General features: G+C 45.0%; 3 protein-coding genes across 10 annotated transcripts; 1 reads left to right on the forward strand and 2 right to left on the reverse strand.

The window, feature by feature from the left end:
• Positions 1 to 9,016: 9,016 nt before the first annotated feature.
• On the reverse strand, positions 9,017 to 128,241 carry SARDH (sarcosine dehydrogenase). Of its 5 annotated transcripts, none has more exons than XM_029611035.1 (21): positions 128,106 to 128,241; positions 123,078 to 123,399; positions 122,019 to 122,197; positions 121,297 to 121,476; positions 115,396 to 115,519; positions 114,375 to 114,475; positions 113,539 to 113,643; positions 112,472 to 112,601; positions 89,850 to 89,936; positions 89,088 to 89,178; positions 71,153 to 71,294; positions 58,264 to 58,347; positions 49,038 to 49,151; positions 47,202 to 47,340; positions 44,597 to 44,710; positions 43,765 to 43,912; positions 27,435 to 27,528; positions 22,609 to 22,771; positions 20,847 to 21,015; positions 19,900 to 20,035; positions 9,017 to 9,293 (listed from the first exon to the last, which is right to left on the reverse strand). In XM_029611035.1, exons 2-21 carry the CDS (start codon positions 123,388 to 123,390, stop codon positions 9,168 to 9,170), a joined length of 2,739 nt encoding a protein of 912 aa, XP_029466895.1. In that variant the 5' UTR covers positions 123,391 to 123,399; positions 128,106 to 128,241; the 3' UTR covers positions 9,017 to 9,167. The 5 variants fall into 5 exon arrangements, 2 of the variants coding, with proteins under 2 accessions (XP_029466895.1, XP_029466894.1); XM_029611034.1 differs by having other exon boundaries at positions 128,075 to 128,222; XR_003858071.1 differs by lacking the exon at positions 9,017 to 9,293 and adding an exon at positions 20,296 to 20,390 and having other exon boundaries at positions 19,898 to 20,035; positions 128,075 to 128,222.
• Positions 128,242 to 138,916: 10,675 nt separating this feature from the next.
• VAV2 (vav guanine nucleotide exchange factor 2) lies at positions 138,917 to 471,223 on the reverse strand. Of its 3 annotated transcripts, XM_029614922.1 has the most exons (28): positions 470,798 to 471,223; positions 410,505 to 410,621; positions 251,912 to 251,970; positions 224,174 to 224,242; positions 206,852 to 206,957; positions 203,231 to 203,329; positions 199,600 to 199,668; positions 197,787 to 197,887; positions 177,996 to 178,095; positions 176,789 to 176,884; positions 174,187 to 174,255; positions 164,630 to 164,716; positions 164,144 to 164,229; positions 163,888 to 164,020; positions 162,431 to 162,540; positions 161,971 to 162,072; positions 156,235 to 156,323; positions 155,234 to 155,250; positions 154,868 to 154,889; positions 153,793 to 153,920; positions 149,237 to 149,311; positions 146,653 to 146,705; positions 146,202 to 146,318; positions 144,917 to 145,004; positions 144,569 to 144,692; positions 143,921 to 144,007; positions 142,923 to 143,077; positions 138,917 to 142,238 (listed from the first exon to the last, which is right to left on the reverse strand). In XM_029614922.1, the coding sequence occupies exons 1-28, from the start codon at positions 470,999 to 471,001 to the stop codon at positions 142,191 to 142,193; spliced, it is 2,610 nt and encodes an 869-aa protein (XP_029470782.1). In that variant the 5' UTR covers positions 471,002 to 471,223; the 3' UTR covers positions 138,917 to 142,190. The 3 variants fall into 3 exon arrangements, with proteins under 3 accessions (XP_029470782.1, XP_029470780.1, XP_029470781.1); XM_029614920.1 differs by lacking the exon at positions 143,921 to 144,007 and having other exon boundaries at positions 470,798 to 471,209; XM_029614921.1 differs by lacking the exons at positions 143,921 to 144,007; positions 161,971 to 162,072 and having other exon boundaries at positions 470,798 to 471,213.
• Positions 471,224 to 513,305: 42,082 nt separating this feature from the next.
• Positions 513,306 to 517,835, forward strand: BRD3OS (BRD3 opposite strand). 2 transcript variants are annotated; one of them, XM_029614924.1, is made up of 2 exons: positions 513,306 to 513,587; positions 514,414 to 517,835. In XM_029614924.1, the coding sequence occupies exon 2, from the start codon at positions 515,004 to 515,006 to the stop codon at positions 515,256 to 515,258; it is 255 nt and encodes an 84-aa protein (XP_029470784.1). In that variant the 5' UTR covers positions 513,306 to 513,587; positions 514,414 to 515,003; the 3' UTR covers positions 515,259 to 517,835. The 2 variants fall into 2 exon arrangements, with proteins under 2 accessions (XP_029470784.1, XP_029470783.1); XM_029614923.1 differs by having other exon boundaries at positions 513,306 to 513,541.
• The last annotated feature ends 32,274 nt before the right edge of the window (positions 517,836 to 550,109 follow it).

A 550,109-nucleotide genomic window follows, 5' to 3' on the forward strand; every position in this document is an offset into this window, starting at 1 on the left:
CATCTTCAGCAGGGATGACAGATGGATCTTGAGATTCGGAAGAATCTTTCAGAGAATTATTGATGATATCAGCAGCAATGGGTAGAGCTGCTGTGGATGTCACTGAGGAATTCAGTGGAAGTGGTGATTTTGAAGAATATCCAAAATCCACTTCTAAAGATGACTCTCCAGTAGAATGTGCTGGATAAGGGATGGTATCATCAGCAGGGGGGAACCGACTGGCTGGTTGTCAGAGATATCTTCTTCGGATCAATTATGTGCTGTGGTTCATCAGGCACATCTTCCATGACAGCGTGTCTGCTCTGGTGTTCCGATCTCCCGGTCGGTACTTAAGCACAAAATCAAAACGGTTGAAGAATAAAGATCACCTGGCCTGTCTGTAATTCAAACGTTGTGCATGGCGGAGATATTCAAGGTTTTTGTGATCCATGAAGATGATTATTTGATGTTGAGCGCCCTCGAGCCATGGCGGCCACTCTTCAAATGCAAGCTTTATAGCTCGGAGCTCCTTGTCACCGATTCTGTAGTTCTTCTCGGCTGGAGAAAATCTTCGTGAGAAGAAAGAACAGGGTCGTAGGATCTTGGAGTCTCCCACTCAGCTCAGCACAGCCCCTACCCCTACACCTGAAGCATCAACTTCAACAATAAAGGGACTGTTGGGGTCTGGATGCCGCAAGCACGGTTCAGTGGAGAAGGCAGCCTTCAATTTCTTGAATGCGGAAATGGCCTCCGTTGACCATTTTGAAGCATTTACACCCTTACGGGTCATCGCAGTCAAGGGTACAGTCAAAGAAGAATAGTTCTTAATGAAACTGCGATAATAATTGGTAAACTCCAGGAATCTCCTCAAGGCCTTCAGGCTGGTGGGTTGAGACCACTTCTGGATACTTTCAAGTTTGTGAGGGTCCATTCGAAAACCTTCCTTAGACACAATGTAGCCTAGAAAAGGCACTGAGTCCTTGTGAAATTCACACTTCGAGAGTTTGGCGTATAGCCGATGTTCGCGGAGACGGTAAAGCACTTGCTTGACATTTGCAATGTGGGTCTGCAAATCCTTGGAAAAGATTAGTATATCATCCAGGTAGACCGCCACGTTCTTGTATAGCGGGTCCCGCAAGATGTCATTCATCATATTTTGGAATGTAGCAGGTGCATTGCACAACCCGAACAGCATTACAAGATACTCAAAATGGCCGTCTCGCATGTTGAAGGCCGTTTTCCATTCATCGCTACTTCGAATGCGGATGAGGTTGTAGGCCCCTTTCAAGTCAAGCTTAGAAAATATCTTGGCCCCTTGCAGCCTATCAAACTGCTCCGAGATTAACAGTAAGGGGTAACAGTCTTTGATCGTGATATCATTTAGACCTTGATAGACGATATACGGATGTAGGGTACCGTCCTTCTTCCCCACAAAGAAAAAGCCTGCGCCGGCTGGCGACTTTGATAGTCGAATAAACCTGTTCTGGAGATTTTCTGCAATGTATTCAGACATTGCTTTATTTTCCAGAGCTGATAGAGGGTACACCCGTCCTTTCGGTGGCTCCAAATTGGGCTTCAGTCTTATGGCACAGTCATAGGACCTATGTGGAGGAAGAATATCAGCTGCTTCTTTGGAGAATACATCCCCGAAGGATGCATATTCAGGCAGCAGTCCTGGCATTGCTGGAGTCGTAGGCATGCAAATGATAGATGAGGCCTCCTTGAGGCATTTCCCCTGACATTCTGGGCCCCATCGTGAAAGATCCAGGGATGCCCAGTCAAATTGGGGTTGGTGCACTTGCAGCTAAGGTAATCCCAGAACAATAGGGTACATGGCCTTTTCTAATACAAAGAAGGATATTATTTCCGTATGGAATGCTCCGGTGTGGAGCGTAACTGATACAGTCTCACAAGTCACGTTGCCCAGCAAGGGCTCCCCATGAATAGAAGACAACAGTAGTGGATCTTTTAGTTTGATGAGAGGGATCCTCAAGTATTCCACTAAACGTCTAGTAATGAAGTTACCTCCTGACCCTGAGTCCACCAGGGCAGGAGTCCGAACCGTGACTGGTCCATAGGTCAGAGAGACTGGGAGACAGCGCGGAGGAGAGGATGTGGTCAGGCCCAAGAGCAATCCTCCCGCCGGGCTTAAGTCCATCCATTTCCTGGATAAAAGGGGGCAAGTAGAAACATCATGGTCGGGTTGACCACAGTACATGCACAGACTGTGTTTCTTCCGAAATCTTCTCTCCTTTGAAGTCAAGTGACCATGACCAAGTTGCATCAGTTCATCTATATCAACAGCAGGAATTGTGGGATCCATCCAAGGTGCAGGGGTACTGGCCTGTTTCAACCCAGTTAACACCTTAGGCCGGGGTTCCTTCACCTTGTCTCGAAGCCAACAATCAATCCGAGTAGCCAAGGCTATCATTTCTTCCAGCAAGTCAGGTGTCTGGCGAGCAGCCAGCTCATCTTTCAAATGGGTATCCAGGCCTCTGCAGAAAAGGGTCTTGAGACATCTGGGGTCCCAGCGAAGTTCTGCTGCAAGAGTCTTGAATTCTATGGTGAATTCAGCCAATGATCTGTTGCCTTGCTTCAAGTCCACTAAAGCAAACCCTGCAACAGACATGCGAGCAGGGTCATCAAAAACTGATTTAAACAAGTCCATAAATCCTTCTATGTCCTGCAATATAGGGTCCTTGCGTTCCCACAGGGTAGATACTCACGACAAGGCTTTCCCATCCAAGTACGACAGGATGTAGGTAGTCTTAGAGAGGTCAGTGGGAAATAATAAAGGCTGTAAAGTGAAATGCATGCTGCACTGGTTCAAAAACCCTGCGTCTTCTGGAGTTCTCCCGAGAAGCGAATAGGAGCAGCCAATGGAACAGCAGTCTTTATAGTTACCTCCTGTAACTGACTTTCTTGTGTAGAAGCTGTGCCTTGTATCTTCTGTGTGTGAAGCTGATGGAATGCTGCAGTAAGTTTCTCCAAGGTTTCTTGCTGTTCTGAGATGCGTTGAGCCAGGCCTGGTATAGCCTGCAAAGCGGAGAGGTGTGCCGGGTCCATAAGGTTACTGACATCTCATACCTTGAGCTAGATTCCCAGGAGTACTGCTTCTCCAATTAAGCCGCATCCACTGGAGTTAGCAATCTGTTATGAGCGAGCTCCTCTGGAGGGAGGAGCTAGCAAGCTGGTTGTGAATGACACCTCAAGAGGGAGGAGTTAGCAATCTGTTATGGATCTGATGCCAGATGGACGGAGACATCAAATAGGAGTTAGCATTCTTGTTATGTGCGAGCTCCTCTGGAGGGAGGAGCTAGCACTCTGTTATGGTTGAACTCCTATGAAGGGGAGAAGTTAGCAATCTTGTAGGAAAGCTCTATGTTAGAGCTAGAAGTAGCAATCTGTTGTGTACTAGCTCCAGAAGGAGGTGGAGTTAGCAAGCTGTTATGAATCTGTTGCTGAAGACCCCTGGTAGGAAAGGAGTAGCCATCTGTTACCAGCGGAATGCTTGGAGAGGACACTCAGCTGTAGAAGAATGTAGATAGGTGAATCCTTGGGCCGATGGCAAATGACTGCACCCCCAGGAGGATATCCCGAGAGGGACCACCGGCTAGGTTTGAGTATGGAGACAGACAGAATTCTTTTATTAGACAGGTAGTAGAACCACCAGAGGTGGCAGTAGTGAGCTGCTACACCCGGCAGGGTTGAAGTCCCTCAGGTACTGGAACCACTATCCCAGGGTAGCTGAGCTGTAGAGAAACTATAGATAGTGAGTAGACAGGAATACTGTGTTCATAGCCAGAACTAAATGACATATCTCACATAAGGTCTTTAGAAGGCTCAATAGCTGGAAAGGGTTAGGCCCTCGAGGAGCGAGTACCTGGTTTCAGGGAAAGCTCTGAGACAGCGATAGTAACTCACAAATGTTTGTAGCTGCGATAGCTTCCAGGCAGTAGAGAATCTTCAGAGTGTTCAGGAACATGGGCCCTCGAGGAGCGAGTGCCAGTTCCTATAGGCAATCTGAAATAGAGAAAAGAGAGCGAGGCCCCCGAGGAGCGGGTACCCCTGGTAAGTCCGAGGAGGCACAGTAGCATAGGTAGTGAAACCCTTTGCTAACTCGATCCGTTAGCAATTTCTGAGACCTTTTATATTGGAAGCGGATGACGTCAGTTCAGGGGAAAGCCCCCCGAGGTTCGCGCCCTTGCTGGTACATCATTTGGAGCGCGCGCGCGCCCTACGTCATCAAGAACATGGTGGATCCATAACGTCGTGCCGCTCCGGGGACGCTGGAGGAAGACGGCAAGAAGACGCCGTGGCAGCAAGCCATCCATCAGGCCCGGAGAGAGTCGCCACAGTGGTAAGGAGGGTAGAGTAAGGGCGTCGAGCAGCGACAGACGCAACAGGTTAGTCTTCACCTTTACCAACCTTTTTCCTGTAGATTAAGCCCTTGGGTTTGGGGGCTGGCAGGACTTGGGGGAGGTCCAAAACAGCTAAGGAAGTCCATTGGCAGACCTAGGATCAGGGCAGGCAGTGTACGAGCTAGGTTATGTTCCAAGCAGCAGTCGGGGCAGGTGGCATTCAGGATACCAGGCAGCATTCAGGAAAAGCAGAAATTCAAGCTGAGGTTGGGGCAGGCAGCGATCAGGCATGGTCAAGAACCAAGCAAGGGTCAAGCATGAGAGATCAGTCTGAAGGGGCAAGGAAAAGGCAAGGGATGGAAAGAGAAAAGGTGGAAAACAGCATCTGGAACAGGCAAGGTGGAGAGAGGAATTAGGCCAAGGAGCAGAGGCAAGGGTAAGAGTAAGGAAAGAAGGCTCAGCTGAGTCCAGGGCAACACTAGGCAGGAATAGAGACAAGGCAAGGACAGGCTGAAGAAGGGCAAGAACAGGAACTGGAGCGGGGATGAGGACAGGAGCAGGAACAAAGGCAGGAATAAGGAGCAATATGTACTGCAGACTGGGCAAGAGGATCTGTTGCTGAGGCAAAGGCATCTGGGAGAAAGAGGTTTAAATAAATATCCCAGCCTGCTGCCATCATCGGTTGGCACCGCGGCCAGGTTCCCACTGCAGGGCCAATATCAGCTGGGAAGTGACATGAACAATGGTTTCGAGGATAGCATCTCTGCTATTAAGGAGAGTCGCAGCATCGCAGGGTGAGCTAGCTGGCCCCTTGTAACAGGATATGTTTATGTTTTGCATGAGTGATCAATGTGAGGGATTGTACTAGCATATAATTTCTGTGTATGGGTCTATAGCAGTGTGGCTTGCTTTGTCCTTTTCAATAGGAGATGTAGTCATGTTCTAGGGCCCAGTGTAATATTTGCAGTACTGTTTTTTCCTGGGTAGGGTTGTTGCTGTTTGAGTCTTGGGAGTTAGTGCTGTTTAGGTAGGGCAGATTTGTACAGTGAATTGTGAGCCATTGCAAGTTGAGTTTGAACATATGCATCACTACAAAAAGTAGTGAATTTTGTATGCAAAAATAAGGTGATGGATAATGTTCCCAAAACAGTTATTGCTCTCTGCATCCTCTTGTCTCATCCCCTATCTGTGGCGAGAGGTGAACAAAGCTTTTCCAAACTAAAGCTGATCAAAACATACATTAATTCTCCAATGATGCAAGAAAGACTTTGGCTATCCACCTTATCAATAGAACATGAAGCTGACGTTAAAATATGAAATGAAACAGTAGACCTTCTCTCTCCACACCCTCCAGTCCACAGATTTGGTGGGGTGTTCAGTTACGGGCCATAGAAAAATTGGTCACCCTAGCACCTTTTCAATGTTAGGAGTGCAGTGTTGTTTAATCTATGCCTTTTCTTTTGTCATAGGTGCAGTCTACACTCCTTTGGTAAATCAGTTTAGCTATAAGCATATTCAGTATCTGCTTGTTCACTTATGGCACAAAACAGACGCGCTAGACCTGAAAACTACACGGGCCTTAGGAACCAAACCTGGGGAAAGTCTTTTCTTTGCAGTCTGCCAGCTGAATTACAGACACAGAGTGAAACTGCTAGATTGTTCATCACTAATCTCCAACCCTCTATCTGGTGCCAACCGACTGGTAAAACATTTCAGACCTGCTGGTAAGAATCCAGTAGCTGCACTGTGCAGAGGGAACTCATTGGCATAAAAAAAGTTATCAATCCTTTCATAATGTGTTTTATGTAGTAACAACAGGTATTATGGAGGGTGCAAGTGCAAGAGTCTATCAATAATATCACATAAGAAATATTGCCTCCTGGCATATGTTTGAAATAGGTCAAGAACTAAATAAAATATTAAGTAGTATCCAAAATTCACAAATTAACATAGTTAATACAATTTCACATCCAAATCAATATTTGCATTCCTATAGTAGTTTATCATGTGATACAAAATTTTGTTAAAATGTTACAAAGCTTCTCTCATACTCTAGCACCATGTGGGACGTACTGTACTGTTCTACATAACCTTGCAGTCCCATCATGGATTTTTTGTTTTGAGTCTCCATCTCCTCTGCTTCATATTAAAGATACAGGCATGCAACAAGAAATCTCATCTTTCTATTCATCCCTTCGGTTCCTTTGGGAAATGGAGAGCTCTTGCTACCATCTTGGTCCTGGAGAAAAAAACTGGAAGCTTTCTAAGTTGCAATACCATTTTAAAAAGGAACCACAATAAAGATGAGGCTATGCATGAGTGAAGACCACAAATGTCCCTTTCCCAGATGTGACTTCAAGGCTGAAGGAAGAAAACATTTACAGCTACAGAATATTGCGGAGCAGGTATTCCCACATTAGAAGTCATCAGGTGGGGTTGAGTAGAGTCTGGACTAACATCTGCTACAGTCAATTAACAGAAACCTGGTCCCTGGAGGTGTTAGAATTGTAATGAACAGTGCCTCATTAGGACTAAGAGCAGGAAGACAGCGAGTCACAAGCTCAATGCCTTGGTTCTGTTTTTATTTAATGTTTGGGTACTTGCCAGGATCTTATGGCCTGGATTGGCCACTGTTGGAAACAGGATGCTGGGCTTGATGGACCCTTGGTCTGACCCAGTATGCCAATTCTTATGTTCTTAATCTAATAGATGGATACATTTCAGTTCTCATACTGGTTCTCCAATTTCAAGTCTTAAGAAAGAGGTCAAGGATTAAATGAGTGTTTTATCCCACCTTGTCTCATAGTGGCAGACCTGTCAGCACTAGATGCAGAGAGGTGTGAACAATTTGAAGTCAAAACCAAAACAGATGAATTTCAGCCTGTTCAGAATTTGACACATTTTTTAAATCTTCCCCAGATCCACTGTGGAAATCTGTCAGATTTGTGCCAGCAGACTTGGGAAAATATGATAAAAATTCAAAGCTGTCCTAAATTTGTTTCAGATTTTCAAGAAATTCAGAAGTGAATCCACTACTGTGACAAGGCTGCATAGCAGGCCCAGATTTAGATACAGACAACCTAGGCAACTGCCCCCAGCGCCAAATTTTGATAAGTGCTGGAGTATCACTTCTGCCGCTATCCAGGCCGTTCCCTGCCTTGTCACTTGTCCAGCAGCTGTAGCCCTGAGCCTGCAGTGGTATCAGCAACTCCAAAAAGAAAATCAAGCATAGGCCTGCAAGCCGTTAAGCATTCAAGGGCTCTGTGATAGCCCTGCCCCTGGCACATTGTTTCCATGGTAACAAGAAGCCCATGCAGGTGGAGGGATGGAACTGCTGAAGGGCCTGTGAGTGCATGACAGTTGCAATGAATTTTTTTTCAGAGTTGTTGTTACTGCTATAGGGGCAGAATCGCCGGCACTTTACACAACAACTTGGGGGGGGGGGGGGAGATTCCCAGAGGGGAAAGCAGGGGCAATCAGGAGCAGGTCCCTCCCAAGGTCTTCCGCTGGGGAGGAGGAAAGAGGGATGGGAGGTCCCACATCTTCTTATTCCTGGGTGAACACCTCCCACCCACATTGCCTATAGGTACCTGTGATTTAAATCCAGCCTTGCTGCATAGCATTTATCTCGTGAAAGGGTTATAAGTCCTTTTGAAAGTTTATTGCCAAACAGCCAGCCCAGTCTTGTGAAATGAGGCATTCAGCCCAGTACCTGATTGATGTCCGTGTCTGTGCACGGTTGATACATCCCTGCAAAACCACCTTTCCTGAGACTGCAGCAGCATTTAATCAATATAAAGCAAGGTGCAGCAGTGAGCAACATCTCTATAGATATGTTTCAAAACTATGGTAAAGAATTAGCATTGATGAAGGAAAGGCAGGCAGAGTGGGCCTGGGCTGTGCAGTAACTGACATTGGATCAAAGGGTAAAAGGTGAGGTAGTGAGATTAAGTACTCACTGCAGACCTTTCTCTTCTTTCTGAGGATGGTGTGATAAAAAGATGGGGTTTTGATAGTCAGGCTAGCAAGTTGGTAGAACTAAGCCAAAAGCCAAAAAACCTCAGTTTTTCTGCAATAATCTCTCAGGTGTTATCCAATAAGGTCTCTAGGGTGAGGAGGATCATTCATCAGTGAATGCTTCATTCTTCTTCATATTTTGAACTCCTGCACTCAATGTTCTCCCACACGAGCTCACAGGAAGCAGCATAACATCACTTCTCTAAACAAATCATAACAGCTTCTTCCAAGGCACAAGAGACACACTGAAGCTTCCATGAACCTGTGTTTGAAGGAGTTTGCACTTACAAAATTAAGAGGGAGGGAGAAGTATTGTAACAGACTTGAAAGAACGGTTTTATTTCTGTTAAAAGGAAGGGTGTCATTATTTTAAACTTCTATAAACACAACAATGCTTTTACAGTTGGACCAAATTGTGGGTTATCAAGAAAATTCTATTTTCTTTAAATTTCTGGTTGAAAGCTCAAAGTCAGCTGTAGATTGCAGGTTGGTTGTCTAACCTGTGCAAGATGGTAGCTGGGTCTCCCTCAGTGGAGTTGCACTCTGGAAGTCTCTCAAGACCCTCTAGGTGTCCTTTAAACCATACTGTGAGAACCTGTGTCCCAAAGCAGGGCATTCTCATTCCTTGAAATCCTGCCTATGGGACTCTCCCTGAGATATTGGGGACAGTCTCCAACTACAACAAGAGCAAATAAAGATTGAAAGCTGTAAACCTTTTTTTTTTTTTTTTTACACAAGTGAAGAATCTGGTCTTTTCTGTCCTCTGGCATTTTCGTGGAAACAGACCCCAGTCCTGCCCTCCTGTTTTCTTCAGTAGATTCCTTTCACTCTTTTGTTATCAGTGTCAAATGGTGACTTCACATGGGCCACAGCAGGATAAGAGATGCCCATTCTTTCCAGAGCAAACTCTCCACTTCGGACAAAGTCTAAGGATACCTACGAGGAAATTAAAAGGCATCACTGCTATGCATACAAATCCTTGCCTGTGCATTACGTGCAGTATTTACTAAGGGCTTCCAAGTACTTTGTTATGGAGTGACTGATGGGTTCAATCTTTATGAGGCTTCTCATGTACTGCCCCTGACACAGAATAGCAATACAACTTTGTCTACCAAATGGGAAAGAAAATGAACTTAAGATTCTTAGTGCCCAAGAGGTGTTAAGCTGAAGATCCTCAAAGCCATATGCTACGGACTCTTACCCTGATAGCACCTAGCACCATAGCCTATTGGAGAGAATGTGGAGTTGTAAACCTGGGAAATTGAGCATCACTTCCACCTTGAGTCAGGTACTTTAGCTCCCAATGCTCCTACTTGTTGTATAGACTACTCAGTGTCATTCATTCTTCATCTACCACAGTGGTATGCATGCTCAGCAAGAGAGAACATTAAGAGTTTCAGAACGCACAGTACTGTTCACATTTTTTCTGCATATAGGAAAAAACTGAGAGCCAAAGCACCGGAGTCATACTACAGGGGACAGCTCAGTGCCAGGCATAAGCACTAAAGGACAAGCCTCGGGCTTCCACGACCCTGATTTTGCAGGCTCTGCTGAGCTCCCAACGTTCCTACAGCTGAGACCACCCCTTTCAGAGCTCAAATCAGTTCTTCCACAATAGGCCTGCAAAGATGAATCATCCTCTCAAGAGAGTTCAACAAAGAGGGGAGCTGCTTCTACCTTCTGACGATTTAAATTTTTCCTTCTGTACTGGAGCCTGCAGAACATTTTGTTTCATTTTACATCAGGAGCTCCCCATTGGGTTTATTTATGTGATGCTAAAGTCCAAGTGAGCAACCTTGAAATAAAAGGTCAGGGTTTTGTAGCATTTATCACACTCCTAAAAAAGTTCCACATATCCAGGTCAAAGGAATGATCACTCACTAAAATGCAGTAAAGGGAAGAGGTTTCTGAGGGAGGAGAGTGGTTTTAGAGGGAGGAGAGTTAGCATTTTTTGTACAAAAAGAAAAGCATTTCTCTTTTAACAAGTAATGTTAAAAAAATATGTTATAAAAATATAAATAAAATACATAAATATTATTAAGTAGGAAGACTTTCTGCAGAGAAATGTTAACCATTTTTCAATGTCACCTGCATGAAAGTTCCCCATTCAGGCCTAGATTTACGCATAGGCCAACTAGGCCTGTGCCTAGGGCAGCAAAATTAGGGGGTTAGAAAGTTTTCTGCATGCACATCACCCCCGCTCCCCCTCCCCCTCTGGCTACTCTGCAATCCTGTTTCAGACCTCCAAAGGCACCCTTCTCACCTCCACTTCTACCGCTTCCCCCTTCTCGGAACTTGGCTCCAGTAGAGATCCTTACAGCACAGTGAGCATAGAGAATAAACCTGTGTGCTCATTGAGCTGTGAGGATTTTCATGCACAACACAGAGATTTGTATGGAAGGGAGAAGAGTGGGCAGCATGGCAGCAGCACTGAATCAGTGTCTAGGGGGTGGCGGTAGACCAAATACATCCCTGTTTCCATTTTGTGTGCAGCTCGGTAGGTACTATGAGATAACTTTGTCCTCTCACCAGATCTCTCACCTGGGCTTTGCACCTTGGCTTACTCCATCTATAAATTATCACGTTTACGATTTTCTCCATTTCTTTAACATCCAAAATCTCTACTTTTTGCTGTACAGCTCATATTAATCTATCTTGTCTAGATTTTAATGTAATTATGCATGTTGGTCTCAATGCTACTTGTAACTTTGGATTGTAAGACCTATAAATATTTAAATAAATACTGATCTTAACGACAGCATGCAGTTGATAGTGTGAGGGTCCAGGTAAGCATGTGGATCATTGCATGGAACTCCAGATAAGACCCAAAGATGAGAGATACGTTTTAGAATCATGCCAAAATAGGACCTCTAGATATTTCAGAAGAGTTTTTCCCTCTCTAAGATATTTCTGAGTTCTGCCTGAGAACATGGATGATTTTTCTTTAATCAGAGCACTTCTGAGCAGTTCTTAAATGCTGCACAGACCAGAAGCTCCAGCAGAGTGCGAGGGTCAAACATACTGCAGACGCCAACAAAATTCAGAACATAACAGCTGAGAAAGCCAGAGTCTTGGAAAGTGCAGCATGGCACCTATACTTTCAATTTTAAACTTCATAATGCATGGATCAGGATTATTGTTCCTTCCCAAAATTCTGCCCTACCATCTACATTCAACCTGTATAAAACCAGAGAATGTATCACAACTACTCCTTTTTAAGGAGCAAGGCCAAAGAAAGAAAATTAAAGACAGCAGCCTGGCACGTCTCCGAAAGGAAGAATATATGCCTGACATTCAAGCAAGGAATGGACCTGCTTGCACTGGTTTCATTATAACCCATCATCATAAGAAAACATTGTTAGTCACGCCTGGTCAGGAAATGGCATTTTTGCATTATAATTTCTATTATTAACTGAAATGCATTTTGTGGCTGATTTATAAAAAGATATATGTATTGGTGGACAAAGGACTAGTGTTGCTAGAATAAGGCACTTTTTAATTTTTTTTTTCACTATTTCACTGTGGGGTAGATATTCAAAAGTATTTAGATGGATAACTCAAGTTATCCGTCTAAATGGCAAATGTGGCATATTCAGCCACTTATACTTCTAAATTATAGCTAGATAAGTAGTTATTTACAGGTCGATACAGTAAAACCTGTGGGAGAGCCAGCGCTCCGAAGCGAGCGCCCGCTCTCCCGCGCGTGCACAGGCCACTCTCCTGTGTGCGCGATTTAGTATGCAAATGAGGGCCCACGGTAAAAAGAGGCGGCTGTCAGCAGGTTTGACAGCCAACGCTCAATTTTGCCGGCATTGGTTCTCAAACCCACTGACAGCTACGGGTTCAGAAAACGGACGCCACCATAATTTTTTTTTTTTAATTTTTAATTTGTTTTTAATTTTAGGGCCTCCGACTTAATATCGCTATGATATTAAGTCGGAAGGTGTACAGAAAAGCAGTTTTTTTCTGCTTTTCTGTACATTTCCCCGGCACCGGCAGAAATTAACACCAACCTTTGGGCAGGCGTTCATTTTTGAAAGTAAAATGTGTGGCTTGGCTGCACATTTTGCTTTCTGGATCGTGCGGGAATAACTAATAGGGCCATCAACATGCATTTGCATGTTGCGGGCGCTATTAGTTATGGGGAGGTTGGCCACGAATTTTCGACATGCTATTACCCCTTACTGTATAAGGGGTAAAGCTAGCGCGTCGAAAACGCTCCAGTGGAGCGCACTGTATTATATATGCCCGATAGTCAGATAAAAAAGGGGAATTTCAGGGGCTTTCTAGGGAGGGACTAAGATATCCGGCTAACCAAGTCGAATATCGGGTATATCCAGCTAGGTTAGCTGGATAACTTTAGATCTACTTCTGAGCAGGTCTAAAGTTATAAGAAAATTATTTCTCACCTGCTAATTTTCGTTCCTGTAGTACCATGGATCAGTCCAGACGGTGGGTTATGTCCCCCTTCCAGCAGATGGAGTCAGACAAAGCTTTGGAGGGTCCTGGCATATAAACCAGTGGACCCTCTGCTGATCCTCAGTATAGAGAATATCAAAGCCCAAAAATAGAGGAAGATGGATCAAGATTACTAATCGAACATTGAACTGTAACTGGGGCAACTGAAACCCCCAACATGAACTTGCAAGAAGAACCGTAGAATCGCCTCCAAGGAACAGAGGCAAACATTCAATAACAGAACCTGAACAGCCGAGGGTCAGATCGAGCAGAGAGAAGAAAAAGACACCCCAAAAAACCAGGGAGGGCATCTGGACTGATCCATGGTACTACAGGAACGAAAATTAGCAGGTGAGAAATAATTTTCTTTTCCCTGTACGTACCAGGATCAGTCCAGACGGTGGGATGTACCAAAGCTTCCCTAAATAGGGTGGGCCCCTGAAAGCCCTGCTCGAATGACCCTGTCGCCAAAATACCCAGAGGTTGACGACTGCAAGTGCAGACGATAATGTCATGCAAAAGTGTGCAGAGACTTCCAAGTCACCGCCCAGCAAATCTTTTGAGAGGAGACAGACTGGGATTCCGCCCAGGATGTTGCCTGAGACCAAAGTGAATGAGCCTTGACACCCAACGGTGGTGCCCGACCCACTCCAACGTACGCCGCCACTATGGCTTCCTTGAGCCACCTAGCAATCGTTGTCTTCGTGGCCTTAGAACCGCCTGAATGTTGTCTATGTCCACAATGTGGGAGGCCTATAGGCGGGTGAGATACCTTTCTGCCCACGACATCAGGCGGGCCATTTCCAGCGATACGTGCCGACTCCTCGTGCCACCCTGGCGTTGATATCAGCTACTGTGGTCGCATTGTCCGAGAGAATCCGCACCGCCCGGTTCCTCACGAGAGGCAGGAAATGTATGAGCGCCAGTCGTACTGCTCTCGTTTCCAGACGATTGATCAGCCAAGCTGCTTGGGCCTTTGTCCACTGCCCCTGCGCTGAACTCCTTTGGCACACTGCCCCCCAACCGGCCAGGCTGGCATCAGTGGTAACCACCACCCAATCCGGGATCTCGAGGGGCGTGCCCTGTGCAAGAAGGAGTGGGTTCAGCCATGAACCCAAGCTGACTTTGGCAAGCTGCGGGAGAGGGAGGACGTGCTGATAGTCCTGCGAGACCGGTTTCCAGCAAGAGAGTAGTGCCCCTTGTAAGGGAGGCAGATGCGCAAAAGCCCACGGTACGAGGTCGATAGTGGAAGCCATGGATCCCAGGATCTGTAGGTAATCCCAAGATGTGGACGAAGGAAGAAAGGTGAAGTGCTGGATCTGCTCTCGGAGAGATTGCGCCTTGTCCGGTCACAGGAAAACCTTGCCGTGAACTGTGTCGAAGCATGCGCCCAGGAAGTCCAGATACTGTGAGGGACTGAGACTGCTCTTGGCGAAGTTCACAACCCAGCTGAGCAACTGAAGGAGTTGGACGACCCGGGTGACCGCTGCCTGACCCTGGGAGAAAGTCTTGGCCCGAATGAGTCAGTCATCCAGGTATGGATGAACTAGGATCCCCTCCTGATGGAGAGCAGCTGCCACCACCACCACCACCACCACCGCAGAGCAGTTGCCAAGCCGAAGGGGAGAGCTTGGAACTGAAAGTGCTGGTTCAGAATCTTGAAACAAAGAAACCATTGATGGGCCTTCAGAATGGGTATGTGGAGATAGGCCTCTGTCAAGTCGAGAGAGGCGAGGAACTCTCCCTGATGTACCGCCGCAATCACTGAGTGTAGGGTCTCCATTCGGCAATGAAGGACCTTGAGGGACTTGTTGACCTCCTTGAGATCCAAGATTGGTCGAAAAGATCCGTCCTTTTTGGGTACCACGAAGGAGATTGAATAATGACCCGAGCCCACCTCTCCGGAGGGGACGGGAGAGATAACCCCGAGATCCAGGAGCCTGTCCAAAGTCTGTTGCACTATAAGCTGTTTGTGACTCGGTCCGCAGGGCGAGAAGAGGAACCTGTCTCTTGGGGGCCGAGCAAACTCCAATGCGTAACTGCTCTTTAGGATGTCCAGCACCCACTGGTCCGACGTGATGTGAACCCACTCCTTGTAGAAGAGAGATATTCACCTCCCGATCCAGGGAGTCGAGGAGTGGGTGGGTCTGGCATCATTGAGGGGGCTTGGAGGAGGCCCCCTGGGTCATTCCCTCTCGAGGAGTTCTGCGGCCGCGAAAGGAACGAGGACATGACTGAGATCTGGAGAAGGCGTCCGGGGGCGCCGACTGTCTCGGACTGCGATAATGGCGTTGTGTGCGGGCCCGACCTCTAGAGAGATTAAATGATCTGGGGGCCCGCGGACGGTTCTCGGGCAGGCGATGGACCACATTTTCCCCCAAAGACTTGATAATCTGGTCAAGATCCTCACTGGAAATAAATTTGCCCTTAAAAGGAAGAGATCCCAAGCTGGATTTGGAAGGGGAGTCTGCCGACCAGTTGCGTAGCCAGAGGAGGCGCCTCGCCGAGACTACGGAAACCATGGATCTTGCCAGAACGCGGAGCAGATCATACAGAGCATCTGCTCCGTAGGCTATGACAGCCTCTAGGCGGTCCGCCTGGCTTGTTTCTTCCGGCGGCAGGTCCTGAGAAGTAAGGAGTTGCTGGACCCAACGGAGTCCTGCTCTCTGCACTAGCGAACTACAAATGGCAGCGTGGACTCCCAAGGCCGAGACCTCAACCACCTTCTTGAGGAAGACTTCCAGCTTCCTGTCTTGTAAGTCCCGCAGGGCCGTGCCACCCATAACTGGGATTGTTGTCCTCTTGGTAACCGCCGACACCGTGGAGTCCACCTTTGGGACCTTGAGGAGGTCCAGGAAATCCTCAGGGAGAAGATATAGCTTCTCCATTGCCCTTCCGACCTTGAGCGAGGCCTCACGAGTATCCCATTCCCTGGCTAATAGCTGGAGGAAGGTGGGATGTGTGGGAAAGGCCCGGGACAATGGACGCAGGCCAGCTAGGACTGGGTCCCCCTTCTTGCTGGATGAGGAAACGACCGGAGTGGAGGGACCTGGAGGATCAAGGGGGGGCTCGATGTCCAGCTCGTGCAGAATATGTGGGATGAGAGCGTCTAACTCTTCTTTCTGAAAGATACGGAGGACCCGTGGGTCATCCCCTTCCATCTGTGCTGCCAGCAGGGGATCATCCTGATGCGGTGGTGGTGAAATCCCCCCCTGGTCCGGGAAAGAGCCCGCCCCTCCTGCCGGGGGGAGGGCGAAATGCACCCTGGAGGTCTCATGGGGAGTCCCTGGTGCCGCCCCCCTCCCGCTGCATTCTGAGCCTCCGAGGGAGGATCCGCTATCCGGGGGGCTTTGGGTGGCGGTGGTCCCATCGGGGGAACCAAGGAATGTTCCAGTCGTTGTAAATAAGCATTATGCATGAGCACAATAAAATCCGCAGAAAAGGCTGGGGGGCCCGGGGGGTGTAGAAAAGTCTCCCGAGGGTCCCTGGGGGACTAGCAGTGGAACCGGAGTCAGGATCGGTGGGGGAATATCGATGCAATCCTCCCCATCTTCAGCTAATGGCTGCAACACGCGCTCCTCCGTTTCCAAGATGGCCACTGTTCCCGCTAGAAGTGGAGACGGGGCCAGCCCCTGTTGCCTGTGGCGCGCTGAATTGCGTGAAGAAAGTCGATCCGGCAGCATAAAGGTGCCCTCCCCACCAGGGAGGCACCTAGTACACAGACCCCCGCGGGACAACCGCGACCCTGGTTCGCCGCACGCCGAGCACACCTCGGCATGCTCTGTGAGGAAGGGGGGGAGTGAGACGCTACGGGGCCGATAAAGAACGCGCCGCGGGGAGCGGGAAGACGCCCCCGCTACACCTCTGCCCCTGTTAATCAGCAGCAGAGGAATGGGACCTCTCTGCTGCAGCGGCCCCGGGGAATGCGTGTCTCGGGGCCGCGGGGCAGAACGCAGCGAGGGAGGGGAGAGGCTGGAACCTCCAGCATCCACCTCCCTGCTGACGGTAACAGAAAGAAACCTGTGAAATAAAGTAAGGAGATGACAAGGAAAATCCAAATAACAAACTTACCCCATGGAGGGAGGAATGGGGGAGGGAGGAGGAGATAGGACAGCACTGCCTGCAAGTCACACAAACCTCCAACTTAAAACCTTTTTTTTTTTTTCAAACTTGATCCAACCTCAGATAAAGACAAAATAAAGGGAATAGTAAAGAGGAGGAATTATCCTCTAAACAGGGGAAGCCCAAGGTTCCCCTACTCTTATCTGCTGGAGTCAGAAAGATACTGAGGATCAGCAGAGGGTCCACTGGTTTACATGCCAGGACCCTCCGAAGCTTTGTCTGACTCCATCTGCTGGATGGGGACATAACCCACCGTCTGGACTGATCCTGGTACCTACAGGGAACTGGTCTTGTGTGGCCAGATAACATGCTACTTGACCGGATATCTTTAAAAGATATCTGGCTAAGTAGCACTGTTATCACCCAAAAAGATAAGGCATCAGCAAGGCCATCCCCTCCCTCCCCTCTCAAAGCGTAATATGAAGTGCCCCTGTTAGGCCGTGTTCTCCTAGCCATCCCACCAAACCTTTTTAAAGATTTAAGAAGTGGCCGGCATTGTACGCCAGCGCTGGTCCCAGTTCTCACTTAGAAACATAATTGGGCTGCCTCCTCCCCCATCAGCGGCAGCGCTGGAGGTGCCGGGAGCATAGCAGAGGGTCTCTCACTCCCAGCTCAGATAAAAAAAAGTTATCAGGGGGATAGGGAGGGTCAGAGGGCTGGGCACAACTATTTTTCCTTGTCGGTGGGTAAGAAGGGGGGGGGCAGGCAGTCCAATTAACTTTCTAAGGGAGAATCAGGAGCGGGGGGGGGGGGGGGGGGGCTGGCATACAATGCCCTTCCTAAGTGGTTAAAAAGATTTGCGGGAGGGGCTAGGAGAGCACGGCTTAACAGGGCCTTACTATTACGCTTTGAGGGGAGGGAGGGGAGTGCTCCGCTGATGCTTTATCTTCTTGGGTGATGACAGCACTAATTAACCAGATGTCTTTTAAAGATATCCAGCTAAGTAGAATATTATCCGGCCTCACAAGGCCAGATAACTAAAAAACCTACCTGGCTATATTCAAACATAGCCGGTTTGGTTTTTTAGCTATCCAGCTATAGTTATCCAGATAACTTTAGGCTGGTATATTCAGCGGGACGATTATCCTGCTGAATATATGGGACAAGTTATCTGGCTAGCTTCAGTCAGATAACTTGTCAATTAACCAGCCTACTGAATATGGACCTCTGTATGTTTGAAGGAAGGACCCTGCTCTGTGCTGACATCGCAGGGCTTACAGCTGATGACTTCTCTGGTCCAGCACCAGGCTGTCATGAAACTGAGCAAGAAGGTATAAGTACAACCAGGTACCTTCATGGAGTCTCTTCGGGTGCTCAAGAACAATGTATCTTGGAACTTTCTGAATACTTTAAACCAAATTCCAGATTGCAGGATCAGATGGGAATTACAAACAAATCCATTTAATTCCCTCGCATGCACTTCTAAATTCTCCTTCCAGCTACATGCATGCCAAAGTTTGACATTCTGCTCTCTTAACTTTCAGGTCAATACAGTAAAGTGCAGCCGCGATTACCCTGCTCCTAACCCGCTTTCTACCCACTTTTCGGCCGCGTTAGCCCTTCCTGCGATACACAATCCCCTTTAACCTACTCTTACCGCGTCCTTAAGTCACCGGGTAACCCCTTCCGCCCGTGGCATGTATATTACATGTAAACGATCGAATTAGCTATTCCCTCCCATACAGTAACGTGTGCCCCAGCTATCGCTTTTTTACCCTGCCGTTTTGCCGCGCGTTTAACCTGCTAACTTACCGCCTACCCTTACCCCTGCGTTAGAGGCAGGGGTAAGGGTAGGCGGCAAACTTTCCCCCAGCCCCTGCTCACCTGCCCTGGCTGCGTCCATGGGTGCTGGTCTCTGGGGCAGCCCCAGTCCTCTCCCCTCCTCCGGAAGCAACGAAAGCGGAAAAAAGCGGAAAAAAAAAAAAAGGGAAAAAGCGGAAAAAAAAGTTGCAAGAGAGAGAGGGGAGAGAGGACGGACAATCCTACGCTCGGGATTGTCAGTCCTCTCTCCCCTCCTCCCGAAGCAAGGCGTGAAAAGCAGCCTTGCTTTTTGGGAGGAGGGGAGAGAGGACTGGCAGTGAAAAGCAACGAAGCGACTTACTTTTTTTGCAGCCCCCCTCCGGAGACGGACATCGGCGACGAGGGACCGCGGCTCCCCTCCCCTGCCTCCAGCTGCCCGCGAAGATAGACGCATCGCACGGGCGAAAGCGGCCCCTGTGCGTGCAATTGGGCCACTCAAGACGTGACGTCATGACGTTTGGCGTGAGAAATTAGAATGAAAGCAAAAAACTCCGCCAGACCACATAGCTAGCCTGCTAGATACTGAGTCTAAGGTTTCCTTTCCCCAATCCCTTAACATTTATACTTTCAGAACTAGATCTCACCAGCCCTTGGATAACATTAAAAGAAAGAAGTCATCCTTGAGCTGTGGAGCTGTGCTCCAGCCAAAGCCCCTTGGTGTGGCAGGGCTGAGATGTCTCTGGCACAGTCATCGGAGCCAAAGGCTCTTCCTGCCTACATAATGTTGACCCCAAGCAGCTCCCTACCCAAAGCTTAGGGAGAGAGAGAGGGTGAGCTGCACATGGCTAGACACTGGGGTAAATTTACACTCTCTCATCTCACTAGCAGTAAGGATAGTCCTGAGCAGGGTGGCTGATGAGTGAGACAGGATGTGACAGAGGATGACAATCCATGTATCCACACTGGTAAATCAGATTTCACAGCATGCGTCACCAACACATTCTGTCACCCCTAGGCGTGCTGTGCCGGAAAACTGTCATTTGTTGTTTACATCTTTCAAAATAGAAAAAAAAAAAAAAAGAGAAAGAAAAACCTGAGGGGACTTTTCAAAGATACATTTTTATCCTTCTATTTTTTTTTTTTAACTCAAAATAAATTTTGAAAGATGGTTCGGAGCTCATGGGGAGCAGTAGTGAGCAGATAATGCATTGCCAATACTCACAGGGCTTCCGCCGGGGCTCCTCAAGTACCCGTATGCAATGGTTTTACCAATGGAGAATCCATAGTCTGCCCGACGAATGTGACCGACTGGCTGACCATTCCGCCAGATAGCCTCTAGTCCAAACATCGGCACCTTTCTGCAGGGCAAAGAGTAGAAGCAGGAGCTTAAGAGCAGTTCACCTTCCCTGCACACCACTCCCTCCCTCCCTCCCTCCCTGCCTGCATAGCACAACACACTATTTTCTGCCAAATCAGACTCTTTATATCTTCTTGTCCAGGGATCCCCATTTCTATTTTGGAAAGGATGAGATGCAACCAATCTGCCTGCATTCATTCCCCCTGCTCTCAGAACCTGCCCTCAAAATTTCCCACAGGAGAAAGCATGTAAAGTCATCACCTCAAAAACTACGTTCAGGAGTTCCACAGGGCTCAGCACTCTTGGCGGTTTTATTCAATATTTATATTGCTCCAATTTGGCAAGTTTCAGATAGGCTGGAAGTAGATTATGAAATATATGCAGATGACATTCTCTTTATTTCCCAATCACTTCTACTTTTCAGGAGACTTTATTAAGAATTGCTTTGTGTTTGACCACTATTAATGACTGGCTGTTCTTGAATAGTGGAAAAATGACTGTTATCACACACAGGAGAAAAATAAGTGGAATGTCACTTTTCCATTGATTTATTGTTTTTGTTATAACATTGAAATTTCCAGGAAACATAAAATAAAAATCAAAAACTAACGTCCTTATGCAGATGGCAACTATTTGGAGGCAGGTATTCAATGGTACATATCCAAATAAGCAGCGAGTTATCCAGCTACATGGCAGTCACTGAATATCAGACTACGTTCAGTGGCAATCATGTAGCCACATAAGTCACTTATATGGCTAAATAATTAGCTGGATATTCGATTATGTTATTCGAATAAGTTAGACCTGCTTACTCCTCAATGGTGAATCCAACTAGACGTTTATGGACTCCCTCTGCCTTCTGCTTCTCCAGAGCTTCCCGCCCCAGGAAGGGGGTGCTAGTCTTAAGTTTACAAGTGAAGGCCAGTCCTGCTTCTAGGGGCGTATCATCAGGGCGAAGGTCTGCATGCCAGTGCCTGTACCCTACAGAGAAAAAAATAAAGAATCAACACACCTCAACTCCAACAACTGTATTCCATTAAATGTCCGTCCCCCACAGCCTGTAAGCAGAAACCTGACACATGTGATCATAAAATCAAATCAGTTCAAAGTTTGTGTGATGAGTGACAAATGGGACAAAATGCTCCAAGTCTCAAAGATCTGCTCCTGAATAAATACCCAAGTGTAAAACAGCAGGAAGTGGAGTGCAGATTCCCTCTGTGCAAAATAAGCTTGTGTGCTGTAGAACGATGCTGCTTATGGTTTAAAACATCATCAGGCATAGGCTGGGGAAGACAGATATGCCAAGATTTCCTTCCTGAACCTTTAACCAAACCAGAGCATGAGGACATCTCTTACACCATAAAAGACCTCACTTCTACTGCTGATGTGCTGGAGATTGGTTACAGTTGTTCATGGCATTGTGTACTGGATACATCCCCCTCTGCCCTCTACATAAATGAACCATTCAGGAATCCGTGCTGGTGGGGCTCCAGCTTTATGTAATATTACAGGTTATGAAAAGCATCCTGCGTCTATTTACAAAACAGGAAGATAAAAAAAAAGAGGCTACCCAAGCCCAGAGCAGTGGCAAACAGGGAGTTGATGTCCTCAAGAATGAAGAACATGAGGGAAACTGCTTCATAAATCCATAGAAAGGCGAACAGCCCAAAGGAAGGGAAATTACCATGTCAAAAACTTCTTTAAAAGCAGGAGAATTTTAGCTTTAAAAAAATGTAAAAACCACAACACCTGACACTTTTAATATGTCACATGAAAAAAAAAAAAATCACACAAAGAAAATTGCTTGGAGACATAGGATTTTCTCTCATCTGGGAAATGTCAACACCACATCATTTTAATAGGGATGATAAGCTCCCAGAACTAAAATGAGAAAACTCAGTCTGGTTTTTGCTGCATCTCCTGCTTCAGGGGTTAATACTCTCTCCAGAGTAGCTGATCTGGTAGAAATGTTCATGCACACTGAACATGTTCCCCATTATGAATGGTTGGGGCCCCAAATCCTTAGCTTTCATTGAAAATTCTTCTGGCAGTACAGGCTTTCATACACCACTTCCTCTGAAATGTGCCAGAAAAATCAAGCTGGAGGTGCAAGGACTTGACAGGGAGAGTCTAGAACAGAGGAACAATCAGGACTGGTCCATATCACCGTAGGGCAGCTGACCAGAGGGATCCATGTTCACTAGATAGTAGATAGTATCATCCCATTCTATAGTTTGTATTTATTTTTAAAATTCAAATAGCTCTGGGATTTGTACAGCAATCCAAATTGCTCAAGAAGGAAAGCATGATTATAAATCCCAGGATGATTTGGGATAGAAAGTTAGAAAACCATCTCTGCCCTAAAATGTCCCAGTAACCAGGTGGCCACAGTACACTAGAAACCATACACTAGTAGGACAAAAAATAAAGACAATACAGGGACTGACTTAATTTGGATACTATAGAATTACAGGATAGGAAGAGATTCTACTGTACCCTGCTCCTCAACCTTCACCAGCACAAATATCCTTTAAAATATAAAGCCCGCCAGAAGCAGATTCAACAGATCCTTACCTTTCTCAATGCTGAGAGAATCAATAGCTCGGTAACCAGCATTGGTGATGCCATGCTTTGTGCCCGCTTTCATCACTGCCTGGTACACAGGCACACAGGCCTCCCTGGGTATGTGCAGCTCCCAACCCATTTCGCCTACAAATGAGAGCCTAATGGCACGAACCTGTTAACAACAAGGCAGGACCCGCATGAGCTTGATGCCTTGTCAGACCTCTCTATAGCAAACCGTAATGCAAGAGAAGGAATTATCTAGTGCTTAAAATCAAAAGGCCACACCAGTGTTTTACATACCCCCATCACAGCAATAACAATCAATAGGAGTACAAGTGACTGGTGAAATATGATTTAGTATACCAGTACTCTAAATGTCAGTCCTTGCATCTTCAGTCCTATTTCCCTCTCTCATGTATTTTAATTAATGCTTCAATCTCCTCCTCCTTCTCTCCATATTTCCAGATCAGTATTATCTGGAAACAGGTGGAGAGGTCCTACCTCTTTATGATTTTATAGTGGGTGAAAACAAAATATTACTGTTACTAAAAAGAAAAATTGAGAGAAAGGGAGGAGAATAAATCTTCTAACTGCAGGGAGAGTGCAACCAGAGCCTATTCTCCGCCAGGTTATTGACCTGGAAACTCTTAAAAACAGCAGCAAATTACTTCCTCTTCCCATTGCAGACAGAGTAGAAGGCGGAGGCTACTGCTGGCCCTGGCCCGATGTCTTATTCTTTTAGAAATTCACCAATGAGCATGACTTTTTCCCCACTTTTTCCACCTTCACAGTTCATCAGCATGCTCAGCAGTCTCTCCTAGGCAGTTGAGTTGAATCATTTGGAACTATGAATATGTTGGCTTTTAAGCTGGCTACCAAAATGAGTTTTTGCCTCTGGTGTAGCCTATAGCTAATAATGCTTCACAATTGGCATGACACTCACACAGTCCTCAGCAATATCTGTTGGGTTCCAGCATGAGGCTGGGCGGGGAAAGGACTCATGCGTACAGCAAGAAAGAATAAAGAATTCAGGAATAAAGATAAACGGGGGGGGGGGGGGGGGGGGGAAGAGAGAAAAATCCTGTAACTGTGAACTTGTCTGCATAGTATCTTGATGATATAAAATGAAATTAAGTACAGCTTTTTGGCACCCTGTCACTCTGGACATCATGAAGGTAGTGTTCAAACTCTCCAAACTGGGGTAAAGACTGAATGTGCTTTTGTTTGGAAATTTGCTGTGGGTACAAAGCATGTGGGGGTCACTTGCATCTGCTCTTTCAGCATTTAGATTTTGGCTGGAAAAGCACAGATGAAGATCTGAAAATGCTGCCTGCGCATGTACTTTTCCTCCTCCAATTTTAATGCACATCTGGGTACTACACCCAAGTCATAGAAAATGACAGTAAATAAATACCAATTAGCCCATCCAGGGGACCCAAGTTGTCTTCCTCTCTGATTTTTTTTTCTTAACGCTTTGGGTCAATGAGCAAATAAATTCCCAGGCTTAAATCAACACCAGTCCCTGCCCTCTGCTCTCTTCCCCTGATCCCAGTCCCCTGCCATGTTTTTTAGTTGACCTTCTCAACTCTGTTTTTAGCACTGCTCTCTGTGCCTGTCCCAGCCATGTTAAAATTCTGTGGCACTGCTGGTCTCCACCTCCTCCTCCTCTGGCAGACTATTCTAGGCCTTGTTCCTCTTTCGTTCTTACAAACTCCCATCCTTAATCTAACACCTATGTCCCCAGATGCAGCCCTACCTTGCCGATGATACTAGGGAAATTCATTACCAAGGGACTCCAGCCTTTTCTGCTATCAGCAGTTAGGCAGGTCCAGCACACATTAACATTCTCTGTAAAGGCTGCTTTTGTTATGGAAAGAGGGTAGCAGATTTGATTTCAGATTTCTAGGCAATCCATGTTATTAGCTTGGAAGGGAAAGAAACAGAAAGGAGAGTACAAAAGAGCTGTCATGTGGTTAAATAAATCAGCCCTCACACACAGAGAGCTGGTACCAGAGAACAAGTGAAGCCAGGGCCTCCAGTGCTAACGGAGTCTATACCACTACATCACTGCCAGGGTGGCTTGTTTAAACACCACCACCAGAGCAGCCCTGATACTGCAGGTAAGTGTCATGCTAAAGGGTCCACTGCACCGATAACACTGAAAAAGGGTTTGATTTACCAAAGCAGCGCACACTGCACCGATAAAACTGAATTTGTTTTGGATGGTCCAGTATCAGATAGCATTGCCTGAAAGGACCAGAGCTGGCACATCCGAATGTCATAGACCTTGCTATTCATTCTCACAAATGCTCTTTTTTTTTAATCAAAATTTCCCTCAGTTTAATTATAGCACCTTGGACTTTTGTTCTTACTGGCAGAACTAAATGCCCCGTCCCACCCCCTCAGAACTCCAATTCAGAGGCTGAAATAAAAAGAGCTAAAATAAATCCAAAAAAGTAAAGCAGCTAACACCATTCAGAGCACTGATCTTCAGTACAAACCTCCCTGCATGAATGCCCATGGAGGGTGGAAAGTACAAACCCACGTAAAACTCCACATTAAAGACCCCTAACTGGGACCCAATCGCTACCATTTAATCTCTGCCAGACTCAAATATAGGAGGGAACCAGGCTCAGGCATAACAGAAAAAGCAGAATGGATTCTTGGAGCTGAGGCTGGTGAACATTAGCTTTATAAAAAAATAATTCATCAAATTCACATGCACATCCCACTCCCCGCTCATGAGGCAAGGCAAGATCTAGGCTAGGGGACTGGAAACATTGACATTTCATGGCTCTGTCATAATATGTTAGAACTGAGACTAAATATTCTACTATCCTGCTCATTGAAGGAGTTATTTCCTGCTGCCCCTTTTTACATATCTTAAGTTAACTAGACCCAAATATGGTATGAATATGATGTAAAAAAATTTGCAAGTAATTAAAAGTATATGAAAAAATGTTCCACTTGAGGAACGTTGGTACCTAAAAAGTTAAAATGAAGCTGTCCTTATAGCGCACAAACATAAGCTGCACCCTGAAATAACTCCTTTCCCTCCCAACTGCAAACCCACCTAAATTAGTTACAACAGGCTTTTTTTTTTTTTTCAAGTTTAAGTAGATTAACAGTGGCCCAGGAGATGTTCTTTCTTCGAACAGACCGATATTGAGGTAAACACATATTCTGGAAGACTCCTCTTAGTTCTCTTCTCTAGGGAGGCATTGGGGGTGTTTGGGGAAGGAGTTAAGTTATCTGGCTAACTTAGCCAATTTTAAACTGTGGCTGGATTACTTGCCACTTATCCAGATATCTTCAAAAAATATCTGGATAAGTAGCACTCTTTTTAATTAAAAAAAAAAAATGTAAAAAGGTCTGTGGCACAAACCCCTCCTTCTCCCACAAAATTTCAAATGGCTCCATCAGCCCGTGTATCCCCCACCTCCCAACTTTCCCCTCATTTAGGTCCGGTGCGGTTTCAGGTAAGTTATTTAGGTTTTGGTGGGCCAGCACCCGGAGCCGCGAGAGAAAAGCGTCTCGCTGGGCTCACTGCATCACGTGACCTCCAAGGGGTAGATTTTTAAAATGATGCGCGGGCATAGATTTGTTCTCGCAACCTTGCCCGAACAAATCTATGCGCGATTTTATAACATGCGCACGCTGCCGCGTGCGCATGTTATAAAATCCAGGGTCGGCGCGCGCAGGGGGGGTGCACAATTGTACAACCTGCGCGCGCCGAGCAGCCTGCCTCCGTTCCCTCCGAGGCCGCTCCGAAATCAGAGCGGCCTCGGAGGGAACTTTCTTTCCGGCCCCCCCCCCCACCTTCCCCTCCCTTCCCCTACCTAACCCATCCCCCAGCCCTAACTAAATCCCCCCCCTACCTTTGTTAAGAAAGTTACGCCTGCCTGAGGCGCGCCATTCCCCGGCCCGGAAGCTGGTTCGGAGGCCTCGGCCATGCCCCCGGAACGTCCCCCGAATGCCGCGCCACCCCCGACACGCCCCCCCCCCCCCCCATGCAAAGCCCTGGGACTTACGCGCGTCCCAGGGCTTTACGCATGCCAGCGGCCTATGCAACTTAGGCGCGCCGGGGCTTTTAAAATCTGCCCCTAAATGTGTAATTAAGGTCCTGGGACTTTCAGTGTAGGGCCCCCCCCTTTTCCCCAGTTCTTTTAAATAATAAAAAAATTGGGCCTCCCAGCACTGCCCCCCCTCCCGGATTTCCCCTGAACCCCTTGATATCAGGGTAGCTTATGCTTTCAGCATAGCTTCTGACAGAGCAGTGTTGGAAGCGCCGGGGAACTGTGTACCTCGCTCCTGGCAAAGGATGATACAAAACAGATTCCGCAACTACTTTTACTTAAAGAGAATCCCGGCTGATTTTGTAACGGCCATTTATGCGCAGAAAACCAGTTTTAATGTGCAAATATGGCTTTGAAAATTAGCCCTAAAATGAGGGCATCAGTCTTCATGAAAGAGTGTGATACAAACCCCAATACTCTGCTGTGTTTTTGCGTGACAAACCCTCCCAAACCACTCCCTTTCTCCAGAAGAAAGTGCATCAAAAGAGATGTGCCAGGAAGATTAGAAGACAATGCCAAAAAAAATAAATAATAATTTTAAATTACCAGGATCTGCAAACAAAATGACAGACTGATGACTGAAAAAGAGATTTCTCCTATTCTGAGCAGGAGGTAAAAGAGACCTGCACCTTAGGGTGGCACAAATCCAGTTCCCAGGCCATGCCAGCCTTTTACTATCACAATCAATAAGACGTGGCTTCACCAAACTACCTCAGAATAAAAGCAGAAAGCAACACCTACTTATGGCTGGCATCTTACCGTGTGTCCTGCTGCTTTCACCAGCTTATGTGTAGAGAATGGGAAGGCCTCGTTACTCAGATCCGCGTCCAACAGCTCCTGTAGCAAGGCACGGCTGAGGAGACAAGCAAATAGCAGCTGTCACTATAGCCTTGGCAGCAGCACAAGCCACCCAAGCACTGCTTGGGAAACTCTGAGAAAACCCTGGCTTCAACACCAGCTCCACACTGCCCCTATTACTCAAAGAAAACCATCTCCTGAGGGCTTGGTGGTGGGTGGAGCAAGGTGTAAGAGTGCTAGTGAGAGGGCTTGGTGGTGGGTGGAGCAAGGTGTAAGAGTGCTAGTGAGAGGGCTTGGTGGTGGGTGGAGCAAGGTGTAAGAGTGCTAGTGAGAGGGCTTGGTGGTGGGTGGAGCAAGGTGTAAGAGTGCTAGTGAGAGGGCTTGGTGGTGGGTGGAGCAAGGTGTAAGAGTGCTAGTGAGAGGGCTTGGTGGTGGGTGGAGCAAGGTGTAAGAGTGCTAGTGAGAGAGCTTGGTGGTGGGTGGAGCAAGGTGTAAGAGTGCTAGTGAGAGGGCTTGGTGGTGGGTGGAGCAAGGTGTAAGAGTGCTAGTGAGAGGGCTTGGTGGTGGGTGGAGCAAGGTGTAAGAGTGCTAGTGAGAGGGCTTGGTGGTGGGTGGAGCAAGGTGTAAGAGTGCTAGTGAGAGGGCTTGGTGGTGGGTGGAGCAAGGTGTAAGAGACTGCTAGTGAGCAGTCATCAAGATTTTAATGGCAAGAGGTAGTTCACAGGGGTGTCCTCGGCATCACCATGGATGATATGACACTTATCAGATGAAAAGTCCAACTTTTCCTCCCTGCTGGGTACATATTGCATTATTTGCCGCGACAGGGTGGGAAAAGAAATATATACACCAACAGGAGAATTGTCAAAGCCAAAGGTGGATGATGCAGTATGGAAAGGAGCAAATAAAAAGTAATGGATCATGGCTGGAAACCCAGGATCCTGCCTACAGTTCAGTTTCAATGTCTTTTGTAATTTAGAAAGTGAAAGAGTGTATTACGGAGGCTGCATTATCTTGAGGATCAGATTCCTTGAGTTCTAATCACCACAAAATATGTGGCAGACCTGGGCTCAATTCCTGGCTCAGGTCTTCTGCTGCAGAGGCATTCACAGCCTCTAGGTGCTGGAGGGACAACCTGTGACCAGATTTGGGGCTCACGAGTCCATGGCCTCTAGCCGAGGACTGTCACTGCAATGACCAGACTGGGCAAGTTGGGGAAGGATATAAGATAGGGAGACAATCCTCATGTAATTGTGGCTGAGGGACTATGCCACTGTAGCCCAAGCAAAGGCTGGTTCTGATTGAGCTGGAAGCCCAAAGTACAAAAGAAAATTGCTAGATCAAAAAAACACAAAGTAAAAGAAAGGTTGCTTGCATCCCGATCTAATGAGGAGAGAGACATGCCACTGGTCTAGTTATATATATATATATGCGGCCCCCTACCACCACCACCTTGGTTTGGACTATGAATTACCCCTATGCTTAGGGTGGGGAATGCCACATTAGAAATTATATTTACTAATATGATTTATCTTTGGGTTTATTAGGGGATGAGACAGGGTCTCCAGTCACCCCGATACCACAATTCTGTGCTCTTTCCAAACAACTAATTACTTGTGGCATCACAGACCAGATAAAATCATCACCCTAGAATAAAACAGGAATTAACCCTTTTACTGGTATTATGTAAGTAGACAGAAAATCCAAATGAAACATTAAATGGGAAAAGTACAGTAGAAGTATAATATAAACTTGCAGGTTTTTAATTTTATATCAAGTAATGCAAAAATAACACTGGGTATGGCCTGTTAGCCCGGGCAACCAACATGCTCATATGGATAGTAACACAAATAGGGAACACTAACATAGAAAGGGGGGGGAGGGGGGGGGGGAGGCAGTGAAGTACACAACTTTCAAAATTTGTCTTTACCCCTGAGTACTCAAAAAAAAAAGGGGGGGGGGTACAGATCCACCCCAATGTCACCAGTTTGTAAAGGATGCACACTGATCCAAACACAATATTGTTTGGAAAAAAACAAACAATCAAGAAAATGAAGAAGTCCCTCTTGATGGTGGAGCTGGCTAGATGACACACCACACAGATGAGCACTGCAGTGTGTGCAAGGTCTCTCTCTCTCCTGGGGAGCTTTCCCAAATGGTTTATTTGGTACTAAACAGAAAGTTGGCTTAGTTTCAGTCTCTTACAGAAAGACCATGGTCCACCAGTTTTACTTTCTAGCAAGGGTTTATGCATGACTTTGGCTGAAAAGCTGAAGCAGGTTTGATGAGATACTGAACTTGGGGATAGAAGGCAAGGAAACAAACAAACATTCTCCCTCCTCTGCTAAGATACTCTCTGTGCAAAGTTTAAACTACTTAACTCAGTCTCATAGGAGGGTGAATCATCCATGTGCTCCAGGGCCTGGATATCTCTGGAAAGGAAGTCTCTCAGCTCCTAGCTCCTCTGTCCCTTGTTGGGATTTTACATGTAGCTTGGCTATGAAGCAAGAACAGTTGTCTGTCTCTCTATTTCTTCAGAGTGTAGACTTCTGTCTCTCCCTCTCGATAATTAGCTCTTCAGGAGAAGAAATGATTGCAGGGCTGCCAGAAACACTCCTCTCTTCCTGGCTTCTGGCTCCAACTCCTGGCTGTCTCCACCCCTCTCACACAGACAGAGCCAGCCAATTTGTGCCTTTTCTTCCTTAAATGGTCTCCTAGTAATCCTTTGGCTTACTCCTCTGCTGGCTATGTAATGCTGTTCTCTGGGCATGTTAACAGTACAGTCCTTTTCCCAACTTGTTAACACTGTGAGTGCTGGAAGCTGATTCTTGCAGAACATTTGTCATTCACAGAAGAGCACACAGTGGTTTTCATGTATTTTTATATTCCTTCACCTTGGCTGTGGTGGCTTGCAGTCTTTGCAGGGTTGAAAAACCCTTTTTGGCAGGTCCAAACACATCACACAGATCCAGAGCTCGGGCCACATTGTAAGACTCCAACACATGATAAGCTTGTGGGGGCAGGAACCTGGTTTATAGTAGCTTGCTACATATATGCGGGACAGGCTGTCATGCTCTGCACTTTCTAACCCAGGGCTAGGCATGCCCACACTGGGGCAATGTTACATGTTGAGGTAAGCAGAGATCAGGGCCTATAGCACACAGCATGCACTAAAATGGACTGCTTTGAGTGGGAGATTTTATTAGTATCTGAGAGGGTGATTTTACCCACGTAAGAACATCTGACAATTGCCCTGGGAGTATCTGAATGAAAAATTGTATTTATTTATAAAATTTCTCTACCACTTGTCAACATTTCCAAGTGGTGTACAATAAAACATTCATAATAAATTAAAGATAAATATCACATAAAATCCTAACATAAAATCAAAACATTTGAAAACAAAATGTAAACTATCAAAAACATAAAACCAAAATCAAGCTACCCTCTGCATATAGATGAAGAACAAAATACTATCTGCTTACAGACACCAGGAACTGCACTCCTCTCCTCACAAACATGGGTGTACAGGATACAATATTTATTTAAGAATATGGGACAACATAATAAACGTTGAGAGTGTATTAATACATCCTGGGTGCAACTGGAGCCTGGTCTGCCCTGTCCTACCATATGCCAACCTAGTCATTACTTTCTGACTTCATGTTAAAAGTCAAGAGAAGCGGCAAGACCAGATCAAGAGGTAGAGGATCTTGCTGCTATATCAGTAGGCACAAGAAGAACTGGTACAGTAATTGCATTTCCCTTTCATGCATGGCAAATACCTCTTGCCATGTGAACAGTGGATGCTCTTGCCAGTGCATGGCATGTCAGCTATTGCTGGAGATATATGAGACAATTCATGAAACCAAAAATCCAGGTTTCTCTGCCATTGCCCTTTCTGAGGCCTGCAATGTCTCTATAGTGCTGGATTGTCCATCTTTTGCGGTTCTGCATGATAGAGATCATTTTGATGCTTAAAGACTGAAGGAAGGATCTCAGTTTTTCTTCTGGAGCCAGTATGCTACTTGATGATGCCTGGGAGGCTGGTAGGGTGGGGATTAATAGAGAAATTACTTATCTGATAATTTTGTTTTCCTTAGTATAGACAAATGGACTCAGGACCAGTGGGTTTATGCTCCCCTGCCAGCAGATGGAGACAGAGCAAGCTGACGTCACAGTAAATATAACCCTGCAATGACCCCAGCCTGTCAGTATCCTCTTTATCACTCCATGGTGAAACTGCACCTTGAATACTGTGTACAATTCTGGTTGCTACAACTCAAAAAAGATATAATTGTGATGGAGAAGGTACAGAGAAGGGCGACCAAATGATAAAGGGGATGGAACAGCTCCCCTATGAGGAAAGGCTAAAGAGGTTAGGGCTGTTCAGCTTGGAGAAGAGATGGCTGAGGGGGGATATGATAGAAGTCTTTAAAATAATGAGAGGTCTAGAACGGGAAAATGTGAATCAGTTATTTACTCTTTCGGATAATAGAAGGACTAGGGGGCACTCCATGAAGTTAGCGGGCCAAACCATAAGACAGAATCGCATCTGATCCTCATGAAGAACTGGTCCCTGCTGAAGCAGATCCATGTGCGGTGGAAGACTAAAGGGGGGCTCCACCAGGAGTTGTTGCAAATCTGCATACCATGGACGACTGGGCCAGTCTGGCGCCACTAGGAGTACTAGCATTTGATCTTGCGAATTAACCTGCCCAGCAAGGGCCAAGGAGGAAATGCAATTAGCAATTTGTCTTCCAGCCAGACCTGTAAGAGAATGTCTATTTCCAGGGACCACAGATCTCTCCTGTGATTGTAGAAGCGAGGATCCTTTGCATTTCAAGAGGTCGCCAGCAGGTCTAGGAACGGAAGGCCCCAGCGATCCAAAATCAGTTGAAATGCTTTGACTGAGAAGACCCACTCTCCTGGGTCTAGACTCTCCCTGCTGAGAAAATCTGCTTTTACGTTGTCTTTTCCTGCAATTTGAGAGGCCGAGATCATGTGTAGATGACCTTCCGTCCATTTTATCAGCTGGTCTATTTCCTGCAACACTTGCTGGCTCTTGGTTCCTCCCTGGCAATTAATATAGGCCACCATCGTTGCGTCATCTGACATCATGCAAACCGCTTGATTCCACAGCCTGTGGCTGAATTGCAAGCATGCCAGTTGTACCGCCCGGGCCTCCAGGCGATTGATGTTCCAGTGGGACTCTTCAGTATTCCAGTGCCCCTGGGCCGTTAACTCCTGACATACAGTGAGCCTCCCAACCGTGGAGACTCACATTTGTAATGAGTACCAACCAGGCAGGAGAGTACAAAGGAACTCACTTTCTCAGATGATCCTCCTGCAAACACCAATGGAGGTGGGAGCAGATTTCCATCAGCAAGTGGAGCCTAAAGCACAACTTCCAGGGTAGCTGACATTAAGCCGAGTACCTGTAGGTAGGACCACACCGATGGGTGTATGGTGTTCATCAACTGACATACTTGAGATATCAGTCTCTGGATCCGAATTTCTGGTAGGAAAATTATGTCCTGTCCCGGTTCGAACCGGACCACCAGATACTTCAATGACTAGGATGGTTGAAGATTGCTCTTCATGAGGTTTACCACCCAATCAAGCTCTTGCAATAAGGCAATCACCTTGTGTGTCACCAGGCAGATCTCTCCCTAAGACTTGGCTCATATCAGCCAGTCATCCAAATTTGGGGTGTACCAAGATTCCTTCTTTTCGCAAGACCACCACAACCACCACCATAATCTTGGAATATGTTATGGGACAGGTGGTTAGTCCAAAAGGCAGCACCTGAAACTGATAATGGTGACCCAACATCGCAGAGTAGAAAGTGTTGGTGTTCCAATTGGATGGGAATACGAAGAGAAGCCTCTGACAGATCCAAGGAGACCAGAAATTCCCCCAATTGCACTGCCAATATTACAGAGTGTAAGGTTTCCATTTGAAAATGAGTCACCTTCAAGTGGCGGTTGACCCTCTTGAGATCCAAGATGGGATGAAAGGTGCTCTCCTTCTTGGGCATAACAAAATAAATGGAATATCGCCCCATACTTTTTTGAGATGTGAGCACCGGAACCACAGCCCTCAGTCTCTGAAGCCTTTGAAGCGAGAACTCCACTGACTGCTTCTTCTGCCAGGAGTGGCAAGGGGACACCATGAACATGGACCGAGGAATACTGCGAAATTCCAGTGCATACCCTTCGCATATCATCTCCAGGACCCACTAGTCTGACATGATCTCAACACACCTCAAAACAGAAAGACGTCATCCTATTTCCTGTTCCGGAAGGTGGGTCAGCAAACCTTCATTGGGAAGGTTCATCACCTGAACCCGCTCCTCTCTTTAGCTACCAGGGACAAAAGGACTGAGACCTACAAAAAGGCTGAGTCAGCTGAAAGGTCATCCCTCTTTAGGGACAAAAGCGCCTGGAACCCCAGAAATGAACCCTCATACCAAAAGGGTGCTGTTACTGTTTCTTATCTCCAGCAACCAAGGCACCGGAGACTCGCCCCACTTACTGGCTAGTTTCTCCAACTCGCTTCCAAAGAAGAGCCAGCCTTTAAAGGGCATCTTGGTAAGACTGACTTTTGAAGCTGTGGCAGCTGACCAATTTCACAACCAGAGTTGACACCTGGCCACTATCACTGAGGCCACTCCTCTGACCAAGGTCCAGACCAAATCACAGTCTACATCTGCTAAAAAGGTGGCAGAGGGCTCCATAACCGCTCTGGAATTCCCTCCAGACTCATCAACCTCCTGAGAGAGAAGCAGACAAAATCTCGCCACTAGGGCGCGACAGGAAGCGATCTGTAAATTCATTGCCACTGCCTCAAAGGCTTGCTTAAGAATAGCCTCAATGCAGCTGACATTATCTACGGGAATTGCTGGCGAGAAAACCCGGAACATTTCCTTTTCACTTGGTTTCCTGGCTACCCTGAAACCGAAGGGAGGTGCCGAGGGAGGCGCCTATAAGACCGGCGTCTCAGCGGTGCACCGCAGCCACCGGCGCACTGCCAAGCCGCTCAGATTAGCTTGGCTTTGAATGGGTTTGAGTGGATACTGACGACGTCTTAAACAGCTGCCACGAGATTCTTGGAGGAAGAAAATAAAAGGGACTTGTGCCAAAAACGCAAAGAGTCAACGGTAATAATTTCTTTTCTCTTTTCCTTTGAAAAATTACTTATAAAGTTATATTAGTCCTTCCTCTTTGTAATGCCGCATACAAAGAGGAAGGCAAAGTTGTGAGAATTATCTTCTACGCCAAATGTAACAGATAATCAGCCAACTATTGCTGTCTGCTTTGCAAAAACCCCTACAATAATACCAGGAAGCGAGGTCGCAGAGGGATCGGTCCTGGAGCAGGGGATGGTTCCTCAGACCATTGAGACATCTTTAACCCCTGGAGCATCATCAACACCTGAACCACCAACCGGAAAAAGAGAGGAGATATCTCTCTTAGAAGAACCCAAACTGAGAATAGACTTTTCATCATTTTCTGACCAGAGAGGAGTTCTTTCCTCAGAGAGCCCTGTACAGGGCTCCAGGGAACAAAATGATAAATTCTCTTCTCATTTTGAAGCATCCAGAAAAGCTCCAATGGAGGGAGGACCTGGAGTTTATCAAGTGAAATCTTTAATAGACATGCCCCTAATTACACCTAAGACTTTTTCTCTTGAAGAAATTGGGACTAGGTTGGTTACAATGCAGAAATCTATTAATAATCTAGCTACTATGGTTCAGGATGCCTTAAACAAGAATGTGGTATTACAGTCTAAAGTAGAAAAATTAGATGGTTCAGTGAAATTGGTTGAGAATAAAATAAATGAATTAGAGAAAGTTCAGGTTAATTTAACTAAATCTGACAAGATTCATTTGGACAGGTTAGAGGTATCAGAAAATCAAACTAGGAGGAGTAATTTAAGATTATTACATTTTCCTAAAACAACCTTGGTATCTCCCTTAGATTTGTTTAAGAGTTACTTGGTAAATATTTTGAAGTATACAAATGATATAATACCTGCAATCTCTAGGATATATTATATTCCTCAATATTTAGGACCAGAAAATTCACAAAGTCAAGGTCAGGATAATCAAATGGATGATCTGAATTTATCTGATTTTCTGGAAAAATCCTTTGAAACAAATATTACATCACGAGCCACTCTTATAGTGCAATTTCCGTTTATATCAGAAAGGGATACTGTATTAAGAACATACTTTAGATTTCAAAATGTGAAGTTCTATGGTCAAAATATAAGGATATTTCCTGACATAGCTCGTGAAACACAAGCAAGGAGAAAGAAATTCATATTGATGAGAGGAGAAGTCTTACAGAGGGGAGCTAAATTCATATTAATATATCCGTGTCTGTGTATTATTATTAATCAGGAAGCAAGATATGTTTTTAATCAACCAGATCAGTTAAGATTATATCTTGATAACCAATCCTAAAATCTCCATTGAAGATGGTAATGAGTAGTAGAAGGGGAGTGTTGACACATTTGTATTTGATTTTTGATGAGATAATCTGCTCCTTTATTTATTTTCTCCATCAATTATCTCTTTTCTTATGACTTTAAAGATTAAGATAACATAGTATGTTTATCTCTTGATTGTATTTGAATTCTTATTTGTTGAACATCTGTGGAAATGTAATCTTAAGATATTGAAAATTCAATAAAAATAAAATAAAAAAAATAAATAAAAAGAATAGCCTCAATCCTTCTATCATGTTCATTCTTCAAGGCCACTCCTCCCTCTACGGGGATAGTTGCCTGCTTAGAGACGGCACATACCAGAGCATCCACTTTGGGAAAACGCAAACGTTCTCTTACAGCTGGATCCAGGGGGTACAGGTCTTCCAATGTCTGACTCCCTTTAAAAATTTGTCTCTGGGGCATCCCATTCCAGATCAATCAAGTCCTGGATGGCATCCATCACCAGGAAAAAAACAAGAGGCTTTATGTAAGAAACCAAAATTGGATTCTTCCTCTGCTCTGACATAGCATCCGAATCAGGAACACCCAGCTGTTTCAAGGTCTGGGAAATTAGGGCCGGCAGTTCATCTCTAGGAAGCGGGAATGAACATCGGCACGGCACACCGAGATCAGAGACCTGAGGAAACCCTGAAACTCCTCTGTCTCTGATTCAGGTAAAACTTTCTCCTCTTGTTTTTTTGTTTTTTAAATCTTACCTGAGCTCAGCGCTTACCGGTTGAGAACAGAGACGGTCTCCGGCTGCGGGCAGAGAGGGCATCTGCCGTCACCGCCACACTCAGCCTCCTGCATCTGCTGCCTTTCAGCTGAACTAGCAGCTAAGTCCATGCCAGTAGACCCAGCTACCAGACCAAGACACACCTCTGAGGGACCACAGAAATCGCCTCAGGAATTCTCAACTGATACCTTTAGGTATCACCGCAGGAGAGCGAGGCTTTCTTTTCCTGAATTTAGAATTTCAAATTTCTCCTTTCAAAAAGCTCAAAGCAATCCCAGCTTTGCCAGCACTCTGCAGCAGGCACTTTATTAATATATTGAATCTCCCCTTCAGAAGCCAGCAGCACACACATCTTCTCAGAACCTGCAGCTCTAGGCTGCACAGACTTCTTTTAAGCTTCACGATTCATAGCAGCCTTGCCTTTCAGACCCCTAAAAATAGCAACCTTGCTCATGCCCAAGCTCTTTAAGCCCAAAAATTCTGATGTGAAGACATGGAAGTAAAGGTGAGTAAGACAAACTTCATTAGGACAAAACTAGTTGCTTAGCCCCAGCCCATCTGCAAGACTCTAAACCATTTGGTAGCAGAGACAACCCTGGACTCTGTACAGGGGGTGGTCCTTTTAATTGGGCCAACATAAAAATTCTGTAGCGATGACGATGTTATGTGGCTCGCATTTGGAGGGAGACTTCTACCAGCCCCACCTGATGCATTTTGTTACCTACAATGACAATTACAAACAGAAGAGGTAGAATGGCAAACCCCCAGAATCCAATGGGACATACATTCAAAAACCAGGCTTTTGTGTGGTCGGAATATTTCTTGGGCTGGTGATGATTCTAATTGAACATTTTTATTCTTTGTATTCGATTGTATTCTTTATATTTTTATAGTTCTGTTTTTAATAATGTTGATTTTGCACATTGCCTTGTGCAGTTTGGCTGATAAAGTGATTGATAGGGATGTGAATCGTTTTTTGACGATTTAAAATATCATCCGATATATTTTAAATCGTCAAAAATCGTTAGAGCCGCGATACAATAACAATTCCCCCGATTTATCGTCAAAAAATCGTAAATCGGGGTAAGGGGGAGGGGAAGGGGGAGGGCGGGAAAACCGGCACACTAAAACAACCCTAAAACCCACCCCGACCCTTTAAAATAAATCCCCCACCCTCCCGAACCCCCCCAAAATGCCTTAAATTACCTGGGGTCCAGAGGAAGGGTCCCGGTGTGATCTTTTATTCTCGGACCTCGGACCTCCGTGCGTTGTAGAAACAAAATGGCGCCGGTGCTACCTTTGACCTGTCATATGACAGGCCGGCGCCATTTTGTTTTTTTGTCCCCTGACGTCAGGAGCGTAGGAGATCGCTCCCGGACCCCCGCTGGACCCCCAGGGACTTTTGGTCAGCTTGGGGGGGCCTCCTGACCCCCACAAGACTTGCCAAAAGTCCAGCGGGGGTCCGGAACGACCTCCTGCAGTCGATTCGTGTTGCCGTACGGCCGGCGCCATTTTGCGCAAAATGTCGCCCATTTTGCGCAAAATGGCTGGCGCAAAATGGCGCCGGTCGTACGGCAACACGAATCGACTGCAGGAGGTCGTTCCGGACCCCTGCTGGACTTTTGGCAAGTCTTGTGGGGGTCAGGCCCCCCCAAGCTGGCCAAAAGTCTCTGGGGGTCCAGCGGGGGACTGGGAGCGATCTCCTACCTGTGAATCGTTTTTCCGTACGGAAAAACGATTCGACTGCAGGAGGTCGTTCCGGACCCCCGCTGGACTTTTGGCAAGCCTTGTGGGGGTCAGGAGGCCCCCCCAAGCTGGTCAAAAGTCCCTGGGGGTCCAGCGGGGGTCCAGGAGCGATCTCCTATGCTCCTGACGTCGGGGGACAAAAAAACAAAATGGCGCCGGCCTGTCATATGACAGGTCAAAGGTAGCGCCGGCGCCATTTTGTTTCTACAACGCACGGAGGTCCGAGGTCCGAGAGTAAAAGATCACACCTGGACCCTTCCTCTGGACCCCAGGTAATTTAAGGCATTTTGGGGGGGTTCGGGAGGGTGGGGGATTTATTTTAAAGGGTCGGGGTGGGTTTTAGGGTTGTTTTAGTGTGCCGGTTTTCCCGCCCTCCCCCCCCACTGGACCCCAGGTAATTTAAGGCATTTTGGGGGGGTTCGGGAGGGTGGGGGATTTATTTTAAAGGGTCGGGTGGGTTTTAGGGATTTTTAGTGTGCCGGTTTTCGATTTACACGATATTTAAAAAACCCAAACTGCGACGATCCGATTCCCTCCCCCTCCCAGCCGAAATCGATCGTTAAGATGATCGATCACACGATTCACATCTCTAGTGATTGATAAATTTTAAATTAAGTAAAGGTCTCCCTCCAAAAACAAGGCCTCTTCACATCTCTGAGCCACATACGCAAGTGCCTTTTTTCAGACATCAAGTTTTAATAAAGGTGACATCTGAAGGTATCATTTGATGCACTTTTGTATCATTTTCATGGAGGTACAGGAAAAGTGTCACAAACTGCGATGAATCCAAGACACCACGCAGGCAATAAACCTCTGGGAAATAGGAAGAAATGGCAGCTCTTTGGTGCTACAGCAAATGAAGGTTGACCTCTGATATAAAGAGGAATTAAGACAGTGCACCTCAGTTTGTTTTCTCTTTTCACACATAGTTATTCTGTAAATAAAAACACATAGTTTGGTGGCACCAGAGATTTACAGATTTATTGATGCACAAAGGTGGAGGAATGGCATAGTGGTTAGAGCCGTATAAGGTACATACACTGGGTAGTGTTCGTTATATTACAATACATGTTAAAGATTTATACATGCTGACCTGTTGTGCACTCTCGATGCGAATGTTTTTAAATGAGTGAGTGAGAGTGTGTGTGATGTTTTATCTTTGGACACATTGTGAAGTTAATATTTTGTGAATATAAATAAAAACATTAAACTTTCCTCTTTTTGGATTATGTGATATAGTGGTTAGAGCAGCAGGCTGAGAGCCAGGGAAATCAGGGTTCAAATCCAACTTTTCCCATTGATACCCCATGTGACCTTGGGCAAATCACTTCACCCTCCATTGCCGCAGGTACCGTACCTAAATTGAGCTTGTGTTTGGAAAAGTGAGTAATTAAATCCCAGATCCAAATCCAAAACCCTGTCCAGGGCAATAGTCCACATTCTCAGATGCAGATGGCCATGAAAGTTTCTATCTCAATAAATCTGTTTGCTTCAACAGATTAACCTGGTTTACCCCTCTGGAAGTTTTACTCTATAAATGCTGTTACAGAAAGCACCGCCCCCCGCCTCCTCCATGAACTCAGAGACAGGGAGCTGGTAGTAAGAGGGAGAAAGTCTGGGGATTGCCTAGGAAGATCTCTAGTCACTGTCCTTGAGTAGTTGCTGAAGGACTGCATTAGACTTTTCAGCTTCTTCTACCTGCAATAGTGCCACCTTCATTTTAAACTTAGGAAGCCACCCTGCCATCCTTCTGTTTACCCTTTCAAATTGGAATTGGCCCATAACTAGGAAATTCATCTTGAAAACAACACAAAATCCTCCCTCCCACCCCTCGATAATTAAGCAGCACATCAGATGGTGAATGTGTGCGGCAGGGCCCAGTCCTACTCTAGAAAAAAGAAGTTAAAAAGGAATAGGGAAGACTTTTCATAGAAAAAGAGAAAGGGATGAGGAAGTGGTTTTTATTTATTTATTTAACAACTTTTAATATACCGACGTTCGTGAGGCACATCACGCCGGTTTACAAGTAACTCAGTTAAAGGAGGAAATTACAATGAAACAGGGGGCCGGGGGATGGGAGCAGGCCAGAAAGGGGGGGGGGGGGGGGTAAGGGAGACAGGAAGGAGAGAGGGAAAGATAGGTAGCATGAGTGAGAGTATAAAAAACAACCGTTAACATAAGAAAATAAAAGGAACTTATTTACAGAAAAAGGAATATTTACATTAGTGACAATTAGCATAGGATTGATTATATCGGACTAAATTGAACAATTTTGAAAAATTATAGGAAGATAAAAGGGGAAGGGCGGGCAAGGAGAGGCGAAAGGGAAAGCCTTGGGAGGGGGGGAAAAGCCTAAGGAGGGGGGAAAAGAAGGCTTAAGGAGGGGGAAAAAAGGGAAAAAAGGGAAAGCCTTAGGAAGGGGGGGGGGGGGGGAAAGGGCGGGTAGGGGTGGGGGGGATGGAGGCTGGGAGTCTGAGTGGGGGGGGGGGGATTATGTGGGAATGTATAGGTTTGGTTGGTTTCGGGGTAGATTAAGTGGAAATGTTTAGGTTTGGTTGGTTTCCGGGTAGGCCTTTCTGAAAAGCCACGTTTTTATGCCTTTTTTGAAGGTGGCCAGGCAGGGTTCAAGGCGGAGAAAGGTAGGGAGAGTATTCCAGAGTGAAGGGCCCGCTATGGTAAAGGCCCTTTCTCTCGTGGAGGTGAGATGGGCGATTTTGAGGGAGGGGGTATGTAGGGTACCTGCGTGGGAGGATCTGGTAGGACGGTTGGTTATGCGGAAGTGGGGTGAGTCCTTGAGCCAGGGGTTGGGTTTGTAGAGGAGGTTGTGTAGTATGGTGAGGGTTTTATACTGTATACGGAAAGAAATGGGTAACCAGTGAAGGTCCTTCAGTATGGGGGTGATGTGGTCTCTTTTTCGTGTGTTCGTTAGGATTCTTGCCATGGCGTTCTGCAGGATTTGTAGGGGTTTGATGGTCGACTCTGGAAGGCCAAGGAGGAGGGAATTGCAGTAATCCACTTTGGAAAGGATAGTGGTCTGCAAGACTAGACGGAAATCTTGTGTGTGGAGTAGTGGTTTTAGCTTTTTCATGATGTGAAGCTTGTAAAAGCCTCCCTTAAGAAGGGATTTAATGTGGGCTTTGAAATCGAGGCGCTGGTCAAGTTCGATGCCAAGGTCTCTGACAGTTGGAGATGAGACGTGGGGGGAGGATGTAATATTGGGGAGGGTAAGTTCAGGTTGATTAGATATTATGAGTATCTCAGTTTTAGAAGCATTGAGGGCAAGGTGGAGGTTGGAGAGGAGAGAATTGATGGATGTGAGATAGGAGTCCCATAGTTGAAGGGTTTCATTTAGAGTATTTTGGATAGGAATGAGGATTTGAACGTCGTCGGCATATAAGAAAAAGTTCAATCCTAGGTCAGAGAGCAGGTGGCAGAGGGGCAGTATATAAATATTGAACAGAGTAGAAGAGAGTGAGGACCCCTGAGGAACTCCTTGTGTGAGGGGGATGTGAGAAGACTCAGCTTTGTCAATTTTTACTATGTATTCTCTATTGGCGAGGTATGAGGAGAACCAAGATAAGGCAGTGCCTGCGATGCCTATTTCTGCTAGTAGGGAAAGTAGGATTTGGTGATTGACTGTATCGAAGGCAGCTGAGATATCAAGGATTGCGAGGAGAAAGGATGTCCCTTGGCCCATACCTATGAGTATGGTGTTGGTGATTGCTAGCAGGAGATTTTCTGTGTTACGCTCCTTGCGGAACCCAAATTGGGATGGATGTAAAATGTGGTGGTCCTCGAGGAAGTCTGAAATTTGGGAATTGACTACCTTCTCAAGTACTTTGGCAATCAGGGGGAGGTTGGATATAGGACGATAGTTTGCTGGGTCAGAGGGGTTGAGGGATGGTTTTTTGAGGAGGGGTTTGACGACCGCAATTTTGAGTGGGTCTGGGACCATGCCCGATGCTAACGAGCAGTTTATTATGTCAGCTAAGGATTTAGCAATAGAGGTGGGAATAGAGAGGAGGGTTTTTGTGGGGATAGTGTCTGCTATATGGGATGCTGGTTTTATCTTTTTTAGGATAGACACTATATCTGATGTGGATGTAAGGTCTAGTGATTTCAGCATTGGGCCATTGTGGATAGGGAGCAAAGGGGTATGGATAGGCGTAGGGAGGAAGCGCTTGATGATGTTTGCAATTTTATTGTGGAAATACTTTGCGAGCTCTTCACATTTTTCCATGGGGTTGCTTTCATGGGGTGTGGGAAGGGAGGGCTTTGTGAGATCAGCAACATAGGAAAAGAGGGCACTTGAATTAAATTGATAGTCATGGATTCTAGCTGAATAGAAGTCACGTTTGGCTTTGAGGGTGGCTTGACGGTAGTTGTGTAGGGTCTGTTTGTATTTTGTAGTGTGTGTGTGTGTGGGTAGCCGACGCCAGATTCGCTCCTTGGATCTAAGGGTCTGCTTGAGTATTTTTAGATCATTGTTGTACCATGGTTTTTTATCTTTCTGGGGGGGGATTTCTTTGTGGATCAAAGGGCATAATTCCTCGGCTATGGTGGAGGTGATATTATTCCAAGAGTGGAGGGCTGCATCCGGACTTGAAAGGTCTAGGGTCTTGGTGGCTGTTTCGATCGCTTGGGATATGGCCTCAGGGGGGCAGGGTCTTCGAAAGGTGATCGTTTTTTTTTGTGTGTGTGGGGTACAGGGGCGGGTGTTGAGTGTGCAGGTGGTATTAATGATATAGTGGTCGGACCAAGGGACAGGGGTGGCAATGGGGGAGTTGGGAATTGAGATGTGGGAATTGACAAAGATAAGGTCAAGGGTGTGACCTGCTTTGTGCGTCGGGGTAGTAATAGTCTGTTTGAATCCTAGTGCTGAGAGGGAGATCAGGAGGGCATCACAGGCAGAGGATTTGGGGTTAGCATCCATGTGGAGGTTGAAGTCTCCGAGGATAATTGCAGGGATATCAGGCTTGATATTGTCTACAAGGAGCTCAATAAGAGGAGAGGGGTCATGCTCCAGAAGGCCAGGGGGGGCATAAATGAGGCAGACTTGAAGGGTGTTGGATTTGAGTAACCCAATTTCCAGTTTGGGGGGTGGGGAGGTGGGTTGGAGTTTAAGGTTAAGGTGTTTTTTAGTGGCCAGGAGTAGCCCTCCACCTCGTTTCTTGGGTCTGGGGATAGAAATAATGTCGTAGGTTTGGTGGGGTAACTGGTTAAGGTTTGTGATTATTATAATAAAGCTTAGACTAGACATCTAGGGAAGAGGCGTTCCCCCCTTCCCCCCGTTTATTTTCCCATATCATGGCTCACCTCGCAGGCCCTTGGATACTGATCATGCCCAAGTCATCAGAACAGTCAATCAATGAGCACCGGAAACGCTGGTTCTGCAGCACATTGCTGATGTGACACCAGTTGTGTTGGGCAACTGCTCCCCCAATAGCCAAATAATAGCCATCCCCTGGAAGAAGAAACAAGAGGCATACAATGACAGCAGGGATCCAGTGACTAAGGTAAAAAAAAAAAAAAAAAAGTTTATAGGGACCACAGTGAACACAAAGTTGCCCGACAAAAAAGGGTGCTGTGTCTCACAAAGCTGCCCACCCTTCCTCCTGCTTCTCTCTGAGATAAAGGGGAAGACAGCTCCCCCGCCCCCATTCCCTATCCTGCTTTAACGTAATTGCTGCCTGATTTCTGGATACACTGCTTCAGCAAGCACACCTGACCAGATCAACAACAATTAAAAAAGATTAAACACTAGTTTGTGGTATTTATCTGTTTTATCACATGTATACAGCTTCACTTCAGCACAATTCTGTTCATCCCATTATGTGCCCTGTGATCAGCTCTCTATTGTCCCTGTTCTTCCTCACCGGGGGCCGGCCAAAAGCTGCAAGAGGTCACATGTGCCTGTAAACCACTTTCACCAGAAAGCATCCCCAACCCCCCCGGATAACCCTGACAGGCCGGAAGCCCCAGCATCCCCAGGCAGAGCAAAAAGCAGGAACCACGTCACACCAGGTGCTTCAGGACGGAGAGAAAAAAAAACCCACACACAGCAACTAAACCAGTAGCCTAGCAACTGAAGAGAAGAAGTGATGGCTTGGGTTACACTCAGGTGAAAATAATCCTGATTTTATTTTACCTTCAAACTTTGGAGCCAGTACAGATGTCTGGATTCCAGGGTCAATGCAACTGACAGTAAGGTCGCTCTCTGTGCCGCCACGCTGGTTTAACATGCACGTGTAAACAGTAGAGCCTACGGAAATGAAGGAAAGCAGCACCTCCCAATCTTATCATCCAAACTGTTCCTTGGTGAACAGGTTAAATCACATTGATTTTTTTTTTTTTTTTTTTAACAATCTCACTGTATTTTTCATTTTTATCTAGCATATTCCTTCTACTATTTTTTGGGTTGTAGCTCAACTGGAAGTAGGGCTGGGACTGAGCTCCAGGAGGTTTCATTCACAACTACCTGATGATTTTTTTCCCCAATCTTATATGCCCTCCTTCAACTTCACTTCAGTCCAGTCACTGAAGTGATGATCACTGGCCAGGGGCCACACACTAGGGCTCCCTCCAGAAAACTGCAATCATGGGCCCTAAATCCAACCACTAGGTGTCACCATTGCAAAATGACTGGGATGCCTCCACAGCATCCACATCTGACCGAGGGAGCAGAAGACCTGAGCTAAGACTCAAACCCAGCAAATTCTGCATGGTAGTGTGCAGCACTGCCTTTAATGCCACCAAGCTAACTCCACCTAGTGTTTTAATAATTAAAGGGGTGCCAGCAGCTCTGCTTTTTTTTTTTTTTAATTGTAATTTTGGCCTGGCAGTTTCCTCCCGTTCCTTTGGGTTTCCAGCTCAATTGGAACCGGCCTCTGTTGCGCTGTGGACCCAATGAGCCTTCAATCACTACTACCCAGGGATTTTATTTCCCATTTATATTCCATTAGCTCAACAAAAACAAGTGTTTACCAACCAATGTGCTTTCACACATGATCACGTATATGTACCATGAAAAAAACTCATCACTGCCTGATGCTTATATCCAGGCTAGCCCTTGGGCTCTGCTCTCAGCACCTCACACCAACAGGAGGCACAGTGGTGACTTTTAAAAGTGTAGGAGCTCCTTTCTGAAAACGTGTGTAATCATGCATGCCTCTTCTTCCAAGCTACAGAATGAGCGCTAGAGTGTGGTAATTAATGAGCAGCAAGCAGGGCACAGATAGCTGGGACCTGCTTTGTTCAGCACACATGTTGCACACAGTGCTATCTCATTTTTGATTCCTTCTAGCCTCTCATCCCGAGGCTGAGTGAAACGGGAAGAGTGTGCACTGAGCACTGGATGTAACTCACTTTCAGGTCAATACAGTAAAGTGCGGCCGCGGTTACCCCGCTCCTAACCCGCTTTCTACTCACTTTCCGGCCGTGTTAGCCCTTCCTGCGATACACAATCCCCTTTAACCGATTCTTACCGCCTCTTTAAATCACCGGGTAACCCCTTCCGCCCGCGGCATGTATATTAGATGTAAACGATCGAATTAGCTATTCCCTCCCATACAGTAACGTGCACCCCGACTATCGCTTTTTTACCCTGCCGTTTTGAGTGTTGGAAGCAGTAGTAGTGAAGGAGCTCTGGGGGCCTCAGGCAGCAGCCAAGGTAACTATTAGAGCTGTCTATGTGCATTACACTGGCTTCTCCCTTCTCTTGCATTTGTATGGTCCATTGTGAAGGGTTCATGTGCATCTTCACCCCCTTTCTCCCTTTGTTTAAAATTTGGATAGAGACTGGTGGGGCTTTCCATGCGTTTCTCGCTCTTCTATTGGCCTTATAACTCCTCCCCATGTCTGCACTACCTGTTCTGCGGAGGATGAGTGTGCCACACAACATTTTTGTTAATGTAGCTGTACCTTGGGGCATGAAAAGGTTGGGAAACACTGTGACAGTGAATCAAAATAGTATAAAATATATTTTAAAAAAAATCACAATTAACATACAAAACAAACACCACAAACAGTAAAAATCTTATTAGCTCTCACCACTTCGTCTCCTACATTAAATAAAATTAATCTCTTATTCTCTAAAACTCTATAAAATAAGCTCCATATCCCTATGTTATATCCCCTCCCAACTACTTTCATCCAGTAATTGCAATGAGTGTCCTCAGCCAGTGGCCATGCACCAGGGCTCCTTCTGGAACTATGAAATCATGGGCCCTAAATTCAGCTTCAGTGACTGGGACTCCCTTCTCACAGGGGCTGTGAACATGCCTCTGCTGCATGCCTAACCCTGGCTGACCAGGGAGAGCCAAATCTTGGCCCAGAAGATAAAAAGTTAGCTCATCTGCATGGCAGAACATTATCTGGACAAAAAAAAAGTAAAGATGTTGACATCTGTGAATCTAACACTGCAATTCTGGAGTAGATTTTGCCCAATGTCTCAAAGGGGCTCCAAATAGAATACAGCTGTGAACAGATGCCATAAAACGTAAGAATGAAGAATATAGTAATTATAGATCAACTTGAAATTACTATCCCATTCAAAGGGGTTACAAGATTAGGTATAAGGGATGGGCACTGAATGAGCCAGCACTCACTGGGGCAAAATCATTAGAAAAGATGTTTAAGTAATAAACATACAATATAAGTCTTTAATTAGCAATCAGCTCCCCTGATTCTGCAGCTGGGAGAAGTTACTGGAACCTCTGGATGTTAGCAGATCTGGGCTGGTCCAATGCACTCACCAATAGGTTTGTTGACATCAGCGCTAAACAGCCAATTAGCTGCTTTCCTGGCATCTGGCCCGACCAGGTAGAATTTGCCAAAGTAGGACATGTTGAAGACAGCGACTGCATTTCGGCATGTTAAGCATTCTCTCCGGATCTAAAGAAAGAAAGAAAAAAAACAACCCCAGAAAGGAGGAGGGCCCCCAGCTTCAAGTTTGACACAAGAATCACAAAGGGGAGCACTGACAAAAAAATAAAGCAAGAAAAATCCCAGCATCTGACTCATCTGGAACTTTCATATAGGTTTACAAATGAACATTTCCCACATAAGCACTTTTCATATTGCAGAGAGCTAATCATCTCTGCCTTCTGCTCATCAGAGTAACAATGTGCCTTTCAGGTGCCGATGCCTTGCTGTCAGTTCAGCTGTCATGGCTTTCTTCCCGCCAGTCGTCCTCACCCACCTTCCCGCTCCACCTCCCAGGATTTATACACTGACTGATCAGGGGATCTCTTCGTTTTCTTTGGGAAACTGAGAGCAGCTCTAGTGAAACGCAAATGACAATAATCACAAAGCATTTGCCTTTATATATCTCGCTCTATATCTCTCTCTCTATATATATATAGATATATATTTTAATTTATAAAGGCATGTTTTGTCATCGCACAGTACATGCATTAGTGAAGACTGACAGAGGAACAGATGTATCAAAGATTTCCTCCAAAACAAAATGTTTTTCTAGATTTTAGCAATAAAAATATCCCAAAATTTTCAACGGGGAAAATGCCAGGCCAAAACTGGAGGAAAAATTTGCAGCAGTGCAAAAAGCTTAGATACATTAAAGCGGAACAAGCATAGATGAGAACATTTTAGAGAAACACCTGCAGGTTAAAAGCATTCAGAGAGGGCAGCCATTTGACCAAATCCATACCATGGGGCACTGATCTAAGTGTAAAGCAGCTGAGGAACACAAGGGAAAGAGTAGAAATGGGCCACTTTCATTGGTCACAAGACAGCACAATCTTTTCTGTGTTTTTGCATGCTAGCGCAATATAATGAACGCACCCCCCAGCAGTAAAATGCTAACAGGAAAGACTATAAGTAGCTAGGAGAAAGAGGCAATTCCAGCAAATTACATCCATGCGTGGAACAAGGCTCGCCCCTCCAGCACCAAAGAGATAGTGAGGAACCACAGATAAAGGTCCCCAGAGGTTAGCAACACTTCCTTACTCAGGACCTGGTGCAGAGCAGAAAGAAAGTTTTACATTGTCAGCCCTGCTACACTTTTTTTTCCAGTTCAGTATCTTGCTGCAATTTCTAACAGATCAGAAACAAAATGAAAAAAAAAAAAGTAAATAAAAAGTAGGAAGCTGAGAAAACATAAGCATGTCAAAAAAAATAGAGAATACCAGCTGGCCAGCCAGCCATGAGAAACCACCCACTTCTTTCCCCCACACAGCCCAATATAACTAATGCAACTTCTACAACAGCTGATGACAGACCAGAACAGGGACTGACTGCAACCTCCTTCCAGCCTTTAGGGCAGAGGTCCCGTCCCCCCCAAATCCGGTCCTCAAGGGCTGCCTGCAAACCAGTCGGGTTTTCAGAATTTCCAAATGGAGGCAAAGCATGGAGATCTCTCATGCAAAATGCAACTGTGCAAAGCCTGAAAACCAGACCGCTCTGCCACCCTTGTGGGCTGGGTTTGAGGAACTCGGATCTAGGGTGTACAGAACAGAAAACTTTCTCCAATTCAAAAACTGTAACATGAGCCGCCAAACACAAGTCAGCAAGGTAAAAGGTCCAGCGCATGAAGTCCATCCACCGTGGGCAGGATTCTGTCCTGGGCTTACCACATCGTGGTGTGGAGGGAAATCAAAGGTGTACTCTTTCCCCAACAGCTGGTTATACGTATAATCTTCATGAGCTTCATAACCGTAAGCACCATAGTAATCGTAGCTCAAAACCTGAAAATCAAGAAGAAATGGATTGAAATAAGTAACAACACCATGTGACATGGCTGGGGGAGAGGAGGAAGGCTTTCAGTACTGGAGCAGCAATTCGGCAGGGCACGACTGAGGTGCACTGGCAGGACCTGTTTGCAGGTCTCAGTACTGGAGCGGCAGTTCGGCAGGGCACGACCGAGCTGCACTGGCAGGACCTGTTTGCGGGTCTCAGTACTGGAGCGGCAGTTCGGCAGGGCACGACCGAGGTGCACTGCCAGGACCTGGACCTGTTTGCGGGTCTCAGTACTGGAGCGGCAGTTCGGCAGGGCACGACCGAGGTGCACTGGCAGGACCTGTTTGCAGGTCTCAGTACTGGAGCGGCAGTTCGGCAGGGCACGACCGAGCTGCACTGGCAAGACCTGTTTGCGGGTCTCAGTACTGGAGCGGCAGTTCGGCAGGGCACGACCGAGGTGCACTGCCAGGACCTGGACCTGTTTGCGGGTCTCAGTACTGGAGCGGCAGTTCGGCAGGGCACGACCGAGGTGCACTGGCAGGACCTGTTTGCGGGTCTCAGTACTGGAGCAGCAGGAGGTGCTGCACGTCAGAACCGAGATGCGGCTGTCTGTGGGGGCCCAGGACTAATTATGAGGGGTGCTGCAGGTAGGATTAGGCACACTGCCACAGCCTGCCAGTCACAGACCTCATTAAACTTGCATTTCAAAGCAAGAGGAAGACGGGAGAGAGGAGGCGGCCTCGTCTGCTTAAGGAAACCAAGTGACAGAGTTGATGTGCTACTTTTCACAGAGATAAAAATACAATGTCACAGAATATTTCAGGAGACATCTGCAGGGAAATTCTCTCGCTCTGGACTCACTGCAGGCTTCGGAAAGCAGCTTATTCCCTCCAAATCTCTGGCCTGCTCTCCTATTCAGCAGCCATATTTAGCACTGGGATTTAGGGCAGGGGGTCCCAGGATTTCATTTCTATGGATAAAAAGTCACGATGTGTTTCCTTTGTCTTTAGAGAATTCTTTGTATGTGAAAACAATGGAATAAAATGGATGTATCTGAGTGCAACTGGAAGCCACATCCACAAGCTATAAAACATAGGAAAAAAATGAATGCAAAAAAAGTAACAAAAGATGTATTTTAAATGCAGATGATACATTAGTACTTTTGTATAAATGACCATCTCAGGGTGCAAAAACAGAGGAAAATAATTTGGAAAAGTACACATTTTTCATAGTTTGTTGCATTATGTTTCTGTTCATATCCCAGATCAGTACAGACAAGTGGGTTTTGCATTCCTACCAGCAGATGGAGGCAGAAAATAAAAACTTTTCAGGCACTGCTACATAACTGAGAGTGCCACCTGCAGTCCCTCAGTATTTCTCTGTCTCCAGCAGAAGGTAGAGGTACAATCCTGCAGTATGGAGCTTTGAACTTAAAAAAAAAAAAAGAATTTGAATTAGAAGAAAAGATTTTCTAAGAGAGTGGCTCCTCGAGGTGTTAGGTTCCTTCGTGGGCCATCCCTTGTGTAGAGCAGAGCGAGCAGGGTTTTGGTTATCCCTGATCTGGCTTTCCCTCGCTCCGTGTCCACCTCACCCTCAGCATCCAGAAGCCTTTCCTTGTGTTTTGGTGGCTGTTGCTTTAAAGAAAAAAAATAGTAGCAAAGCAGCAGGGCTGATTGTGCACTGGGAGGCAGAGGCGCAGATGAGTGGGGATGCAAGCGATTCAACCACTGTGCTGGGTGCCGGGGCAACATCAGAGCTGATTAGTGAGCTGGCTGGGGATTTCTTAGCGGCAGAAGCCTATCTTTCCCGCTGACTGCAATATCACGGTGCCTCCAGCTGAGCACAGGAAACTGTGTCAGAGCTGCGGCCTGAGGCAATTGCGCCTCATTGCAGACTTGTTTTGCCCCCATTGTGCCTCCAGAGGGGTAGGGGGTTCCACAGGTGTCACTGGTGGCAGTTGCTCTACCCGGTTGTGTGGCCCTATACAGAAGAATCGGGGGGCGGGGGGGGGGGGGGGGAGAGAATGATGAAGAGATGCTGGATCAAGAGTTCAGTGGTACCAAGGACTTCTTCACAGATTTTGTCCTGCTCCTTCATAAAGCCTATTTAGCTAAAAAGGAAACAGGATCTAAGCGCTCTGCCCCTCAAAGGCCCAATGCTCGACTAAAAGGCCTAAAGCAGCTAGGCCGTCAGGGCCAGGGGGAATTCTTTGGCTTCTGTTCATCCCTCGCATGACAAGGATGACACCTTGGATGAAGCAGAAGGTCTGCAGGGAGGTCCGGGAGTTGATCTGGACAAGGATCCTGAAGACACATTAGCGGATACCAAACATGATCCTGAGGAGATCCCTTTCGAAGAGGGGGTACGATCTTAGGGTGGTGAGATTGTTCCGTAAGGAGGAACTGTGGCCACTAATTCCCCAGGTGTTGGAAGAGTTGGGGATCAAGGTCACACAGGAAGATTCAGACAATGAGGGAATGACTCCTGTCCTGGATGGACTACGGGGGCTGCCTAAGGTTTTTCCTTTACCAAAGAAAGAGAAGTTGGTCGACCTGGAGTGGGAATCTCCTGAGGTGGGCCTTAAGCTAGCCGGAGCTATGACTAAATTGTATCCCTTGTTGGACCAGACCTTGGAGCTTTGGAGGCTTCCTAAGGCAGATGTGGCGGTGTCAGCAGTGACCAAGACGACGACCATCCCAGTGGCGGGATTGGCCATGCTAAAAGATGTCCAAGATCGGAAGTTGGAGATTCTGTTGAAGAGGCTGTTTGAGGTCTCAGTGTTAAGCCTTTGTGCAGCAGTCTGCGGGAGCCTGATGCAGAGAGCCTGCTTGTGCTGGGTGCAGAAGGCACAGGAGAGGTCAGGGACTGAACAATTCCACACAGGCCTCCTGCTTGGAAATGGGAGTGGCCTATGGGGCGGATGCCCTATACAGCATGTCTGGACTTCCACCAGCCCTGAGACTCCTCCTGTGATTGCAAAATTGGTCGGCGGATGTATGGTCTAAAGTGCAGCTGTGTAACCTCCCTTTTAAAGGAAAGCTGTTGCTCTGAGAAGATCTGGAGCAGCTGATGAAGCAGCTTGAGCAGTCAAAAGGGAATAAGTTGCCTAAAGATAAGAAGACCAGCAAGAAGACTTTTCTGCTGCACGCTTGTTTTCGAGATCAAGGAAGTTTCGCTCCAACAGGAGTTCTATGCCTACAACATAAAAGCAAGGCTTGGAAAGGCAGCAGTCCTTTCAGGGGGTGCATAGACCTTCCCATGCAGCCAGGGGGCCAGAGCAGGTAAGGCTAGCCAATGAAGGCAGGCTGGTCCACTCCTCCTTGGAAATAATTGGAGGAAGACTATCTGTATTTTATGAGGATTGGACCAGGTTCATATCAGATCAATGAGTTCTGGAGGTGATAAGAAATGGCTATGCCTTAGAATTTTCACGCCTGATCAGAGAAGCCTATGTGGACTCACGTTGAGCTTCCCATGCCAAACAAGAGGTGGTGCATGACACATTACAGTGGCTACAGCACCTGAACACAATTGTTATGGTTCCCCCTCAAGAGCAGGGGACTAGGGAGGTACTCAGTATATTTCATGGTTCCCAAGAAAGAGGGGTCTTTTCGGCCCATCCTCGATCTACAGAAGGTCAATGCAGCACTGTGGGTGTTGCGCTTTCGTATGGAAACCCTGCGGACGGTGATAGTAGCGGTTCATTAGGGAGAGTTTCTAGCATCATTGGAGCTTCTGTGCTTGTTTGGCTGGTGAAACTAGCAAAATGTCACCTGGAATCGTCTCAGTTGTTGGAGTATCTGGGGGCTCAATTCGATACCTGCATTGGAAAAGTGTTTCTTACTGTGGAGAGGGTGCTCAAGTTGCAGGCTCAGATGCTTCAACTTCTGCGGTTTTCAATTCCCAGAGTATGGGACTATACGCTGGAGCTGGTTCCATGGGTGTTTGCTCACATGCGACCTCTCCAGAGGGCATTTTTATTCCATTGCAATCCACTCTTGGAAGAATTTCAGCTTTCTTTACACTTCGGGGGATGCCAGGTTCAGTCTGTCGTGGTGGCTGTCTCATCCCAATCTGGAGAAAGGGATGGACCAGGAGGTTCCGGACTGGGTCATAGTGACCACAGATGCCAGCCTCAGAGGTTGGGGGGGGCAGTAAGTCAAGGACAGATGGCCCAAGGTCAGGGGTTGCCAGTGGAAGCGTCTTGGAAAATCAACCGGTTGGAAACAAGGGCGGTTCACAAGGCGTTTCTCACCTTTCTTCCACTCATTCTGGGACAAACTTTGCAAATGTTCTCAGACAACACAACGACGGTGGTGTACATCAATCATCAAGGTAGATTGAAGAGTTGCCTTGTGGCTCAGAAGTTGTTTATCTGGGCGGAGAAGCACCCAGCAGGAATAGCGGCATCTCACGTGGTTGGATTGGACAATGTGCAGGTGGACTATCTCAGTAGACAGCAGCTGGCTCCAGGGCAGTGGGAGTTGTTTGCAGAGGCCTTTGCTCTTATCCAGGCCAGATGGGGCAGGCCACAGCTGGACCTCATGGCGGTTTGAGGGAATGCCAAGGCAGATTATTTTTCAGTTGCTGGAGGGAGGTCAGCTATGAGGGAAATCGATGCCCTGGTTCAGCCGTGGCCGACGAAGTTTCTGTTCTATGTGTTTCCTATGGCCTCTGATAGACTGGGTATTGCATCGCATCAAACATCATCCAGTCAGAGTGATCCTCATGGCACCAAAATGGTCACACCGGCCGTAGTTTGCAGATTAGATTCATCTCGCTATAGACGATCTTATTTACTTAGCTCATCTGCATGGGCTGTTATGACAGGATCCCATCTTTTCAGAGCAGGGTGGATAGCTTTTGTCTAGTGGCTTTGCATTTGAAAGGTGTCTGTTTCACTTGAAAGGGTACTCGGAGCTGGTGATTATGACTTTGCTTCAGGCTAGGAAGCCTTGCACTTCTTTGACTTATATCCGGGTTTGGAGAGTTTTGAAGAAAGGCTACAGCCATTGCAGGTAGATGTTCCTCAGGTCTTAGCCTTTTTGCAAAGCGGCTTAGAGAAGGGGCTGGCCTATAACTCCCTCCGAGTACAAATGGCAGCCTTAGGTTGTCTTCGAGGAAGCTGCAGGTGAGGCTGTTGGTGTCTCATCCGGATGTTGTGCATTTTCAGAAGGAGGCAAAGCATATGTGCCCACCGAGCTGGAGGACATGTCCAGAGTGGAAACTTATTCTCGTCCTTCGAGTTCTTTGTGGACCTCCCTTTGAACCGATGAGGGCATCTTTGAAGGATCTCACTCTGGTGAGCCATTTATTCGGCTAGGCGGATTTCAGAACTTCAAGTGTTATCATATAGAGACCCCTTCCTATGCATTTTGGAGGATGGGGTATTGTTACGTACTGCCCTTCCTTCTTGCTGAAGGTCATTTCCTCATTTTCTCAATTAGAAAGTGGAGATGTCGACTTTCCCGTATTTGACGTGTGATACTCTGCTTGTGAAATATTCTCTTGCAATATCTTAAGGTAATGAATGCTTTTCGGAGATCAGATCATCTCTCTGTTTTATTTAGTGGAGCAAAGAAGGAAATAAAGCTTCCAAGAGCACGATTGTGCAATGTTGAAGGAAGCAATATTTTCAGCCTACATCTGTAAGGGTTGATTGGTCCAAGAGGGGTTGCGGGCACAATCTATTGGGACACAGGCAACCTCCTGGGTGGAATGTCAGCTGGTATCTCCTCAGATTTGTCGAGCGGTGACATGGTCTTCACATCACACTTCTACCAAACATTACCGTCTAGATCAGAGCTTTCCAAACTTTTCATGTTGGTGACACACTTTTTAGACAAACATAATTTCGTGACACAGTAATTCAATCTACCAGCAAACCAGAAGTTAAAGGTTAAACAAACAAAATGTATTTCAACAATTTATGTATGTTTCCTTAAATATATACATAAATAAAATGTTTCACAACACAACCTATCTCATAATAAATATTTGCAGGCTTCCACTTCCTCCATGCTGATCTCGTACATTGTGAGATCGGCATAGAGAAAGTGCTACTCTTGCACATTCCCAAAGATTACATGTGCCAATCACTAAAAAGTAATTTTTTTTTTTACCTTTGCTGTCTGATCTTAGTTTTCTAATCGGTTGGTCACAGGCTTTTTTTTCCACCTTTCCTTTCTTGTTTTTTTTGCCAATTCCTTTTACAGGGTCTTTTTTTTCTATTTCTTTTCTCTCCATCTGTCTTCCCTCAAACACACAATCAGGTTCTCATTCTCACACGCTATCTCACACATTCTCACACACACAGGCTCTCACTCACATGCAATCTCATACATCCACAGCTCTCACTCTCACATGCCTCTCTCTCATACATACATACATACATACTGTCTCTCTCTCGTGCACATGCTGTCTCACTCTCACACACACAGGCTCTCTCACTCCTACATGCTCTCTTGCTCAAGCACAGGCTCTCACTGGCACATGCTGTCCCTCTGCACGGGTTGCCGAAGGAAGGGCTCTTCAGAGGCCCTGATCTTCCCTGGCCGTGACATGGGATCTGCAGCGGCCCTGCTATCAAGTTTCCTCCTCTTCTCGGGCTGCCGCGATGTGGGATCCCTAGCGGCCCTGCTATCGGGTTTCCTCCTCTTCTCGGGCCGTCGCGACGTGGGATCCGCAACGGCCCATTAATGCTGCTCTTCTTCTGTACGCAGCAGATGCTCCTCCTCCTTCCTGCCCACGCGGCTCCGGCAACGTTTTTCTTCCAGGGCTGCACAGGCAGGAAGGAGGAGGAGTGAACGTGACCCTTTTCTTCGGGCCGTGGTGATGTAAGCTCCACCACTGCCCGCCGATCTTCCTGCTATAGTTCCCTGCTTCCGCCGGCCCTGTGGACCGGGCGACACACCTCCACACTACAGGCGACACACTAATGTGTCCCGACACACACTTTGGAAAGCTCTGGTCTAGATGTTCGTGCGCCAGAATAGGCTGCATTTGGGGAATGTGTATTGCGCGCAGGTCTTTCAGGTTCCTTCTCAGTGTAGAGGGGCTTGGGTATATCCCACTTGTCTGGACTAATCTGGGGTATGAACAGGAAAGGAAAATTGGTTCTTAACTGCTAATTTTTGTTCCTGGAAATCCATAGATCAGTCCAGAAGCCAATCCCCTCGATTTTTCGAAAGACCTTCCTCGCTTCTGGATGTTGCTCATGCAGTTTTTAGTCAAATGCAGATTTACAAAGATTGACTTTCAAAGATTTGTGCATAGGTTATAAAATTAGAGTTACAAATTGTAATGACCTTTGTTATAAGAGAGGGGGCCCTAGTTTTAGGGGGCTCCAACTTTGAGTCTCTGCTCGCCCAGAATTATTCAAGTTTTTTTTGGATTGGACATCTTCGTTTGGGTACAGGTCAATACTGAAGGACTGTAGGTGGTACTCTCGATTATGTAGCAGTGCCTGAAAAGTTTTTATTCTCTACCTCCATCTGCTGGCAGGGATGCAAAACCCACTTGTCTGGACTGATCTGTGGTATTCCAGGAACAAAAATTAGCAGGTAAGAACCAACTTTCCTTTATTCTTAATATGTAACAAAATGATATGACATGAAGGAATAATATGATACTCTTCATGGGGTAATGTCTCCAAATGTTAATTTTGTGCACACCTTGATAGGCATGAACCACATTCTTATGTCAAGGTATGCCTTCCATGAAGTTCATAGGATGTAATATGCTGGAAGTTATGCTGATGACATCCAGCTGTGTGTTTTGAACCCAGTCTATTTGAGACCATAGCTCATCTTCAAGTGTGTGACCTAGCGATTAAAGACTTACTCCTAAGCAGTGAACTTATTCTGCTGGGTGAGTCAAGAATACCATTTATTAAAAGTTAATGTAGTAGTTGATTTGGATATTTGGTGGGATACTAGATTATCAATGACAGCTCAGATAAGATGTTAAAGTCAGCTTTTTTTAAACTTACAGTGAATAGTTGCATCACCGAATGTTTATTCTAGATCAGAAAGATCTTCACACGATAGTCTAATCTAGGATCTTGACTATTGTACAGACTTATGTGTTGAGCTCCCCAAGTTAAAACTGCAGGTCCTGCAGCTATTGCAGAATGCAGTGGCATGCCTTGTTACATGTTGCTCTTTGCATGTCCATATTTCGCCACATCTCTGTGCACTTCACTAGCTTTTCATGAAGCAGAGAATAAGATCCCTATGCTGGTTTTTAAGGTTTTAAATGGTGATGCCGATTTGATACACAAATATATGCCATCATGCCCACTGCATTCTTGCTCCCCACTCCCAGTCTTTTATTGGTTATACTCTTTCAAATTGGCTTGGCTTCAGGAGACCTATACATGAACCTTTTCCATCATTGGTCCAGCTTTCTGGAACTACTTCCCTTAATCGGTTTTTGACTTTTAAAATTTTCATAAACAGGTCAAAACATTTTATTTTGTTCATGCCTTCAGCTAAGGGTTTTATTTTGTTCTTTTTAGCTTATGAATATATGGTAGTCTAGTCTAATATTATTGCTATATGTTTATTGACTTGAAATCTGCCTAGAATTGATTATGATAGAATATAAAATATTTTAAATAAAAACAAATTTTTTAAAATTAGGCTTGTGGTGCCCAATCAAATTGGGATAATTTCTGTATTTTTCTGTCATGTTTCCTTGGTGTCTGATTGCAACATTTGGTACTTGAGGGTCTATCTCTCTCCCCATTAGTATTGTCTGGCATCCCATTATTCTCCAAAAAAAAAAATAATAATAATAATAATCTTGACTTAAAACTTTGTAAGTCAGAAAAAAAGAAGTAAAAAAGCTACAGATAGAAAAGCATGACAAGTAAACAGTATACAATTGGGATCCTTAATTATGCTCAGGATATATGCCTTGAAATCATTTTGGTAGGTTTCTTATTGCTATTTTTTTCAGTTAGAAAAGGGAATATTGCTCCTGGAAGAGCAATAAATATGCTCCTCCCTCACTATACTGAACACTTGTGTAAACCATAGGATTGAAGCTTTGTGGATCTACTTTCAGCCTAACACGAGCTATGGTTTTTGAGAGTATTTCTCCCACTCTGATGCTTACTGGAGCTGGTCCCTGGGGATTGAACCATCCGGGCCGTTCCCAGCCGTGTCTCTCCTGGAACACACAGCCCTGCTGGAGGAGCACCTAGTGAAGGGAATACAAGCACATTTGGATCAATTCATATTAAATTACTGCATGAGAATGTAAATGAAGCCTTAACACTATTCATCTATCCCAAGATTTAGAATGACAGGTGGGTGGGTGGTAGGGGGTTGTCTCCTCCACTCTCTCAGAAACAGCACTAGCCAGAGCCAGATTCTCTACTAAACACAAGCTGGCCATTCAAAGATCTGCATGGCTGCATCCCCTCTATATTGAATGCAGAACTGGATTCAAGGCAAGGCCAGAAAGGGCAACATCCAGATTGAATGTGTGCGGGTCCCAGAGCATCAACTATTATGAGCATTTCATCATCACTGGGGTCATAGAGGCACTGCACACTCCTCCTTACCCATTCCCATTCCATTCTCCTCACTCCCTATTTATGTAATACATCCCTCTTTACCCCTCCACACCCTTTCCTTACCTGTCCCTATCCCCCCAGTCCCTGTGTAACACATTCATCTTTACTCCTCCCTACTGTCTGTCCTCACCTGAACCTGTCCCTCCTCAGTTCCTACGTAAAATATCCCTCTTTATTCCTCCGCACACCTGTCCTTATTCTTTCACATTCCCTATCAGACCGATGCAATATTGGTGTGTGAAAAACAAGCGCTCATGATTGAGCGCCCACTTTCCTAACGTGCACTCACCCACCTCTCCCGGGCGCGTGATCGAATAGGGTAACACGCTGCCGTGTAAAAAAGGAGGCGCTAGGGAAAATTGTGTGTCCCTAGCGTTTCCTCGGCATCAGGCGCCCAGGAGTCTTGGCTGTCAGTGCAGGTCAGAAAAGGATGCTCCAGCATAATATACACGACCTGGACGAAGTATATTGTGCATGTATATTGGGTGTCCAGAAGTTTTTTCTCAAGACTATTTTTTGCACGATGCTGCTTTCTGTGGTTCCTCCTACTTTATATTGCAATAATACTAATAGGAGGAACCACAGAAAACAGGATTTTTGTTTTTTTTGGCTGAGCCCTTTTTACTGCTGCATGCCTTAATGCCATCTCCCAGATTGGCGTTAAATTTTCCGTGTTACAAAGAGCGCATTGACCATGTGGGAATTTTTTAAAATCTGCAGTAATAGCTAATAGTCTCATCTATATGGAATTTACATGTGATGAGCGCTATTAGCTATGTGCTGGTTTGGACATGCGTTTTGGATGTGCTGATCCCGGTATTGCATTGGACATAAGTCTAGCACATCTAAATCGCAGTCCAACCGTGCATTTAGCGGCGTGCTGACCTGATCACCCAATATTGCATTGGCCCATATGTGTGTAACATATCCCTCTTTACTACTCCCTACTGTCCCTGTCCCTCCCCACTCCCTATCTGTGTAAAGGAAAATTGATTCTTACCTACTAATTTTTGTTCCTGTAATACCACAGATCAAACCAGTCCAGTGGGTTATGCATCCCTTCCAGCAGATGGGGTCAGAGAACAAAACTTTGAGGCACCTCTACTTAACCCAGAATGCCACCTGCAGATCCTCAGTATTGACCTGTATCCAAGCCACAGACATAGTACGCTTTCACACAGACATAGGGAACTAAGGTTGAATACCCCTGAACTATAAACCTTGTTTGTCAAGAACCAAACAGGACAAGGAAGTGAATCCTGCCCACTCAAGTCCCCTCTAAGAGAAAACTCTTTACTAATCAGCAAAACTTTGGCAGGAAAATCATTCTTTCGGAATCAAATGGGAGAGCCTCTGGATTGATCTGTGGTATTACAGGAATGAAAATTAGAGATAAGAACTAATTTTCCTTTCCTGAACATACCCAGATCAGTCCAGACCAATGGGATGTACTCAAGCACCCCTAAACCGGGCGGGTCCTTAAAAGACCTATGCACAGGACACTCTCCCCAAAGGACGACTCATCTTGCACCCTGACATCCAAACGATAATGCCTGGTAAAGGTATGAATTGAGGTCCACATCACAGCCCTACAAATCTCCTGTGGTGACAGTAGCTGACACTCAAGCCAGGATGCAGCCTGCACCCTAGTGCAGTGTGCCCTCAACCTGACAGGGATCCGTCACCCCTTACAAATTAAGCCAAACAAATAGCCTCCTTAAGCTAATGAGATATGGTAGCCATAGAGGCCTTGTCCCCTTTCTTCAAACCACTGAAGAGAACAAACAGTTGATCTGAGCGACGAAACGCATTAGTATCTTCCAAATATCAAAGCAGAGTCTGCCGCACATCCAGAAAATGTAATTCTATATCCTGAGGAGAATCTTTCAACCACTCTGGAAAACCCAGGAGGTCTATGGCCTGATTAACATGAAAGACAGACACCACCTTAGGAACATAGGAAGGTATTGTTCTCAATGAGATTCCATCCCTGGAAATCCGCAAAAACGGTTCCTTACACGACAGAGCCTGAAGTTCAGATGTTCTTCAAGCTGAACAAACAGCTACCAAAAAGACCGCTTTCAGAGTCAAATCTTTCAGGGTTGCTCTTCTCAGAAACTGAAAGGGGGGTCCGCAGAAGTCATGAAGTATCAGGTTGAGACTCCAATCCAGACAAATCTTTCGCACTGGAGGATGTAACAGTTTAACCCCTTTGAGGAATCTTACTACATCTGGATGAGCAGACAGAGTCCTACCCTGAAACCTGCCTCTAGGCACTCCCAAGGCAGCCACCTGCACACAAAGCAAAGTTGTATGCCAAACCCTTGGACAACCCCTGCTGTAGAAATCCAGCACATGTAACACCTCCACAGTCAGAGGATCTAGATGATGCTGAAGACACCAAACTTCAAACAGTTTCCAGACCCTAACATACACCATAGAGGTTGCCAGTCTTCTGGACTGAAGAAGAGTGGAGATGACCTGTTCACAGTAACCCTTCAAGCGTAGTCTTTGCCTCTCAAAAGCCAAGCCATGAGACAAAAACGATCCTCCCGATCCAAAACATATAGGACCCTGATGCAACAAGTCTGGAAGATGAATCAGTCTGAGAGGTTCCACCACAAGCCACATCAGATCTGCGAACCACAGTCTCTGCGGCCACTCTGGAGTACCAGAACAATGGTCCCGGGATGCGACTCTATGCACCTGAGGACCCGATCTATGAGAGGCCAAGGAGAAAAGATGTACAGGAGGATTCCCATCGGCCAAGGGCATACCAGAGCATCAAGGCCCACCGAACCGAATTCCTTTTGCAAACTGAAGAATCTCTGTGTCTTTGAGTTGATTTGCATCGCCATAAGATCCAACTGGGGAGTGCCCCACCTCACACAGATGTGGTTCCATGCCCCTGGGGATAACTCCCATTCCTCAGGATCTAATTGTTACCTGCTGAGGAAGTCCACCTGCACATTGTCTATTCCCGCTACTTGCGATGTGGCCAGGCCTTCGAGATGACGCTCCACCCAGGCAAATAATCTCCAGGCCTCCAAAACCACTACATGACTTTGTGCTGCCCTGCCGACTGATATATGCCACAGCTGTTGCATTGTCCGAGATCACCCGAACCATGAGACCCCGAATCAGAGCCAGAAAAACCTCCAGGGCTCAACAGACTGCCCTTGTCTTGAGACGATTGATGGACCAGAACTTCTCCTCCAGCCGCCATAGACCTTGCACCGACTGGCCCAAGCACACCGCTCCCCAGCTGGAGAGGCTTGCATCCGTGGAAACCACCACCCAAATCTGGAGGCTCCAGATCCACCCCCTTCTCTAAACTGGGACGAGACAGCCACCACGAGAGACTGGACCTGGACTCCCGAAGCAGAAGCAAGGGAAAATGAAACGCCTCCTAGCAGGGATTTCACCTGGACAACAGTGCATCTGAAGTGGTCTCATGTGTGCAAATGCCCATGGTACCAAGTCCAACGTGGATGCGGACCCCAGTACCTTAAATAATCCCACACCTTGGGCACCTCCAGACGAAGACGACACTTCACCTGAGACTGCAACTTCGTCACCCGGTCCATTGCCAGGAAGACTGCCTCGCTGAGTGTCTAAATGGGCCCCTAAATAAACCAACGACTGAGTCGGTTCCAAGTGACTCTTCTGCACATTGATAACCCAGCCGAGAGACTGCAAGGTAAACATCACCCTTCGGAGAGACTTCTCACATTCCTCCATGGACTTCGCTTGAACCAACCAATTGTCCAGTTATAGGTGGACAAAAACTCCCTCCTTGCACAGAGTGGCCACCACCTCCACCATCACCTTGGTGAACGTGTGGGGCGCCATCGAAAAGCCGAGCAGAAGGGCTCTGAACTGAAAGTGTTGATTCAACACCTTGAAGTGAAGAAACTTCTAATGTTCCTGCCAAATGGGGATGTGCAGGTATGTTCCCGTCAAGTCTAGAGAGGCTAGAAACTCTCCTTTGTGAACTGCTGCCATCATGGTACGCAGCGTCTCCATGTGAAAGCACGAGACTCGAAGGAATCAGTTCACCTTCTGCAAATCAAGAATGGGATGAAAGGAGCCCTCTTTATTTGGCACAACAAAGTAAACGGAATACCCTCCCTGTCCTTGCTCCTCCAGAGGGACGGGAACAATGGCCTTTAAGGCGAGCAACCTCTGCAGCATCCCCAACACTGCCTCCCACCTGACGCATGAGACTACATGGGACTTTACAAAGGCCTCCTGAAAGCGGGCACAAAAAATCTAGAGCATAGCCCTCTCAGATAACCTCCAGTACCCAATGGTCCAAGGTAATCTTTTCCCACTCCTCATAAAAGCTGGACAATCTTCCTCCTATAGCTTCTATGGAGAAGAGGGGACCACTGGCTTCATTGGGGTGATTTTCCACTCCCAGTGCCCTGCCCGATCTGAGAATTCCATGAAGGCACTGTTGACACTTGCTGCCCTGTTTCGAGGCAGATCCGGATGAGGACTTGCCAGAACGAAACTTATGGGAATCCTGAAAATGAGACCGAGAAGGAAACACCTTCTTACTGGGCTTCCTGTCCTCTGGCAATCTGTTCCCCTGGGACTCCCCCAAGACCTTTATCAACTGATCCAAGTCCTCTCCAATTAGCAGCTTCCCCTTAAAGGGAAGCTTACAGAGCTGGACCTTGGACTACAAATCGGCCGACCAGTTACTTAACCACAGAAGCCTATGAGCCGCTACCGAGGAGACCATGCAGCGAGCTGACGTATGTACCAAATCATACAGAGCATCTGCCACATATGCCATGCCTGCCTATCGGCAAACCTGGGTCCACTCACTGAGTTGCTGGCGCCGGAAAAGGTGTCGATCCCCACCGGGGAGCTCCCAGGGACACGAGTCCTGTCCTGTCGGCCCCACCAGCGCATGGAGCTACCAACTAAAAAGGAAGAAGCATCGCAGTTCCCTCCTGGCACTAGCAGCACAAACGGCTGTGATCCCCAGAGCCCTGGCCTAACGGCAATCCAACCACCGTTCAGTCCTCCACCTCTAAACCCTGGCCAACAGCTCCCACTGATGAGGCCCGCCCTGACCGAAGTTCCTGCTAAGCCCTGCTCTTCTGCTTTCTTGGGGTATTTTTTTAAAGACAAGGCAGCTGAAAAGAAACCTTTATTAGGCAGGTACTTCCCTATCCCTTCCAGGTCCTGGAGAGCTGAGGGAGCCAGGACCCCTGGCTATTGGACTATCCGGTGCACCTCGGGTAAACCCAGTCAGGGGTATCCAACCCCGGTCGCCTGGCTCCACCTGAGGGATGTCCCACGAAGATGCCTAACATCTCAAGGAGCATCCATGGTTCTGGAGCCTAAGACTTACCACCTAACTACTGCAAAAGATTTTTTTTTTTTAACTAACAGCCTGCAGGTGTGCATCTCTACCATCTGCTGGAGTCAGAGAAATACTGAGGGTCTGCAGGTGGCACTCTCAGTTAAGTAGCCATGCCTCAAAGTCTTGTTCTCTGACTCCAGCTGCTGGAAAGGATGCATAACCCATTGGTCTGGACTGATCTGGGTATGTTCAGAAACACAGTGTTATTCATTGTAAGGCCTGTGAGCCAGTGGCAGCTCCCATTGATCCTAAGTGTGGCACCCTGACTCTCTTCCCCAATACACATTCTGCCCCACCTTCTCTGGAGGCTTGCTGCTGGTGCCACTTCTGAAATCGTTTTGTTTTCTTCCGGCAGAGGTTCAAGCAGGGCCGGTGCAAGGGTATTAGGTGCCTTCTGCCTTGCGCCCGCCCCCCAGTCTCCTACCTCATTTGCAGCTGCCGAATCTCTTCTCCTCTTTGCCGCAAGCGGGATAGGCTCTGCTCACGGCACCACACGGCTGCTCTTCAGCGCCCCCTAATGTTCGGCACCATAGGCAACCGCCTAGTTCGCTTAATAAGTCGCGCCAGCCCTGGGTTCAAGCATTACCCAACTCAAACTCACTGAGAGCCAGCCAGAAGGTGCTGGAACGGAACAGCCCTTCCAGAAGTGGCAGCAGCAGCAACCCTCCAGAGAAAATGAGGGAGGATTAAAACTGGAGTGGGGTTGAGACTCATTTGGATGGGATTAGTGGAGATAAATTGGGGAACTGTGTATGTGTGGGGAGGACAGGAAGGATGGAGACTTTGTTTTAGTTACACCTGTGCTCTGGGTGTGCTTGAGCAGCGGAGCTGTCCATATTAAAGGGGAACACCCCTGTGCCTATCCCCTAGGTGAAGTGTGTCAAGGGAGAGGAACACTCTCCCCCTCTCACTTAGGACACTAGTCACTTTGGCCAGCTATAGTTTAGGCTCTCACATTGAAGATTATTTGCCATAATGGCTCCCGTTGAAAAATAGCGAAGCCAAATGGTGTAACACTTCCCTCTTTTCCCCTCCCCACTGCCTCTCCTCGCCTGACTCCGTCCCTCCCCACTCCATATCTTTGTAATACATCCCCCTCCCCCTTCCATACCTTATTCCTATTTTTAAGTGCAACACAGGCAAGAGGCTTCAGGGACACGTGACTGCTGTTGCCAGGCAACCGGCCGAAAATACAAGCATAGCTCCCCGAAGGCGGGAAGGGAAGCAAATAAAGAGAGGGGTGAGGGAGGCTCGGATCGTTCTGTGCTACCCAAAGCAAGTGAGAAAATCGTCCAAAATAAACCAATGCCAACCAGGGAGCAAAAGAAAAAAAAAATACTAAAAACAAAACAAAGCGTGTGAATTGCTTAGATCTGTCTGGAAACCGGCTCAGGGCTGACTCTGAAAAGCCATCTGATGATGGTCACTACCTGCCCAGTTGCAAGCCCCTGAGCCCGGCGGCGTATCCACTCATCTCTCCTTGCACAGTCTTGCTCCTTAACAATCATACCCTCCCCTTTTATAGTGCTCTTCAGGATACCCTGCTCTGGTTGTGCTGCATACTGCACTCTCCGCAAGCTGCTGCTTGAACATTTAAAAATAATGCTGCTAGTCATGCTAGGAAAGAAAGAGGGAACATCTCTCTTTCACTACGATGTGCACAGGGAAAGTTTCGGAGACTGAAAATCTTTTTTTAAATCCCCACACTTCACCTCATCGTGAGGGTGAGACATCACCTTTCTAAGTCCATCACCTCCATCAGTGCCAACACTCTCTTAAACACCATTATTTACTACTGAACGGCACAATAATGTTTCTCATTATTGCTACTTGGACACAGAGCTGGACACTTCTAGAACTGGAGAGTTCAAAGAATGGGCACAGGGATACATGGAAAGAGGTCTGCAAAGAAAGCCATATGATACCAGATTTAAAGACCTGATATTTATACCCTGGAGAAGAGGGAAGACATGTTACAGACTTTCAAATACCTGAAAGCAATTGATGGAAAGGAAGTTGTAAAACTAGGGGTCACAATATGAAACTCCAAGGGGGGGAAGACTCAGGAGCAACATTAGGAAAGGGTGGTGGATGCATGGAGTGCCCTCTGGAAGAGGTAATAATTGAATTCAAAAGGGTGTGAGACAAACAGGAGGATCCCTACTGGCTAGAGAATGGAAATGAAGAAATGGGATAACCTCTGTTACATCTAAAGTTTACATTTCTGCTTGGGGGTAACTACCTGGAGCAGCAGTTACTTCCCTAAAAAAAAAACAACTTGCTGGGCAGACTGTATGGACCATGTTGTTCTTTTTCTGCTGTTATTTACTATCAGGCCGATACAGTAAGGAGCGGTAGGAAGAGCTGCGTTAGTGCCGGGCACACCCGCGGTTGCCGCACGCACAGTCCGGCTCACCTACCGCTCGATACTGTATTTAAATAGCTTACAAATGCAAGCTGCGTCCAAGAAGCGTTAGGCCCGTGCAACCCATTTTACTGTATAAGAGCGCCAAACAGTATCCTGGGTGCGCTGGCCTAACGCTTCACGGACACGCTGGTATCTGTCATTTCAAATGACATTTGAAATGACAGATCCCACCTCTGAGATCCCTCAGAGGTGTACCTTGGTCTGGTAGCCGGTAGCCAGTTCCCGGTGTGGACTTTGCTGTTGAGGCAGCTGAAAGTCAGTGGGTGCAGGAAGCAGAGCGTGGCAGTGATGGCCAAAGCCCTCTCCCCCCGCAGCAGGAAAACTGAGCACTGAGCAGAGGTGAGTAAAAAAAAAAAAAAAAAGAGAGAGAGAAAAGGATTCCTCCTGACATTGGAAAAGTTTCAGTAAGACTTCCTCCAGTCTCCCTGCTTGGCGCACCATACCGACGTCATTCCCAATCCCATTGGGGTTAAAGGAAGTGACCTCCGAGCGAGTTGAGCGGCCCTCAGTGGGCTAGGCCCCGCTTTAGTCTCACACCGCTTTTTAGGCCATGGTGGCTCTATCTTGCTCGTCTTCCATTGCCCACCATAGAGCATCGGTACGTACGGTGCATGCCAGATCTGAGCACGTGCTGTGCACATAAAGCCGCACACAGATTTTTAGGCACCGAGTTTAGATAAAGCCGGGCACATGGGTTGTGTGTGCGCCTTGCTGCAGCCCGCGTAGGCGCCTGAAATCTGTGCGCACAAACATTTTTTTTTTAAGCGTGAGCTAACTGAACACGCAGCTAGCGTCCCTAATGGCTCCGGCAGGAAAGAAACATAAGCGCCATTCTCTCTGCGCTGCTTGTCATATTAGGGCTACACAGTCTGACCTCGATTCTTACTTATGTCAGCACTGTGAGGAGGCCAGGGAGAGTTGGCCTCCCAAGACTTTACTAAGCCTGGATCCTCCCTCTCTGAGGATGGGTCAGCTGCAACCTTAACCAGAAGTACCCCAGATCTGAGTAATCCTGGGGCTGGGTCTTTCATGGGAGAGGGAAATTCAGTGGCGCCTACCCCAGTACCTCCTGGGCTAGGCATGGACCTGGCGGTCTTCTCTTGGGTGGATTTTTTTCAAGGCCTTCAAGCTTTCGTACAGGCGCAGTCTGCTTCACTTGCCCCTGTCCAAACGGAACCCCAACCTGTAGGGCCTCCCTCTCCCAGCCCTATTGGCAAGCCTCGAGACATGCCTCGTCTCACCAAAGGTATCCCTGGCAGGGACCCAGAAGGAGAAAGAAGGGGATCCAGATTCCTTGGAAGATGGAGAAATCCCACCGGATTTGGAGCCCTATCAGACTGTGTTACGTTTTTCCACAGAGATGAATTGTTGGCCCTGGTTTCCCAGACCCTGAAGATACTTGGAGTTTCTGGGGTGGACTCTATGACAGAAACAAAGAATAATCACATTCTGGTGTCTCTACGGAAAGCTTCTTGCTATTTTCCGGTGCTGGAAGCCATCCAGGAGTTATTGACCTGGAATGGGATGCCCCTGAAGTGAGTTTTAAAGGTGGACGAGCATTAGAATCTTTATCTCTTGCTGCTGAATCGGCCTCTCACATCACAAGAAAAGACATCAGAGCAGATTGTCTAAGTAGGGAGAGTCTGGATCCAGGAAAATGGGCGTTGTTGGCCAAAGCCTTTCAGCTGGTGATAGATTGCTGGTCCATCAACCTGCAAGAGATCAGTAGTCCCTGGGGACCGACACCCTTGTTCAGACCTGGCCAGAAGAGGACATACTCTACACCTTCCTTTTATGGCTTCTGTGGTGTAGGGTCATTCGCAGGATCAAGCACCACAGGGGATTAGTCTTACTAGTAGCTCTGGATTGGCCCAGGCGTCCATGGTATGCAGACATGCAGAGACTTCTGGTGGAAACCCTCTGTGCCTTCCACCACACAGGGACCTGCTTTAGCAAGGACCGGTCCTTCAAGAGATCCAATTCAATTCTGTCTTACAGTTTGGCCCTTGAGAGGGTTCGCCTGATGAAGCATGGATATTCAGCGGCAGTAATTACCACCTTGCTCTGTGTGCGGAAGTTCTCTACGTCCTTAGTAGGAACTGGTGTGAGGAACACGGTGTTGCCCCTCAGACGGTCAAAATCCCACTGGTTCTGGAATTTTTACAAGATGGCTTGAATAAAGGGTTGACCCTTAACTCCTTGAAGGTCCAGATAGCGTCTTCTCTCCTGTTTCAGGGGTGAGGTGAACAGAAACCACCTGTCGGCGCATCTGTACATGGCCCATTTCCTGAAAGGGATAAAGCACCTCCGCCCACCCCTACGGTGGCTGGTTTCCTTTTGGAATCTTAATCTGGTATCAGAAATTTTGGCAGGGATCTCCTTTTGGCCTCTGTGCAGTCTTTCCTTGCGTTTGTTAACCTTGAAAAAGGTGTTCCTGGTGGTGATATGCTTGGTTTGTCGCATCTCTGAACTACAGGCATTGTCATGTCGGGAACCATTCCTCCAGATTACCCCAGGAGCATTACAATTTTGTACCATTCCATCCTTCTTGCCCAAGGTAGTCTCTGAATTTTATTTGAATCAGTCCATCTCATTGCCATCCCTAGATAGGCACAAGGACAAGGAAGAATTCCGCCTCCTCCGCCATTTAAACATCAGTAGGCTTTTGGTGCGGTATCTGGAAGCTTCAGAACCAGTCCGCAAGACGGCCCACTTGTTTACTCTTCATGGTGGAAGGAGACAGGGCAAACCAGCTCGCGGGCTTTCATAGCTCACTGGATCAAGGAGGTGCTCACGGGAGCCTATGAGGAGGCGGGAAAGCCAGTACTCTTTCAAGTTAAAGCTCATTCCACTAGCACTCAGGCAGTCTCCTAGGCGGAAACTATATTGCTGTCTCCCGTCAACATCTGCCGAGCATCGACATGGTCCTCCTTACACACCTTCTCCAGGTTCTATCTCCTGGACGTTCAGGCCCGAGAGGATGCAGTTTTTGCAAGGGCGGTGATGACTGGACCATGGGCAGCCTCCCACCCTGATCAGGAGTAGCTTTTGTACATCCCATTGGTCCTGAGTCCATCTGGCTACAGACTAGGAAATGGAGAAATTACTTACCTGATAATTTCGTTTTCCTTAATGTAGACAGATGGACTCAGCATCCCACCCACGGATGCCCAAGAATGGTGCCAAGGAATTGCCCGGGAAATGAATAATGATTACAAGAGGTTATGGGTAAGCCGTCGCCCAATCCCTAGATCAGGGCATCTATAAACTTACTGGGATTCAGCGTTTATGTTTGGTTGAGTACAGTTATTGTTATCCGTTTTTAATCAAGTTGTAATCAAGTTTTTTCAATAGTATGTCCTCAATGGCTTTTGAAGAGAATACTGAAGGGCTAAGGTCACTGCAGGAGTGTATCTAGGGAGACGTCAGCTTTGAAACCTGACTCCATCTCCATCTGCTAGCAGGGGAGCATAACCCATTGGTACTGAGTCCATCTGTCTACACTAGGGAAAACAAAATTATCAGGTAAGTAATTTCTCCAATCTTCTCTGAAGCAGGTCTAAGGCTCCATGTAGCTGGCATTGATAAGTGCAGGCTCCCATGGGATATCCAGATAGAAATTCTTAAAGGGAGCTTAATGGGAGAAGGCATGCTTCAGTAGCTTCATACAAAAAGTCAAGATTGGACAAATTCACATATTGCTCTTCCCCTCCATACCCATTTTAAAAAGAGACTTCTGTGGCTAAAACAGTGTTTTACACATCAAAATGGCCTTTTACAAAATTGACCACCTGATGTGTGGGTAAACTTACATGCATTCATCATGTTCATGCATAAGTTTACCCTGAGTGAGCAGAGCTATTCCCAGGGTGGGTTTGCACTTATGTGCATGCTTTTGCATTTTGAAAAGTACACATGCAAAGTTTCTCAAAACACTGGTGAGCATAATTTAGCAGAGTAACTGTGTGTAGGTAGTTTCGGTGGGATACATTTTGAAAAGAGAAAGTACATGTATGTCCACACGTTTCCTTTAAAAAGTGGTGTAACTTATGCCCATATTTGCTGCCATTTAGTTTAGTTGCCCCCCTCCCCCCTCCCTCTCTAGGGTTATCAACCTGCTCTATATTTTTAAGGATAGGCCAATTTATTCTTGGGTTTTACCCCACCCAGGCATTTCTTAGGGAAATCAGAACTATGGGAGCCATTTTGAAAAAGGATTGATTTGTGTAAACTAGTGTTTATCCGCAGGAAAAAAAACAAAACAAAACTCTTTGAAAATTGTTTTCTCTCCCTGCCATGCAGGCAAAGGTCCGGCTGTTGCCAATAGTGCATGTACTTCTACCTGCAGGAAGAAGAGGTGGCGCTGAGGGCAGGCCCAGTAAAGTATGTGATGGGATTTCATTCTGAAATCCCTTGTGTTCTATATCCAGCATACTCTATACCTAAGGGCCTGTAAGCACCATGGGGAGGATGTCAATTGTCCTCTGTATCCCCATAATGGGATAAAAGCAGGATAATTTGCCTGTCCTGAAAAACAAAAAAAGGAGCTAGAGAGTGACCTTACCTCTGTCCTCTGGTCACACATGTACACTTTCCTCAGTCATCCTTTGTTTCATACCTCATAGAGTGGGTCCTTTCTCATGTTACGCCCTGCTAGGGGCTCGTCGTAGGAAAACACGACCGAATAATTTTTAGCGTATGATTCATGGCTGCGTTCTCGGATCCAGCGGTTGTTGTTTGTGAGGGAGTGGTGGAATCTCCTTAAAGGCAAAAACAAAACAAAACAAAAAAAAAAAGAAAGGAAAACCTGCTTATCACGTGGCCTTCTTGATACCGCAGAAGGAAATGAGGTATAGACATAGTGAAGGCTAGTTGACCATTGGATCCTCAGCAGACAGACAATACAAGAAAGCAAAAAGCAATGATCCGGTAACAAGGACTGAATCACTGGAGCTGCTCTTACAGATAAGCTAAGTGAACCATGTAAGCCATGGCTACCAAAACTGCATTTGCCTTTTGCTCGCTCAGTGATATCATTACCAGCTGCCCTCAGGTGAAACTGGACTTGCATTAGAAATGAAAGATATCAGTTGACGTGTAATACCAATAAATCTGCTTGGCTTTGTGCCCTTGCATTTCTAAGGCTCTTTATAAGTTGCACACTGGCCAGCAGTTTCAGCTATGAATGTAATATATGACAAAATTAAACCTTGGCTAGTAATGCCAGCCCCATGGAGCAATGGAGACATTCCATTTATTTAAAGAAAAGAGGAAACAAATCATTGTAAGATAATTGCCTTCCTAATTCCAAAAGCTCCAAATCACTGTAAGATGATTGCCTTCCTAATTCCAAAAGTTAATTTAATTTATGCAGCAATACATTATAAGGAACTGAGAATACCACCATACAAGTCATTGGTAAGATCTCACCTACAATAATGTCCATTTCTGGAAGCCATACTTCCAAAATGATATAGACAGGCTGGAGGCAGTTCAGAGAACTACCACAATGATGCAGAGTCTGCACCAAAAATCATGAGGTGAGACTTAAGGACCTACATTTTATTTATTTTATTTATTTATTTGAAGTTTTTATATACCGACATTTGTTTAGTAACATCACATCGGTTCACAATCAAAACAATTTCGCAGCAGTGCTAAATAAACAGGCGATTAGCGGCTGTGCTTTACAAATAATGAGATAACATTAGGGAAAGAGGAAAAGAAAAGAAGGAGGAATTTTTAAGTTTTTAGCACAGTAAAGATAACTAAGGGAACAAATTAGGAAGTTAATTCAATTAAATTACATAAATAAATAAGTATATCTTGCTAGAACAATGGGAGATAAAGTTGGATATAACTGGGGGACAAATCCTATGCCCCCCAGTTATACCGCCTAGAGAAAAGGCGAGAAGGGTTGATCAAATATCTCAAATGCATAAATAATGCACAAAAAGTAACGAAATGCCAGCATGGACTCAGGGCCGATGCTCGGATTTTTGCTGCCCTGTGCAAACAATTACTGTGCTGCCCCCTCCCCCCCTGTTCATTCAGTCTCTGTCCCGGGCCCACTCAAAAAATACCCAGCTCCCTTCATTGATACAAACTTTAAAAACTGACCTCCCCTGCCCCCCATCCCCATACCAATGGCTGGTGCAAGGGTATTAGGTGCCCCAGGTGAACCTTATAGCCTTGCACAATGTAGTCCCCCCGCCCCAGTCTACACACACAGGTATTTATAATTTACATGAACAATATCAAAGTACAGTATTCTGAGGGAAAAATATCACTTACATTATATTATATTATATTTACACGCACTGCTGTGATGCCAATCAGAAATCCCTGCAAAAAAAACCAAAAAACACACCTGGAACCCATATGGTATTAGGCTTATTGTGATGTGTGTTGGGTGTGGGCTTGATCCTCTGAAAACCCAAATACACCAATACACTTCCTATTAGGAGAATGCCTCACCTCAGTCACACATGCAGAACACAGACAGACCCTCACGAAATATAGAATAGAGCAACCATAAAAGTAGAAATACAAAGGCGCAGTGCAACAATGAAAAAACAGAACCATCACTATTCTGCAAACATCAAACAAAATCAAGAAATCAAATAAATACAGAATAATAATAAAAACATACTAATAATATTCTTTCAAAAAAAGCTGATGACTAAAAGATCAAATTATTAAAAATTCATATACAAGTACACACACACACAAACAAACCTGCAGGTGTCTCCAGCTCTTCTTTGGTTGGGATTTACCAGCAGCCCCAGGCCCTCATCTTCATTTCAGTTGCTGGCAGGTTGGAATCCACCTCATCCATTTTCTCTCTCTCACACAGACACACCCACCCATCACAGGCAGCCTCCCATTCACTCACACACACACACCCATCACAGGCAGCCTCCCATTCACTCACACACACATACATTCATTCCTTCTCCACTGCTGCTGCTGCCTGCCTGTACCTTTTACTTTCTGGAGAGCAGCCTTTCTGTAGTTCATCTTCCTGTGCTGGCACCATGGAAATTCAATACACACAGTACACAAATAGCAACTCCAGAATAAAAAAAAATCCAGTTACTCTGAAGACCTCAGTCTTCTTCTCACCACTTCAATACAATTACAGTGAGGCTGAGTTTCCCCTTCTATTTTTTTTAAATTTACAGATTAAATACTGAGCAGAAAGGGAGAAGACAGTTTAACCACTAAAAGAAAATCCATTTTATGCTAATACTTGAATCACCAATTACTGACTGAAGATCAATAATAAGAGCCCTTCAACCTTCAGAAGAGGCAGACTGAGGATGCTGGGTTACAAAAATCCCCACTCATATCCCATGAACCTTTCTGCTTAAAATGCTCGGAGCTACTGTAAAAAAGGTGCCCCATTCCCTGGGCCAGCTCTGTCGGGCCGATACAGTACAGTGCACTCCGACGGAGCGCACTGTTAACCTGCCATTGGACGCGCGTTTTCCCTTACCCCTTATTCAGTAAGGGGTGGAAAATGCGCGTCCAATCCGCCAAACCTAATAGCGCCCTCAACATGCAAATGCATGTTGATGGCCCTATTAGGTATTCCCGTGCGATTCAGTAAGTAAAATGTGCAGCCAAGCCGCACATTTTACTTTCTTCGGGCACTGGGAAAGTGCACAGAAAAGCAGTAAAAACTGCTTTTCTGTGCACCCTCCGACTTAATATCATGGCGATATTAAGTCGGAGGTCCCAAAGGGTAAAAAAAGTAAAAAAAAATAAAAATAAAAATTTTGAAGTCGGCCGGCGGCTGTCGGGTCGAAAACTGGACGCTCAATTTTGCCAGCAACCGGTTTCCGAGCCCATGGCTGTCAGTGGGCTTCAGAACCAACGCCGGCAAATTTGAGAGTCGGCTGTCAAACCCTCTGACAGCCGCCGCTCCGGGCTAAAAGGAGGCACTAAGGATGCACTAGCGCCTCCTTTTGCCTGTTTCTACCACCGGACCTAATTTAAATACTGAATCGCGCGCACAGGCAAGTGGCCTGTGCGCGCGCTGGGAGAGCGGGCATTCGCCCGCTCTCCCGCGGACTTTACTGAATCGGCCTGTGTGTTAGGCAATAAGAAGGTAGATGGATTCAACAGAGCTGTGCCAAGGCCGATGCAAACCTTTGATCAGTCACCCTGATCTCCCAACTCCATTTTACCTATTGGCGGCAGCTCCAGCAGAGTGCTCTCTCCTACCGGTGGCAGTGGCTACGGCACAGTGCATTCTTCACTGGCAGTATTTGCTCTAGCACAGCACCCCTCTGGGCCCCTTGCTGGCAGGAGTTTGCCGTCCCCAACATTTTAGTGCTCTGAGTGATCACCTAGTTGGCCTAATAAAGCACTGGCCCTGAGCTCTGCTCTTCTTTTGTCCTAACCAACCAATTTACAATTAATTATATTGTATGAAATTGTGTCCCTGGATTCACCCCAAAACAGTGAGACAATGAAACTTTGCATATTTTGTGCTAGCCGCCTTTTAACATAAAATACAGTTAAATGAATTAGTCGATTTGGCATACAAGCCAATTAGCAGAGGATTATAAACCACAGTCAGAAGCCTGAGGTTCTTTTACACTTTGCATTGTCACGGTGAAAGAGCCTCTACTTACCGTAACAATTCAAAGTGTATTCTATGACCTCCTACGGAGGCGGCAACCCAGGGCCAGTCCAGCAATTTCCCATATGATCCAGACATCATGCACAATTCAAGGCAAGAGTCACTGCTTTTCTTAATGCACCGCTGGACTGAAAATGTTTTTTCTATGCTCCTCCATAATTGAAATACAAAAGACTCTTGGGAAGCATCAGGAAATGAAAGTGTTGTTTATTGCTTTAGACTTGCGTGGGATTCTTGGCAAATGACTACAGTTTCTGTGGGCCGGACGTGTCCATGCCACCCAACCAGTGCTCTGCCTAGACCAAGAGAATCTCAGCAGAAGGCTCTGGGGGCAACTCTTCTTTCCAGGGTGCACATCTCCTGCTAGTGTCTCACAATGTTGAAAAGCTGGGGAGAACTGGTGAGACAGAGATGAAAATGTCTATTTCTAAGTGAAATGCCCTAAAAGCAGAGCTTCTCAAACCTGTCCTGGGGACCCCACAACCAGTCGGGTTTTCAGAATATCCACAATGAATATGCATGAGATAGATTTGCATACATGAAGTCTCCAAGATATGCAAACTTATGCATATTCATTGTGGATATCCCAAAAACCTGACTGGCTGTGGAGTCCCCAGGACAGGTTTGGGAAGCCCTGCCGTAAAGTCAAGAAACAATGGGAAAACAGAAGACTGGCCACATAAAATGGAGTTTTCACAAAAAAAAAGGACAGATAGATAGATGGAAGCTGTTGGCAATGGATAGTATTTTGACCTGATGTGAATGAAGAAGCTAGTCCATTTTACCACATAGCATAACTATATTCAAAGTCTGATCTTAGAGCAGGCAATCATGGCACAGCAAATCAGTATTCTGAAGTAGTAAGAGTGACTACAGATTCATCTTCAAACTTCAGGTCTGTTTAATGCTATGCTAATGCAAGGGCTTGCCTGATTAGGCATGAAGCTTTCAACTCATAAGTTTACTCTGAAGAAGGCTCCTTCCCCTTCTTAGCAGTAAATATTTTGCACCAGTAGTCAGGTGGAATGAGCCAGCATCACTACTCTGCTGTTGTTGCAGCACAAAATGGCGACTTGCAGAAGGAGCAGAGAGCCTGCTGTAAAGTTAACTGATGAGAAATGAGGTGAATCTAAGCTGGAAAGAGACTTGCCTGAGTAGACAATACGCTACCCAAAATTTGGAGCATGAGGGGTTCCCCTCTAACACCTTCAGAAGGCACTTAGAGGGGAGTCCCTCATGTTCACATCTTCCAACACCCTCAGAAGGCACTTGGAAGATGTCACTGGCATCTACCCATAATTTGACCCATCTAACTGCACCTCCAAATCCTTCTACAACAGACTGTGCCCTCAAACACTGTCTCAGTTATTTGAAGCCTCAATCAACTTAACACGAAGGCAAATGTTTGATGGAAGCAATAACCAACGCCAATAAAATATAAACTGCCAAGCATTTTAAACAGATAAATATTTCAGTGGGTAAAAAGAAAAAACTTTGGGTGACAGAAAAAGAACAGAATCAGGAAAAGAAAAAATACAAACAGGCCAATGCAGGTAACTGAGAGTTAAAACATTGTGCGCTTGATTTCAGCGCACAATTTTTTTTTTTTTTATAATTGACTATTGTTATCAAAAGCAGATCTACACATTAAGCATACAAAAGTAACGATGATTTTGTAAACATGATCCCCCCACCCCCCCAAAGCTGTTCATACTTATACACAAGTGCTGCAATCCTTTAATATACAATATAGCACAGAAAGGCATTGAAATGGTAAGCAAACAATTCAAGGAGAAAACAATCAAAAAGTACGTTCCCTCCAACTCATATAAGGACTCCATATAGAATGGAATTTCCGCAAATTATTCCGTTTAAGTTTGCTCAACGTACACACTGTACCAAGCCTGGACAAGATCTTTGGTAAGGGCGGAGCATGTCTCTGCCTCCAATGACTTGCAATTTCAATCCTTGCTGCAATGCAAACCTGTTGTACTAAAAGTTGAGAGGCGGTTTCCAAACCAAGGATGGTTCAATAATACAGTCGTTGCCAACAGTGTGATATTGTCATGCAATACTTTTGAAAGGAGAGACATCATCCGCCCCCAAAATAATTGAATAACCGGGCAGGTCCACCAAACATGGAAAAAGGATCCCACCGAGTCACAACCTTGCCAACACAAGTTGCTGACATTTGGGTAGAACCTATGCATCTTATTGGGTAGATAATACCAGCGATAGTTTATAACTATTTTCCACAATTAAGGAGGAAATAGATGCTTTGCGGATGTTTAAAAAGATAACATCCCATTCCTCCCCTGAAAATGAATGTCACAAATCTTCCTCCCAAGTTTGAAGATGCACCAGTTTACCATCAGGCTGTGCATTCAGCAACCTATACATTTTCTAAATGAGACCCTTCACCAAGTCCCCCTTAGTGCAATAACCCTCATAAAGAGACTTCCCAGACAATAACTGAAATCTAATTTGGGTACCATGTAAAAAATGAGAGAGTTGTTGATAAGAGAAAAACTCTGAAAGAGGGAGATTATATCTCACACACAGCTTATCAAAAGAGCTCATATGCCCCCCCATTCCACATGTTCCACCAAATAAATGCCCGCTGTCTCCAAGATTTAAAGGCCTGTAAGGATAAACAAGGGGAAAAGAAACATTATGAAACAAGTGTGAAGAAAGAAAATATTCCCGAGAACCCACTAAGCAGCGGCTCCATCTCTTCCAAAGATTTAACGTGTTACAGGTAGTTGATGCCATATCAAGGCCGCCACACCAAGTATGGCGGGGCTGCCATAGTGTAGCCAACAAGGGCATAGGGGCCATCCAGTATTGCTCAATCAAAGCCCACTGCTTAGGATGATTAATGTGATGCCAATCTACTACCGATCGAAGCCAGGCGGCCACATAGTACCACAAAATATTCAATTCACTGAGGCCGCCCTCATATTTAGATATACACAAGATACTCCAATGAACACTGGGGGGCCTTCTTTTCCAAATGAAACTAAATATTTTCTGCTGCCAGGATTTTAATAAACTATCGGACATGTGAATTGGCAGAGTTTGGAAAATAAAGTAGGCGTGGTAGGACATGCATTTTTATTAAAGATATCCTACCTAGCCATGAGAGATAACCATTCCCATTTTTCCAGATCTCGCCAAATATGTTCAAGCAGAGAGGAATAATTCAAATAAAAGAGAGTATTAAGATGTTTACCCAGATAAATTCCAAGATATTTAACCTTGCTCGAAGCCCATTTAAATAGACGAAGACGATGCAGGAAGGTTTCGGTGTCAGAATTACAGGAAATATTGAAGATCTTGGACTTCTCTCAATTAACCTTAAAGCCAGATACTCTGCCAAAATCTCCCACCACCCTTTCTATCGCAGTTAAAGAGATGTGGGGGTCACTAACTGTAAACATAATGTCAACAGCAAAGAGGGAACGTTTGAGTGTGTGCAAGCCCATTTGAAACCCAGAGATAAGCGGATCATTATGAATTTTAATAGCTAGAGGTTCGAGAAAGATAGCAAACAACAATGGTGACAAAGAACACCCCTGTCGTGTACCTCTCCCAACTGAAAAGTAGTCGGAGTATCCCCCGTTTACTTTAACACATGCTCTAGGTTGATCATAGAGCTTATAAATCCAAGATTAAAAAAAAAAGACTCTGAATATTATTTGTTCAACTGTATAAAACAGAAAAGACCAATTCACTAGATCGAAGGCTTTTTCTGCTTCTATAAAGAGGAAGATAGAGGACATTAGGGATGTGAATCAGGCTTCGGACGATTGAAAATATCGTTGATATTTTCAAAATCGTCAGAAATCGGGGGCTCCCCCGCAACGATAGGAAAACCCCACGATATTGATAGTGGGGGTTCTCTTATCATTTTGGGGGAGGACGGGAAAAACAGCACACAAAAATAACCCCTAAACCCACCCTGACCCTTTAAAACTAATCCCTTTGCTTCCCCACCCTCCCGACCCCCCCAAAAACATTTTACAGGTATCTGGTGGTCCAGTGGGGGTCCCGGGAGCGATCTCCCGCTCCCGGGCCGTCGGCTGCCACTAATCAAAATGGTGCCGATGGCCCTTTGCCCTTACCATGTGACAGGGTATCCGTGCCATTGGCCGGCCCCTGTCACATGGTAGGAGCACTGGATGGCCCATGCCATTTTTAAAGATGGCGCCAGCCATCCAGTGCGCCCTCCATGTGACAGGGGCCGGCCAATGGCACGGATACCCTGTCACATGGTAAGGGCAAAGGCCATCGGCGCCATTTTATTAGTGGCAGCCGACGGCCCGAGAGCGGGAGATCGCTCCCGGGACCTCCACTGGACCACCAGGTACCTGTAAAATGTTTTTTGGGGGGTCGGGAGGGTGGAGGAAACAAAGGGATTAGTTTTAAAGGGTCGGGGTTGGTTTTTTGTTTATCGACTCGGGCGCAGCCGATAAACAAAACCGCGATCAGGCCCGATGAAAAAAAACCCACATGTGAATCGGAACCGGAATCCGAACAGATTCCGGTTCCGATTCACATCTCTAAAGGACATACTCTCTTTGTGGGCCCACCACATAATATTCACCAACTTGCAAACATTATCTCCCGCCATCCGCCCAGGGATAAACCCCACCTGGTCCCAATGGACTAGCTAGCAATATAGGTGATAAGTCAAGCTGTCAGGATTTTACCCAGTATCTTAAGGTCAACATTTATTAGAGAAATGGACCTATAAGATCCACAGGCCATAGGATCACTCCCAGGCTTGGCAATAATAGTAATGCCGGCAAAATTAGAATCCGGCAATAGAGAACCCCCCTCCCCCCCCCCCCCCCCCCCGATCGCAAATAATTAAATACTTTTTGCAGGTGGGTACCAAGAATAGGGCAAACTGTTTATAGAATCTAGACATCAGTGTTTCAAGTCCAGGCACCTTGCCCGCTTTGAGACTCTTAATAGCTAGCAATATCTCAAGGCCAGAAATTTCTTTATCCAGATCTTCCATCATTTCCTTCATGAACTTAGGAAGAAGAAGGTATTGAAAGAATGCCGCAATCAAAACCGAAGCGATAGAGGAGTCAGAACTATATAAACCCCCAAAAAACTTGAGGAATCTATTGCAGATATCAGTAGTATTAAACAATATTTCCCCATTATCATCTTTAATATTAACACATGATTTTGAAAAAAGGCCTTTTAAAATTTATTGGCCAGCAATTTCCCAGCTTTGTTGCTCCCTTCAAAATAATCTTGCTTAATCAGATTGAGAGTATGAGTAAGTTTAGACACTTCAAAATGCTTCAAGTCTTCTCGAGCCTTGGTTAGCTTTAACAGAGTGCGAGATCAGCCACCAGATGCATGTTGAAGGGATAATAAGTGAATAGTGCGTCTCAAAGCCTCACATTCTTTTTCTCTCTGCTTTTTAACAAAGGATGCTCTAGAAATCAAGAAGCTCTGCACGTAGGCCTTAAAACAATCACATATGACAATGGGAGAGGAATCTCCATTATCATTACGGGCCAAGAAGTCACTAATATCATTAGCTAAAGACGAGTTAAAATCCTGATACAACAACAAGGATTCATTTAAGCATCATAATGTATGTTCCTGCTCAGAGTTAATAAAGATAATGTCCAACCAGATGAGGGCATGGTCAGACCATACTATAGCCTCTATACCTGTGGCAAAAGCATTGTTAAAAATAGACTTGTCCACCAATAAATAATCAATTCTCAAGTAAGAATCATGAGAGTTGGAATAAAAGATATAGGAGCAAGAGGAAGGGAAATGCAACCTCCAAACTTCTATCAAATGCCAATCCTCTATAAGAGTCTTTATTTGCCCCTTATGAAATTGCGCAAAGGAGGATACCCCCTGCGAGGTGTCCATCGCAGATGACTTAGTTACATCGAAATCTTCTCCAATAATCAAATTACCCGGACTACACATAAGCAGCACTTGATGGAGCCTCTGAAAAAACATCCCTTGCTCTTTGTTGGGAGCATAAATATTCACAATGGTATACAAAACACTATTCATAGAAATCTGTAGCACTAAATATCTACCCAATGGGTCCTTTATACAGTGTTTAGATTTGAAAGTAATACTTTGAGAGAACATGATGCAGACACCTGTATATTTAGCACCCTTACAACAGGGAGTGAAATACGAATGCTGGAACCTAGGGGAGTGAAGTAGATATTCAAATCTACTCTTTAAATGTGTTTCTTGAACAAATACAATATCAGCACGATTGCGTTCCAACTCCCTGAACAAGAGGTGCCTCTTATGCGGTGAGTTAAGCCCCTTAGGTTTGATAGAAAGAATTTGGAAGGTAGCATAAGTACAGATTAACACACAAGATAAAAATCAAGCCACCCCAATAAATAAATAAATAAATGAGTTTAACACCCCAGCTAGCCCACCCTGTGAGATTAAAGGGAAGCACATGAAAGAGAGATAAAGAGGGACACAGCACAAGACCCTATTATACAAAGAAAATCCCTTCCCTACCCAAAGAATTTCCCCACCCCTATAACTAGTTAGGTCTGCTAAATCCTTCTCGCAGACCATCTCCACTTCCATCGCAGGAGTAAAATCAGTCATCCCCGGAGAAGGGCCCTCTCCTCACCTGGAGAAAGACACAAAAGAAAAACAAAAACACCTGCATCGCGCAGCTTGATAAAGAAAAGCATAACATATGAGGCCTAGAATCAACACTAAGTAAACATCACTAGAGTGACGAGCGTGACTATGCTAAATTCGAAAAAAAGATTTGAACAGTCATGGATAGCTTTGCATAAAGTGAAGAGAGTCAAGTGAGTTCCTTCGATGCAGCTGAACCACTGGATTGCCTCCTCAATCTACTATTGCGCTTGCCCATACGTTGCCACGCTGGGAATGGGGTGCTCATGTTGGAAGCTTTAATTGCCTGTGGCGTATGAGCAGAAACTATGAAGCCAAAAGGTCGGAAGATAGATATTGCATCCGTAACAGAGCGCAACCCTGGAGGTCACACCATCTATAGAGAAAAAGGCCAAAAGGGTGGAGCCATCGATTCTTCTTTGCTGCTCAAAGAGACTATAAAGTAACTTCACGCTATTCCTGCTGATTTTGAAGAGTAGCATGTGAGAGAGCGGTGTATATAGTAGGGATGTGAATTGTTTTTTGACGATTTAAAATATCGTCCGATATATTTTAAATCGTCAAAAATCGTTAGAGGCGATATTTAATAGGAATTCCCCCGATTTATCGTCAAAAATCGTAAATCGGGGGAAGGGGGAGGGGAAGGGGGAGGGCGGGAAAACCGGCACACTAAAACAACCCTAAAACCCACCCCGACCCTATAAAATAAATCCCCCACCCTCCCAAACTCCCCCCAAAATGCCTTAAATTACCTGGGGTCCAGTGGGGGGGGGGGGTCCCGGTGTGATCTTTTACTCTCGGGCCTCCGGTGCGTTGTAGAAATGGCGCCGGCGCCATTTTGTTTTTTGTCCCTCGACGTCAGGAGCGTAGGAGATCGCTCCCGGACCCCCGCTGGACCTCCAGGGACTTTTGGCCAGCTTGGGGGGGCTTCCTGACCCCCACAAGACTTGCCAAAAGTCCAGTGGGGGTCCAGGAGTGACCTCCTGCACTCGAATCGTTTTGCCGTACAAAATGGCGCCGGCCCGAGAGTAAAAGATCACACCGGGACCCCCCCTCTGGACCCCAGGTAATTTAAGGCATTTTGGGGGGGTTCAGGAGGGTGGGGGATTTATTTTAAAGGGTCGGGGTGGGTTTTAGGGATGTTTTAGTGTGCCGGTTTTCCCGCCCTCCCCCGATTTACGATTTACACGATATTTAAAAAAACAAAACCGCGACGATCCGATTCCCTCCCCCCCCCAGCCGAAATCGATCGTTAAGACGATCGATCACACGATTCACATCTGTAGTATATAGTTATCTCTTGACCCTCCCAGGACCAAGTTTAGTGGGGTTTTTTAGCGGCGGAGGCAATTTCTTTTACTGTAAAGTCATGAAAGCAGACAATAACATCGCGGGGGCGGTTATTATTAGGAGCTCCAAGCGCCCGATGGGCTCGATTTAATTTTACAGCAGGAGGGTCACTCTCATCCTTGGCATGAGGAGGCGAAAGTTAAAATCTGCAATAATGCTCAATAAGCGCCAGACAGTCAGCATTCTCAGGAGACTCGCGGAAACCACAGGACCTAAGATTGTTCCTACGGGCCCTATTCTCTAAATCATTTAGCTTTTCTTTCAGCAAAAGAGTATCGTCTTGCGGGTTAGAGCAAACCTCCTGAAGCTTCTTAGTCGTCTCCGCCTGGTAATCCAGATGAGTGTGAAGCTCATCAACTCGCTGTCTTAATGTGGCAATCTCGTCCTTGATCTCCGACATCATGCTGAGTAGTTCTTTTTTATGATCTTTTAAATCCTTTCGCAGATCACAAAACCATTCTCTGAATTCATCCCAGGTAGGTAGTTCTGCCGAGAGTGCTAACAGTGCGCTCCGATGGAGCGCACTGTTAGCACAGGTTTAGACGCGCGTTTTTGACGCGCTAGCTTTACCCCTTATACAGTAAGGGGTAATAGAGCGTCGAAAAAGCACGTCCAAGCCCCCCAAAACTAATAGCACTCGCAACATGCAAATACATGTTGATGGCCCTATTAGTTATTCCCGCGCGATACAGAAAGAAAAATTTGCAGCCAAGCTGCACATGTTACTTTCAGAAATTAACGCCTGCCCAAACACTGGCGTTAATTTCTGCCGGTGCCGGGGAAGTGCACAGAAAAGCAGTAAAAACTGCTTTTCTGTACACCCTCCAACTTAATATCATAGCGATATTAAGTCGGAGGCCCCAAAAGTAAAAAAAAAAAAGTAAAAATTAAAAAAAAAATAATTAGAAATCGGCCCGCAGCCCGCGGGTCGGTAGACGGACACTCAATTATGCCGGCGTCCGTTTTCTGAACCCGTGGCTGTCAGCGGGTTTGAGAACCGACGCCGGCAAAATTGAGCGTCGGCTGTCAAACCTGCTGACAGCCGCCGCTCCTGTCAAAAAGGAGATGCTAGGGACGCGCTAGTGTCCCTAGCGCCTCCTTTTACCACGGGCCCTAATTTGCATAGGCCACCTTCCTGAATCGCGCGCCCAGGAGAGTGACCTGTGCGGGGGCTCGCCAGCTCTCCCGCGCGTTTTTCTGTATCGGCCTGACAGTCTCTCTCGGGGAGTATTGCTTAATCCCCTCATTTGTATGGGATTCCCATGCGAGGGCGCCAAGCAGGAGTCCCATTTAGGCATTTTCTGTGCGCAAAATTCCTTGCTCCGTCGGCAGTAAGTTTTGTGCACAGAAGATGCACGTTCCAAGTGCAGGCAGAAAGATTTGTTCAACCGAACGCACCTTTCTGCATCAGCCTGAGAATGTAATTTTGGAAAAGAATGCTAGGGGTACAATAAGACCGAGAGAGGATGGAGACAAAATGACATGGCAGATCACGTCACCGCATGGGCACAAACATCTTCACACCTTCTCTGCGAAAAGGAACATCATTTGGAAACATTGTTTCAATTGAAATCTTCAGCTCCATTATTAGCTTAGAGAATAATTAGGAACAGGCTAATTGAACAAGAACATCAGATTTAATTACTGTGCTGCAGCCTTGTGCTGTCCGAGGGGACACGGATGATCGCATTAAGCAGGAGAGTGAATAAAACGCGAGCATGGAGACGCATTAAGGCAATTACTGCAGAATCGATTTTGGCTCCTTGCAGTGAAGCAGCCATGAAAACAAGGCAGCAGTAACTGTGGAACGGCGAGATAATAAAACCACCCTCCCAAGAAGTATTATATGCTAGCGGCTGTGTGATCAATCATGTAGCCTGTAAACCTACCACAGGACGTCCCACAGTGGGCGGCCAGTGGCGTCTCGGCATTAGGCTACCTCCCTGCCCCCCCCCCCCCCCAACCATTATCTGCACTCAATTGGCTTTTTTTTTTTTGCTCTCAAGCTCTGCCCCTCCCTCCGATTATCTCTGCACTAGACTGGCCTCGGTGGCACTGCAGCCATCAAGCTGACAGCGCAAGACTGTACTTTGCCTTTTCCGAAGCTGACAGCACTAGGTACCCAATTTCGGAGTCAGAAGGAAGGTAGAGAGGGAGAAATGGCACTGAGAGACATGGAGCAAAGGAATGATAGGTGGGGGAAAGTACTATGAGAGGAGATACAGACCAAGGAGAGAGAGTGAAGGCAACCCAAAAGACAAAAAAAAATCAAGCAAGAAGGATTAAGGAAGGAAGCAAGCAAGCAAGCATCAATCATGGGATTGTGATCTGCTATTAAGATTTTTGCGAAAAATATTTAAAAAAAAACTATTCTAGGGATAAGACAGCTGAAGCCTAGTTGGTGGGAAACAGAGGATTTGACATTTGACAGCAATGGAGTAGACAGGCTAAGACTGCTCTTCTGTGCTGCTCTCCAACATCTCAGGGGTAGAGAAAACATCTGAGGGGTAGACAAGGTGGCCTCCTGCTGCAGGGCAATGACATAAATGGACCGATTCTGCAGTCTGGTTCGGTTCTGCATAGCGGGTGCTTCGTGCACTGAAATGATCTCTCACCTGTTTCTGCTTCCTTTCAGCTGTCAGTGGGTAGGGATGGGGCAGTTTCCTGGGGGGTTTTTTCTTTCTTTTTTTTAAGTTAAAGTAGGAGTGTTCCCTGCTTGTGGCAAAATTTAAATTGCTAATTTTTCTGGTCCAGGATTTAGCAGCTCAACCAGACTCTTCCCAACAGTTCACAAGGGATAGCAGGTAAAGTTTGTCTGTTTGTGGATGATACTAAGATCTACAACAGAGTGGACACGCCTGAAGGAGTAGAGAGAATGAAACGTGATTTAAGAGAGCTTGAAGACAGGTCTAGGATTTGGCAGCTGAGATGCAATGCCAAGAAGTGCAGAGCCATGCATCTGGGGGTGCAGTAATCCAGAAGAACTGTATGTGATGGGGGGGGGGGGGGGGGAAGACTGATGTGCAGGGACCAAGAGAGGGATCTTGGGGTGATAGTGTCTGGGGATCTGAAGTCGGCGAAGCAATGTGACAACGCGATAGCTAAAGCCAGAAGAATGCTGGGCTGCATAGAGAAAGGAAGAAAAAGGAGGTGATAATGCCCTTGAACATGTCCTTGGTAAGGCCTCACCTGGAATAATGTGTTCAGTACTGTAGCCCATATCTCAAAAAAGATAGACATAGGATGGAGACGGTCCAGAGAAAGGGGTCTGTATCGGAAGACTTATGAGGAGCAGCTGAAGGATCTGAATATGTACACACTGGAAGAGAGGAGGTGCAGGGGAGATATGATACAGACCTTCAGATACCTGAAAGGTTTTAATAATGCACGAAATTCAAACCTTTTCTGTTGGAAAGGAAACAGTAGAACTAGGAGTTGCAAAATGGAACTCCAGAAGGGAAGACAGAATAAACATCAGGAAATATTTATTCACAGAAAGAGTAGTGGATGCCTGGAATTCCCCTTCCAGAAGAGGTGGTGAACACAAAAACAGTCAAAGAATTCAAAGGGGCATGGGATAAACACTGTGGATCCCTAAAGGCTAGAGGACGGAAATGAAGAAAAGGTTGCATGGGGTAACCATAGGGATTACTACCCTTAACCCTTGATACTTTCGATGCAACTGCAATATCACGCTCCACTTTATTTATGTATTTATTTATTTAGCACTTTTATATACCGATATTCAAGTAACAAAGTTACCAATCATTTCGGTTTACATTCCAACAATAACCATCACATGAGAATGCCTTACATTGAACCAGGATAATCAAACTTGGGTACAAAGAACTGGGTTTAACATATTGTATAGGAGGAAGAGACTTGACCGGTGAGCCTAATGCTAGCCGGGTGTACTGTAAGGAGATTAAGAATAGGGCACTGGGATTTGGTGCTACGAAGGCAGATTTGCTAGAACGTAGGTACAAGTAGCGGCATGGGGATTAGGTGTTAAGACGGCGGATTTGCTAGAGCGTAGGACACAAATAGCGACTTGCTCGGGCATTGTTCGAGCCTGAGGTCTGGAGGGAGCGAGTTCCATTGCTTTGGGCCCGTGGTGGAGACAGCTCTTTTTCTTAATGAAGTTTTGATAGGGGGGGCCTGTATGCTATTCTCGCCGGTCTGGAGGTGGAGCGAGGCTGAAATGGGATCATGAGATCCAATGGGGTGATGCTGTGAATGGCTTTGTGGATGATCGATAAGACTTTGTACAAGATTCTGAATTTGATTGGGAGCCAGTGCAGGTTCTGAAGGATGGGTGTTATATGGTCTCTTTTGTTGGTCTTGGTTAGAATCCTTGCTGCGGGGTTTTGTAACATCTGTAAAGGTTTGATAGTATTAGCAGGGAGGCCGAGTAAAAAGTGAGTTGCAATAATCAATTTTAGAGAAAATGATTGCTTGTAAAACTGTTCGGAAATCTTGGAAGTGGAGGAGGGGTCTCAACCGTTTTAAGACTTGGAGTTTAAAAAAGCAGTCCTTTACTTTGACAGCAGGGGGAGGGGGTGGGAGGGGAATTGGATTCAGATGACAACCAACAAGGGTCCTGACTTTTACGACACGGGGTACTGATAATGCAGACATAAGGGGAAAAGCACAGGACTGCTTCTGCGGCCAAGTCCAAAAGAAAAGCACGTCAAGCAGCAGTGTTTGAATTCTCAAGAAGGCTTCTCACTCGGTAAAAATGTTGCTATGTTAATATATAAGGCTTGGGGGGTAACCTGCACAGTGCGGCAGTTACTGCAGTGGGAGACTTGCTGGGCAGAATGGATGGACCATTTGGTCTTTTTCTGCCGTCAGTACCATATTACTATATATATCTCTTATAAACACATCCCCCTATTCCATTGTACAGCCCTTATTTCTACAGAGGTGCCAGCCCTGACTGCGCCTCAGGCTCTGGTACTGGTAATGATAGGCGAGGTGTTCAGAACCAGCACTTTCTAGCCAAGTAAGAAGCCTGATACCAGTCTACATGTTTCTATTTATAATTCCAGCAGAAGATGCCGGAGCACATGCACAGCTGCCCCACCCACGGGTCACATCCTTTCATTTTCCAGCCGATTGCACAAGAGAAACAAAAAATAAAGGGGAGGAGGAAGAAGAACAAAGTCACAGATCAGCTTTACAAACATAGTAGTGCAGCAAAGGGAAAAGCTGGTGCTGTCACCCTGGTCAGAAATCATTTCCAATGCAGTCACTCAGCTGCTCTGTGTGCTGGTGCGTTCAGCTGCTATAGATCCTTTGTGGAAGAAGGAGTGTGGCAGCCAGGCACTGCGCCCTCGTTATCTGGCCTTCCAGTGACAGCATTTAAACAGGAAATATTCATGTGCCAGAAAGTTCTGTACCATAAGCATACTGAACTAAAAAGGCCTTGTCTAGAGCCTAAACTAAAAGTAGACTTTATAATAAGGCAGAGGTTTTATAATGCTAATTCCTTATACTTTTCTACTCTATATTGTGACAGCAAATATATCATTTTGCTTTAAAATTTGTAAAGGAAGGACAGAAGAAAGCAAAGAATTATTTCACCGGGGTTCTTGCTGATGTCTGCATTTCTCCACTCCCAGACATGGCAAACCGGACATTGGTCAGTAATTAACACAATCTCTCTAATTAAGGAACAGTGCAAACTGGTCAGGCAAGAGAGAGTGAGGACAGACGTCCAGAACCATCCAAGGGCAGGAACCAGACCCATCAGCCAAGACGTAGCCCCTCTGTGACCCACCTGTGCAGGCTGGTCAGCTTCAGACTCAGTTCTCAGATTATGCTCTAGGGGTGCCCGCAGGCGAGAGGCAGGTCAGGGCACAAGACATGAAGTTGTCATACTTGCCTGATGTCATAAGCATACATATCTTTTTCTGGACGACCATGAATTATCCAGTGAGCCAATTCTTTTCCACAGCCGCCACCAAGCATCATTCCTAGACCCCAGAAAGAGAGGAAAACAAAGAATGAGAAGAATAGAGAAGATGGGGGGGTCACTCAGTCAATGATGCTTGGCCTATAATGCACACTCTTGCTCAGGTCTTCTAGCACCTGATTTCAAAGTATCCATGCTCCCCCCCCCAAAAACAAATACCCCCAACCTTTTATTTGCTTTATTTTATGATTTGTGGATTTGGTTCCCTCAAAAAGCAAGTCAGATAAACCCGACATATATTAATACACATTAAAAAAATCCCCAGAAAGCACGTCCTGAACATGGGCGAATTCAGAAACGCCGCACACATACTGCTATGGAGCTCATTTAACCTTGTCCTGGGGGATCCTTTAGATAACTTACAAACTCTTCATCAAATTAGCATTTTGTTGTGGAGGAGTTGGGATGGTGGGGGTGAGAAACCAAATTGAATTTTCCATCTATAAAGGTTTCTGGGATCCTCTGCTTATGGCACATTCCCTCAGATGGCTGATCACCCATTGGCAGGCCCTTCCTCACACGGACATATTGGGAACTTTGGCCTCCAGCATTCAGCATGAAGAGAACGATGCATACAGATACAAATGCACTTTGAATTATTGCACGAGATCATCAGCAGAGAACCATAAAAAGACAGAACACCTCCCCTCTACCCCCTGCCCCAGGCCTTACCTGCGCTGTTAAAACCGCAGCCAAGAAAATATCCTCGCACCTCAGGGGCCTCACCCAAAAGTGGCTTGTGATCTGCGGTGAAAGACTCTAGAAAGTGAGAGAAGAAGACAGCATGAGGAAACCGTTGATTATTAGTGGTATGGATCATGATATCCCTTCACTGGCTTCACAAAAGTGGTAGCAGTAAACTATAGGCTGGTTAGCCTTACCTTGATGGTGGGAAAATTAAAGCTCTAGGAACAGTGGAAGCTGGGATTCAAAGCCAAGAAGTGCAGGGTTATGCATTCGGGGTGCAGAATCCAAAGGAGCTGTATGTGATTGGGGGTGGGGAGCAAAAAACTGATGTGCATGAACCGTGAAAGAGACAGCTAAGACCAAAGGGATATTGCGCTGCACAGAGAGAAGCATAACAAAAAAAAAAAAAAAGAGGTGGTATCTGGAGTACTGTGTTCAGTTCTAGAGAGCACTTCTCAAAAAGGAAAGCGAGAGAATGGAAGTGGTCCAAAGAAAGGCAACCAAAATGGTGTGGGGTCTCTACCAAAAGACTTATGAGATGACATGAAGGACTTAAATATGAATTTCCCTGTACGTACCCGGATCAGTCCAGACAGTGGGTTGTGTCTCCCTTCCAGCAGATGGAGTCAGAGGAAAGCTTGAAGGGTGCTCTCTTATAGCTTGGAGTGCCCTCTGCATCCCTCCAGTATTTCTCTGACTCCAGCAGATGAAGGTTGCAGAACAGGCGGTTCCCCATTTCAGCTACAGCAGGATAGAAGTTTAGATTTCTCTCTCATATTCCTTCTTAAATTCTTTCACTGTCTGGATGGATCAAGTTTAAAAAAAAAAAAAAAAAAAAAAAGGGTTTCTGGCTTCTCAGTCACTTCCAAACTTGCAGGCAGGAACCTGGCATTTTTCAGAGTAGATTTGGTAAGTTTTTGTACTTTTTCCTTCTCAGGCTTCTCTGACTTCCAGGGGTGAATGTTGGTGGTCCAACCTCTCCCCCCTCACGACGGCACGCTGCCCTGAGACGCCGCCTACCTCGGGGAAGCGCTAGCAGAGAGGTGACATTCCTCTGCTTTTTGTAAAAAGCTAAGTCATTGTTTTCTGAGCGGAGGTTCTCTTACCCGCTCCTGCCAGGCTCCGGGGGTGTTTCTCATTTATTACCAGGCTTTCCCTTCCCCCATGGCGTGCTCAGCGCGATGTGCTGCCTGCAGAGAGCCTGGGACGTGGTTCTCCCGCGAAGGCATTTGTTCGAGGTGCCTCCCCGGTGGGGAGGGTCCCTCGAGAACAGCTGGACATTCGGCTTTGCGCTCCCAGATGCGACTGCTCACTGGGGTCCAGCCATGATCCCATCTAGCGCGGGAACGGCGGCCATTTTGTTTTCAGAGCTGGACGCTCAGCCAAAGGAGGATTCAGATGGCAGTTTTTCTCCTTCCCCACCAGTTTTAACTCTGGTTAACCCCCCGGGCCAGGGGGCAACACCAGGGGACCTTCCTGCCATTCCTCACTCGGGACCTCCACCCCCCAGCCTTTTTTCAGCGGATTTTGTGCTTCTTTTGCACAATGCTTATTTGGCCAGTTTGGAACAGCACCAGGATGCATCTTCAGGCCCCCCTCCTCCTAAGGTGATTAGATTGACAGATCCTCTGCAGTCCACGGCAGTTCCTCAGAGGTTCATTGCATCTCCTCAGGGATCCTCCCGAGTCAGGGTGGTCCCCCATCTGGATCCTTCTCCCCAGGGTGCTCTGGGGCCGGACCAGGACCAGGATGATCTGACTTCTCACATGCACATGGAAGGAGATGACCCTAGGGTCTTACGCCTGTTTCAGAGGGATGAACATGATCCTCTCATCCCCCATGTCCTAGCAGAGTTGGATATTGAGGCTCCACAGGATCCATCTGGCACCAGTATGGGGGCCACGAAAGGGGACCCCGTCCTTGCCGGAATGTGTCCACCAGCGAAAATGTTTCCATTTCATCCTATGCTCCTTCAATTGCTATCCAGAGAATGGGATTTGCCAGAGTCTAGTCTGAGAGTAGGAAGGGCTATGGACAAGCTCTATCCTCTCCCGGAGGAATTCCTAGAACTCCTCAAAGTCCCCAAGGTAGACGCGTCAGTAACAGCAGTCACAAAAAGGGACTACCATCCTAGCCGCGGGTGGAGCTGCCCTCCGAGACCTCTAGGTTCAGAAGCTTGAAGTCTACCTCAAAAGGATTTTTGTGGTATCAGACTTGGGGGTAAGAGCCACAGTGTGCAGCTCTTTAATGTAGCGCACAGGTCTCAGATGGGTCCAACAGCTGCTCAGTGCTCAAGACCTGCCACAAGAGGAAGCGCAACAGGCGGAACGCCTAGAGGCGGTAATAGCTTATGGAGTGGATGCGCTATATGACATACTCCGCGTCCTGGCCAGATCAATGGTATCAGCAGTCTCTGCCAGGCGTCTCCTCTGGCTCCATAATTGGTCGGCTGATTCTTCGTCTAAGACTCAGCTGGGATCTCTCCCCTTCAAGGCAAATTACTGTTTGGTGAGGATCTTGAATAACTCATCAAATCCCTGGGAGAGAACAAGGTACATAAGCTGCCGGAGGATCGTCCTTGTACCTTCAGGACGTTCAATTCTACTAGAAGCCGATTCCAGGGTCAGCGGCTTTTTTGACAGTCAAGACCGGCCTCTCAAAGACCTCCTTCCTCACGGTCGCAGTCCTGGTCTCATTCCTTTCGCGGTTGAAGACCAGCTTGAGACAGCCTCCCTCAGAGGGCCTCTTCCAAGTCTTCCCAATGAAGAATTGCCGGCCCACTCTTTGAACCCCAGGATAGGGGGACGTCTCTCCCTCTTCTATGAGGAGTGGTTCAAAATTACCTCAGACCAATGGGTTCTGGATATTCTACAGCATGGCTTCGCTTTAGAATTTGCTCGACCCCTAAGGGACAGGTTTCTCTTCTCTCCCTGCGGCCCAGTGAAGAAACAACATGTAGTAGGTCAAACGCTTGACCAGCTCATGGACGTAGGTGCCATCCTCCTGGTGCCCTCAAAGGAGCAAGGGTTAGGCCATTATTCCGTCTACTTCATCGTCCCCAAAAAGGAAGACTCCTTCCGTCCAATCCTGGATCTCAAGATGGTCAACAGGGCCCTCAGGATCCCACATTTCAGGATGGAGACGTTACACTCCGTAATAGTGGTGGTACACTGCGGAGAATTCCTAGCCTCCCTGGACTTGACGGAGGCTTATCTCCACATCCCCATCCTCAAGGAACATCAACGCTTCCTTCGCTTCAAAATCCTCGGTCAACATTTTCAATTTTAGGCCCTACCCTTTGGCCTAATGACCACTCCCCGCACCTTCACCAAGGTCATGGTGATGGTTTTAGCAGCCCTACGGAGGGAGAGGATTCTAGTCCACCCCTACCTGGATGACTGGCTCATTCGTGTGAAGTCCCTGGACCTTTGACAACCCATCCACTCTCTTGGATGGGTTGTCAATTTTGCCAAGAGCAGCCTTATTCCCTCTCAGACACTCGACTTCTTAGGAGCAAGGTTCAATACCAATTTGCGCAAAGTATTCCTGCATCAGGACCGTGCTCGGCCGCTTATCTCTCAGGTACAGCTCATCTCTCAGATACAGCGCTTCCATTGCCTCTCACTCCCCACAGCATGGGACTATCTCCAGGTCCTGGGCTCGATGGCTTCAACTATAGATTTGGTTCCTTGGGCCTTTGCACATATGCGTCCTTTGCAGAGGGCGTTAATCTCCCGCTGGAAGCCAGTGTCTCAGGAGTTCCAAGCACTTCTTCTGCTGCCAGAAGTTGCCAAGGACAGCCTGAGCTGGTGGCTCAGTCTGGATCACTTGCTGCAGGGAGTGGTCTTGGAGATCCCACAGTGTGTGATCATCACCAAGGATGCAAGCCTCTCTGGATGGGGAGCTGTGTGTCAAACGCAGTCGGCACAGGGACGATGGACGTCAGTGCAAGCGACTTGGCTGATCAATCATCTTGAAACCAGAGCGGTTCATCTTGCTTTGAAGCATTTCTTCCCCCTAGTTCATTGCCAAGCCATAAGGATACTCTCCGTCAATGCCACTATGGTAGCGTACATCAACCGTCAAGGAGGAACAAAGAGCCGCCGTGTCTCTCAGGAGACGGACAAGTTAATGGCATGGACGGCACTTCACCTCTCCCACCTGGCGGCATCCCACATAGCAGGAGTGTACAATGTCCAAGCGGATTTCTTAAGCCGTCAACACATAGATCCCGGAGAGTGGGAACCCTCCGAGAAAGCAGTGGCTCTCCATCCCCATCTGGATCTGATGGCCACTCAAAAGAACGCGAAGGCTCCGTGCTTCTTCAGTCACAGAAGGGAGCACGGTGCGGAAGGAGTGGATGCCCTAGTCCTCCCATGGCGGTGAAACCTCCTACTTTATGTGTTCCCGCCATGGCCCCTGGTGGGAAAGGTGCTTCGAAGAATAGAGATTCACCAAGGTCCTGTAATTCTATTGGCGCTGGAATGGCCATGAAGACCGTGGTTTGCAGACCTAGTCAAACTCGTGGTGGACGGACCTCTCCACCTGGGACATCTTCCCAACCTTCTGCATCAGAGTCCTGTATTTTTCTACTGGGAAGATCGCTTCTGTCTTGCGGCCTGGCTTTTGAGAGGCGCAGGTTGAGGAGACGGGGCTACCCGGAGGATGTTATTTCGACCCTTCTGAAGGCTAGGAAGACTTCCACTTCCACCTCCTAGGTGCGGGTGTGGAAAGTCTTTGAGGCCTGCTGTGAATCCACAGGTGTATCTCCACATCGCGCTTCAGTAATCCAGATACTATCCTTCTTACTGCGAGGCCTGGAGAAGGGGTTGGCATACAATTCCCTGAGGGTTCAGGTGGCAGCCCTTGGTTCCCTCGTCCGTCACCTGGATGGAGCTCCTCTTTCGTCACATCCTGATATAGTCCAGTTTCTAAAGGAGTTCAGATTCTAGGTGGTCCTCCTTTTGAGCCTCTGAGAAAAGCTACCCTCAAAAGACATCACTCTGAAGACAGTTTTCCTGGTGTCCATCTGTTCTGCCCACCAGATCTCGGAGCTTCAGGCTTTGTCGTGCAGGGAGCCTTCCCTCCGTTTCACAAATTCGGAAGAATCCTTGAGCACAGTTCCAACTTTCCTGCTAAAGGTGGTCTCAGCCTTTCATTTGAATCAATCAGTGGAACTACCATCCTTCCCTGACGAGGATCCCAGAGAACTTAGACGGCTCGATGTTAAGCGCGTCCTAATTCGATATCTGGAGGTTACAAATGAATTCTGCCTATAGGACCATCTCTTTGTCCTGTGGAGTGGACCCAAAAAGGGGGAACAAGGCTTCTAAAACCTCAATTGCTCGCTAGTTAAAGGAAGCAATCTCTTCAGCGTACATTGGTGCTGGTCGGCCACCTCCAGAGGGCATCAAGGCTCTTTCGCTCCGTGCTCAAGCAGCTTCCTGGGCAAAATGCCAGGCAGTCTCGCCACAGGACATATGCAGAGCAGCTACCTGGAAATCGTTGCACACCATTGCACGTCACTATCACTTAAATCTCCAATCACCGGGTTTTGGCTCCTTTGGCGCTCAGGTCATTCGAGCAGGGCTATCCGGGGCCCACCCTAGGTAGGGAAGCTTTGGCACATCCCACTGTCTGGACTGATCTGGGTACGTACAGGGAAAAGAAAATTATTCCTTACCTGCTAATTTTCGTTCCTGTAGTACCGCGGATCAGTCCAGATGCCCACCCTAAGAGTAGATATGGGTTTTGGGATCATCTACACAGTACTTTTGAATATCAGCTCAAATGATTAACAGTATGAGGACTATTCGTGTATTGCCAATGGGTCCTTTTGCAAGTTTGTTCTCACTACAATTTCTAATCAAAACATTCTTGTACATAGTTACAGTTTGAGGTTGGTTTACTTGATCCAATCCATGGTCTCTTCTTGCTTTGATATACTCAATACTGAAGGGACGCAGAGGGCGCTCCAGGCTATAAGAGAGCACCCTTCAAACTTTTCTATGACTCCATCTGCTGGAAGGGAGACACAACCCACTGTCTGGACTGATCCGCGGTACTACAGGAACGAAAATTAGCAGGTAAGGAATAATTTTCTTATTCTGGAGGAGACGAGAGACAGGGGAAATATGACATAGACTTAAATACCTGAAAAGTATTAATAATGCACAAGAATCAAAACTTTTCCAATGGAAAGAAGGCTGTAAAACTAGGGGTCATGAAAGGAGTAGAATCAGGAAATATGTCAGGAAATATTTCTTCTCAGAAAGTGTGAGGGATGCATTGAATGCCCTCCCAAAATAGATAGTGAATGCAAGAACAGTAATGGAATTAAAAAGGGCATGGGATAAACACAGAAGATCCCTAATGACTAGCCTTAACAAAGAGGAGAGGGGTATTACTAGTTAGTAACTCCCCTGTCCTCGGTCTGCTAGTAATACCCCTCTCCTCAGTCTTTGGACCGACTCTTTTCAACATTTTCTTATGTGTAATGACCCTTTGGGGATCATTACAAATTGGCCCCAGTTTAAGTTCCATTTGAGCTAGGATAGGAAAGGTAGTAGAGGGAGGGGTACATCATTTTGAACAGCCAGCCCCCTGGGGTTATAAAAGCAGCTTGAATCATTGCAAGGAGTGGCAAATCTTTAGTAGGCTGCTGAGGTGTAGGAGTGTATTTTTGAGTTAAAGGGGCTGATGCAATACAGGGCGCTCAGCTGAGCACACTGTATAACCTGCAGTTGGACGCGAGTTGTATAGGCGCTAATTAATCCCCTTATGCAATAAGGGGATTAGCGCCTCTACAACGCAGGTGATTGAGGCGATTAGGCATTCACTCCAGATGCAAAAAAAAAAAACGTGCCTCTAGGACGCACCTTTAGCGATCAGAAATTAACGCCTGTCTGGAGCAGGCGTTAATTGCTGAGTGCTCCTTAAACCAGTACAGAAAAGCAGAAAAAACTGCTTTTCTGTACTGCCCCCTACTTAATATCGTTGCAATATTAAGTAGGAGGAAAAAGTAAATAAATTTAACCAAAAAAAAAAAAAAGTTAAAAAAAAAATGCCAGCAGTTGGGTGCAGGAAACAGACGCTCAATTGAGAAGCGTCCATTTCCTGAACCCCCTGGCCGTGCGGTGTTTAGGAAAACCGACGCCGATAAACTCGATGTCGGTTTTCCTAACCGGCGGATGGCTGATGCACTCGGGCTCTCCTTAGCAAGGAGGCGCTAGGGGCGCACAAGCGACCCTAACGCCTCCTTGCTAACGTGACCCCTAATTTAAATATTGCAGCTCTGCCAGTGGGAGGGCTGTCCATGAATGGATACTCCCCTAATTATTTCCCTAACTGCACTAGACTGTTGCAAGACCTATTAGCAACCTAAAAAATGTCTGGGTTACACATGCATCTCCTAGAGGAAAGGTGGAATGGGGAGATGTGATAGAGACTTTCATGGACGGTGGAAGCACTAGGTAGGCCGCCTCAAGCACCATGGTCCCAGGGGTGGCAGCAAGACTAAGCCAGCATGGTGGCAGTAACAAGGTCGACTGGCTGGAGGCGTCACAGGCAGTAAATCAGAAAGTGACAGGCTTAGACATCTCTCTCTGTGCCTTCCCTCCTCCCCACTGTGCTGACGTCATCCTTAGGAGCTTTGAGGTCCTTGAGTGCACAGATGCAACGCAGAAACTCGTGCTGCCTGCTGTATGTGCAGTCGGGGACAAAAGGAGAAAGTCACCGCGGGAAGAAGGTCCAACGGACCAGGCTGAGTTCAAGGAGAACGGAGGACAGGCAGGCCTCTTGGAGGCAGTGCACACACAGCAGCTCCCTCTTTCTACAGCTCGGGACCATCCTCAGATGCTGCACCGTGAATGCTGGCAGAGACTTTCTAGGTGCTGTCTGCAACAAATAGGACTGAAAGCCAGGCTGCAGGTAAGCCAGCTGGGCACTTTTCCTGCCCGAAACAACAAAAAAAAAGAAATCGTTGGCTCTGCCATGGGAAAGAGTGAGCTGAGCTGCTAGGTCCCGTGGTGGCCCTTGCCTGTCGCGCTGCAGTGTGTGGAGCAGTACAGTCCAGGCCTTCCTGTTCCAGCTCTTCCAATCCCACTTGCTTTTTTTCTGGGACAAGATGGGCTGGGCCAGAGCGCAGAGGTGGGGAGGGAAAGAGAGCAAGCAACTCTAAGGGCAGAGCAGGGGCTCAGATAACAGGGCCTGAGGAGATGGCATGGAAGGAGAAAGAAATGGCTGGAGAGGTGAGAATGGGGTCTCAAGGAATGAAGTGGGAGCGTAGAAATTGGGGATTGAGGGGGAGAGCAGGGACTCAAATTGGGTGGATGGGTGGGGATCTGGGGGATTGAGAGAGAAAACAGGAGGGCGAGAGAGAGAGTGGCTCCAGGTGGGGAGGGAAGAATGGGGACTGATGGGAGAGAATCCTGGGGATAGGAGAGCATGGGCTGGGATTGGGGGTTGGGGACAGAGTGGGTATTGGGGAATGAAGTGGGAGAGCAGGAACATGAGGATTGGAGGACAGAGGAGAGCAAGGACTGGGTGAAGGAACAGGGTGAGAAGGATACCTGGAGAGGAGAGGTTGGAGACTCAAGATTTGAGTTGAGGTGGGGGCACAGGAGGTCTGGGTTTCTCAGTGGCGGCGGGGGAGAGAGACCATGTGTGGGGAGGGGAGAGCAGGGATTCGGAGATTGGGTGGATGGGAGAAGACTGATGAGAAAAGTGATAAAAAGAGAACAGCAACAATAAAATGACCAGACAACAAGGTAGAGAAAAGCATTTATTTTCATTTTTGTGACTGGAATATGACAAGGTTGGAAACGTGCACCTTTTATGTTTGTATTTTGCACAGAAGGGAAATGTTACCCCCCCCCCCATTTTCTTATCTCTCCTCCCCCTCATCTCTGTTATTTCCCACAACCTCCCAGGACTGACCTCTCTGCTCTCTCTCTCTCCCTCCTTTCTTCCTCCCTCAAGCCGACTTTCTTCTTCCTCTTTCAGGTTTGAACCCTCTGCTGCCTCTCGCCTCCCCCAGGCCTGCCCCCACCAGACGGTCATGAACCGCATCTTCGTCTGCGTGGGCCGCTCCCGACACAGCCTCCTCTTACTTCTGGCCTGCCTGGGCTGAAGTAATGCGCCAACTCTCCCTTCCAGTCTCTGCAGGCCAATGATTGCCCGCGCGCCTTCTTCACTATCGCCAACCCACGGTTACAAATTCTGCACAGAACTTTAGAATTCTGTCCAAATTCTAAGACTGCACAGCTGAACAGAATTCCCTCAGGAGTAAAATGGGTTTCTGTTTCTCCGGTGTTGCACTTCTTCTGGTTTCCATTTTGGTTTCTGCATGCACCTCTCTCATTTCTCTGGTCACTTATTTTGCATTTGGAGAGGGTCTGGTCTCTGTGTTTTGTGATTGTGACCAAGGTGAGGAATTCTGCTAGGGTGTAGTTTCTGTTTAGGGATCTATAGTAGCAGCATTTACTACCCTTAGCAGAAGGCATGGGGGTAACCTTCATGCAGGGGCAGTTATTACTATAAGTAACTTGCTGGGCATTTGGTCTTTTTCTGCCCATATTTACTGTGCTGCAGGAGGTGTATTGGTTTATTAGGGTCTGATGTAATATTTTCAGTATTGCCTTTTCATAGTTAGGGTTGTTACTGTTTGAATGCTGGAAGTAAGTGCTGTTTTGTTATGGGAGGTTTACTATATTGTAGTTGTAATTCATTTACTCATGGCATTCTGAGGGCCAAGCCCACACGCAACACGTGTTTCAATAAGCCTGATACCATTTGGGCTCCAAGTGTCTTTTTGCAGAGCTTTTTGGTTAGCCCCACAGCAATATATACATGTTATATTTTTTTTACTTCAGAAGATCGTACTTTGAATGTCCTTTTCATGTAAAATCTGTTATTATAAATACCCAATTTTTAATTGCGTGCAGGTAGGGGAGGAGTGCACAAGGCTGAAAGTTCACCTAGAGCGCCTTATACTCTTTCACCGGCTCTGGAGACATTTAAATACCTCCACAGTCTCCATGCAGAGGAGGAGGCCTCTTTCAGTAAGGAGGCGGCTCTGGAACGTCATGGGATGAGGATGAAAGGAGACAGATTCAGGAGTAATCTAAGGAAATATTTCTTTCCAGAGAGAGTGATGGATGCCTGAAACATCCTCCCAGTGGAGGTGGTGGAGACAAGGCTAGTATTATTTATTTATTTATTTAACAGCTTTTAATATACCGGTGTTCGTGCGGGCACATCACGCCGGTTTACAATAAACTTGAGAAAGGAGGAAAATTACAAAAAACAGGGCGAGGGGGAGGGAGCAGGCGAGAAAAAGGGGGCGGGAGTGAGGGGTATAGATAGAGGAGGAAGGGATAGCAGCTGAGAAAGTAGAGGAGCATAACCATAATTATAGTGGAGGAGATTACAGGGGGAGGTATTTACCGCAGAAGGACTGCAGAGGTGTGATAATTTAGAAAGGGTTATACATTATAACTTACTTACATTATACATTCTATAAATTGTAACTTATTTACAGCAGTGTGTGAATACAATTAACTTACGTCAAGGCAATTTCAGGTGGCATGATAATGAGAGATCCAATGGGGTGTGCAGGATTTGTGGTGGGAGGGAGGAGTTGGCTTCAGAGGAGGGGATTGTCTATGGGGGGTTGGTTTCAGGGTAGGCCTGTCTGAAGAGCCAGGTCTTGATGCCTTTTTTGAAATTGGTTAGGGAGGGTTCAAGACGGAAGTGTGTGGGGAGGGAGTTGCAGAGGGCCGGGCCTGCGATGGTGAAGGCTCTTTCCCTGGTGGTGGAGAGATGTGCTGTCTTCAAGGGGGGGTGTGTGTAGGTGTGTGTAGTATCTGAATTCATGGGACAAGCACAGGGAGACCTCGGAGGGAGTGGCAGGGATTCTACAGCTGAGTGGCTGGCATGGATAGGCAGACTAGACAGGCAGGAGGTTTTTTTTCCTGCCCTCATATTTCTGTGTTTTTAAATACAAAGTATCCCTAGGATAGTAATGAAGCACTGAGCTAACATGCCTGGAGAAGCAGTTACAAACTTACATGTCAATGCAATAATCTGTACCTTAAGAAACTGTGCGCTGGATTTCAGCACATAATTTTAATGCACAAATTGATTTTTTTTTTTAACTCTAATGCATCTGGAGTTTAAAAAACTGCATAGACTGGAAAATATGAGATAACATAGGCCAAATGCATTTTTGTTTTATGGGGGGTGGGGGGCAGCGGAGCATGAGGTGGCAGCAGCCTGACAAATCAATATAATTAAATCTGGCTATCAAGCTTAAGTTGTTTTCTTAAAAGCCAGACCAGTGTGGAAGATGTGGACCAGAATTAAGAAATCCATTATCCCTGGGGACTGGCTCTCCTGTTGTGTAAATACTTGCACTTTGATTGTCTAAAAATGAAGGGCTGCACTGCCTCAAGTGACAGCGGCTGCAGGAGGCTCGCCCTCCTCCTCCCTTTCCCTTTCTGCTGCTTTGCTTGGGACCAACAAGGAGAGCGGCTGGAGCCCCATGAGCTGGTAAGTGTGGGGCCAAGGTCGCTGGGCATTCACACTCCCTCACTCGCTCCTGGAACCGGCCCAGCCCCTTCTGCCATTCATGCTGGAAACTCTACTCTGCCTGTGACCAGGAATAGTTTCCAGCATTATGAAAACCCTGGGTTAGGCCCCTGTACCTCTGTGCAGCGGGGACTAAACGGTTAATGTCCTCATTAGCATGGAATTTCCATGCGACAGTGCTAAGTTCACTACGCATTTTGTGAGCGTAAAACTCCTTCCTGCGCCGGCAGCAAGATTTGCGCTCATAAAATGTGCATTCAAGTGCAGGTTAAAAAACTGTGCATTCGGTAACCTGCACAGGGCGACCCTGAAAAACCTTGCTGGGCAGACTGAATGGGACACTTGTGTCGTTTTCTGCTTTCATTTACTACGTTACAATGTTAATGGCCCCAGAAGGCGTGTAAATCCAGGGAACCTTCCTGTAGCACCAGTGCCCATCGTCTATAATGAGGAGAGAAGAATGGAGCAGGGGAAAGAGAGTGAAAGAGGCAAGACAGAAAGGCACACAACAGAAATATTTAGATTTCATGGCCAACATTTCTGTTCCTGTGTCAAGAGATTCCTAAACTGACTCCAGTTTTCAGGTGATGCCAAGAGGGCGGGGGCCCAATGCAGCATGTCACCTTCATCCATATTCATGGTCCTGACAACTATTTGTGAAAGCCTTCATTACCAAAAATGTGATCTAAAATAAAACATTGAATAAATGATTTCTTGGAAATCACCAATCTAATTTCACCTTTCCGCACGAACTGCTCAATCATCTGGAATTATTATAATAAACATCTCTCTCTTACAATTCCACCTGGAGTCAGAGAAAGCATGGGTGATGTATTGGGTATCCACGGTACAGTGACTTCATTGTTCGGCTTTGGATTAATAGCTCTGCGTTTTCCACATTAACTACTTTCTACTGCTAAAGGTTTCTGAGTGTCAGATAAATGCCGTTTTATTACTGTAATAGATTGGGATGGATATTCTCGCCGGGCCTTGGATGCGAACGATTCCACTTTTAGATATAAAAACTGCCAATCAAGCCCATCCCAGGCCTAGCCACAGATGGAGTAATAGTTTTGCTGAGCCCCGGCTGGAAGAAACGTGGACTGCTGCGGCTGGGGGGACAGTTCTGTGATCTTTGGGGGCTTTCTGTAGCTGCAAAGCAATTTCTAGCCCTCTTAGGTCCTTCTCTGACTGGAAGCATGGAGGGAAGTGTACAGAAGTGGGGAGGAATCGCCAGATCGTAGCTTCCGGGGGAGGGGGGGGCTTTTGAGACACCAACGTGCACTCCCTTCCTGAACTGACACATCATCACAGCAAGAGGCCATGTGCCACCCAAAGAGTCAAAGCCCAAGAGTCCTAAATAGCAGAAAAGTGACACAACAGTACAGTAAACAAGACCGGCTGCCCTCGTCAACTTATCCATCCCAGGGGACTATTAACTAGATTCTGTGCAGAAGCAGAAGATCACTGGACATCAGCTGAAAAATTTCAAACTCAGGACACCTTGAGAGAAATAGAAATAGTAACGGAACCAGCTGCGAACCCAGAAGAGCTTCCGGTTCCCCTCAGCCATGCAATCTACATCCCCTCCTTCCACTCCTGCCACAGAATCCACAGTCCGCTCTGGCGGGGGGACCTGGGCTTCCATACCAGGAGCCTCCTAGCGCACTGGGGATTTGCTCCGTGATTCTCGAGGCCCCTCCACGTGCCCGCTGGTATCAGGACTTAATGAGAACGTAGGACCAGTCCCCATCATAACACTGAAGGAGGGCTGGGGGCAAAGGAAGAGGTCGGACCCCCCCCCCCCCCCCATCTCCCCCAACCCCTGGTATCTATGAACTGTGCCCCTATGAGAAAATGCCTGCAGTTATAACTCAACAGAACTGGTATGTGAGCTCTTACACTGCTTCTCACTGTCACAGAAAGGGCCTGGGATATGAGGGGGAACTGCAGCTGGGCTTACACCTAGACTTTAAGCCTTCTCTCTCAGACACTTTATGTTTCATCTGGCCCTCTTGTCGAGATGTTCCCTAGTATCCAATACAGTGACAAAACAAGAGATATCCCAGGGGAGGGGAGGGCCCATCCCTTCGTCTGTCAAACGGTCCTGGTCGGTGGCTCCCATGTCTGCACCTTCCAGTACTCAGGGGACAGTTGTACCGTCCCTGGCATCCAAAGCCTGCTGTTCTGCACTTGTGGGACTGGCGAGGAGTTCTGCCGAAACGAAAAGGACTGCCTGCGCACTCCCCTAATACCTTCCCGCTCTCAGCTTTGTGTACCGACCTGGTCATGTCACCGATGTCATTTCAGGAAAGAACACATGCTGAGCTTCCAACTGCATTTTTCCTCAACAGAAACCAAATGGATGAAAACGGGGGTTTCTGCTGAAGCAGAACCTTGCTGCTGGGATTCACAGGGCAGCTACACACATTTCCTGAACCTCACCCGAAAGGGAGGGAAATGTTCAAGTTAAATCCAGGGAACATGCAAACCCAGCTCTTATGGATGTGACGCAGGTACAAAAGTTAGACGGTTGTGACTGTGTAAGTCTGTTTCCCGTGCATCTGCTGAAACCCATTTTCCACAAGTATGGAAAGAGGCCTAAGTTTTGGACTCAGGGTGACTGTTTAGGGGAGGGAGGAAAACCCCTCAGCCTCTACCCTTCTCCCTTTCACAACCCTCCAACTCTCAAAACCTCACCTGCCACTCACAGAGAGAGTGGACAGGGTGGGGAAGGAAGGGAAGGATAGATGGAGTCGTCTAACCCATGCACAGAATCACCTGTGCAGTTACACAGATTCAAAAGCATTTTCCTCAAAAGAAGCACGGATATCACCTGCCTCACTTACAGAGGAACCAAGCCAATAAGAAACCATTCCCAAGACAGATCCTGGGCTGTTATTTATGTTAACATGTTTGCTTCTCCAGTAACAAAATAATAATTAAAAATCAAACCAAAAGGACAAAACTGCCAGACTTGGCGGGCTTTCAGCATAAAAAGGAGAAAAAAAAAATAACAAAAGCTAACAGCAAAAATGCGGCTGCTGCGCTTGCTGGATATGATTTTTCTTATGCAGTTCACTAGAGTTTTGATGCCACTTACAGGACAGTATTAGAATTGCCATAATGTTCCTATGCCTCTGACGAACAGGCCGATTCTGTAAAGTGCGCTCGGCCGAGCATACTGTTTAATATGTGATTGGCTGCTTGTTTGAGGTGCGTCTATTATTCCTTATGCTGTAAGGGGTTTAGCGCATCGAAAACGCACAGCCAAACCCCCTGAAAACTAAAGGCGCTCATCACATGCAAATGCGTGTTGATGAGGCTATTAGTCACTTGGGATACCAAAAATAAAATGTGCAGCCAATCTGCACATTTTATGCTCAGAAATTAACACCAAGGGCAGGCGTTAATTCATGAGCAGCCCAAAAAAAGTGTACAGAAAAGCAGAAGATACTGCTTTTCTTTATACCCTCCGACTTAATATCCTAGCGATATTAAGTCGGAGGAACCAAAAATGCAATAAATAAATAAATAAATATTATTTTAAAAAATGTGCTGTCCGGTTAGGAGAACGGACGCTCAATTTTAATGGCATCTGTTTCCTTAACCGATGGCTGTCAGCGGGTTTGGAAAACCAACGCTCGTAAAACTGAGTAACGGTTTCTTGAACCCGCTGACAGAGCCACCTCTCTCTCCTGGGCCAAGGAGGCGCTAAGGGCGCGTAATTGTCCCTAGTGCCTCCTTTTAGCACAACCCCTCATTTAAATACAGGATCACATGCCCAGGAGAGGTGGCTGGGCGTGCTTTGGGAGAGCGGGCGCTCAACATGGAGCACGCGTTCTCCTGCAATTCTTACTGAATCAGCCTGAATGTAATCTGCCACATTATTATCTCTGCAACGTTGAACATTCTGGTTACAGAGATAAAAACAATTATTGAAAAAAGCATTCTTTAAGTTTTCAAAACAAAATTTCTTTTTTGCCCATTTCATGCAACCTCAGCATTTCAAAGATACTTCCACCAACAGCAAGTCACCCAGAACTGTGCTGGAGTGAAGCAAAATCTCCAGTTCCCATCACACGCCACTCCTCCTATTTCAGAGCCTAAGCTTCCACCATGAGAGCAAGTTTAACCTACCCATCTCTGACCCAACACAAGTCGACCACTGGATATCCAGAATTCACACAGGTACTGAATGCACCTCACAATAGCATAGCAGTGACCAAAAACAAAGGCACAGTCCGTCAGTACAACTACTATTCTATAAATACTCGGCGTTGTGCTATGCCAAACTGTACCCCACTTTTAAAATACCATTATCTTTGGTTTCACATGGTACCTTAGATCCAAACACGGTCACAATGCACCTATCAATTGTTTTAGTGCTACATAAACAAAAATGCTGTCACCTCTGAGATGGAAGGCCTTGCAGCATATTTTCCAAGGTTTCACAGAGCAGAGGGCAAGAAAGGAAAATGCTATTCTTATTTTTACACATTTCTGGGTACGAAATCTGTGGCACAGAAAAACAACCTGGCAACAGCCACACAGATTCAAAGGCATTCGCTTGCCAGACTTATTCTGACTTATAGTTCAATGCCCTAGTCAATTGACCACTTTCTCCCACTACTCGATTCTCAAAGAGTTAAAGCTAATTTTCTTAGCACATTAAGAATTCAACCAGCTGATACAAGTAAAGAAAGAAGCAAAGAGTGCTGGGTAGCATCACAGGCTGAGGTAGAGATTCTACTAATGAAACAGAAGAACAAGTTGCCAGCGGCTGCAGAGTCTCTCTCTGCCAGGAAGGCTCAAGAGCTAGCAGAAGATGCACAGATGGAGGGGTGTGTGTGGGGGAGGATCTCTGGCCAGTTCTTGGGGTCAACTACCAACACACACATACACACACACATATATATGGTACAATTAGATCTTACCTGCTAATTGGCTTTCCTCGAGTCCTGTCAGACCAGTAACCTGTGGGATTCTCTATCCTACCAGCAGATGAGAGCAGAGCGCAAAAGCTTTCTCCTCTGATGTCACCTCCATAAAGGCTGGCCCACCATTTACTTATATTACCCTCTTTATTTATTTACTTATTTCTATTTTTTTCTTTTATTGGATGGATCTAGACGGGTCTGTCAGGACTCGAGGAAGATCTAGCAGACCAGTAACCTCTGGGATGTACCTGAGCTGTACTCGCCCCGGGTAGGATCCCAAGTGCTGCTTCTAGGACCTCTGTCATAAAACTTGTCTCCTCTCTTGGTATAATCTATAATGCTGTGTAAAAATGTGGGTGGGTGCCCACGTGGCCACCCTGCAGATATCCCCAGGTGTACCCGCTCTGAATTCTAGCCCAGGAACGTTGCCTGTGCTCTCGTAAAACGCGCCCTCAGCCCATCCAGTTCCGGTTTGTTTTCCATTATGTAAGCTATCGCCATTGTTTTCCTGATCCATCTGGAAATTGATGCCTTGGATGCTGCCTGTCCTTTTCTGGGCCCTGCAAACAGGATAAATAGCCTGTCTGATTTCCTGAAGTTACTGGTCACTTCCAGGTATTGCAACAGGCACCTGCAAACATCTAGGAACCTCAGATCTCTGCATTTTCCTATGCACGCCACCTTCCTAAATCCGGAAAGAGAGATGGGCTGACTGAGGTGAAAATCTGATACCACTTTGGGTAGGAAGCTGGGTACCAATCTGATTGTCACTTTTTCTTTTGAGAAGGATAGGTACGGATTCCTGCAGCTCTAAGATCCTTCTGGCCGAACACAGAGCTATCAACATCACCATCTTCAGTGTTAGATCTCTCAGGGAAACTTCCCCAATGGGTTCAAATGGTGCTTTGGCTACATTTATATTTATTAATATTTGTTAATCACTTAACAGTACAAAGGTCTAGCGCCTTCAGTACCAACTTCAGATCCCATGGCAGTACTACGACCTTTCGGGGTGGTCTCACCTGCTTTGATCCCCTGAAGAAGCGCATCACGTATGTGTTAGTGGCTCCCAAATCCCTTTGCATGGCCTTCTGAAGCATTCGATCACCACTACTTGTACTCTCAGTGTGTTGACCGCTAGCCCTTTTTCTAGCCCTTCCTGTAAAATATGCAAGATCGAGGTGATCTCTGTTTCATCGGCACCAACTTTCTACCTTTACAACAGGCTTTGAAAACTCGCCAAATACGACTACATGTGAAGGAGGTGGTCCTCTTCCTAGCCTTTAACAGAGTAGCTTCTTTTGTTAAATCTTCTCCGAATTTTCCATCGCCATTGGCCCTTGCTTCAGGAGAGCCAATACCCTCATGAATGAGATTGGGCCCGCCTTCTTCAGTCCTTTCTGATCTGCATATTAGGGACACCTTGGCCAATCTGGTGCTATTAGTACCACCCATCCTGGGTGTTGTAGCATGGGATCTTCTTGGTGTTTGGGTACTTGCCAGGTTCTTGTGGCCTGGTTTGGCCTCTGTTGGAAACAGGATGCTGGGCTTGATGGACCCTTGATCTGACCCAGCATGGCAATTTCTTATGTTCCTCACCACCTTGCCTATCTTCGGCCAGGGAGGAAAAATGTATGCCACCTGATCTGCCAGCCAGGGCTGGGACAGTGCATCCACTCCCCTGGCCCCTGTTCTTTCTTTCAGCTGAAGAACCAGCTGGCCTTGGTCTTCCTCTTTGTTGCCATGAAATCCCACTGTGGAGTGCCCCACACCCTCCTTATTAGCGCAAACGCCTCTTCTGACAGTTCCCATTCTCCCGGGTCTAGCTTCCGTCGGCTGAGGAAATCCTCCTGCACGTTATCCACGCCTGCTATGTGCACTGCAGAGAGATCCAAGAAATGTACCTCTGCCAGCTTCATAACGAGGTCTGCCTCTTTTGTCAGGCTGTGCTTCTTGTGCCCCCTTGCTTGTTCACATAGGCCACTACCATGGCGTGGCCCGAGCGGACCTGTACCGTTTTGTTATTTAACTGAGGATGAAAGTGGCCTAGGACTACCCTGATTGCTCTTAACTCCGATACGTTTGTGGAGCTGAGTCGCCTGGCGTGAGCACATATCCTGAGCTGCTTGGGTGCTCCCCACCCCAGACGACTGGTGTCTGTGGTCACTATTGTCCACTGTGGGGGTTCCAGAGGGCCATTAACTGAAGTTTTCTCGTCGTACTGCTGACTTTGTGGTGACCGGTTGTGTAAAAGGTGTGCCTGAAGAGGGTGCATATGAGCTCTCGCCCATGGCACTACCCCGATCACTGCTTCCACGGAAACTGTAAGTACCTCCATACGTACGGGAGTGGGATTTGCAACAGGGTTCATACTTGTTCCTGCAGCTTCCTAATCCTTCTGTCTGTTAGATACACTCTCCCTAATCTGGTGTCAAAAAGCAACCCCAAGTACACCAGCGTCTGAGCTGGACGGAAACAGACTCTTTGCTAGGGATGTGAATCGTTTTTTGACGATTTAAAATATCGTCCGATATATTTTAAATCGTCAAAAAATCATTAGGGCCACGATACAATACCAATTTCCCCCGATTTATCGTTAAAAAATCGTAAATCGGGGGGAAGGGGGAGGGCAGGAAAACCGGCACACTAAACCCCCTAAAACCCATCCCCGACCCTTTTAAATTAAATCCCCCACCCTCCGAACCCCCCCCCCCAATGCTTTAAATTACCTGGGGATCCGGCGGTGGTCCAGAACGGCGGCGGTCCGGAACGGCCCCCTCAATAGAATCGTGTTGTCTTCAGCCGGCGCCATTTTTCAAAATGGCCACCGCAAAATGGCGGCGGCCATAGACAAAAACGATTCGACGCAGGAGGTCGTTCCGGACCCCCGCTGGACTTTTGGCAAGTCTTGTGGGGGTCAGGAGGCCCCCCCCAAGCTGGCCAAAATTTTCCTGGGAGTCCAGCGGGGTTCCGGGAGCGATTTCTTGCCGCGAATCGTTTTCGTACGGAAAATGGCGCCGGCAGGAGATCGACTGCAGGAGGTCGTTCAGCGGCGGTCCGGAACCCCCGCTGAACGACCTCCTGCAGACGATCTCCTGCGGCGCCATTTTCCGTACGAAAAACGATTCGCGGCAAGAAATCGCTCCCGGAACCCCGCTGGACTCCCAGGAAAATTTTGGCCAGCTTGGGGGGGCCTCCTGACCCCCACAAGACTTGCCAAAAGTCCAGCGGGGGTCCGGAACGACCTCCTACGTCGAATCGTTTTTGTCTATGGCCGCCGCCATTTTGCGGCGGCCATTTTGAAAAATGGCGCGGCTGAAGACAACACGATTTCTATTGAGGGGGCCATTCCGGACCGCCGCCGTTCTGGACCACCGCCGGATCCCAGGTAATTTAAAGCATTGGGGGGGGTTCGGGAGGGTGGGGGATTTAATTTAAAGGATCGGGGAGGGTTTTAGGGGGGTTTAGTGTGCCGGCTCACGATTTTAACGATTTTTCACGATAGTTTACACACCCAAACGGCAACAATACGATTCCCTCCCCCTCCCAGCCGAAATCGATCGTTAAGACGATCGAGGACACGATTCACATCTCTACTCTTTGCCTTGTTCACAATTCAGCCTAATTTCTCCAGGACCTGAATCGTTTTCTCTGTGGCCTGTCGTCTTTCCTTTAGGGATTTGGCTCTTATTAGCCAGTCGTGAAGGTAAGGGTGCAGTTTCACCCCTACCTTCCTTAGGAAGGCCACCACCACCACCATCACCTTGTAAAAGTCCTTGGCAGTGCAGCCAGTCCAGAGGGGAGCGCCTTCAACTGGTAATGCTGGCCGGCTATTTCGAATCGTAAGAAGCACTAGAAATCCTTCCTGATGGGATTGCGAAAGTCTGCTTCTGACAAATCTAAGGCTGCCAGGAATTCCCCTCTTCTTACCACTGCCTTGACTGTTGCTAGTGACTCCATGAGGAAATGGTGAACTACCAAGGCCTTATTTACCTGCTTTAGGTTGAGCACAGGTCGAAAGCGCCCTTCCTTTTTGGGTATTCCCCCGTGCCTTCCTGACCAGGAGGTACCAGGAGAATGGCCTTGAGTTGGACTAAGCTGTCCAACATCTGCCTGACGGCCTCCCTCCTGCTTGCTTTGCAAAGGGAGGAAATGAAGGAGTCTTTTAAGGGGAACTTTAACTCTGGGTGATACCCTCTGCTTATTATGTCCAGGGCCCACTGGTCCTCTGTTATTTTGGCCCACTCCTGATAAAAGATCTTTAATCTCCCCCCTACCTAGGGAATCATGGAGTGGGCCTGCTCCCTACCATTGCACGCTAAGGGGGGCTCGGGTGTTCCCTTCCTTTGGAAATAGTCTGTTGCCCCAAAAGGGCTGAGTTCTGCCTGGGATCCTAACTGGGCGGGAGATCTGGGCTCCACCGCCCCTCTGTCTGTACTCCCTGGGCCACTGTCTCCAATTACTCAATCCCCCCCATGAAGCCTTTGGGCTTCTCTTCCAGTAACCTCTGGGACCTCGTTCCTCCCCAGTCTTTAACCCTCTTTTCTAGGTTCTCTCCAAACAGTAGTCTCCCTTTAAAGGGTAGCTTCCCTAGCCTGGTCTTGGATGTCAAGTTGGCAGCTCAGTTTTTCAGCCATAATAGCCATCTTGCCATGACCGCTGCTAATTTAGCTAAGACTCTTATGAGGTCATACATCATATATGCCACAAAGGCTGCTGCCGAATTCACTAGGGCCACGTCCGCCCTATCCTCCGAGGGACCTTCTTCCTCGGGACCCTGGATCTCTTGCTGAGACCAGATTAAAAGGGCCCTGGCTACATAACCTCCACAAATAGCTGCCTAGAGGGCCAGGGATGATAGCTCAAAACCTCTCTTCAGTAACGTCTCCACTTTCCTGTCCTGAGGGTCTTTCAGGGCTGCTCTACCTTCTACTGGTATAGTGGTTTTCTTTACTATTGCTGAGATCGCCACATCTACTCAACAACTGGTTGCCCTGGGGAGGGAAGATCAGACCTATGGAGGCTGTCGTCTCGTGGGGTTCCCTACCCCAGCCCTGGCTCCTAAGGAAAGCGACCTTAAGAAAGGCTGCTGCCCTAGGGCCATTCCTCATACTGTTGTATCAACGACGTCTGTGCTCCGTCCCCTCTACTGGAGGCAGAGACTACTGACTTCCCCTCTACTAGGCCATCGTTTATGGTAGTGACGTTTGAGGAGCATTATTTTGCACTCTGCCCCATCTGCTGGTGGGGGGGCAAGGGGGGGGGAGAATCTGGCAGGATGATGAGGAAATATATATTCAAAATGACCCTCATTGATGCTCTAGTGCCTGCAGAGAGGCCATTTACCTCAAACTAACTCTGGATAAAATTTGGCTCTACCATCTCCAGCCTGTCTCGCCACTGACCATCTTCTCCATCTTACTACTGCCCTGCCTACCACCAGCTTTAGCTGGTTTCATCACACCACCATTACTGCTTTATATCTGAACTAGCATGGATTTTCTAAAGGATATTCTTGTAACTGGACCCTGTAATCACCTACTGTAAGAGACTCTGATTTTAGGAACCACATCCATTTAAAAACAGCAGTTCTAGCTTATGCAGGTTACAATAGTGGGAGCCTGGCTTTTAATGTTACCATAGGCAGGAAGGGAATTCCTGCACCTCCAGGGATGGGGGTGGGGGGTGGCCACATCCTTCTAGGAAAGTTCCTGCACTTCTATGCATAATGCTGCTGCCCTGTAGTGACATCAGATGCCCATTTCCCATAACTGAAATTAAATTTATAAACACCATGCTAAGAACTACAAAAAAAAAAGGGGGAAACCATATTTAAAAAAAAAAAATAAGATAAGTTTCCAAAATCCCAGCCTCCTATGGTAAATGATCACAGAGGTCATTTACAGTACTAATAACAAAACCCAGTGCATTTATTCCATATTTTGCAACACATGCCATTTCCTCCTTCCTGCACTCCTGGTCAGTCTCCACAGATTGCCTCCTGTGACCCAGCAGCGTTACAAACCTGCCTAGAACACTGAAGCTGAAATAAAAGAATGTGGCAGAGCCGTCTCCTACCTGGGCCACACACGGTCGATTTAATGCCCGTTTTCTCCAGCACTGGGACACGGTTCACGGCCCCTTTGATATGCTGTATGAAGACATCCCAGTTCAACTCAAACAGTCCAAAGGAAAAATCATCAGAAACCTGGGAAGGGAGAAAGGGGGCAAGCAGCGATCAGGCATTAGTGTCACAAAGACGGGGAATCAAACACATCAGTGGTAACTCACCAGACGCCTTTATACCAGGTCATGAGTAAGGGTCAGGTGTAATCAAGGGTTGGTTTTTTTTTTTTCCCATTTTGTGTTGATGAGAAAAATAAAAGCTTTGTACATCATGACCCAAGTCTCGCATTAGGAAAGAGATAGTCTGCTCAGGCTAGCAGGGGTAGGAGCTGCTGCAGAGGTACCCAGGAGAGAGGGTATTCAAGCCATCACTTAAGGCCAACCCTGATCAGCTGGCTTAAGGGGAAACGTTTGCCAGGTTCCAGAGGGATCCACTGTATAAACTCCACAACTGGGGACCGATGGGCAGATGCACAAAAACACAGGGGGAAATCCATGGGTATCTGCCAATGAAGATTCCTAATACCTCTCTTGGGGCAGGTTTCAGTCCAGCTGGAAAGGGCAGGAGGAAACTGCCCTTAAAGGATGATAAATCCTTAGAACTGCCAGTGGGCTCCGTTTCATACTTCACTCATTAATCGGAATATTTGGGTTTGGATGTGAGCAGGTGTTCCAGTAAATTTTACATTTTTATAAATTAATAATGCACAGATGCATAGATAAACAAAAAATATTATACATCAGGACTTTGAGGTGGGATCTGGAAACCTGACCCATCTGTCTGGGTTATGGTAAAAACTTTTAAGAATAATGAGCATTTATTTCCTTTACCCACACTAGGAATCGCTGGTCGCACACACAAAAACTGCTGTCTTTTTAAGTCAGTTCTTAATCCTAGAGACCTGGATGCAGCTGATTACCCAGAGAATTTCTTTCCCAATTAATACTTTGTCAGAAAAAAAAAATGAGAGCTTAAAATCAATTTGGCTCATACGCAAAGGCAGCCTGCCGTCCCTCACCTCCTCCCAGAAGATGGGGTTGCACTCATATCCACCCACAGACAGGGCATCGCCCTGGAGACGCAGGTACACCGAAGCGTCATGGTCTCGAACATTCGGCATGTTCTAGAAATAAGCAGGAAGGAAATCATCTCGTTACTGGTCAGTAGGAGGCAGGGACACTCAGCACGAGCGTTGCGTACATCCAGTGTTTCATTTCTTTCACCTCACCTCTTCAGTAACAGTCTCAATACAGGAAAAGAAGTGAATAAAATATCAGCTTTTTCCGCTTCTATCTGCCCTGTTTGACCTTTTTTGACTTGTTTACTGTACTACTTGTTTTCTTGGTCTATTCTTCCCAGCATCTTTAACTTGCAGGGTGTCCTGTGGCTGCTCCTGTCTCTGCCCCTTGCCTGCAGCATACCTGCAACTTCTCTTCAAATTGTCTCCAATTTGAAGCCCTATTCTGGGACAATTCTTGCTCACTATACTGCGTCAGTGTTCTCCATGCAGGCAATGAGACAGCCACAAACGTACTGACAAAAGCCAAGAAAACATCTCTGGATCCAGTGGCATAGCAAAGGCTCTCTGACGCCCAAGGGCCAGTACATTTGTGTTACGTCCCCTGAGCCACACCCCTTTACCACCACCATCCTCCTTTAGAAATGCCTAAAGCCACAGAAATAGCAGATATTTCAAATAACACACTCTTCTCACCTTCTGCCTGTATGTGGCTGAAAAAAAATACAAAAACAGCCCCCCCCCCGGGCACCCCCTATAGCCCAGCGCCTTTGACCCCCCCTCCCCCCCGGATCAATTACTGAGAAAACAGATTCCATCTGAATCCGACTGCTAACCTGAATCCCTTCTATTCTGTCAGTGACCACGTAGGCATGGTGCATGGCAATCAGAGGCACATTTACGCCCGCCATCTGCCCTAGGGTCCTTGCCCAGGCTCCTGTAAAGCAGGAAAGAGAGAGAGAGAGAGAGAGACACAAAACCAAGAGATCTAATAATATCATAGAACATGACTTTTATTTATTTATTTAGATTTGTATTCAGCTTTTCGCACTTTTTTCAGCGCTTCAAAGTGGATTACATTCAGGTGCTGTAGCACCGGCTGTCCCTGGGCACACTCGAAAAACAAGTCAGCGGAGTTTGGCAACCCTGGCAGCTTCCCAAGGGACCCTGGTCTGGCGCAATTGGTGTAGAGGATGGTTTGCCCGCCCTCACAGGATGCCCTGTACTGGAATCACTCTTTCTAGAGCACTGTGTGTGCGTGACAGTGCTGTGAGACACCTGCAAGGGATCTGGCCACTCCTCTCCTCCACCTCAGGCTTGGTGGGTCATACAAGAACTCGAAATCTTTGTGCCCAGCACAGCTCTTCCGCGCTTGTCACAGCAGCACATGATGAGAGTGTCTGCACAATCTTCAAAAAAAAAATAATTAAAAAAAATATGCCAGTCCTTTGATAAGGGAATTAACGTTGTCCTAGCTGGGACTAGAACTGCCGCTTCCATCTCAGAATTCAATAAACACCTCAAATGAGATGCCAAAGAACCCTCCTCTCAAGGCTGGATTTAGGCACTGGCGACATTGGCACCCTAAGGCATTTGCCTAATTCTGAAGGCACCCAAAACTGGGACTCCCCCAGCTAGTCTCTGATTTTCAGGGGGGGGGGGTGAACCCCACCCCCTCCCCCCTATGAGTGCTGTAATCTTAAATCCAGCCTGTGCCAGAAACACTCTACAGTGATAGGGTTTTTCTGTGTACTCAGAATACTGTACAAACAATACAGCATATTACTAGCCGCTGGTAAAGAGGGAAGCGTTGAACGGGAACCCTCTTGTAGATGGGGCTCTCGACTCTCTTCCCACCTGCACAGTTTACCACAACAGGCGTCTGGACAGTGCCACATCCCGTTTCCACAGCCACAACCCGTTTCACTCCCAGGTCGTCTGTCCTCACTTGTATACCAGTCACCGGACAGTTCTCGATTATCTGCCAGGGAAGGGGGAAATAGAAGCATGGCATTAAGCAACACCACCTGAACTAGCAGGCACAGGCCAAGTCACGATTTAAAAAACTCAGAATGACTTCTAAACTCTAAAATATCGCACACAAGTACGCCGGCAAACATGTGCCCACGTTACACCAATTTTCAAAGCGGACTTGCTTTGGCTCACATAGATTTTTCCAAGAGAATCTGCATGGGATACTTTTTAAAATGTAAAACGTATGCGCGCGAGTCTCAGCCTCTGGAAACCCCTCCTTCCCCCCCCCCCCCCCACCCCCATGTGTATGAAAGTATGGCATATAGCATGTACGCGCAGAATTGTATGCACGTATCAGTCCCATGATTTTCCAAAGGGTCATTTCTGCGGGTAAAACTTTATTTTGCCCACAAAAGTCCTTTTGAAAAGTTGCCCTGCCTATTCATGCAATTCTTTTGTTCCTTTGGGCAGTTTTCACATTGTTCTGTTCATCCATAATTTTCATCTTTAGGTTTGTTGATCTCCAACTATGCTGACCTGCAATCTAATAGCATTTTTAGACCATCCTCAAAAATCCCCTGAAGAAGCTGTTTTTGAGTGAAACAGACTATGGAGGAAATTTGGGCCAAGGATATCAGCTCCCCCTAGAATATGGTAAGTTATTTCTTGGAGTCATAAAAAAAAAAATTGTGATATTGTACTTTTGTAACTGTACTTAAAAATGATTTATAATTTAGAGTTATAAGTAATTTGATTTTTGGATCACCACTTTTCTTGTATATGGCAAATCCTGTGGACTTCCCTTGATTTCTCAGACACTCCTGATCATTACTGACCAGCTGGTGATGTCAGATGGTCCAAGTCAAAGTGGTGCTGCCGTACCTTGCAATGCCACTGGTCACTGCAATGTTATCATCAGGCCCAGCGCTACTGGGTGTGCAAATCGTGCAACTGCATGGGCTGCACACCCGGGAGGGCGGCAGCTGCGGTGGAAGGGGGCCCAGGAAAGGCAGCAGCGAGAGGCCTTTGTAGCCCCCGGTGGACCCCATCCCACTGGCGGCGGAAGAATGCAGAGGCCCGTGTGGTCACCGGCACAGCAGCAAAAGAAAACAGGAGCTTGTTCTGCAATTCCTCCTCGTGTGCTGGCCGGCCCAAAGGAACTCAGCCCTCGCGCTGCTAGCACTTCCTGTACAGTCATCTCGCGATGCAGGAGATAAGCATACAGGAAGTGCTAGCAGCGTGGGTGTTGAGTAGTGCGGGCCAACCTGCACACGAGGAGGAGCTGCAGGAAGGATACAGCTCTGCGACAAATTCTGCGCTCTTCCAAGGAACGAGGTGGCAGCAGCAAGAGAGACCTGTGGGCCCTGCCTGCATAAAGGTTGTGTGTGTACGTGTGTGAATGAAGCCTGCCTGGGTGGGGGGGAATGGGTGTGTGTGTGTGTGTGTGTGAATGAAGCCTGCCTGGGGGAGGGATGGGTGTGTGCGTGTGTGAATGAAGCCTGCCTGGGTGGGGGAGGGATGGGTGTGTACTTGTGTGAATGAAACCTGCCTGGGGGAGGGATGGGTGTGTGCGTGTGTGAATGAAGCCTGCCTGGGGGGAGGGATGGGTGTGTGCGTGTGTGAATGAAGCCTGCCTGGGTGGGGGAGGGATGGGTGTGTACTTGTGTGAATGAAACCTGCCTGGGGGAGGGATGGGTGTGTGCGTGTGTGAATGAAGCCTGCCTGGGGGGGGGGGATGGGGTGTGTGCGTGTGTGAATGAAGCCTGCCTGGGGGAGGGATGGGTGTGTGCGTGTGTGAATGAAGCCTGCCTGGGGGAGGGATGGGTGTGTGCGTGTGTGAATGAAGCCTGCCTGGGTGGGGAGGGATGGGTGTGTGCGTGTGTGACTAAAGCCTGCCTGGGTGGGGGGGGAATGGGTGTGTGCGTGTGTGAATGAAGCCTGCCTGGGGGGGGGGGGAATGGGTGTGTGCGTGTGTGAATGAAGCCTGCCTGGGGGGGGATGGGTGTGTGCGTGTGTGAATGAAGCCTGCCTGGGGAGGGATGGGTGTGTACGTGTGTGAATGAAGCCTGCCTGGGGGAGGGATGGGTGTGTGCGTGTGTGAATGAAGCCTGCCTGGGGGAGGGATGGGTGTGTGCGTGTGTGAATGAAGCCTGCCTGGGGAGGGATGGGTGTGTACGTGTGTGAATGAAGCCTGCCTGGGGGAGGGATGGGTGTGTGCGTGTGTGAATGAAGCCTGCCTGGGGAGGGATGGGTGTGTGCGTGTGTGAATAAAGCCTGCCTGGGTGGGGGGGAATGGGTGTGTGCATGTGTGAATGAAGCCTGCCTGGGGAGGGATGGGTGTGTACTTGTGTGAATGAAGCCTGCCTGGGGGGGGGATGGGTGTGTGCGTGTGTGAATGAAGCCTACCTGGGGGAGGGATGGGTGTGTGCGTGTGTGAATGAAGCCTGCCTGGGGGAGGGATGGGTGTGTGCGTGTGTGAATGAAGCCTGCCTGGGTGGGGAGGGATGGGTGTGTGCGTGTGTGACTAAAGCCTGCCTGGGTGGGGGGGAATGGGTGTGTGCGTGTGTGAATGAAGCCTGCCTGGGGGGGGGAATGGGTGTGTGCGTGTGTGAATGAAGCCTGCCTGGGGGGGGATGGGTGTGTGCGTGTGTGAATGAAGCCTGCCTGGGGAGGGATGGGTGTGTACGTGTGTGAATGAAGCCTGCCTGGGGGAGGGATGGGTGTGTGCGTGTGTGAATGAAGCCTGCCTGGGGAGGGATGGGTGTGTACGTGTGTGAATGAAGCCTGCCTGGGGGAGGGATGGGTGTGTGCGTGTGTGAATGAAGCCTGCCTGGGGAGGGATGGGTGTGTGCGTGTGTGAATAAAGCCTGCCTGGGTGGGGGGGAATGGGTGTGTGCATGTGTGAATGAAGCCTGCCTGGGGGAGGGATGGGTGTGTGCGTGTGTGAATGAAGCCTGCCTGGGGAGGGATGGGTGTTTGCGTGTGTGAATAAAGCCTGCCTGGGTGGGGGGGAATGGGTGTGTACATGTGTGAATGAAGCCTGCCTGGGGAGGGATGGGTGTGTGCGTGTGTGAATAAAGCCTGCCTGGGTGGGGGGGAATGGGTGTGTGCGTGTGTGAATGAAGCCTGCCTGGGTGGGGGGGAATGGGTGTGTGCGTGTGTGAATGAAGCCTGCCTGGGGAGGGATGGGTGTGTATGTGTGTGAATGAAGCCTGCCTGGGGAGGGATGGGTGTGTGAATGAAGCCTGCCTGGGTGGGGGAGGGATGGGTGTGTGCGTGTGTGAATGAAGCCTGCCTGGGGGGGGATGGGTGTGTGCGTGTGTGAATGAAGCCTGCCTGGGGGAGGGATGGGTGTGTACTTGTGTGAATGAAGCCTGCCTGGGGGAGGGATGGGTGTGTACTTGTGTGAATGAAGCCTGCCTGGGGGGAGGGATGGGTGTGTACTTGTGTGAATGAAGCCTGCCTGGGGGGACGGATGGGTATGTACTTGTGTGTGAATGAAGCCTGCCTGGGGGGGGATGAGTGTGTACTTGTGTGAATGAAGTCTGTCTGGGGGGGGAGGGATGAGTGTGTACTTGTGTGAATGAAGCCTGTCCTGGGGGGGGGGGGGTCTGTGTGTGTGTGTGAAAATGGGAATCTGCCCTGGGATGAATGGTGGTGAATGAGAGCTTGCCTGGTATGGATAAAAGGGTGGGTGTGTAGATCAGTTAGTTGACTGTGAATGGGAGCCTGCCTGAGATGTGAGGGTGGCTGGGTGTGAATGGGAGCCTGTTTTGAATGGGTGGATGTGAATGTGTGCCTGGGAAGGATGGGTGTGTGTGAATGGGAACCTGCCTTGGGCGGGGGGGGGGGGGGGGGGAACATTTTTTGCACACCCACTAATCCACAACAAGCTCAAGGTGACTGGAAATCAAAAGTTTTCAGGTATGGGAAGCGGAGTATTTTTCCCTTTTTGTTTTAACTATTAGGTGTTTGATGTGTCTGCTATTTTGAAATATTTTATTGCCGTTTGTAAACTTTTAAACCTTTATGAGTTCTTAATTATTGGATGATATTCTATTTGTCATCTTTTTGGCAATATTATTTTTATTAGTATGGTTTATTGTGATTGATTTATATTTCTTGATTTTATTGTTTGATTTATGAGGATTGGTGATATTTGTTTTGCCATTGCTTCATAATATACAGAGTCTAGCTTGTTGCAGTTTACATAAGAACATAAGAAATTGCCATGCTGGGTCAGACCAAGGGTCCATCAAACCCAGCATCCTGTTTCCAACAGAAGCCAAACCAGACCACAAGAACCTGGCAATTACCGAAACACTAAGAAGATCCCATGCTACTGATGCAATTAATAGCAGTGGCTATTACCTAAGTAAACTTGATTAATAGCCATTAATGGACTTCGCCTCCAAGAACTTATCCAAACCTTTTTTGAACCCAGCTACACTAACTGCACTAACCACATCCTCTGGCAACAAATTCCAGAGCTTTAATGTGCGTTGAGTGAAAAAGAACTTTCTCCGATTAGTCTTAAATGTGCTACTTGCTAACTTCATGGAATGCCCCCTAATCCTTCTATTATTCGAAAATGTAAATAACTGAGTCATATCTACTCGTTCAAGACCTCTCATGATCTTAAAGACCTCTATCATATCCCCTCTCAGCTTCTCCAAGCTGAACAGCCCTAACCTCTTCAGCCTTTCCTCATAGGGGAGCTGTTCCATCCCCCGTATCATTTTGGTTGCCCTTCTCTGTACCATCTCCATCACAATTGTACAGTTTACAGTTGCTCTCTACACATTTCTATTTGTATTTATGGTCTCTTTATTCTGTATTTGGTGAGGGTCTGTCTGTGTTCTGCATGTGTAAGCGAGGTGAGGTATTCTGCTAGCATGTAGTTTCTATACAGGAATTTAGAGCAGACTGGTTTGTTCTGCTTTCCTAATAGGAGGTGTTTTAGGGCCTGGTGTAATATTTGCCTTTTCATAGATAGGATTGTTCCTGTTTGAGTGCTTGCAGTTAATACTGTTTTGGATTGGGATTTTTACTATATTGTTGACTGTCCAAGAGCCAAACCCACATCTAAGATGCATTACAATAGTACTATATGTGATCCAAGTGTTTTTTTTTATTTTGCAGGGTTTTCTGGTTGGCACCACAGCACTGCATGATTTTCTGTACAACAAAATGGTGCCGGCTACAGGGGCCAGCCGGCATCGATTTTATGTTCTGGTAGGCGGGGAAGGAGCACCTGGAGGTCACCCCTGCACAATTTAGAAATTTTGGACCTGTGGACGGGGTAAAATACGTTCGGGGGAGTGTGTTAATTTTCATAGTTTCAACAGCTGGATAGAGCAGGGCTTTTCTTCAGTAGCGGAAGGGGGATTGGGACAGAGCGTGAGACTGACAGTTTCACTGTGCGTTGAAATGACAGGAGTTAAGTGGTACCTTATAGACTAACCAATTTATTAAAGCACAAGCTTCTGAGGACTGAGTCCACTTCGTCAGATGTGTTAGTTACTGAAGAAAACTACAATAATTTTGTGTTAAAATTGCTGCCCTGTGCGAAAACAATTTTTAACACAGGGCAGCAAAAATGCTAGCAATGGCCTCGATTATTATCTGACCAAGCAGAAAGATACTAGAGTATTGATCAGTGAGGGAAATATATTTACTGTTAGAACAAACATTGCTCATACGTCAGACATATGCATCTAAGACCACTCCACTGTAGTGGAGTCCAGCACTGAGAGAGTTAGCAAACACACATTTCCTGATTACCATGGCTCCTCTTGAGGTGGCGGCCCTGGTGAGGGCGGTACAGGTGCCTGCAGGATCCATGGTGCCATCTTTAGGGACATAGAGAGTGCCATAGAGGTCATCCACATTCATTAGGGGATACAGGTCCTTGGTTTCTGCCGGCGACAGGACATAGGACTCCACACCATACACCTTCCCCAGCTAGAAGGAAAACAGAGAGGTTCAGAGGCGCGAGAAGAGGTTAGTGATCTGCACGGAAGAGCATCAGATTTAGGAGGTCAAAAAATTCCACTGTGGCTATTGTGCAGTGTAACTGGCTCAGAGGCAGTGCTGAACATGGCCTTCTGGGCAATCTGAAGTCAATTCTCAGTTTTGACTTCTGCTCACAGAATGACTGGGAGGTAACAGTTTATCACAGGTTTCTTCTCACACCTGGATATCAAGTAATTTACTTAGGGCTATGACATTTCAATATTTTTCTGTACTTTTTATCAGCTTCTGTAAAGCTTTAAAACTTTTTCCCCCTGGATACCAAAGGTGTCAGAGATCGCCCAAAATGCCGCACTCTGTGAGCGTACAAGGGCTAAAAATCCTGACGTGAATATCTTCAAACAAAGGTGAACACCGGCAACCCTTCCCTTAATGTCCAGCCATGGCCAGACAGGTACCATCTACTGGGTGAGATCATACAAAGCATTTACAGAAAGTAGGCCACAAGAAGAGAGGTCAGTAGGGGCACTCACAGACATCAGTCTCTTGTACTCATCCAGCCGCTGTTTGTTAGAGGCAATGAAGAGGCCTCCATTCTGAATCCAGCCCGTGTGCAGACCCGTCTCTTCCTGTAGGTCCCTGCTTATCACATTGCGAGTGTGTGCCAGCAGCTCCACCTCAACATCACTAGGCCGCAGCTGCCATAGGAGACCTGAAAGAGACCACGGGAGCCCTGTGACACACTAATCTACCACCAGAGACATGCCAAGGGAACAGGGAGACATACAGGGAAGAAAAACAGCTGTCGGAGAAGACTGGGCTGAGCAGGGTCCTTCACCCCCGTCAACCAGGAGATGGGCGCTGGCAACAGTCTACAGCGAGCATCCAGTGAAGACAGGAACGCAAGGATGTATCGTAACCTCCGGGGAAAAAAGACAAGACTGGCAACTGACTTGAAGGTGCACTCATGTTTGGAAGGCTACTTTAGACACGTCACCACAGCAAAGGATGAGGTGAAGCTCCCTGGTTCCTCTGCAACGCATCTGAATTGCTTCTAAAAAGCATAGCATGTAATGCCCTTATTCGGCCAGCATTCCCCTGCATAGTGACAACTCCTTCATTGCCCTACAACACACCTGTATAACTAGCTACAGGTGACCCTCACTGCTAGCAGTACATCCCTGTACTGTAATACTTAATCTAATCCAGACTCATGTGCAGTAATGATAGCCGACGAGGTGGTGGGAGTTTTCAGGGTTTTTTTTTTTTGACTCAGCCAATCCCTCCTGCTCCTTTCCAGCAAAGCCAGATCCAGGCTCTACTAGGGCTACGGTGTGCCATATGCAATCTCCACAGTACTAAGAACACAGCTAATTGCTTCATTACTATCCTCGGTGCACATCAGTCTGTACCCATCAAATCTAGGTAAGAAGATCTCAATTCATATCCGTCCCAAGGGCAGAGTCCTAGAGACAGGGCAGAGCTCAGCTCCGGTTCTCAGCCTTGCCGGGTACTTTGGCTTTAAAGTTTATTTGAGCCATTATTCTCTTCTATCTCATAGGCAGTCACAGATTCTTCCAGCTGTCTCTCACCTGCTGTGTGCCATGTTGTCCCCGATGTTAAACGGTCTCTTTCCAGTAAGAGGACGTTACTCATTCCCATCTTAGCTAAATGGTAGGCGGTTTGACAGCCCAGGCTACCCCCGCCAATGACAACTGCATCTGCAGCTTTGGGGAGGGCTTTGCTTGGCCCTTCGTCCCGGGAGGTTTCTTCCTTCAGGGTTCTGGTGTAAGGGACGCTCTTCTCTGTTGTTGGAGCTGCAGTGTTGCTGAAGCAGCGGAGGCCTCGGCCAGGCAGAGGGTATCTGCAGGAGGCAGTGGCTCGCACAGCCCGGCTCACAGACATCGTACCGACCTGCCATGCCAACAGGAAGACAAATTCAATCAATCAATCAATCTCCATGGTACCTGGCAGGTACAAATTCACACCAGCATGGCTAGCTCTCCTGTTATGAGAACCCAGGGCCGGCGGAAGCACTAGGCCTGGGCTTAGGGTGCCAACCATTAGGGGGCGTGAGCCATGTGGGGCCGCGAGCGGTGGCAAAGAGGAGTGGAGATTCAGCGGGCCGCGAGCAGCAGCCATCCTGCTCGCGGCCCAGAAAACCACACACTCGGTAGCAGTCGGGACCGCAAGGCAGGAGGTGCCTAGGGCGCCTAATCCCCTTGCACCGGCCCTGTGAGAACCTCCTCCTGGACTACCAATCTTTTCATAGCTCATCGCTGGCTCCTAACTTACAAACCAATGCAGAAGGGCACGTTCAGCCCTACACACAGCTCGACCCACATTTGAACGCTCATTTTGTGAATGTAAACCTTACTGCTGGTGCAGCAGGGAGCTGCACACTCACAAAATGTGCGTTCTAAAATGTTAATACTGCTTAGTGCCCTCGCTTGGAAATCCCGTGCAAATGAGGGCATTAAGCAGCATCCCCGATGCAGAGAGGTGCACTGGCCTAACTCGGGTTTTCTTAATGCTGGAAGCTTAACTCTTGGGTTAGGTGCATTTGCATAGCATTTGATTCATTTGCATAGTATTAGCTTACTGCATTGAGAGTTAAACTACAATTTAAACTGAGCATTAAAACTGTGCGCTGAAAACCAGTGCAGTTTCTTGATGCTCAGATTCTTTCATCAGTCTGTTAAAGGTCCTCAAAGCCCACTGGAATTGAAGACTCTGACCTGGATACTACCACTCAGAGACAGATCCAACCTGCCCCAGTAAGAGAGGATATTTACCCACTTCAGCAGCTTCTCCTCCTAAGTCTAGAAGGCCTAGAAAAAGTTAGGGCGGAAAGTGCTGAAGTTGCACCAAAATACATTTATTATCTGCCAGTCAGCTGCAATTGTTCTCAGAGCCAATAATGTGCATTGAGGGCAGAGACACCACAGAAAGAAGAGATTCAGGCAGCAGAGTTTTCACTAAAAGCCTAGCGTTTGGGATGTTCATATATTATACAAGCTGTGCTTGTATAATATATGAGGAGGAGGAGGGAAGGGCACGGAGTTAGGAGGATAGGTGAAAAAGACAAGCCCCTGTCTAAAAGTCTAAAGTTCTCTCATTTCAGGATTCTGGTGATCTCTCTCTGCTTATCATTTTGTGCCACAAAGATATATACATACTCCACTAGGTGGCAGAGAGCAGGCAATCTCTGTGTAGACCGCAGTGAGCAAGGACAACAGAACTGGAGTGAATCTGTTTTACAGGTTCTACTCCTAGGGGAATTCTGCACACAAAAATTTAAAATTCGGCATGCTTTATATTGGTCAAAATCATCAATTTAAAATGTAATGCAGAAACGTTATTACTCAAAGGTACGGAATTTTAAATGTTTTGAGCTGAATTCCCTTAAAGTACACTCAGGCCCATTCAGTAAAGTCCACGGGAGAGCCTGCGCTCCAAGGCGCCCGCTCTCCCGACGGTGCTCGATTCTTTATTTAAATTAGGGCCCGCGCTAATAAGGAGGTGATAGGGACACTAGCTCGTCCCTAGCTCCTCCTTATTGGCGGAAATGGCAGCTGTCAGCTGGTCCGACAGCCGATGCCTAATTTTACCGGTGTCGGTTGTCGAACCTGCTGACAGCCTCGGGTTCGGAAAACTGACGCCGGCAAAGTCGAGCGTCCATTTTCCAACCCGCGGGCTGCGGGCAGATTTTTTATTTTTTTTTATTTTTGGGGCCACCGACTTAATATCGCTATGATATTAAGTCGGAGGGTGTACAGAAAAGCAGTTTTTTCTGCTTTTCTGTGCACTTGCCCGGTGCCATCTGAAATTAACTCCTGCCTTTGGCAGACGTTAATTTCTGAGAGTAAAATATCCAGCTTGGCCACACATTTTACTTTCTGTATTGCGGGTGACTAACTAATAGGCTCCTCAACATGCATTTGCATGTGATGAGTGCTATTGGTTTTGGGGGGGTTGGACACACATTTTCCACGCACTATTATTACCCCTTACAGTATAAGGGGTAATAATAACGCGTCAAAAACGCGCAGCCAAACAGGGGCTAAACGGTGCACTTGGCCGAGCACACCATTCTGTATCAGCCTGACTGTAAGAGAGTACCTTCCATTTCTCTCCCTACTCCCCTGACCCAGACCCCTTTCACTCTGCCCTCACAGGTCCCAACTCCTCTGCTCTCCACTATCTCTTCTCTTCCCCTCCAAGCTCAACCCCTTCCAATCTCCATCCCTCCACGCCCAGATTTTGACCCCTTTCATGCAGCACCTCACACGGGCTCCCTCTCTCTCTGGAACACATATTCACCCTCACATGCACAGTGAAACACTTTCTCTCTTTCTTACACAGGCTTTCTTGTTTCTGTCTTCTTCAGCTGTGAGCAGAATGGGCTCCGCTGGTGGCCCTCTGGCCGGCCTGGTTTTCAGCCATAAGCGGAATGGGCTCCGCTTGCGGCCTACCAGTCGGCCTGTTCTTCAGCTACAAGCAGGATGGGCTGCACTCATGGAACACCAAGCTTTGTTGCTTCTTGGCCACATGTTGGATGGGTTCCACTTGTGGCCTGCTGGCCACCGTGTTCTGCCGCAAGCAGGATGAGCTCTGCTTGCATTCCCACCAGCTGCCTTGTTTTTCAGCCAAGAACAGAATAGGGTGGCCCGCCAGCCTCTCTCCAAATTTTGCGCAAAAACTGCAAATTCTGTACTGCGCAGCAGTGCAGAATTCCCTCAGGAATACAGGTTCAACCTCCTCCTTCTCCATTAACGGGAGAAAACACCACAATCTGCACCAGCTCTGAGGGCCTAATGGAATAAGTTGTGCATTAAAACTATACACTGAAATTCAGCACACAGTTTCTTAACACATAAGCAAAAAATATTTTACTCCCAGGGAATTACAAAAAGCACACTAATCTAAAAATGTGCACAGAAGGCATGGTTAGGATGCATAAAATATGATTTATGCACAGAAAACATTTTGTGTGCAGCGTTCTTGGTACATAAAGCATGACTTATGTGCACAAAACAATTCACATGCATAAAAAAAGTGGTGTGCAAAGCATTTTCTCTGCACATAAAAATACTTTATTTGCAGAAAACCTGAGTGGTGCACACACTATTTTTTTGCACATAAATTCCCAGTATAGGACCCCCACACTATGAACTTTGGATTAAACCCCATAGATCAACATTATCCTGAGTAACTTTACTCCAGTAGTTAAATTTCCAGTGTTAAGAAACCAGGAATGCCTTTCTGCAATGGGGAGTAATAACTAATGCCTTCATTAACATGGGATTTAAACAGGAGCGTGCTGATTTGTGTGCACATTTTTTGCACGCAAAGCTCCTTGCTGCATCAGGAGTAAAATGTGCGTACCACAGAGGGTAAAATTGTGTGCACAGCCCAGCCATAACTTACTGCATCCTATCCTACCTAAGGTTAATAAACAGTCCAATAAATCCTCTGACTCAAGCAATGGAATATTTAGTACCTAAAACTGTTTAGTATTAATCAGTGAATATTACTAAGTATTACATAAAGTATTTCATTATGTTCTTGTGTTCTTATGACATACCTAAATGTTTCTACATTTTCTAATAATGAGGTTTATAGAGCATTACTGCTAACAAAGCACCACCCAGAATGGAGTCAGAATTCAAATTTTACAAGGAAAAGAAGAGCAAAACATCTGCATACAGCTCTTTGCTGGCATGGCTGATCTGGGTAACTGAGGCACCTAAGAAGGCTCCAGCCCAAGACGGGCCTCATGCAAGAATTGTGTGAAAACTTTTCACTGTGACTGTATGCCAGGGTGTTTTAAAATATTTCTAATTGACTAAGTCACCTTTCAGCTCACTTGTGGGACATCACCAAGCTATGGCCCCCATAATTGCTTCACAGGCAGCCTTAGAACCAGGAACATTCTGCCTATTTCTCAGTTGTCAGAAGGGCCAGTATGGTCAGAGGAAAAGAGCAGTAATAACCAGGGAGAGGGCATTTTTCTGTAGTTATTGCCTTACTAGAGAGTTTGGGGAGAGGTAACACACAGTATGGTTAAAATAATTGTTCTGGTTTCCATTTGAGTGCACTTCACACTGGGAGGAGGGAGCAGGAAGGTTTGACTTGTTTTATCACCTTATTTGACCATTTCCAAGATGCATTATAAAAATGTCTACTACTTATTTATACAGTGCTATTAGATTTATGCAGCACTCCATTATTGTAGGTACAATACAATTTATGGGACTAACTTAGGGTCTGATTTATTAAGCTTTTCCCCATAAGACAGAGATCAGGGGCAAAGCCTAAACCTACGGGCCTAAAAGCAATGCGAGAACTTTCAAACTTGCCTCCAGAATGGGAACATTTATCAGACCCTAACCTATTTGTGCCCATCTCTGCACCCTTCCCCGTGTCAGTGCATTAAACAGGTCTGGTGAATACCAGGCTCACCACAAAGCAAAGGTTAGCCTGTATCTAAACTTTATTAAAGCATGTAAACAATAGAAGGTGCAAAAAAAAAAAAAAAAAAAAAGTTGATCTTAATACATTAAATGAAAGCTGTGAAATAGCTCACCATGGAATAAGGATTAGCCACGCGTCATTACCTGTCTAGAGTAAGAGAAGGAGCCACAGCAGCGCAGGTCGCAGGCACTTCAAAGCACTTTTTTCTCCCTCACAGGCAGTTCTAGCTGGGCCTGAGCAGTCTGTCTGCCTGCGCCTAACCCTGGAGAGAGAGGGGAGGGGAGGGGGCGGGGGGCGGTGGCAGCAGGCTAATGGCTGATTGGCTGAGAGCTCCTGGGCTGGTGAAGGGAGGAGTGTTAAAGGCACAGTATCAGGGGAAGGCAGTGGGATTGGTTTATCGCATGGCTGCAGCTCTACGGTTTGAAGCGATTTCTTCTTGCCGATCGGACTGTTTCCCAATTCCCATCTTAGGGAAAGTAGTGTGGTAGCCAGGTTAGGCTACTTGCAAAAAAAAAAATAAAAAAAAAATATATATATATATTAGGTGATACCTTTTTAGTGGACTAACAATGCGTTTCTCGACTAGCTTTGAGGAGTCAACACTGAGGACAGTGTGAAAGATCCGTGTACGCTAACCGGTTCATTCTGTTAAAGAACCCGTAAACTGGTCAAGAAATGTATGGTTACTCCAATCAAAAGGTATTCCCTTAGAGGCTTAGATTATATTTAGCCTGCATTATGAAGATAATAACCAAATTGTCAGGAGAACCAGGAGGATTCCAATAAGGTGGTTTGTTTTTTTTCTTGATTCACATATTCCACAAATATACAATCCATTGTCCCTAATACATTGGGGGGATTTGTATGCATTTTGCATCCAAGCCACACCACTTTTACATGTCAGTGGGTCTACAAGAATCATGAAGTGTTTTGTTTTTTTTTGGGGGGGGGGGGGGGGGGGATTTACTTATCCATGAATATGCATGAAGTTACACAACTTTATAACTTTTTGGCAGTTACAGCATTTAACTTTTTTCTCCACCTGATGGATTCTACATTTTCAGGACATATAAGGGGACCATGAGGATTTTGACAGGTTTTTGTTTTGGAGCCGCTTGAGAAACATATGTACAGCTATCACCCCTTAATATCTCCGGATTTGCTTCCAATCCTCAACCATATTTTCATTGTGTCAGGGGGTCTACACATAGTAACTTTTGGGTTTTATATCCAATCCACAACAGATTTGCAGATGTTGAGGGACAGGGTAGGGTGGCAGTCTGAGGAGGGAGAAGTCATTGGACATGGGTATTTTCCCCCCCCCCCCCCATATGCACATAAATGGTGCACTCGATCTGGACTTATTCCAGAAAGTAGGCTTCATTAGTTATGTGTGAAACTTCTGTTTCTGTGTTAACCTTTATTACCATCCATATTAGGAACATATCCAGAGGAGAAGGGCTTTTTCCCCTCCCAATAGAAACAGAAATGATGGCAGAAAAGGACCAAATGGTCCATCCAGTCTGCCCAGCAAGCTTCTTATTATTGTAACTGCTGCGGCATGCAGGTTACCCCCCACGTTTCTCTAAAGGATAGCAACTGCTGCTCCGTGCATTTATCCCCAAGCCTTATGCCTGACGTGCTTTGCTTATGGACTTGGCTGTACAAGCAGTCCTGTGTTTTTTCCCTTATGTCTATGCATCAGTACCCCAGACTGTAAAAAAAAGTCAGGGCTTGTGTTGGTTGCTCTGAATCCAATTCCTCCCTCCCCCCCCCCCCCGTCAAAGCAGAGAGTGATATTGCAGTTGCATCAAAAGCATCAAGGCTTATTGGTTAAGGGTAGTAATCCCATTCCTTCTGTTAAGGGTAATAACTGCTGCTCCATGCAGGTTACCCCCATGCTTATCAGTTCCCCAGACTGCAAATGTCAGGGCCGTCGTTGGTCACTGTCTGAATCCAATTCCCCTTTTCCCCTGCCACTAAAGCAGAGAGCAGTGTTGGACTTGCATCAAATGTATAAAGGCTTACTGGTTAAGGGTATTAGGAAGAAGTCCTTTTTGAATAAGGCTCCGTCTTTCGGCTGCATTAAAGGTGACTGAGTGGAAACAGCCTGTGGGTTTGCACAGCTTCGGACAGCTCTAAGCGCCCTCTTACCAGGGCTTACTTTGTGGGGGAATGGCCAGGAACGCAGTCCCGGCATTTCTTTTCAGGCTTAAGAGGCAGAAAAACAGGGGTGTTCTTCTCCAGCCCCTCCACTTCAGGCAGCCTGCAGGGAAGAGAAGAGGAAAAGGTGAGCCTGGAACACACAGAGAAGCCAACAGCTACTCTGCTCCCTAATCCAGGCCCTCCTAGTTTATTCCCAGGGCCGGTGCAAGCCCATTTTGCATCCTAGGAAAAACTTTGGTTATTCCCCCCCCCCCCCCCAATTTATCTCTTGGCAGCAGCTTCAGCACAACACTCCCTCCTTCCCACAGCAGTGGCTCCAGGACTGTGCTCTCTACTTTGGCAGTATTGACTTCTTTAGACCTCACACTGGTGGGATTTTGCTGCCCCCAAACTCTTGGTGCTCTAGGCACCTGCCTAGTTTGTCTAATGGAAGAACCGGCCCTGCTTATTTCTCCGCCCCCCTGAATTGCAGGGAACAGAAGAGGAAGGGGCGATACTGATGCAGACATTATAGAGCAAATAACTGACACAAAAAGGGTATAAATTAGCACAAGTTGGAAACGTGAGCAAGCGTGCCAATTGTCAAGGCTTCAATCCTGGCCTTGAGGAATGGCACTGCTGCTCATAACTTTCAAAATGATGCTAATTTATACCCCTTTTTGTGTCCAGAGAGAGTGCAAGAGTATTTGTCACCCTAGGCAAACCTTCGGTCATGCACCTTCCCCCCCCCCCCCCCAGCTTACCTATTGGTGGCAGCTCCAGCACAGTTCTCCCTTCTTTGGCCGTATTGGCTTTCCCGCTGTAGGCCTCATGCTAGTGGGAATTTGCCACCCCCAACATGTTGGCACTCTAGTTGACCACCTAGTTTGCCTAATGGAAGCACCGGCCCTGTTTGTGTCCATTACGGAGGGCTTAATTTCTGGCAGAACAACCGAGAACGGTGTGCTGCCACCTTTTTTCTGAGACCTGAGAAAGCGGAGCAGAGCCGGCAGTGTATATCAATTCTGGCTCCCCTGAAGAACAGAACCAGTAGTTGTATGGATCATTTATGGTCTCCCAGCCCTTGGAGGAAGTAGAGAACAGAGAGTATTGGAGCTGCTTACCCTGAGACAAGGACAGACACGTGGCATTGATTTTTGAGCAATTTCCCAGCACAATTAGGTGGCCAAGGTAAAAAAGATATGGGGTGAATGCCAGTCAGCCCCCCTGTGTGTATTGGCTTCCTGTTTATCATGTCGTCAACCGAGGAGGGTGAAATGGCTAAGAGAGTGAATGAGGGGATGGAGGGAAGGAAATTGAGTGAAGGGATCTGAGGGAGGGGAAGGAGAGTGAGGAAAGAGATCGGAGAGGTTGTGGGTTGCATTGTGGAGAAGGAGCAAGAGTGAGTTGGGATCAAAGATCCTGTGGAGTGTGAGTGAGGGGATTAGAGGAACTATTAAATGTGAGTGAGAAGGTCAGAGAAGGGGGAAGTCTGTGAGTAAAGTGATTCAAGGGAGTGATGGAGGGGAGGAGATAGGATTGTGTGTGATGGGAGGGGAGGGGAGGAGAGAGAAGACAGTGAGTGAGGAGAGCACATAGCATTGCTCCCTTCCTTCCACTGCCAAGAAGGCAAAGAGCAGACCAAGGAGACTGAGGATATTTTGCTCCTGCCCCCAAGGCAAACATGACCTGGCTGATGCTGATTCTGATTTGGAGAGGAGGCATGTATTTACTGGCTGAGGAGAGAGAGAAAGAGAGTTGTTGGAGAGGGTGATTTTCCATGGAAAGGAGGGGCTCGATCACCAGTATTAGGGGCTTAGACTTAGGGACTTTAGAACCGCTGTGGGGGGAGGGAGGGAAAAGGATTACTGGAAAAATTGATGGGGGAGAGAAGGGATGGGGATGAAGGATCAGGATCACCAGGGCAGAGAGGAGAGGTTAGGGGAATGAGCCCCAGTTTCTCTACCTGCCTTCTCCTCCTTTCCCCAGTGATCCTGCATCCCCAATCTGCAGCCCCCCTTTGCCTACCAGTGCTCATTGAATATGTTAAGAGTGTGAACAGTGTGTGCATGAGAGAGAGCAGTCACACCTGACCCTATCCCCACTCATCTTACCCCCTCACAGTTCCACTTCCTTTTCATCTACAAATTAAGCTCTGTCTGTTACATTTAATATTTTTGCAAATCTAACAATTCTATTATCTCTATAGGTGAAAGTATTTTCATTTTATCTGAGATGACAGAAATGGAGGAGCAGTAGCTCTATGTGTCAAAAACAACATCCGAGCAACTGAAATGCAGGGGGCTTGGGGAAAGGAAGAAGCACTTTGGGCTGTCTTAAAAAAAGATGATGGCACTTCCATTTACACTGGTGTAGTCTACAGGCCTCCAAATCAGCCAGAAGAACTGGACAGAGATCTGGCCAAAGACATCCAAAACAGTGGGAAGAAAGGGTGAAGTGTTGCTCGTTGGAGATTTTAATCTGCCAGATGTGGATTGGAGCATCCCTTCTGCCAAAGCTGCAAGACGTAGAGAGATTTTGGATGCCCTTCAAGGGGCTCTGCTGAGACAAACAGTGATGGAAGTCATGAGGGTGGAAGCGATATTGGATCTGGTATTCATGAATGTCTGGGTAGGTGTCCACCTGGGCACCAGTAATCATCAGACGGTATGGTTGGACATAACTGACAAAAAGGAAGGAAGTGACACAAAGATCAAGGTCCTAGATTTCAAAAACACAAACTTTGGTAAAATGGCTACATATTTCGAGAAGAAGCTAGAAGATTGGGAGGAAATAGGTAAAGTGGAATGACAGTAGGCCAAATTGAAAGGCGCTATGACAAAGGCGACAAACATTTATGTAAAAAGAGTAAATAAAGATAAGAGGAAAAGGAAACCTATCTGGTTCTCCAAGATGGTGGCTGAGAAAATAAAAGTAAAAACATTGGCATTCAAAAAATATAACAGAACTGAAAAGGAGGAACACAGTCAAGAACATCGGGTGAAGCTGAAGAGTGGAAGAAAAGATCACCAAAGAAGTAAAGCATGGTGACAAAACATTTTTCAGATGTATTAGAGAAAGGAGGAAGACCAGAGGAAGCATTGCAAGATTGAAAGGAGACAAGGAGAAAAGGAGACAAGATGTGGAAAAAGATGAAGAAATAGCAGAAGTATTTAACAATTACTTCAGTTCAGTTTCACTAGGGAAGATATTGAAGAAGGATGTTGCTGACTAGCAAGATTACAGATGCGAGTAATGTAGATACATCCCCAATTTAAAGAAGAGAGTGTTTGGGAGGAACTAGGCAAATTAAAAGTGGACAAGGCCATGGGGCTGGACAAGATACATCCCAAGATACCTAAGGAGCTCCGAGAAGTGCTGTTGAGTCCGCTAAAGAACCCGTTCAATAAATCCTTGGAGATGGGCGTAGTGCCACAGAACTGGAGAAGGGCGGTGGTGGTTCCGCTTCACAAAAGTGGCAACAGGGAGGAGGCTGGAAACTACAGGCCCAGTAGCCTTACCTCGCTAGCGGGAAAATTAATGGAGAGATCACCTAAGGAAAATATAATGAACTATCTGCAATCCAATGGGTTACAGCATCCCAACAACATGGTTTAATCCGAGGAAGGACCTGTCAAACAAATCAAATAGATTTTTTTGATTGGGTGACTAGGAAGAGTACTTAATGTGATTTATTTGGCTTTTGATACATTCCCACATAGAAGGCTCATAAATAAAATGAGAAACCTGGGAGTTTGTCCCAAGGTGGTAGAATGGATTACAAATTGGCTGACTGACAGATGCCAGCAAGTAGTGGCAAATGGAACAAATTCCAAAGAAAGAAGAGTGATAAGTGGAGTTTCTCAAAAATCTGTTCTGTGACCGGTTCTGTTTAATATCTTTGTGAGTGATATTGTGGAGGGATTAGAAGGTAAAATTTGTCTTTTTGCAGATGACACTAAGATCTACAACAGAGTGGACACACCTGAAGGAGTAGAGAGAACAAGAAGTGACCTAGGAAAGCTTGGGAAGTGGTTGAAGGTTTGGCGGTTAAGATTCAATACCAAGAAGTGCAGAACCATGCATTTGGGGCATGGTAATTTCAAGGAGCCATATGTGCTGGGGAGGCGAAAGACTGAAGAGCATGGACTGGGAGAGAGACCTTGGGGTGACAGTGTCTGTCTGCTGATGATTTGAAGGTAGAGAAGCAATGTGATAAGGTGGTGGCTAAGGGCAGAGCGATGCTGGGCTGCAGAGAGAGAGGCATAACCAGCAGGAAAAAGTAGATAATAATGCACCTGTACAGATCATTGGTGAGGCCTCACTTCGAGTACTGCATTTGGTTTTGGAGAACTCATCTCAAAAAATATAAGGACAGAATGGAAGCAGTCCAGAGAAAGGTAACGAAAATGGGGTGGAATCTGCATGGGAAGCCATATGAGATGAGACTGTAATCTTGCTAGTCAGCAACGTCCTTCTTCAGGTGGAGGATCTTCATCGCATGACGTACGAGGAGAGATTGAAGAATCTAAATATGTACACCCTGGAGGAAAGGAGGAGCAGAGGTGATATGATACAGACTTTCAGATACTTGAAAGGTTTTAATGATCCAAAGGCAACGACAAACCTTTACCATAAGAAAAAAATCAGCAGAACCAGGGGTCACGATTTGAAGCTCCAGGGAGGAAGATTCAGAACCAATGTCAGGAAGTATTTCTTCACGGAGAGGGTGGTGGATGCCTGGAATGCCCTTCCGGAGGAAGTGGTGAAGACCAGAACTGTGAAGGACTTCAAAGGGGCGTGGGATAAACACTGTGGATCCATAAAGTCAAGAGGCCGCCAATGAAGAGTGGGTGACTCGCCAGAATGATGGCTACTGCCTGGAGACAATACCCTTAGTCAATAAACATACACATGGTTACTGTGACTCCAACATCACTCTAAGATTCAACAGCAAGAGGAAATGTGGAAAAAAGGATTTGCACTCACAAAGACGGGAGTAGCTGGCTTGTTACGGCGGTTACTACCCCAAACCAAATATCCAAATTACTACCTCCACCTTCCTCTATTCCTGATGCCTTTCAACTAGCTTGATCACTCCATTCTTATACTTCACTTTCAATGCATATCCAGCATAGTTCTCTGCTTCAACAGCAGGGGAGAAGAAAAACTGTTACTTCACACATCCAGCAGAGCTCTCTGCTTAAACGGCAGGGGAGAAGAAAAAAGGGTTCGCACTCACAAAGCGGGGAGTAGCTGGCTTGTTACGGCGGTTACTACCCCAAACCAAATGTACCTGATACTTCACTCTTGACGCATATCCAGCATAGCTCTCTGCTTCAACGGCAGGGGAAAAGAAAAACTGATACTTCACGCATATCCAGCATAACTTCAACGGCAGGGGAGAAGAAAAAAGGATTCACACTCACAAAGCGGGGAGTGGCTGGCTTGTCACGGCGGTTACTACCCCAAACCAAATGTGCCTGATACTTCACTTTCGATGCATGTCCAGCGTGGCTCTCTGCTTCAACGGCAGGGGAGAAGAAAAAAACTGATGCCTCACGCATATCCAGCATAGCTCCCTGCTTCAACGGCAGGGGAGAAGATAAACAACCAATAAGGGCTGTATAACATAATCTGGGTAAAAACAAATAAGCATGGGTGTAGCTTGCTTATTGCGGCAGGGGAGAAGATAAACAACCAATAAGGGCTGTATAACATAATCTGGGTAAAAACAAATAAGCATGGGTGTGGCTTGCTTATTGCGGCGGTTACTACCCCTACTACCTCTAACTAATCAAGCTGGATATTTCACTTGGATGCAGCTCCTCCACCGCTCTCTACATTGGTGGCGGGGGTGGAGGGGAATTAGAACCAAGAGCTAAGAGAAACAGATAAGTATGGGAGATGAAATGAGGGAAGCTTGCTGGGCAGACTGGATGGACCATTTGGTCTTCTTCTGCCGTCATTTCTATGTTTCTATGATCTTAATATGCATACTCTGGAAAAGAGGAGAAACAGGGGAGATATGATACAGACCTTCAAATACCTGAAAGGAATTAATGATGCACAAAAAACCAAATCTCTTCCAATGGAAAGGAAGCTGTAAAATCAGAGGTTACAATGTGAAACTCCAAGGGGGAAGATTCAGGAACGTCAGGAAATATTTCTTCATGGAAAGGGTGGTGGATGCATGGAGTTCCCTCCTGGAAGAGAAGGTGAAGACAAGAATGATAATGGAATTCAGAAGGGTGTGGGACAAACGCAGGAAAATCCCTACTGGCTAGGAAAAGGAAATGAAGAAATGGTTAACCTCTGTTACACCTAAAGTTTACATTTCTGCTTGGGGATAACCTGCATGGAGCGGCAGTTGCTACTATCCTTAACAGAAGGCTTGGGGGTAGCCAGCACAGAGCGGCAGTTGGTACTACCCTTAACGGAAGGCTTGGGGGTAGCCAGCACAGAGCGGCAGTTGCTACTACCCTTAACGGAAGGCTTGGGGGTAGCCAGCACAGAGCGGCAGTTGCTACTACCCTTAACGGAAGGCTTAGGGGTAGCCAGCACAGAGCGGCAGTTGCTACTACCCTTAACGGAAGGCTTGGGGGTAGCCAGCACAGAGCGGCAGTTGCTACTACCCTTAATGGAAGGCTTGGGTGTAGCCAGCAAGCAGTTGCTACTACCCTTAACAGAAGGCTTGGGGGTAGCCAGCACAGAGCGGCAGTTGCTACTACCCTTAACAGAAGGTTTGGGGGTAGCCAGCAAGGAGTGGCAGTTGCTACTACCCTTAACAGAAGGCATCATCACTCTCTGCTCTGATGGCAGCGGGGAAAAAGGGGAATTGGATTCAGAGATAGCCAATTCTGGGCCCCGATTTTTACTGTCTAGGGGTACTAATCTGCAGACATTAGGGAAAAAGCACAGGACTGCTTCTATGGCCAAGTCCAAAAGCAAAGCATGTTCAAGCAGCATTTTTTTAATTATCAAGAAGGCTGCTCACTCCATAAAAATGTTGTTAGCAGTAATTTTGTTATGTGTTTGACCATTGCGGGAAACTGGCACGGAGTGGCAGTTACTACCCTTATCAGAAACATGGGGGGGGGGGCAGGCGGGGACCTGCATGTAGTGGAAGTTACAACTATAAGAAACTTGTTGGGCAGACTGGATGGTTTTTTTCTGCCATCATTACTATGTTACTATGTTATGTACTTGGAAGTCAAAAGGATTAGCATGAATTTTACAGAAAACTTTGCACACATATGTTGTAAATTAATTACTTCTGCCCTTCTAGTTTTTGATTTTTTTTTTGTTAATGCTCAAACTTTCTGAAGTAGTTTAACTCATACTGGAGGCTTGCTGTGCTTCTTCTAAGCTTTAATGGAAGTCTTTGGCTGAGGTGGGTTATGGAACAGATCCCAAAGCTCCATTCACCCCACGTCCTGGGGTAGGCAAATAAAAACATACATTTCTGCTCTAAAGACTGGAAATTCCAGGACCATGTCAGAAACCTCTCCCCCTATCCAGGCTTTACCAGGACAGCTGAATGCTGTTTCTCTCAGGTGATCTAGTGCTGTTCCATTTCAAATATTCAATTTATAAACTGCTTTTATAAATTGCAAATCTAATCAAAATAGTGTACCTAATACATGAACAAGTCCTTAACACAGCAACAGGGAGACAGACCGGTCATACGAACACAATCCCAAAAGTATAGAAGCATCTAGAAGCACAGAACATGATGGCATAAAGACCATACAAGCCCCTCCAGACTGCCCATTCATATTTCTTGCTCAGTTCTACAATCCCTACCACTCCCTCAGAGATCCCCAAGGCTTGTCCCACCTGCACTGGGAGGCTGTTCCTTGCATCCACCACCCTTTCTGTAAAGAAATATTTCCTTAGAATATTGCTGGGCCTACACCTCCTTTCACCCTCGTCTAATCCCAATCCAGAGCCTTCTTTTTTTGAAGGATGCCCGCATCCTGTGCATTTATTGGTTGGAGGTATTCAAAACCCAAAGGGATACATATAGGAAACCTCCCATAGAATCAACATCCAGGGCAACAAATACCATGCCAATGGAATTTACTGTCTATATACACATATATCCAGTGCTATCTTTCTGGAAAAAAAGGGTGCCGATACGCACATGCAGGGTTCATGCTTTCTTTGGGGAACTGCAAGGCAAATCAACTAGGTGGAGGAAAAAGATGTCAGTACTCAGGACCCCCCTGAAAAAAACCCCCTGCATATATCTCTTTACTATACATCAATATGCTTGCAAACTTACAACATATTAAAGTGAACATTCACTATGACAGATCATACAGACCAAGTTAAGAGTAAATGAATCCAGAAGCAGTACAAGTGTTCTGCCCATCATTCTACGATTTTCACCATTTTATTTCCAGCGACCACATTGACAGGGGCACTTCAATAAACTGCAGCTATACTCAGTGCAGGATGGAGGTCCTTCAGCCATAGCCCATCTTTGCGGAAGATTTCATCGACTACCCCTTGAAAACTGGAGCAGGAGGTAAACTGGAGGGCTGGGGGGGGGGGGGGGTATCATAGCACTACCAGGCGGAAGAGAAAATAATCTGGTTGGCCATTTGTCACGCTCCTTTTACTAGACATCTGCAAGTTAAAAAGTGTTGGGCATCGCCAGAACGCCAGCCCAACACCTATTCTCAAGGAGGCCACCACCAAACATTGCAATATACTAAAAGCAGGCATGAAAATAAAGCAATGCAACAATAAATCCCACCTCCCACACAAAATTATCAGATGGAAAAAAAAATGGACTGCAACAGAAAAAAAGGAATGCATGTTTATTCGCAGTAAAAACCAGGGTTGAAAAATTTATCAGCAAAATTACAATTGAGTTGATTTGGGTTTTACTTGCTGGACAAATTTAAAATCTGAATTTGGTAAAACCACATGCGAATCATCTCTGATAGCAGCTAAGGTCCTATTCCAGCGATCCAGGTGCCCACATTCCCAGCCAAATCGTATCCCAGTACAGGAGTTCCTCTCTCCTCCCCTCCCCTCGGGTTACTACAGTGCAAAACAGAAAACAAAGAATTTACATATTATTTTCCATTTCCAGCGTACAGTTTTGAATGGAGTCTTGCGTGACACAAAACTATGTACAATTTTCCTGCCATAAATCATTATTCACAGATATATTTTGTGGCAGAATAATTAAGTACAAACAAAAAAAAAATTAACGAGTTTCTTACAACAGTCAAAGCACAAAAGATATTTTCAATGGAATGATTATTTTTGGAATTTTCTGGAGCAAGTTAATGGACTGCTACAGTATGGTCAGCGAAGATCTCCCAGTTTGGGACTGGGGAAGACTCCAAGGATTGTTTTTCTCTGTTTAGGAACCACTTTCCCACCTCCAATCCTCAAATTCAAGCATCAAACATCCTATCTGTGGGCTTCTCCTTGTGGTTTTCATGTTCAAAGGACAAACGTACGATCCCTCATCCACATGTCAGAGCAAGCTCTTAATAGACATTTTCCGTCCCTCCATAATTCTATTCTAGTCCGGGTAATAAAAAGGGTGCAAGGAGTGGAGAGAATAAAGTGTTATACCTGCTAATTTTCGTTCCTGTAGTACCACAGATCAGTCCAGACTCCTGGGATGTACCAAAGCTTCCCTAAACAGGGTGGGACTGCGAGAGTCCCGCTCGAAGTACGCGCTCACCAAAGCCCATGGCCTCTCGGGCCTGGACATCCAAACAATAATGTCTGGCGACAGTGTGCAATGACTCCCAAGTAGCCGCTCTACAAATCTCTTGCAGCAAGACTTGCTGGCATTCAGCCCAGGAGGCTGCCTGGGAATAGGTAGAAAGAGCCCTTAACGCCTCAGGGATAGGACAACCCTGACAGATGTACGCTGAGCCTATGGCCTCTTTCAACCATGGCACAATTGTGGCTTTTGATGCCTTATGACCCTTTTTTGCACCATTCCACAGCACAATCAGTGACCTTAAGATACTGCAACAATGAACACTTGACATCCAAGAGTCGCAACTCTCTCGCATGAGGTGCCGTAGCATCCAAATTTGGAAAAGCCAGGAGCTCCACCAATTGACTTGAGTTGAACGATGATACCACCTTTGGCAGAAAAGACGGGACTGTGCTAAAGGAGACTCCAGAATCCGTAATCCTCAAAAAAGGATCTCTACATGACAAGGCTTGAAGTTACGAGATCCTTCTAGCGGAACAATTTGCCACAAAAAAACCCCCCACCTTTAAAGTGAGACCTTTTATAGTAGCCCTTCTAAGAGGCTCGAACGGCGCCACACACCTGCTCTTAAGGACTAAGTTAAGGCTCCAAGAGGGACACAACTTCTGAACCGGAGGACACAAATGCTTCGCCCCTTGGAGAAAACGCATCACATCCAGATGTGCAGCTAGAGCCATTCCCTGCACATTGCCTCGAAGACGGCCCAAAGCCATCACCTGAACTCTGCGGGAGTTAAAGGATAAAGACAAAAAAGCACTTCCCTGCACTGAAGAGTGGCAGCAGGGTCCGCTATCCCTTCTGGAGGAGAGGGAACTGGCTCCGAAGAACCGAGCACACTAAGGGTCCCTCAACCCCCTGCTCATCCACCTGAAAACCAGGAGGGATAGCCCGACCAGGACCTACCAACCCCCTGGCAGGAAATCTCCAACTTCTCTTTATTTATTAACTAGGTTCAGGCTGCAGGTTTTGCACCTCTACCATCTGCTGGAGATAGAGAAATACTGAGGGACTGCAGGTGGCACACCTGGTTATGTGGCGGTGTCTGCAAAACTTCCTCTGTCTCATTTGTTGGAAGGGAGGCCAACTCCAGGAGTCTGGACTGATCTGGGTATGTACAGGGAATATGTGTTTTCTTTTTTTTTTCCACTTTTCCAGTATATTCTACAGAAAGTGAACACACAGGGAATGCAAGTGGATATTCAAGCATCACTTTTTAACATATCAGATAAAGACTAAAGCCAAGACAGTCACTGGACAGCCAAACCGTCTTATACTGAATTGCCCTAGCCAAGGAGAAGCCGAATTATGACAGGAATTATAGAGTCTATGGATTGTGTTAGAGCAGATTAAATGTGGACACAGCACTTACATTCCATAAGAGTGAAATACTTTTTAGGGTCCTAAAGCCACTGACAGAACTGCTGCCTTGTCCTGTAAGACAAGATCAGCTTCCACCTCTCATTTCTCTGCAAATGCAAAAAATGCCATTCAGAAGACTGGGCAGTTGGGAGCTGAAAAGCAGACTCATCACACAGAGTTGACCCTAAGTTCTCCCTTCCTACACTGACTGTTCTCACTGGAGACAATACTTTAATATTCTGTTCCACTAACAGAATGATAACGTTTTCCTTTTCCTTGTCTTTAAAAAAACACTTTTGCAATATTTTATTACTTGCCAAGATATAACGAGTAAAAGTCCCCCCCCCACACACACATTTTATTCCAGCGTTGGCATTACACCTCAAGCTGCGATCGGATGGACAGGAGGGATCTTGGTACACTGGCTGAGAGCACCATGCAGCAGCACTCTTCCTGCACCGAGTAAGAGCTGGGGTGCTCAGCACAGCAGGTCCCAATGTTTTCCTTCAGCAGGGAAGAGTTACAGAATCGCCTCAGGCACAGGAGGACAGCTCATCCACTGGGAAGCCCCCATCCTCTGCCCGATCCCACCAGGGATGTGAGAAAATGGAAAAAGGGGGGGGGAAAGGGAGAACACCTCATTCGACCATAACGCCAGTCTGTCAGCTCGCTCATAAATGCTACAGGTTCACTTTTCCACTTCACTTTCCTTTGCCAAAATGTAACTTGACAAATTTATAAATCTTATATACAAGCAACACAACTGATGATCAGTGCCCACAGGAACCCTGTTGAGTAAGGGGTTTCTAGTACAAATGGAGAGTGGTCCCTGGTCTCACATCCTTATGGATCTCTTAATAGTGGAAGATTCTACAAAGTTTCCCTTTTCAAAGTTTGGATGTGGGCATTTTGTGCAAAAGAATAGCTTTTCCAGACGACTGCAGAACATAGGCCAGGGCACTGCCAGTCATTGCACCCCCTCTTCTTCCACATAGGTTGAAGGAAACCAACCAATCTGCAATGAGAAAAGACAGCAGGATCAGGTTTATTCCTTCCGGGCATAAGTAGCTCAGCACGTGCTGCTTCCTACCTCCACTCACAAACCACTTCTCACCACACAGAATCTGAGACATGGACCCTCCTCCACCCAAACCACAATCACCAACACCCCCAGGCATAACCATCCCAGGCTTCCTCTCAGTCCGTACTTCCTATATCCACCTCTGACGTCAGCCCGCACTTCCTACGCCCACCCTCCACTCTCAGCCGGCACCCCTGATGCAAAACCCGCACCTCTTACACCGGTCTCTTTCAGAAAGAAATTTTGAATCATTTATTTTCTGTCCAGAAGTAACAAAAGTATAATTTTTTTTTAACAAGGTTTCATCAGTTCTGAATTCTAAGCACCTTTTCCCTCTCAGTGTTAAGTGTTCAAGACACCTCTGCCCACAGCGCTGTGTCTGAGCTGGAAGATGTAGGAGTTTCTGGTTTTGGGATTCTTTGATTACACACGTTGCACTGCCAAGAATGAATTACTGCAGCCTGCTCCTTGCAAATAAAGGGGTTACTACAGCATCCTGGATACGGGGTGTTGACTGGTTGAACACTGGATTATAGCTGTAAGATCTTCAGAAGACGGCATGTGCTGTACATTAGCTTTTTGCTGAAGATCTGATGCGGCCTGCTCACGGTGACTTACCCGTCCATTCGTCTCGCCTTTCCACCAGCCCTGGTCCCCTCCTATCCGGCTGTAGATTTTCACCACGTCCCCTTCCCGCAGGGAGAGCTCTCGCATATCACGGGCTGCAAAGTTATATCTCGCCACGGCTGTTCCTACTGCACGGGATGTGAACACTACAGGCAAAGCGAAAACAGGGAAGAAGTCATAACTTTCATAAGTGAAAGAGAACTGATAGGCAGAGAGATGCAGCCACAGCATCAACTTAAACATTGTCATTCATGACCTGGATGTTTTGTAGTGCGACACAGGAGTTTTCAGCTGAAAACTTAGGAACCTAAGTTCAGCTGAAAATAGGTGCCTAACTTAGGTGCCTAATTTAAAGGCTTAAATTTAGAAGCTCAGCTTTTTTGAATATTTGCCCCAAAATTAAAAAAAAAAATCCATCAGAAATAGATCCTGTAATGGATTTTCCTTCAGTATCTGGTTACTAGGTGTTGCCACTGTGCAACAAGTGGAATTTCCTTCTGGGGGGCTACGAATGCTGCCTCCACAGCTTCCCCAGCCCCAACCGACCTGGGGAACAGAAGATCTGAGCTGGGAATTGAACCCAAATACTGGAAATGGTAGTGTGCAGTACCAGCACTGACCCATTTGGGTGGCCCCTCTAAATGATGTATTTAGAAAAAAAAGTAAAAAAGCAGGTCCCAGGGTATTGGAAGCCAGGTTATTTACAAAATAGTTTGGAAGGCTTTGTTGACGTGCCACGCCTCATCACTACCATGTTTATCAGTATAGTAGCTCATCTGATTCCACAGCTGAAGGATGGACCCCTTTGCAGAGTACTTTAAACTCATGCAAACAGACAAGTTCTTGTCATTTTACAGGGTTCGAGGTGCTGATGCTGGCATTGTCTAGTGTTATATGCACACAATCCTGCTAAGCCTATGGCAGCATTTAACACTCACTGAAGCAATGGGGGAAGGAGGAAGAGGAGGAGGAGGAGAAGGAAGCTGTACCTGACCAGAAAGGAGAGGACGAGGTCTGAGAAGAAAAGCTGAGGCCCTGGGGACTGAGAAAAGAAAAGTTGTAGGAAGCACAGGAAGCTGCAAAGAGGTCAAAGAGAACATAAAAGGTAGAGGAACAAGATAAACAAAAAACATAAAGCAATAAAAATGCACCTAGCAAAGGAAAGACCTGGCCAGGGCAAGCAAGGCTACAGGCAGGAGAGCGCTCTCGGTGCAGTCACCCCGCTAGGTTGCTGTAAGGCAGTAAATAACCAACAATTCTAGACAGTCATACAAGGAATGTAAACACAATCTGCAAAGGTACAGTAAACTACTGCCCAGAATACTAGTCCCACTAGGCCTGTAAGAGACACGGACCATCCCAACTTGTTTTGAAGCCCTCCGCCATTTTTGTGAGGAAAAAGAAAAATGCATTGAATTTTCTCTTTGTTTTACCCACAATCCCCCCTCCAGTTCTGCAGCAGCCCTTGTCCTCCCTCTTCTGCCCTCTTGTGGTTGCCAAATGCAGCTTTACCGTGACCTAGCTTCAGGAGTTTAGCTATAGTAGCCAAGGTATCCCCTTATGTCCCAGAAACACCTATTCTAAAACCTCATTCCCTCTCTTGCTTTCCTCTGCCATGCTCCTAGCACCCTCCTTACCTGGAGAGCGCGTGGACGTGCGGGAGGTAGAACGCTCTCGTAACTTGTATGGGTACTTCAGCGTTGTGTCCAGCAGCTTAAAGCTTTCCTTCAGGGAGTGTGTCTGATAATATTCCACTAATTCCTGCACAAGATACATCAAAGGCATGCCAGTGACTGCGGTCTGTGCACAGACTACAGCAGAAGGTCCTGCTGTAAGTCAGGCCAGAACAGGGGTTATCTAAATGCACTTAGAAAATGCTTTAGAATTAAAAATAGTGTCAGGATTATGACATCTACAAGGCCTCTCCTCCATATTAATGTGCAATATGAAATTCAATTAAAAAAAAATAAAAAGGCAATACCTACCAAAAGACTTTCAAACTTTTTGGCTTCAGTGATGTGAATCCAGTTGTCCTTCTCCACCACTTTTATGTGTTTAACTTCATCATTGAACCTGTCAAAGAAATCCCCCAGCAGCTTTAACATCTGAGCTTGTGCTGGCCCTCACATCTGGGTGCTAGGCCTTCTGGGAGCCCACGTGTTTGGTAGGCTCTCAGTGTGTCTTTCTCCCCAGCAAGTCCCTCCTCGCAAATTCATAATGTGGTTCAAACTCCATTAGTTCCAAAACACTGCCTTGTGAATTAATAATCTAGTTCTGTTAACCATTAAAATTAATATGAAGAATGCACAATGGGATATTTATTTTCTACAAATTTCCATGTGCAAGCAAGTGCAGCGAGTTTGGTGGTAGAAATGGGATTAGGATTTGAACCTGGAACTCCAGGTTTCATAGATTTATGCACAATCCCTGCTATTCTATACTACCTAAATAAGTTATCATGGGATTACCAGGGTTATATTATTAATATACAGCTTACCTTACAGAGAACTTGGATGGCACTGGGACATTGTCTTTGGGCCATTTTACTGTATGGTCAATAGTGATTAAGTCATAACCAGCCTATTATCATTCACTGATTTACGTGAATTGTATTGATAAACCTCAGTCCTGGATCCCAATGGACAAGTGTCCTAAACTCTCCCAACTCTCATCAATGCGCATAGAAGTTGATTTATCCCAGTACTCCTAAAGGCTACCCCAGACAATGCACTGAAACCTCAATTTAACCCCCTAATATCTATGATTATTTTACTAATCAGTAAAGTAAGAAAAGCTTAAGGTAAGCCAATATCATCATTACATGAAACAGAAAATCCAATCACTGTGGAAACACAACAGGCCCAGTATTCAAAGATATCTGGTTATCTAAATTATCCTGATAAGTTATATCTGGATAACTTAGAAAGGGTATTCAAAGGCATGGCTTTGCTGCTGAATGTAAGCGAATAACTGATAACTAACCGGATAAGTAATATCTAGATAATAATAGACAGGTCTAACTGATTCGATTAACTTAACTGGATAAGGCTGAATATAGGCACTTATCCACTTAAGATAACCGCATAAGTTGTCCCACCTCGATTCGCCCTTTGCCCGCCCCCAAGATATCCAGCTATCTACTTAGCCAGGTAACTGGAAGCCGCTGAACATAGCTGGATATTCAGCAGTTGCCACTTATCCGGACAAGTCCTACTTATCTGACTATGTAGCCTTTCAATATTGGCTCCAAGAATGATTTGCATCACTTACTTAATACTGATGGCGAACCGCTCTGCCTCTGCGGGTCTCTCCCTGATTAAGAATGTCCCTGTGGCATGTGACTTGAGAAGGTTGTCTGTCTGAGGTCTCTCCATATTTCCTGCAAACCTATACAAAATCCTGCCGTTAGGCTGGGTTCAGATGCACTAAAGCTATACAAGCGGCTAGCCTTAAGAATAGCCAATGACTTACAGGACAGTTCAGCAAAGATTATCACCAAGATCCCACATCAGCGCATAGGAAATATATTCCAACAGAGATATATTGCCCGCACTGTTGTGGCAAATAAGCTGTATGCAGCAGTATTCATATCTACTATCCAGACAGCCACGAAGAACTGTGCACTGCAAGGCCACTGAAGGCCTGAAAGCAGACGACTTCAGAATCTTGCAGAGCCTTGTAAGCAGTTCTAGATGCACGAGAGATTTAAAGATGGACTCACCAAGGATAGGAGGTATAGTTTATCTCTCTTGAGGGTGGTCTGTTGCTTATGGGCTGCAGAAGAAGAATATTGTTTATGAAACTAAGATCTAACCGGAGATGATACACCACAGCTAGAGAACCCTGATAAACCAGAAATGTCAGTTTACACAAGTAATCCTGTCATTTAAAATTTTTTAAAATGAAAAAATGCTTTATTGGCATAAGAAAGAGTCAACTAGAATAAGCACAGCACATAACGTTTCCTTTTACATACTATAGTCTTTTTAAATGTAAATAGCTTTATTTTTGGCCCTGCAGTTTTCTCATGGTTCTTTTCCCTTTCAGGTCAGCTGCAGCCAACCACAGTTGGGCGATGGTGCCATGAGCCTTCACTCGCATCTACGATGGACTTTTCCCCATTTTATTAATTCCCCCACACCATCCAGCCTAGCCATGGCAGTCATAGTCCTTGGCCAGGGACCACAGCATGCATTCCAAACTAGACCACTAGGTGGACTGGGACTCCCCTCTGCAACATTTCATTTTTTTTTTATTTCAAAATATTTCTAATCTGCCTAATCCAATGTTCTAAAAGGGGGAAATAAAGCATATAAAATAAATACACAAACAATCAAAGTGCACTGCATTGTTTTTGATATAGTGGTTCTACTGATGCATCAATAATCTCTAATACTGTTTACTGAGATATAATTCACCGATGTCAAAGGCTTGTTGAAAAAACAGTGCTTTTAACCTTTTTCTGAATGTTTAAGTGCATTCAATCAGTTGTAGCTTGCTAGGCAGTGCATTTCACAAGAGGGGGCCAGTTATGCCAAACATCCTCTCTCATTTTTCAGCCAGGTGCTCCTGTCGGACAGAAGGTACAACAAGCATCTTCTGTCTGGCAGATCCAACAGCCCTCATAGGCTTGCGGATCCTCAACAAAGCATTCACACAAGCTGGAATCTCATTGCTTAACGATGTATGTACCAAAGTGAGAATCTTAAATTTGATACGCTAACCTAGAGGCAGCAAGGCATGAAGAACTGGAGTAATGTGCTTTCTGCAGCCCATGCCCATCAATACTCAAGCAACCACATTCAAAACTACCTGCAACAAATGTACTACCACATTAGGTAACTCAATGTATATTGAATTGTAGTACTGTACAAAAGTCAGATGGAGACAAAAAAAAGGGCTTTGATTTTCCTAACGACCAAAATTTGAAAAAAAAAGCTTTTTTCTTTTTTTTTTTTTCTTTAACCACAGACTTGACTTGCAGATGTTGTGAAAAGAATCTTACTGGAGCCTGACCTAAGTTCCTCATCTGTTGAGCAACCGGAATAGATTGATCCTCGAACTGAAATGTAATTGGAATATTCATAGAAGGAAATCTGCACAGTATTCCCAGGTAGCCCGGACAGTGGAAGACCTGAGCTGGAAATCAAAACCAGGCCCTTCAGCACTGTCTCTGAGCCACTGGGCTAGATCAATTCATGTAGTTTGTTTTTTGTTTTTTTTAATGTAAATCAAATTATCTAGCTGTTCTTTTCTTTCAGGCCAATGCAATATCGGCGCTCCCTTAATGCACTCCGATCCACCTCTCCTGGGTGCCCGATTTAATATTTAAATCGGGTGCTGCAGTAAAAAGGAGGCACTGGGGGAAACTGTGCATCCCTAGTGCCTCCTCAGCAGTGGGTGCCCAGGAGAGGTGGCGGTCAGGTTAGGAAACGGGATGCTCAATTAACGAGTGTCCATTTTTCTAACCCGTGGCTGTGCTCGTAAAATTGAGCGTCCGTTTTCCTAACCTGACCGCCAGCAACCGTTTTGTTTTTTTTTAATTCTCCTAAGTCAGAGAATCCAAAAAAAGGAACAGAAAAACTGTATTTTCTGCTTTTCTGTAATTTTTTTTGGGCTCCTCAAGAATTAATGCCTGCTCCGGGCAGGTGTTAATTTTTGCAGGTTAAAATGCGCACGTCGGGCGCCCATTTTTTTTTTTTGAATAGGAGGAAATAGGTAATAGCCTCATCAACATGAATTTACATGTGATGAGCGCTGTTACCTATGCACTCCATTGAACGTGCTAGCCACCATTTTGCATCAGAGGTTATGGACGCACGTCCAATCGTGCGTTGAGCCGTGTGCTGTGGCCAGCGCTTGGTATTGCATCGGCCTGTTTGTATTTATATATTTCCAGCAGGTGGGCTCTCAGAGTTGTAGCAGAAATGCAAGGCCTTTTTAAAGCAACAGTTCCAGTTTTTCTTTGACTTCATTTTGTAAAATGTTCAAAATATAGATTATCATCATAATGCTCAACAGAGGCAACATGACATCCACAATTTTTCCATGATCCATATACCAAGGTATGTCCATCCTCCTGTGCCCCACTGCAATCCTATTTTACTGCCATGCATCTACACCATGGCTCATGCAAACAGCCCTGAATAAAAGTGTAAAATGCAAAGATGGGGGAGGGGAGGGGTGTTTCAGTGCCCTGCTTTCCTTGTGTTGATCTGGTCAGAGTTGTGATAGGGTGCAAACAGCAGGTGAAGAACTCCAAAAGGCAACACTCAGCAGCATTTCTTTGTGATGCATGTACTTACCCGGCTGTCGACAGGACAAGGTTTAACCGAACAACTTGGGAAATAGCCAGACTTCTTGGTGGGTAGTAACCTTCCCTGTATACCGAGAAAGATGGACATTAACCTGAGAGATCAGGAGAGGACAGAATCCGAGAGAAGTATGTGCTCAGATTGGGACATATAACTCTGGTTTGGTGACCTCTAATTCTATCAAAGCCATCAGAGAACATTATAAGATGACCCAATGCCAGACCTGAGGACATCCAGCTGAAGTTTGTTCTACTACTCAGAAACTTACAATTTACTTAAAAAATGTTATTTTTCTTTTACATGAGAACATAAGATGTGCAATGCTGGTTCAAGCCAATGGTCCATTGAGTCCAATATCTAATCTCCAACAGTGGCCACTTCAGGTCATTACCACTCAGCAGATCTACTTCTTGTTGCTCATCCTCGAGTGATAAGTGGTGGCTTTCACAAGTTTTCCTGGCTAATAATGTTTTATGGACTTTTCCTCCAGGATCCTATCCAACTCCTTTTACATCCTACTATGCTAGTTGCCTTGACCACGTCATCTGGGAACAGATTCCATACCTGATTGTGTGCTGAATAAAAAAGTACTTTCTATGATATGTGTCCCCCAGTCTTTGTGAGGTCCATATTCAAATGATCCTGGCTAGGGAAGTTAGCCGGATAAACATATATTAGCAGTACAGTGAATATACCTAAATAAGAGATAACTTTTTGTTAGCTTTACCATTTCAGTTGCTACCTCTGGACAGACTACAAACGGTTTATATCCTTTTGAAGATGCATTCTTCAGATCTTTACACAGTATTCCATTATGAGATCGTACTAGGGACATTATCACCTCTTTTGTTTTTGCTGACTATTCCTCTCCTTAGGCAGCCAAGCATCTTTCTGGCCTTTGTCATTGCCTTATTCTTCTGTTTGGCCACTTTAAGATCATCCAATAAGATCACTCCCAGATCCTGCTCTTCTTTCATACTGTACTGATTCCTTGGGATTTTGCAACCCAAATGTATGACTGCATTTTTTAGCATTAAATCTTACAGCTTCCAGACTCTAGACCATTCCTCAAGTTTTGCTAGATCTCTGGTGCTGGGCAAGGGCTGGGGGAGCAAGGTACCAATGAGTGGTGTGGTAGATGTTATTTTTTTGAGCCACTGAGCCCCCATGTTGTTCTTGTGGGTTCTGGGAGTCGGTGTTAATGTTACAAAATATTCTCCACAAGAACAATGACAGACCTCCAACATAAATACCTCCCACTCTCCACAAGAAGGTTGATACGGGCTTGGCTTAAGCATGGAAGGAAATGTATTTCTGTTTCTAGTTTTCCACCGAATACAGTATCTGGCTTATTGGGTTTCCATTTCAGTTTTTGTCTGCATGTTTGTAATTTGTGGATCTACTTTTGGGATCTGCTGGGCACATATGACCTATATTGACCACTATTAAAAACAGGATGCTGGGCTCAATAGACTAACCCAGCATGGCATTTCTTATGTTTTATGTGGTCTGTGTTCTGCAAGTGTGACAGAGCCGAGGTATTCTGTTAGCATGTAGGGATCTGTAGCAGTCTTGTTCATTATGTTTTCCCCAATAGGAGGTATATTGATGTTTTAGGGCCTGATGTAATAGTTGCAGTGTTGCCATTTCATAGGTAGGGTTATTGCTGTTGGAGTCCTGTGAGTTAGTGCTGCTATAGTATGGCAGGTTTGCTATACATGTGCTGAGTGTTTTGGGTTTTTTTGCAGGATTTTGTAATATTTCACAATGTGCTTGGTAAAGATATTATTGCTTAGATGATACCAGAACTTTATTTTTCTATGGTGAGGTGTACAGGGAAAAACCTGCTTAACCTCCACTGTTGGAAGTGTGCGGGTGGGGTCTGTGGATACAGAGTATATATTTACAGAATCGGAAGCACAGATGTACCCTTTGTTTGGTTTGTCTTGCACATACATTGACAAGAATGAACCTCATTCTAAGCCAGGTTAGGTTGTTGGGTTATTATCTCAATCTCTCAAATTTACTGCTTGTGCTCTTCTAAATACTTGCATTGTAGCAAACGGCTTCTTCCTGAAGCTTGTACAATATAATATATACCGGCAACATATCAAAGTGAGCTTGGATGTTTATTAATCAGGCGATTAGTGCTCAACCAGGAATGTTTCTGTTATCTCTAGGACACATTTTCTTGGTCTCTGATTATATCTCTTGGTAATTTGATGATCTTCTCTCCCTCCATACATAATACAGAATAGCCGCTTAGTGCTGACATTTCTATTAGTAATGCTTTTTTTGTTGTTTTCTCCTTTACTATTATTATTGGTTAGTCTGGGAATGATTTATGCAAAGAATGTGTGTAGAAAAAAATGATTTAACTGAAAATGTAAAGAAACTGACAGTGGGAGTTGGAGGGGAGCGAAGCTAGGAGAGGAATCGGGGGGGCAGATCTTAACTCCCAACCCCCACCAACATAAAAGGCATTCTGCTGCCCGTGGAGTGTTTAAAACTGCACACAGTACTCAAGGTATGGTCATACCACAGAGACATGATATTCTCTGTTTTATTCCCTATTGCTTTCCAAATCATTACTAGCATTGTTTACTTTTTTGACTGCCACTGCACACCGAGCTGAGGATTTCAATGTATTATCTGCAAAGACTCCAAGATTCTTTTCCTGTGTGGTGATTCCTAATATGAAAGCTAGTATTGTGTAAATACAGTTTGGATTATTTTTCCCTACGTGCATCGCTTTGCACTTGTCCACATTAAATTTCATCTGTTGGAGAAAGTTCTTTCTCACTCAACGCACAATTAAGCTCTGGAATTTGTTGCCAGAGGATGTGGTTAGTGCAGTTAGTGTAGCTGGGTTTAAAACAGGTTTGGATAAGTTCTTGGAGGAGAAGTCCATTAATGGCTATAAATCAATTTTACTTAGGGAATAGCCACTGCTATTAATTGCATCAATGGCATGGGATCTTCTTAGTGTTTGGGTAATTGCCAGGTTCTTGTGGCCTGGTTTGGCTTCTGTTGGAAACAGGATGCTGGGCTTGATGGACCCTTGATCTGACCCAGCATGGCAATTTCCTATTATTTAGATGCCCTGTCTCACAAGGTCTTTCTGCAGTTGCTCACAGTCTGCTCATTTTTAAACAGCTTAGAATAAGTTTGTGTCACTTGCAAATTTGATCACCTCATTTGTTATTCTCTTTTCCAGATCATTTATGAATATGTTAAACAGCATCAACCCCAGTAGAGAACCCTGGGGCACTCCACTATTTACCTTCCTTTATTGGGAAGGTGACTGTTTAGTCCTACTTTTCGTTTCCTATCTTTTAACCAGTTACCAATTCACAATAGGACTTAATAAGAAATTAAGAGGGAATTGGTCAAATGCCTTCTGAAAAACCAAATACTCTATATTGACTCGTCCACCCTTATCCACATTTATTAACACATTTTAAAAAATCTAGTCAATTAGTGAGACATGACTTCCCTTTACTAAATCCATGATGGCTCTTCCCCATTAAACCATGTTTATCCATATGGCCAGTAGGTTTTGTTTTTTTTTAAGAATAGCTTCTACCATTTCACCTGGCAAAGACATCAGGTTTACTGGTCTATAGTTTCCCGGATCACCCCTACAGCCCTTTTTAAAAACTGGCGTTAAATTGTTCACCCTCCAGTCTTCAAATGCTGTGGCTGTTTTTAATAACAAATCTGCAGTTTCAAATAAGAGTTCTTTCAGAACTCTGGGGTGAATAACATCTAGTTATTTGTTACTCTTTAAGTTTGCTCTATTACATCTTCTGTTTTCAAAGTGATTTGCTTCAGTTCCTCTGAATCGTCACCATCAAAGAAAGTTACTTATGTGGGTATCTCCCCAACATTCCCTTCAGTAAAGACCAAAGCAAAGAAATAATTTAGTTTTTCTGTTATGGCCTTGTCATTTATGACCACCTCCTTTATCTCTCAGTCATCAAATGGTGCAACTGACTCCCTCACAGGCTTCTTGCTTCGAATATACTTGAACATATTTTTTAGTAGTTTTTGCCGCTATGGCATGCTTCTTTTCAAACTCTTTCTTGGACTGCCTTATAAATGTTTTTGATTTAACATGCCAGTGCTTATGCTCTTTCCTATTTTCCTCATTTGAATTGCTTTCCATTATCTCAAAGATATTGTTTTGGCTTTAATTGCTTCACCTTTTAATGATGCTGACATTTGTTTGGTTTTCCTTAGACCTTTTTTAATGCATGGAATATATTTTATCTGGGCTTCCAAGATAGTATTTTTAAACAAACCTTTGTATCTGCTCCTATTAACTTCCTCCTAATTTCCTCATTTTATCAGGGTTTCCCTTTTTAAAGTTAGATGCTTCTGCAGTAGTTAAATTTAATGTTCTCCTTCCAGTGATTAAGTCAAACTTGACTGCATTAGGATCACTATCGCTAAGAAGCCCCAGCACCCGAGAGAAGAGATGAACAGCACAGGAACATGGGATGTACAGTGTGGACATGCATCACACAGTAACACATTCCACTCACCTCCCACCACTGAATGTCTGGATCCCCTCTCAGCAGCTCTATCACATCTCCTGTCTGAAAAGTTAGTACAGGCTTCCCTGGAGGTGCTGGGTTACCATGGTAATTCTGTACCGCCACCATTTTAGGACCTGTCAAAAAGGGAGGTAATACAAAGCCCTGGTTATCTATAGTACAGGTAAGTTAAAGTTAAGAGAATAAAGATGGTTTTGAGGATACAGTCCATTTTGGGGCCATTGTTTGACCTCAGGGGCCCATACACTGGTTTTGGGGCCCTTATTGGATATTACTTTTTCTGATTCAGCTGCTCATTATTAAGTTAGTGCACCAGAATTAATGAAGAGAAGTTGACTATGCTGCAGCTCTCTACAAGGAAGAGACCGTGGTGCTAACTTAAAGACTGTATGCATTGTGAGCAAAATCACTGTACACTTTTGCTAGGAGGAGAGAGAGAGAGAGACAGAGAGAGACTATATGAGCTAGAGAGAAAGAGACAACTCCATCTAGGGGATGAGAGATATAAAAATTAGAATGTCAGGAGGAGAGAATGGAGAGAATACAAGAAAGTGCAGAATAGCAAGATGACAAAGGAGAAAGGGAAGGTGAGTAGGGAGGACAGAGTGACAACAGATGGAGGAGACTAATAATGGACAGCATTTAATTGTCTTGTCTGTGTGTCTTGATAGGCAGGACCTGTCTCTTATGTGTATCTGTACTGCACTGTGTACATCAGGTAGTGCTATAGAGATGAAAAGTAGTAATAGAATTGTGTATGTGCTAAGATTTCTAGGAAACATTTGCTGATTTTCTCTCTCCAGCAATTATGAGCTCTGTGCTCAGGCTGAGGCTTGTAAAGTGTTGACGGTTACCCGTCCCCCCTTCTCCTAGAGAGAGGCACACTATAACCTGACTCCAGATCACACCTCATGTAGGAGAAAGGTTTTTTATTCTAGATACCCCGACCTAGAGCCACAGAAATAAAATCCTAACTAAGTCAGTTTAAAGGCCTGGGACCACAGCAAGCCATAAACACAGATTTCAGCCCTTCAACTTAATAAAGCAAAGAACCAGAACATACCAGCTCCTATGGTTCCAAAATCCTGGAATATAAAGAGGAAAAATGGCTGTAAAATGTAACAAAATAACATCTAATTGAAATGTTTCTATTTCGCAGTTATTGCCTATCCTATAAGCGTCAGTCTCCCTGGTTGCTGTTATACCCCTGCTGATAACAGCAACCTACTTTAGTGTTCATTTTTATTGCTCGGGGAGGGTCTTTCTCTCACAGGTGAAAGCCATGAATGAGCCTCTTCTCCTTCTCATCTCATCTGTACGCAAGGAAATGTGAACAGCCCTCACTGCTCCAGATTTAACAATACTGCCTGGGCGCCTGAGTCTGTGGCAAACAAAATCCATGAATACTTTGATATTCAAACAAACTTACCATGTCATCTGGAGAAGCTGCAGAAGAAGAAAGGAAAAGAATTACAAATATGAAAGATTTGATTTTTTTTTTGAGAATTTCAAAAAAGCAAGTGTCTCTAGTTTCTAATTTCTTAAAGGACAGGCTCCTTCTGGGAGACGGAGATGGGTGAATATAGCTGGATGGCTCAGACAGCCACACTGGCAAACGGTTCAAAACAGGGTTTATTTTGGCAATTTCAACCAACAACATCAACAACAAAAAATAAAGACAGCGATAACACAGCAGCAAACAGTAACAAAAACCACAGCTTTACCCAAAGCAAATAAAAGACCGGTTTTACCAGCAGAGGAAAGGTCTTGCACTGTATATGATGCTTTGGCTGCAGGTCTCTGCAGCTATTCTGCTTTCTAGGAAGTAAGCTGGCCTTCTCCCTAATTATGGGCGTGCTTTTGCCTGGAATTGGGCTGCACTTCTATGCCTGTCTCAGTCGGCTTACAAGCAAAGAAATGGAAAATCTGGCTTGGATTCAGAACTCTACTGTCTTATCTATAAAACTGCATAGCAGGTCTGCCTACCGTGTTATAATTCCCCCTTTCCCATCACCCCAACACTTGTTTCTTTATTACTGCAATGCTGATGGCTGCAGGTTAAGTAGTAAGCACTGCTTGACAACCAGGTGAATGCAAGCCCTGACTGCCTAGTCAGGTATCGCAAACTGAGGTTAGATCCAAACTGTTGTGATATATTGGATATTACCACAGGTGGGCGCTGTAGGCTTTAGCCAGTCAGAAAACAAGATTTTTCCCAAGAGATTTTTTTTCAGAGCAACAGCTGCTTTATTGCCAAAAAACAGCATCATTCAAAACGTTCTCTGCCACCTGCCCTGCCAGATCTGTTCACATGAGATCCTTCTATAAGTGCAAGTTCATCAAAAAAGGTATTTTAGCCATTGTTTATGCAAAGTAAAAGACACACAGAGGAGCAATGCCTTTGACATAAATCAAAGCTGCAGGACTCACCTATCTTGCATGGTGGGATAATCTCCAGGCATTCTTTGTGAGCACCAACGCCACACTTGGTACAATAATATCCCTGATAAAAGGTCCCTCTGCAACAGCAAAGAACAGATAAAGGGATGACATCCTCTCTGAAAAGCTCATGCTGTGCCAGCCTTTGTCAGAGCTGGGCTTTTAGGGAACAGAATCTGGAAGCAAGGTGCGACTGCTTTACTGCACTGGATAACACATTACCAGGAGAAAGCTAAAGCTGGTATAATCCAGAAATGTGGGCAAAGACCGAAAAAATAAAAACGAGGAAGAAGGGAAACAAACAGAAAGAGAAGCAGAAAACAAGAAAGAAGCAAGTACAAGGCTGCGACTGCCTGAAATTTCCTCTCCTACTGCTAATTTCCCTTTCAGTGTAATTTTTAAAGCCATTTACACCCAGTAAATCTCGTTTTATGTGTATAAATGGCCATTACAAGTCGGCCAGTTTTGTGCAAGATTTTATGTGACCTGAGCAGAGGCATTCTGGGGTTGCCGGGTGGGGGAGCGGAGTTGCCACCTGTTGCATACTTTTTGATTGTGAAAAGCACACACACAAGTTATACTCTGCAAAGAGGATTAACTTTTTGCAGGTGAGTCTCTGCACGTACCTGGCCACTTACGCCAATATTCAAAGCAAATTGATGTGCGTTAAGTTTGCATTGAAAATCCTCAGTGCAGTCAATGTCCAACATCCACACAGACTACCACTATACACGCTGTTTAAGAATGACCCTTCCCAGTACATGGCTCCCAAAGATACGTGCTTCTGTAAACTGTCATGGCCAGGGTTGCTGGTGTAACAGTGTAGTCGTGTGTGACCAGGTTAGCAAGCGCTCAGATGGAATCCACAGGAGTGTGGTTCAGTTCCCTCCTGCCAACCTGGTTTTCCCTAGGGATAGGGGTCCACTCCCCTCCCAGCAACGTTTCTTAGGGTCAAGAGAGGGCAAGGATAGTTGAATAAAGGAATATACTTCACTTTCAATATAAGCAAACGACTATTTTATTTTAAACGGTTCTTATAATGAACAATACTATGTTGCAGTTTCACTAGTAAGTATATATGCAAATGAAATCTTTAACCCTTCTCTAGTTCAAATAAGCATGCTTATTTTATGTTCCAATAAACAATTATTTTCTCTTTTTTTTTTTTACTTATTTATAGGGAGATTACTATATTAAACAAGAAGCAGAATGCAGAACTATCTACAATTTCTGGTTACAAATTATCAGATAAGTTTTGTCTTATTAAACTCTTTTGTTATTGTGTTGCTTTTAGAAGATTAAGTCTCAGTTTCTTATTTCTCTAATCTTTAAGAATCGAATCTTTGTGTCACTTTTACTGTTTTTCAGGTAAAGACGAGATCTTTTTCCTGGATACAGGTGCGTATATATTTTTATGTATAGTCTTTCCTTTTCTTTTCTTAATGTCCTTTTCTGTCTTCTTGCTTTCTCTTCTTCTGTAACTACTAATTTATTATTTGTATGTGTCTGTACGCTCAGGTCTGGCTGTGTTTGTTAATGTTTTTTCTTTTTAAATTAAAACTTATCTGCAGTTCCTTCTCTTACTGCCACCACCTCTTCTTCTTCCTTCTGTCGGGTTCTCTGTAACCTGCTGACATACTTTAAATAAACAAAAAAAACCCCATCTCCCTAAAACCATTTCTGGATCTTCCACGGACTATGTCAGTAGTATTTCCTGGGTGTTAGTGTCGCTGTCAGCTTATTATTACTGTTTTTTATTCTCACTAATGAAAATCAGAAGATAATTATAGTAGCCCTAACTTTTTCTGTGAAAGAACTCTTCACAGCGCAAAGATTTCTTTTGCATTCACTCTCTCTCCCTCTTTATTTCTGTGTTCTATCTGCCTGACTTTGTGTAATTTACTGTCAATGAAGAGAATACAGGCAGAAGCTCCCCCAAAGACAGTGGGTTACTCAGTTGTCTGTACTGTTATTGTCTTGGCTTTTACACAAATTTCCCACGTCTTTCAAAGCTGCTGTGGGTTATTCTTGATGGAGTCTCTCTCTCTCTCTCTCTCTCTGGGCGACTTCAGTATCAAATCACTGAATTCCCCTTAACATACTGACATTCAGTATTTAATGTCGATAAGACTCAGTCACACTCCATTTCTAACCTTGCAAAATGCTGTGCTTAAAATTCTCTGCCTGTCACCTTACCTTGACTGGAAACCACACTCATAACATTCACACTTTACTGATATTGTGACTGTTCTTTCATTAATTAGGGTGTTTGTGCAATTTTAATAAGGCTGGGGACAGAGGACCCCCAACAGCACCTCTGCTCCCTTGCACTCCAGGCTCACTTCTAGCTGAATTCTATAACTAAACCTGGGTTTATTGGTCTTAGTTATCCCTGCTTTCAGTGATGTCACACGAGGAAATAATGCCAGGGTCTAACCATCAGATACCTTCAACATTCACTGATGAATCAATTTTTTAAATGTTTCTATTACTTTTGGTATTAGAACGTTTTCTGTACGTTTACTATCGTTTATGATGATTTCTGTCTTCTATTTGGACCCTGTGCTGTGGCTTGTGATGATAAAGCCGTGTTCATCCCATCACTTGTTTCTAGGGAAGCCGTTGCTAAGGCTCCATGACTACAGCTTCACTTCTCCCTTTCGTTGCTACGGTGATCCCTGTTTTTTTTTTTTTTAATTGCTCTAGAATGGACCAATGGACCAACAAAATTAGGAGTGTTTGGATGATACCAAATCACTTCAAAATTAAATTATCTGCTACAGTCGTGCCCTAAACATATTCCTATGCTCATCAAAAATGTTCCCTATATTTATTCATGTCTTTTTCTGTGCTTTTTATTCTTAAAATATCTGGACAGTTTGTATAATTACCATCAATATATATCCCTTAAAAACTATTACTTTTAAATTGCAAGCGATGGCTAGGCAGGTGTTTTCAGGACTTTTGCAGGCTTCCCTTTTTTGTCTTTTGCTGGTTTTGCCCTGTTTGAAGTTTTTTTTTTTTTTGTCTTTGAATGAGCAGGGCTTCCATCGGGGCGAATTACATATTTAAATGACCTTTAAAGGGCTGGGGAGTTGGTGTCTGTCAGGTGGCCAGGGTCCCCTTACTGGCCACCACCTTTGTTTCCTTTAAATTTTTCTTATTTTTATATTGGTCAAAACCGATAGGCCCCCCCCCTTTCTCAGAGCCATGAGTACCCGCTGACATCATCAGTGAAGTTAGCGAGACCATGGCCTAGTCGGGTCTGTCACACCGGGTGCTTCCTCTAGGCCCTCTGATGCTAATCAAGGCATTTTTTTTTTTTAAACAATAGTGGTGCTTTATGGTATTTATGCGATGACCCGACATTTGCTGCAGGTAGATGCCGGCAGTTGCAGTGCCTCTGTCAGTCGAACGCAGTCAGATGAGTCCCATCTGGAGGAGGAAGCCCTGTGGTGGAGGCAACGGTGCAATCAGCAACAGGAGGGGCCCGGCAGCCCCATTAGCCCAACGTTGTCCCGTTCCCGCACAGGCTGCCGCTGTCGTATCTTGCCAGGTCGGTCGTCATCGAGGTGCTTGGCCGCTACTTGGGTCTCTTCATCCTTGCCACGCCGATGTGCCACCACAACGTGGCCCCCTCTCCTCACTCCGATGCCATCTGTCATGGCCCAGCCCGTTTCCCAGCCGGTTTCTTGCTTTCGCGATGCTCCCCCTTCAGTTTTATTTTCTTTGTTTATTCCCTGGCCTTCCTCCTCTGCACTGCCTTCTTAATTTTGTGGGAAGCTTGTCACCAGCGTCAATCCCTGCTGCCTCCCCTTGCAATAGGAAAATTAGTTCTTACCTGTTAATTTTCGTTCCTGTAGTACCACGGATCAGTCCAGACGCCCTTCCCTGTTTCTTTTTTTCTGTCCTCTCGAAGCTTGTTTCTCTTGCAGAGTCGTAGATTTGTAGATTTCCACACATCTTTTTTGTGCATGAATACTGAGCAAATACACTGGAAGCCTTGGTTGCCCAGCACCAAGTATATGCACGAGCGGTTAGTCATACCATATCTATTACATTGTTCTACATCTGCTCCATTGAGCTTTATGGTTACTTGCTTGATCCTACTCTGATTTTGTTATTTTCTGCTTTGACATTCGTTATACTGAAGGGTTACAGGATAGGCTCTGGCCTCATATAGGATATCCTTTCAGTTTTAGTCTGTCTCCACCTGCTGGAAAGGAGGCTCAACCCACAGTCTGGACTGATCCGGGTACGTACAGGGAACATGGTTTTTTTTCCCTTTTCTTTTTCTGGGTATCTCTCTTTCTTAATCGCCAGGCCCTGATTCATGCTCTGCTGCTGCTGTGGTGGATCACTGGGTCTTTAAGACCTGGGACTCAGGAATATTGTACTCTATTTATACTGGACATGTTCAGGTGTACATCTTCAGTACACTGAAAGGGAAATTTGGATTTTTAGCCTGCCTTTTCCAAGTAAAGCTCAAGGCAACTTAAAACGGTTTTAGAATTCAGTTCCTTTATTAGAGATGCTTACCGCAAATTACACATGTTAAAACGTTTGAAGTCTCTTCTCGGTCATGATGATTTTCGGACGGTTCTTCAAACTCTGATTTTTTTCTAACCTTGATTATTGCAACGCATTCTTTCTTGGTCTGCCTGCAAGCTCACAGAATGCTACAGCCAGAATTCTAACTGGCGGAAAAAAATTCGACCATATAACCCCTATTTTGATTGCCTTGCATTGGCTCCCAATTAAATTCAGAATAGACTATAACATTTTATGTTTGTTACATAAATCAATTAATAATGAAAAAAACAGAATGGCTAAATGCCTCCTTACATTTACATATCCCAGAAAGGAATTTGAGATCCGCTAATAAAGACTTTTTATCTGTTCCATCGGTCAAATCTGCACATTTGTCTGAAGTGAGAGAAAGAGCTATCTCGATTGCAGGCCCTAAACTGTGGAACTCTCTCCCTATTGAGTTGAGATTGCAAAAGGATTTTCATACTTTTAAGAACTTAAAGTCCTAGTTGTTTAAGCAAGCCACTGCTATTATTAGCATCAGTAGCATGGGATAGATTTAGTTTTTGGGTACTTGCCAGGTACTTATAGCCTGAATTGGCCACTGTTGGAAACAGGATGCTGGGCTTGATGGACCCTTGGTCTGACGCAGTATGGCATGTCCTTATGTTAGTTGACTAACGAAATAGATTAAGGCTCATGGTGTACGCTGAAGCAGAAATATAAGATGTCTTTTTACTTGTTTTCTTATAGATACTTCTTTTATTATTTTAGAAGTTTATTTTCTTAACTTTTTTTTTAGAATGTTTTATTTTAATTGTATTCATATTTGTGCATAGTTGTTGGATTGCATTTGTTATTGTTATCTATTTTATAACTGTAAACCATTATGACTGAACACAGAATACAGAAATTTAATAAATATTTGGAGATTATTTTAAATCTGAGGTGAGCACACTCTATGATCTGAGTTTACAACCCTGTAAAATTAAGACCAGCACCCCTCCTAGGGTCCCTACATCTCACAGCCATGAGGAACAAGTGAAACATGCATTCCTCAAACATCTGCTGTACTAAACCTTTTTTTATAGCAATGTGACGTATGGAAAGGAGCACACGAAGCCTACACCTGCCTAAATTCCAGGGTCTTAAACTTCTCAGACAGAAGATGGCCAACCCTCAACCCTTTCCCCTCACCTCAGAAACATCCTGCAGGCCTTGCAGTTTGTGGTCTTCTCAAAAGTGAACATCTGGAACATGTGGTGATTTGCAGTGGCTTTATCTGGTTTAATATTTGACCTGGCGAAGCAAGCATAATAAAAGAGGAGAAATGCACAGTCTGTTGCATTTGTTAATCGTTGCAAGATTCTTGCCCCTCCATTCACTGCGAGGACTTGCAGCAAAACTCAAGCATTGAAGAGAAGGTTTGTGCAGGAATAAGACAGAGACTAGTGGTTAGGGCTGGAGATTAGAATCGGGATGCCTGGGCTCTAAGCCTGGCTCTGCCAGACTCTGTGTGGCTGCGGGTATAAGCACAGGCAGGAATGACAGAAATTCAGACACTGAGGGGTGAGGAGATACACAGTTATAAAATCAGTAGGGATCCCAACAGGCTCTTGCTAGGAGTCTGGAGACCACTCTAAACATTGACCCTTACATTGCCATTTCAAACTGTTCCATCCATTTCCGCTTCATGTCTTCTGTTTTGCAGAAAAGCTGGTAGCCCTGCTTGCCCTGGAGATGAATTAAGTAGAATCCATAGGACCACTGCAAAAAGAAACAACATATATTTATCAGTCTATTTCTTAATGCCTTTTACTTGCTTGCTGAGTTTTCTCCCAGGAGCATATTCGAGTTCACACTCCTTTAGCCCACTCCTAAAAACACAACTGCTGCCATTTAGCATTTCTCTGCTCCACTGGTGGAGCTGCTAGCCCCCGGCTCCCATCACGGTGATTAAGATACAGACATGGGTTTAGGCAATGGGAATTTGAACCTATGTGATAGAAAACCAGAAAGAAAGAGTCTCAATCTGGACAGACTGGATGGAGCAATTGATCTTTATGTACTGTCAATTCCTGTGTTATAGAGAAACACAAAAACATAGGCTGTGATGGCAGCTAAGGAACATAAGGCCCAGATATACTAAAGGTTTTCTTCTATTTTGTATCTATGGGGAAAGGCTTAGTAGAGAGAACCCACAGAATTCACCAGTTCCGGTCCTGGTGCCATGCCACAGACCCCAGTAGGTCTCTGGCTTTCCCCTCATATCTTTGCAATTAGGGATCCTCTGTGCCTGTCCCAGGCTTTCTTCAATTCTGTTACTGTATTTCCCTCCACTGCTTCTCCTGGAAATCCTTTCCATGCATCCACCATCCTCTCCATGAAGAAATACTCCTGATGTTACTCCTGAACCTACTTCCTTAAGCCTTATACCATAATCTTTTGTTTTAGAACATCCTTTCTGCTGAAAAAGGTTTCTTTCTTTTACGTATCTGAATGACCCTATCGGGCAGCAAAGTATTGAGGTTATAAGAAAACATGAAAAAATAAAAGGGATACATTTACAATTAAACACAAGAGTAATCCAGTTATGAATGCAAATCTGAAAGTCATTCCAGGGTGATTACTGGCTGGGGCTGTGACTTATGTTTATGTACAAAATATTCTTGCAAAGCATTATTTGACTTTCCAAAGATTGGAAATAAAGGCTGCAGTTTGCTCTCCCTTCTTTTTAAGGTACACACCCAACAAAACTCAAAGAAACCCAGATTGTTTGCTTACCATTTTCCCATGAGACTAGAAAGCATGAAGGGAAGAAAGCAGAGTGAGTTCTTTTAAACAAAATGTTGGCAAATATATTAACAGTTAATGTCACCTTTTCTGCAAATAGTACACTAGAACTTTCTAGGATGGTTTTCAAGTGCTTCTTATGCTATCCTATGAACCACTGCGAAGCATTATACTGAGAAATATGCTGTAGGTGCAAGACAGGATACCGTTTCCAACTGTGCTCCAGGAGATAGCCTGGGTTTTTCCTAAAACAGATGAACACTGACAGCTCGCTGATAAGGAGAGGCCGGAGTGTGAAGCAGAACTGCCCTCCAGCCTTACCTTCTTGATGTCCTTGTTGTTCATGGGGTCGTCACTCATTTTGTGAAAGAGCAGCTCAATGATCTCCTTCAGTTCATAATTATATCCTTTCCTTTTGCAGACAATCACCACCTTGTCAAAGAGAAACAAATACCTGCCAAGAAGCAGAACATGCAGGTGAGCCTGGCCATGCTCCTGCTTCTCTTCCCACATCCCACACTGGCTTCACGTTCCTGGCAACGGGGGGACGGGAGGGAGCTTTCATTTATGGCCTCACCTGTCTTGTTTGGTGTTATTTATTATCGTCCGAACTTTCAGTTCCCCATCAATCTTTGGTCTTCCAAATTCTTCCAGTTTTACTTGCTGTTCAAACCAAATGACAAGCAGTTAGGGATGGCAGTACGAGGAGCAGCAGCAAAAACAGGAAGGATGTGAAACAGTGCAGCATTTATTTGGGGAAAGGCGTAAAGTACAGGGATGAGCAGAAAAGGAGAGATAGGCTGAGGGCTCCTTCAGGATCATATGTGGCTCTTTTAAATTACTGTCAAGGCTATCACAGAGTTGAATATAAATTATCTCCTTGCTTTATCAAGTGAACAATATAGGGTGACGAAAGTTTCCCAGATCAGTCTGGAGCAGAACTCTGATAGTACCAAGCACAGAGGCAGCAATGACATTTCCCATCCTTCAATAATAAGGCCTTATTGATGGTATCACCCAAACCTTAGCCAGCCTCACGTGAGGAGCAATGACGGGAACTCACCAAGTTCTCGATGGAGCTCTGAAATTCACTGATCTTCTTTAAGGTCTCTTTGTCCCTTTTCACTTCATTTATGTACATGGCCAGGTCCTGTAGAAGAAGGAAGGCAAACAGCAACACCAAGTTCAGTTTATTGTGCCAGGGCACAAGACTATAATGTTAAGCAGCCCCACCAGCCATCCCTGTACCCTTAAAAATGGAAGAAATGTTACAGCAACAAAGAAAATGTTTTACGGCAACTGTGCTGCACTGGGGCAGTGCACAAGAACAGTGCAAATACCTAATGAGGAGTGGACCTAACTTTATAAAAGCATGCTCATTAATAAGATATGACAAAATAGAATCAGGCACTTATAGTGAGGAAGGAGCTTAGGCAATCTGCCTCCCCTAGTAATGCCTTCAACCACTTGCATCTTGCAGTAATTCTAATTAATGCAGGGGTCTGGGAACATCCTGCTGCTCTTCTGAAATGGTCTGTGAAATAAATGAATGATTATTGCAGAGAAATCCTCTGAACAGCAAAATTCTCCTTTCCAGCTCCACCAAGAGAATGTTTTTCATACAAACACACACACACACAAAAAGAAAAAACTATACCTAGCACATGAATAAAGGCACATTTGTGTGTATTCATACAGCTTTCCCTTTTCTTATGTAATAACAGTAAATGAGAGCAAATAAAGACCAAAATGACCCATCCAGTCTGCCTAAGTGAGATTCATTCTCTTTTGGTAGATGCTTATATATTTATTTATTTAAAAACAATGGGGTGGATTTTAAAAGCCCTGCGCCGGCGCGCGCAGAGCCCTGGGATGCGCGTAAGTCCCAGGGCTTTGTCAAAGGGGCGGGGAGGGGGCGTGTTGGGGGCTTTCCCAAAACGACGCGGCATTTCGGGGGCGTGCCGCGGAGTTTCGGGGGCGGGCCCGGGGGTGTGGCCGCCGGCCCGGGGGCATGGTCGAGGCCTCCGGACCAGCCCCCGGGTCGGGTGATGGCGCGCCAGCAGCCTGCTGGCGTGCGCAGATTTACATCTGCTTTTAGCAGGCGTAAATCTGCCAACAAAGGTAAGGGGGGGGTTTAGATAGGGCCGGGGGGGGTGGGTTAGGTAGGGGAAGGGAGAGGAAGGTGGGGGGAGGGCGAAGGAAAGTTCCCTCCAAGGCCGCTCCAAAATCGGAGCGGCCTCGGAGGGAACAGGCAGCGCGCGCTGGGCTTGTCGCGCGCGCTGCCTGGTGCGCGAACAAAAGTACGTGATCGCGCAATTTTTTAAAATCTACCCCTTTATTACTAACACATGCATCTTTCAGTTGTTTAGGGCGGATTACATTAAAACATAAACATCTTTTGCACATTAACAACAGACCCAACAATACACAAATACAAAAATAAAATAGCGTTAAAATATTAATCAGATCATTTCACTAAACTGCTGAAAAGCTATCCCTGCTTAGGTCATTTCAGGAAAGAGTTACATAAAATTCCCAACTGCAACCCCAAACCAACTCTCACTCGCCCATGTCTTCCAACTGACCTCTCAATCCTCCTCTCTTATCTGTCCCAGGCATGCCCAATGTCCATCAGACTGTTGGCCTCCCCATGCTCTCATGGAATCCTGGTGAACTCACTGCTCTTTAGGTTACCTCAGTACTTTCTTGGAAACAAAATGCAGTCATACCCCTCCTGTTTTGGGATTAACTGCCACTCTGATCAAGTTACCCCAGTGCTTCATTTCCATCCTCTTGCCACTAAGGATCTGCTGTGTCTATCCCACACCTTTTAAAAAGTCTGTTACTGTCATTTGTTTATCCCATGTTTTTAATTTTAATTCCATTATCATTATATAATAATGGTGAATCCTGTGTGTATAATCAGACTCTAAATCACAGGAAAAGATTCAAAAGGAGGGAGCTGTGAAAAAAAACATGTTTATCAGGATCTTGCCTATTGTGAGGTGGGGTTTTGATTTCCTGATATACAGAAACAATGCTGGTCTGCAGAAAAGGTGCCATAATGGACTTCTACCCTCTTGCTCGCAAGGGAGACTACCCCCCTCTCCCTGCTCCTCCAACTCTCCTTCAGAGGAGCTCACAAATATGGATTTGTCATTGAAACATATAGAAGTGACGGCAGAAAAGGACCAAATGGTCCATCCAGTCTGCCAAGCAAGCTTATGGTAGCACCAGCTGTGCCATATAGGTCTCCCCCATAAAGGTATCATCAGGGGGTGGCATCTACCTTTCAAATTACTCCCCATACTTTTTTTCCCAAACCATTAAATTCAGGGCCCTTGTTTGTTTCTGTCTGAGTCCAATTCCCCTTTATCACTTGCCATTGAAGCAGAGAGCAATGTTGGAGTTATATCACAAGTATAAGGCTTAATTGGTTAAGAGTAGTAACAGCCGCATCAGCAAGTTACCCCCATGCTTATCTGTTTTCCCAGACTGCAAAAATTCATGTCCTTGTTGGTTGCTGTCTGAAATTAATTCTCCTTTTCCTCTTTTCCCCCTGCCGTTAAAGCAGAGAGCAATAATGAGTTGTATCAACAGTAGGAAGGCTTGTTGGTTAAGGATAGTAACTACCACACCAGCAAGTTACCCCCATGTGCTCTTTTCCTCATTTCCATCCTCTAGTCTTTAGGGATCCACAGTGTTTATCCCATGCTCCTTTGAAATCTTTCACCATTTTTGTCTTCACCACCTCCTCCAGAAGGGCATTCCAGGCATCCACCAGCCTCTCCGTGAAGAAATATTTCCTGATGTTAGTTCTGAGTCTTCCTCCCTGGAGTTTCATTTTGTGACCCCTAGTTTTTCTGATTTCTTTCCAATGGAGAAGGTTTATCGAATGTGCATCATTAAAACCTTTCAGGTATCTGAAGGTCTGTATCATATCTCACCTGCACCTCCTCTCCTCCAGGGTATACATATTTAGGTCCTTCAACCTCTCCTCATAAGTCATTTGATGGAGACTCCCCACCATTTTTGTCACCCTTCTCTGGACTGTCTCCATTCTGTCTCTGTCCTTTTTTAGATACAGTCTCCAGAACTGAACACAATACTCCAGGTGAGGCCTCACCAAGAACCTATACAAGGGAATTATCACCTCCTTTTTCTTACTGGTTATTCCACTCTCTATGCAGCCCAGCATTCTTCTGGCTTTAGCTGTCGCTTTGTTGCATTGCTTTGCCATCTTCAGATCGCTAGTCATTTATCACCCCAATGTCCCTCTCTTGCTCTGTGCACAACAGCTCTTTCGGATTACCACACCCCAGATGCATGACCCTGTACTTCTTGGCATTGAATCCCAGCTGCAATATCTTTGACCACCGTTCAAGCTTCTTTAAATCATTTCTCATTCTCTCCACTCCTTCTGGCATGTCCACTCTGTTGCAGATCTTAGTATCCTCTGCAAAAAGACAAACTTTACCTTCTATACCTTCATGCTTTTTCAACTAGAGTGCTCAAAGCGCATTACAATAGGTCAGGGTCTACAACTGAAACAAAGTACGGTAAATAAATACTTCAGGACAATTGCTATGAGATAGTCAAATACAGTACATGAATATATCAAAGGAAAATAATCATAATGGGGTAAATAAGTAGTAACAAATAGATACATCAAAGGAGATAATTGCAGTGAGGTAGAATATGGGAGGGAAAATATAGAGCAATAGTTTGGTCTGCTCAGGGTGATTATAATGGAGCCAATATTGAAATGCTATTTAGACAAATAAGTAGGACTTATCTGGATAAGTGGCAGCCACTGAATATCTGGCTGTGTTCAGTGACTGCCACTTAGCTGGCTAAGTATTTATCCAACTAAGAAGATAGCTGAATATCTTGGTGGCGAGCAACGGGCAGATTGAGGCAGGGCAACTTATACAGTTATCTTTATTTTATTTTTTAAGATTTTTATATTCTGCTTTTCGGCACCTCAAATCAAATTACATTCAGGTACTGTAATTATTTTTCTGTCCCCAGAGGGCTCACAATCTATGGGGGTCGTTTTTCAAATCGTGATGGGCTGCTTCGCAATTTGAAAATGTAAATTAGGGAAAGGGGAGGAGTATGGGCAGGGTTCAGGAAAATTTGGGTCCTGTAGCACTGCAAGCAATAATGTAATGCACATTATTGTCGAAAATAGCTACAGCTATTTCATTGGCGCTACGGGGGCGATAGTGTACAGGGCAGCCGCAACCGCGGAGGGCAAAAACACACTGCTGTGATGTGGCCACCTGCTCACAAACACCACCTGCCACCTTTTTTTCATGGCTCATCAATCCAGAATAATGAATCCGGGGGTAAGTTTGAACCTGAGGCAATGGAGGGTAATGTGACTTGCGCAAGGTCACAAGGAGCAACAGTGGGACTTGAATCCTGGTCTCCCCAGTTTGTAGTCTGCTGCTCTAACCAGATAAATTGCCTATATTCAGCCTTATCCAGTTAAGTTAACCGAATAAGTTAGACCTGCTCAATAGCAAGTCTAACGTTATCCGGATATAACTTCTCCAGTTAACTGGCATTTATCCAGTTATTATTTATTTATTTATTTATTTAGGTCTTTTTTATACCGACACTCATGATACCAATCATATCGTATCGGTTTACAATAAACAGTGGTGCAATAACATTAAAATTAACAACTTCGTGAACAATAGGCTAGGAGAGAGGGAGAGAGTGAAAAGTTACAATAAACAGGGGTACTTGAACTGGGAGGAGGAAAAGCCAGAGTAGTGGCTAGCATAGAAATAGGTAGTATTTAGTCTCAGAAATAAATAATATACAGATATATACATAAGGCTATAATAGACTCTAGTATTCAGGACTGAATGTAATCCACTATACATGGTATCCTATACCTAGTTGTAGCAGTAGGGGATGTCATAGATCGGGGAAGGCTTGTAGAAATAGCCATGTCTTGATAAGTTAACTGGATAAGTTATATTCAGAAGCATATCTGTGTTACTGAATATTCCTACTAAGATATCTGGATAAGTTATATCTGGATAACTTAGATAAATAGATATCTTTGAATATTGGGCCCAAAATATTCTACCTAATCTTAAAATGTATTATTGGACAGAATGCTTAACCTGTCTTAAATATCAGTTCAGACACTTAGATGCGTCCTGCCTGCAGATGGAATGTCTTCAAGTGGTTGTTATGGATCTGTCAATGTTACCATTTGTTCCCTCTTCTTCCCCAATTTGATGGAAAGTGACCAGAGAGAGTTCAATCTTGGTTCACACTTTACATGTGTGGAATCAAGTGTTGGGGTTCCTGGGCTTGACAAAAAGGTTTTGTCACCCCTGGCCCCCATTTACGGAAATCTGTTGTTTCCAGCTATACCTTCTGTTGCATCCGTCAGTCGCAGATGGCTGCGACTACTCTGCCTTACCTCTTTTTCTCCCCTTTCTCTCTCTCTGGGCAAGATGGCTGTCTCCGGTGCCGAGTCCCACGGGCCTCGGCGTTCTCCAACCAGCATGGGCGTCCCCATCCGCCATGCTCACTCCTGTGGCCTCCTAGGGCACGAGCGCGCACATCTCTGATGCTCAAATACACGTCATGGCGGGAACCTCGGGGGCGGCTCCACCACATGACGTCAGTACCCCCGGGTATAACTAGCCTCCACTTCCGCTACCTAAACGAGTTAGCAAAGACATCGCTTCGCTACTCTGCCTGCTCTAAGCTGCCAGCTTAGATGCTTCCTATCGCTAGGGCCCCCCTCCAGCAGAAGCTCTAGACACCCGCTCCTCGAGGGTCTCTCGCTTCCTACTACCCTTCGGGGGCTCACTAACCTAGACAACCACTCCTCGGGGGTCTTGTCTCTTATTCTTTCCAGGATATTGGACCATTGGGTACTCGCTCCGCGAAAGCCCATCATCTTCATATCCTGCACCACGGACCTTTGGTCCCACCATTCTACCATCAGGAAGACACCGTCTCTCCATGAGTACCTCTACGAACCGGCGCTCCAACTCCACCTACCAGCCGCGGCATTACCTGCTCTGCGGGCTCCTGCCTATCGTGAACATCTGGGTGAGACCACACTACTGAGCCTGTTGAGCGTATTGGCACTTCGTGGATCAGTGCCTTCCCTTCCTGCTTTACCATCTATTACAGCAGTACAATAAAGACTCTATCCATTCTGTGTCTGCCAACTGTGTCAGCCAATCGCTGTGGTTCCCCACGGGGCTCCTCCCCATGGGCGGAGTCATCTCCATTGTGACCAAGGGTCCACAATGCCTCAAACACAACACCTTCTTGCTGAACTTTTATGCATAGAGGGATTGTGGCCCTGTTTGTCTGGCTCAGTTGTGGGAAGATGGGTCCTTTTGTGCCTTTTCATCCCTCAGTGAAGAGTTTGATGTCCCGGCACACATGCATGCCAGCTACTTTCCACTACGCCAAGCTCTGTCAGGTATCTTTGATCTTTCCACCCCTAGAAGACTGTTGAACGGAATGGAAAATTTTCTGGGCGATCCCGACGCGAAGGCCAAAGGGATTACTACTATATATTGGTGTATTTTAATGGGAATGTTCAGAAAGACAACACCACTGTCTTTGATAGAAAAGTGGAATGCCGATCAGGGTACAACTCTGGGAGCTAGCTCATGAGCTGTAGTCCATATCTATGTCCATCATAGCTCTCTGTGTATGCGATGTAAAGAACTGATGATTCGGCTATTGCTTAGAACATATCACATACCAATTTTATACTCTAAAATATACCCATCCTTGGATACTATGTGCTGGAGAGGATGTGGTGAAACTGGGACATGTATTCACATGCGGTGATACTGCCAGGGGGGTGCATCAATTCTGGCAAGCCGTTTCACAAGAAATTGCTGTAACAGGTTTGTTAGGTAGATACGGTAGGTCAGGTCCTTGGTTCCCCGAAAATATAGGTCTTTAGTTGGTCAGCTTTGGTTCACAGCCCACTTTACATGGCTAGCTTTTGGAAGTGTAATCCCTGTTTAGAACACTGGCCTGCCCAAGTACGGGATGTTGCAGACGCTGAGCATCTCCATTATGCACTGAAAAATGTAAATGCAGTAATAAATGGGGGATTTATCGTCAGTACCACAGGGTTGATATGTGATAGCTTTTCTTATTGGACCCATTGTTCTTCTTCCCAAGCAACCACAACCTGTTCTTAAAGCTGTACATTGATCAGAGGTATTCATCTGTATTGCTTGCACTATGCACATCTATTTCATATGACGTTGTGAACTGCAAATACTCTCTCTATATATTATTTATTTATGTTTTTTTATATATCGTCGTTCTAGAGGTAGATCACAATGGTTTACATATATAGCATTGAATTACATTGTAAAACTAAGGTAATAGTAGTTTCTAACAGCATTAGTATAAATAGGTAGTTAACAATTATAGGAAAAATAGTAAGTGCATCAACAATGAATTAGAAATTCCAGGAATTGGTTCAAATAGGAGTTGTAATAAATTTAGAATAAAATAAGAGGAAAAAAAGGGTATGATCAGTCTCTTGAATATACAAATCTAAAGATATTTTATCAAAGATTAATTTCAAGTTAGTTCATAGGCTTTTTTGAAGAGCCAGATTTTAAGATCTTGTTTGAATTTTTTTTATTAGTTGTATGTGCTTACGTTGTATTATTAGTTGTATGTGCTTATGATATTGTAACTTGTATGCCTGAAAAAATTTATGAATAAAAAATGTCAAAATAAGTCTACACCCATTCTCTATGGCAGTATTCTATGAACAGGGGGTTCATAATCAGGAAGCTCAAATTATGCTGTGGATCAACAGCTGCTTTGAAGAGTCCTGAAGACTAACAGATCTGGAGCTAGTCTGATGTTCGGTGTCCCATGATGAACGGTTTGAGACATTTCATCATAGGACAATAATGATTTATGAATTGCCTATATTTGAATGCTAAGTCTGACTTTTTTTTTTTGCGATTAGGAAATGTTGCACTTTTGTTTCATTTTGATAATTTAGCCATCTCAAAATTGTTTTAACAATTTGTAACATTTTTAGGAATATATCAAGTGCTTTTTCAGTGTACTATAATTAAATAAAATAGCCCAATACCTTAAGTCATCATAGGATTTAGCCTATGTATGAGTTCATTGTTTTTCACTTGTGATTTATAATATTATGGAAAACAAAACTTTTTCAGGCTAATGTTTTTCGGCCCTTTATAACATAAGATTCTTTGGACTCGTATGATATAATAATATACATTTTTGTCCACTGAATGAGGAAAGTGTTGATTTATACTTGTGATTGTATGCCCTTCTTTGCATTTACAGATATTTTATTCATACTGAATATTGTGCCAGAAAATTTCTCAAGTAATTTGAGCATGGACTATACTCTGGTGCCAAGGTTTGTCTCTGGTAGCTGATGCACGGGGAACTGCAGTATCATTTTGGAAAGCTGTACCATTCTTAGACGTAGGAGCATGAAACAAGCACTGCAGTTACTGCACAGCCTTCTGCACTTCTCCTGCTACACAGCAGAGGGCACTGCAGGAAAATCTCAGGAACACTCAAGAAGACTCAGCTGGTAAGATGAAACAAAATTGTGTGTGGCTGGAAGGATAACCACCTGGAGTCTGGATTCTAAACCTTACCCTTAGCTTAGGCATTTGCTCACTAGTGGCATTTACTGAATCAAATCACCATAACAGAATCATTGGACAGCGTGGGAAAAAATATCAAAATCCCTGATGCAATCACAATTAATCCATTGAGAGATCTTAGAATGCAAATATGCAGGATATGTATTAGAGGTCCTGTGTAAAGATATACTATTATGTATTATTACTACAACAAACTTTCAGCAGGAGAATGACCCTTTGCATATCATATGGGCTGGAGTGATAAACAATTATGACTAGCTTTGACACCTGGGAAACAGAGTATGTGTTCACTTCTACCCTGGATATATATTTACCACAGTGATTTGAGAGAGAGGGTTTTTTCCGCCACTAGTTGTCCTTTTGAGGTCTAGCTGTACTTTAGCTCCTGTTTGCCAATGCAGCAAGGAGTTTTACACTCACAAAATGAGCGTTCAAAAATATGAGTACTGCTTAGAGCCCTCGCATGGAAATTCCATGCAAATGAGGGCATTAAGTAGTACTTCCCAATGCAAAGAGGTATGATGGCCTAACCTGGATTTTCTTAGTGCTGAAAACTTAACTCCTGGGTCAGAGATGGAGTTAAGTTTCCAGTGCTGCTACACTGGCACTGAAAACCTTTAAAACTCAAAAATGGGCAAAAAAAAGAAGTCAGGATTTATCAGGCTAACCGCCGCCACTTAGCTGGATAAGCATGTCTCCTCTTGGCTCCATATCGGGCGCTTGTCTGTGCGATAACCACCCCTTCCTGAGTAAAATGTCCTAAATGCACAGTTTACAGTTAATGCACTTTTTTAAACCCGATGCATTTGCATAGTATTAGCTTACTGTATCAGGAGTTACAAAAAAATGAATCTGCATTAAAACTGTATGCTGAAAGCCAGTCCACAGTTTCAAAACGCTCAAATTATTGCATTGGCCTGTGAGATCTTTTTCCCACCTGCATGGCTTCCAGGGCCTCCTTCATCTGCTGCTTCTCTGGCCGATCAGTGGAATGACTTAGGAGTTCCTGAAAGCATGCAAAAGAGAATCAGGCAAGAGTACTCCCATTATAAAGAATTACTGCACGCACCATAAGGCAAGCCAGAGCCAAGGGAGCCACATGCACTGCAAGAGGAGACATATCACCCTGAGCAGACAGCCATGAGCCAAGTGACAGCCACATGCACTGTGCTGCTGGAGGTGACACCCACCCTGAGCTGGGAGCCATAAAGCAAGCTGGAGCTAAGAAGCCATGCACACTGTGCTGCTAGAGGAGGTGTGGCAGCCACTATTCAATCCCAATTTCATTGGCTGTGTGTCTTGTTAGCTGGCGAGTACAGATCTACTGTTGCACTTAAGACTGAAACAAACATTATGTTGCAGTCATTAGCTGCATTAATTATTTCATTACGTTCATTTGTGCTGTCATTTAGGAGGAGGTTGCCAGGATTTTATTTCTAGGCAAACTTTAGAGTTGTCTGTACAGGATTATTTTGTCTGTTTCCTTCTGGCTGCCCCCTCTGTGGTACCGCTGATTAGTTACAGACTATACTAGTAACCATGCTGCAGAGCTCTTGGCAGTACCATAGACTGCCATGCTGTGACTGTACTGGTGGGCAGAGTGGAGCGGTGACTCCTAAGCAGAGTGGCAGCTCGGGCAAAGTGGAGCGACGGCTCCTGGGCAGAGTGGAGCGGTGACTCCTAAGAAGAGCAGCAGCTTGGGCAAAGTGGAGCGACTGCTCCTAAATAGAGCGGTAGCTCCGATCATCTTTAAGAGCGTTGTCGTTTGTACGAAAGAGCGGTGGCTCTCTGTTCATAAAAAAGTAGGGGAAAGGAAATCCTCTTTAAAAATCTAAGCGCTAATGTGTCCCACACGTAACATAATGAACGGGAATCAATGATTAAAAAATTGAATGGTACAGTCTCAACGAGGCAGACTGCTCAAAGCTTTAAATAGCTATCGATATTACATTCATCAATTTATGAGATTCCCGCTCATGTTATAAAATATTTAAAACAATCAAGTTTCCATATATGATGTTTTGTTATCGAGGCTTAATTGTATTACATCATATTTATCAGTTTTCATAGTAGTAGTGACTGTACTGGTGGCACTACAGCCTGTGATGCTGTGACCGTACGCCTGCAGTGCTACATCTCACAGCACTGTGACCACAGGCTGGCAGTGCTGCAGTTCATAGTTCTGAGTCTGAATACTGGTAGTGCTACATCCTACTGCACTGTGACCATTTGCTGCTAGTGCTACATCTTGCTGCACTGTGACCATTTGCTGGCAGTGCTGTAGCCCATGGTGCTGTGACTGTAGGCTGGCTGTGCTACAGCCTGTGCTGCCGCCTATGTTGCTGTGACCGTATGCTGGCAGTGCTATAGCCCGCAGTGCTATGGTCAGCCTGGCCATATGGTAGCAGGCTTATAGCTCTGTTGGCAGTCATATGGCAACGGTGATCTCTGTTGCTATACGTGAGATTCAAATAGATAAGGGATTTCTCCCCATCAGATCAGCAGAGGACGAGTGTGTGCTGCATTCTGCATGCTGGGTTCCCCAGCAGGTACTACATGTTTCTGGGAAGGGAATTTATTTATTTATTTTATTTAAACATTTTTTTATACCATCATTAAGTTATTTACCATCATAACAGGAATCACTACAGAATGTGATACAGCTGAGTTATTTGGAGAGAGCAACCTTGGGGTAAGGAAGAAACATGTCCAGCAACTTCAGGACAAAGACGAAGTCTAGGAGTCTAGCGGGCCGATACAGTAAAGTCCACGGGAGAGTGGGCAAACGCCCGCTCTCCCGGTGCGCGCACAGGTCACTCTCCTGTGCGTAAGATTCAGTATTCAAATTAGGGTCGGCGGTAAAAATAGGGAAAAAGAGGCACTAGGGACACTAGCGCATCCCTAGCGCCTCTTTTTGGACAGGAGCGACGGCTGTCAGCAGGTTTGACAGCCGACGCTCAATTTTGCCGGCATTGGTTCTCAAACCCGCTGACAGCCACGGGTTCGGAAACCGGACACCGGCAAAATTGAGCATCTGGTTTTTAACCAGTGAGCTGTGGGCCGACTTCAAATTTTTTTTTTAACTTTTTGTAACTTTCGGCACCTCCGACTTAATATCGCCATGATATTAAGTCGGAAAGTAAAATGTGCGGCTTGGCTGCACATTTTCCTTTCTGAATCGCGCGGGAATACCTAATAGGGCCATCAACATGCATTTGCATGTTGCGGGCGCTATTAGGTTCGGGGGGGTTGGACGCACGTTTTCAACCCCTTACTGAATAAGGGGTAACGCTAGCATGTCGAAAACGCGTGTCCAATCGCGGATTAACAGTGAGTGTGAGAAGCAGGTATCCCTTCTGTTTTCTCTCTGCTATCCTGGTGCTGAACTGAGCTCTGTATTCTTGGCACATTAGAGCTCCACTGAATCCTCCGGATAAGTGAGGTACAAAAGTACAGGATAATTAGAAGCACAGCAGACTCTTTACACGTCTAATAAATTAAAATTCAACTTGGGAGAAGCAGCAATGTTATTCTCTCACCTTTAGCAGGAGATGATACTTCAGGACGCGCTGCATTGGCACCACTAATAGATCCTGTAGCTTGAACTTGCCCTCTTGTACCTTCAGCGTGCATTCCTAGGGAGGGAGAAAGGAGGAATCAACAGCTCCTCTAACACAATTCCAAAGCAATCCAGAAAGGGACTTCCACAGACTTCAACGGCACCCAAACTGCTCAGGGCTCATCCGCCGTACCAGAACATGGTAACCTTTCTGAAACAGCAGATGGATATTTCCACCTAAAATCCTCTGCCACTCTACTGTGCACTGACAAATGGAGATAAAGTGCTAGAGAAAAAAAACAAAAGCCTCCCCATAAGGGGCAACCACATAGAGGAGAGACAGAGACTCAGGATTCACGATCTTCCCAGAGTGCAGAGTTCTAATCTTGCAAGGATTCTAATCTAAAGGGAATCGCTGTTCTTCTGTGAATGGTGCTCTGTCAATGGATGGCTCCCTGTGTTCTAAATACAGAGATAGTGGCATCTAGTGGCCAGACCCAGGCCACATGTACTAGAGCAGTACACAGCACTAGAGCAGGGCATGACATGACTGCGTGTGATGTGCTTTTATGCAGAGACATTTTAGATGTGTGTAAAGTTCATCTGAGCTGTGGCTTGCAAGCAGCCAACCAGTCTTCGCAAGCCTGCAAATTCTGAGCTTTCATGCTTTCTTGCAGTTGGAACTCACTGTCCAGCCACAAAGCGGTTAAAACTGTCTAAATACCATAGTCAGTGGTCACCCACATTCTGCTGCTGATTTGTTGTGCTTTGCTCACTGTGCACAAGCCCAGAGCAAACCCTAAGAGGTGCTCCAAGATAGCACCAGATGTATTACGGAATTTGGCAATAATTTACCTCAGCAAAAATAAGTCTGTCTTGGGTGTGTGCAACTTCAGACTCGGGCCCATTTGGTCACAGTTGCAGGGAGTTGTAAGGAGATGACAGTGTTTAAATGAAAAGTGTTATCTTTTCAAATGATTACAAAAGAAAGAATTCACACTTTTAAAAAAGGAACTAATGAAATTCTGTCTTGATTGCGCTGCTTTGTAGAAGTGTAATCTTCCTTATTAGCATCTTTCAGAGCTTCTGTTAATTCTGAGAGGAAACGTTGGGGGCCGTTGGTATTACATAGTGACTGCTGGGTCATAGGCTCGACACTGAAGCTACACATCTTACATCCACTTTACCTCTACTTTCAGTCTAACATCTTCTCGGCTTCCCATGAGGCCATCTAAGGTTTTCTGGGCGTATTCCATGCGGCTGCAGTACTCTCCATAAATCAGAAGCCTGGAGAAGGAAACAATCATAAATTTAACAGGAAACACTTGCTTGCAGTTGTTACTCGTCATAAACTTTCCTCCAGTATCTTTGCTTAGAAGGCCCTAACAGATATAAGTGCTTTACTCATCACTCTCCACGGCTGGTGGGAAGTATAGCACAACTGGTGTATTCCACAGACACAGCTGATGGAGAAGGGGTCCCTTAGTATGAGGGGACTGGAATTTCTCCTTCTATTGGTGACTGTTTCTCAGACCCCCATTCCCCCACCCAATGATTAGGACCAGGGTAGGGGGCATGGACTGCACAACTTCTCCAAGGTGAACGTCTTCAGTCCAGTTCCTTATTTATCTAGCAGTAGATGATGGCAGCTGGGAGCTCACTATGCCCATAAATGCATTCAATACATCTATTGATACAATTTCATGAGACAAGAAGTGATGTCATAAGAACATAAGAACATAAGAAATTGCCATGCTGGGTCAGACCAAGGGTCCATGAAGCCCAGCATCCTGTTTCCAACAGAGGCCAAAACCAGGCCACAAGAACCTGGCAATTACCCAAACACTAAGAAGATCCCATGCTACTGATGCAATTAATAGCAGTGGCTATTCCCTAAGTAAAATTGATTAATAGCCATTAATGGACTTCTCCTCCAAGAACTTATCCAAACCTTTTTGAACCCAGCTACAGTAACTGCACTAACTACATCTTCTGGCAACAAATTCCAGAGCTTTATTGTGCGTTGAGTGAAAAAGAATTTTCTCCGATTAGTCTTAAATGTGCTACTTGCTAACTTCATGGAATGCCCCCTAGTCTTTCTATTATTCAAAAGTGAAAATAACCGAGTCACATCTACTCGTTCAAGACCTCTCATGATCTTAAAGACCTCTATCATATCCCCCCTCAGCCGTCTCTTCTCCAAGCTGAACAGCCCTAACCTCTTCAGCCTTTCCTCATAGGGAAGCTGTTCCATCCCCTTTATCATTTTGGTTGCCCTTCTTTGTACCTTCTCCATCGCAACTATATCTTTTTTGAGATACGGCAACCAGAAGCGTACACAGTATTCAAGGTGTGGTCTCACCATGGAGCGATATAGAGGCATTATGACATTTTCCGTTCTATTAACCATTCCCTTCTTAATAATTCCTAACATTCTATTTGCTTTTTTGACTGCTGCAGCACACTGAGCCAACGATTTTAAAGTATTATCCACTATGATGCCTATATCTTTTTCCTGGGTGGTAGCTCCTAATATGGAACCTAACATCGTGTAACTACAGCAATGGTTATTTTTCCCTATATGCAACACCTTGCACTTGTCCACATTAAATTTCATCTGCCATTTGGATGCCCAATCTTCAAGTCTTGCAAGATCCTCCTGTAATGTATCACAGTCTGCTTGTGATTTAACTACTCTGAATAATTTTGTATCATCCGCAAATTTGATAACCTCACTCGTCGTATTCCTTTCCAGATAACCTCACTCGTCGTATTCCTTTCCAGATCATTTTTATATATTGAAAAGTACCGGTCCAAGTACAGATCCCTGAGGCACTCCACTGTTTACCCTTTTCATAAGGTATTGCACATTAGTATTCAACTTGTTCAGCCATGAGTATCATAGCCTACAGTATAGTGTCAAACCATTGTCCTTTGAAAACACCACTAATCTGTGCATCAAATTATTTGCACCACATTACATTACACACCACATTACATGACAAACAAATACACCACATTATATATATATATATATATATATGTGTGTGTGTGTGTGTGTGTGTCTTATTATATTACAATGATCAGATGGTTCCATGAACCCTACAACCTACCACCTCAGGTGTCTTGCTTCTACTGCTCTGCCTACATTATTTAACCCCAGTCCCACCCAAAGTATTTTAGATTTTGCCCATCTAGTGAAAGCAGGACTAGAAAGCCCATTCACAATGGGTTGGCAGTACATGCTAGAATAAAGACATTGAAGGGTCCCTCAAATCACAGGGATATTTTATGTTACACAGATTTCACAAACAAGCCATCTGGCCAAAGAGACCACAACCTTATGGCTGGTCCAGCGCCTTTACTGGCAGGCCTCATCAGGCTTCCAAGCACGATTTTTGAAGAATTCAATCAGTTAGTTAAAACGATTCTACAGGGTCTTATTAAATGCCATTCTCTCAGCTTACAATGGCAGAAAAAATCCTTCAAGAACAACATGTGATCCTTCATAACCATCAGCCTCTTCAGTAGCTCCAAAATGCGCCCAGCCAGATCCATGCAGTGACCCTTAGACAGTGTTGAGCCATCAGGTGCTGAGCTGCTCTCTCGAGGCATCCACGGGAAATGAAGGGAGTGCATTCTGAGTCTATAATGTAGGCTACTGAAATCCTCCACTAGTGCAATCAAGCGCAGCTCTTAAATGATGGCTCTAGCCGGGGACTTTAAGGATCTCTTGGCTACTCTGATTTACATTCTAGGCTCTGAGAAAAACCACGATTCACAATCCTGAATGCACAATCTACAAGAAAAAAACCAACCTGAATTATGCCAGTTTAGCAGGGAACAGGCTTCCATTTAGTTTCCTTCTTCCAGATTTTTGGAACCAGTAAGGCTGTGGTGGGCACTGCAAGGCCTAAAATAAACCCTAAAGCACTCTTATTAGAGGCTCTAAACCAAAAGCTGGGATTCCAAGCCACAAATGAATAATCTTGAGTAGGAACCAAGATTCGTCTAAAGTACTTTTCAGTACCAGAGAAAATATTGTAGAAAAATAAACAACGGCTTGATATTTTTTTGGGGGAGTGGGGGGGGGGGGGGGAGGGGTTTCTTGTGCTGCTGGTTCCTTCCATTATTATTTTCTCTGGCCCCTGCTTTTAACGACTTGTTTTTGTAATCTGTCCAGAAGTAACTGCACGCGAAGGAAACACTGCAAAGGAAAACTAAATTTTAAATGCGCCAGTATGTTGCTCTCTGAGGTTAGTCTTATGTTAATCGGTCACAAAACAAAAAGCTCACATTTTTTCTACAAAAATAATACAGACTATATCATACAATCTGTATTATTTCTTCTTATTCCATGTGTCCATCATTTGGGTTGTTTATTCTTAAATTGCTTTTTATTATGGTCAAATTCAAGGCTTTTTGTGATCACAGACATTTTATCTTTTCTTTGTTTAACATATAAAACAGCAAAATCTTTAAGTGATAAAAATAAATATACTTAGGGTCCGAATAGAAAAGGGAAAGTCTGTTTCTGTTGCTGATTTAAAAGATGACACATGCATCACAAAGGTTGAAAAGAATCCAAAACCTCCAGAAAGGAAGAGCGGAGAGACCAGGCCCACCCCGGGCTCCTCTAGTCCAGCGTCTTGCCTCAGACCGTGGCAAGCAGCCGCTGCTCAGAGGAAGGGTCAGGCCATGCACAGAGCTATCCATTCCCACCCTACCCTTCCAAAATATGTGACTTTGGGCCCTGCCGGAGAAGAGGCACTGCCAAAAATCTTTAGGGAAGGAGGATCCTTCCCCTGTGATCCCCAAGAGTTTGCTGCGTCCTGATAAACCAGCACAGCACATGTAATCAAACAATGCTACTCATCCATTCACAAGGAGGTCGAGATTCAAAAGTCATTTAGATGGCTAACTAAAGTTGGTGTGAGGCTAAATTCTAGCCTCATAACAACTTACATGGCTAGACTTTAGCCGCATAAGATGGGGGGGGCGTTCTGGGGGCAGGCGGAAGGTGTTTCTGGGCGGAGCAGAGTTAGCTGCATAAGTTATGCAGCTAACTCTGGTATTCGTAGTTAGCCACTTAACCTATGCGGCTGACTCTGGTTGGGCCATAGGGCTGTCCTAAAGTTAGCCGGTTAGACATAACTGGCTAACTTTAAGATAGCCGGGTATATTCAGTGACGCAGCCACGCCACTGGATATACCCTGCTAGTTAGCCAGATATGTTTATCTGGCTAACTAGCCCAGCCGCACAGCAGCTGAAAATAGACCCAAAGAGACATGGCGGATGCTGGAGCCGACTTGTCCATCCCAGGGTGAGCATCTCTGCAAAGCCCTGATGATTCATCCTCAGCTGAGTAATTGAATGGCATGATGTATGGAAGCCTCGGCAGTTGATGAACTCCATCCTGATTATGCTTCTGGCTCTCCTCAGCTTCAGCAGAGATGGTGGGTGACAGTAATCAGCCGGCCCGCACCTAGGCTGCTTAAAAGGCTCAATGCAAGCATTCATTCAAGCCCTATCTGCAAGTGGCATGCCTGGAGATTTCAAAAAAATATTTTAGCTTGGACTCAAACACCACAGAGGAGCAATCCTGCTATCCAAAGATAGCATTAAAGCCAGCCCCAAAGAAAAGTATTTCCTGTGACACAAGGACTGGAATATTATTACTCAAGCAGCAGTGCGAGGCAGCACTGGCCAGTTAGGGAAACAGCAACCCTCCTATACCTTTCATCTCTCTTCTCCCCTCCCCCAACCCTGGGTACCCCTAATATACAAGCTTCTCAGAGCTATAAAGAGGTTCCTTATACCTACACCACAGTAAAGGAAGCTCCTGAAATGTAATGTTATTTTGAGCTTTTTGAGATTCCCACCCACCTTCCTGACAGTTCAAAATGCAATTCTCCTGAGCCTACTGCACACACAGATATTTCCCTGTGTAGTACTGCTGCCTTCCAGAGCTTTCTGGAAGCACATCCTTAATATTCAATTTCCTCTCAAGTCTCAGAAATAAAGAACAAAACACAATTACAGAACTGTCAGATGAAATTAAAGATAATTAAAGGCAAATTAGCCAAGTCAACAGTTTCACCTTCTTGGAAAAGCATGTGTGCGTTCAGTGCATCTCAATCAAATGTTTATTACACAGTTTCTGGGACTAGGTAGGGGTGCTTCTTGAGCATGCAATATTTAAAAGGTAACGATAATCTACTTTTCTCAAAAGACTTCAGGAGCTCCATAGGAAGTAGGTTTTGCCTGTATGAGGAAAGGCCTTTAGCCAGTTAGATTGCATTATTTTCTTCCTTAAAAAGCAGATGCTGATTAGTTCCAAGGAAATATGGTTACAATAGGGATACGGACATTCAGGGGAAAGCCAGGACTACACGAGAGACTGCAATAGATGAGTCTCTAAAATTCAGACCCAAAATAAACCAAAGCATTCAAGAAAAGCAGAAACCTGCAGACATTAGCAGGAAGCCGAGTTGGACCATCACTTCATCAGAGAGCTCTCTCATACCTTAGCGGTGGGCAAGTCTGGTCCTTGAGGGCCCCTGACTGATCAGGTGTTCAGGAAGAATATGCATGAAATAGATTTACATGTATGCTGCCTCAATTGTGTGTAACCCCTTTATTGGAGGATTTTTGCTCCTTAGGGCACATAACTAATTTATTTCTTCAGGGGCTACTCCAGCTAGCAAATCCATCCCACACTTGACTCTCAATCTCTGAGGAGGACTCCTTTTATGGGGTTAAGCTCTCACTTGTGGCCCAGACGATGTTAAAAGGTTGCCAGTGTGTGTATAATGTATTGGTACTTCCTATGAGGCGAGAAGCTGTAAAAAGTCAGTCAGGACCAGGTCTGGGTGTTAAATAAAAGTTTACTGATTGACTCTCATAAGTTAAAGTCCAACTATCCATAATATTTGTCGCGAATGTCGTGAGTGTGAGCCCCTTTTGCCATGGCACAATTGACGCAACCTCATAGGCTGGGCCCTAAGGCTTGTGCCGATGGCAAATGAGCGAGTCTTGACACGGGCCAGGCTATGACAGAGTCCACAAAGCTATGTCGAAAATGGAGGGCTTGACAAGAGAAAGGTGGAAACTGAAGCAGAACAAGGCTGAAGCTGAAGACCGGAGTGGAGCAAGGCTGAGGCTGAAGAAGAGAGCAGAGCAAGACTGAAGCTGAAGTCCGGAGTGAAGCAAGGTTGAGGCTGAAGCTGAAGACCAGAGCGGAGCAAGGCTGAGGCTAAAGACTGGAGCAGAGAAAAGCTGAAGCTGAAGACCAGAGCAGAGCAAGACTGAGGTTGAAGACCGGAGCGGAGCAAGGCTGAGGCTGAAGACCAGAGTGAAGCAAGGCTGAGGCTGAAGCTGGAGCAGAGTAAGGCTGAAAATGAAGATTGAAGTTGGAAGCAGAACAAGGCAAGGCTGAAGACTTGGAATAGGGCAAGGCTTGATGACTGGCATGGAAACAAGGTCGAAGTCAGGACAAGTGACCTTTTCCTGAGGCAAAGCTAAGCACTTGAAGAGCCCTTTTATAGGGCAAACAACTGCAATGTAATCCAAGGGTGCTGCGGCTTTTCCCTTTAAAGGACTCTGCTTCGGGCACGTGCATGCCTAAGGAACAGCCCAACAACAATGCTTCTAGTGGCATCCTGCCGTGTGCACCACTCAGCAGCATGTTGCCGTAGCAAGCCCCACCGGTCTGGGTAAGTGAAGCTGCTCATGGGACCTCCCTGTGAGTGGCAAGCATAACAGAAACCCTCCTCTAAGCCCCCTCTCCTAGGGCCTCTTCATCTTCTGAGGAGATAATTGTACCTCTTTACCAACTGGGAGCTTGGCAGTCCTGACATGGGAACCAGAGATTCTTTGGTTTCAGAACTGGACCAAAGAACCATTCAAGGCGGTAGGCTTGGACGAATACATGGCTGTAGTCTTGGATGAAAACGAGGCTGAAGGGTTGGACAAAGAGAGGGGCTGATCCTGTCCTGCAGGCAAGGATCCTTTGGTAGGAGGACGACGTAAATCAGAACTAGAGTAGGAACAAGATGTACATTGAAGTGGCAGGTCTAGTGCTTCTGGCAAGGTGATTTGGAGTAAAGTGACCAGAGACAAGGATGAGTCAGTACAGTTGGTGAGTACCAATCTGCACTGTAATAGGCAAGGGAACTGTGGTCACGCAACCAGATAGAGATTCTCCATAGACAGATGAATTAACATAGTGGGTGGTTAGGCAGGTAGTAGGGCAACCATATTGGTGTAAGAGCGACTCTTTATTGAAATTGCCCCCGACTACAGTATCTATTAAAGCTTTAGTTTGAACTGTGTATTTCCTGAAGGTGAGGGGCATTGGTACCATCAGGTGTGGAGAGGAAGCAGGATGGTGAAACACTGCCCTCCTAACTGGGCTTGTCTTTATGGAGTTCTCCTGTCTTTTGGCACACTGACTAACAAAGTGCCCCTGTGCTACACAGTAGAGGCAGAGGTTATTCTTTGTCTCTGTTTTTCATTGAGCGAGAGTCGGGTGTTACCCAATTGCATGGGCTCTTCAAAAGCAACAGCCTTCGGTGGTGCAAGGATGGGCTGTGAGAGATTTGAGGTCTGGGAGTCACGGGAGTGGACTGCTTGGAGGTTTTTCTCTCATGAGCTTATTACTGGAATCTCAGGTCTATATGAATAGCCAGGGCTTCTAGGGTCGGGGGAAGGTCCCAAGCCGCTAGTTCATCTTTTATCTCCCAAATAACTCTTGCCAAAAATGGCAGTTTGACTGTCTTCGCCCCAACCTGGTCAAAAATCAGGCAAAACTGTTGTATGAAGTTATCCAAGTTTCTGAGAAGTAAGTCATCTTGCTCCCACAAGGGAGAAGCCCAGGTGAGAGCAGGACTCTCCAACAGGGAGAGGATATATATAATCTTGACATGGTCAGAAAAAAAATAGTCAGCTGTAGCTCAAATTGCATCTTACAAATGTTGAGGAACACTCTGCACCCCTAAGGATCACCAATGTACCTTGAAGGTGGTAGGAGTTGAATCATGGATTCCATAGGCAAGACAGGTGCTGGTACAGGGTTTGCCAGAGCTGGAACTGGGTCAGAGGCCGGGCATTGAGCTTGAACCATATCTAAACGCTGGGACAAAGTTAGTAGTAACCCATTTACTTGATCAAGTTGCTGCTGGGCTTGTTGCATGAACCTCTTCAGGAGACTATTTAATTCAGTCTTTTGCTCCTGTATCTGAGGGGCTAAGGCAGTAATGGCTTGTCGTGGTGATGTATTCACCAAGCTCGTGGCCTCAGCAATTTGTTGCAAACGACGTGAGCGTGAGCCCTTCTTGCCATGGCGCAATTGGTGCAACCTTGTGGGCTGGGCCCTAAGGATTGCGCTGACAGCAGGTGAGCGAGTCTTGGCATGGGCCAGGCTACGACAGAGTCCACAAGGCTATGGCAAAAGCTGAAGGCTTGACAGAAGCAAGGTGGAGACTGAAGCGGAACAAGGCTGAAGCTGAAGATTGAAGCAAAGCAAGGCTGAGGCTGAAGACCAGAGTGGAGGAAAGCTGAAGCTGAAGATTGAAGCGGAGCAAGTTTGAGGCTAAAGACTAGAGCAAAACAAGGCTGAAACTGAAGACTGAAGCGGAGCAAGGCTGAGGCTGAAGACTGGAGCAAAGCAAGGCTGAAGCTGAAGACAGGAGTGGAGCAAGGCTGAAGCCAAAGACTAAAGCTGGAAGCGGAACAAGGCAAGGCTGAAGACTTGGAGCAGGACAGGCTTGATGACTGGACCGGAAACTAGACCGAAGTCAGGACAAGTGACTTTTTCCTGAGGCAAAGCTAAGCATTTGAAGAGCCTTTTTATAGGGCAAATGGCTGCAACATCATCCAAGGGTGCCATGGCTTTTTCCGCCACGGGCTCTTTAAAGGACTCTGCTTCGGGCGCACGGGCACTTAAGGAACAGCCTGATGACAACACTGCCGGCGGCATCCTGCTGCGTGTACCACTCAGCGGTGTCTCGCCGCAGCAAGGCCTGCCGGTCTGGGTAAGTGAAGCCACTCGCAGGACCTCCTCGCAAACAGCAAGCACAATACTGAAGTTACATCTGAATGTTGGTACATGTGTGGTTCTAGGTAGGTAGGTGTCCTACTCAGGCATATGGGTAGCCTCATAGTGATTTTTAATGTACACAGCATACCCAGAGGCTGTGAGGGAATCCTAGTGGAGGGGTCCCCAACCTTATTGTAAAAATCCTACCTTTGTTCATCTTCCCCTTGGATACCTAGCCCGTCCTTGTCCCTTGGTGTGTATGGAGATCCAATTGGGGTCTCCTGCTCTTGTTCTTCCTTCTTTAGTATCTCTTTCATCCTTTACTCATTGATGTTTATGGGGAACTTCTCTTGGGGAAAAGTCAGTGGGAACAGGCAAGTTCTCTGCTCTGAAATCCCAGTGGGGAAGGGGGATCCAAAATTCTCCCCACTCTGCTAAAGTCCAAAAAATACTTTAAAGGTTAAACTGGATATCTCTTCTGCCTTCACTGTATCTCGCAGCAGGATCCATCACTGGTGCTTGCCCACCTAGGGTTTAGAGTAGGCTCACAGGTCTTTGGTCACCTGGTGAGAGCCCTTTTGCCCCTAAAGGGTATCAGGCGTAAAAATCTATCTCTCTGTAAATTAGTAAGAGAAGGACCTTCTGACAGGGAGTGCGCAGGGAGGTGTCACATCTAAAATAAACTCCTTTGGGTGAAGCTGGGAGGCCCCATCAGAGAAAAGAAAAAATACATCTTTACTCCTTGACTGCTTCCTCAAACTGAACCCTCTGGTCTATCAACATGGCTGGGCTAAATAGTCTTCAGGCATCCAATCCAGATTCTTCAGGTGGGAGGGACTGAGGGATATGGGTGACTCCTTACTAGAGTGTTAAATCACAGGGACAATGACATCCGGTGGCCAGACCGGAAGGGTCTGCCATATATGCTAATCTATTTCATCAGGGTTATCCTGAATATCTGACCAGTTACGGACCCTCATGTACTGGAGTCTTATGTTACTAATACCAGTGGAGAGGGGTTGGGTCAATTTTCAAAAAGTGGCTGTACAGCAAAGGTAACTGGCTAAAATTAACTGGTTATTATCAGTCCAGGGGTGCACACACTCTGTCCTTAAGGACCAAAACCCAGTCAGGTTTTCAGAATTTCCACAATAAAAATGCATGAACTCTATTTACATACACTGCTTCCATTGTATGTAAATCTATCTCATGCATATTAATTGTGAATATTCTAATGATCTGACTGATTGGGTGTGCCCCAAGGACTAGGTTAAGAAACTCTCTTTTAGCCAAACTTAACTAGCTAGGTTTTCGGGTAGAAATTCTCTTATACCTAGCTGGTCAAAATGCAACTGGCTAGATTTAGGCCAGCAATTGCATGACTGAGGTTAGCCACTTAGCTGGTTAATGTTGAATGCCAGTGCTTACTGGCTAAGTTATAAAGTGCATCCCGTGAACTCCTTCGGAGCTGCCCACTTTTTAACCAGTTAAATTTATGCATCTTGTGCATTTAGCTGACAAGGTTTAACTGAAGTTAGCTGGTTAAATATTTTGACAATCAACCTTTATGCAATTTGCAAAGACGGCAACTTTTTTCCTCATTGGCTGGGTTGGGCTGCTTTTCTTTGGGTAAATGAATTTCTAAAACTCTTGCACAATGAAAATGGAGACAGCAAATGGCCAACTACGTGGTCTGGTCTAGCAGATACTTACTAGAAGAAGGTAGAATTTCAGCCTCTTAGATCCTAAGATGTCTTTTGATACAAAGTCAGTCATGAAATATTCACAAAGATTCATACCAACTTGTGTTAATTCATATTGAAAAAAGGAATCAGAATTGGATCTGGATGAAGTCAGTCAAATATTCATAGATCTGACTTTAGGTAAAAGAGTTTGTTTCGTTCCTGTCTAATGGTCCATAATCTGAGTCAGGTTACATATTTACACCACTTGCAGTAAAACTAGGCATGCAAAACAGACAGCCCCAGTACAATGCACACCCTTGACGGTCCAGACAGACCTTTTAAGAAATAGGTAGTTGGAAATAAACAATACATGAGTAATTCAAAACTATTTTAAAAATCCCATCTCAGCCAAGAACAAAACAGAGAGATGCATACAAGACAAGTGCTGCTTGCAGGGGGTGTGTATGTGATTTCAAGGTGGCCCTGCTGTCTGTGTGAGATCTCAGAGCTGCCAGTCCTTCTCCCCTGACACAGCTGATTCAGCTTTAGGCCAGGCAGCTTTCTAGTAACTTTCAAAGTCCTTTGTGAGCATCTTAAACCAACAGGGTCGGACACATCACCAGTGCTTGAGATATGGTTCTGCACCTGGTGTGGCACTGAAGAATGATGCTATCTGTGATTCTGCTGAGCCTGTATGTACAAATCTGAGGATATTTCCACAGCAGCGAGTCCTGCTTGGGTAGTCTTCAGATGGCATGCATTTTGGCCCCACAAGCAAGTTCTGACATTCCTCTGATTTACAACCTTTCAATAACACATGCAATTTTACATTGCTCTGTGCTTTCTCTAGGACTTTCCAGACCATAACAGCTCAGTCTATCAGGTTGCATGGTTACTTTTAAAGCCTAGAGTGAGTCTGCAATGGGGCTTTCTGGAGGTTTTTTCCTGCATTTGGAGCTTGGGGCTACTGTTTAATCATTCTCTTGTAAGTCACTACCAGATAAATAGTGAATACACTAATAAATTTAAAGGACTCAAATTGTATGCATGCCTATTCCTATAGCAACCTAAACTTAACTGAACAAAATTAAGGTGAAGGCAGCAGTCATGAAGCAAGAGGGGAGTCTTCCAGTCTTTTGCATCGAGTGTCTGTTGTGGGACCGTGGGTAGCGGACCCATCTCTGGTGGTATATGTGTAACCCTGGGCGACGACGCAGCTGTAGAGGAGCTCCAGCAAGCGCCGAGGCAGATGAGAGGCGTCCGAGTGAAGGCTGGGGTATATGGACCTTGATCTCCGCTGCACCTGTGCAGAGTAGAGAGACTCAGACAACGCAATGTTTGGTCTCATGAGTGGTCCTCTGACTACTCCTAGCCCTTTCGGACATGCCGCACAGAGCAGCAACTGTGACAGGGCGAATGGTGGTCAAAGGATGAAGACATCAGACAAAGACGAAGACTCAAAGACGTGAGGACTTCACGAAGAGACGAAGATGAAGAACTTAGATGGAGTCTCAAGGGTTAGAGGTCTGAGCTGGTACTGCGACAAGACGTGCCCTACACTGCCCAGCAAGGCAAGTCATGGACCACACATGCATGCGCCCTACTTAACCAGGCAAGGCAGGTCACGGACCACGCTTGAGGTTCCCAAGACAGGTTGCTTGAAGAGGTGAGACAAGACTCACGGTTGATTGAAGAGGAACTCCGAAAGAGTCACAAATTGCTTCAAAAATACTGAGTAGATCCAGGGTAAAGTATGACAAGACTCAGTGAGATCTGAACCGAGACGCGCCCACCCGGCCAGTCAAGGCAAGGCAAGAACCACGTCGAGCGAAGCAGGACATTATTAGAGTCCATTATCAGGATGACACAGTCGCAGGGGATTCCGAAGAACCTGGCAGTAAAATAGGACCTTAGAAAAGGACCTAGGGGCCGAACCCCAGGAACCAAGGACTCGGGGTCCAGGACTCAGCGCGGGAGCATAAGTAGGACGCGGAGTATGGCTCTGGAGCTCGGAGGTAAAAGCAGGATCCATCCGGTGGAGGCGCAGTCGAGGGAAAGGACTTTAGAAGATTTGAAGAGGACCAGTGGCAGGACATCTGGAACTTCCAGGTTTAAAAGGTTTGAAGAAGGACCAGTGGCAGAACATCTGGAACTTCCGAGGTTATAAGGTTTGAAAAAGGACCAGTGGCGGGACATCTGGTTCTTCCGGGTTTAGAAGGTTGAAGAAGGACCAGTGGCGGGACATCTGGAACTTCCGGGTTTAGAAGGTTTGAAGAAGGACCAGTGGCGGGACATCTGGAACTTCCTGGGTTTAGAACTTGAAGGGTTTCAGGACTTTGCTCAATTTCTTCCTATGTAGATTTATATTATCTGCTTTTCTAATATAATTTGTTTCTTATTACTGATTTGATATTTATTTATTCAAGCTTAGTTGATGTTTGTTTACTGTGAAAATGAATAAACATTGTTGTTTTTTTAAAGTTTGGTAATATATGCGTGTATATCTTTTACAAAATAGCGACCATCGGGCATACTTCTGAGCCTTGCCCCAGAACTCTATGAGCCTATTGCTTTTTTTTTCCCCACCAGTAAAATGTACACATGGAATGGGAAATACACGCGTGTACTTTGGAGCATAGTTTATAGAATACTAGCATAAATCTCTGAGCAATCACTTATGCGCTTAAATACTGTACCATGGATAGGTCTGAAAGTCAGACCTTATGCAGACTGTTTTCAAAATTGCTCACTTAAGCTCCTCCAACTCAGACTTAAGATTGTAAGTTCTTTGGACCAAATGATTTATCTGGTAAATAACCAGAGCCAGCATTTTATTAACAACCTTTGTTTCCAGTAACTATGATTTGCTTTTTAAGGCCTGTTCAAATGAAGAAATCAATATGAAATGCAAATATCAGCTAAAACTCTGTATTTCCACATTTCCCCAAGCAATTTCTAAGGGAAGCCTCATACTTAATGTGAAGCCCACCCTTACGGTTTGTTCTGAATGTGGATGGTGTGCACTCTGTTATTGACTACTGAATGGCGTTTCATGTCTAGACACTAAATTAATCCCACAGAAATAAGAGCCCTGCTGCTAGGATTCTTTAGTGATTCATGTCTCTGGATGTATTAAAGACATTAAAGGATATTCAAGCACATTTCTGTCTTGCAACCTTCCTCCTCCCCACACCTTCTGCTCCGATGCTCCCTCGACCCAACAAAACCATAGTGTGGCATGGAGCCCTCGCTGGATATCCCACCAGCATGGGGGGAGGGGGGGGGAGGCGGGGAAGACAGAATTGCACCTGGTGCAGAGAATGAGCCTAAGAGACAGCGATACAATGATACAGTGCTGCACACAAGGTTCACTCTCAGCCTGATGTTACTGCCTTTCCTGCCCTTCCCAAAGTGATTATCAGGGGCTGCTCAGTGAGCAGTAACATTCCTCCCTCATAGAGAGACTGCAACTATCTGTGCCCCTCTTCCTCTCAAAATCCGGGTCAGTTCAATGCTTTCATTAAGCTGCTAACTATTTAGACCAGGGGTCAGCAAACTTTTTCTAAATAGGGCCACAATCCCGATGCTTATTGGAACCAGCGGCTGGGGGAGACCCCCTTAGAACTCCGTGAGAAAGGGGAAGGGGGTTGTACAGTGGCAAGTATACCACACAGTGAAAGGAGCAAAGCAGCAACCATTCCAATAAAAATAATAATTCATAAGAACATAAGAAATTGCCATGCTGGGTCAGACCAAGGGTCCATCAAGCCCAGCATCCTGTTTCCAACAGAGGCCAAACCAGGCCACAAGAACCTGGCAATTACCCAAACACTAAGAAGATCCCATGCTACTGATGCAATTAATAGCAGTGGCTATTCCCTAAGTAAATTTCATTAATAGCAGTTAATGGACTTCTCTTCCAAGAACTTATCCAAACCTTTTTGAACCCAGCTACACGAATTGCACCAACCACATCCTCTGGCAACAAATTCTAGAGCTTAATTGTGTATTGAGTGAAAAAGAATTTTCTCCTATTAGTTTTAAATGTGCTACTTGCTAACTTCATGGAATGCCCCCTAGTCCTTCTATTATTCGAAAGTGTAAATAACCGATTCACATCTACTCGTTCAAGACCTCTCATGATTTTAAAGAGCTCTATCATATCCCCCCTCAGCAGTCTCTTCTCCAAGCTGAACAGCCCTAACCTCTTCAGCCTTTCCTCATAGGGGAGCTGTTCCATTCCCTTTATCATTTTGGTTGCCCTTCTCTGTACCTTCTCCATCGCAACTATATCTTTTTTGAGATGTGGCGACCAGAATTGTACACAGTATTCAAGGTGCGGTCTCACCATGGAGCGATACAGAGGCATTATGACATTTTCCATTTTATTAACCATTCCCTTCCTAATAATTCCTAACATTCTGTTTGCTTTTTTGAGTGAGCCGACGATTTCAAAGTATTATCCACTATGATGCCTAGGTCTTTTTCCTGGGTGGTAGCTAACAAACAGAACAACATCAAAGAGTTAAAAACTGATAAAAATGTTCCCAACACCCATACAATATTTCAAAACAGACACATCAAATAATACCCAATAATTGAAACTAATATGGATTTTAAAACATTCCCCACTCTCCATACCTGGAAACTTTTGATTTCCAGATGCCCTGAGATTGTCATGGATTAGCAGGGAGAGAGGAAGGGGGGTTGTTGCACACACACGTGTTCTCTTCTCTCACCTATCACGCGTACGTGCTGTCTCTCATGAACACAGTCACACATGCTTTCTCTCACCCACGCACACACACATGCTCTCTCACACCCCCAAAACACAATGCCCTCTTTTCACCACCCACACATGCTCTCTTCCCCAACCATACTCATATGCCCTCTCTCACCCACCCACCCACCCATACACAGGCTCTCTCTCACCCAGAGGTGTAGCGAGGGTCTCTGGAGCCCAGGGGCCAATACATTTATGTTGTCTCCCCTGCATGCCCCTTTTCTCCCTCACCATCACCCGCCAGCACGTCACCACAGGGCACCACCATGCAGGGCCAGTGCTAACTTTTTTGTAGCCCTGTGTGAACAATTACTGTGTTGGCCCTTCCTCATTTTTTTTTTTTTTTTACATTTTCTTTGTATTCTTTTTCTAATCAGGGTCAGTGCAAGGGTATTAGGCACCCTAAGTGAATCTTACACTTTGTGTCTAGCCTTGTCCCCACCACAGCCCTTGTCACACACTATTTCAAATTGTGTATTTATAATAAAAGATTTTACATGAAAAAGGACACTCAAAGTACAGTCTTTTGAAGTAAAAATAACACAACAGCATGTATATTATATGTACATGCACTGCTGTGGTGTCAACCAGAAAACCCTGCATAAAAGCCAAAAAGACCCTTGGAACATATATGGTATAAGGACTATTGTAATGCATGTTGGGTGTGGGCTTGGTCCTCAGAAAGCCAAGAGCAAACTAAATTATAATTACAATATAATAAACCTCCCATTGCAAAACAGCACTAACCTCCAGCACTCAGTTACAACCCTATGAAAAGGAGACTGTAAGCATTACATCAGGCCCTAAAACACCAATTTACCTCCTATAAGGAAAACAGAACAAACTAAACTTCTACAGATCCCTACATTGAAACGACACATTAGCAGAATACTTAACCTCAATCACAAATGCAGAACAGAAAGGCCCTCCCCAAATACAGAATAAAGTGAACATAAAGTATAAATGGAAAAGTACAGATATAAACTGCACTGGAAACTGCAACAAGTCAGACTCTGTATGTAGTGCACCAATGGAAAAACAAAAGTATCACCATTCCTCAGAAAACATCAAACAATAAAATCAAGAAATATAAAGCATCAATTATAATAGTAAAACCATACTAATAAAAAGAATTAGTATTTCAAAACAGCAGATGAACAGAATAACATCCATTAATTAAAAACTCATATTTTTTTTCATTTCCCAAACACTAAAACAATATTTCAAAAGAGCATACACATCAAACACTGGTTTAATTAAGATCAATAAGGATTTTTTAAAAATCACTCACTCTCCATACCTGGGAACTTTAGACTTCCGGTCAACCTGAGATTGCCGTGGAGTAGTGAGAGGGGAAGGGAGATGCACAAACTTTCTCCCCCCCCCCCCTCAAATACACACATGTTCATCCTCATGCTCACACAGACACACTCAAACATTCTTTCAAAACTCACACACGGTCACAGACACACCCAAGCTGGCTGGCTCCCTCTCTCTCAGGCTCACACACACACTAGCTCCTCTCCCTCTCCTCCATACACACATATGGTGGCTCCAGTCACTCTCCTCCACACACACATACATGCTGACTCCTCTCCCTATCTTCCACATACACACACTCGCTCCACTCCCTCTCCTCCACACACACATGCTGGCTCCACCCCTTCTCCTCCACACAAACATACACACACATAGGCAGGTTCTGGCTCAAGTCCCTCTCCTTCAGTTGGACCGCAGGCTTCCTCCACCTCTGCCGCCGGACTGGATGGTCTCCCCTGGCAGCTGTGGGCCTCCTTTTCTTCTGCCACGGGGCTGGATGGGCTTCCCCAGACACTGTGGGCCTCCTCCCAGTGGTGTAGCCAGAACTGATTTTTTTGGATGGGCCCAATGTTAACAAGGGTGGGCTGTAGGCATACAGGTCTAAACCCTACTAGTTGTACTCTTATTGATAAATGCCTTAGCATACATCTTACAATGGGTTCCTAAGTAGTCTACAACAGCCCTTATGCATCATGAGTGAAACTTTTTAGAATATTTTAACTCTATTATTTCAAGCACTTACCAACATAAAACATTTCTTATTAATCTGCATTAATTTTATATTTATTGTAATTTATAAATACACAAGAATATCAGGTAAAAAGCAAAGAACACAAATATCAGAGCCAATCATTCATGTCATAAAACAAATATCAATGTATTCTTTCATGAATCCTCTTTCCAGAAAGACAAAGATCACCATAACTACAAAAAATAGCAATAATCATAAGAATGGGTGCAGAGCAAAACTAAGTTCACATTACAACCCAACATGTAAAAAAAAAAACCTATTTAAATTCTGTAGTCACCACAGCAAAAAAACAAACAAACAACTCCCTCCACTGCTAAACATTTTGTGAAGTAACTCAAATTCCTATTAAAATAAAAGGCACCTAGAACCTTGCCATACCATATCATAACAGCACTGACTCTCAGGACTCAAATAACAGCAACCCTATGAAAAAGAAGCAATGCAAATATTACACTAGGCCCTAGAACATTAATACTCCACCTATTGGATTAACAGAACAAGCCAGAATGCTACAAATCCCTACAGATAAATTACACACTAGCAGCAATACTGTACCTCAGTCACACACAGGAAGAACGCAGACCGACCCTTATTTAATACAGAAATAAGGAGCTACCATTTAGAAATAGAAACATGCAAACAAAACTGAAATAGAAAGTCTGAGAAATCAGACTCTGAACAGTGGAACCCTAAAGAGCAAAATGCAAAATTATAAGAAATGCACATATCCAAAGATGACATATTCCAATTGCTAAAATCTCAAAATATTTTTTTTTAATCTTTCTTGTCTGATCTTTTGAATTTTCTAATTAGTTGGTCCTGGTCTCTTTTTTCCACTTTCCCCTTGTCAGTCTTTTCCTAATTCTTTCTCCGGGGTTATTCTTCTCTTTCTTCACTCTCCTACCTTCTTCCCTTCCTCTTGCTCACACACACACACAAAGGCTCATGCTTTCTCTCACAAACTCCCTTACACACACAAGCTCTCATTCTCACACCTAGGCTCCCATTCTCACAAACACAAAACACTCAGGTTCCCTTTCTTACCCCCACATACACACCCAGGCTCCCATTCTCACACACAAAATACTCAGGCTCTCATTCTTTCACCACAAACACCCACACTCAGGTCTCCCATTCTTTCACGCACACATACACACAAAATACTCAGGCTCTCATTCTTTCACCACAAACACCCACACTCAGGTCTCCATTCTTTCATACACAAACACCCTCACTGAGGCTCCCATTCTTTCACACATACATACACACACCCAGGCACAAAGCACTGCCACCAAGCTATCACACCAGCCCTTGGGCACTATAATCAGAGCATGTTAAAAGAGTCTGTTCTCCATGAACCAAACAAGTTGGGAGTCAAAATGCAAAGGACTCTGGGATACCTGACTACGCTTCAGATCTGACAAATGTATAATTGCAGAAAGATGCCTATGTTGTAAAACATCTTTGGCACTAGCAAGTCTGTACAGTAATCCTTTCTGCAAACATGAACACACAAGAATCCTCTAATCAGAGCTTTGTTTCTATCTCTAACATTTTTTAGATGATGCACTCATTTATGTTCATCTGAACTTTTAATCTTTATAAAACAACGAAAAGATGAACCAATCGGATCCTGTTCTTTTTGCGGGTAAAGCACTCTTTCAGGGTAATTTTCAAAGGGACTTCTGGGGGTAAACAGTGCTTTGCCAATAGAAATGGCCCTTTTAAAAAGTGCTTAGCTGACGTGCATAAAATTAAACACACCCACCCTGTATATGTGAAATGTAATGCATATCGGAGAGAAGCTTTCATGGGGGGGAGGGGGCTTGGTTTGCATTCATGTGCATATTTTTCAATTTTGAAAAGTATATGCACAAATTTCACCTAAAACTTTCCCTGATGTAAACTTTCCCTGATGTAGATAGTTTTTGTGGGATAATTTTCAAGCATGCCTGCAAATTTATGCAGGCTGTTATAAAATTACCCCCTATGTGTATTACATATAACTAGATTTTGATTTTAAATTTCCTATTGTTATCATTTTGTTCAACCTTTATGGAGGAAACAGCTGTGAAACATGCATTGGAGATGTTAGTTCTCCAGGTTGTGAGTTCACTCCTGAGCTCAATACTGAATAAAGTCTCTTACGGAGACTCTTTCCTGTGCCTTTTTTCTTCTCTGGCTCTCCATTTTGCTGGTGGCCCCTTTCTTGAGACACGTGGGGCCCAGTGCATGAAGTATTATTCCCACAGACACAAAATGGGGAAAAAATCCCTTCGGTACATCTGATCCGTTATCTGCGACTCCCTGATATCTCAGCTGAGCGCGCCCTCATGAATGTTTGAAGCCACCTAAGAATTCAAAGAGCTGTGTCGTGAACAAATCCTTCTCTTACGCACTTTTCTTTGTACTCCAAGAAGACTTTGGCGAGACTGCTTCCTCCAGACAACATGGACAGATCAATGGCTCTCAGAAAGCTGAAGTGCACTTTAATTAGTTCCTAAAAATGAAGAGAGAATCAATACATTTAAATATGAGCACATGAAAGATTCTGGTGTCTTTACAGACTCTTTTCTGCTCACTTTTCCTCATACTTCCAATGAACTGAAGTGCCCTGAGCCTTTCGGGAAACATACCACACTGCAGGAGCCAAACAGATAGACCCCTATCCACACTTCACAATCAAGTACACAGTCCTAGCAGGTCCACAGATAATGCAAACCATTATGATGCTCTTGTTTCAAAGAGCTTACAACTTTGTCACTGTTTTTTTTATGGTTGCAATGTAAACCGGAGTGATAATTAACTCTGTTATTTGAACTTCGGTATAGAAAAGTTATAAATAAATAAATAAATAAATTTTGAGCACTGGGAGATTAAGGGGTAAATAATCAAAGTACTTGAGGTCTTGTAAAGCCTATGGGTATGTTTAATCCTCAGGGTTTCTGCAATAATGAAAGCAAAAGTATGAAAGTACTTTTGCTTCCATTAATGTCCCCTGAAAAATTAACCACAGAGATTTGCACCTGCTTTCTCTATGGGTAATTTTCTGTCTTGATTATACAAACCTATGGATGCTGTTCCATACCCCACCCGCTCCCTGCCCTCAGGAATGCCTCTTGACAATGCAGGCAAAATTGCCTGTACTGTAGAACAATGTGCATAATTTTGCCTGCATTGAGGGAGGGCAATAGTCAAAGTCCCCATGTCCTCAATGTTTTATCTGTAGGCATGAAGGCTTTATTGCCCACCCTTAGTGCAGGCAAAATTATAGATGTTCCTTATTGTCCTTCCAGTGTCTTGTTCATGGTCTGGCTACAGAAGGTGTGGTGCATACACAAACTGAGCTAGGTTCTCACTAGATCTGAAGCCCTCTGTATCAGCCACAAAGCTGGACTGTCAGCAAGAGCCACGCTCAAAGTGGCTAGATTAAACCGTGGAGAGGCAGCTGAATGTAACTTTGAAATAGGATTATGCTAAACCAGCTCAGTCAATGTCAATCAATGGCCAATGTGTCAATAAAACAGCATGCTTTAAAAAAAAAAAAAAAGTCTAGACCGTTTTGGCTTGAATGTGTACACCATGGCTTTCAAGAGTTGTCTGAAGTAGCCTGTAACGTGGATTCCAGTACTTGTAGCTACTTAGAACCTTGTTCAAGAACGCTAGCATGAAGATGGCCCAACTTAGCAGTGCCTCAATCAGTGCAATGGAGTAAAGCTCTAATTATAATCAAATGGAATGGTCCCCAGCCCAGTCAGGTTTTGGATTTGCATGCACCACTGTATGCAAATCCCAGCAATCTGATTCATTGCTGCTCTTCAGTGCTTCATTCTGCATTCCCTGAGCTACTTTAATCAGTTGCTCAGCTCTAGTCCCCTTACTGTATGAGAGGAATAGGAAATATAACTTATTTTAAAATACTCTGTTCCTGCTGGTCTGGCTTCTAATGTGCTGGGTCTTTCCTGGTTAGCTCAGCTCTCTGTTCCTCCTCCTGCCCCTTTCCTGCTTGCCAGATACCCCTCAGCAGCCCCTGCCCTCCCTTTTCACAGTCAGGAATCGGGGCAATGTTTTCTCTCTTCGGTTTAGTTACAGAGCAGAGCTGCGATGGCTTACACAGAAAATCATCTCAATCACAGCGGTGTTTGCAAGTAGCTCACTTCAGACAGACAACGCACAAGAGAGACATTAATGATCTGTTTCACATGGCATTACCTCTAGATTGATAAAAACAGCATTCATGTCTTGAGGGCTCAGTATCTGCTTTAACGGAATCATATAGTTCTGACAAGAGAAATAAAAAATCATTAAACTAATAGTAATCAGTAACAGAGGAGATAATCGTGCACAGGCAAGACAAGGTGTTTTCTCGGTCCCCTAGGGTAAAAGTTGCTGTTTTCAAGTGTCCTGCAAGAACTTTCTACAGCCGAAGGATTTCCAGCGATTAATTTTTAATCACCGAAGACCTGCTATCACCCAAACCATAACGGTGTGCGTTATGTCCTCCTCTTACTGAGTGTTCACCTTTACAGAAGAGTTCAGTCATAACTCATCGGAACCAATTAAGAACTGCAAATGCATGCAGTGAAATTTGCTTCTCAACTAATTAGTTTCCCTGATAAGTAACCTCGTTTCGGTGCTGCCAAGAAATGGCACACAATAAAGCAGGTTCATAAAGCTCATTTGGCTGATCAGAGAGCGATAGGCAGGCTGCCAGACCATTCTGACTCATAAAGGCTGTGCCCTGCTAGGCAACAATCATGGTTCCTGTGCACTTGGACAGTATTAATGGAGGCCCAGACAGTGCTCAGTGTGCTGGGCAGCAGGGTTCCTGGCGGCATCCACTGTTGGCCTCCCACGAGGGATTTGGCACTGTGATATTTTGCCCCCATTGTGACTTTTACATTTGAAAGTGGCAAAAATGATGCTTTTGTGCTGCAACTTCTGTGGTTTTCACGAGACATCGGTGGTCATCGTGCCTGGCTGCAGAGGAGCTACCACAGGTCTCCCATGTTCGGCAAAGAGGGCATTTAACTACAGGTTTTTAACACAAGGAAACTTATAAATGATGTTGCTTGGTGTCCAGAAGGTATTACCTTAGCACAAGTGCACAAAGACATCTCTTACCAAGTAACATGTCTCACCTGAAGGGAGATTATATAATGGACCAAGTATATCGAGGGTAATTTTCAAAAGTTATTTACCTGGGTAAACTGTATGAAAATTGTCCAGCTCTTACCCAATTAAAAGTATGCATGGGGATCAATAATGCAAGTACTTTTATTCAAATCAAAAGCAGGTGGGCCAAAGAGTGTGTTTAGGCCAAGAGAGGGAAATACTACATGTAGATGGCATTTTCATATCTACGCATGTAATATTCACAGTACCTGCAGAAAAACCAGGTGCAAATGTATTTATTTAAAATGTTATATTCTGCCTCATTCAGCTATTTGCTGTTCCAGGCAGATTACAACTGACATAAAACAATAAAAATCAAAACAAAAACATACAAGACATAATAAAAACAGGACAAATCAACAATACAGCAGCTCCCCATTTCTTAGTTATAGTTGCCAAGAAAGAATCCTCATGAATATCTCATGTACAGGGGCATTAGTGCACAGCAGTGCACCTGCACCACCACCTTGAAAAAAATGTGGGCCTTCAGCCACCAAACTGAGCAGGCAGATACTGACAGCCGCACAAACTCAGAAGAACCTCTAGAACTTTAAAACTGCTTCACATTTCCCATGTGTTAAAAAATAACACTAGATACTGCTTTTCACCATGGTTTCATTTTTGTGTTTTAGGCTTACAGATTTGTTTAAGTCATTGATTTTGCTAGCTTTGTGTCTACACTCTGAGGACTTGGAGCTAGGAAATTTAACACAGTAATATTGGCAGAAAAAGACCAAATGGTCCATCCAGTCTGCCCAGCCATTTTCTTATGATAGTAACTGCCGCTCTGTGCAGGTTACCCCCAAGCCTTATGTTAAGTGTAGTAATATTTACAATCAAAAACCAAGCAACTGTCAAACTCATAACAAAATTACTGTAAGCAACATTTTTACAGGGTGAGCAGAATTCTTGATAATTTAGACCAGGGGCGAGCTAACATTTTGAGCCATGGCCCCCGACTTTCCATCCATATCATTTATTGGGCCCCCCCCTCACCAAAGCAGGGTTACATCATGCAGACATATAGATAGAGAGACAGACAGATATGTATATGTGTTTGTGTGTGTGTGTATATATACATATATATCTGCTCTGGTAAATGTTTTGAGGGGCAGGAATGGGATACAGATGAGGCCAAGGAGTTCCTGACAGGTATGCTGAATTCCTGGCCTGGTGTCAAAGCATGGAGCAGGCGTTAATTGCTGAGCGCTACTAAAACTAGTACAGAAAAGCAGGAAAAACTGTTTTCTGTACTGCCTCCTGTTTAATATTGTTGGGATATTAAGTAGGAAGAACAACTCTTTAAAAAAAAAAATAAAAAAAAAAAGTTTTAAAAAAGCGCTGGCAGTCGGGTGCAGGAAGCGGATGCTCAGTTGAGAAGCATCTGTTTCCTGAAGCCCTGGCACATGCACGGGTTAGGAAAATGGACGCTGATAAATTCAGCATCCATTCTCTGAACCTGACTACCGGCACCAGAAGGAGTGTATAAATCAATATTAAAGTGTTGGGCACTTAATATTAATTTATTCACTCCTTCACTTATTGCCCATTGGTCCTTTTCAGGACAGCCTTCTGAAAGGTGATTGGTCCTTTCACTGACATGTGACAGTGAAGGGACCAATCGGCAATTGCCCCAAAGAACTTACAAATAACTTTATGTACCTCTCCGTACTTGATTTGTACCTTAAGGAAGGGTTGGTTATACATGATTTTTAGAACAGGGCAAATAGTGACCTTCTTGAAGGGTGCTGGTACCAGGCTTTCAGATAAAGAACCATTCACAATACTAACAACAGGGTCTATCATAGTTTTGTGCACTGAACTATCCAAAATGGACAAAATCTCTACAGGTACTTTTTCCCCAAGGCAGTTTCACACGAAAGTACACTTGTCTATTCCCTTTGAGAATCGTGCAAAGCCTGTGGGAGAAAATGCCTATGGACTTTGCATCTATGTGGGCACTTTTCAAAATCACCCCCATTATGGTCAGTCTCTTCCCAAGTATGAAGGAATCTCCATCCTAAGGAGAAAGAGCCAGCAACTCTGGTAAAAAAAGAGCCCATCCCCAGTCACTGTTTGATATATCCCAGTTATAAGCCAGCAGGTAAGCAGGCAGAGCTGTGATGTGACCCAGTTTCTGGAAGAGACTTTTGGCCAGTCCTGATTCTGATACCTACTTCTTCCATCTGATATCAGCACTCAGCTAGAAAAATGTATCAGGGGGTGTCAAACGTTAGGCTTGGCCACAGGGTTCCCAAGAGAAACCACGCCATGTTTCATCTCTGAGCAGAAGGGAGAATATGGACAAGAGCTTTGAAAAGATTTTCTCATACGCACTATGCGAGGGAAGTCTTCTGGTGAAGAAAATAAGCTTTTAATAAGTTTTTCCTTCAGGCCATGAATATATTTGTACACCCTGAATCTAGAATGTGATGACACAAATTTTCTAGGTGATCTTAGCTTACATTTGTGAGTATTTGTGAACAGAGGCCTTTGCACTACCCTTTATCTTAGCATTGTGGATAGAGTCACGCAGTTCTGCAGCCAAGAAAAGTTGGATGCGATGTGTCAAGACTTCCGCAGATCCTACGTATCCCGTGAACTATGACAGCTCATTCTAGAACTGCTCTGCACCAGGACACTGCGACAGCCTGCGTTTAGCCCTTACCTTCTCTATATCTTCCAGGGTTTTGTAGTATCTTGCTTCAGTTTCTTGTATTTCTAATAAGCAGCAGTTCCTTTTGTCATCCTCTGTCATTCCGATTTTCTAAGTGGAGAAAGTTAGGATTCAGTGTTTGTGCATTCCAACAAGTTTCTTCCTTTCCGAAAGTCAAGAAAGCCTGTCCCAGTTCCAAGTGAAAGCCATGTGGTGGAACTCTGACAGTCCAATACTTAAACAAAGCTACAACCCACATCTCCCATGACTTGAAGCACCTTGAGACTCCCAGGCTTAACTGGGGAAATTAGTTTATGGAACCATCCCTGTCAAAAATGGAGATCTTGCAATAGTGAAGGAGCAGTCTGGAAAGCTCCTATTCAAGGGGCAGAGTTGCTTAGGATCTGATCAAAAGTAACTGCAAAAAAAAAACAAAAACCATTAACTCTTTCCCTTCTGTTCTTTTTGATCTACAGTAGTTTACATAGTTACAGAGATTGTTTAGGTTGAGAGAAGACCAGAGGTACTTCAAGCCTAAATGTGTGTGGTAATCCAGGGGAAGGGGGAAAAAAATTATCTCACTGGGATTAAAGTGGCTAAAAAGTTAACCTGTGACCACCATCTCTGTGTTTTTACAGTGGTTGGTTCACTCTAATGCCAATCAAGTTTGACTACCCTACTAAATAAATTTGTCCCAAAGGAACTTGTCACTAGCTGCTGTTTGTAAAAGTAAGATTCCTATGCATCATTAGCCTCATTCTGCACCCCTCCCAACATACTTCATTTCAACCCCAAAACTGCAGAAAAAGAAGGGGGTGTAATACTCTTATAGTCAGCATCTCTTACTCACCTGCATATACCTAATCTGAGGCATGAAGAAACACAAGTGAAACCCATTAGTCAGATCCATTCTATTCCAAATGGTGGTTTGTTATTTTTTTATTACTATATAAACTTTAGTCATAAATGCAACAAACAAAACATAGGAGGCCTTACTAAAGGGTAATGACTATGGGGGCTGAAAGCACTAAAAGTGTGAGGGACTCTGGCACAAGTGGTTCTGAAAATGAACAATTCTTACCTACACAACACATTTGCAATGAATAAGAGACATGCAGACGTTTGACAGGCTAGAGTGAAAACTGGAGAACAACCTCTACTTGCGTGTGCACTGCACTGCATAAACTCTTAAATGTTGCCCTGATTATCTTCTACTGACAGAACTCCCCCTCTCCCAATTTCTGATCTCTTGCACCTCTTGCCTATTCCATGTATTTTTATTATTTTATGTTCAATTTTAGTTTTATTTATAATTAATTTTAGGTTAGTTAATTATGTATTGAATTATTTTATGATTTTGCTGGATTTTACTTTTATATTATTTTTGAATAATTTAAATTTTAATTTATTGTAAACCGTTATGATTGAAAAATACAGAATGATGGTATACAAAAGTTTTCAAAAAAATAAATAAATACAAATAAATGGCTTCAGTTGATGGTCCTAACAACTGACTTAGGGGGTTATTTTCTAAACATTTATTGCGTGCGATAAGGCCCTAACGCACACGATAAACCCCTATTGCATGCAAAAAGGGCCCCGGTGCGAACAGCTGCGGCCTTTCGCAGGCCCGCGCCCCTCACCCCCCATACTTTTAGCGGGATTCATCATTCTGCGAAAAGTGTGTGGGGGGGGGGGGGGAGACAGAAACCAAGCCTCAGGGGCTTTCTTGTTATTACAGACAGCTCCCCCCACCACATCTGCTTTCTTGACTCTATCCCACCTTCAGGAGCTCATTATTCAGCTTTACCTAGACTAGGAGCCTCCTAAGAAGGTCAGCCTCTCACTTACAGAGCCAGTGATGCCAAAGACAACAAAATCCATATGCACAACATCATTCAAGCAAAACAGGGTTTTTTTTCTATTTTTTGAGATTGTAGGCTATATTTGATTTTCCAGTCTGTTTGGACTACGTAGAAATCTTCTATTGAATAGTAGGGATATGTGGTCATTTTGAAACAACAGGGAAATAACACCTGTTTCATTTTGTTTCCCATCTGAAACAATACAAAACAACAACAAAATGATTTTGCATTTCATTTCTGTCTTTTCAATGTGCACTAAAATGACAAAAATGAAATGAACTCCTCCTCCCCGAAATAAATAGAAAACAAAATGAAAAACAAAGTTTTTCGTGCACACCCCTTTTGGTTAGTGATGTCACTGACAATATTAACCTGGTGCAATAGTATTTCCTGCACTCTCCACTTCCTGACCAGGATGCTTACCCACTGTTCATCTGCAAGAAAAATGACGCAACATAGCCCAGGATTAGAGAGAAATGCCAGGCCACAACAATGGATGGACTCCGATATGAGTCTTAAAGTACATGGTCCATGACATCACCATTCAGCAAAAAAATCAAACTTAAAAATAAAGGAAGAACTAATTCCAAGCGGTCTGTTATTATGCTTGTTTCATACATTACACCCTGTGTGACTAAAGCTTAGGGTAAAAGCACGTCTCCATTTCGCCCCTGAGCCCTGCGCATCCTATTTTCCTGGGCAATGTCAGATGGCTGTCTTTTCACATCTGATCATCTTCATGTAGCTTTCCCCTACACCAAGCAGGACAGCAGAAGAAAGCTGGTAGGAAGAAGCATGTTTAGGAGGTTCCTACTTATTTATTCCTTCTCTTCAATCTATGGAAAGTTTGCAAGACAATCTGAATACTTTTCCTTTGTGTGCACATTAAAAGCAAGCAAACTCATATGACACAGGAGTATAATGTTCCCTGTTGGCTTGTGAAATCAACCGTGTACATTTTTTCAAATCAAGAGCTGAGTTTTACTACTCATTCCATCAATCACAGTGAAGGGCTGCCTCAGGCTATGGCCATGAAACATAGAAGGCAGCAAAAAGATGCAAAGAAATGCAGAGAGAAAATAACAGCCTCCACACTGAGAATCTGAGCTAACTCAACGTCAACATTTTTCTACCTCCATGTTAACCTTTGTCCTCCACAACTTCTTCTAAACAATCTACTGCCAGGAATCTGGGGGAGTTCCAGAGAGGAAGTGTTCCGTTTTAAGTTCATTAGAAAGTTAGCTCCTACTCAGCTAAATGCAAGCTATCATATTACTCTTAATCGTAAAGGGAGTGAAATACACTGGCAGGGACATTGGGAGGGGGCGGGAGGGGGGCCGACTGACTCCACCGCCCTCAGATAATGCAGGTACAATCATAACACATAGGGAGCAAGAAATATGACCATCCAAACTGACCAATTTTTCCATAAATATGTGCAGGAGAAGATCCTTACGCCTGCAAAATACCACCCTACCCAGACACCTTAAATCAAACCACTGGTCTCAGTTTAAGGCGCCAAATAACATTTACCATCCTTGACAGTGATTCGAACTTTTACTTATCCATACACTCAACACTAGTCCTAGGTTTGTGAAGTGGGTGCTGGTCTTACGGGGGTATCTACTGGCTAAAGAAGTAGAAGTGGTGGCATCCTGCTCTCCCTGCCACAGAAATTCACAGTAGTCCATGGAAGAAAGCTGGAGGACAGCGATGGAAGGGAAAGGACAGTGAGAAGGAAGAGGCCTGAAAAGGCTGCCTGGGTTACCATGGGCTGTTGATTTTCAACCTTGATGATGTCCTCATAAATGTCATCGCCTTCGTCCTCACAGGGGACACAATCATAAATATCGTCCTCTTCCACGTCATGCTCACTGCGATGAGAAGAAACAGAAATGAGGACAGCTAAAAGCGTACACGGACTCGTTAGCCTTTATTTCATAGTCTGTTTAGGAAATGTATTTATTTGAAAAACTTATAGCCTACCATCTCCAATTTTATGGAAAGAGAAACCATATCTCTTCTTCAGATGACAGATGAGCAAACATATTTTTTGAACCCGAGTCATAAAATATTTTCCCATTATAAATATATATATAGTATATATGGTTGGTGTCACTATTATCCCCAGAGCCTGACCTTTTCTGCTCTCTTTCTCTTCCCTTTAACCTTTCGCCTGTCTCCTTCTGACCACTCTGGGATAAATACAGGGGATCTACGAGGGAGAGATAGGAATTTAAGGGCTAGATAAATTGGATGGATGGGCAGACTAGATGGGCCATAGGTTTTTTTTCTGCCGTTATGTTTCTATGTTTCCCCGACAAGAGATAAGGGCAGCCCTGGGTGGCTATGGCCTACGTTTTTCATCCTGCATGAATTTGTCCTGGTGTAATAGTGCTACAATTCAACATTGCAATATGCTTGGTTGGTGTCACTATTAAGTTGCTGTATTTGAGGGTTCTGCCATGTTGTGTCTATGGTAAAGCCTCCTTTGTGACTACAAGCCTGTTAATGAGTTTCAAACAAGCACGGAGTAAAACACCGCATTGCAAAGCTCTAATAGGACTTGTGGGGCCATATGTTCCCTAGCAGAGCCAAGTCCATTCTTCTACAATCCAAATAATCTTTGCAAATACATCCTTTGCTTTCAAGCCCAAAATCTTTAAAGAGAAGACTCCATCCCAACTTCTCGCTCTTGTTCTCAGTTCCCAGTACAGGTCCCTTCATGTAAAATGATTTGTGCTTAAAACATTAACACCATTTTATTTTTTTTTTTAAATTCATGCCTTTAGCAAAATCAGGTTTTATTTGCAGTGGGAAACATGCCATGCTATATCTCAGCTGACAGACTGCTAGTTGCTTTTCTGGCCACAGGCTCCTCTCTATGCTGGGCTGACAGATGTAAAGTGATCAGTAAATTGTTACTGAGAAAGCCAAGCTGACATTCTGCCCAAGGTCCTTTATATGAAAGTGTTCAAATTATTCCAGGGAGAAAGCAGGGTGGTGGTAGTAGTAGGAAGGGCACCCCAGCTAAAATGTGCAGTCACTGGGCTCACACATTCTAGCACATCCCCCAAAATTACATCAATCTGCTGGCATAATCAAGCATATGCAAGGAAAAGTTGGTGTGGGTAATTTCATAGAGCGATGGCATTTGGTAGCAGATAAGGGTCAAGGAGATTCAGCTGAAGATCCAGCTGGCTCCTTGCTCACTTCATTATCAGAGACAACCAGGTAACACCAATAAAGGAACTCAAAAAGGTTAATACTCTTCATCAAGAACTATGGTATTCGTTGGGATTAGCTCTCTTAAAACAGGAAATGCAACAAGGTGAACGTTGCTGGCGTAAACAATATACTTCTGAGACTAGGTCCAGGTATGTTACAGCTAGGACAAAATATAGAAATTAATTTGTTTGGCAATGGAAATTATTCTTTGTTTCTAAATCGAATGCCTCACTAAACCGTCCTCGTGATGTCTTTGGACTAGTGTCATGTCTGACCACATTTTCAGAGGATCAGGATATCGTAGCCTTGAATGATGAATGCTTTGCTCAAAATTGTGATGCTAAAATCTCACAAATTCTTGATTCATTAACCATCAACAATAGTTGTTCAGAGGTCCTAAGGTTTGATATACCAGATAGCATTGATAAGTGGACCTCATTTGAAGATGTTGGGGGCTTCAGAGGTAAATACCACAAATATGGAAAGTTGCACAAAGCATACTCTGAAATCCAGCAGAAAAGGTGGACTGCGAAACAAATTTACACGCGATCTGGAAAGCAGACAAAAGTCGGTAATTATGTATAATCACGAGTGATTTGTTTCGAAGCAGGGTCAGTAGTACAATATAACTCAGTCCCCTGACACGGGAGGACTGTATAACATCTTATTGGCAGACGGAAGATGCACATCTTACTTTCATGTCACTTCCGTCTGCTATTAAGACATTATACAGCCCTTGCCTGAGTCTGCCTGTATATACGGACACAACTCATTACACTTCCTAAGCCTGACACTTGTTTAAGTAATTCTGATGCTACTAAAGTGCTTTAGATGCAAGTTGTCATTCCCGATGCAGCCTTGGTGAAACACAGTCCCGTGTCGGGGGATTGAGTTATATTCTACTATTGACTCTGCTTCTAAATAAATCTCTTGTGATTATTCGTAATTACTGACTTTTGTCTGCTTCCAGACTTCCTGTAAATTTGTTTCGCAGTACACCTTTGCTCCTGGGGCTTTAGAGGTGTCATCTGTGGTTTCTTCTTTGAAGAACTCCAGGGCACCATTGGATGCTTGTACATTTTTGTTTGCTGCACAATGTAATTGATGATTTTTCGAAACTTTTAGTGAAGTTAGTGACGCTTTCTCTGTTAGAAGGGATTTTTCCAGATCAATTTAAACAAGTGGCGGTCATGAAGAGAGATGTTTCGTGGTCTGATCCATTCAATTTCAGGCCAGTTTCTATTGTTCTCTCAACAGGGAAAATAATTGAGAAAGTTGTTTTGACTCAATTGATGGATTATGTGGAATCCAATACTATCCTGAGTGACATTCAGAGTGGCTTTAGACAAGGACACAGTACTGAAACTATTTTGTTGTCAGTTGCTGATTTTGTATTGTGAGAGCTGGACCAGAAACATCAGTAATCCTGGTTATGTTAGATATTTCAGCAGCCTTTGACTCTGTACCACATAATTTGTTACAAAGTTGAAGCAGATAGGTATATGAGGAAAGGCTGGCAAGTGGTTCCCCTCATTTTTGGTAGGACGTTTTGGGTAAGACTTGCTTTAATTGGAAACAAATCCAATATTGAGTACCTCAATTGCTTATCACCTATATGTTTTAGTATATATTTACAACTGTTGTGTGTTCTTTTGATTGCTTTTCTGGTAATGGCTACTATGTCTGTCATTTCTTCTACTTTAGAACTGATAAGTCATTGGTTAAAAGCGAATGGTCTGTTATTGAATACAGCCAAGACGGAGCTGATTCCTATTGGCTATATGAATAGTTCTGGGTTATTCCTAAAATGCAGCTCGAGGGAGGTGAAGTCACCCTGGCTGAGAGTGTACATAATTTGGGTTTTCAAGCTGATGGCTCTTTCTCTTTCCTAAACCAATTGCGTTGGGTAGTTAGGAGAGGTTTTTTAAGTTGCGGTTATTGTGCCGTCTACGTTTTATTTTGGAAATTCAAGACTTTAAAACACTGATGCATTCGTTTGGTATACCAAAAGTTTATATGCGTTCTTTGCAATCATTGATGAATGCGGCTGTCCACTTATTTACGGGGAGTCCAATGTGATGTCATATTTTACCTGTTTTAAAAGACTTGCATCGGCTCCCCGTGGAGCAGAAGGTGAAGTTTAAAATTGTGCTATTTGTACACTGGGCCATTTATTTATTTAAAACCTTTTCGATACCGTCGCTAAGTTATATACCATCGCAACGGTTTACATGTAGGCACATAGACTTATGGCACCTATCCCCTGTATCACAAGGGGTTGATATCATTATATAAGCCATCACACATTTTATATTCAGAAGATCAGCTCTTATTATCCTTACTGGGGCCAAAGTCAGGTGAGACAGATGACTGCTAGGAAATGTTTTTTTTCTGAAGTGGCTCCTTCACTTTAGAATGCTCACCCCCTTTGTTTATGACAGACATCAGATTTGAAGAGTTTTAGGAAAGCTTTGAAGACATTTTTTTAATGACACATTTTTGTAATTATTATGTTTTAGAACACTGAAATGTTTTTCATGTTGTTATAATTTGTTATTTTTAACTGTATTTGTTATTCGCCATGAACAGAAACTGGTAATATGGCAGGTTACAAATTTCTGCATAGCCAGTGCAACAGTATTTGGTACCCTAAGCAAACCTTTAGTTATGAGCCCCCCTCCCCTTCCTTCCCCAACTTACCTATTGCTGCCCCCAAAATGCTGGCGCTCTAGGCGACTGCCTAATTAGACAAACGGAAGCACCAGACCTGATCCTTTGGCCATCTTTCTGACACCAACAAGCTCACAGGTGGCTTCTATAGGCAACTAGCAGAAGAGTGGACAAAATACCTCCAGGTTTTTGTCTCTCTCTTTGCTAATTCAACCATTTTTCTTTGTGTGGGCCTGAAACCATGGCTCCTTCTGGATCCCAAGTCTGGTCACTAAGTGTCACCATTGAGAATAGCTGATGCCCCCTGCCCTCCCAAGGGATGTGAACACTGCCTCTGAAGCATCCCCACCAGGTCCAGGGAACAGAAGCCTGGTGCAGGAATCAAACTGAAGTTCTCTGCATGGCAGTGCACAGCACTGCAGCTGAGACACTGGGCCAGTCCTTGAAATGCTTTCTGTGTGATACTTGCTTTTCTGAAGCCAGCTGACGACACTCAAGCGCTGTCAATGTTCCCTCCCCACACAGAAACACACTCCAGGTCCATCCACCCTCCCAGAGACTAAACACATCACTTCTACTCTTGCCCCCGTCAATCAGTGTAGTGTCCCTCCAAGCCTTTAGGATAGGTCTCAATGCCCATTCTTGCAATGTTCTTGGATTTTTACATGTTTTATTTTCCACAGATAACTGTGATGAAAGAGTCATATAAACATTCTATTATACAGATAGGGTCTTAAAACAGACTTTCATGTTGGGATTTGCCTGGTACTTCCAGGTTACTTGGACTGGCCACTGTCCAATCAACTTGGCATGAGATATCATCGGCTGTTCCACAAGGCTCAATGCTGTCATCCATATTATTCAATATATTTTTACGGCCTTTATGTGTTGTTTTAAAAGATTTGGGTGTCCTCTATTTTTTTATACGCAGATGTCATCCAGTTTTATTTACTGTGTATTGATGGAGAATTTCCAATGGTATTTTTTTTTTATTTTGCATGGGAAAAGTAAAAGAATGATTAACAGTACAGTATTTGATGCTAAATGTGAACAAAATGTCCTTACTATGGCTAGATAGAAGGCCAACTGCTAACAGTATTAAAACAGTATCCTTTGGAGACGAGGAATTGTGTATTGTAACCAAGGCCTGTAATTTGGTTATTATACTCGATTCCCACCTATAATTTAAACCCCATATCAGACAGTTGGTTAAGAAGGCTGTTTTTAAAATTGAAAATGTTAATATCCCTGAAACAGCTATTAACAGAGAATCTTTTTTGGTCAGTGCTACAAGCTTTGCTTTTTAACCAAGTGGATTATTGTTAATAGTTAACACTAGACCTCTACCGTTAATTCAGCATCTTAACAGGTCTAGGACATATTAGCTCTGCGCTGTGCCAATTATATTGGCTGCCAGTTGAATGCAATTTAAATGGCTAACAACTGTTTTTAAACTTATGAGTTCGGTTGATTCCTGCTCTCTTGCTGATAAAGTGAGAAGGTATCCTCCCAGGAGAATATTGACATCGCAGTTAGATAATTTGTTGATAATTCAACAACCAGTGTGTGAGTATAGACTACATGCCACTCGTCTCAGAGCCTTTTCCCATGCAGGCCTCATTCTATGGCATGCTCTCCCCTCTGAATTACGTCTTTAGAAGGCCTTGAAGTCCTTTTGCAAAAAAACTGAAGATTTTTATTTTGAAGAAGCATTTAAATATTAATTCATAATAACTGTTTTGTTTTGGGTTTCTTGTGTATGTTATGTGCTTGATATTTTATGTTTATTATGCTTGTTTTGATGTAAGCCACAGTGAACCACCTCATGGGAAACTAACAGTATAAAAAAAAATATACAGAAAAACACAATAAATAAAGACTGAGCATGGCATTTCTGATGTTAGTTTCTTAAGTTGAAGAATGTTTACATTTTAATATTAATAGAAATAACTACATCTTTACATAAGGCAAATATGCAAAGACAAATCCATCAAAAAATTAAGTTCATGGTAGTAGAAGTCAGGCAGTAGGAAAGTCCGAGAGGGATATCTCGTTGGTAGATTATGGTAAGAACATAGCAAGATACTAGATCACAGCAGATAGGGACCACATGGCCCATCCAATCTACCCAGTTGTCCTCCTCTCTGGTTTTTACCACTTTAGGTGAATGAGCATGTACATTCCCGTACTAAAACAAATACCAGCTCCCCTTAACCTGGTCTCTCACTTCTGTTCCTGCCACTGTTCCTAGGCAGTGCTTAAATTCTGTTGCAGTGCTGGCCTCTACCACCACTGCTGGTAGGCCATGCCAAGCCTTGTCGTCCTTTTTTATTCTTATAAGTCCCAACCTTAACCCAGTGCTTCACAACCTTCTTTAGCCACCTACATTAACAAAATATTGTGAGGCACGCCAACCACCGTGAGGCAGCCAGTGAAGACATGAAGACTAGAGTACTCATATGGCCAAAAGAAGAGCTACGAAAGCCCCACTAGTCTCTGTTTCAAATTTTAAAACATAGGGAAAAAGGGGGCAGAGACTCATATGAACCCCTCACAATGGACCAGTTCTCTCAATACGCAAGGGCAGGAGAAGGGAGAAGTCAGTGATGCAGGCAGTCAGCTCGGTTATCATGGCCATCAGAGCTCCTTCACTGTTGCTGCTCTCCCAACACTCAAAGTGAGTCACATCCAGTCATCAGCGCATGCTCTCCCATCCCACTCGGCCTGGGGATGAAAGGCTGGAAGGTGGCAATGGAGGAAACTCAGGAGGGGGAAGATGAGGAAGTGCTGTGCATACTCTGACGGTAACTTTCAAACAAGCATGAGCATCCATACATGCACATATGTGGGTGCAAGTGCACATGTGCTTGAATTTTAGGTCGTCTGCGCAAGTGTGCGCACATTACATAAAGTACGCCTGGCACGCATATGTGTGTGCTCTTAATTTTAAGCAGTTACTCAAGGACATGTTGTTCTTATATTTCTTTAGGACTGCGAACGTTCTAAGGGATTAACAAAATAACATACATAGTCATTATTAAACAAAAACAAGATTAACGAACAGCAATAAGACAAAAGAAAAAAAAAGTCACAACATCAACATAGTCCAGATCTTAATGGGCTAAAGTTGACTGTTACATGCGCAAGTGAGCACATTTTATAACATGTGTCCGCGAAGGAAATTACAGTTTTACCAATTAGTCCAAGAGTTTGCTCAGTTTATCTCTAGGTCATCAATACTCCTCTGGTTCTTCAGAATGCCCTCCTCCCAATTTGCCCAGACCCCTCACCCAGTCAGTTTCTGGTTATACAGAGTTTTATTCTGAATTACACCTGATAGTTGGCAGAAGTAACAGCCTTACCCGCGCTACGTTCGCAGGTTATAAAATCGCAATTTAATTATTTACATTTTTATTTATATTCCACTTTTCAGGCACTTTAAAGCAGATTACATTCAGGTACCGCAGGTGTTTATGCGCATAAATGTTGGCCTCGCCTCAGAACGCCCCTCCCCCCCCCCCCCCCCCGGCTCGCCCCCAAATCCGCCTTTTTTTATGCAAAGTTATTCACGCAATGGTACTGGCATGCGAATGTGCAAGGTTTATAAGATAGCACTAGCACGATTAAGTGTTATTTGCGTGCACATCTAATACTTTGTGCATGCACATCTCTTTTAAAATTTTCTATTAAGTGTGCTGCACAAAGTGGAGCCTGGCTATTCATGCTCTGAATGCTGCCCATTAATCACCACACTCCAGGGCTCATGCTACAGCTAGAAAAAAGAAGCATGTCAGAAAGAAGTTCCTTTTGTACATGTTTAAGAGCCACTGCTGCTGTCTCTTGTTGCTGCAAGAAGCTGAGATCAAAGCTCAGGTGCTGATCTAGATCTGAATATCAGGCAGTGGTGACTTCTGTGTGGCTCACCAGATGAGGTCTGAAGGCGCACTGCTTGGGAAACATTGCTTTAATCCATACATAGGTCCTCTCTCATGTCTTACCACTAAGCTTTGCAATAATCTAAACACCCACCAAAACTAATGAAATAAGCAAAAAAAAAAAAAAAAAGGGATATACTCAGTCTGTATACAGCGACCTGTGATACCTGTTGTGTTATCATAAAATTATGTGTCTGTCTGTGGTGTGTGAGTGTGTATTGTACAGAGATCCTGCAGCCATATCGGTCCTGGAGAAAAATGTAGATTGTGCTAACTTTCATGGGACAGAAAAAAAGATGCTGCAGTACGTGAGGTTATGAGATTACAGAGGCCCCTTTGTCAGATGTGTATGTGAATATGTGCATGTGTGTGTACATATGTGTGAATATATATGTGTGTGTGTGTATATATATATATATAGACATAGATATACATTTGTGTATGTGTGTGTGCCCCTTCTTTACTATGCGTACAATTGGCTTATGATGGTAGCTGAGAGGACAGTCTCTTGATAACCCTGCCATGAGTCAGGACAGTTTGGAAGGATTTCTCTGACATTAATCATGGTTGCCATTCTCTCTGTACTAAGTCTAGCAACAGTCACTCGGGTGACAGTCAGGTGAACGGCTGCCTCTTTATTGCACTCACTGGAAGCTCATTTGGAACTTGCCATCTGTCTGCTTTCTTGCGGCTTTAATCAAAGCTGGCTTTCTGCCGACAGTCCTCCGGTCCAACTAACCAGAAAGCAGAAAAACCGCTGCAGGAAATCCATTAACTTTACAGCTTTCTAATCAGTTCAAACACTTACATAAGAACATAAGAAATGCCATGCGGGTCAGACCAAAATCCACCAAGCCCAGCATCCTGTCTCCAACAGTGGCCACCCCGGATTACAGGACCTAGAAGATCCCATGATGTAGACCTATTTCCTCTGACTTGCTCCTTGGGATAGCAATAGCTTTCCTCTGTCTACCCTGGCCACATAGCCTTCTATGAGTACAATTGGAGAAAGAACTCAGACCTACATGTACTATAAACAGAACTTTAAAAATTCAGTTAAAGGGTTTTCTCCTGTTTAGTGCCAATGCAAAGAAGCCTTTTATATGTCAGACCCTCAATGTTCCCCCACACACACATAAGGGTAAACCATAATTTTGTAAACCTTTATTTATCAACATGCCCTAAACAAATCAGTCAGGTTTCCCATAGCAAGTATAAATGTTGTCATTTTTTATTCCAGTAACAAAAAAGAGAGCTGTTGAATCCCAAAACAGCTTTATGTCTGGAGTAGACTGGTTGTCTAAAGACATTTTTTATTTGCAATTATAAAAAAAATTAAAAAAAAAATATTTTTGTTCTTGAGGTAAATGAATGAACTGACCAGGTGGCCCAGGCACTGAATGGCTTGCATGACTAGTCTATTTTGATACTGTGGTGAATTCTGTTTCTCTCCTATTTGTTATTCCAGACCACAATACCTCTTGTTTTCCCAACTCCCAATTCACTCTCATTCTTGTCATCCATTAGAGTGGAAGTCAGAAAAACCAGGACTAAAAGATGTTATCACTGGGCAAACTTAGAACCATTACCTGAGCCTGGCATTCCCTTCTTTCACCATTTTCAATTCTGCTATTATATTTTTCAGCACAAGCAGATTTAAATTCACTTAGCACAGGATATGGCAGAGGGCCATGCTGATATTATATATAATCCTTATGCTGCAAACCAATAAACAATGTAACATATTATGAACATGGCCAGGGAGCACTAGTAGGTGATCTGGAATGCTAATTAAGGGATATTTATATATGGGTTTTCTCATTAGGATAGCCTTCTTGTCATTACATAACTTAGCTAATGATTCACTGAATAACTGAGGAAAGCCAAGGCTGGACTGCCACACCACAGTGATTTGGAATCAGGCTGGCAGTTCTGTTCCAGTTGGGAATGGAGATACGATAAACTGCTAGCTTCTTTTCATTATTCTACGTCGTCTCGGAAAGAGTTGCTTTACAGTGCTCATAATTAATTCCTTAGGCAGGATGTTTATGGATATGGCATGTGCACCTTCCTCTGCTGGCTGTTTGGTTAAGTAAGAGTTTAAATGTTAATCAGAGGCACTGGGCATGCCAATAGGTGATGACTAGCAAGGTCCTAAAGTGTATAAAACTACCAACCTTGGACATTCTGCTGGGGGCAGGGTCTCCCAATGGGTTGTTTACTTTAAGGTATACCTTGACACGTATGAACCTCATTGGTAAGCCAGGGGATTCTCAATCTCTCAAATTTACTGCTAATGCCCTTAATCCTTGCATTATGCCAAAGACAGCCTCCTTTTGGAGTTCACAAGATATAATATATATAGGCAACATATCAAGATGTCCTTGGAAAATCTTAATCAGGCTATGGCACCCAATATAATTGGGACGCTTTCTGTATCTTTCTGCCACGTTTTCTTGGTCTCTGACTGTATCTCTTGGCATTTAAGTATCTTCACGTTCTCTATACAATCTACAGAATAGTCACTGGTAACTGACACCTCTATCAGTAATGCCATTCTTGCATCAATCTTCTTATCAGTTGGAATGTGAATGTCTAACCTGTTTGGAACTGACTTTGATATGCCATGGATCTGAGATTCTGTATCTAATGGAACTGGGCTGGGAAGGGAGGAAGATGCAGTCTTCTTGGTGTAAGACTGCGATGTTTCTCAAGCTAGACCTGGAGTGCCCCCTCGCCAAGTTGATTTTTAAGATATCCACAATGAACATGTATGAGATAAATTTGCAAGAACTGCCACCACTACATGCAACTCTATCTCACGCATATTCATTGTATCCTGAAAATCAGGCTGGCTAAGAGGTACTCCAGGACTGGCTTGCGAAACTCTGATTTAGAGAAGGGATTCCCATGAGATGAGAGAGAATGCAGAGCGCAATGAGTTCAACCTTCTTGAAATTATACTATTTCTGAGCAATTGGGGAAGGTTAAATAGCTGATGCCAGCGAGGATCCATGACAGAAGCCCTCTAACTCCATCTCTCTTAAGCTCTCCCAGTCATGGCTAGCCCACACTGGAGGGCTTGCTTAGCTGCAATGATTGACTCTCTACTTTTTCTGTTATTTCCTGGCATAGAATATATTGGGGTTAGACTTTAGCAATACTTAACTTGCTTTTCTCTATTGCCTTTTGTAGCAATGCTGCTGCGAGACAAGCCCATGAGTGGCCTCTCACCTCTTACCAGCCCACACCACAATGCTGGGTCTAGACACTGTCGGAAGCCATGGCCTGCAGGCAGCCCCAGCGTTGCCGAGCTGCCACTCCTATGTGGCACTGCTGCTGATACTTCCACCTTCTTCGCGGCAGGAGCCACTGCTGCTGCCTCGTTTTCATGGCCCAGACACTGCCGATGCCTGTCTTCTTCATGGCCCGAGTGCTGCCAGCATTTCATTCTTCATGGCTCAAGCTGCTGCTGCTTCGTTTGCCATCTTGCGGCTGTGGAGCTGCTGCTGCTGATCTTTGCGGCCCCGAGCTGCCAGCCTTGCCACCAATTCCTCCAAATCAGGGATGCCACCAATGCTGCCGCTCTTGCTCCGTTCTAGGCGCACGCGCTTCTCTTCTGAATTTAAAGGGCCTGCGGCAGGAAAAGCCTTGCGGCCCTTTCTGCTGATGTCCTGCCTTGTCACTCCAGTAGCCCTATTAAAGGGTTCTCTGCCAGTTCCTCGGGGCCTTCACAAGAGTGTTCATGGTCGTCCATGGTTCTACTTCCTGCAAGGTCTTCCTTGGTCATTGCCTTGTCTTGATGGTCTTCGTTGGTTGTTCCTTACCTTCTTGTTCCATGTCGGAGCTCCTTCATGTTACCTGTTCCATGTTCCTGGTCTCTCATCAGTTCCTCATCCAAGTCTTCTGAATCTCCGCCTTGTCTGAATTTTCAATCAAGTTCCTGATGTCCGATCTTTGTTCCAAGGTCAGCCTTCTGGATTCTCCCTTATCCTTCCTCCAGGCGTGCCAGCATTGTGGTCTGTGACCAGCCCTAGGGGGGCTGTGTAAGGTGCTTCCTGGCATAGGGCTTGTTTCCAAGTCTGTCTTCGCTGGATCAAGTTCTCAGAGCTCATCCTTGTTTTTAGAGTTCCAAGGTCAAGTCAAGTTTCCAGTCAAGTCTTGAGTTCCTAGTCATGTTCCTAGTTCCAGAGGTTGAGGGGCTTGTCCAGCCAGCAGATTTCCATGTTCCTCTTTCCAAGCCATGATTCCTCATTCCAAGCTATGAGTCTTCATTCCAAGCCATATCCTGGCTCTTGTCCTCATCTGAGTCTCCGTCCTGAGCCTGTACCGCTCCCCATGTGGTCCGGTACCACTTGTGGCAGGTTATGTAGGGCACGTAGTGGGACAGTGTGGTCTGCGACCTGCCCACTGGGGGCTGTGTAGGGCGCGCTAAGGTGCAGTGCCCCGGGTAGCTGAACTCTATCCTGAACCTGAGCCTTCGTCCATGTTCCTTGTCTCCAGAGCCTTCGTCCATGTTCCTTGGATTCAAGTCTTCATCCACGTTCCTAGTCTTCGTTCAAGTGCCAAGCTTCCAAGCCTTCATCCATGTTCCAAGTCTTCATCTAAGTTCCTTGTCAAGCCATGTTCTGATTTCCTCAGCCTTAGTCTGTCCTGATGCAAAGGCCATTCCCAAGCGGCAGGTCTGAAAGGGCTATCGAGTGGCCGGAGGGCTACCCAAGAGACCAGCATTGCTTTGTTCGGTCTCACTTTGTGTGTACAGGTTCAGCAGAGGCTTGAGTGTGCCTTGTTCCAAGCTACATTCCAAGTTCCAAGCTGTTATTATTTGTGATAATTGTGTGTGGATCCTTGGGCTGGTGGCAGATGACCACGCCCTCGGGGGAAGATCCCACTGGCTCAGAGTTGGGAGACAGACACACACTAGATCTTTTATTGAATTGTATAGTGAACCACCAGAGGTGGCAGTAGTGAGCTGGAAGAGCCCAGCTGGGCTGTAATCCCTCAGGCACTGAAACAGCGATCCCAGGATGGCTGAGCTGAAGAGAAACTGAATATAGTGAGTAGGCAGAGTATGCAGAGTTCAGGAACAGAACCTGGATGGTAACACTCACACAATAGTCTCTTGAAGCAGCCCAGAGGCTGGAATGGAGTAGGCCCTTGAGGAGCGAGTACCTGGTTCCAGGGAAAGCTCTGAGAGAGAGATGGTAACTCACTGGTGTTGTAGGCAGCGGTGACTTCCTGGCAGAAGTAATATTCGGTAGCAGTTCCGGGAACGTGGACCCTCGAGGAGCGAGTACCGGTTCCAGACTGCGACCTGAAAAGCAAGAGAGAGAGCGAGGCCCCCGAGGAGCGGGTACCCCTGGTAAAGTCCAAGGAGGCAGAGTAGCAAGGTATGCAGAGAGCGAATCCCATCCGCAGCGATACCTGGAGGAATCCCCTTGCTAACTCGAATAGCTAGCAAAAACAAAGACCTTAAATATCTGGGCTTGATGATGTCATCTCAGGGGGATGCCCCTGAGGTTCGCACCACAGCTGGTACTTGAGTCAGGACTGCGCCGCGTGGAGGAGGTCGGCAAGATGACGCCGCGGCAGCCAAACTTCCATCAACCGAAGAGGGAGTCGCAAAAGAGGTAAGGTGGGCGGAGTGGAGACGTCAGGCAGTGACGGTCGCAACAGTACCCCCCTTCAAAGGGCGATCTCCTCTTCGGGTACCAGGCTTGGGTTTGGAAGGATGCGCGATGTGGAACTGACGAAGCATCTCTTTGTCAAGGATATTGGGCTGAGGCTCCCAAGAGTTTTCTTTGGGGCCGAAACCTTCCCAGGAGAGAAGATATTCAAAAGTATTGCCTCTTTTTCGAATATCCAGAATCTCTTCGACTTTGAACTCTAAGTCGTCTTCTGCATTGATGACAGGTGGATCCTGAGATTTGGAAGAAAATTCGCTGCGTATGAGCGGTTTCAGAAGTGAAACGTGGAAAGCATTATGGATGTTGAGACCAGGTGGTAGCTTCAGACGGTAGGTAAATTTGCCAGTAAGTTGAAGGACTGGGAATGGTCCCACGTAGCGAGGAGCAAACCAAGAGGAGGGTAGTTTAAGTCTGAGGTGCTTGGTTGACAACCAGACCTTGTATCCTGGCTTGAAGACTGGAGCTTGCAAATGGTGCGCATCGTAGTACTTCTTAGCACGGTCTCTTGCTTTGATTAGCATGTCCTTTGTCTGAACCCACAGATTATGGATATCATCAGCAGTGGATTGAGCTGTTGGGGACATCACTGAGAGCTTCAGTGGAAGTGGCGGTGTTGGGGAACGTCCAAAAACCACTTCAAAAGGTAACAATCCAGTAGATGTAGCTGGATGAGAGTTGATGGCGAATTCAGCCCATGGAAGCAATTCGGCCCAGTTATTCTGTCGGGATGTGACATAAGCTCGAATAAACCGCTTCATTGTTCGATTCATCCATTCTATCTGGCCATTATACTGCGGATGATAGGCTGAGGTGTAGTCTAGAGAGATGTCAAACAATTTGCACAAGGCCCTCCAGAATCATGCCATGAATTGGGACCCACGGTCGGAAACGATGTGAGAAGTTAGGCCATGGAGGCAGAATATGTGCGTTATGAAGAGCTTTGCAAGCTCCAAGGCTGAAGGTATGCCAGGGAGTGCCACGAAGTGTGCCATCTTGCTAAATCGATCCACTGTCACCCAGATGGTGTTCATTCCTCCGGAAGTGGGTAAATCGACTACAAAGTCAGTATTGATGTGCGACCAGGGCCATTCCGGAACTGGCAGTGGTTGCATCTGACCCCATGGTTATCCAGGAGCGGGTTTGTTCTTGGTACAATTGGTGCAGGATACCACGTAGGAATAGGTATCCTTTTTGATAGTAGGCCACCAATACAGCTTCTGTATCTTGAGCTTACTAAGTGCTGGTGCTGACCATAATTCCCATCTACTGTGAATTCTTGGGTATTGGGAAAGTGCCTGCAGCTTGGTCTGTATATCAGAAGAAATCTGAAAACTCACACTGCTAAGCCATGTGGGATATCAGCATGACAATGCCAAACTAAACTACACCATGTGGACTGACCAATGTTTTGCTTTGGATTAAGAACATTTAACTTTTTTTTTTAAATTGTGTTCTACATTTACATTCCATAAAATCTATTAGCATGTCCAATGCAAATCACAATATTACACTCATAATAACATTAAAGTCCTCAATGCCTTATTTAAAATCTGGAATGGTTGAGCTTTGACCACAGGTTGGGGACCCAGAGCCTATTTTCTTTCTACATAATTTTTTTTAAATAATTTTTTCTTTATTAAACATTTCTTTTTACAACAAGAAACATATTGCAATACATAATATAAGCAAACTTGTGTACAGTTTACATTGATCCAAGAAAATTTAAGATAAACATTGCTTGCCTCACAAGATCCATATAATTTGGGGGACAATTTAAGAAATAATAATAAAAAAAAACCCCATAGGCGCCGCTAAACCAGAGGAAGGGTAGGTTAGTTTATTTTACTTTAAGGCTCTACTCATCTGCTGTTACTTGGCTCATTTTAACCTCAGTTTTATAAATTAGGAAAGTTTCAAGGTGGGATGGGTCAGAAAATATAAACTTCTTGCCTTGAAAATTTATGAAACATCTGCACGGGAATTTCAAATAAAAAGTTGCCCCAATTGCTAAGGCCTTTCTTTTCAAAGCTAAGAAATGCCTCATGCGGGCCTGAGTAGGCTTGGAGACATCAGGAAAAACAAATATTGTCTGTCCACAGAAAAGTAAATCCTTATTTTTAAAGAATTTTTCAAATACCCCTTCTTTCTCTTTTTCCAAAGAATAGGAAACAAACAGCTTTGCCCTTTTGTTTATAATATCTATAGATTCTTCAAGAAATGTTGATATACCTGGGCTACTCTCATCTGGCCCGCCTGGTGTATTATTTGGCTGGCTAGGAAAATAAACATTTTTAGATAAGGCCGGGATCTCATTTTCTTCATATGCTAAGTTTTCCCGTAGGAACTTCCTAAACATTTCGTAAGGAGATAACAATCTTGTAACTGGGAAATTAACAAAGCCTAAGTTCTTTCCACATCATTTACATCTGAAATGGCTGAGACAACAAGGAAACTGGCAGGATCAAGGAGTCTAACGTTTCATGTTGTGAAATAAGATTATGTGAACTACAGTATATACTGAATAGGCCAGGACAATGTTGCTATATAAAAGGGATTAAACTGCCTACTTTGGCAGGTAATTATGTTGAAAAATTCTTAGCACCATCCTTTAACAGAAATAAATTGTATTGAATGAAGGAGAAACAGGGAAATAAACAGGCTTTTCGTGGCTATAGGAATGAAATGAAGAAAAGGGATAACCTGTCTTAACTGGGGTGACCTGCATGGAGCAGCAGTTACCACCCTGAAAATAAAAATCTTGCTGGGCAGTCTGAATGGGCTATTTGGATCTTCTTCTGCCGTCACTGACTATATTGCCATGACTGAAACAATCAAACAGAGAGGATGAGCGTGCTGGTAAGAAAGTGATAGTGGTAGAACTTGTGTGTGTACCTACGTTAGACATGTATGTAACTAGAGGAAGTGTTTTCCCTGGTCCTTTTCTCCCCAGTCTATTTGAGAAGGCCAGAGGGATGATAAACCTCTGGTCATACTGGCTGTGGGTTGAAGGAATAGAATACAGGACAAGAAATGAACTGCGTCATCCACACATTGACAGGTAAAAACCAAACTGATATCTTTGCAGGCTCAAAATTCTTGCACATTTGTTGGCTAAATTGTGAATGTAAAATTCATTGTCATGTAGTGACAGAAAGCAACTGTGTCCCACCCTCCCGCTCCTGGGCACAGGATTTAAGTCTCGCGAGGCACAGCACAGGTAGCTCGGCCTGAAACAGCGGTTTTTCTGGGTAAGGAAGGGGCATGTTTCCTCATCCTGCTATCACAGTTTCTGGTGTCCCTAAAATCTTTGCTTCATGTGTGACTTCAAAAATCAAAACAATAATGCTTTTTGTCTCTACTCAGCACTTCATGAGTTGAAAAAGGAAATAAAGAACCCTACAGCTCTTCTCACACTTCCCCCACCACATCCTTCCCCCCCATCAAGATTATTAGACCCTGGGCACTCCCCAACTTTTTGCCTCCTGGTATTTTCCAACAGAAAATTACAGACCGTAACATCATCGAAATCTCCTGGCAGGGACCTCATGGGATAACATTAGCCCGACTTACTCAGCCAGCTCCTCCAGACTCCGATACACGTCATCGTCGTTCTCTGTGGTCTCTTCCGAGGGAAAGGGCCTAGGTTATTAAAAAGAGAAAAAATTAAATAAATACAGTGCAAGATCATTAAGGGTCATTGTCAGCCTTGCCCTTCAGTCAACAAATTGCAATCTTGAATGATGTGGAAAGACTCCTATCAAGCAGTAAAAAAAAAAATAATTTTATGATTAGACTCCCTGAAATGAAAGGAAAGCCTCAAATAATGCATGTGTGTCCCAGGAAGGAAGTCTGCTTACGAGATGGCAGCTTTGGAACAAGGTTACAAACCTAGGTGAGTTAGGGGGCTTCAACTGAGTTCACACCACACAGGCCCTCTCCCAAGTTCTAAAATTCTCCCGGCAATCTCTGCTCAGAAGGGGGTCCAAGATCAAGCCGGCTAGGAAGACGATCTTCAGGCTGACTTCCACCACTGCTCCCCTTACAAAAGAAGGCAATACAAAGAGCGTGGACTGACGAGGATTCCTAGGGGAGTGTCACCGCAACAGCAATGATCATGCGCATGCCCCCGGCTACCAGTCAGAGGGTGCGCTGGACCAGCCCTTTCCTCCACCCGCCTCAGGTCAGCTCGCCACCACTGGGAACGGACGTCCAGTGTGCAAAAGTCACCCAAATCTCTTCGTGTACTCCAAAACAGCACAAAACTAAATAACATCAGAAAAGGCATCGGACGCCAGCTGCTGTGAGACGATCATTCTCAGCGGCAAACTCATCTGGATACTTCAGCTGAGTATGGGGCGGCCGGCATGGCACAGACTCAGATCAGTGAGACTTTACCTAAAATTGGCCCTGTTGTAATCTTACTACAGGTGGCCTTCTTCAGTCATGAAGGAGCCTAACTAATGGTTCACAGTGAAGACAGGTTTTAAGGAGGACGATTCAGCCTTTCAAACCCCTTGTTGTAGTCATGGCAGAGGGGGCCGACCATAAGAGCTTGCCTGCTGGGAGGGGAGCTGGGGGGGGTGTGAAGGGAAGTGGGGTGCCTCTATGGGAGCAAACAGGAGGGAGATGGAGAGTTAGGCTGTATTTATTGTGTATTGAATTAGCTGGATGAGAAAGGAATAGTTCTTGCCTGTTGTAAGCATGATTGCAATTGATTTTTATCCAGGGCCGGATTTAAGTCGACACAACCCATATGCAGAGGACTCCAAGCAAGGGGTTCCCTCCCGCTGTTTCCCCTGGAAGTCAGAGAGCAGCAGGGGAAGGCCCAGGTGTTTGGGGACCTTCAGAATTTGGTGCCCAAGGCACTTGGCCTCTGCCTAAATCCAGCCCTGCCCTTATCTTAATGGTTTTGATGCCCTTTTCTAGTTTGATAGATATGATTTTATATATTTAATGCATGTAGCAGTGTTTTATTGTTTGTATTTGATGTTTAAATTATTAGATCTGTTTAGTACTTGACTGCTATGCTGAAAGCTGACCTGGGTATTTCGTTGGAGGAGAGTAACACGTTGATATGAGTTCCTGCACTGCACCAGCCAAGGGATAAAGGGGGATTCTGGGATTCTGCTTAACTTTTACTTTTCATTACTTAGAGGTGGATTTTCAGCAAGCTGGAGTCAGCTGGTTAGATCAGTGGTCCCCAACCCTGTCCTGGGGGCCCACCAGCCAGTCGGGTTTTCCAGATAGCCACAATAAATATGCATGAGAGAAAATTTGCATGCACTGCCTCCATAACATGCAAATTTTCTCTCATGCATATTCATTATGGATATCCTGAAAACCCGACTGGCTGGTGGGCCCCCAGGACAGGGTTGGGGACCACTGGGTTAGATCACCAGGGGGAGGAGGGAAGAGGAGTGTGTGTGAGGGGGGGAGGGGCTTATGAAAGTATCTGCCCACAGAGCAGCTAACCTGGAGGTTAGATTTAGCTGCTCTAAAGTGGGCAGTTGTGAGGATTAGGTTGGGGAGAAAAGATAGCCAGCAAGCACAGATTTTCAGCACTAGCTGGTTAATTCAGAGCCGGATTTACTAATCTTCTTTCCCCGTGGATACAGAATGGAAACAAAGCCTTGGTAAATCAGGCACTTAGTCAGCCAAAACTAGTCGTGGCAACAGCAGACTTAAATCCAGCTGCCTGGATTTAGGGAAATTTACAGCCACAAACTTAGCTGGACAAACTTTGGCACACAAGATCAGAGTCTTGTACAAGATTCATCAAGAAGCCCCACCCCAAGAATGTTAGGGACAAAATGTGTGCTTGAAGAGGGGATGTGCATTGCTCAAGGATACACAGTAAGTAAGCCACAGAGGTGCATCTGGAATCTACGTCTGCAAGTTTCTCAGCTCTGGGTTCCGAGTTCAGGTCAATCTGCAACTCTATGTTTACACCCTGTGCCAAATCCATGTCTATGTTTCTCCTTGCTTTTCTTAAATCCTTATTTCCCTTCCTCCACAGTCCTTGGGTGGTGCAGTGTGCACCTGCTCTGAGATAAAAGGGCAGGGTGCTAAAGAGCGGCAGGCCCTGTCTGCCCCCAGTGACCTGTGCTGTGCTTGGGGGTGGCTGTGTTTGTCCTTCATCTGCCATAGGATGCTCTCATTTCCTGGCTCTTAAGTCCAGAGAGACACTGAGAGCTGCAAACTGGCCCAATATGAAAGGCAAGCCTCCTCCCCAGCAGCCCGCCAGTGCTCCTCTTATCTCTGCTTGCTGCCAATAATGTCGGCAGCAAATAATTGCAGAGAGCCAGCGCAGGAATCATTTGGAAAACATAAAATAACAAAGCAAACGGGAAATGAATATCAAGCTGGCTGCACTGACTGACACTCACTCTGCATATTCCATGGCCAGCTGGGCAGTCTGAGGGACTTTAAATAAAGACAATGAAAAAAAAACAGCTGCTAGGCCGGTTGTGGGTGATTTCCAGTTGTTGCACTGGATACTTCTTCACTCAGAGTCCCTGCCCTGCAGATAGATCCCCCGTCCCCTTCTCTGCTTATCGCTGACAAATGTTGGGTGCATGTGCACTTAGCTTGGAAAAAAAATCCATACCCAAGGTTCTAAGCGCCAAACTCTGTGGTTAAGCACTTAAGATCCCTTTGAAGATTGCCCTCCATGGCAGTAATTCTCCGTCGCCGATTCAAAAGGTTGAGATGCTGCCTATGAGGAGTCCTGCACATCACCGTAGCACTACAGATCCTCAGAAGAAGACATTAAACAGGTTTTTTTTTTATAATCACGGTTTTGTCTGTGCAATTCTGGGTTCCCATTTAGGTTCTAAACCTTTGCTCAGCCATGTGAGGTACCTGGAACAAATCCCCCAGTTACAGAGAGGCCCGCCCCATGGGACCCTACAGAAGGTCCACTCAGTACAGCACACTGATCCTCAGCTGTTCTGCATTTCTTCTCTTTTATATTTAATAGGTTTTCACTTGCTGACAAACAAATTATACAGAGTTGAATGTTCATGTACTTAAAAATCACAATTAGCCCCAACAGAAAGTTTCTAATCCCAAAGGTATTCAAACAATCTTCCATTCTCCTTGTGTCACCATAAGGACCCCATATCATGTTATACGGTGAGCCTCAAGGGGCACGATCTAGCAGGCTCCAAAGCTTGTTCAAATGCCCAGGCAGCTTTTCAGCCCTTACTTGGATTATTTTTTTTTTCATTAACTTAAAACATTTAAAGGCCACACAATCCAAAGTCCTAAGTAGCGTACAAAAAACCAGACTCATAATTACAGTAAAACAAAACAGAATACAACAAGCCTAAGATCACTTTCCAAAGAACTCTGTAGAGCTCACATCCACAGCAAGTTGCTTCTTAGAAATCACCGTTTCTACCTGCGCTAAGAAAACGGTCTGCACCTCTGGCCAGTCCCAGGACAATAAGCGACAGAGTGCAAAACAACCCCAAAACTCTGCTGCCCCCAACAATCTTTGGTACCACCTCACCCCAGACTTATTTGTGGTGCCTTCTCTCTAACCTGGACCCCCCCGGCTGGCAATCGCTGCCCAGTATTCTCCTCTCTGCAAGGTCTAACTGACCTTGATAAGGGATACATCACAGTCCCACACAGGGACGGGGCTGTCCTCACATGGGCTTCCCGGATTTAGACAGCAGAAAAAGTATGAGGGGGAGGTGTGCAAACCCTGAGCTTACCTAATAGGGAAACACACGTGTGAAAGAGAGAGAGAGCGCAGAAGAACTACCAGGAGCACGTTCGCTCGAGCTGCATATGAACGAGGGAAGGGTTTGGCTACATCGCACGCATTTGGTTCAGAAAATCTTGACTGCGCCCTGATAATCATAGGTGCATGTTTATTTACAGGTCTACTGGACTTAGTTATTCTTTTATTTAAAAAATAGACACCAAAGAACAGCATTTGCTTTTGATTAAAAAGCGTTTTTGCTTTTTTTTTTTTTTTTTTTTTAAGCTTTAGGAAGTTGCTGGGTTTCCTGAGAAGAACAACTTCCATTCACAGGGCGCGTACATTCCCTCCCTAGGTCCTTCTGCATTTTTAAGATTTAAAGAGAGCTGCATGCCACGAAGGGAGCTGTGAGTTTTGGCGGCTTAAGGACTAGAAAGTGAAGGGATGAAATGTGTTCTGCCCCACCACTGGCTCTGCCTCGCTGATTTCAGAGGCCGAGAGTTGGCACACAAAGCTCAGCCTGTCCTGCGCCAGGCTCCCTCCCCTACCCGTGCTAGGGAGCCTGTTTCTCAGAATCCTTCCTTTGTCCAGGCCAGCTGTTAATAGCAGTCTCAGTAAGCTGATTCTTTTTTTTTTTTTTATCTGTCCCTCTCCTTGGGCCAGATGTACTAAGCATTTTTCCCACAGACACAAAAAAAGGGGGAAAACCCTTAAGCACATCTGCCCTCTCTGAGAGACTTTGCAGGCCTCCTTTCCTCTTCACTGACGCTGGCTCTATGCTGTGTTTTAGGGCACACAGAGGAGACGTCTTTCATAGGGCTGTCTGTGTAACAAATGCTTTTATTTTCCAAACCAGAAATGACAAGGCCAGTTGTCAATGTGACATGTGGAGGAGGATAGAGAAAGCAGAGGGTAAGGAAGAGATAATATATTATCATGATAAGACTAGGGAGATGCACTGAAAGTGACACAAGGCAAAGAGAGGTAGAGGGAGGAGGAGACTCTAAGTAGATCCCTTCACAAAATATGAAGCAAAAGAGAACCAGACAGTGAAAGCTGGCCATGGCAAAGTAACATAATAATGACGGATGAAAAGGACCAGATGGCCCATCCAATCTGCCCAGCAAGCTTCTTATGGTAGTATCTGCCACTCTATGCAAGATACCCCCATGTGTCATGATCGGCGGCCACGGGTTGCCCCAATGACCACTGCTGCTCCGACCTCTGGGCCCGGCGAACACAACAGGACACCACTGATGGGCAGCGGACACCGCCACTCCCACACTCCTCCATGCCTCCTCTTAGGTGCACATGTGCACAGCATAGTTTAATTTAGAGGGCCCATGGCGGGAATAGCCCCGTGGTGCCCCTGGATGATGCCACAGCCTCTAGCCTATTAAAGGCCCTTGCCTCCTCACCTCAGCTACAGATCTGCCTGCTTCATTTAGTGGTGTGAGTTGCCAGCATCTCATTCTTCAGTTCCAGCTTGCCTTTGTTTTTCATTTCCAGCTTGTCCTTGTTCTTCAGTTCTAGCTTGTCTTTGATTCCAGGGTCCATGGTCCTTCTTCAGTTCTGCTACACGTTTCTCACCTGCCTGTTTACTCCTTGCTGTCCTATCCTGCCTATCTGTCCTTTCTTCCCTATGACGGATACCCGGTACTTGATCTTGGCCTGTTTCCTGGACATCCTTGCTTGCCACCTGCCCCTGATCATTGCCTGCTTCTCAGACCTTCCCAAACACTGCCTGCCACCAACCACTGTCTGTCTCAGGATATGCCTAGTCTCCATCCACTCTGACCTGCTATGTCGAAGGATCTCCATCATCCACAGAGGCCCCCTCCTAAGACCTGCAGGCCTCAGCACCCGAAGGTTCAACCCAAGGCGAACGAGGGCTGGAACAGGTGAAGCTCCATTTGGGTCCCTGCCTCACCCAGATCCACCTGTCGATGGTGGGGACCTGAAGGACTCCTCACTGCAGGTTGCGCCAACTTCACCTCAGCCTAAGTGTCCATGCCCGCAGCAGGTTGCTGAGGCCATGGCCCAGGGGACGTAAAAGCCCTATAGGCTATCCCTGGACTAGCTCCGAAGTTACAGGCTTTACAGGCGGCCTTGGAACTCCTAGTTGCGGATATGAATCCTCTCACTGCTCAATTGGATGACATGCCCATACCTGCCACCCTGCCTCCTTCAGCAGCAGTACCAGAACAGCTTCTGGTAACCAACTGGCCTATACCACAGTTACCGGCTCCACCCCGGTATGCTGGGGGCCCTAAGCCATATGCACTTCACGTTACAAGTGCCATTGTTTCCAGATGACCTCACGAAAACCAAGTATATCTTTTTGCTATTGGATAGGAAGGCTCTAGCATGGTACTCTCCCTTCTGTAAACACGCAGACACCCTGTTGCACTATCTACAGCAATTTAAAAACTTGTTCAAGACCATTTTTGAAGAGCCTGGACATACAACTACCACGTGATCCAACTTACGTCACTTCCGACAAGGCTTCAGAACTTTGGCAGACTATGCCATAGACTTTAGAACCCTGGCAGCAGAACTGAATTGGAAGAGAGTCAGCTTGATTGCTATATTTCTAGAAGGCTTGGAACAAAAAATCAAAGATGAGCTTGCTGCCCGGGAGCTGCCCACCTCACTAGAAGCACTCATTGACCTCACAGGGAAAATAGGCCTCCAGGAAAGAGCCTGAGAGAGTCGTTCGACATGTAAAAAGATCACATGGGCACCGCCCGTACAAACTTTGTTTACACCTGATACAGTTACACCACTGATCCTACCACAAGAGCCCATGCAAGTGAGTCGAAGCTGCCTGACCCCTGAGGAAAAGACCTGGTGCTGGCAACCAGGCCTCTGTTTATATACTGCGCGGCTCAAGGTCACATTCTAGCTCAATGTCCAGTCAGAATGGGAGCCTCACCACACCCAGAGTCACCTGGGCAGATGACCCTAGACCTGACTACCTCAACTCCTCAGTTTCTCTTGCCAGTCTCTTTGAAACAATCCTTTGGATACTTCCCCTCGGGCCTTAGTGGACTCCAGCTCCAGAGAGAACTTCATACAGCAAGAGCTAGTTGAATTACTTCAAATCCCTACAGTCCCTATGACTCCACCTCTAGCACTTTCGTCCATCCATGGAGACCCCCTTCCAGGTCTGGTGACCCAATCCACCATGCCTCTCATGCTACAAATTGGGCCCTTACACACGAAGTCATCAACTACACGTTCTGTCCAGAGCTGTGAGCCCAGTTATTCTAGGCCTGCTATGGCTGCGTAAATATCAGCCACAGTTTAATTGGTACAATTTGGAACTCACCCACTGGGGACCTGAATGCTCTGAATCTTATATGGCAGCCGAAGGCCCCGCTCACGCAGTAGTCGTGGCCTCCACTCTTCCGACATTTCTAAATCATGATAGGGAATCCAGAGAAACTCAAATCTCTCCGTTGTGTCTCCAGGAAAATACTCTTAAAATAGTCTACGGACAATTAAAGCAACAGTTGGGACATGAAAGGGCCAAACAAGAAAGTTTGGAAAAGGAACACAACCGTACTAAGAAAAGGCTTGAGTCCCTAATTATGAGAAAAAATAATGAGTTACAAATCCTGCAAACCTGACTTCAGCAGGAAAATGAAATGAACTCCATATTACTGTCTAGTCCTACCAGTCGGATTCTGAAAGGAAAGTATCCACTCCCACCCTGAAGTGGGGCCTGCCCTCTGCCAAAGCAGCCCTGAAGAGACCATCCCTTCGTCTGTGGCTCATCTTCACTCCCAGGAATTGCATGAACTATAGGAGAAAAACAGTTATTTGATTGTAGAAGAGGTCATCTGAGCCAAGAAACCCTTAGGGATCTGATGGTCCTTATGATTGGCAACTGCGGGTTTCCTCATGGACCGCCGCTTCTACCTCTGGACCTAGTGAATACGGCGGGACGATGACGATGTGCATCAGTTGCCTCTGCTCTCACACTGCTCTATGCCTCCTCTTAGGCACACATGCAACATAATTTAATTTAAAGGGCCTTTGGTGGGAATAGCCCCATGGCGCCCCTGGATGACGCCACAGCCTCTGGCCTATTAAAGGCACTTGCCTCCTTCAGTCCTCACCTTGGCAATAGGTACAACTGCTTCGTATAGTAGTGGGAGTTGCCAGCGTCCCATTCTTCAGCTTCAGCTCATCTTCGTTCTTCAGCTCTACCTCCAGCTTGTCTTCATTTTTCAGTTCCAGCTCATCTTTGATTCCAGGGTCTGTGGTCCTTCTTCAGTTCTTCAAATCTGCTACATGTTCCTGCCCTGCCTATCTATCCCTTTTTCCCTACGGACAGATACCTGGTACTTGACCTTAGCCTGATTCCTGGACATCCTTACTTGCCACCTGCCCCTGACCATTGCTGCTTTCTGGACCTTCCTGAATGCTGTCTGCCACTGACCACTGCCTGTCTCAGCATACACTTAGTCTCCAACCCTGTTATGTTGAAGGATCTCCATCATCCATAGAGGCCCCCTAAGACCTGCCAGCCCAGGCACCCGAAGGCTCAACCTGAGGGGAACGAGGGCTAGTACAGGCAAAGCTCCAATTGGGTCCCTGCCTCACCCAGATCCACCTGTCGATGGTGGGGACCTGCAGGACTCCTCAATGCAGGTTGCACCAACTTCACTTCGGCCTAAGGGTCCACACCCGCAACACCATATTTTGCTCAAAGGTAGTAACTGCCACTCCGTGCAGTTATACCCAAACCTTATGATAAGGGTAATAATATTTACAATCATTCAAGACCAAGCAACTGTCAAATCCATAAATTACTGCTGGCAACATTTTTTCTGAGTGAGGAACCTTCTTGATAATTCTGCTTCACATTCTTTGCTTTGGGTCTTGGCCGTAGAAGCTGTTCTATGCTTTTTCCCTTATTTCTGCGTGTCAGCAGCCCAGACTGTAAAAGTCAGGGCCCATGTTGGTTGTTGTCTGTATCCAGTTCCCCTCCCCCCAATGTCAAAGCAGGGAGCAATGTTGCAGTTGCGACAAAAGCATCAAGGCTATTTATTTCTATTTTATTTATTTTAGAACATAAGAACATCAGATATGCCATACTGGGTCAGACCAAGGGTCCATTAAGCCCGATATCCTGTTTCCAACAGAGGCCAATCCAAGTCACAAGTACCTGGCAAGTACCCAAACATTAGATAGATCACAAGCTACTATTGCTTATTAATTACCGTCATAGCAGTTTATGGATTTATCCTCTAGGAACTTATCCAAATCTTTTTTAAGCCCAGTTACACTAACTGCTGTAACCACATCCTCTGGCAATGAATTCCAGAGCTTAACTATGCGCCGAGTGAAAAAGAATTTTCTTTGATTTGTTTAAATGAACTACTTGCTAACTTCATGGAGTGCCCCGTTCCTTCTCTTTTCTGAAAGAGTAAATAACCGGTTTACATTAACTTGTTCAAATCCTTTCATGATTTTGTAGACTTCTATCATATCATAGATTTTTATATTCCTCTTTTTGGCACTTCAAAGCAGATTATATTCTATTGAGTAAGAGTAGTAATCCCCATGCCTTCTGTTAAAGGTAGTAACTGCCACTCCATGCAGGTTACCCCCAGGCACCCTCTTCTTCATTTCCATCCTCTAGCCTTTAGAGATCCACGGTGTTTATCTCATGCTCCTTTGAATTCTTCACCACCTCCAGAAGGACATTCCAAGCATCCATCACCCTCTCCATGAAGAAATATTTCCTGACTTTGGTTCTGAGTCACCCCGCTGGAGTTTCACTTTGTGATCCCTAGCTCTACTGTTTCCTTTCTGACGGAAAAGGTTTGAAGTTTGCCAATCATTAAAACCTTTCAAATATCTGAAGGTCTATATCATATCTCCCCTACACCTCCTCTCTTCCAGGGTATACACATTCAGATCCTTCAGCCTCTCCTCATATGTCTTCCACACCATTTTGGTTGCCCTTCTCTGGACCGCCTCCAACCTGTGTCTATCCTTTGTGAGATATAGTCTCCACAACTGAACACAGTACTTCAGTTAAGGCCTAACCAAGGACCTGTAAAAGGGCATTATCACCTTTTTCCTGCTGGTTATTCCTCTCTCTATGCAGCCCGGCATTCTTCTGGCCTCAGCGATCGCCTTGTCACATTGCTTTGCTTTCTTTACATTGCCAGATACTATTACCTCAGTGCACTTCAGTGTTTCACTCCCCATCATATACAGACCTTTCAGATTACCATACCCCAGATGCACGACTCTGCATTTCTTTGCATTAACATAGAAACATATAGAAACATAGAAATGATGGTGGAAAAGGACCAAATTATCCACCCAGTCTACCCAACAAGCTTATGACAGTATCTGCTGCACTGTACAGGTCGCCTTCATGCTTAGTTTTCCATAGCGTAAAAGTCAGGGCCCTCGGATGCTGTTTGAATCCAATTTCTATTAACTCTTGCTGTGCAAGCAGAGAACAATGATGGAGCTGCATAAAAAATATCAGGCTTAGTGAATCCCAACTACCAAATCTTCAACCACTCTTCAAGCCTTCTTAATTATTTTTCATTCTCTCTACTCCTTCAGGAGTGTCCAATCTGTTGCAGATCTTAGTATCATCCACAAATAGACAAACTTTACCTTCTATCTCTTCTGCAATGTTACTCACAAAGGGGCAGATTTTCAAAGGGTTACGCGTGTAAGATATGAGCGTAACCCCTGAAAAGCTGCCCCTTCCACCCCCTGCGCGCGCCAAGCCTATCTTGCATAGGCTCGGTGGCGCGAGCAAGCCCCGGGACGCGCATAAGTCCTGGGGCTTTCCTGGGGGGCATGTCGGGGCGTGTTGGGGGCGTGTCACGGCCGGTGCGTCTTTGGGGGGTGTTCCGGGGGCGGGGGCCGTGGGCGTGGTTCCGGCCCAGGGGCGTTCCGGGGGTGTGGCCGCGGCCTCCGGACCAGCCCCCGGACTGGAACATGGCACGCCGGCAGCTGGCTGCCGCGCACAAGTTACGCCTGCCTCAGGCAGGTGTAACTTGTAAAATAAAGGTGGGGGGGAATTAGTTAGGACTGGGGGGTGGGTTAGATAGAGGAAGGGACGGGAAGGTGGGGGAGGCCAGAAGGAAAGTTCCCTCCGAGGCTGCTCCGATTTCGGAGCGGCCTTGGAGGGAACAGAGGATGGCTGCGCGGCTCAGCGTGTGCAGGCTGCCGATTTTGCACAGCCTTGCGCGCGCCGACCCTGTATTTTATAACATGAGCTCGGCAGCGCGCAGATATGTTATAAAATCGGGAGTAGATTTGTTCGCGCCGGGTTGCGCGAACAAATCTATTCCCGCGCACACCTTTTAAAATCTACCCCAAAGATTTTAACAGAACTAGTCCCAAACCTCCTATTTGGGACCGTATTAAAAGCTTAGCTAAAATCTAAGTGGATCACATTGAGCACTCTTCCTTGATCCAATTCTCTAGTTATCCAATCAAAAAAGTCAATAAGATTGCTCTGACATGACCTTCCCCTTGTGAATTCATGCTGCCTTGGATCCAGAAAGCACCTGATTGTAGATAGTTTACTATCCTTTCCTTCAGCAGAGTCTCCATTAATTTTCCCACCACTGAGGTGAGGCTAACTGGCTTGTAGTTTACAGTCTTCTCTCTGCTCTGCTACCACCCTTGTCAAGGATCACCACAACTGCACTTCTCCAATCTCCAAAAGGACCTCAGAGTGTGGGTGACGCACAGGTCAAAGAAGAATGGATGGTGTTGGATATAAGAGAAAGGGGAGCAGGCAAGACACATCCTATAGATGGAAGGCTTTATAAAAGGAGACAATGTCATCTAAGATTGGCAGGTGGAGTGAGAAGGAGAGATAGATTTTGACAGATGAATCTGATCATTTTCTTTAATTGGATGACCAGAGAATTGGATCAAAGGAGAGCACTAGATTTAAGTGTACTTAGATTTCAGTAAGGCCTTTGACATGGTTCTGCATAGATGACTTATAGATAAATTGAGTGCCTTTGGTATGGAAACTAGAGTGACTGACTGGGTTAGAAACTAGATGAGAAGGAGGAAACAAAGGGTCATGGTAAATGGAGTTTAATCTGAGGAGGGGGATGTTACTAGTGATCTGCCTCAGGGATCAGTCTTTGGACTGGTTCTTTTTAACATTTTCATGAGAGATATAGCAGAAGGATTATCTGGAAAGGTTTGTGTTTTTGCAGATGATGACAAAATCTGCAACAGGGTAGACAGGAAAGTGTGGAAAGCATGAGGAGAGATCTAGCAAAGCTTGAGGAATGGTCTAGGGTCTGGCAGATAAGATTTAATGCTACAAAATGCAGAGTAATACATTTAGGATGCAAAAACCCAAGGGAGAGGTACAGTATTTCAGATGAAATTCTAAGCACGAAAGAAGTGTGGGATCTGGAAGTCATCATATCTGATGATCTTAAAGTGGCCAAAAATGTGAATAAAGCGACAACAAAAGCCAGAAAGATGCTTGGCAGCATAGGGAAAGGAATGGTCAGCAGAAAAAGGGAGGTGATATTTCCCCTGTATAGGTCCCTGGTGAGACCTCATTTGGAATAATCTGTACAATTCTGGAGACCGCACCTTTAAAAGGATATAAACAGGATGGAGTCAGTCCAGAGGGTGGCTACTAAAATGGTCAGTGGTCTTCATTCTAAAACATATGGGAGCAAATTTAAAGATCTAAACATGTTTAACCTAGAGGAAAAGCGACAGAAAGAAGAAATGAAATATAGTTTATCATATTTCTTCATTAGACCCTTGTGCATCTAACAGAAACACAGAGACTGAGAAACATGATGGCAGAAAAAGGCCATATAAAAAAGGCTATCTAGTCTGCCCATCCACCCAACTAATTTAGCTTTACAATTCCCATCATTCCCTTAATGATCCCTGTAATTATCCTACGCTTTCTTTTTTTCTTCACTATTTCCACTGAGAGGCCATTCCATGCATCCACTATCCACTCTGTAAAGAAATATTTCCTAAGATTATTCCTGACTTTACATCCTCTCACCCTCATCCTATGACCCCCTCATTCTACAGCCTCCTTTCCATTGAAAGAGGCTCACCTCCTGTTCATGGAAGCTTTTGAGATATTTTGAGATATTTAAATGTCTTATTTTTGATTGGAACTCTAATTTCTTAGGATACTTTTCCCCACTTGATATTTTTGTAATAATAATATTGTGGGTTTGGGTTTTTTCCACTCTCTCTCTCTCAATATATATATATATATATATATATATATATATATATATATATATATATATATATATATATTAGATAAATGAGGCTTGACCGACGTGCCGCAAATGTGCAGTAGAGAGCAGCTCTACTGCGCATGTGCGGGTGAACACGTCAGTCAGAGCAGAACGTCAGTTCTTTGAAAACATGGCGGCGGTGGCGAGGAGCGGTAGCGGCGGCGAGGGGTGGCGGCGGCGACAAGGAGTGGCGGCGACGAGGGGCGGTGGTGGAGTGCGCGAGGGAGGGAGGGACCTCCCCTAGAGATCTTCCGTTTGTGCCATCTGAAGGGGTTGTGAATGAGCTGAGAGAGGGGGAGTGACTGAGGGGAGGGAGGAGGGAGTGACTGAGGGGGGAGGGAGGAGGGAAGTGACTAAGGGGGGGAGAGGGGAGAGAGTGACTGAGGGGAGGAGGGGGGAGAGGGGGAGAGGGGGTGAGGGGGAGAGGGAGGGAGGGAGTGAGGGGAGAGGGGAGGGAGGTGACTGAGGGGGGAGGGAGGAGAGAGGGACTGAGGGGAGGGAGGGAGGAGGGAGTGACTGAGGGGAGGGGGAGGAGAGAGGGAGGGGAGGGGAGGGGATAGGAGAGAGGGAGGGAGACTAGAGGGGGGAGGGAGAATAGAGGGTGAGGGGAGAATGAGGGGGGAGGGGGGAAGGAAATGGACCGAACATTTTTTTTTTAATGTAGCCCGTTGTTACGGGCTTAACGGCTAGTATATATATAAAGCATAGCTTGCCTCAGCACTGTCCCCTATGCGGAAATGGGGTCTGGAACGTCCACAGATTAATTCTCATTTGTGCCAATAGTTTTTTTTTTGTTTTTTTTTTTTTGGCCAGAGAGAGGGAGGCAATACATCTGCAGCAGCTCTGGGTGCTGTATCCCATTTCATTTTCCTACCCACTGCTCTTTTGTTGTCTTTAATCGAAAACTTTTGAGCACATGGTTGTCAGACGAGCAGTGATTACATGCCCTGGAGTTTTTTCCTACATTCTTCCTTAGTTTCCATATGGCTCCATCCATCTGCTCCTCTCCAAATCCAGCAGGCGAGTGTCATCACCCACTCCCTGAGCTCCCCACTGTGGCCTGTCTAAAGCAAATGATGGAAAATAATGCTCTCCTGGATCTCACGGCTCAAAGAAGGAAGAAAAAAAAAGCGGAAGGGCTGGATAGATATCCAATAGATCACTGGATCCAGCTGGGGTGAGCCAGGGTGCCAAAACTTATAAAATATGTTAGGTATTCGTATTTAGAACCCATGACTAAGCACTGCTGGGTAGGAATCCCAGATACTCTTTCACTACTCGAGTAAATGCCTTTTAAAATCAAGCGCTAAGTTAGGACAGGGCTTCCTGCAACTAATTTTTTGAAGGCCACTATTGAAAGGAGAAAAGGAAATCCTTTAGCAAATAGGCCCTAATAGTGTTAAAAGCAGAGTTATATCTGCCATGTCAGTAATGATCATGCTAATGCCTGATCAAAGACTGGAAAGTGAGCAACCTTTCCAATTTTTGTTCCCCCGAACATGCAAGATGCACAGATGTGTTTACCGGTCCAGTGCTGCATTAATTCACTGGTGCCATTGGGACCCTGTGTCTGTCACACTGCATTACGCAGATTGGGTCTGTCAGGCATGGCTGGTGCATGAGACATCTAATTCCTGTAGCACGGGGGCCTCAGCAATGGCTATGCACGGCCAGCGATTTCCAATGAACTGCCTCACTGCATACAGACAGCGTGGATGCTACTTTCGAGGCAGCTGAGCCAGTAGGATGATTGGGAGAGCAACTATTAGCACAGGGTTCTGTCCTCATGATTAGGCAGCAGTACAAACTGGAATTTTCAAGCTATCAACTGGGCCCTTTTCTTGGTTCTACTGGTCTGATTCCAATGTCTTTTAATTTTTTTTCCCCTAATATGCTTTGTTTTATATATATATATATCTATATATATATATAGATATATATATATATATAGATATATATATATATATATATTTTTTTTTTTTTTAATAAAAAGCATGTAAACTTGAAAAAGGTAGGTACATTTTGTCGTAGATAGACCCTTGTTTCAGGAGATCTCCTTCCTGGAGATTAGGGCTCATCTGTGCATGCATTAGTGAGTGGTCTGTACTGGATTCCCTTTTACAGCTGTTTGGGCCGCAGAGTATTCTTTATCTAGGCTGCACCGCATAGCTGAAATGGCAGAGAGGCCCTGGTAGTAGGAAGAGTGGGTTAGAAGTGCCTCACTGCTGGTGACAAGGGCTGTGCTACGCCGTAGGGAGGGAGGTGAGGGATCTGGTACAGGGTAGGACCAGCAGGCCTGAGCCAGCACTGATGGGGAGGCCCCCAGTTCATCTTTTTTTAGGGGGAGGGGGGCACGTGCCACCTATGAGGTGATGATAATACAAAAAAAAAAAATTCCTCAGTTTAGGTGCCTATTTTCAGCACATATAACTTAATTGCCTAAGATTGGCTGAAAGCAGGTGCTAATTTGGGCCTGCTATTTATTTGCCTATATTTAGGTACCTAATGCTGGAAATCAGCATTGAGCACCTAACTTAATTCTCTGGACCTGACCCCACATTTGGCCCTGACCCTGGGCAGTTCTCTCCTCCATATGGAACTAACCACGAGCTCCTTCTTCCTCCTCTGATAATCCTGTATTGAGCATGTCTTAACTTTCTGCAATCATGATATCAAGCTCCTTACCAACCAAAGATACAGAGAATGCTAGAACCAGTCCCCCATGCATTTCTTCTCAGGGTGCCATGGTATTCAGATAGTGATGTGACCCTATAGCACTTTCCATGCCCTCAGGGTGATGAAGAGAAAAATCAAAACCTAATAAATCAAAACCTCGTCATTTGGTCTTATAGGTTCCCTAATAAATGCTCAGGGAAGGCCACAGTCTGGTTTGACAGAAGTGTTTCCCACAAAATATTTGTTAAAACAACAAATGGGGGTGTTTTTGTTTGTTAATTTAGGGAGGTTTAACAATCCTAGTTTGGTCAGGGTCCACAAAGTTTTGTATGTGCAGTGGGATTGTGATAGGGTGTTAACTCCTTCATATTGAACAGATACTCACCCTCTTGTCAAAAGGTCAAGAAGGACTGTTGTCAGCTCACGGCTCGGAACTTATGGTTGATTTTAGCCAAAAAGGCTGAGATTTGGTCTCTCTAACTAAAAGCCTGTAGTCCTTTCAAAAATGTAAAGGCTCAATAGAGAAGGAAGAGTGGGAAGTAAGAAGAAACATAACAAGTAAACCTAAAAATTAGAACAGGAATCCAGAATCTCTCTCTTTCACACACAGACGAGTTCACACATAATATCACTTCCACCAGCCAACTATACAAGCTCTTATCAAAGTCACAAGGGCCTTATTACCACCCAAGGCCTTGCTGCGTATGATGAGCACGCTACTTCTCCCTTGTGAAACTGTTAATCCTACATCATTTTAAACACGGTAATCAATGGATCCTGTGCTGGTACGACCTACCACCACGGAACCGGTTGCAAAACCTCTCCATTGTCACTGCTGCAAGAGTCTATTCTAGCCCTGGAGAAGACCTGGATTGCAAATTCAAGGCTCTCCTCTGCCACAGATTCTCTGCGTGACCCAGAGACACATTCCTTTTCCCTCTGTGCCTCTGAGACCCAGCTGAAAACAAGGTGTTTGCCTTAATCTGGATTTCATTGTCAACAAATTACAATAAATGTATTTACTCCATTTCACAAACAGTACTGGGGAGGGCATTGTTCAAACCGGGGAAAATGACCTAATATATTAATATAGAAATGACAGCAGAAAAGGACCAAATGGTCCATGCAGTCTGCCCAGCAAACTTCTTAGGGGAGTATCTGCTGCGCCGTGCAAGTTACCCCCATGTTTCTCATATGAGTTGCAATTGCCGCTCTGTGCACTTATTCCCATGCCTTATGATAACCCATAAAAAATTTACTGCTAGCAACATTTTTACTAGGTGATGAGTCTCCTTTAAAATTCAGACAGTGCTGACGTGTTTTGCTTGTGAACTTGGCCTTTGAAGCAGTCCTGTGCTTTTTCCCTTATATCTGCATATCAGTACCCCAGATTGTAAAAGTAAGGTCCCATGTTGGATGTCGTCTGAATCCAATTCCTCCTCCACCTTCTCCCACCACCGACAAAGCAGAGGGCAATGTTGTAGTGCGTCATAAGCATCAAGGCTTATTGGTTAAGGGTAGTAATTGCTGCTCCGTGCACGTTACCCCTATGCTTATCAGTTTCCCAGATCATAAAAGTCAAGGCCCTTGTTGGTTGTTGTCTGTATCCAACTCCCTTTTTCTTCCTGCAGTTGAAGCGGAGAGCAATGTTTCAGTCAAATCAAAAGTATCAAGGATTATTGGTTAAGGGTGGTAGCCGCCACACCAGCAAGTTATCCCCATGCACCCTTTTCTTCATTTCCTGCCTTTAAAGATCTACAGTGTTTATCCCATGCCACTTTGAATTCTTTGACTGTTTTTTTTATCTTGACCTTTTCCAGAAGGGCATTTCTGGCATCCACCACCCTCTCTATGATGAAATATTTTCTGGTGTTGGTTCTACGTCGTCCCCCCTGGAGTTTCATTTTGTGCCCCTTAATCCTACTGATTTCTTTCCAACAGAAAAGGTTTGACATTTGTGCATCATTAAAATCTTTCAGGTATCTGAAGGTCTCCCCTGCAGCTTCTTTCTTCCAGGGTGTACATATTCAGATCCTTCATCCTCTCCTCATAAGTTGTCCGATACTGACCCCACACTATTTTGGATTCCCTTCTCTGGACCGTCTCCATCCTGTCTCTTTCCTTTTTGAGATAAGGGCTCCAGAATTGACCACAACACTCCACAGGTGAGGTCTCACCAAGAACCTGTACAAGACAGCTTAAAGCACGCTCGGCCTTCCATAGATGTACACTTTTAGCAAAACTGCAAGGAGGCAATTCTCAGAGTCACGCTTAGGTTGGAGATTTCACTAGTGCCATCGGCACGCATTTAGCACATGTACTTTATGCTAATTTTCAAAGAGACCTATGTGTGCTAAAAGTGACCACATGCTTTATGTTATGTTTAAGGAAGGATGTGAACCCCTGGGCTGAGATGAGCGATGTCTTCGCCCACAGGAAGGAGCCCTGTGAGCCTCACCATCAGCAGGCACAGTCTCAGTGATGTGGGACACAGCTAGGAATGATGACTTTATTAAAATAGGAAGGAAGAATTAGTCTCCACAGAAATGGAAATTTCCGTACAGTCCTGGGCAATGGGAATTACCCAGAGTGAGACACAGCTGAGAAGATCTGGTAGTGGCCCGCGGAGTGGGGTACACCGGGGATCCCCTCTGATGAACGTAGGCAGCTTCAGGAATATAGATTCGGTAGTGGCCCGCGGAGCAGGGTATGCCGAGGATGTATGAACAGTTAGATGTTGAAGAACAAGTAGCGATGCCGGAACCCGGAAGTGGCTCCTGTAGATGGTATGTAGGTATTCTGTAGAGCAGGAAGGTGAATGACTCCCACAGAAGGAAGGCAGTAGTGGCCAGAGGATCGGGGTTCGCCGCGTGGAATCTTCAGTGCAGACTGTATAGTAGAAGTCAGTAGAGATCCTCACAGTAGGAGGTTCCTGGAGCGAGATAGAGACCAGAGAAGCAGGTTCAGTAGCAGTCAGGCAGGAAGGCCCTCCAAGGAGCGGATAGCCGGGAACGCAGGGGAGCCCCCAAGCAGCAGGTACTCAGAGCATCCGTATGCCAAGACTGAGACAGGAACAGGAAGTCCTTTAAGTGGAGAATTCAGCAAGACGGAATTCCTTGCTAACTCAAGGAAGGCAAGGGCAGGTCAGATTAAATACACTGGCAGGTTAACGTCATCGGGCGGGGATGCCCCCAAGGTTCCTGCCATGATGTGTTCAAATGAGGCCCTTGCGCATGCGCGCGTCTAGGTAACTCCAGATCCAAGATGGCGGTCGGCAGCACCCACGCTGTCGCAGGAATGCCAGAGAGGTCAGCATGGGCTGGTAGAGACTGCCATTCTTCCCAGACTTGATGGAGCGAGGAAAAAAGAGGTGAGCATGAGAGGTTGCAGCCGTCTGCGACCGACAGGCGTAACACTTTACCAGTATACCGGATATTTGAAATTTGCTCTCACAGCAGTAAGGGTGATCCTTATTCAATGAGAAGCCTAGAAACCCTGTCTGTGACCCCTTCCCCTCCCTCCACACACTTTTCTACCTCACCAGACCTTCAACGTATCTTCTCTTTTACCTCATCATCAGACAACAACAAACACTAAGAATATATATTGTGAAGAGTACGCAGTCTGAGTCTCCTAGAAGTTAGATACGCCTCATGAATCGCTTGGTATGAAAGTATGTGCAGAGTCATAATTTGTGGTTTAGGGGTCTTCAGCCTCATGCTATCGCCAGTGTTACATGAGGTACACAGAACATGCACGATCAACTGCAAATATGCAAGCATGGTGTTCTCCCACCCCTAATCGTATTTCCCAAAACCAATGTTTTAGGAGGCAAACATTTTTGGGCTGGCTTATTATTAATTGCTACTTGAGAACAAAGCTATTCGAGGGGAGGAAGGATGCTCTTCATTACCTTTTGTTATACATGAGCTGGTGAGGAGACGGATTTAATTTAATGAATTAATGAAACAGTAGGTCAGACTTGACCGTAGAAGCAGATTGGGATATAAATGTATTATAATATGAAGCAGCTTTGTGGGCGTACATCCTGCTGCCTGTCTGACAGCTTTTGATGCAGATAACAAAATTAACATACTAATTAAGTGCCAGATTGGACACAATTAGCTTTTTTGGGGGGCTACTTATGCTAAACAGTTTTGATTGTTTCAACTTCATTTCTTAATGAAAATATTTTCTTTGGCAATCTGAAGACTTGAAATGGAGCTGCAGTTCTTTCTAGGTATTCATCCATGTAAAGAAATACAACACAGTTTCTCATTTGGTTCAGTTTTAAAAGGTGTAGATTTCTTTAAAATAGAATATATGTATTCCTGTGAACTTTCCTTTCCTCACTGAGCTTTAAATTTCTGGCTGCCAAATATATCTCTGCTGTCTACTTCCCTGTCAATGATTCTAACTCAACATCTATCTTAGCCTATATCCAAAGCCTGTATCAAAACCTAGATTTTTTCCAGTCTACTCAAGTCTTGAGCCTAAGATTGGCTATCCCAAGATAATTCGCAAGACCTTAGCCCAAGAACAGCTTTACCTAGCTAACCACAAAACCTATCCAAGCTCAGCTTTACCTAGCTAATAATAAGGCCTGAACCCAAGATTAGGTTTACCTAGCTAACCATAAAGTCTGAGTGCAATCAAAGTTTCAATAAAAGAGTGCACTTACAACAGTGCACTGAACCTTCAGCAAGGGCCTCCCCAGTTGTTTTTAGCTCCCAGTCCTACCCTCACTGGAATTAACTGATGCACTAAAGAAAGAACAGAACAGATTAGAATGAAATGGAACACAGATCGGCAGGGTTTGGTACTTGTCAGGTAGTTTTATTGCTGTTCTTGAAAGCAGGCCTACCTCACTTCATATACCACTTAGATAGGACCATGGGCCTCACCCTGCTGGAAAATTCTGCTAACTCAAGGGCCATGATTTTCAGGATACTCGCAAGTATTTGGTACAGCTGCATATATTTGACTTATGAAGTCAGTTTCTTCAAAAATTTTGGTTATCTAGGGAAACAGACCTGTTTGCTGACCTCAGGGGCTGGAGATGGACACCCCTGTTAGGAAATCTGTTCTACCATAATCAATGAAAGCATTTAGTTTCTGAACTGCAAAGTTCCCTAGACAGCAGATGATTGAGTATCTGGAGATATTCAGCTTGTATACATGTAATATAATGAGAGTATCCCCCTTACTTTTAATGTCCTTACATGAATATTACAGGAAACACTTAAAAATGTATTGGTTTTATATTTAGAAAGGTACATATTATACTATCAGCAAAATACAAAATAAATCGCATCAAAACATTAAAGCATTAAAACCTTAATCACAACATTCGTACCACATCCTCACTCATCCATGCTTAGCAGGTATAAAATATAACTCACAAAAATACAATTTACAAAAAATACAAATTTCAAAAAATTAGCATTGTTTGCTCAATATTCACAACATATTCCCCAATACTCAACAACTCTCTACATACTCTCAATTTTCTCAAAAATTTCCCTTCTCAATTTTCAATTGACGCCCATTTTTCACAATATTTCCCTCAATATAAAATGGCTTTCAATGTATTCTTAGTTTTCAATCTTGTCTCTCCACAATATAAACAGATCATCAATGTATTGTTTCCAAAAGAAACCCCTTGAAAAAAATGAGAAGAGTAAATAAATTCATTCTCAAATGAAGCAAAATATAAGCCTGCCACTGATGGAGCTAACGGAGACTTTCTTTTATGATTTGATCATAAAAGAAAGATTTAAACATAAAATAAATATGAGTGAGTATTATAGTAACCAATTGTAAGATCATTTGACAACGCACAGATGGTAAATACAATTTTTCCAATGCATGTCGAATAATGTGTAAAACTCCCTCCTGCGGTATACTAGTATATAACAAAGCGATATCTGCAGAAACCAAAATGCAACCCGCATTGATGTCACCTATCGAATCTAACATATGTATAAAATCAATGGTGTCCCTTATATATGAGTGCGATTTTACTACCATTGGTTGTAACAACATAACAACAAATTTGGCTACTGGCTCAAATACCGAACCCACACCCGAAACTATAGGTCTTCCTGGGGGATTTTTCAAAGATTTGTGTATTTTGGGAACAGTATAAAAATAAGGCACAATAGGGTACGGTTCATATAAATACTCGTGTTCCTTTTCTGTAATAGTTTTAGTTTGAAGAGCTTGATCTAAAATTTGTTTAATGTCCTTTTGTAAAATATAAGTAGGATCATGATCCAAAACTTTGTAAACCTCGAAATTACTTAATTGCTGACTAGCTTCCGAGAATATTGGTACTCATCCAGCACAACTACAGAGCCTTCCTTATCCACAGGACATATCACTATTGATTTATCCCTATGCAATTCTAAAATAGCATTAAATTCTTCCTTAGTTAAATTAAATTTAATACGTTCTTGTTCCTTTTCCAAAACATCTAAATCCTGCAGGACTAAAAACTCAAAGGCCACAATTAAAGAATGAGGAGGTTCCGTAGGCATCCATACTGATGGTCTGTACAATTCTGACAATGTATCCGTTTGCCTGGTTTTAATACCAAAAAAATCTGTCAATCATATACGTCGAAAAAACTTTTTTAACTCAACCTGTGTATCAAATGCCTCATAGCTTTGGGTGGGAATAAATGATAAACCTTTATTCAGTACAGATAACATCGGAACTGACTGATGTTTAGAGGACAGATTAAATACAGAACACTCCATATTTGTCAATGCCGTTTGTACCGCCTGTATCGTGACATGTGAAAAAGGCATGACTCATACATACCTCCAGCTATTTATTATGGGACCTGAAATATGGAACTCTTTCTGATCTGTTATTGTTATGAAAAGAATCCTCTCCCAAGGATGTACTAAACAATACCTTCTTAGACACCACATCATTTCCTATATACAACTTTTTCATTCTCAGATGAATCACCCAATGAAGAAAAGTCTCCTTTTTTCCTTGTCTTTCTATTTTTTTGCATCCAAGGATAAATGTATCCTGACGAATAATCCTTCTCGTCCCTATAAAATGTGTTTAGTTTAATCTTCCTTGTATCAGATCGAAAAATATCAAATTTTTTCTATATTTCTGTCAATTGAGTATCATATACATCTTTGGGAAAGGTATTCTGGATTGCACAAGTTTCTCACTTCATCTCTTCTCTAATAACATTCAAATGTTACTTTGTAGCAGAAATCATTAACAACATCTAATCATAAGCACATTTATTTAAAACAGCATTCCATCGTGTAACAAAATCATCATTCACAAAAAAAAATAGCTTTCTTTAATATTCTAAGTCCCCATGGTATTCTCTTCACATGACAATAGTCCGAAATAGTGGCAATGTAATTCCATTCTTATCAATTTCTTATTTAATCTTAACAAATAGTTCCAATCTCCTTGCGAGTCAACTCCAACCAGAGTCTCAAAATGTTTTAGACCAGAAATAATATCACTGGCCGCCTGATCTAAAAACAATAGAACTGCTCCATTATAACAACTCTCCTGTAAATAGATACAGGTGACCTGTAAAGATCAATTAAGGAAATAACCAAATCTATTACATGTTGCTCTCAATCAGCCAATAATCATGTAATATAATGAGAGTATCCCCTTATAATTTTAACATCCTTTCATGAATACTACAGGAGACTCTTAAAAATGTATCAGTTTTATATTATTTAGAAAGATACATATTATACTATCAGCAAAATACAAAATAAATCACATCAATACATTAAAGCATAAAAAAACCTTAATCACAACATTCATACCACATCCTCACTCATCCATGCATAGCAGGTATAAAATATACATCACAAACATACAATTTTCAAAAAATACAAATCTCAAAAAATTAGCATTGTTTGCCCAATATAAACAATATATTCCCCAATACTCAACAACTCTCTATATACTGTCAATTTTCTCAAAACATTTCCCTTCTCAATTTTCAAAGTACACCTATGTTTCACAATATCTCCCTCAATGTAAAATGGCTTTCAATGTATTCTTAGTTTTCTCAAACATTTTTTACCACCATTTTCAGAGCAATCAATTTTTGCTATTAAGAAAGGTAGGAATTTAAGGAATAGGTTAGTTACTACTTATGATTCTCCATCAATTCAGGCAGTAGTAAATGGACAGCAGAAATGTAATCATTGTTCTGTGTGTGACAATGTTCTCATATTCAAAAGTTCATTCATCAGTGTTTGCCATCCCCGTATGTCCTGCCAGGTTTTTTTACATGTGATTCTAGTTGTGTCGTTTACGCAATTGTTCATCCGTTTTCTTATTTATATATTGGACAAACAAGAAGAACCATCGGACAGCATATAACTGTACATAAAAGTAGTGTGTAAACATTGAAGGAGAGTGCTCCACTTGTAACTCATTGGAAGATAGTTTTTCATAGCTTAGAAGGTAGTAGGTTTTTCGTGATTAGACAGCTAAAAGGCACACAGGGAGGTGATATTTCTCGTTCCTTGCATCAATGTGAACAAGGTTTATTTATCAGTGACATACCATACCGCCGTGTGGTTTAAATAGTGAAATAGAGTGGTAGGCATTTTTTAAAATTAGATGTTCATTCTGATTGATTAAGTAGAGTTTAAAAATCAACATGGAAAACGTGAAACAGTGTGCCATTGTTTGGGTACTGAGAATACAATCTAGGAGACGGAGATCTATTGCTGGAATTTGACATGTTTGGTAGATTATTGTAAGAGAGGAAAGGTGTATTGATTTTTTGAATGTGGTATTGTTTTGCAGAGCAACAGTATTGGTCAAGTTGGAACGGCTTCATATTTCAATGTTGGTAAAGATTTGGGAAGGATGGTGATTTAAATTGCTCAGAAGACGATGTACTGATAGGGACTGGTATTAGATTTATTGGTAGTGTTATTTAGAGGTTATGAAGAGGATATGTTGCACTGTTGAGGTTCTGAAGTCTTGAATGGAAGTGAGACATTGAATATGTTTTATTCCCCATGCTTGTAGGGGTACTATTCCCTGAAGAAACCCAAGATGAGTGAAATGAGGCCCTTTGGCTTTAAATTGCCTGAGAGACGCCGCATTGATAGAATTTAGATTATTATCCCCTGAAAAAACTCAATGTGGGTGAAACGAGGGTCCCTTCATTGGGAAGTTTTTTGAAAATTGAGAGAGAACAACAAGGGAATGTTTTAGAAAAGGGAAGAAGTTTTTTTGTGTTTTTTTTTATTTTATTTTTATTGAAATTTCAACAATTCTTACAGAACATTTGTTCTAAGAATATCAGATAGTACAAATACATCTCATTCAAAAGGAAATTAATATATCTTAAGAGTAACAATATAATCTCTTATCTGAAAAGTAACAGGAAATTTGGGAGTCCAAGACACATAGAGCAGTTATCAAAAGGTAATATTCCTATAACTATAAAATATCCTTTTAGAGTGTGACCCATGTTATACATTTCTAAGCACCAAACCTATTGAAACTATCTCAGGAATGTGAGTCCAGATATACTCTTAATTGTAGAGGGTCAAAGAAGATATACCTAGATTCTTGATAAATTATAATACATTTGCAGGGGAAGCGAAGAATAAATTTCACCCCCCTTGCTATAACTTCATTCCTCATCTATAGAATTTTTTTCCTTTTCTCCTGGGTATTCTTTGTCACATCAGGGTATATCCAAACTCTATGGCCATGAAAGTTATATTCTTGATTCCTAAGAAAAAAATCTTAAAACTGAGTCTCTCTCTGTGGCGAACACAAAAGAGACCAGCAAAGTGTCTCGAGTTTCTATGACCGTCTAGAGTTAGATCCAACAAAGCGGTAACATTTAAAGATGTTTCTTGTTCTTCTCGTAGTTGTAACTCTTCCTTTTTTTCCCTAATCTTTGGTATATAGTATATCTTAGATATAGTGGAAATCCTTTCTACAGGAAAATTCAAAGCATTTATAAGATAACTTTTAAACAGTTCTCGTGGGGATACCGCTTTCAATCTTGGAAAATTTAGTACTCTCAGGTTAAGTCTTCTAATTTCATTTTCCAATTTTTCCATTCTGTTAGAGCAAATACTCTCTGACTTAACAAGGTTAATTTGAACTTCTTCCACCATTTTAATTTTCTGCTCCATATCTTTCGAAATGTTTTCCAACGTTGTTACCTTGGAATCTAATTTCTTCATATTTTGTAAGTTCTCTTTTAACATAACATTCCAAATATTTATGGAATTATCCATTGAGACCAAAACTTTCCATATTGTATCCAAAGTTATTATTGGAGACTTAACCAACGACGTTTTACAAGTTACATGTTCCTCTGGTTCACTTTTTCCTGGTTCCAATGGGTCCCCGTCTCCGCCATCATATAGTCTTGCTCCAGCTTCAAAGCCCGGGGAACCCTGTAAAACAGGGCTCACCGAGGAGCGTGATACATCCACATCCCTTCTCGGGGCTACAGTTCTTAATGAAGCTGTTTGCTCTTCTCTCCAATCCGCAGTTGCATCTCCAAATATCCCCGATGGTGGTTCCGGGGTAGTCGGCGCACCGGGACTGAAGGATATTCCTTCTGCCATGGAGCTTGGCGTCTGCTCAACGTCAGCGGCTCCCTTCCGGTAGCTGCTGCACGGGTCTGACAAACATCATCTCGATTCGCAGCTGTCTTGTATCCATATTGGGCATAGAGGTAACGGATAATTTTGCTTTTGCCTTCCTTTTTGTGTGAGGCATTTCAGGAAAAAAGTTTCAGGCAATAAGGCAACTAGTAAAATTTTCGCGGAGCAAGGTTGTGTGAGTCCACGCTAATCAGCAGCCATCTTGGACTCCCGGAAGTTTTTTTTAACATTGAGAGAGAACAATAAGGGAATGTTCTAGAAAAAGGGAAGTTTTTTTAAACCTTGAGAGAGAACAACGAGGGAATGTTCAAGAAAACTAAGAATACCTTGAAAGCCACTTTACACTGAGGGAAATATTTAGGGAAATATTGTGAAACGGGGGCGTACTTTGAAAATTGAGAATGGAAATGTTTTGAGAAAATTGAGAATATATAGAGTTGTTGAGTATTGGGGAATATGTTATTTATATTGGGCAAACAAGGCTAATTTTTTGAGATTTGTATTTTTTGAAAATTGTATGTTTGTGAATTATATTTTATACCCTCTAAGCATGGATGAGTGAGGATGTGGTATGAAGGTTCTGATTAAGGTTTTTAATGCTTTAATGTATTGATGTGATTTATTTTGTATTTTGCTGATAGTATAATATGAGTCTTTCTAAATAAATATAAAAGTGATACATTTTTAAGTATTTCCTGGGGTATTCATGTAAGGACATTAAAAGTATAAGGGGATACTCATTATATTACATGTATATTGGCTGATTGAGAGCAACATGTAATAGATTTGGATATTCAGCTTGTGCCATTTATTCTTGCACTGAAGAAAAGAAGCTTTGCTTTGCTCAGGAAAAGGGAGTGGGGGAATTATTTGACAGTATCCTGCAGAGATCTACTCTTGTGTACACATTTCTGCAGACCTCCAAATTCTGCAGAAAAGCCCTTAGTGTAGAAGACAAGAAGAACCTTACCTGATTCCCTTGTTCTGTGCAATGCTGTGGTGGGATAGCCGGGAGATTGCAGCTATCACCTGGAGAAAGCAAAAGATGCAGACGATATTGGTTAATGACAGACTTGAGCAGAAAACATAATCATACATCACACAGAAAATTCATGAAAGAACAATACAGAGTAAATACATCACTTGTTGGACTGGAATTTGTTTATTTTTATTTTTGGCTCTGCAGTTTCTTCCTGCCTGTCTGGGCTTCCAGTTCAACCTCTTATAGGGGTTATAGGACTGTGAACCTTCACTCATAGGCAGCTGTTTTTTACATCTTTCAAATTCCTTCTGTCTAGCCCAGTTACTGCAGCAGACCCTTGGCTGGGAGGCCAGGGGTTTTATACCCTCCAATCCATGGCACAAATGCACTCTGGAGTCAGCAAGTAGGTGAATGAGAGTAGAGCTCCCCTTCCTTCACCCCACCAGGGGCAGTGAATATTGCCTCCGAAGCAACTCCAGTCCCAGCAGACTCAAGGAGCAGGTGCCAGGATGGCCACATAGTAGGGAGCAACACTGGGAATTATTTTCTTTGAATGTCCCAGACCTTTCTTGATTGCATGATACAAACGCTTCAGAAAGTAAAGTTTGGACTGGAAACAAGAAGCTGATTGTCAACTTTTGAAACTGGAGCCTTCCCTTAAAGCAGGAGTGTTGCTTTCCCACTATAAAACCCAAATCTGAAGTGAGTACAGAAGAGGAATGATGAAAGCTTCCTGGATCATTTTTTTTTAAAAACAGGCCAGGGAAAATAAAACCAGAGTTCTAGTTACAAAATGAACTGGGTGTGCAGAAAACCTCAGCTCCGGCTCCCTCTTACTTTCTAAAGCACATCCCTTGCTGGTGCCTGCAGTGAATGATGAGGAGCCGAGAGGGAGCTCAAGATGTTTGGTCCCAAATAATCCTCCGGCATTTAGCTCAGAAACTGGACCGGACTGCACTGCAGCAGCTTCCGTGAATGTCAAAGTCTCCCACAGTAAAACCAGGAACCCTAAGCCACATCCTTTCAAAATATAATAACAAATAGGCAGCATGCGACTGGAAGGGTCTCTGTAATTGCCCTGAAAGAGAGCCAAGTGGGACAGTCAAATTGCAATAATGCAGCGCTTAGGCGGGGATCCCATCTTTTATTCATAAAGGTTTTAAACGGCCAGAGAGAGCACACTTTCCTTTCTAGCGTGGCCGCAAGAGCTGCATGGCCAGAAGATGCAGTAGCACCTGCCTTCGATCTTCCTTAGTTTCCTGCTTTTAATAGCAATATTTTTTTTTGGGGGGGGGGGGTTTAATAATTGTGTTCTCACACCATTCAGTTTTAAAGCGGCACATACACACAGACAAAAAGGGGTTTTGTGTTTTTCATCTGAGAAAAAAAAATGGCCCTTCTATAGCAAAACCCAGACCTTTCATGAATGCTGCAGAGAAAAAAAGCATTTGCAGAATGAACGCACCCCCTGCCTAAAGAAGAGCACAATCTCCCCTGAAAAGCAGGACATTCTGCAAACCACTATTCAGCTTCCAGGTGAAAGACAGAGAAAAAGGACATGATGGAGCCTGTTCATTTTAGTTTCATTACTACCGTTTTCTCTTAAGGTACAGAGCACTTCCCAGTCACAACTGGGGCACGTTCGGAATTTGTTCGAAGGCTCCGCAAAGAGTTAGAACCAGAGGAACCCCCCCAGCCCCATCCTCTACCGGTCAGTTGAAGTCAAGGTACTGCGGTGCTGATCCTTCCCAGCACATCTTGAAGGCATCACATGTATCCGGTATGGAAACTGGATAAGCTGAAGTGTGGACTCAGAAGAGGTGATAAAAAAAACCAAAACGGGGGCAAAACCAGAAAAAAGGGGCCCACTTTTTATTCCAAAAGTATTGTTCAATATCATCATTTTAAAATGTCATCTCATAGTCCAACGGGCTTTATCATCATCTTAGACTAAGTCAATACTCTCCTTTTCACTGCTCACTATCACCTATCAGAATCGGAGCTCGACACTGCTGGTTTTAATAATGGGACAGAAGTTTCTACTCGTGGACAGAACTGTCCATAAATCCAACTAAGCGCTGTGTCGGCATGCCAAAGGCTGACCTTCCTGTAGCGATTCCAAGTCTGTGGTGGACATTCCCAGGGGTGAGAAATCTGCTCTTCCCCTCTCCACCTCTCGTCATCCCCTCTGCTTTTCTTGCTGCTGTGTCACTCATTCACCCTGCGCTCACCCACTGTCCCCTGTCTTTCCCACCTCTTCCTCTGTACACTCGTCATTATCCTCCATCTCACACCCAATGTCTTTTGAACGGAGATTGAAAGATGCAAGAGAGATGACTAACAGACTTACCCCAAGTCACTATGTTAAAGCTAAGTTCAATAAATCAGGGAAATCTGATTTAGTAATCTGCTAAATAAGATGGGCTCTCTTGTCTCGTCTGTCCTCCCTGGCACCCAGCGTGCCTCTATACCTCTATCCCTTTTTAGAAGTCACTAAAATGGGGGCCTCCCATCGTCATCTCATGCATTTCAGACGGGGCCTCCTATTTTTCCTCTGTACTTCAAAACGTGGCTAGTTCTGTCTTTAGTTTAAAATATCAGTAACCAGATATCAGCAGGAAGAACCTATTGCAGCTCCTGTAATGCAGGGAGCTTTGACCTTGGACAGTGTCTTACAGCTGACCACACCGGAGGCAGAGTATTTAAGCAGCCGATGTTCTTACAAAACCAGACCCACACAGGAGACCATTATGTGCACATTAGTGGTAACACGGGCCTCACGGTTTACGTAGTTTGGGGCTTATGGGTTGACTGCAAATATTTTAAAAACAATAAGACCTGGAACCCTAAAAATAAATGCAACAACAAAGTCAGCTATATAACCAGAAGACTTTCACTTTAATAACCCTTGTACAATCCAGAGTCTGGTATTCACAGAGATTTGTCAATCCCTTTATAAAGATGCAGATTCTGATCTTTAAAAAAGCACAGTCAAAAACCTTAGTGAAAGAAATAAACATTGCAATCCTACAGTGCGATCTCTGCTGTTACAGGTACCTGTCACACTGGCAGGTGGAAAACTTGGCAGGGGGAAGAGTTTAAAATATATTTCTTTTTATTCTGGCAATGCAACTTCATATATATATATTTATATACACATACATACACACACACACACAGACACTCTCTCTCTCTCACACACACACACAGATTCCATAATAATCTTTCAACAAATAAAGAAGAAAGATGCAAGTCTAAAGCTGGCCCATAATTGCCTCCAGGTATCCACTCCAACAGACATCTGTACTAAGTGACATCAATGGTAGGCGCTACATGCAGAAGTGACAACATTAATCACTGGACAGACTGCAAGGTATTCGAACATGTGGCATGGCTACACTAGAGGCACGCATATGACAGCCTGCAGCAAAGGCAACTGTCTCACACGTTTCCACATGCTGTTAGAAGACTGGCTGTGACAATATAGATGAGAAAGTTCCTCCTGTCATCAGCCGCCAGGTGTCCCAGGCCTCCAAGCAACTTGCTTCCTGGGATACCTGCTGCTCCAAACTTCATAAATGTATATAATAGTCACCTTTAAATATGGGTTAGTCCATGAGGTGAATGATCATAATGAGGCTGCACAGGAAGAGACTGTCACCCCAAAAATTCATTAATTATGAGGTTTCAAAATGAAAATGAATTGAATTCCGATTGCCCTACTTAGCAGTCAGAAAAGCCCAAGCTGCTGACAGAGCTCTGAGCATCCGCTGGTGTCTGCTCAAGAGTGGAGATCTCTCCTGTGAAAATGTAACCCCCGGGATCTGTATGACATGTCTAGTAGATCCTGGCTTATCTCCCGACGGTCTCATGTTCTGCGTCTTTGAGAAACGGCACACAACAGAAATGTAACCTCTGGTGCTGTTACAGGGCCAGGAGAGAAAAGCAGAAAAAAGGGGGTGAAGAGACAGAAAGTGAAGGAGAGGGGAAGTGACTCCGAGAAGGGGAACAGAACCAGCAGCACAGGGAAAAGGCGAGAAAGAGATTGCATAAGTGAGGAGAGGGTGAAGGAAGGGAGACAAAAATAGAAAGAAGAGGGGAGAGAAGGAAAGTGAACACACAGAAGGTGAGAGAGAAACACACGCTACAATGGGCCAAGGTCTGCTGTAGACCTACTCACATTTTCTTTTTCTGTAGCAGCTGAAAGCTGCACATTAAATTACAGATCCAGTGTAATCGTTAGTAAGTTCATTAGGCATGAGAATTAGCAGCCCTCTCTCCTGCGGGTCCTCCTGCTTCTAGGGACCACATGTAGCTACAACCTACACAGAAGAGTCTAATGAGACAGGAGAGAGTAAATCGAGTGGATGTGTGTCGTTAAATTCAACTAGCACACCAAGAGCCACATGGGGAACATCCGGTTTTCCGGCGTTATATTTTGCAGTAGAACGAGCTGCAGACTCATTAGGGAGATCAGTTGTATTCTGTTACATTTGTATGCATTTTGATTTCTGATGTCTTTTAATAATGCATATCCTGTTAAAATGCATGAGCCAAACTGGATAAGATTTGAACTTAAGACTCAGCCACAGGGCACTGCAGAAAATGAAATTGTCCAGAGCCTGCAAGCAGTGCAGCTGAATTAATGTATGGATCTTTCAAAGCAAGACGGAAGCACCAGCAGCAGTCTGGGGCATTTTCTGGCATGCCTTGAGATATACAAACACGCACAGTAACAAAACCTCTAGCGCAGGGGTCCCCAAATCTGGTCCTTGAGGGCCACAATCCAGTCTGGTTTTCAGGATTCCCATAATGAATATGCATGCTATATATTTACATACAACAGAGGCAATGCATGCAAACATGGCTCATGGCTCATTGATTTATCTCATCCACGCCTCCAATTGATTTATCTCATCCACGCCCCCTTATCTCCGCCCACACTATAATCAATTACCTCCACTATCGTTTTTACATGTTTGAATTATAATCTGTCCTTTCTCTTCCTCCCCGCCAAGTTTTTAATTACCCTGTTATATGTAACTGCATTTTCCGCACCACTGTTCTAGTTTATGTTTCACGATGCACCCTTGTTTTATGTGAACCAGCATGATGGGACTGCGATCTCGAATGCCGGTATATAAAAACCTTAAATAAATAAATAAATAAATAAATATCCATGGTGAAAATCCTGAAAACCTGCCCAGTTTGTGGCCCCATCTTCTGTAAGGAATTCCTATGAACCACTCCCTTTCTCTTTATGGTTCACTGCAGCCTGGTCACATGCTCTATGGGATTCTTTTCTTTTCGCTAGTTCTTTTTAATGTACATCCCAGTGCATGCTGGTACTTGTAGTAATCTGTTTCTCTACTGAGATAAAGAAAGTCTATCCATACTAGAATGCAACAGTAAGGCAGCTGAAAACTGCAATGACCAAACTGCCCTTTTTATTTATTTTTAGCAGGAGATTTAATCCTCTTGCTTTGGTCAGGGTCATCTTGACCCCCAATGAGGTCAAGTGGCAGGGTATTAATCCCCCTTCCCCCCCCCCTGTATTGTACAGATTCTTGATCTCAGCCAAAAAGGCCAATGAGGAACAGTCCTTAGCTCATAGCTCAGACGCTGCACTTGGATTCTAGCATGAGAATCAAAATATCTAGTGCTGTGGTGGAAATACACGACAGATTTTAGGCAACAGTGTCCTCCAGTCCGGACATGTTCTTACAGTTTCCCCTTGCGACTGCCACTTCACCCTTTGGGCTCAGAACGGAATCAACATCGGCCATACAATGAGCACCAAATATAGGACAGAACACAAGTCATTGAACTTAATTTCTCAGTGTCCATGGAAGTCACAAGAGCTGCCTTCACAGAGTACAGTGCATTACAAAGAAAGGAATGCAGGATAGCCGAGATCAGAAATTTAAAAAAGAAATAAAAAAAATCTTAGGTTCAAAATGTCAGAAAGGACAATTTTTCTTAGACTGTTAACAGGGGAGAGAGAAATAGACTTCTATGCCCAGTGCTCCAGGCCTCTCTCACTACTTTCCATGGCGACGGGAGGTGGGGACAAAGATGTCACCTAATACTCATAAAAAGCTACTTGAATGTAGAAAATTAAAAACATCAGGTGCCGCCAGTTAACATGCTAACCAAAAGTCTGCAGTGAGAGAATCAATGTCAAAGGTGGTGTTTTTCTCAAATTCAGGACTTATCGAGTACCACAAGACCAGGGGGGTTCCCTGCCTGGCATGCCACCAAGTCCCCCAGGAACCTAGCAGAGAGCCAGCTTCCTCCAGCACCTTCCTGCAAATGCCAGCAGACGGTCAGAGGGCAGCCAGAGGTGTGCATCAGAAAGAATGAGGAAGCATTCCAGAGAAGGGACAGTATGTGGTCCCACTGCTTTCATTTAAACCCAGCTGACTTTCTAGTACTCCTAGGCAGAGGAGCCCCTAGGAAAGTTTTTCCTTCAATTAACTATTTATTGCTTTACTGGTTTCACTCACATCTCCAAAACCCAGGCAAATGTCAAAGCAACATGTTCCTCTAAAACACAAAAACAGAGCAAATGAGATACAGAAAGGCAAAATGAGTGTGAAATAGGGAAGCAAATTGCTTGCTGACAGGAGCTTTGCAGAACAAACAAGAATTTTCCTGATGCATATCTGACGGCAGCTGGATGACATATTTGGAATAATTGCCCATATATTAAAGTCACTTAAAACATGAGAGAACAAAACAAGCCTAATAAAATAAGAAAAACAAACATCGTGTTTTGTGCTGTATCAATTCCATCTGTCTCACTGCTATATTTAATTAAGCCATTACTCAAATAATTTTGTGCTGTTAATTGATTGTCAGAGTTGACATTATAGCTGATGAGTATATTCATTTGGCTACAGGACTACAAGATCAGCTACAGCAGCTCAAATCACTAGCGTTACCTTGTCACACTGACCTGGCACTTGTCTGAGGCATATCCTAGGCAAGCAGTAAATATCATATCTTTATAACTCTATGTAAGTCTGTGGGAAGTTTCTTATTTTATGCCATTTGAGGCAAAATCCTGTTTAACATTACTTGACCTACAGGGTTTTCAGTATATCGACTAGAGCAGGGTTCCCCAAACCTGTCCCCACAGCCACTTGGATTTTCAGGGTATACACAATAAATATGCATGAGATTAATTTGCATATTCTGGGTCTTCAAACATATATACTTCATCTCTGGATAATTCTTATGTTTTCCCAATGAAAGGTATCCAAGCCTGGAAATCATTCATCTAGACTGGATTGCAATGTTTCAGTTTGACCTAACAAAACCAAAATCTCTTCTGATTCTGATCCTAGCCTAGTCCACTAAGAATTCAGATCTTTACAGCTCGAACTAAAATAAGGCTTGCAGCAACTTTAGCAAACCTTATGTTAACATCAAAGTTTGTGAAAAGAAATTCCTCCAGAAATGTTGACATCTAAGTTTCAGCTCATAGTGACGTTGGATCTATTGAGAACCAGGTCTTCACCCAATGTTGTTAAGATTCAGATGGGTGACACAAATCAGGTCAAAAAAACATGACCATCCCTGATTTAAAACTGGGCTTAGTATCCAAGTTGCCTCTCCTTCAGTAAGAAGCACAGTCTCTTGGCCAAAAACATAAAACATAAGAACATAAGAAATTGCCATGCTGGGTCAGACCAAGGGTCCATCAAGCCCAGCATCCTGTTTCCAACAGAGGCCAAAACCAGGCCACAAGAACCTGGCAATTACCCAAACACTAAGAAGAACCCATGCTACTGATGCAATTAATAGCAGTGGTTATTCCCTAAGTATAATTGATTAATAGCCATTAATGGACTTCTCCTCCAAGAACTTATCCAAACCTTTTTTGAACCCAGCTACACTAACTACACTAACCACATCCTCTGGCAACAAATTCCAGAGCTTTATTGTGCGTTGAGTGGAAAATAATTTTCTCCGATTAGTCTTAAATGTGCTACTTGCTAACTTCATGGAATGTCCCCTAGTCCTTCTATTATTCGAAAGTGTAACTAACCGAGTCACATCTACTCGTTCAAGACCTCTCATGATCTTAAAGACCTCTATCATATCCCCCCTCAGCCGTCTCTTCTCCAAGCTGAACAGCCCTAACCTCTTTAGCATTTCCTCATAGGGGAGCTGTTCCATTCCCTTTATCATTTTGGTTGCCCTTCTCTGTACCTTCTCCATCGCAACTGTATCTTTTTTGAGATGTGGCGACCAGAATTGTACACAGTATTCAAGGTGCGGTCTCCCTCCTAAAAGTTCCTGTTGGTTCAGATAATTTCACTGGATGGTTAATGTCTCTCCTCTCCATCCCTCTTAGCTCTAAACCACTGACATTGTATTATTCATAAATCCAGGAAAAGTTTCAATGTCTGGCACCAAATCTTCTTTGAAAAGCTCTAGCTCAGGGCTTCCCAAACCTGTCCCTGTAAACCTATAGCCAGTCAGTTTTTGAGGATATCTACAACGGATATGGAGGAGATAAATATGAGCTTTTAAGATCACACAGGGATCCTTTTTCAGATATGAGGCTGCAATCAGCAAAGACTGTAATAAACAAACAAACTTAGGGCCCCATTTACTAAAATGTAGATTTTAAAACGAGCACGCGGGTGTCCATTTGCATGTGGTTTCTGGCGCGCGCACATGGACGCAATCATTTTATAACGTGCGCATGTGGGCGCATGCATGTTATAAAATACGATGTCCGCATGCACATGCGCACCGGATTTTAACATCTGCGCGTGCTTGTGCGGACGGACCGCAACTCGTGCACGCAGGTGGGGGAATTTTCAAAAGTATGTGCGGCAACACGATTTGGCCTTTGCCCAGTTCCCTCCTAGTCTGCTCCAAAAAAAGGGGATAGGAATATAAGAATATAAGAAATTGCCATGCTGGGTCAGACCAAGGGTCCATCAAGCCCAGCATCCTGTTTCCAACAGAGGCCAAACCAGGCCACAAGAACCTGGCAATTACCCAAACACCAAGAAGATCCCATGCTACTGATGCAATTAATAGCAGTGGCTATTCCCTAAGTAAACTTGATTAATAGCAGTTAATGGACTTCTCCTCCAAGAACTTATCCAAACCTTTTTTGAACCCAGCTACACTAACTGTACTAACCACATCCTCTGGCAACAAATTCCAGAGCTTAACTGTGCGTTGAGTGAAAAAGAATTTTCCCTGATTAGTCTTAAATGTGCTACTTGCTAACTTCATGGAATGCCCGCTAGTCCTTCTATTATCTGAAAGTGTAAATAACCAATTCACATCTACTTGTTCAAGACCTCTCATGATCTTAAAGACCTCTATCATATCCCCCCTCATCCATCTCTTCTCCAAGCTGAACAGCCCTAACAGCTTCAGCCTTTCCTCATAGGGGAGCTGTTCCATCTCCTTTATCATTTTGGTTGCCCTTCTCTGTACCTTCTCCATCGCAACTATATCTTTTTTGAGATGCGGCGACCAGAATTGTACACAGTATTCAAGGTGTAGTCTCACCATGGAGCGATACAGAGGCATTATGACATTTTCTGTTTTATTCACCATTCCCTTCCTAATAATTCCTAACATTCTGTTTGCTTTTTTGACTGCTGCAGCACACTGAGCCATCGATTTTAAAGTATTATCCACTATGATGCCTAGATCTTTTTCCTGAGTAGTAGCTCCTAATATGGAACCTAACATCATGTAACTACAGCATGGATTATTTTTCCCTCTATGCAACACCTTGCACTTGTCCACATTAAATTTCATCTGCCATTTGAATGCCCAATCTTCCAGTCTTGCAAGGTCCTCCTGTAATGTATCTCAATCCGCTTGTGATTTAACTACTCTGAATAATTTTGTATCATCCGCAAATTTGATTACCTCACTGGTCGTATTCCTTTCCAGATCATTTTTATATATATTGAAAAGCACCGGTCCAAGTACAGATCCCTGAGGCACTCCACTGTTTACCCTTTTTCACTGAGAAAATTGACCATTTAATCCTACTCTCTGTTTCCTGTCTTTTAACCAGTTTGTAAACCATGAAAGCACATCGCCTCCTGTCCCATGACATTTTAGTTTTCTTAGAAGCCTCTCATGAGGCACTTTGTCAAACGCCTTCTGAAAATCCAAATACACTACATCTACTGGTTCACCTTTATCCACATGTTTATTAACCCCTTCAAAAAAATGAAGCAGATTTGTTAGGCAAGACTTCCCTTGGGTAAATCCATGTTGACTGTGTTCCAATAAACCATGTCTTTCTATATGCTCTACGATTTTGATCTTTAGAATAGTTTCCACTATTTTTCCCGGCACTGAAGTCTATAGTTTCCCGGATCGCCCCTGGAGCCCTTTTTAAATATTGGGGTTACATTGGCCACCCCAGTCGGCCGGCGTGCGGAGTTTACTTCTGCTCCCGAGGAGCAGTAAGTATGAAAATAAAAAAAAGGGGATAGGTAGGGTTAGTTTAGGGCAGACTGGAGAGGACTGGGAAGGAACTTTCTTTTATCCCTACCTACCTTTCTTCCCTTTTCCCCTCTCCTCCCTGACCCCTAAACTAACCCTACCTATCCCCTTTTTTTTATTTTCATACTTACTGCTCCTCGGGAGCAGAAGTAAACTCCGCACGCCGGCCGACTGCCGGCACGCGCTTCCCTTGGATGGCAGCTAATGGCGATGTCCTGGCCCGCCCTCCAGCCCACCCCTTTTGCAGAGCCAGGCACTTCTGTGCACAACAGGGGTTACATGCGTGGGCGGGCCTGTTCTAAAATGCACGTAGTGCGCACAAGGCCCAGCCCCGCGTGTAACCCCAGGTTTTTACGTGTGCGGCCCTTTTAAAATTGGGCCTTAAGCATTTTTCCCATAGACACAAAATGGGAGAAAACCTTTATTAAGCAGGCCCTTAGATTGTAAAATGCAATGATACAACTTTATGATGTGAAGTTGTACAGCACTGTGTATAATGATAGTATTGTATATAATAAATATCATTATTAACAAAACTAGTTTTTATTTGTAAAACAGAATAGAATGAGCATAGTCTCGTCTATGCTCACATAGTCTGAGTTGGGGGATAAAAATAAAGGTATAACAATTAATTACTATTGTTATTATTGCAAAGTTACAGAAAGCTAAACAGATCCAGTAAGATAAAGAGACCAGTCCAAAGTCATACAGAGCAGCAATTGGGAAATCTATCATCAGGGTCCCAAGAGTTTCCTTAGCTGGAATTCAGTGCTCTGTAAGCCTACATCTCAAGGGCGTACTATCATTATCATATTAGTAAACATTTAGTACATGCTTTTCCCTATATTAGTGTAGAATGCCTACATTCTGCCATATTTTAGTTATAATAGCACTATCAGAACAAGCTGTTACATCTTTCAGAACAATAAGGTTAAAATCTTTTACAGGTGCCATTAATGCCCTTCCAGATGAGAACACAATTATTACAGCAAAGAGCTCCATAAGACTCTTCCAAACTGCTCTCATCTGAAGTGGATCAAAAATGTATTGCAGCTATGAGACAGAAGCCCTTGAAATGATAGTATTGGATGAAAACACACACACACACACACATCATGCGTACTGGGTGACTCCTACATGCAGTTTTATGATGCTGCTGAGGGGTCAAGGGGAGATAAATGGTACCAGGTAACTATAGCACTATGTACAAAGAGAGACGAGGAGACCTAGAACATAAGAACATAAGACTTCCATACTGGGTAGGATCAAAGGTCCATCAAGCCCAGTATCCTGTCTCCAGCAGTGGCCAATCCAAGTCACAAGTACCTGGCAGGATTCTAAAAGGTCAATAGATTCCATACTGCTTGTCCCAGGAATAAGCAGTGGATGTCCTCAAGTCCACCTTAATAATGGTTTATGGACCTTTCTTCCAGGAACTTGTCTAAACCTTTTTTAAACTGCATCAAAAATACTAACTCCAATGGGCAAAATCCCAAAAAGTGTATAAAAAATCCAAACCGGGCAGCCCCTATCTTATTCTACACACATTTACAGTTAACATTAAATAGCAATTTTAACAATTTTTATTACAAAGATTTTATTTCTTAAACAATATTAGAAAATGTATATAACAAATTACTTATACTAAGAACTAAATTCTATTTTATACTGATAAATATATATTTAAAATCAACCATTACCCTACAAACCTATAACGGGCATGGTTTAAACAGAGTCATAAAAAAGAGCTCATCAGCGTTCCAATTGTTCCATACAACATAAGAACATGCCATACTGGGTCAGACTAAGGGTCCAAGAGTCCATCAAGCCCAGCATCCTGTTTCCAACAGTAGCCAATCCAGGCCATAAGAACCTGGCAAGTACCCAAAAACTAAGTCTATTCCATGTTACTGTTGCTAGCAATAGCAGTAGCTATTTTCCAAGTCAACTTACCGGTAATTAATAGCAGGTAATGGACTTCTCCTCCAAGAACTCATCCAATCCTTTTTTAAACACAGCTTCACTAACTGCACTAACCACATCCTCTGGCAACAAATTCCAGAGTTTAATTGTGCCTTGAGTGAAAAAGAACTTTCTCCAATTAGTTTTAAATGTGCCACATGCTAACTTCATGGAATGCCCCCTAGTCTTTCTATTATCCGAAAGAGTAAATAACTGATTCACATTAACCCGTTCTAGACCTCTCATGATTTTAAACACCTCTATCATATCCCCCCTCAGCCGTCTCTTCTCCAAGCTGAAAAGTCCTAACCTCTTTAGTCTTTCCTCATAGGAGAGCTGTTCCATTCCCTTTATCATTTTGGTCGCCCTTCTCTGTACCTTCTCCATCGCAGCTATTTCTTTTTTGAGATGCGGCGACCAGAATTGTACACAGTATTCAAGGTGCGGTCTCACCATGGAGCGATACAGAGGCATTATGACATTTTCAAACAGTCTAACTTCAGTTAGTCAGCCAGAGTGACTCACTGCTCTCTTGATTAAGAAATTTTGGTACCTAATCAAACCAAATCACACTACCTTAACACCTTTCCAATGTGAGTGCTGAACTTTTCAACTTTTTTACTTAGGTATACACTGCTCCTAGCTTATTTCTAGCTTCTGGCTACTTTTTTTTTTTTTTAATATACAAACACTCTAACTTCAGCTTATTAGCTGCCTTACAGACTATTAAAAATAAACACACTAACTACTGCTTATTAGCTGCCTTACTGACTATTTAAAAATACAGTCTAACTTCAGTTTATTCCCTGCCTTACTATTAAAAGCACAAACATACACAAACACACTAAATAATATTCCCAAATAGTTAACTTTGTCCCAATACTTTTAAAAAAGAAAATTTCCCAAGCAAAAACGTACTGATTCCTTTCAGCCACCAGCCACCAGCTAACTTTGCTAACTTCCTCTTGGTATAATTCTTAGTGATTCAAGTGATGGAATTTGTTGGTTTTATATCCCTTGCTTATAACCCTTTTGTATTCCTTATTCTTAGTCACTGCTGTGATTGAGTATTAAGCAGAGAAATGTCATCTGAGAATGGCTCTTCTCTATGACAGGATTTGAAGTTATTATATGCCTCACTGTCATATACCCTGGCACTGCAGCATTTCGGCACGTCGTGCCTACATCAGAGGGCTGGAAGAATGTATAACTAAAAAAATATGTACAAAACATTTACAATCATTTGCCATTCAAACTATAATTAAATATTTACTCCGAGAAAAGAATTTTGCTTTCATCTAATCCTGCAATCAGAGACTCACTTCTAGTTAAATCATGTCTCTGCCTAGTAGATAATAATTGAGTTTGTCATTGTAACTACAGTCTCACCTGAATAACACCTTAAAAAAGATTTTTCAAACTCAGTTCACCCACTAAGCATTAGTAGACAATGCATTCACAGCATACACCTGACAAAGATTTTGAGACATCTCTGTCTGTCACTTGGTTTAAATGCCCCCAATAGCCAATCGCAAATCAAAGTGAGTCTAAGCCTATCGAAAAGAAGGAATCTGATAACCAATAAAAAAAAAAAGATCTAAGGACCAATCAAAAAAAAGAACAAAATTACAATCCTAGTAGAAAGCAGCCCACTTTTTTTAAACCCAACTACATTAACAGCTTTCACCACATTCTCCAGCAATGAATTCCAGAGTTTAATTATGCTTTAAATAAAAAAATATTTTCTCCTATTTGTCTTAAACATATCACCTAGTAACTTCATTGAATGCTCCCTAGTCTTTACGCTTTTTCAAAGCGTAAATAACCAATTTGCATTTACCCATTCCACTCCACTCATTATTCTATAGACCTCTATCATATCTCCCCTCAGTCATCTTCTCCAAACTGAAAAGACCTAACCTCTTTAGCTTTTCCTCACAGGGAAATCATTCTATCCCCTTTATCATTTTGGTTGCCCTTCTCTGAACTTCTTCTAATTCTTCTATGTCTTTTTTGAGATGCAGAACTAGGTCAAGATGACTGCTAAATGGGATGTGAATGTCAACACTGGGAGGCAGGCCCCCCAGGGGAAGCTTGAAGAAGACACCTTGAAAGGGGGCATACTGGCTGCCCAATCAGGAAAGATAAAAATAGCTGCGCTGTAAAGTCTTGGTGCCGCAGAGGCACTGTAAACTCAGGAGGGAGGGAGCTGCCAGAACATACTGACATCATTGTAAGCAAGCCACAGCTTAGCCATGTTTCTCTTTTGGTGGCCAGGGAGAGAGCTGCTCCTGCTGTGTTGGGCCCAGGTTGAAAGGGAGCTGCTTATTCTGCAGTAGAAATGAATATGAGAGGAGCCACTGCAGCGTTCTACTAACCAGGGAGATCTGCCACCCTCAGGCCTACAATTATTTACATGCATTTAATTATTGGATGTTCTATTCATCAAAGGTTTTGACATATTACTTTTTATTAGTCTGGTTTATTATTATGATTGCTCTCTTATATTTCTTGATTTTATTGTTTGATGTTTTATGAGGAATTGTGATGTTTCTGGTTTTTCCATTGTTGTAATGAAATAGAGTCTGGCATGTTGTGGTTTCCAGTTCAGTTTTTGTCTGCATGCTTCTGTTTATACTTTATGGTCTTTTTATTCTGTATTTGGTGAGGATCTGTCTGTGTTCTGCATGTGTAGCTGAAGTGAAGTATGCTACTACTGTATAGTTTCTTCAGCAGTCTAGCTTGTTCTGTTTTCCTAATAGGAGATATACTGGTGTTTTAGGGCTGTGAAGCTTTTTTCATAGATAGGATTGTTACTGTTTGAGTGCTAGCAGTTATAGTATGGGAGGTTTACTGTATTGTAATTCAATTTATTCATGGTATTCTGTAGGCCAAGCGTACACCCAACACACTTGATTACAGATCTAATATCATATGGGTTCCAAGAATCTTTTTTGTAGTGCATGTAAATATAATATACGTTATTATAGTAAGGGATATTTTTACCTTAGAAGACTGCACTTTGAATGTCCCTTTTTCATGAAAATCTCCCTTTTTGGGTTGGGGAAGTGGTTAATAAGAAATTTAAAATGAAAAAAAAAAACCCCCCAGCATAATTTGTAATTGTGTTAGAGGGAGGGAAAGGGAACGAAAGGTTATAAGGTTCGATTAGGACACTTAATACCATTGCACCAGTCATAAGAGAGTGCACCACACACAGACTTCCACCATTTACCCATCTCCCACATCCCCAAGGGCAAATGCTGGGGAAGGGTGGGAGGCAGGTGGCAGGGATCCCAGGAGGGTGGCAAGGCTGCCAGCTTCCTAGAAATATCATCACCGTCATCATATTTGCCATTCCTCTGAGAACCCTGACCCCTGCCTCCCCTCCTTTCCCCAGCAGTACAAATCACCAAAAGGGCCAAGACTCCAAGGGAGAACTCCTCCCCGCCCCCCCGGCCCTCTTGGTGATTTCACATGTGCTGTGCCTTGGGAGAGGGAGGCGTCGTTTCATCCCTTGTCTTAGGCAGAAGATTGCCTTGAGCCACCCCTGCATGCCCACTGCCTCTTTATTTTTGCTTGCCTTCTAAGAATTAATATTGGATCGCGAGCAGATTCTCCATATTTGGGTGCGCCAGACCTCCACGACTTGAGCTTAATGACTGCAACTCAGAGATGCCTTCTCTGGAGCAAGGAGAGCGATTGGCATCCCCCAGCCACGGAGCAGCACTCAGGAAAAGATCATGGCTTCAGAGTGACAGGAGCAGACGCAGTTCATTTATTAACCAGCTGATCCTTACTGGTTGTAACAGATATTTGTATTATTGTGAAATTCCAGGTGTCAAAAAAAAGTGGTAAGAATAAGGTGAGAGAAGATAGTACTGGGGGACAGCAGGAGAGGTAAACTTGATTTCCAGGGGCAGAGGAGCGTCTCACTGTTTCGCTGGGCTCTTGGATGGCTTACAGTTTCCAATATACCTCCTATCTTTATGAATGATCTTTATTAGCTGGAACTGAGCTAAGATACAGTAGCTAGGTAAACACCCTTTTCATATGTAAACAATCTTTATTTTTTGTAATCATCTATCCTTGGCGCATACAAGATCTTGACTTACCGTTTCTTGCCCAATAGCACAGCCCATCTCAGGACTGTGATTCAATGTCAGCACCTCAACACATACTCAGATCCTGAGCATGAATCAATGTGAATATTGCAAAGACGAAGGACATCTCAGGACTGTGATTCAATGTCAGCACCTCAACACATACTCAGATCCTGAGCATGAATCAATGTGAATATTGCAAAGACGAAGGACAGGTGCTACCATGCAGGACATGCATGCACAGTGCAACTCTGGGAATTATCACATTAAGAAATTAACTTTGCTTGCTCCCAAACCCATTCAGACAGTCTTACATTTTGATGTAAGGGCAGATGGGCTGAGAGATCTATTCTCAGAATTTGAGCAAAAATTAGCTTATATTAACTTAAGTACAGGACATCACATCATTTCTTCCATCAGGGGGATGAGCCTGAGGTCTTTGTGAAGCTCGTCACCTGAAAACCTCAGGAAAAAATGTTACAGGCAGGCCCCATTCGCCAGCTTCTAAAAGGAGAATGTGCAAACCCCCACTTTCTATATTTTTTGTTGGAAAGGAGGCAAATACCAAATATCATGTTTAGACAGCTTCGGGATTCAGTAAAGACCAGTTGCCACACCAATCTGTGGTTGTTGAATCTGCCTTGAAAGAGCCAAGAGGTCACTCTTCACTATCCCTGTGATGAGAGTCTCAGACCTTGGACAAAACAGTTTTCAGATATATCAGAGGAAGGAGGAAGGGCAGAATTGCCATTGTAAGACTGATTCATGCTCAGGATCTGAGTATGCTCTTATGTTCTTATGAAAGGAGAGTCAATATATGGACAAAAAATGAGGAAATACCAGAAATATTAAACAAGTATTTCAGTTTGATGTTTACTAAAGAAGACCTTGGAAGAGGACTGTCACTAGTTGTTGGCAAGAGATGTGGAATGGGTATGGGAAAGATACCATCCCCATATACAGAAGAGTGTGCCTGAAAGTGAACAAGGCCATGGGGACTGCTGGGGGTACATCCCAGGATATTAAGGGAGCTCAGAGAGGTGCTGGTGAGTCCGCTGAAAGACCTGTTCAATACTTCCTTGGAGATGGACGTGGTGCTGTAAGACTGAAGAAGGGCAGTTGTGGTGCTGCTTCACAGAAGTGGGAGCAGAGAAGAAGCTGAAAACTACAGACCGGTTAGCCTTACCTCAGTAGTGGGAAAATTAATGGAGATGCTGTTGAAGGAAAGGAGAGTCAAATATTTACAATCCAATGGGTTGTAGGATCTGAGGCAACATGGTTTTACCAGAAGATGGCATGTCCAACAAATCTAATTGATTTTTTTGATTGGGTGACTAGAGAATTAGATTAAGGACGAGCGCTTGATGTGATTTCAGCAAATTTTGATGTGGTCCTGCACAGGAGGCTCATAAATAAAATGAAAAGCCTGGGAGTGGGTCCCAAGGTAATGGAATGGATTACAAATTGGTTGACTGACAGATGACAGTAATTAGTAGTAAATGGAACCTACTCTGAGGAGTCATAAGTGGAGTGCCTCAAAGATTGGTTCTGGGGTCAGTTCTGTTCAATATCTTTGAGAGTGATACTGCAGAAGGGATAGAAGGAAAAGTTTGTCTTTTTGCAGATGATACTAAAATCTGCAACAGAGTGGACACACCTGAAGAAGCAGAGAATGAAAAGTGATCTAAGAAAATGTGAGGAGTGGTTGAAGGTTTGGCAGCTGGGATTCAATGCCAAGAAGTGCAATGTCATACAACTGGGGTGCAGAAATCCAAAGGAGATATACATGATGGAGGTCAAAAGACTGACGTGCACTGACCAGGAGAGAGAACTTGGGGTGATAGTGTCTGACTATCGGAAGCAAGGTGACAGTATGTAGCAATGTGACAAAGAGGTGGCTATGGAGAGAGGCATAACCAGCAGGAAAAAGGAGGCAATAATGCCACTTGTACAGGTCATTGGTGAGGCCTCCCCTAGAATAATGTGTTCAGTGCTGGAGACAATATCTCAAAAAGGATAGAGGCAGGATTGAAGCTGTCCAGAGAAGGGCAACCAGAATGGTGTGGAGTCTGCACATAAAGGCTTATGAGATGAAACTAAAGGCCCTAACTATGTATACCCTGAAGATGAGTGACAGGGGAGATGTGATACAAACTTTTAAATACCTTTAAAGTTTTAATGATGCATTAGGATTAAACTTCTTCTGATGGAAAGCTGTAGAATTAGGGGTCATGATATGAAACTCCAAGGGGATAGACTTACCGGAAAGATGGTGGATGCATGGAATACTCTCCCGGAAGAGGTGGTGAAGACAAGAATGGTAACAGAGTTCAAAAGGGTGCGGATAAACAGAGAGGACCCCTAGTGGCTACAGGATGGAAATGAAGAAATTAGGTAACCTGTGTTAACTTTAGTTGTCAAAAAACACCAAAGAGCACTTAAAGGGTCCTGTTGATCAAAATAAAACAGCAAAAGGCACCACTCTTGTCAAATATTTATAGAGGCTCCAATGAAGTTTTGTGAAAAAATATATATTATTGTTTAAGATATATTAATTTTTCTGATGGGATATATAGAAAAATATACTATATTGTCACTGTTGAAATTTTGTGAAATAAGTATATATTATTGTTTTGTAACTATAAATATTTAACAGGAGATATATATATACATACTATCTTGTTACTATTTAAGTTTTGTGAAAGAAATATATATTATTGTTTTGGAGCCTCTATAAATATTTGACAAGAGTGGTGCCTTTTGCTGTTTTATTTAATTTAACTTTGGTTGTAACATTTCTGCTTGGGGTAACCTGCCCAGAGCGGAAGTTACTACTCTTAACAGAAGGCAAGGGGGTAACTTACAAGGAGCAGCAGTTACTACCTCTATACTACTTGCTGGGCAGACTGCATGGATCATGTGGGTTTTTTTCTGCTGACATTTACTATGAAGCTGTTTGTGCCCAAATGCTGTGTAAATAAATATTGTTGAACCTACAGCCTGGTATGTCTGGCCTGAGAAATACTCACCCACCCCATTCTGCCACAATGAGAAATCAATGTTTGCTATTATTTTGATATAAATAAATTTCCCAGAAATGTTCAGAATAAAATAGATTCTCATTTTGTTGGTCTTCATTTCCCTATTCCATAGAATAATAATGTAAAATAAAAAAAATACCCACAAAAAGATGCTTTTACATCACTGAGGTTTCTGAAGAACCCACAAAGGAAACCCTATTATTTTCTCATCGAGATCACTAAAACTGTTCTTGGGGGGGCTAGGGGTCTGCTCAATATTCTTTAAGAAAAGCATTTCTCTATAATTATGCTGAAATACAATACCAAGAGTTCTTGTGACACAGCTATTGTGGGTGGGGGTTGCCTAACACCATATTATCTTTGGGGAAAAAAAAGAGTTTCTCCAGCTGCTATATACAATGTTCTCTTCAAACACGGATCTGGATTGAGCTGTTATTATATTCCTACCCCCGTTAAGGACATGAATCGAAAACCTGATGCACGTACAAAACTTTTAACAAGAGAACACCAGCCTGATTTCCTCTGGAGATGCCCCCTTGTAGAAAACCACCCTGCCTTCCTGCCCTTTGAAGTCTCCCATCTTAGGGAGGTATTTCACTAATCTCAACAAGACTCTCCTCTCCTCTGAAACAGGTCAAGTCAAATCCCCTGCCTGTCCTGCAACCTTTCCCCAGTTCCTCACCCGAATTGCTGTTAGTCATCCCACCATGCCCAGAACTGCACCCTCTCTTAACATCTTTCTACATTACCCTTCCCCCCCCCCCCCCCCCCACTAACAACTGTAAGCTTATATGGACAGGGGATTCTCCCTTACCTAGTGCAGCTCTATGATTGCGCTAATCATTTTATTTACCCCTGTACTAACTAACTTATTAGTATTTATCATATAAAGTGCTGTGCAAAGAGAAAATACTAATGAGAGAATAGACGTGGCTTTCACCAGATACACTGGATTTTAACCATTGAAAGGAAGTACTAGAAAAGCAAAGAGCATCACTTGAGAAAAGCTACAGCCTTTTCAGCAAGAGAATGCATAAGCCAGAGGGAAAGGAAGAGCATAGTATAATCTGTTGGTTTATATCACCAAACAATGTGCTGAAAATAGGACTAAACCCGATTTAGCCACAGAATGGTTGAGTCCCCTTGACAAACTGACTCCAGTGTAGCATAATTCCAATGTAGCAGCCAGCTTTCCAGGAAAAAGGGCAGCATAATCCTATCCTGCTCTTTTCATTTTGCCTATCCTGCAGTCGTAGCTGGAAGCGTATGCTCTACCACCTGCTAGCTCTCCTGCTCCTGCCAATACAGCCTTCTGCTTTTGTTTTAGCTCTGCTGTGCAAACAGGATAAATTAAGGACCCCGTGAAGGTGCACAGTCCCAGTGGAATGTTCCAGTGAAATGAAGAAGGTGCACTTTCAGTTCTCCGGGTATCCAGCCAGAAGAGTTTCATCCATGGAAGACTCTGCATCGCTACACAGGCACAGAATGGGGAACTCTCTATGACATGTGAATGGATCTCATTCAGGCTTATATTTAGAGGTGACAAGAAAGGGCAGAAAAGTGAACCATCATCCTTGAGAGCAATGACGATGATGCTAATTTGCATATTTAGATATTGCCAGTAAATGCAAATATGAAGAAGATTTTCTCTGTGGCCCTCACAAGTCAGAGAGATGCATAAAAGAGCCCCTTCCCTGGTAGGAGACCCCTGCATGCTGTACCAGCTTCAACGGTGAAGAAGACATAGATAATTATCCTAATTACCCTAATTATGGTCACTGTATCCAGTACTAATTCTAAAATATCTACAACTGGACAATGATCTTTGAGATCAAAAATTTACTTTATTTCATATATATATTTGGCATTGCTTATATTTATTGCTACGTTAAATAGTTATACTGCTTATATAATATATTATATTTCTTTACTTATTACTATTTATTACCAGTTAAACTATTATTTCTTTATTTAGCTCTATGTTAAATTGTCAACCAGTTATACTGTTCCATATGTTCTACTGTTCCATGTAAAGCTCAGCTCTCTGTTGAGCAGTTCTTCGTTTTATGTAAACCGGAGTGATTTGTAGTCCCTACAAGAACTTCGGTATATAAAAATTAAAAATAAATAAATAAATAAATAATTACTATAATTTCCCAGTTAGACCTGGAAGCAATCCAGTAAATGAGATAAGAAGCAAACAGCATCCCCAGGCCTTGGAAAATTCAATGTGGAAGCAGAACCACTCTAGCCCTGTTTTAAGAACATAAGAAATTGCCATGCGGGTCAGACCAAGGGTCCATCAAGCCCAGCATCCTGTTTCCAACAGTGGCCAATGCAGGCTACAAGAACCTGGCAAGTACCAAAACACCAAGAAGATCCTATGCTACTGATGCCAGTAATAGCAATTTTGTTCTAATATACACCACATGCGGGACTGCCCAGTCTTCCACTCCTTCATGGGGTCATTTCTACACACCAGTGTTTTTCCTTTCTCTTAAAACATTGTATGGATTCCATATAATTCTTCTAACATACATATTTCAATAATGATTCCTTATATATTAATTACTTGGTGGATTTGGGATGGAAAAATGTTACTACTGCATTTTTCAGTGCAACTCGTACTTGTAATGGGATAATGGCACACATTACAGGTCCTGTGTGAGACTGCAGTGAGAAAGAACTCCAATATCTTGGCCTTGGACTTTATCTGTTGCACTCCTGCCCGCGGGCCTAGCAGGAGTTTACCTCCACCGGCCGGAGGCAGCCATCTTGCCGCTGTCTTTGCTGCTTCCACGGCCGGCCAAAAGCCGCAGCTGTCCTTCTCTCTCGGCTCGGAGGCCACCATCAAGCCGGCACGGCAGGAGCCATGCTGGGGTTCTTCTTCATGGCATGGAGCCGCTCGTAGCAGGCCTTCCCGTGGCAGAGTGCCGCCGAAGTGCCTGGGCCTGGCTGCAGCCTCGAGGCCATCCTGAAGCCACACCTCTGCAGCAGGAGCCGTTTGCAGCTTTTCTTCGTGGCTCGGACGCCGCCTCCCACGTCGGGCCTGATCAAGGCCTGCTCCATCTCCGTCTCCTCCCTTCAGCGTCAACGTCTTCAGCAGGGCCGCTGTCCATGGTCCTGCAGTCTTCCTGCTTCCTGTTCCTTAGGCGCGGGGCCGTGCTTCTCTCACTGAATTAAAGGGCCAGTGAAGGAGTGGGCCCTGGATGACATCACCTTGGATCCGCCTCTTCAGCCCTATAAAGGGCTCCATTGCCATTCCTGAGTTGCCTTCGCAAGGAACTGGTTCTATCCTAGGACTTCTCTGTGTCTTCACTCCTTCCAGGCTTCCTTGTCTTCGTGGGATCCCTCGTTGTTGTTCCTGGTCTCTGTTCATTTTGTATTCCTGATGTGTCCTGATGTTCCAGTGTTGTTCCCGCCTTTCCATTGTTCCTGATGTGTCATGATGTCTTCATGTCCTTAAGTTCTTGGGTACTTGCCAGGTTCTTATGACCTGGATTGGCCACTGTTGGAAACAGGATGCTGGGTTTGACCCAGTATGGCATGTTCTTATGTTCATCCTGAGGTCTCCTGAGGCTCCGGTTCCCGTCCCTGCGTGGTCTGCGACCAGCCCGGCTGGGTTGGTAGGGTGTGCAGTGGCTCAGTGGTCCGCGACCACCCGCTTGGATGTGTAGGGTGCTGGTTGGAGGTTCCATCCATCGGGGTCGAAGTGCCTCCTCGTCTTGATGTCTGATGTCCCTCCAGTGTGGTCCGCGACCAGCCCGGCTGGGTTGTGTAGGGCGCCTGCGGGACATTGCTTGCCTGTTCATCTCATCTTGTCCTGAGCCTTCGGAGGCCCTGTTGTCCTCCAGTGTGGTCCGCGACCACCCCAGCTGGGGTGTGTAGGGTGCTTGGGTGGATATCTTTCCATCAGGTCCAAGGATCCCCCATGTCCTCCATCAGCGCCTGGAGGCCTGACGTTTTAGCCTGTTCCAATGTCCTCGTCTTCTTTCCTCGGATGTCCAGGTCCAGATCCTTCTCACCATGGGCCGTAGACAGTCCTGCTTCTCTGACCCGTCTCGTCAGGTCTATGAAGTTCTTTCCAAGATGGTTCTGCACAGAGTTGCCCAGACCCCTCTGCCTCATGTCCGGCCTGCCGCCTCTGCTGTTACCCAGCGGCAGGTCCGAAAGGGCTGGGAATGGTCGGAGGACCATTAAGAGACCAACATTGCGTTGTTGGTCTCCCGGAGGTTGCACAGGTCCGGCTGGGGCCAGGGTACCTGTCTATTCCCAGATGAGGTTGCCTCACCGCAAGGGCACACCACTTGTTCTGCAATGGGGGAGCGCCCCTTAGTGCTCCCTTTCCTCTACAGTGCAACATTATCATCACCTGATCCTTTTTCAGTCAATCAGCGTTAACTTACCTGTTTTGAATTATTTTAAAAGGTAGATAATCCTTGCAGGGGCAGCCAAAAATGCCACTAGAATGTTAAGAATTATTTGAAGAGGAATGGAGAATAAAAGTGAAAATATTATATTGCCTCTATATTGATCGATGGGTGCAACTGCATCTTGAGTACTTGAATACTGTGTGCAGTTCTGGTCACCCCATCTCAGAAAAGAGAGAATGGAATTAGAAAAAGGACAGCAAGAGGAAACAAAAATGGTAAAGAGGATGGCACCACTTCCTTATGAAGAAATACTATAACAGGTTAGGGCTCTTCGTCTTGGAAAAGAGATACCGGAGAAGACATGAAGGACATTTCTAAAATTATGAATGACGTGATACAGATAAATAGAGGACAACTATTTACCCTTTCAAATAATACTAAAACAAAGGACACGCCATGAAACTAACAGCCAGCAGATTTAAAACAAATCATAGAAAGTACTTTTTCACTTAATACACAACCATTCTGCGGAATCTGTTATTGGAGGGTGTGGTCAAGGCAACTAGGATAGCTGGGTTTAAAAGAGTTTTGAACATATTCCTGATGAAAAATTATACAAGCAATTATTAGTCAGGTAGACTAGAGAAAGCCAATAATTATTCTTCGGAGTGAGCAACAAGAAATAGCTCTACTTTTTAGAATCTGGTGAGTACTTGTGACCCCAACTGGCTACTGTTGGAGACATGATGCTGGGCCTGATGGTCTGACTCAGAATAGCATATCTTATGTTTCTCTATTTTATTAGCCTATGTTGGAATTTCATGTGAGCTGATTGCTTAATTTAACTAATGAAACCTGGACATGCACTGGAGATTGCACCTGATGTTGAGAAATTGCTCTCTAGGAGAGGGAACACATTTTAGTGCATAGCTTCATACTGCTATCATGACCACAGCCTTCTTTTTTTTTTTTCTTTTTTCATGCATTTTACAAACATTCAAGAAGAATTCTTGTACAGAAAGAGAAATAACGCAAAGCAAAACACATTTAGGCAACTGTTTCTTTCACAGCCACATAGTGTAGTATATACCTCTTTACTTAGAAGGAAATAGAGGGAGGAACAAGGGAAAATAAAGCGAAAATACCAAAGCAAATTTTAAAAGGAAAAACTGAGAGATATAACCAATTTCTAATTTGCACCGAATACCATAATTCTAATTAAGTGTGCGAGTCTAGAAAGGCACAGAGCTGGGATGGTTCAAAAAATATGTAACTCACATTTTGAAATTTCAAGAAACATTTACAGGGGTAACATAATAAGAAATGACCTCCTTAGAGACCACCTCATTGCGCATAGCTAAAATTTTCTTTCGACGCAATTGGGTTTTTCTAGTAAGATCTAGATATATCCATATCTTTTGGCTGTAGAACAAAGATAAACAGTTAAGGAAGTAACATTTCAATATATTATTTCTATCGGATTGAAAGGCGAAATTCACCAAAAGAGAACCTCTTTTTTTTTACTTCAAAAGATTGAGATAATTCCAAGATGGTTGTAATATACAATTATTGATCTTGATCTTGAGCGTCATCTTCTCTGTCTTCAGTAGTAGATGGCAAAAAATAAGCCTTTGTTATTATCGGCAAAACCTCTTTAGGAACCTGCAGTGCTTGAGTGATATAGTTTTTAAAGAGTTCAATAGGTGAAATCATCCGTATAATTGGAAAATTCAGAACTCTTAAGTTCAAGCTTCTAAACGAATTTTCCAAATTCTCCAGCTTTTTTGCATGAACTTGCTCCGGTTGGACCAAGGTATTTTGAACTTTTTCTATCAGAGACATCCAGGATTCAAAAGTTTCCAAGTTAGTCGCGATTTTAGTTATAGAAACAGCATTTATTCACGTCTGATTGTTTGTGTCCAGAAAATCTTTTGTTAGTGAAGTTATAGAGGCCTCTAAGGTAACCAAGGCATCCCAGACCGATTCCAGAGTGATCTCAGATGGTTTCATAAGGGGAGGATTGGTAGAAATAGCATCCACCTGTTAGAACTCCCAGCCGCGGCCATCCGCAGCTGGCCCTCCTACCTCCCTCTGCGGTGTCGGGACCGTCGCCGGCACCTCAGCGGCGGCAGGGAGGTGTCCCTGATGCGGGCTCCTGCTCTCCTCCCTTCGGGCAGCCCCACCTGCTGAGCTCCTGCTGCGTTTCACGAAGGAGGGACCATCCCTCGGCCTCATCGGGCGTCCTCCTCTTAGGCGCGCAGCTGCGCCCCCTGCATTCAGTTAAAGGGCCCTCATCGCCAAATCATCTTCAGCTGCACAGATGACGTCAAGGCTCAGGGAAGTATTTATGGAGGCTTCCTCTTCCTGTTCTTCGACTTGGCAACGAGTCTGCTTGCTTCGGTGAGTTGTCTGTGTCTTTGGCGCTCTTGTTCCTGGTTCCTGTCTCTTCGAATCCTGCCCCTGCTTCTCCGAGTCCTGCCCCTGCCTTTCTGATTCCTGTACCTGTTACTCCCTCTGCAGCTCCTGGACTGACTGACTGGCTCCTGACCTCAGACTGACGATTGGCGACTCTCTGGTTTCTGACCTCAGACTGGTGATTGGCGAATCTCTGGCTTCTGATCCCAGACTAAACTTCGACGAACCTTCCATTTTCTCAAGGGCCCACCTAAGTCCAGCTGGCCCTACGCACCCAAGGGCTCAACCCAGGGGGAACAGGGCTGGTATTGGTGAAGCTCCAGTCGGCCCTTGCTTCAGTTCAGCCTCGCCTCCCGATGGTGGGGACCTGTGGGAGTTTGCTTCCTCAGGTACTGCCAACTCCCCCTCGGACAAAGGGTCCACATCTCCTCGGCCTTCACAACACCCCCAGCTCACTAGTACCCCCTAAAAGCTCTCCACTTGCAACATCTAAGGAGTGCGAACTCGAAGTTGGAAAAATCGAACCAGATCCCAAATGTCCATTAGAAAGGCCTGCTACACAGGCAGCTCTAAGCCGCACCCCTTCAATGGTTTCAAGCAAAATTCCTCTTCCTTCTTGTGCCTCTCACTCAGAATTCAAATCCCCCTGAATTACCTCATGGGGGGTTGATGAGCCTTCAGGTGTCATCAAGAGGACTTGGGAGGGAGGTATTGGAGTGTTCGGTGCTCTGGGGGTTAAGGAGATGGCCTCTGCCAGCGGAGATGACGTTCGCTCCCCGCCTATCTCTGCAGCGGCTTGCGCTCCCATTACTATTTTTGGCGTTCCTGCAAAAAAAGTTTCAATCCGCGGTTGATTGTTCTCCAGCGAGGGAGAGCTAGTTGTACTCTCCCTCAGTTTAGCTTTCCAATTCGTGTGAGGCATAACAAACACCAAGGAAAAAACAGCAGTAAGGAAAATAGAGAGAGACGTCTTGCAGGAACGCTCAGTAAGTGGTCATCTTGTTCCCCCCAGCGAACATAGCCTTCTATAAGTGCCATTCAGCAGGTGCAGTCTAACTCTCATCCCTCTGTGTGTAGTGAATAAGGCAAAGTTTAATACCCCAGATCATGGGCTATTAGTAGGATTTGGGAAAATGGCGGCCAACCAGTTGCCCTTCAGGATTTCAAGTCTCCTGTCCTATGAATGGTGACCTAGGGCATTTTATATCAGTTTCTGACTTTTGAACTCCTTCTTGGCATGGGTTGGCTGCTGTAGCCGTCAAAAGGAATTCAACTGCATATTTATTTTTAAAATGTGTATACTGAATAATTAGTACAAAATACAATAAAAGTGGTACAATCAATATAACACCAACAAAACAAAAACTGCTTGCTACCATCCTCCCCTATCAAACTACAGCCACAATACACTACCCTTACTTTCCATACTAAGATGAAAAAATAAATATTTTAACCATCTTCCTAAACTTGGAATAATTAACCTCACTCCTAATAAAATCCAGAAGGGAGTTCCAGACTTGAGGTGCTACTGCTGAGAAAATCTGCTTCAATCCCTTATCAGATTTAACTTGTGCCCAAATGAAAACTCTAGTTGAGCCCTTTGAGAAACTCTAAGGGCCTGATCAGGCTTATGCTATGCTATTGGCCCATCCGCCCTCATATACTGAAATGTAAGTGATAACAATTTGAATTTAGCCCATACTGCAACTGGAAGCCAGTGCGAATATATTAACAATGTGGGCACCTTCTCCTGCCTAGAGTTCCCACACACCGTTCTAGCAGCACTATTTTGAAGGAGTTGTAATTTCCTTGTCAGGGTATTAGGCAACCCTACCAAAAGGGCGTTACAATAATCCAACACTCTAATAACAGGTGCAAGAATCAAAATTTGAACTACAGAAACATCCAAATAAGGTTTTAATTGATATATCCTCTTTAATTTCTATAACGGGTCTAAAGCTTTGGAATTCACTACCCGAGATGTTACATCTGATACCATGGCTGTTTAAAAATGCATTTAATCTTACTTAAAATCAATTGACTGTAAGAGAACGACTGTATCAAGAAGGACGAGGGTTAAATTTGAAACATGAGGAATAAACTGTGAAGAAGAGAGCGAGGTAATTTCAATACTAAGAGTAATGAGAACTCTCTGGACTGGAAGCAAGTAGGACAGATGCAATGAAACATGAATTACAATGTACTGATTGCTAAAATGGATCTGTAATATGTTATATGTTTTGTTATATGTATTAGCTAGCAGAATAATTTGTAATGGAGCATTTCACTCTATATGTGTTAACTCTGTCTGAAAATTATGAATGTTATTTTGTAAACCGTTGTGATCTTGATATGGAACGACGGTATATAAAATGTCCAAAAAAATAAATAAAAGCATGCCTTCTTACAAGTCTGATCGACAAAAGCATCCAATGAAAACGTAACTTTAAATAAAATAGGAATTTCTAAGTCACCCAGAGATGGCTTAATTTGTCACACCACAGCTTCCTTAAAGATATTCTCCATACCCCAAATCTTCATTTTTGATTTATTTAACTCTGGGATGGCAACTTTCAGACAGACACATGGGCACACATACATATGTGTGCATTGGTGTGTGCGCCCAGAGAAACAGCCATTTTATAACATGCACACATATATGCGCACATGTTATAAAACAGCCTAAGCGCGTGTATGTGTGCTCAGCAGCGAAAGTCAGCTTAGGGACGTGCAACTACCTGTATTTTAAAACAGCCGCGCTTCCGGCCAAGACCAGTTTCACCAGTTCGTCCACCAGTTTGCCCAGTGTTCTCCTCGGTCCTCCCAAACCCCCAGGTTATACAGCCTTCATTCCACCCAATTACTGCAGACACCTCAAACCCCTCATGGATGCCTGTATTTTTTTTTTATAACTTACACCTCCTCCATAGCAGAAGTAAAGTTCCACAGCACTTGTCCTAGGTGTACGCCCAGTCGTGTGGGTACTTGCCCACACATCTCTTAGCGCTGCCTTGGAATGCCCATGCCTTACCCACACCACGCCCTTTTTTCTAACGATACGAGATGGGCACGAATTGGCACTTGTGCACGCATCTGCCCACTTTGTAAAACAGGGTGAACTTGTGCTTATGTTAAATTCGTGCACATCTCCTCATTTCGCGCATGTCCAGCTTTTAAAAGTCACCTCTAAATGACTAAGGGCCTCATTTTCCACGCCGCTCGCACGCGATAAGGGACCTTTCGCACGCGAAAAGTCCCTTATCGCGTGCGATACCAGGATGGGGATGGAGTCGGGGCAGAGTCGGCCCCGGAAGAGGAGGAGTCGGGGCGTCACCGGGGCCAACTCTGCACCCACGCCGCGGACAGCGAAACGGTAAATGCCTTTTCGCGGCTGCTTTCGCTCCCAATAGCTACACCTCCTATGGTGGCGCTATTGGGTGCGAAACCAGCAGCGATCGCACCGCGACAGTGCAATCGCTGCCGGCTAGCGCAGGCCCTCCCCCCGTTTCGGCCCCCCGCCTCTCATCTTCTAAAGTATCGCAGGCCTGCGATACTTTAGAAGATGAGGCCCTAAACTTTAGCCCACCTGAAATCCTATCCAAACATTTAAATGACAAACCGCTTCCTCCAGGCCTTGATCCCCTGGAGGGGGATACATTGCCTCTGATATCCAGTACCTAAAACAAACCCATCAATGATTGCATGAAGATATTGAACAGCTGGGGTGATAAACATGAACTTTGTGGCACCCCCATCGTCACCATTTCCTCTAAGGAGCATTCCTCTTCAACCTCAATCGACTAAACACGATCATTTAAGAAAGAGCGGATCCGGTCCAACAATTTGCCCCCTAAATGCAATTGCTGACATCTATCAAGCAAAATATCAAAATCTATCAAATCAAAATCACAGGAGAGGTCTAGCAATATCAAGAAAACAGAATTTCCCACATCTAATTGTCTCAACACATCATCCATTAAGAACACTAACACCCCCTCAGTATTGTGCCCTAGTCTAAAGCCAGACTGGAAATCTGCTAAACCCCCTTTTTTCCCCCAAAATTTGAAACCTATGAAACTACTATCTTCGCAAAGATTTTAGACATAAACGACAAAAGGGCTATAGAATGATAATTCTCACAAGTTGTGATTTAAGGCTCCTAGGATAATACCCCTCTTGCAATGAGATGTTAACCATATCTACTAACCATTCTATCCCACTCTGATCCAAAGACTTAACTAAATCTGGGGGACATGGGTCCACTGGATTACCTGATGGATGCATATCTTTCAACAAAATCTTCAGCCTAATTATAGAAAACTCTCTCAATCTATCGTGACCAAGATTTCCATTCAGGATCCCTGATTCAATTAGACTATCATCCAATATTTTCTGCAGAACACCTACTTTATTCCAAAAATTGTCTGCAAAATCTGTACAAGAGGGCATACTGACAGACAACTCCCTTTTCTGCTTACCCAAAAGCCTATTTGCACCATGAAAAAGTTCCCTAATAGTATTATTTGCTGATTTTCTACAGCCTGAAAAAGCCTCCCTTTTCTTAGACACTACCAGCCTTCTATAGTGATTTAACAGATCTCCTCCAGTCCCTAAACGATTCAACAAATCTAATCCTCTTCCACCTTCTCTCCAAATCCCTAACTTTACTACACTCTTTACACAAACCCACATCAAACCACTTAATACTATAGGTTGAGAATTTGTTGTAATCCATTTCTTAGGTGCTATTACATCCAGTACAGAGGAAACTTTGCTATTCCAAGCCAGAAGTTGATCTTCCAAACTCCCCTCCAGCTTATCTAATACCTGTTCCTCTAAACAGGAGTTACAAACTGCCACATCTACCCTCTGCTGCCCCAAATATCCCTTCTTCTCCTTTCATTTATTTTTATTTATTATTTATTTATTTATTTAAATTCTTTTAATATACCGATGCTCAAGACCAGGTCTTATCGTACCGGTTTACAGTAAACTAGGGGGAACCAGTTAACAGAGCAAACAAAAACAAAAACAAAAAGTTACATTATAACAGGGAATGTGGAACTAGGGCTGTTAGAGAAAAGATAGGTTAAACAAATTCTAACTGGAGAGAAGGGCAAAAGGAGGAGAGGGTGCTTACAGGATAAGAATTATGTACAAATTTACATAGTATATATGAAGTTTAGCAAATTATAAGATAGTGCAATTGGTCGGACAACAGTTCCTTTGAGTTATTATTTTTTTATTTTTTTAGATTTTTATATACCGGTGTTCCTATATGAAATAAAGATCACATCGGTTTACATTGAAACAGAACATGAAAATTGCCAAAAGGCATTACATAGAACAAGGTTATGAAACTTGGAACAGTGTACATAAGTTCAAAATTTAACAATAACGTTGTAACATTGATGACCAAAAGATAAAGGAGAAAAAAAAAAAAAAAAAAAAAGACTTAAACAATTAAGTTGACAGGTCTTATTGAGCATAAAAATTATAACGTATAAGTGAGAAAGTCTCAAGTGTCCTGCAGCAAGAGATTAGATACCGAAGTAGGTAGTGGTATGGAAAATGGGGGTTTGTGAAGAAGATATGTTCTTGCTGGTTGGAGGGGAAAAAATGATGATCATGGTCCTGGAAAAGCTTGGCTAAAGAGCCAGGTTTTAAGTTTTTTTTTGAATGAAGAGTGGCAGAACTCAAGCCGAATGTCTGGTGGGAGCGCATTCCATTGAATGAGTTGCGGAAATGGACGCATCCGTGGGGTAAGAGACTGTGTGGATGACCCCGAGGCTTTTTCAGGGGTAAGCTTGGGCGAACAGCCAAGTTTTTAATTTTTTTCTGAACGTGATATGGCAATGTTCCTGGCGGAGACCTGGCGGGAGGGAGTTCCAGTGATGCGGACTAGCAATTGATAGTGCCCGTTTTTCAATAGAGTTGTGAAAAACGGATTTTTTGGGGGGAACTTGGAGGGAATCTCTATATGCAGATCTGGTGGGTCTTGCAGAGGCGTGTGGTTTGATGGGTATGGTAAGTTCATGCCTCCACTCTTCCTTACCCCATTAAAAGGAAAGAAAAACCTATGGTCAGAGTAAGGAACTATGTCCACACCCGTCCAATATAAACCATGAGAAAAAAGAAGTTGACCTGATCCTAGGACTAAATCTAAAATGTGGCCAACATCATGGGTTGGAGCAGCCATTACCTGCCTAACACTGGGTAAGTCTGACATTAAAAGTCTTCAGAAGAGTTTAGATCCTAAAGGATTAACCGACAGACATCAAGACAAAAGAGACAAGTCCCCCTTCCTCCTCATATTTCTGAGACCAGAGGCACAGAAGACAGTTCATTAAAACTGCACAAACATCTTCCCAGCAGTCAAAACCCTGTGTGAAGCAAGACATGGGCACAGGGGATGGGAACTGATCTTCTTCCAAATCTCAAAAAGTTCCCCAAATGAGCTTAAACAATGTTCCCTTCACACCGTGCGTAACGCGCAGCCTCCCCTGGGGTCTGTGCACATCCCACCTGACCTGCACCCCGGTGCCTTTCTTCCTCCCTTCCCTGGCTGGCCGGAGTGCGGTTCCTCACTGCCTGCAGCCTCTGCTGACTGCCAAATGACTCCAGCAGCCTTGTGGTTAACTGAACCACCCAGGGCTCCTCCGACCTCACGTTAGGATTAAAACTAGCGCCCTGCCTAGTTCAAAAGGAAAAGGATAAGAAAGACACGGGGATGAAAGGAAGGGTAAGAGTTGGAGATGGGCAAAGGACTATGTGGATGAAAGAGGAGCGAGAAGAAAGCCGCAAGAGGAGAAGGGCAGAAAGATGCTGGAATGAAATCAAAGAGGAACACCGGCCTGCGAGAGGTGAGGGGAGGGGGAGGGGGATGGGAAGGCTGAGGGCTGGGATGGCTGGAGACCAAAAGAAGAGGTGACAGAGAGAGAGAGAGAGGGAAAGAGGAGACAGAAGGGTGTGACTGGGAAGGGCAGAAAGAGGGAGATGGGGATGGGAGGGCTGAGACTGGGAATGAAAGAAATGGAGGAAGAAAAGAGTAGAAAGAGGGAAATGGCACAAAAGAGAGAGACAGATTTGAAAAAGACAGAAGGAGCTGGAGAAGGGAGGAGAGGCATGCAGAAGGGAAGGCCATAGAAATGAGGAAAGGAAGCAGAAGAGAGAGGAAGAGAGTGACAAAAGTATGATGTGGAAAAATAAAGCAAAGAAAGGTAGAAAAGAAATGCTATTTTCAGTCTGGAAATGTCAGTGTCATTTTTTAGAATATTTTTTTATTTGAAATTATGTGTAGGGAAGGGGTTATATATTTAATTACACATTGTTTATTTCATTGTTCATTTCTGTTGCATGGAAGAAACAACCAGCACGTCAAGCATTATTGCTGTGTATATATTAAACTCTCAATAAACACATTTAAACATAAAATTATTATGTGTATATAATGTTTTAATGTAGTATGGAGGTGGGAAGCAGCATATGATGGAGACAGGAGAGGGAATACAGCCCCCCCCCCAGCAAAATTCTGTGCACACTGGAGCTAAAAGCCAAATGTTGTGCAGCCACCAAGGAGTTAAAGAGCAAATCAATCCTGCAAGTGCATCCTTCCAGCTGGGGCAGTCATGTGATCTGCCAGATCATGGGTGATGGCTCCCCTGGCAATTACTTTTGGTGTCAGGAGAGTTCTTCCTCAGGTCAGCTAATGGCCTGAGGTAGAGGAACGCACCAGATGGCTGCTGGCCACATTGCAGTCTTTCCTTTTTTCTGTTCTCACATGAGTAATGAGGTTTACCAGGGCTGATTCCCGAGGCTTGCCTTTCCCAGCTTCCTCTCTCTGCTACTAGACAAGGATGCGGCTGGACTCCAGATACATTGATTTTTTTTAGGGGGATGTTGTCTTCTTCTGGTGATTTTTATTGACCACATTTTTTTTTTTTAAACAACTAGTCCACAATGAAAGCTTCTGAAAATGTCCCTAAAAACTAATGAATTAGAAAGTTGTAGATATGTTTGGGATTTTCTCAAAATTATGAGAGTGGACTGCAGCCCAAGTCTAAGCTCTCAGTATAACTTTAAATGATTTGATGTCACATTCCAGGACCCAGATGAGAGCAAATGTGATTTAAGCTGGTCCAATGGAAATATACCACCTGCCTGAGGCAAAAATACCATTTATTCCTCCAGTTTCACGGTGGCTTCCAATCTGGTGAAAAAGAACCCTCCCAGCTAGATAAATTTTAGATCTGCGTGAGGTTATCTGGAAGAGGGCGCCTTGCTGCTGCTGGGAGAATCCATTTGCTGGTTCACCAACAGCGAGGAATAAGAGGCTTGCGGACATCCTCGAATGCTCCTGGCTGCAGCACAAACTGGATGCTCCCAGCAGCGGTAAGTACTAAGGGCCGGATTTTTAAACCTATGCGCACGGCCTACATTTGTGCACGCTACCCGATTTTATAACATGCGCGTGCAGCCGCGCGCATGTTATAAAATCAGGGGTCGGCGCGCACAAAAGGGTGCACATTAATGCACCTTGCACGCGCCGAGCCCTTGGGGAGACCAGCTGGCTTTCCCCGTTCCCTACGAGGCCGCTCTGAAATTGGAGCGGCTTCGGAGGGAACTTTCCTTCTCCCCCCACCTTCCCCTCCCTTCCCCTACCTGTTCCGCCTCCCAGCCCGAAAAAAAAAACCTCTGGTACCTTTATTTCCGAAGAGGCAGGTGTAACTTACACATGCCGGCCAGGTGCCGGCGCGCGATCCCCCAGCCCAGCGGCAGTGGAGAGGCCTCTGGCCACGCCCCTGCCCCACTGCTGGACCGCCCCGTCCCCAGACCACCCATTTTTTCAAGCCCCGGGACTTACACGCATCCTGGGGCTTTTTTTGAAAATAGGGCCGGCGCGCGTAACCCCCCTACGCGCATAAATCCGCCTGGATTTACACGCGTAGACTTTTAAAATCTGCCCCTTTGCCTCTTGATCAGTGTAAGCATCTTACAATTCTAAAAAAATATTAAACGCTTCTGTTCTACTGATATCGATTTAGTCAGCAAATGTCAGTCAACCAGACAGCAATTCTTAATCATGTAACTTTTTATCCTCTGGAGTCAAGGTACAGTTGCTTTCTGATTGGTTGGTTTGTAATTCAAAATTTTAGCAGCCATGCTTTCAATTTGTGGCAAATCTGTGTTCTACGGTAGAAAAATAAGAAGTAGACCCTTTTTTATTGCTCCGTTCTTCAGGCCATGGTTCCTGCTGGCTTAGATGATTGCAATGCTATATATATGCTGCATTGCCAGCTTCTACCTTCGCAACATTATGGACTGCAGAATGCTGCAGCTAAGGAATGTCAATGAAATTGTCTAATTCGTCATGGTTCTGGGGCGCTGAAAAACGAACTTTAAAATGTTAGCACACACTAACACGAAAATCGGGACCCACGTAAAAAAAAAAAAAAAAAAAAAAAAAATGAACCGCGGGAAAAACAAAATTTCCTGCAGGGCCCCGAAAACAAAGCCTGAACCGATTAAAATAAACAATGCACATCTCTACTCCTTAATCCCCTAAACTGTTCCTACATATCAACTGCTTTTGTCCAGACTCCTTCTCAAGGTGTAAGTACCAATGCGTGCATCTTTCAGTCCACATCCATGGACATCAGAGGAAGCCTCGTAAAATGCATAACATCACCAAATCCTGGGCCACAGGTACTGTATATACGTTGAGATGCTCCGAGAACTATTGGGAAGGAAAAGAAAGAGCAAAGGTGCCAGATCCAGCTCCAAAGATTAACAGAACATTAAAGCAGAAGCTTTGACTAGTGATCTACCCAAGAATGTAAATACAGAGAAGACAAATCCATCAGTAAACTTTATCTCACTGACATGTCTTTATGTACTCAGGGGATCCTAGAAGAATTATCTGCTGTGGTTCTTGTGGTTTGATATGTATCCTTTCAGTTAAACCATCTCATTGTGTGACCCAGGATGACAGAGTCTGAAGAGCTAGAACCAGTCCTGTCCTACCTTATTACACAGACACAACCCATACTCAAGTACCTTGGGCACCCTGATAACAGTGTAGGTAATTCTGAGAGATAAAAAGGACTAGACTTTTTCTGCTGCTACACCAGTAATTTGGCTTTATGAAAATCTAATTCCATACTAAGGAACCTGCAGAAGAGCTGGGGAAGTTCCAAAGGGAACAGAGAACTCTTCAAAATAGAGGAAAACCTAGTCAGACAGTAAGAGAGAATGCAGGCGCCTGTGGCAGAATATGGGACCACTGGAGGAACCAGCATGGTCACTGGGGCTTGGATTCAGTACATCCAGTATTCATTCCAGATGCCTCAGACTCTAACTACTGTGACTTTCAGCCTTTATTTTTAGTGCTTACCTAGTTGTAACAATTATGCCTACCTTCCTTAAAAGTGTTTTATGTACTCTACCACTGCTCAAATCCATCACACCCCTGACATCTGGATGCTGCTTTTACAGCTTTTGGCGACAGGTAAAAGGCAACAGGATTAGACCAAAAGACATGCCATGCTGAGTCAGCCCAATGGTCCAGTGAGCCCGGTATCCTGTCTCCAAGAGTGGCCAGTCCAGGTCTCCTGGAAGCACCTGGCAGAGCCTAATGGGGAAATGGTTTCTCACTACCCCTTATTGATGGTGTTTATATGGAACAGATGAAAGCACAGCACCCATTCCATGCAAAACATAAAGATCCAGCTCTTATTGCAAGAAAACTGTTTACGTTTGGTATTACGCCTAATTTCTTTGGATCTGGGCTATGAATTTAAGTGGTCTACCAAGCAAAATCTTACAGCTTTTCTCGCAGACTTTCAAGGTTAATGCTCGGTCGCAGATTGTATACAGACAGTTTTCAATGCAATCAAAATACACTGAAACAAAGAACTACCCCCTGCATGATACACAGCCTGACCATGGTAGGATTATGAGCAGATTATAGCAAGGATCTGCTTTTCAAGATAACAGCACCAATATTTAATGAAACTTAATTCCCGAAAGCAATTAACTGGCCTTAGCACCGATTCACCTGCCAAAGAAATACATTTTTATTAAGGCAACCTTGACCTACAACTAAGCCAGCTTTTTTTGTGTAAATGTGCTTAGAAGTTCCTGTGTACCTCACGCAGAAAGTTAACATTTCAGAATTCTTACTACAGCCTTTATTTGTGAAAGCTGAAAGCTGATTCTGACATCAAAGTTAGGGGAAAAAAATGGTTGTTTGTTATTGTAAGTCTCAGCTCTCCCCACCCTTCTGGAAGAGTGACACAAGCAAGGCACAGAGAATGACCTGCTGACAGGGAGAAGTTCTCCAGCTGTTTATAGGATGGGGGACTTTAATAAAACTTTCCTAATAATAACATGACTGCACAGAGGATTACACAAATCTGTTACAGAAAGAGGAAAATGTCCCCTGATCAGCGTGCCCTATAGAAGGGTCTAAGCTCATCAATCCCCTCTGCCACTCCCTCTTACTACCACAACCTCTCTCTACAACCCCTCTCTCCATCCCCAAGTGGGCCACTCACATCTTCTCTCGGACCGTAAGTTCTTCAGGGCATGGATGTCATCAGATTCTTTCAATCTGGCGGTTATAAGTTAAATATCAAACTAATCCTTTACTTGCATGTCCATGGCAAGGTTCAGAGAAGCTAATGTTAGGATACACCCTGCACTGATTTAAGCAGGTTACTTCTATTCTTTAACCAGGTAAAAGGTGCCTAAGGTTTTGAAAAGTTAACCCCTAAAGGTGCAACTATTACAGAAACTTTTAGCCATATGCCTGGCCACTTTTTGCAAAATATTTTAGGTTATAGCTCTTCAGCTGGCTTATGTTAACTTTCATTTTGGGTGCCTACGTTTTCTTTCCCTTCAAGCATGTGCTGGGTGACCCTGGCCCGGACTCTGCACGTTCAGCGGAGCAGGCACAGAGCTGGGGCAAACAGTTTCACCAGAGGTATAACAAAAAAACCTGCTCAAAGCAAACCAAACCAGATTTAAATTTGCTGTGGAGAAACAGAACAAGCTCAGCCAATATTTTTCCGACAGCTGCTGCTGTACTTCAGGTTTACAGCAAGTTTCAACAGCTGCTGATGCACTGCGTGCTGCAGACTTTCAGATAAGAGATTTTTAAAAAAAAAAAAAAATCTTTCTTCTCTTTCAATATAATGTCAGAAAAATAAAAGCGATTCTTAAAATGGGTTAACAACAAGGGGTAGAGTTGGGGGCTCTACTTTTGGCAGAACTCATTGTGTTATGATGTGATTAAAAAGCCAAGAAAATTACTGGCGGTGCACAGGTGCTGTGCGCCAGAAGAACAAAGGCCTGGTAGGCTCGCTACGCTGTGCCCCCTCACCCTCCCACTCAAGTCAGTGCTCTGCACCCCATTCCCCCTCCTCTCTCCTTTTCCGCACAACCAACACAGGTAGGGGAATCTAAGAAAATCTACAGAGTTAGCATTTAATCCTGCCTGAAAAATCGGATTCTTCGGGCTTCCCAAGGATCAGGGAGGGAGCTGTCAGGCTAGCGGAGGATGGGAACGTTAAGTGAGCAAGGTTTCCCAAGGTCAGCCATAGCAGCACAACTGCAGCCCTTTGCACGCACACACAAGCACAACTGCCTACAAATCTTACAAGACATTCTTATAGAGATTTTAATCTTTTTTTTTTTTTGTGGGGGTAGGGCAAATAAAAATGTTCATGCCTGACTGAAAACAGAATCCGCACTTTCTTGTACCTCCCCGACAGGCTCATTCCAGTACAACACAGATGTATCAGTCAAGTGATCACGTGAAGAACACATTAGTGTGAGTACAGCTTTGCGGAAAGACAGGCCACAGAAGTGCTACTGTTATACTGCCAGAAAGCACATCCACCTGCAACTCTAACCTAGAGGACTGCGTCCCTATTTAGGATTAAAATCATTTCCCAAACAACTGCAGTGGCAGCACAGAGGTTGGCGTAGGCTGATGACCATCCCTCGCCCCAGGCCTTTAACAACTGAGGCACAGGTGCTCATCTCTAGGCATTACTACTATAACCACTTCTTTCTTGAATGCTACTAGACACACAAAGAGGTGTGCATATACACATAAGAGACAGTCCCTACTCTGTGGAGCTTACAGTCTAGTCAAGTCACATGCAAGACAAGTAAGAGGATTCAGGAAATTTTATATACAATACCTCGCAAACCTTATCTCCCATCAATAAATGCTACACAATGCCCCTTCTTTGCCATCTGAAAACCAGAAAAACCAAGAATTTGTGTAAGCACTAATCCCTGTATGATATTCAATTGGTTCCCCTCCTCATGGCTGTTATCCAGAGGAAGAGCACAGACTGGCAGCAGAGCACACATTCTCTGCTGATAAGGACAGCCAGACACAATTCTGACAGAGAGGGAAAAACAAAATCCAGACCTGCCACTGTATAAAAAAGGTAGGTCTCCCAGAAGAATGGATCACAGGCAGGCCTGACTGCTTACTCTGTTTGTGCCACTGAGGACAAATCTGAGTGCCATAATAGCAGGCCCTGCCAATACAATGCTGTCTAGTTCAGCTCTAATGGCCATTAGGGTGAATTTACTGCCGTTATGAGTTTCAGACTGAAACTCATGTGGCACTTAAGTCTGGGTCAGATCTGGATACTTGGAGCCAGGAGAGAAGTTTATTTATTATCATGTTGTTTGGCTAGTGACTTACCGTACATTTATACTTTTCTTGATTTCCAAAGGATCATACGTAGGGCCATGTGCTGCAGCTATAGTGCTGTTCACTATAGTGCTGTCTGTACATTGGAAAGTCAAACTTACAAAGCTAAACAAATATGAAAGACACCTTCAAGAAAAACACACCTGTTTGTTTGTTCCACAAATACATACTCTGGACTCTGCTTTTTTTTTTATTGTAATACACATATTTCGGCTTTTTCTAGCCTGCAGACTGGGTGGACCAAATGGTCCTTTTCTGCTGACATCGTCAACGTTCCTGTTGCATACCCATCTACTTCCATGATTTGCCCAGTCTATGGCGGCCAAATCCACAGATGAGGGAGGCATTACTGGCTATAATGTGCCATCCCCATAACAGACCAGTGGACCACGTACAACATTTTTTGTAATTCTGGGCCATGGCAATGCAACACTATGCCAAAAGGTTCAAACACCAGACTTTCCACATTCAAAAGAAATGCAATCTGTTCCATAGCGGCTCCAGTATTTCAATCTGGAATCGAAACACTGAAATTGGTAAGGAATGGAATACATTTGTTTTCTTTTGAACATGGAGTGCCTAATGCTTGAATTTTGGGTTGTGGTTTTTTTTGGTTTGTTTTTTTACTGTTTTTTGTTTTTATCCACTTGCTGTTTAAGTGCAGTCTTTCTTGACCAGATGTACTTTTTTTTCCTTCAGGCTAGACATTGCTTCTGGGGCAGTGCCATGCATGCCCGGTAAGCGGCGCACGTGTGCATGCTCACAGGGGTCCAAAATGAATGGGGTTTCAAAGAACAGTGTGCACAAATCTGAAGTGGGGACGGTGGAGAAGAGGCTGACTACCCAGCTGGGAGATCACAACTCTTTCATGTGCTGGAGCTCTGCAGGCCTCATGGCTGACATCAACAGAAGCTGCCTCCCATCTGCATAAGAGCCGCATCCCGCGGTGCCCAGCCGAAGCTGCCTGCCAAAGGGGCAGGCCCCTAAGATAAATTTTGGATCATTGAATGGGCAAAAAGAGGAAAGGAGCAGTGAGAGTTTCTCATCTAACTCTACTGCTGCGCCCTTGATGTCACAGCTGACTACAGACGCCCCTTTTTTCCTCTCACCAAGGCACTGGTTGCAGGGTCTGATGAGCTTGGAAATGCTCCCAGTCTGGATGAGGCCTTTGTCGTCTTTGCTGCGGTAGTAGAAGGTGCTGTGGGAAGTTCCCCTGATGAAGGGTTGTGGAGGTTCCTCCATTAAAAATCCTTGGGTCCGCTGTGCATCCTACTCCAAGTAAACCACCTAAGATCGTTCTGGAGACTTTGAGGTCCACTGTTGTGAAGCTTGAATCTACTTTGACTGTTAAAATAGATGTGCTTTTGGATCTCCTGGCTGGGTCCTGTTTGTCCATGTAGTGTTTTAAAGATTTTATTATGAATGCTTTATTGTAAGCCGCTGCAGGCTTCCGTATCAGCAGCTAATAAATATGAAATGTAATTAAATTTAATTGCGCTATGCTGCACAGTGTGCCCTTCTCTCTCCTTACTCCTAGGACAGTCCCATACCTCTATTGTCCTTCGTGCTGGGGGACTGCCTTGCCTTGCTTTTTTCTTTGCAGTGCATTAAAATGGCCAATAATGTTTGGCCCTATTGTGGCATCCTTTGAAAGACAGACCAGAAGCAATTGGTTTACTGCTCCAGTGCCAAAATAAAACCCTGGTTGGCTGACTCAGTATACAAAAGCAATCAGTTGAATACATTTGCTGGCATAAGCAGGTGTGGCTAGAGTAACATTTTCCCAACATCCCATGAGTTCCAGTTTTAGAGTAACAGGTTCAGGTCAGCTGAATCGTTTGGGATAACTGAAGCTCAGCAACCACCATGCAGAAATGCATGCTGCCCACTGCCTAGTAGGGATGTGCATTTGTATGAAACGACAGACGCCCCTGGAGGCAGCTGAAGTTCCCCCAGAAAGATTATATTAGGGGAAAAAGCTCCTGTTCACATGGCCTGCCCCATCCCTCCCTGTTTTTTAAAAAAATAAACCCCCAGCTGCCAGCACCTCCAGAGCCCACCCTAGCCCACCCTCCTGCCCCCCCCCCCCCCAACTTACCAAAATCACCCTGTGGTCTAGTGGGGGCCTGGGAGTGATCCCTCTGTTCCCGGACTCGGACCCCATCATGTTATAGGGACTATAACATGATGGGGTCAAAGGGCCATGAGCCATTTTGGAAGATGGTAGAAACCGAGTCCGGGAACAGAGGGGTCACTCCCAGGCCCCCACTAGACCACCAGGGCACTATTGGTAAATCTGGGGAGGGTGGGTTAGAGTGGACTCTTATGGGGGCTGAGGGGTTCCTCAAATATTTATTTTCTGGGGAACTCTGGCCACCTCTAGAGGTGACAGGGAGGAGTTAGACAGGGGGTCTCTGGTGACCCTCGAGGTCTTACTTGGGTTTTTTGCTTTTTGTTTTAAGTATTGCACCGTTTGCAAATAGCATGCTCTTGTTCTAAATAGTGCACACTATTTGCAAATAGCACACATTACTTTCCAAAAACAAAACAAAAAAAAAATGAAATGACACTTTAAAAAACGAAAAAGGTAAAATGAAACGACAATCAAAACTAAACAACATTTTTTGTTCTGCACTTCCTAGCATGGACCAAACCCACGTTCACCTAGAAGACAGAGGTGAAAAGCTAGCGCCATTAATCTCATTGCTTGCTATTAGTGGCCAGAATCTACAAACTGCAAAGGGGAAGCTTTAATCCAGAAACGTAACCTTCACATGATGAGAGAATGCCCCAAGCTCCAGCACAATACATAACTGAGCCTACGGTTTCTACCTCACCACCGTCTCAGAGGACAGAGGAATGAAAAGTTCCTGAGCCTGTCTCTGGGCTATCTGAGGATATGTGATATGAGACTCTGGCAGGGCAGATATTGTACCAGCCTCAGAATGACAATGGGGTAATTAAACACGGCAGTGAGTCTGCCTGTAACCTTGTTACTGAGCACTGATCCATTAATGTAACAAAGCAAGCCACCACCCAAGTCCTGCAAGACTGATTTTTCCTCCTTTGACTGGCAATCAAATCTTTAAAAGATATTTTTACCTATTTATTTTCTTCCTATGCCTGGCATTTTCAGCCAAGTCAAGGGCAATTTATCACATTATTACTTCCAGTGCAGATCGATCCTTTCTGGACTTAAATTGGCCTAAGAATATTTTCACTGTCTTTAGCCACGGAGAGGTCCTAAAAACACATGATGTGTAACTGTCCTTACAAGGACACATCACAAAGTGAAGCCTGCCCTTTAAGGCCACCACCGAGCTAGCATTTCAGAGTTTTTTCCTGATGGTTTTAGGTGGTTGTTTTCACAATATAGTACCTGGGAGCCAGCAAGTTACTGGCACGCCAAATGTGTGGCCTTAAAGCCAAATGAAGGCTGGCCAGGAGGAACTTGTTAGGATTCTGCCTGCTATGCAGCCTTATCTGATCTTCATGATGCCTCCCCACCAGCAGAGACCCTCAGTATGCCACTCTAGATCGGACTCGTTCTCTGAGAGCCAGGAGCTCTTTGCATCGCGTGCACATGTACAACTTCTCACCGGTGGGTAAAAAATCATACATGTGACACTCGATGCAAAAGACTGGGAAGATGTTGGGGAGGTACCCGTAATGGAGAAGGTTTTCATGGGTAATGATTCAGATGGACTGAATCAAATCACGGTGAACCTAGAAGATGTGGTAGGCCTGATTGACAAACTGAAGAGTAGTAAATCACCTGGACCGGATGGTATACACCCCAGAGTTCTGAAGGAACTAAAAAATGAAATTTCAGACCTATTAGTAAAAATTTGTAACTTATCATTAAAATCATCCATTGTACCTGAAGACTGGAGGATAGCAAATGTAACCCCAATATTTAAAAAGGGCTCCAGGGGCGATCCGGGAAACTACAGACCGGTTAGCCTGACTTCAGTGCCAGGAAAAATAGTGGAAAGTGTTCTAAACATCAAAATCACAGAACATATAGAAAGACATGGTTTAATGGAACAAAGTCAGCATGGCTTTACCCAGGGCAAGTCTTGCCTCACAAATCTGCTTCACTTTTTGAAGGAGTTAATAAACATGTGGATAAAGGTGAACCGGTAGATATAGTATACTTGGATTTTCAGAAGGCGTTTGACAAAGTTCCTCATGAGAGGCTTCTAGGAAAAGTAAAAAGTCATGGGATAGGTGGCGATGTCCTTTCGTGGATTGCAAACTGGCTAAAAGACAGGAAACAGAGAGTAGGATTAAATGGGCAATTTTCTCAGTGGAAGGGAGTGGACAGTGGAGTGCCTCAGGGATCTGTATTGGGACCCTTACTGTTCAATATATTTATAAATGATCTGGAAAGAAATACGACGAGTGAGATAATCAAATTTGCAGATGACACAAAATTGTGCAGAGTAGTTAAATCACAAGCAGATTGTGATAAATTGCAGGAAGACCTTGTGAGACTGGAAAATTGGGCATCCAAATGGCAGATGAAATTTAATGTGGAAAAGTGCAAGGTGATGCATATAGGGAAAAAGAACCCATGCTATAATTACACGATGTTGGGTTCCATATTAGGTGCTACAACCCAAGAAAGAGATCTAGGTGTCATAGTGGATAACACATTGAAATCGTCGGTTCAGTGTGCTGCGGCAGTCAAAAAAGCAAACAGAATGTTGGGAATTATTAGAAAAGGAATGATGAATAAAACGGAAAATGTCATAATGCCTCTGTATCGCTCCATGGTGAGACCGCACCTTGAATACTGTGTACAATTCTGGTCGCCGCATCTCAAAAAAGATATAATTGCGATGGAGAAGGTACAGAGAAGGGCTACCAAAATGATAAGGGGATGGAACAACTCCCCTATGAGGAAAGACTAAAGAGATTAGGACTTTTCAGCTTGGAGAAGAGACGACTGAGGGGGGATATGATAGAGGTGTTTAAAATCATGAGAGGTCTAGAACGGGTAGATGTGAATCGGTTATTTACTCTTTCAGATAGTAGAAGGACTAGGGGACACTCCATGAAGTTAGCATGGGGCACATTTAAAACTAATCGGAGAAAGTTCTTTTTTACTCAACGCACAATTAAACTCTGGAATTTGTTGCCAGAGAATGTGGTTCGTGCAGGTAGTATAGCTGTGTTTAAAAAAGGATTGGATAAGTTCTTGGAGGAGAGGTCCATTACCTGCTATTAGGTTCACTTAGAGAATAGCCACTGCCATTAGCAATGGTTACATGGAATAGACTTAGTTTTTGGGTACTTGCCAGGTTCTTATGGCCTGGATTGGCCACTGTTGGAAACAGGATGCTGGGCTTGATGGACCCTTGGTCTGACCCAGTATGGCATTTTCTTATGTTCTTATGTTCTTATCCCTAGTCTTGCCACGCCCAAGCCCCAGCCCTATGTAAACCTGCCCTGCCATTCTAACCTTGCTTTCTCATGGTGTCATTTCTGGCTCCATGACCTGACCCTTGTTCTTGCCTTGCCTTGTGGCCTTCGGACCTTCTGCCTTGCCTTGCCTTGAGGCTCTCAGGCCTATCCTGCCTTGTTTTCTGTCTTGAAGCTGTCTGGCCTCTTCTCTCTTGTATCCTGCCTTGGAGCCTTAAGGCCTATTCTATCTTTTCCAAGACTTGCTGCCTTTGGGCTTCTGTGTTCTTTATTTCCCTTGTCTGCTTTAAGTCCTGCTTTTGTCTGCCTTGTTGTTCTTGTCCTATCTGTTCCAGTATCCAGTCCTGCTTGTTCCAGAGTCCTGCCCTTGCCTTGTCTCACCCTTGTCTTCTCTAGTTCCAGATCCTGTCCAGCTTGCCAACCCCTGCCTGCCTTGTTCTGCTTGCCTTCGTCCAAGCCTGTGTTTATCCAAGCCTTGTCTCCAGCCTGTCTAGTCCAAGCCTTGACTCCAGCCTGCCTTTTCCAAGCCTTGCCTGTGTGGACTCACTACTATGAATTACTGCCCTCGCAGAGACCACCTGGTCCCCAGAACCCAAGGGGGGGGGGGATATGGGGCTGGCTAGTCGGAAGACCGGCCCTTGTCTTGTTCCTAGTCCTGCCATGCAGTCCTGTGCTCTTCCTCAGGTGGGTTTCCCAAACTCTAAGGCCCAAAACAGGGTTTTATGGGCATAGAATGTGAAATGGTGTTAACTGAGCAAAGTTAACAAGAACCTGCCTGAGGATGACACCATCAAATGTGAGGTAATAGGAGACTGGGGGTGGCAAAGTAATGGCTGGTAACTTACCATTCATTTATGGATGACAAAAGAGATTTCCTTGCATCAAAACCACCAAGTGTTCAGAGGGAAACACTCTTTCCGGATTGGTACATGGCTAAACCCGGTCCGGTTTCATGTGTACCAACCTCAACCCACTCATCTGGTTTTTAAAAGCATCTTCAAAATGAATAGTCTAACAGGAACAGCCTTAGACTCAAAGAAGCTTCACCTCTGAGGCTGACTGGCAGACAGCCTACAAAAACCCCCTTAGTCTGTTGCTAATTCAGTACAAAATCAGCAGGAAGCAGGAGTTTCTCAATGCAATGAGATGCAAAGACAACAAGAATGATGGTTATCTACAATTACTCTTTACAGAAAACAAAACATTACCCAAACAGATGAAATCTGACTAAAAGATTCCATCAGACATGAAATTCCATGAACCGTTGGATGAGAGAACTGACTTATCTCAGTTTGTGATATGCCGTGAAGGTCTTGGCAATCTAGGGTACAATCATGAAATATTAGAAACGGACTGACATGTGTTTTCATATTTGCATAATGGCTGTTTCTAACCCAAGGAAAACTGAAAAGAAAGAAGGAAGGAAGGAGGAGGGGCCTTCTTTGAAGTTTGGAGTGAAAAAGCGGGCCTTTTATCTTTAAATTAAAACTGACCTGGATGGCTCAGGAACACAGCAACTTTTAATTTCACGGAGTGGGTCACTGAGACTGGCATAAGGACATACAGCATTTCAGCTGTAGGAACGGGTGGCTTGATGGACTGGCACGAGAATACACACCCTTTCACTTCTAAATAGGCAGACTGAATTCAGTCCAGATTGATGGAAGGTCATCACTACCAGCACTTGGTGCAGTTACAATGTGCAGAATCACAGTGCAGGGAGGGGGCTGGGGGGCAGGGATTCTTTCAATGCCTAAGAGAATGGAACTGATTTGAATGTCTCTGGGTTCCAGTCTAGGTTCTGCCACTGATATCGTGTGTTCTTCAGCATATGTCTCAATTTGCTCGTCTGCAACTGGGTAATAACTATAATCTAATGATTGTGCATTGAAACCAGTTCAGAATCATTCACGTTGCCTATGCACAGCTTCTGCTATGCTCTCATACCTTTGCCTAGCTAAGCCCTGGCATTAAGTCACTATCAGGCCGATACAGTACAGTGCGCTGCAGCGGAGCGCACTGTTAACCCACATTTGGATGCGCGGTTTTCGACACGCTAGCTTTACCCCTTTTTCAGTAAGGGGTAATAGCGCGTCGAAAACACGCATCCACCCCCCCCCCCCCCCAAAACTAATAACACCCGCAACATGCAAATACATGTTGATGGCCCTATTAGTTATTCCCAAGCGATTCAGTAAGTAAAATGTGCAGCCAAGCCGCACATTTTACTTTCAGAAATTAGCGCCTACCCAAAGGTAGGCGTTAATTTCTGCCGGCGCCGGGGAAGTGCACAGAAAAGCAGTAAAAACTGCTTTTCTGTACCTGTGGCTGTCAGCGGGTTTGAGAACCGACGCCAGCAAAATTGAGCATCGGCTGTCAAACTCGCTGACAGCCGCCGCTCTTGTCAAAAAAGAGGCGCTAGGAACACGCTAGTGTCCCTAGCGCCTCTTTTTACCGCGGGCCCTAATTTGCATGCGGGCCGATACTAAATCGCGCGCACAGGAGAGCGGGCACTTGCCCGCTCTCTCATGACTTTTACTGTATAGGCAATTTTCAGGTTTCCTGCAGTCCACAGGGATAGGCGCACAAGCTCAATTTCCAAGGGGCACTCCCTGCAGAGCTACCCTTTGAAAATCTAACCAGCACGGTGTGTGGGAACCAAACTCCCCGCAGACTCTGCGCCTGCTATTTGTGTGGATCGGGTCCGCGGGGAAAAGCATGCATGGAACCTTTGTGCAAGTGTTATATTTACATTTATATTTATTAAAATGTCTTAATCGCTCAACACAATAGAGGCTCCTCCCTCCCAAGGATGCCCCTTTTTTTCACAGGCAACAGTACCTTTATCCACAATGAGGCTTGGCCATTTTCAAAAGCCCATTTCATGCAGGTAAACACAAGAACTTTGAAAATCACCCCCTGTGAGATCTAAACTAGATGCAGGAGCTAAGTGGGTGGGTTTATACAGGTTCTGCTCGGAGAATGATGCATCCATCCTAAGAGGGGAAAAATGCACATCAGCATATTGAGAAGTGAATACAAGCTCACTTGTGCTTTTTTTGAGATCGTAATAATTTTCAAAACAGCAGCGTACAAAAATACTATAATGTGCTTCGCTTCTGTCTGCTTCAGTCACAGGAGCTGCTCATTCTCAGCTTCAAATTGTTCTACATCTTTATTCAATCGCCCAACATAACTCTGTTCAAACCACGCGGACTTGGACAGCACCATAAACTGGGAAGGCTACTGAGTATGGCTTCACACAGGTAATTCGTGCTCCTGAGGGGAATGGCACTGTGACAAGGAAACGTCTTTTCTCATTTCGTTTTGCTGGGAAGATGAACCGTTCAAGTCCTGATGCCTGTGTGAAGCCCAGGCCCTCTCCAGCTGCAGCGTGATGCGACACCGAAATACTGAAACACGGCAGCATTTACATGCATAACTTTGCAGAGAGGTTTGCAAAGGGAACATTTAAACACAAGTATTTAGTCACACACAGTGGCCCAAGCTTCAAAGTCAACTTGCATGGGTTAGTAAGATGGGCACCAGAGGAAAGCGGACAAACGACGCACTGCCAGTCCCTTTCTGTACACTCCCCGTACCCCTGCATTTGTGTGTGCTCCCTAGGCTGGCCTGCAGTGGCCCAGTCTGTCCTAACATGAAGGCAGGAGCCATGCAGCCAGACCGGGGGAGGGGCAAACAACCACCCTTGTCTGGGGTGCCATGCCTCCCGGCGACAGTGCTGCTTGCGCCATTGTACTGTGTCTCATGTTTGAAAAATTGGTTTTGTGCATGCTTGTTAGGTGCAGTACTGAAAATGAGCACCAAAAGGCACTTCTAAAATGCTCCAAAATGTGCCAGTTTTGACCCAGATCCTCTTCCTCTGTCTGTGCAACAGAAACTGGGCTCGTAGGCAAGGACAGATTCCTTCCATGGGAGACAGGCAATGCAATGACCTGCAAGTTTCCAACCCCCGACCCCCGTGTCCAATTCCTCCCATCCCAGGTAAATAACAGACATGCCAATGGCAGATGCCTTTGCCCATAACGCTCGGAACATGCTTGGACTACTCCCCCACTGCTCTCTCTCTCTCTCTACTCTCTCTGCACTTTTTTCATTCAGCTGAATGGAAGAAATGAAGCGTTCTCTCTGGGGAGCTCGATCCACTTCTTCTCGGCATGGGTGAGCTGTGCCTCACTGAAAACTTGGCATCCCCTGAGCAGCTCTTGCAAAACCTTGCAGGAAGGGAAGATTTCCTACACAGTTCTGGTTCACCTCGAGTCCATCTGCTCTCCCTCAGTACTACGTGCTCGTTCTGTAATTTTGTACTGACTAGGAGCCAGATGAGTGGGAGATGGGGGGGCCTTGGAGACTGCAAAGGAAATACACTGAATCAAAGCTGTACCAAGCGGAATAGAGATGCGTTTCTGACCCTGAACACGCTGACTGCCGAGGCCTGAAATTCTGCCATGTAGGTCTGTTTTAAAAGTTGCATTTATTTCTATTTATGTGCAATTTAAAAATTAAAAGGCAACTACTTCTTAACATGATTTTGTTTGGGAAAGGAGGGGAGTTTTGCACCTGCAGTTTCCTCCTGCCTTGTGGGGTGTGGGGCTCCTGGCTCTTTTGCCGCCTGCCTGTATTGGGCTATAGTGCCATGAGCCTCCTGTAACAGGGCCTGTAAAAGATGGAAGAGAGAGAGAGAGAGAGCTCCGCTCACAGACTGAGCTACAGACCAATCCCAGGGGCAACGGTCAGACACATGAAGCTGGCCAAGAAATAAAAAAAGAGAGCAAAATAAAAGCGAAGGGGATGTCCTTGAGGAGGAGTCCAGGAAAGGCTTCACCCAGGAAAGATTACTGACAAAGAAAGGGGAAAAGTTTTAAAGTATTAAAGACTGTTGGTCAATGCTATTGTCCGGTAAAGTTAGCCAGCAGTAGTAGCCTTGCTGAATACGTACTGTACTGCACGTGAGCAAAGATACACCTCATTTTATAAAGTATGCACAGAGCATTTAAGATAATCATGGCACGCGTATGCCGACAGCCTGTTTCACGCGTATCTTACACACTCAGCACAAGGGGAAGGGAGAGAGAGAGAGACAGACAGAAAGCCTCTGTATAGAGTCAGTCTGACCTGTACAGGGGCACTTTGAATCGGGGTGGGTTGGAGTTCAGGGGGTGCTGTTACAGACACAGTCAGAGGAGTTCATTGTAAAATTGACATCACTAAAGAATTGTAGTCTTTATAAGCAATGAAAAGGAGTCGATTTGTACAATGCAGCTAGCAGAGACTGCAGTGTACAAATCAACTCCTCTTGCTAGACTTTTCATTGCTTATAAAGACTACAATTCTTTAGTGATGTCAATTTTACAATGAATACCTCTGAATGTGTCTGTACCACCACCACTCCTAACCCCAGCCCACTGCCCGAAAACCCACCCCGATTCAAAGGGCCCCTCTACATGGTCCATACGTAGAGAGAGTGTCAGACTGACACTATGCAGAATCTCTATGTCTTTCTCCCTCTTCCTCCCGGGTTCAGGACTCCTGCACCTCATGAGGACCAGTAGCAAAGTTACGCAGGCACCATACATGCATTGCCTTTGCAAAATTCGTGGTTACGTGCAGCAGTCTTGGAACGCTCATTCCTGCCCCTTTTCCGCCTCCTTATTCTGAACGCGTGTACATGCATGTACACGCGTTCTTCCCGGCTTCTTAAAATCCGTGCGGCCCACATATGCGCATATGTGGTCGTTTTTGTGCCAGCAACACTTCTGAAATCTACCTCACAGTCTGTATGTGTTCTTTGGCCAAGCCATACATGCATTTCTGTTGAGGTACCCTGCTTCTGTCACTCACAGGGCCACATCACCAGTGAATGGAGTCTCCAAGAGCCCATAATGGATCTGCTAGGCATTTTAAAGGTTTCTAAAAAAGATATTTTAAGCTGTCAATTTCCGAATTGCTGAATTTGTGAAAAATAACCAGTCATCTGCAGTGAGGTGCTGACTGCAGATCAGAGAAAGCAATACCATCTCAATAGCACCCTCACTGCACAGCAGCTGACAAGATTCAAAGAGTGCAGTAGCCCCAATAAGGACAAGGATCTCCGTCTGCCTCAGTCTCTGTGCCATGGACAAGGGGATTCTCTTCACCCCCCAGCCCCACCAAGCTTAGGACCTCCACAGTTCGATGCTCTGCAATACGGCAGTCACGGTTTTATTTGAGTGTGGGCCCACAAAGATAAGGGTTAGTTAATAAGCCATATCACTATCGGATTTTTGCAGGCAACTTGGAGTAAAAAGGGTTTCCATAGCAACAGCTCAAAGAGTGCACCAAAAGGTTCTATCCCTGGGCACGCACTCCACATTACCGGGATTCAGAGAGTTAATGCAGTCATGAAAATCCCACACAAACAAGGACTCCTTTTGGGGATTTTTTTTTTTTTTTTTTAATAGCAATTAGTCAAACAGGCCCTGCTGAGAATGAGCACTTTAAATCAGCACAACTGCAGGCTCTGGACGAGAAAAGTAACAGTTCTTTTCAAGATGAAAGAGGGAGAACTGATTAGTCAGAGCAGCGGCTACAGTTCTGCAATTTCAAAAATACATAAGTTCAAATCATAGCTGCTGCAGGCATCCAAGTTTATTATTCACTGGGAGGCAAAGACATCCTACCATGCCCAGACCCCAAAGCCACCCTAAAGCATGAGCTCTCTCCAGCATTTTAACAATGCTGGACTCAGCTGCTTCACTATCTAGATCAGTCCAATAAAAAAAGGTATCGCCAGCACCTTGCTTCTTCACTGTGTTTCACTGGGCGGCCACACTACTTTCTCCACATCATCTTTGTAACTTTTATTAGGAAGTAACATTTCCTGAATCCACAAATGGCCTCTCTCCATGGACTGCATGCAGGGCTACTAACTGGCCACCTAGAGAACTAAACCATGCTCTGCCACTCCTTCTCTAGAAAGATCCATTCATTTGAAGAAGAGACCTACATGGGTTTGAAAGGTGAATTACCACATCATTCTTCTTTCCATCGTTCTTAATGTTGCTTTACTTTACTGTCATGCTTGATTTTCCACTCTAATTAAAGATATCATAACTGGCCAAGAATCCAGTTAACTTTCATCGGAAAAGAATATCAGAGAGGTCCATATTGAGTAACCTGGGGGGCAAGAAAGCTACCCGGGTACGTTTACTTGGATATTCAGCAGAACATAACTGGATATACGTTCTGCTGAGTATAAAATCACCCAATAAAGCAGCAGGATAACTTTAGGATGATTGGAATTACTTTGGTAACTTTATCCAGTTTTGGTTTCAAAAATTTATATCAGCTGTGAACCGGCAACCAAGCAACGCTGGGTACACTTTGCTAATATGCTGTGTCTGCAGAGCTTTGTCTCTCAGGCTCCTGCACACAGGCACTGGCAGGCGCACACACAGGATTCCCACACACACTCACACACACAGGCTCCCCAAACACATATACACATGTACAGGCTGACACACACACACATACCCTCACACACATATATACACACATAGGCTCTCTAAACACATATACACATGCACAGGCTGACACACACACACATACACCCTCACACACACATATATACACGCATAGGCGCACTGAACACATATACACATGCCCAGGCTGACACACACACACACACACCCTCACACACATATATACATGCATAGGCTCGCTGAACACATATACACATGCACAGGCTGACACACACACACAGGCTCCCACTCACACAGGGTATCTTCTTCAGGCGCCACTAGACATTTTCTTCAGTTGCCACAGGATGAGGTCCCTTGGCAGCCCTCTTCCTCTTGGCTTTTGCAGGATGGGAACCATAGTGGCCATTCTGCAGGCCTCTCCTTCTGTTGTTGAGCAGCTTTGATTGCATGAGCCTGAGCCCTAAGTGGGAGGGCCATGGCTACACCACTGTTGTGGATTGTGAACCAGTTAAAAGACAAGAAGCAGAGGACAGTAAATAGTGCAGTGCCCCAAGAATCTGTGCTGGAACCGGTGCTTTTTAATCTTTTTCTATAACAAATGCTATGTAGCACTCTCTAGAGTTGGACAATAAGAGATGTTTAATATACTTTCAATGTACTTTATACAGAGGTTCACATAGAGGTTCCCTAAGTTTCTTGCTTGCTGTTAATTCTTTAACAAAATAAAACAATATTTATCATTTACACTTTTGTTTGATTTTAAAATTCATAGCTGTTATGGACCAGAGAACCTGAGCAACACTAGGCAGTTTCGCTAGTCACAAATAAAAATGGGAGGCTGCAGCCGGTCTGATGGCTGCAGCCGGTATGAGCCGTTGGGGTGCTCGGAGGAGGCCCGTGAAACTTTTCCTGTCATTTCTGCGATAGCGGATATTACCTGGAGCTTTTTTCCTTGTTCAACGCCCAGACAGGAAGTGACGTCAGAACACGTGGGTGGAGCTGGAGAGCTACAAGAACTCGCTCACTCTGGTGCGACGCCGCTGCAGCCGGTCTGAGCTGTTGGGGTGCTCGGAGGAGGCCCGTGAAACTTTTCCTGTCATTTCTGCGATAGCGGATATTTCCTGGAGCTTTTTTCCTTGTTCAACGCCCAGACAGGAAGTGACGTCGGAACACGTGGGTGGAGCCGGAGAGCTACAAGAACTCGCTCACTCCGGCGCGACGCCGCTGCAGCCGGTCTGAGCCGTTGGGGTGCTCGGAGGAGGCCCGTGAAACTTTTCCTGTCATTTCTGCGATAGCGGATATTACCTGGAGCTTTTTTCCTTGTTCAACGCCCAGACAGGAAGTGACGTCGGAACACGTGGGTGGAGCCGGAGAGCTACAAGAACTCGCTCACTCCGGCGCGACGCCGGCGGCGCGCGGCTTTGCCCGGCTTAGCCCGGGTTAGAACGGATTGGAACGGGACTCTGACCGGCAGCAACCAATTTGAACTCCAAAGCTAAGTAATATTTTTGTCTAAACTGGGAATAATCGGACTGGGTCCCTTGGTGATCAGACTGTTGGTTTGCCATGCCTCATACAAAGAGGAAGGCAAAATTGAGGGAAGCCTCTTTGACATCTACACCAAGTAAGATGATCCAACCCAGTATTAAAGATTGTTTCCAGGGCCCATCCATAATTGCACCGGAAGCGGCCGCTTTAAGTGTAACCCGGGAGCAGGAGAAAAGCTTACAGGCCACAGAAACATCATTGACGCCCGGTGCCACAGTCAAACCAGCCCCTCCCTTCAAAGGTGATATAGACCTTGCTGGTAGTATGGGAGAGTTCTCCTATGCGGACTATAAGGATATTTCCTCGTCAATAAATGAGGGGGATAATGTGGCAGTAATACAGTCAAAAGGGGAGGATTTCGGGGATAATGTTAAAGAAATACCTATTATAATACCTACACAGTTTTCTATGGAAGAACTGGGAGCAATTATGGTACATGTTCAGAAGTCTATAGTTAATTTAACAAAAACAGTTCAAGAAGCTCTAAAAAATAATTCCCATTTAGAAGAAAAAGTAATAAGTTTGGAAAAAAAGGTAAAATCCTCAGATATACAGATAGGAGAAGTTCAAAAAGTTCAAGCGAACTTGATAAGATCATTGGGAGAGACTGAAGCAAGGATTGAATTCCTAGATAATCAAAATAGGAAGTTCAACTTGAGATTGTTGAATTTCCCTAAAACACCTCTAGCTCACCCAATGGACTTATTTATAGTTATTTAAAGAACATTCTGAAGTATAATAGTAATATTCCTACGTTATCCAAAATTTACTATCTTCAACAAGTACAAATGGACAAAGAGAAAGATATACAGAATCAGGAAAATCTAGATTTAGACTTAACGGATTTCTTAGAAAAATCATATGAGACACGAATTGAAAGTAGAGCAACGTTATTAGTTCAATTTACTTCTCTTAATGAGAGAGATACTGTATTAAAGCTGCATTTTAAACATCATAAGCAGGAATTCTATGGATTTCCAATAAGGATTTTTCCTGACGTTGCCCGAGTGACCCAAAATAAGCGGAAAAGTTTTCTATTATTAAGAAAAGATGTGATTGATAGGGGAGCACAATTTACCCTTAAGTATCCGTGTAGATGCATTGTAAGGTATAGAGATAAAAGGTATAGCTTTACTAACCCCGAGCAACTCAAGAACCATCTAGACAATGTACCCTTAAAGGCTGTATTAAAAGGGGAAGAATTTATTCACGTGGATGAGGTAAAATCAGACAAGTAGAGGTAAATATTTCATTTCTTATTTGATTGCTCCAATATTATGGCATGGGGTTCTAATTTTCTTTAAAAATTTCATGGGGATGATGGAGACTATGATGATTATGATTTGTAATTGAACATATTTCTGTTAAAAAGTTTTTTGTATTTCTTGAATTAAAGTTCTCCATATGTTGTGTATTAATATTATGAAAATGCAATAAAAATAAAATTTAAAAAAAAACAAACAAATAAAAATGGGAGAAAAATCAGTGGAAAAAAATAACTCCTTTTCCTCCACTTGTTTTCTCCTGTTTTTGTTCATTATAATAAACACTGATAATTTCCTGGGAAACATAAAATAAAAAATAAAAACAAAGTTACCTAAGGACAATCCAGCCAAGGGAGAGAGACAGAGTCAGATTACAAATCTTCCTTACGGGGGTTACCAATGCCTCAGGAAACGGTCTGGACAGCAGAATATTTAAATACAGCCTGTTTGCAGGTATTGTTTATGGCCTGTTCTGCATTCTCTAACTTATTGTACATTACCAAACCAATATCTGAATGAAATACAGTCTTTTGAATTTTCAAATTCACCTGCTCTTGCTGTGAGTCCTAGAAAGCTCAAAATGCACCACTTGTGACATCAGCACATGTAGTTATGTAAATGAGGGGAGGAGATAAAAGAAATGCAATGCCAGGACTCACTGGGGAAGATCCCAATGACTTTGATGGGACGATGCTTGGTTTTACACCTGTCTATTTTTAAGATCTATGATCACAAGAAATGCCAACCATGTGCTGCCATTGACAGAAATTCACAGTAATAAATGGCAACCAGTAGTTCTGCAGAGGATACCTGCATACTGGAAAAACCTAGTACTACTTTTCAAGAATTATTCTACTTTCATGGATCATCTCTCTTATTGTATCACTGACAGTGATATTGTATGCAAAGTAATTAAGGGAGTCATGTTTCAAAATGCGATAAGGTGTTTTTGCATGCGAAAAGCCCTGTTAATGCATGCGATAGACCCTTACCGCATGCGATTGCACCATATCGTATGGTGCGATGCAAATTCTGAAAATAGGAGGAGTTAGGGGCAGAGAGTGGGCTGGGTTAGCCTGCCCAATAGCTGCTGTGACCATATGGTAAGGTTTCATTGCCATTTGTGATGTCTCCCATAAGTCTGATTTCAGCTGAATTTGAGAGAGAGAGAGAGAGAGAGAGAGAGAGAGAGAGAGAGAGAGAGAGAGAGAGAGAGAGAGAGAGAGAGAGAGAGAGAGCGAGCACCTGGCCATAATATCATGGCCCATAGGCAGGTATTTGTATCCCTATGGTAGGCCCACCTAGTAACTCGAGGTGGGATTTAGGTAAGAGTGTAGGGGGTTAGGGGCCACTTTGACATTCTACGTGACACCTACGAACAGTACAGTGGTCTCTTGTGAAGATTTGCTGGCCTTCGGAGTGAGGAAACTCACTCCAAGATGAGATTTGGGCAAGGTTCTCTCAACCTAGCTTGATGGACTCTCTACCTGGGTAACATCAAGCTAGGTTGAACTAAATTAATTCTTTGCTTTTGTGTGTACTAATGAGGATGTTGGGGAGATACCAGTTTCGGAGATGGTTTTCAAGGGTGATGAGTCAGACGAATTGAACCAAATCACTGTGAACCTGGAAGATGTAGTAGGCCAGATTGACAAACTAAAGACTGGTAAATCACCTGGACCGGATGGTATACATCCTAGGGTACTAAAGGAAATAAAAAATGAAATTTCTGATTTATTTGTTAAAATTTGTAACCTATCATTAAAATCATCCATTGTACCTGAAGACTGGAGGGTAGCCAATGTAACCCCAATATTTAAAAAGGGCTCCAGGGGCGATCCGGGAAACTATAGACCAGTGACCCTGACTTCAGTGCCAGGAAAAATAGTGGAAACTATTCTAAAGATCAAAATCGTAGAGCATATAGAAAGACATGTTTTAATGGAACAGTCAACATGGATTTACCCAAGGGAAGTCCTGCCTAATAAATCTGCTTCATTTTTTTTTAAGGGGTTAATAAACATGACAAAGCCCCTCATGAGAGGCTTCTAAGAAAACTAAAAAGTCATGGGATAGGAGGCAATGTCCTTTCGTGGATTACAAACTGGTTAAAAGACAGGAAACAGAGAGTAGGATTAAATGGTCAATTTTCTCAGTGGAAAAGAGTAAACAGTAGAGTGCCTCAGGGATCTGTACTTGGACCGGTTCTTTTCAATATATTTATAAATGATCTGGAAAGGAATAAAATGAGTGAGGTTATCAAATTTGCGGATGATACAAAATTATTCAGAGTAGTTAAATTACAAGCGGATTGTGATACATTAAAGGAGGACCTTGCGAGATTGGAAGATTGGGCATCCAAATGGCAGATAAAATTTAATGTGGACAAGTGCAACGTGTTGCATATAGGGAAAAATAACCCTTGCTGTAGTTACACGATGTTAGGTTCCATATTAGGAGCTACCACCCAGGAAAAAGATCTAGGCATCATAGTGGATAATACTTTGAAATCATCAGCTCGGTGGGCTGCAGCAGTCAAAAAAGCAAACAGAATGTTAGGAATTATTAGAAAGGGAATGGTGAATAAAACGGAAAATGTCATAAAGCCTCTGTATCGCTCCATGGTGAGACCGCACCTTGAGTACTGTGTACAATTCTGGTCGCCGCATCTCAAACTTACGACTTGAACCTTCCCTACACACTTTCAAAAAAGGCATCAAAACATGGCTCCTCAGGCAAGCCTACCCAGATTTTAACCAAACCTAGCGCTCACCCTTCTCCCGCCGTCCCCCATCCCCACCCGCACCTAACTCACCCATCTCCCTCCTCTCTCCTGGCCCTCTCACCCCCTGCCTTTCGAGGTGTTCTCCCATCCTCTTTCTTCCGCGCTCCCCCTCCCTCTGTCTCTTTCTAATGTACTCCTTCCCATCGTAGAACCGACCTAACAAAATACTGTAAATAATTACGCCTATTTTTTGTCATTTAAGAAATTTTATGCGGATATGTTTTCTTATCCATTATTTTACCATCCATTATTGTTTATTATTTTGTTCCTTTTACTTCTCACTCTCACTGCCCTCCTTCCTCTTGTTTTTCTTGCCCCCTCCTCCTCCCCCTTTTCTTGTCTGCTCCACTCTCAACCCCTTCACGTTAATTGTAATTTCTACCTGCTTTAGTTTTTTGTAAACCGGCGTGATGTGTCCTACGAATGTTGGTATATTAAAAGTTCCTAAATAAATAAATAAATAAATAAATAAGATATAGTTGTGATGGAGAAGGTACAGAGAAGGGCAACCAAAATGAAAAAGGGGATGGAACAGCTCCCCTATGAGGAAAGGCTGAAGAGGTTAGGGCTCATCAGCTTGGAGAAGCGATGGCTGAAGGGAGATATGATAGAGGTCTTTAAAATCATGAGAGGTCTTGAACGAGTAGATGTGACTCGGTTATTTACACTTTCCGATAATAGAAGGACTAGGGGGCATTCCATGAAGTTAGCAAGTAGCACATTTAAGACTAATCGGAGAAAATTCTTTTTTACTCAATACACAATTAAGCTCTGGAATTTGTTGCCAGAGGAGGTGGTTAATGCAGTTAGTGTAGCTGGGTTCAAAAAAGGTTTGGATAAGTTCTTGCAGGAGAAGTCCAATAACTGCTATTAATAAAGTTAACTTAGGGAATGGCCTCTGCTATTACTGGCATCAGTAGCATGGGATCTTATTGTGTTTGGGTACTTGCCAGGTTCTTGTAGCCTGGTTTGGCCTCTGTTGGATACAGGATGCTGGGCTTGATGGACCCTTGGTCTGACCCAGCATGGCAATTTCTTATGTTCTTACCACTAATAATCCTTCTCTTCCCCTTTCTTTCAGAAGTTGTCATGCAGTGTCCCTACATTAAAAAATCTACTGTAACACCTACCCCAGAGGTGGCTGTTGGTATTCATGGCAATAAATGGGATTTCTGTCTAGGGCAGCAGGGATTGAAACTGCAGGCAACGGATCCTGCAGTGAACCCAGAGGGCCTCTGAATCAATGAAAACCTGCAGAAAATACTAAATGAAGCAAAATTAGGGAAACCAGCCTCCGGAGGCTCCCTGCTGGACCAGCATCAGGCGTGTTCCACGTCAAGAACTGTATATAAGGGGCAGTAGCCTGACACACCTTTTATTGGTCCAACAGGTCTCACAGAGTTTGCTCGGTGATTTCGTGTTGCCTGGCTGGTTTTTTTTTCCTGTGTTTCCTTGTTCTTGCTTCGGTCCTGGTCTTTGGCTACACTTCTGGTTACTGTTCCGGTCCTGTTCCTTGAGCTACAATCCCTGTTCCCTGCTCTAGTCCTGGCCTTCGAGTCCTTCCTGGTTTCCTGCTTCTGTCTGGGAAGTCTGGGCAGGCCACCTGCACCCCAGGCGCCTCAGGCAGAAGCTCTGAACCACCTGACCTCTTCAAGGTACCACCCCTGCCTAGACTTCGCAGCTCCCCACCCTCCCCAGCTGTGACAGTTTCTATGCTTTCCCCCACGCCAGGGCGGAGCAGAACCAGAGTCACAGCTGCGGGAGAGTCACTCTCTTCCAGACTCTGAGGCAAGCTTTATAGCTCTGAGAAACAACTCCGTTCTTACTCTCTACCCCAGCATCTCACTCCTCCAACACACACACACACACACACACACACTCTTCCCTTTAACCACATGTCCTCCTACTGTGGATTCAGCTAGTCCAGCTCCAGAAAAAAATTCTACTGTTTTTTTTTCCCTTCCAAGAACAAAACTAGATGTTATTCAGCATGTCTAAGCCTGCATGGAATTAAAAAATGACACAAAAGAAAGGAAAGATGGATTTAAATATTCCAACAATCCAAAATACACAAGTCCCAATCCTCTCAGGACATCTTTCAGTTCCAGCATTATCTGGAACTGAAAGATGTCACACTAGGAACCAAAGCTTCTCCTCGGTGCTGGTGCGGGGCTGGGAGGAGGCCTTCAGGGAATTCCTGGCTTTTGGATCCCCTTCCTGCATTTTAATATCTGCAATAGGGGATGCAGCGGGAAGAAGCAGGCCTACACGTGCCACAATGTAACGGCATAGAAGTGGAAAACACAGCAATGTCCCAAACAATCTCCCTTTAGAGATTGGCCCCGCTTGGCACTTTCTCTTTCAAAATCCCTCATTAACCAGAGATGGGCAAAAGGCATAGAGTCTGGGAGTAACAACTATGAATTCTTCAAGCACTCAACCCCATCCCTCTCTACTTGCCTGCCTAAACTAAGCCCATTTTAAGACTCCCCTTCCAGATGCTTTTATGAGCTTAGTGCACCAACCTATATAATACTTTTCCTTCTACTCACACAAGGGCAAGATGTCCAGCAGAACTCAAGGAGAAGACAAATTGGTTCAAAGTAGCATGCCAGGAGAATCTTAAAATCTGCCCTTCCAAACCCTTCAACAAACAACTAGCAATGTCCAAGGAAAACACCATGTCCTGTTCTAAATCAGAATGGCTGCTGCCCTCCCAGAACTGAGGACATCACTTGTGGTTCACATGCAAAGGCGGGCTGAGCGCCTGGAAGCTGTCCAAGCTTCCTGATACAAGAGGAGCAACAAGCTCTATTACAGCGTCGGCGCAGACATCAGGGCTCTCGGCGTGCATGGAAACTCCATCTCATTTGTTTAGCACTTTGGGATTCATAGTCAGCCGCTGGGTGCCGGTTAACTTCACTGGGATATTCAGTGGTGCGTCCCTGAATATGCCCGGCTCTCCGGTATACCTATCCGGCTAACTTTTAAGATAGCCGGATATATCGGAGTTAGCTGATGAACCTAACTGGCTAACTCTGCTCCTGTTCAGAACACCAAACGCCCGCCCCAGGAATGCTCCCCAACATATCTGGCCAAATTCTAGTCGGATAAAGAGTTATCCAGATAGAATTTATCTGGATAAGTTGCTGAATAACGAGGCTAAGCCATTTAGACGGATAACTTTTCAGTTATCCGTCTAAATGGCTTTTGAATATCTACCCCTTTGTGTCTTTTTTTTTTTTTTTTTTAATGTCGATTGTCAGGTTTCTGCTTGGTGATGATATCTTGCTTCAAAACCTTCATGTAACAAGATGCTGTGGAGATAGCAGTAAAAGGGAAGAATTTGATGAAGATCCGGGAGGGGAAGGCGTAGGCGGGTGTTCATCCTAGGCATGCAGATTTTATCTTGTATCAGAAAATAATCAGTTTGGATTTCTGTGTCACAGAGAGACATAAATGAGTGCCATTCTAGCTGCCCCCCCCGTCCCTCATTCATGGTCCTCTCTTCTGGGCTTGCTCGAACTAGTGACCTGCCTTCAGCACGGCCATCTCCTCAGCATGGGTTATAAAAGCATGTGGGGAACCTCTGGCCCTGTGTCTGAGACTATCTGAGAAAAGCCTGACTCGTTTCTCTGGGCCTTTACTGCACAAAAGACTTTGTGCTGTAAGAAGGCATTTTCCCTTACAATTGGCCAGGGTTGTATAAAGTAGTGTCTATTCTCTTCAGTGAAGGCCTGACGCTGCTAGGCTGTTTGCTGAGCAAGGCAGGTTAAAAGTGACGTGCGGGGTTTCCCTGTCCCTGGACCATAGCCAACTGCTCGTCTATTTGCTGCTATGTAATGGGAAATGGATTAGTACCAGATCAATAGAAATTAGAAAAGGATTCACTCCTACTTGTTATACAGCCCCGGCATCTACAGGCACATTACACTAGAAAATCAAATCACCCAGTACCTGAAAAGAACCTAAGGTCTCTCAGCCAATGAGGAATGCCTGCAAGGAAACCAGGGTTTGCTCTATTTCTGGGGCATCAGGACAGGGAAGTGAAGATTTTTCCAAAGTGAAATCCTATTCTATCAGTGACACACAGTCACATTCAGTGAACATGCACAGCAGCCTGCCTTTCAAACACAGTGCGTAATACCCAAAAATTGCAGCTGAAAATCTGTTTTCTTTGCAATCAAGATGTGCTCTCCTGCTATATAATATTGCCACAGCCCTAGACCACACTGAGTCCCCCAGAGCGCTATCAGTAGGAAGTGGTAAGCAGCGACAGCAGGAATGCATAATTCATGCAAGCTCTCAGCACCAAGTTCCTGGGTTATAAAACACTTCGGACTTTGATTCCCAATTCTGTGTTCCAAGTTCCTCAAACAAAACGTTGTGCACAGAATACTTAACAACACATGAATGACACTTATCTCCATATGCAGAGATGGCAGAAATCTCTTACTCCTGGGGGAATTCTGCGCAAAAAAATTAAAAATTCTGCAACAAAAAATTGAAAATTCTGCGCACACATTTTCTAAATTCTGCAAAATTCTGCACATTTATTTTTCAAAATAACACAATATTTTTTGCAACTTATTCTGCATTTCAGTGCAATGAGTGTCCCTGGCAACTTGGCTCATCTGCCAGCAGTGTCAATTGCTGCTGCTGGTAGATGAGCCAAGCTGGCAGGGACTGCTGCTGTTGTTGCTAACCTCTCCACCTAAGTATCCCTGCTCACTGTCTCTCTTACATGATATCAGACATATGCTTTCTCTCACATGCCGTCTGTCACACACATGTTCTGTCACCCCACATACAACTATCTCTCACACACACACAGACTCCCAGGTAGACACCTACCCACTGGCTCACAAACACAAGGGCTCAAACATACACTCTCAGGGCCAGGGCCTCTTCTTTAGCCCCTCTCTTTTCCCCTGCCCCCTTCTTTCTCTCTCTGTCCCCCTTCCCCTCTGTTCCCCTCCCTTCTCTCTCTCCCTCTTCTCCCCTTGCTGCTTACCTCGAGCCGCCGGTGCCATGCTGCAATGCCCCCAACTCTCCGTGCGCCACCTGACGTCCCCTCTCTTCTCTCTCTCCCTCTTCTCCTCCTCTCTTTTCCCCCTCTTCTCCTTGCCCCCTTTCTCTTTCCCTTCTCCTTCCCCCTTCTTTCTCTCTTTCCCCTTCTCTCTTCTCCCTCCCCTCTGTTCTCCTCCCTCTCTTTCTCCCTTCCCCCCCCTCTCTATCTCCCTCTTCTCCTCTTTTTTCCCCTTCTTTCTCTTTCCCCTTCTCTCTTTCTCCCTCCTCTCTGTTCCCCTCCCTTCTCTCTCTCCCTCTTCTTCTCCTTGCTGCTTGCTCCTCGAGCCACCGGTGCCGTGCTGCAATGCAATGCCCCCACTCTTCGTGCGCCACCTGACGTCGCTGTCCCAGATTGGCCGCTGTCCGTGCGCGGCATGCTTCCGGGGTTTTTTTTAATCCTTTTCTGGCGCGGGAGGAAATTGCGAGGGCAGAGAGGGCGGAAATCTGTGCGGCAGCAATGAAATCTGCAGGAACTGCGACGAGGGAAGAAATCTGCGAGGTGAGGGAGGAAATCTGCGCAAAGGAGGAATTCTGCGCATATTCTGCATTCCGCAGTAGTGCAGAATTCCCCCAGGAGTAATCTCTGATGGTTGCAGAAAGGAAAACAGAAAGATTATATTACTACCATGTTACTATACACACACACTGAATTTTTAGTCCATTTATTTCCCATGCTTATAAACACACGTTTAGTTCTGCCTTTGTGAAATAACATGCTTTCTAACTGCCAAGAAGAAAGATAGACCGGGTAGCAAGCATGGTACGCAACTTGATGTCTCTATGTGACACAGAAATCCAATTGCGATTATTGCTGATACAGGATGAAATCTGCATGCCCGGGATGTACTCCCACACGCACACATACTGATCTTCTAATTCTCCCCTTCTTTTATTGCTATCTCCACAGTATCTTGTCAGCTAAAAGTTTTAAAACAAGGTATCACCACCAACATGAACCTGACAGTTGACATAAAAGAAGCATTTCCATTTGTTAATGTCAGAAAATATAAAATATCTTTTTAATTCAGCTAAACAAGTGATGTGAATTGGTGTTTTATAACGTTTCCCCAGCAGAGTTAAGGCACCCACACCCATACTTCTAGGGCCATGGCAACGCTGCATTGGAGAAGACCCTTCAGTAGCCACTCAAGAACACTGTATCCTACCTCTGAAAAGGTATCGGAACAATGAAACCCAACTTGCTGGGTCAATCAAATCAAAGATGCTGGCTAACGGCTTACACAAACATGCGGATGTTATCATAAGGGACCAGCTGGCTCCAGGATCACAAGAAGATTTTCAATTAGTCTGGGGATTTGGTTTTTTCAAGATCTGCAGTAGTTGAAATAATATTATGTAACCCACAATGACTTGGGTGGAGTTACAAAACCAGGAGGGGAGGAAAAGTTTATGTTGAAAGCCAGGACATTACTGCTGTGCTGCCATTTTGAATAAAGCTAAGCTTAAAACCCTAAAACACTATGGACTGCAACAGAAAATGCTCAAAACCTGACACTTGTTTTAACTTGATTTCTATTTCCAAGATCCCTCTACAGCTAAATGTTGACTATTTTTAAAGTAATTTAATCCCAGCATCACTAGACTAAGAGGGTGTGCTATGAATTCCTCCCCTTCCTGCCCCCACACCATCACCACAGCCAGGTGATTCTCTTGTCTTCTCAGGTGTAGCGAGATCATTTCCCATGTATCACTTAGCAAGAACCTTTGTATTTAAACACCCACCTCCCTTCCTCCCCATACAACTCTGTCAGCATAGGAGGCTAGAGGTGGCATCACGTTACAGGCGATGTTAAGGAAGCCTTTAGCACTCTGACAAAGAGGAAAGAGACGAGCCCTAGTGACAGTGGAAACGGAGCATCCGACACTGGCCTGCAGTGCAAAGGTCTGGTTCCCAGCTTCCAAGAAATCTCCTCCTCCTCCTCAACCCCGGCACGTCACCCAGAAAGCAAATCCTGCCCGGTGGCTTTAATGGCGCTGACACCATCTCTATCGGTTTAACGAGCTGTAACCATCTGTAAATCATCATCTGGATCTTCCCTTCTCACAATTTTACAGCAAAGGGGGAAAGACATGCATTGTCATCAAATATTTCTTGCCTTTTTGCTAGTATATATATATTGGGGGTTTTTTTAACTGTAGACTGCTTTGATTACGATTAGAAAAGCAGAATATTACATTTAATAAACTAAACTATGGAATTTCAGAGGCCTTCTGCAGTATCAGTTAAATTGTTTATCTGGGTTATAAAAAACATCACTAGGTTAATTTGCCATTGGTGGAATGAGAAACTTTGAGGAGAATAAACAAAGTAATCAATTAATGAAACACAAATTAACATCTGCGCTTATATGGCTGCCTATGAGAATTAATGGGTTTTACCCCTTTTAAACAATTCTTTTATGTTTAAAGCTGTCTTATCACATTTTTTAATTTTATTTTTGGCCAGACAGCCTCTTGGTGCTGCCCGTGGATTTTTCTTCTGTTTTACATTCCTCCCTCAGCTCGCCTAGCCCAGCCTCTATAGTGGCAGTGCTCAGCCGGGGGCCAGGCACCACTGCAACCCTGCAATCATGCACCCTAAATGAGCACTGCTGATCTCTCTTATCATATTCTGTAGTATAATAACATATGGGCCACCTGTCCTAAGCCATCTTATCATACCCTCACAAAGGTAGAAATCCCTTGGCTCCTCTGTACTATATACTAGTAACATTCACCCTCTTTAAGAGAATGGATTACAGAGACAAAGATGATATGGGTTGCTTGGACCTACCCAGAGCTGATGGAACGTTCTCTACCCCTTAATAATGGATTTGAGGAAACAAGAGGACTGAAGTTTGTTCAGTTCTTTCGTCTTGTTGTCCAATGACTCGATGAAAGCAAAGCAAGTGTTAAAGTCCTCTTATATCATTCCACCATTCGAACCACTGCTTCAGTCACCAGCATCATCCATCCACTTCTCTTTGACAAAGACAATGCAGCACAGAATGGGAACTCCACAGCATGAGGGAGTAATCAGTACACAGCAATTCCACAAACTTTCCTTTTGAACCAAGCCTTGGACACGAGAGCAAATAGGGAGCGTTAAAACTAAGATTATAGGGGCTGCCAATGCTATGCAGCTCAGATCTTCTAGTCCACAGCCTCTGTGGGGAGGGAGTCCCAGTCATCGTACAACAGTGACACCTGGTGGTCAGACTCAGGGTCCATGTTAGTCCAGTTCCGGAGGGAGCTGAGGTTCGTGGCTGGGTTGAGCCGCTGAGGGAGGACTGTCACTGTAATGGCTGGCTGAGTTGAGCTGGGAGAGGGATTGCAAAAGAAGGTTCATGATGCCAGATCCAAGCCCTGGCTCTGATTGAGCTGAAAATAAAAAGGAGTAGAAAGACACTACAAGGCCAAAAAAAGATATTAGAACAAAATGTCCAGCTATGATATGCAGCTACCAGCATTGACAACATCTGGTCTTTCTGTTTGCTTTGTCATTAATGTGGGGCTTCATTTCTGACAGGCTCAGCTACGGCAACCATGGCTCAGGCTTCTTATCCTATAGCCAGTGAGGAAAAATGGTTTCTTTGCCTTCCATGCCTCCAGGGAGCATTATCTAGCAGCAAGTATAAGAAAACATACTTCTCAAAAATAATGGGGCAATTATCCTGGTGCACGCCCCTACCAAGGACATTATCACTCTCAAAAACTAGAATTTCAAAAAAATTAAGCAGCAGTAATTCCATTTTTGTGGTAAGTCTATGAAAATGAAGCACGCAAGAATTTCAGATGTCTGCAACTAAGATGATGCTTTCTTATCCCTCCCAGAAATGCCAAGTTACTGCTGAGAGTATATGTTCACTCTCTCCTAGGAATGGAGGATTTAAGGGCAACAACAGCCTTCACGCAGGCCGATGCAATATAGTGCACTCGAACGCACGTTTTGGATGCGCATCCAAAACCCCGCATGCAATAAGGGGATTAGCATGTCCAAAATGCGCATCCAAACCAGCGCGTAGCTAATAGCGCTCATCATGTAAATTCATGTTGATGAGGCTATTAGTCCTGATGCAAAAAATTGCTACGCAGTCACGGCACCCATTTTAATGCTGCAAATTTAACGCCTGCTCAGGAGTAGGCGTTAAAGCCTGTGGCGCTCAAAGGCTGTCAAAAAGAAACAAAACAATCCTGCTTTCCATGATTCCTCCTGCTAGTTTCCTAGCGATACTAAATAGGAGGAATCACAGAAAGCAGAATTATGTCCCGCTCAAGGGCTTAACAAAAAAAAAAAAATCCTTCTTTCTGTGGTTATTCATAGGGGGAACCACAGAAAGCAGCATATCCAAGGTCTGGCTCAATCGGAACCCCTGCCAGCAGTGAGTGAAGGAGTGAATACATTAAGTGTCAGACACTTGATATTAATTTATTCACTCCTTCACTTCCTGCAGATGGGTCCGTTCACTGTCACATGTCAATGAAAGGACCAATCCCCTTTCAGAAGGCTGTCCTGAAAGGGGATTGGTCCTTTCACTGACAAGGGTCAGTGAAAAGGACCAATCAGGAACAGCCCTGCTCCTGGTGGGGCGGGCTCTCTGGCCAAGCTGTTTTAGGCCACAACCATGTCTCCATTGCACGTCCCTTTTAGCGGTAGCTCATTTGCCTATTTCATCGAGCACCCAGGTCAGGCGGATGTGTGCACGTTCAAAAAATGTGCGCCCAGTTTAGATGCATTTTTTACGTGCTGATATTGCATTAGCCTGAGAGTAATCTGAAGGGCCAGAACGGGATCCAGCAAGAAGAGACTCATCCCGGAAGTGTTCCGATTCTCCTCTGATAAAATCCACATTTCCTAACTGGATTCTCAGCATGGAACAAGAGGGAAATTTCTCCCCCAGCAACAACAATGGGGAGAAAAAAGGGTCCAAAAGCAGCCAGCAAAGTGCTGGCATGGAGCTATCTGGTCATTCTGCTACAGAAAGTGCTTAGCCAGGGCAATCAGTCAGTCAACTCCGGGAAAAGGAAAAGAAAATCACCATGAGTGAGCATGAAAAAATCCATATAGAAACATTCCTGCATGGGCATGTCCGAGCACAGTCCGCAAGAATTCATTTATAACATCTTCTCTTCATTCTTTGCTAACACAAAGTCCAGGCTTTACATGTTCAGTTGCAGATGCAGAATGAGAGAGACCTGTTTCCTGCATGCCACCCCTACAAAGCTTAGTCTGTTTCTCTGTCTTTAATGGCCCAGGAGTAGTCAGAGTCCTGGACTCCCCTCTTCCACGGACTCTCTTTGCAATCTCAGGCACGTCGTCGCTTTGCCTCAGTTCTAATCCTAGCTCTATCTGCTGACCCTGTTTGAGCTTGGGAACATTACTTTATCTCCCTGTGTCCCCAGGACCCAGCTGAAAACACAGTTTTCTCTCTAACTGCCTCTCTTGGTCAATAAATTAAAGGATTCGTTTTAAAACCAAAGGGTAAACTGCACACTGTGCTCAGCTATGTAGGAATGATGGCTGCCGGGTTAATCAGACCGTCTCATTTCCATGCTGCCCAGCACACGCTACGCAGTCTGCCAGGAAACCCAACTTCCTGTCTGCCAGAATCTGTTCTGCCACCAGGAAACACTGTCTGCTATAGGCCAGTATTTATAGCCAATTGGGAAACGTGGCAGGTAATTAACAAGCTGTATTTTTAGCCACATAGGAAACAGTGAATACGTTTCTCACCCTCCGTGCTAGGTTGAGCGTAGCAGATAGAGTACAAACAAATAGTACCTTAAAGTAGCAGTCAGAGGAATTTTATACTTATAACAGTCGGATGCAGCGTGAAGGGTTGTGGAATTTTTTTGAAGGTCAAAAGAGAGAGAGGAGCTTTAAAAATCCTGTGGATCTCATTCAGTGCTGATACTTCCTCCCTTCCTTTCCTGCTCTTGCAAATTGCCGGCCTGCCTGCCACATTCTAAAGCTCAGGAGCTCATTCTTGGACCAGGAATCTAAAAGCATAATGTATATTTTAAAGATGAAATCACAAACCAGCTGGGCTGGATTGCTTATGTAAAAGGTGCAGAATGCTAAATTCCAGTGCTATCCTAACTCAAGGAAGGGAAACGTTATACCCTTTGTTTCTTTTCCAACAGCTCACCAAAATCCTGCTCAGCCAATAGGGGCATGGCCCACTCCTAAAGCCACTTCCTGACAGACTCAGCAGGGGTTAGCAGGCGACTGATGTGCGGCATCTTGCAAGCACACGCCAAGGTCGAGGGCTTGAGCTTAGCAGGTTTCCAGAGTGGACTGGGACTGAAGGGGGAAATGCTTTTGTTTAAATTGACAGACCATCATCGGTAGGAGGGGATTTTTACATTCATTCTGTTTGAAGACTGGTGCTTTCAACTCATCTACCCAATGTAGCCAAATAAAATAAAAGCTTTCCAAGCAAATTTATGTGAACATCTAGTACAACTGCTTACAAGCAGAGGAAAGCACTGCAAGGCATTACATTTTAACCTGTTCTTTTTAAATCTGAGTTTACTCTTCCATGTAAGTTTTTTTTTCATGGAAATATGCAAGAAAAATATGGAGTTTAAAAATGTTGGAGGGGTCTTAAAACCCCTATAACTCCCCTACAACTCCCCTCCCCCAACCCCCGCATCCTGCTCCCACCCAAGCCTGCAGATTCCTGAAGGGTTTTCCATGAAAAGAGATTGCTGGGGAGAGGTCTTCAATCTGTGGGCCAGATCAACACACATTTTTCTCCCATAGGCAGAGAATGCAAGAAAATGCTTGGAAAAATTCAGGCTCCCCATCTTATATTCTGAAGACTGATAATGTACCTGCATTCCCTGTAGGATTCAACTTAAAAAAAAAAAAAAAAGAAAGGTATACCTGCAGGGATGTGCACAACTGAGTAATGCAAGAAGGAACACAATCCATCAAAGCAGAGAAGGGAATGCCTGGGAAGTAAGCACCAGAACCTCCCTGTTCCGTGGTTCATCACAGAAAACAATAAAGCACTGTTAATCAATGCCCAGACACAATGGTAAAGGTAAAGCAGCGCTTCTCCTCTTTCAAAAGATATCACGCACACTGGTGCAGAAAGCTATTCGTCACTAATCGGTTCTCCAGCAATACTGTGAGTGGGGAATCAATGGATTTCTTGCAAGCTAATAATTGAGGGGACATTATTTCTGAGAACCCTGCTTCCTCAGAGTACCTCATCAGTGCGGGGGTGTCAGAGCCAGAAACACACTCAACGTGCAAAGAACAGAAAATAATTACTCCACTCGACATAACACTGGGTAAAATGTAATCTGCCTAAGCTATTTAATACTGAAATAACTTATTGGACTGCACACAACTCAGAATGCAATTTATGATCCACATTGCAGGATGATTTATAGCTGTTTGAGCTCTCCATTTGGGAGGAATTCGGAAGTGTACAAAGAAACATGCCTGGGAGTAAATCTCCATGGAACAGAGCCAAACTATTTCTTTCTTTTCTTCCCCCCACTTCAATACCCCATGCCAGGCAGAATATCGTTTTTTTGCAGCTGTGCAGAAACTTGGTCATTTAAATGGCTCAGCAGCAAAATGGGGCATAGGCTAGGGACACAAATGATCCTGCTCGGCCAATCTAATGGCACAGCCATCGCTTACAAGCCCTGTGTATCAGCATATCCAAGAGTGGAGAACCCCAAGAACAACATTCATTTATAAACTAATTATTAGCTGAACAGAACAGTTGCAACAGGGCAGAAAAGTAGCAGGATTGCAAAGAGGGATTACAATACTATGAGAGCAAAGCTAGGAAATGAACTCAGAGAACTGACTCCCCATACCATGCATTGACCCTGAAGCATCTCCTCTTTTCTGTGCACTACCATGATTAATCTACAAGACCTTGGATACCAAACAATATTCTGTTATTTCCTCCTAACAGTTTACATAGGATAGTAGCCTGGCCTACTGTATATACAGTACAAATTCCTTTGCCTTTACATTTGCTGGCAAGACATGGGTTTCATATGCAAGGAGATAATAAAATATGCAAAACGAATCCACAATATTTAAACACATGTGTCTGGTGCATCTTAATAATTAATATTTATCAGGCAACACATCTCTATGAGTTATAAAAAGATCCAGCTGTACAGAAGCTTTGGTGCATAACAGTGACAAGCACCAGCTAGCTGCTGCACACTTGAAATCAATTTGTACAGCATCTTAGCTGGCTGATAAATTATATATGATTCCTTCTGATTAATTTATGTCTTTAGAAACGAGCCTATCAACTCCAAACTCCGTTGTAGTATATCACTGGTCTCCTACAATTTCTTCAAAATGATCCCGACAGATTTAGTGAATGAGGAAGTTGTGATCACCTGGAAAATTCCCATTTCAACTGATAATAAGCTTGAGGTAAGAGAAAAACACAAGAATGGCATTGCTAATGGAAGTGTCAGGTCCAAGTGACTATTCTGTACAAAAAGAGAAGATTAGGATGCAATCAGAGACCAAGAAAATGTGGCAGAAAAATACAGAAATAATCCCAGTTGTATAGGGTGCCACCGACCTGATTAAAAGGAAGTTCCAAGTGCACCTTGAATTATATATCCTGCGTACATTACATCTTATGAACTCCAAAAGGAGGTTCTCTTTGGCACAATGCAAGTATTAAGAAGAGTGCTAGAAGTAAACTTGAGAGACTGGCTTACAAGCAGTGATGATTTTTTTTGCCAGGTCACCAACCCGGAATTGTTTTGAACGTGCTTCCTTTTCTCTATTGGGGAAAGGTGGAAGGCGGAAGCCGTCGCTGGATTTGACCCGGTACCTTTTATTCTTTATCAGCTATGTGTTTCCTATGCACAGCTTTAACAGGGAGCTTAAGCTGATCCTTACTCACAGGTAGAGGAGGCTCCTTCTTCAATTCCAAACTTTATTAACAGGTAAAACAAATGATAAGAACATTAAGAACAAAAATTGCCATACTGGGTCAGACCAAGGATCCATCAAGCCCAGCATCCTGTTTCCAACAGTGGCCAATCCGGGCTACAAGCCTGGCAAGTGCCCAAACACTAAGTATATCACACGCTACTGATGCTAGTAGCGTCTTACTGCTGATAAACTGAAGATTACAGCGACCGGCATAATCTGGGCCACAGAAATAAGGGCAGGTAAAATGAAAATAAATGTGCAGCCCTGGCCAGGCTATCTGCTGATTCACATAGGCCTGACCAGTACTGACCAGAGATGAGAGAGAACCCAAATGGCAAGAAACTCCCATGCTCTTCTCTTTCAATTAGATTTAACCCTCTAGAGTCAGTTGCATGGAATACAGCAGAAACAGTAAACATGCAAACTGACCACCAGTTAGCGGCCATAACAGCGAACGTGGGAACCTTGCAAAGGAAAGCATGAGCAGCAGCATTAACAAGAGACAGAAAGGCTGTTGAGGAAGCAGGACAAACAGTGAATAAATAGGAAAGCACCTGTGGACACAGGACACCTTTTTTATTTAGAAAATGACTTCTGCTTACGAGTGATGTTTATTCCTGTCATGGTGTGCGCAAAACTAACTTATTTGGAGACACTAGGCCCTGAAGAACTGGAAGGTCAACAATGTCTTACCACCAAGGACCCTCCCCCCCCCCCCGCCCCCCTCCCCCCAAGGATCCAAAGTACACCTAATGCTACGCTTCTCACTTACAGGGCAATCACAGCAGGAGTCACTGAGAGCTAAAAATGCAGCGAGATCTGGTTAACTCACATATCTGGGCACCTTGGAACAAAGACAATCTAGCAGTGTCTTATATGTTTTCTAAACCTAAAGGAACACTCAGATTTCCTCCAAAGTGCCTGCAATATGAAGACAAGTATGTTATAAGGACAAAGTCCATTTCATGCACTGAATTTCTGTTGCCCTGGCACATTCCTGAGGGCCTCAGCATTTCTCTCTCTGCACAGGTTTCAGGCACAACAACAACTGCATTGTCATCTCTTCAGTTTCAGATGACCACTATTATTTAGAATCACATGAGAGAAGGAGCAGACAATGTTTTTCTATGAAGAAACCTGTTTCTGGCAGCCCTGCACAGGAGCACTTGGCCCATGTCCTGATTCACTGCTCTTCCATGGGAACCATGGACTGGATCACTCAGCCCAGGACCAGAGTCGCTGCTATTCCTTGGAGAGCTTACCTCATAAACTCTGAAGTTCAGTAGCTTTAATATTATTTTTAATATAGTCCTCCTTCCTCCTTTTCTACCATCAAAACAAATTATATCCGGGAATAGCTAAATCTCCGACCTGATTCTCTAGGTCAGCTTCATATAAGGGGGCCTACTGGTCTGTGACTTTCTTACTCAAGCTACAAATATTTGTGTGCATAGTTTTCCAGATGATGGTCTTGTAATCATTTTCCTTTACTCTGCCAGTTGTGAAAGCTTTACTTACAAGAAGGGCTTTGGTCAACCATTTCAGACAATCCTAGTTTAAAGCCCTCCAGTTTCTTTTGAAAACTGGTTACCACTTCATCGACAGGTACTACCCACCTCTGCTTAGCTGTCCTGCTTGGAGTGTTATCCCACGGTCCAGGAAGCCAAAATGCTGATGTTGACACACCTACATAGCCGTGCCTTTATTTACAGGTTGTGACCCTGTGGTCCTGTCTGCCGCACCTTTGCACCCAGAATCATGTAGGTTTTTGATACATGACCACAGCAGTAGAAGCTGATAAACCACACTAATGTAACTCAAATGTGAACACCATAGGTGAAAAAGATTTTTGGCTCATTTAGTAGACCTCATACATGGGCATAATTGTAATGCTAAGTAGCATGAGCATATATGCACCAAACAGTATAATCATAGGTCTTAAATGAATTTTTCTTTGCTTCGTGAGAAAGTCCAATTTTGAAATTAAGACAAAATAGTGAAGATCAAAGGTGAAGATCAATAGTCTAAATCATATATATCATATGCATATTGCAAATATTCTCTTCTGTAATTCCAAGAGTTTACTTAGCTTATATTGCGCGAAGAAACGCCATATTTCCATAGTGAAGGAGGCTCAAAATGTTAAAGCCCGACACGGACCGTGTTTCGGCGATGCCTTCATCAAGGGCCGAAATTCGCTGCGAATGATAACAATATTTTACAAAACAAAAATACATACTTTTAATACTTGCAGACGACACTCAACGATGTAGTACTAATAGTTGTGAACGGCTTTTCTTGCAGACCTGCCGGTAGTGCGTTTCCTCAGCCAGAGGGGCCGCACTCGCGCCAAGTTTTAAAAGGAAAACAGCCAATGAAAAAATGCCACATGGGCAAAAGATGACATCAGTAGTTGCTACTGTCAAACAATTCCTTTAATGATAGAATACCACTCTACTGATGTATTTAAATTGAAGATCCATTGTTGCTCCCTGAGGTTAAGGAGATGTTGTGGATCACCCCCCCTCCCTGATAGATAAATTCAATCTATCACTCGCCACTTAAGATCCACAAACCTATGCTTTTCCAATAGACAGTGTGCAACAATAGGAGCTTGGGTTTTTTCAGTCGAAAGGCAGCTCCGATGTTCAGTAAGCCTAGTACAGATCGGTCATTTTGTACAGCCAACATAAATTTTATCACAGGGGACAATGATGTAGATCACGTGTGAAGTTAAATAGTCAGAATAAGTTCTTGCCAAATGGAGTTTGCCTGTATTATCCATCCATGAAGGGCCTGATAAGGTTTGAGCACATAAAGAACATTTGTTGCATGGCCAATGTCCAAGCGGAAGGTCAGACTGAGTGCTGATATCCTGTGGAAGGAATGAGGGTATTAATAAATCTCTCAAATTTTTTCCCCGACTGTATGAAATCAGTGGGACATCAATAAAAATAGGATGTATCTTCAAAATGTGCCAATATTTACGAATTATAGACGCGATGTCTGATGCTTTTGTGGAATATCTGAGCGGGCACACCAAGGGGAATTCCTCTGAATCATTGGAATTGTCCAGTAAAAGCCATTGTCGCTGGGCATTGGATGCACATTTCAAAGCTTTTCTAATAGTATGTGATGGATAATCACGCTGCAAAAGACGAGTTGCCAATTGTTGAGCTTGAAAAGAAAAATCTTGTTTATCAGAACATAAATGGCAGAGTCGTAGAAATTGCCCAATCGGTAAATTATTTTTAAGGCTGAAAGAATGAAAACTAGAAAAATGCAGTAATGTATTTTTACTCCAACTTTGTACATGATCCCGAAGATTCATAAAAATATAACAGACCCCCCTTGTAGACCTATTGTGAGCACTATAGGATCCCTTCTGGAACCACTTTCATTTTTCATGGACAAATTTCTTCAGCCACTAATTCCTTTGATGACTTCGAATGTCAGGGACACGAAATCTATGCTTAATAAATTATCTTCCATACATTTCTCCACTGCTTGCATCATGGTTACCTTGCACATATGTGCCTTATATACTAGCATTCCCCAAGAACAATCTTTTTTTATCTTGGAACAATGTTTGGACACGAGACCATGTCCACATCGGATTCCTACTTCTTTTTTGTTAGCTTTAGCCGAATTAGCTTTGTGTGAGAATTATTTTTTGTTCAATGGGCAATTTTATAAGCAGGTCCATGGTACTGCCATGGGTGCCACTATGGCCCCTAGTTTGGCGAATTTGTTTATGGCCAATTTCGAAGATACCCATCTATATCCTTCCATAAATTTTCAGTATGTTTCACATTGGATCCGATATATTGATGACATTTTTTTCCTCTGGCATAGTGATGAACATAATTTACATTTGTTTCTTGGTTGGCTCAATTCCCTTGACAGTAATTTATTTTTTTCAATGCAATATCATCACGAACACATCAATTTCTTGGATATTCTTATTACTTGCAAGGATGATTATCTTGTCACTTCATTGTATAAAAAACCTACGGATAAAAATACGTTACTGCATTTTTCTAGCTTTCATTCTTTCAGTCTTAAAAATAATTTACCGATTGGGCAATTTCTATGACTCCGCTATTTATGTTCTGATAAACAAGATTTTTCTTTTCAAGCTCAACAATTGGCAACTCGTCTTTTGCAGCGTGATTATCCATCATGTACTATTAGAAAAGCTTTGAAACATGCGTCCAATGCCCAGCGACAATGACTTTTACTGGACAATTCTAATGATTCAGAGGAATTCCCCTTGGTGTGCACGCTCAGCTATTCCACAAAAGCATCAGACATCGCGTCTATAATTCGTAAATATTGGCACATTTTGAAGATACATCCTATTTTTATTGATGTCCACTGATTTCATACAGTCAGGGAAAAAATTTGAGAGATTTATTAACACACTCATTCCTTCCACAGGATATCAGCACTCAGTCTGACCTTCCGCTTGGACATTGGCCATGTAACAAATGTTCTTTATGTGCTCAAACCTTATCAGGCCCTTCATGGACGGATATTACAGGCAAACTCCATTTGGCAAGAACTTATTCTGACTGTTTAACTTCACACGTGATCTACATCATTGTAGATAAAATTTATGTTGGCCGTACAAAACGACCGATCTGTATTAGGCTTACTGAACACCGGAGCTGCCTTTCGACTGAAAAAAACCCAAGCTCCTATTGTTGCACACTGTCTATTGGAAAAGCATAAGTTTGTGGATCTTAAGTGGCGAGTGATAGATCAAATTTATCTATCAGGGAGGGGGGGGGGGGGTGATCCACAACATCTCCTTAACTTCAGGGAGCAACAATGGATCTTCAATTTAAATACCATACAACGTAATGGTTTAAATGCATCAGTATTTAAACTATTTAAAGGACTTGTTTGACAGTAGCAACTACTGATGTCATCTTTTGCCCATGTGGCATTTTTTCATTGGCTGTTTTCCTTTTAAAACTTGGCGCGAGTGCGGGCCCTCTGGCTGAGGAAACGCACTACCGGCAGGTCGGCAAGAAAAGCCGTTCACAACTATTAGTACTACATCATTGAGTGTCGTCTGCAAGTATTAAAAGTATGTATTTTTGTTTTGTAAAATATTGTTATCATTCGCAGCGATTTTCGGCCCTTGATGAAGGCATCGCCGAAACACGGTCCGTGTCAGGCTTTAACATTTTGAGCCTCCTTCACTATGGAAATATGGCGTTTCTTCGCGCAGTATAAGCTAAGTAAACTCTTGGAATTACAGAAGAGAATATTTGCAATATGCATATGATATATATGATTTAGACTATTGATCTTCACCTTTGATCTTCACTATTTGGTCTTAATTTCAAAACTGGACTTTCTCACGAAGCAAAGAAAAATTCATTTAAGACCTATGATTATACTGTTTGGTGCATATACGCTCATGCTACTTAGCATTACAATTATGCTCATGTATGAGGTCTAGTAAATGAGCCAAAAATCTTTTTCACCCTTGGTGTTCACATTTGAGTTACATTAGTGTGGTTTATCAGCTTCTACTTCTGTGGTCAATTTGATACGGCTGGCACCACCGCTTGAATATTTTGAGAGAAGCTCTGTTACTGAGTTTGGCTTTTGATACATTCCATGTAGTACCATGCGGTATCATTTGTTTCAATGTGGATGAGGTGCTTGGGGTAGTTGTTTGTCATCTTGATGATCTGCAGCGACTTCTCCATAATGTCTCGAATCTTGGCTCCTGAGAAAAAGTAAACCTCCTGGGACCTCAGGTCAGGCCTGCTGATGGCTGCCTCTGTAAACCTCACCACTATTCTTCGCTTTCCAGAAGCGGTGGTTGATAATCCAACAGCTTAGGGATGTGGAAGTTCCTCATTCTCCAGCACATGAGAAATGGTGGTTTTAATCATTAACATGCATGGAGCAGGCAACAGGAAGGCATAGTGCACGGGCAGAGCTGGAACACGGGCCTGACGGCAAGGTGGAAGTTGTAAAGCAGTATGAGGAGGAGGAGAAGCAGCTATTGAAGCTTATCTGGCCTGACAGTACCGTGCTCAGCATCGTGATGACAACAGCAGTGGCCATGCCCCCAGATCCTGCTACTGGGACCACAATCAGGAAACACTGAAGCCAGACTGGGTCCTGTCTCATTGCCCATCTATCCCTGCAGCAAACAGCATGAGCCTCCATCACAAATTCCCCTGGGGATCCAGGGCACAGATCCTGCTGTGGTAAGGAGGCTAGTATATTAAATGCATGGCTCAAAACTGGTAAGACTACACTTATCGGTTAACCGTTGAACCATTCACTATTTTACATCCCTAGTTTAAAAGTTGATGGCTCTCTGTAATTTAAGCTAGTTGCATAGTCATTCCTACTCTGAAACAAATGTGCTAATTTTCTGTAAATAAGATTGCAAACTATTCTTAAGAGTAAGCAGCAGAAGGTGCTTAAATGTTAAAATAAAATAAAATAATGTGTCAATAACATGACAGGCAAGGGAGAGGAGAATGGGGGAAGGTTGGATCTTCCTGCCCTCACCACAAATACTGAATCCCACTGCTTGAAGTCATGAGGCTCACTTCGGGGGGGTTTGTGCTTCCATACAGAAATCTAAACTATTTTGGAAACAGACAACGTGCCTTACATACCTCTATATTTACAGAGGAAATAAGGGATGGTAATTATTCTTGCTGTTTCTTGGGATGAAGTAATATAAACTGAAAATGTAGTCCCTTGGTTAACTTAATATACAGAATTTGTACTCCTGTTACATCATAATGGCAAGAGGAAGATGAGGAACGTGGAAATGATAAGGCATAAAAGCAAAACACTTGCTGATAAAGCTGGGAGGCACATGCAGTGAGCAAGGACCATCACAAGACTCCGCCAATGAACACCAGGAAATGCCTGCCCGTTAACTGTTGAAATCTCTCCAACTCTGCGCAGCTCAAGAGTCAATTTATATATATATAGTACAGACTCATAGGATTCAAAAGCAATTTATAGTCTCAGGGGTGGGGGCTGGGGGGGGGAAGCCTGACATTTTCTAAATCAAACACCAGCCGTGGAAATCAATTTCCGTTCTGCCAGCGCCAGGCATGGGCGGCTGCAGCCTTTGTAAATAAATGCCAGAGGTAATGAGTCCTGAAACATGGCAAGCTGGAAAACACCACAGAGAATGACAGTCACTGAGAAATCACCGCAAAGGCAGCGCACGCAACGGAGAGAAAGAGCCAAAGAGTTTGTCAAATGCTTCCTGAAATACCGCAAGAGTGATGTGCACAAGAATTCTTTGCTCCGAAAGCCAGGGCTTCCCAAACCTGTCCTGGTGATTCTAGAGCCAGTCAAGTTTATAGGAGAGCCCCAGTGCAGGTGATGTAGCTTTATTTTCAGCGATTTAGAGCCTGCCTCTACTTCCCAGCACAGCTGGTCTAGACGGATTACATTATAAAGCAATATCAATAAAATAACAATGCAAAAACAAACTCACAAATAAAACAAACAAAAAACAGAAATAAACAAGAAATAAAACAGCAGTAAAATCCTAATAATAATAAACCTAACTAAGCTGAAAACTTTCCTTAAATAAGTGTGCTTTTAAAAGTTTACGAAAAGACTTATGGTCAGGCTCTGATGTACCCTATCTCCTGCCTATTCATTGTGGATATCCCAAAAGCCTGGACTGGCTGTGCAGGTCATTAGGACAGGCTTGGAAATCCCTACACGAAAGGTCAGTGACCTCTTTCTGTTTGCCTGCACAATCTCCTTGTATCTGCTCCCAAATTCATATTGGCCCACTGGTTATTACTGTATCAAAGAAGAACATTTTTGTGACACACATCATGCATCAACGGATGCCATTGTCCCTAAGCAGTAATTCATGATTCAAACAGCTGGATATGCCCACTGGGGGGGGGGGGGGGGGGGGGGGGGGGGGGGGGGGTAGAGGAGACATGAGGTCTAATATTGAATGTCACGCACCCTAAAGAGGAGAAAATAACTCATCTTTAAAAGCTTGCTTCTCAAAAGTTTTTTCCTCCAGGACTCAGACGTTTTTTTTCCAGAAGCTGCTACATGCCCTGCCTGTGGTGCCAGACGCGAGCTGCTCAGGGTCCGAGCCCTACTGGAAGCAGCATGTCTCTGGTGCACACTAAGCTCCAAACTATACGAAAATAACACATGCTGTCTTCTGAGGGGTACACAGCATGCATCAGCCTTTCAAAAGATAAGAAAGGTACAAAACTTGATTATCAGTTTCAGCCCCAGACTTCAATGAACTTCTTCCTATTAAGATCCACACAGAGAGTTTCCCTTTTCTGAAGAGAACCTCCCTGGAGCGTTCAGCATTTCTGTTTTAAATCCTATTCTGTAGGTGGCAAGTCTTCACCAACTATCCTCAGCAAGCAAGAGAACAGGTTTGTAGCCTACGGAATATAAAGAAAGCATCCAGCACACACCGGCTGTCAGACCAAGCTTCACCATAAAACAAACATGCCTGACTGGTGGAAAGGCAGTAAGAAACTTACAATACGACTGTCAGTTGCCCAGCACAGAAAAGAACTCATTTCCTGCAGGAATCTGGGTATGTCTTTTTTATTTCTAATTCTATTTTTGGCTCGGCAATTTCATCCTGCGCCTTTGGGTTTCCAGCTTCAACGAAACCAATCTTTATTGGGATTTCGCATCATGAGCCTTCATTCACACCCACCCAAGTCCCCCACCCCCCGCCCCCGTCTCCTCCCCCAACCCCACCCCACTCTGGCCAGCCATTGTAGTGAAAGTCTTTGGCCCAGGGGCCACAAAACCACAACTCCCTCCAGAGCCATGAGATTTTTATCTGTGAGTGAGGGCTGAGACTCCTTCTCCACCAGGGGCTGAGAGCACTGCTTCTGCAGCTAACCCAGCCCCGGCCAACCCGGGGAGTGGAAGACCTGAGCCGGGGGCTGCACCAGAGGCTGTTCCCATGCATCGGTTCATTTCAGCCCTGCGGGCTCAGACTACCAAAGAGTTAGCCTGGAATTGGAGATCTATTTCTGCACAACTAGTGCTTTGTTACATCACAGTCTACAGTTTACCGCAGGATGTGAAATGTTAGCACATGGATTATTGACATTTACTCATGTTGCCTACAGGGTCAAATTTAAGATTTCGGTACCCACAGGCAGAGTACCACGGTGGCAGCCCTTTGAAGCTGTGCCGGCACATGGCCCTCAAGCAAGCAGGTGCAGGCCCCTTTTTGGCCTGGCAATTTTGCGCCTTCAAAATGTGACACCCTAGGCAGCTGCCCATACTTAAAATCCAGGCCCTGTTGCCTAAAACAAATCCTTGAGGATCACGTACTTGAGAAGGATGGTGGGTGTGGACGGGGATGATAAAGATAGCGATGTATTAAAAAAAATATAGCAAAAATGTCACACTGGGGTGGTGCACTGTCAAGATTCTGGGAGCCTGAGCAATAACAAAACGCAAGTGGCTTTTCTATATTCTAGTCTGTGCCTACTACAGAACTGAAGGATTCAAGTGCATGCTTTCAAGCACTTGAAGAGCGACTTCAGCCAGCAAGATCTGTGAAATCCAAGATAATATTGACTTCAGAGTCATAACAACCACCAGCTTAGATCCATTTACTCAGCACTACATGGGGCTAATTCCAAAGCCAGGCCAGAGCCCAGCCGCGGCAGCGTTCAGAGACAGACGGGGAAGAAGTAATACTACTTCTACTAAACATTTCTATAGTGCTACACAACAAATGCAGCGCTGTAAAAGCATACAAAACGTCCCGGCTCAATAGAGCTTACAACCTAATAAGACAAACTTACAGGACAAGAGACTTGGGGTATTTCATAAAGCAAGACTGGTTAAAAAGAAAAGAAAGTTAGATAACAAGACTAAAAGCAGAGAATCAGGCATAGGATTTAAAAGCGATTTCATAAAGGTGGGTGTATAGATGGGATTTAAACATGGCAAGAGAGGGAGCATGACACACCAGTTCAGGAAGACTATTCCAAGCACACGGCACAGCCAGGTAGAATTCACGGAGTCGGGAATTGGCAGTAGAGGAGAAGGGCACAGATAGGAGTGACTTATCCGATGGGTGGAGTGGCACGAGGAGGGGTGTAGAGAGAGATAAGAGAGGAGAGGTAGTGAGGTGCTGCAGGGTGAAGGCATTTGTAGGTGAGAAAGAGGAGCTTGAACTGTATGCAGGAGCGGATAGAGAACCAATGCAGTGACTTATCAATGTGAGCATAGCAACTCTGGCGAAAGATAAGACGTGCAGCTGAATTTAGGACAGATTGCAGTGGAGATGGCTTGCAGAAAGACCTGTGAGGAGCAGGTTGCAACAGTCTAAGCCACAGGAGATGAGAAAGTGGATAAGGGTTCTGGTAGTGTGTTCAGGAAAGGAAAGGATGGATTTTGGCAATGTTATAAAGAAAGAAATGACATGTTTTAGCAGTGTTTTAGATATGTGTAGTGAAGAGGAAGAGTCGAAGAGGAAGCCAAGGTTGCAGGCTGATGAGAGTAGGATGACAACAGTGTTATCCACAACCATGGGCTTGGGGGGAAAGATAAGGAGCTCCATCTTGGTCATGTTGAGTTTAAGGTGGCAGCGGGACATTCAGGCAAAGTCAGACAAGCAGGCTGAGATTCGGGACTGGATTTCTTTTGAATTTCTGGTGTACAAAGGTAGATCTGGGGGTCATCAGCATAAAAATGATATTGAAAGCCACGAGAGGAAATCAGAGCACCAAGGGAATTAGTATATAGTGAGAAGAGAAGAGGGCCCAGGGCGGAGGAGCCCTGAGGCACACCAATTGATAGTGGAATGGCAGGAATGGGATGATAGTTGGCAGGACAGATAGGATCTAGGGATATGAATCGTTTTTGAACGATTAAAATTATCGTCAGATAATTTTAAAATCGTCCAAAATCGTTAGATACGCGATACAATACAAATGCCCCCCCCGGGGGTCCAGCGGGGGTCCGGCGGCGATCTCCCGCACACGTGACGTCGGGAGCCAGGAAACAAAATGGCGCCGGCGCTACCTTTGCCCTGTCACATGATAAGGGCAAAGGGCCACCGGCGCCATTTCTCAACGCAGCCGTGGCCAAAGAGTGGGAGGAGATCGCGTCGGGACCCCCCACTAGACCCCAGGTAATTTAAAACATTTTGGGAGGGTTCGGGAGGGTGGGGGATTTGTTTTAAAGGTTCGGGTGGGTTTTAGGGTTCTTTTGGTGTGCCGGTTTTCCCGCCCTCCCCCGATTTACGGTTTTTAACGATTTTTAGAAAAAAACAAAACTCGACGATCAGATTTCCCTCCCCCCCCAGCCAAAATCGATCGTTAAGACGATCGATTACACGATTCACACCTCTAATAGGATCCAGTGAGGGTTTTTGATTACAGAACGTTTGAAGGGAGCAGGAACAGTAGCGGTGGAGAGTGATGGATTGAGGATATGACAGATGGAGGGAGTAACTGCAGTGGAGATGGAGCTGAGGAATTGGGTGGGGACAGGGTCAGAGCAACAAGTAGTGAGTTTGGAGGAAGAGTTTCCTGCACTGTGACTTCAGGAAGGGAGGAGAGAGTGACAGAGACTAGGGGAAGGGTAGAGGAAAGAAGTGGGGGGAGAGCAGGTAAAGGTGAAATAGTTGAGAACTCCAAACTAATTTTGTGATTCTTGTCATGGAAGTCTTCAGCCATAGTCTGGCGAGAGAGTGAAGGGGAGGAAGGAGGCAAGGGAAGTTTGAGCAGGGAATGGAGAGTGGCAAAGAGACGGCAAGGGCTGGATATAAGAGAGCTTGTCAGAAGGACATAGTAGTCTTGTTTGGCAAGTGCAATGGCAGATTGGAAGTTACCTCTCCCAGTGCACCAACCTCTCAATGACAGGAGTTTCTTTAATGCTTCGCAAAGCACATGTTCTTTCTCCATAAAATCACTTTACTGATTCTTTAATGCATCTGTTCGCCACTGAACAAGTAAAGGAAATGCTGTGGTGTGTGTGTGAGGGGAGGAGGGTGCCTTTGTCCCTCCTCCCGGTCCCGTGACCCTCACCTCTGGCCTCTTTGCTCGACTTGTGCTCTGCTTGCCTACACATTGGCGGCACTGCTGAATAATCTGAAAAGGCAGAAAGGGGACACTTCCACTGGAAGCTGGAAGCACTCGTTCTATCAGAGCTATTTCGCTTCCTGAGCGAGATGCGATGCACTCCGACATGTTCGCTGGCAGCGCACAAGGAAATCCTCAGTCTGAAAGAACAAGGACATCATTAGATCTGAGATGGGAAGATTACTCCCGATACAACTGAACACTCTGGAAAAAAGAATAAAAGGAAAAGGCAAAGCTCCTGGGACATTACACAGTCTGCTATCAGACGCTGATTATTCCACAACAAACTGATGCAGAGGAAACTGAGCTCATGATCTTAAGCAGAGTCTGAGTTCCAAATGCACCACCTACATTTAAATTTGAGGGATGTGAGTTGCAGGTAAGAATTCTGAGTGCAGTTCTTGCTCAGAATCTGTCAGTATGCCCCCACATCAAATCTGTAGTAGCTGCAGCATTCGGTAAACTACATATGCTCCACTGCCTGAGGATTTCCGTGCTGTTAAACAGGCTCTCATATTAACTGCTCTTAATTATTGTCACTCACTGTACTCTAGTCCCTAACGGTCCTTCAAATTGTGCAAAACTCCACAGCCCGCACAGGGTATAAGGGATTATACATTTTATTTATTTATTTGATTTATATTCCGCTTTTCAGGCACTTCAAGGCAGAATACATTCAGGTACTTGAGGAATTTCCCTGTCCTCAGAAGGCTCACAATCTAACAGGCCGATACAGTACCAGTTAGCCTGGTCTTAGACGCGCGTTTTCCCTTACCCCTTATTCAGTAAGGGGAGGAAAACGTGCGTCCAACCCGCAGCACCTAATAGCGCTCTCAACATGCAAATGCATGTTGATGGCCCTATTAGGTATGCGCGCGGGATACAGAAAGTAAAATGTGCAGCCAAGCCACACATTTAACTTTCAGAAATTAGCTTTTCTGTGCACCCTCCGACTTAATATCATGGCGATATTAAGTTGGAGGTCCCAAAGAGTAAAAAAAAGGTTAAAAAAAATAAAATTTGAATTCGGCCCGCGGCTGTCAGGCCGAAAACCGGACACTCAATTTTGCCGGCGTCCGGTTTCTGAGCCTGTGTCTGTCAGCGGGCTCGAGAACCGACACCGGCAAAATTGAGCGTCGGCTGTCAAACCCGCTGACAGCCGCCGTTCCTGTCAAAAAGCAGGCGATAGAGACGCGCTAGTGTCCCTAGCGCCTCCTTTTGCCCGGATCTACCACCGGACCTAATTTAAATACTGCATCGTGCGCACCGGCATTCGCCCGCTCTCCCGCGGACTTTACTGTATCGGCCTGTAAGTTTGCACCTGATGCTCTCTATTTACTCCACTGGCTTCCCGTACAATGGCAGGTGAAAATTAAAAAATGTGAAGCTTATACATAAATTACTAATGTCAGCACATCCAGGATTAGTTCCATCTTGCAAATTTACACTCCTTCCAGAGTCTTAAGATCTGCTCATCAGGGGAGGCTAAAGGTAGCCTCTACAGGTCTTGCTCACCTTGCTGAGACACGTGACCAGGAATTTTCTGTTGACAGTCAACTGTTCTAGAACTCTTTTCCTGGCCAACGCCACATAATAACTGATGCACTCATGTTTAAAGCAATTCTGAAAACCTTCCTCTTTAAAAACACCTTGGAATTGGCAGGCTAGCTTTCCTGTTCCCTTGGTCATTTCATGTAGTCTTTTGATAGCCTTTGTTCACTCTCCAGAAAATTGCTTGTACTCCTATGTCTTTTAATTTATATCATATTGTATAATTTTATGTATGTTTAACTATACCCTGTGGGCTACGAATCTGCTAGAATAGATAAATAATTTGGGGATTCTTAGCTCGCCTTTCCACCTAATGCTCATGGCAGCTTACAGCATTATTACTATTCAGGCATGTCAACACACAAGGCTTTTTCTATCATCAATCTAAGGGACTGCGAGGATGGTTATAATAATGAGTGTCGCTTAGCATCATCGATCATATGCTTTCAACAGACCGGCAGCGTTTTCATGGCCTTCAAATGCAGTCCACCTGCAGACTTCAGAGATGTGACCAGCTCAGGATAGAAATCCGGTCGACACCACTGACCCTGGTGAAAGTGACAAGGCAGCCGGTCCCAGGAAAGTGTTGCTGGCAGGCCCAACATCTGTTACAGCTGCTCCAAAAATGGAAGGCAAAAAGGGAGAGCAGGTCACTGTAATTTGGCCCTGTTCACGTAGCAGCAGAGGATGCTGGGAAGCTGTTATCTTCTCTCCTGAAAATGTGGGTTTATTTATTTGTGTACTACCCGCCTTTTCAGGTAACAAACCTGCCCAAGGCAGCTCTACAGATATAAACCACAATACATCATTTCTGAGAACGACATATAATGTGGGCTCTCCTCAGGAGCTCCACACTGGGCAGTAGAAGAGTAACCAAATACCACACCGCCACGTCCCAGCAAGCCAACAATCCATTACAGATGCGATTAGGCCAAATCCAGGGACAAGTGGGTGAATGCCAGAAGATGTTCGGTTAAGGGAAATACGGTGGTGATAAAGGATTTATTTGTATTTTCAATCATAATGAGAGGTGGATTGCAGGAAAACATCAGCCTGGAGGATATTTTCAAAGCCAGCCTATGGGCTTTCTGTCTGACTCCCTTGTGCACTTTCCCTGCAGCAAGTATTTCAGCAGCTCCCAAAAGCAGGTCAAGTTGACCCAGCAGGTGACCTAGAGACCGGCAGAATGAAGCCAAAAAATCTCCAGCATAAATTTCACTTTTTTTTTGTAATTAACTAAGTAGTAGAGCACACCATAGGTCAGTGTTTCCCAACCAGTGTGCCTTCAGATCTGCTTAGGTGTGCCACAGAAAAGTCACCACTGCCTGATACTCAGATCCAGGCCAGCACCTGGGCTCTGCTCTCAGCACCTCACAGCAATAAGAGACACCAGCAGTGGCTCTTAAACTGACAGGAGCTCCATTCTGAGCGTGAGTAATCATGCACACCTCTTCTTCCTAGCTGCAGCATGAGCCCTGGATTGTCATAATTAATGGGCAAGATACAGGGTATGGGCAGCATGAAGGGCATGAACACCTGGGTTCGCACACACATTTCAAACAGCACTTTTTCATGTTCCCACTCCTGAGCCTCCTTGTTTGAGTTTTTCCAGCCTCTGTCTTATCTCCAGGCTGAGTGAAATGGGGAGAGCATGCACTGAGCACTGGATGTGATTCACTCTGAGTGCTGACAGCAGCAGCAACAGAGGAGCTCTGGCAGCCAAGGCAACTAAACAAGCCAGCAGTCCGCACCACACTGACTTCACCCTTCTCCCCTACTCGTATATGGAGAGAGTTGGTCCACAGTGATGGGTTCATGTGTGGCTCTATCTTTGTCTCCTGCTTTTTTAAAATTTGGAAGAGAGATTGTTGGGGCTTTCAAAAGGGGTGTGCAGTCAAAAAAATTATTGATTATTTTCATTTTGTTTTGGGGTTTATTTTATTTCATTTTGTCATTGCATTTTACTGCACACTAAAACATTTAAAACATTAATTTTAGTGTGCCCTTTTTTTTTTTTTTAGTGTGCACTAGAAATTAGCATGCACTAAAAAAGATTAGTGCACACTAATTAAAATAAAAGATATAATGCATCCCTAGCTTTCAGTGCTTCCCAAGCTCTTCTTTTGACTATATAAGACTTCTTCATGTCCTCACTGACTGCTAGATAGAGGTGAATGGGGTTGGAAATCACTGCCCTAGATCAAGGGTGAGCAAACTAAGCTGCAGTCCCCATTACACCCATGGAAACTGGTTGTACTCATTCCCCCACCCCCATCCCCAAAATAAAATGTGCATACATCTTAGACAGATTGATCGATAGATTATATATCCCGGATTCCTGGTCTCATGTTAAAGTTTCTTGCTTGCCAATCAACTCTTGAACCAGTTGCCAAGTAAGGAGACAACCACACTGACAGCCAGTATCAGGCACACACAGACGCATAAACTGACACATAGACAGATATTCAGATTGAGGAAACTTTATCAGCACACGCATACACAGACACTCTCTCTCTCAGACACTCACAACACATATAAAAGATTTTACAGATGTGTTTTGTTTTTTGCTTTTATTTTTAGTGCGCACTAAATTGAATTAGTGCATACAAAAATGAAAAAATACAAAGGAAAACCAAAATGAATAAAAAAACAAAATGATGAAACAAAAAAATGCATTTTCTGGCTGCACATCCCTATTATATTTACATGCACTACTGTGATACCTACCAGAAAACCCTACAAAAAACAAAACAAAAAAAAAGACACTTGAAACCCATATGGTATTAGGCCTATTTTAATATGTGTGTGTGGGCTTGACCTTCAAAAAGCCATAAGTAAACTGAATTACAATTTAGTAAACCTCCCACAACAAAACAGTACTAATTGCCAGGACTCAAACAGTAAAATCCTAACCTATGAAAAAGCAATACTGCAAATATTACCCCCTTTCCCTAAAATACCAATACATCTCCTATTGGGAAAACGGAACAAACCAGGCATCCCTACATAGAAACTATACATTAGTAGAATACCTCACCTCAGTCATACAAGCAGAACACAGACAGACCCTCACTAAGTACAGAATACAGAGACCATAAAGTACAAATAGATATGTGCAGACAAAAACTGAACAGAAAACCGCAAAAAGCCAGACAGTATTCCGTGCAACAATGGAAAACAGAGACATTACCATTCCTCATAGATCATCAAACAATAAAATCAAGAAATATAAATCAGAGACCAGACAGCTGGGTCCCTCTTCCGGGACCGGACCAACTACCCGCCCTTGCCGCTGTGAGGGGGAGGAGCCGTGAGCCATAAGAACGCCGCGGCGGCGTCTGAGAGCCGGAGACCAGACAGCTGGGTCCCTCTTCCGGGACCGGACCAACTACCCGCCCTTGCCGCTGTGAGGGGGAGGAGCCGTGAGCCATAAGAACGCCGCGGTGGCGTCTGAGAGCCGGAGACCAGACAGCTGGGTCCCTCTTCCGGGACCGGACCAACTACCCGCCCTTGCCGCTGTGAGGGGGAGGAGCCGTGAGCCATAAGAACGCCGCGGCGGCGTCTGAGAGCCGGAGACCAGACAGCTGGGTCCCTCTTCCGGGACCGGACCAACTACCCGCCCTTGCCGCTGTGAGGGGGAGGAGCCGTGAGCCATAAGAACGCCGCGGCGGTGGCGCATCACCGCCGCCGGCGCGTCACCAAAGCCGTGCGCACCTAAGGGGTGCGCACGGCTTTGTCCGGCTTAGTCCGGATTAAGTCGGGAAGAGGAAGAAGAAACCCTGCGTCTGTGCCCCTTTACTGAGACCAAAGTAAACAGGTACTATTTAAAGCGTCTATCTCATATTTGTTTGTTGCTTGTTGAAATAATGCCTGCCAAGAGAAAAGGTAAGGTAAGGGTGTTTCCCTCAGAACCCCTGCCTCCCTTAATGCAATTAGAGATAGACCGCTTTATGTCCCAGTTAAAAAAAGATAATGCCGAGGAGTCCATTGGAGGCCTCTTGCAAGGAGAACAAGGAGCCTCCCAGGAAGAGGCATCTCTTAGTCCTGTCTATCGTTTGTCTCCCTTCCAACGTGGAATAAACGGAGGAACTGAATCTTTGCCCACTGATGATGTGGAGCAAAAGATTGTACCTGAGGGAGTAACCTCCGTTTTGGTATCGGGTGCAAAAGTAACTGAGGAGGGTCCTCTTGAAATAGGGGAACCCTCAGTGTCCTTAGCAGGTCCACAACTTCGACCTCCTCAACTCGATATCCCCGTGGAGGAAAGGCCATTAACAACACGGCCAGAGACTGTAACATTGGCTGCTATCTGGGACTTGGTGAGCGGATTGAATGCTACGGTGAATAGGTTGGAAGGGAAACTAGATAATGTAGCTTCCAATCTACAACAACAAGTTTCTACTATACAGAACCAAGTTACTGGTCTTTCTACTAGAGTTGATGCAATTGAGAAAAATATGGAAGAAGTAAAATTAGTGAAAAATAAGTTGATTAGTGACTATCTTGTATGTTCTAAACGTATAGAATATTTGGAAAATAATGCTAGACATTTGAATGTCAGGATTATTAATTTTCCAAAAATTTTAGGGGAAACTACCTTTACATCTTTAAAGAGATTCCTGTCTGAGATATTAGGATTTACAGAAAATGAAATGCCTCATATTAATACATGTTTCTTTGTAAAAAAGAGATCCTCGGAGCCAGTAATAACTGTTCCAGATAACCTGACTGGTTTTCTGGAAGATTCAACTCTTCAGGTTTTAGACTGGAATACTCTAATTGTTTCTTTTGTCACTACTAGTGATATTACTAAATTAATGAAACATTACTTCCAAAAGTTTCCTCTTGTTTATATGGGACAAGATGTCAAAATCTTCCCTGATTTAGCACCAGCTACTCGTAGTAAGCGTAGAGAATTCCTATTATTAAAACCTAGAGTTATCACTTTAGGTTTTTCTTTTCTTTTGAAATATCCTTGTAGATGTTTAATTAAGAGAGGTAATGAATCGTTTTGTTTCAATCAAGTGGAACATCTGACTCAATTCCTTGTAGCTAGAGAACCAATCACCTCTTCCCCAGTGGTAGCTTAGAAGTCAGGCAAAAAAAAAAATATATACTGGGAAATGTACCTTAAAATTGAAATTTCCTGGTTTAAAATCTCCAATTATTTCCTTATACTTTGTTTCTCAGATGTTTGTATTTAATACTCCTGATGGAAAATTTACAAAACTTTTTGTTCTTTTTAAGAATGTTTTCACTTCAACATAGATAATTTTGAAATATGAATATTATTAAATAGTTTCTTGTAATTGTTGAAATGAAGAAATTGTAATATGAATTTCAAATGGTGTATTTGAAATGGAAGATATTTATGTAATGAATTATTTGAAAATTATTATAAATAAATATTAAAAAAAAAAAAAAAAAAAAAAAGAAATATAAATCAGAATTCATAACAATAATACCATACATATAAAAAGAATATTTCCAAAACAGCTGATGAACAGAATAACATCCAATAAATTAAACTCCTGAGAGAGATCCAAGATGGCGCCGTAAGGAGAGGTTGTAGGAAGAGTAGCTCCTGCAAACTCAAATACGGTTACTTTTACCTCTTTCAATGTTGCACACAAAAAGAAAAGGACTGGTCAGAGAGGGAGCCTCGGCCCCTCAGAGACCTGCCCTAGAACAAATGACGATAGCGGGCTTCTACCCACCATCGGATCCCACAGTTCCGGAGGATCCCGCGAGAGTGGGGAGTGGAGAGCAAACACCTCCGCTTATGGGAGAGGTCACGCTCAGTCCCAGAGCTCCGACGACGCCCTCTCCACCAGCGAGAGTTGCATCTGCTGGCCCAGATACATCCCAACAACAGATGGCGTTTGTTGGGGTGAGCACTGCCGATGAAGGAAGGTGGACCAACAACCTCCACTTCACAGTCGGGAGGGTTTGCTCTTGATTTGGATCGAGAAGGCAGCGGCAGTCAAGCCGCTGAAAGCCGGGGAGATGAGGCACAGTTCCTGAGGATTGCTGATTCTTTGGCGACTCAAGCTCCACAAATGGGAACGTTTACCCCGCATTTAATTATGGATAAACCAAGAATAGTAACTTTAGAGTCTCTGTGGCAAGCAATTTCTAATCTACAAAATTTTATAGTAAATTTAACAGCTACTATAAAAGAAACACAGGTGCAATTCAATAATGTTAACCCAGTGGTAACTCAAGGTATTGAGAAAACGGAAAAGTTGGAATCAGAAATTCTTCAAATTTACAGGCCGATTGAGTAAAGTCCGCGGGAGAGTGGACGAACGCCCGCTCTCCCGGCATGCGCACCGGCCACTCGCCGGTGCGCGCGATTCAGTATTCAAATTAGGTGGTGCGGTAGAAACGGACAAAAGGAAGCTCTAGGGACACTAGCGCGTCCATAGCGCCTCCTTTTAGCCCAGAGCAGCAGCTGTCAGCGGGTTTGACAGCCGACGCTCAATTTTGCCGGCGTCGGTTCTCGAGCCCGCCGACAGCCACGGGTTCGGAAACCAGACGCCGGCAAAACTGAGCGTCCTTTCACTGACAAGTGTCAATGAAAAGGACCAATCAGGAACAGCCCTACTGGGGGGTGGGGAGGGAGCTCTGGCCAGGCTGTTATGGATGCACAGCCACTCTCCTGGGCACCTGATGCAGAGCGCTAGGGACGCACAAATTATCCATTGCGCGTCCCTTTTAGCGCAGCAGCTCATCTGTGTATTGCATTGAGCATCCAGGAAAGGTGGACATGCGCGCATTCAAAAAAGTGCGCCCAGTATGGACCCATGTTTTTTACGTGATGATATTGCATTGGCCTGGTAGTCGGTAGCATCCAAATGCCACTTGTCTGGGAACTGTGAAAGGGCAGGACAGACGTAATGATTTAGAAGAAGCAGGTTTCTAGGAAGTCAAGTTAATAATAACAAATACACCATGACTGTAACATCAGAAAAGCTTCAAACAAGAGCACTGATTTAAGGTATATAAACTGCACCTCTCCCTGGAAAAACTAATAAACAGAGTTATTCTAGCAGAAATCAATACATAACTGAACAGAGAGAACTGCACACAATTATTATTTTCTAGAAAGCGAGAGGCAAGGTGGAATCATCTTTCGAATGAACAAAAAAAAAAAAGGCGAGTTAATAATGGAAGTGTAGCCCAAGGGGGGCCCCCACAAAAAATGAAAGCCTTCAAATAAGAGGCATCTGCTTTCATATTCTCTGATTATATGAAATGCTCTCAGCCTTTCACAGTACAAGCTGCATCTTCAGATCTGATTTGTACTATAAGATGGAAATAACCAGGGGCGCTACTAATCAGGACTGAGGAGCTTTAGCTGAGCTGTGTGTGTATGTGGGGGTAGGGGGTGCTGGCAGTACTGGAATAGCAGGGGGTGCTGCAAGGCAGGACTGGGGAGTATTGGCAGAGCTTTGTGATTGTGGGGAGGGGGTGGGGTCTGGTCTTGGAATAGCAGGGGGTCCTGCAAGGCAGGACTGGGGAGTGTTGGCAGAGCTTTGTGATTGTGGGGGGGAGGGTCTGGTCTTGGAATAGCAGGGGTTGCTGCAGGGAAGGAATGAGGTGCAGCAACAGAGCTGTGCGTGTGGGTCTCAGTACTGAAATAGTAGAACATGGGTCAGACCAAGGTCTATCAACATTTGGTATCTGACAGTGGCTAGTGCCAGTACCCAGTAGATCACAAAAAGTTACATTCGTAGGAATTGCGATGACGTGCCTAATTCTGATAATGTTTTATGAATTTTTCCTCTGGGAACTTGTCAAAACCTCTTTTAAACCTCTCTGTGCTAGTCGCTTTGACCACATCTTCTGGCACAGATTCCACATTGCACTGAGTGAAAAAAGACTTTATATGCTTAGTTTTAAATCTGCTGGTTGTTAGTTTCAGAGTGTCCCCTTGTTTTAGTATTATTTGAAAGAAGGGTAAATAACTGTCCTTTATTTTACCCATTCCACCCCACTCGTGATTTTATAAACTTCTATCATGTCCCTTTCTCAGTTGTTTCTGTTCCAGGCTAAGAAGTCCTAACCTTTGTAGCCTCTCATCATTTTGGAACCATCCATCCCGTCTAGCATTTCTGTTGCACTTCGCCTGAGAAGACCATTTGAATAAACCTGCTGGCTACACCATTTTTGAAATCGAACTTTGCAGAGACCGGTTCCTTCCTTTTTAACTTAGGGACATATTTACTCAATGTCACACATTCCTTTATTTATCCAGGCGCCGGCAGTAGCAGCAGGATTAATAACAGAAGTCAAGGCGCAGCCTGTGAGCTAGCATGCACTCACAGGTTCTGCAGTGGCACTGCTCTTGCATGAGTTTCTGTGGTAAAAGGAAGCCCTACATGAAGAGGGACCAAGGTCGATGCAAAGCTTGTGAACTTGTGCTAACTCACAGGCTGACTTTCATCACTAATGCATATGTTAATAACCTGATACAACCTACCATCAACACACCCTCTCAAGAAAACCCCACCAGAACATGTGAAGAACTCGCCCAATACTTCAAGGAGAAGATCTCAAAAATAATCACCTCCAACCCACCCATCTGCAAGCACACACCCAGACCAACACACTTAACCACAACAACCTGGTCCCAGTTCGAATCAGTTGCCTCGACCGACGTTGAATCAATCATCCAAAAGCTGAACCCCGCTGCACACCCTCTTGACCCCATTCCAATAAAACTCCTAAAGCAAATCTCCAACACTATAGCCAGACCTACAGCAGACATAATTAACATATCACTCGAACAAGGCACCTTCCCAGATAGTCTCAAATGTGCAGTCATCAAGCCAACCCTCAAAAAACCTCATCTCGACAAAGCAGACCCAGCTAACTACAGACCCATCTCCAACCTTCCCTTCATAGCCAAGATCCTGGAAAATCTTGCCAACTGTCAACTCACTGATCATCTGGAAAACCTGAACATACTATCACCCTCCCAACACGGCTTCAGAAAACACTTCGGTACCGAAACCTTACTCCTCACCCTCACCGACCACACCCTCAAAGGAATTGACAACGGACATTCCTACCTCCTGATCCTACTTGATATATCTGCCGCCTTTGACACCGTCAACCATGAAACACTACTAATCAGACTAAAAGAAATTGGGGTTTGCAACACCACACTAAAATGGTTTGAATCATACTTATCAGACCGATCCTACAAAGTCAGACTAAATGCATCTGAATCCAAACAAATTCCCCTCACACACGGTGTTCCTCAAGGCTCATCCCTCCCGTCCACCCTCTTCAACATTTACTTCCTTCCCTTATGTGCTCTCCTATCCAAATTAAATCTAACCTTCTTCATATATGCAGACGATGTTCAAATATTGCTCCCCATGAAAGAAAATATTGAAAACACCCTAAAAATTTGGGACTCCCACCTCCAGAAAATAACACATCTTCACTCTCAAATGTCTCTCTACCTAAACCATAACCAATATTAATCATAACCAACAAAGCCATCACAACACTCAACCACAACCACGCTACACACCTGATGAATGAGAAAATAATATCCACCGTCAAAGACCTTGGCGTCACCACAGATGGTGAACTTAACATGAAAAAACATATCAACTCAATAATTAAAGACGGATTCTACAAACTTCAGATCCTAAAAAATGTTCAATCACTTCTCCACACCCACGACTATCGTACAGTCCTCCAAGCACTCCTATTCTCCAAACTCGATTACTGTAATGCCCTCCTCCTGGGCCTCCCTTCCACCTCCCTCAAGCCGCTACAATTACTCCAGAACGCAGCAGCAAGATCACTTACAAACACCAAAAGATCCGATCATATCACACCAGTGCTCAAAAATTGACACTGGCTATCCATCCACCACAGAATACAATATAAAGCCTTAACCCTAATCCACAAAGCTCTTCACAATGAGAAGTTCAACTGGCTTAACTCCACCCTATACTTTCACACCACTCAAAGAAAACTACGTTCCGCCAACAATGGACTCATTACAATACCCTCACCAAAAACAGCACACCTGACCACAACAAGGGAACAATCCCTATCGACAGCAGGACCTTCACTCTGGAACAGCTTACCGCCTCAACTCAGACTGGATCCCATAACACAATCCTTCAAAACAAAATATCAAAACATGGCTCTATACAAAAGCATTTCCGACAGCGACCTAAGGCTCACCCCCACCAGCAGTAAGCCTCTCTATTCTATCCTGCATTGCACATCTAATTTCTTACATTTTTAGGTCACTTGACAAATGCTACACAAGAAAATTACTTCTTACCTGCTAATTTTCGTTCCTGTAGTACTAGGATCAGTCCAGACGGTGGGTTATGTCCCCCGTCCAGCAGATGGAGTCAGAGTAAAGTTTTGAGGGTGCTGGTATATAAGCTGGTGCACCCTCCTAGATCCTCAGTATCGAGAATATCAAAGCCAAGCCAGAGAACTGGACAGAGCAAGAATGATGGATCAAGCATAAGTGCAAACAAAAGCTGAGACAGCTAACCAAATTTATGCAACGTGCAATGAGAACTGTCAAACAGAACAACACGCAAATAACAACTACCCCCGAAGGGGAAGAGCAGAGAACAAAAGGACAGGAGATAATAGTCGAGCAGGTTCACACCGGGTGGGCGTCTGGACTGATCCTAGTACTACAGGAACGAAAATTAGCAGGTAAGAAGTAATTTTCTTTTCCCTGTACGTACAGGATCAGTCCAGACGGTGGGATGTACCAAAGCTTCCCTAAACCGGGTGGGTCCCTGAGAACCCTGCTCGAAGTACCCTGTCCCCAAACGAACCAGCCTCCTCTACTGGTACATGAAGTCTGTAGTGTCTGGAAAAAGTGTGGAGAGACTTCCAAGTCGCCGCCCGGCAGATTTCTTGTATGGAGACGAGTTGAGACTCTGCATGGGAAGTGGCCTGGGCCCGCAACGAGTGGGCCTTGATGCCCGCCGGAGGATCCTTCCCGGAACCAATATAAGCAGCAGCCACCGCCTCCTTGAGCCAGCGCGCGATGGTAGTCTTTGACGCCTGTTGGCCCTTTCTAGCACCAGACCAAAGGACAAAGAGATGATCGGATATCCGAAATTCATTCGTCACCTCCAAATAGCGAAGAATCGCTCGTTTAACATCCAGGCACCGAAGTGCCGCAGGGGCGTCCACTGAGAAGGCTGGAAGTTCCACCACCTGGTTCAAGTGAAACGAGGAGACCACCTTAGGCAAGAACGAGGGCACCGTTCGCAGAGAAACCCCGGAGTCCGTGAACCGCAGGAAGGGCTCCCTGCACGACAGCGCCTGTAGCTCTGAGATACGCCTTGCCGAAGCTATAGCAACCAGGAAGATAGTCTTTAGGGTGACGTCCTTGATGGAAGCCTGACGCAAAGGCTCGAAGGGGAGCCCCCCCAGGGCACGTAGTACCAAGTTGAGACTCCAGGAGGAGCAGAGAGGACGCACCGGCAGCCGCAAGTGCTTGACTCCCCTGAGGAACCGGGATATGTCCGGATGGGAGGACGGATCCGGCCTGCCTGAGGCGCGAGCCAAGGACGCGAGGGCTGACATCTGCACTCGAAGCGAATTGTAGGAAAGACCCTTCTCCAGCCCGTCCTGCAAAAACGCCAGGATGTGATGTCGTGAAGCCGCGGTCGCGAGGGCACCCCGCGCCGAGCACCAAACCTCAAAGACCTTCCAAACCCGCACATAGGCGACCGATGTTGACGCCTTACGCGCCTTGAGGAGTGTGTCCACCACGGGAATAGCGTAGCCCTTGTTCAGGAGCCCCCTCCTCTCAAAAGCCACGCCGCAAGACAGAAGGGTTCCGCCTGCTCCAAAAATACTGGGCCCTGATGCAGAAGACGTGGAAGGTGCGAGAGTCGAAGTGGGCCGTCCACCGACACGCCGAGCAGATCCGTGAACCATGGACGCCACGGCCATTCCGGAGCCACCAAGATGACCTGACCGCAGTGTCGCTCCACCCTCCGGATCACCTTTCCCACCAGTGGCCAGGGGGGAAAGACATAGAGTAGAATCCGAGTGGGCCAGGGGAGAGCCAGAGCATCGACGCCTTCCGCGCCGCGCTCCCGTCTGCGGCTGAAGAAGCGAGGAGCTTTTGCGTTGGCGGCGGACGCCATGAGATCCATCGCCGGTGTCCCCCACCGGCGGGAGATGAGCGACATCGCCCCGTCGGAGAGAGACCACTCCCCCGGATCCAAAACCTGACGACTCAGGAAGTCTGCTTGAATGTTGTCCACCCCGGCAATGTGGGACGCCGCCAATTGATCCAGGAAACGCTCCGCCCACGCCATCAGGCGCGCGGCCTCCCACGCGACCAGGCGGCTCTTGGTGCCCCCTTGCCGGTTGATGTACGCCACCGTCGTCGCATTGTCGGAGAGGACTCGAACCGCTCGACCCCTGATCAGAGGCAGGAACTGCACGAGGGCCAGACGAACCGCCCTGGTCTCCAGGCGGTTGATTGACCAGGTCGACTGGTCCGTTGTCCACCGGCCCTGAGTCGAGCTCCTGAGACACACAGCTCCCCAACCGGACAGACTGGCATCGGTAGTGACCACTACCCAGTCCGGCGTTTCCAGGGAGCAGCCTTGAGCTAGGTTCCTGGGATCCAGCCACCACCTCAAGCTGGACCTGGCGGCCGGAGGGTGCGGGAGAACCGCCTGGTAGTCCTGAGAGACTGGTTTCCACCTCGAGAGCAAGGACATTTGTAGAGGCCGCAGGTGTGCGAAGGCCCAGGGCACCAAGCTGATCGCGAACGCCATGGACCCTAGGACTTGGAGATAATCCCACGCCGTGTGTGTCGGAAGAGAAGCAAACCGGATGATTTGATCCCGCAGAGATTGAGCCTTGTCCGGACGCAGGAAGACCTTGCCCAGAGCCGTGTCGAAACGCGCTCCCAGGAAATCCAACTGTTGGGCTGGCCGCAAGTTGCTTTTGCTGAAGTTCACCACCCAGCCAAGGGACTGTAGGAAGGACACCACCCTGTCGACCGCCGCCCGTCCCTGCGACAGAGACTTCGCACGAATGAGCCAGTCGTCCAAGTAAGGGTGAACCAAAATGCCCTCCTTCCGGAGAGCGGCCGCTACCACCACCATAATCTTGGTGAAGGTTCTGGGCGCGGTCGCCAGACCGAAGGGCAGAGCCTGGAACTGAAAATGTTGTCCCAAGATCTTGAAGCGAAGGAATCTGTGATGGGCCGGGTGGATCGGGATATGCAGATACGCTTCCGTGAGGTCGAGGGAAGCCAAGAACTCCCCTTGATGCACCGCTGCAATCACAGAGCGGAGTGTTTCCATGCGAAACTTGGAGACCCGGAGCACCTTGTTGATTTCCTTGAGGTCCAGTATGGGACGAAAGGATCCGTCCTTTTTGGGAACCACGAAGTAAATTGAATAATGCCCCGAGCCCACCTCTCCTAAGGGGACGGGCGAAATGGCTCCTAGGGTCAACAGCCTGTCCAGCGTGTGTTGCACTCCCAGGCGCTTGAGACTTGACCCGCAGGGAGAGAAAATGAAGCGGTCCCTGGGCGCCCGCACAAAGTCCAACGCGTAACCGTCGCTTAGGATGTCCAGGACCCATTGGTCCGTGGTGATGTTGGTCCATTCCTCGCGAAACAAAGCAATGCGACCTCCAATCCGGGGCAGCGAGGAATGGACTGGCCTGGCATCATTGTGAAGGCTTGCCCGAGGCTCCCTGTGCCGAGGAGTCCCTGGCAGGTCTGCGACCCCGAAAGGGCCGCGTCCACGTTTGCGACCTGGTGGAAGGTGTCCTAGGTCCCTGCGGCCTGGAACCTCGGTAACGCCTCTGGGCGCGGTAGCGATTCCTGGGAGTTCCAGAGGACGATCGAAAACCACGCTGCCGGTCCTCAGGCAACCTGTGGACCGAATTTTCACCCAGGGTCTTTATGATCTGATCGAGGTCTTCTCCAAAGAGATACCTGCCCTTGAAGGGCAGAGCTCCCAGACTCGCCTTGGAAGAGGCGTCCGCCGCCCAGTTTCTGAGCCACAGAAGGCGCCTGGCAGAAACAGCCGAGGCCATGGTCCTCGCCAGGACCCTCAGCAGATCGTGCAGGGTATCTGCCCCGTAAGCAATGACCGCCTCCAGACGGTCTGCCTGGGCTGCCTCCTCGGGCGGTAACTGTTGAGAGGTGAGGAGCTGTTGAACCCATCGAAGCCCGGCTCTCTGAGTCAGAGAACCGCAGATAGCCGCCCGGACCCCCAGCGCCGAGACTTCGAAGATCTTCTTGAGGGCGACCTCCAGCTTTCTATCCTGTATATCTCGCAGCGCGGTGCCCCCTGTGACCGGGATGGTAGTTCTCTTCGTGACGGCGGACACCGCTGAATCAACCTTGGGGACCTAAGAAGGTCCAGGAAGTCCCCCGGAAGAGGATAGAGCTTGTCCATTGCCCTGCCGACCCGAAGGGACGCCTCCGGGTTATCCCACTCTCTCACCAGAAGATGGAGAAAGGAATCGTGAATGGGAAAGGTCTTCGCTATGGGACGCAGGCCTGCCAAGACAGGGTCACCCTTAGAGGTAGCGGAGGCTACGGAAGGAGCCGGGGGTCCCGGTGGCTCAATGGGAGGGTCGAGATCCAGTTCCTTGAGAACGTGAGGGATGAGATCCGCCAATTCCTCCTTGCGAAAGATGCGAAGGACCCGTGGGTCATCGCATTCCAGGTGTGCTGTTACGCCCGAATCATCATCCACTTGTGCCAAAGGGTCGCCCCCCGGATCCGGCGAGGGTGACGGGCCACCTAGGAACAGCGGTATACTCTGGGCCCCCGTGGCGCCGCTCCCTACGGCCCCCGGTATCGATGTCGTAGCGCCCGAGGGTCTGGGGGCCTTGGCGGGGGGAGGAGAGAGAACTGCTCCCCCCTGAGGAGTCAGGCTCTGCAAATAAGCCTGGTGCATAAGTACCACGAAATCCGCCGAAAAACTGAGCGGCGCCGCCGAGGGCGGAGGCATGGGGTCCCTGGAGGGTCCGGCCGAGGAAGGCAGAGGCCCGGCATCCAAGATCGGGGGCGCGGAAGGCAGAAAATCATCCGACGGCTCCTCCGTGTCTGAGCCCACGCTGCCCTCCAACTCTAAGATGGCCGCCGCTCCCGCCAAAGACGGGGGCGGGGCTATCCCCCGAGGGCCACGGCGCTCCGAGCGCGGCGGCGAGGTCGTCGGTGGGCCGGCGCCCGCTTCACCCCCGGGGGGGCATCGACCACACGGACCGTCCCTCGAGGCGCCGTGACTCGGACCGCTGCAGGACGGGCAACGAGCGCGCTGCATCGCGCGAGGCCCGAAACAGACGCAGCAGCCCGAGCACGCAACAGACGACGATCGCGGCGCGGGGAGAGCGGGCTCGCCGTGCCCTCAACCACCACCCAAACACCCTCAACCCCGGGGGCGGCAGGGGAATGGGACCTCCTTGCCGCCTGCAGCCCCGGGGAATGAGCTTCGCAGGGCCGCGGGGGAGGCGCGTCGCCGCGAGAGAAAGGAGGGGAGAGGCTGGCCCCACCAGCATCCACCTCAGGCTGCGCCGAACCTGTGCTGAAAGAAAAGGAACACAAGCCCCAATCAACCCGCTTCCCCCAGCTTACCCCTCAAGAATACAAGGAGCGAGAGACAAACAGAGCAGGTAAGACAGTCCTGATGGCAGGATCAGCAGAGGGGCCAAGGGAACCGGCTTCCCTCTGACAGGAACAAAGTTTCCTTCTTCCTCTTTTTTTTTTTTTTTTTTTGTCAAACTTGATCCATCATACGAAAGATGGAAAAAAAAATCAGTAAATGTATAGCGGAAAACCACTAAATAGGGGAAACCATGAGATCCCCTCCTCACATCTGCTGGAGTCAGAGAGATACTGAGGATCTAGGAGGGTGCACCAGCTTATATACCAGCACCCTCAAAACTTTACTCTGACTCCATCTGCTGGACGGGGGACATAACCCACCGTCTGGACTGATCCTGTACGTACAGGGAACATTAAATTACTGCTGTCAAATGTTACACTTTTAAATTACAGCTGACCATCCTATTGTACTCTGCGTTACTTTAGTATACCATTATATTCTCTGTTACCATATAAATGTCACATTGTTATACCACTGTTTGACCCCTCTCTTATTCCCTCTTAAGTCCTCCTAATTTACAATACTACAAATAATGCCAAGTTCCTAAGTCAAAAGACCTGAAGCCTCAACGTAATATGCCATTAACAACACCAAGTTAAAATGCCAGAAGGTAAAATATTAGAATGTAAAACATTACCAACGACACCAAGTCAGAATGTTAAAAGTTATTTTGTTAAATGTTACTAATGACACAGAAATAAAAAGTTGGTTAAATGTCATTAAACGTTACTTATGTTAGTGAAATTGTTAGTAATATGTTACCAATTACTCCATGTTAAAATGTTAAAAATGATACAAAGTTACAATGTAAAGTAAGTAATATAAATCTTACTGGCACTGCGTTACACTGTAAACCATTGTGATATGCCAGATCGAACAACGGTAGATAAAAACAAATAAATAAATAATGCTACTTGCTGCTAGGAACCAACCGTGGGGAAGGGGAGAGCTGAGTTTGCATGAGCCGCCGCAAATTGCTACGGCTCCTCTCTCCGCACCCACCACTAAATCTACCCAAGAGAAAAATGTTGCCCTGTCATAATCCCGCCCCCCCCCCCCCCCCCAATCCCATTGTCATCCATCTTTAGCTCAGGGCCCAAAAGAAAATGTTTACTGCTGATTCTGGCCAGGGGGATATTTCCAGGAGGGGATGTTTGAAGGGAGGGAGCAGATGCAGGAAAGGTTTAAAAGTTGGATCAGGTGGAGAGGGATTGGCTGTGGAGGGTGAGAGAGGGGGGGGAATAACTGGAGATTGACTGGGAGATGTAAGAGAGAAGCTGGGATGAGAAAGAATCAGCTGGAGGGATGTGAGAGAAGGGGCTGGAGGAGAGGTGGTGAGGTTAGGAGTTTAGAAAGAGGTGAGAGGGAGAGGATGCCAGAGTTAGAAGGCTAGGGGTTATAAGAAGGGCTTGGGGGTCAGAGAGGATCAGCTGGGGGAATGCAAAAAAGGGCTAGGGGTACAAGAGAGGGGGTGGGTGATGTAAGATGGCATCAGCTGCAGGGGCAGAGGGACAGAGAGGGGATCTGCTGGAGGGGAAGAGATTCTGTGAAGGGGATGGAGACTGAGAGGAAGATTCGGCTGAAGAGACTGAAAGAGGGGATCAGTTGGAGAATAGGGAGGGGGAGTGGACTGGGTTTTGGAGGGGGACCATTCCCCTGCTGATTTGTTTTGGTCATCCACTGGGGTCATATGAATTTTCAAGCACTAAAATCGGGTCACACTGGCTAAACCTTTGGGAAGCCCTAACTTATGCTCTTTCTTATTTTCTTCAGTTGAGTCTGCTTTCTGTTTTTTTTGAAGGATACCCAGTTGGGCTGTAACTGCTTTCACCCCACCATTAAATCATGCTGGCAATTGTTTGGTCTTCTTTCAACCTATGCATAGAATATATTTTACTTGGGCTTCCAAAGTGGTATTTTTAAAGAATGTCCACGCCCCATGCACATTTTTAACCTTTGGAAAGGCTTCTTTTTATTCTCTCTCTAATTTCCTCATTCTATCACAGTCTCCCTTTTTAAAGTCAAATGCTATTGTGATAGCTTTAGGTAATGTTCTCCCTCCAGTGATTATGTGAAATGTGTTTGCATTATCATGGCTAATGCTAAGCAGCTCCACCACAGTAACCTCTGCTGCTGCTGCAGGGAGAGCTGCAGGGCCGAACTAAGATGACCTGGCAGCGCTGCGTGTGAGAGTTCTGCAAAATATTGGTCTCCACTGTGTCCACATTTAATCAGGTTCCAATCCATCCAGAGTTCTAAGTACACAGAATGAGGGTAAGTTTCCTTCTGTAAATACATTTCAAAGAAGAGCTAAGAAAACTTTATAGCCACGCATTCCTCTTTGTACAGCTCAGCACGGACCGACTACAGCAAAATGAATTCTGATTATTCTACACAATGAGCAGATTTATAAGAGAAGAACAAAGTGTCCCAATTCTTTGTCAGTAAGGCCGTTCCAGAACCGTCATTCAATCTGACTGAGGGCAGAGCACCGGTAGTCGTGTTGGTCCTGTCGAAACCTGGGTGCTTTGCTGGCAGTGAAGTTACCATTTAGTGGACCAGGGCACAAATTATCTGGAGATGGCTTAGGGTCCAGATCTGGCTACGAAGTTTTGGACAAGGAAGGTTTCAACAGCAGGACAAGGTATGTGCAGAGCAGTCACATCCAGAGACCACAGTATCTGTGTTACAGGCCGCTGCCTCGTTAAGAGTTCAGTGCTCTACTCTGACAACGAGCTCTTAATAAGACAATTCTATGAATAATAGAAAAAAAAAGGAAAGACCAAGAAAAGACTTCCACAGCCAGGTTCACTGCTTATCTCGGCGCTGGTCGGAGTGCCCAGCAGCAGACGGCATCAGTTAAGTGACACAATTAAATTCAGTGTCTTCTGAAGGCTTCTTCAGCCGATCCCCTGCTAGCTGGATCATTTGACATATGAAAGTAATTTATTTGGTATTTAGCTCTAACCAGCATGTGATACAGAAAACCAGATTGAATTCTGAGGCTGGACATGTGTCCTCTAAGCTTTCTGACTAGAGCTGCCTAAAGCTTAAAGATTATTTTAAAAACAAAGTGGAGTTTTAACCGAAAAGCGATGGATGGATGGAAGGATTAGATTCTCTTGCCTAACAAAAGAGAATACAATACGACTGCACACATTTCCTTTTTCTATAAAAGGGTTGCACTGAGCATTTTCCCAATCTTGTTTATCCTGTTATCCAGCTTCGCTTCCATTGTTGCTACTTCCCAAAAGTTTATATGCTGGTATTTATTCTGAAGGGATATAATATTATGGAGGTGGTAATAACAACTAAATTTTAGATAGCATCTGTCAAATTGCGCTTCGGTCCTTCCTGTCTTCTTTGACATTTGGAGAAATTGTTGCTTTCCAGTGAAGCGTTAGATATGAAGCAAAAGAAACTGAAGTCCTCACTCTTATTCCCCAGAACAGTGCTGCCCAAGCTGGATACACAGAGCTTCAGGTACATTTTTAAAAAAATCTAAACAAACTGCTCTGCACCAGAAAATAAATCCTAAGAGCAGAATGAAGGAAGCAGAGGCTGCCGACGGGCCCGTAAAGCACATCCTAGGCATAAGCAGCCTAAAAGCGAGCCAGCACATCATGTTCCCTCTCCTGCAGAGGAGCCGTGCCGCTAGCCCTCTGACCTACTGTACTCATTACTTTCAGCTCAGCTTCTCACACCAGGGAATCAAACCCAGGCCGCAGGCCCTTCTTTCAGCCGCCAACAGCTAGGCCGACCCACTTACTCTGCAAAACAATACCAGCAAAGAAACTCAGGGGTGACTTTTAAATAAGCAGGACTGGATTTAATGAAATCCACAGCCTCAAGGTAAGGAGAAATTAAATTATCAGACGCCCTTAAACATGAGAGCATAAGAAGTTGCCTTACTGGGTCAGACTGAGGTCTCTCAAGCCCAGCATCCTGTTTCCAACAGTGGCCATTCCAGGTTACAAGTACCTGGCAAGTACTCAAACACTAAGTAGATCCCACGCTACTGCTGCCTCTTTTCTTTCCAAAAGCAGAGGATGTGCACTGAAGATATTGGGACCGTCCTTGGTTTTGCATATCTCACAAGGTTATGGTTGGAAGTGACTTGGGGTGCTGTTGAGCTCTTGATATTCAGAAATCGAGAATACTTGTGAAAATATCTATACAGCTAGATCAGCAATGGTATGACCCAAGGAATGCACTCAATGAAAAGCCACAATTGGGAGCAATGACCTGCTGATACCATAAAAACATAAGATGTACCACGCTGAGCCAGACCAAAGGTCCATCGGGCCCAGCATCCTGTCTCCAATAGGGGCTAATCCGAGTGCCTTGAAAGTACCCAGCAGATCCTAAAGAATAGATCCATTCCTTGGTGCTCACTTCCAGGGATAAGCAGTGTCTTTCCCAAATCGACCTGGCTAATAATGGTTTATGGATGCCTTACTTTAAGAGCCACATCCTTAGATCAGATCTGCTCCAATGCAGAAAGATCGCATTTTACCACACTGCAAGTCATTTATTTATTCGAATTTAATAGCACTCAGGCAAAGAGCAAATTTATCACTTGACAGGTCCATACTGAGTACGCTGGGGAGTGAGAAAGTTATCTGGGTGAAGTTACATTATTCGGATATTCAGTGGAATACTTCTGGATAGGCATTTTGCTGTATAAAACCAAATAAATGTTACACCCACCGGCCACGGCAACCCGCAGCTGGCACAACTCACCCCGTGTCTCACTCTTTTCCAAGCTCCTTGTGTTCTCATGGCCGCAGCCAGCCACTGCTACCGCACTCCGCCGCGGCTTCAGGACTCCACGTGGCGGACGGGATGCCACCAACCGGCACTCCGACTCGGGCCATCCCTAGGTGCACGTGTGAGCCACCAGCCCTCCTTTTATAGAAACATAGAAATGACGGCAGAAGAAGACCAAACGGCCCATCCAATCTGCCCAGCAAGTTTTCACACTTATTTTTTTTTTCTTATACTTATCTGTTACTCTTGGCCCTTATTAGTAACTTTTTGGTTCTAGTTACCTTCCACCCATGCCATTGATGTAGCTGCATCTAAGTGAAGAATCTAGCTTAATTGGTTAGGGCTAGTAACTGCCGCAATAAGCAAGCTACTCCCACGCTTATTTGTTTACCCAGCCTGTGCAATTTAGTCCTTGTTAGTTGTCTAAATATAAATCCTCTTTTCTTTATTCCCCCCTGCCATTGAAGCAGTGAGCTGCACTGGATATGTATTCCAAGTGAAGTATCAGGCTTATTTGATTCGGGGTAGTAACTGCCATAACAAGCAAGCTACACCCATGCTTATTTGTTTACCCAGACTATGTAATTCAGTCCTTGTTGGTTGTTGCCTGAATATAAATCCTCTTTTTCTCTTTCCCCCCTGCCGTTGAAGCAGAGAGCTATGCTGGATATGCATTGAAAGTGAAGTAGCAGTCTTATTTGGTTTGGGGTAGTAACTGCCGCAACAAGCAAGCTACTCCCCCGCTTTTTTGTGAATGCAAATCCTTTTTTCCACATTTCCTCTTGCCGTTGAAGCATAGAGCAATGTTGGAGTTGCATTAACAGTGAGTATGTTTTAAAGGGCCAACGGTGGGAATCTCAGAGCCATCCCCAGGTGATGACATCAGACCTTTGGGCTATTTAAGAACGGCCTCTCTCCCCCACTAACTAACTTGGCAACAAGTTCCCTGGTTCCTGCTTCGGTGATTCTGCCTTAGCGTTCCTGACCTATTGTTCCTGCTCTACGGGTTCCTGCTTCAGCTTCCTGCTCCACGGAATCCTATGCAGCGCTCTTACTCCACAGGATCCTGCTTTAGCGCTCCTGCTACACGGAGCCTGCCTCAGCGCTCCTACCTCATTGGATCCTGCTACTGTGCCCCTGCTCCACAGAGCCTGCCTCAGTGCTCCTACCTCACGGGATCCTGCTACTGCGCTCCTGCTCCACAGAGCCTGCCTCAGTGCTCCTACTCCACAGGATCCTGCTACTGCGCTCATGCTCCATGGGCTCCTGCTACTGCGCTCCTGCTCCACGGAGCCTGCCTCAGTGCTCCTACTCCACGGGCCCTGTCTCAGCACTCCTACTCCACGGGCTCCTGCTACTGCGCTCCTGCTCCATGGAGCCTGCCTCAGCGCTCCTACTCCATGGGCCCTGCCTCAGCGCTCCTACTCCACGGGCTCCTGCTACTGCGCTCCTGCTCCACGGAGCCTGCCTCAGCGCTCCTACTCCACGGGCTCCTGCTTCAGCACTCCAGCTCCTCAGAGCCTGCTTCACTCCTTCCTTGAAGGCACCATGACCTCAGACTGGACTTGACCTTCGCTTCTTGCCACCTGCCCTCAACCTCGGACCGCACCTGACCTCCCTGGTTCTCCCTTTCTCATCTGGCCGCTTCTCCGGGACCAGCCACACAGAGGCCCACCTAAGAACAGCCGGCCCCGGCACCCAAGGGCTCAACCTGCGGGGAACGTGGGCTGGTACTGGCAAAGTTCTTGTTGGCCTCTGCTTCCCGGCCGGCCTCGCCTCCCGACAGTGGGGCTCAACCCCCACAAGTAGCGCCAACACCTCCTCAGGCCAAGGGTCCACAATTCCTAACAGAAAAGTCAAAGTAACCCAGATAAAGTTCTCCAGAAATCTTTAGGACAGCCCTCCAACATGACCAGACTTACCCAGAAAAGTTTATCCGGATAGCATGGACTATCATCATTAACCAGCTACGGTTAAGCCCCAGCCTCCAATTCACCCCATCATCATTTTGCTTTTATCTAATAAAATTCTGTGCAGCTAAATGAGTTACCCCGACAAAATTTAAATGGCGAGTCAGGGGAAGTTTTTGAAACCAAAGATTTGTCTGGGAAATATGGACCTTTCAGTTTCTTTCTGGAATAATAACTCATCCTAGATCCACAGCACTAGGATCTCCAGAATATTTAGGGAAAATAGCCACCAGTGCATTTACTGGACATGAATGACCAGAGTCACTCATTCTGTCTCTACCGGCACTCAACTGTGAAAGACCAGGAGCTCCACCAGTGGAAATGGGGCACAGTACAGAGAGTACCCCAGAAACAGGATGCTGCACCATTCTCAAAAAACCCAGAAGCCCAACTAAATTACCAAGTGCTGTTCATGGGTTTGAATTTCCCTCCCAGCGTGGTAACAAGAAATCAAATGGAATGACACTAAAGAGCTATAAAGCAAAGTGGGGAGCTGAGGGCTGGAGATCTCGGCTATGGGTTGGACTCGGACAGTGAACAGAAAAATTGCACCTACCCCTGGACACCGGGCCCGATTCTGCTGCCAAGACCATTAACTGCAGAATCTACTGTTCTATGTTTTCCTTCAACAATTTTAAGAAGAGCCTTGAATTCTAGCACCATCCGAACAGATGCACTCGGGGGCCGATGTAATAAGGCGCGCTAATGTTAGCAGATTTTTACGCCCGTTTTAGCGTGCATTCTTCTGGAGTATGTTAACTCTGGTATTTAACAGAAGTTTCAACGCCTACAAATCGCACACTGAACCAGAGGTAAAAACCAAGACTAGAATTAGACGGCTTGCGTCCAGAAATGCGGCCATTTTATAACGTGTGTGTATATGCACGCACGTTATAAAACAGGCTGACCACGAGTACAAGTGCGCACAACTTTATATGGACACACGCATGTGCGTGCAAATGCCACCTCTACCGCGTAAGCGGGGGGAACCTTATAAGGGACGCGCGCCAATGCCATATGATGTTTTCCCAGTTCATTCCCAATCCGTCCATTTTGGGGATAGCACTTCCAAATCCCCCCCCGCCCCCCATCCTTCCCGCACAATAGCCCCGACCCTTAAAACCCCGCTGCCTGGCCTACATTTTTTTATTTCACTACTCACACGTCCTCCTTAGCAGAAATAACTTTACGCAGCAGAGGACCCCGGTGCGCGCCTGTGCACATAAGTATATGCGCCCGCATTTTCTGGCCAGTCCCCGACACGCCCATGCCCCGCCCAGGACATGCCTACGCTCTGTCCCTTTTTAGAAACTCTTCACTCGTGCGCGCAGCGGGAGATACGCGCAGCTATGCATGCCTTATAAAATCCACTCGGCACATACCGGCCCAACTTGTGTGCGAATCTCCTGCTTCTGGCAAGCGCATGGGCTTTTAAAATCTACCTTTTGGTGTGAGGGCATTCAAATCCCATGTAAAAGAAGGTATTAAGTATTCCCTAGCAACGCAGGGAAGTATGTTAAAGAGCAAACAGCTTAAAGCACATTTTCTTAATGCTGGAAATTTAACTCCTAGGTCAGAGCAGGAGTAAAAGGTAATTCATATTTCTGGGGGCCACATTATACCTTTGCTGTGCCCAGTATGGTAGAGTCTAGCTGCTTCTACCAGACTGGGCACAGCAATAGAATAACTTTATCCACCTGAAATGTGAGTTTACTCCACTTAAAACCTAGGAGCTTAATTTCCAGTGTAAGCTCGCAGGGAGGGCACCTACAGCTGAACAGTACACTGGCACTGTGCTTGCTGACTTTAGCATACTGTATAACCGTAGATGCCTACCCCCTCGGAGCTTACACTTTGTTCAGCTAGCTGTAAGCGCCCACTCCACAGAGCAAATTCTTGCATCCAAGGCTATTTGGCAAAGAATAGCAAGTAAAATCAAAGCATAAGCTCTCTGCAGCTGAATAGGATGCCAAAGTCGGATGCACAGTGCCAAAGTGCATACTGTTCAGCTGGCAAGTGCCTGCCCCAGAGAGCTTATGCCTTTTCTAGCAATGTCTTGCCAAAATGGCATTGCATATGAGATTGTTGCTGTGCATCCCTTCTTGTGGGCACATTCTCTAATTTAGGGCAAGTAAAATAAAAGAATGAGCTTTCTGGGGAAGGCACCTATAGCTAGATGAACAAAGCATAGACTGTCTGGGTGAGCACTAACAGCTGAACACTACACACTTTGGCACCGTGTGCACATACTATTCAGCTTTCAGGAAAACAAAGAAAACCTGTGACTAGTGCCTGCCTTAGACAGCTTATATTGAAAGCTCCTGGGTCTGAGATGGAGTAAACTCACATTTCTGGTGGCTAATGTTGTATATTGTTACGCCTGAGATCCAGGAAGGATTTAAATTGGCAAAGTAAGTTCTCTGGTGCTGGAACCTTCAGGTGAATGCTCTCCGAGGCGGACACCTACAGCTGAACAGTATGCCAAAGTGAGATGCACAACTCCTAAGTGCATACTATTCAGCTGAAGGTGCCTATCCCAAAGAACTTATGTTTTGTTCAGCTGTAGGTGCAAGCCCCAGAGAGCTCCTGCCTTTTTTGGTCTGAGGTGGATTAAACTCATATTTTTGGTGGCCAGGGTTATTCTATTGCTGCGCCCAGTCCGGTAGAAAGACACTACCACATGGTCCGACCCAGCACAGCAATAAAATATTATAGCCACTAGAAATGGGAGTTAACCTATAATCCATCTCAGGCCACGGAGTTAACAAAACACATGAGTAAGGAGGTAAGTCTTTAAGTTGGGAAGGAGTGTGACCAAAATGACCAAGCATGCAAGACTGGCACTGGGCATTCCAACCTGGACATAATCTTGCATGCAAGGCCATTTGGGCAAGGCATGCCGAGTGAAATCAAAGGCGCAACAGCCCTAGGGATGCATAGCACCAGAGTGCGCAATGTTCGGCAGTAGATGCTTTCCCTAAAGAGCTTACCTTTTCATTTCACTTGGCATGCTTTGCCCAAATGGCCTTGCATGCAGGATTATGTCCAAGTCGAGATGCCCAGTGCCAATTTGCATGCAAGACCATTTTGGTCAAGCTCCTTCCAACTTCAAGCACTTACCGGTACCTCCTTACTCCTGTTTTAAAGCACTTTTCAAAGCATTTTTCTGCATTGGTGCGGATTTTTCAGTAAACTCACATTTTAGCACATTTTTTCCATTTAGTGCGCTTTTTTACTCCTGCTCAATTTGCATCTCATTAGCTTACTGCATCCCTCAGGGACCCCTGTTTTTAACACGCGTGTTAAGTAAAGCCCGCACAAAATGTAACTCCAGTTTTAGCGCACGTGCTATGTATGTATATGTATGTATGTGAAAACAATTCCCTCAAATGCTTTGGCTAATTAAGACACTGCAGTATGCTGATTTGAAAAGAAAACAGAAAACGTCCATCCCCTCAGGCAGATCCACAGATCCCTAACGCTCCTCTACCATCTGACATAGGAATCCCCCCTGGTAACCTAAAGGCGTATGGAGGCGCGCTGCGCTATTAACCTCATCAAGCAGTCCCAGTCCCAGCCTTGCACACTTGGTAAGGCTGCTGAAGCAATGCAAAAGTGTAAGAAAGGAAAAACTCTGCTAGTGTGCCAGGCTGAAAGGAAGAGAAGGAAAAACGGAAAGTTAGCTGCAAAGGTAATGGCATTTTACCAAAGGTGAATAATGACACAGTCTAAAAATACAATCCCTCCACCCACAGTAAACATGCAAATATGAACTCTTCCTCAATGCTTCTAATTCCAGAAGAAAATTCGTCTTCAAGGCATGTACTTCACTCACAGACACCCCACCAGGAAGACAAAGAGAATATTCTCACAATGGCATGTGGAAGAAACGCCATCGTCACGTACGTTTGTAAGGGTGTATGCGTTGCTCGCCCTGACACTGCCTGTATTATCCCTGTTCTGTGCATGTGTGTGTGTGTGTGTGTGTTTGGGGAGTGGGAGTAGGTAGAGGAAGTGCTGACACTGCTGTTGCCTCTGCTGTCCTTCTTCAGTGCTTGTCCGGCGGGTGTGTTTGAGGGAGGGGAGAATGCTGGCACAGAGACTGCCCGTGCTGTCCCTATTCTGTACTGGAGCAGTGAGTGTGTGTGTTTGTGTGTGTGTGAGTGTGTGTGTGTGTGTGTGCGTTTGGAGGGGGAAGGGTGTTGGCAAAGCTGCTGCCATGCAGGGGCACTGTGTATGTTTGTGGGGGAGGGGGAAGGGGAGGGGGAGGGGGGAAGGGGGGAACGATAGCACTGCTGCTGCTCGTGCTATCCCTATTCTGTACTGGAGCAGTGTGTGTGTGTGTGTGTGTGTGTTTGGAGGGGGAAGGGTGTTGGCAAAGCTGCTGCCATGCAGGGGCACTGTGTATGTTTGTGGGGGGAGGGGAGGGGAGGGGGAGGGGGAAGGGGAGGGGGGAACGATGGCACTGCTGCTGCCCGTGCTATCCCTATTCTGTACTGGAGCAGTGTGTGTGTGAGTGTGTGTGTGTGTGTGTGTGTGTTTGGAGGGGGAAGGGTGTTGGCAAAGCTGCCTCCGTGCAGGGTCACTGTGTATGTTTGTGGGGGGAACGATGGCACTGCTGCTGCCCGTGCTATCCCTATTCTGTACTGGAGCAGTGTGTGTGTGTGTGTGTGTGTGTGTGTGTGTGTGTTTGGAGGGGGAAGGGTGTTGGCAAAGCTGCTGCCATGCAGGGGCACTGTGTATGTTTGTGGGGGGGGAGGGGGAACGATGGCACTGCTGCTGCCCATGCTGTCCCTGTTCTGCAGATAAATGAGGGACCTCAGCTTTGTCTAACAGCCAATCTGGCACTTTCCACAGGCACAAATATTCATCAAATAAATGAATAATTTAGTTCCGCCTCCAACCCCTGAAAAATCTTCCTTTCAGAATTCTTAGAGGAAACCTAAATCAGGCAATAGAGAGAAAGTTCAGAAAATAAACACATATCTGACCTTAAGGTAAACTCTACTGGTTCAGAAACAAGCTGGCATGTGTGCTACACTCTGAAGTCGCCTCCCCTCCTCCTGCCTTCCCTAGAGCGCTTCATCCATATTTAACAAGGCCCACAGCGGCCATTCCTCATCATTTCCAATAATTCTGTGAGATTCGATTCAATGCAGAAAGGAAAAAAAGACGAATGGCTGGCTGAGAAAGGCCATCCCTGGCTGTCACATTTCTCTTCTTCCCTTTCTATCTGGACCTTGGCTGGTTACCCTCCTTCGTTTTATTCTTCTGAATGTTAGGGGCTGAGTTATCTGGCTCTGCCCAGTCCTTCATTTGCTCCCTTACATGCCCTCATTATTAAGGCAGAACTGAACCAGAACTTTCCTTTTCAAAGGAGGATCACCGTGAGCTCTCTTTAGGGGGATAATTTGTGGTCTAGAACCGCCTGTGACTCCTTGGGAACCTCGCTAGGGCTCCTTTGCAGTGAACTATGGGAAATTTCTGCCAATTGTCAGCTCATGTTTAGAGAGACAGACTGAGCAACCAAGTCACCCATACTCTTTCCTGATGGGGTAAAACTTATTTTAATTTTAAAATAGTAAAACTGGCACCAGCAAAACCCTCTCCTTAAAGAAGGAATGAACAGTCACAGGACCGATGACATCACATGACTGATACACTTCCAACTTTTCCCCCTCATTGTATAGTACCAAACTGAGAATAATTTATTATATTGAAAAGGACCTCATTGATACGCGCCCTGTTCGCGCCCGTCCCGCACACAGGCCTGCTCACCTTCATGGTTCCACGGCAGGTCCCGGGTCGGCCTCCCTAGCAGCAGCTGCTAGCACTTCCAGGTGCTGGCGTCCTGCGGCAGCGGTCACCGGACCTTCTACTGTGCACCAGGCCTCATGCCGGAGCTTGGAGTCTTTGGCGCTGTTGGCCACACCCCTACGCGCGCGTGCAGACCGCCCGGCCTCTTGTAGGGCCAAGGACGGGTCTTAGCTCCGCGGCGCGCCCTGATTGATTCTCTGTTATAAGGAAGTCCCTGCCTGCACTTCCTTGCCTTGGCAATCGGGTCAGCTATGCTAGATTGTCTCTGCGCTTGTACTGCTCCTGTCTTGTTCCAAGTCTCGTTCCAGTATCCTTCTGTTCCAGTTCTGTTCCTGCCTTGTTCCTGCTTCCTAGTTCCAGCGTTCTCCAGTTCCTGTTCATCTGTTCGTCTCCCCCAGGTAGTACCTCCGGACTGTCTCTCTGGTACTGACCTCGGTTTGCTACTTGACCTGTCTGCTTGCCTGCCTGCCTTCTGAACCCGGTCTGTTCCTCGACCTGCCTGCCTTCTGCCTGTCTCCTGACTCCAGCCTGCTACTCGACTCGTCTGTCTGCTGCCTGTCTCCTGACCTCAGCCTGCCTGTGACCTCGTCTGACCTCCGGTACCTGACATCTGCTTTGTTGACCATTCCTCGGACTGACTCCTGGACTCTGACCTCTGCCTGCTTGTCCTCGTCTCTAGATTCTGGCTCTGTTCCTAGCCTTGTCATCATCTACGCTCTTCTGGTCCTCCTTGTTCCACCTGACCTCCAGTCTCGAACGTGACCGCACTCTCCTTCTGTCTGTCGGCATGCCGGACTTCTACTTTCCCAGGAGACCCTGCGAGGCCCACCTACGTCCAAGCGGCCCGGGTCCCTACGGGCTCCTCCCAGTGGGACCTCAGGCTTCCAGTGGTGAAGCTCTTCCTAGCCTCCGTCTCCTTCCGTGCTCTGCCCCCTGGGGCAGTTGCCTCCTAGTCCCTACCAGGAGGCGCATCGCCACTGCCACAGGACAAGGGTCCACCCCCGAGTGCAACATTCATAACTGTGGGCTATGTGTTTTTAACACAGTACTGTCATTTCTGCCCCATTTCCAATCTAGGCCTTATCGGCAACAGTCTCTCTAAATATTTTTCATTTTTTTGTTTTAATGTAAATAAAATTAGATGCCAATATAAATTAAACTTAGTTCAGCTTAGAACAAGACATTATTTATTTATTTAGATTTATATTCCGCTTTTCACACTTTTTTTCAGTTGGTGGGGGCCATGGCTGAGTTAGGAGGAGCACCAGCTTAAATAGGATAACTCAGATACGGCGAACCATATTTTTTGTAACTATACAGAGCAATGATAAAGGGGATGGAACAGCTCTCCTATGAGGATAGGCTGAAGAGATTAGGGCTGTTCAGCTTGGAGAAGAGACGGCTGAGGGGGGATATGATAGAGGTCTTTAAGATCATGAGAAGTCTTGAACGAGTAGATGTGACTCGGTTATTTTCACTTTCGAATAGTAGAAGGACTAGGGGGCATTCCATGAAGTTAGCAAGTAGCACATTTAAGACTAATCGGAGAAAATTCTTTTTCACTCAACACACAATAAAGCTCTGGAATTTGTTGCCAGAGGATGTGGTTAGTGCAGTTAGTGTAGCTGGGTTCAAAAAAGGTTTGGATAAGTTCTTGGAGGAGAAGTCCATTAATGGCTATTAATCAATTTTACTTAGGGAATATCCACTGCTATTAATTTCATCAGTAGCATGGGTTCTTCTTAGTGTTTGGGTAATTGCCAGGTTCTTGTGGCCTGGTTTTGGCCTCTGTTGGAAACAGGATGCTTGGTCTGACCCAGCATGGCAATTTCTTATGTTCTTAAGCGAGATTTTAGAAAATTTGGTGATCCTGAGCTGAGTTTTGCAAATACATTCCACGTTGGAGCAGATCCCTCTGAAGCAGGAATACGGGTTTCTGAAATACAGAATGTAGGGAGTGGTATCGAAGATGTATTGTTTTAAGCTGAGCAAAGTTTAATTTATATTGGCAATTAATTTTATCTGCATTGAAACAAAGAATGAAAAACATTTAGAGAGGCTGTTATCAATAAGGACGTTTGACTGGAAATGGGGCAGAAATGACAGTGCGGTATTAAAAGCACATAGTCCCTAGTTATGAGGTCCCTTTGAATACAATAAATTATTCTCAGTTTGGTACCATACGACGAGGGGGAAGAATTCTATCGGAGGTGCATCGATTACACTTTCCTTCTCCTTTGACCATTTTGGTTGGAGCAACAGATCACACGACTGATGATATCACAATATGCTGCAGTTTATACAGCTGCGAGCATCACCCATCCAGCATGGTGACTCTCCCCCCTCTAGCCAATGATGGATTTGGGGGGGGGGGGGGGTTGTCACCCCTAGGCACTGATGGAGCTATCACCTCCTTTTCCACCCATAACCTCATCACAACCATTCAGTGAGGTTCGACAAAAAGGAGCAGAAGGACTAAGGCACAGCCTCACAGTTTCCTATGGCAGCACAGGGTTAGATTCTGTGACAAAACTGAGGACGTTCTGATGAACATTAGCAAAACATTCCCATCTTTTTTATTATAAAAATAAAGTAGTTTTCCAAACTTCTTGTGTCCGTATAATTTATTTTGATTTAACTGGGTAAGGAAGAGAGATCTCAAGGATCAGTACGGGAAGGAGATCTTTGGGAATAAGCAGGGGGAGAGGGGGAGAGGATGAGAGATGATCAGAGGAGAGGGAAGAGGATGAGGAATGGGACAAAAATAAGGAGAAAGGACTGGGATAAGGGGAGGAGAGGAGAGGCGAGAATAACTAAGGTAAGAGGATGGAAGAGGGGGAAAATTGAGGAAGCGGGGGACGATGATAGGGGAGGAACAGGAATCTGGGATGGGAAACAGAGAAGAAGGTTCTGCAATTGAAGGGGAGGAGCGAGAGAGAGATCAGAGGAGAGAGGGTATGGGATCAGGGGATAGTGGAGGAGGTTCCAGGATCTGGAGGATATAATCTGAAATCAAGGGAGGGAGAGTCAAAATTGTAGTGGGCAAGGGGAGAAGGGAGGTGACTTACTATGCTCCAGTTCTGCTCCCCCTTGCAATCCCATACCCTCTCTAACCTCCCGCACAATCTGGCAATAAGAAAAATACATACAAACAACACCAATTCCCTTCTCTCTCACACATACAAACTGTGCCATCCATCCCCTCTCACACACACACACACACACAGATACATATCCCTCCTAACCTCTTTTTTGTGTCTCCTCCAGGCTCATCCCCCTCTCCTCCTGCCCCTAAATGGCAAGAGGGGAGGGACTGGATTAGAGAGCAGAGTGGTTTCTCTTTATTCTGCCAGGACTGCTCCATTCTCAGCCCCTCCCCTCCTGTTCCCTGCTGGCTGCCTGAGAGGGGAAGGGCTGGGGCAGGAAGGAGAGGGCTGTTTTCTGCTGAGAGAGATTCAGCTGAGCCAAGGAGCAGCAAATCATCAGCCAGCCTGCTGCCCCCCAGATATTTGCAGCCCTAGGCACAGGCCTGGTGTGCCTCTTGGTAAATCCAGGCCTGCCTCTAGCCAAAAAAATCCCTTCTTTCCCTCCAAAAAAAGTCTCTGCCCAGCTCTGTGTTTCAATTAAAGCAGGAGACACCTCCCTCTTTTCTGCTCCCCCTTGATCTCTGACTTGACAGCTGATATATAGCAACTGTTGAAAATCAAACTATGATATCACCAACCACGGGAATGTCTGATCCGTTTCAGCAGCAGGGGAATTCAGTGTTAAAAAGTCTAAGTCAGGGGAGAGTTAGCAGATAAATCTTCCAGAAACTTGTGCACTTAGCTCCCGCACCTCCTCCTGACCCCACCATGACTTACAGTAGTCCTGTCACGCCTAGGGCCACCACCATAAACCCTGAGAGTTTCCCCAGCCCCTTACTCAGTCCAGCAGCACCGCGGCACACGTGATATCACTTGTCTTTACAATAGCTCCAGATTCCCTGCCTCTTCCTCGAGTTTTGTACCAACTCCCACAACTGTGCACTTTTGAACCAAGACATACACCTCGGATCAAGTGATACAACAGAGTAAGAGAGTCCCCCAGAACAAAAAAGACCAAATCACACTGAAGGACAGACGCACACATACACAGGGAATAAATTCCGCACTGAGCTCCATGCAAACTATGCCTACAGAAAAATGTTCCGATTGCTATGGTTAACCTCAAAGCTCTTTGGGTGGATTATTAAACCCAGTGGCTCAGGGTAACACCCCAGAGGTGAATGAAGTCAGGGATTCTTTCTCCAACTCCGATCTGTTGACTGTCATCTTCCAGACTTACAATGACACACTTTCTCTCGCTAGCCACTCGACAAGGCGAGCCCTTGGCCAACTTTCAGATGCTCAAAGCAAGCTCGGAAAACACCAACCATCAAAGGGCCCATTGTGTTTCTGGGAAAGAACATATGAGAGAGTTTTTAATTATGGACCACAGCAAACACGCCACAGTCTCCAAAAGAAGAAAAAAAAAAGGATGCTTAATATTTTATTGCTGCTAACTGCCTTGGTTTATCAAACCCTGAATCCAAAAAGCTGGCAAAAGGCCAATTCAAAATGTGCAAAAAAAACCCAACCAACCAACTATAGAAGGAGTAGAAAGAATTGCCTGTGGCAGATTCATTCTTATAGCTGAATCCTGAAGGAGAATAATTCCTCTAGAAAGTTTTGCTCTTTGAAGACACAGCATGGCTACAGACTATGTGTATCACGGGATGTGAGTCTCTCAATGCAGATGTGACAGCTGTGGAGTTTTGGAAGGTGCAATACGAACCTGCTCAGAACTCTCCAATATCACATCAGAACTTTTCACTGTATCGTTGGATGATATGGTCTCTCACTAAAGTTTGGGAGCCTTAGGAAAAGCCTTAGGAAAAGGCTCCCGAACGACAGCTCTGAAAATTGAAGTCATTCAGGTGTCCAAAGAAAATGTACATAGCATGGTCAGTGTCAATTCAAGCTTCCCCACCACAGAGATGCCAAGGGTGGTCCGTCCCAATGAGTGAGATTTACCACTCCAATGAGTGAAACTTTTCAGGCGGTGTGTCTGGGGTATAAATTTGGGCTCTGTTGGACTCTCTGTGGGCTGCTCACTGTACCAAGGGAGGCAGATGGGACAGTAAACACAGTTGGACTCTGCTATGCTCAAGAATTTGGAGAATGTATCACCGATCTCCCTCCTAGCTACCAGTCTGTTTTGCGCTGTCTCGCTTTCCTCTCTCTGCCTGTGCGTGGCTCTGAGTGCTGCTTTGGTTTCCTCTCTCTCTCCATGTGCATTATCTGCTCGTGGTTCCGGATCAGGGCCGATGCAAAGATATTAGACATCTTAGGTGAGCCTTACACTTCTGAGCCCTTGCCTCCACTCCCCTCTCCACACATAATTAAAAATTATGCATTTATAACAGATTTTACCTTTAAAAAAGGCCACTCAAAGTACAGTCTTCTGAGGTAAAGAATATCACTTAAAATAATGTGTATTATATTTATATTTACATATACTGCTGTGGTGCCAACCAGAAAACCCTGCAAAAAAGCAAAAGAGACATTTGAATCTATATGCGTTAAGCCTATTGCAATCATGTTGGGTGTGGGCTTGGCCCTCAGAAAGCCACAAATAAACAAACAATTTCAATTACAATCTAGTAAAGTTCCAATACTGAAACAGCACTAACTGCCAGAACTCATAGTAACAACCCTACCTATGAAAAGGCAACACTGCAAATATTTCACCAGGTCCTAAAACAGCAATACACTTCCTACTAGGAATACAGAAGAAGCCAGGCTGCTATCCCTACTCAGAAACTACATGCTAGCAAAATACTTCACCTCAGCCACACTTGCAGAAAACCAACAGACCCTCACCAAATATGGAATAAAGAGACCATAAAGTATAAATAGAAATATGCAAACAAAGACTAACTGGAAAGCACAACAAGCGAGATTCTGTGAGCAGTGTAACAATGGAAAAAAAGAAACATCACCGTGCCTCTTAAAACAGCAAACACAATTAAGAAATATAAAACTTCAATCATAATAGTAAAAACATACTAATGAAAAGAATATTTCAAAACAGCCAACAAATAGAACATTCAATAATTAAACTCATATAAAATGTTAAAAAGTTCCCAAAAGTCAATGAAACATTTCAAAAGCAGAGACACATCAACCATCACCCAATAATAAGGAGAAAAGAAATGTGCCTCTCTCCATTGCTGGGCACTTTTGATTTCTAGTCACCCTGAAATTATCATGGATTAATTGGGGATGGAGGAGAAGGAGGGTGCACAGACTTTGTCCTCTCTCTCTCTCATATTCACACGACACTAGCACACGTTTATTCTCTTGTATATACATGCTCACTCACAAACACACACACACATACTCTTCTCCTCCTCTGGAGCCAACGCACAAGCTGCAACAGCCTCCATCTTTTGCCTCTGCAGCCGATGGAACTCCTCCCCTTTCCTCTTGGGGTGTGGACTGGTGCTGCTCCTTCTCCTTTCTTCTGGCCTCATGGACACTACTGTTCCTTATCATTCCTTCTCACTCATTCACTCCCTCCCCTTTTCCTTCCCATCCCTCTCACCCACTCTTCCTTTTCTTTCCCTCCCCCTCACCCACTCTTCCTCCTTTTCTTTCCCTCCCTCTCACCCACTCTTCTTCCCTGTCACCTTTTCTCCTCTCTTTCCTTCCCTCTCCTCTTAACCACTCCTCCTCTTTCCTTCTCTCCCACCCACTCCTCCTCCCTTTCCTTCCCTCCTCTTATTCACTGCTCCTCCTTTTCCTTCCCTCCCCTTTCACCCACTCTTCCTCCCTTTCCTTTCTTCCCTCACACTACCTACTCTTCCTTCCTTTCCCTCTTTTCCACTCCTCCTCCCTTTTATTCCCTCCCCCACCACTTTCCCTCTTACTCTACTCCTTTCCTTCCCTCATTCACTCCTCCTCCCATCCCTTTCCTTCCTTCACCTCTCACTCACCCCCTTTCTCTACCCCTAACTCACTTTCTCCTTCCTTTCCCCTCACTCACTCATCCTCCTTCCCTTCCTCTTATTCAATCTGCCTTCCTTATCTCCCCTCTCACTCATCCCCTTCCCTTTCTCTCCTCCCTCCCTTCCTCCCTCATCCCCTTCCTTTCACTCACAACCTCCACCTTTCCCTTTCACTTACTCAACTCAGCTTTTCTTTCCTACCCTCTTCTCAGTAAGAAGGATGGGAGGAGGGGAGGGAAGGAAGGCAAAGGGAGCCCTCTGGCCTGCTGGCACCTCTGGCATTACCACGGTTTTCTTCAGCCGGCAGTAGGGGGATGTGAAGACCCTGTGAACACATCATTACCGCACCGCCTTGGTTTTCTTCAGTTTTACCTGTGGGGGGTGTGAACCCCACAGGTACTTCATCACCACATCACCACAGTTTCAATGCTTGAGAAGAAGGGGTCACAGCATGAGACTTGTCGGGACAGATATTCAAACAAAGCTGAGCTCCTAAATTTAGGCCTCTAAATTAGGTCCCTAATTATGCTCCTATTTTCAGTCAAACTTAGGTGCCTGAGTTTTCTGCTGAAAATTCATATAAAGTCAGGATCCTAAATTTAGATCTGCTATTTATTTGCCTAGATTTAGGTCCCTAAATTAGATGCCTAGTTCTGGAAATCCATGCTAAGCTCCTAACTTTGTTTCTCTGCCCCATCACCACTCACTTTTTTGGTTCCTAAATTTAGAGACCTAATGAAACTAGGACCCTAAATTTAGGCATGCATCCCTAGTAAATTTTCAAAACACTAATTTAGGAGCTTAACTCCAAATGTTAGGAACCTAAACGCTGAAAATTAGCCCAGAAATGTTTATCACCGACGAGTTTTGGCTATAATCTGCAAGGGAGTCTGAAGAGCTATCAGCCAAATAGTTGGTAGCTCTACTGAGATGGTAAACAAGGGTGATATTTGGGGGTTTTATGATCCTTACCACTTACCACTCAGACCATCAATTCATTTCACATAGGCCATTTGAGTTGAAGTTGAACAGCCCTATATTTGTATGAGACATGCAGTCTTAGTGATTACATCCCACTGCTCAAGCACAGTGACAAAGCCCTCAGAAAGACTGCTATCAAACCTTAGCATGAAGAGACCGTGACGTTGTGCAGCATTACCCGTGGCACCGCTTAGTTCCAAAAAAAGCAACAAGGCAAACTTTGAAAATCGAATAAAGGTAATTAAGCAGTCTGATGTCACAGGCTGGAACATGTAAACCAAAGACCTGCCTATGCCTTTAGCCACTGACAAAAAAAAAAATTGCAATAATCCTCCAATTCATACACAGCCTGGGAAAAATGACTCATGTTATTAAATGCAAATAATAGATTTTAAAAATCCCAGGTATGCATATGGACACAAGGTCACGACCTTGCATTGACAGAGATTATTGACACAGCCATGATGTCATCACCAGCCAACCAGAAAGTTGCTGATAAACTGAAGGACACTGAGTGCTCTGGCTTAGCTTGAAAGCATATCGGTGAGGGGACGGAAGGGGCTGCCAGAAGTCCCTTCCTTTTATCTACGCCCCACCTGCCCGCCACTGCCCACTGCTGAGAATTCTGCCTGCGGGCAGTGCTTGGAAGAAAACATTTCCTGGACAAACGGGGTGAACATGTCTGATGAATTAGTTTCAAAGCTCCCCAGCGGGGGTTGAGGTAGGGGAAGGGGAGGGGAGGGTCCTTTTTAATTTCCTTCTTCCTGATTTTTTATTTCTAGTTTAATTTGATGTGATTATTTGTACCCTGCCTTTACTAAATGTTATTGAACAAAGCGGCTTACTGTATGTAATAGGTACACTCAATATAAGAACAGAATATAAACAGAATAATAAGTCGTAATTAGAAAATACTGCTGAAAGGATAACAAAACAATCAATTCAATCTTTCATCCAAAACAACCTGGGGTATAATTTAAAGTGAAATACCTGCAGTCCATTTAGCAGAACTGGGTCAACTGCCTGATAAAATTCTAGGTGGAATTCAACCTCCGTCATTGCAGTCTGGAAAGCACCTTCCTGCATTCTCCTCACGGTCGGGCCGATACAGTACAGTGCGCTCTGACGGAGCGCACTGTTAACCCGCCATTGGACGCGCGTTTTCGACGCACTAGCATTACCCCTTATTCAGTAAGGGGAGGAAAACGCGCGTCCAACCCCCCGAACCTAATAGCGCCCGAAACATGCCAATGCATGTTGATGGCCCTATTAGGTATTCACACACGTTTCAGAAAACGAAAATGTGCAGCCAAGCCGCACATTTTACTTTCTTCGGGCACTGGGAAAGTGCACAGAAAAGTAGTAAAAACTGCTTTTCTGTGCACCCTCTGACTTAATATCATGGCGATATTAAGTCGGAGGTCCCGAAGGGAAAAAAAGTAAAAAAAAAAAAAATAAATTTGAAGTCGGCCCGCGGCTGTCTGGTCGAAAACCGGGCACTCAATTTTGCTGGCATCTGGTTTCCGAGCCCGTGGCTGTCAACGGGCTTGAGAACCAACGCTGGCAAAATTTAGCGTCGGCTGTCAAACCCGCTGACAGCCGCCGCTCCGGTCCAAAAGGAGGTGCTAGGGACGCGCTAGTGACCCTAGCTCCTCCTTTTGCCTATTTTTATCACCGAGCCTCATTTGAATAGAGAATCGTGCACACAGGAGAGTGGCCTGTGCTCGCGCCGGGAGAGCAGGCGTTCGCCCACTCTCCAGTGGACTTTACTGTATCGGCCCGGGTGTTCGGTCATACAGCGATGCCCCTTAATGTGCAGGTAACCAGAAAGTTAGTGCAACGCCGTTCACTCTAAACCTCCTTCGGGTTTGCACACCTTTGGATCTGGGCTACACACTACAGATCTGAAACCATCACGTCACGGCCACAAGTTGTGTTATGTTCCTTGACCAATCATCTGAATACTGTGCTGGAAGAGCTCTTATTCACCTGATATTCCCCCCACATCTAATTGCTTAATTTCTAAATGCAGAAAAGGAATAAACACACAGGGGTAATTCTGTAACAGCCCATATTTTTTAAAGTTGCACAAGTTGCACCAGTTTTCAAAGCAAACTTACACACCTACGTTCGCTCAGCAAAACAACCCACACACAATTACACCTGCTAAAATGTACGCCGACATTTGTCAGGAAAATTTATGTGCACCTTTTTGAAAATTGAAACTCCCTCCTCGACGTCAACCCTGGCAACGCCTCTGCTCAGGCCAGGAAAACGTACACACATACAGGACATACACAGACAAGCATAGCGGGCAGGCAACTTTATAACCAGCTATTTCCACTTCACCCAAGGAAATGCCTTTGAAAAGCATTTAGCAAAACAATCTGCAAGTGCTCGGTGCTGCCCATGTCATTTGGGAGCCTGTGACTGCTGCCTCTGAAGCAGCAGCAGCAGCAGCATGGGAGCTCTCACCGAGAACGTCTCGGGAGAAAATGATTTTGCAGATCAGGAGCGAGCAGCGCCTCGCTAATCTGTGTCCCCAGAGGCATGAGAACACAGCCAGCTATGTGCTGCTGGGAAGAAAGAACACACAGAAAGCATTTATTCAGTAATATGTGAGTGGCAGCTCTCAATCTGTTGACTGGCCTGGGAGCAGGGGGATTTCCATCTAGCAGCGATGGAATATGTTAAAAAAAAAAGCAAACCCCAAAAATTCCTCTCTCGCTCCTATAATCCCTCGGCCAACCTCTCAGAGAAGTGCAGCTGCAGAAAACACAAACCCAGACCTTGTCTGAGAAGCAAAGCTTAAAGCAGCCTCGGTAAGAACCTGAGGGGAGTCCCATCCCAACAGCTCTGGGACTCCATCTCTCTCCAGCCAGGTACTGCCTGACCCCAGGCTGACCGCCCTACGTAACTAACCAAGAACAGCTTAACAAAACAGCACAAAGACAAGAAAGCTTGCAGGGCTGAGTAAGCAATGAAGTCAGTGCCTTGTTAAACAGTGCGCTTATTACTGGGTAATGAAAGCATGGAAGAGCCTCCCAGCCATTGTGGTAGGACAAAACCGGTATTGGAGTTTAGGAAAGCAGGCGAGAAACCCACAGGATCCTTAGCCGTGCATTCCAATCCTGCTTTCCCCACCGACACTCCTTGTGACCTTGGGTAAGCCGTTTTCTCCTCTGTTGCCTCAGGTACAAACTTAGGGATCTGTTTACCAAGCATTTTCCCACAGACATAAGTGGGGGGGAAAAAAATCCTTTGGTAAATGACCCCCTTAGGGGATAATTTTATAACACTGCACATAAATTACACCAATTTTCAAAGCGGATTTACAAGCACAAATCTGCTTTGAAAATTCTCCTGGCAAAATTTTGCACGCACAGTCATACCCACTCAAAACCTTACTACTAGCTTTAATAATGTTCTTAATAAATGAAATTCCCAAGTCTCCCTTGTCCTGTGCATTTGTCTTAATTAGACTGTAAGCTCTACGGGAATGGACTGTCTCATGTATATTTACACAGAGCTGCGTACGTCAAGCAGTGCTATAGAAGTGATGCGTAGTAGTAGCATTAGTACTGCTATCTGGTGCACATAATTTGACTGAGTTTACACGCATACTTTTTTTAAATCAGAAAGACTGGCCTCAATATTAAAAAATATCCATCTATGTAAGTTAGCCGGATAAGACTTATTGGGCTAGCTTACATGAGATATTTAGCAGCACAGCTATCCTATTGAATATCCATTTACAAATCACTACTTAGCCACATAAGTCTCATCCAGCTAAGTTATACCTGCTCTATGGCAGATCTAACTTAACTGGACAAGTCCGAATATACTTATCTGGTTAAGGAAACCAGACAAGCAGCGCGGCCTGTTACTCTCATTGCTTGCCTCTGAGTTACAGCTATCGATTTAGCGGGATAAGTGACTTATCTGGCTAAGTGGCGCCCGCTGAATGTAGCCGGATATTCAGCGGCTGCCAGTTAGCCAGCTAAATCCTACTTATCCAGCTAAAGTAGCTTTGGAATATTGGGCTTCCTGTGCAGAAGTTCCAACACCCACCCAGACTCCACCTCCCAGAATGCCTCTTGCCTTTGTGTGTAAAGGTACACACATACAGTGTGTGAGCATATAGTGTCCCATGCAATTTTCAAAAGGGCCATTTCTAAGGTAAAGTATTACTTTATCTGCAGACGTCCTTTAGATAATTACTCTCCTACAGGCCGATGCAATATTTGTGCGGGAAAAACGGGCGCTCATGATTGAATGTCCGCCAGGCGCACGATGAAGTAGACTGATGAGTTTCTGCGTTAAAAAGGAGGCTCTAAGGGAAATTGTGCATTCCTAGAGCCTCCTCGGCATCGGGTGCCCAGGAGAAGTGGTTGTGTGCGGGTTAGGGAAGAGATGCTCAGTTTCAAGAGAATCCATTTTCCACAGCCACAGGTTAGGAAAATGGATGCTTGTAAATTGAACATCCGTTTTCCTAACTTCACCGCCGTCAAGACATCTTTTTTTTTCACATTGCTGCTTTCTGTGGTTCTTCGGACTTAATATTTCCACGGTATTTTCTGTGGAGGAACCACAGAAAAGCAGTATTTTCTGTAAACCTTTGGGACATCTAAAGACTTAACACCAGCTCCGGGGCTGGCGTTCATTTTTGAGGGTAAAAATGTGCTTGTTGGGCGCACGGTGTGATGATCGCTATTAGCTATGCCCCCGGTTTGGACTCACGGTTTGGACACGCCGATCCCCTTATTGCATCAGGGGTTATGGACGCGCATCCAAAACGCGCATCCAATCGCAGGTTAAGCTGTGCGCCAGCCTGAGTGCACGCTATTGCATCGGGCTGCTGGACTGTAAGCCCTTTCAGCAGGCCCGGATGTGCCCCAGGCAATCCAAGGAGTGAGACTAACAGTAGAGGGGGGGTGGGAGGTGAGGCTTCCTTGGATGGCACAGCCGACTGGCCCGGGTCCCCCACCGATGATACGGCCACGATTCCACGGCCTTGCAGGGGCTCCAGAGAGATTCTGCTGCTCTAGCTCTGGCTTGAGTTCTGCCCCTTGTCAAGAGCCGTTTGGGCAACTCTTCTGATGGCCATGTCTCTGGGGCAGGGCAATACCCTACTGTACCTGATATGCAACTCGCCCTGAGCATGAGAGGGTAAGGGAGGGGGCAGGTATGTATTAGGGACTTATTCTTTTGTACATTCTTATTAGGCTGTTTGGATACATCGCACTTTTTATATGTTGAATTATTTTTATAATGTAAACCAATTCGGGGCCCTTTTTCTGGGGGAAAAAAAGCACATGTAAGTTGAAAATGAGATGAGATAAAATGATTAATTAAATCCAAAAACCTGAAGGTAAAGATGCTGTTTGTGTGAGGTCCGCAGTCTTGCAGAAGAGAAGGGAGGGGATAGGAGCAGACCAGATGGGTCTGGGAGTAATTATGTACTACAAATTTCACCAGCAGAATATTAAATACAGGGCTTAATTTGGAGATAAAAAAGGAAGCGGAACTGTGGGGCTGCAGAGGGGGAAGAGGGGGTCAGGGCTAGAAGTGACGTGTGTGATGGGGTCAAATCCCTGGCACACACTTTTCTTCCTCCTTACTCCGGTGATCTCCATCCCCGCCAGTGCTCAAACCCCAGGCTGTTCTTCATCCACCAGAACTGATTGACACCATCAGCTCTGCTCCACTTCCTCAGGTCCTGGATAAAACACCATTCTGGATTGTTCTCTCAGAAATGAAGCCCAGGGTAGTAGACACAAAAAGGCGCTGAATTAGCACAAGTTTGAAACCTTTGAGCAGTAGCATAGTAGCCAGGGTTGAAGCCTTTATGACTGGCATCCATTACTCACAAGTTCCAAATCTGTGCTAATTCGACCCCCTGTTTGTGTCTGTTCTTTAGGCTGCAGCGTCTGCAGCAGGACCACACCCTCCCCTCCTGCTCTCTGCACAACAGGAGAGGAGGGGGCAGAACAACAGGAGGGGGAGGGGCTGAATAGGTGACCTTGCCTTGTCAGTTCCAGGCTCTCCTCCCTCTTCCCTGCAGGCTGCCTGGAGGGGAGGGGCTGGAACCCCTGCTGTTCTGCCTCCCGAATCTGAAAAGAAATGGTAGAGCTCAGTTCCTTCCTCAGAAATTAAACCCCCATTGAAATATATAACAACTCACTAGACTTGACCACTTGTACTTCTTCCAGTCAAAATGTCCCAACATCAATCGATGTTTTGGCATTCAGCCTGACTTGGGGGTCATCTCTCACATTCCTCACATTCCTCAAAACATTATGACAACTTCCGATGGGACAAATCTTATGAGCAACCCTATCCTAAGATATGTATCAACCCACCAGAGGGCTTCAGAAATTCATATTCTGATGTTGTGTCTTGCACTAAAGAAATACTTGAATCTTGAAACCTCGGCGAATAAGCACATTCAAGAGGAATTGCATCTATAGGGATGTATAAAAACATTTGTTTTTGCTTTCCTTAGAAGCACTACCAGACACTTTTAGTTAAAAAGAAAAGAAATGATGAAGTGAATTTATTTCAAATTAATAAAATGGCCTAAAGTTGGTCCATGATTCTATTTGTGAGCAGAGTTCTGTACATATGACACAGCAACACTGTAATATATGAGACCCAATGCACTCAATTCATTCAATTAAACTGATATATTGTTCGGGTGATCTAAAACGTTGTTATATATTTCATATGCTACAGGTACAATCTGCCGTATTTCTGGTGTAGGAATAAGCTCCTATAGGTTGCTTGATTTAAGGTTATGTGCCACTATGTCCTGTGTTTCTAGGTTACTGCATGACATGGATATAGTATTTGCTACACAGCTCATGTGTGACTGTTCATATATGTACAAGGAACCAGGGACGTTGTTACCTCTGGACACACGAAGCCTGTACCACAAGTATACTTCAGTGGCTATCATGCCATGAAGAAAAGGAAAGGCCCAGTGCGGACACTGTGGACCACATCCCACAGCAGCCGAAGAAGAGGTCCAGAAGAGAAGGCTAGGCCCAGAATGAGAGCCTGTGTGAGTATGTCTGTGAGGGAGCCTGTGGGTTTGAGAGCATGTGTATCTGTAGGTTTCAGCATGTGAATGTGTGGGAGAGAGCCTTTGTGAGTGAGAGCATATGTGTATGTGTGTCAGAGAGAGAAAAAGAAGTGTGATTGAGAACATATATGTATGTGTGAGTGAGACAGAGAGAGGAGGAAGTTTTATGAGAGCATGTGTGTATGAGAGAGAGGAACTATATATGAGAGCATATATATGAGTGTGTGTGTGAGAGAGAGGAAATGTGTAGGAGAGCATGTGTGTGTAAATGAGAGAGAGGCAGTGTATATAAGAGCATGTTTGTGAGAGGGAGGAAGTGTGCATGTCAGCATGTGTGTGTAAGAGAGAGAAAGAGAGAGAAGGGAAGTGTGTATGAAAGCATGTGTGTATGATGTATGGGAAAGTGAGGAGAGGAATTGTGTATGATAGCATGTGTGTGTGTGAGAGAGAGGAAGGGTGTATGAGAGCGTGTGTATGTGTGAGAGCATGAACATGTGTGTGCTACAGAATGTGTATATATAGCAAAGAGAGAATAAAGTTTGTGTACCCCTCCCCCACTCCACTAATCCAAGACATCTCAGGGTAACTGGAAATCAAAAGTTCCCAGGTGTAGACAGCAGGGGATTTTTATCCTTATGAGTTTTAATTATTGGGTGTTATTTGATGTGTCTGCTGTTCTGAAATATTTTATTGATGTTTGGTAAATTTTTTAAACTGTTATGAGTTTTTAATTATTGGATGTTATTTTATTCAACATCTGGTTTTGAAATATTTATTGTTTATTAGTATGGATTTACTATTATGATTGATGTTTTTTATTTCTTGAGTTTATTGCTTGTTTTATGAGGCATGGTGATGTTACTGTTTTTCCATTGTTGCACTGCATACAGAGTCTGGCTTCTTGTGGTTTCCAGTTCAGTTTTCGTCTGCATGTTTGTATTTCTACTTTATGGTCACTTTATTCTGTATTTGGTGAGGGTCTGCTGTGTTCTGCATGTGTAACTGATTTGAAGTATTCTGCTAGCTTGCAGTTTCTGTATAGAGATCTATACCAGCCTCACTTGTTCTATTTTCCTAATAGGAAGCATATTGGTGTTTTAGGGACTGGTGTAATATTTGCAGTGTTACCTTTTAATAAGTGGGGTTCTTACTGTTTGAGTCTAGCAGTTAGGGTGTTATGGTACGGCAGGTTTGCTATAGGTTCTGAGTACATCTTTTTGCAGATTTTGTATTATTATACAATGTACCTGGTAGTGGAGGGAATCTCTGTTGCTGTTACTGAGGTGCCACCAGAATTGGAATATTATCTTTCTATAGTGAGTGGAAAGGGGAAATGTTCTTGTTCTGCTCTGCACCCTTTGTTGGGGGAGTTTCTGTGAAAGCAGAGTATTGTGGAACTTGAGGTGCAGGGTTTATATTGGGAATCTGTCCTATCCTGCATAGACCCCAGACTTCACTCCCATATAGAATCATTTTTATTGATTGAGGCTCTTGAATAAACTTGGGGATAGTTTTACTAGATGGCTGAAAGTGGCCAGGGGTTTCTTTGTTATTTAGAAGATTTTTCTGTCTAGAGCCAGCTGTATGGGGAACATAGAACAGAAATAATTTCTGAGATGCCCAATTACATTTATTCTTGGGAGGGGAAGCTGCCGATCGTGATTAATTATCAAAATATCAGAGGGAGGGAAAAGGAGGGCTTATGGGACCCTGCCCCGGATCTTAGAGGTACCTGGCAAGGCCTCTGCAAGGAACTACAGGCTGCCTGCGAGGACACCGGGAATGAACAACACTCCTCATCTCTTCCTTGCCTTTAGCTCCGGCAAGTGCCAGCTTCAATAAGTCCTGACATTCTTGACGGTTGGAACAGCTTCAGCCTCACGGATCCTTGTCAGATTGGCACTAGCTCCCACCAACATGCGATGTCCACCACGGCTGAACATCAAACACACTGCTGATGTACAACTTATGGAGCCTGTATGGGTGGGAGCTGAATTTCAGTTTGCGCCTTAAGGAAAGCGGCGCTGATTTTATTTCTGCTCTTGGGCAATTATTTTTTCAACCTCTCCAGAAAAACAGGATGGCCCTGGATTTTCTATACACTCAGGCACAAAGAAAGCCGACACTAGAAAAGAGACTTCGTCCTCAGCCCAGGCCTGGGATTCGGGACACACATTCCCCTACAGGAGGCCACGACCATTGTAGTGCAAGGGACCAAATGGCTGGGCAGCTCGTGGGCTTTGCTAGCAGCAAAGTAGATCCTTGTTTTTTTTACAATGTTGTAAAGAAACAAAAGGAGAAATAAATACAAGCGTGATTAAATTAGTAAAGAGGGTCTGGTGCCTTAAGAGGGCACTTTTCAAAGTGCTTTATGTCCAGAAACGGCCCGCCCGAGATTTGAACTCATTTCTCTGTGCATGCCACGTTCACGTGGAAGGTCACCCGGTCTGAGCGGAGGCATTCCCACCTGAGGATACGAGGGCGTTGCACTTCCGCACACACATTTACACTTTCAAAAGTGTGCGTGTTAAATTCCCTAAAAAAATATCTGGGCGCACAATTTAGCAGGCGTACTTGTATGCAGGCAGTTTCAGTGAGAGAAGTAGCAGAAGGGAGTTATGTGCACACATGCAATGCAGGCACTTTTCCTGTTCAAACTGCAGCAATTATGCACGAATTTGCCCTCTGATTTATGCAGCCCCCCTCCAATGTCTAGCAGGCTTAATCATGGAGCTTTTCAACAAAGAAAACTCAGGACTGTCAGCAGAAATGCTGATCCTTTTTTTTTTATTGTAAGGTCTCAGGCTGCAGGATTTTCCAATTGTCTTTGCTTCTCCTGCTGCAATAATATTAATAACCATAAAACTGGACTTATTTAGCATTGAACATCCAACCAGAACTGCAAAGTGATCTGCAATTCTAGCGGTCAGTGTGTTCAGTAATAGTAGGGTATGTGAAGGCAGAGGCAGCCCAAAGGCAAAGCTGGGATCTGCACCAAGGGTCAGCCTCTTCCTAGCGGATCCATGGCTGCTTCATGCTCTCTCCCTCTCAGGTGATGCCGCATGGGGCACGTGGCGCTTTCTGCCTCAAGCATCCTCAGTATTTTCCGGAGGAAGCTTGAGAGAGGGAGGAGATTCTGCTGTGCTCCAACAGACTGCAGTCATTAGCATGTTATGGAAATCAAAACCATGGCTGGCAAACAAAAAATGAAGGGGTAAATATTCAGTCGCTCAGCAGCTAGTTACGTTAGCCGGATACACATATCCAGCTAACTTAACCGGGATATTCAGCAGTGCAGCCTCACCGCTGAATATACCCAGATAAGTTTGAGTTAGCCAGATATGTATATCTGGCCAGGGGCGGATTCCCGATGACGGACCGGCCCGGGGATACCATGTGGTCTGCCGAGCGTGGCTCTGTCACGGCCGCACTCGGCAGACCATGAGACTAGAGCGACCGGCCCACCGGGGGATGCCCGATCCCCCCCGATAGGGCAATCCGCCCCTGTATCTGGCTAACTTTGGACCTGCACTATGCTGGGAGGTAGGTGCTCCTCCCTGGAACACCTACCTCCCGCCTCAGGAATGCCCCCGATTTACCCAGCTAAATTCTAGCCAGATAGGTTGTTATCTGGGTAGAATTTAGCTGGATAAGCCTTTTAAATATGCGGGTAAGCCATTTAGATGGCTAACTTTCCCATAATCCGTCAAAATGGCTTTTGAATATCTACCCCTAAAAGATCACCAGATTACAAACCAAGCCTAAAAAACTGATTAAATAAAATGATATGAGGGTGAGGTAAACCTCTTCATCTCCTACGGTTCTGTTTTGGGATTCTTCTTTTCTTTGAATTTTATGGCAGATTCTTTTCGTACCCTGCCTGAGAACTAGGAAATTGTGGAAAGAGTTTTACAGCATTTGGACTGCCTTGCCATAGCGTGCAGGAGCAGGGCTCTTTCTTGGGGTGTGCAGCTCCATCTGGTTGGGTAAAGGCCTTTGGACATAAGGCTGGCCAGGAAGCAGACCCGTGCTTCAGGCTGACAAGGAACACAAACCGCAAATTGTTACGCCGAACTGGAACAGATTCCAGCCCTGCCAATTTACCAAGGGTGCACCGAGATCAATGGGCTACTGAAAACCCAGCCTGGCCTTGCTTCCTGCTCTTTACAGAGGATGCATCAGGAAGAGGAAGAAAAAAGAGCAAGAACGGCATCCAACCCATCCCCGGGATTCCTGGCTAATGAACATGCAGCCTCACGGGGCAGCCGCCACTAATGTGCTGCCAGGTTTCTAGCAAAGTCCTCTTTCCAGCTCTGTACCTCCTCAGGATACAAGCTTTGTTTTAAGCAAATAAACTTAGCCAGAAGGAATTCCCCTCTGCACATCACTGGCACCCAGCAGTCAAAGATTTACCCAAGGAGGCAACGTACGTTACAAGGAAAGTGTAAAGCAGGGTCCATGCACTGTAGAGCTGCAGGGACCCCAGATGGCCTGTACACAACGCTCGGTTAACCTCCCTCGCTGCGATAAAGGAAGTATCCATCAGCTAAAGATTTTTAAAAGCATTAGCTAAGGGCCAAACCAGTGACTCAGCTGGTATGCTCTGTGCACTTCCATGCAGCAGGTCCCCAGTTTGATTCCCAGACTGGGTCTTCTGTACCTCAGAACAACCAGGACTGTGGATACTGTGTCATTAAGGATGTCACCTGGTGGCCAAAATTAGAGATCAAATATAACAAGAGAGGCCCAAAAGCATAAAACTCCATCAGCAATAAGAATAGCATTCACAATAAGCTTTTTTTTTTTTTAATAGACTTAATAAATTAGAAGCATCATAAAAGCAATATCCGGTGTTAATGTTTCATCCTGTATCTGCATACGAATATAATCGCAGGTCCCAATTGCTCACCCGACATACTAGCACATTTTGAGGCTTTAACCTCTAGCTCGGGGGTGTCTCTCTTTCTCTGAGAAGCCAGTTCTTCAGCTGCCCCTGAAGCAGCGAGACTGTGACTCTTGATCACACCCACAAGCAGGTACAGGCTGAAACATTAACATCGGATACTCCTTTTACGCTGGTCCTTATTTATTGAACAAGCCTGTTATTAAATATAATACGTTTATTATGGTTGAGGCTGGATTCAGAGCCCATAATTCGGGATACTGGAAAGAGCCCTGGTGCATGGCTCCTGGATTCAGGACCATAGCTTCAAACACCGCACTGGAAACAGGGAAGAGGGTAGCATCCCTAGGCAGTTGTAAACAAAGGCTCATAGCACTGGTTCCGAGAAAGCTAGGCAAAAAAAAAAAAAAAGAGGAACTACAGGGCTATAAAAAAGCATTCGCTGGAACTGAGTTTTTCTTTCTTTCACTTAATTTTGCAACATATTCGCAGGTTATGCAACAGGCAATTGGGCAAGCTCAAAGGGGTACCAGCACAGGGCCCCAGAGACCACCCAGATTCCTCAGAAATCATTACCCCTATTCTTACGCTTGTCTTTTCAGGACGCCGGCCATCAGCATGGACAGTCCACGTTCAGTTCCCATTATATTCCAGCAACACTTTCAGAAGTCATTCAGGGCACAGAGGGCTAACTGTGACTCTGACCTGGCCTGACGTTTTCATGGACTGACATGCACCCAAAGGCATTTCAGAAGGTTGGCTTTTCACGCTCAAGGTGCAAAGAGCACTGTACAAGGAAAAGAACCCCTGTACAGGAAATCAAGTGCTGAAAAAGCAAAGACGCTAACCTCTGTGATAAGGTGCAGTGAGAGTCCCAAGGCAGTGAGCGGAATCTTGGTTTTAAATGAAACACCAGATGTGCTGCTGCATTTCAGTTTCCTTGTGGGCTATGATGCCTTTTTTTGGGTAAGGATAAGAATTATCCAGAGATCTTGTTATGTGGTCTTTTCCTGTTTAAGATGCCTTTAACTTTCATTTCAGCTTTGATTCTCCGAAACAGGTGCAGGACACATGTACATATACCATGTCTATTGAGGACCCTCAGCACTGGTGATCTTCTCCTCAAGACTGGATACAGGACAGCTTTGATCTATCACCACCTGGCCTGGCAAAAGATATGTCTAAGCTCTTGGTGATAGGGGTGCATACAGTCTCCCAGACAAATCTGCTTCACAGGAGTCATTTGTTCAAGCTCCTTTTCTCACCTACAAATGCCTTCACTCTGCAGCACCTCACTACCTCTCCTCTCTTATCTCTCTCTACACACCTCCTTGTGCCACTCCACCCATCGGATAAGTCACTCCTTTCTGTGCCCTTCTCCTCTACTGCCAATTCCCGACTCCGTGCATTCTACCTGGCTGTGCCGTGTGCTTGGAATAGTCTTCCTGAACTGGTGCGCCATTCTCCCTCTTGCCATGTTTAAATCCCATCTATACACCCACCTTTATGAAATTGCTTTTAAATCCTATGCCTGATTCTCTGCTTTTAGTCATGTTAACTAACTTTCTTTTCTTTTTAACCATTGTCTTGCTTTATGAAATACCCCAAGTCTCTTGTCCTGTATGTTTGATTTATTAGGTTGTAAGCTCTATTGAGCAGGGACGTTTTGTATGTTTGTACAGCGCTGTGTATGTTGTGTAGCACTATAGAAATGTAAAGTAGTAGTAGTAGTAGTAGTAGTAGTAGTAGGTTGTCTGGTCGGGATTTTAAGAGTTGTGCTGGGGATTTGGTGATGAGTTTTTATGGTAACTTAGGGGGCGGTGGATGAGGTTGGTCAGCTGGCCTACGGGTTAGAGTTTGTGGAAGGCTGGGAGTGTGTGGTATAAGTGTGAGGGGGGGCAGGGGAAGGGTCCTCTGGATACTGGTAGATTTTGTGGTGCAGTGCAACAGACTGTCCACAGGCAGCTTTGTCTTTCTATTTGCAAATAAGGAAGAATAGTCCTTATTTGCAAACAGAATAGTCCTTATTTCCGTCAGAAGAATAGTCCTTATTTCCGTCAGTTCCTCTCCTTTTTTCCCTCCCTCCCGCCCTTTCCTCTTTTCTCTCCTTCCACTCTTCTCTCTACCCTTCTCCCCTTTCCCCTTCTTCACACCTTGTCTTTAATCTTGTTTCATTGCTTTGTTCGGTTCTGTGGTCTTCAATTATTCAGATATAGTTACGCTGCCCACTTTACACCAAATTTAGGCTCAAGCTCCTGCTTGGCTTCCATAGTTCAGTTAGTTTCCCCAACCGCACTATCTGCAGTCTTGTCATTAAGCCAATGTCACTTAAATTATTATGCTTATGTGTTAATATTAAAGTTTAAGGATTATGCCAAGGATTTCTATTAATGCTTTAATGTTTTAAGGTTCTAATGTTCATAGGTTCTCCCTCACGTTCCATTCAAATTGTTATATGTTTCCTTATTTATATCCTCTTAGACGTAATGTTTCAATGTAACGCCTTATCCGCGACTGTTCTGTTGTACTGTAAACCGGTATGATTTGTATATTATACAGGAATGTCGGTATATAAGAATTCAAATAAATAAATAAATAAATAAATAAATAAATAAAGTACATCCTGTGGTGGGCTTTGGAGTTTTTCCAGAGACGTGTTTAGGTTTGTGATCTAATCTTATTTCTGATACAGTGGTCAGTCTCTCCTCCTCTTGGCTAGGAGGAAAAAGGATGATCATGTTGGGTGCACTGAATCCATCACTTTGTTAATTTTACTTTTTGAATTTTTATTGTTTTTATGCTTTTAATTGATATTAAATATTTTATCTTACGATGTTGTTGAATATTTACTTTTCTATAGTTATATAATTAGCCATTTGTCATCTTTTTTTTCTGTACCATTCTTGTTGTTTTCCTAATAATTTGTGTTCACCCACCTCTCTTTCTGTCTCTCACTTTTTTTTTTTTTTATTATGCTCTGTTTTTTGTTGTATTTTAATTGTGTACCTGTGCTGAATGTATGCATGTTTTTACTTGTTGTACACTGCTTTGGATAGCTTTTATCAGGAAAGCAGTATAGAAGTTAAATAAATACATTTAGGGTTGGCGCTAATTCTGTAATTCCCACATCGCTCCTAGAGCAGTGTTTTCCAGCCCTTCCAAGCCCAAGGCACACCTATATTTAACAAAAATGTTGTGTGGTGCAACAACCGCCATGAAGTAAGCAGTTCAGACATAGAGAGGAACCATATGGCCAAAAGAAGAGCTAAGAAAGCCCTGGAAGCCCCACCAGTCTCCCTTCCAAATTTTAACAAAGGGAACCTATCACAATAGACCAGTTTCCTCTATATACACTTGCAAGAAAAGGGAGAAGTCAGTGTATGAGGTGCAGTTGGATCAGTTACCTCGGCTACCACATGTGGCTACTAGAGCTCCTCCACTGCTGCTGCTCCCAACCCTCGGTCACATTCAGTGCTCAGTGCACGCTTTCCTTGTCTTACTCAGCCTAGGGGATAAGGCAGAAGCTGGAACAACGCAGAACAGGCTCAGGAAGGGGAAGATGAGGAGGTGCTGCATTCTGCACAAAGCTGGGCCTATCTATTTGTGCCTTGCATGCTACCCATTAATTACCACACTCTGGTGACTCATGCTACAGCTAGGAAAAAGAGGCATTGCAAGATTACCTCTTCTCAGAAAGGAGTTCCTACATGTTTAAGAGCCACCACTGGTGTCTCTTGTTGCTGTGAGGTGCTGAAAGCAGAACCCAAGGGTTGGTCTGGATCTGAGCATCAGGAAGTGCTGACTTTTCCGCGACACCTCTGGCCAGGTCTAAAGGCACACTGGCTGGGAAACACAGTCCTAGTGCAATTTGTCTTATTTCCCTTCAAAAGGCTACAGGCCAGCCCTGAAGATGGGCTGTAGCACTGGGTATTTAGATGCAGGAGACTTGAGCTCAAGTTTCCTGTCCATCAGGCCTTAAGTGTAGTTCTGGATGGGAGGGAAGGCAACGGCACACGGTGACCCCTGCTACAGAAGAAAGGGCCTGAACATTTCAGTCTCCAGCTGTTGTTCAGAGACTGAAATCATCCAGTTCAATCATCTTGGGAAAAGAAAAAAAAATGGGAATGTTAAAAATAAAGGGACAAATACCAGCAGGTAATTTGCATTTTTTTTTCAAGTTTTAGTGTGTGCCTAGAATCAATAATGTTATTACAGGGGCATTTTTCAATTGCCTAGCACAGAGGTACTTTGCATCTACTCTTCCTGAGGATGACGGAATGGGGGCAAAACAGCAAACAGAGATTTAGAAATCCAATCTATGTGTCTTGTTTCTCTCCCCAACCTAAAAACTCTCCTGGGCACATCACTTTTGAATGCAGCTAAAATGTGTTTGTTTCTGAGGGGGGAGCACTTTTCGCCCTGAGGGATCTAGCTGGGTAACTGCTTAATTATCCACCTAAATCCCTTTGAAAATCATCATCTACGTTAACAGCTGCTCTCCCACATAATTTCCAGTTTGCTAACACCTCTTTTCTGCCTGGTGTGCAAAATATTATGCGCATAAGTAAATCTCTGCAGGCCTCAGCCTCATACCCTCCCAGAGGGTCACACTATCTTTCTTGCACTCTGAGAACAAAAGTCAGAGGCTGAGTATTTTTCTCGTTTAGACGACTTGGGGAATTTTAAGGAAGAGGTAACTGTCAGCTAAGCTACTGAAATGTGGTCGAAGGAAGGTTTGCCATCTGAGGGAATATGCTCTTTGCCTACCCGCCCCCAACTTCATGCTCCCTACTGAGTCCTCTCCCTTTTATTGCTTTAGTAACATATTCTTACTGAAGCTTCTCATATAAACAAGAAAACAATTAAGACTTAACGAAAACTAGCTTCCTTCTGGGTTGTGATACCTCTTGTGGCACCAGTCTAAGAATTATCCAGAGATGGTACAATAAACGAGCACTTGCAAGCACACAGGCCCCTTCGAATATCTGAAGAAGGAACCTAAGTGGTCTTGAAAGTATTATCAAAAGAAAATGCCATTCACGAGTGAACGAGGGTTCAATGAAAGGTACCCGATGTAAAAAGAATCCAAGTTCCTCCAGCCCCACGACAGCTAGTAGAGCTCTGCCTTGCTGAATTCATTTAAATGACGTTTCATTAAAGCGTTTGGAATCATATTATTATTATTTCAGAGGAATAACCCACTCTTCCATCAAAGTGCTCAAAATGGGCTATAACAATTAGATATCAAAGTATATTTCCACAAGACTGGCCAAAGTGTGGCAATGACACTATGAATGGTTTGGAGAAATTGATTTTCCATTTTGCCTCTGAGCTAAGGATCCTGGGAATCCCTCCCGAGTCCCCACCTCTTCTGTCACTGTCTTTGACTGGTAACTCCATGGGACTGTGGATAGACTGCTTTCACCACCACTCCCCCTCTGATGCACAAATGTAAAAGAGATAGCCCTCTCCTTCCCCCTTCTCCCCCACCTCCCCAAGGACTCTAATTTCTGGTTCAATTTCCAGCACTCGTACTCCCTGTGCCTGTCACAAAAATATATTATGCACCTAAAGAACTCAGTGTATATATTCATTAACCAAGGGAATGCCTGGTTATCTGCTGATTGCTCTTCCTGGTTTAATCAGCTGTTCGAGGGACATCCATTTGCACAGGAATCTGTGCATTAATTTAAATATATTAAAACCTTTTATACTAGAAAACTTGTCACTGAACAGCAGCTTTCACCAGAAATGCTGTCTCTTTTCTACCCCATTAGCTTCTTCTGGGAAGGGAATCAAACGTTACTTTAGTCGAGATGAACACAGTGGGGGTTCTATGAAGTAAGCCACTCAGTCCTCTGGGCTGAACAGTACACCATCAACTGGAGCGACCCAGTGAACATTAATCCATCTGCAGCATTAAACCAATAAGTAATCAATCATCCAGTCAGTGACAACTCAGCATGGGAGGGGTACCCCAGAGACGCAGTCTCCACAGCTCCACGTTTTGCATATCTGTACCCTTCCGTGCATGAGATCTAGCAGACCCAGCACAGAATGGATCCACACCTACAGCTATTATCCAAGCCATGGTGACTCCAAGTATACGGAGCCTACTCCATGGTGTACAATCTACCCTACCTCACAAAAAAGGGAGAACCAGGAGCCCACTGCCATAACACTGCCCTGACTTGGAGCCTTTTAACAAGCGGTGTGTATTTTCAGTGTGGCAGCCAACATGAAAGCCCTGCTTCACCAATATGAAACATCAGATTATTACAGCTAATGTTACAGCTCTGATGCAGGACTGGAGCACACCGTGGTACTTCACTTATATCATGGCACTCTTTGGGAAGCTGGGTGAGTTTCCATAAAATCACCCGATTTTGAAAACAGCACAGCCAACAGAGTGATAGACCCGAGGTAAGAGTTCAGAGAAAGAAAGCAGGGCTCTGGTACCTGCCTGGTGGTTGATAAAGCTGGTTCCTTGCACAACCACTCTTATATCATCCAGTAACTCTTCTGGGATGGTACCTTTCATCGCAGAAATAAAAGAAGCTGAAATAAAATTAATAGCTGGTATAAAATGCTACAACCTTAGAATCTGCAAAGTGAATTTCATGGCCACCTCTCAACAGTGAGATTTAAGAGTCATGTCTCCTCCACCCTTCACACACACACACACAAACCCAACAACTTGCATCTCACATATTATTTGTATAATTTGGTTACCCTTATTTTATTTTTCAAAAGAAATTAGCTGAGCACTACAGCAGGAAGTGACTAGGAGCAAAGATGGGTATCTAAGTAACAGCGCCCAGTCATTAAATATAGAGCGAGGCATTAATGCTCTTGTCCCATTGGAATGATTATATCTTAATAGGTAATTAGAGAAAAACCCCAAAGTGCTCATGCAGGCTACAATCTCTCACTTATATACACCATTAAGACTAAAAGTGCCAATAAACCAAATACTATCAACAAGTGAAACAATCGGCAAAAACCCAGAGACCTTGAATGTCCTGAAGAGTGCCAGAGTCCCTAACTCCGAAGACTGGCCAGGGTCAGGGTGGACAGGACTTGAACTAATGACGAAGCCAGGAAGCTGCGGATGAGCCACAGAATCAGAGGAAGGCCAGGGGACATTTACCCTTCGGCTGCCAGGCAGACAAACCTTTGTAAGGTCCCATTGGTTCAGCTTGGACTGGTGATAGTATATAAGGACAGCAAGAGCCATGTTACTATGCTACATCCAGCCCTTCAGTCCAGCTCCAGTATTCCTGTTCTGCATCACGTGCTGCCGCCCTGCAGTATTGCGTCAGTGTTCTGCTCCACACCTTTCTCTTAGGTTCCTGCTCCTGCTCCAGTGTTACATCTGGCAGGGCCAGATGCTTGCCAAGTAAGGCCTGGTTTTACCAGCCTTGGTTCAACGTTCATCCAGCCTCTTCAGGTATGCCTTTTCTTACCATACAATTCACAAGCATATCCTGGCAAACATACTCTGCCAGCCATGGATCCTCCAACCTCAGTGTCATCTTTCATTCAAGATGACGCTGCAGTTGGAGGATCCATGGCTTGATAATTAATGCCTTATGATGGGCATTAATTATCAAGCTTTCAATGCTTCTCCTAGCTCTCTCTCTCTCTATCAACTTTACAGCAGGTTTTGCATGCCAGTATTTGTCTGGTATTATAAGAATTGATGAATGACAAACCAACATCATTTCTAATTCTGGAGGCAGGGCAAGAACGACTTGACAGAGTTATTTCTGTATCTTCTGATAAAATATTCAACATCATTATCCTTAGCTGTAATTTGTCTTTCTATAAATGAATTGCATCCTATTCTCGTGAAGCTACTACCCTGCTTTGGGACACTCCAAGCAGCCAGATGACAGAGCTCTGGAGATTTCAATCCCTAGTGAAAGTATCTGAATGAATAATAAATAAAATAGTTAAAGCCAGACTCAGAGAGCATGTTTCATTATCCAATAGACATATGACAATGCTATCATCACAGATGAAGCTTTTGAGATCTCCCTGATATACCAATCCTGGCGAGGCTTCTAAATGAATGCGTTCCTGCCTTTGAGGATCATTTCATATTCTATATGATTCCAAGTGTGAGCACTTTTCATGAAGCATCATAGAAAATCTTCATTCTATCTGAGCCATTATTGCCGTAGTCTGACGCTATGTGCTTGGGATTTTGTTTTTGCTGAGCATTTGCCAAAGTTTATGCATGCATTCTGAACACCTGTAATGGAACCCATTCGTCATTCTTGTCACATCTTGCCTCTGCAGAAACCATATCTGGAGCTAGCTGGGCATGGTTGGCTATCATTTTTATTGTGCGCCAGATCTTCTCTGAGCTCCTTATCTCTTTCTGCAGCATTTGAGAACTGCGAGTCTCTGTATTTTCAGCACTTGAATTCACCTATGTATCCGTATGCAACAAAATCTACTACTGAGTGTAGAGGGGCATATGAGTCCCATCAAGGTCTAAGCTCCTCCCGGGAAAAAGAAGGACATATTGAGAATGGCAGAACAGTGTCATGGACTCCACCGTTTGCTATGGCTCTTCCCTTTCGGAGTGGCCTCAGTGGGGCTGTCCTGGTTTGGGTTAGAGCAGCCCAAGGATTTCTATTTAGAGTGGAGGAGCTGGAGAAAGGGAGAAGTCCAGTTTATGTCTCCTTGGAAGGGGTTAAAACCCATCTTCTGTCCCACTGTCCCCCAGTGAGTACAGAGAGTCTGTGATGGTGCTTCTGATACTTTACTATTAGTAACTGCTCCTGCCGGTTTCAGCAGTGGGGTGGAGAGTATCCCTGCTCAGAGGGAGTAAACCTTTCATTCTGGACCTGCTTTATATGGGGCAAAGGAGACCCTGATCCAAGTTTATGGTGAACAAAGAGATACATAGAGTAGCGAGAAGTGTGTGCCAAGTGCCTACCTGCAGGTAACCACCAAGGAAGCTGTTCCAGTGATCCAAGAGTCCAAAGGAGTCCAGGAAGAGAGGAAAGAAGTGTGCAGGAGAGTTAAGGAGCCAAGCATCAGTACAAAAGAGTCCTTAAATACCAGACCAAGGAACGAGGAAATCCCAGGAGGGGGCACCCCTTGGCATCTCAGTACTTATGTGTGGATTTCTCTTCCCACATGTGGCCACATGTGGCCACATGTTTCAGCTTTCACTATTTCTCAGTAAAGACTTTCATTCTGAAATGCCATACCTGTGGCAAGGGCTTCCCTTGATGTCTTAGATGTTAATCTTCCCCCTCCCACTCCATTTTGGAAAATCCATGCCAGGGTTGCAGAGCTAAATCTAGATTAAGCCTTGGTACTAAGTATGCCCTCCCCCCCCACCCAGCTACCCCTGGCACCGGGAAGGGCGACCTCATGAGTATTCACTAAATTCAGTAAAGTCTTCAGTGCATCTTTGAATAGCACTGATTATGGGGAGAGAAGGTGGGTACATAAATCTAGTACCACTTTCTGCAAAAGCCGAGATGCCTAGGAGAAGCAGGGCTGAAGAGGCTCCAGTTTCATGGACTTAGCTGTCCATTGTATTGGCTCATTTTTCTTCCGTGGGGGAGCATGCACCATTTAGCCTGCACCTAGCCTTTGTCTTTGCTGCCCTAAAATCAGATAAAATTATAAAAATATAAATTACATACACTGTACACAGACACCCTGACAGTGACGTGAACCCTCCCAGTTTGTTAAGACATTCCCTGCACACATGTTCTAAAAATGAAGACAAAACAGTGGTGAGCAGTGGTTGTTAATGTTGTACCATGGGTGCCAGTTCCTGAGTCATGTGGTCAGCGTGGCCGTGCCTCTGCGAGGGAGCTAGAATCAGCACCGGCCAGGAGATCCCCTCCATGGGCAACAGGAGCAGCAAGCGCGGGTCAAAACAAACACTTCAACAAACCACTTTCACAATTTTTACCATTTTCCGTACATATATGGAGGACAAGCCATCTGAATGGAAAAAAAAGACAGCAACATATCAATACGGACAGGAGAACAGTGAGGCAGGGTTAGAAAACCAGGACTGGGCAGTGGCCTGGAGTTGGGTTGTCTGTATGGAAGCTGAATGTCCAATATATATATTTTGCACTGCTCTCTGGGTGTCATTTTAGAGCTGTGGATTTTCAGGGTCAACCAGCCAGAAGAAGATGCAAGAAAGGCTTCAAGGCTGACACTGAGCGCTCTCACTGGGACAAGAAGGTCTTATCTCGACCCAAATGGCAGCAGTAGAAGATCCACTGAAAAATGGAACAATTTGCTGAATGGTGTGGTACATGTTCGGCTCTACTGGACCTGCAGTGGCTGGTGGTTTAAAAAAACAGGTGGTGTGACAAGCTTTATTGCCCTCTCCCTACCACCACCACCCATGCTACCATCCTTTCATTTTATCTTTTTTGCATTTCCAATCTCTCAGAGGGACTTCTGTGGCTAAAACAGTGAAATGGCTTCTTAAGACATTGCCCACCCAATATGTGGGGAAAAAAAATATGTGCATCCATACTTTTTGTGCATAGGTTTCCCAGTCTGAGCAGAGGAGAGTTGCTGGGTAAGGGGTGGGGGAGGGATGTGCACTTATGCGCGTACTTTCGTATTTCTTAAAGCATGCATGTAAAATTTCCCCCAAAACTTTTCTGTGCACGGTTTTGCAGGGATAATTTTCAAAAGGGGAAAGTGTAAGCGTACACATTTACTTTCCATTTAAAAATGGATGTAACTTGCGTATGCATCTGCCGTCCAGTTTATGGGGGTTGTTAACAAAATTACAAAAGAATAGGCAAGGGTGCGCCCCAAAGTGGCGGGCTCCTTCCGAGTGCACGAAGATGGTGCCCCGCTAACCAGTTTTCAATCTACAAGAGTTTTGAAAATGGTAGTGGGCAGACTTGGGTGGGAGGTGGGACGTTATAGCTCTCATTCCTTTCGTATTGGGGCAGCGACTACAGCGGCTGAAAGCGGCCATGTCGGAAGCTGGGATCAGAGCCATTGGGAGATGGACGTCTAAAGCCTTCTTGTACTATTGCAGGGGTGTGCCTGGGTCGTGGGTCACTCCTTTATCCACTGGGCACAGCGACGGGCATTGCGAAGACCTTACGGGGAGCATCTGGACCCGGAGCGGTGGAATTGGAGGATTTCATGTTTTGGCAAACGGAAAATGAGATGGGTGGAGCTGGTATCCTTCCTGTTTGGCAGGGCGCCAAAGATCATATTAATACATCTGGGGGGGCAACGATATAGGGAGGGGGGGGTTGTGTAGAGAATTGGTAGCAGGTATGAGGAGGGACTCGGCGAGGGTCATGATTACATGGCCTAGCGTTAGGGTCGGGCATAAATGTTCGATTGGAATGCAGGGAAGAGCCCCTGTGGAAAAGGGAGGGGTTGAACAAATAGGCAGGTGGGTGCTGTCGCAAGGGGGGGGTTTGGGTCCGGCATGAGTGGGCATGGGATGTAGATATGGGGCTGTTTAGGGGAGACGGGGTCCATCTGTCGAAGGTGGGCATGGATCTGTTCAACAATGCCTTGCAGGAAGGATTGGAGAAAGTGATTGTAGGACGCTAAAGGGCCTCAGTGGGGGGACAAGGACCACCTTGGCCGCCCTTGTTTGTGGCAGAAACCCGAGCCCAAGTTGTATTTGCCAATAATGATTTGTTAAAGCGGCGTGTGGGGGGGGGGGGTGCATCTCGTGTAGTTGGGGGGGGCTGCTACACGAGACAGCCAGTGAGCAGGGGGCTGAAGCTCAAGGCCACGGCTTACCCTCGCTGGGACCAGGCGGGGTAAGAAAGGAAGGGGAGGGAGTGCATGCTTTACCACCGGGACGCGGTGGTAGAGGCGCCAAGGAGGGAGGAGAAAGGGGGTGGGGGCTTGTTCATAATTGTTATGAGCATTCTGATCAGAAATGTTGTTGTGAGGGCTCGGGTTATGAAGAATAAACTGCGGCCTTTTGTAATGCCACAAAGTGTGTGCTGTTTTATTGAGAGTGAGGAACGAAAGAGCCAAGCGCATGTCTTGCCTCCCTAGGTTACCACGGAACAGGGACCTGACTTCCAGCTCCTTGCATGATGCCGCTGCTCTTTTTAACGGTTTCCTGCACAGAGGTTCATGGTATCCTCTTGTTTTTAAGTCACTCATTTATCAAAAGAGCCAATGAGAAATAATTCATGGCTTCCAGATGCCCAAAATATTCAAATGTTCCACATTTTCTTTAATCTTTTCATTTACTAACTCTGAGAAAAAACTAAACTTAGGTGAAAAGATTCAAGGAGAGCTAACTTCATTTCTATTCTTTTCCACAAGGCCAACAACCAAGCGTATCTTTCTGGAACTGTCAAAAATAAAAGGCCCACAAAAAGAATTTTTGCACAATTGCTTTGGCAAATTTCTTCCACGGACCAGCCTCCTGAAATATCCTGAAGAAGCATCTCAGTACAAGCTCCACGGCTGCAGAGACCTATCTACAGAATCCCATGACTGCCACCATCGCATAGGGCACCTGGGAGAAATGGCAGTGTAATACGTACACTGCTGGTATCCTCGTCCTCTCACAGTACCCAAACCTCTCTAGCAGCGACATTAAATAAATACTACCCAATGACACGGAAAGAAAGCTGCACACTCAATCTGTTTCTCCTTTTCTAGTTCTTTTTTTGGAAAGGAAGTACAGTAAGACCATTCAGTGCTCTACAGCTTAACATCTGTTTTTCTTTTTATAACATTGCACCTGTCTGTAACTACTTTCAGCCCCTGTCTATGCCTAGTCATTTACTTGTGTGGGGTCCAAAAATGAGTGACATAAATACATTTCTGCAATAGCAATTTAGAAAAAAACATATTTTCTGTCCTGTGACTGACTTTAGGCCTTAAGATTGCATGGGGCAAAAGACTAGAAATCATGTGACTTCATGCCAAAAAGAAAACATTTCTATACAGTATGGGGGTCGATATTCAGCCGCTGAGAGGCTAATTAAGGGCTGGTTTCACTAATGCCGCAAGGCATAGTGAATCCCGCGGCAACGGAAGGCGGAAGGGCGAAGCGGGGGGGGGGCGGGTCCTGCACTAGCCGGCAGCGATCGCACCTCTCCTGTGCGATCGCTGCCGGCGTCGCGCCAAATAACTACACCATAAAAGGTGTAGTTATTCGGCGCGAAACTGACAGCGATAAAGGTGCTTACCTTTCGCTGTCGGCGCAGTCTTCACGGCATCAGCCCCAGTGCCGCCCCGACTCCTCCTCTTCCGGGGCTGACTCCGCCCCGAGCTAGCTACTAGCTTTAGAAAATAACCCCCTAAGTTAGGCAGATACACTTATCCAACTAACTTAACTGGGATATTCAGTGGCACGGCAGCTCCTTTGAATATACCCGGCTGTCTTAAAGTTAGCCAGAGGTAGCCGTCTAGATTAACCAGCTAACTCTGAATGTCGGAGTTAGCCAGTTAAACAAATCTGGCTAATTCCATACCTCCCTGGAATGCCTCTTACCTCCCCTGATTCATCTGGCTATATTCTAGCCAGATACAACTTTTAAAATCGCGGTTTAGCTATTTAGATGGATAATGTTGCAGTCATGTGGAAGAGCAGCCTAGTGGCTAGAGCAGTGGGCTTTGAACCAGGGAGACCAGGATTCAAATCCCACAGGTGATCCTTGTGATCTCACGCAAGTCACTTTATCCTCCATTACCTCAGGTAATGGAGGATACTTTTAAATAAATAAATAAATAAACTTGGATTATGAGCCCTCTGGGGATAGAGAAAGAGCTACAGTATCTACTGCTTTGAAAAGCAGAATATAAAAATCAGATAAATAAATAAATGGCTTTTCAATAACAGCCCCTACATTGTGTGAAAGGGAAAAAAAAAATCAGGTAGATTTCTTTTTTAAGGTAGCTTATTTAGCTATTCACAAATAAGGTCCTTCTAAAGTTAAACCGTGGGCCCGATTTTCGGGACAGGTCCAGTCAAGTTGCACAGTCTTTGTTTCTGTAATCACAGGTAGCTTTTGTAACCTGACAGTCGCCCAGCGGTTGCCTGGCAGCTGTTGAAATGCCCAAGCATGTGTATTTTAGAAGGGAGCTGGGCCAGCCAGCTAGTGAGCTGTAATCTGCTGATTATCTGTCTTACGCTCTGGGCTGGATTTTAGGAGCAATCAGAAAAAGCTGATAAGGATGAAATATTACCTGTAGATGGAGGGCGCTAACATGCACCACCAAACCTCCCCCTCCCCCCCCTCAAGAAGGAAAAAGATACGTTTTAAATGTAAAGTGCCCCTTTCAAGTGCCTTTTGTACTGCAGTAGATGTGAGTACATGGATCCCTGACAGAGTACTGCAGGGTTTACACAGTAAACGTGTTGAGGGCCTTATGACTACAGGAGTTTAACACAATCAATCTTTTCCCCAGAAATACATTTTTGGGTGAATAGTTTTCAGACTGCCCACGTTACTGCAAAGTCTGTGGGTAGATTTCACCCCGGTCTCTGCACCAGTTTGCAAAGCGAAAGTCCATGCACACTGTCACTTCGAAAACTGCCCCCGGGACAAAGGATGTGTGGACATTTTCACCTCCTTTTTCTGCAGATCCTTTTTCCAGGATAAATAAGGCAATCTATGCACGCCATTTTCCTTCCCCAGAAATGCCTCCTCCTGATTCATCTTAAAATGTGCATGTTATGCAAACCCGAGTGCATTTTCAGCTGGATTATGGGTGGGCAATTTTCAGACTGCCCTTTCACCTGAGTAAATAGCTTTTGAAAATTGCCATACTAGCTGATAAACTCTTCTTTCTGCTAGGGTTGTTTTTTTTTTAATTATTTTTTAAGATGTGCGCCCAGTCTTTCACTCCTAGCACTCAGCACATTAACACCTCCCACACTATCTGCAGGCAGATTAGAATGATGTGCGCTCGCTCGCAGGTCTCAGTCATGTGGGGGACCAACGTCCCATACTGCATCCTGGGGAAGGGGCAATAACAGCATCAGTGCTGAGGTTTCTTTAGAATATGTATTTCCTTATTTGGGTCCACAAGCAATAAAAAGCACAGAAACGTATCTAACCCAGGAGCTCGAACAACCTCCTCAGGGACCAAAAGAATAAGCCACCTCCAGATGTTTCTCCTCCTGTGTGGCCTTCTTACACTGCTAAATACGTGTTCTTTTCATCCAATTAAACTCCTACAAAAAAATGGTGCAGGGTCTGCACCAAAGGCCAAATGAAATGAGATTTATTGACTTAAATATATAACCAAGAGGACAAAAGAAACAGGGCGGGCAGGGAGAGGCTGTATAATACCTCACAGCTATAAATAATGTATAAGAAGCAGGCATATTTCAGTGGAGAGGAAATTCTAACACAAGGCATCATGACTGAAGCTCCAAGTGGGTAAACTCAAGAGTAACATTATTTATTTTATATATATTTATTTATAGACTTTGATATTCTGCCTTGAGAATTGCCTCAAGGCAGATTACAATTAATTTAAAACAGAAAAATGCCATATTACAGTACTTGTGACTTGGATTGGTCACTGCTGGAAACAGGATACTGGGCTTGATGGACCCTTGGTCTGACCCAGTTTGGCCTATCTTATGTTATGTTTTTATGAGAAATTGCAAGAGGACATTGCAAAACTGGGAGACTGGGCATGCACATGGCAAATGAAATTTAATGTAGCCGAGTGCAAAGATGATGTACTTAGGGAAGAGTAACCAAAGTTATAGTTACAAAATGCAAGGTTCCACATTAGGAAAAGGATCTAGGTGTCATCGTTGAAAATGCCTTGAAATCTTCTGCTCAATGTGCAGAAGCAGCCATGAAAGCAAATAGAATGCTAGGGATTATTAGAAAAGGATGGAGAATAAAACAGAGAATATCATAATGCTTCTGTATCGCTCCATGGTGCGACCTCATCTTGAGTACTGTGTTCAGTTCTGGTCACCACATCTCAAGAAAGATATAGCAAAATTAGAAAATGTACAGAGAAGGGCAACAAAAATGATAAAGGGGATGGAAAAATTCCCCTATGAAGAAAGGCTAAAGAGGTTAGGACTGTCGCAGCTTGGAGAAGAGACAGCTGAGGGGCTGAGGTCTATAAAATAATGAGTGGAATGGAACGAGTAAACATTAATCAGTTGTTTACTCTTTTGGAAAGTACAACAACCAGGGGACACACAATGAAGTTACCGGGTAATACATTTAAAACTAATAAGAGAAAATATTTTTTTATTCGGCGTATAATTATGCTCTGGAATTCCTTGCCAGAGGATGTGGTGAAAGATATTAGTATAGCTGATTTACAAAAGGTTTGGACAAATTCCTGGAGGAAAAGTCCATAAAAATTATTAAGGCAGAGTTGCAGAAATCCACTGCTTACTCTTGGGATAAGCAGCTTGGAATCTATCTACCCCTTGGGATCCTGCCAGGTACTTGTTACCTGGATTGGCCACTGTTGGAAACAGGATGCTGGGCTTGATGGACCCTTGGTCTGACCCAGTATGGCAAACCTTATGTTCTTATGTATAGTGGTGTTCAAATGGATCATTGAAAAAGCATTAGGAATGCAGAGTACAGGAGCAGTTCTATAATTAGGTGGGGTGAGGTGGCCGCCTCAGGCAGCAAAACATTGGGTTGCATCAAGTGCCTCCCAAACATCCTGCAGTGGCCGCCTCACTGCCTTTTTGCTTGTATCCAAATGCCAGCGCAGCAGCGAGAGTTAGATGAAAAACTGGTGGGGTTCCCATGCCCCACCAGCAAGAAGAGACCTCGTACAGCAGCACGTTTCATGATGTGCTGGCAGGGTTTGCATGCTCCGCTAGCAATAAAAAGAAGCCATGCGGCGGTAGCAGGTAATGAAGTGCTGGTGGGGATACCCATCTCCCGCCAGCAAGAAGAGGACCTGTGCACTCAATGGTGACCTGCCGGCAGAAAGAAAGATGACAACTGGGGGGAGAAAGGAGGGACGTAGAGGGGAAGGAAGGGAAGGGGGTGGAGTCAAATGGGACAGAAGGGAAGGAAAGGGGATGTGAGAAAACAGTGAGTGAGAGAAAAGGGAGGTGAGTAGGAAGAAGGTGCAGGGAAGGAAGTAGCGGTGAGAGGGATGTGGGTGAGTGAGCAAGGGATGAGTAAGGGAAGGAAGGGGAGGTGTGAGTAGTGGAGGGAAGGGGAGAGAGAAGATAAAGAAAGGAGGGGTGAGTCAGAGGGAAGGGAAAAAGAGGGGGGCTTGTGAGTGAGAGGACATGGAGGTGAGAGGAAAGGAAGGTGAGTGGGAAGGGGCACGAGTGACAGAGGGAAATGGGGAGTGGATGTGTGAGGGAATGGATGCAAGTGAGGAAAGAGAGTGTTAAGGGAAGGAAACGGGATGTAAGAAAGAGGGAATTGATAGGATGTGAGTGAGGTGGAAGAGGGTGCATATATTATAAGCTTGTGTATAAAGGATGAATATGTGTGCATGTATAAGAGAGAGGAGAAATTCTGGGCACCCCTTCCCCCCTCCGTCCTCATTAATCAATGACAATCTCAGGGGGACTGGAAATCAAAGCTTCCCACGTAAGGAGAGTGGGAAATTTGTCTATCCTTAATATTTTAATTATTGTCTCTTACTTGATATGTCTGCTGTTTTGACATTTTATTCGTTTTTGGGAAATTCTGAAAGTTTAAAATTTTCTTTTAATTCTTATTAGTTTTAATTAGTAGATGTTATTCAATTCATCAGCTGTTTTGAAATATTCATTTTCTTACAATGGTTTACTTTCATCATTGATGTTTTATATTTCTTGATTTTTGTTTTATGAGGCACGGTGATGTTTCTGTTTTACCAATATTGTCCAAACCAAGAAGACTTAATTTCAAGAATGCCAAACAAAACAAAATCCACCTAAAATGTACCCAGAAATCTGCAATCATATACCACCAAGGAGTTAAAGGACCATGCTGGGCTACACAGAACCACAAGATCCTAATCTGTGAGCAAAGCCCTATATATAATCCTCTGCTTACTCTTGGATAATGCATCCCATATAACAATTCTTTGTTGTGCTTTTTTAATTTTCAAAAATTTCATTTAAAAGAGTACTTATCTAGAACTGAGCGATTAGCCTGATAACGTTAAGTTCCATCAATATACAGCAAGCTCACGCAGAATCACGCTTTGTGAAAAATCCTTCGTCAGGGGGGGAACAGGCAATGGTGTCACTCCTGCATCTCCGGTGGCATGAAACGATAATCACGGTATTGGCATCGCTTCATGCCACCGGAGATGCAGTAGTTTCTCCTTATTCCAGTCCTGGGACCACCCCTCAACCCTACCAACAAGCCTGGCAATGCAGCTAAGGCAGAAGAACCTGCTCCTCCAATCCTGGGCACAGATGTACACAAACAGATTGCGATCACCAGCCTCACTCTACTGGAACCATGGTCTTTAAAGCTAACAAGGACAATTGTTCTAGCAGATTTCTGACACTCTTTCTTTGGATATATCTTTTTTTTAACTAGCATCACTACTGTAGTTCACAGCCAGGTCCTGTGCAGACTGCTCTGAAACATTCCCATGGGTTAAAAGGCAAATACTCAGGATGTCTGGGATGGGAAATCAGAAGTGAGAAGGCGACGCCACAGTTTCTTGCTGGCTTATGATCAGTCTGAATTACAATTCGCCAAGAGAGAAGCCATAAATCTATTATTCAGTGCAAGACTCTGCCTTGCAACACCTCCCTTCCCCCAACACAAACACACACATGCAGCTGTGTGATCAATGGATGAGAGTTTAATCCATATTTAAGTACATCTTATATCATTGTGCTCAACTCCGTGTTCAGCCAACAAAAGGAGGAGAGCTTCTCAGGAGCTTCACACGCACACACACATAAAACTGCAGAATGCAGCTCATTTCCTCTATCCACGCGCACTGCATGTTTCCAAAGGTGTGCATTACTGGCGAGGACAGGGGGAGGAGGGGTTATCCACTTGGCAATGTCCTTTGGCCCTGACAGCCTTAATCTGCTTTTACAAGGAGGCCGTGGATGCTACTGTACCTGGTATCATCATCAGGAGGAAGTACAGCACTGCGCCCTTCGGGGATTACTGCATTATCCACACTTCTAAACGTTACCACACTACATTAGAACCACTTTAATACAGCTCTCAAGAAATTAGGGCTGTTTCTGTAATTAATTAATGAACATCACACCTCCAAGCGCAACATATACCATGTGATATATTATGTAGATTAAGCATGGAAAAAGCCATATCACACCCAATCCAAGAACCTTCATGTGGTGCCTGCACTGCCCAGATGTGTTTTGTCAGATCATCTCCCCCTCCCCCTCATGGCTTCCTCCTGCACATCAGCTATTCAGTAATCCTTGCATTAACAGGTACGTTCTGTGTAAGCCACCTGACAGCAATTCTGCCTACAGCTATTTGGAGAAAAAGTATCTGCATATATTTAGACCAGCTATTTCTGTGGGTTGACTGAAGCACTGAAAATGTTCTATACACATGCACTTCCCTCCCATATCCTAAACATACCCATTTATATTCCCTTTCTATATATGGGTAAATATGTGCTTTTTACCTGCTACATGAGGGAGGGGAGGATGTAAGGGTATATTTTTAAATAGCCATACATACCTGCATGACTCCCAAAATTATACAGGAAAATCCCCACTGAACATTTTGTTATACATGCACTTATATACTGCCTCCCCAACCTTCAAAAGCAATGTGGTATACAATAAAGAAACTTCTAAACCTGTATCACCTGACTATGAGGTGTCACACAGTAATAGCATGCAAAACAGACAAAGTGCAAGCTTTGATCTCCTAGATTTCCGCCCTGGGTTTAAAGGAGGGAATGCACCAGGGTGAATGCACGGCAAACCTATAGATCGATCCTATGCCATTACTAGCAGGTGGCAAAGCCTAGGGGCCAGCAGCCCTGAACCAGCTGATAGTGCTGCTGGCAAGTGATATTAACTGAACACTTGACCAGAACACAGCAAAGAGCAGCTGCAGTGTTAAATCTCTGGCTGGCATACACCTCCAGGGGGAGTGGCAGGCGAGCACCTCCCAAGGGGAACAGGGTGTGGCAGATAACCTTTTCCCAGATTCACGGAGATTTTCAACAGTCATGTAGAGACTTTCTGAGCGGCATTGCGACCATGGAATTAGCAGACAGGCACTGAAGAAGGAACGCCTACAAGATTGACATCTTTTGATACACTATCCTGTATTCACACTTTTCTGGGATCCAGCTAAAACGTGCATATAAGAATGGTTTCCTGTTTAAATAAAGAGGCATAATCTTCCCAGGAAAATATATAGATAAGAAAAAGCATGTGATTTCTCACAGCTACCTTCTTAGTTGTTAAGAAAAGGACCAAACTGTACTATAGTCTGTGGGAAGGCTTTTTAAAAGATGTTTTAAGTCTTGTTCTCCTACAATCACTGTGTAACACAGCGCACCTTCCTAGGGACATAGACACATTCTTCACGATCCCTCTAGAATTCACTGTGTAACTTGTGTCTCAGACTGAGCACTGTCCTGGGCTCAATGGATCATTGGTCCAATGCTGCATGGCATTTCTTATGTTCTTAATGGCATGAAAACATATATGAGGCCAATATCCAAAACAATGTAGCCGGTGTGTTGCGAGAGATTTATGCAATGGTCCATAAAAAATCACCACTGAAGACAGCACATTAACACTAGTGATCGTATACTTTCAAGTAACCACCATTTATTAGGAAATCAGTCTTCAGTGTGATTTTTCATGGACCATTGCATACATTTCTCGCCACACACCTGCTATATTGGTTAGCACTATAGTGTGCTTGTGCATCGTTCCACATCTCTTTGTGGCTTGGTCAATATTAAAAGCTATTTAGACAATTAACTAAAATGTATCCATCTAAATGGCAAGTTTTGGGGTATTCAGCTAGTTATCCAGCTAAGTTATAGCTGGATAAGTCATTATCCGAATATAATTGAGCTGGATAAAAAAAAGAGGCATATTCTGGGGTGAGGGAGCGTTCCAGGGTGTTTCAAAGTTATCCCTTTAACTCAGATGATTTTCACTTATAACTAGTTAAGTTAGCCAGATAACTTTACACTTAACTGGCTATAATCAAAAGAATATAACAAGTTAAGCAGTGCTCCTTGTTAAAAAAAAAAAAAATGACATTGCGAGCCTACAGGCCCAAGCCTGTCCCCTGCCTCCTCCCACTCATCTGAGCTCCAAAGGCCCTGTGGGGCCGAATCTGCCGGCCCCTGCCCCAACCCTATGTTTAAAAAATATATATTAGTGCCCCGAGTCTTTGGCAGTAAATCGCTCCTCCTGCACCCCCCGCACCCAGTTCCCATGTTTGTTTGTTTTTAATAAAATATCTTTTTTTCCAGATTCCCCCTTTCCACCCACCCCAACCCTTTCACTTCCTCCCCTCCCCCGGTACCTAAATCTGTAGCATTTCTTCAGCCCAGAGCGATCCAGGCCCGGCCCTTCTGCTGTTGCTAGGTTACTACAATGGGTGTCCGGTTATATATAAATACATTCGGCTATGGTTAACTGGATGACGTCAATCGGGGGTATTCACTGGAATGAGGGGGGTAGACTCAGGAGAAATCTTAGCAAATATTTCTTTCCAGAGAAGTTGGTGGGTGCATTAAGGGCCTCCCAGTGGAGGTGGTGGAGACAAAAACAGTATCTGAATTCAAGAAAGCATGGGGATAAATACAGGGTAACTGGAAAGAAGCGACAAGAATTATAATGATAAATTCATGGGAAGGATGGGCAGACTGGGTGGGCCACACGGGCTTCTTCTGCCGTCATGTTTCTATATGCATTATGGGATCGATTTTTCAAAGAAGGGCGTGGTCGTCCGTGTGCGCGGTTCTCGGTGCGCACACATGGACGTTCCCATTTTACAACCTGCCCGCGCCGGCGCGCGCAGGTTATAAAATCCGATGGCCACGCACACATGCGCCAGATTTTAAAGTCCGCGCTTGTATGTGCAGGCAGGGCACGCAGGGGAGGGCAAATTTTCGATAAATGCACGCGGCGATGTAATCAGGCCTCCCCCGGTTCCCTACCCCCTACCTAAACTTCCTCCCTCTTCCCCTCTCCTCCCCACCCCCCCTAAACCTAACCTAACCTAACTTTCCCAAAATGTATTTTATTACTTCTGCTCCTCTGCCGACATGCGCTTCCCCGGGACAGCGTCGAATGGCTGCTCCCCAGCCAGCCCCCTTGGAGAGGCCCGGCACTTGTGCGCATGCCGGGGTTTTACGCGCCTGGCCGGGCCCCTTATAAAATGCGCGCGACACGCACAAGGCCTGGCCACGCATGTAAACCCCGGTATTTGCGCGCATTGGGTCTTTGAAAATGTCCTTGTATATAAATATCTTGGACAGGTTACCCGGCTAACCTTTAGCCGGATACGTTGTCCACTAAACGACCTAGTGAATATTGACCTCATATATTTTTAACTTTTAATTTATTGCATTTCTGATTTTATATCCAAACAATAACATTTGTTGAGAACAAGATGCAGGGAAATAAACATCTGAACCGGGGGGGGGGGGGGAGAAATAACATTAATCTCTCATGTCTTGTCAGTCCACAATCAAGGGGGACTCAAAAATAAACATCAAGGAAACCAAATATCAGTGGTAAAGAAATGCCATCAGCTGGGAGGTAGCCTCTGCACCCTATACAGCAGCCTTGAATACTGGAGAGGATGAGACCCCAGGGTCCATAAGAGAGGGAGGAGACGACCCAGACCGTTTCCCATTAAGAAAGAGAGTCAGATGAGAGGGGACACAGAAAACATATTTTACCCCTTTAAATACAGCAACACAGTTACAAGGAAAATCAAGTCAGAATAAAGCGACTAAACTAATAACACCACGTCTTAACATGAAAAATTGCATCCTCTTAGTCTGAGTTGCCTTAGCAACATCAGGAAAACTCCAACTTTTATTTGATTTATATTCCACACTTCTGCCACTTTGAAGTGGATTACAGTCAGATGCTGTAGCTGTTTTCCTGTCCCCGTGATTTTGCTTTTGCCCTAGGATGAAGGACCTCTGTTTCAGAATTTACTTTGCTTGTTCCTCCTGTAAAAATACATGTTAAAAACCAACCAAACAAGGCAATCAGCTGATTGCATTGTACCTTGGTCACTGTCATCTCACTTCTCCTAGGCTATAAAGTCTGTGAGATAGGAACCGGGCTCCTTCATTCCAGTTTGCAATTTGTGTCCCTTAAAAGCCTCCTAGATTGTGGGACTGACTCATTTTCCTTTCTTGTGTACAGCACTGTGTACACTGCTGGCACTCTACCAAGAACAAACAACCACCAAAGAATGCAAAGGACAAACTGTCTCACACCTACCTACCCAAACGGATGAGATTCAGAAAAGTAAGCTGGTAAATATATTCTGTCTTCATGCACTGCTGCTCCGGCCCTGTCATTTCTGCTTTCAGGCATGTGAACTGGGTGCACTGCTCTACACTCCTTCCAGCTCAAAACAGGGATAAAGATCTCAACTTGAAACATTCGCCCCCAGCTTCTGGTCTGTTGGGAATTTTTTCTGAAACATTTTGGCAGTTGTAAAAAGTATATATATATATATATATATATATATATAAATATCTACCAAATTAAGGTTAACTGAAGCCCTGGCTTCAGACAATGTTCTCAAGATAAATGAAGCCATAAATATGTTTCATATGACTGTTTCTCCTGCCCACCCTCCAAAAAAAAAAAAAGACAGTTTTCACACAATACAGGATCAGTATCTCAACAAGCTGCAGAGAACAGTAAATGAACAAAGCCAACTGGAAGCCAGGAAAAGCAGATTCTGAAAGGGTGAACAATGCTGGCAGGTCCCTGAAAGGCCAATCATCTCTTGCTCTTCTGTACAATACTTCTCTAGGCCCTTATTTTGTAATCTGGGCCGAAGTGGCATCATTCCTCCTACAGCAGAAAGCCTCGAGCATTTCTGAAGGCAAGCAAAAAAATAAATAAATAAATAACAAGAGGCCACCCCTTACCTTTCCGAAATCCCTCACGTCAAAGAGATCAAAGGGATCGAAGAGATCGCTGTTCCTTAATCCAAACTTGTCGTGACAGACTTTCAAGAACGTCCGAATGTTCTTCAAGCATAAAAACTGCGAGAGAGAAGAGGAAAACAAGCCCATCATAATTCAGGTACTTCTCAAGTCAGTAACTGCCATTAGAAATGCAACCTGAACCCTTTGCCCCAGGCATGGTTACCCAGATCAAGGCTACCACTTCAGAGGAAAGAGATCCGGTCCCTCCCAGATTAATGCATATTAATGTTACCAGCATGATCGGATGCTGAATAATGCACCGGCACACGTATCCAAAGAGCCTGAAACATTTAGAAAACCAACATTAAGTTGCAAAGCTTTAGTAGTAATTCTCGGCAGCCTGCCTCCTGCACCAGCTCCACTCCTGCAGATTTTTCGCTGGCATTGTGCAAAGGCTGGATTATTGGAACTGCTGGGCGGCCAGCTGCAGGTAAGCTCAGGTTTCCCATTCTGAGGGCAGGTTACATTCAGATCCAGTGTGGGGGTGGAAGGCGGGAAGTGAGGGATTGGGGGGGGGGGGGGAAGCGGGGCTAGGGAGAAGGAGTGGAAATGTTGATGGGGGAGAAGGAGAACTGAACAGAAGTGCATTCTCCCCTGAATACAGCATGAGGAACAAAATCAGCCAGGACGGAGCAGCATCCAGGTACACAGAAAATCTATCCTCTAGGCTTACAAGGTTCCTTTCTCGGGAGCTTCATTTTATTACGTGCTTGTCTTGGATGAGGTCCATTAGCAGAGACTGCATGATTCACTTACACGAATTAAAGCTAGAAATGTATCCACTTTCCCAAAAGAGGACAACTTGGGAATGTTACTGGATGGAAGAAGGCTGGCTATTTCTTTCCAGCTAAGGTAAAAGAGTGAACCAACAGGACAGAAGCGGCAGGACCAGCTAAAGCTACATAACACTTCTCAGCCTCTACCTGACAAGACTGCAAACCTACCAGCGCAGAACCACTACTTCCTGCTACAGTTTATGACCCTTGAGGACTGGAGTTTCTCCACTCCTGGCCTAGAGTCTACAAGCAGAGAAGGGCATGGGTTTTGATAAAAAAAAAAAAAAGATGTGAAGAACCTTCAAGATTACAGAAAATACCAACTACAAATCATCGTACTGCAGGGAAAAACAGACAGAGAAAGAGATTTTCATAAGATTTCTGTACATAAAGTTGGATGTCTCGGTAACTCCTGGTTTCCGATATTTAGTATATATAAAGTGACCGCATTCTCCCTCTTCTGCCACCAGAGAACGGGACCCTTGACCAACCCAGATCACAGGTCAAATGACAGCTGACAGGGGTAGGAGAAGCAATCCAACACGAATATATGTTAAATTTAAGCCCAGATTTAAGTCATTCTGGTAAAACACATATCTAGCATTACTGAGCACTAGTAGCGGCTGATGTACTCATAACTGTAGAATGTTTCAAAGTATAGCAGTGCCCTAACTGGGTGACTCTAGACTCCAAGCAGCGAGGGGACCAGAGTCCACTCTCATATCAGCTTCAGGGCAAAGACCTGCACAATGGGCATTTGGTCAGGATCCTCTCCTTCACACAGGCCCCAGCAGGAGCTTCACTACCACGGATATTGTAGCGGGCGACCCATGATACTTGAGTGCCTCCTGACCTGGTATTTCCTGTCCCGTGCTGCTGCTCAGTGAAGCAGGGAGGAGAGGAAGCTTGCAGAGTGAGGCGAGGTGCACCTGCTCTTCAGGAGACTTCAGCTCTACCCTGACAGACAGCCAGAGAGAAGAAACACTGCCTGACATATTTACCCTGCAAGAAGTTAATATAGTTACTGTTTTATACTTGTGATATGCTTGTTTTAATTTATGAATGTTTTAATTTGTAATCCATCTTGGGCAAATATTTGGAGATGCAGAATAAATAAATAACTAAGAAGTCTTGATGAAAGTTGTCTTCCTCGTTGTTGTACAACTCTCTTATTGATAGTCTGTTCTTATATACATTAAGCCAATTATAGCTGTAATTTGGAGGGGCGACCTGCAGGCACACAAGTAAGAGAGCATAAGGGGGCATGTGTTTCCAGGGCAACAGAGTGACCTGGTCTCATTCACCATAAACGTCCCTTGGAACCAGAGGGAACACAGTGCAGCCCGAAAGCCGGTTGCCTGGGAAACCAAGCTGCAAAATTCAAATAACAGGCCTGAAAGGTGGTGAACAGATTGAACTGAGCCCCTGTGGAGACAGTACCAGAATCTTCAGGGAAATCTGAGGGGTGGCCAGCCAGTCAATCAGGAGCAGGAGAGCCTAGGAGGAAATCAGAAGGGCAATCAGTCAGCCAATCGGAAGCAGGAGAGCCTAGGAGGAGATCAGAGGAGCAACCAGTCAGCCAATGGAAAGCAGGAGACCCCGGGAGGAGCTCTGTGGGACAGCCGATCAGCCAATCATGAGGAGAAGGAAGGTGCTGGCAAGCCTGGAAGGTGAGGAGTATGTGTCGGTTGGAGGCAGTGTAAATGTCAAAGAGAAAGACCAATTACTCTTCAGAAAGAGAATGCAGAAAAAGAAATAAGTTGGTGTAAGCTCAGCCTGAATTCTGTTAGCTTTAGAGACAGCACTCCACAAGAAGGAAATTAGGTTATGGGGTCTGTTCACTTTATGCTATGGGAGTCTGTTTCCAAGTAAACATCTTCAGTTGACTCCTCCTTGATAAGTTGACTGAAGGCCTTTCGATGTCTCATTTTATTTGCACAAAAAGTATTTGAAAAAATTTTCCACTTATGCTATATATCAGCGATTCTCAACTGGTGTGTCGTGACACACCAGTATGTCGCCAAGCACTGGCAGGTGTGTCGCGGCTCCCAGTGTCCCACTGCCCCGGTTGTGCTTCCCCATTCCCTGCCCCTGCGGGCCAATGGCAAGCCTCCTCCATTCTTCCTGCCCCGGCGCAGGCCAATCAGAAGCCTCCTCCCTTCTACCTGCCAATGGCAGTAGGAAGAAGGGAGGAAGCTTCTGATTGGCCGGTGAGGCAGGAAGAAGGGACATAGCATAGGCCGGGGATGGGGGGTTGGAAGCAGTGTCGAAGCAAGGCCGCCACGGGAGCTCATCCCCGTGGCAGTGAGGAGGAAGCCTGACCCTGGCCAAGCAAGGCCGCCACGGGAGCCCATCCCCGTGGTGGCGAAAAAGAAGTCCTGCTGGAGTAAAGTCGTGGCAGAACTGGACTCCATCCCTGCAGTGAAGGAAGAAAAGGTTTGGCGGTGAGGCCCGGTGCATGAATGTGAAAATGGGAGCCTGGGTGTGAATGAGAGCCTAAGTGTGGGTGTGAATGAGAGCCTGGGTAGGGGCTGGTGTGTGTGGGTGTGAAGGGGTGCCTGGGTGAAGCTGGTGTGTGTGTGGGTGTGAAGGGATGCATGGGTGAGGGCTGGTGTGAGTGGGTGCGAAGGGGTGCCTGGGTGAGGGCTGGTGAGATTGGGTGCGAGAGCATTTGTGTGTGATTGAGAGAGAGACTGGTCAGGAAGATGACTGGTGTGTCCGTGAGAGACCAAGACTGGTCATGGTGTCTAATTTGGGGTGAGTGAGTGACTGGTTGTGGGCCCTAAGAAGAAGATCATGAGGATAGAACTTCAGCAGCTGCTGCTGCTTCTGGTGTGTGCTTTTGGCCTGCAAGAGAAAGGAGTAGGAGAGTTTCTGGAGATGGTAAGTAAAGGTGTCTTTTTAAGTTTATTTTTCTTGATTGACTGCCATTTTAATTATTGGGTATTATGTAATCTGTCTGTTTTGAAATATTTAATTGGTATTTGGACAATTTTTTAATAATTTTTATGAGTTTTTAATTGTTGGATGTTATTCTGTTCATCAGCTGTTTTGTAACATTTATTAGTATAGTTTTACAATTATTTCTGCGTGGGGTTCTATAGCAGCTCGGCTTATTCTGTTTTCTAATAGGAAGTGTATTAGTGTTTAGGGCCTGGTTTAATAGCTGTATTTCTTAGATAGGGTTGTTACTGTTGGAGTGCATGCCATAATGCAGGTGTAATTTTGTGCGGGTTGGTTTGTGTGCATTATTGCAGATCCTGAGACTGTGTTAGGTGCTATATTTCTCTTTCCATTTCTCCAAGTTCGCACTGCATGCAGAGTGGCTTTTTTGGGTTTCCATTCCAGTTTCTGTCTCCATATTTATAATTTGTAGTTTTTCTGTACTTGGTGAAGGTCAGTTCTGGGTGTGTGACCAAGGTAAGGTATTTTTCTAGCATGTAGGCATTTGTATCAGTCTTATTTGTTGTGTTTTCTCAATAGGATATGCATTGGTGGTAAATTACTGTCTTTTCATAAGGAAGGCTGTTGTGCCTGGTAGTAAAGGGAGTTTGTTTTGCTTTTACTGAGATGTCACCAGAACCAGAATATCTTTTTTGTATGGTGAGTTGAACAGGTAATGACCTAGTTCTGTTCTGACCCATTGTTGGGGGTCGAGGATGCAGAGTGTATGTTTACATATAGTCCCATGTCGGTCACATGTTCAGTGTGTCACGCATGTGAGAACCATCTGTCAGGAGTGTCCCGGTCGAGAAAAGGTTAAGAACCACTGCTGTATATAATAAAGCCTGTGATCAAATATAAGACAAGGAAGGCATTGTTTTGCTAGTACTGCCTATTTTGATTAGTTAAATACTATATGAATTTCTATCTAAAGGAGGGTTTTTTATACAAAGTTAAACACATCTTTCTGCAATTTGTAATGCAAAATTTCTAGTTGATTATTTTAAGATTGAAAATAATAAAACAGTGAATATGGCATGTGCAAAAAGATGGATACCTTTCCAGAAGATTCATTATTTCTTTTCTTTTTTTTTTAAGTTGTTAATAAGGCCCAAAAAGTTGATTAACTTGTTAGGCCTTCAAATGGAAAAAGGGGTGGAGTCACACATGAAACCATCTCGATGGACCAGCTCCCTCTACATACAAGTGCAGGATAAGCAAGAAGTTATGTGGTGCAGGCAGCAGGCTTGATTAGTTATCATGGCTGCTGCTCCCAACACTCAGACTGAGTCACATCCAGTACTCAGTGCATGCTCTCCCTGTCTCACTCAGCCTGGGGAAAAGAGAGAGGCTGGAAGGACTCAAAGGATGAGGCTCAGGAAGAGGAAGATGAAGAGGCGCTATGTGCAATGTGTGTGACAAATGAAATGGGGCACAGCTATCTATGCCCTGCATGATGTCCATTAATTACCACACTCCAGGGTTCATATTGCAGCTAGGAAGAAGAGGCATGCATGATTACAAGTGATCTCAGAAAGAAGCTCCTACATGTTTAAAAGCCACTACTGGTGTGTCTTGTTTATGCAAAGTGCAGAGAGCAGAGCCCAGGTGCTGGCCTAGATCTGCGCATCTGGCAGTGGTGAATTTTCTGTGGCACACCTGATCAGGTCTGAAGACACACTGCTTGGAAAACACTGTCCTATAGTAGGAATGAACTTATAGGAGAAACAAAATAAGAAATGAGACATTTCCTATTTCGTTTCGGGACAGTTTTTAAAATGGAACAAGTTAAAATCTGACAAAATTTTGTTGAAATTTCATTTCATTTTGAAAACCAATAAAAAAAAAAAAAAAGTTGCTGGTTGGGCGGAGACCTAGCCTTGAAGCCAGGGTCTCGTTTAGGGAATAGGCCAAGACCCAAAGCAGGGCCTCCAGCCTACACCCAAGCACAAAGCCGGGGTCTCTGCCTAGGCCTTGGCCTGTTACCAGGGCTGAGGTCTCGGCTGAGACCTCAGGCCCGAGGCCCGAGAAATTTTCCAAACCCCACCCCCCATACACTTACTGAATCTGACACCACATCCTAGCCTGGTCCTGATACCTGGTCCCAGGCCCGTTCTGGAGACTGGGTCCCGATGCCTGAGCCTTGGTCTGGACTGGTCTAGCAGGTCTCAAGGAAATTAAATTATCAGGCAACAACAAATTTCACATTCCTTTTCTTCCTGCTAGACCAGTCCTTTATGCATGGTAGTTGCCAAAGCTGCACCTAAGCAGGGAGGAGAGAAGACAATGATGCGTTAAGGATCCCTGCCCCGAATGTGGCATCTGTCTTGGCTTGCACAACCATTCTGTAATACTTTGTGAAGGAATGTAAGGATTCCTAAGTTTTCCTAAAAGGATTTGTCAACTTTAGGTACCTCAGGAATATACAGTGTACGTCTAGAAGATGTAGGCTATTAGGTTTCCCTCAATCCTTGTTGCTCCTGAAAGCTGGGAGGGACACCAACTGATTTAAGTGAAATGGGGACACAGTCTTGGACAAAAAGGATGGTATTGGTCAAAAGGTAACTGAGTCTTGAGAAAAAAAACAATAAATGGTCTCTACATGAGACAGCTTATAGTTCTGAGATACATCCGGTGGAGCAGATCACTACTAAAAAGGCAGTCTTTAATGATAAATCCTTCACTAAGGCCCTTAGGCCAAAATGAGGTCCCATTGAGGGATTATTGGCCTGAAGGTGGGCCAAATATGCTTTATCCTCATTAGAAAATGCACTACATCTGGGTGTGTTGCCACCTGGATGCCTATACAGGATATGGATGCTAACTGCACTTTCAGAAAATTAAGAACTAAATCTTTGCGCAGAACTCTTGGCAAAAAGTCTAAGATTTGCGAGACATCCAGCCTTCAGGGGAAATTCTGTGGTCATGGCAGAATGCTTCGAAAATTCACCAAATCCTAATATAGGCTAGTGATGTAGAGGTCTTATGTACCTTTAGCATGGTTGCTATCACTGATGCAGAATACCTCCTCCTGTGCAGGCGCAGTCTTTCAAGGAAAACAATAAAGTGTACATATGAAGTTAGCAAGTAGCTCATTTAAAACAAATTGAAGAAAATTCTTTTTCACTCAACGCATAGTTAAGGGGGTGGTTACAGCAGTTAGTGTAACTGGGTTTAAAAAAGGTTTGGATAAATTCCTAGAGGAAAAATCCATAAACTGCTATTAATTAATAAGCAATAGTAGCTTGAGATTTATTTAATGTTTGGGTACTTGCCAGGTACTTGTGTCTTGGATTGGCCACTGTTGGAAACAGGATACTGGGCTTGATGGACCTTTAGTCTGACCCAGTATGGTTTATCCGATGTTCTTATGTTCTTAAATAAACAATAAATAGAAGGGCACTCTAAAACCTAAATTAAAAACTACAAAATTAAAAAACTTTAAAAATACCAGCCAGATATTTATTGAATATGCATCAAACATAAATCTAGATTTACTAAGCCGCGATATGATGATATCGAAAATTAAACAGCTTGTAACACGCATTAAATGCTGCTATCATGCTATATTGCCATATTGCGGCACTATCACATGATATAACCAAAGAATTCCATCCCTTATGGAAATAAGCTGCTTTGCATGCATAAAATTGCCAAATGCATGCAAAGCAGCTTATGCATAGGCCATCCAATGCTAATAAAATAAGCAGCTGACTTAGAAAAAAGTCAGCCCAGTTATTTTTATTGCTTTTCAGGAAAGTGTAGATAAATTTACTGATGGAGCATTGGGCCACTAATGTGGGTCCTCAATGTTCCCTTGGAAAATTTAAAGGGACAAAGTGCCCAATGCACACACCCCTCAAAAGTAAAAAAAAAAGAATTCCATGGGGGTCACTGCTGACCCCTGCCCACCCCACCCCCCACTACTGCCTATTGAGCTCCCCTCCGAAATTAAAAATAAATACATGACATGTGCAGCAATGGCCTTTTCCCTTCTCCCCCTTCAAAGGTCAAAAGCCCCTTACACAGTAGTTAGCCCCCAACCCCAATCCCCCAAATAAAAAAATCTCTGGTGTCTAGTGTCCCACCAAACTCCAGCCCCACTCCCCCAATCCCCAAACAAGATTTCCCTGGTGGTCTGGGGGGGCAGGTGGTCCCTCACTCCAAATCTTGAAAAATGGCCTTTGATAGCTCGCTGGGGGCCTGAGTGGAGGGTCGCCATTTGGAAGTGAGGTACATGAAGACATTTGTTGACCCCTTTTAGATCTAGGATGGGAAGGAAGGAGTCATCCTTTGGAACCATAAAATAAATTGAATAGGTGCCTTGCCCCTGTGCATGAGGCGGGACCGGGATTATTGCAGTTTTAGTAGAGTAGCCTTTCCAGCTTCCCTCTTGTAGTGTGAGGAATGGGAGAAATCAGGGAGGCCTTTGGGACCGGCATCATGCTTTCCGGGGCATATCCTCTTCTTACGATCTCCAGGACCCATTGGTCCATTGTAATCTGGGTCCACTCTGCATAAGACCTCAACAGGCAGCTACCCATTGATATCATCACTAGAGGGTCACGCTTAATACCACTGTGTAGGGCAACTGCTTTCTGCTTGAGCATAAGAAATGCCATACTGGGTCAGACCAAGGGTCCATCAAGCCCAGCATCCTGTTTCCAACAGTGGCCAATCCAGGCCATAAGAACCTGGCAAGTACCCAAGAACTAAGTCTTTTCCATGTTACCATTGCTAATGGCAGTGGCTATTCTCTAAGGGGTAGATTTTCAGACGAGCGCGAACAGCCTACTTTTGTTTGCGCTCCAGGCGCAAACAAAAGTACGCTGGATTTTAGTAGATACGCGCGTAGTCGCGCGTATCGGCTAAAATCCTGGATCGGCGCGCGCAAGGCTATCGATTTCGTATAGCCTGCGCGCGCCGAGCCGCGCAGCCTACCCCCGTTCCCTCCTAGGCCGCTCCGAAATCGGAGCGGCCTAGAAGGAAACTTTCCTTTGCCCTCCCCTCACCTTCCCCTCCCTTCCCCTACCTAACCCACCCGCCCGGCCCTGTCTAAACCCCCATCCTACCTTTGTCGGGGGATTTACGCCTCCCTCCGGGAGGCGTAAATCCCCGCGCGCCAGCGGGCCTCCTGCGCGCCGGGCCGCGACCTGGGGGCGGGTACGGAGGGCGCGGCCACGCCCCCGGGCCGTAACCACGCCCCCGTACCCGCCCCCAAAACGCTGCCGCCACGCCCCCGCAACGCCGCGCGCTCCGGCCCCGCCCCCGACACGCCTCCCGACACGCCCACTCCGAAAACCCCGGGACTTACGCGAGTCCCGGGGTTCTGCGCGCGCCGGTGAGCCTATGTAAAATAGGCTCACCGGCGCGCAGGGCCCTGCTCGCGTAAATCCGCCCGGTTTTGGGCGGATTTACGCGAGCAGGGCTCTGAAAATCCGCCCCTAAGTGAACTTAATAGCAGGTAATGGACTTCTCCTCCAAGAACTTATCCAATCCTTTTTTAAACACAGCTATACTAACTGCACTAACCACATCCTTTGGCAACAAATTCCAGAGTTTAATTGTGCGTTGAGTAAAAAAGAACTTTCTCCTATTAGTTCTAAATGTGCCACATGCTAACTTCATGGAGTGCCCCCTAGTCTTACTATTATCTGAAAGAGTAAATAACCGATTCACATCTACCCATTCTAGACCTCTCATGATTTTAAACATCTCTATCATATCCCCCCTCAGCCGTCTCTTCTCCAAGCTGAAAAGTCCTAACCTCTTTAGTCTTTCCTCATAGGGGAGCTGTTCCATTCCCCTTATCATTTTGGTAGCCCTTCTCTGTATCTTCTCCATCGCAATTATATCTTTTTTGAGATGCAGTGACCAGAATTGTACACAGTATTCAAGGTGTGGTCTCACCATGGAGCGATATACAGGCATTATGACATTTTCCGTTTTATTCACCATTCCCTTTCTAATAATTCCCAACATTCTGTTTGCTTTTTTGACTGCCGCAGCACACTGAACCAACGATTTCAATGTGTTATCCACTATGACACCTAGATCTCTTTCTTGGGTTGTAGCACCTAATATGGAACCCAACATTGTGTAATTATAGCATGGGTTATTTTTCCCTATATGCATCACCTTGCACTTATCCACATTAAATTTCATCTGCCATTTGGATGCCCAATTTTCCAGTCTCACAAGGTCTTCCTGCAATTTATCACAATCTGCTTGTGATTTAACTACTCTGAACAATTTTGAGCAGGGGGTTCAGCCTTCATCTTTCTGGCTCCTTGAAAAGGATGTGACTTATGCCATGCCGTGTGCAAAGGGGATCACCTAATAGGTTTTATCTGCGCAATTCTCAGAAGCATTGAAGCCTGGGGCCATGTTCCAGAGCAGAGTCTATTGTCTGATAGTCTCTGGGGTTTAGACTCCCCAAAATCCTTAACTAGCTTATTCAGTTCCTCTCCAAAAAGTAAGCCCTCTTTAAAGAGGAGCTTGCAAAGATGCTTTTTGGATGCTGAATCTGCCGCCCAATTCCGTAACCAAAGCAGTCTCCTGGATGCCACCCCTGAGGTTAGCATCTGGGAGAACATTCTCACCAGGTCATACATAGCATCTGCTAGGAATACTATGCTGGATTCTAGGCATACTGTTTCTGAGCTCTCTGGGAGTTGCTATATCCAGTGTTAAACTACTTGAGCTATATAACCTCCAAAAATAGAGGCCTGTATTGCCAAGACATTCCTGTAAAAGCTCTGCTTTAAGAAAGACTCTATTTTCCTGTGTAGTGGATCTTGAAATGCCATTCTTCCTTATACTGGGATTGTTGTTTTGCAGGCTGCAGCTGAAACTAAAATGTCTACCCTAAATATTCTAAGGCAGTTGTTTCTCTCTTCTATGGGCAAGGGGGTATAGTTTACCCATAAGCCTGCTCCCTTTAAGCCCTGCTTGTGAGGTTTCCCAGTCTGTAAGCACCATGTGTTTCAGGGTGTTGTGTAATGGGAATGCCTTCAGAGGTCTTCTTCTTCCTTGTAAGATGTGTCTCCCTCTGCTGGGTCTTTTGGGCAGGAGTCTGACATCCTTAGGGCACTTAGAATGGTAGTGATAGGGCCTGAAAGCTCCTCCTTCCTCAATAGCAGATTATTGTGGATTCCTCCTCCTCAAAAGAGCATTCTCCTACCTCCTGGGAATCCAAGTGAGTTGCTATGGTCAGAATCACCCCCTGACCAGGACCTCTCCCCCTGGGTTCTCCTGTAAGTGTCTGGACCAAAGAAGAGGGTTCAGGGGTATAACTTGCTCACTTGAGAGTCAGTCCCTTTAAGGGGTGACTCAATCCTGGGGCCCTAAGGAAGGGAAGAACCACTGGTTTTTGTACAGCACAAAATGCTTGGCGCATTTGCAGCACAACTCTGGCGAGAATCCTCCCTGCCAGGCCACTGCTGGGCCCGAATAGGAGATCTGCAGAGCTATACACCCTCCCATAATGGGGACTTTTGATCCTACACTTCTCCCAGCCAATGCCTCTGGGGAGGGGCGGGGGGGGGGGGGGGGTCAAGGAGGAATGACCACATGGACATAGGGAGCTTCCTTTCTCTAGCTTTGGCTGAGCCTGGCCACTCCCTGGATCCCTAGTCTGCTCCGCATCAATCAGTGAAGGATGAGGAACCTCCTCTTCTTCTGGGAAGCCCGTGTCCGGTCCTCCATCATACATGGAGAAGAAAGACCACATGATGCTGGGGATCTACTTTGCATCACAACCCACACAACTCCACTCTAAGCATGATTTTGGGCTCAGGATGTGCTGTGTGCCTGAGTTGCTACTGGTGGCATCACAATAGAGCTGTCCCAGGAGCAGCTGAATAACAAAATGCTGTGGTCTATTCTCTCCTTTTTTTTTTTGCCCACCTCTCCCTGCTGCTTTGCTCACCGCCTCAGGGAAGCCACCTCGGGTAGCTGCTCACACATCTTCCTTTCCTCTTTTTTTCCCCCATAATCTTTATTAGCTAGGAGTAATTGAGAATCAGAGAGGAGTGGGGGGGGGGGGGAGAGAGAAAGGAAAGAAAGGAAAAGAGGCTCTGAGGATTCACATGCTGCCCCTCTGGTTCCACTAGTTCAATTATTTAGGGAATGCCTTCCCCAGGGAGTCCACAGACCCCTAGAGATAGTGGGATCAACCTCAGAGGAATCATCTACCAGGTCCCCGTGGGAGGTAGGATCTACTGGGAAAATGAGTCCTGAGAGAATGTTGCCCCAGGAGTTGGAGGGTTCAACCAGGCCAGGGCCTAACCTAGGCTCTGGGAGCTAATACGACCAGGCCTTGCTTGTCCAAAGTTGCCAGTGACAGAGACTACTAGAAATTGCCTACGGCCACACCTCCCTTAAGCCCAGGGTAAGGTCATAGAAAAGGTGTGGTCTCTGACGCTGAAAGCTAAGGGGAGGAGATATCCCCATGCATAAGAACTGGTCTAGCAGGAAGAAAAGGAATAAGAATTTCAAAATGCCATGATAAAGACCAACAAAAACGAAACTCTTAGCTCAAATATAGCTGCCAGGGAAAGGAAAGATGGGAGAGCAAACAAAAAATATAAAAAGGAAGACCACAAAAACATGGAAGCACATAGACTTGCATGCGTAAATGAAGAACTCCGAAGAAAACAAGAGAAGCATGGAGCTGCATACCAAATGAAACGTGAAGAACAGAAAAAGCGATACAGAAACACAGAGAGTTGTATTACAAATGAAGAACTCAGAAGAGAAGAACAGAAAATTCGGAATCATACCAATGATGTTAAGTCAATTCCTAGAAGTTAAATTGTGGTTGATTAGCACAGTTTGTGGGTAAACCATTAATTGAAATAATGCTATTATGCCCAGTCAACCAACAGAGTCATGCAGGAGGAGAGGAAGTGCTGATGCTGGAATTTGCTTTGGATGAAAGGGGCCAAGCAAAAGTCAATTATTACCAAATCTTGAAGCACTGGACAAAAATGCCCATTAATATGGTGCCTGGACTGAGATTTAGGGTGGCTAGTACACTTAGAAGATAATAAATACAATACATGATGTAGTCTGCTCTAAGCTATGCCTATCCCCTCCGCGCACAGGGATGTTGCTGTTCTGTAAAATAATACTGCAGTAAAAGAGTTAACGTTAAGCCATGAGGGTACTGACTTCTTAGGATGCGTCTTACAATTTCTGCACAGAAACACAGACACCCATGGGCTATTCTTTCAAAATCACTTCAGCAGGATATAAGTTACCTTCAGAGAGAATTAGATGATGTTTAGTTACAAAATGAATATGCACTGTGTACATCAGATGATGCCAGATATGAAACAGAAGGCTTTTTACCTTTTTCCACTCATGGGTTTTAATTTCTGACTATTTCGCTATGTGCTGGTACTGATGTACATTAGTTTGGAGCATCTGATTTTACAAGGTCTCCAATCTGCAACTGACATATACTCACTGTGTCTCTTGCCTCACGTTTGGTTCCATGGTGGTCTCTGTCCTTCATACCACATTTAATTTGGTTAGGTCCCATGTCAATCCAACAACCTCTTTTCCATTACAGCCATGACAGGTCTATTGCTGGCCAAAGAAAGACATTTCCCCCACCCCTAGGGGAAGCAACTTTCATATCGCCTAAAAATGTCTATCCACCCACCTCTGCATTTTTACAGGCTGTAAGGGTGATCTGCAAGTTATATTACACATCTTCAGTCATCTGGCAGTGTTTAGACTGTGCATTAAATCAGAGCAGACGTCAGGATTTTAAGTAAGCACTAGTGCCCAGTTATCCTGAGCTCTCCCACCATGAACCCATGAACTACGTCAGTGTCTGGCTCAGGGTGGTCCCCCATTACTTTCAGTGCTCACAATCCAATACGGAGATTCTGAGCCCTGGGCTAACTCTGGGAAAGGCTGAATTAGAAGTCTAAAAATAAATAAATAAAATAAACACACATTTCCATTTCTGCTGTCTGCCTTTTCTCAGGCACATTCTGTACACTGTGGGTGCACTGCTGGTTATGCATCCAGAACGTGGTGCACTTCCATGGCCACTCTTTCCACACCTCCACAACACCAAGTGTCAATGCAAGGGCAGAGAGAATGTGAACACTGTGATAACTGCCTGGTTCAGAAGAGGAAGCTGTCAGATTTCAGTGCTGGCATGAAAAGTGTAAAGGAAACCCCAGATGTTGCAAAGACTTAATGTTCTGAGCACAAACAGATGTAGCCCATTCATAACTAGCACCATATGGATGCACATTACAGACACTTTTCTCACAATGACTAAGAGGGTGTTAAGGTCATGTGTACCCCAGTGATCAGGCTAACATACATTGACAAGGCAGACCAGGAAATTTATTCATAGAACGGAGGTCATTCTGTCTTCTGAGTGCTTATCTCATAGAACCTAGGGATAGCAGAAGTAAAATGAACTCTAGTCTCTCCATGCTACCCATTAGGTCTTCTTTTCTGAATAGTGTAAAATGGTGACATTGGCTTGAACAAGCTTCTCATCTAATGGCCTTTGGATGGCATATGTGTGGAGGGAGTTAGGGGGTGGGTGGGTATAGTAGATAAAATCCTAGTAGACAGATGTTCATAGCACATGACCTTTCCACTACCACAGGTGATATGAATGGACAAGTTCATCACAGGTCACTCTTTTACTTGCGGAGGCAGTATCTACAGAACACGTGAGGTGGCATGCTTTATCACTGCCTAGGCTTTCCCTTTTACCACAAATAAATGTAGGGTTTCAGTTGTTGGCCTGGTCCATTCCACCGGCATTGAATTTGCACAATTTGCATCAATAGAATAATCATGTGACTTAACTCAAGCTTAGAAATGGAACATATCACGCATGCTCTTCCTTACAACCAAATATCTATTTTAAAAAAACCCTCCTATGCTATGAATGACATGGAGGATGTCCCAGTATTCCTACCCTGTAACCAATGGCAGCAGCACTCCTGTACCGGATGGCTCCCATTGCATGGAATGGCATGCCCCGGAGCTGGCTGGAGCACGGTCCCTCAAGAACTGCTCCCAGCTCCAGTACATGGAAAACATGTTTCAGACGTGATGGTGAGGCGCATCTCAAAACGCTCCAGTCACGAAGCTGAAACCTCACCTTCCTGTGGCAGAGTGGAATGATTCAAACCAGACAGCCTAAACTCCCCGTAAACTCAGTGCCACCATTCTGCTATATGGTCTGCTTACCATCCAGGAGGACAGGAAACCAGCAGAAGGAAAGGATTTCAATTGCCATTAACTGTATTCATCGATTCGTTTCAGCTTTCCCGCACAAACTGCGACAGCAGTCCTTCCGAGATTGGTCCAGACTCTTGACAGATTCCCACATTTGTTTTTAATTCTTTCCTTTTGGGTAACTGAGCCAAGAATTGTCATTCTTTCAACAAACAAAGCAAAGGCAAAACTTTTTTTATACTAGACTACCTCAGAATATTTTTTTCAAACAGTCTTCTGAACAGATCCACTTCCTCCATGCAGCCAAGATCACACCTAGAAACTGCAGCACAACAACATTCTAGGGGATTACTGTACACAGGTTTGGAAAAATATACCTCTCTTTTTTGTGAGAGCACGGATCCTCCAGATATGTTCTTTGGGAGTAAAACAGTGTGTGCGTTGTTCTTCTGTTTTGCACCTGGACAGGCAAGGTCTCCCCTTAATGCATTCTTTAAATATAACATAAAGAGCACACAAGAAAGCAAGGACAGCCGGTGACAGAATGCCACCTGCTCAAAGATAGCACGTCACCTTCACATCCACCTGTCCTTGCCTAAACAGTTTTAGCAACCAGCACAAGATGGGGGTGAAACTTTCTTTAAAGGGACTTGAGGCACCATGAGGTGTTGGGGGCAGAAGAGCAGTCCTTATCAACTATTCTCGTCACAAGAAACAGAGAAGCGCATTCCCTTCCACTTTCATTTGTTATTATAACATGGAATTTAGTAAGGGAGGCAGGCCAATACTAATGTTTTACTGCAAATCTCCTGAGGTAAAGGGGAATCCTGCCAGAAGAGAACTAAAGACGCAGATATCTGTCTTTATGGCAGGATATGGGCTCCTTTTTACAACTCCATCACATCGACATTTATATCAGATCTTGGCAGTGCAGCTGTACTGGACACTCGTGAAGCCAGCAGGTTTCTAAAGCGGGGAGCTCTTAAGGATGAAGAGGGGCCTGTCCACAATGCTACAGTTGCAGCAGTCCTGGCGCAGTAAGATTCGCCTTCCAGAATCCAAGAACCTACAGCCCATGGTTTGCTTTTCAATATGGAAAAAAAAAGAGGTATATTTGGAAACAGGGAACGACTATAGGCCATAAAGGATGCTTCTTTGGTGAATGCTGAATGAGGAGGGCGACTAAAGGCATCGCAGAGAAAAACAAACAGAGCATGTCAACTTGAAGCACTACAAAACCCTCTACTCTTCTGTGCTCTTGCACCAAAACGTATTCTGTGTGCAGGAAGCTGGCGTCCTATAAGAATACGGTTCTTTCAGATGGAAGACTAGACTCAAACAGTAGAGTACATTATCTCACAGATTGGTGTTTAAAGAGAAATTAAATCATATTTTCAAATCAAACCTTCTATAACAGCCAATAGTCTGATGAAAGCTTTGATAAACAAACCAGAGCATGTAATGTTTGTATCATAGTTGCCGCTTTCAGGTTGCTTATTTTATTTTTTTTTTTTTCATATTTCTGGCAAGGAACGCTCTTGTATTTGTAAAACAAAAACATATATAGAAGTAATGAAATGCAGATGGAGGTTTTGTTTATCAGGCACTTCGTCCTTGTGTACACTGCAGCGAGCAGGTCTAAAACAGAAACAGCTGGTAATGGTCAGGGCTACACGTTCCCACTCCAACTGTAAGTACATACAAACAAGGATATAATTTACACTGCTCATGTGAAGTTGTCAAGGTGCTTTCAAACGTAATTGAGAAGCTGCAATAAAGTAAAAGCATCCTAAAAAAATAAAATCCAAAACAGATTGTACCGTTTGTGCCAGACAGTTCTCCCGGCGGTGTCTGAATACATCTTCATATGCCTTCTGGTCACTGAGCTTAAAGCACAAGGCAGCAGGGCTTTGGCATAAAGGTGACAAAAAAAAAAACACCCAGAAGGTCCTTATATCTCCAGAACGGAGAGAAAGGGGGGAAGCCCCTCCGACAGCAGGTGGTCATGGTATTAACAGTCAAAGCTCATCCTCTGCCTGCACCTTGACCAGAATCATTGAAACAATAACGAGGCAAGAGCAGCACAGGCTTCTGCTGTTTTGTTTGACAAGTGGTGAGAAATCCCTGCTAAATGTTTCATGCCTAAACTCATGGGAGAAGTCCACACACCTAAACAGCACTATCTAGCAACTCAGCAAACAGCAGGAGATAAAGACCAATTGACCTATTCAGCTTACCTAGTTGTCATATTCTACTGCTAGGACAGATGAGCATATAAACTCCTCTACTTAAACCATCTCGCCCTCCCTCTGTGCCGTGCCCTCCCCTCCAATGTCTTTTATTCAACCTCTCAACCCTGTTCCCACCAATGTATCTGTTCCAAGCATGCTAACATTTTGTCATGGCACTGGCCTCCACCTCATCTGCTAGTAGGGCCATTCCAGGCTTTGTCATCTTCCTCTCTGGTTTTCTATCCCTTTGAGTAGATGAGCATATATGCTCCCATGCTTAAGCCAACAGCAGCTTCTCCATGTCCTTAACTCAATTTCTCAACCATATTCCCACCACTGCCCTCTATGAGGGAGGTTTTCAGATTCCTCAGGTAGCTTGTAGGTCAATAGAGGCTTTCTGTCTATCCATTTTTCAAAGAGAAACAGGGAAACGCCTCGTGCAGTTTCCCATTGAAAATGTATCTGCACCCACACACGGCAGGTACACCGATATCTCTATAACTGTCCCAAGCATGATCAACAATGCTAGGCTGTAACCATGGCCACTTCACATAGGTTACCCCAGCAACCATTCTCCTGATATGAAGGGTCTATACAGAAACAGTAAATGTTGGCAAAAAAAGACCCAAATGGTCCATCCAGTCTGCCCTGCAAGTTTTTCATTAGTTTTAGGGCAGTAACTGCCACTCCATGCGGGTTATTCCAGTGCTGTTAAGAGTTGTAACCATGGCTGCTCCGTGCAGGACACTCCAGTCTTCTTGGCAACCTGATGCAGCCATACCGCTGACATTAAGGTTGTAACCACTAAGGTACTGTATCTACCAGAGAAGGCAGACAACTGTTTCATACCAGATTCACATAATGGGGTTTGAGCTTTCAATCTCTTACTGGTTTTAGTAAATATGGCATACACCCGTATCGCTGGAATGTGCATTAATCAGTTCAAGACTCTCCAACCTATGATATCAGCATTGACTCCTACTCATGGCAAAATGTTATCCATAATAGAGTCAATATTTGTTACGTTCCTGTAGTATGGGAAAAGCACAAAGGATCCTTTGCAAAGAAGTGAGGGAAAGCCAGAGATCACGTGGTGTCTGTGGTATTGCAATACAAGGGCAATTGGGCAAATTAGATAGGTCCTGGGGGTCCTTACCTAGCATAATATTCCGTTTCTATAAAGCCACTTTTAGTTAATGCACCCGATAAAAAGACTTCTTTAGGTCCCATGCTTCTTTAGATCTTACACCCTGACAATCTCAGCCTGCTTTGGACATATCGAATAGCACCCAAAGTAAAGAGGGGAAGCCAAAGGGGGCTCCTAGTCTTAATCCTGGTAGTTAAAAATGAATGAGCAGTGCTGGTAGCTGGGAAACAGTTTGGAGGGGTACTTAAGGTCACTACAGCACCAAGCTACACCTGCAGAAGATTACCAGGGCTGTTAAGGACAGTGCACGAGCAGAAAGAAGGGAAGAAAAACAAAATACCTAGCCCCATAAATCTGTTACAATGAGCCTCTGCCCAGAGAGTCCCAAGGTCCTGAAGAACGTCTGTGGGAAAAGCAGGATTTCAGCTTAGGTCTTCTGATTCCTAGCACATTATTCTAACCCCTTCGGGGATTTCTGTAACGGTCCACACAGAAACATCAGCAAAAGTGTGCATAAACTACACCCATTTTCAAAGCAAGCGTACGCATGTTACCTGCACACAGTTACCCCCACTGCGATGAATGTGGAAACTTTTGGGGAAATTTGACATGAATACTTTTCAGATTCCAAAAGTATGCATGCAGATGCAAACTCTCTCCCAACTCCGCCTCCGGGAACATCTCCGCTCAGTCCAGGTAAACCTATAGAACATACGAGCATCATTTTATCTGCATATCAGGCAGGCAATTTTATAACGAGCCCGTATCTGAAAAAGGAAAGAGACAGGCCGGCCAAGAGAAAGGCGACCAAAATGGTCCAGAGAAGGGTGACCAAAATGCTGTGGGGTCAGTATCGGAAGATTATGAGGAGAGGTGAAAGATTTGAATATGTACACCTGGAAGAGAGGAGGTGCAGGGGAGACATGATACAGACCTTCAGATACTTGCAGGGGCGGATTGGCCTATCGGGGGATCGGGCATCCCCCGGTGGGCCAGTCGCGCTAGTCACGTGGCCTGCCGAGCGAGGCCGTGACAGAGCCGCACTCGGCAGACCACATGGTGTCTCCTGGGCCGGCCTGGGCAGCGAATCCCCCGGCCGGTCTTCATCGGGAATCCGCCACTGGATACTTGAATGGTTTTAATGATGAATGTTCCTTGAATCTTTTCCGGAAGAAAGCAAACAGTAGAACTAGGGGCCACGATATGAAACTTCAGGGGGGATAACTTAGAACCAACATCAGGAAATATTTTTTCATGGGGAGGGTGGTGGATGCCTGGAATGCCCTTCCAGAAAAGGTGATGAAGACATAAGCAATAAACAAATTCAAAAAGGCATGGGATAAACACTGTGCATCCCTAAAAGCTAGAGTTGGAAATGAAGAAATTGGTGCATGGGAGGTAACCAGCACGGAGCGGCAGCTGCTATCCCTAACAGAAGGCATGGGGATTCCTACCCTTAACCAATTAGCTTACATGATTTTGACACAACTGCAGCATTGCTATCTGCTAAGACAAAGGCAGGGGGGGGGGGGAAAGGGGACTTGGATTCAGACGACAACCAACGCTGGGCCCTAACTTTTACGATCTAGGGTACTGATATGCAGAAATTAGGGGAAAAGTGCAGAACTGCTTCTACGGCCAAGTCCAAAAGCAAAACACGTTCAAGTAGCAACATTGATGAATTATCAGGAAGGCTTCTTAATAGCAGGCCGATACAGTACAGTGCACTCCGACGGAGCGCACTGTTAGCCTGCTATTGGACGCGCGTTTTCCCTTACCCCTTATTCAGTAAGGGGAGGAAAACGCGCGTCCAACCCGCGGTACCTAATAGCGCCCTCAACATGCAAATGCATGTTGATGGCCCTATTAGGTATGCGCGCGGGATACAGAAAGTAAAATGTGCAGCCAAGCCGCACATTTTACTTTCAGAAATTAGCACCGACCCAAAGGGCGGCGCTAATTTCTTCCGGCACCGGGAAAGTGCACAGAAAAGCAGTAAAAACTGCTTTTCTGTGCACCCTCCGACTTAATATCATGGCGATATTAAGTCGGAGGTCCCGAAGAGTAAAAAAAGTAAAAAAAAAAAAAAAAAATTTGAATTCGGCCCGCGGCTGTCGGGCCGAAAACCGGACGCTCAATTTTGCCGGCATCCGGTTTCCGAGCCCGTGGCTGTCAGCGGGCTCGAGAACCGATGCCGGCAAAATTGAGCATTGGCTGTCAAACCCGCTGACAGCCGCCGCTCCTGTCAAAAAGGAGGCGCTAGGGACGCGCTAGTGTCCCTAGCCCTCCTTTTGCCTGGATCTACCGCCGGGCCTAATTTAAATACTGCATCGCGCACCGGCGAGTGGGCATTCGCCCGCTCTCCTACAGACTTTACTGTATCGGCCCGTTAGTAAAAATGTTGACGGCAGTAATTTTGTTGTGGGTTTGACAGTTGCTACCCTTAACATAAGGCTTGGGGGTAACCTGTACGGAGCAGCAGTTACTTATATAAGAAGGTTGCTAGGCAGATTGGTTGGACCCTTTGGCGTTTTCTGCTGTCGTTACCATGTTATGTTACTTTGTGTATATATATATGGGTAAAACCTTTGAAAATTACCCTCCCAACCACTATTTTTGTCCAGCTACCAGCACATCTTTGATCTTCGCCAATACAGAACCGCAGCCTTCTGACGATATGAAAGTTAAGCTCCTATTGGCTACCTGACAAAGAGAGGTATTTGCTTGTCTTTGAAAAAGGATGATGCTAAAATACATGGAGGAGGAAAGTCTTTATGGGGTACACATTGGAAGATCCTCTAAAACCCAGGCAAGTAGTAATAGTCAGCAACAGTCAATGTGAATTAAATTACGGGCTCTGACAATGCAACAGAAGCCAGTGATCAGGTTTTTCAAGGACAGGTGAGCTCTGCCAGAGACAGAGGAGACTTCTGCTGTACACAAAGGAAACTTTAAACTCCCTTTGGCTCCAAGTGATTGGGGTCGCAGTCAGGGAAGCCCAGGTTCTGCTTTGAATGATTTCTAGACTTGACTAATTGTAGGTTGTGAGACACAGGAGGCAGTTGCACCGTGTGTGAGGATTAAAGAAAGTGTTTGCATGCTTCAATTAAAGACAGCCAAGCTGTACTTAAAATGCCTCTGTTTTCACTGTGCGTAAAACTGCAGGTGTGAACATGCTAAGTCAGCCGACAGCTCAGGTTAGTCTTAGGGAGGTTCACTTTACAACTGTGTGCAGACTTTACCCCCAATTCTCTAATCCAACTTATGCATGTAACTTTGCTTTGAACATCTGCATACAAGTGACCAAGGATGCATACAAACCTACATTCCCAAAGTTACACCAGTCTATCAAGGACCTAACATGTGCAAGTGAACTTACCTGCATGCTTTTCAGAATCAAAAACTATGTGCGAAGTCCTAACTCTGCCCCTGGAAAAGTACCTGGGTTATGCATGCACTTTTATACAAACAGATCCTTAGGTTATTGCAATGCAGGCTGTGTGTGTGTGTAAAATTTTAGGAGGGTAATTTTCCATACTCTGCGTAAGTGAGTGCATCTAAAGTTACAGCAGTAGGTTCATAACCAGGGAGCAGGAGCTGCAGTCTATAAAATACCACATCTCTCTGCTCCAAAGGTGTGCATGTATATTTGTGATGCAGGAAAACACATATTTTCTCTACTAACTGTATAAAAGTACATGCATACATTTTATGCATTTAATAATTGTAACATGTGCACGTAATATCCCAGCGTCAAACGCGGAGGCAGCCATTTTATAAAGTATGTGCATACTCCAGTTATGAAAAGACTTACTTGTGCATATATTTGGAATCACCAGTTTGCAACGCCGCCACCAAGTCAACCAGACCGCCCCCACCACTCAAAAACTGCAGACAAAAGACAAGTGCAGTTTCTCTTCCATGGCTTAATTAACAGGAGAAAAGTGCACACACAAGTTTGGTAACCTATGCATGAATACTGCTTACAAAATAGAAACTTATGTGGGTACTTCTGAGCCCTGCCTCAGAACGCCTCTAAATTCCTCCCTTTATTTCCCTGTTAACATTTATGTGCGACTGCAACTATGCGGATTCTCGCTATGTTTTCAAAACAGCTATGGAAACCTTTCGAAAACATGCATTTAGATCATCTTCATAGTCACTGCTTGGCTAGAGGTTATCGAAGACCCACTGAGACTGGCCCACGTTTATTGTAGTTTCTGTCTCATTCCATGGTGAAACAGACTTTTATCCAAGCAAAATATGAACAGAATTGCAATAGTTCTGATTTCCCTCCGAAAAGCAGGAAAACAAGTCCACAACTGTGATGGGGTGAAAACCAGAACCGTATTAGCACATCCGAAAAAATGGATTCAGCTGGCAACCTTATTCCCAGTCCCTGCAAACACTGAGACCCCTTCTCATGTCCATCCATCAAAGTCATATTTCTTTCCAGGGATGACTTTTCAGCACTTCATTTGGCCTCAGCAAGATCCCATACTGTGCAGCGGCCAACCTCAAGCAATGGCCAGACGGAAGGATACTACTGCATGATTTTTGCCAGAGTTGCAGATTTCAGGTGTACACGAGTGATTTAGGGCTTTCCAGCTAGTCCATTCCTCCTCTGCCCCTGCAGGAAGCTGCTCACTCACACTAACACCCACGGATAATCCCAGCAGCAAGATCTCCAAGGCATGCCTGCCACAGCTCCTCACAGGTGTGCTGTGAATTACTTCTGCTGACATGAGGAAGTTCCTGCATGGCACCACACATTTGGTTTGTTTTTTGGCCAGAGTGTCCCTATATGGAGCAGTGGGTCTCAAACTTTTTTCCAACTTGACACTCCTGACCGTTGACACACTGCACATTAAGTTCTGCAGCTGAAGTTTAAAAATTCTAAATATTATTTTAATGTTAAAAATGATGCAATAGAGAATATATGCTTTCATTTCGATAACTGCTTGTAAAAATAAAAAAAGTTATTAAATTTGAGTACTTGCACAAAAGTTTGAATCTTCACTTACTTTCAGGCCGATACTGTAAAAATCGTGGGAGAGCAGGCGCTCCATATTGAGCACCCGCTCTCCCGACGTGCGCCCAGGCACCTCTCCTGGGCACGCGATTATTTAAATGAGATGGCGCGCTAATAAGGAGGCGCTAGGGACAACAGCACGTCCCTAGGGCCTCCTTATTAGCAGTGGAGCTGGCTGTCAGCGGATCTGAGAAACGACGCTCTATTTTACCGGGGTCGATTTTCGAACCCGCTGACAGCCACAGGTTAGGAAAACGGCTGCCAGTAAAACTGAGCGTCCATTTTTCTAGCCCGCTGACTGGTGGGCAGATTTTTTTTTTTTTATTTTCCTCCGACTCAATATCACTAGGATATTAAGTAGGAGGGTGTACAGAAAAGCAGTTTTTCTGCTTTTCTGTACACTTTTCAGGGTTGTTTACAACTTGGCCGCACATTTTAATTTCAGTATCCCGGGCGACCAAATAATAGGCTCATCAACATGCATTTGCATGTGATGAGTGCTATTGGTTTTCGAGGGATAATAGCGATTCAAAAACGCACGGCCAAACAGGTGTTAAACGGTGTGCTAGGCCGAGTGCACCGTACTGTATCGGCCTGTTTATTAGTGAGAAATCTGGGACTGATGTTTTGATTCAGGGTGCAACAGTAAACAAACTCTAGTGCACCTCACTGTCAACCTCAAGAAGTTCTGAACTCTTCTGGAGTTTATATAGAGCAGAGCAAGGATGTTACTAGAGAACATAGTAACATAGTATTGTTGGCAGAAAAAACCAGTCTATCCAGTCTGCCCAGCAAGCTTCCTAGGGCAATAACTACCGCTCCGTGAAGGTTATCCCCATGTTTGTTGTGTAGTAAGTGCCCCCATATTAAAGCTAATTCTTACAAGCAAAATCAAGCAACTGTCAAACCCATAACAAAATTACTGCAACGTTTTTAGGTGGTGAGCAGCCTTCCTGATAATTCAGACAATGCTGCTTGAACGTTCTTTGCTTTAGGTCTTGGCTGTAGAAGCTTTATCCACAATGTCAGCATTATCAGTGCCCCAGACCATAAAATGTTTCCCTTTTCAATTTGCCATACAAAAAAATATATTCAAATTCTGGTATCCTCTGAGTAGCAGCACTTCAAAATCCCTCCCCTGCCAGATACTTTGTGAAATAACATGAAAACCTGCAAAAAAAAAGACACTTAGAATCTATGTAGCAAACCTGCCATACCATTACAGCACTAACAGCCAGGACTCAAACAGCAACAACCCTACCTATGAAAATACAACACTGCAAATATAGAACACAACTTGCTTACTATTGTAAAAACAAAACCAAACCAAACTGGACTGCTAAAGATCCTTACACAGAACCTGCATGCTGGTCAGCAGAATCCCTCACCTCTGTCACACATGCAGAGCACAGACTGACCCTTCCTTATCACAGAATAAAGGACCAGAAATTAAAACCAGAAATATGCAAATACTGAAACCCTGAGAAGCCAGACTCTCTGGGGCAACTTTAAAAATGTGTGCAGAAGTATCAAGTCCACCAAGAGTTTTTACCCCTAGAGTTTATGCCAATTTCCAAAGGGAAAATATTCCCTTTTGAAAAATGAGTTGGAAAAGGTTTGCACACAGACTTGCACCTACTATTTTGTTTGTGTCCTTTTTTATTCTAAAAACCATAGGTACTCCCTGCTCTGCACGCTCCTCAAGCAGCAGGCACATGTGCCTGTTTGAGGAAGCAAACAGAATAGACTTCTTTATTTTTCATAGTATGTTAAGGGGGAAGCTAGACAGGTTGAGGGAGGGTGGCCCTCCTCCATGAGGAACCATACAGTGTATTGTACAGTTTTCCCCTCCCCCTTCAACGCACTCGGTTCTCTAGGCTGCCCAGCCTCACTGCCCCTGGCACAAAGTGCATTTGCCCTCCTGGCCTCTCCTTTTGCTGCACACACTCTCAGTCTTCCCTGTACGGTCCACACAAGACACAACTGTCTGCATCCATTTCCTCCCCCCCTTATAATTAAGGCTGTCTTCCAAGCTCTCAGTTCTAATTCCTCCTCTTCCGCCCCAGTCAATTGTCTCATTTGCTTTTTTTTTTTTTTAACTTGTGTTACATTCATCTTTTCAGGTCAATACCAGCAATGCGATAAAACGCACAGCGAGTTGCCACCAGATGAAAAGTCTCTAAGCATGCACAATGATGCAGCACTCTCCCAGTTTGTAACTGTCCTCTGTTCAGACTAGAACGACATTTGTCCTTAAAATGCAATTGTTTTAAGAGAATGGTATTCTTAAAAAAAAATTCACTTTTTTTTTTTTTTGCTCTAAAACTCCAGTTTCTGCCTACATTTTCTTTGAAAGATTTCCATCACACACAGCCTCACTTGTTTTGTTGCGGAATAACCAGGAGCTTCCTGTTCTTCTGACAGGATCCTGCAAGTAAGCAATTTCCTGGCGTGATCCTTTTAACAGTGTTTCTCAGTTTGGGCCTGGAGAAGGCCCTCTCCAGTCTGGTTTTCATATCATCTACAATGAGGTCCATATTCAACAGGCTACCCAAGTAACTTCACCTGGATATTTTGGGACATTTAGCCAGATAAGGCTGCTGCTGAATATACCTGCCTCAACTTTTAAGGCCAGGAGTTCCCTCACCAGACTTACCTGGCTAACAGGCCGATACAGTAAAGCGCGGCCGCGTTTATCCGTTTTTTAACCCGCTTTGGATGCGCGTTTTGAGCGCGTAAGGCGGACCTGCAATTCAGCATCGGCTTTTATGCGTCTTTATCACTTGCAGAAAAAGACGCGTATCCCTTTCCGCCCGCCGCATGTATATGATATGTTAATGATTGGATTAGCTATTTCCTCCGATACAGTAATGTGCATCCAAATTATCGCCTTTTTAACCTGTTTATTTACCGCGTCTTTAACCTGCATATTTACCGCCTACCCTGACCCTGGCGTTAGTGTGGTGTTCAGTCAGCTTCGTACCGGATAGCGCCATGGACAATATGCATATATTGGCTCTGGCGCTATTTTTCATTTGGTTGAGAAGCAGAATGAGAAATGCTCGAATGAGAAATGCTCGAAATGCTCGGCAGATTGTAGAACCCAGCCAACCAGAGAACCCAGCAGCAAGACCAGAGAACCCAGCAGCAAGACTGGAGGAGGTATCTATTCTGTTTGGGATCAAGTGTACCATCCATCTCCGTTCATGGACATCCAAGGTCAGGGCTTCCATTCATGGACCTTCCCGCCTGTTATCCGGGCGTCCATAATCGAAGGCCTATGACCTTGGACGTCCATGAACAGAAGCCCCGACTTTGGACGACCGGCCTCTGATTATGGACGCCCGGATACAGGCGGGAAGGTCCATGAACGGAAGCCCCGACTTTGGATGCCTGGCTTCTGTTCATGGACGTCCAAGGTCGGGGCTTCCGTTCATGGACATCCGTTCATGGACGTCCAAGGTCGGGGCTTCAGTTCATGGACATCCGTTGGACGAAGGTCGGGGCTTCCATTCATGGGCGTCCAAGGTCGGGGCTTCCATTCATGGACGTCCATGAATGGAAGCCCCGCCCTTGGACGTCCATGAACAGCGCTCAAGGCAGCGGGGCCTCTGATCATGTAGAAAAGAACCATCCACCTACCTGGTGGAATGATATTTCAAATGACATTTCAAATGACAGGTACCAGCGCACCCTGGATACTGTATAGGCGCTGTGTACTGCTCTATACAGTAAAATGGACTGCGAACGCCTACCGCTTCATTGACGCGCTTTGGATGCTCGTTTACCGCCGCTTGGATTTGCGTCTAATTTGAATACTGAATCGAGCGGCTTGTGAATCAAAATGTGCGCGCGTCTAACGAGCGGGCGCCCGGCATTGTCGCACGTTTTCTTACACATCCTTACTGTATCGGCCTGTAAGTTAACCCAGGAAGCACTGAATATTGGAACTACCTAGATACATTTTAGCCATGCCCCCCCCCCCCCCGCCACCCTGTCTCTTTTTATCCAGGTAAATTTTACCCAGTAATGACTTATCCAGGTAAACTGTATCCACCTGGCAGGGCGGGAAATTTAAAACTTGGGGTTTGTCCAGGTAATTTGAAAAGTAACTCGGACAAACCCTTTGGACATCAACTTAAATAAATATGCATGGCACAGATTTGCATGCAACAGAGAAAGTGCATGCAAATTGTCTCATGCAAATTCGCTGTGTATAATCCTAAAAACCAGAATGGATAGCGGGTACCCTAGGACTAACTCGAGAGTGCATCTCATAGTGTAGTGGTGATGGCAGGACCCAGAACAGGAATGGAATAAGGATATATATGGTTCCATTAGTCTTGGTAATGATATTGATCCTTTTTACAGTACTGGCAGAGTGCACAGAGCTGAAATGTCTTGCTCAAGGTCACATTTGAGCAAGACATTTTTCATCAGTCCGTTTGACCTTTGGGCTACACTCATAGCCCAGGTATAATTAATTGCAGCAATAATTATTTTTTTTTTAATTTTACAGCCAACATCCTACATAGAAGAACTGAAAAGTGTTTTACAACCACAGCAGCAACCAGCTCGCAATATTGTCTCCATTTACAATTGACTTGAGATACAGGGCCATAAAAGGATCTGCATCCCAAGCTGATACAAAGTCCCACTCGGTTGGTGGGTGACAGGAGGAAGCCAGAAGCTCCTCCTAACCTCTGCAACATCCAGGCTAGTGCTCTGTCCGGGTGGCCTTACATAGAGATGGGCAAGTCAAATGCAAGAGAAAGGTCAGCACAACCTATCTTCGTCATGTGTTGTAACCTATGTTTTTCATGCAAAAATAAAAACTTACAAAAAAAAAAGAGAAAGGTCAGCACAAGAAGAGAAAAAAACATTGCCGTTTTTCTCCCCCTTAAATTTTCATATTCACATAGAAGTCTGATTCTATTAGTGAAAAAGAGAGATAATTCTATCATGTAATTACCAGTTGCTTAGTGAAAGAAAGCTATTTGCCAGGCAGGTTAAGTACCACTTTGCTCAAATAAATCTGTACTTCTTGACATGAAGATATGATGCTCACCTTCCTAATAACAGTCATATTATCAGAGAATGGCAGGAATGCCATAGGGTACAAGGCCTGCGTCTACACAGAGCTTTTATTATGCTGAGGGAGATTATTAAACTATGGTGCTTCTAAATTTCTTCCCTCCTCTTGCCCCCTTTGGAGTATATCTAACACACTGACTACTCTAAGAGGTTATTCTATCTTAAAATTACCTGTTGCCAGCTTCAAACATTTTTTGGCATGAGGCACATCAGCAGGACTCCAAATTCCAATTTGTCAGCATGCAGAGAGCAAGGTGAGCGTTCAATGTTAAACTTCTCCAGTGCCCCTGCTAACCACTGCCACCCAACAAACAGCATCAGCACACATTCAAGAGAGAATTCGGGATCACTCAGAATTCAGTGAAATGACATTATTTTGGGACAGAAAGAAATCTGCCATTAAAAACGGGCCTGCGCTGCCATAAAAACGTGGCCCTGCTGGTAGGACTGAGCACGTCCAGCACACTTGCCCTGTACTATGCTGGAGATTCTTTAGGAATTTTAACTTACAAATATAAGAACATAAGAAATGCCATGCTGGGTCAGACCAAGGTTCACAAAGCCCAGCACCCTGTCTCTGGCAGTGGCCAGTCCAGATCACAAGTATCCAGCAGATCCCATGAAGAAGTTCTATTTCCCATTACTCGTTTACCAGGCTAATAATGCGTTATGGACATTTCCTCCTGGAACTTATCCAGATCTCTTTTAAACTTCCCTAAGTTAATCACTTTGTCCACATCCTCTGGCAATAGATTCCACAGCCTGATTGTGCGCATGTGCCGGTTGTTAAGTTTCATGGAGTGTCTGCTAGTTTTAGTATTATTTGTAAGAGTACATAACCATCCTTTATTTACATATTCCATCTCACTCTTGGTTTTATAAACTCTCAGCCACCTCCTTTTCAAACAGAAGAGAACTAACTGCATAACTGCTCATCTTAGGGGAGCCATTCCATTCCCTTTATCATTTTTTTCACCCTCCTCTGCAGGTTTGCTAGTTCCACTATATCTTTTTTTGAGATGGGGCAACCAGAAATTCACACAGTACTCAAAGTGAGATCACACTATAGATTGATACAGAGGCTGAGGAATTCAATGTATTGTCTGCAAGAACTCCAAGGTCCTTTTCCTGGGTGGTGAACTAGTATTGTTTACCTATAACTGGGATTATTTTTCCCTATGTGCATCACCTTGCACTTTTCCACATTAAAGATCATCTGCCATTCAGATGCCCAGTTTCCTTGTTTCACAAGGAAGTTCTTTACTATTCATTGCTGTTTTAACAACTTTCAATAATTTCATGTAATCTGCAAATTTGATCAATTCACTTGTTCCATTTTCCAGATCACTTTTGAATATGCTAAACAGTACAGGACCCAGTACCAATTCCTAATGAGCTTTCTCTATTTGGAAAACTGACTTCAGTCCTGTCTATTTACTGCCTTTTAAAAAGTTCCCAATAGATACTGCCTCCTCTCCCATGACTTTTTAATTTCTGAGGAGTCTCTCATGCGAGATTTCTCAATGCCTTCTGAAAATCCAAATACTCTCTATCAACCAACTCAACTTTATCTACATGTTTATTTATACCTTCAAAAAATTCTAAAAGATTGGTAAGGCAACAATTTGCTAAAACCATGTTGACTCGTCCCCGTTAAGCCATGTCTATCTCAATGGCCAGTGATTTTTGTTTTTTAAGAATGGCTTCTACCAGGGACTGGCTCACCAGTCCATGGTTTCCCAGATCACTCCCTTGCCATTTCTAAAAGTTTTGCGGCATGTTGGCTACCTTCCAGTCATCAGGTAGCATGGCTATTTTAAATGATGAATAAAGATTACTAGTAACAGATTTGAATTTCATTTTTTAGTTCTTTTAGAACTCTAGGGTAGATGCCAACTAGGTCTGGTGATTTGTTACTCTTTAGTTTGTCAATTTGATCTATTGCATTTTCCATTATGACAGAGGTTTGTTTTAGTTGCTCAGAATCTCCGTCATTAAAGAATGTTTCAGATGTGGGGATGTTGCCAACTTTCTCCTCAGTAAAGACTGAGGCAAAGAATGAATTCAGTTTTCTGCTATTTCCTTGTCCTCCTTGAGAATCCCTTTTACCACTCGGTCATCTATCAGCCTAACTGACTTCCTCACAGGCTTTTTGCTTCAAATGAACTTGAAAATGTTTTTTTTTAAAGTTTTTGCTTCTCTGGCAAGCGTCTCAAATTCTCTCTTGCCTTGTCTTTCTACTGTTTTACATCTAACCGGCCAGTGCTTCTGCTCTTGCCTATTTTCTTCATTTGGATCTGCTTTCCAATTTTTTTTTAACTCTTTTGGCTTTAACTGCCTCCTTTACCTCATCATTAAACCATGCTATCAGTCATTCCTTTGACTTTTTTTCAGGCATGGAATACATTATCTGGGCTTCCAAAATGGTATTTTTAAACAATGTCCATGCCTCATGCAAATCTTTAACCTTTGCAACTGCTCCTTTTAGTTTATTCTAATTTCCTCATTCTGTCATAGTCTCCCTTGATCCCCAGGAGCAGACACAGCTGTGCAATCCAGAAAAACACAGAAGCAAGGGATTGTTGGGACAGCATTATATTTCATGAAATGTACTGTGGCACCCATGCTATTTATTGTGGTACGTGGCTTTTTTATATATATTGTAACTATGTAACTTGCATAAGCCACTTTGATTATCCTTTAAACAGTGTGGTATAAATATTGGCAAATTAAACACCACTGGAGATTGCATGGAAATGCTGCAGACCTGGTAGGCAGAGGTTCAGTTCTCTTTCCCACTGGGGTTGGGTACATTCTAGAGGACATACACTGGTTTCCTATTGGAAAGGACTTTTAGTCATTTCAGTAAACAAATCTCCCCTTATATAGGTCAGTGGTGAGGAAAGAAGCTAGAAAGGAAGACATGCCCTCATTGCCCCTTTGCTCTTCTATAGATCGGCACAGTTAGCGGGAAAGGGCCACTTCATTTATAAATTGGAATTTACACAACTTTCTGATGGCACATTTTTCCATAGCATCAGCTACATTGTGAATCAGTGTACAGAGACATGTTTAAGCTGTTTGATATCTCAGTGCACGGACACATGCACCCTGAACATGCCTGCTGTATGATATCCTAGTGCTACCCCAGAGCCCAATGGATGGACAAAGCATCTATCACATACCAAAAAAATAAGCAGTGCAATTAAAAACTAAATAAATAAAAGGCTGGGTCAGCCCTAGGAGTATACAGAAGTATGGCAAGCAAGGGGTTAAAAGCACACAGAACATTTCCCTTCTGCTATCCCTCATTTTTCCAGTGAGGTTTCCCAGTCCAGAGTTACACTACATGTCCTGTTAGCTGTGTCAAAGGAGTTTCTGTAGTAGCAGCCAAATGGGAGCCTGGTATTCAAACAACAACTTGGACTTTGTGTGCCACCCCCCTCCTCCCAGACAGAACAGAGTGCTAGCATAAAGTAAAATTGCATGAGCCTTCACATATCATCAGGGTAATCCTAACCAAACTATGGAGGTCACTAATTAACCTGCTGGGCCAGCTGAGTGGATCAATGGCAGTGTTGTGCACAGACATGCAGAAAATCCCCGGCTTGATCCTCAGGTCCAGTCTTCCACTTCTACGCACTGACTGCCTCAAAGTTATCTGGCTAAGTAAAACTTATCTGGGTAACTTGGAAACATTCTAGGAATTAAGCTAGCCGGATAAACCTCCTGGCCTAACTCCAATATTCGATACTTTCACTGGATGAGACTGCATAGGTATGACGTGCAGATCAAAGACTTCAATTAGAAAAACATCATACCCACAAGCTGAAAGCAACTACTGCCGTGCAGTCTATATTAAATAAGCGTGGAAACCTCAGAAGCATGGGTGAGCTTCTTTTACAAAGAGGACAGCTCACGCGCTGCCAATTTTGCAGCGTTTTTAATTTTGCTTTACAGTCAATTATATAGTTTGAGACTGCAAAGATCAAGCAAGTAAATAACACACTAATAAGTAGAGCCTAAAACATGGAGGATCTTAAAGACCAAACTTCACCCAACCAGCTTATGTTGAGGAGGAATCTGTATGGGTGACATCAATTGTATGTGGAGGCTTTTTTTCTTGTTGTGCATTGGAAGGAAAGAAAAGGCAGCAAGCCGCGTGTAACTTGAGCTTTAAGCGAATGTGTGGGCAGAAAGCACTGCTAAACGTTGTGATCCTATCCACATATGAGATGGCACTTTAATACTAGCTAGTAGAGGCATCATTTCTGGTTTCACAGTAAACCAGTACCAGTGCCTTAGGGTCCTCATCATTTAAATGCTATAAAAAGAGATTATAACAAGGAGAATTTTAATGAGGTCTGGTAGATTTGGACACCCTGGTGAAGCAGCTTTACCCAGAGGCAGCATTGTAACAGAGGATGTAATAAGAGGGTGCGGCATCCAAGCCAAGCGTTGGTGACTGAACTGGGCTGCATCCTTCTCCCTGTTGTGCACAAGAGAGTCAGTCTACCTCCTCCCATGAGACTGGATCCAGCCCACAGTGCTGGAAGCCCATTTCCTGAATGAAAACCTTAACTGATCAATAGTCATAAAGCAGTCAAACCCATCCATTCTAAGGCCCTTTACAGGGACTCTCTGAAAACAGAAAACATGGTACTTGAGCTGAGGATATAATATCCTTTCACTTTTAGTTATTTATTGCAAGCAAAAGCACTTCAACCACAGATACATTTCCAGCAGAAGATTTCCAACAGTTAGCTTCTAACATGAGAAACAGAGCCCCCTCAAAGTAAATAATGCTAGAACCTGTTATTGACCTTCCCAACATATTCTTATTTTTCTGATAGGGAAAGCTGTTAACACTTCTTGAGATGAAACAAACGTGAACAAATGGAGCAGGACACTTAAGGTAGACCTATATCTCCTACTTGTTACAGCTGCAAGACTGCACTAGAAGAGCTTCATCAGATCTGTATATACCAACGGAAAATGGAAGAAAAACTGAGATTCCACATTTAAGGGGTTCTTTTGTAACGGCCTGTATAAATTAGACAGCACATGCAAAGGAAACAGACATGCATATGCATATTCACATACTTCCCTTTTTGAAAATTCCCCGCGCACGTTTGCACCCGTTAAACTCTGTGGGGACATTTTTGGGGAAATTTTACGCATATAACTTTTGAAAATGCAAAAGCATGCACGTACGTGAAAACCCCCTCTTCAACGTCGTTCCCAGAAACGTCTCTGCTCAGTCCAGGTAAAAGCGAAAATAACATCAGCACATGACTTTACCCTGCACATTGGGTGTGTAATTTTATATTTCTGCAGGAGTCCCTTTGAAAGTTACCCTATTTCCTGGAATCTGCCGTTCGCCTGCTTTTTGACAAAGCATCACCTTCTCCCAACAGAGAAGGCTTTTAAGGTCTCCAACAGAGACTTCCCTGCAGTTCAGAAGCCTGGGCTGACTCCCTGCCCGCCATGGCCTGTGGTGAGAAGGCAGATGCCTAGACTGAAGCATGGCTACCTTCACCGGACACAAGACAGTTTACGACTCTCCTTCAAGCCTGTTTCGTGGCATCAACCAGGGCATTCCTCCTAGCCTAGATGTATCCAGCTGGCAGAGTAAAAATTACTTCCCAATGTCCAAAACTATCAAATCCCTCGCACTTACTGACACCTATTCCTTACTCACTAGTAGCAAAAACAAATAAACATGAACATTTTGCAGGTTTCTGTTTTCTCTTTCTACTATGGTTTCAATTCCGATAATAATTATCGGGTGCCTCCTAACCCGCCTCATTCTCCAGGGTCCATATTCAGCCACAATCTAGCTGACCTAATTAGCTGGACAAAACTTAGCCAGCTAATTAACCAAAATATTCAGCGGTGCTGAATATACCCAGCTATCTTAAAGTTAGCCAGATTCGTTTATCCGGCTAACTTTAGGACAGGTCTTCAGCACGACCAGAGTTAGATGAACATGTTATCCGGCTCTCTCAACTCCTCTCTGTTATGCCTCTGCCCTGCCAGCTAAGTGGCACTGGATGTCTACCTCGTACTTCTCCTGAAGTGGCACATCTTGCTACGACCGCTGTGCCTATTAAGCATGATTACACTGACCTAGAGCGTCCGTACTTGTGTTGCGTGTGAAGTTACTTAAATCTGTGGAGAAACTAAGAGGGCTTGGAAAATTCTCCTCCCCGTGTAGTATTTAATTCTTTATTTATTGGAAGGAATTCTCCCAACATCTATAACACACTATTTCATTCAAAATTCCCAGTTGTGCCCTTTCCAAAAGTAAAGTTATTAAGTGGTTTGCTATGAAAAAGTATCTTTGCCCCTTTCAACTCCATCAACTTCCTCCACAGAGCCCACACGAGTCAGCCTGGGGCAAGAGCCAGGGGTCGCAGCAAGGGGCTTTATTGCCATGTTAAAGTGACAATGGGGTCGGGTCCCCCTCTATCTGATCATACAACCTCTTTCTCCACCCCCATGCCACAATTTATGTTAAAAACCATAAAAAAAAAAAAGATTTACGTGTTAATTAACATTTGCTGGGCTCTTACTGTGCTTTAGATTCTGGTTTATTCTCAACTTGCTGGATGAAAGGATGGACTTTCTCTACTCAAAATGTTGTTCTCGAGGACCCCACAGGGCTGTGTTTGATTCCTTGTAGGCAAATATGAGTTTCACACGGTGAAAGGGGAGGGAGAGACAGGACCTAGAAGCTATTTCTATTCTGCCTCCATATGGTTCATTGTTTTCCTTATATAAGGAAGTTATCGAATTTGGCAATTTATTCCATGTTAGCAGGAAAGACAAATTACTTTTTCATGCTGGGATTTTTATCAGTCTATAACTATTCCTCATAAGCTTCTCTCAGGCACCAGATGTTCTACTTAGCAGTTAAACAACTCCAAAATACACAAGAAATTCAATAAACAAGTCCATTTTTTCCCAGCACATTGGGGAGGGGAGAGTTCTAGTCACATGTTTTATTGTTCTTTTTCCAATTTTGTCCAGAATGGAGGGAATGAGGAGAGATGTGAAAGGAGGGTGCAAGGAAGAGTTTTTGCAAGGCCTGCTTGCAATATTTTACATTCAATACTGAATTTGACCTTGGAGAAGCAGGGGCAGACGAAGGCAGGAACGGGCTAGGCAGATAAAGGTAGGAAGCAACTTGCATTACAAACATAGCCGGATCTCTTGCTGAGGAAAGGTACATCAGGGAAGCTACCCTTATATAGGGCAGTAGAGGTCATGGGGACTTTCCCACCACGGTCCCTTTAAATGGCCCGCGGTAGGCCGCATGCGTGCCCAAGGGAAGACGTGGGTAGCTGGAGCTGGTGGCATCCTGCTGCAAGGCACCAGGGGAAGAGCCTTGCCAGGAAGAAGAACGGCTGACCTAGTAGCAGAGGTGAGAGCGGCGGTTCACAGGGGCAGCCTGCGAACCGCCAAACTCAACAAACACAAATGCTTTTGATTAATCCACAAATCTCGGTGTGAGTGAGTGTGTGGGCATGAATCTTCCTGGAATGGCCAGGATTCGGAATAGTCTGAACGGAAATGACATCACCATGGATTTCTCTTTGATCCTTGTCACCCACGCTCATGTCTCTGCTGAAATCCTCTGCATACAGGAACTGCAGAAAACTCATACAAAGTATCCACCTCTGTCTTCAGCTTCTCCTCCCTTAAACAGGTCTTTCTGCCACGGCAAACCTGGGTTAAACCATATGCTCCTGATGCTCCTTGACCAAGGGAAACAAGATTCTCTGTTGAGACTGCAGGCATTAACTGACATGCAACCTCTGAGCCAAATATGAGCAGATCTTGTTACTAAAATCAGACATTTCCCTCATTATTTAAAGGAAAATATAATGAGGCAGAAAGCCATTTCATTAATGCAGATATTCTAGAGGTCAACTGGAGTGTCCTATTAAAAATTTCCCTACACTGAGCCGACTACCCATAGCAGGAACACTTCACTAAGGGAAAACACAAATTGTCCATTTTATTTCCAATCTCTGATGGCAGAAGTACCAAGCTGATAAAACTTGGCTATCAGTCTCCAAGGCAGAAGGACTCAAAACTAATGCTCTTCAAAAGATGGTAATAGCAATTCAAACCTTGAGAAAAGTTCATCATCATAGTTACTCTGATTAATTTTCCTTTTATTCGCTAAATCTACCCATTCCCAGTGTGTTTTAACTGGTCCAAGAAATGCTATCAATCAGGCATCTTGAAAGGATGTTTGATCCTTCTATAGAGTCCATGCTGTCATAGAGGCCCTCAGACCTTCCACAAAGTTCATGCTTCTTCATGAAAATACTTAGAAAATATTTGTTCTGAAAGACAACTGCATGAAAAATATAAAATGGAGTCATCCATGGAGAAACATAACAAACAAGTGAAATGGAGCTTTCAAATTTAATTCAGAAGCAATACAAAGTGCTAGGCTGGAACAGCAGTGACTCTGTACAAAGGTCGCATGCACTTCTGGGTGGGAGTTTAAACCCTTGGTTATCTTTGTGCCGACAGCGATACTGAAGGAGAATGCATCAAACACTGGAAGACAAGACCAAGTCACAAACCCAGTAATGGATTTAGGATTTTACCAGCTCTAGGTACTGCTGGTGCTGTCGCCCCCTCTTCCCCACCTCCTCAAGGTCAAACAACAAGGAGCAGAACGTCTAAGACACAGCCCCACAGTTTCCCCTTGGCAACTCAGGGGTAGATTCTGGGGCAAAAATTAGAAAATTCTGAAGCTCACTGACAAACATTTGGATCTTTTATATTACATTATAAAAACAGTTTCCAAACCTTCAGGCTGATACAGAACAGTACACTCCGCAGAGCACACTGTTCAACATGCGATTGGCCGCGCGTTTCCCACTGGCGTCTATTACCCCTTATACTGAAGGGATAACAGCGCATGGAAAACGCACGGCCAACCCCCCCCCCCCCCCCCAAACTAATAGCGCTCATCACATGCAAATGCATGTTGATACTGAAAGTAAAAATGTGTGGCCAAGCCAAGGGCAGGCATTAAGTTCTAAGCAACCCTGAAAAGCGTACAGAAAAACAGAAAATACTGCTTTTCTGTACACCCACCGACTTAATATCCTAGCAATATTAAGTCAGAAGAACCAAAAATGAAAAAAAATACATAAAAAATAAAATCTGCCCGCCGGTCGGCAAACGGATGCTCAATTTTGCCAGTGTCCGTTTTCTGAACCCGTGGCTGTCAGCGGGTTCGAAAACAGACGCCGGTAAAATTGAGCGTCGGTTGTCAGACCCGCCGACAGCCATCCCTCATTTAAATAGAGAATTGCGCACCCAGGAGAGGTGTCTAGGCACGCGTCGGGAGAGCGGGTGCTCAACCTGGAGCACTGGCTCTCCCGCACTTTTTACAGTATCGGCCTGCTTGCTTGTGCCTGCATAATATATCTTCTTTTTAAAAGGTGAGGATAACGGATCTCAAGTATCAGTAGAGGGAGGAGATCTCAGGGATGGGTTGAGAGGACCAGGGATGGGGAGACAAAAGGGGGAAGACCAGGAATGGGATGAGGAATGTGAGAAAGAAAAAGGAATGGGGGCAGCAGGGATGGGGGAGGAGAAGGAGAAATGATCAGGGATGGGGAAGATAGGAGATGGGGAAAATCTAAGGAAATATTTCTTTAGAGGGTAGTGGATGCATGGAACAACTTCCAAGTGGAGGTGATGGAGACAAAAATGGCATCTGAATTCATGAAAACATGAATCTCTGAGGAAATGAGGAGAATTGAAAGGGCTACATAAATTGGATGGATCGGCATACAAGATGGGCCATAAAGTCTGTCATTTTTCTTTGCGTCTAAGAATCTGGGATAGGGAAGAGGGGAGTGGGGAGAGAGGTTCTGGGAAGAGAGAGTAGGAGGAGTTGAAGGTGGGTTCCAGAACCTCAGAAGAATGGAGAGGTAGGAAGAAAGGGAGGTTCCAGGATTTGGAGAAAAGAATCCAAAATCAAGGGAGAGAATTTTGCGGTCAACGGCTCGCGGGCTTCCCCCACAAACCACCACTCTTATCTTCACAGCCGGGCCAGCTACTGCCATCCCCAGCATGCAAGGATGCTGCCGAGCCTTCCCCCAGCAGGAAGCCACCAAGTACCGGGACACTGCCAGCTCCTGCCTCTCACTGCTCCCCTTAGGTGCACGTGCGCCCGACGTTGGGCCTTTTAAAGGGACCGTGGCAGGAAAGTCCCCGCGGCCCCTGCTGATGACATCCCCAATCATTGCCCTATCTAAGGGCAGCTCCCCTGAAGCACCATTACCTCAGCAACAGGTCCAGCTACAGTTGTAGCGTGTGTTGCATATCCCAGCCTGTTCCAGCTTTCATCTGCCCAGCCTATTCCAGTCCTCGCCTACCCAGCCTATTCAAGCCCTATCTATCCCTCTTCCTCTCCCTCAGACAGATACCCAGTTCTGACCTTTGCTTGGACTCTTGATACACCTGACCACTGCCTGCCTCTGACCTTAGCCTGCCCTTGAACCATGACCCTAGCCTTCTCCAGAGACCTTCGTCTAAGTCCTGCCAACCCTAGCACCCAAAGGCTCAACTCGAAGGGAACTTGGGCTGGTATAGGTGAAGCTCCAGACTGGTTTCTGCTTTGCCTGGGTCTGCCTGCTGGCAGTGAGAACCTGCAGGCCTCCTCCCTGCTGGTACAGCCAATATCACCCCAGCTCAAGGATCCACAGACACAACAGTTTGCTGAGGCCATGGTCTCAGCAGACTTGACCTTGCTCCAAGCTATCCCAAGTATTGCTCACAGGCTGCAGGATCAACAGGGAACCCTGGAGCTCCTCACTGCAGTCATGGACCATCTTACAACCCATCTGGATGCCCTGACTCCACTATCTGAACTGCATCCACCCATGCCAGTGCTACCAGCTCTTCCTGCGCCCGGTTGGCCAATTCCTCAGTTGCCAGCACTGCCCCGGTATGCAAGGGATCCCAAGTGGCGCCAGTGTTTTCTCAATCAGTGAAGAATGCACGTCCAGCTGCAGGCTCCCCTTTTCCCTGACAACCAAGCCAAAACAACTTATATTCTCTCTCTGCTAGATGGGGCAGCACAAGCCTGGGTTTCTCCCCTCTGGGAGCAAGGGGACTCCATTCTGCTCGATCTCCAGCAGTTCCTGGAACAATTCCATTGGAACAATTTAAGCCAGGTCGAGCAGCTATGTTAGCTTCTGATCTGCTTCATCTCCGGCAGGGTTCCCATATCTTAGGTAAGTACACCTTGGAATTCAGAACCCTGGCCTCCGAATTCAATTGGTAGGAGGACAGTTTGGTCACCATCTTCTTAGAAAGCCTCTTAGGGACGATTAAGGATGAGATCACTGCCCAGGAGCTCCCCAACTTGCTGGAGGCTCTCACTGGCAAGATTGCCCAACGCTTGAAGGAAAGGGCCCGGGAGACCTGTCCAACATGCAAAATCATCAATTTGGTGCCACACTTGCAACACCCGCTCTCTCCCACAAACATCCTCAACCTCTCCAGCACTGGAAGTGCTGATGCAATTGGGCAGCTGCTACCTGGCCCCAGAGGAGAGGCTGCATTGCAGGCAACAGGGCCTCTACCTCTACTGCGCGGCTTGGGTCCATCTCCTGGCCCACTGTCTCGAGAGGTCAGGAAACCTAAACGCCTAGGGTCCCATGAGGAGATGACCATAGGCCTCACTGCCTCTGCTCCCCAACTCCTACTGCCAGTTACACTGAAACTGGATCCGATTAGCTTCTCCACCCAGGCCTTCGGGGACTCCAGGTCCAGGGGCAACTTCACCCTGCAGGTTCTGGTCTGCCAGCTACAAATATCTAACATCCGGATGTCCTCGCCACTCATCATATCTTCGGTCTATGGGGACCCACTCCAGGGACAGGTTACTCAGACCACCATGCCCCTAACCTTACATACAGATCTCTTGTACACAAAGAGTATCACCTTCCATATCATTCCCAGAGCCGTTAATCCCATGATATTAGACCTGCCATGGCTCCAACAACATCAATCTCAGTTTGATTGGTCCACCTTGGAACTCGTCCATTGGGGGTGTGGGTGTGCTGACTCCTGCTTATTATCCATGGGGCCATCTCATCTGTTGACCAAGGCTTCCATACTTCCAGGACTCCCACCTCAGCATGTGAAGTATAAAGATGTCTTCTCTAAGAAGCGTGCCGAGACCCTGCCACCTCATCGCCCTTATGACTGCAGAACTGAACTCGTTCCTGGAGCTATGCCCCTGAGGGGTCAGGTCTATGCTCTCTCTCCACCTGAGACACTTGCCATGTCAACCTACATTCAAGAAAATCTGGCCATGGAATAATCTGGCCATCCTCCCTGGCGAGAGCCAGTTTCTTTTTTATTGCAAAGATGGATCTCTCAGACCATACATAGATTACCGCGGCCTGAACACTATTACCAAGAAGGACAGATACCTCCAGAACTCTTTGATCACCTACGGAGCACCAAGATATTTACAAAGCTGGACTTCCGGGACACGTACAATCTTGTTCGTATCATAGCTGTGGACAAATGGAAGACCGCTTTTAACATATGCAATGGGCACTATAAATATTTAGTAATGCTTTTCAGACTTTGTAATGCCCCTGTTCAATGAGATCTTATGCAACCTGCTGTACACCTGCATGGTCGTACATCTGGATGACACTCTGATTTTTTCCCAGACCTTGAGCTCCCATCACAGAGATGTTCGGACCATGCTTCAGCACCTCTGGAAAAATAATCTCTTTGCCAAACTGTAAAAATGTCTCTTCAAGCAAGAGGAACTCCCCTTCCTCAGGTACATAGTCTCTCGAGACTGATTTCAGATGGATCTGGCCAAGATAAAAGTCATCCTGAAGTGGCCTCATCCGGGTGGACTCCTGGGGTTTTCCAATTATTACTGCCAGTTTATCACTAGTTACTCCATCTAGGTGGCCTTCCCTTACTGTTCTAACCTGCAAGGGTGCCAATCCCAAAGATTAGCTGCTAGATGTTACGATTCAGCCTGTAGCAGGCTGCCTCTCCACCTCCCTTCCCCTGCGGCAGGAGCAAGTCTTCGTGCCAGCACGGCAGGAGCCGCACCAGGGATGTCCCTCGCGGCATGGTGCCGCGCTACTTTTCATCAAAGTGGCATGAGGCCGCCGACAGCCTTCACACACGGCAGGAGCTGCACATCCGCTCTTCAAGCGGTCCGGAGACCACCAACGTCAGTCCCGCGCAGCAGGAGCTGCACCTCCACCTCCCTTGTGGCACCGCCCTTGTGTTTATCTTGCGGCATGGAGCTGCCTACATCGTTCCCATGTGGCCCGGAGGCCACCAACCTACCTTGGGCCCTCCGTGAGAAGGCCTGCATCCCCGGACTCGCCTAGCAGCTGGAGCTGTTCCTGCTCCACCTTCTGTGGCAGGAAGCCGCCTCCAATGTCGGGGCCTGTCCTGAGGCCTGGTTCCTCTTCTGCAGCCTTCAGTGTCATAGCAGGGCCACTGTCCAGGGTCCTGCTGCTACTCCTGCTTCCTCCTATGGGGTGAAGCCTCTCTGCCCTTCTTAAAGGGGCAGTGCAGGTGTGGTTCCTTCCTGACTCCTCCCAGGGTGTTTCCTGCTTCAGCCTACAAAAGGCTTTCATTGTCATTCCTTCCTCGCCTTCGCAAGGAGCAACTTCCTTCCTGGAGCTGGTCTCCTGAGGATCTCCATTTCCAGCTCCTGCCTGCTATCCTTTTCCTAGGATCCCATTCCTCGTTCCTGACTTCTTTGATGTTCTACATTCCTGGTCTCTTGCCTTCGTGATGTCTCCTGTATCCTGATGTTCTTTCCAGCCCTGATGTCTTCTGTATCCTGATGTTCCAGTCCAGAGGTTCCTGAGGTCCCGTCTTCCCGTCCCTCATGGTCTGTGACTAGGCTTGTAGGGCGCGTAGTGGCCTAGTGGTCCGCGACCACTCCGGCTGGGGTGTGTAGGGCGCTGGTGGGATTCCTCCATCTCACGGACCAAAGATCCTCATCATCCATCTGAGTTTCGTCTCAGATCTTCATCATCATCATCCTCAACCCATCTGAGTTTCATCTTGGATCTTCATCCTCAACCCATCTGAGTTTCGTCTCGGACCTTCATCCTCAGCCCATCTGAGTTTCGTCTCGGATCTTCATCCTCAACCCATCTGAGTTTCGTCTCGGACCTTCACCCTCAACCCATTTGAGTTTCATCTCGGATCTTCACCTTCACATTTTGAACTCTAATGTAATTGAGTCAATGTCAGCCTTGCTGCTTCACCTCCAACGTGGTCCGCGACCATCCCGGCTGGGGTGGTAGGGCGCGTGGCATTGCAGCACTCCTTTCATGTTTACCTCAATGCCTGAGTCTTCGCCTGTCTTGAGTCATTGTCTGAATCCTCGTCCTGTGTCTTGTCCTCGTCTGCCTTGTCCCCTGTCCAACCTGCTGCTTCCCGCCACTCCCTAGCGGCAGTCCAAAAAAACTTGGAACTGTTGGAGGACCATTCAGAGACCACCATTGCGTTGGTGGTCTCAAGGAAGCTCGCAGGTTCGGTCGAGGCTCAGGGTAAGGACATTTCACCGCAAGGGCACACATTTCATCCCGCGCTGGAGAGCGCCCCTGATGCTCTCATCCATCGCAGCGCTACACTAGAGCCTACTGAGGATTTCCAGATACTAAAGAACATTTTTTCCCATGGACTCTGTCTTTGCTACTTGGATCCCAGTCAGTCCTTAATTCTGGAGATAGATGCCTCTACCTTGGGGTATGGGCTGTCCTCTGCCAACCCAGCTCTGAAGGTGCTCTTCATCTGTGTTCCTTCTTCTCCAAGAAGTTCTCCTCAGCCAAGTTTTGGATACTGGGAGCTCTTGGCGGTCAAGTTGGCCCAAGAAGAATGGTGTCATCTTCTTGAGGGGGCCCAACATTGCATTACCATATACATGGATCACAAGAACCTCAAATATCTACATCAAGTTCAACAACTCAACCCTAGACAGGCTTATTGGTCCCTGTTCATTACCTGTACAAGTCTGCGATAAAATAAGTACTTTTCTCAGAGTTGAAAGAACTTGACATTAATTTTTATATGCTTTTGTGTTGATTTTGATAGAATAAGGATTCATAAGCAATGGAGGTCCACTTCACTAAGTGTGGATTGATAAGTGATCATATAATGCTCCTGATGAAGCTTAGCACAAACCAATGGCTGCTGCTGGGCCCCGATCACAATTAATTCATGCTTGGATTATAATTATTTCAACAAGATTATCAATACAAAGATAAAACAGATTTTTATTAAGCAAAAATTAAGTTAAAATGTTTTTAATTTGCGACCAAAAATTTGAAAAAAGAATTCTAGCTGCTCTGCACATGATTGAGCAGTCCAAGTGGCCCATGTAATGCAAGGCACACTGTCTGACTTGCTGATGTGGCATCTAAAGATGATTTAAAGATGATCATCGATGCAAGACAAGATCGTAGATAGCTCATTCATTATTGAGAGTTTCCCCCTAGTATTTGTGTCCCATTAAACCATGTCTATGTAAATGTTTTGTGATTTTATTTTTTTTTAACAGTTTCCACAATTTTTCCGGCACTAAACTCAGACTCACCGGTCTATAGCTTCCCGGATCACTCCTGGAGATCTTTTTAAATATCAGGATTACATTGGCCACTTTCCAGTCTTCAGGTACAATGGATGATTTTAATGATAGGTTACAAATTAATTGTAATAGGTCTAAAATTTCATTTTTTAGTTCTTTCAAAACCCTGGGCTGTATTCCATCTGATCCAGGTGATTTACTACTCATCAGTTTGTCAATCTGGCCTACCACATCTTCCACATCAAACACCACAGAACCCTAGCCACTGACTTCACTTAAAAATTACTGATGCATTAGAGAAGGTAGAGAAGAACAACAAAAATTATAAAGGGGATGGAACGGCTAAAGAGGCTGGAGAAGAGACGTCTGAGGGGGGAATATAATAGAGGTTTATAAAATCATGAGAGAACTATGTTAATGTAAATTGGCTGTTTACTCTTTCAGATAATACAAGGACTAGGGGACAGCCCATGAAGTTAGCAAGTAGTACATTGAAAATGAATCATAGAAAATTAATTTTTACTCAACACATAATTAAGCTCTGAAATTCATTGCCAGAGGATGTGGTTAAGGTTTGAACAAATTCCTGAAGAACTCCATAAACTGCTATTAGTGGAATTGACGTAGGAAATAGCCAATGCTTATTACCAGCATTAGTAGCATGGAATCTATTTAATGTTTGGGAATTTGCCAGGTACTTGTAGCCTGGATTGGCCACTGTTGGAAACTAGATCCTGGGCTTGATGGACCCTCAGTCTGACCCAGTATGGCAACTTCTTATGTTCTTATTATCAGATATCTCTGTGTGCGGTAACATCCCTGATTAGATTACAATTCCTCTGTTGCCTAGTTACATTGTTATGGTTGCAAACTTTCAAGGTAAGTGCAAGTCATTTGGGTGATAATAATCCAGGTGCATTTTTCAGACTTGAAACTATTCATGTGCTGTAACATTCATAAAGTTCTACTTCTGCATACCTACCCATCATCCATTCAAAAGACAAAGCAGTTTGATTGCACTTTATGAGTTATTACTAGGTAGGTAGATGCCGCCCCAATATTAACTTTTAGTTTCATCCAAAAACAGATTTTTAAGAAATTTGGTGCTTGGTAGATAAAATATTCACAGGGCTCAGTTGAACGTCAGTTGCAGCCCCAGTCATGGCCATTTCAACAACATCCAATAGCTTCTTCTTCAACTCTAGTGCTGCCCTATCAGCACAGAAGAAATGGATTATATATTGGAAATCAGTGCCAGTGCTGTTCATGACACTTGATTGGACCCTGGAAAGCTTTCAGCTTTCTTACAAAACTTATTTTAGCTGAAACTGCAAGCTATTTCTGGCCAGAAGCTAAATTCCCAATAGTATCTGCTAAAAGGTGGTCAGACTGCTATATTTTTCAAATAGTTCGCTTGAACATGAATGTCTCTTTGCAATAAATTAATTGCTAACATGCCAGTTTTCTACAGTATCTTTCACCCAGGTAACATGCGAATGTGCTTCACTTTTCATTCTAATGAAGCTGCAGGTTGAAATCCAGCTTCCAGAGTTCATTACTGCCAAGAGCAGGACACCTCCACACCACACTACTCCCGCTGCCTTCAGTATAATATTCTATTCTTTGGCAACTTATTTCATGATCTCTGCCACCACCCTCACAAAAGCAGCAGGGCCTCTAAGGAATACAGACATATTCTATCCCTGGAATTAACATTCTCAAGGTCTTACAGGATCAGGAATAACTGGGAACAGAAAAGGAAGGGCAACCACACAAGCAGTCACGGAAACGTAAATAAAAAAAAGCTGCCCATTTATATCCTGATTTAGTTTGTTTAGGTTTTTCCCCGCAGAATTTGCTCCTTTCAGCTTCAGAGAGAGCAGGTTGGGATAGGAGGGAGGGGGGAAATTGTTTCTTGATTAAACTAAACTTTGCTCTTAAGATATATATCAGAGGGGAGGAGGACACTAGTGGATAAGGAACAGTCTGAAGCAGTGCTGCCAAACCCAGTCTTCCAGGCACAACTGGTCAATCACATTTTCAGGGACTCCACAATGCATACGCAGGAAGCAGTGCATGCATTATCTATCTCCTGCATATTCACTGTGGATATCCTGAAAACCTGACTGGCTAGATGTGCCCCACAGATTAGGTTGAGAAGCACTGGTCTAAAGGAAACCTACCAGGTGAGTGTTCATGCAATACGTGTAAATCGTAAAGAAATCTCTCTCACTGGGTACTGAAATTACCTTCCCCTCCCCCACAATGGGATTCTTAGGAACAATAGATCTGCACACATAGGCTGCTCTAAAGGCAGTTTGGCTGAAGGTTATGCAAGGGAATCCTTTACTGCGCTCTCTTCTCCTAACTGCTGAACAATCTCAGCATACAGCCTGGCACCACAGGCACTGGCAAGCCATGATCCCTAAAAATTATCCCCACACCAAGTAATTATATGATGAGAAACGTCAGCTAAAAATCCTAACTGCTAAGCATTTGGCTCTATTCCTCATAGCTAAGAAAGATCTGGCTAGGGGGCAGGGGCCTGGCTGAGGGTCTTCCACACCCAAATACAGTATACAGTGGAATGGACCATTCCCTTTTGAGTATCTCACTGCTCAAAGGTCAGCTGGATTTTTGCTGACAGACTAATCTGGAATGTTAAAAGGTATTTGTATACTGATTGTTCCACATCCCCACTGCTCAAGGTCAACACAGTACTTAAAATCCTACCACCCAATCAGAAACAAGTTTTCTGAAGGGGGCAATAATGGCCTATGGGGTAAACCAGCATGCAGAGAAAAATAGGAGCCAACAGGGTACACACTGACTTCTGATGAATGTCTCATCTACCTTCATTAGCTTGTAAGGTGAAATTTAAGTACTTGTTAATTTCCTCTTCTTATAATCCTGCAGACCAGGTCAGACATGTGGGATGTGATCAAGCAGTGACTGTTCTGGTAAAACAAAGTCAGGGAGAGCCTTCAGAATCCTGGCCCTGAAAGCCACATCCTCCTTGACCTAATAGTTCAAACCATAATGCTTAACAAAGATATGTAATTGGGAGCAATGTTGCTGTCTTGCAGATTTCCTGTGGAGTCACCCATCTGTGCTCCACCAGGACTAGGCTTGCACCCTTGTAGTGTGTGCACTTAAAACTTCTAGTACCTCTCTACTTTTTCTGACAATTGACTCTTTGATCCATCTAGCTATGGATGCTTTTCGAGGCTGCCTCCCTCTTGTGCCAAACTCCAATCAATTAATGGGTCTCAGCTCTGTCAATACCAGGCTCAAATGGGAACTGGATTTTAGTCAGGAGAGGTAAGAGCAGTCAGACATGACTGTTGTCTGATGGCCCTCCAACTCAGTCCTGGCTCTGCTGGGGAGATGGACATACCTCTAGGCTGTCGCTACAGGAACTACTTCTGGAATTCCTGCTAGATCAGTACAACCATCATCTGCTGGAGGCAGAGAGCTATTAACATAATTTTTCTGCTACATGAGGTTATATTGAAGAGATGACATCAGAAAAGAGAGGTTTTTGTTCTTTGCCTCCATCTGCTGGTGGGAGGACATTACCCACACATATGGACTGGTCTACAGAGCAATAAGGTAAGGTTAAATGTCAGTGGTCAATCAAAGTTAGATGAGTTATTTTCTCTCCCACCAAGGGAATAAACAATTTCACCATTTTACTGGACAAAGTATTGGGGCTGCCATGTTAGTCCACTTGAATATAAAAATATGAGAATCAACAATCTACAGATGAGAGCTTTACACTGGACCAACATAATACATCTGTGACTAGCTTTTCAGAGTTATCCTATCTTCATCAGGTCAAACCACTGCAGGGATTGGGGGAGAGGTTAACTTCAGAGCTCAATAAGGTAACACAGCCCTTGAAAGCTAGTCAGAATTGTATAACGTTAATGCAGTCAAACATGTCACCCACAACTTGTTTCTTCTGTTACCAATTTGCTTAACAGCTGCTGCAAGCAAGAGACTTCCCATAACACTTGGGAAAGCTGGACCAAACGTTATCCACATGAAGAAATCTTTCAGAGAAACCGGGACACGGCACTGGGGGCACAGAGGGAAAAAAAAAGCCAAGGAGATGGGGCCAGAAATGAATATAAGACCCAAAGGAAGGAGCATGGAATAACCACATCGGAGTCCTTCCTGAGAACACAGGCAGAGAATGAGGGAGACCGTGTGAAAGAGCAGAAACAGAATCCAAAAATGTGGGAAGAAAACCTAAGACTGGAGGAAGGTATAAAGCAGGGCTTGCTTTTGGGAAGAGAAGCTTTATATTATATACTATACTAATTCTAATCAAGTTAAGTTTTCTAGGAAACCACAGATACAGCAGTGACTAAACATAATATACTGCTGGGCTTTTGCATGATTAAACAGCTTCCAAAAAAAACCCTTTAAACCTTTAAATACGAGAGCTGAGATTGCTCTGATACAAGTTATCCCAATTAATATTTTAATTATATCTCTGAAAATCGTTTGTCTACTAACTAGAAGTGGGAACTCTGATACTCAAAATTCAGTCAAAGGGACGTCTGCATCTGACCGAGGAATAAGCTGTGAACCCTAACTCACCAGGGAAAGCTCCTGCTGCCGGGACCATCCAATGGATCTCCACTTCTACAGCACAAAATGGACTCTACCAGATGCCATCGGAAAATTGTTTCCGAGGAAAGTTAACCCATGGTCCAACCGCTGCTTAGCCAAGTGGTCACAGTCAATTGTGAGAACAATAAGCCGCCTCAAAGTCTGAGCCATACAGCCCCAAACATCTCAGTGCCCCATGGCATTCACTGCTGGGCCAAGCCACTCCAGAGACATCACTGTTCATGCATGATTAGATTTCTTTAGGATCCCAGAGATTTAGCATTTGAAATGTTAATAGTCTTTGGCTACATCTTCGTTTGGTGGAAAAGATGTGGGGATCAACACACGGCGTTGTATCATCCGCATTTTGAACAGAAAGATTGAGCTCCACGGAGGGTGTGCAGTTTGCCGGTCTGAATATTTATTAAATGGTAACAGGTAGTAAAGTGGAAATGTTTGGATGTGTTTGAAAAGTGGGGGCATTGTGGTCCGGATATGTGGCGATTATATGGAATAGGAAATACCCGTTTATTAAGAACGATGCATGGTCGGAATTAGGAAATGTTGTAAGAATCCCCTGAAGAAACCCGATTAGGGGTGAAACGAGGTGCCTTGTCGGGTGATTGGCATTAAAAATTCCTGTTGATGAAGATTCAGGTGATTGGTGTAAAAAATGTTTGTTGAAAAAAATTTTTGTTGATGAAGATTCAGAAGCATCATTGGAACGGGTGACTATTTAGAAACATCGTTGGATTTAACAAACAACTGAGGAACATATGGAGTGATTCTGGATAAATAAATCCCCGTGGAATACACGGACAGATTGTGGGAATAAGGCATCTGGAATATATATATAGGGTGGGAGTGCTGTGTTAATTAATTTAAATATATTACTAGATGATACTGATAAGATCATTATAAAGGGGATTGTGATATTTTTATGGGGAATGTAGTTTTTAAGATGAGTGAATGCTGAGTGAATGTGATTATGTGTTATTAGGGGGTTAGGGTTGTGGCTATGGGTTATTAGTATTCAGGACATGTCTGGACTATGTTCATATCAAATCTATTATAATATATAGTGCGATGATATATGTTTATGATGATGGGCAATATGTATTAGTGTATATGCACTGTTGGGTATAATGCTGCTATAAAATTATGTATTTAAAATATTGTATGTACTTGATGTCAAATGTGATATATGTGTTTGGGAATGGAACAATAAACTTGATGAAAATGTATTGATGATATAAGGTTATATTAATAATCAGTGTTAATAGTTTTAGGATTCCCTAGTGTGTTGGGTTGTATGTTTATTGAGGGGGTCTATGAGTTCTCCTTGAGTTATTGTGCCAGAATAGTCAGGAATGGCAAGCTTCCATTGCCATGGAAAGTGGCAGATGACCCAACCTTGCTAAGCACTAGGGCCTTATTGAGGAGCTGCACGGTGATAAAATAAACAAATATGAATCTTTTGGATTCATTGGGTTTCATCAGTTTTGACCTCTTACTCCGGGTCATGCATACCCTACCTGCTGATAGCATCTGCACTTTATTTACAGCTGCCCTTCTCCTAAAGTTTTATGAAAAAGAAAAACTTGAGTTTTACAACTAACTGGTATCCAACAAGGGGCAATTCCAATAAGAAGGGGCATGTTAAATTGACTACCATGATGTGTTCAGGTCATTACAAGAAGTGACATGAAAGTCCCCAAAGCCTTGTGATTAGTTGCTAATGCTGACTGAGGAATGTCTCCACCTTCCCACCACATTGCAGCTGACAGGTTTTATTAGAACTGGCTTCTTACAGGGAAGTGACCGCTTAGTCGGATCAATAGGCAGGTCTTTCTGCAAGATTGTTTTACTTCTGTCTTTGAGATAAAAGATCCATCCAACTGAGTGTTCTTCTGTCAATTTGCCAGGCACAAGGTTATTCATATCTGTTTAAGAAAATCAGGTGTATACATTTCACCATATCCCTGAAATCAATAACCTCAAAATAGAAACATATTCTGCAACAGTAAGTGAGAACAGAATGACTCAAGCATTCCCAGGTCAAACAGCAACTCAACAGAGGTAGACTAGCAGCACTCACATCTGAGAACACAGTGGAGATGTTCTCCTATGCAGCTCTGCCAATGCATTTCAGTCCTGCCCTGCAGTGTCACCTACTATTCCACTTCTGAAACCCCCACGCACTGCTCTGCCAAAGCACCTCAGCATCCCTTGCTGCTCTAACATAGAGGCTGCCACACATCTCTGCCAGTGCACCGAGTCCTGCCAATACTGAGGTCCACTAACTAAGTTCTATTAATGCACTCCAGTACTTCCACAGTACATCCCAGTACTGAATCTCCAGGAAACTCAGTGGTCTAACCCAGGAGCCTGCTCTAAGCAGACTCTCTCACTAATGTATAATTGCACTAAAAACAGATGTGCCTTTTATGGCAGAGAAAACATCCACTACCGAATACACCGAGCACATGACAGTCACCACATCTGTGTGACCATAAACTAGCACTGAACTGGCACAGGTAACACCCAACTGCAACATGAACAGAACCCAACTTGGAGCAAAGTCATACTAATAAAATATTAGTGAAACCTTTCACTGGGAAACAAACTGACGGCAGGCTAAATTATCCCATTCTATATAACAAAAAGGTATTTGAAAAGTGCTCATAATTTCTCCAATACATCTGTACTTGTGTTTCAGGAGATAAAGGGACTCCTGCCTACAAACAAATATTACTCAACTACACAAGTCTGCAACAACATTCTGCCAGACACAGAAGCGAGTCAGCAGCCGTGGACTGCTCCTCTTATTGCCACTGGGGAGTGAAGAATTCCACTTCCTTTTCTAGACTGTGAACAGAAAGAGGTTTGATTATAACTAAACAAGAGGACACCAGAGGCATGCCATGCTGAGTCAATACCACCATATATGCCTTTGGTACATGATGAGCTGTGAAACAAAAGGATGAGTGACTTTAACCAACTGATATGAGCAAGAGGGACCCAATGCTTCAGGCCCTGCCATGTCTAGTAGCTACAGACTGTTGCAACATCCCTGCTGCAAACCTTCAGGAGATGGAGGAGTAGCCTAGTGGTTAGAGCAGCAGGCTGCAAACCCTGAAACCAGGCTTCAAATCCCAATGTCCCTCCTCATGACCTAGGTACAAGCTTACAATTGTAAGCCCTTTGGAGATATGGAAATACCTCAAGCACCTGAATGTAATCCATTTTGAAGTGTCAAAAGGAAAGAATATAAATCAAATAAATAAGAAGATCAGTTGTTTGTGTATTCATGATTGTTGCCAAGTTTAGATATAGTGGGCAGTAACATGTAACAGTGTCCCTTAGATTTTATTTTTATATGAACTATGAAAGCCAATTTCATGTTTCATTTTGAACAAAATTTAAACGTATTCCATACAGCAATTTAAAGCATGTCAGCATGTGTATTACCACCATCATCTTGTTCAATTTAGTATTATCTTTCATATTTATGCAAGATATCAAGGGGCTTTGATCGGAAAACAAAATAGCAAAAGATGGAGCAAGATTTGCCTGTATATATCTCTGAAGGCCATTAGAAGACTGTGAAACATCCTAATGAGTCTAAGCAGGGATGTACAGATCATTTCCAGACAGGTTTGCCACCCGAAGCCATGAATTTGTCCCAACCAACTTTTTTGCAAAGGAAGTGTTATACTTGTGGCAAAATTCATATTGGATTCATGAAAAACCCAAAGCAGACCTAAGGTGGGGGTGTGGCACTTTATGTCCGGGAGGGTACAGAGTCCAACAGAATAAAGATCATACAAGAAACTAAAAGCTCAGTATAATCTATATGGGTAGAAATCCCATATGTGTTGGGGATGAGTATAGTGATAGGAGTATACTGCCGTCCACCTGGACAAAATGGTCAGACAGATGATGAAATGCTAAGAGAAATCAGGGAAGCTAACCAATTTGACAGTGCAGTAATAATGGAAGATTTCAATTATCCCAATATTGACTGGGTAAATGTAACATCAGGACTTGCTAGAGACATAAAGTTCCTGGATGTAATAAATGACTGCTTCATGAAGCAATTGGTTCAGGAACCAACAAGAGAGGGAGCTATTTTAGATTTAATTCTTAGTGGAACGCAGGATTTGGTGAGAGAGAGGTAACTTGCCACTTGGCAATAGTGATCATAACATGATCAAATTTAAACTAATAACTGGAAGGGGGACAATAAGTAAATCTGCAGCTCTAACACTGAACTTTCAAAAGGGAAACTTTGATAAAATGAGGAAAATAGTTAGAAAAAAACTGAAAGGTGCAGCTGCAAAGGTTAAAAGTGTTCAACAAGCATGGACATTGTTTAAAAATGCAATCCTAGAGGCGCAGTCCATATGTATTCCACACATTAAGAAAGGTGGAAGGAAGGCAAAACGATTACCATCATGGTTAAAAGGTGAGGTGAAAGAGGCTATTTTAGCCAAAAATACATCCTTCAAAAATTGGAAGAAAGATTCATCTGAAGAAAATAGGATAAAACATAAGCATTATCAAGTTAAGTGTAAAACATTGATAAGACAAGCGAAGAGAAAATTTGAAATGAAGTTGGCCATAGAGGCAAAAACTCCTAATAAAAACTTTTAAAAATATATCCGAAGCAAGAAACCTGTGAGGGAGTCGGTTGGACCATTAGATGACCGAGGGGTTAAAGGGGCTCTTAGGGAAGATAAGGCCATTGCAGAAAGACTAAATGAATTCTTTGCTTCTGTGTTTACTAATGAGGATGTTGGGGAGATACCAGTTCCGGAGATGGTTTTCAGGAGTGATGAGTCAGATGAACTGAATGAAATCACTGTGAACCTGGAAGATGTAGTAGGCCAGATTGACAAACTAAAGAGTAGCAAATCACCTGGACCGGATGGTATGCATCCTAGGGTACTGAAGGAACTAAAAAATGAAATTTCTGATCTATTAGTTAAAATTTGTAACCTATCATTAAAATCATCCATTGTACCTGAAGACTGGAGGGTGGCCAATGTAACCCCAATATTTTAAAAAGGCTCCAGGAGCGATCCGGGTAACTATAGACCAGTGAGCCTGACTTCAGTGCAGGGAAAATTAGTGGAAACTATTCTCAAGATCGAAATCGTAGAGCATATAGAAAGACATGGTTTAATGGAACACAATCAACATGGATTTACCCAATGGAAGTCTTGTCTAACAAATCAGCTTCATTTTTTTGAAGGGGTTAATAAACATGTGGATAAAGGTGAACCGGTAGATGTAGTATATTTGGATTTTCAGAAGGCGTTTGACAAAGTCCCTCATGAGAGGCTTCTATGAAAACTAAAAAGTCATGGGATAGGAGGCGATGTCCTTTCATGGATTACAAACTGGTTAAAAGACAGGAAACAGAGAGTAGGATTAAATGGTCAATTTTCTCAGTGGAAAAGGGTAAACAGTGGCGTGCCTCAGGGATCTGTATTTGGACCAGTGCTTTACAATATATATATAAATGATCTGGAAAGGAATACGACAAGTAAGGTTATCAAATTTGCAGATGATACAAAATTATTCAGAGTAGTTAAATCACAAGCGGATTGAGATACATTACAGGAGGACCTTGCAAGACTGGAAGATTGGGTATCCAAATGGCAGATGAAATTTAATGTGGACAAATGCAAGGTGTTCAATATAGGGAAAAATAACCCTTGCTGTAGTTACACAATGTTAAGTTCCATATTAGGAGCTACCACCCAGGAAAAAGATCTAGGCATCATAGTGGATAATACTTTAAAATCATCGGCTCAGTGTGCTACAGCAATCAAAAAAGCAAACAGAATGTTAGGAATTATTAGGAAGGGAATGGCGAATAAAACAGAAAATGTCATAATACCTCTATATCGCTCCATGGAGAATTCTGAGTATAATTCTGGTCGCCACATTTCAAAAAAGATATAGTTGTGATGGAGAAGATACAGAGAAGGGCAACCAAAATGATAAAGGGGATGGAACAGCTCGCCTATGAGGAAAGGCTGAAGAGGTTAGGGCTGTTCAGCTTGAAGAAGAGATGGCTGAGGGGGGATATGATAGAGTTCTAGATCATGAGAGGTCTTGAACGAGTAGATGTGAATCGGTTATTTACACTTTCGAATAATAGAAGGACTAGGGGGCATTCCATGAAGTTAGCAAGTAACACTTTTAAGACTAATCGAAGAAAATTCTTTTTCACTCAATGCACAACAAAGCTCTGGAATTTGTTGCCAGAGGATGTGGTTAGTGCAGCTAGGGGCAGATTTAAAAAGGATTGAAAAGCTGCCCCTTCCACCCCCCTGCGTGCAAGCCCCGGGACACACGTAAGTCCTGGGGCTTTCCTGGGGGGTGTCGGGGGCGTTGTGACCAGCGCGTCATCGGGGGGTGTTCCAGGGGCGGGGCCGCGGGCATGGTTCCGGTACAGGGGCATTCTGGGGGCGTGGCCGCGGCCTCCGGACCAGCCCCCGGACCGGAACATGGCGCGCCGGCAGCCGGCTGGGGCAGGCGTAACTTGTAAAATAAAGGTGGGGGGGGGAATTAGTTAGGGCTGGGGGGTGGGTCAGATAGGGGAAGGTGGGGGGGGGGGCCGGCAGGAAAGTTCCCTCCGAGGCCTCAGAAGGAACGAAGGATGGCTGCGCAGCTCAGCGCGTGCAGGCTGCCGATTTTGTGCAGCCTTGCGTGCGCCGACCCTGTATTTTAGAACATGCGCGCAGCAGCGTGCACATGTTATAAAATCGGGAGTAGATTTGTTCCCGCCGGGTTGCGCGAACAAATCTACTCCCGCGCGCACCTTTTAAAACCTACCCCTTAGTGTAGCTGGCTTCAAAAAAGGTTTGGATAAGTTCTTGGAGGAGAAGTCCATTAACTGCTATCAATCAAGTTTACTTAGGGAATAGCCACTGCTATTAATTGCATCAGTGGCATGGGATCTTCTTAGTGTTTGGGTAATTGCCAGGTTCTTGTGGCCTGGTTTGGCCTCTGTTGGAAACAGGATGATGGGCTTGATGGACCCTTGGTCTGACCCAGTATGGCAATTTCTTATGTTCTTATCATGGATGTCCTCAGTTTGGTGGATCCACTTTAGAATTTTGTGGATGCAATTCAGATTTTCCTCAGATTTATTGGGAAAAATCTATCAGAGAATCTGCACTTCCTGTTAAACTTGAATCAGCCTAAAATTTGTCCAATTGATATTTGATGTTGAATTATTGGTACATCCTGTAGGACATGCCATGCCACTTACAGATCAGGGAATGACTCACAACACTATATGATGTTTTAAGCATACACTCAAAACATGACTTACTAAACTGTGCCATGAAAAGACCACAAAAGATAAGAAACACATTTGCATTATATCATAAGATAAGTTTCTGAAGTTTCTAGCAAGCCTAACATAATGACTCACTAGATGTAACCAAAGGAAACAAGTATGCTGGGGAGTCAGCCCTGAGGCATCGCCCTACTGTGCTGATACACACAGAGGTACTGATACCAAGGGTAAGTCTGATTACTGTATACAACCTGCTTGTGATATGCATGAGTGTGTGAATGAGGAAGAAGTTTAAAGTTGCATCGCTGCTCTGCTCTTGTATTTTGTTATGTACTTGTGACTGGTCTTTGCAATAATGAAATAATCACCTGCTTCTGCCTCAGCTCTCCCTTTATTTACGATCTATTCTGAAAGCCTGGAACTTCATAACCTTCACATTTACATCATTACTGGTTTTGGCCACATGAAGCTGAGTAAACTGAGGCGAAGGAAGAGAAAGACTTACTTGAAGGTACATAAGAGAGCTAAAGGCAAAGCTGTCATTAAAACTGAGGCCCAGGATCACACAGAGAAGCAGCAACAGGGTCAGGATTCAAACCTTAGTGATTCTGAATTCCTAGCCCCAGGCTCTGGCCACTAGAACACACCTCCTGCTTTATAATGCCTACAGAATACAAATATCTCATGTATAAAGCAAGGACAAAAAAACAAAAAGTATAAATAATCCATCAAAAATGAAATAAAAACAGACAACAGCAGAGCATGAAGAGCACTGTTCTCCCCTGTGATTTTTCATATTGTGTTTGACAGTGGAAATGACAAAAGACTCCTCACTGCAGTCTTTAAATCTGAAAGCTGATGGACCAAGCAGGATGAAATCTTTTCTTTGCAAGACAGCCCTCTTTTAATTACCGGCAAGAGCATAGGTGAGCTGAGCTCTCCCCTGACAAATGCGTCTTGCCCCCGTTAATGAAGCACAAAATGTGCCTTCCTTTCAGATGCTGAGGCACGGCAGATTCTCCAAAGGTTACACGGTATTGCTAGCAGGCTCGCATCTGTCCATCTAGGGCCTCAGGGGGCCAAAAGCAAGTTTAGTGCCACCTGACTCTGGGAATCTACCCATCAGGGGCAGGGCCAGCATCCCTTCTTCTCCTACTCATCTGACTCACAGCTTCCCTCTCAGAGAGGCATGCATCACATCATTACCAGTACCCGCAAAGCCGGTCTTTCAGTCACTCGAGAGCTAAGGCTGAAATACATGGAGAAATTAACACAACGAAGCCAAAACACAGCTGCGTTTCAGCTGCGGTGCTTCACAGGAGTGAGACCACCTACTCCGGCTACTTATATCACCTAATTACACTTTTGCTTTGTCCCTCCTGTGAAAGAAAATCTGTTAGGCTTTCAGAAGGGAGCATAATATTTCACTTTTGACACCAGTAAAAGAAAGTCCAAGGTCCCTACTTTTGTTCCTTACCAAGAATGCAGATAGAAGTTCCCTTAACAAAAACTACAGAACTTTTATATGCATCTCACTTATTTTCCATATCTTAGCTAAAGGCAGCTAATGACCATGCATTTTGAGACTAGGTTTACTTATCACAGATCGTATAGCACTGACGTAAAATTTCAATGCGGTCATTATTTAATGGAGCACTTTGATGCATTTTTTTCATTGAGTGTTTTATCTGCACTCATCCTGTTCTAGATTCAGGGGTATCCCATCCAAAAAAAACCCCCCAAAACATGAAGAAAATGTTTTCACGGTGAATTTTACAATTAGCTTCGATGCGAGAGAGGAAAGCTGCCAAAACCCTCCAAGTGATTTTAAAGTTGATGTTTCCCCTTCCCATGTGATCGTACAAACCGGGAACATGGAGAACCTCTTGGGAGTACAGGAGGCAGTCCCCCTTCCCCTCTGCTTAATCCAACTCAGAGGGGCTTGGAGAGCTGAGGTGATTGGAGGGTGTGTGAGAGGGAATGATCTGCCAGCACTGCAGCTCACTCCCAGCAACACACTCTGCCATCTTTCTTCTAATCCTTCAAACTGGTTTGACTGCAGTATAAGGCCAGCTATTTTATTTACGTTTCACGTACCAACGTTGTCCTTCTTCCTTGTGAAAATAAAAGTGTATACAAGTCATAGATCAGCTTAACTGAATCTTATTGTATTTCTCCCAAAATAAATGGAAGCCATCTGGAAAATCCTTTCATCCACTGGGCACATAAAACGTTAATCTCAATTTTATTCTCTCTCTCTCTCTCGTAAGCTTTTTCAATAAAATGATTAGATTATGTCTGCTCTTTATGGAAAATGAAAACGATACTAATTGTCCGCTGCCTAATGCCCTTCTAAAAACACAAAGCAGACAAAAGGTAGAAAAAAAAACGGTAACTTGGCAAACACAAGGAAGGAGGAAAATGATCTTATACTTGGCTCAACACCCCAGCAAAAGTAGTGGCAAAAAAAAAACCCAGTGAAACACAACAAAGTACCTGAATGGGAAGGCTATCTGTTCCTTATGGTTCTGAAAAGATTTATGAACTGATGTTTTTTTAAGTCACTATTCTATATGCATGAGAGGAACATATAATTTAAACAAAACAGTCTTGAAATCAATGATGCTGCCTTAGAAATTATTTCCTGTCTCAGATATATTTAAAGAAGTCACATGCTGCCCACTGTTTATGGACTACTTCCTCCTGGGTACCACAACAGGGATCCAAACCTTCCTTCTCTCGAGCAAGATCAAGCTTGGTAGCGCTTGTGTGAGCCGGCACTACTGCACTTCCTCAAATATATCACAACACACAAACCAGTGCCAAGACATTATTTGTACAGTAAATGCCTAATCAGAAGAGCATTACTGTTCTTGCAGTAAAGCCAATATGCAAGAACACTTACTAGCAAAGTGCACTTGGCTTCCGAGACTCATATTAAATCTGAAATATTATTCCCAGCTCTGCAGATCTTCTGATGTCTTTCTGATCAAGCCTACCCAACAGTACACCATGCTCACAGATGGCTCTGACTGGCCTAGAAGTCTGCTGTCCTACTACAGTGTGGACGTAAAACTAAGTACCAGCCAGAAACCACAAAACATGGAACTCTTTGCATGATGCTGTGTGAAGGAAAAGGTTTACCCCATGTATGTTTCTAACAAAAATGCTTAGGACATCAGGCCCTGCATAAGGCAAAAAACCACAGTAAGGCGAAGGATTTAAATGTAAAGTTGTGTCTTAACTGCTAAGGTCAACAAAACAGGGCAAGAAATCTGTCCACAACAGATCCTGCCAGTATTTGATCCTTTTCCCTATAAAACCCTAAATAAATAATGTCAAATTAAACAAAACACATAAATGTACATAGGAGCAGCCTTACCTCTGTGGTAAGAATTCCACTAGCAAACTGTATAAAACAGATGAAAATAGGATTTGTACTTCCATGCCCACTCTCAAATATTCATAGCCAGGAGAAGCTTTCTTCTGCTTGGGGTGGGGGTGGGAGAAAAAGCACACAAGGTCCTCCATAAACTAAGCCTGCCTGTCTTGTCTCCATCACAGCATGGAAAAGAATCTGCTCAGCTCCTCTCTCCTAACTTCAGATTACCGAGTACCAATCAGTATTCAAAACCTCTAACATGATGGGAAAGGCCAGAGGGAGAGAAATTCTGACAATCCCTACTCAGCTGGATTTTACGGGACCCCCCCCCCCCCCCTCCAAGAAAAGTTTAACACTACAGTGCAAGGCTCCAGGGCTCTTGAAAGGGAGTGCTGACTACCGACCCTGAGTCCTGGGCTAGCCAGTAAACGAATAGCCGTATGGGCACACTCCTGATTTCAGTGCTGATGGGAGGCTATTCCTGCAAGCGGTGCTAAGCCCGGGGTGCCTCATGAACGCACCTCACCAAGGAGTCAAAACATGGACAACAAAGACATTGTGAATAGCACATACTGTAGTGAGATCAGGGGGAAAGCAGCTGAAAACAACGGCCCATTACTAACACGGAAAAGCCAGCAGCTGAGAACAAGCTCCTGAAAGGGGGTTGCTAGCCCGGGGAATCGGTTAAAAGAGAACCAATCCTTCAAAGTTTCAGGATCCGAAGCACCAAACAATTCCGGCTCCAAAAGAACAAAAGCTTCTCCTTCCTCCCAGCCTCACTACTTGAGAGATGCTTGCTTTTTTTTTTTTTTTTTGGTTCGGTGTCCCTTTACCTGGGACATTTGGGGCCTGAAGTTGATGTCCTTGAGGTCGATAGATCCAGGTGACAGGTTATGGAGCAGCTGGCACAGGAGGACCCCGTCCCGAAGAGCCTGTGCCAGGTCGAACGCCACGGCCGTGGGCCACACCACCCTGTGGTTGGGGGGCAAAACTTTGCAGTCTATGAGCCAGCGTCCGCACTGCCTCCACTCCTCCATGGCGAGCGGCGGACGAGCCAGCTCCCCCGGCTCAGCGATCTAGCAGCCAGCCCGTGCCCCCGCCGCGATCAGTGGATTCCGGGACTGCACATCTGCCTCCATGTGCAAGAAGCTCCGGGGCCGGAGTCCGCTCAGCATGCAGCGCGCGCGCGCGTCCGCCCGGGAGGAGGAGGAGTGCGCGCGCGTCCGCTCTTCCCGGCCCCTCCCAGCCCTGCTTCCTTCTTCCTGTGCCCCCGTGCGGGGAGGGGGCGGATGCAGCTGCAGGCCCCATCCTCTTCCCTGCAGTGACTTTTTGGGGAGGGCTGGCGTCCGATCGGGAGGAAAGAAGGCTACTCCGATGCCCCCCCCCCTCCCGCACCAGGTTGGCACTGCCTGCCACCTAACCTCCCACCCCCACCCCCCAGTGCATCAGCTGCTCCTCCACATGTCAACATCAGGGCCAAGGAAGCCACTTCATCCCAGGGGATGGGGATAAAAGGAGAACTCTGCCCTTCCCCAAGAAAAACCTCAGCGAGATGTTTAGGGTACACAAGGCAAAAAATGGAAAAATCAGAAGCACGTTTTGCACTGAACAAGAATGCAGCCACTGCAAAGATGGCAGCGCATGCCTTAGATTCCCATCCTGGGACCCTAAAGACGTCCTTCTGTACTGAGTGTTCATACGTGGGTAGGAGCCTTCTCGTGGATGGTCCAATACATGCAGATGCAGGTAAAGATCGCAACTCGCTCAAGCATCAAAAGGCCGCCTTACAAAATGAACGGACTAGATGTATCCTTGCAGCCCAATAAGTTATTTAGCAACAAAGCCAGGAAAAAGCTTTGATCTTTAAGCAAAATATGATGCCACTATTTCTTTCCCGTCTTTGGAAATGATTAACTTTCTTTTCTTCCTGTGGATATTACAAATTTGATATTAAAAAAAATCCTCTCAAAGTCGGTTAGGTTTTTTTTCCTTAAATTTTGGATTCTTTTAATATTCAAAAGTGTTTTGGAACTTTTACTTCTTCTAGAGTAGTGGTTCTCAAACTTTTTTTGCCCATAACACATCTGACCGTTGATGTTCAGGTGTGGGACACACTGCACATTAAATTCTGCAGCTGAAGTTTAAAAATTCTAAATATTATTTTGTTAAAAATGATGCAAGAGAGAATATATGCTTTAATTTCAATAAATGCTTGTAAAAAAATAGTTATTAGATTTGATTACTTTCACAAAAGTTTGAATCTTCACTTACTTTATTAGTGAGAAATCTGGGACTGATGTTTTGATTCAGGGTGCAACAATAAAGAAACTCTCATGCATCTCAGTCAACCTCAAGAAGTTCTGAACTCTTCTGGAGTTTATATAGAGCAGAGCAAGGATGTTACTAGAGAAAATAGTAGCATAGTATTGTCGGCAGAAAAAAACAGTCTATCCAGTCTGCCCAGCAAGCTTGCCATGGCAATAACTACCGCTCCGTGAAGGTTATCCCCATGAGTCTGTTAAGGGCAGTAAGTGCCCCCATATTAAAGCTAATTCTTACAAGCAAAATCAAGCAACTGTCAAACCCATAAAATTACTGCAACATTTTTAGGTGGTGAGCAGCCTTCCTGATAATTCAGACAATGCTGCTTGAACATTCTTTGCTTCAAGTCTTGGCTGTAGAAGCTTTATCCACAATGTCAGCGTTATCAGTACCCCAGACCATAAAATGTTTCCCTTTTCAATTTGCCATACAAAAAATATATTCAAATTCTGGTATCCTCTGAGTAGCAGCACTTCAAAATCCCTCCCCTGCCAGATACTTTGTGAAATAACATGAAAACCTGCAAAAAAAAAAGACACTTTCTTATGTTCTTATGTACTTGGGGTAGATTTTAAGACCTGTGTGCGGGCGTACATGTGTGCGTGCTATCCAGCACGCACACACGTACACCCGATTTTATAACTTGTGCGCACAGGCGCGCGTAAGTTATAAAATTGAGGGGTCGGCGTGCTTCCCCAGTTCCCTCCCAGGCCGCTCCAAAGGGAATTTCCCTTCCCCCTAACCTAACCTTCCCACCCTTCCCCACCCCCAGCCCTACCCTAATCCCCCCCAAATTTTATCAACCTTTTGCACCTGCCCGGAAGCCTACCAGCACACGATCCTCCAACACAACAGCAAATGGCCGCTGTGGCGGAGGCCTCTGTCCTGCCCCGCCCCCGGACCGCCCCTTTTTGCAAGCCCCGGGACTCAGACGCGTCCCGGGGTCTTACACGCATCGCCCGGCGCGCATAAGGCAATTTAAGAGCATAGAGCTTTTAAAATCTGGCCTTTAGAATCTATGTAGCAAATCTGCCATACCATTACAGCACTATCAGCCAGGACTCAAACAGCAACAACCCTACCTATGAAAATACAACACTGCAAATATAGAACACAACTTGCTTACTATTGTAAAAACAAAACCAAACCAAACTGGACTGCTAAAGATCCTTACCCAGAACCTGCATGCTAGTCAGCAGAATCCCTCACCTCTGTCACACATGCAGAGCACAGACTGACCCTTACTTATTACAGAATAAAGGACCAGAAATTAAAACCAGAAATATGCAAATACTGAAACCCTGAGAAGCCAGACTCTCTGGGGCAACTTTAAAAACGTGTGCAGAAGTATAAAGTCCAGCAAGAGTTTTTACCCCTAGAGTTTATGCCAATTTCCAAAGGGAAAATATTCCCTTTTGAAAAATGAATTGGAAAAAGTTTGCACACAGACTTGCACCTACTATTTTGTTTGTGTCCTTTTTTATTCTAAAAACCATAGGTACTCCCTGCTCTGCACTCACACATGTGCCTGTTTTAGGAGGCATAAGTTTGCTATATAAACTTTTGGTGACACACCAGTATGCCCCGACACACTGATTGAGAACCACAGATATAGAGAAAATATTGTTACTAACTAGTTCTTGCCTTGGCTTTATCTTTAGTTACATTTCTGTGACAGTAAAATCCAATTTTATTTAACTGGGCAAAGTTCTCAGAGATACGGTCCTGAAAAAAATCAGGATAATATGCAGACTGTGACAGCTTTTTAGGAAGAAAGGAAGAAGAATTATCCAAAGCTGATGCAATAGCAAACCTCCAAGACCAGATGGGTTCCTTCTGATCCCAGCATTTAGTTCTCAGTTCTGTATATTTCTTGAGTCATGTAAACCAAAGATGAGGAGGATGAAATATTTACGCCTGTTGGGGGAAAAATAATTTTGGATTGGCTCTGTACATAATTTTTTTTACTTATATCCAATATGCAAACACCAGAAGCCAAAGCTTTTAAAGATGTTTCTGACAGCACCAGCCAGAATAAGATCTAAATAAATGAGACAACAGAAAATATAGGATTGTCAGATACAAAATAAAGTGGATCTAGTGTCAGCTGGCATTTAAACTGTTCCCAAAAGATTATGGTTGAAAATTGCAGACTACTACTAAAAGTTTTATTTTAGGTAACTAAACCAATGTTTTTCGGAGTCACGTGGAGGTGCTCTACAAAGATCACTCAATCTGCAGTGATCAGGTGCAGATCAGAAGAGTGAGGTTTCAGAGAGCTAAGCTATGAAATAAATGCAGCCTACCAAATTACTATGGAATGAAATACTGTGGTATATCACTGGCATAATGCTGCCCTGCCACTGAGAGATATATTTTCAGAAATCTAAGCAAAATCTATTGAATGGGCAATTAAACCCTGTAACTATTTCATGTTGGATTGTGGGTGGGTGTGATGAAGCAACCATGAAGGTATTCCATCCATTTTTTCTGTTCAGGGCTGTATAAACACACTTCACTGAGGTCAAAGCACAGCAGTTGAGGAATCAGGTAGGCATACATATGGAATGACAGCAGAGATACTTAGGCCTGGATTTTCTAAGGTCGCAGAAAATCCGGAGGTATCGGGGGCAGGGGGCGGGCCTGCGAAAGCCAGCAGCGATCGCCCCTCCACGGAGCGATCGCTGCCGGCTTTCGCACCCAATAGCGCCACCATGAAAGGTGGCGCTATTGGGCGCTCTGCTGGCAGCGATAAGGTGTCCTACCTTTTCGCCATCGGCGAAGTCATCACAGAGTCCGTCCCGACTCCTCCCCTTCCGATGCAGACTCCGGCCCAACTCCGCCCCGATTTAGATATCGCACACGAAAAGGAACTTTTCGCGTGCGAGAAGTCCTTTTTCGCATGCGATACTTTGGAAAATGGCCACCTTAGGGGCCAAAGCAATAAAGTGCACCCAGCCTAGCACATAGGTTTACACGCAGTTGGATGTGCAGTTTGGATGCGCTAGACTACCGGTAGCATCCGATACAATAAGGAGATTAGTGCATCCAAAACACATGCCCAAACAAATTCCATGTAGATGAGGACATTAGCTATTACCCGCCAAGGCAGGAAAGCGCTGGGTGCCCAACGCAGTTTTTAACACTGCAAATTTAACTCCAGCCCTGGAGGTGGAGTAAAGTCAATTTGCAAGTCAAGGGCTCATGAGAAATAAAAAAAAATATGGTCCTCTGTGTTACCATGAGTGTGTCCTCCTACTTGGTATCATTGTGACACTTTAATTTACTGCTTGCAGTGGAGAAAAATAAATGTATATTGGCATGATAAAAAAAAAAAAAAATCTTCTGACCACACAATTTAGACGCCCATAGTCAGCAACCTCAGCAAAATAACAGAAAAATCGGCCTAAAGAAGTGAGATAAAAACCATCGCTCATATGGAGCGCCCGTTGCAATTGTGGGCGCCCAATGCAACCGAGCGCTATGGACACACAATTCTCTCGTAGCGCACCCCTTTTTATGCAACCCCTCATTTAAATACTGCATCGGGTGCCCGGGGGATGTAGCTGAGTATGTGTTAGGAAAGCTCCATACGAGCACCCGTTTTCAGCATGCATCTTATTACATCGGCCCCTCAGAGAGCACCAGCATTTTGGGGGCCTTCCCCTGCTTCTAAGACATTAGGAAGCGGCCGCTGTGTACAGATCTGCCAGCTCATTCTGTTCTGGTCTTGCTTCTTTTCAGGTCCTAATATAAATAAATAAATAGCACTATATTTATCCAACTGTAGTTACTGTTCTGTAGATGGATTACAGGGATACACCCAGAAGTTCAGAGTTCTGATCTCATTTCTACAGGACAAAAAAGACTGAATGCAGTCATTAAATATCTGTATTTTCACCCAATAAAAATAATTGTTTTAAATAGGAGAGCAACTGGGATTTAAATATACAGTCATAAATATGCCTGGTACTGGGTAAGGTGGTTACTAAAATCACTTTTACTGATAAATTCTCTGAAATCTTCAAAACTAAATTGAAAATTAAAGTAATTGATTTATGAAAATTATAACAATTTCTCTTGCTTTCTATATTCAGAATCTTGATGGACCAAGACTTGGTAGGGGCACCATTTTAGCTATACATTTGCGGCAGAAACTAAAAATTCTGTATCAATCAAAAGCCTGGCGCATGATGTGATTTTCTTCCTCAGCTGACATGCTATTTCCCATGCTGTTTTCGTCTAGCTTTTTGTTAAATCCAATTGAAAGAATATGAAAGGATCTAATAATGCAGTATAGTGCTGAGTAAAACCTCGGACAACTGAATAAATGGGTAAGGAACAGGTTTATTGCCCTCTACTGGAGTGTGGAAGTACTGCACAGTTATCCAGTGGTTTACTTGGAAGGAATTCATCCATCTGTGTTGTCAATGTGAATTAGTGACCTTAACAAGGCTATATTTTAAGAGCACAAGCAATAAGGATTACTTTAAATTACTTCCCAGTTTGCTATCAGTTGCAATATGACTCAAAAGCTAGCACTTCACCTATAAACTAGTTGCTGTACAGAGCTGCAAACATCTAGAAGTGCTATACAAATATTATTTATATCAATTTAATGCCTGCCTTTTTGAATATGAAATTCACTCAAATATTACTCAAGTGAAGTGCACAGAAAAGTGCCTTCTTTCTGTCCCATTATAAAATAATGTTTCATCTTTAAATAAGGATATTAAGGCACAAATTTTAGGGGGACAAAAAAAGTATACCCTAAGGAAACAAAATTGATCATTAAATGTCCCAAAAACTCAGCACAAATATGGTTTTGGAGTGTGACAACACACAAACATAGTAGATTAACACAGAGATTTTGTACATTTGTGTGTTGGGCACTATGAATGTTGTGTTCTGAAAAATTTATTTGCACTGCATTTGTGAGAGATTTTGTGACTCTTTCCTTAGCGTGTTCACTTAGCATTTCACCAAAACTATCTTAATAACTTTAAATTAAAGAAGAAAGAGAGTAATAATTTTCTCCTGGGTGCAAGGATGGAACCTTTCTGTGAGGACGTGTGTATGCATGTAAAGCATGCTTTGGAATATTGTCTGGCTTCTGGATGGTTAAAAGTGTGCATGCATATTAACAGCAGGTGCACTTTTACCTGATGCAAATGGTATGCATGCATTCAGTCTGTGGCTAAGATACACTGCGTTCCTACTGGCAGGAGGAGCTCAAGAGTGCATCCCCATGTCAGTTTTAACAAGCCCTTACACTAGTTCTACTACTATTTATTAGGTTCCTCTAATACCTATATCTTCTGTTTTGTGCTTAGAAGTAGACCCTAATGGCGGATAACAGCTGCAGGGCCCATCCAGGCTGCCAATTCCGGATACCTATAAAGACTTTTCGAGACAGGAGGCATTGCAACTCTTCCTAGATATGAAATTTAAAGCTTGACACATTTCTGTTTATATCTCCCAAATCCACTTTTGAGAGTTGATTAATTCAAAAGCAGTCAATAAAAGCAGTAGGCAATATTAAGCAGGTAGGGAGTTCTTTATATTATATATACCCGTATACACCCAATACAACTGTAAAAGCATATAATATCATTGATCCCCTTTTATGTGTTCTTGGTGGTAGTGGTAAAGAACTCATTAAGGGGAGATCGTGTCCATCTGGCTCATGTGTAAATCCAAAGTCTGCCAGCAGCACAGACAGACAGACATGCATGGAGGGAACAACATGAAACAAACTTTCATATTGGGATTGATTTATTTATGCATTTTATATACCGTCATTCCAAAAGAAGATCACAACAGTTTACAAAAGCAAAATTCACATTAAATGTCCACACATCAGAACATGGGACATTCACATTGTAAGTCAACACAACATCAAATCAAAACATGCGACATTCACATTGTAGGTCAACACAACATCAAAACATGTTAGCTACATTGTTAAATAGTAATTCATGATAAACTAGGTTCTTTTAGGCAATCTTTATGAGGTAGTCAGTGAGATGTCTTAACATTCTTTTAGTCTCTTAATAACTGTCAATCGTTCATGAATCCAGTAAATTTTATAATACATCATGCGCTTTTTAGAAGAGCCATGTTTTCAGTTCTCGTTTGAAGCTCGATGGATCATTAGTTGACTCAACATGGCATTTCTTATGTTTTTATTTTTAATTACATTCAGCCGTGATGCTACAACATTCACAAAGAACAGATCTGCAACATCTGTTTTGCAAACTTGTTTCATTCTGATATTTACTTCATTTCCGAGGAGGTAAGAAGTGTTTAAAGCTTTTGAAAGTTCCTTTGCTGAGACATTTCCAACATTACCAACCTATGTAAATTTGGGTACTGCTAACCTGACTCAACTCAGAATGAAATGCAGGCAAATAAATATATATGTAAATAAACAAAAGAGCAAATAAAACATGGATAAATATAGCATGAACTGCTGAAAAGAAGACTCTAAATCACATTTTTAAAAACAGGGACATGGCCACAATAGAAAATACATACATTTTATTTCAAAAAAATGTGAGAAATACAACATATTATTTATATTCCACCTTTCAGGCACTTCAAAGCAGATTACATTCAGGTACAGCAGGTATTTCCCTGTCCCCAGGGGGCTCACAATCTGTGTTTGTACCTGAGACAATGGAAGGTGAAATGACTTGTCCATGTTTGCAAGAGCAGCAGTGGGATTGGAACCCTGGCCTGCAGCCCACTGCTCTAACCACTAGGCTGCTCCTCCACTCCTCTCAGCGCCATTTTTATTACTGGCAGCCAACGGCCCTTTGCCCTTGCTATGTCACAGGGGCTACCACTGCCATTGGTCGACCCAGTGATATAGTGATATAGTAAGGGCAAAGGGCCGTTGGCGCCATTTTGATTACTGGCAGCCGACAGCCCACGTCCAGGAGATCACTCCCGGACCGCTCCTGGACCCCCGCTGGACCACCAGGGACTTTTGGCAGGTCTTTGGGGGGGTCAGGAGGGTTGTAGTAAATTAATTTGGCAGGTCTGGGGGGTGGGGGTTCTTAGATTTATTTTTTTTTTATATTCGCTCCATAAGACGCACAGACATTTTCCCCCCACTTTTGGGGGGAAAAAAGTGCGTCTTATGGAGCGAAAAATACGGTAACTAGTTAATTACTCACTGAGAAGCTGAGATTTTACAAAGCAAAATGTTATTAAATAGTATATAACCTCCTCCAGAGACAAACACACACCCACTTAAAATATTTATAAGGTTAACTATAATATATAGTGTATATGGTTTTAATATTGTGTGCATATTTATTAAAAGGGCCCACCCAGCAAAAAGTTCTAATTGATTTAGTTCTAGCAAAGTAAACGTTTGGTATCTTGTCCCATTCAGAAATTCTTATGTTTTTTTCTCTCCCAAGATTTATTTTGTAGTCAGGGAGAGACTAACACCTCAGAAACCAAGTATGGACAATATGCCTCAAAGTACTACTGTGACTAATGGCACCAGGCTCCCAGGTGGATTGCCTTAAAATCAATCATTTAGCAATTCTTTGCTGCACTCAAGTCACTTAGAACTGGAAACTTGAAAGCATTTATTGAAGATGCGCTAATATGTTCAGTTTCCCTGCTGATAGGGACAGGGTTACATGAGAGCAAAAGATGATCACATGGCCTATGTAGTCTGCCCACCCACACCACTTACTCAGCTCCATGATCCCAACCACTCATTCAGAAGTCTCCCGTGCTTTGCCTTATCCCAGGTTTTCTTGAATTCAGATAATGTCCGTTTCTCCACCACCTCCACTAGGAGGCTGATCCATGCATCCACCACCCTCTCTGTAAAGAAATATTTCCTTTGATTAAGCTTGAGACTACCACCTTTCACTCTCATCCTCTGACCCCCTTCTTCCAGAGCCGCCTTTCCATTCAAAGAGACCCATCTCCTGTTCAACGCAGAGTGAATCTAATAGCGCTCATCACATGCAAATGCATGTGGATGAGGCTATTAGGCATTCACTCCCGATGCAAAAAAAAAATAAAAAATTAGCGATCAGAAATTAACGCCAGCAGTCGGGTGCAGGAAACAGATGCTCAATTGAGAAGCATCCGTTTCCTGAATCCCTGGCTGTGCAGCGTTTAGGAAAACCAATGCCGATAGACTCGGTGTTGGCTCTCCTAACCGGCAGACGGCCGTCACGGATCGGGCTCTCGTCAGCAAAGAGGCACTAAGGGCGTGCAAGCTAACCTAGCGCCTCCTTGCTAACGCGACCCCTAATTTAAATATTGCATGGCACACCCAGGAGGGGCGCCTGAGGGCGCATTAAGAAAGCAGGCACTGACTGTTCAGCGCCCGCTTTCTGCGCATAATTATTGCATCGGCCCCAATGTGTTTTTCTTTGCCCCCTGCTGTGTGCTCTGGCTTCTCCTCTCACTTCCTGTTCCCTGGACAGAACAAGAAGGGAAGGACTGGAATATGGAGCAGAGCAATTTTGGTTTTTTTCTGTCCCTTCCAGCCTCACCTCTTCCCCAGGGCTGGTGCAAGGGTATTAGGCACCCTAGGTGAACTGTCTGCCTTGCAGCCCCCACCCCCCCCAGTAGCACTGCCTCCCCCCTATCACGCCGCCCCCTACTACCTCAAGTCAAAACTAGAGAAGAGACAGCCGCTGCCGCGGCGGTGGTAGTGGCAGCTGCCGGCAGGATATTTCACTGATGAGCCGACTACCGACTTGAGTGCGAAGTGCAAAGACAGACAGGTCACTTATCTGTCGTCAATGAAATATGCTGCCGAGCTGCCACTACCACCGCCGCGGCAGCGGCTGTCTCTTCTCTTTTCCTGCCGGGGCTGTGGCCCCTGGCACCCTAGGCCCCCACCCAGTTCGCCTCGTGCTTCCAGCAGCCCTGCCCTTCTCTCCTGTCCTCTGCATTGAAAGAGGAAGGGCTGGGGCTGGGGCTGGAGCAGGAAGCAGAAGGCTGTTCTCTGCTGAATGAGATTCAGCATAGCTGGGAGACAGCAAATCTTCAGCTGGTCTGCTGCTGCCCCATGTTTTTGCCACCCTAGGTACAGACCTAGTGTGCCTATTGGCAAATCCAGGCCTATATGCTTTAGAAGGAAGAACATTCACCACTGTAGTAGCCAAGCTCTGGACCAACTCCATCCAGTTTATAACTTTTTGAAGGTGCAGTCTCCAGAACTGTACAGAGTACTCCAAATGAGGTCTCACCAGGAACTCATACGGGGCAATTATCACTTCTTTTTTCTACTGACCATTCCTCTCCCTATTCACCCATGGATCATTCTAACTGTTGTCGTCACCTCATCCACCTGTTTGGCCACCTTCAAATCATCAGATATAATCAGCCCCAGATCCTGCTCTTGTTTCATGTTTAGAAGAATATCACTCACTATACTGTAGTGCTCCTTGAATTTTTACAGCCCAAATACATCTTCATTTTTTAGTTGCCAGATTCTAGACCATCTCTCAAGTTTCGCTAGATCCCGCCTCATGGGTTTTCCACACCTTCCTGGGTGTCTACTCTGATGTAGACTTTGGTGTCATCTGCAAAAAGATAAACTTTTCCCCCATAGATCTTCTGCAACATCATTTATGAAAATGTTGAACAGAACCAGTCCAAGGACCAATCCCTGTGGCACACCGCTAGTAGCAGCCATGAGTATATATGCAATGTGTGGTATATAACAAATAAATAACTCCTCTCTCTTTGGCGGGAACTCCATTTCCCACTACCCTTTGTCACCTCCCACTCAACCAGTTTCTAACTCAGTCATTCTAGGATCCATACCAAGGATGCTCAGTTTATTTATGTCATCTATGTGGAACCGTATTAAAGGCCTTACTGAAATCCAAGAACACAACATCTAGCACTCTCCCTAATCCAACTCTCTGGTCACCGAGTCAAAGAAACTGATCAGATTTGTCTGACAAGACCTACTTCTGGTAAAATCATGGACCTAGGGTTTAAGTTATTCCCTGGATTCCAGAAACTGCACTATTTTATGTTTTAGCAGCAATTCTATTCATTTACTCACCACAGGGATCAGGCTAACTTCTCCTTACTTCCACTTTTGGGAAGCGGAACTCCATCCATCTATCTCCAGTCCTCTGGAACTCCCTCCCAAAATCTAAAGAAGCATTGAAAAGGTCAGCCAGCAGAGTTGCCAGAATTTCCCTTAAAATCCTCAAATGTAGCCCGTCCAGCCCCATCATTTTATGTCCTTTTAGATTAGCTAGCTCATCCCGATGAGCACAGTCCTTGGAAAATTAAGGTTTACTGCACTTCCAATCCTATTTGTGTAAGGGCCGGTGCACTCTAGGCAAACCTTCGATCATCCACCCCCTCCCCCAACTTGGTGGCAGTTCCAGCATAGCGCTCCCTCCTACCAGCAACAGTGGCTCCTGCAGTGCTCTCTTCTTTGGTGGTATGGGCTGTTCTGCTACTCCCCACATGCTGGCGCGCTCGTTTGCCTGACAGAAGCACCAGCCCTCGTTTGGGTTCATTTTCTATGATCCTACTCCTGGCCCTTCCTCAGAGAACACTAAACAGAATTATTTGTTAAGCAATTCTGCTTTCTCTTTGTCAGCTTCTGCATATTTCTCCCTTTCACCTCTGAGTCGCACAATGCCAGTTTTACACTCCCCCCTATCACTAACATATCTAAAAAAAAAAATCATATCCTCCCAATTTTACCATATTTGCTATTTTTTTGATCAGATGGAAAGGCATGAACTAAATACACAATGACAACAAAGATTTTTACAGTTACACTACTTCGGGACTATAATGGAAAACAGTTCAAAAATGGAGACCACCTTTAGCAGCCAGAGACTGATTACGATAAGTACATTTTGTAGTTATCCTGAAGTGCAGAGATCTGGTGGAGGCAGCAGCACTAGACTCAGATACATTTATTGGTCCTGGATATTTTAAAACACAATATATTGCCTAAACCAACTACGGTATGTATTGAGCAGTTTACAATGTCATTTAACTCTTCCCCCCAGTGAAAATTGGAGCCTCTATAGGCCACGATACCTATGGCCCTACTAATAAAGAACTTAAGTTGCCATACTGGGTCAGACGAGGATCTATCGTGCTTAGCATCCAACAGAGGTCAATCCAGATTACAAGTACCCATACATTAAATAGATCCCATGCTACTAAAGCCGGTAATAAGCAGGACAAATAAAAAACCCAAGGTATTATGAGCATTCAAGACTACAGAGGCCTCTTCTTCAGATGCCATCCACCCTTTAAAAAGAGTTATGATTTGAAAATGGGCTTGATTTTCAGGGCCTCAGTGGTAGTGCCGCCTTCTCCCTCCAGGGCTCTGGGCATTCACACCAGACACTAGATTTGGAAAGCAAAGGGAGGGGGGGTGGGAATAAGCCTCTATAAAACAGCAGAAAGATCAGCAACAGCACTGGAGCTCAGCCACCAGGTCATCTGGCTCTAGGGTAGACATAGTAACTTAGTAATGATGGCAGATAAAGACCAAACAGTCCATCCAGTCTGTCCAGCAAGCTGCTTATGGTTATAACTGCTGCCCCGTGCAGGTTACATCCATGCCAACTGTTAAGGGTAGTAACTGCCACTCTGTGCAGGTTACATCCATGCCGACTGTTAAGGGTAGTAACTGCCGCTCTGTGCAGGTTACATCCATGCCGACTGCTAAGGGTAGTAATTGCCGCTCTGTGCAGGTTATATCCATGCCAACTGTTAAGGGTAGAAACTGCCACTCTGTGCAGATTACATCCATGCTGACTGTATGGGGTAGTAACCTCTTTGCCTTATTTATTTAAAAGTTATATACCGCAAATCGTAATTTCTAAGCGGTGAACAATAAAACATTCATAAAATCTGATATTAATATAAAATATAAAAGAAAACAAATCGACTAGCAATTAGTACATCGATACACCCAAAGATACCTTCTATCTCAAAACATTAACCCATCACCCAACATTCTCATCAATCTCACTACATTTATTTTCCACTAGAATCATCTTTGGGTAATATTAAGTTTATCTACTGTTCAAAATGCCCCTTTATTATTTACATGTATTTATTAACTAACATGAGAGACCCTAATTAGTTCCTTGAAAGAGTAGTTTCAATATAATTGTTGCACTTCCCGGCCACATTGGCTCCGCGGCCGGGCCTGCTCATCTGGCGCGACCGTCTACCTGCTCCTCCCTGACTCCCAGCTCCGCTCGGCCGCAGCTCCTACGAGCGTCCCCGGACTCTCCGCGGCCTACTCCCTTGCAGCTCTCCTCATGCCGGGGCTTGGTGTCCTCCTTGGTGTTGGCCTTGCCCCCTGGTGCGCGCGCGCGCACGGAACTCTCGCTCATTTAAAGACCCTAGCGCAGGAAAACCCCGGGTGGTGCCCGATCCTGACGTCACATATGCTTGGTATATATACACCAGCCCGGCCCCTAGCTCGGGGCCTTGGCAATCGGGTCGTACACTCCGGTGTCTCTAGTTTGCCTTCCCGCATTCCAGTATCTTGCTCCTGTGTCTCCTGTTCCATTCTCTCTGTTCCCGTGTCTTCTGTTCCAGCGTCTCCTATGTCTCCAGTTCCAGCGTCTCCTGTTCCTTCGTCTCTCCATCCCTGGTAGTACCCTTTGGACTGATCTCACGGTACTGTCCTTTGCCTGTTCTTGACTACTCCTTGATTGCTGCTTGACCTGACCTCTGCCTGGAACTCCAACTACTCTCTGATTGCTGCCTGACCTCCGCCTGGAATTTCGACTACTCTTGTCTGCCAACTGGAACATGACCTCTTGCTTGACCTGACTATGCCCAGATTGACCTCTGTTACCGACCCTGCTTTGGCTAACCATTCTGGACTGATACTCTGGCCTTGATCCACGCAATACACTCGGACTCTCTCTTCTAGCCTCCTGCGACCTCTGGTCTTGCCTGTCTGAATACCGACTGCGCACCCTTGTCTGTGGTGGGCACTCCCTTGGACTTTCTCTCTAGGAGAACCTGCGAGGCCCACCTAAGACCAGGCGGCCCGGGTAACCAAGGGCTCAACCTGAGGGAACCCCAGGTTGCTATTCGTGAAGCTCCAGCTTGCCTCTGTCTCCTCCTGTGCTCCGCCTCCTGGTGGCAGGCGCTCTCCGGGTCCGACCGGAAGGCCGTATCAATCCTGCACCAGGCCAAGGGTCCACTCCCAGCGCAACAATAATACTTCCTCTAACTCTATCACACATCATTCGGAAAAGGCCAAAGAAAACAAACAAACTCTTTAATAGTTTCCTAAATTTTAAAACAGAAAACTTTTCTTTTAGCCCCTAGGGCAAGGCATTCCAAAGTTCAGGACCTTGAACATAAAAACGTCTTTCACGAGATTCATCCAATCTAATCAATTTAAAAGATGGAACATCTAGAAAATTCTGACTCGAGATCTCAAAGACCTCACCGGACGATAAAACTTCAGTGCAGCATTAAAGCCATTCAAACCTTTAAATACCAACATTAGAATCTTAAAAGTGACCCCAGTGAAATTTCATCAAAATCGATGTGATGTCCTCACAAACTGATATCCTGGCTACAATTCTAGCGGCTGTATTTTGAACAGATTGCAAAGCTTTAATGGATCTCTGTTCATTGTAAAGCCTTGTGCTGCATTAAGTTTCCTGTAAACCGGGGTGATGTTCCCAACGTGACCCGGTATAATGAATGCATGTATGAATGCGTGTATGAATGCATGAATGCGGTATAATGAATGCATGTTGCGGGCACTATTAGTTTCGGGGGAGTTGGCCGTGCATTTTTGACACGCTATTACCCCTTACTGTATAAGGAGTAAAAATAGCGTGTCGAAAACGCGGCCAAATGCGGGCTAACAGTGCGCTCCGCTGGAGCGCACTTTACTGTATCGGCCTGTTAGAAAAGGGAGCAATCTTCTCAGCATATGTAATGTAAAATGAGCCCCATTCACCACTTTAGTACTACGTGACTTTAAAGACAAGGTAGAATCCATGATGACTCCAACATTCCACGCCTCATTAACTATTGGTATCCCAATTCATCTACCGTCAGAAATTTAAGAACATCAGGGTCAGGGTATCTGAATAGACAGAGGATGTCTGTCTACGCCATGTTTAATAACAGCTTATTATTCGTCAACCACTCCGTCAAAGTCATCAGGCAGACAGCTTTTCTCTTAAGAGATCAAGTAAACGAATCAGTTATGAGCACAAAAATATTGCAAATGGTCTGCAAACATAGCCTACATCCAAACTAGTGAGAATACGACAGATCGGAGAAATGTAGATGTTAAATAACGAGGCCGTTAGGGCTGACCCCTAAGGACCCCTGTATTTAATTGAAAACAATCAGAATTTTCCCCTTCTGTTAAGGGTAGTAACTGCTGCTCCATGCAGGTTACCCCCATGCATTTTTTCTTCATCTCCAACCTCTAGCCTCTAGGGCAGTGGTTCTCAACCTTTTTTCGGCCGGGACACACCTGACAGATGGTTCTCATATGCGTGACACACTGAACATGTGACCGTCAAGGGGCAAAATGTAAATATACATTCTGCATCCTCAGGAATCCCCTCCACCCCCAAAAATGGGTGCAAAGCAGATCTAGGGCATTACCCTGTACAACTCGCCATACAAAAAAAGATATTCTGGTTCTGATGGCATCTCAGTAAAAGCAAAACAAACTCTCTTTACTGGCAGGCACAATACCCCTCCTTATGAAAAGACAGTAATTTACCACTACAAATATTTAACCAGGCCCTAAACACTAATACACCTCCTATTAGGAAAACAGAGCAAGCCAAGCTGCTATAGATAGATACCTACTTAGAAATAATTGTAAAACTATACTAATAAATGTTACAAAACAACTGATGAACAGAATAACATCCAACAATTAAAAACTCATAAAAATTATTAAAAATTGTCCAAATATCAATAAAATATTTCAAAACAGCAGACACATCACATAATACCCAATAATTAAAATGGCAGTCAATCAAGAAAAATAAACTTAAAAAGCCGCCTTTACTTACCCTCTCCAGCAACTCTCCTACTCCTTTCCCTTGCAGACCAATAGCACTCACCAGAAGCAGCAGTGGCTGCTGAAGCTCTGTCCTCACAGTCCTCTTCCTTAGGGCCCACAACCAGTCACAACCAGTCTCTGTCTCACACAGATCAGTATCTCCCTAACTAGTATCTCTTCCTCACACTCACACCAGTCACCTCACTGACCAGTCTGTCTCTCTCTTTCTCACACACACACCAGTCATCTTCCTGACCAGTCTGTCTCTCTCTCATAGAAACACATCACCTCTGACCAGTCTCTCTCTCAATCACATACAAATGTTCTTGCTCCCGTTCTACCACAACCCACAAAGCTGCCACTCACGCACCCAGGCACCAATTCTACCTCACACACAAAAAACTGCCACTCACGCACCCAGGCACCCATTCTACCACAACCCACAAAGCTGCCACTCATGCACCCAGGCACCCATTCTACCACAACCCACAAAGCTGCCACTCATGCACCCAGGCACCCATTCTACCACAACCCACAAAGCTGCCACTCACGCACCCATTGTACCACACACACACAAGCTCTCACTCATGCACCCAGGCACCCATTCTAACACACACACAAAGCTGCCACTCAGGCACCCATTCTACCACACACACAAAGTTTCACTCTCACACCCATTCTACCACACACACACACACACAAAGCTGCACTCACACCCCCATTCTACCACAAACACACACACACACAAAGCTGCACTCACACCCCCATTGTACCACACACACACACACACAAAGCTGCACTCACACCCCCATTCTACCACACACACACACACACACACAAAGCTGCACTCACACCCCCATTCTACCACACACACACAAAGCTGCACTCACACCCCCATTCTACCACACTCACACACACAAAGCTGCACTCACACCCCCATTCTACCACACACACACACACACAAAGCTGCACTCACACCCCCATTCTACCACACTCACACACACAAAGCTGCACTCACACATCCATTCTACCACACACACACACACACACACATCCATTCTACCACACACACACACATCCATTCTACCACACACACACAAAGTTGCACCCAGGCACACATTCTACCACACACGGAGTTTCTTCTCATTGTTTTCCCCAATAAGCCTGGCCTCCGCTTATCAGCTGCCGCTGACCTGACTTCCGGGGGTGCGCAGGGAATCTCCGCTCTTCAGTCCCTCCGGCTTAGCCTCCAGCAGCGGCGCACAGGTCTCTTCATTCTTGACTTCAGTCCCGCCGGCGGTGCACGGGCCTCTCCACTCTTCGGCCGCCGGCGGCCAAGAAGGAAGAATTCCCGCGGCACGGCCTTTCTTCTTCCCGCGCACCGCGTATCACTTCCTGTTCCGGGTCGGGGGGTGGAATGCAGGCGCGGGAAGAAGAAAATGCCAGCCGCGGATGCCACAGTTGTTTTTTGCACCGCTGCCGTTCCCGCTGGGCTTGAACGTGCTGATAGCCCGGCGGCAACGGCAGCAGGGAAGAAAGAGCAGCGGGAGGGACCGGGAGCCACGCGACGCACCGGTTGAGAACCGCTGCTCTAGGGATCCGCAGTGTTTATTCAGTGCCTTTTTGAAGTCATTTACTGTTTTCATCCTCATCACCTCTTCCGAGCAGGCATTCCGGGCATCCACCACCGTGAAGAAATATTTCTTGATTATTGGTTCTGAGTATTCGTCCCCTGGAGTTTCATTTCTTGACCCCTAGTTCTACAGTCTCCTTTCCAACTGAAAAGGTTTGAAGTTTGGGTATCATTAAAACTATTCAGGTATCTGAAGGTCTGTATCATATTTCTCCTGTACCTCCTCTCTTCCAGGGAGGATATACATATTTAGATCCTTCAGCCTCTTCTCATGTGTTCTCCTTTCTCCTGGATAGTCCTGCTTTCTCTGTCCAGCTGGGAGTCTGGCACCCCTGCCCTCCTGCCTGGCCAAAAAGAAATCTCACCTGGGCACTGCAGCAATGCGTGGGAAGGGCCAGGAGTCAGCAGGGCTGAGTGGGACACTGGTAGTCAATGTGAAAGCACAGTGGTCCTGAAAGTGAAAGCAACTTAGTTTCAGGAAGGAAGGAGTAAGTCAGGGAAAACTTCTATGCCAGGGACTGTAATAGAGAGGGGAGGGGCAGTCACTAACTGTAAGACAACTTTCAAGCTGCAGTGTCCAGTGTATGCAACCAGGAGGAAAGGACTAATGTCCCATTATGGACAAACCCAGTGAGCGTGTGGGAGAGTAGGGGTATGGGAAGGGATGAAGGTGACTGCTGCAGCCAGCACAAGAACTTTGTATGATGCTGCTGAATGTCTGCTGTGAAGGTGGGGTGGGAACATTTGTTGATTGTATACAGGAGCTTTCTTGTGTGCAGTGCAAAAGTGAGAGAGAGATCTGCTTCTGGATAAGAGGTAAAGCAAGGGGGAGGGGGATCTGCTGCTGAGGAGGGAAAGAGAGACCTGGTAATGGGATCGGTATGGATTTACACAAGGGAAGTCTTGCCTCTCAAATCTGCTTCATTTTTTTAAGGGGTTAAGAAACATGAATAAAAGTGAACCGGTAGATGTGGTATATTTGGATTTTCAGAAGGTGTTTGACAATGTCCCTCATGAGAAGCTTCTAAGAAAACTAAATGTCATGGGATAGAAGGTGATGTTAAAAGAGAGGAAGACAGTAGGATTAAATGGTCAATTTTTTCAGTTTGGAAAAAGGTAAACAGTGGAGTGTCTCAGGGATCTGTACTCGGATCGGTGCTTTCCAATATATTTATAAATGATCTGGAAAGGAATATGATGAGTGAGGTAATCAAATTTGTAGATGATACAAAATTATTCAGAGTAGTTAAATCGCATGCGGAGAACTTCCGGTGATGTCATCAGACTGAGAAGTTGTGGGAAAGAAGGGCAAGGGCTTATATTATGTTTGCAATAAAAGCTGTGAATTGGTAACCGGTGTTTCACTATAATGTTGGCATAGAGAGATCCCATACTATCGAAGAGAAAACCGTGTTCATTTGGTCAGTATGACCTTGAAGACGCCAAGGGTGTGCAGACAAAAAAACAAGTCGGCAGACTCCCAAATGGCAACCGAGTTAGAAAAGGCCATGCTGGAAATGAAAACCGAGTTGATCCAAGAGATATCAAAAAACAGATCTGCTGCTCTTGAAAATAAATTAAATAAGCTTCAATCCTCGATTGATGGCTCAAGGAGAGCTTGGAAATGCAAAACAACAGAGCTGATGACTTAGAAAATCGGGTGGTATCTAGATTGGAATCAGAATTGACTGCCATTAAAAAAGAATATGCGATCCTCCTAGAAAAATTGAAAGATCAGGAGAATCGAAGCAGGAGGAATAACCTTCTAGTGATTGAGGTTCCCAAGAAAGTAAAGGACACGGAATTACCTCACCTACTGCAAGTAAGTCTTTCTTTAGACAGAGAACCAACTGTTGCAGAAAGAGTACATCGAATTGGTCCCTATGCCTCAAATAATACTAGATCGAGATCAGTTCTGGCATGAATCTTAAGTTTTGTGGATAAAGTAAAAATTCTTATGGCTTATTAAAAAAAGTTTTATAATGTTCCTTTGCAATATGAAGAATTGAATATTTTACTATTCAACGATTATTCAGCAAAGGTTTCTGAAAACAGGAGAATCTTTTCTGCCATTTCTACTGAGTTATATTGGAAAGGCATTAAATTTAATCTTCAGTACCCAGCTCACCTGAAAGTGTTTTATGAGGGTAAATCCACTATTCTACAATCCAAGGAACAGGCTTTCAAGTTCCTGGAAAAAATATCATCTCCGGTGGAGACCTGAAAGTCCACTACAAATGAGATGTAAGTTCGTTTTTCTCTGGCGGGACAGGAATTGTGTGGAATGCTAATGTTGGACCTTGTGAGTATTTTCTGGACATACGGTTTTTCATTGTTTTTTTCTCTTAAAGGTTGGGATCAACTTATTTCGATTTACTTGAAATGTGGGGAAATTTTAAATATTTCTGGCCTTGCTCATTGAGATCAATGCGGGGTTTTTTTTGCTAAAGAATGACGGCCCCAGACACCATCTTGGCTTCAATGATGCAGATGTAATTCAACTTGCATTTCTTTGGGGAAGTGAACACCACTGGATATCATACGTTACATCGTAACTTTAGCAAAGATGCATATTGGAACAGTACTTTTGCAACTATTATTTTGTTCTACGTTGAAAGGCAAGCCTTTTGCCCAAGACACAGTATGGAGAAAACCAGATCTCTGTTTTTTCTTTTCTTGTTGTTCTTGCTCTTTCCCCTATTGACTGATGATCAAAAACTGAATTAAGGATGGTTTACCATTCACACTATATCTCAGCCCAGATCGAGGTGCATCTTCAATTGGATACAAAAAGAAGGAATGAAGAAGATGCTTTCTGTTAGAGCAACTGTTTTTTGTTTGTTCTATATCTGGTTAAGGGCTAAACCTCTGGCACAGAATGTGGAATGCATGGGTGTGTGTGTGTGCACAATCACCTACGGGTTTTAAGGCCTTGGGGAAGATCTTTGGTCAGAAATGTACATTTTTCTCAAATCTTAGCTTTGGGATGTTGAGAATGGGCAACATCTCAGTGTTTTTAAAGAATTTGACACAACAGGCTCTTCTCAGGATACCTCCAAAGAGTATGGCTGAAGTGGGGTTTCTTTCTTTTAATGTAAATGGCATACATTCTCCAATAAAAAGAAGGAAAATCTTAAATATGATAAAGAAATCCAAAGCTCAAGTTGCATTTTTCCAAGAAACCCATCATATTGATAAAGAACATAAAAAACTTAAGACAAGACTGAGTTGGCCAGTGTTATTATGTGTCTTATTCCTCCAAACAGAGGGGTATTGCTATACTGCTACATAAAAATTGTCCTTTTACTTTGGAAAAAAAGATTGCTGATAAAGATGGTTGTTATCTTATATTAGTGGGTTCCCTGGCTAGCTATGCTCCTAATGTATTCACTCAAGAGATTTTTCTGAGAGTTGGTGGCAGACATGGGTCCTTATATGCACCATCAGCTCATAATTGGTGGTGATTTCAATCAACCTATTAATCCAGAATTAGATACTAAGCCTATTCACTTGAAACCTTTTTGCAGGCAAACTGAAGGCGTGTATTTTCAAAGGAAAGAGCTGCAGCTCATAGATCCTTAGAGATCTTTTCATCTTTACTCTAGAATTGATTACTTCCTAGTTTCTGCTAATTAAAGGGTAAATTTTAAGAACCCAGTGCACACAAAAACCGGGAGATATGTGCATGGCCGTGCAGAGCGCAATTTGAAAACAACCTGGCCACGCATATATCTCCCACTATGTGTGGAAGTGCTGGGTTGTTTAAAAGGGGCGGTCCGGCTGGGACAGCATGCGCCGGCAGCCGTGCAGAACTTACTTCAACTCTTCAGATGAAGTAAAGTTCCAAAACAAAAGAAATAAAGGTAGGAAATGGGGTTTTAGGGGTCGGGGAGGAGAGGGAAAAAGGGAGGCAGAATAGGTAGGGGATTAGGGCAAAAGCCCGATCGCATCTGCATGCGATTCTTTTAAAATCCCCCCTTGAGTGCACAAGTCGCCACCTGCGCACCCAGATATAAAAATTGGCTCCTCTTTTAAAATCTACCGTTAGTTCCCAAAATCCAAGAAAACATTTATAGACGAGAAGTGGAGGAGTAGCCTAGTAGTTAGAACAGCAGATCATGATTCGGGGAGACCAGCGTTCAAGTCCCATTGTCATTCCTTGTGACCTTGGGCAAGTCACTTTACCCTCCATTGCCTCAGGTTAAACTTAGATTATAAGTCCTCTGGGGATAGGGAAATACCTACAGTACCTGAATGTAATCTGTGTTGAAGTGCCAAAAAGCAGACTATAATAATCTATTTCAGTTAATGCACCTATAATGTTAGAAATCACTACCAAACTCAGAACCACAACAGGTTGAGAGGGAGATTCAAGATGGCGGATCTGCCGAGAGCTGCGTGAGGGTTCCTCTGCCGGTTTTCGAATTTCCTAGCAAACGTAATGCCTCATTCAGCAAGGAAGCAGAGGGCTAAGGAGCATGAAGCTCTTACCGCTTCTTGCTCACCACCTGTTACCGGTCTGATTGACTCTCATGTGACTCGACGAGATCGGGAGTTGGTTTGCAACAGGGAGGCCGGGAGGAAGAAGAAACCGGCTCCCCACAGAAACTACAAACAACTTTGTCCCCAATCGATCGGAGGCCTCCTATAAACCCCGCCGTGGTGTATAATTTGAACTTCTCAGATCTTTTGGAGCAGCGCGGTAAGAATCTTGAGTCTGGCTCGGGGCCTTTCGTAGAGAGGGAAGCCAGAGAATTGCAGCGTTTTTTGGAGGAGCAAGGCGGGGAAGGAGATGCTTTGGACAGCACAGCCACAACACTCCTTGGAAGGGAAGTGTAATCTTTTGTTTTTCCTGCTAGAAAATATCGAAACCTGATGTGATTTCCTTAGACATAATTTGGGATGCTGTACAAAATGTTAATGATAATCTTTTTCAGCAGGTTAATCCTCCAGCTGCTTATATTAATCGGATGGACTCTCGAATAATGAATATGGAAAAAGAAGTAGCAGGAAATAGAAATAAGGTAACATCTTTAGAGGGGAAGTTAAGACTCTTTGGATGTCCAACAAAAAATGATTAAAGAAAACCAACTATTATTAAACCGAATGGAGCAGTTAGAAAATCAAGTTAGAGGAAAAAATTTGAGGTTTATTAACTTTCTGAAGGATCCACTGGTTACCTCTCGTGACATGTGGACAAAATATTTATCCCAAGTATTAAAGATACCAGAACAAGCTTTTCCTCCCATGTCAAGGGTATATTATATACCACCTTATAAGAAGAATCCTGATCTTAAGGGTTTTCAGATCCTTGTGCCAGCTACATCCGAACCTGAACTTGATATTACTAATATCCTGGAGTCTACGCAGAGAGATCAAATTAGACCTGCTACACTCATTGCCTCTTTTCTGTTAGACTCAGACAGAGAGTGGTTATTCTGAAAAGTTATTCATAGTCGAACTGACTCTTTCTTGGGCTTGAAAGTGGCAGCTTTTCCTAATTTAGCAAGGCCTACACAATTGAGGAGAAGGCAATTTTTGCAATTGAAATCTCAAGTGTTAAGCTTGGGTGCATTATTCTTATTGAAATACCTGTGCAAATGTGTGATGAAATATTGCAATAATACTTATATATTTTTTTGCCCCAGAACAGTTGGTAGACGTTTTGAAAGATAAAACTCCAATTATTACTAAATTACCCATGCCAGTTGTGGAGTGAGTGCATAATGTCTAATGCTAAGCCAAGATCAATAATTAGGCTACCCGAAAGCAGATCCGTTTGATTTCCTACTTACAATGCTACTTTTCCTCTGTTGTGTATATCTCCCCCTCCTAATTGAGGACTAAATATGCAGAATGATATTTAATGTATGTTTCAATTTATAATGATTGTTAGATTCCATAATGACTGCTTTCTAATTCAAGTTTATTTTTCTTGAATTGTATTGTTAACATTTATAAATAAAAAATTTAAAAAAAAAAGGAACCACAACAGGTTTTCAATGGCAATTGCAACCTGCATTATTTCATGATAAAGAGTTTTGGGAGTATCTCAGGGACAAATGGAAAGAATATACTGAATTTAATTTTACAACCGATGTTACCGGGGATTGTTTTTGGAATCCTGGGAAGGCAGTGATTCGTGGGCAAATTATAGCATATACAGTTCATCAAGCTAGAAAAAGGGTTAAAGAAATTCTGAAGTTGCAAGGTCAGCTCAAAGCGTTAAAAAAGCAGCATATTCAAAATATGCATCTTGATATACAAATCCAAATCAATGCAGCGATGAAATTTCTTAATTCTTTAAGGGCCGGATTTTCAAAAGGTTACACGCATAAATGGTCTTATGCACGCCGGGCCTATTTTCAAAAGGCCCGGCGACGCGTAAGTCCCAGGGCTTGCAAAAATGGGTGGGGCAGGGCGGGGACAGAAGCTCCCGGTTCAGCGGCCATTTCCTGCTGTGCTGAGGATCGCGCGCCAGCAGTTGGCCGGTGCGCTCAACTTACTTCAGCCCCAGAGCTGAAGTAAGTTTTGGAATTGTTAAGCGCCACACCATTTTTTATGGCCAGGGAGACAAGAACACTTAGAGGCAGATTTTAAGAAAGTACGCACAACCGGCGCAAACAAAAGCCGCGCGTATCTTTTAAAATCTGGGGTCGGCGCGCGCAAGGCTGCGCAAAATCGGCAGCCTGCGCACGCCAAGCTGCGCGAGCGGCCTCGGAAGGACCTTTTTTTGTCCCCCCCCCCCACCTTTCCCTCCCTTCCCCTATCTAACCCACCCCCCAGCCCTAACTAAATCCCCCTCCCCTACCTTATTTCGCAGGCGTAACTTGCGCACGTCGCCGGCTCCCTGCCTCGGCACAGGCCACTGTGCCGGAGCACTTGGCCCCGCCCCCGGAGCGCCGTTACGCCTCTGGACATGCCCCGAATGCCGCGTCACCCCCGACACCCCCCCCCCCAAGCAAAGCCCCGGGACTTATGCACGTCCCGGGGTTTTGCGTGAGCTGGCGGCCTATGCAAAATAGGTGCTCCGGCGCACAGGGCTTTTAAAATCTACCCCTTAGATTTTTGTTGAAAACATTATTTTTTATTGAACAATATAAGTATTCTTGGAAGATGCTGATGCCATGCCTCTGACAAACTATCCACCAGCATCTCATCATATACAGGAAGTGATCCTTCTTTTATAGATAACATACAATATTGTGGAAGATTCTAGACTTGCGTGACTGCCCAAAGGATCATTTACATAGGTTGTCATGTCAACCGCATGATGTGACTATCTCTGAACTGCCCTGATTAGTTTTCCCAGGAGGTGGGGCTCATTAGGTGGGGCCCATTTACCAATCACTCTCTAGGTAGTCCTTTGTTCTGTTAGAATCTTGCTGGTCAAGGTAATTAATACATGACTGTGTTTATAGAAACCCCTGAGAATGGTGCCTCTGTAGTGTCCGTATAGCCTGAAGGTCCCGCCCGTTGGTTTCTACTTTGTTAAGTTCCCGCCGTTGTCTTCTCCTTTTATGACCCTATAATTAGGCATCATAGGTGCAGCTAGCTTGACTGCCTGTGCAGATATCTTATGTATTCTGCAAGTCATTCTCAGCAAGTCACTTTGAGGTCACATAGGCTAAGACAGCAAAGGATTCTGGGGATTTCCTTCTCCATGTTGGTTTTCTGTTCAGGCATACTTCTCAGAATAAAAGAAAAAAAAAAGGAAAAGGTAGGGGGGAAAAGGGCGGGGGAGGTAGGGGAAGGGAAGTTCCCTCTGAGGCCGCTCCGTGGGAGGGAATGGGGAAAGGCAGCGCGGCTCAGTGCAGGCTCGCGCACGCAAGGTGCACAATTGTGCACCCCCTTGTGCGCGCCGACCCCCGATTTTATAACATCTACCCCTAAGTGAGTCATATTATGCAGTATAAGAGTCAGTTATTCAGGCAAGCCAATAAAGCAGGCAGACTAATGGCACATATGGTAAAAAAAATACCAAACCAAAGTATTTTATTACTCCTTTAAAGGATAGGACTGGGGTTTTGCAGGTCTCAGGTGAATCCCTTATTACCATAATGCTTGACTAATATCAGGACCTATATTCGAGGAAATTACCCAATGTAGAAGTTCAAACAACCTTTTTCAAATTAAAAAACTTACCTCGCATTTCGGATCAACAGGTCCAAATGCTAGCAACTCCAATCACTCAGACAGAAATCTTAATGGTCATTAATGATTTAGCCCTTCCTAAGGCACCAGAATTAGACGGATATGGAGCGGAATTCTATAAGATTCTCAAAGATGAGATTATACTCCCCTTAAAGAACATAAAGGACATAAAGACAAACATAAACCACCTTCCAAAGCAGGGTTTTTTCACCATCAATGTGGCCATCATACTAAGGCACTCCTGGTATAAAATATGTTAATTTGCCTTACATATAATCATCAGCCAATCCTAGACATCTGTTTTTCAACTTTTTTACTTATGCAAATAAAATGTATCTTATTACAAAGTGAACTGAAACTCCCTGACACGGGTCCATGTTTCGTTCACTGTATTGGGGGAATTCTCATATAGTAGCCACTCTTTCTTTCATTTATCAATCCATTTAAATGTCAGGTTGTTGTCACAATAGAATAAAAATGCCGTTAAACCGTGCATCATTACAATATATGTCAGGAACAACAAATAAAGGAGCGTGCCTTTAGTAAACTGAATAGCACAAGTTGAAAAACAGATGTCCAGTATGTGCTGATGATTATATGTAAGGCAAGTGAAGGTATTTTACACCGGGAGTGCCTAGTATGATGGCCACATAGGTGGTGAAAAAACCCTGCTTTGAAAGGTGGTTTATGATTGTCTTTATGTCCTTCCTTTGTTGCATCCATATCATATCATTTTAAAGACCTAACACAGCCCGGATCCTATTGACTTAGTTCTTTAATTAATGTGTCCTCCATTTTAGCTAGGCATCTCAATTGAGTGTTGCCTATGCTGGTATCGGGTGACCAAACTGTTTTTGTGTGTGGCAGAAATGGTGTGACCGATATATACAAGTTGAGTGGGGTGCTTTGGTCCGGAGATACTCTAAATCCGTCTGGCCTGGTTATCAGCCTTGATGCAGAAAAAGCATTTGATAATGCTAAATGGTCATATATGTTCTGGCTTCTGCAGCAATATGGTCTTCCTGAATCTTTTATAAAATGGACACAGCTTTTGTATTCGGTGCCTGCAGCTAGTTTATTGATCAATGGAGAAGTCTCTAGACCATTTAATCTAGAAGCAGGTACACGGCAGGGGTGCCCCTCTCTCCCCTTTAGTATGTCCTCAGCATTGAACCCCTAGCCATTAAAAGGCTCTCCCCGGACCTGCTACACTCAGCAGTTTGCCTGTGCTGCGATCATCGTGGCACAGAGCAGTCAGCTGATAATGTGGCCGCCGGGATTTCCTGCCGCACGGCTGTTGGGGAAAGTCGTCCATCAGCTGCCCGGACCCGGAGCTGAAAATCGGTGCTGTCTGGCCACTTTGCTAGGGGCTGCAGGAGTATGGTGCCGGTGCCGCTGCCCCCTCTCCCCCCCCCCCCGGCTCTGACCTCCCCTTCTCTCACCAGCACTACACCAGCAAGAAAACATAAAAATAATAATAATCAAACTGCAAAAAAAAAATAAAAGGCTGGGGTGGAGAGAAGAAAAAACATATAATTGCATTCTAGGCTGACTGCTCTGTGCCGTGAAAGCAGCATAAGCAATCAGCTGAGTGCTGCCTTCTTACCACTGCGGGGCGGGGAGGTCATTCCTGCTGCGGTTTCTAGCCTCGCATCCACCAAAAATCTTAAATGATAATATTTTTATCTTTTTTATTTTTTTATTTAATCTTCTTTTGTTGATTTATTATAAAAACAAATATTTATAAGGTGTAAGGTGGTCGTTTCATGAATGTGAAAAGGTACCATCCATGTTAACCCTATCTTTAATTTTAATCATGAACGAACCACCATTCACCCCACTTATTTTAAATGCTTTTATCAAAAATTTCCAAATATTTTAAATGTTTTTATCGAAAAGTTCAAAAATTAAAACTTCAAAATGGGAATAGTTCGCCGCTACAATATTTAGAAGACAATGTTATTTTATTGACAAAATGCTTATTTCAATAAGGCTGTAACACATGCCGACGTGAAAGAAACACTTAGCAGTATGAGCTGAACAGGAGCGCCTGAACCCGCCATGGCCAGGTTTCTAAAATGAATTCTTCAGAGGTCACTGCTCGCCAACGGATCATCTCCGCTCTTGTATCTCCTTGTAAACTTTCTCAGAAATCCTTATCCATATGTTATTTTGAATCTTGAACCGGCTCACTCGCAATGTGCTGCCTTGATCCTCTTCCAAAATGGCGAACCTAAGTTCCCATTCTCGGCGTCCTCTTTTTAAAGGGACCAAATCATGTGACCCTCTGATGGCATAACTCAATGTTAACTCCCAAAAAGGAATGAAGTTAAATCTATAGAATAACCAAATCACAATAAAGATGACCAGTCAATCTGGTCATTAAGTCCAACCGGATGTTCAGTTTGTAGTTTGTATGTGCTATTGGCCTACAAGGGAAAGGAGTAGGAGAGTTACTGGAGAGGGTAAATAAAGGTGGCTTTTTAAGTTTATCTTTCTTGACTGACTGCCATTTTAATTATTGGGTATTATGTGATGTGTCTGCTTTTAGAAATATTTTATTGGTGTTTGGAGAATTTTTAATAATTTTGAAAATGTTTAATGATCGGATGTTATTCCATTTATCAGTTGTTTTGAAACATTTATTATATTCTAGTTTTAGAATTATTTTATATTTCTCGAGGAATGTATAAATAGAAATGTGGAGACAAAAACTGAACTGGAAACAGCAAGAAGCCAAACTCTATGCAGTGCAACAATGCAAAAACAAAAACAATAGCTTTATGGTCACTTTATTCTGTATTTGGTGAGGGTCTGTCTGTGTTCTACGTGTGTGACCCAGCTAAGGGTGTTCTGCAAGCTTGTAGTTTCTTGGTAGGGATCTATAGCAGCTTGGCTTTTTCTGTTTTCCTAATAGGAGGCGAAATGGTTTTTAGGGCCTGGTGTAACTGGTTAACCAGTGCTGTCTTTTCATTGGTAGGGTTGTTACTGTTTGAGTTCCATAATGCAGGTGTAACTTTGTGCACATTAGTTTGTGTATATTATTGCAGATCCTGGAAGTCTGTTAGGTGCTATGTTTCTGTTTTGCACAGAATGCAGAGTGGCTTTTTTGGGTCTCCATTCCAGTTTCTGTTTCCATATTTGTAATTTGTAGTCTTTCTGTACTTGGTGAAGGTCGATTCTATGTGTGTGACCGAGGTGAAGTATTTTACTAGCATGTAGGCATTTGTATCAATATTATTTGTTGTGTTTTCTCAATAGAACATGCATTGGTGGTAAATTACTGTTTTTTCATAAGGAGGGCTATTGCACCTGGTAGGAGAGAGGGTGTTTATGTTACTGTTACTGAGATGACACCAGAAATATCTCTTTTGTATGGTAAATTGAACAGGGAATGTCCTAGTTCTGTTCTGTAGCCATTGTTGGGGGGTCAGGGTGGATCCTGTAGATACAGAGTATGGGGCTGATTTTAAATTTTAAGCGCGCAGGGTACATTTGTGCGTGCTACCCGGCATGCACAAATGTACACCCGATTTTATAACATGCGCGCGCTGCCGCACACATGTTATAAAATCCAGAGTCGGCGCGCGCAAGGGGGTGCACACTTGTGCAGCTTGCGCGCACCGAGCCCAAGGTGTTACGATCCCCCCCTGTTGCTGCGCTACAGGAGGTATCTCACCTTTCCACTGGAGGCCGCTTCGAAGCCAGGGCCTCGCCTGTGTACCATCCAGGACTTGCTCCAGGGCCTGAGAGGCCTAGCTGTTCCTGAGGCTTGCCTGTGGCTTGCTTGGCTGTGTTTGGACTTTCTGGTTGGGCCACGCCTAGGGCCGGCCCGCAGCTTTCCACCTCAGTTATAGGGCCAGCGAGGGGCCGGCCCGCAGCTTTCCACCTCAGTTATAGGGCCAGCGAGGGGCGGTCCAGGTGAACTCCTCCCAGGGAGTTGCCCACATCAGCTGTATAAAAGGACTTTCACTTCAGTTCCTGCTTGCCTTCGGATTAGCCTTGCACATCGCTGTGTTCCGTCTGCTGATCCAGGTCCTCCATGGTCTCGCTTGTCTTGATGGCTCCTTGTCCTGTCTCTGCCTTGATGTCTGTTCCAGATGTTGCCTTGATGTTTGTACCTGATCCAGTTCCTGATGTTCCTACCTGCTTTAGGCTGCCAGGTGTGCAGCAAACCTGCTTTAGGCTGCCAGGAGTGCAGCAACCTACCTTGACTGCCAGGAGTGCAGTATCCCACCGCTTCCTCTTCCCTGCGCTTGTCCGCTCCCCGCGTTTGTAGGACAGGGTGGTCCGTGACCAGTCCAGCCGTGCTGGCTGTGTAGGGCGCCCTGAGAGACAATGCCAATGTCCTTTTGCCCAAGTTCCTGTCTCGTCCATGATGTCTTGCTTCAGCCCTTGTCCATGATGTCTTGCTTCAGCCTTCGTCCATGATGTCTTGCTTCAGTCCTCGTCCATGATGTCTTCTGTGTACTAAGGACTCTGTCTGCCCTCGTCCTCTGTCCGCCCTCGTCCTCTGTCCGGCCTGCCACCCTATGCTGTTACCCAGCGGCAGGTCTGAAAGGGCTTGGAACAGTCGGAGGACCGTTCATCAATCAACATTGCGCTGTTGGTTGCCATGGGTGTGCTGGTCCGGCTGAGGGTCAGACTCCGTTCCTTACTCCTGCTTCCGTACCTGCCCGGCTCACCATGCCTGCATTGGCTCACCTCCCACGGTGTGGCTTGGGGCTCCTCCCTAAGTCTTGCCGTGGCCCAAGGGCTCACCACCTGCTTTAGAGGCGACCGCGCTCCTCGCGCTCGTAACAGAATCCGAAGGCCCCCAAGCCTTCGGCCCGTAACACAAGGGGAGCCCCGATGGCTTTCCCCATTCCCTCCAAGGCCACTCCAAAATCAGAGCGGCCTTGGAGGGAACTTTTTTTTTTGCTCCCCCCCACCTTTCTCTCCCTTCCCCTAAATAACCCACCCCCCATCCCTACCTAAACCTCCCCCCCCCCCCAACTTATCTCGTTGAGTTACGCCTGCGCCGGCTCGCCATTCCCCAGCACAGGCCTCTGTGCCGGAAGATTCGGCCCCGCCCCAAACCGCCGTCATGGCGTCTGGCATTGCACATAATCTCTCCCCATGTTTTGCACCAAGAGGTTTATCCAGATCAGTTTCCCATTGGACAATAAAGTTGCAAATTTCCAGCTCTGCCTGGAAGAATATTTGATAAATTGTGGATATAGACCCCTTTATTGTGTCGCTATTTAAGAAAAAGGATTCCAACAGAGACCTACCTGGGCAAAGAAAGCTAGATCTCTGTATGGAGCGTATGAAATGGGCTACCTGCCCATAGTCCAAAAAGTCTCGGTCATCAAAATGATAAATGTCAGACATCCCTTCCAGGGAGAGAAAATTACCGAAACATCATGTGGCCAATAATGGTTATCCCCTTCTCCGGCCATGATCGGAGTTGCTGAGTTTGGTGACCAGCAGGCAATAATACATTATGCAAAAGGGAAGTTTGGTAAAAATACTTGTGATCCCCCACCAATCGCTTCTGGTTTTGCTGCCAAATTCGCAAGGTGACTTCCAAGGACCAGGAAATATCCTTGACGGGTCACCACGTATTGCGTGGCTGCCACGGCAGAGCTGCTATGGCCATGGGACCTAATAAGGCTTGTTTAATTTGTACCCACTGTTTGGGCTCCCTTTGGCGATTAACATCTACCAGAGCTCGCAGTTGGGATGAGATACAATACCAAGCTATTTGGGGCACTCCCAATCCCCCCTGTAAGTGGGGCAAGTAAAGTACTGTGCGTGCCAGACTTGGGAGGGTGCCTCCGCCAAATGAAATCAAAAATCTTTTTTTGCCAGCTGCGAAGGATTGGTGCTGGGATACATAAGGGCAGGGAGGCAGAGATACAAAAGTTTCAACAAAACGTTCATTTTGACAATTGTAATTCTACCAAGCCAGGAGAAAGTACCCTGGCTCCACCTGCTCATATCTAAGGTAAGTTTGTGAATTAATGGTTGGTAATTAAGGTGATATAAATCAGTCTGCCTAGCTGATACTAATATACCCAGATACCTGATGTGTGATTTAGCCCATTAAAACAGATATTTTCCCCCAATTGTCTGAATGTCACTTTGGTTCAGATTAATATTGAGCAGTGTTGGCTTCTCAAGATTAACCTTAAGCCCAGCCACTGTACGAAATCTAGTCAATTCACGCATCACGCCCTCTAAGGAATGAACAGGATCTGTAAGAGTCAGAGTATGTCGTCTGCAAAAAGTGAGATTTTATAGGCAGTGGGTCCTATAGTGACACCCGTAATATCCTGCGATCGTTGTATAGTAGTTGTAAAGAGCTCCAGATAAAGAGCGAACAGTAGTGGGGATAATGGTGCCCCTTTTTAATATCAAAAACATGCCCATAGCCATTATTAGCTTTGACCCGTGCTTTGGGTTTGTCGTACAGCTTCCGTACCCATTGAAGGAAGTAGGGTCCAAACTCCATTTTTTGTAGGGTGGAAAATAGAAAGGGCCAGTGAACCAGGTCAAACTCTTTTTCTGCGTCAATCGATAATAATACTGCCGGAACCTGCTCTTTACGTACCCACTACATAAGGTCAATCCCTTTCCGGATGTTAGCCACCATACGTTGTGGGACAAACCCCACTTGGTCGGAATGTACTAGCCCGGGGAGCAGTTTATTGAGCAGGCTAAGACTCTAGCTAAGATCTTGAGATTGACATTAATGAGTGATATGGGCCGATATGAGCCACGTTGTGTTGGGTCTCGCCCTGGTTTAACTAGTACCATGATTCCTGCAACATTAGCTTGGGGTCCTATACAGCCTTCATTTCGAAGGCTATTAAAAATTTGAGCTAAGGGCTCTGCCAATGTAGAGGCTAATTTTTTATAGTTTGCCCCCAACAGGCCATCAAGACCAGGGGATTTGCCCAATTTAAGAGATTTGATCACTAGCTCAATCTCACCAATAGTAATGGGGGCGTCCAGACCTTGCCGCTGCTCAGCAGATAAACCTGGTAACTCTATATCATGTAAATAGTCATCAATATCCGGTTGCTGAATGGCGTCCTCAAGAGTTATACAGCTTCTGATAAAAATGTTGAAAAACTGCACGGATCTCGGAAGAGGCTGTTTGGATGTCACCTAGATTGTCCTTAATTTTGGGGATAGTGTTTTAGGAAATCCTAGTTTTCAGTTGTCTCACTAACAGATATCCCGCTTTATCCCCACCCTCGTAATACTTTTGCCTAAGAGTGTCTAGGGCACAAAGTACTCATTTAATCTAGCTGATAGAGATCAGATTTCAGAGCTAGGAGCTTCTGGTAAATATGTTTTGACTGAGTCCTCATATGCTCTTGAGATAAAACGTGGATCTTTGCCTGCAGGTCCTATCTGGCTTTTATTTCAAGGCGTTTGCACGCAGATGCTCTAGAAAGAAAAAGCCCCCGTGCGACCGCTTTTGAACATTTCCACAAAGTACTGGGCGTAATATCAGGGCTGCTATTGATAGTGAAATATTACCGCATTTGTATTTCCATGGACTGAACAAAATGAGTATCTTGTAATAGAGATTCATTCAATTTCCAAAACCTGTTACCTACCTCCCTATCGCCCAGGTCTGCTTCCAAACTAATGGGAGCATGGTCAGACCATGAAATAATATCCACTTTGACCTTATGCATTTGATTACCCAGCATTTTGTCCACAAGCAAGTAGTCAATACATGAGTAACTATTGTGAGGAGGAGAATAGTAAGTATAAGTGCGGGATGTAGGAAACCTATTTCTCCAGATATCAACAAGGTTCCAGTCATTAAGAATACCAGTCAATTGCTTTCGTATGTGGTTAGGTGTATGAGAGCGCAGATTAGAGTTATCCAAGACCTGATGCAGAGTCACATTAAAGTTGCCACTAATAATAAGAGCGCCTTCGGCATGGGTTTGCAAAAGGCTGCGTATCCCCTTCAGAAAAGTACCTTGGTCCCAGTTGGGAGCATAGAGAGAGACTAATGTATATATTTGAGTACCAACTCGTATTTTTAATAATATAAACCTCTCATCAGGGTCAGCGAATTGAAAAATAAATTCAAACACCAATTGGCCTGAGATTAGTATCCCCATTCCCGTATATTTATGCTTTTTCTCGCTGGAAACTAAAAAAGCATAAGGGTATTCCTTATAAGCTAATAAGTGCTCATGCCTGCGCTTTAGATGCGTCTCCTGAATATAGACTATGTCAGCCTTTTGCGTCAGTATTTCTTTTCTGAGAAGGAAACGCTTCCGGTAAGTGTTTAAACCTTTTACATTAAGTGAAAGTAATTTAACCCTGATTACGGGTTAAACATGAAAATTCCATGAGATTGATACCCTGATGTCATCTATAGCCTGAACGAGCCCCAAAATTTGGAATTCAAGGCATTCATATAATAGATACCGGGATGATACTGAGACACACAAGAGAGCTTGTACTACAGAGAAAAAAAACAGTTCCACCATTCCCCATTCCACAATTAGGATGGATTCGCGAATCAAAACCCTGGGGGTAAATAATGAACAGCGCTGCAGGCCTGCAGTTGTTCCCCCCCCCCCTTTCTCCCTGTTGTAGTATTATAACAAAATCCATTGTAGAGGCTGTCATCGACATGCTTCATGGCCATTATAACTAAACTGAGAACTCAACGAAAACGTGGCTCAAGATCCAGCCTGGAAACTGTTCACCCTTATCCGCCATCGTGGATGATGTCTGTGACTGCTGTCTTCAGAGCCGGCCCCATCCTGGGCCCTGTTGTCGCCATCTTGGAGTGGCATCTGAGGCCCTGGCCATGGTTGCTTTGGAGTCAGCTGCAAAGGTGAAGGCGATACCTGCTTGAGTGAAGCAATTCGCTGCCTCTGCTAGCGATTTTAATCTGTACGTTACTCCCTTGTGCTGGAACATCAGGGCAAATGGAAAGGCCCAGTGGTATCGAATTTCTTTGCTCCGAAGTATGGTGGTCGCCTCGCGTAACATAAAGCACCTTTGTAATGTGGATGGTGCTAGGTCATTGTAAAAAGAGAGTTTGTGATCCAGCCATTTCCATTGTGGGTTGGAGCGAGCCAGCCTGATTATTTTTTCCTTCATTTTAAAGTTATGAAATTTGACAATAATATCCCGAGACTGGTTATCTCTCCTGGGCCTAACGCTCAGTGCGCTTGCTCCAATTCTACTACCGGTGCAGTTTCATGTGCTTCAAGGGTCTCACTGTGGTGTGCCAATAGAGCCTGGCAAATGGCCGTTGCCGTCAGCATACTGTTGGAGTACTGCTCCGTTTCGGGTATCCCCCAGATGCGGAGGTTTGAGCGACGTGAGCGGTTCTCAAGGTCTTCGACCTTGTCTGCCATGGTCTCAAGCTCAGAAGTGAGCTGCTTGGTTTGTGCAGAGAGTGAGGCTAAAATGGCGCTTTGATTATCAGCCCAAACATCCAGGTCGTCCACGCGATGCCCCATAGAGTTTAAGTCTTCATTCATCTCTGAGATGCAAGCCAGCAGCTCTGCCTTATGATTTTTAAGGTCAGTCCGCAATTCAATAAACCAGCTGCGGGTTTCAGCCCAGGACGGAAAGTCCATATTAATCATCCCTGTAGGCTGTATGGTACCTGAGTCAAGCGTTAAGCCCAAGTCCACTGCGTCATCCGATTCACTCTGTGGGTTTGCGGTCTGCTCGTCTTCATCGGGCTGAAGTTCCTCCGCAAATTTGCTAAAGGCAAATTGTTTTAAATCAGTTGTTCTTTTGCGTGTCGCCATCCTGGGTATTTCCCATAGCGAGTTAGGGCTATTTTATTACCAGTATGCTTGATTTTTATCTATATTTCGCCTCTATTAGGGAGTTCAGGAGCGGAGCTAATGGGTTAAGCAGCCATCTTGTAGCGCTGCTCAATAGCGCCCCCCCCCCCCCCCGAATTCAAGGTTTTTATAATCAGTGTAAACTGTAACAGGGAGCTGCGCCCCCTCAAGCCATTGTCGCCTCTCTTCAAAGGCCATTTTGATGGCCAGTAGTTCTTTGTCTCCGATTCCATAATTCCTCTCCACAGGGGAAAATTTGCGGGTCAAGAAGGAGGAGGGGAGAAGAGTCCCTTGGGGAGAGTGTTGGCTGAGTACTGCCTCTACTGCAAAGTCCAAGGCATCCACTTCAACAATAAATGGGCAAGTTGGATCTGGATAGTGAAGACAAGGTTCCTGCAGAAATGCTCTTTTTAATTCTTCAAAGGCATGGAGTGCCTCAGCAGGCCAATGCTTAGTATCTGCCCCTTTCTTAGTTAACGCTGTCAAGGGTGCTACGATGTGAGAGTAGTGAGGAATAAAATTCCTGTAGAAATTGGCGAAGCCAAGGAAGTACTGGAGTGAATGAAGACCCACAGGCCGCAGCCACTCCCAGATGCTGGCTAACTTGTCTGGGTCCATTCGGAAGCCGGTGGTGGCCACGATGAAGCCCAAAAAAGGCAGGGACTCCTGTTCAAAGAGACATTTCTCTAGTTTCGGAAATAAGCGGTGTTCTCTTAGGCGCTGGAGAACCCGAACGTCTGAGCGATGCGTATTCAGGTACTTGGAATAAATTAGGAGGTCGTCAAGGTAGACAATTACCCCATTATGAAGCATGTCCCGGAAGATCTCGTTCATTAAATTTTAGAACACCGCGGGTGCGTTGCATAGTCCAAATGGCATTACGAGGTATTCGTAATGGCCGTCACGCATATGAAACGCGGTTTTCCACTCGTCCCCGGGTTCTATTTGGACCAGATTGTAGGCCCCACAAAGGTCCAATTTAGAGAACACCTTGGCTCCATGGAGACAGTCCAATAGTTCAGGAATCAATGGAAGTGGATAACGATCCCTTCGAGTGATCGCGTTGAGCCCCCTACAGTCTATACAGGGTCTTAGAGAACCATCCTTCTTGGCTACAAAGAAGAAGCCTGCACCCGCTGGAGAGGAAGATGGGCAAAAGCCCGTGTCAAGGTTTTGCTTTATGTACTTAGACACTGCCTGCGTCTCAGGTAGGGAAAACGGATACACCCATCCATGGGGTGGAACTGTACTGGGTAGCAGGTCAATGGCGCAGTTGAAGGACCGATGCTCCGGAAGGGTCTCCGCCTCCTCCTTGGAGAACATGTCGGCATAGTTGATGTCCTGAGGAGGTAACTGAAGGGTAGTGCTAGCGAGCACCAACTGTGGTTGAGGTCTTTGTTGAAAGCAGGTGGAAAAGCAGTCAGTACCCCTAACCGTGATCTGTAGGGTCTTCCAATCATTGGTGGGTGAATGCTTCTGTAACCAAGGAAGTCCTAGGACCACGGGATGAATAGATTTCTCGAGGATAAGGAAGGAAACCTCTTCCTTATGGAGAACGCCAGTTTGAATTGTCACGGCAGCAGTGCAAAGAGTAACCCGTCCCGGGAGAGGGTTTCCTTGGATGGACGAGATCAATAATGGTGGTGTACGAGACATCACGGGTAGCTGTAGTTGATGAACTAGCTCAGATAGGATGAAGTTCCCGCCGCAACCAGAGTCAACCAGGGCTAGCGTTGTAAAGGATCCTCCGGAGAATTGCAACGTAACAGGAACCGTACATGGAGGAGCGGGATTGATGCAGCCTAGGGTCAGCCCCCCTGTGACACCTAGGCCCAAGAGTTTCCCGGACTTTCAGGACATTGAGCCAACAGATGTCCCTTGCTACCGCAGTAGAGACACAATCCAAGCCTCCTTCGGTGCTGTTTCTCCTCAGCTGTCAGGTGGCTCCGGCCTAGCTGCATAGGCTCCTCCCTGCGTTCCAGCAAAGCCTCAGAAGCGGTTGGAGTAATCATTGTGTGAGAGAAGGAGGGAGCCAGGGGAACCATGCGCCGGTGTGGCTTTAATTCCTTAGCTGTTGCAACCGTCCCTTTCCGACGGCTTCACTCCACCTACCTCTCTTTGTTTGCTCCTCCACATGCTGCGGATGGACGCCTGGCTACCGTGGCGTCTGCCTGCCATCCTCTCCGGCGTCCCTAGACCGGCTTGGGCGCTGCCTCCCACCATGCTCATCTTGTACCATAGGGCGCGCACACCGCGCAGCCCTTCTTATTTCCTACTTGGAGCGAACCTCCGGGGCGTCCCCCCGTGATGACGTCATGATGCCCGGATATTTAAAGCCTACAATGTTTGCTAGCCTTTGAGTTAGCAAGGGTAATCCTACGGGAATCCTACGGATGGGATTCGCTCTCCATACCCAGCTACTCTGCCTCTCCAATCTCTATTGGACTCTCTAACGCTAAAGGGGTACCCGCTCCTCGGGGGCCTCACTTACTTTCCAGGTCACTATCAATAAACCGGTACTCGCTCGAGGGCCCATGTTTCCTGACTCGCTGCCTACTCCTACCTTCTCTTCTGCCTGGAAGGATTCGCTAATCTTCAACATCAGTGAGTACTAACATATTCACCTCAGAGCTGTTCCCTGGAACCAGGCACTCGCTCCTCGAGGGCCTGCCTCCATTCCAGCCCCAGTGCCATCTCCGTGGAACCGCTGTGTGAGTACATCATCTGCAAGCCTCCCAGCTCTCAGGGTTCAGATACTCGCTCCTCGAGGGTCTGCTCTCCCTACCCTGGGGATCTCCATACTGGGGTCTTATATATTCTCCATTGTACTCATTCTCTCAGTTCTTTCCACTACAGCACTGATACCGGAGGAGTCACTGTTCCAGCGCCTGAGGGATTCCAGCCCTGCCGGGCTATTCCAGCTGCTCACTACTGCCACCTCTGGTGGCTTCCTTACACAGTGTTTGTGTGTCCTGAGCTAAGCCTGACCTGTGGCCCCTCAAGGGACTTCCCCCCGTGGGCGTGGTCAGCTGCCACAGTGTCCAAGGGTCCACCCAAACCTCACAGTTTACAACATTAGCGAGCTGCTGTAATCATCGATCGATCCGACCTGCCAATTCAATAAGCACCTCAAGATCATCTGGAACCTCCCGAGCGGCTAACTCATCTTTAATGCGGGAGGACAACTCTTCAAGGAAGATACCACGTAGGCTGTCCTCACGCCATCCCAGTTCAGACGCCAAAGTGCGGAATTCTACTGCGAAGTCGGCCAGCTTGCATGAACCTTGGCAGAGGTTGAACAGATCAGAGGTGGCAGTAGACTGACAACCCGGCTCATCAAATACTTGGCGGAATGTCCGAACGAACCGAAGCATGTCTCCCAGAATGGAGTCTCCGTGCTCCCAAAGCGGAGATGCCCAGGCCAGGGCTTTACAATCCAGCAGGGAGAGGATGAAAGACGTCTTAACTTGGTCCGTCGGAAACTGCTGTTCCTGCAGGGAGATCCTTATGAAGCAGTGATTCAGGAATCCTCAGCACTCCTTGGATTCTCCGGCAAATCGAGGTGGAACAGGCATGTGGGTCACAGAAGGAGCTACTGGAACCTCCGGATGGGGGAGGCAGCAGCCCCGGGCCCAGAAGCGGACTCAAGGCTAGTCACCAAGGACTCTACTGTGGCGGACAAGACCTCAAGGCATTGCTGCTGCTGCTGCTGTAGTCGTTGAGCCAGGCCTGGGAATAGCCTGGAGGCCAGACAAGTCCACCGAGTCCATGGCCTTTGCAAACTGTTATGCTTGTGGACCCTTGAGCCGGAGTGAGCAGTGATGACCACCGAGGGATTGCCCCCAATGGAACTCGTCTCCGGAAGGTGGAGCTGGTGATGAGAAGAACTCACACCGAATGATTCCAAGAGATCAGGCAGGATGGCCCTCCGAGAAGCGGATAGCCTATGAACTCGGAAGAGCCCCCAAGGAGCAAGTACTCAGAACGTTCACCCAGTGAGACAGGAACCAAAACTCCACGAAGAAGCGGAACGGAGTCCAGGCAGAAGATCCAGGGCAGGCAGCGAAGAAGCGGAATGGAGTCCAGGCAGAAGATCCGGGGCAGGCAGCGAAGAAGCGGAACGGAATCACAGGCCAAGGGTCAGGACAGGCAGCAGACGATCAGAGATGAGAAGACAAGCTGAGGTCAAATCTGGAGATCAAGCCGAAAACTGGATACAGGAACGAAGGCAGGAACTGGAGCAGGGCAGGAACTCAGAGGCAAGGCAGGAACTCGGAGGCAAGGCACAAAGAACAGCCAGGCAGCAACAGAGAAGACCTGTTGCAAAGGCAATTTCGGGGATCAGCTGTGGGGTTAAAATAACCCTGCTTGTAGACGTCATTTTCCGGGGTTGGGCTTGTTCTCCCACCGCAGCCCCTTTAAGAGGCGGGGCCTCCCGCACACGCGCGTCAAGGGAGGCCCTGATGCTGGCTGGAAGGAAGACGTTAAGGGAACCGCGCGGCCGACCGCCCGCAGCCTGCCGCGGAGAGGGGACCGCCACACCAGGCAGCCAGAGGAGGTAGGGGGGGACTGGCCGAGGGCTGCTGCGGCCAGGCACCGCAACAACCCGGGAAAAAAATCTAGGTATCATAGTGGATAATACATTGAAATCGTCGGCGCAATGTGCTGTAGAAGTCAAAAAAGCAAACAAAATGTTAGGAATTATTAGGAAGGGAATGGTGAATAAAACGGAAAGTGTCATGCCTTTGTATTGCCTATGGTGAGCCCACACCTTGAGTACTGTGTACAATTCTGATTGCCCCATCTCACTGGAGAAGGTACAGAGAAGGGCAACCAAAATGATAAAGGGGATTGAACAGCTCCCCTATGAAGAAAGGCTAAAGAGGTTAGGATTGTTCAGCTTGGAGAAGAGATAGCTGGGGGGGGGATATGATAGAGGTCTTTAAAATTATGAGAGGTCTAGAACGGGTAAATGTGAATCAGTTATTTACTCTTTCGGATAATAAAAGGCCTAGGGGGGCACTCCATGAAGTTAGCAAGTAGCACATTTAAAACAAATTGGAGAAAATTATTTTTTCACTCAACACAATTAGGCTCTGGAATTTGTTGCCAGAGGATGTGGTTAGGGCAGTTAGTGTAGCTGGGTTTAAAAAAGGTTTAGATAAGTGCCTGGAGGAGAAGTCCATTAACTGCTATTAAACAGTGGATTGCCACTGTTGGAAACAAGATACTCGGCTTGATGGGCCTTCGGTCTGATCCAGCATGGCAACTTCTTATGTACCTGCTGGTAATCAGGGAGAGGCATGCAGGGATCTGCTGCTGGAAATGGGGGGAGGGAGAAGGATTAATGGACCTGGAACTAAGCTGGTGAGAGATGGAGGGAGAGGAAATGGGGGACAAAGAGATGGAGAGGAAGGAAGAAGCAGCATAGTCTGTAGATAGTAACAAGGCTGTGGACATACGGAACTAAAACAAGAGATGGGGCAAGGTACCCTCATAGATGGCAAGCTCTTTGGGGCATGGAATTACCATATTTGAATTATAAGTATGCTGTAATATATATTACTTGGTTAGAGACTTCTACAGTATGGTGAGTGTAGTTCTATTTAAATTATACTAATTTGTAATGTTGCATCTATGTAAACATATTAGCATATTCAAATTCATTTCTGCTAATTAGGGCCTCATTTACTAAGCATTTTTTCCCAGAGACACAGAAAGAGAAAAGCCTTAGTAAAACAGGTCCTTAGATTGTAAACTCTCTGGGGATAGGGAAACACAGAATGTATGCATGTAGCCGCTTTGAATGTCACAAAAAGGTGGACTATACATCAAAATTATTGGGGTACTTCGAGTTGCCCATCCTAGCTGGCCATCGGCAGGCAGACATCAGTCCCCGCCAGGCTATATAGGTCTATTTCAAGTCATTAGTGAACATTTCTGGGCTGCCACGCTGGTTTCCTCGAGATTTGTTTAACAAACAGCCCCAAAGTGTTAACGTGGCACAGAGTCATTAGGCAGCCATCACCACGGGTACTTACCTTGAAGTCTATTTTAGGACAGACCCCCAAGTGTTACGGTGACAGGAGCTGTCAAGGCAGTTCCTGTTGCGAGTATAAACAATTGGGCCCCGAATCGTGAGGGGTATAAAAAGAATCCAGGATATTAGGATACTTAGCAGGGGCAGCAGCCTACAACTTTCAACATGCACTTGGGTTGAGAGCCTCTTGCCAAAAGATTCACATTCACCGAACACAACCCCTCCCATCCCCGCCCCTTCGTGAGCCGGGTCCTGCACGTGCCGGAAGTGCCCACCAATATTTCCGGGAGGTATGCTGTGACGCACGGACGTGCGCCGGCTTTTTCCGGCGCAGGCGTTGCTATAGGAACCGTTCAGTGGCCTGATCAGAGAGTTGGAGAAAGGGCAAGAGGATCCCTGGCGAAATTAGTGCGCGTCCTGGTTTTTTTTCCCCTGTTCCCCAGGTTGGAGCAGTGATCGATCCGGGAAGGGAAGCGCGGAGTAGGAAAGGGCCAGTGATGTGGGAATCGAGGCTCACCCATGCCCCTGCTGCTGCATGGATAGTGAAAGGTTGGCGAGAGCATCGTGGTCATCAATGTAGTTCGATTAATTCCCGGTACAGCTCAAAGTTCAGGGGCCTAACAAAGCACACTAGAAATTTTAGTGGGGAGTGGGGTCGTTCGGTAGGAGGGCATGAAGGAAGCGGCTAATACGAATAGGAGTAAGGGTTATTGGGCAGTAGGCACAAATCAAAAGGATCGTAGATGTCCTGTTATGTGCAATTTCTACTATCTGATTTCTTGGGGGGGGGGTCCTGAGTTTATTTTTTTTCTTTCATTTATCTGTTGATTTCACTTTAAGAGAGGTGTGAGGATTATCCCTTCCTAAAGGGATGTTATCGAATGTGCGTAAGGAGCCTCATTGAGGAAGAATATTTTTTCCCATTCTTTGCCTATAGGAAAAATAATCTTTATTAAAGGTGCATTCAATCTGATTAATCCCAGACAGATTTAAGGCATTCCCTGTGAAAATAAATACAAGATAGGTAGGATCAATTTACTAAGCATTTATCCCATAGACACAAACTGGAGAAAGTCTGTTAATGCACCAGTCCTTTAACTTGTATGTTGAAAATGGGTGAGATCTCAAATGGAGGAATACACTGAAGGCTAAAAAGAGGATTCATAATGGCAGTTTTCTGGACCCCGAGGAGCAATAGACTGCAATTAAGGGTTACTGGTTATAAATGATAAAGTATCTAGTAAAATCAGATTAACGAAAGGTATAGAAATAAAACATAGATGTGACCAATTTTTAAATAACGGTTAAATGACAGATATGTTTGATTTAAAAAAAAAAAAAAAAAAACCATTATGAAAAGACTCCAGATTGGCTGTATTTTGTGATGTTTTTCATGTAATGTCTTTGTAAATTTGTTCTAGGTGACTTCTGGAAGCACACTCTGAAACTGTAACCTATGGCTTTCTGGATGAAGACAAAGTTACTGAATCATTAGAATAAATACATTGTTGGTGTTACCAACAATGGCAGACAGCGAAAATCCTCAGATGATTTTCCAGAAGATCCAGCTCCTACAGATTGGAGGAAACAGACACCTGCTGCCATCAGTGGCCAGCTTCAGTGTCACACCATGACTTAGAAACAGTTCTTACCCAGTCACCTTCTTCTGTTTGCTGATCAAATGACAGACTAAAATCATTTTTGTATAAAGATTAATGCACCTCCTTTCCCTGCCCCATCTTCTCTGTTATAAAAGCATAATCTTAAACCTGAAGGAAATAATGGCTGATCACTTTTTCCTGCTTGCTGCCTTTGATTCACTTAGTTGGCTTCCTGCATGTATGTATGATTAATCAGGTGACATCACAACTCTTTCCCAAGAGTAATAGCACAGATCCCTCCTTTTTCTCATATGGCCCTGATCAAACTAACAGCTGGTCATGTTTAACCCACTTGCCATGGAACTGATGGGGACAAGCCAGAGTAAAGAATTATTTTAATTGGAAGAGCAATGAGTGGGCGAGTGTCACTAGCTGAAAAGGCATTGTCTGAAGGCTATGCCAGGCTCCGTTACAGAGACACATCACTACTTATCTGGCAACAACAACAACAGAAGCTGGAAACTATGCCACCCGGTTCTTATTTAAGTAGAAGCCAGAGTATGTGGTACTCGCAATATGGAAACCAGGCCATATTAGTACGGGACAAAAACAAACTGGATAGCCCAAGAGATACTGGACAATCAAAGGTCTGCATTGTAATGTAATAAGTGGGCAGCTATTGCTACTTTGGTAACTTGCTTCAGTACAGAGCCATATTGGCCATTGCACATCTGACTTTATTCACTGTGGATTTCTCCTATAAGCTTAAATGGGAGCAAACTTTCATGGCTTAGGACCCTACAGTTATTTTATTTATAATTTATATTAGAGCCTGTGATATTTATTTTAAGAGTGTTTTTGCAAATGGTGGTGATTGTTGAATAAGATTATGCAAATATTATGAAATGCAACCAAAGTACACAATTTAGAGAGATTATATAAATTCACCTCTCCTTGGAGACAGAGTTTGCATGCATATGAAACACGGCTTAAGAATATTAAGCATAGCTTTGGAATAGGAAGCCTACTTGCTGTTTGTGAATGGGGCTATTAATCTCACCATCGTTGTACAAATGTTGGAGAACAAAATACCATGGCTTTGTTATATTTTTTAAATCTAATTTTTTATTTGGGGAGAGGGTGCACTACTTCTCTCATGCTCTAGATTTCTAAATATTGAACAAAAGTTGGATTGGACATTTGGTCTCCAAAGCTTAACAATTTATTTATTATTTGCTAGTAAATGTATCTCAGAGTGTGGTACAGAAAATAGAAATAAAGTAAAACTGTACAGAGGTAATTTAATTTTATTGTGAAGTTGAATAATAAAAACAAAATATTAACCAACATCATAAAATAAGCACATAATTAATACTTAATGCAATTAAATCAATTCCCAACTCACTATTATAATCTAAAATTCCCAATTAAATATTTAAATATAATCACCATGATAAACTAAATCCTCAACTCAAAATATCAGTAGTATAATAACTCAATTAAACCCCAAACGCCTATGTAAATAGCTACAATTTAATACTTTTTTTAAACAACTAAATCTGTTAACACTCTTGCCTCAAGAGTGAGAGAATTCTGCAGTACAGGAACACACACTGAAAAAGTATATCTACTAATCGAGTCTTCTGCCATACTGGTATTGCTAATAAGGCGATAGCAGCTCTTTGTTCTCTAGAAGGCACATACAGGAAAAGAAGAGAGGGAAAGTATAGTGGACTGGACGTATGAATAATTTTAAACATCAGTCTGCCAAAAAATTGGTATTCGGTATAAACTCACCAAAATAAGCATAATATGTTCTCTATGAGATGTTCCAGACATAAAAGCCTTGCTGCACTGTTCAGTACTATTTAAATTTTATGAACAGATTTTGCCAGAAGTCCTGAAAATAAACAACTACAATAATCCAAGTGAGATAAAATTAAGACTTGGGCTAGCAATGCTAAATCTTCCTTGGATGAAAATGAATTAATTTGCCAGAGCGAATGGAAAAAAAAAGCCCCCCCCCCCCCCCAGAATTGTTGGCTGTGTGAGGTTCCATAGGCAACTGTGAAATAAATACCACATCTAAAGTCCAGTCTTAAGCCGCCAGCTCTGAGAAAGTGAAGATTTCAGTGCCTCTGGTGGATTTCCTACCCATAGGATTTCCATCTTAGATGCGTAAGGCAAAGTTTATGTTCTTTTAACCTCAGACGGATAGCCTCCAATTCCCAACCAATAGTAGTAATAATACTGGCTTGTATTTGTGGCATAACTACTGAATGTCATCTGCATAATAGTGGGAGCACAGTGTCAGATACAAAGAAAAAGAATGGTGGCCTTATCCTATAGATGCACCCCCTTTCCACACTTTGAATGTAGAAAACATATTGGTGTATATTCTCAGTATCGTGTGTGTTCTGGAGTTCCATAAACATGAAAAGTAATGCAAGAATTTAGATGTGCTAACCAGTATTGTGAGTGCATTTGCCTAAGATGTATTGTATACGTTCAAAGCATGCCATAATCCAAAGGATATCCATGCTATTTATCTGAGGGCAGCCTCATGTCTTGTATTATTGATGTTTGTTTTATGTGATTTTATGAATGTTAATTTGTTACCCACCTCAATTCTTGAAAAAATGAGGGATAGAAATGATTCTAAATAAATAAATCAAGGTAATAGTAAGACATAGCATGCTTGTGAAAAGGGCAGGACTTGGACACAGACCAAAGCCCTTTGGGTTACTCTATGACAACACTCTCTGCAAAGGTACACCTTTTATTGTTAGCATAAATGTTTTACTTTTACCCTTGGAAATTGAAGAATGGAGTAATGGCATATTTGCTTCTGAATATAATCATGGTTTAGAACTCTCATAGCCAATCAGGTTACACTGGGTTATCCTTCCCACTCTATTCTGCAGTGCTACAGAAAGGTGCACATTAAATTTATAAGGTACAGAACTCAGAATGGCATGCAAGTACGCTCAAAGCACCAAGCAAATATTTAACAATCACTTTGTAAAATAAGCAGTGTACCACTGTAAATATATTTGTTTTTCAAAGTCAAGTATTCTATGTGAATGTTTGCACTGACTGTGGTCTTATGCCTAGTAATACTGGGCTTCCCTTAGATGTAGTCACTCTAAAGCCAGGGGTACTGTCTTTTAATATTTTATTTCAGTGTTTTAAAAGGAATTTGCAGTATTCTTGTTATAAATTAAAACCCATCTGTAAACGTGCACAGCCTGTCATGTCTTCTTCTCAAAACCATGTAACTGTATTATGCAAGTGTACTACAGCTATTAGTTAAAACTTATTCTGTAATCTACCTTAAGATCACTCATGGAAAAAGAATATCAAATGCCTATAAATTTAACATTGCCTGAGAAGACAGACAAAAAGTTGCCCCGAAAAGATTATCATATAATGGGGGAGGAGATGATGCGACTGCTTGTTGAGAGGACTATTCGCTCTGGAATTGGGGATATAGAAGAGTAATATGTCCCTCGTTCCTCATGTCTGGTTATTTCTTGCCATACAAATTTAAGTCATAGGGTGGGGTGGGACAGGGGTATCTATGTATTCGAGCTTGCAATAATGCTGTTTGTGTATGGTTCTAGGGGGGCAAAGTGTGTATGCACCCCTGGCGACTTGGTTCACTCTTGTGTTTGCTCAATAAAAATTGTTTAACATAACTATCATTTATTTATTTATTTATTTATTTATTTATTTAGGATTTTTATATACCGACCTTCTCAATACGAATATCAAATCAGGTCGGTTTACATAGAACAAAACTGTCGCGGTTGAAGCGTTACATTAAACAGAGTTTCTGAACATAAGAACATAATTATTAAATATTAAATAGACAACAATAACTCGTCAAAATAACATGAATAAATGTAGGGAATAGTTAAAATATATATATATATATATATATATAATAACCATGAGGTGAAGTGACTATATTTTGTGCATGCTGCTTCAACATTTCAGTATACTATGTGTGTCTGTAATAGTGCACAATCTGATGTGCTGTAGTAGAGCTGTAACTGCAGATTTTTAATGTCAGAGGTTGGGAAATAATTTAAAATAGATGTTATGTGACCTGGCAATTTTCCTCTGGGCCTCCAGTTCACTCAGAACCGTGATTGGAATCATAAGAATTGCCATGCTGGGACATAAACAAGGTTCATGAAGCCTAGCATTCTGTCTCAGACAGTGGCTAATCCGAGACACAACTACCTGGTAGATTCCATAAACTAGATTCTAATTCCTGTTACTCACTCCCAGACATAGCAATAGGTTTCTTTAGTCTTCCTGGCTAATAATGCGTTATGGACTTTTTCTCTGAGGACAAGTAGGATGGCAGTCCTCACACATGGCTGATATCATCGGATGAAGCCCGGCCCGAAACTTTGTTCTGAAAGATTCTAGAAATTTCAAACATGACCTACTGAGCATGTGTAGCTGGGGTTATCACCCTGCCCCTAGGCAGAGACCCTCCATTTCTTTTTTTCTGCTGAGCCGTGTGTGTCACAGTATTCAGCTTTGCTCTCTCCTCGCAGTTTTTGTAATGTGAATTTTTCTAGAGCTGCAGCTGTTTTTCTTTTCCTTACAGTAGCTTACTTTTCTTTTTCTCTTTTTTCCTTTTTCCACTCCTGCAGCCTGGCAGAGTCTAATTCTATTCCTTATTAAATAAATAATTGCATCTGCAGTTTAGTTTTTATGTCTTCCCCTTGCTTTGTCTGTGTTGTACCTTTGTTATGTGCTAGCAGGACTGACAGAATGTAGTCCATGGGTGATCCATAGAGGCCACTGAGCCTGGGGACTCACCTGAATTCTATCCAGGCAGGAGTTCTATGTCATTTCACCAATCAATCGGCATCGATTGAGGTTCAGATAGTGAAGAGATCGAGGACCACACCGTTCCTGTGAGAGGGAGAGCTCATCCTCCCCACCTTCTAAGGAACTACTCTTCATGGGCAGGAGCCCTGGATGATGTAGTCTCCCCTCCTGCTTGACTGTGATAGCAGTGCACTCTCCTTGTGAGAGAGGGTGAGCAGGAGCCTGGGCAAGCAGTATTGCTGCTGCATCTTCGGTACCAAGCTTGTTAATAGTAGCATTGATGTCAGGACCACGTCAGGGACCAGGACTGCCAATGAGCAACATGGGCACCCTTGTCATCGAGATTCCGGGGCATCCTCATTACCATAAGGGCCATCAACTATGGGTGTCACCAAGGGCTGTGCACGCTGTTGAGAGCGGTGCCTGGGTCTTCTGTGCCGTAAGCCATGGACTCGCAATGCACCAGAGGAACGATATCAACCTGAGCAACATCGAGCGACATAGGCCTCAATGCAGCAGAGTAGCAACACCGACCTCTAGTGTTGTGTCTGGAACATGTCTGGGACCAGGATTGCCTTCAAGCACCATGGTCACCCTTGATGCCATCGAGGTGCATGGATACTGTCAATGCCATTGTGGGACATGGCCACCCTTGATACCATCGAAGTTCAGGGCCACCCTGGAGGCCATCGGGCATGTTTGCCAGCTACGCCATTCATTGCCACTCTTGAAGATGTCAAGCACAATTGACAAGGCACCAGGATCGCTATTGAGTGCCCTGGATGCCCTCGAGGCCATTGATTGCCAGGGCACCTGAGAGCCCTCAAGTGCTACTGAAGCCCTTGGATGATCCTGGTGCTGTTGAGGGCCAGGTTCATCATTGACCCGAGGCACCCTGGTGTGCCGAGGCATCCAGGGTGCATAGTGGTCCGGTGCCCTTGTGGCCCCTTTGCAGTGTCCAGATGGGGCACCAAGGACCATTGTGGTATCCCATCACTGCCTACAGCTGTCGGGAACCATGGATGCCGATGATCTTGAGGGCCCTAAGCCGCTGGGATCATGGGGCATCAGAGGCCCTGCCAAGCTTCTGTGCTGATGACACTAGGGTTGTAGTCGAAGCTATCGGCAGCCATAGATGCTGGCATGGGACGCCATTGAGCTCACAGCATCAACACCTTTAGGTGTACAGATGAGCTGAGGGGAACAGTCCATGGTGCCGACAGTCATCAGTACCTTTGGGAGTTGGTTTCTCCATGTATTAGCTATATCATGGATTGAGGGACTCTGCTTGGGGGGGGGGGGGGGGCAGGGTGATAACTACAACTGCACATGCTCAGTCTAAAAGTTTTAGAATCTTTGAGACCAAAGTTCCGTGCCGGGCTCCATCCGATGATGTCACCCATGTGTGAAAACTATCATCCTGCTGTCCTCAGAAAATACCTGTTACAGGTAAGCAACTCTGCTTTCTTCAGGAACTTGTCCAAACCTCTTTTAAACCCATCTATGTTAGTCACCTTGACCACATCCTAATTCCACAGCTTGATAGTGTGCTGAGTGAAAAAGTACTTTCTACTCTCTGTCTTGAATCTGCTGGTTTTTAATTTCATGGAGTGTCCACTAGTTTTAGTATTATTTGAAAGGATACATAATTGTGCTTAACCTGTTCCACTTGTGATTTTATAAACTTCTGTCATGCCCCCTCTCAGCCATCTTTTTGCCAAGCTGAAGAACCCTAGCCTGCATAGCCTCTCATCATAGGACAGATGTTCCATCCCCTTTATCACTTTTTTGTTGCCCTTTTCTGCACCTTTTCTAGTTATGCTATGTCTTTCTTGAGATGGGGTGACCAGAACTTCACACAATACTCAAGGTGTAATTGTACCATGGCTCGATACAGAAAAATATATTTTCTGTTTTATTCTCCATTCCTTTTTTGATTGCTTCCATGCATTGAGCAGAGAAGTTCAAAGTATTGTCCACAAAGACTTCAAGCTCCTGGATAGTGACTCCCAATACACAATCCAGCATCGTTTACCTGTAGCTGGGATTCATTTTCCTTATGTTCATCACTTTGCACTTTTCCACATTAAATTTCATCTGCCATTCAGTTTCCCACTCTCTTACTCTCACAAATGTCCTGCTGCAGTTCCTTGCATTCCCCTACTGTTTTAACAACTTAGAATAATTTTGTGTGATCTGCAAATCTGATCACCTTACTTGTTTCCTTTTCCAGATCATTTATGACTATGTTAAACAGCACAGGTCCCAGTAGTAATCCTTGTGGTACTCCACTAATGACCCTTCTCCATTTGGAAAACTGACCATTTAGTCTTACCCTCTTGTTTCCAGCCTTTTAACCAGTTACTAATCCATCATAAAACACTGCCTCCTATCCCATGAATTTGTGATTTCCTTAGGATTCTTTCATGGGAGATTTTGTCAAATTCTTCTGAAAATCCAAATTCACATATACCAACTGGATCATCTTTATCTACATGTTTATTTGCACCTTCAAAAAATTCTAAAAGATTGGCAAGACATGCTAAAACCATGTTGACTCATCCCCATTAAGCCATGTCTATCTATATGGCTAGCTATTTTGTTTTTAAGAATTTCTATCATTTTGCCCAGCACCAATGTCAGGCTCACCAGTCTACAGTTTCCCAGATCATCCCCAGAGCCTTTTTTATAAAACTATGGCACATTGGCCACCTTCTAGTCTTTACTAATTGTGCTTTTTTAAATAAATGTTACAGATTACTAATAACAGTTAAGTGATTTCATGTTTCAGTTCTTTTAGGGTGGGTGCCATCTGTTCCCGCTGATTTGTTACTCTTTAGTTTGTCAATATGATATATTACATCCTCCATTGATCTCAGAATCTCCACCATTAAAGAATGTTCCCAACATTCTCCACTGAAATGACCAAGGCAAATAATTCAGTTTTTCTGCTATTTCTGTGTCTTCCCTGAACACCCCTTTTGCACTATGAGCCTTCATTCACAATAACCTGGGCATTTTGCTCCTATTTTATAAGCCCCCTTAACCCCCTTCTCCAAACACATCTAGTTTGGTTATTGCAGTGATGGTTCTTAGGCAGGGGCCATACCTCAGGCTCCTCCTGGACCCTTGCAATCATGGGTCCTGAATCTGGCCACTAGGTATCATCCTTGAGCAAGGAGCATGACTCTTTTCCCACCCCACCTCAATCCCAGGAGCTGTAACCACTGCCTTTGCAACATATCCAGCCCCAACTGACTCAGGGACTCTGCTTCATTTGCTGCTCTTTATCATGGTTATCTTTTCTCCCATATACCTTGCATAGTAGGTGATGTTGGACTGCTATACTTCCCCTCCTGTGGGTTTCAACCCTTTCCACCTGTGCCCCACTCTTTTTCTTTTCAAGCCCTCTCCACGCACCTATTTATCCCACTACCTCTCTGGGTAGTTGTCATTTATCGACCACCTGATATATCCCCCTTCTTTCTCACCAAATTTGATTCTTGACCTAGTCCTTTCCTCCACTGTTGTATTTCAGACTTCTACCTCAGTTCTTCCTCTCTCAGACGATCATCTGATAACTTTCAAACTAAAGAACCCTTTCATAGTCACCACCAACAGGTTCAGGAATCTGCAGGCTGTTGCCCCTCTCCAATCCTATCTCATCTCTTTTTTCCTCTACTACATTGTCTGAGTCAGTTGATGAATCACTTTCTTCTTACAAGCATAGGAGACTATACTCTCCTATGCTTTAGACACTCTTGCCCCTCTCTTTACCTGTCCTGTAAGGCGCACCAAACCCCATCCTTGACTCACTCCTAGAATTTGCTTCCAGTGTTCCTGTGCCCACTCTGCGGCACATCTGTAGCTAAAATCTTATGTCCATGTAGACTTCATATATTTCAAATTCATTCTGACCTCCTTCCATTCTGCAATTGCACTTGCCAAGCCAGACTACTACATCCATCTGACAAACTCTCTTGTCCAACCCTCGCCATCTGTTTGCTACATATGATTCCTTCCTCAGTCTTCCTTCATCTCCCATGCCCCCTTCACTCTCTACCCTGACCAAGGCTGACTACGTATAGGACAAGATTCTGCTCCCCACTTTTTTCTTCTATGCTCCTGGCTTCTGCTACTCTCTCCTCCTTTTCTGAAGTCACAGTAGGGGAAACTGCCCATCTTCTCTCTTCCTCCAAACTCACCACTTGTTCCGCTGACCCTATTTCCACTGTAGTCATCCCTTCCATCTGTTACATCCTCAATCACTTTACACTGCTACTGTTTGTGCTGCCTTTAAACAAGCTATGGTCACACCACTCCTCAAGAAACCTCACTGGACCTTACTTGCCCTGCTATCATCCTATCACCCTCTTTCCTTTTGTTTCCACATGTGCTATTCATCATCGCTGTCTTAACTTTCTTTCATCTCAGGCCATTCATGATCTACTTCAGTTTGGTTTTCACTTCTACATTCCAAAGAAACAGACTTTGCCAAAATCTCATTGATCTGTTAATGACTAAAACCAAAGGCCTTTACTCGGTCCTTAGCCTCCTTGACCTATCTGCTGCTTTTGACAGTGTTGATCACCACCTACTTCTTGATGCTCTGTCCTCACCTAGATTTCAGGATTCTGACCTGTCAGTTCTCTTCTTACCTCTCCCATTGCACTTTTAGGGGTACATTTTAAAAAACAGCGCGCGCGCGAACAAAAGTACGCCGGATTTTATAAGATACGTGTGTAGCCATGCATATCTTATAAAATCTGGGGTCGGCACGCACAAGGGGGTGCACATTTGTGCAACTTGCACGCGCCGAGCCCTGTGCACGCTGCCCGTTCCCTTCCCCTACCTAACCCACCCCCCCTGGCCCTATCTAAACCCCCCTACCTTTATCTCACAAGTTACGCCTGCTCGACCTGGGGGCTGGTCCGGAGGCCTTGGTCATGCCCCCCGGAACGCCCCCCTAGCAAAGCCCCGGGACTTACGCACGTTCCAGGGCTTGCGCACGCCACCGAGCCTATGCAAAATAGGCTCGGCGCATGCAGGGTTTTTTTTTTAAGGGTTATGCGCTTAACTTAAGCACGTAACCCTTTTAAAATCCGGCCATTAGTGTGTTCCCTGGCAGATCCTCTTCTACTGCCTTTCACTATCAATTGATGTGCTTCAGTATTCTGACCTGGGCCGCCTTCTCTCGTGCTCTGATTTTCTCTCATGACTTTCAATAACATTTTTATGTTGATGATTGCCAGATTTACCTCTATACACCAGAAATTTAATCAGGAATCCAATTCCAAATCTCAGCCTGTCTTCATTGCTGCCTGGATGGCCTACCACCACCTTAAATGCAACATGGCTAAGACAGAGTTCCTTATCTTTTCCCTCAAGACAAACTGAAGAGTAGTAAATCACCTGGACCAGATGGTATACACACCAGAGTTCTGAAGGAACTAAAAAATGAAATTTCAGACCTATTAGTAAAAATGTGTAACCTATCATTAAAATCATCCATTGTTCCTGAAGACTGGAGGATAGCAAATGTAACCTCAATATTTAAAAAGGGCTCCAGGGGCGATCCGGGAAACTACAGACCGGTTAGACTGACTTCAGTGCCAGGAAAAATAGTGGAATGTGTTCTAAACATCAAAATCACAGAACATATAGAAAGACATGGTTTAATGGAACAAAGTCAGCATGGCTTTACCCAAGGCAAGTCTTGCCTCACAAATCTGCTTCACTTTTTTTGAAGGAGTTAATAAACATGTAAATAAAGGTGAACCGGTAGATGTAGTGTACTTAGATTTTCAGAAGGCGTTTGACAAAGTTCCTCATGAGAGGCTTCTAGGAAAAGTAAAAAGTCATGGGATAGGTGGCGATGTCCTTTCGTGGATTGCAAACTGGCTAAAAGGAAACAGAGAGTAGGATTAAATGGACAATTTTCTCAATGGAAGGGAGTGGGCAGTGGAGTGCCTCAGGGATCTGTATTGGGACCCTTACTTTTCAATATATTTATAAATGATCTGGAAAGAATCAAATTTGCAGATGATACAAAATTGTTCAGAGTAGTTAAATCACAAGCAGATTGTGATAAATTGCAGGAAGTCCTTTTGAGACTGGAAAATTGGGCATAAAAATTTATTTATTTATTTATTTAACAGTTTTATATACCGCAGTTCAGGTAACAATGTTACTAATCACTTCGGTTCACATTTCAACAATTACAATGACAATATAAAGAATAAGATATAATGTCTTACATAGAACAGGGAGAGTGAAACTTGGATAATAACTTACAATGAACAGGGAGAGTACAATTTATATACAAATAGCTTAGAAGACCAGAATGTGAAGTCACTGGAGCTGTCTTGGAAAGACCTAGCGTCACTGTCATGACATTCGTTCGGAGAAGCAGGTGCGCATGGGAGATTATTGTTGGAAGGATGTTGAGGGGGTGTCAAGGGGAGGAATTCTTCCGTAGTGATCTGTGAGAGGATAGAGGGTTATGAAAATGCTTGGCAGATGAAATTTAATGTGGATAAGTGCAAGGTGATGTATATAGGGAAAAATAACCCATGCTATAGTTGTTATGACCCGCTGCCCGCGGGCCCCCCCGCGAGCAGAACTACTCACCTATGTTGCCTTCCTTCTCCCAATGCAGCAGGACGCCGCTGTTGGCCCTCCCACGCGGCCGGAGCCGCAGACTCTTTTGCCCACGCGGCGCCGAGGCCGCATCCCCAGGCTCGAGTGGCGGCTGGAGCCGCCCTCGGGGCCTCCTGCAGAGGCTGGAGCCGCTGCCAACTTCGGAGCCTGCGCCTAGGCTCAGTTCTCCTGCTTCAGCATCTGACTTCAGTGCAGGCCGCTGTCCGCGGTCCTGCACAGCTCTCCTGCGGCTCCTTAGGCACCGTCGCGTGTCTCTCTACCAGATTTAAAGGGCCAGGCACAGGAAGTGTGCTGGCCCCACCTAGGGAATGGACTTCCTGCTTCAGCCCTATAAAGGGCTGCTCCGTCAGTCTGTTTGTGGTCTTGCATCGGAGTGTCATCCTTCTGGAGGCTTCCGCTTGCCAGAGCTCCGTCAGGCCTTCTTGTCTTCTCAATGGAGTTCCTGTTGTCTCGCCATGTCAAGTCTTGTCTTCGTGCCTGAGGTCCCTGCCAGATGTCCCGTCCAGTTATCCTGATGTTCCTGTCCTGATCTTCGTCCTGATGTCCCACCATGATCTTCTACATCCTGATGTTTCTGCCTTCCCGGAGGTTCTTCCCTGCATCTTCGTATGTGCTCCTAGCCTTCTAACTTCCTGGGCCTTGGAGTGGCAAACTGGTGGGATTTGTCCCTGCGCTTTGGGGTTTCTGTTCCCGCCAGCCGTCGGAGCTTCGGGTGTCATTGGTCCCAACATCGAAGTTCCTCCTCGCCTGGATCTTCCCTGCGCATGTCCCGCTCTCCTCGTGGTCCGTGACCAGCCTCCGGGCTGTGTAGGGCATGCAGTGGGACAGGGTGGTCCGCGACTCAGTCCCGCGGGTGGGCTGAGTAGGGCGCCCTGAGAGACTGTGCAATTGTCTTTCTGCCCAGGGGTCTTCTGTGATTCTTCGTACCTGCCCTCGTCTGTGATGCCATTGCATCCCCACTGTTGTCCTGTCTTCGTGTCAAGGTCTCCGACTGCCCTCAACCTCAGGCCAGGCCTGCTGCTCCATGCTGTTCCTCGCAGCAGGTCCGAAAGGACTCGGAATGGTCGGAGGACCATTCACATTCCAACATCTTCTTGTTGTTGGCCGTGGGAGCTTGCAGGCCTGGTAGAAGGTAGCCCGCCAGTCACGCTGGAATACGCAGTCAACCCTTGGGTCGGCCCTGGGTGCACCTGGGGTCGGGCTGAGCCCAAGGGCACACTAAACCCATTCCGCAACAAGAATGCAAGGCCTCGAGGCCGCAACAGAATGCAAGGCCTTTCGAGGTCGCTACACAACAGAAGGCAAGGCCTTTCGAGGCCGCTATACAACAGAGTACAACAATAGTTACACAATGTTAGGTTCCATGTTAGGTGCTACAACCCAAGAAAGAGACCTAGGCGTCATAGTGGATAACACATTGAAATCGTCGGTTCAGTGTGCTGCGGCAGTCAAAAAAGCAAACAGAATGTTGGGAATTATTAGAAAGGGAATGGTGAATAAAACGGAAAATATCACAATGGCTCTGTATCGCTCCATGGTGAGACCGCACCTTGAATACTGTGTACAATTCTGGTCGCCGCATCTCAAAAAATATATAATTGCGATGGAGAAGGTACAGAGAAGGGCTACCAAAATGATAAGGGGAATGGAACAGCTCCCCTATGAGGAAAGACTAAAGAGGTTAGGACTTTTCAGCTTGGAGAAGAGACGACTGAGGTCTAGAACGGGTAGATGTGAATCGGTTATTTACTCTTTCAGATAGTAGAAAGACTAGGGGGCACTCCATGAAGTTAGCATGTGGCACATTTAAAACTAATCGGAGAAAGTTCTTTTTTACTCAATGCACAATTAAACTCTGGAATTTGTTGCCAGAGGATGTGGTTAGTGCAGTTAGTATAGCTGTGTTTAAAAAAGGATTGGATAAGTTCTTGGAGGAGAAGTCCATTACCTGCTATTAAGTTCACTTAGAGAATAGCCACTGCCATTAGCAATGGTAACATGGAATAGACTTAGTTTTTGGGTACTTGCCAGGTTCTTATGGCCTGGATTGACCACTGTTGGAAACAGGATGCTGGGCTTGATGGACCCTTGGTCTGACCCAGTATGGCATGTTCTTATGTTCTTATCCCCTCTTCCTCCTTTTCCTCCTTTATTTCTGTGGATAACACTGTAATCCTCCCAATCTCCTCAGCCTATAACCTTGGAGTCTTCTTCGATTCCTCCATCTCCTACTCTGCACCTATCCAAAATACTGCTAAAATGTGCTGTAGCTGTTCATACCCCACATCAGTCCAGACATCCCTACCAGTAGATGGAGGCAGAGAATAAAAACTTTTCAAGCACTGCTACATAACAGAGAATGGTACCTGCAGTCCCTCGGTATTTCTCTGTCTCCAGCAGATGGCAGAGGTGCAGGTTGCAGGCTAGAGTTTTGAACTTAAAAAAAAAAGATTTAAAATTAGAAGAAAGAAGATTTCTAAGAAGAGAGTGGCTTCTCAAAGTTTTAGGCTCCTTCATGCGCCATCCCTTGTATACAGCAGGACGAGCAGGGGTAGGTTATCCCTGATGTGGCTCGGCCCTAGTCTTCCAGAGGGAGAGGAAAGCCAGGGGTCCTGGTTCCCTCGCCCCCTCTGGGTCCCCTTCACCCTCATCCGCCAAGGAAGTATTTAGTTCTTTTTTTTTTTTCTGCCTTCCCTTGTGTGTGCTATTGCTTTAAAAAAAAAAAGTAACAAAGGACTTCAGCAGAGCACGACAGCTGAGTGGTTTGTGTGCTGGGAGGACCAGGATCAGGTGAGTGGGGATGGAAGTGATTTGGCTAATGTGCCGGGGCAGCGTCGAAGCTCTTTCTGTGCCAGTAGGAGTTTATTTAGATAGGAGTCTATTTTTACCGCCAACCATAGTTTCATAGCATCTCCTGCTCAGTGCAGAAAACTTTGTCAGGACTTCAGCCTGAGGTGATCATGCTTCGATGCAGCCTCATTTTACCCTGGTTGTGTCTCTGGAGGGGTAGGGACCTCCGTGAGAGTCATGGGTGGCAGTCATTTCATCTGGTTGTGTGGCACAGTGCAGGAGGCCCTGGGGGGAGGGGGGTCAGATGAGGCAGTGGCTATCTTGACTCCATGTGTCAGAAGGCAGGCTTCTGCAAGGGAGCCTCAGGACTCCTCACCCCCAGCTCTTTCCAGGTGATCAGCGCCCTGTTGAGGACAGGGAATAAGAGAGAGAGCTGGAAGAAGTGGAGCAGGATCAGCAATCTAGTGATACTGAGGATTTCTCCAAATATTTTGTTCTGCTCCTCCATAAAGTATTTGGCTAAGAAGGAAGTAGGAACTAAGCGCTCTTCCCCTCAGAAAACCTGTTTGACTACGAGGACTAAAGCAGCTAGGCACTCAGGGTCAGGGGGAAATCTTCAGCTTCTTGGTCTGGGTCATCCCTCGGTTGACACGTCTGATGAAGCAGAAGATGTAGTAGATCTACAGCGAGGTTTGGGGGGGGGGATATGGACAAGGACCCTGTGGGCGCATTAGCTGATACCATGAAGGATGCGGAGGATTTCTCGGTCACGGAGGGGGATGATCCTAGGGTGCTGAGATTGTTCCGCAAGGAAGAACTGCAGCCACTAATTCCCCAGGTGTTGGAAGAGTTTGGGATTAAAGTCATGCAGAAAGATTCTGATAATGAGGGAGTAAATCCTGTTTTGGATGGACTATGGGGACCACCTAAGAAAGAGGGGCTTTTTGACCCATTCTCGATCTATAGAAGGTCAATGTGGCGCTGTGGGTACTGCACTTTTGGGAGGAAACACTACAGACGATGATAGTAGCAGTGAGCAAGGGAAAATTTCTGATATCATCAGATTTGATGGAGGCCTATCTCCACATTCCCATAAGATCTGACCATCAAAGATTCCTGCAGTTCATGGTGCTAGAGGATCATTTCCAGTTTTGGGCCCTTCCCTTTGGGTTGGCGACAGAACTATGGAAATTCACAAAAGTGATAGTGGTGGTGGCGGCATTCACCTGGACGATTGGCTCAGCAGGGTGAAGTCAGAGGTGGAGTGTCATCATTCGATTCAAGATGTCATGCAGCTGCTGTGGTCGTTAAGCTGGGTGGTAAACCTGGCGAAGAGTCACTTAGAGCCGTCCCAGTCAGAATATCTGGGAGCTTGATTTGATACCTGGGTCGGGAAAGTATTTCTGACCATGGAGAGGGTGATCAAGTTGCAGGCTCAGGTGCTTTGACTTCCCCGGCTTTTGCTTCCCAAAGTCTGGGACTATTTGCAGGGCCTGGGTTCTATGGCATCTATGCTGGCTTTAGTTCCATGGGTGTTTGCTCACGTGACCTCTCCAGAGGGCGCTTTTATCCCATTGGAATCCACTCTCACAGGAATTTCAGCTTCCTTTGCCGCTTCAGAGGGTCGCCAGGTCCAATCTCTCATGGTGGCTGACTTGACTCAAATTGGAGAAAGGGATGGATCTGGAAGTGCCAGGACCGGGTGGTGCCAGCTTCAGAGGTTGAGGGGTGATTTGTCAAGGATGAATGGCCCAAGGTCAGTGGTTGCCAAAGGAGGCGTCCTGGTCAATCAACCAGTTGGAGATGAGAGCGGTTCACAAAGCCTTCATGTTTTTCTTCCACTCATTCAGGGATGAACAGTATGAGTGTACTCGGACAATGTGATGACTGTGACGTACATCAATCGTCAAGGTAGAACAAAGAGTCGTTTGGTGGCTCAGGAGGTGCAGGAATTGTTTATTTGAACGAAGAAGCATCTAGTGGGAATAGTGGCATTGCACATGGCCAGAGTGGACAAAAAGCAGGCGGACTATTTCAGAAGACAGCAGTTGGATCCAGAGGAGTGGGAGTTGTCAGCAGAGGCCTTTGCCCTTATACAGGCCAGATGGGGCAGGCTGAAGTTGGACCTCATGGCAGTTCGAGAAAATGCAAAGGCAAATCGCTTTTAACAGACGCTGGAGGCAGACTGGCTCCAAGGTCATCGACGCTTTAGTTCAACCGTGGCTGATGAAGCTGCTCTACGTATTTCCCCGTGGCCTCTCATAGGACGTGTATTGTGTCACATTGAACACAATCCAGGCACAGTGATTCTCAAGGCACCAGAATGGCCATGCCAACTGTGGTTTGCGGATCTGGTTCATCTCACTATAGATGGTTCCATTTCATTTGGCCCATCTGCAAGGGCTGTTGCATCAGGGACCCATCTTTTCAGACAGAGTGGATCGCTTTTGTCTAGCAGCTTGGCTTTAGAAAGATGACGTTTTCACTTAAAAGGATACTCGGAGCTGGTGATTGCAACTTTGCTTCAAGTGAGAAGGCCTTGTTGCGTCCATCGCTGCTCGACGCCCTCACTCCGCCCTCTTACCTCTGTGGCAACTCCCTCCGGGTCTGATGGACGGCTGATGCCGCGGCTTCCTCTTGCCGTCTCCCTCCGGCGTTCCCAGGCCGGCATGACGCTGCAGATCTGCCATGTTGCCTGATGACGTAGGGCGCGCGCACTCCCATTGATGTAGAAGCTAGGGTGCGAACTTCGGGGGTGCCCCCGAGATGACGTCATCCGCTTCCAATATAAAAGGTCTCAGTATTTGCTAACAAATCAAGTTAGCAAGGATTGATTGCGGATTCATCTGGACCCGCTTCCCTCTACGCTACTCTGCCTCCTCGGACTTACCACGGGTACCCACTCCTCGGGGGCCTCGCTCTCTTTTCTTTATTTCAGATTGCAGATAGGAACCAGTACTCGCTCCTCGAGGGCCCATGTTCCTAAACACTCTGAAGATTCTCTATTGCCTGGAAGCGATCGCAGATACAGACATTGTGAGTTACTATTTCAGATTACAGATAGGAACTGGTACTCACTCCTCAAGGGCCCATGTTCCTGAACACTCTGAAGATTCTCTACTGCCTGGAAGCTATCGCAGATACAGACAATGATGAGTTACCATCGCTCTCTCAGAGCTTTCCCTGGAACCAGGTACTTGCTCCTCGAGGGCCTAACCCTTTCCAGCTACTGAGCTTCTTTAAGACCTTATGTGAGTTTTGTCATCTTGTTCTGGCTATGAACACAGCATACCCTGTCTACTCACTATCTATAGTTTCTCTACAGCTCAGCAACCCTGGGATCGCTGTTCCAGTTCCTGAGGGACTTCAGCCCTACTGGGCATATCAGCTCACTACTGCCACCTCTGGTGGTTCTACTAACCTCTCTATAAAAGAACTATCTGTGTCTGTCTCCATACCCAAGCCTAGCCGGTGGTCCCTCTCAGGATATCTTCCTGGGGGCACTGCCATCTGCCATCGGCCCAAGGACCCACCTATCTACTTTTCTTCACAGCCGAATGCTCTCTCCAAGCACTCCGCTGGTAAGTTTGCTAACTCCTCACGGAGTCTCTAACAGATCGCTAACTCCCTAGCAGATCCATAACAGATTGCTAACTCCTCCCTTCTACAGGAGTCGAGGCATAACAAGCTCGCTGACTCCTCCCTCTACAGGAGCAGACCATAACAAGATTGCTAACTCCTCCTACCACGGGAGCAGATTCATAACTGATTGCTAACTCCTCCCCCATCAGGAGTCTTCAGCATCAGTTTCCTAACAGATTGCTAAGTCCCATCTGCTTGCTCCTCCCATCAGCATAGCAGATCATAACAGGCCTTCCACATCTTTAGCTTATATCCGGATTTGGAGAGTATTTGAGTAGTGGTTTTTGCAGAACAGGCTACAGCCATTGCATGTATATGTTCCTCAGGTCTTAGCCTTTTTGTAAAGTGGGTTAGCAAAGGGATTGTCCTATAATTCCCTCGAAGTTCAAGTGGCAGCCTTAGGTTGTCTTCGAGGTAAGCTGCAGGGGTCGTGCGTTTTCTGAAGGGGGTAAAGCATCTGTGTCCACCGGTCTGGAGAATGTGACCAGCCTGGAACCTTAATCTGGTCCTTTGAGTTCTTTGTGGTACTCCCTTTGAACCGATTAGATGGGCTTCTTTGAAGGATCTAACCTTGAAATCCATTTTCTTGATTGCCATTTACTTGGCTAGGAGGATTTCAGAGCTTCAAGCATTATCATGTAGAGACCCTTCCCTATGCTTTTCAGAGGATGGTGCATTGTTACGTAGGGTTCCTTCCTTTTTGCCCAAGGTTGTTTCCTCATTTCATCTCAACCAGATGGTGGAGCTGCCGGCTTCCCACATTTGTCACCCGATACTCCACTTAAGAAGGAGTTTCACTTATTGGATGTGTGGCAAATTCTCTTGCGATATCTTAAGGGAACAAATGCCTTTTGGAGATCAGATCATTTCTTTAAGAACAAAAGAACATGCCATACTGGGTCAGACCAAGTGTCCATGAAGGCCAGCATCCTGTTTCCAACAGTGGCCAATCCAGGCCATAAGAACCTGGCAAGTTCCCAAAAACTAAGTCTATCCCATGTTACTGTTGCTAGTAATAGCAGTAGCTATTTTCTAAGTCAACTTAATTAATAGTAGGTAAAGGACTTCTCCTCCAAGAACTTATCCAATCCTTTTTTAAACCCATCTACACTAATTGCACTAACCACATCCTCTGGCAACAAATTCCAGAGTTTAATTGTGCATTGAGTGAAAAAGAACTTTCTCCGATTAGTTTTAAATGTGCCACATGCTAACTTCATGGAGTGCCCCTTAGTCCTTCTATTATCCGAAAGAGTAAATAACCGATTCACATTTACCTGTTCTAGACCTCTCATGATTTTAAACACCTCTTTCATATCCCCTCCTCAGCCATCTCTTCTCCAAGCTGAAAAGTCCTAACCTCTTTAGTCTTTCCTCATATGGGAACTGTTCCATATCCTATATCATTTTGGTCACCCTTCTCTGTACCTTCTCCATCACAGCTATATCTTTTTTGAGATGCGGCAACCAGAATTCTACACAGTATTCAAGGTGCGGTCTCACCATGGAGCGATACAGAGGCCTGTTCAGTAGAGCAAAGAAGGGAAATAAAGCTTCCAAGAGCATGACTGCAAAATGGTTGAAGGAAGTGATAGTTTCAGCCTATATATGTAAGGGTCGATCATTTCTGGAGGGGTTGCGAGCGCATTCTACTAGGACACAGGCAACCTCCTGGGCGGAGTGTCAACTGGTTTCTACACAGGAAATTTGTCGAGCAATGACTTGGTCTTCACGTCACATTTTTACCAAACATTACCATCCGGATGTGCAGGCGCCAGAAGAGTCTGCATTTGGGGAAAATGTGTTGCATGCGGGTCTTTCGAGTTTCCGTCCAGTATAGAGGGGCTTGGGTACATCCCACTTGTCCAGACTGATCTGGGATATGAACAGAAAAGGAAAATTGGTTATCTGCTAATTTTTGTTCCTGGAATACCACAGATCAGTCCAGAGTCTCATCCCTTTTGATTTTTTTAAAGACTTCCTCACTTTTGGATGTTGCTAAGGTAGTTTGCAACATGTAGATTTAAGAAGATTGACTTCAAAGATTGTATATAGGTTATGCCTTAAGGTTGCTAATTATTATAATCCTTGTTTTGAGACAGGGGGCTCCTAGTTTTAGGGGGTTCCAAATTTGAGTCTCTGCTTGCCCAGAATTATTTGGATTTGTTGGATTGGACATCTTGGCTTGGGTACAGGTCAATACTGAGGGACTGCAGCTGGCACTCTTTGTCATGAGCAGTGCCTGAAAAGTTTTTATTCTCTGCCTCCATCTGCTGGTAGGGATGCAAAACCCACCTGTCTAGCCTGATCTGGGGTATTCCAGGAATGAAAATTAGTAGGTAAGAACCAATTTTCCTTTTCGTTCTCTATAATATCACCAAAATCTTTACCCTTCCTTTCTGAACAAACTACCAATATCCTTATCAGCGCTCTCATTACCGCCCACTTAGACTATAGCAACGTACTCTTCACAGGGCTCCCAGTGAGCCATCTATCTCTTCTACAATTCATCCAAAACTCAGCTGCATGACTTATTTTCACCAAAGCTGCTACACCCATATAACCCCTTTTCTCAAGCCATTATCAAGTCACATTAGCTCACTGTCCATTCTTGCATGCAGTTCAAACTCCTCTTAAAAACTCTTAAGTAAAATGTAGTTTGGGGATAATTTCTTAAAGTGGATTAAACCTATGAATGCATCTTCAGAAGCCTGGGTTTAAGGCTAATTGTTTTTTTCCTAATTCTTTCTAGTTGGGCAGAGGAACTTGATAGGGATGCCCTTTGTCACCTCTGTTTGCATGTAATACAGAACCATTGGCATTAACGATTAGAAATAATTCTGACAATAAGGTGATTGCAGTAGGACATGAGACCTATAAAATCTCCTTATTTGCTAAGATGTTACGTTTTCAATTTCTGACCCATAGATATCTTTACCTGATGGGGATGTCTCAGGTTTTAAGGTAAATCGGAGGCTTTGACTATCAGTCTGTACCGGATTAGCATTAATATTTTGCAAGCCAGTTTTCCATTTCATTGTGCTGAATTACAGATACATTACTTGGGAGTTAGTAGGGCAGTGGACCATAGACAGCTGTTTTTGCTTAATTATTCTCTGCTTATTGCTAAATTAGATAAAGAACTTCAAACTAGGGTTAGGTTTCATTTGTCCTGGTTAAGACATGTGACGAGTATTAAGATGAACATCCTCCAGACTCTTGCTATCCCTGTGGCTGATAAGGTTTTTAAATGTAGAAATCTGCCCCCCCCCCCCCTTTTCCTGGTGTCATATAGGGTGGTATTTTAATCACATTCTGATGGGGGTCAGGAATCCCTAACTTTAAAATGTATTTGGTATCACAGTTCTGAGCAGTAATAGAATGGCAAAGTGAAGTTGGGATAAAGCAACGGCTGTATATAAAACAGTTAAGTAGAAGTGCCTTTAAAATATTTTGTGTTGCCTCGCATGAACCAGTTTTCTTCAACATGCACTTAAAATATGAAAGATTTAACCTTTCATGAGCAACTTGCAATATGCATTTACTTTATAGACATATACATAAGTGGCTTCTTATGTTCCTTTGTTCAAGGCAGATTATAAAACAAATTTTAACAGCTATAGTACACAGATACCGTATCCAGTTCTTTTCTTATTTGTTATAATTGTAGACCTGTAGGAAAAATCTAAACAGGGATATTTAAGAGATGGGAAGCATTGGAGCTTTGTAGGCTGCGACACTTCTAGTCACAGCAACGACCTTTATCTTTTGACAATCTGGCAGAAAGCGCAGTTGCTTACCTGTAATGGGTGTTCTTCTAGGACAGCAGAATGTTAGTCCTCACGTGGGTGACATCATCCGATGGAGCCTGGCTCGGAAAACTTTTCTCAAAGTTTCTAGAAACTTTGGCCAGCAGATTGAGCATGCCCAGTCTGCGACTATTCGCAAGTCCACGCGAGGTCCCCCTTCAGTCACGTAACATAGCAAAGCTGACGAGCGAAAAAATAAAACAACAAACTGAAGGTGAACCCAACATCGTGGGGAGGCGGGCAGGATTCCTGAGGACTAACATCCTGCTGTCCTAGGAGAACACCTGTTACAGATAAGCAACTGCGCTTTCTCCTAGGACAAGCAGGATGGTAGTCCTCACATGTGGGTGAGTACAGAGCTCCAGACCATTCCTTTCGAGCAGAGAGACCAACAGCGGCCGAACAAGGTGCCAACGGGCACAACACAACTGTGGCGCTGTGGGAAAAAACAGGAGGCAGTCTGGAGCATGAGCAAAGAGAGCACGGGTGAAGACAGTTGGGTTCAAGTCTGGAACAGGTCGCGCAGGATGGACTGACCAAAGGCATTGTCCTGACGGCTATCCCTGTCAAGGCAGTAGAGAGCTGCGAACGTGTGGAGGGAACTCCAGGTCGCAGCCCAGCAAATTTCAGCAATGGGGACCGTATGCATATGGGCCACCGATGGTGCCATGGCCCGCATAGAGTGAGCCTTCACTCTGCCAGCCAGCTGGAGGCCTGCCTGCCTGCGCATAGTAGAAGGCAATGCAATTTGCCAGCCAGTTCAATAGAGTTTGCTTATCCACCATTGCCCTCAGCCTGTTGGGGTCAAAAGACACAAAGAGCTGGGTGGACTGTCTGTGGCTCGCTGTGCGGTATAGGTAAAAATCCAGGGCCTGTTTACAGACCAGGGTATAAGAACATAAGAACATAAGAAAATGCCATACTGGGTCAGACCAAGGGTCCATCAAGCCCAGCATCCTGTTTCCAACAGTGGCCAATCCAGGCCATAAGAACCTGGCAAGTACCCAAAACTAAGTCTATTCCATGTAGCCATTGCTAATGGCAGTGGCTATTCTCTAAGTGAACTTAATAGCAGGTAATGGACTTCTCCTCCAAGAACTTATCCAATCCTTTTTTAAACACAGCTATACTAACTGCACTAACCACATTCTCTGGCAACAAATTCCAGAGTTTAATTGTGCGTTGAGTAAAAAAGAACTTTCTCCGATTAGTTTTAAATGTGCCCCATGCTAACTTCATGGAGTGCCCCCTAGTCTTTCTACTATCCGAAAGAGTAAATAACCGATTCACATCTACCCGTTCTAGACCTCTCATGATTTTAAACACCTCTATCATATACCCCCCCAGGAGCACATTCTCCTGGGTGGGAATGTGGCCTCGGAAAAAAGGTGGGTAGAACGACTGACTGATTGATATGGAAATCAGTCACCTTGGGCAAGAATTTAGAATGCGTATGCAGGACCACACGGTCATGGAAGAACTTCATGTATGGTGCATACATAACCAGGGCCTGAAGCTTGCTAACACTGCAAGCGGAAGTGATCGCCACCAGGAATATGACTTTCCAGGTGAGGAATTTCAGACCACAAGACTGCAGGGGCTCAAAGGGAGGCTGCATCAGTCTTGCCAAGACCACGTTGAGGCCCCAGGACACTGCTGGTGGCCGAAGAAGGGGCTTCAGTTGGAGGAGACCCCGCATGAAGCGGCCAACTAGGGTATGGAACAAAACGGGCATACCAGTGACTCCTCAGTGGTATGTGGTGACAGCGCTGAGGTGTACTCTGATGGAACTTGACTGTAGCCCAAACTCAGACAGGTGCCACAGGTAGTCCATCAGCTGGGGGAGAGGGCATGAGAAGGGATCCAACCCATGCCCTCCACACCAGATGGAAAAGCGTTTCCACTTCGAGGTGTAGGACTTCCTAGTTGAAGGTTTCCGGAACTCGATCAGGACCCGAGAAACACAGTCTGAAAGCTGTAATGGCTGGAGGATCATGCGCTCAACATCCAAGCCATGAGTGCTAGCGCCTGGAAGTTCGGGTGGCGCAGGATGCTCTGGTTCTGTGATATGAGGTCGGGTGCCATCCCCAACGGGATGAGCATATGGACCAACAGGTCCTGGAGGAGTGGAAATTAGACCTGCCGAGGCCAGGATGGTGCCACGAGAATCATGGTCCCCCCCGTCCTCCTGGAGCTTCAACAAGAGTCTTGGAGAGGAGCGGGAGAGGTGGGTTTGCATACAGGAGGCCCTGGCCCCAGTGAAGGGAGAAAGCATTGTGGGGCGGATGATCGTTCCCCGCTACTAGGGAGCAGAACCTGCTTATCTTGTGATTGAGAGGGTAGACGAACAGGTTCACATCCGGCATACCCCAGTGGCGGAATAATTTGGCCACTACCGCAGGGTTAAGGGACCACTCGTGTGGCTGGAAGGACTGGCTGAGGTGGTCTGCCAGCGTGTTGAAGTGACCTGGCAGTTAGGTCGCCTGGAGATACATCCTTTGGGAGATGGCCCAGTTCCAAACCTGCGCTGCCTCCTGGCAGAGGAGGAACGAGCCTGTACTGCCCTGTTTGTTGATGTACCACATCGTGACCTGGTTGTCCGTCCTGATCAGAACTTCCTTGGATGACAACTGATCCCGAAATGCCAAGGCATACCGTATCACCCAAAGCTCCAGAAAATTTATCTGGCAATGTGCTTCGGCTGCGGTCCAGAGGCCCTGAGTGTGTAGGCTTGTCTGAGTGGGCTCCTCACCCCTGAGGAGAAGCATCAGTGGTGAGGGTTACCTGGGGTGGTGCGGGTTGGAAAGGAAGTCTGCATTCTAGATTGGGGAGGGCTTCCCACCAGGCCAAGGCTAGCATGAGAGGGTCTGTGACCATGATCCTGGGATGCCTGCTGCCACTGAGACCACAAGGCCCACTGAGGGGTCCGCAAGCTGAGGCTGGCTAAGGGTGTCACATGGACAGAGGCCACCATGTGGCCCAGCAGACAGAGTAGGAGACGGGCTTACACCCTTTCACTGTTGCGGATGAAGGTGGCCAGTGTGGAGAAGGCAATCACCCGATCCTTGGGCAAGAAAGCTTTTGCTTGCGCCGTGTCCAACCTGGCACCTATGAAGTCCAGCTGGGAGGACGGGCAGAGGTGCGACTTGGGGAAGTTGTTAATGAACTCCCCAAATCTGCAGGGTCTGAACCGTCAGGGCCAGAGATTGCAAAGCTCCGGAGCAGGAGTCACTCCTGACCAGTCAGTAGTCCAGGTATGGGAACACATGGACCGAGCGACGCCTGACGTAGGCAGCTACCACCGCCAAGCATTTGGTGAAGACGTGGGAGGCTGATACCAGCCCAAAGGGCAGCACTTTATATTGAAAATGTGCATTCCCCACCATGAAGTGGAGGTACTTCCTGTGGTTGGGGACGATCGTAATGTGTGCGTATGCCTCCTTCAGGTCGAGGGAGCAGAGCCAGTCTCCTCTTTGAAGGAGGAGTGATCAGCATGCCCAGGGAGACCATCTTGAATTTTTCTCTTACGAGAAACTTATTCAACACCCTGAGGTCCAAGATGGGGTGCAAGTTGCCCTTCCTTTTTGGGATGAGGAAATACCTCACGTAGAACCCGTGGCCCTGCTGTGTGCGAGGGACCAGTTCCACTGCGCCCACTGTAAGGAGGGCGGAGAGTTCTTGTTGAAGAACAACCAAGTGGGCGGATGAACCCCACGATGGACTTGGGGGAGAGGTCTCCGGAGCCAGCTGAAGTGCAGGCGGTAACCCTGGCAGATGAAAGGACCCAGCAGTCTGACATGATCCCCTCCCAGTGCCGGGCAAAGCTGAGGAGCCTGCCAACGACTGGGGGATCGGGTGCCAGGGAACTGTCAGCTAACTTGTGTTCCCTCGCCACCAGTCAAAAGCCTATGGCTGGGGTTTGCTGGGGCGACCCCTAGAATTGGTCCAGGGAGTGCGAGTCCGAGCGGCCAGAGGGTAATACTTCTGCTGCTGGTAGAAGGGCTTACAAGAGCCTTGCCTGGAGGATTTCCTGGCTGAGGATGGCCCTTCTGAGGGACTAACGGATAGCAACTGGAGGGTGTCATGATGGTCATAAGAACATGCCATACTGGGTCAGACCAAGGGTCCATCAAGCCCAGCATCCTGTTTTCAACAGTGGCCAATCCAGGCCATAAGAACCTGGCAAGTACCCAAAAACTAAGTCTATTCCATGCTACTGTTGCTAGTAATAGCAGAGGCCATTCCCTAACTCAACTTTATTAATAGCAGTTAATGGACTTCTCAAGAACTTATCCAAGCCTTTTTTGAACCCAGCTACACTAACTGCAGTAAACACATCCCCTGGCAACAAATTCCAGAGCTTAATTGTGCGTTGAGTGAAAAAGAACTTTCTCCGATTAGTCTTAAATGTGCTACTTGCTAACTTCATGGAGTGCCCCCTAGTCCTTCTATTATCTGAAAGTGTAAATAACTGATTCACAACTACTCGTTCAAGTCCTCTCATGATTTTAAAGACCACTATCATATCCCCCCTCAGCCAGCTCTTCTCCAAGCTGAACAGCCCTAACCTCTTCAGCCTTTCCTCATAGGGCAGTTGTTCCATCCCCTTTATCATTTTGGTTGCCCTTCTCTGTACCTTCTCCATCACAACTATATCTTTTTTGAGATGCGGCGACCAGAATTGTACACAGTATTCAAGGTGCGGTCTAACCATGGAGCGATATAGAGACATTATGACATTTTCCCGTTTTATTAACCATTCCCTTCCTAATAATTCCTAAAATTCTGTTTGCTTTTTTGACTGCTGCAACACACTGAGCAGACGATTTTAAAGTATTACCCACTATGATGCTTAGTTCTTGTTCCTGGGTGGTAGCGCCTAATATGAAACCTAACATCTTGTAACTACAGGAAGGGTTATTTTTCCTTATATGCAACACCTTGCACTTGACCACATTAAATTTCATCTGCCATTTGGATGCCCAATCTTCCAGTCTCGCAAGGTCCTCCTGTAATGTATCACCATCCGCTTGTGATTTATCTACTCTGAATAATTTTGTATCATCTGCAAATCTGATAACCTCACTCGTCATATTCCTTTCCAAATCATTTATAAATATATTGAAAAGCACCGGTCCAAGTATAGATCCCTGAGGCACTCCACTGTTTACCGTTTTCCATTGAGAAAATTAACCATTTAATCCTACTCTCTGTTTCCTGTCTTTTAACCAGTTTGTAATCCATGAAAGGACATCGCCTCCTATCTCATGACTTTTTAGTTGTTTTCTTAAAAGCCTCTCATGAGGGACTTTGTCAAAAGCCTTCTGAAAATCCAAATAGACTATATCTATCAGTTCACCTTTATCCACATGTTTATTAGCCCCTTCAATAAAAATGAAGCAGATTTGTTAGACAAGACTTCCCTTGGGTAAATCCATGTTGACTGTGTTCCATTAAACCATGTCTTTCTATATGCTCTACGATTTCGATCTTTAGAATAGTTCCCACTATTTTTCCTGGCACTGAAGTCAGACTCACTGGTCAATAGTTTCCTGGATTGCCCCTGGTGGCCTTTTTAAATATTGGGGTTACATTGGCCACCCTCCAGTCTTCAGCTACAATGGATGATTTTAATGATAGGTTACAAATTTTAACTAATAGATCAGAAATGTCATTCTTTAGTTCCTTCAGTACCCTAGGACGCATACCATCCCGTCCAGGTGATTTACTACTCTTTAGTTTGTCAATCTGGCCTACTACATCTTCCAGGTTCAAAGTGATTTGGTTCAGTTCGTCTGACTCATCACCCTTGAAAACCATCTCCAGAACTGGTATCTCCCCAACATCATTAGTAAACACAGAAGCAAAGAATTCATTTAGTCTTTCTGCAATGGCCTCATCTTCCCTAAGAGCCCCTTTAACTCCTTGGTCATCTAACGGTCCAACCGACTCCCTCACAGATTTCTTGCTTTGGATATATTTTTAAAAGTTTTTATTAGGAGTTTTTGCCTCTACGGCCAACTTCATTTCAAATTTTCTCTTCGTGTGTCTTATCAATGTTTTACACTTAACTTGACAATGCTTATGCGTTATCCTATTTTCTTCAGATGGATCCTTCTTCCAATTTTTGAAGGATGTTTTTTTGGCTAAAATAGCCTCTTTCCCCTCACCTTTTAACCATGCTAGCCATCGTTTTGCCTTCCTTCCATCTTTCTTAATGCGTGGAATACATCTGGACTGCACGTCTAGGATTGTATTTGTAAACAATGTCCATGCCTGTTGAACACTTTTAACCTTTGCAGCTGCACCTTTCAGTTTTTTTCTATTTTCCTCATTTTATTAACGTTTCCCTTTTGAAAGTTCAGTATTAGAGCTGCAGATTTACTTATTGTCCCCCTTCCAGTAATTAGTTTAAATTTGATCATGTTATGATCACTATTGCCAAGTGGCCCCACAACAGTTACCTCTATCACCAAATCCTGCGTTCCACTAAGAATTAAATCTAAAATAGCTCCCTCTCTCATTGGTTCCTGAACGAATTGTTCCATGAAGCAGTCATTTATTGCATCCAGGAACTTTATGCCTCTATCACGTCCTGATGTTACATTTACCCAATCAATATTGGGGTAATCGAAATCTCCCATTATTATTGCATTGCCAAATTGGTTAGCTTCCCTGATTTCTCTTAGTATTTCATCATCTGTCTGACCATTTTGTCCAGGTGGACGGTAGAATACTCCTATCACTATACTCTTACCCAACATATTTGGGATTTTTACCCATACTGAGCATTTAGTTTCTTGTATGATCTTTATCCTGTTGGACGCTATACCCTCCCGGACATAAAGTGACACACCCCCAGCAAGTTGATCCTCTATCATTGCGATATAATTTGTACCCTGATATAGCATTGTCCTATTGGTTATCCTCCTTCCACCAGGTCTCTGTGATGCCAATTATGTCAATCTCATCATTTACTGCTATACACTCTAACTGTCCCATCTTACTTCTTAGACTTCTAGCATTGGCATACAGACATTTCAAAGTGTGTTTTTTGTTTGTATTAACAACCTAATTTTCAGTTGTTAGGGATAATTTGGAAATCTTTAGCTCAGGTGATTTTTTACATATAGGCACATGGACTACATTTGCTTTTATTGGAACCTCTCTGTTAGGATGCCCTAACTCTCCTGTTTCATTAGTATCCTTCAAAGATACATTCCTCCGAACCATGCACTGCTGAGTGACTGTCAGCTTTCCCCCTTGTTCTAGTTTAAAAGCTGTTCTCTCCCCTTTTTAAAAGTTAGTGCCAGAAGCTTGGTTCCACTCTGATTAAGGTGGACCCTATCCTTTCGGAAAAGTCTCCCCCTTCCCCAAAAGTTTCCCCAGTTCCTTACAAAACTCAATCCCTCTTCCCTGCACCGTTGTCTCATCCACGCATTGAGACTCCGGAGCTCTGCCTGACTCTGGGGACCTGCACGTGGAACAGGAAGCATTTCAGAGAATGCCACCCTGGAGGTTCTGGATTTCAGTTTTCTACATAAAATCCTAAATTTGGCTTCCAGAACCTCTCTCTCACATTTTCCTATATCGTTGGTGCCCACATGTATCATGACAGCTGGCTCCTCTCCAGCACGGTCTATAATCCTATCTAGGTGACGTGTGAGGTTTGCCACCCTCGCACCAGGCAGGCAAATTACCAGGCGGTCCTCACATCCATCAGCCACCCTGCTATCTACATTTCTAATAATTGAATCACCAGTTATGATGATTGGCCTAACCCTTCCCTACTGGGCAGTAGCCCTGGGAGACTTGTCCTCAGTGCGCGAGGACAATACATCACCTGGAGAACAGGTCCTTGCTACAGGATCACTTCCTGCTACACCAGGGTGATATTCTCCTACTGGGAGATCTTTCTGATCCAAGGCAGCACCGGGGCTGCCAGACTGGATTTGGGACTTAGCTACTATGTCCCTGAAGGTCTCATCAAATGTACCTCTCTGTCTGCCTCAGCGCCTCCAGGTCTGCCACTCTAGCCTCCAGAGATCGGACTCATTTTCTGAGAGCCAGGAGCTCTTTACACCAAATGCACACATACACTCTCTCACCGGCAGGTAAGAAATCATACATGTGACACTCAATGCAGAAGACTGGAAAGCTCCCTCTTGCTGCTGGACTGCTGCCTTCATCTTAATTTTATTGAGTTCCTAGTTAAGTTTAGGAGCATCAATGAACTGGAACATCTCCAGCATCTTGTGGTGCGCATCCTCCTCTGTAAGGAGCTGAAAGGGGATGGCCTCAGTCATAGCCCTAACAAACCACTGGTCCTCAGGCGGTTACCGGAGCCGCTCCTCTGGGGGAGAAGACTCTAAGAGAGGGTCGGAGTACTCAGAGGACAAGTCTGTGGAGTCATCACCCCAAGGGTCATAAGGACCTTCATCCTCACTTGGGCCAGGACACAGAGGGCAAGGGCTGTGACGAGCATCGACCTTGGGCTCCAAGGGGCGCAGGGGCACTGACGGATCCCCTGGTATTAAGGGGGCTATCGACTGTGGAAAGCCGGAAGGGCCCAGCAGCGGCTCGGGGAACTTTGTGGAGGGCGCCCAATACCGGAGGCTTCATCCTCCTCAGAGGACCCGGGATCGATCCAGTGGAGGGCATCGGTGGCCCCTCAGGCACCGGCTCTGTCAGTAGGGCGCTGAGAAGGATGTCCAGATGTTCCAAGGGTGCCAACATCTATGGAAGAGGTTTGGGCACTGGTATGGGGGCCGGTGGCGCTGGTAGCTCAATGCCTTGCAGCGCTTTGAGCACCCCTGACTGCACCCTGCGGTCCAACTTCTCCTGGAAGTCCTGAGTGGTCAGGACTGATGGAGGGGGATGAGGCATTGCTGGCTCATCCTCGGGTCCCCGAGGTGGCATGGCGCCCAGCACCGGTATCAGTGGGGATTGCCTCCGGGTACTGGGGGCACCGGAGGATGGGGCCTCCCACCAGTGCCGCTTTGATGGCGGCTTGGTAGCTGCCGCTGCTGCTCCAGAACTGGAAATATGACGGGATGGTGACTAGTGCCAGTGCTTTTGGGATCACTTCCGATGCTTGGCCTGGTCTTTCCCCAGCACAGAGGAGATCGATGACCCGGAGGCCTGGGGGAGGGGAGAGACCACCGAGGATCAATCTCCCTCTCCTTGATCCTTGGGGGTGGAAATCAAAGGGACCACAAGAAGCAGAGACAGGGACAGCTCCCCGCGATCCTTGGGCGTTGACGCAACAGACGCAGGTGTGGAGGATTTCAGGGTCTCAAAAAGTTTCTCTATTTTGTCGAGGCATGCACGATGCCCCTTGGGTGTCATCTGATCACACATACGACATCCATGGACATCATGCAAGGCCCCCAGGCAGAGGATGCAAACCTCATGCAGGTCCATGATGGACATAGTGCGCATGGCACTAATGAAAACCAGTCGATGCCATGAAAAAGACCCGGCATGCAGTCGATGGCCGACAGGCACCAGGAGGTGGAGAGTTAGGAATCGACTGCGAGATCGAGCAAAAAATTGAAAAGAACCTACCATATACCAGGTACTAAGTGGGTCACGGGCAGCCTCCCACCCGGTTCAGGAGTAACTTTTATACAATCCCATTGGTCCTGAGTCCATCTGCTACACGCTAGGAAATGGAGAAATTACTTACCCATCGGGAAAGGCGTAACTTTTGGAATAAAGGTGGGGGGAGGGGGGAAATTAGTTAGGGCCGGGGGATGGGTTAGGTAGGGGGAAGGCGGAAGGAAAGTTTCCTCCGAGGCCAGTCCGATTTTGGAGCGGCCTGGAGGGAACGGAGGCAGGCTGCGCGGCTCGGCGCGCATGCTGCCGATTTTGCACAGCCTTGCGCTCGCCAACCCGGATTTTAAAGATACGAGCGGGCTACACGCGTATCTATTAAAGTCCGGCGTACTTTTGTTTGCGCCGGTCGCGTGAACAAAAGTACACGCGGGCGTAGTTTTTTTTTAAATCTGCCCCATAATGTTTTTGTCGCTGTGTAGGTTATCCCTAACATCCTTATAAGAGATGCCTAATTTGTACATAGCTATATAGATCAGAGGCAGAAGTCAAAACTTTTCTAGGACAAGCAGGATGGGAGTACTCACATGGTGACATCATCCGATGAAGCCTGGCACGGAAAACTTTTGTCAAAATTTCTAGAAACTTTGACCAGCAGACTGAGCATGCCCAACCTGCTACTATCCACGTGTCCATGCGAGGTCCCTTTCAATCTCTTCTTTTCCGCGTGCAGTTGTCTCGGAGACAGCCGCCTCCGTTCCCTCCAAGGCCGCTCCGAAATCGGACTGGCCTCGGAGGAAACTTTCCTTCCGCCTTCCCCTACCTAACCCATCCCCCGGCCCTAACTAATTCCCCCCCCCCCCCCCACACACACACCCTTTATTCCAAAAGTTTATTCCTTTATTCCAAAGGGGAAGGCGGAAGGAAAGTTTCCCTCCGAGGCCAGTCCGATTTCGGAGCGGCCTTGGAGGGAACGGAGGCAGGCTGCGTGGCTCGGCGTGCATGCTGCCGATTTGCACAGCCTTGCGCTCGCCACCCCGGATTTTAAAAGATACGAGCGGCTACACGCCTATCTATTTAAAGTCCGGCGTACTTTTGTTTGCGCCGGTCGCGTGAACAAAAGTACACGGCGGGCGTAGTTTTGTTTTAAATCTGCCCCATATTGGTTTTGTCTCGTGTAGGTTATCCCTAACATCCTGTATAAGAGATGCCCGCGGTGCAGTTGTCTCCGAGACAACTGCACCGCGCAAAAGAAGAGATTGAAAGGGACCTCGCATGGACACGTGGATAGTAGCAGGTTGGGGCATGCTCAGTCTGCTGGTCAAAGTTTCTAGAAATTTTTGACAAAAGTTTTCCGTGCCGGGCTTTCATCGGATGATGTCACCATGTGAGTACTCCGCATCCTGCTTGTCCTAGAAAAGTTTTGACTTCTGGCCTCTGATCTATATAGCTATTTACAAATAGGCATCTCTTATACAGGATGTTAGGGATAACCTACACACGAGACAAAACATTATGGGGCAGATTTAAAAAAAAACTACGCCCCGCGTGTACTTTTGTTCACGCGACCGGCGACAAACAAAAGTACGCCGGACTTTAATAGATCGCGTGTAGCCGTCTCGTATCTTTTAAAATCCGGGGTTGGCGAGCGCAAGGCTGGTGCAAAATCGGCAGCATGCACGCCGAGCCACGCAGCTGCCTCCGTTCCCCTCCAAGGCCGCTCCGACAATCGGACTGGCCTCGGAGGAAACTTTCCTTCCGCCTTCCATACCTAACCCAATCCCCTGGCCCTAACTAATTCCCCCCCCCCCCTTTATTCCAAAAGTTACGCCATGTCCTCCCAAGCCTGGACATCCAGGGCGGTATAATCTGGAGAAGTGTGGATGGAGGACCATGTCGCCGCCCTGCAAATCTCGGCAGGTGACAGCATTCTGGTTTCTGCCCAGGACACTGCCTGGGCTCTAGTATGAATGGGCCTTGACCTGTAATGGGGGAGGCTTGCCTGCTTCTACGTAGGCTGCCTTGATGACTTCCTTGATCCAGCGGGCTATGGTTGCCCGCGAGGCCGCTTCCCCTTGTCTCTTCCCGCTGTGAAGGACGAATAGGTGGTCCGTTTTTCGTACGGGTTCCGACATTTCCAGGTATCTGGATAGGAGTCTGCCGATGTTGAGGTGGTGTAGACTACGAGCCTCTTCTGAATTCTTCAACTCATCCGGCGATGGTAGCAAGATGGTTTGGTTAAGATGGAAGTGTGACACCACTTTGGGAAGAAACGAAAGGACCGTGCGTAGTTGGATGGTTCCCGGGGTGAATCTGAGGAACGGCTTTCGGCAGGACAGTGCTTGTAGTTCCAAAATGCGGCATGCTGAACAAACCGCCAGCAGGAATGCTGTCTTTAAAGTTAACAGGCGGAGGGACAGACCTCGGAGGGGCCTGAAGGAGGCTCCTGCTAGGAAATCTAAGACCAGGTTGAGATTCCAAAGAGGTACCGGCCACTTTAGTGGTGGGCGGATGTGTTTGACTCCTTTCAGGAAGCGTGAAACATCCGGGTGAGACGCTATGCTGTCGCCCTCACTCTTGGAGCCATAGCATGACAATGCGGCTACCTGTACCTTGATGGAGTTGAGGGACAGACCCTTCTGTAGCCCGTTCTGCAGGAATTCCAGATCATGGGAACTTTAATTGAGCATGGTATGATGTTGTGGTCTTTGCACCAGGCTTCGAATACTCGCCAAATCGTTATGTACGTTAAAGATATGGAGAACTTGCGTGCTCGGAGTAGTGTGTCGATTACAACCCCCGAGTATCTGCTCTCTCTCAGGCGAGCCCTCTCAATGGCCAGGCCGTAAGAGAGAATTGAGTTGGATCCTCGTGGAGGATCAGGCCTTGTGCAGCAGGTCTCTGAGTGGAGGTAGTGGCAGGGGGGTCCCTGCTAGTAGTCTTCTCATGTCTGTGTACCACGGTCTTCTTGGCAAGTCCGGGGCCACTAGAAGTACTAGTCCCCTGTGTAGCTGCATCTTGTGGATGATTGCGCCCAATAGGGACCACGGCGGGAAGGCGTATAATAGGGTCCCCTGTGGCCAGGTCTGTACCAGGGCATCGATCCCCTGGGACTGAGGTTCCCGCTTGCGGCTGAAGTACCTGGGTACTTGGGCGTTGGACCGGTTTGCCAGAAGGTCCATGTCTGGTGTCCCCCACCAGTTCACTATCATTTGGAATGCTGCGGGCGACAGCTTCCATTCTCCTGGGTCTAAACTTTCTCTGCTGAGGTAGTCTGCCATGATGTTGTCTTTCCCAGCGATGTGGACAGCTGAGATCTCCTAGAGGATTATTTCCGCCCACGCCCTTAGAGGGTCGATTTCCAGAGACACCTGTTGGCTTCTGGTTCCCCCCTGATGGTTGATGTAGGCCACTGTCGTGGCATTGTCAGACATTACTCTGACTGCTTTGTCTCGAAGTCTGTGAGCGAATTGCAGACAGGCTAATCTGACCGCCCGCGCTTCTAGGCAGTTGATGTTCCATCCCGACGCTTCTGTGTTCCACTGCCCTTGGGCGGTTAGCTCCTCGCAGTGTGCTCCCCATCCTCGTAGGCTGGCATCTGTGGTGAGCAGGGTCCAGGTTGGTGAGGATAGTCTTGCCCCCTGGTTCAGGTGGCTGCCCTGCAGCCACCACCGTAACTGGGTCTGGACCCTGCCCGGAAGCGATAGACGGACGGCATAGTTCTGAGACAATGGATTCCATCGTGATAGGAGTGAGCGCTGTAGGGGGTCTCATGTGAGCTCACGCCCATGGCACTACTTCCAGTGTGGATGCCATCAGACCGAGGACTTGCAGGTAATCTCATGCTGTGGGGCGAGGTTCGCTCAGCAGGATTTGTAACCGGTTCCTCAGTTTTGATCTCCTTGTGGGAGTCAGGCTAACCTTGTCTTCTTTGGTGTTGAATCGGACTCCTAGATATTCTAGTGACTGTGTGGGCTGCAAACAACTTTTGTTTATGTTGACCACCCATCCGAGGCTCTCCAGTAGAGTTTTGACTCTGTTGGTTGCTTGTTGGCCTTCCTCTGGGGATTTCGCCCTGATCTGCCAATCGTCTAGGTAAAGGTGTACGAGGATTCCTTCCTTCCTCAGTGTTGCTGCCACTACCACTATGATCTTGGTGAACATCCGGGGTGCTGTGGCTAACCCGAAGGGTAGTGCCCGGAACTGGTA

The sequence above is a fragment of the Rhinatrema bivittatum genome, chromosome 8, assembly GCF_901001135.1.
Source record: "Rhinatrema bivittatum chromosome 8, aRhiBiv1.1, whole genome shotgun sequence".
NCBI classification, from domain to species: domain Eukaryota; kingdom Metazoa; phylum Chordata; class Amphibia; order Gymnophiona; family Rhinatrematidae; genus Rhinatrema; species Rhinatrema bivittatum.

Excerpts from the sequence above, each read along its gene's own strand:
- SARDH (XM_029611034.1), bottom strand. Across the intron at positions 47,341-49,037 it reads TCCCTCCACACCACGATGTG|ATCCGGAGAGAATGCTTAAC; the intron begins GTAAGCCCAGGA and ends TTCTTTCTTTAG. Across the intron at positions 9,294-19,899 it reads GGAGCCCCGGCGGAAGCCCT|GTATCCTTAGACTTTGTCCG; the intron begins GTGAGTATTGGC and ends ATTTCCTCGTAG.
- VAV2 (XM_029614922.1), bottom strand. The coding sequence starts at position 471,001 with ATGGAGGAGTGGAGGCAGTGCGGACGCTGGCTCATAGACTGCAAAGTT. Across the intron at positions 144,008-144,568 it reads CACGTCCACGCGCTCTCCAG|CTTCCTGTGCTTCCTACAAC; the intron begins GTAAGGAGGGTG and ends ACCTCTTTGCAG. Across the intron at positions 143,078-143,920 it reads GTCCTCTCCTTTCTGGTCAG|TGTTCACATCCCGTGCAGTA; the intron begins GTACAGCTTCCT and ends CTTTGCCTGTAG.
- BRD3OS (XM_029614924.1), top strand. The coding sequence starts at position 515,004 with ATGAGTGGGCGAGTGTCACTAGCTGAAAAGGCATTGTCTGAAGGCTAT.